This window comes from Microcaecilia unicolor, chromosome 7 (assembly GCF_901765095.1).
Source record: "Microcaecilia unicolor chromosome 7, aMicUni1.1, whole genome shotgun sequence".
Taxonomy (NCBI): domain Eukaryota; kingdom Metazoa; phylum Chordata; class Amphibia; order Gymnophiona; family Siphonopidae; genus Microcaecilia; species Microcaecilia unicolor.
In genome coordinates this window covers 239,800,088-240,376,803 of record NC_044037.1, presented here as the reverse complement: position 1 = coordinate 240,376,803, position 576,716 = coordinate 239,800,088, and the positions used below count along the sequence as shown (strand labels likewise).

The window sequence follows — 576,716 nt, the reverse complement described above, 5'->3', positions numbered from 1 at the left end:
GACCCAGATACTCACAGCCAGTGGCATAGCTAGGTGAGGCCACGGGAGCCTGGCCCCCCAAAATTTCATCTGGGCCCCTGGTTTTGCTGGTGGGGGTCCCCAGCCCTTGCCAGCCGAAGCCTTCTTCAGCACCGGTTTCCGGCGCGCCGCATTCCCTGCCTTGTGCTCTTTCTTCCTCCTGACGTCCTGCACGTTCCTTTAAGTGAAACTCAGCATGCTCAGTTTCACTTAAAGGAGCATGCACACGTATTTGCTGCTGTGGGGTGCAGCGGGGGAGCGGCGAGGCGGTGGGGGGAGGCAAGGTGGTGGTGAAGTGAAGCGGCAGACTAAAATGTGCCCCCCCCCCAACCTCGGGCTCCAGCCTCCTCCCACCACGAAGTCTGGCTACGCCCCTGCTCACAGCCCAGTACTTTGACTCAGCAGCTCCATTTCCTAAAGCATTTTCTCTCTTTCTGCTCATAAGCCCTATTGGTTCAAGAATTGCAGGATGCCCAGCTGCCATTCAGAACTGCAGCACTAGAGACTGGAAAAGTCTACCAGTGCTATTCATCCCTCTGAGGCACAGTAAGGAGAGCTCCAAGGACAGACTGATTCCAGTGGCTTCGGCTCCTTGTTTTTGTCACTTGAAGCTTTAATGTAACACAACAGCACAGTTTTCTGGCAAACACAGAGGGCCTGCTTCACACATTTTATGCAGCTGGTATGTAGCCATATCTTTCTTAGGCAGACATGGATTAGACAAATAGAATGGCTGATTATGGCTTTTCCAGGAAGTAAGATTACCCAAAATACATGAATCAAGTTGATCATAATGAGAACAGTCATAATTAAAACATAAAAAATGAAGACTTTGTAATGTGTCATAACACTACAGTACAGTCATGTAGCAATGTTATACTCTATAACACACTGCCCCCTTGTGGTTGAAATCATCTTTGCAGTCCAAACAAGTAATACTGGCATTACACATTACTGCTGAAGTGGTTAATTACTTGCACACATAAATATATGCCACTCTTTTTACACATGTCCTTATCACTAGTTTTAAATATTCATCGTTTAGTGTGGTTAATTTATCGATACCATTTATTTTCTGGGTTTTAGTTTAAGACTAAGTGATAATTTACTGTTTATATTAATGCATACTGTTAGATTAGTTTGTGTGTGGCCTTCTATTTTTCTAATTCTGAGAAAGTTAGCTTGTGTATCTAGCCCTGAATAGGACACATTTTGGGTTTTTTTTTTTCTTACAATGGTGTCCAGTTGTGTGAATGTGAATCCTTTCGCCCTGTATTGCCTCTCTATGTCAGTATAGCACCCTGTAGCATAGCTCTCTGAGTACCTGAAAGAGCTGAAGCTTCTTTGTGTGTGCGCCTGAGGGTTTAGAAGAAAGAATGTGCCCTGAGTTCCCTCTAGTGAGAGAGGAAAGAATTGCAACCGGAGAATGCTAGCAGACCAGTAAAAGCATGGTTGATAGGCAGCTCATTTTTTTGGTGTCTTGATAGAACTGCTTTGCACAGATCCATTTCCTTCCAACAGGCATCTAAGACCTACTTAGTTTATTGATCCCCTTCTTTAATGCAGAGTTGGAGAAAGCTGGAGTTTTTGAGTCTGATTTAATAAAGTGCACATTTTAACTCTGGCTTTAGTGTCCAGTTTTCGTCACTAATTTTACTTCCATTCTTCATACAGATTCTAGCTCAAAAAAAATTCTTGTTAAAACTGTATTTAAGTTTAGCTCATTTTCCATGCAAATGCATGGAAAATACCTGCATATTGCTATACTCCACCTATAGTCACCTATAGTATTTCACAAATGCTCCAGATCACACAAACATAACACTTAAAAAAATATAAAACACATAATTTAGACATATCTTTAAAGCAACAGATCAAATCAGCACAAACTGTGAAACAAACAGTTGATACACAAAAATCTAACATAAAAAGCCATGGCAAATTATGGGACTGTAAAACATCAGTGGCAAAATCTAATATTAAATATGTCCACAGGAGTTCAGAACAACCAGACACTGAGATTCATTATGCTACACCTGTTGTAAATGTACCCCTAAATTCTGAAACAGGACACAAAGAGGCTACAGATATTAATGTATATGCTTTGCTTGGATATACTAAGCTGTAACAGTGAGTCAGCCCCCAAGAAAAAGATGTAGGTGTCATTATAGACAATACACTTAAATCTTCTGCCCAGTATTCATGATGGTGGCCAAAAAGCAAACAGGATGCTAGCAATTATTAGGAAAGGGATGCAAAATAAAAGCTTTCGTATCGTTCCATGGTGCGACCTCACCTTCAGTATTGCATTCAATTCTGGTCACCGTATCTCAAAAATGATATAGCAGAATTAGAAAAGGTTCGAAGGAGAGCAACCAGAATGATAAAGGGGATGGAATTCCTCTCATATGAAGAACGGCTAAAGAGGTTAGAGCTCTTCAGCTTGGAAAAGAGATGGCTGAGGTGAGATATGATTGAGGTCTACAAAATCCTGACTGGTGCAGAAGTGTAAAAGTGAATCAATTTTTTTTACTCTTTCAGAAAGTACAAAGACTAGGGGACACTCAATGAAGTTACATGGAAATACTTTAAAAACAGATATGAGGAAATATTTTTTCACTCAGGTCTGGAACTCATTGCTGGAGGATGTGGTATCAGCGGTTGGCATATCTGGAGTCAAAAAAAGTTTGGACAAGGTCCTGGAGGAAAAGTCCATAGACATAGGGGAAGCAACAGTTGGCCTGGGATTAGTAGTATGGAATGCTACTACTATTTGGGTTTTTTTGCCGGTACTTGTGACCTGGATTGGCCACTGTTGGAAGCAGGATATTGGGCTTGGTGGACCATTGATCTTATGTTCCTTCTTCAGAGTCTCAAAGCTGACTGAAAATCCCAATGTAATAAAACATGAGTTAACATGTATGCTTATCCTTAGCACATATTTTTCTTAACCTAATATAAGCACCATTTTTGCATTAAGATTGTAGAATACTAACACTTACGAGTATGAATGTAACATTTAAATGCACAAATGATGGCTGTACACTAAGTGATATTCTACAAGCTTAATGCGCAATGCACATAGCATGCAACTGCAAGGCAGGTGGTGTGTCCACAGAGGCGTAGCCAGGAATTTTGAACAGGCAGTGAGTCTCAGATATCATCTCCCTCCCCCTTCCTCCCACCGCTCCTCTCCCCCATACCTTAAGATCACGTCCAGTCTTCTCCCAGGCAGCACCAGTGGCACTCAGACTGCCTGCAGCTTGCACTGGGGAATTCTTTTTGAACCATCCTGCCCTTCAGAAAACAGGAAGTTGCATCAGAAGGGGTGGGACGGTTCAGTGAGAAAGTTCCAGTGCAAGCTGCAGGCAGCCTATGAGTGCAGCAGCTGCTGGTGCTGCCCAGAGGAAGACTGGAGGTGATTTTAAGGCATGGGGGGAGCAGGAGGGGGGGAATTGCAAGAGCTTTGCAGGGCTGAGAAGGGAAGGGAGAGATGCAGTGAGAGGGAGAAGGGAGGGACTGACAGGTGGTGCGCATGCAACACATGCACCTTGAATGGTTTCACCCCTGGGTGTACACATGGGAGGAGCATGAACGGGTCACACATTTATGCGCTTTCCCACGGATTCTATATAGTATACCTAGAGTTCCGCGCCAAAATCCAGGTGTATTCTATAACAACCTAATTGGCTTAACAAGTTAATCAGCGTCGATAACAGCAATTAACAGGCAATAATAAGCATAATTGGTAATAATTTGCACAACTCGCTACGTGTGTTCTGTAATAAACTGCACCTAAATTCTACTGTGTGCAGTTCAAAAGGGGCATGGCTATGGGTGGGGAAATGGGCATTTCTTAGGCATTCCAAAATTTGCATGCGTAATTATAGAACATAGCCCAGTGCATGTAAATCTATGTGCAGGGATTTATGCCACATTTCCATTGGTTTAATGGAGGCATGTAGTTTTAAGTACTGGGATATCAACTAAGCGTATTCTATATACCATGCCTAAATCTAGGCACTGTTTATAGAATATACTTAGGCGGAAATGTTTACCATACGGATTTTTTAGATGTTTTATATAGAATCTGGCCTTATATTTATATGGAACACTAGAAATTATGCACTGAATTGCAACATTTATTTGTTTACATTCACATCAGCCTTTTACATGGTGTAAGTATCTAAATGTTGTGCAAAGGCCAACTTACGCTTTATTTTATAATGGAACTGGGCGCTCAGATGCCATTTTAGAATTTGCACTCAGCACCTTGCATTTTAGTGTCCAAATTTGGGGGACCATTATAGAATTGACCCCTTTGGGGGTAACATTTACATGCCAAATATGCATATGAATATGTATGTCTCCTACTGCTGACGGATAGTATATTTTTGTGCGGTAGGTAATATTCTAACTATGAATATGTATGTGCACACATGCATGCATGTATTATGCATGTATGTGTGCACATAAGCATTTATGCCAACATTCTACCTAAGCACCATTTTATAAATACATGTATATCTTATATAACTTGTATTTGACAGCCTGTCCTAAAATACATGAAAAATGAACATCTAAGAGCTGGCAATGTCCAATATGAACATCTATTTTACAGACTGAAACATCCAAACTATGAACAGGGCAAAACAAGGAACATGGGCATCTTTATGGCACCAGAGAAACATCCATAAAATAAAATGGCCATAGAGACATCCATGTGGAGAAGTAGCCGAATGGTAAGCACTGTTCCTCTAAGCTGAGTGGAAGTCCTACACCTATAGTTCTGCCAGTGGGTGGTGCTGTTTCACTATCACATTTTCAATAGCGAGGGACAGGCAAGTTCTGCAGGACTCCAGGGAACCTGCCTGCCTGTAGAGATTGAAAACACAATATTGAAGCACCATCTCCACCCCCACAGGCAGCAATGCAGTTGGAGAACTCCTGCTCAGCTTAGAGGGAACAGTGATGGTTAGAGCAGCAGGCTGAGATCCAGGGTACGGAACCAAAGGATGCAGTTCATATCCCACTTCAGCAATGAAACAGTTACAAAACTTGTATTGAAATAACCGCAAAATGTTTTAAATTGTGAGCCCTTCAGGGACTTCCTTTTTCTCTCCAGTGGATACCTGCTCAATCAGAGCACCTTTCAGTAATCTGGATGTGCCAAGTCTATCAGGTCTATATATGGACATGCATCATTTTGGAGATGGACATCCTTTCCCTTTCTGAAATCAGAGTTTGACATCAATAGTTTGGACCTTCCCTAATCCCACCCACAATATACCCAGTCCATGCCCTTTGCCATGTGAATACACTGCAGTTCTAGATGTTTATATCCTGGCTTTATAAGATTGGGATTAGACATCAATGCTATATGGATCAGTGGTGTTCCTTGGTTGGCTGTGACCTGTGGCAGATCGCCGCTGCACCCCCCCCCCCCCCCCAGTTGCAGCGTTTCCCCCGGGTGCAGTGTTGTCATCCCCACCTCCCCCGGCGCATCACCTCCAAACGCCCCCTCCTGCATTGCTCTTACCTCCTGGGGTGCTGGGAGCAGCCGCATGGTTGTCGGCTCCGCTGGTTCCCTGCTCCCTCTGCCCCAGAACAGGAAGTAACATCAGAGGGAGCAGAGAACCGGCAGAGCCGACAGCCGCGCGGCTGCTCCCTGCACTCCCCCTGCAGCGTACACCCGGGACGAACTGCCCCCACTGCCCTGTCCTTGGTACGCCACTGATATGGATGCCTAACTGCTGGTTTTCAGATGTCCAAAACATGAAAAGAGCTTCTAAAACAAGGGTCATAACTTAAGTTACATTTCGGCACAAACACCTACACCAGTTCTAAGGCTGAATTAGTGCTCATGCATTTATTTCCCACCTGTTACGCTTGTATTCTATAAAGGAAGATAGGCACCGGCTTTCTTTTATAGAATATTAGTGTATCAGGGCAAATTATACATACATATTTTAGGTGTGACCACTTGCAACAGCCGTAGAGGTGGTATAAATGCTTGCACTTAGGGGTCCTTTTACCGCACACTAATCTGGAGCTATTGCCAGCCCAATGCCGGCGCCAGTGATAGTTTCAGCAGGCACCATTTCCTGCACTAGGGAAAATCAGCCTGTAGTTTTTAACTCAGCAGTAATCGGGCAGTGCCGCACACTACCTGGTTACCACTGGGTTAGCGCAGGACCCCTTACTGCCACCTCAATGGGTGGCGGTAAGTACTCCCTTCCACATGGCCACGCACTAAGAGCAATCTTCCACTTGGCCATGTCTTTTTTTTTTTTTTGGCCTTTTCACCTATTGTGGTAAAAGGACCTCAGTGCATGGCAAAAATGCCCCCGCCGCTATTGCAGGGCCATTTTTTACCGCAGCTTGGTAAAAGGACCCCTTAGATTGCTAAAAACAATGTGCATACATTATAATTCTATAATTTATTTACATAACTGTGGACCCTGCTCAGACCCCATTCATATGTACACCCACCTTCAAACGTTATTTCATCATATTTAGGTACCATTTTATAATATAGCTCATAGCTGAAACATTGGGAATTTACATGCATACGTGCACAGATATACCTGTATATGCTGATACTCTGGTCATTACACACATTCTTTGACCTGAATATTGGCTCTCTCCTTATAGAATCACCCCTTAAATCTATTGTGTGTCATATTCCTGGGCCCTTGACCTGACATGGCTAGCTGAATTGTAAATAGGAAATCTCTTGGATACATTTTCTTGGCTATAATTTTTTGTAGTTTGGGGTCTTAGTTTTGATATCCTAAATATGGTTTAGCTTATAGTGTATATGCTGAATTATATTCTGGTGTATAGACTAACATATGGGTGCTTATATTTATTTATTTAATTGTATTTGTATCCCACATTTTCCCACCTCTTTGCAGGCTCAAAGTGGCTTACAATACATCATGAATAGTGGAAGTGAGAAGATAATAGACCTTTGGTGTTACAGAAGGATTTTGGGTTACATGGTAATAGAATGCATGAAAGTAATATAATAGAAGGCATTATTGACATTTCTGAATGCATGTGGGAGTTTCACATGTTTTGGTCTTTGTGGTATACCTTGTCGAAGAGATGGGTCTTTAGTTGATTGCGGAAGTTGGTCAGTTCACAGGTCGCTTTTAGGTTACGTGGCAATGCGTTCCAGAATTGTGTACTCACATAGGAAAAGGTTGATGCGTGCATTAATTTGTATTTTAGACCTTTGCAGTTGGGGAAATAAAGATTAAGGAATGTGTGAGATGATTTTTTTAGCTTTCCTGGATGGTAGGTCTATCAGGTCTGACATGTAGGCTGGGGTATCACCGTGGATGATCTTATGTACTAGGGTACATACTTTGAATGTAATGCGTTCTTTTAGTGGGAGCCAGTTTAGCTTCTCTCGTAGGGGTTTTGCACTCTCGTATTTTGGCTTTCCAAATGTGAGTCTGGCTGCCGTGTTCTGGGCTGGCTGGAGTTTTTTGATTATTTGTTCTTTGCAGCCGGCGTAGAGTGAGTTGCAGTAATCTAGATGACTGAGTACTAACGATTGTACTAGATTGCGGAAGACGGTCCTTGGGAAGAATGGTCTTATTCTTTTTAATTTCCACATTGAGTGGAACATCTTTTTGGTTGTGTTTTTCGCATGGTTCTCAAGTGTTAGGTGCCGATCAATGGTAACTCCAAGAATTTTCAGGGTTTCCGAAATTGGTAGATTCAGTTTTGGTGTGTCAGTGGTGGTGAATTTGTTCGTATTGTGTTGTGAGGTGAGTATAAGGCATTGGGTTTTTTCTGCATTTAGTTTCAGCTTGAATTTTGGGTGCTTAAAAGGTTCATAGCAGGTCCTCTGTTAAGTAAGGCTGAGAGTGACCCCTGAGGCCATGCAAACAGATTTTGTGGGTCTCTGTGGTTATTATGCACTCACTTCTCTTGTCTTCTGCTTCCCAATTCATATCACATAGATAAAGGGTCTCCAGTGGGAACAAAGATCACTCTTTTATTCGCCTTCATGCCTATACAGACCTGAGCAGACCTCCAGTTCAGACTGGAAAACTCTAGAGTCTAGAAACATTTTAACCATTTATTGTGCCCTCCACAAACAGAAAAATATACAACATCAGACAAATAAAAACAATCAAGCATACAGTCTACAAAAAAGAGGCAAGTAGAGATAAACGTTGACTAGCTTGCTCATAGTTCTCTAGCTGTTCTCCCAGCATCTCTCCTCCAGCGGTTTCCTTGTGGTAGAATATGCAAAACCTGTTTCTCTTCCTTCTTTGCTCACAACTCCTTGGACAGATTCTGGTACCTCCTAGACTCTCCTTCTCAGTGTAGTTAAGTAGTTGGGACCCTTGTCACCTCTCCTTCTCAATGCAGTTAAAGAAACAACTACTTGGAATGATCCCTTTCTCTCTCTTTTAGGGATGCATCCACTATGAATCAAAGTCACAACAGACCTCTGTGAGACCAGACAAGGAAGATTCACCTGGGGCTCAGGTACTACTCTTTTATCCAAACTGCGTCACACACCTGGACTCCCATTCTTTTCACTTTCCAGAATCTCCCCTCAGCCTGGCAGCACACTTGGGGGACCTAGTTCCTCTATTCCCTCAATCCTTTCTTTGTTAGGCGGAACCTCACCATGAGTTATCCTCCTTTCCCTCCTATGGAGGAGGATGATGAGCCCCTGCTAACACTGCATCTTATACTTCCTTTCAAATTGTAGGAACAGCTATTCCGGCCGTCTACCAGATTAGCTAAATCTAAAAGCCATGTAATACCGTTACTAGAAAAAATAATATAGAACCATAGAACCCTTAAAGCCCCAGGATCTTTATCTTCAAAACTAGTAAAAAAGGCCCGTTTCTGAGAGCAATGAAACGGGCGCTAGCAAGGTATTTGTTTTGTGCAATGAATGTTTATAAAGGGATTTTTTTGGATTTTTTTTTGTGTTGGTAATGAAGAATTGACATTTGTGTATTATGTGCAATATGATTTAAGTGGTGGGGGGTTGGTTGGTTGTGTTGTTGTTGGCTTGTATTAGTGTGGTGTTGTAGTGTGGTTGTTGTTGTAAATGTTTGTTTTTTTTTGGGGGGGGAGAGGGTTGGGATGGCAGGGGTGTTCAACTGTGAGGGTGTGGTGGGGGAGAGAGTGAGTGTCCATCTGTCCATGTTGTGGATCAGTGTGTGGTTTTTTTTTTTGTAAGGGGGGTTTTTGGGCCCCCTCCCCCAGGGTGCCCCCCTTCCCTCCCTCCCAGATGCAAGTGTGTGTGTGTGAGGGTCACCTACACCACACAGTCACTGGGCCCGTCTGATAATAGGTTACTTTGTTAGTGGCACTTCTCACCCATTTGAACCCTCACACTACTGGGTAATGGGTAATTAACACCCAAGAATGGGTTAATGGCACCCTCCCTCCAATTGGATCTTTACTGCTATGATAGCATAAACGTTTATGTGCAGTATCTGTTGTCAAGAGTGAGTGTCTCTTCCAAGTTCCTGCTCCCCTTTCACAATACTCCCCACTTCCTCCGCTCTCTCCCTCTTGCAGAGCTTTTTGTGCCCTTTCTGTTATCTGGATCTCCAGCTTCCCCCCCCCCCCCCCCCCCCGGATTTATCTTTGGTCAATTACCTTCCTGGATTTTGCTCTCCCCTTTGATGTGTTTCCTGGATTTCTCCCTCCCTGAATCGATGTTTGTATTTCCTGGATTGCTCTCTCCCTCCTTTCCTTCCCCCCCTCTCTCTCTCTCTCTTTTTGGATTTCTCCCTCCCTGTATGTGTGTCTGATGGACTTCTTTATTTTTTTTCACCTCCTCTTCCTGTTTCTTTCCGGAATTTTATTGTGTTTGTACCTCCCTTCTTGAATCAGTATTTTCTTTCTGTTTTTTTTTTTTTTTTTTGATATGTTCCCCAGACCTGTGGCTCCGGGCTTTCTTTCTCTCCCTAGCTAATTTCCCGTCCGGCTGTGATCCGTCTGTCCGTGTTCTGCGTCGTTCTAGCCTACCGATCTCTGTCTGGTAGCGACGAATGCTGCCTCTTACCGATCGATGGAACCGTTAATTGCGTTCCCGAACCGGCGCGCTGAAATTCTGAACGCCAAGCAGTCATGCTTCGAGATGCGGGCCCGGAGGGGAGGAGCACGCGGGGAAGCAGGCACAATATCATGAGGGAGGGAAAAAAGGGCTTCCATTAGTGAGGAGAGAGCACGCGTGCCTCTGCACAGTCACTGGTGGTCTGTCTCCCGAAGTCTGTAAGGATGGGGCGGTGACGGTGTTCCCAAACCTTCTCAGAGATGGGTTTAATTGTGGTGGGTAACTGAAATCTTGCTTGGCTGTGGGGTCTTCAGGAAAGATTTATGAAGCATTGCTGAAAAGGAGGGGGGGAGGGAGGTTGTGGGGAAAGGAAGCGCTTTCTGCTCCATATGATCGGGTGGTAAGCAAAACATTTTGGGTTAGGCTTGTTCGTCGGGTGGGGGGGGGGGTGGTTTTGTGATGCGGCGAGGGGTGGGTCTGTGTTGCCCTGCTCCTTGCCACTTGCTCCGAAGTGGCAGGGAGCGGGGCACTGACAGCTGATTCCCAGGCAGGGGAAGGAGTAGGGAAACTACTCCTCCCCTTGCCTTGGAATCAGCTGTGTTGACGTCAGTGACGTCTGTGCGTGTCTGCCTCGCAGACCACCTCCAGCCAGGGAGCCACGGTCCCAAGCACAGAACGTTGGAGGTGAGAATTATTATATAGGATACCTGATACTTCAATGGGTCATCAGTATAATCACTGGTTTCTAAGGATCCAAAATGCCAACATATCAAAAAGACTCTCAACTGGAGAAAAAGAACGAGATGGTAAAAAAAACTCCACCAATTGAAGAACTTGGAGAAAAAAAAATCTGTCCAAAAACCTCAACCAACTTTCTAAATATCATGGTAACAACAAAGCACCAAGATAGAGAATGTTGAAAGTGAGTCCCAAAATAGTATTTCAAAATCTATAAACTATGTTAAATAAAAAATAATGGAAATCACAAAACATAGCTTAAATATGCTGCAAATCACTTGTAGATTTGGCTGGTTTATTTATTTAAAATACTTAAATTCCGCACAATCTTTACCATTCTCGGCAGATTACAATTACTACATACACAATAAAAATAAGCAAAACATAATACATAATTCAGGCAACAAACATAGAAACTCTGTAATCTCTCCCAAGCTTCTCAAGCTCTATATAGGGCTGAACCCTAACTCCACACTCTCTGTTCCCCACAATCCTGATAGTACATTACTCCAGTCTCAATATATCTGTATCAAACCATGCCATATGTCTGAATAATTTTTTTAATTCCTTTTTAAAAGGATCATAAGAACATAAGAGTAGCCATACTGGGCCAGACCAATGGTCCATATAGCCCAGTATCCTGTTTTCCAAATAGTGGCTAAGCCAGGTCACAAGTACCTGGCAGAAACCCAAATCTTGGCAACATTTCATGCTACAAATCTCAGGGCAAGCAGTTGCTTCCCATGTCTGTCTCAATAGCAGACTATGGACTTTTCTTCCAGGAATTTGTTCAAACCTTTTTAAAACCAAGATATGCTAACCACTGTTACCACATCCTCCGGCAAAGAGTTCTAGAGCTTAACTATTTTTTGAGTGAAAAAATATTTCCTCCTTTTTGCTTTAAAAGTATTTCCATGTAATTTCCTTGAGTGTCCCCTAGTCTTTGTACTTTTGGAACGAGTAAAAAATCGATTTACTTGTACTCGTTCCACACCACTCAGGATTTTGTAGACCTCAATCATATCTTCTCTCATCTGTCTCTTTTCCAAGCTGAAGAGCCCTAAACTTTTTAGCCTTTCCTCATACGAGAGGAGTTCCATCCCCTTTTTCATTTTAGTTGCTCTTCATTGAACTTTTTCTGATTCCGCTATATTTTTTTGAGATATGGCGACCTGAACTGAATGAATGTAATACTCAAGGTGCGGACTCACTATGGGGCGATACAAAGGCATTATAGTATTTTTGGTCTTATTCATCATCCCTTTTCTAATAATTCCTAGCATCCTGTTTGCTCTGAATCCCTCTTACACTACGAGGCACAGAATTCCAAAGTTGTGGACCAATTATTTTAAATGTAGCAGAATGATATTTCTCTAATCTCATGGTATGAAAAGACGGAACCTCCAATAAGACTTTATTTACTGATCTCAGATTTCTTGCTGGTTGATATAGATATAGCCCTGTAGCAATAATCTCAGAAACTCTATTGGTTAAGACTTTAAAAAACATACATATTATCTTATATTTTATCCTTTGCTCAATGAAGTTGTTGCAGTATTGGTGAAATGTGAGTAAAATGAGAACATCCCACTAAAGCTGGACCACATATTGTGCCACTTGTAATGCTCTTAAGAAGATAATCCATGGCATGCTCTGGAAATACATGCAGTTTCCTTACCCTGACCTAAACCCACTCCTGGGAATGCCTCTTTTTAATCTCATTAAAAGATGCAGGCTGGAGAAGCCTGTACATAATTTTAGCTGGGCAGAGAAAGACACTTTACAGCTGACCCATTTACTAAGGTGAATTGTTGCTTGTATGGTTAATATGAAGAAGATGCCAAAGAAGCTTGAGGAATGGTCGAGAGTCTGACAGCTAAGATTTAATGCTAACAAATGCAGGCTCATGAATTTGAACTGCAAAACCTCAGGGGATGACAAAGAGGGGAATCTGGGGCTGATTGCATCTTCAGTTTTATATTAAGTATAGTATTTGTGAAATAATAGATTCATTTTTGTAGCATCACCCAGTAAAATATGGAGCAAATTTTTAGCAGGCACAGTGATCAGAATAAGTTTAATGCTGGCCACGACTTTTAATTTTAATCTGTATATTCAAACCAAAAGGACATACTACAAAACCAAAATAGGGCCGGACTACAAAGACATGAAGAAATTATACCAACTTCTGAACAAACTACTAGACACTTCAGCGGTCACTGCAACCAATACAGACATCCCATCTGCCGACAAACTCGCTAAATATTTAAATGAAAAAATCACTAACCTAGGCAAAATGCTACCTTAGAACAACATTGACACTGAAAACTTCATCCTTAACCTGGATCCAAACCCTGGAGAATACTCAGCTGACCGAACCTGGTCAAATTTCGCGCCCCTCACCGTTGAAACAGTCACTCAGGCAATCAAAAGGTTCTCCAGCACCCACTGCAAACTGGATACCTGCCCCAGCTACCTAGTAAAATCTGCCCCTGACCACTTCATAACAGACCTCACATCTCACCTAAACTACATACTCCAACAAGGTCTTTTCCCTGAGGAATACAGCAACATCCTACTCACCCCAATCCCTAAAGATACCAAGAAAAAGGCAACCGAACTTGCCAATTACCGCCCAGTTGCATCTATACCACTAGTAGTTAAACTAATGGAGAGAATGGTGACCAAACAGATTACTGACTACATGGACAAATTCTCAATAATACACGAGTCACAATCGGGATTCCACTCCCTCCATAGTACCGAAACTGTGCTAGTCACTCTCCTGGCCAAATTCAAGCAGGAAATAGCTACAGGTAAAAGCATACTTCTACAATTTGATATGTCGAGCGCATTCGACATGGTAAACCACAATATACTACTAAGACTTTTAGACTACTTCGGAATTGATGGACAAATACTTAACTGGATCAAAGGTTTTCTAACCACTAGAACTTACCAAGTGAAATCAAACTTAAACATATCACCACTGTGGAAAGCAGCCTGTGGAGTACCTCAAGGATCACCACTATCACCAATACTCTTCAACATAATGATGATCCCACTGGCCAAGTCCTTAGAAAAGCAAGGCCTCAACCCGTTCTTCTACGCAGACAATGTCACAATTTACATTCCCTTCAGACATGATCTAATAGAAATCAATAATGAAATCAAGCTTGGTTTGAATACCATGGATTCATGGGCAAACTCTTTCCAATTGAAACTGAATACTGAAAAAACACGTGGTCTCATCCTCTAATCTCAACATAAATACGTACAAACCCACAACCTTAATCACCCAAGAACACACCCTTCCTATCTCAGACAGCCTGAAAATACTTGGAGTTACAATCGACCGCAACCTCACATTCGAAAGCCAAGTGAACTCCACAACAAAGAAAATGTTCCACTCAATGTGGAAACTTAAGTGCGTAAAACCTTTCTTCCCGAGGGAAATATTTAGCACCCTAATACAATCAATGGTACTAAGTCACGCAGACTACTGCAACGGAATCTATGCTGGATGCAAAGAACAACTCACTAAGAAACTCCAGACCTCTCAAATCACAGCAGCCAGGCTTATATTTGGCAAATCGCGGTTCGACAGTGCCAAACCCCTCCAAGAAAAACTGCACTGGCTTCCAATCAAAGAACGTATTACTTTCGAAATCTGTACCCTGGTCCACAAAATCATCTACGGCCAAGTCCCAGGATACATGACAGGCCTTATAGACCTCCCACCCAGAAACACAACCAGATCATCTCGAACATACTTAAACCTCCACTACCCAAACTGCAAAGGACTTAAATACAAAGCAAACTATGCATCCAGCCTCTCCTAAATAAGCACATAACTATGGCACACACTGCCAAAAGGTGTGAAAACAACCTACGATCATCTAAACTTCAGGAAATCACTAAAAACCTTCCTGTTCAAAAAGGCATATACCACCGACCCAACATAAATACCCACACTCTGCAACACAGCAAAATCAAAGCTCATAGTAGACACTATCCAGCTTATTTTCGAAAGAGATCGCCGGCCATCTTCTGACACAAATCGAGAGATGGCCGGCCATCTTCTGAAGCCAGCAAAATTGGTATAATGGAAAGCTGATTTTGGCTGGCTCCAATTGCTTTCCGTTGCAGAGCCGGCCAAAGTTCCCAGGGGAGTGTCGGAAGGGTAGCGAAGGTGGGACAGGGGTGTGCCGGGGCGTGCTGAAGAGATGAGCACCCTCGGCCCAATATGGAAAAAAGAAGGGCGTCCCTGGCGAGAATTTGGTCCATTTTATTTGGTCCCTTTTTTTTCAGGTCCAAGTCCCAAAAAAGTGGCCAAAATGACCAGATGACCACCTGAGGGAATTAGGGATCACCTCCCCTGACTCCCCCAGTGGTCACTAACCCCCTTCCACTCTCAAATAAACAACTTAAAAAACTTATTTTGCCAGCCTCTATGCCAGCTTCAAATGTCATACTTAGGTCCATCGCAGCAGTATACAGGTCCCTGGAGCAGTTTTAGTGGGTGCAGTGGACTTCAGGCCCATCCCCACCCTACCTGTTACACTTGTGTTGGAAAATGGGAGCCCTTCAAAACCTACCTGAAACCCACTATACCCACATGTAGGTGCCCCCCTTCACCCCTTAGGGCTATGGTAGTGGTGTATAGTTGTGGGGATGGATTTTTTGGGGGGTTTGGGGGGCTCAGCACCCAAGGTAAGGGAGCTATGCATCTGGGACCAATTTGCGAAGTCCACTGTAGTGCCCCCTAGGGTCCCTGGTTGGTGTCCTGGCATGTGAGGGGCACCAGTGTACTACAAACGCTGGCCCCTCCCATGACCAAATGCCTTGGATTTGGCCGGGTTTGAGATGGCCGGCCTCGGTTTCCATTATGGGCGAAAACCGAGGCCGGCCATCTCAAATCCGGCCATCTCTGACATTTGGGCGGCCCCAACCGTATTATCGAAATGAAAGATGGCTGGCTATCGCGTTTTGAAAATACGGTCGCCCCGCCCCTTCGTGGCGCCGTCCTCAGAGATAGGTACCCTTAGAGATGGGCATCCCCGATCAAAAATGCCCCACCACATAACCTTCCCTCTCCTCGACCCCCTCTGTATCTGAAACACAAGTACCTTACTCAACCACAATATCACTTTGTATTTGTTTCTTTACCGGACTTGGTGCACGCCTTCACGGTATTATGTAAGCGACATTGAGCCTGCAAATAGGTGGGAAAATGTGAGATACAAATGTAACAATTAAATAAACTATTGAGGTAGCAGCAATAGATATACTGACAGAATGACCACTGATCTAGACCTGCTATTTAGTAGGCTTAAACTAGATGTAACCCTGGGTTCTGGTGATCTCCTAGGCAGCTGCTTAGGGCATCCGGTATACAAATATATTGACTAGTGGAACAAAGGCTGGAATTGGAAAATTCCGGGAGGCTGAGGGCTCCTTTTACCAAGTTGTGGCAAAAGAGGGCCTGCACTGGTGTTGGCGCATGTTTTTGATGTGCGCCGAGGCCCTCTTTTATTGTACTGAGTAAAAGGTAGGTCTTGCTTTTCTGCAGGAAATGGCCAAGTGGCAAGTAAAACAGTTGCCGCATGGCCATTTCGGGGGGGGGGGGGGGAGCCCTTACCGCCACCCATTGAGGTGGCGGTAAAGTCTCCCATGCTAACCGGGCAATAACAGGGCAGCTACATATATAAATATATTTTTGTAGTGCCAGATATGACGGCATTCTGATAGTGGGAAGTACCACCGGGCTGTTACGGTAGCCCGGCAGTACTTCCTATTTAGCAAGCAGTAAGCCTGCATTGTGCTTGCTGCCACTTTGTAAAAGGGGCTCTGAATAAGCAGTTCAGGCTTTTAGCTAACTCCACTGAATAACTCAGTTGACTCCAAATGTGTTGTTCTGAATCAAGAATTTACTTAATCTTTTTATAAAGGTAGCAGTGGCAAAGGCAAAAACAAAGTAGCAAAAAGTTCCAAACTATTTACAAAGTCTCATAAGTACTTCACTCTTGTTAGCAGCAGGAATTAGATCCTAACTCCTACCACAGGGAATAGTAGGGGTTAAACACAGCTCTCCTTATCTCCACTCCTACGGCCCAATGCTCAAAAATATGGTGCTAGAGGCAAGAGCGCATATCCCATAGGACAAGAACAGTGCACAAAATTAGGCCCACCATGCCCAAAGCAAATGGGATGCAAATTTTATGCACCCTTGTAAAGCGAAAGCAAAGGGGAGGAACGTGACTGGCACATGCACACAAGAGCTGTGCTTACCGCGAAACTCCTATTTGCATGCATCAGGCAAAACAGGAAGTGCAAGAGCACATCGGCGCCCTTCCCCTGAACAAGAAATATAAGCCTCACCCCCCATTTTTGTTGTTGTTGCAGTTTAAATCCCCTAAGCGGCTCACACCAAATTAACATGTGCACAGTTCTGGTGCTAATCGCTCCTAGCACTGGCATTAAATTTGAGGCCCTGGGCCCTACTGTAGGAGCAGACAAGAGGATTAAAGGGAGAAATTTACAGCATGGGCTACTATTAAAATACATTATTTTACTGTTAAACTTTGCACTAGTTGCTATGAGTTTTGAGCATTTCTTCAGTGATTTAGTGAGACATATATATACAACAACTGCCATCTACGCATTCATCTATACAACAAGGCAGTGTCGAGTCGTTATGTAGACCACAGAGTCGGTGTTGTTGATTAATAAATCTTCTAGACCACATACAGCATCCTTGTTACATCCATGCCTGTAAGCACTAGTATTATATAATCTTAGAATTCAGTGGTTCACCCTTTGTTAAAGAAAAACAACCTTGACCAGGACAAGCTTGAAAGTTACTGGCTAGTATCCAACATCCCATTTCTAGGGAAACTTATAGAACAAACAGTCTGTGTTCAACTTAATGATTGGCTAGAAAAGAGAAACTGGCTAGATCCATGTCAATCTGGATTCAGACCCGGTTATGGAACAGAAACGGTCCTTGTATCCAGTGGCGTACCAAGTGCTAAATATAGCACTTATATTTAGGCGCTAAGATCATAGAATTAAAAGATAGACTGCTTTATCAGTTAGTACCACACATAGGGATATGTCTACGAAAGTGTGTTAATAAATGGACTTAACGTGTGCTAACATGGGTCTTTCCCACACACTAAGTACATGTCTAGTGCACCCAGGAAATAGGGCAATTTCAAGCATTTCTCTTTCAGGTTGTGCGCTAATGTTCGCATTAGCGTTCATAACCTGAAAAATATTGATGGGGAGCACTTATTGCCTCCTATTTAGGAGGTGCTAAGAGCTTCCTCGTCAAGGATGTGTTAACTAGTTAGCACACATTAATCAGACTGCACTAATTGGATAGCACACCCATGTCCATTCTCTGCCCCTGACACATCCCTCCAGAAAATAAAAATACTGCTTAAATGTACTTTGTGTTTTCACATGCACTAAGCATGCGTTAGGGCATAACACCCTTTAGTAGACATACCCCTTAAACGTGAACATGGAATCCATGTGTGTGTTATTTTCCTCTCCTGACTAAACATGCCCTTGGAAATGCCTCTTCTTTATGCCAGGTAAAGGGAGGACAGTTTTCAGACAGACTCCTATCTAGATAAAAAGGCAAATTTTAGCAAAGATGTGCAAATTGGAATTGAGACAAGTTGGGGTGTCGCAAATTCCGTTAATATTTTAGAACAGGATCTGAAGATGTAGAGCTTGTTCTCAAATACACGGAGAATTGGAAGTTCAGGCTCCAGCTACATGTGGCAGGAACATCCATTTTAGAATCATAAATGGGCACAAATATTTGTGTTATAAAATATTAACATAAATGTTTATATGTTGGAACATAAACTTTTATGTCAGCCATTTTAGAAACATAAATGTTTATTTTTCCCAAAGCTGTCATAGAGCCTGGTATGCCTTGCCAGTTTTGCCTTTGGGGGGGTTCATCAACCACTGGAGGATTAAGGGTAAAACCTCCCCTAATCTCTCTAGTTGAGCACTGCTCAATAGGAGCATGTTTCTGAAATTTAAAAGTCCTGAGCAGGAGGTATATATCCTGATAGGCATTCCCCTTCCGAAATGGGATATACACAATTATTTTTTAGGCCCTCCCTAGTTCTGCCCAAAATATACCCAGATCACCCCCTCTTGCCATATGCCTATTTAGACATGTATATTCTGGCTTTGTAAATTTGGGATTTAGACATTTATACAATATAAATATCCAAATGGCAGTTTACGCATATAGTGGAGGAGTGGCCTAGTGGTTAGGGTGGTGGACTTTGGTCCTGAGGAACTGAGTTCGATTCCCTGCACAGAAAGCTCCTTGTGACTCTAGACAAGTCACTTAACCCTCCATTGCCTGCTGTATAGAGCCTGCCATGAGTGGGAAAGCGCAGGGTACAAATGTAACTAAAATAAATAAAGCCCAAAGACTATGTCTAAATAAACACCAGAATTGTCATTAATTAATTACTTACTTCATTTATATCCTGTTAACTCTTTCACTTCAGAACTGGGCACAACTAGGACCCTGTTTACTAAGACGCACTAAAAATGCTAGCGCTGCTTAGTAAACAGAGTCCATAATCAGCAATTATAATACAAGCAATGCATGGACAACAACTGTAAAATAATTATACAAGAACAGCAAGAAAACAAACAAAGAAATATCTTATTTGGAGTCCTAAACTACTGTTGTGATAGGAGAATGCACTGATGTTCAGGTTCCTCTCAACTTGACTTAGGCTTAGCTGAATGAATATTGTGCTGAAGCCTCCAGTGTTGATGTCCATTTATTGACCTAAATCTCAGAAGACAGAATTGTTGAAGCTCAGGCTCTTTATAAAGGCTGCTGCATTGTCACTTCAGATTTCATGTCAGACATTGTAGAGCAAAATGTAAGGACAACAATTTGGAGATTGTTGAACACACAATTGTACGATGACATGGGAGAGAGGAAGGATTCACAAATGAGAAAAAGCAAACAATTTCATAACATATAGGGCTAAAGCTGTTACCGGCAATTCTGGTTTATACCTTTTATAATCATTAGAGGGCACTCCAAGACTCCTTAAATTAAGCCTAATTTGCAGGTTAAGAAACAGAATCTCTATCATGACAACAGCTAGGTGGATTTTTTCCCCCAGTATCTCAGAGTCTCACTAACAGGCATGAAAAGGACTTTATTATGTGACTAGATCAAGCAGCCTAAATATTCATCCCATAGTAAATCAAATAGTTACTTAATACAAACTTGTTGCTCTTAATGCAGTAAACTGTTTAAGGAAAGAGAAACAATCTTTAACAATGCCTTTGGAATGATATTCTGATCAATAAATATTGGCTCTAACTGGCCATTTCTGAAGAGGTCCAGAGAGGGGCGTTCTGTGGGTAGAGTTGGGGAGGAACTGGCAGCTACGAGGGTGCTGACAATATTCAGTGACCAAATGGGACCACATAAATAGCAGTCCTAACTTTGATTGTTTAGCTATATGGGTGCTGGCACTCGCATAGTTCTGGGTCCTGCCCTGAAGTGTGCTGATCCCCCTCCTTCCCTCTGGGAAATCCAGACTCCTCCCATCCCCTGTCCCTCCCATCTCCCTAAGAAGGAAATCCAGACCCCCCCCCCTCTTCTGGATCGCCCTCCCTCCCCCAAGATTATGGTAGGACTACCTGCCTGATCCCTAGTGGTCTTGTGGGAAACAGGCAGACATGATGCCCACTCACTCCTGCCTGTCATAGCTGCTTCTTCTTCAAAATGGCTGCTGTGACCTCTAGTGTCAGTCTCACACCTGAAGATCATGTGCATATTTTTTGGATTTTGCTCACACCTCTTTCAGTAGCAGCTCAAGGTGAGTTACATTCAGGTACACTGGGTATTTCCCTGTCCCTGTTAGGTTCATAATCTAAGTTTGTACCTGAGACAATAGAGGGTTAAGTGACTTGCCCAAGATCATAAGAAGCAGCAGTGGGAATTGAACCAGGCACCTCTGGATGTCAAGAACAGTGCTCTAACCACTAGACCACTCTTCTCTGCCTCAGATCTTCCAGGTCTATTACTCAAGCCTTCAGAGATCAGTCTTGTTCTCTGAGATTCCAAGGTATTCTTACACGGGGCTAAGTTTTTCCCCAGACTGACCTATCTTTGACAGCTAAATTTCTTTATATTAATTGCTTTATCAAATAACCCAAAGAGATATATATCATAACAAAAACAGTCAAAAAATACTTAACATCTCTCTATATAAAAGGCAACCCCAACGTTCTGAAGCCTCCACGGAAGTTGAGGCGCCCGAGATATCCGGTGTGCCCTGGAGTGTCTGCACCGCCCTCGCGTCAAAACGTCATGACGTCGAGGGTGGAGCTATGACACTCGAGGCCCGAAACCAAAACGCCACAGCGAACTAACAAGGCAAGTAGCTCGGAGGGACGGAGGGAGGGGGCCCCTTGCTAGCGCCCGTTTCATTGCCCTCAGAAACGGGCATTTTTTCCTAGTATAACAATAAAGTACTCACACCACTCTATAATAATACATCCCAATCCTTCAAAAACCCCTCACCCAAAAAAAACGTTACCTGTGTGAATTTTTTCATTCCGCCCTCAGAGATCTAGTTACCTAGCTTAGAAATTAGCTTAGAATTTCAATCCCTTTATGGTCAGTGTGGAATGAATTTATTGAAGTGTGCTAAGCAGTTAGGAAGAAATTCTATATATGGCGTCTAAAAAATCGGTGCTGAAATAAGTGCCATCTAGATGTAGGTGCCGATTATAGAATACGCTTAGTTGATATTTCAACGCCTAAATCTGTATGCATTCATTTACACCAACTAAAACATGGCGTAAATCCCAGAGCATACATTTAGGCGCACTGGGCCATATTCTATAACTAGGCGCCTAAATTTCAGAAGCCTATTAAAAGCCCATTTCCCCACCCATAACCACACCCCTTTTTGCCTCCACTCGTTAGAAGTTTGGCACACATCTTTTCAGAATATTCTTAGCGAGTTGTGCACCTAAATTCCAATCAGTGCCAATTAGTGCTTATCATAATTTGTTAAGTGCTGAAAGCACTCAGCTTGTTAAGCCAATTAAGTTATGCGCAGCGTTATAGAATCCGCACCAATTTCAGTGCACCATATAGAATCCGGGGGTTAGTACAGGATTTAGCATGCGATAAGCGATCGCAAATGGCCATTCTAACAGCTACCGCTTGCTAATAACAGCCAACGTTGCAAAAGTCCTGTAGTAACTGATTAGCATGGGATGGTATGAAGACTGGACAGGTCGTGGTCAGAGATTGGGCATGGGCTGTCCATTGTAGTTGGCATATGGTAATTAGTGTGTGCTGAGAAATGTTCTCAATGACACATCAAGAGTGCATTAGGTGTATCTGTGCTAATTCCACTTTATATTAATTTTTTTTCTTACATTTGTACCCCGCACTTTCCCACTCATAGCAGGTTCAATGCGGCTTACATATTATATACAGGTACTTCTTTGTACCTGGGGCAATGGAGGGTTAAGTGACTTGCCCAGAATCACAAGGAGCTGCCTGTGCCTGCAGTGGGAATCGAACCCAGTTCCCCAGGACCAAAGTCCACCACTCTAACCACTAGGTCACTCCTCCTGCATGATAAGGAGTTTGTATGTGTGGCATTTGCAGGGGGAATGCTGGATATGACCCCAACAGCAGCTGTAAAGCCTTTGTAATTACCATATTCTAAGATTTACACTAACACCAAAGCCCTGAGAGGGGGGGTGGCAGGGGGGGCAAAATTCCCAGGGACCGGGCCTCCAAGGGGGCCCGGCGCCGGGGCCTCTCTCTCTCTCCTGCTCCTGACAGGACCCGAGTGATTGCGTCCCGACAGGAGCAGGAGAGAGAAAACTCCAGTGCCACAGCTGGACCCCCCCTTGGAGGCTGGGGAGGACCCCGAGGAGCACCACCAGCGCTGCTCTTCTGCCCAGCTGATCGGCTGCTTTTCCTCTCAGGTGCGCATGCCAACAAGGTATTTCATTTGTGGCAGCAATCTGCGGGGGGGGGGGGGGGTGCAGCGGTGATGATTGTGGGAGGTGGCGGCAGGGCCGCCGAGAGGGGGGCAGGGGGGACAAAATTCCCAAGGCCCGGGCCTCCAAGGGGGGCCTGGCATTGGAGTCAGGCTGTCGGTGCTGTAGTTCCTGGTCTCACCTGCCTGCCTTCTTGGCTCCGGGCCCCCTGCATTTGAAGCGGCAGTCACAGATCGCCTCCCTTCGGGCCTTCCCTTCCTGTGTTCCACCCTCGTGGAAACCGGACATTACGTCAGACGAGGGCGGGACACAGGAAGGGAAGGCCAGAAGAGAGGCGATCTGCGACTGCCACCTTGAATGCAGGGGGCCCGGAGCTGTAGAGGCAGGCAGGTGAGACTGCAGACTGCAGCGGCGGCAGGGGGGGGAGCGACAGGGGGTGGCAGTGGTGGGGGAGTGACAGGAGGCAGCAGTGGCAGGGGGAGCAATGGGGGGCAGCAGCGGCGGGGAGGGGGGCGGAGGTGGGGCGGTCCTGCCCCGGGCCTTGCCCCTTGTCTCTCGGTGGCCCTGGGTGGCAGCCCTGCCCCGGGCCCAGTTCAGTCTCTCGGTGGCCCTGACTAACACATGGTAAGTGCAAAAATTTACCACACTTCAATAAAAGAGCCCCATAGCTACCAGGAGTACTTCTGCACTGACTAAGGCACACTGCTGCTACAGTCAGCAATGGTGACTCAGGAGCACATTGGTTCAGACTATTATTAAGCTACTTCTATTTATACATGCTGAACAATTTCTGTGACTAACACCTTTCTCCTTAATGTCTATTATTCATGTATCTTTACGAGCATTGAAGCATGAGCTGTTGTGAACATGGAGCAGTTTTCATACAAAATTAAAACATTACAAACCCCGGATCTAATTAAATTCCCAGTACCAATTCTGAGTTGAGGCAGTCAATATAAAAGGACAAGTTTAAAACTCACAGTATTTGGACAAGTGATTAAAAACCTGGACAGATTTCATAAAAGCAATTAGCCTCAATGAGGTTGATACTCAAGAGATCTGTCCAGCTAACTTTGGGAGTTAACTGACAAATATTCACAGTTATAGTTCCCACTTCCTCTTATTCACCAGATAAACTTTGTGTAGGAAAATCATTGTGTCCATAAAGTTACCTGAGAAAATCTGATTAGATGCATAGATGTGGTAGGGGCTGGTTTATAAAATGAGTTACTTCTGGTTTAGTGCCGATTTTATATACACTAAGATTACAGCTCATGTAGCAAGTATTAGCACAAAAATAAAATCTATGCTGACTGGGAAGTAATGCTCTGCACAAATTTTCATACTGCAATTAGCATGAAAATGCATGTCTATGAGATGCATATGAAATTACTTTTGATGCAAAATATTTAGCACACTTTTCTATGTCCCCAATAGTATTAAATCTTTATTTCTGGATGTGAAGTTTTAACTCAACAAGAAATGAATAAATGATATGCTATGCTATATGATTCTAATAGTCCACTAAGTTCAAAAGAGATACTAAGCGGATTACAATCAATAAGTCCTTCTTCAGGAGAATTTACAATTGTATATCTAATACACTGAAACAAACAAACAAAAAAAACCTCTCTCATCAAATGTATGTCTAAAACATAATAACATAGAGGGGCATATTCGAAAGGGACGTCCAAGTTTTGATGAGGACGTCCTCGCAAAACGTCCCGATGCAGGGGTGGGGAAACCCATATTATCGAAACAAGATGGACGTCCATCTTTCGTTTCGATAATACTGTCAGGGACGTCCAAATCTTGAAATTTTGGTCGTCCTTAGAGATTGTCGTCCCTAGACTTTGTCGTTTCTGATTTTCGGCGATAATGGAAACCAAGGACGTCCATCTCAGAAATGACCAAATGTAAGCCCTTTGGTCATGGGAGGAACCAGCATTTTTAGTGCACTGGTCCCCCTGATATGCCAGGACACCAACCGGGCACCCTAGGGGGCACTGCAGTGGACTTCAGAAAAAGCTCCCAGGTACATAGCTCCCTTACCTTGTAGGCTGAGCTCCCCAACCCCCCCCCCCCCCAAAAAAAAACCCCCACTACCCACATCTATACACCACTACCATAGCCCTTACGGGTGAAGGAGGGCACCTAGATGTGGGTACAGTGGGTTTGTGGTGGGGTTTGGAGGGCTCACATTTACCACTACAAGTGTAACAGGTAGGGGGGATGGGCCTGGGTCCGCCTGCCTGAAGTGCACTGCACCCACTAAAATTGCTCCAGGGACTTGCATACTGGTGTCATGGACCTGAGTATGACATCTGAGGCTGGCAAAAAATATTTTGAAAGATATTTTTTGAGGGTGAGAGGGGGTTAGTGACCACTGGGGGAGTAAGGGAAGGTCATCCCTGATACCCTCTGGTGGTCATCTGGTCATTTTGGGCACCTTTTTGTTCCTTGGTCGTGAGTAAAACATGACCAGGTAAAGTCGTCCAAGTGCTCGTCAGGGACGTCCTTTTTTTTCCATTATGGGTCGAGGACGTCCTAGTGTTAGGCACGCCCAAGTCCTGCCTTTGCTACGCCTCTGATACGCCCCCTTGAACTTTGGCCGTCCTTGCGACGGCAAGCAGTTGGGGATGCCCAAAATTGGCTTTCGATTATAACGATTTGGACGACCCTGTGAGAAGGACTTCCATCTTCCGATTTGTGTTGAAAGATGGGCGTCCTTCTCTTTTGAAAATGAGACCGATAGTAGATGATGGCAGAGAAAGACGTGTACGGTCCATCCAGTCTGCCCAACAAGATAAACTTACATGTGCTACTTTATATGTATACCTGACCTTGATTTATATCTGCCATTTTCAGGGCACAGACCGTAGAAGTCTGCCCAGCACTAGCCCTGCCTTCTAACCACTAGCCCCGCCTCTCAACCACCATTTTTGTAGCATTTCTTTGCACCGCTTCAATTCTTTTTACATCCTTAGCAAGATACGACCTCCAATACTGAACACAATACTCCAGGTGGAGCCTCACCAATGACTTGTACAGGGACATCAACACTTCCTGCTGGTCACACCTCTCTCTATACAGCCTAGCAACTGAAAAGGATCTTTCTCCTCAAATACATTGAAACTAAAAAAACATCTTTCTCATCAAACAAAAAAGACTTTAACGTTTTCCTGAAGGAATAATATTTAACTGGCCAGGAACAGCCCCTGGCCGGTTAAATGGTACTTAGCCTGGTAAGCACTAATATTCAGTTCAAGATAGCTAGCTATCTTGGCTGAATATTAGTGATTAGCGGTCAGCCAGATGACCAGCTATGTCATGTGACATAGCTGGTCAGCACTGATATTCAGCATCTGGCCAACTATGTTTAGCCGCCAAATATGGCTGTATCAATAGGCGGAATATCTTTGTCCAGTTCCAACTTACCGGGCCAGTGCTGAATTTTGGCTTGTCCAGTTAAATTCAAACTGGCCAAAAATAAACCAGATATTCAATGCCAGTCAGCTGAAACAGCCGGGCTCGGTGCCAACCTTGGTCTGAATATCAAGCCCAATAAGTAAAGAGAGGAGATCACCAAACTAGAGACCCTTGGAGATGTGATTTCCAGTTGGGGACCACATAAGACAGAGAGATTGCCCTCCTTGAGGAAGAAGAAGAACACCCTGAAACCAGACAGCTTTCAATCCCTCCTACCAACCCATCCACCCATTCACCTACATACTCCCTGCCCAACTAGAATGTTCCCAATTCCCCCACTCTTATCCATGAACAGCACACTCCTCCTCCTTCCTAATCTTGCTGTGACCACTATTTTCAAAATGGTAGGGGTTCAGCTGAGATAACTCATTTGAAATTCAGCTATTTTTTTTTATTTGTTACATTTGTACCCCACATTTTCCCACCTATTTGCAGGCTCAATGTGGCTTACATAGTACCACAGAGGCGTTTGCCAATTCGGTTGATAACAGATACAGAGTTATATTGTGGTCAGATGAGGTAAGTGTGGATCAGGCATCAAGGGGTCGAAGGAAGTGAAGATTATAGATTGTCCAGTGCAATCATTAGTTATGTTGTGTTGCTGGGTTCTGGGATTTATGTTGGATCGGTGGGATAGGTCTTTTTGAAGAGGTGAGTTTTGAGTGATTTCCTGAAGTTTAAGTGGTCATGGATTGTTCTCACAGCATTTGGGAGTCCGTTCCATAGTTGTGCGCTTATGTAGGAGAAGCTGGATGCGTAAGTTGTTTTGTATTTTAGTCCTTTACAATTTGGATAATGTAGGTTTAGGTATGATCGTGATGATTTGATTCTGTTTCTAGTTGGTAGATCTATTAGGTCTATCATGTATCCTGGTACTACGCTGTAGATGATTTTATGTAGCAAGGTGCAGATTTTGAAGATGGTCCATTCATTGATTGGGAGCCAATGCAACTTTTCTTGTAGGGGTTTAGCACTTTCGAATCGTGTTTTACCATATATCAATCTGGCTGCTGTATTTTCGGCAGTCTGGAGTTTTTTTGTGAGTTGTATTTTACATCCCACGTAGATTCCGTTACAGTAATCTGCATGGCTTAGGACCATTGATTGTATTAGGTTTAGAAAAGTTTCCCTTAGGAAGAAAGGTTTTATTCGTTTGAGTTTCCACATTGCATAGAACATTTTCTTTATTATGGTATTTACTTGGTTCTCGAGTGTGAGGTTGCGATTGAGTGTGACACCGAGTATTTTTAAGCTATCTGAGGTAGGGAGTGTGTGTCCTGGGGTGCTTATAGTTGCGGGTTTGTACTTGTTGTGTTGTGATGAGAGGATGAGGCAGTGTGTTTTTTCAGTGTTCAGTTTCAGTTGGAATGAGTTTGCCCAGGAGTCCATGATGTTGAGGCCATCGTTAATTTCATTGGTTATTTCTGTCAGGTCCTGTCTGAAGGGAATGTAGATTGTAACGTCATCTGCATAGATGAATGGGTTGAGACCTCAATTGGACAGGGACTTTGCCAGTGGGATCATCATTATGTTGAAGAGTATTGGTGATAACGGTGATCCTTGAGGTACTCCGCAGGTTGCTTTCCACGGAGGTGATATATTTGAGTTTGATTTTACTTGATATGTTCTGGTGGTAAGAAAGCCCTTGATCCAGTTAAGTACGTTTCCATCAATCCCAAAGTGGCCAAGGAGTCTCAGTAGTATGTTGTGGTTTACCATGTCAAATGCGCTCGACATGTCAAATTGGAGGAGAAGTATGCTTTTACCTATGGCTATTTCCTGCTTGAATTTGGCCAGGAGAGTGACTAGTACGGTTTCAGTGCTATGGTGGGAGCAGAATCCTGATTGTGAATCATGCAGTATTGAGAACTTGTCCAAGTATTCCGTAAGCTGCTTGGTCACTAGGCTCTCCATCAATTTTACTACTAGAGGGATAGATGCAACTGGTCGATAGTTAGTGAGATCATTTGTTTTTTTTCTTGGTGTCTTTGGCTATTGGGGTAAGTAGGATGTTGCTATATTCCTTGTGGAAGGAGTCTTGTTGTAACATGAAGTTTAGGTAGGATGTGAGGTCTTCTATGAATTGGTTGGGGGCGTATTTAAGTAGGTGACTGGGACATGTGTCCAGTTTGCAGTGGGTGCTGGAGATCCTATGAGTTGCTTGTTTGACTGATTCAATAGTGAGTGGATTGAATGTTGTCCAGGTTCAGTCAGCTGGGTATCCGCCTGGGATTAGGTCCAGGTTGTCGAAGAAGTTTTCGATATCAGTGTTGTGATGAGGAAGGGTGCTGCATAGTTTTGTTATTTTGTCTTTAAAGTAGGTGGCCAGTGAGGAGTTCAAAATGGCTGCTGAGAGGGAAGGACGTACTTTGTAGCTCCTGAGGAACTTACCTTTTGAATTTTGGAAAAACTTTGGTTTTTTCCTCAAAAATTTCCTTATAATGCCGAAAAGAAGGGGCAGAGCCGCGGCTATCGCCCCCCAGCGACTCGGGACCCCGACTCGAAGCAATACAATAGAGCCGTTCCTACTGCGGGCCCAAACCGCTAGCACGCCGACGGGCGGCTCGCTGATATCTCCCGCAGCAATTGAAGGCATGCCGGAAATACATGAGCTGGAAGTCTCTTTGAGCCCGGACGCCCGAACACCTCCTCCTCCTCCTATGTATCGCGAGCAATCTCCTTTGTTGGCGGCGTTACCGAATCGAACTCCGGAAGGAGATGTAGTAGTAGGAGCGCCGGGGACGATTAAAGACCAGGAGAAAGCTGGGCTGAACGGAACATCTATGGAAGAGAGTATTTTCTCAAATCGACTAGAAAACGTACAGATGGAGGTAGGAGCCTTTTCATTTGATTCGATACAAGTTAAACCCCCTGAAGTGACTCTTGAATCCTTATGGAAACTTATTATGGATTTAGGCAAAGCTTTAGTGCCTCAAATGCAAACGGTTAAACAAGATGTTGGAAAATTGGAAGAGAAAGTTCAATCTTTAAATTTACAAGTGGTACAACAAGCTAAAGAAATTCAATCTCTACAGGAAGTACAAAATGTAGTTATTAAGGATTTAAGTAATCTAAGACGAAAGGCAGAAACAATGGAAAATTTTTCTAGAAGCAACAACCTCCGTTTTTTAAATTTTCCATATTTAAATACGGTGGCTCCTAAAGAGATGTTAAAATTATACTTTAAAGAAATTCTTCAAATAAAAGAAGAAGATATTCCCCCTTTGGCACAAGTTTTTTTTATTCCATCCAAAAATTTACAACAATTAGAAAATCAACCTTTGGATGTATCAGCTTTATTAGAACTTTCCGATACTGATCAAGTAATACCTGCTACCTTGATAATAACGGTAGTCTTATCCCCGGATAAAACCTGGATATTAAGATTATTTTATAAAAATTCAGCAAAACTTTTTAAAGGTTTAAAGATCAGCATCTTTCCGGATGTATCAAGAGAAACACAACTGCGCCGGAAGAAATTTCTACAGAAGAAAGGAGAAGTGCTTACTTTGGGGGCATCGTTTTTCCTCAAATTCCCTTGCAAATGCTTAGTCACCTACCAAAATGAAAAATTTACGTTTTTTGATCCTATTCAACTTGAGAATTTTATAACATCTAGAAGGATAGTTGGAACTAATGTCCCTACTAGTATTAATGTTCAATAGTATTGTAATAGCGGTTAAAGTCGTCTTCCCACTCTTTTTCTTATAATAATTTTTCTTTTTATTGCTTCAATTTATTCATATTCATTTTGAACTCCCACTGTGGACTTGTATTGATAAGAGGATTAATTATGTTGAAAATAATTTTGCTTGAAAATTTGTAACCTCTAAAATCATTTTTCTTATAACAAGTTTTATGCTTGTAAAAATGTGAAACTTATAAATAAAATAAATAAAAAAAAAAAAGTAGGTGGCCAGTTTGTCTGCAGGTGGGGTGTCTGTGTTGGATGTGGTGATAGGGGTGGTGTCTAATAGCTTATTTACGAGTTGAAATAGTTTCTTGAGATCTTTGTTATCTGGTCCTAGTTTGGTTTTATAGTAGGACCTTTTGGTTTGTCTAATTGCATATTTGTTTCCATGCATTGAGTGTGTGATCATCTTTTGTTTTTTCCCATGCTCGTTCTAGTTTTCTGGTTTGTGTTTTGAGTTTTTTTAATTTGTCATTGTACCAAGTTATTGAATTTTGTCTTCTTGATGTTCTTGTCTTTAAAGGTGCTATTTCGTTTAGTACGGTTCTGCATCTATCCTCCCACAGATTGAGGTAATGTATAGAGTCAGATCTTGTTATCCATCCGTTGTCATATATCTGTTGCCAGAATATTTGTGGATCTATTTGCCCTCTCGTAGTGTAAGTTGTTTGTTCTGATGTGCGAGTTAATCCCTTCTTTCACCAATTTAGGGATAGGTTCAATTTGTAGTGGTCGGTCCAAGATGTTTCTGACCATTTGATGTTTGTTATTGATAGGTTATGGATCTGTGTACAGTTTGTATGCTAGGAGGTCCAGTGTGTGCCCCTTATTGTGGGTAGTTTGTATGTGAGGCCATTTGAGATCCCAGGACTGTATGAATTCTTTACATTCATGTGCATTGGCGGAGTTGGGATCTTCTAGGTGAAGGTTTATGTCGCCTAGTATTAATGTATTGGAGTTGTTAACACAAGTGTTTGAGATGAAGTCCGTGAAGATTGGCTGGCTTTCATTCCGGTTGCCAAGTGGTCTGTAGAACAGGACGCAGTTCAACTGATCAATCAGAGATTTGTTTTGGATTCTGATTGAGGTGATTTCTAGTTGGGGTGTTATGGACTCAGCGGTGGTTTCAGTAGTGAATTGTTCTCTATAGATTAGTGCAATGCCTCCACCTCTCTTTTCCAATCTGGTCCACTGGGTGATTTTGTAGCCTGGAGGGCATAGTTCGAGGATTATGGGGTCTTTTTGATTATGGATCCACTGAGGAAGATAAGGTTTTCTGAATTAATCCAGTCTGATATTGTTGTTGTTTTGTTAACTACGGACCTGGCATTGATGTAGCCTACTTGGATATTTTGGTATTGGGTTGTTAAGTTTGGTGTTCTATGTATTTTTGTAAGTTGTTGTTCATTGGATGTTGTGTGTTTGTTGTGATTATTCGTGTCATTTTGTTGGTATTGACCATATTTGGATAATTTTCCTTTGATTTGGTGGGTATCCGTTTGGTGGAGTGTGGAGTGTTTGATCAGTCTTTGGTGGTTTTCTAGGATGGGTATAATATTATGTTCTGTAAGTGGGATGGATAGTGTTAAGTTGGTCAGTGTGAGTGAGTATACTACTAGGAGTATTTTGATTATATTCATATTGGTGTCAGTTTAGGATAGATAGGTTACTCTCAGTCAGATGCTCAGGGTGATGTCCTGGTCGCAGAGTCCTGCAATTCTGGACAGCGTTTTGCTGGTAAGAGGCAGAGAGGTTCTTTAAAGTAGGTTCCATAGCACATCTATGGAGATTTGCTGGAACCAGTAATACTTCTTCCAACACCATTATAAGAGTAAATGCAGGAAATTTGTGTACATGCAATGCCATTACTGGTATGAGTTCACCACAAGTTTTGAGTTCTTGGGTGGGTGAGTTGGTTAGTGAATGGGTGGAGGGAAGTGCAGAGTTTCCCTGGGTTGGAGGGTCTGGGCATCTAGGAGTGGACCTGAGAGCTTTTAACGCACTAGTAAGTAGTAAAAAAATTAACATGGTAAATAACTGCTGAAGACACGGGCTGAATATCTGGACAAAGGTAACTGGAGAAAGGTTGTCCAGTTGACTTTCTACCTCAGTCTCTTTTTGAATATGGACCTCAGTGGAGTCCTAAAGGAATCTGATTAATGCAGTGCGAAGTGGAACTCTTCTGAATAGGATCAGTATTGCTTGCTGCGGCAGATCTGCATCTCTCTCAATTGACCATGGACAGTGGATTTAACAAAACAGTTCAAGGTTTGTACAGATCTCACACCAGTACTGACATTACATAACATAAATTTCCTGCACTCCTAGGCAGCAGGATGGGGTGGGCCATCAGCAGTGCATTTTTTCTAGCAAAAAAAGGTGCCGGTATTCAAATGCCACGCTTCAGGGGTGGGGTGATCATTGAGGAACCCCCCCCCCTGCAACCAGTCACAAAATCTAGGACAAGGCAGAATTGGTGTGTAGAGCCTGAACTCTTTCATTAAAACTTGGGGACCATGGGCCAATTCCAGCAGACAATGGAAAAGGTGCCGGTACTCAGTACCCCCAAGTACCCCCTCAAAAAAGCCCTCAGGGTCATAGCCCCAGACAGTACCAGCAACTAGGGAACTTGGAGAGGGGCAGAAATATACTGCTGGTTTGTTTGGATCTCCAAACAAAAAGATTTTCTGTTGACTCTGCCTCATGGCTTAAAGACCAGTAATACTAATTGAGAAAATCACTGTCATAGTTAAACTTTCAAAAGTTTTGTACTGTTCTCATTACACTGGCCACCTGCTAGTCTAAACTTTAATTGCAATTTTCAGTTCAAAGCCTGATAATTTCAAAATGACTTCCTCCCACCAGGAGCTGCACACCTCTGTCATTAGCAGCCCCAGCTGACAAGGGGATTGAAAGATCAGATCTAGCGACTGAAGTGGAAACCTTCTGCACGGCAGTGCAGAGCACTAATTTAAACTAATTTTACGTTTTGGGATATGAATTGTGACTGTTCTTTTGTAAACCACCTAGTTATAGTGGTATAGAAATGTTTTAAATAAATAAATAAATGACAGCACTTCTGATAGTGACTTCTGATTGGCCAAAGAATGCTTCAAGGCAGCAACTTCACACTTTATTGGTAATCTTATTGATAATGGTGAGGAAACATTTTATTTTTCTCTGTAATGTTTGGTTGTGGAACTTTTGTCAAATTTGATTTGAAGATTTTCTCCCCTAAAATAGAATGCAAAAAATATTGATTTAGATTAAATTTGCAAACATGGAGGGCTCAGTTTAATAAACTGTGCTACTACATTACTGTACACTAATGACATTAATTTGTATTATTAGGAAATAACACATATTTGGGGGGGTTTTTTCATTAACAATTAACAAATGTTATCTGCAGCAGGGCCCACAGAAATAAAATTTATTTAATTTTATTTATTAGCATTTATTTACTGCCTTTTTTGAAGAAATTATTCAAAGCGGTGGACACCAAGAAATAGTCAAACATAGGTAACAGACAATTACAGCAGTAAAAATATTCAAACAACAATACCAAAGAATGGCATAGTAAGCTACATTACAATGTCAACACAAGACACAATAAAAACATTTTAATAGACAGCATAGGGTGTAAGCAAGGATGGAACATATACGTACATTACTTTGGAGTAACAGGTGTAAGAAAATAAGGAGTCCTTTTACTAAGCTGCAGAAAAAGTAGCCTGTGGTAAAACAAGCACATCTTTTGGGCATATGCAGGGGCTGGAAAATGGACATGCGCTAAAATTGAAACCAGTGTGCGTCCATTTTTGGACTGAGACCTTACCGCCACCCACTGACCTAGCAGTAATAGCTCACATGCTACATGCGTGGTGACCGGTCAGCGTGTGCCAACTGCCGATTAACACCGGAAATGCCACATCCTGTAGGAAATAAAAAAATAATTTGTCCCAGCATTATGGGCACATGCCAAATCCAAAATTACCACCAGGGTGGCACAGTAGCCTGGTGGTAGTCTTGTTTTGGCACACGCTGCACTCATGTAGAGCCTACCGTGGCTTTGTAAAAGGGCCTTTAAGGGACTAATTTAAAGGAAGTTGCACATGAAGTCAGAAAGGTGCATGAAAAATGATCTCAGCTATAATCACAATTTTTTGTTTATAAATATACTAGCCGTTAAGCCCGTTAAAACATTTGTTTTTAAAAATGTAATGAAAGAGCGAAAGGAAGAAATGAAAGTTGAGGGCAAGTTTTGTTGTTGTTGTAAATTTATTAAGTCTCACCTCCATTCATCCATGTCCAGAAATCCTCCTCTCTCCCCTGCCTTCCTCTCCCCTCCATCGATCCATGTCCAGCAGCCCTCCTTTCTCTCCTGGCCTCCCCCCATCCACCAACCCTCCTCTCTCCCCTGCTCTCCCCCCATGTCCAGCAACCCTCCTCTCTCCCCTGCCCTCCCCCATGTCCAGCAACCCTCCTCATTCCCTTGGCCTCCCCCGTCCACCAACCCTGCTCTCTCCCCTGCTCTCCCCCCATGTCCAGCAACCCTCCTCTCTCCCCTGCCCTCCCCCCATGTCCAGCAACCCTCCTCTTTCCCTTGGCCTCCCACCCGTCCACCAACCCTGCTCTCTTCCCTGCCCTCCCCCCATGTCCAGCAACCCTGCTCTCTCCCCTGCCCTCCCCCCATGTCCAGCTACCTTCCTCACCGCCACTCCCTCCCCCCTCTGTGTCAGGCCCCCTGCACTGACATGACAGTGCCTCTCACCTCCGTGTGTAAGTGCTGCAGGCAGCAGAAGATCGATCTTCTGCTGCCTGCAGCGCTTTCACACGGAGGTGAGAGGCCTGTCATGTCAGTGCAGGGGGCCCAGCATGGAGGGGGGCGGGAGCAGCGGCAGCAACATCAGGGAGGGGGGTGGAGGTTGATGCTTTGGTGACCTCGGGAAGGGTGGTGGAGGGGGTAGTGGTGGCGACCTCGTGGGGGTGGAGGGGTGGGAGCGGCGGCATAGTTAGTGGGCCCGGCACGGAGGGGGATGGGAGCGGCGGCGACGTCGGGGAGGGGGGGTGGAGGTTGGTGCGTCGGTGACATTGGGACGCTGGGCTCTCAAAGGCGGTTCCCATGGTGGACTCTGTGGCCGTCCGGTTCTCAAAGAGGGGAGCTGCTGCTGCTCTTTCTGCTGTCTCCCTCCCCTTAGCAACGCACATAGCCTCCGTTGGTGGAAGGGGTGGGACAGCGACGCAGGCAATGGATCACTGTGATCTGCTGCGCATGCGCAGAATGTTGATTAAAGCTGCTCTCTACTGCGCATTTGCGGGTAAGTCAGTCACAGCTCATTTATATAGTAGAATCAGCCTCATAAGCCCAGGGTACCTTATAATTAGGACACCCAGGGCCGGTCTTAGGGCGAGGCGACCCAGGCGGCCGCATAGGGCCCCGCACTCAAGGGGGCCCCGCGCGGCATGCCTGGGGTCGCCCCGCCCGCCGCTCCCACCCCCCCTGATGATCGATTGCTGTTCTGTAAAAAAATTGAGAAGCGCCGAGTAGCAGGCAGCGCCTCGCGTCTACCCTGCTAGTAAAAATCTCCTGCACATCATTGGGCCGACCTTCCCGCATTAAGTCCCGCCCTCCTCTGAGGTAATAGGCTCTTCTCGCATTAAGTCCCACCCTCCTCTGAGGTAATAGCCATCTGTTGTTTTTATATTTTGCACAGTACTAGGGGACATTTTCTGTTTCTGTGGTGTTGTATTGTATGCAGAATCTGGCATCTTGGGGGTTCAGTTTAATTTTTGTCTAAATAGAAAGTTTAAATATTACTACTTATTCTTTAGTGGATTAGGGTGTATCTGTGTTTGTGAAAAAGACATGGTTTTCAGTTGGCATTGACTGTGCAGGATTGACAAGCCCTGGAGCTGGGGGCCTTGGAGCTCGGAGGGAGGGGTGGCGGGCTCTGGAGCTAGGGTGGGGCCCCGTCAAATTGGTCTGCATAGGGCCCCGCACTTGCTAAGACCGGCCCTGAGGACACCAACTGTAATGGCTATCATCATTGGCTCCACCACCATCCAAAAAAACTGCAGTTTTTAAACTCCAAAAAGTCTTTAAAAAGGAGAAAAAGTCTGCAGTAAAAAAGGAGGTGGGGTATAGAGTTAGTGATAAACTTTAAATCAAGTGCTCAAACAAATATAACAAATTTACCGCTTAAAATCTAAAGCTGGTAAATACAGTAAGAAGTCAAAAATGTTTTACAAATCTCCAGAACCCGGGGACAAATGAATGGTACTTATCATCCATATCCATCGTTTAATTCTTAACTTTGTTCAACCTGACAGTTCCAAAATATGATGTCTAAGGTCAGAAATAGTTTTCACTCCGACAATTCCATCATGCAATATCAGTAGTCAGTTCAGCATACATATCCTATATTTCTCATTTCTCGACAGTTATAGGAATCTCTCTGTTTGGCTACTTTATCAGGAGAAAAACAAGAAAGAAAGTAACCATTTTTCCTTCTTATCAATGCGAACCGTTGGCCACAAAATGGAGGCTGTTTAAATAGGACGTCTTCAGTTCTTACTCCTCTCTGAAGTGACGTCATCTTATGTTGTATTCAATTATCTGAACTAGGTTGTCAATAAAACGCTTCCCATTCTAATTGACCATTTAAACCCCTAGGGTATATTGTTTGAAGACGCTACATACATCTTTATTCTTTTTGATGCAAAACTCTTGAAATGTCACCTCGCCTACCATTATCTATTAGTTGTTCTATCGCCATACAACGTAATTGATTAAAAGTAAGTCCCTTATTAACACAATGTTATACTAGAGGCATATATAGTTTCTCTGCTTGAATTCCATGTTTATGTTCTGTTAACCGTGTTTTTAACATGCGTTTTGTCTGCCCAATGTATCTAAGACCACAGGGGCATGTGATCATGTATATCACAGCTTTCGAGGTGCAGTTCGTATAACAATTCACAAAGATGCACTTATTATTTACCAAGTCCCAAAATTTATTACTCACTTCCATGATCTCACACATATTACATTTATTGCAACAAGTCCTAGAGGCCAGCCTCTATGCCAGCCTCAGATGTCATACTCAGGTCCATACTCCCCTAACAAGGCTCATATATGGTTTTAACCTCCACCTTAACCATATATCATATAGAAATCATTCATATGTTTTTTATGTTTTTTATCGCCTCAGCAGTGCACATGACCAACTTCACTCTTTTATTGGACATTCAATAGCACCCAAATCCTCACTGGCGATAATATTTTATTAAACTGTTTCTTCATTTACTTTTTTAACTGTTCATTTTACTTTTTAATCTCTAAGTAACTTATAAGCAATACTTAACTTGCACTGAACGGTCAGACCAGGGGTTCAACAATGCCCGACATGCATGTTTCGCCATAAAAGGCTGTGTCAAGGGCTCCCCTAAAAAATACATAAATATAAGTGCATTAAAACATCGTCTTTAAGGAGGCAGCACAGGTCCCATATTTTACAAATGCCCAGCTGTCTCCCCATACTATACCCCATATTTTATTCAAAAGTTTTTTCACCGATCCTCCCTCCCTGCCCACATGCACATGTTCCAATACTCGCCATTGCATATCTTCTATTCTATGTCCTTTCTCAAGCCAATGTTCTACAATCGGGGCTTGGCAGTTTCTCGTAGTAATCTTAGATTTGTGCTCAGTTAACCTCACTTTTATAGGTCTACTCGATCTCCCAATATACATAAGTTGACACGGGCATATTATCACATAAACTATATTTCGCGAATTACAATCTGTAACATCCCTTGCTGTCAATTTTTTCCCCCTCCCCGGGGGTACCCAGTCAGATCCTTTTATAGTAAGCTTACACCATTGGCATTTCCCACATTCCTTATGATCACCACCTTTCTTCCTTCCCACAGGTTTCCCAAATTATTGCCTGCTAATGTTTCCCCTATCGTTTTCCCTTTAGTATAAGCTATCATGGGATATTCCTCAAACCCTCCATATAGTTGGATAATATGCCAATGTTGTCTTATATAGACCACTAGTCTTTTACTAATCTCTGTATAGGGCAACACACAAGTAATTCTCTCCTGCTGCATATCCTTGCGATCTTCTAACAGGAGCGGACGCTGCGCAAAACGCGCCCTCAGGTATGCTTTTCTTATCGCAGCTTTCGGATAGCCCCTCTCCTCAAATCTCTGGCTGAGCTCTTTCGCTTTTTGTTTAAAGTCATTCAAATCAGGACATACTCTTCGAATTCGTAAAAACTGACTAATGGGGAGGCTATATTTCAATTTATATGGATGGTAACTTCCAAACTGGAGAAGAGTGTTACGGCTTACAGGCTTTCTATATAATGATGTCTTCAATCTCCCTTGATCTTTAAATACCATCATATCCAAAAACTCCAATTTTTGCTTGCTCGCTGATTTAGTGAATTTGATATTGTCATCCAAACTGTTCAGCCATTCAATAAATTCATCCAGTTCATATTCAGACTCAGTCCATAGAAAGAAAATGTCATCCAAAAAACGTTTCCAGCACTTAACAGCCCTAAACTTCTCAGCTGGATAAAGCTGTTGTTCCTCCATACGTGCTATATATAATGTGACCACTGAGGGGGCTAAAGTGGCCCCCATTGCCACTCCTTCCGTCTGCTCATAGAATCGATCATTATACCAAAAATAATTATTTTGGATCACCATTTTCGCCATTTGCATCAATAATTCTGTAGGGATGCGTAGATGCTCCGTCCTTTGTTGCATTTTCTCTCAAATGATATCTAGTGCCCCCTGTTGTGGAATTCTCAAAATGAAATTGCTGCAGGCACTGGGGACACCTATACAGTACAGTGGGGAGGGATGGGGTTCAGAGACAGGAGGGCTTATGCCAGGACGCTGCGAGGGGAAGAGGGAAGAGAGAGCAATGTGGTGCCTCTGCTGGGTGGGCCTGTGCCCACCCAGGCCTACCCGTAGATATGCCACTGCCTACTACCAGGATCCATTCCCAACTTTTAGGCATGAGGATTTATACCAACCTGTTGTAAATCCCCTTGCCTAAATTAGGTGTGGATCAGGTGTATTCTGTAGCAGTGTGTGAAAATTCTTGGAATGCCCATGCCCCTCCCTTGGCTATGCCTCCTTTTCAGATGCATGCACGAGAATTTACATGCACATCTTTATAGACTATGCCTAGGAAGATGCATACATAAATTCTAAATGTTGCCAGTTAGCACCAATAATTGATTATTAGCACCTAATTATTGGTAATTGGTTTGTTATTCAATTAAATTACATGAGGAATTTGGGTGCATGCCAAAATTTCAGCACACAATTTTGAGAACCACTGCCCCAGGCAGAGAAACAAAACTAAACAAACACAATTTGAGCCCAGTGGTGACGGAGAAAATACCTGTATATAATATATAAACTGCTTTGGTTGCACCACATAAAGGCAGTATATCAAATGCATGACCCTTACCCTCACAGTTCACTGAAAACTAATCCTTTTCCATGAGAATTAATAACATTTGTGATATATATTAACTGCTGTTGTCAAGAACTTTAAGTCCAATGCTTTGGTGAAAAATTTGTTACAAAAATGAAGAGTAACTTTTTTTTTTTTTTTAACCGGGAAGTGATGAGAATCTTTTATTAGTATAAAAGTCTCTTTATATAAATAATTTCCAGGCCCAGCAAATTGCAGTATTCAAGTTGTTGTGTGCCTTACAATATAAAAATCTGTCTGAGTCACAGCCAAACTCATTTGCCTTTTCCATGCATAGGCGGCAGTAACTCTCATTGAGCATGCAGGGTTAAGTATGTGTCATGCAAACATTAGTCATGGTAGGAAGGTAGATAAGATTTTTACATTGTCTTTTTTTAAAGACCTTGATCTTATACTACGCAAATAGGATATATTTTATCCAGCTGTCAACTAACTAATACGATTGATATAGCCACACATTATTTTTATTAGCTCAGCAGACAAGGTAAGAGAGCAATGATGAGATGTGTACCTGGGAGCTTTTTATGAAGTCCACTGCAGTGCCCCCTAGGGTGCCCTATTGCTTTCCTGGGATGCCTGGTGGACCAGTCTACTAAAAATGCTGGCTCCTCCTACATCTCAATTGCTTGATTTTGTGCGTGTTACACTTGAAAAAAGATAGACTTTCCTATTTAGATTTTGGATGTTTTTTGCAAAATGTCCAAAGTCAGACTTAGACAATATATTGAAAATGCCCCTTCACGTATTTGTGAATTTGATAAGTAACTTTATTTATTTATCCATCCATTTGATGCTCATGTATATGGCTTTATGTATATTTTAATATATATATATATATTTATGTGTTTATTTTCATTATTATTGTATTACCCCTGAAGCAGCCCTGCAGGGCGAAACATGGCCATGTCAGGCATCCTTTTACCTGCATTTTACAATAAAGTTTGTCATTCATCTTTCATCGTTTCTGCTTCTACATCTTCGATCCTTCATTTTCAGTTGCCATCTTGCTGTCTGCTCCTTCCTTTGTATGTTGCTAATATCCTTAATACATTAGCAAGTTTTACATTATTGAAAACCTCAAAAATACTAAGATGGAGTCAGCAGTCCAGCAGTGAGAGGGGTGCTATCCAGTCTTTTGCATTGAGTGTCAGATATATGATTATCTCCCAGTTGGTGAGTAGTTCTATGTGTGTGCTTGATACAAAGAGCTCCTAGCTCTCAGAGAATGGGTTTGTTCTCTTGACGCTAGATTAGCAGACTTGGTGGAACTGAGGAAGACACAGAGGTACATAGAGCAGACCTACAGGCATAGGCGCCCTGTATAAGAGGCTTGGGGAGGCTAAACCTCCCCAGCCCAGCTGTGACCTTCCCCGCCTGCCTCCTCCTCCAAATGTAGCCCGATACATATACCTACCAAGACTCCTGATGAATTCTGCTGCCGCTACTGCCACTGCCGCCGCTTCTGTTGAGCAGCGGCAGGAACAAGCACTGCGCTGATCCACTGCCGCCGCTTCTCTCCACAGCCAGCATAAGAACAAAAAGAAGCGCAGGGCCGCAGCAGCCTTCAGGCATGCGCTGTCAGCTCTGCCATCCTCTGCCCCCACTGACATCAATTTCCGATTCCTGAGGCAGAGGACCGGCAGAGCCGACAGCGCATGCCTAAAGGCTGCTGCGGCCCTGCGCTTCCTTTTATTCTTGTGTCAGTGCTGCTGTAAAGAGGCCCAGAGGGAGAGAACGTGGCTGGAAATGGTAGGGAAGTGAGGATGCTGGAGGAAAGAGAGAGAGAGAGGGAGCGAGCAGGCAAGAGCCAGGGACATGGAAAAGAGCAGGGGAGAGCCAGGGAGAGAAGTGGAGAGAAAGAGGAGCCATGGAAAAGAGCAGGGGAGAGCCAGGGACATGGAAAAGAGGGGAGAGCTAGAGAGAGATGGTGAGAGAAAGAGGGGACATGGAAAAGAGCAGGGGAGAGCCAGGGACATGGAAAAGAGGGGCGAGCTAGAGAGAGATGGTGAGAGAAAGAGGGGACATGGAAAAGAGCAGGGGAGTGCCAGAGAGTAGACGCTGGATGGAAGAGGGGTACAGAGAGAGAGAGAGAGAGATGAGTGGAAAGATGGGGAGAGAAAGAGGGGACATGGGCAGGAGAGAGAGAGAGAAGCTGCTGGGGAGAAACTGGGGGAGACCCTAGCTGTCAGAGGGAGAAATGCTGAATGAAAGGAGGGAGAAAGAGGGAAAATGCTGGAAGGAGGGGGCAGAAAGAGGGAAGACGCTGGTAGGGAGGGAAAGAAAGAAAGAGGAAAGACACTGGAAGGATGGGGAGAGAGAGGACATGCTGAATGGAAAAGGGTCGAGAGAGAGAACTGTCTAGAAGGAAGGGGAGATAGAGGGAGACAATGGACGGAAGAAGAGAGAGACAATGGACGGAAGGATTGGGAGAGGGTAATGGGTGGAAGGATGGAGAGAGAAAGAGAGATGACACTGGATGGAAGGGTAGGAGAGAAAGAGGGAAGGTGCTGGACATGGATGGATTGAGGGGAGGGAAGACTGGAAGGAGATGCACATGGATGGAGGGGAGGGAAGAGAGGAGAAATCTGGACATGGATGGAGTGGAGGGCAGGGAAGAGAGGAGAAATGTTGGACAGGGATGGAGGGAAAGAAAGACAAAGGAAGGAGATGCACACGGATGGAGGAGGGGAAGGGAGAGAGGAGAAATGCTGGACATGGATGGAGGGGAGGGAAGTAGATGCACATAGATGGAGGGGAGTGAGGAGAAATGTTAGATATGGATGGAGGGGAAGCTGCTGAATTTAAGAGCTGGATCAGGACACTGAAGGATATGGACAGGGCTACAGATGGTAGACAGGACGCATAAGGACACAGGAGGATGGTGGACATGGTGAGAGAAAAAAATATCAAATGGAAAGAAGACACTGCATAAAACAGAAGACGCTGGGACCAAAGCGAATAGAAAAACTAAATGCTCAGAAAAAAAAAGGTAGAAAAAAGTATTTTATTCAGAATATGCCAGCTTTTGGAAATGTGCATCTGTGATATTTTGCATTTAAGTTTTAATTTCTCTAGTATTGCTACATGCTGAGTCTGACATCTTGAGGTAACTTTCCAGTTCAGGATTTTGCCTTCATTTGAGATGTGTATGAAACTGACTGAGATCCACAATGGGTCAAGAAAGACTAACAGCTTCATGTTTACTGAACATTGAAAGTGATCTTGTTGGAGATATTAACCCTGAGCAGATCATTGACTCCTATGATGTGAAGTCTAGTCGCCGGATGTTACTTAACTATTGTGACCATTTCATTTTGGGATTTTCCATGCTCAGTGTGTGGCAGCAGCCAAAGAAACCAAACAGGATGCTAGGAATTATTAGGAAAGGGATGGTGAATAAGATCGAAAATACTATAATGCCTTTGCTCCATGGTGCTCTGCACTTTGAGTATTGCATTCAGTTCTGGTCACCGTATCTCAAAAAAGATATGGTGGAATTAGAAAAGGTTCAAAGAAGAGCAACCAAAATGATAAACGGGATGGAACTCGTCTTGTATGAAGAAAAGCTAAGGAGGTTAGGGCTCTTTAGCTCAGAAAAGAGACGGTTGAGGGAGATATGAATGAGGTCTTCAAAATCCTGAGTGGTGTAGAATGAGTAGAAGTAAATTAATTTTTTACTCATTCCGAAAGTACAAAGACTAGGGGACACTCAAGAAAGTTACATGGAAATACGTTTAAAACAAACAGGAGGAACATTTTTTCACTCAACAAATAGTTAAGCTCTGGAACTCTTTGCTGGAGGAAGTGGTAACAATAGTTAGCGTATCTGGGTTTAAAAAAGGTTTGGACAAATTCCTGGGGAAATATCCGTGGAGGGGCATAATCGAACGGAAACGCCTATCTCCATGGGCGTTTATCTCCGAGAACAAGTCCGTGAAGGGGCGGGCCGAACCGTATTTTCGAAAAAATGGATGTTTTTGAGCTGGGCATTTGTTTTTTTTTAGCGATAATGGAAACTAAAAATGCCCAGCTCAAAAACGTCCTAATCCGAGCCATTTGGTCATGGGAGGGGCCAGGATTGGTAGTACACTGGCCCCCCTGATATGCCAGGACACCAACTGGGCACCCTAGGTCAGTGCGGTGGACTTCAGAAAAAGCTCCCACACGCATAGCTCCCTTACCACGGGTGCTGAGCTCCCAACCCCCCTCCCCCAAAACCCACTACCCACAAATGTACAACACTACCATAGCTCTTAGGGGTGAAGGGGGCACCTACATGTGGGTACAGTGGGTTTTGGAGGCCTCCCATTTACCAGCACAAGTGTTACAGGGGGGATGGGCCTGGGGCCACCTGGCTGAAGTGCACTGCGGTACCCACTAAAAGTGCTCCAGGGACCTGCATACACGTAGGCCTCTAGGACTGGTTGCTGCTATATAACATTGGCACACCAGTTGACACCTGAAGACTAATCTCTCCGAAAACGTCCTTTATTGGAATAATCGCCTTTACTCACAGTTAACTGCAGATCAGAGGTTGTGCCCCACTGGCAACAAGTCTCCCTGGTACTGAGATGAGCAGTAGGTCAGAGCTGGCAGAATGCTGTACAATGCCCTCTGTCAGCCACATTCAAGGGAAGAACTAAGTTGTCTAACGTGGCTAACACAGGAAAGGGAACTAAAACTGGCTTACAAAAATGGCCACTACTGCATGGACTACAACAGGAAACACAACAGGGCATACTCTGACCCAGTAGGCAGGGGGAAAAGCACCATGGGAGAAGAGCCTACCAACTACCAACATCGTGAGACTGTAACACAAGCTAATGAAATCACGGAGCCCAATACCCTACACCCACCACAATGCAATGCTGATGTGACCCTGTACTGCACCCGAGAGCCACATCTGACCCACGGAAAGACTGTCACAGGATCAAACACATTCTGCTGTCATGGAGGTGGGTACGGCATTTGAGGCTGGCATAGAGGCTGGAAAAAAAGTTTATAAAGTGGGGGTTTTTTTGGTGGGAGGGGGTTAGTGACCACTGGGGGAGTCCGGGGAGGTCATCCCTGATTCCCTCCACTGGTCATCTGGGCAGTTGGAGCACTTTTTTGGGACTTGTTCGTGAAAAAAAAGGATCCAAAAAAAGTGACCCAAAATCGCGGTAAAAACGCCTTTTTTTTTTCGATTATCAGCTAAAGACGCCCATCTCTCCTTGGCTGATAACCACGTCCCAGTTCCGCCTCCACCACGCCTCTGACACGCCCCCGTCAACTTTATTTGTTTCCTCGACGGAGTGCAGTTGGAAACGCCCAAAATCGGCTTTTGATTATATCAATTTGGGCGCCTTTGCGAGACAAATGTCTATCTCCCGATTTAGGTCGCACTATAGGTATTTTCCTCTTTCGAAAATAAGCTGGATAGTCTGCTATTGAGACAGATATGGGGAGCAACTGCTTGCCCTGGGATTTGTAGTATGGAGTGTTGCCACAATTTGGGTTTCTACCAGGTACTTGTGACCTGGCTTCACCACTGTTTGGAAAACAGGATACTGGGCTAGATAGACCATTGGTCTGACCCAGTATGGCTACTCTTATGTTCTTATGTTGCTGCGGTCTGCCCTGTATCACCTCTATTTGACTGTTTCAATAAGTCCATTGCATACTGTGGGTCTCCTGGTGATTATTTAATTACAGTAGAGTAGTTTTAATAAACTTTTCAGCCACTTAAAAAAAATTCTAGCCATGCACCCTAGAGCTGATCCTAAGGTTCTGCTTAGCTTGTAGTCATATGTTATCTCTGAGATATCTAGTTGTTACCAGATAACCTTTAAGCAAATTTTCAGCTAGCTTATCCATTTAAGTCAGACCACTAAATATGTGGTCCTAAATGTAAAAGGATAAGCTATCTGTTTAAAGTTAGCACTATTATTCATACAGTAACACCTAAACAGCTAAAGTTGTCTGGATAGTGGCTAAATATCTTCTGCCGTTGCATAACATTTTGTCCTGGCTGTGCAATGCCCCTGATTTCTCCGATGCTTGAACAGATACGTTTATGGGGAAATTCTAACATAAGCACCAACATTTATGTGATGATTGTGTGTAAATGTTTAGAATAAAAGCATTTAAGCACATATGCACTATTGGGCAGTCCAGGATAAAAGAGCATGTCCCTTCTTTTGAGGAAACGTCACTGCCTCCCGGTCACATAGAGAGTCAAATTTAAAGTCTTGTTATTGACTTTTAAAGCTCTGAACAATCCAGGACATTTACTTAAGAGGTTAAAAAGATATATTCCAGGTAGGACTTTGAGATCTAGTCAAGACCTCTGTTTAGAAGTTCCTACTGTAAAAGAAATAAAAGGAACACGTTTACAATCAAGGATGTTTTCTGTTATGGCTCGCATTTTGTGGAATGCCCTCTTAAAAGATCTTAGAATGGAAACTAATGTCCAGAAACCTGTGTGCAGGTGTGTGTGTGTGTGTGTGTGTGTGGGGGGGGGGGGGGGGGGGTTAAATGACAAAGGAATAGGCCAGAAAGCTGTCTCTTTAGGGCCTAACAACTCTATGAAGTGGAACAGCATTAAGGCTGTAATTGTATTTGTATTATTTGTTTTTATTGTAATATTTTGAATTATGAATGTTTTTTTGTGAACCACTTTGAAAAGCTATTCGTTACCTGTATAAGCAGTATAGCCATTTTTGATAAAGAATGCATGCAAGTGCCAAAATTCTGCCTTCATGCTAGTCTGTAAATGGTGGAATTGGGTCTCCAGTATGATCTTTAGTAAAGCTGCGAAAGCTATTAGATATATAATTAAGAAATCTCTACATAATTGAAAAATTGATAAAAAGAAAGATATGAACTTTGAAAATATTTGTATGAGGATTGTGGTGGTGCCCGTTGAAATCTGCTTGGCTCAGTTTAGCCAATACGGAAGCACACACACGCTGATCTGACGATCCTCTTGAAAGAAATTCTGCCTAACTAGACCTTTATGCATTAACTAAATATCTATTTAATGTGAAGCTGAGTAAATAAAGTAGTTGACTGATGCACTCCCTTCACCAGTTATATTAATATATGCCTAGTGAATACATAGTCTGTAAATATGTACATAATTTACTTAATGCTTATTTGTAAAGGGGGTATACACATGAGTAGAACTTGGGTGGAACATGGATGGGATTCATAGGCATGTAAGTTATAGAATACTGTATCCCTTGCGTTTATGTGTTATCATTTATACCAGCTCTACTGCTGGCATAGATGCTGGTGCCTAACTTTTAAGTGCATATTTAAACAGTTATGCCAGTATTTTATAAAGGAAAACATCTGCCTATATTCCTTTAGAGAATAGGCTTCTATCAATTATAGAATTTCCTTCATATTTACTTACACACACAAAAAATGTATCTTTGAAGTATAGTAGGGGCATTTTTAAATCAAAGTGCTGTTATGGTTACAATCCAATGTTAACAGCAAAGTCCAAGGAAAATGATGTTTAAAAGTGTATTGTATTTATTAAAATTCAACACACACGCAGTTCAACAGGAGGCATAACTCGACACGGGCCGTGTTTCGTCAATACTGCCTGTGTCAGGAGTCCAATTTTTTGTCTGAATGTGAAAGACAAATAAAATAATGACATAAGATACATGGAGAATGAAAACACCAAATAAAAAATAATCAAACATATGAATAATAACAATTGCAAACATACATTGAGGCGTATTTTCAAAGCACTTAGACTTACAAAGTTATTTGGTAACCTATGAAACTTTGTAAGTTTAAGGGGCTCTTTTACTAAAGGGTTGCCATGTGGTAGTGGGCTTACTGCACTGGCTCAGCGCGTCAAGCCTCAAGGGCACCAAATATCTGCCTCACTTGCCCCCCTGAAGTGGCCAAAACCTCCATCCTGGGTCTGGCATTCTTCTCTCTCTCAGGCTACCGTCCTACCAATCTACCTTTAAATGCAGTTATCGCCTCTTGAACAGTGGCAGCATTTCACCTAATGCTACCTATGCCAGCTCCAGCATCTTCCCTCTGCCACACCCCTGCATTAAAAGGAAGTTACATCAAAGTGGAGGGGGGGCATGGCAGAGGGAAAAATGCTAGAGCTAGTACAAGTAGTATTAGGTGAAATACTGATGGTGCTTGAGAGGTGACAACAGCATAGAAAAGGTAGACTGGGGGGGAGAGTGGCATGAGAGAGAGGGGGGGGGGGGGGGAGTATACGCTGATGGAAGGGGAGGACCACGAACCAAAAGGTGGCCCAGGGTGCTAAACTGAAAGTTGGCTCAGGGCACTACATCCCTTGAGCTGGCCTTGCTTTTATACTTTTATATTGTTCCTGTGTCCTTGTCCTTGCACCCAGTATGTCTGCATTATTGCAAAGATCACCTGCAGTCAGTGGAGCTGGGACAGATGCAGGAGTACACGCCTCGAATGAAGTAGATGTCGACAATGTATCAGTAGTAGTAGATGTCGACAATGTATCAGTAGTTCCTCCACCTGATGAGGAAGGTTGTGGTTCCAGCAACCACTGTATTGGCAAAACAGAAGTTACAGACCTCTGTGGAAGAGGTGTGTCATTAGCCATTATAGTGGGAATGGTAAAGTTATCATGTCGCAGCTGTTGAACCTGAATCTCTAGACTCTGAGCACTATCCCCCAGCCATGAAGACACACAGTTTGGTTGTGAGAGAGAGTGGAGATTGTGCTCTCTGGTGTGTGTGTGTGTTCTTGGAGCTTTTCAAGCTCTCTTATGCCTGTGGGGTCTGCTGCAAGAGTGACACTTATGTGAACACTAGTGGAACCAAGCCCGCTTCGTCAACAATGAAACGGGCCTTAGGAAGGCTCTTGTGTAAGTGTTTTTTTTCTCTCTCCTCTCCCCTCCATGTCCAGTGATTCTTCCCTCCCCTCCCATCCCATCCCATCCCATCCCATCCCATGTCCTCCATGTCCAGCAATTCTCCTCTTCCCTGTCCTCCCATCTGTGTCCCATGATTCTCTCCTCTCCTCTCTTACCATCCTATCCATGCCCATCGATTCTCCTCTGCCCTCCTCTCCCCTCTCCTCGATGTCCCGCGATTCTCTCCTCCCCTCCATGTCCAGCAATTTGTACCTGAACTTTCTCTGGCTGGCTGGCTTGCATTCCATTCGTAACATCCTGATGTCAGCTCACCTCCAGCATTCCCTTCCCTCTCACTGTTCCGCCCTACTCTGAAGTCATTACATCGTTACGCGAGGGAAGGACAGTGAGAGGGAAGGGAACTCTGGAGGCTTGCTGACATCAGGAGATGTTACGAACCCAGCCAGCCAGCCAGCCAGAGAACATTGGAGGTACAAATTATTATATAGGATGATAAACTGCAGTAGGATTTCCTATGCTTGTGTTGATGCCGGGTAGAATGACGAGAATGTTGATGCAGTTGCCTACGTCTCCTATAGCTATTTCTCACCTGATGGCTGGATGAAGTGTCAATGTATTGGAGGTGTAAGAAGTTGGACTGTCAGTTCAAAAGGAATTACTGTTAATTTCAGTTAGACTAAGGTCATCTGTATTGTGACCACCTGTTCATGCCATATTCAAATGATCTGTTAGAACACGTGAATGGGAAGCATTGAGTGATGTTGATGCAATGGGAGCTGGTGATGATCAGTCTTCTTGTCATGGTGGACCCCTCCACAATGGAGCGTCCAAGAATAGCTTTAGGAATGAGAAGGTCTCATGAATAAGCAAATCTATGTGGCGCCTGAGTGGTCCGGTGGACCGAGGCTGACTTGGGCTGGCATCAGCTTCCACTGGACCATGATCAATTGTAGACACCCCTCTCACCTGTGTAGCAGACGTGTTCTGTATTGTGGCAGATATATAGAGGTGACAGTGTTTGGGAGGCCCAATGTTAACCAACTCCTGGGCACATGGAGTAGCAAAAATAATATGCAAAGTAAACATACCAGTGTACACTTAACTTCTGAAATGTAGTACTTTAGTACTTCCAGGACCACTTTAAATAATTTTTTCCTTTAAAAAATTTAAGTTAATTCAGAAGCACCCCAGAGCTCACAGTAAATTCTATTAGAATTGGCGCCGTGGCTCACAGTTTATCAGCCTGTTGTTCTAATGCTAGGGTGGATTGCCCTGGGATGTACAGGATATGCAGAATATAAATCAGCCATATGAAAAATGTTAAAAAAATGAAGGGTGTGTGTGTCTGCCTCTGATTCTTAGCTATTTCTCTTGTGAGTAGAGACTAACATAATAAAATGTGCTACCTGTGCATTACAACCTAAATGAAAGGTTATGCTTCTACTAAGTGTATTCAAATTACAAAGAGCTACAGTGGGATTTGAACTGGCATCCTCTCAGCCTGGTGCTCTAACCATCAGTCTACTCCTGCACACCCATTCTTGCACGTAGGGGGAGATTCTATATATGGCACCTACAAAAAAAAAAGAAAAAATAGGCGCTGAAATCAGGGGCGTAGCCAGACTTCGGCAGGAGGGGGGTCCAGAGCCCGAGGTGAGGGGTCACATTTTAGACCCCCCCGCCATTGCCGACCCCCCCCCATTGCTGACCCACCGTCGCTGCCACCACCATCAACAACTATGGCTCCCCTGCCAACGACCCTCTCGACCCCCCTCCCACCGCCAACCCTCCCCCGCCGCCGCTGTCACCTACCTTTGCTGGCGGGGGACCCCAATCCCCACCAGCCGAGGTCCTCTTCTTCCAGTGCAAGGCTTCATTCTGTTTCTGAGTCTGACGTCCTGCACATGTACATGCAGGATGTCAGACTCAGAAACAGAACTAAACCTTGCGCTGGAAGAAGAGGACCTCAGCTGGCGGGGATTGGGGTCCCCCCGCCAGCAAAGGTAGCCCACGGCGGGGGAGGGTTGGCGGTGGGAGGGGGGTTGAGAGGGTCATCAGCAGGGGCTCCAGGGCCAAATCTACGTGGGCCCAGGCCCCCGTGGCCCCACGTAGCTAAGCCACTGGCTGAAATCAGTACTGACTAAGCGTATTCTATAATTGGTGCCAAGAATTAGGTGCCGATTATAGAATATGCTTAGTTGATATCTCAGCACCTAAAACTATACACATCCATTTACACCAACAAAAAAATGGTGTAAATCCCGGTGCGTAGATTTAGGTGAACCAGGCCATATTCTATAACTAAACATGTAAATTCTGGTGCGTAAACTTTGGAACACCCATAAAACGCCTATTTCCCTGCCCATAATCATGCCCCTTTTTGCCCGCACACATTGTAAGTTTGGCGCACTTTGTTAGAGGATACGCTTAGTGAGTTGTGTGCCTAAATTCTAATCAGTGCCAATTAGTGCTTGTTCAGTGCTGCTATCAGCGCTCATTAACTTATTAAGCCAATTAAGTTGCGTGCGTTGTTAAAGAATCGCCATGGATCTGTAGGAGCGCTATATAGAATCTGAGGGACAGTGCTTACAAACCTGAGGGGATCTTTTACTGAAGCTTAGCTTGACTTATCTGCAGCAGGGCCCATTTTATTCCTATGGGCACTGCTGCAGATAGCTGGAGCTAAGCTTTAATAAAAGACCCCCCCCCCCCCCCCCCCCCCCCCGGTTTCTAGGTTAGCAGCCTGCTCCTGCTGCTTAACAGCCCCATCTATAAATTACAGTACAACTCCTGAACGTGTCCTAACTGTGACAAAGGGAAAATAAACAGCAAGGTGAAATGCAGGGATTAAAAACAAAGGTCCTCTAGTTCTCTGCCCGGATTCCTAAGAAGCAGCTCAAACCGTTAAGCTGTTCGTCCTCATTAACTGCAGACGAGGGGAAATGCACAGGTGAAGGCAGGATCGAAACTGGAGTCTCCTCCTGTCTCACAGCCCACCACCGCTTTCTGCATAGGGTCTGTGCCTCTGCTCCGATCAACAATAGAATTAACGAAATTAAGTCTCACCCACTAAAGACCGTCCCGTGCCCGATCTGCTCGCCTCTCGGGGAGGGAAGCATGTGACAGGGGAGAGCTGAAGTGTGGCAGCGCCTCCTGCTTCACAGCCTACCTGATCGGAATACTAAACAGAGCCACTCGCCACAGGCACTGCAGAGCAAGCCGGCTCGGGAGCAGTTTGAGAGCAGTACGGAGAGGGGCTGCCAGGCAGAGAAGCATCTTGCAGGAATTGCGACACAGCCACAGGCAGGAAGATGGATGTGAAAGATCGAGGTGCACAGATGGAGCCGCTGCTGCCCACGGTAAGAACTGTGAAATGTCCTCCGCAGGAATAGCCGCACCGTGCTGCTCGCAGACGCGTCTTCAAGGTGCAGTCGGCTCGGGGGTCACTGCGGACCAGGGGCTGGAGATGGCTTTTCTCGGGGAGTGTGCGTTTATGTGTTCTTCTTATTGATGATTACAGCCGAGTCTGTGCTAAGCGTGGATGGCGCTTGTACATTTCTTTCACAGACGCGTTGATATGTGCAAGATCTCTGTCTTAAGGAGTCACCTGGGGCTCATGTGTGTGAGAGAAAGACAGGAAACCTGACAGATTTGTGTGTGTGTGAGAGAGAGAGAGAGGCGCACAAAGTAGGACAGAGTGAGAGAATGACAGGCAGACAGCAGCATATTTTAGCCTGGGTTTTCCAAAGACTCCTGTTAATAATACTCACTGCCCAGACAGTATGGATGGCTGGGAGGGATCTCTTCAATCTTATCCTGTCAGTGCACGGAACCCCCCCTGTTCCTTTAAAACTGAGCAAGACAGATGCATAGACTATTTTTGGTTCTCGGGGAACCTCAGGGGCTCAGCGTTGGAATCGCTTCTTTTCAGTATCTTTACTGGCGACATTCTAAGGACCTTGCAGATGATACAGATTTTTGTAAAGAAATCCTGGAAGAGACGAAAAAAATAATGAAAAGGGGGACTTTTAGAAACTGGAAGGCTTGCCACAGGTTAGGAAAATGAGCTTTGGCGCTAAAAAAAAAATGATGCACTTTGAATTAAAAAAAAAAATTCCAATACCCACATATTAACTAGAAGGCAATGGATTGTCTTATAAGAAAAAGACCTAAAAATAGTCATCTTATGTGAACCCGAAGGTAGCCAGTTAAAACAATGAAGCAACTAGGAGAGCTAACGGCATCATCAGCTGGATGAGGAAGATATTATCGTCTTTATGTAGGTCATTAGTGAGAACCCACATCTACTGTGTTCAGTTTTTTGAGGTTTGTAGCTGCATAGGGGCATCGAGAGATGAAGTGGTTCAGAAAAGGGTTCCTAAAATAATATAAGGTCTGCAAGAAAAACCTTACAAAAGAGAGGCATAAAACACACATAAGAACACAATATATGCCATAGTCAGCCAGACCAAAGGTCTATCAAGTCCTGCATCCTGTTATTGGCCAAATCCAGGTCACAAGAAGCTGGCAGTGACCATCTACTATAATACAAAGCACCTCCAATGTTCTAAAGCTGACTCCGTGGCAGTGAAGGGTTTGTAGGGTTTGTGCTGCCTGTAACGCTATATCCATCTCCCGTCCTGACGTTTGTGTGCTTCCTGGTTCGTCACAAGCAGCAGTGAACAACCACACGATAGCAGCATGAGGCACACCAATGTACCCTCAGTCTGCACCCAATGTCGCCGTCAACACTGCCGGTACTGACAATGCTACTACCCCCCTGCAAGCCACTTGCCGCCTCCCTGACAACCCCCCTCTCAGACACACGACGCCCTCCCACCTGGGTCCGCAGCCAACGTTCGCCTTCACTCAGCCCTCCACCCCCCGAGGTCGCCACCGCACCCCCTGAGGTCACCACAGCCATTGCTCCCCCCTCCACCCCCCCTGAGGTTGCTGCCGCTCCCCCCTTCTGTCCGCCACCAGGCCGGGCCCCTTGCATTGAAATCGCAGACTCACCTCCGTGAAAGCAGTGCTGCAGGCAGCAGAATGCCTCCCTTCGGCCCTCCTTCCCTCCTTGCGTCCCGCCCTTGCGGAAGTTGCATCAGATGAGGGCGGGACACAGGGAGGGAAGGAGGCCCGAAGGGAGGCATTCTGCTGCCTGCAGCGCTGCTTCCACGGAGGTGACACTGCGATTTCAATGCAGAGGGCAGATGGTCAATGACGGAGGGCGGGTCAGACTGCGGTGCAGGGCCCCCTTTGGAGCCCTGGGCCCAGGGAATTTTGTTCCCCCTGCCCCGCTCTTGGCAGCTATGTCGCCACTCCCTCCCAGTTCAGCGGGGGGGGGGGGGGGTCCTGAGACCAGAGAAGGGGGTGAGTGTGAGGGGGTCCTGAGACCAGAGAGGAGAAGGGGTCCTGAGAGGGGGGTGGAGGGGGTCCTGAGACTAGAGGGGAGGGGGAGAGGGGAGGGGCCAGAGACCTGAGAGGGGGGAGATGGGAGGGGGGGAGAGGGGAGGGTGGAGAGGAAGAGAGGAGGAGGGGAGGGGATCCTGAGACCAGAGACCAGACACACACACTCTCTCTCACACTCTCTCTCTCTCTCTCTCTCTCTCTCTCTCTCTCACAGTCAGTGTCTTTCTCTCACTCTCTCACACTGTCTCTCACACACTCAATCACATTCACTCTCTATGTGTCACACAGTCACTCTCAAACACTCTCTCGGTCTCATACACTCTCTCGATCTCAGAGAGAGTCTGTGTATCGCACACATACTCTCTCACACTCTGTCTCATACACACATTCTGTCTCTCACACACTCTCTCACACACACTGTATCTGTGTGAAACACTCCCTCTCTCTCTGTCTCTCTCACTCACTGTGGCTCACATACGCACTCGCACACACTCTCTCACAGACACACTCGCACCCACATTCACTCTCTCTCTGTCACACACACACACATTCGCACATTCATTCACTCTCTCACTCTCACACACACTCTCTCAAACATACACACTCCGAGGAAAACCTTGCTAGCGCCCGTTTCATTTGTGTCAGGAACGGGCCTTTTTTACTAGTAAGAACATAAGCATTTGTCATACTGGGACAGACCGAAGGTTCATCAAGCCCAGTATCCTGTTTCCAACAGTGGCCAACCCAGATCACAAGTACCTGGCAAGATCCCCAAAAGAGTAGAATACATTTTATGGTGCTTATCCTAGAAATAAGCAGTGGATTTTCCCCAAGATCATGTTAAACTTCCAGCAGATGAAAGAAGAAAAGGAAAATATGATAGAAATACTCAAATACTTGATGGAGTATGGAAAGATGAAATTTTCAGTAGAAAAAAACATTCAGGGCAAGGGATCATGATCTGAAGTTACAAGGAGAGATGTCTATTTAGAGGGTGGTGGATGCCTGCATAACCCTGCTGTCGAAGTAGTAGCAATCACGGCTGTGCCACAATTTAAGCATGCTTGGCAGAAATATAAAGGATAGTCATAGGAACAAGAGGTTGCAGTAATTCAAACAATTTCATTTCATGTATTTAAAATGTGTGTATATCACCTATTGTTGCACATCTAGAGCAGAGGGGAGGAGAGAAGTGATACGGAGAAAACAAGGTGAGGGTAAATCTAGTAACACAGCAGGCCACAGGTAGCCACTGAGAAACCAATAGGCTATAGCTCTCTGAGGGGAGACATGATAGAGGTATATAAAATAATGAGTGGAGTGGAACAGGTGGATGTGAAGGGTCTGTTCACGCTTTCCAAAAATACTAGGACTAGGGGGCATGCGATGAAACTACAGTGTAGTAAATTTAAAACAAATCGGAGAAAATGTTTCTTCACCCAACGCATAATTAAATTCTGGAATTCGTTGCCAGAGAATGTGGTGAAGGCGGTTAGCTTGGCAGAGTTTAAAAAGGGGTTAGACGGTTTCCTAAAGGACAAGTCCATAAACCACTACTAAATGGACTTGGGAAAAATCCACAATTCCAGGAATAACATGTATAGAATGTTTGTACGTTTGGGAAGCTTGCCAGGTGCCCTTGGCCTGGATTGGTGCTGTCGTGAACAGGATGCTGGGCTTGATGGACCCTTTGTCTTTTCCCAGTGTGGCATTACTTATGTACTTATGTACAACTTCCCAGATACCAAGCATGTGTATGCAGATAGGTTGGTAATGGTTACAAAGAAAAATCCACAATTCCAGGAATAACGTGTATAGAATGTTTGTACATTTGGGAAGCTTGCCAGGTGCCCTTGGCCTGGATTGGCCGCTGTCGTGGACAGGATGCTGGGCTCGATGGACCCTTGGTCTTTTCCCAAACGATGTATGAACTAACTAACTTACGCAAACTACTGAAGACCCATCTCTTTAACAAGGCGTACCACAAAGAGTAACAAGTATGAACATATATAATTCCTCCATATATATTCAGAACTGTCTTACTATATCTGCTTGTTATACTATCATGTCTCTTATTATAATGTTACCCAAGATCCTTCTGTACCAGTAATTGTATATATTCTAACTGTATTTCTACTTACCACGATGTATTGTAAGCCACATTGAGCCTGCAAAGAGGTAGGAAAATGTGGGATACAAATGCAATAAATAAATAAATAAGACACTGTCAGAAAGATATTAGGGCAGCAGCTTTGCTAGTTTTGCTAGTTATTTAGATAATTATGAAATTTGTGGTAAGACATGATGGGTGGGAGAGCCTGTGTGTTGAACATACATGTTGCCATGCTTATTCTGGAGATGGTGCCGAAACAAAGAGAAATATCACAGAGACAATAGACAAAGATTTATATCCCACCAGAAGTCAAAATTTTCTGCAGTATGGTTTCCCAAAATTGTCCAAGGGTCCCACAACTGGTTGGAGTTTCAGGATATCCACAATGAATATGCACGAACAATTTGCATTCACTGAGTCTGAAAGTGTATGTAGATTTGCTTCATGCATATTAACTGTGAATATCCTGAAAACCTGACTGGGGAGAGAGGACAGAATTGGGATGTCTTAGAAGTATATTTTCAAAACTCGTAGACTTACAAAGTTCCACAGTAACCTATGGAATTTTGTAAGTAAGTGCTTTGAAAATGAGCCTTAGTCTATCAGTTAAAATCAATTTTCCTACATCCCTCTCTACTTACACTTTAAAATTCATTTTGACTCCTCTACTTACAAGGCACCAGTTGGACTGGACAATGTATAGACGATCAAGTTATACTGTTTCCATTTCCATTCATTTATGTATATTCTGCCAAAAAGCTTGCACTTGAATGAAGAGAGTCTGTAAGGAAGTACACTGCAGGAAGAGTGAGTAGCTGTGAGTTGTAAGCAGCTTTACCTCTACTCCTGATAGTCCATTTTCTCTTTTGCTATGTTTTATCATTTACCATTCTATACATTTGAAAGGAGAAAGTTCTCTTTGCTGAAATTTAAAAACCAGGATTAAAAGAAGAAAATGTTAAGGGTTGCTAGCTTGGATTAAATTTAGGGCTTGCCTGAATATGCCTGGGCTTGTTAGTTTTACTAGCGTTGAATCAAAAAGTTATACAATATACCTGAACTGCAGCTGATTAGTTAGGTAATATACTTCACCTAGGAAAGAAGTTTCAAACGAATTGCTAAAAAGGATATGCTGTAGGTAGATTCATGATTTAAATGGGAAGAAATAAAAAATATGTTTTTTTTTTTTTGGGGGGGGGGGGGGACATTATTTCATTTTCTGCCTTTAATTGTGGTTGGTTGAACAATTGGGGAGGTAATGTGCACACAGAGAGATTCATTATTTTTTTTTTGGCTAGACCTATAAGTTATATGGGCTCAAATCATTTATTTTTTTTCATATCCCACTGCTGCAACTACTAGGCTTCACCTCCAAAGGAGCAGGTAGAACAGTCTTTCTACTAGATCATTGGGGGAAAACCTGTGGAGGGGCATAATCGAACGGGGTGCCCAAGTTTTCCTGAGGGCGTCCTCGCAGGACGTCCCCGCGAAGGGGCAGGGAAACCCGTATTATCGAAACAAGATGGGCGGCCATCTTTCATTTCGATAACATGGTTGGGGACACCCAAATCTCAACATTTAGGTCAACCTTAGAGATGGTTGTCCCTAGAGATGGTCGTCCCCGATTTTCGGCGTTAATGGAAACCGAGGACGCGCATCTCAGAAACGACCAAATCTAAGCTCTTTGGTTGTGGGAGGAGCCAGCTTTCGTAGTGCACTGGTCTCCCTGACATGACAGGACACCATCCGGGCACCCTAGGAGGTACTGCAGTGGACTTCAGAAAAACCTCCCAGGTGCATAGCTCCCTTACCTTGTGTGCTGAGTCCCCCAAAACCCACTCCCCACAATTGTACAACACTACCTTAGGGATGAAGGGGGGGCATCTAGATGTGGGTACAGTGGGTTTGTGGTGGGTTTTGGAGGGCTCACATTTACCACCACAAGTTTAACAGGTAGGGGGGGATGGGCCTGTGTCCGCCTGTCTGAAGTGCACTGCAGTACCCACTAAAACTGCTCCAGGGACCTGCATACTGCTGTCATGGAGCTGGGTATGATATTTGAGGCTGGCTTAGAGGCTGGAAAAAATATTTTAAAATTTCTTTTAGGGTGGGAGGGGGTTAGTGACCACTGGAGGAGTAGGGGGAGGTCACCTAGATAGGATTTTATATAGTGCTGGGGAGGAGACGGCTGTCTTGGTACATGTGGGTACTAATGACATAGGAAAATGTGGGAGAGAGGTTCTGGAAGCAAAATTTAGGCTCTTAGGTAGAAAGCTGAAATCCAGATCCTCCAGGGTAGCATTTTCTGAAATGCTACCTGTGCCACGCGCAGGGCCCAAGAGACAGGCAGAGCTCCAGAGTCTCAATGCATGGATGAGATGATGGTGCAGGGAGGAGGGCTTTAGATTTGTTAGGAACTGGGCAACATTCTGGGGAAGGGGGAGCCTATTCCGAAAGGATGGGCTCCATCTTAACCAGAGTGGGACCAGGCTGCTGGCATCGGCGTTTAAGAAGGAGATAGAGCAGCTTTTAAACTAGAAATGGGGGGAAGGCCGACAGTCGCTCAAAAGAGCATGGTTCGGGATAAGGTATCTTTCAAAGATATCACCATAACAGGGAAGATAGAGTATCCTGATAGTGAGGTTGCAAAAGAGATTGTAGTAGATCGGGTATCTTTAAATAACAATAAAAATCAGACAAAAGATTGCCAATTAATACTGTCAAGTACTAAGCATGATGTACTTAGGAACAACAAACATAGTTTGAAATGTCTATATGCGAATGCCAGGAGCCTAAGAAATAAGATGGGGGAGTTGGAATATATTGCACTAAATGAAAAATTAGATATAATAGGCATCTCTGAGACCTGGTGGAAGGAGGATAACCAGTGGGACACTGTCATACCGGGGTACAAATTATATCGTAGTGATAGGGTGAATCGGATTGGTGGAGGGGTAGCATTGTATATTAACGAGAGCCTTGAATCAAATAGATTGAAAATTCTGCAGGAAACAAAACACTCCTTGGAATCACTGTGGATTGAAATTCCATGTGCAAAGGGGAAAAGGATAGTGATAGGAGTGTACTACCGTCCGCCTGGCCAGGACGAACAGACGGATGCGGAAATGTTAAAGGAAATCAGGGACGCAAACAAACTGGGCAACACAATAATAATAGGGGATTTCAATTACCCGCATATAGACTGGGTTAATGCAACATCTGTACACGCAAGGGACATAAGATTTCTTGATGAAATCAAGGACAGCTTCATGGAACAGCTAGTTCAGGAGCCGACAAGAGAAGGAAAAATACTAGACTTAGTCCTTAGTGGTGCTCATGATCTAGTGCAGGGGGTAACGATACGAGGGCCGCTTGATAACAGTGATCATAATATGATCGGTTTTGATATTGGCATTGAAGGAAGTGAAACTAGGAAATCAAGTACGCTAGCGTTTAACTATAGAAAAGGTGATTACGACAAAATGAGAAAAATGGTGAAAAAAAGACTGAAAGGAGCAGCTCGCAGAGTAAAAAACTTGCATCAGGCGTGGATGCTGTTTAAAAACACCATCCTGGAGGTTCAGGACAAATATATTCCACGTATTAGAAAAAAGGGAAAAAAGACTAAACGTCAGCCGGCGTGGCTAAACAGTAAGATAAAGGAAATCATTAGAGCCAAAAAACAATCCTTCAGAAAGTGGAGAAGAGAACCAACTGAAAGTAACAGGATAGATCATAAGGAATGCCAAGCCAAATGCAAAGCGGAGATAAGGAGGGCAAAAAAGGACTTTGAGAAGAAATTAGCGTTGGAAGCAAAAATACATAGTAAAAATTTTTTTAAATACATTAAAAGCAGGAAACCGGCCAAAGAGTCGGTTGGGCCGCTGGACGAAAATGGTGTTAAAGGGGCGATCAAGGAGGACAAAGCCGTAGCGGAGAAATTAAATGAATTCTTTGCTTCGGTCTTCACCGAGGAGGATTTGGGGGGGACACCGGTGCCGGAAAGAATATTTGAAGCGGGGGAGTCGGAGAAACTAAACAAATTCTCTGTAACCTTGGAGGATGTAATGGGTCAGTTCAGCAAGCTGAAGAGTAGTAAATCACCGGGACCTGATGGTATTCATCCCAGAGTATTAATAGAACTAAAAAATGAACTTGCGGAGCTACTGTTAGAAATATGCAATCTGTCCCTAAAATCGAGTGTAGTACCGGAAGACTGGAGGGTAGCCAATGTTACTCCGATTTTTAAGAAGGGTTCCAGAGGAGATCCGGGAAATTATAGACCGGTGAGTCTGACGTCGGTGCCGGGCAAGATGGTGGAGGCTATTATTAAGAATAAAATTGCAGAGCATATACAAAAACATGGACTGATGAGACAAAGTCAGCACGGATTTAGTGAAGGGAAGTCTTGCCTCACCAATCTAATGCATTTTTTTGAGGGGGTAAGCAAACATGTGGACAATGGGGAGCCGGTTGATATTGTATATCTGGATTTTCAGAAGGCGTTTGACAAAGTGCCGCACGAAAGACTCCTGAAGAAATTGCAGAGTCATGGAATCGGAGGTAGGGTATTATTATGGATTAAGAACTGGTTGAAAGATAGGAAGCAGAGAGTAGGATTGCGTGGCCAGTATTCTCAGTGGAGGAGGGTAGTTAGTGGGGTCCCGCAGGGGTCTGTGCTGGGTCCGTTGCTTTTTAATGTATTTATAAATGACCTAGAGATGGGAATAACTAGTGAGGTAATTAAATTCGCCGATGACACAAAATTATTCAGGGTCGTCAAGTCGCAGGAGGAATGTGAACGATTACAGGAGGACCTTGCGAGACTGGGAGAATGGGCGTGCAAGTGGCAGATGAAGTTCAATGTTGACAAGTGCAAAGTGATGCATGTGGGTAAGAGGAACCCGAATTATAGCTACGTCTTGCAAGGTTCCGCGTTAGGAGTTACGGATCAAGAAAGGGATCTGGGTGTCGTCGTCGATGATACGCTGAAACCTTCTGCTCAGTGTGCTGCTGTGGCTAGGAAAGCGAATAGAATGTTGGGTGTTATTAGGAAGGGTATGGAGTCCAGGTGTGCGGATGTTATAATGCCGTTGTATCGCTCCATGGTGCGACCGCACCTGGAGTATTGTGTTCAGTACTGGTCTCCGTATCTCAAAAAAGATATAGTAGAATTGGAAAAGGTACAGCGAAGGGCGACGAAAATGATAGTGGGGATGGGACGACTTTCCTATGAAGAGAGGCTGAGAAGGCTAGGGCTTTTCAGCTTGGAGAAGAGACGGCTGAGGGGAGATATGATAGAAGTGTATAAAATAATGAGTGGAATGGATCGGGTGGATGTGAAGCGACTGTTCACGCTATCCAAAAATACTAGGACTAGAGGGCATGAGTTGAAGCTACAGTGTGGTAAATTTAAAACGAATCGGAGAAAATTTTTCTTCACCCAACGTGTAATTAGACTCTGGAATTCGTTGCCGGAGAACGTGGTACGGGCGGTTAGCTTGACGGAGTTTAAAAAGGGGTTAGATAGATTCCTAAAGGACAAGTCCATAGACCGCTATTAAATGGACTTGGAAAAATTTTGCATTTTTAGGTATAACTTGTCTGGAATGTTTTTACGTTTGGGGAGCGTGCCAGGTGCCCTTGACCTGGATTGGCCACTGTCGGTGACAGGATGCTGGGCTAGATGGACCTTTGGTCTTTCCCAGTATGGCACTACTTATGTACTTATGTACTTATCCCTGATTCCCTCCAGTGGTCATCTGGTCATTTAGGGCACATTTTTGTTTGTTGGTCGTAAAAAATAAAGGACCAAGTAAAGTCGGCCAAGTGTTCATCAGATACGCCCTTCTTTTTTCCATTATCGGCCAAGGATGCCCATGTGTTAAGCACGCCCCAGTTCCGCCTTCGCTATGCTTCCGACATGCCCCTGTGAACTTTGGTCATCCCTGCGACGGAAAGTAGTTGAGGGCGCCCAAAATCAGCTTTCAATTATGCCGATTTGGGCGACCCTGGGAGAAGGACACCCATCTCCCGATTTGTGTTGAAAGATGGGCGCCGTTCTCTTTCGAAAATGAGCCCAATAGTCACTCTGCAGTACATGATTCAGTGTGAACCATCTTCAAAGAGCACCATTAACACAGATGCACTAGTGTATCTTGATAGAGAGGATATGAAAAAAGTTGAAGGTCAGGTGGATTTTAATGAAGAGCAGACAAAAAAAAATAAATGATGATTATCTCAATCATGTACTACTACTAATTGGGTTTTAAATAGGAATAGTTAGGTATCTATATGCAAATACATGTAAAAATAATAGACGAGTCTTAGATTGTATGGTATTAAAGATGAAAACATGGAAGAGGAGAGGCAAGAGGACTGTCAGAAGGAGGCATAGAGAACATCTACTCACTGCAATAGCGGCATCTTGGGAGACTCAGACTTTGGAAACTAGACGCTAATGTCTTCACCACTAGCCCAGAAGAATATAAAGTATTGGCCTTCATAGCAGTGCATTTGGGGAGGAGAGTCAGTTGAGACTATTATGAGGAGATATATAGAACATCTGCTCATTGCAATAGCAGTGTCTTGGAAGAGACAGGGCTTGGAAACTGGACACTGGTTTCAGTGGCTTACCAAGGGGGGGGGCGGGGGGGGCGGTTCGCCCTAGGTGCACGCCGCTGGGGGGGTGCCACGGCGCGCGCCTGTTGCCCTGTCTCAGTCCGAGAAAGTTCGCAATTCGCATGTGTTCTCTGCTCCCTCTGAGACTGCCCCGGAACAGGTTACTTCCTGTTCCGGGGCAGACTCAGAGGGAACAGTGAGCACATGCGAATTGCGAACTTTCTCGGAGACAGGGCAACAGGCGTGCGCTGCGGCACCCCCCCCCCCAGCGGCGTGCACCCTGGGGGGGTGTCATTTCGCCGGGGGGGGGGGGGAAGAGGTGTCATTTCGCTGAGAGGGGGGGTCACGCTGCACCCGGGGGGGGGGGGGGGGCGCATCGGCGATCCGCCCCAGGTGTCAGCTAGGGTCGGAACGCCACTGACTGGTTTAACCACTGTTAGCTTGTGGCAATATAAATGACCAACTGTCTAGCAGCATACAGATGCAGGGATATTCCCTGCCCCTTGGAACTCCAGCATATCCTTGGTGGAATTAGTTAGTGTGGAGTTATTGTTGCTGGGAAGGCATCTTACCTGAATATTATTTATTTTCAATGGGTTAACTTAAAATTCTTGTGTTGCTGTCCTGCAGATCATCCAAGAACCTGTGGACAAACATGTTCAAGTTCTGGATGGGGTCTGAACTGTAACTAGCAATGGCAGCTTCCTTAGCTCAGTCAGGTGTTTCATTGATTGTTGGAGGAATGCCTTTCCTCTCCCCCACCAAAAGGCTTCTCAAAATGTTTTTTTGTATCAATAAAATTTCTTGAAAAGACTTAAAAAATAAACAATACAAAGCAAACCAGGAGTAAAAGACTCAGAAGATACAGAACATTCCCCAAACAGAAGTAACCCCAGATACCACTAAAACCCACCCCACCCTGCAAGACCTCCCTAAATCCTACCCTAACACCCCTCCCCCCCATTGAAAAAAAAAAAAAAGCCTCCCAAGGAGCACATTCATTTTGTTCTTCAAAATGTGCTCAAGTCAGTATACTCTGTCCCCCCTTTCCCCAGGCTCTAAAATGCTCTGCAAATTTACTCTTCATCACTAAGACCATAGCAACTCTTATGCTTAATTATCATTTGTTCCATTCGTAAAGTCCAGTCCCACATTGTAGGGCCCAAAGTCCTTTTTCCCACTTGGTAGTAATTTCATATCTGGCAGAAGGCGAGCACATGCATTGAAGTCGACACAGCTATTTTTGTCCTCTATGCATGCCAAGCCTCAACAAGCACAACTTGGTCAGGATTTGTTGGAATCCAGGGCTTCCGAATTTAAGTTTAAGTTAAATATAGATAAGACTAAATTTCTTGTGGAAACCTAACTCTTTGACCGTACCACATAAAATAATTTTACTATTGACAACTTGTCGTACCCCCTAGACTCTGTGCTTAAGGTACTGGGTATATTAATTGACAGTCACCTCACGTTTGAGCCTCAGGTTTCCTCAGTAGTGAAAAAATACTTCGTCTCTTTGGAAGCTGAGGAGAATCAGATCATTTTTCTTGCTTGACATCTTTAGACTGCTAGTTCAATCCTTGGTTTTAACTCAGTTTGATTATTGCAGTTCCATCTTTGCTGAATGTAAGAATGGTGTCCTAAAAAGGCTGTAAATGGCCCAAAATGCAGCAGCTAGGCTTGTCCTCAAGGTATCGCATTTTGATAGAGCCAATCCATTATTATGCAAGCTGCACTGGTTCACCATTAAAGCCAGGATTATTTTTAAATTATACAGTGGGGGAAATAAGTATTTGATCCCTTGCTGATTTTGTAAGTTTGCCCACTGACAAAGACATGAGCAGCCCATAATTGAAGGGTAGGTTATTGGTAACAGTGAGAGATAGCACATCACAAATTAAATCCGGAAAATCACATTGTGGAAAGTATATGAATTTATTTGCATTCTGCAGAGGGAAATAAGTATTTGATCCCCCACCAACCAGTAAGAGATCTGGCCCCTACAGACCAGGTAGATGCTCCAAATCAACTCGTTACCTGCATGACAGACAGCTGTCGGCAATGGTCACCTGTATGAAAGACACCTGTCCACAGACTCAGTGAATCAGTCAGACTCTAAACTCTACAAAATGGCCAAGAGCAAGGAGCTGTCTAAGGATGTCAGGGACAAGATCATACACCTGCACAAGGCTGGAATGGGCTACAAAACCATCAGTAAGACGCTGGGCGAGAAGGAGACAACTGTTGGTGCCATAGTAAGAAAATGGAAGAAGTACAAAATGACTGTCAATCGACAAAGATCTGGGGCTCCACGCAAAATCTCACCTCGTGGGGTATCCTTGATCATGAGGAAGGTTAGAAATCAGCCTACAACTACAAGGGGGGGACTTGTCAATGATCTCAAGGCAGCTGGGACCACTGTCACCACGAAAACCATTGGTAACACATTACGACATAACGGATTGCAATCCTGCAGTGCCCGCAAGGTCCCCCTGCTCCGGAAGGCACATGTGACGGCCCGTCTGAAGTTTGCCAGTGAACACCTGGATGATGCCGAGAGTGATTGGGAGAAGGTGCTGTGGTCAGATGAGACAAAAATTGAGCTCTTTGGCATGAACTCAACTCGCCGTGTTTGGAGGAAGAGAAATGCTGCCTATGACCCAAAGAACACCGTCCCCACTGTCAAGCATGGAGGTGGAAATGTTATGTTTTGGGGGTGTTTCTCTGCTAAGGGCACAGGACTACTTCACCGCATCAATGGGAGAATGGATGGGGCCATGTACCGTACAATTCTGAGTGACAACCTCCTTCCCTCCGCCAGGGCCTTAAAAATGGGTCGTGGCTGGGTCTTCCAGCACGACAATGACCCAAAACATACAGCCAAGGCAACAAAGGAGTGGCTCAGGAAGACGCACATTAGGGTCATGGAGTGGCCTAGCCAGTCACCAGACCTTAATCCCATTGAAAACTTATGGAGGGAGCTGAAGCTGCGAGTTGCCAAGCGACAGCCCAGAACTCTTAATGATTTAGAGATGATCTGCAAAGAGGAGTGGACCAAAATTCCTCCTGACATGTGTGCAAACCTCATCATCAACTACAGAAGACGTCTGACCACTGTGCTTGCCAACAAGGGTTTTGCCACCAAGTATTAGGTCTTGTTTGCCAGAGGGATTAAATACTTATTTCCCTCTGCAGAATGCAAATAAATTCATATACTTTCCACAATGTGATTTTCCGGATTTAATTTGTGATGTGCTATCTCTCACTGTTACCAATAACCTACCCTTCAATTATGGGCTGCTCATGTCTTTGTCAGTGGGCAAACTTACAAAATCAGCAAGGGATCAAATACTTATTTCCCCCACTGTATGTTTTTGTGTTTCAAATATTATATGGCATGCCACTAGATTATATGCAGCCCTTAATAACTAATCTCCTATGCAATATAACTTCTGGTTCTAGGGACTACCTTAGACTTCATCTTCCAGATTGCAAGAGAGTGTGCTATAAGTCGGTTCACTCTGCTGACTTTAGATACCAGGGTGCTAAGTTGTGGAATTCACTGTCAATGGCAATCAAGGGTCAGCCTGATTACTTGGTATGTTGCAAAAGACTGAAAACTCTCCTCTTTGAGAGGTTTCTATCCATTGATGGAGTATCTTAGATTGCAACTGGCCATCAATTGTTTATATTTGATATTTTGTTTATGGCTTTGTAAACCTTGTCTGTTGCTTATTTACTGTTAGCCACATTGAACTCGAGTATGTTCGGGATAATGTGGGATATAAATATCAAAATAAATAAACATGGGGTCCATCTGTATCTGACCTCCTAAGCCCAAAGACAGCATGTGTTACTTTTTTTCCAAAATGATTCTATTTTAACATACGTCTACCAAATATGCCAGAAGGTTCCTTTTTCCTTTCCACATTTCCAATAAGTATCCATTGTGGTGGCAAGAACCACAGATTTCAGTTTTATAGCGTATAATACCAGCGTGTGACAGTTTTATAGGTATTTTCCCGAATCAATACACAGAGATTTTTTGAATTTTTTGAAACACACATTTCCACTGTTATATTGTGAATTCTACACCCAAATCCTATTCCCAAGCAACCATAAACTTCAATTTCTGAAAACTCCATCCTCTTAAATATCTGTAGAAACATATTAGCATATTCATTTGCATATATATATATATATATATATATATATATACTGTATATATATGCAAATGAATATGCTAATATGCTCCGCCCCATCCTTTGCCCCCCCAAATGAAACAGTCAAACTACGCCCATGCCAAAACACTATTTCTATGCATTTTATTTCTTCCCACCCAGGGACCTCCCAGTCACTCCCCCTCCCCCAGTGACTTTTTCCAAGGAACTAACTCTTCTAGTAATCCCCAACATAACAGGGGATTACACAAACAAGATCAAACCTCTCTTATTATACTGATTATGGATGTAACAAATCAAAAACACAGAGTTCAGCGTTCTTGAGCCCGGGGACTTCTGCTGGTTCTCAAGTCCATTTTTGACTTGCTGCCATAAATTCTCCATCGCTGGTGTGCACAATGACCCTGTTGATGAACTTCATGGTGGAAGATTAGTGCGTCCTAGTTCCTTACATTTTTTAGGCTTCAGAAACTGTCTAAGCTCTTTTGGAGGTCTCACAAACTAATGCACAGTCCAAATGGAAATAACCTTTTATATCACAAATTAGCTTGCTGCATATACTGGGTGACTTTACGGAAGCTCATTCTTTTCTCTAAAGTTGTTTTCGCCAAATCCTGATAAACTCATATTTTACAGTTCTCCCATAAGATTTCCTTCAATGCTCTTACTTTTTGAAGCACTACTTCTTTGGTGGCAAAAATCAGAGAAGCATGCAATTACATCTCGAGATGTTGAATCTCTGTGTTGGCCCAAACTTCGATGTGCCCGATCCAGTGCTACACCAATAGGAGAAGAATCCATATGTGCTTCATGAAGTATAACTATACAGATCCCCTACACCACACAAGCACAGTCTTTATATTGATTCGACTCAGGCACCCCTTTAAACCTCAAATTATTGTGCCAAGTTCTGTTTTCTAAGTCCTCAAGGGAGTCCTGAAGTGCTTGCTGTTCAAATTTGTCCTGCTTCAATTAGTCTTGTAAGCTTTTTTTTTTCCCCAGTTATGTGCACCTGCATGCTCCTCCACCTGCTCCATTCTATTACTGATATCTCAAAGTTCACATTGATTCTTTGCTAATGGATTCTGTACATCTGTTCTGAATGTCACCATTTCAAACATCCATTCTTTAAACCAGCTTGCTACTTCCCACTTAGAAATGTTACAGACACTAACTGTGGTCTTCCTTCGAGTCGCTGGGCTGCAGCGTCATTTTGTTGTGTTCCATCATTCCTGCAGTCAGACTGGAGCTGCGATGAACCTTCCCATCTGCTGAATATTTAAACTTCTACAAGCATTTCTATGTCACCATGAAACTATCACAAAATCATCCACAATCAGAAATGACTCAATTCTGGAAATTGGGCAGAATAGCCTGATTTAATAGCAGCCCTAACAGAGTTTTGCAGTTAAGCTTCCACTTGTGACAATGATATCACTTCCTCCAAGACTTATCTTTACTTAATCTACAGGAGGTTTCTTCTTGAAAGGTTTTCTCGCTGCAGATTCTACAAGGACGAGAATATGTTAATGTTGCTACTTTTCCTGTAGAAACAGTTTCTAAAGTTCTTATTCCGATAACAGTTTGGAGATGTAGGAGTTTCAGTAGGAATACAGAATATTAAGCAGGAGATATCTTTAATTCTGGTCGCCACATCTCAAGAAAGATATAGTAGAATTGGAAAAGGTGCAGCGAAGGGCGACTAAAATGATAGCGGGGATGGGACGACTTCCCTATGAAGAAAGACTAAGGAGGCTAGGGCTTTTCAGCTTGGAGAAGAGACGGCTGAGGGGAGACATGATAGAGGTATATAAATTAATGAGTGGAATAGAACAGGTGGATGTGAAGCATCTGTTGACGCTTTCCAAAAATACTAGGACTAGGGGGCATGCGATGAAACTACAGTGTAGTAAATTTAAAACAAATCGGAGAAAATGTTTCTTCACCCAATGCATAATTAAACTCTGGAATTCGTTGCCGGAGAACGTGGTGAAGGCGGTTAGCTTAGCAGAGTTTAAAAAGGGGTTAGACGGTTTCCTAAAGGACAAGTCCATAAACCACTACTAAATGGACTTGGGAAAAATCCACAATTCCAGGAATAACATGTACAGAATGTTTGTACATTTGGGAAGCTTGCCAGGTGCCCTTGGCCTGGATTGGCCGCTGTCGTGGACAGGATGCTGGGCTTGATGGACCCTTTGTCTTTTCCCAGTGTGGCATTACTTATGTACTTATGATCGGTGTGCTGTAAGCAGAATGGAAATAAGTTTGGTGTCTCAACTGTCAATTTTCTCAACAAACATCTGATAAATTTCGGGTGGTCAATAGAATAGAATCTTTGGAGAAGAAATTTGGATTGATAGAATCTCAAGTTGTGATTTTTCAGCCTAAAGGGGGTTTAGAGCTTAAAGACAGAGGCAATGGAGAACAGTCAACAAGCCAATGAACCCTCCTATTCTTAATTTCCCCATGTAGCCATTTGCTGTCTTCAAGTATTTTATTTAGGAAATATTTATATGAAGTTTTGTTCCTTTCTCAAGCTTAGCAGATCCTGTTAGCAAATCTTTATTAATTTTCCTTCTAGATATGTTAAGGGTTTTATTTTTATTAGTTTTAAATAAAACATCCATCCAAATTCATTACAAAATATAATGTAACTTCCATTCCACAATAAGAACTATATGATAACAAACATAGAACTAATAAAAATTAACTAATTCGAATTAAGTATACAGCAGGTATACAAAACTGGAAGTTGTATAAAAATAAATAACAACTTGGAGGGAAAGACGAAGGACAGAGGGTGAAATTAAGAAAGGGAAGAAAGGGGGAAAAGGGATCATAATAGTGTGCTCAGATGGCTAACTAGTGGGGTTTGATTCCAAATATTGCTGCAATGTTAACCAAACTTGGTGACTAGACATCTGGAAATGACCGGTATTGGCTGTACAATATTTATGAATTTGTGAAACATTATTCCACCAAAAATGAATGTTGAGTTGTGAATTATTCTTCCAATTAGATAAAATATATTTGAGAGTTATTGCAATCAATGTGTCAAAAGGTTTAGAGTCATAACTCTCCAAAGAGTGATCCAATGTTATTGAACCAAATATTATCTTTGTAGGGGTTAGAATTTCATTGAGATTAAATATAGATGAGATAATTTGCCATACTTTGGTCCAGAATAGATTAGTACCATGGCATTCAAAAATTAAATGGAGAAGAGTACCTTGATGTTCATTACATGACCAACATAAGTTATCTTTCAACAAACCTGCAACCTTCATTTTTTGAGGAGTCCATAAGACTCTATGATGCAGAAAAAAAAGCGATTGAAGGAAGGTTGATAAGGCATTGGGTTTACTTGTTTTAGTCCAAAAAGTGTTCCATTAATAGTCAGTAAATGAACATTGTAAGTCTGATTCCCGTACTGAATGCAGACCTATCTTTTCCTTTAAAGTTGATTGAATTAGAAATGAATAAAGTTCAGATGCCACATGCCCTTTTTGGTGAACTGTGATGATAAATTGAGGTGCAATCATCATCTTAATAGTATCTAAACAATCCCACCAGGAGAGATGGAGTGGAGACCACGATTTGAAAAGAGATTGTACTATATCAAGAATAGTTTTGGCATTACTCTCTATCGTTTCTTCAAAAGATGAGTTCAATTGGACACCTAAGTATTTTATACCTTTGGATAACCAATTCAACCCGAAAGGGACTGCTATACTTGGAGTAGCATGAATATTAAGTGGTAAGATTTCAGTTTTCTGAAAAGCATAATATCATCCACATATGCAGAAACCTTAACCTCCTGTAACCCTATTTGAACTCCAGTAATCAAAGGTAAGGATCGAAGAGCTATTAAAAAGGGCACTAAAGCAATATTGAAGAGCATAGGTGACAATGGACATCCTTGCCCAGTTCCTCTCTGAAGTAAGACTGACTCAGAGAGAAAATTATTTGCTATGATTCGCGTTATAGGAGAATTATATAAGATCTTAATTTTATTCACAAAATCCTCTGGAATACCCATCCATTGTAAAACCTGAAACAGATACCACCATTCAACTCTATCAAACGCTTTTTCAGCATCAATAGATAAAGCAATTATGGGGCTTGAGTCCAACTTGGCCTTAACAGAAACATGGTGAAAAAGACGAGCATTATCCATTATTAATCGTTGGGGCATAAAACCAACTTGATTAGGATGGATAAGTTTAGATATTACTTTAATCAGTCTATTTGCTAATAGTTTTGCAAAAATGTTATAATCTGAATTCAGTAAAGATATGGGTCTAAAATTCGAGACCATTGTGGGATCTTATTTGGCTTTGGCAACACAGTAATTATAGCCTCACTAAATCTATTACGATTAGTTGGGCAAGTTTCTAACATTTCAAAGACAAGTAGTAAATGAAGTGACAAATCTGTTGAGAAAATTTTAAAGAACTCACAGGGCAATCCATCCGGACCTGGAGATTTGCCTACATTAAGTTGTTTTATTGCCTCTAGAATTTCAGTAGTTAGGATAGGAGTTTTAAGAATGTTATCATCTGTGTCCGAGAGAAAAGGTTTTCTTAGTGAATTTAAAAATTGTTGTAATCCATCTGTATTGATAGGGGTTTCAGTTGAATATAGTGTGGAATAAAAAGAGTAGAAAGCCTTCAGTATTCCTTTAGGATTTGTTAACATTTCTTTGTTATTACCATAAAGTAAAGGTATTTGAACTTTTGTATGTTTTCTTTTTAAATAATTAGCTAAAAGACAACTGCTTTTATTCATTTCCATAAAGTGTGTTCATTTTTGAATAAAGAGCTCGTTATTAGCTTGTGCTGACCAAATTTTATTATAAGTAAATTTTCGCTGGAGAATAGCATTAAGTATAGTAGGATATGTTAAAGAAAGGGAGGAGTGAGTGGATTATGATGTAATGGAATCCATGTAATGGAATCCCATTCGGAATTTGATTTAACAGTTTTTATTTGGAAGCTTTCCAGGATTGTATTGCTTCACCTGCCACTTCCTTAGCTACCTTTGTTTTGTATGTTTATACAATATTGATGTTCAAAGCATATTTTACAAAGAAAGATTTGTTATATTGTGGATAAAAGTTGCAAATTTTTCCTGATATGGCGCATGCCACTCCACTGAGATTCAAGATGTTTATTCAGCTTAAAAGTCGAACTTGTGTTGCATGCTGTTTTGTATTTGAAGTTCGCTTGCTGGTGTCTGGTCAAATTTCAGACTAATAAGTATGCTTTTGTGGAACTAGATCAAGTGGAAAAAGTTTTGCTAGATAGGGAAACTGCTCAGCGCTGAACTGTAATCGTGAGGAAGGTGGGGGGAGGGTGTTCAGGCAAAGTAATAGACATTTGATGTGTAGAAGTTATTATTATTATTATTATTATTCCTAGGTTTCTGATTTTGCTATTGAATTAATATTCTCTTTTTGTTTGACTTATTCTCCTTCATATAAAGGGAACTGAGCATTGAGTTTTTTCTTTTATTTTTGCTTGATTATAATTTCCTTTATGTATAAATTTAGAGGTTTTCTTGAATTTTTCTTTATAGAACTTTGGAAAGTCAAATGAAGATGTATATATAATGGAGGTAATTTATAAAGAGCTATCTAGTTTTAAGTGCTAAGAACATATCAAATGTCAGTATTGTAGTCATTTGTGCATGTAAATAGACACTTACTTACATGTGCAAATGACCTCTTATAAAATACTTACTGACATGAAAGTATGCAAGTACGTCCATGGTGCGTACTTGTGCTGAGGGTGTGCACAGGGAAGAGTTTGGGTGGAGAACTTATGCACATAAGAGACAATTCTATAGCTGGCACCATAATTTAGGCACCTACTTTCCGTGGGTAGTGAGTCTATTCTAGAAGAACATTTACACACATAAATTCAATATTGAGGTCTATAAAATACTGAGTGGAGTGGAATGGGTAGATATGAATCACTTGTTTACTCTTTCCAAAAATACAAGGACTAGGGGCACGCAATGAAACTACTAAGTAGTAAATTTAAAACAAACAAAAAAAATATTTCTTCACTAAATATGTAATTAAACTGGAATTCATTGCCAGAGAATGTGGTAAAAGCAGTTAGCTTAGCAGGGTTTCAAAAAGGTTTGGCTAATTTCCGAAAAGAAAAGTTCATAAGCCATTATTAAGATGGACTTAGAAAAATCCATAGTTTATTTTAGGTTTATTTCTGGGTTTTACTCTTTTGGGATCTTGCCAGGTACTTCTGATCTGGATTGGCCACTTTTGGAATCAGGATAGAAGGCTTGATGAACCTTCAGTGTGTCCCAGTATAGCAACATTTATGTTCTTATTCAGTCTACAAGATAGCTGGAAGTATCTATCCATTTGTCCAGGTAGAAAAGAAATAACTTAGATTGTGAGCACAAGAGGGGCAGAGAAAGTACCTGTATATAAATCTGTAAACCATTTTGGTTGTACCACAGAAAGGTTGTGCATGACCTCTATCTATCTATCTATCTATCTATCTATACAAAGCAGGTTTTTTTTTGTATTAGATATACTGATTTGATGCCATACTTTATTTTGGATGATTTTGTCCTGTTTTGCCTAGCATGTGGCTAGTGAATCACAGGCTAATTTTGCTCATATATATTTACTTTCATTACCTGGAGTTATGTTTTCCATCAAGTAACACATGGTGCTTTCTCATAAAAAATAATCAGCTTTCCATTCTGCACATTAAAGAAATGCACAACCAAGGTATTAACACAGTGAACGGTATTAACAGTACTGACATTCTACTCTGTATTAAATCTTTTCTGCTTTTACATAATTAGCATATTTTAATTAATTCAGCAAGTTTAATGAACAGTTCTCACAAAATATGTTCTAGATGAATCTGTCACCATAGCAAACAGATTTGGTTGTATGTTATGAATAATTCATATAATCCATAGATTTTTTTTGTCATTGTTTTTGTTTTGGCCTGGCCTCCTATTTCTTGGTACTTCAAGTTTCCTCACAGTTATACCCTGTCAGTAAGAGTTTTGTGATGTCCCAACTTATCTCAACCATTGCATCAATAGTCCTCAGTCAAGAGCTACAATTCATGGCTTCTCTCAGAACCCAGCTGATGTGGACCATCAGTTCAGTGACATCCAGTGGCGTAGGAAGGGAGGGGCGGTGGGGGCAGTCCGCCCCTGGTGTCAGCGGGTGGGGGGGGTGCTCCGGACAGCCCTTGTCTCCTGCCTTCACCCTTCGTTTTTTTTTTAAATCCATTGCAGCGACGCAGGCAGCGCTTCGCGTCTGCCCTGCGTGTGCTGTGAAGAGAGAAAATCACCTTGCCGGCGTCAGGCCTTCCCTCGTTGTGTCCCGCCCTCTTCTGAGGTAACTTCCTATTTCCTCGAGGGCGGGACACAACGAGGGAAGGCCCGACGCCGGCGAGGTGATTTTTCTCTCTTCACAGCACACGCAGGGCAGACGCGAAGCGCTGCCTGCGTCACTGCAATGGATTAAAAAAAAAAGAAGGGTGATGGCAGGAGGGCTCTGTTGGCTCTCCACGAGGGGGGACGGGACCAGACCGGACTGGGTCGGGGGGGGGGTCAGATGGGAGAGGGGGAGCTCAGATGGGAGAAGGGGTGGGGGTGTTCAGAGGGGAGAAGGGGATTGGGGAGGGTGGGGGAGCCCAGATGAAGGGGATTAGAGAGGGTGGGGGAGCCCAGATGGGTGCTCGGAGGGGAGAAGGGGATTGGGAAGGGGTGGGGGAGCTCAGAGGGGTGTTCAGAGGGGACAAGGGGATTGGGGAGGGTGGGGGAGCTCAGAGAGGAAAGGGGATTGAGAAGGGGATTGGGGAGGGGTGGGGGTGCTCAGAGGGGAGTGCTGAGATGGGCGAAGGGGTCTGAAGCTGGAACTGGGGTCTGACAAGGGGCAAGAGGGAAAATGGGTCCATGCCTGGGGCAGGTGGGAGAATGGGTCTGGGGCTGAAAAGGGGGGATGCAAGGCATGTGGTGGATGAAGGGGGTTGGAACTGGGGGCTGAAAAGGGGATAGGGAGAAATGGCTGGGGGCTGAAGCTCGGGACTAATGGAAGAAAAGGGCTGGGGACTGGTGGGATAGTAGGGCTGAAAAGGGGGGCAGGTGGGAGATGTGGGCTGGGGCTGGAACTAGGGGCATGTGGAATAAGGGGGCTGGAACTGGGGGCTGAAAAGGACAGACCCTGGATGGAAGGGGGGAGTGTGAGAGAGGGCAGACCCTGGATGGATGGGAGACCCTGGATGGATGGGAGAGGGAGGGCAGACGGATTGAAGAGGCAGAGAGAAAGGGCAGATGGTGGGTAGAAGGGGGAGAGAGAAAGAGGGCAGACTGGGGCAAATGGTGGATGGAAGGGGCAGAGATAGAGGGCAGATGTGGATGGAAGGGAGAGAGAGAGGGCAGACAGTGGATGGAAGGGAGAGAGAGGGCAGACAGTGGATGGAAGGGGCAGAGAGAGAGAGAGAGGGCAGACAGTGGATGGAAGGGACATTAGAGAGGGCAGACACTGGAGGGCAGAGAGAGAGAGAGAGAGAGAGCGAAGACAGATGCTGGATGGAAGGAAGACTATGAAAAGAAGATGAGGAAAGCAGAAACCAGAGACAACAAACTGTAAATAAAATACATATTTTTATTTTTTTGCTTTAACATGTAAATAAGGTAATCTTTTTATTGGACTAATTTTAATACATTTTGACTTAACTTTCAGAGAACAAAACCCCCTTCCTCAGGTCAGGATAGGATACTGTAACAGCACTATACTGTATTGACCTGTGGAAGGAGATTTTGGCCTCTGGAAGCTAAATGTATTAGTCCAATAAAATGGTATTTTATTTTCTATATTTGTTTTATTTCTATTGGTTAATTTGTAAAGTGGTTGGTATTTGTTAGTTTTTTTCAAATTTACATCTGCTGTCTTTATATTTTGCACAGTACTAGGGGACATTTTCTGTTTTTGTGGTGTTGCATTGTATGCAGAGTCTGGCATTGGGGGTTCAGTTTAATTTTTGTCTAAATAGAAAGTTTATGATTACTTATTCTATAGTGGATTAGGTGTATCTGTGTTTGTGAAAAAGACATGGCATTGACTGTGCAGGATCGACGATCTGTACTAATCTGTCTGTTTTCATTTTACAATAGGTGAATTGATGTTCTAGTGCTCACTGTAGTGTTTAAGATGCTTTCCTTTTCCTTGTGTGACTTGTACAAATTACTGCTTATGGTATGGTATAATTGCTCTATATATAGGTCCTGAGTGTTTTGTATTCTCGGTATGCCTAGTACTGGATTTGGGGGGGGGGGGGTGTTAAAAAATGACCGGCCCCGGGTGTCAATTACCCTAGCTACGCCACTGGTGACATCAAAGACTCCCACCCCTCAGAGGCTGTGAATGCTTGGCCTGGGAGCAGAGAAATGACTAAGGAAAGAAATCCAGTTCTGCAGTGCCTGCCATGGAGCCATAGGACTAGGCCCGACCCTTAGCAGTCTTGTTAAAGTACATTTCCTTATTTTTGTAGTGCTTGACTGTTGGTTTTGTTTAAATCCAAATGTAGGATTTTCTGACTCTGTAAGACTTGTTTAAAATTACTAAAATATTGAAGGCTACTTGTAGAATAATACTTGAGTCGCAGTGGGCCTCATAAATGGAGCTGTATTTTGTTCATTATTCTTGATGTGTACCTGAAAATGAAATACCTACAAACTTGAGTTGACTGCATGTTGACAATAGTTTAAAATACTCTGAGCTTCCTTTTATTTTTAACGGCTGCTAACTATAAAACCAACAGGTGAAAGGAAACATGATTGAACATGTGGTTGGATTTTTCCTCTGATGAAGGATAAAGTGGAAATAAAATATTGACAGAGATGGGAAGATTAGTTTTAATGAACTAAGGGGTCAATATTCAAAGTGATTTAACTGACCAGAAATGGCTTCTGACTGGTTAAATCACTTTTTCAGGGCTATCCGCTCACATTCAGTAGTACTTAATTGGTTAGTGCAGCTGAATATAACCACAGACCGCATCATTCAAAGCTGACTATTTTGTGTCCAGAGGTAGAGCCAGCACTTAACTACTTAAATAGTGGTCAAATCAGTCTTCATAAAAGTCAGTCCTATCTTTGAGGCCCTTTACCAAGCTGTGGTAAAAAGGCCTAAAAAAGAAATGGTCATGTGGTAAGATTTTGATTACCGCATGGCCATGCGGGAGGGAGCACTTACTGCCAACCACTGAGGTGGCGGTAAGGGCTCCCGTGTTAACCCGGCAGTAACTGGATTATTATTATTATTAACATTTGTATAGCGCTACCAGACGCACGCAGCGCTGAACACCTGACACAGAGAGACAGTCCCTGCTCGATAGAGCTTACAATCTAAAAATACAGACAGACAAGACAATTAAGGGCGAGGAAAGTACTGGGTGAGAAGGAACAAGGATAGGGGAATTGAGTAGTGGTTAGGAGCCAAAAGCAGTGGTGAAAAGGTGGGTTTTCAGCATAGATTTGAAAACAGGTAGAGATGGAGCTAGACGTACAGGCTCAAGAAGTCTATTCCAGGCATAAGGTGCCGCGAGGGAAAAGGAACGAAGCCTGGAATTAGCAGTGGAGGAGAAGGGGGATGACAAGAGAGATTTTTTCCTACGGGCCCTGCTGCAGATAACTCAAGCTAAGCTTTAGTAAACAACCCCTTAATAGTTTCAGTTGTGACTACCCTTCCCTCCTCCTTTCCCAAGATTAAGCTGTCCCAGTGGCTGTAAGTCCCCCTAGGGAAGGCTCCATTGGTCTCTTCAGCGGTTGGTGCTTGGTGCCTCCACCTGGGGAATAAAAGCATTAATGGGTAGGTTTACTCTCTTCTCCCCACCCCCAGGAAAAATCCAAAAAGACCACTATGAACCAGGCTGTCAAAATAGTAAACAGTATATAGTATGAACTATATACAGGCTTTGTTATATAGATATATAAAGGCATAGAAAGATTAGCAATACTTAAAGCTTTGGTTTGAGATAACCAATGAAATGAATAGAAAACTATAAACCATATGCCACACAGTCTAATACCAACACTCTTAATAAATTACGTCTCTTATAGCCAGTACTCTCTTAACCAATTAGTTCAACACTTTTTGAATCTGTCATTTTGCCTAACATACGTGTAACATAGTAGGTGACGGCAGAAAATGACCTGCACGGTCCATCCAATCTGCCCAACAAGATAAACTCATATGTGCTACTTGCCTGGTTCCTTCCTGTCACTCCAGGCTGAATCTCTGTGTAGGCGTAGCGGTGTGGCCTGTGTTCCACCCTTTACTCCTTCCTTAGATTCTTCTCTGTTCCTCCCCCACCAAGTCCCCATGTCTCACGTCCACCGAGTCAAACTGACTTGGTCTGGCCCCATTGCTAAGCTCCAAGTGCCGATTGCCCTTCCCAGGGCTACCTCGTCTTCTGGGCTCCAGGTACCAATCCACACTCTGTGAGCTGCTGCTCCACTCCTTGTGCCAATTACACCCCAGAAGCTTTCCACGGTTAGGCCTTGAGCAATGTACATAATAAACAAATATGCAACAAAAAAATAATGTAATCTATTGACCAAGAAGAGTACCTTCTAATGGATGTATGATGATTCTGAGCTAGTCTCAATGGAACATGCGTGATGTCTAAAATCTGGAAAAGGAAGAGCGTTTAAAAAAAAAAGAAATGTGTAACTGTGTATATAAAAAAAATGATGTAACTGCATATATAGAAAAATGAATAAAGAATGAAATGTTTAAACTCTAATCATGTGGTTATTGGTAAGTATTGACAAGTCAAAAGAAAAATTGCACCCTTTTTCTTGAAAGAGGAGTATAGATGTCACATACTGTGCAAATATACGGTGTAACATAATGTAACGTATGTATTGGGTAGAAACATCATACCTAGCTCATTTTTTTATATACACTCTTTTTGGCCAATACATTACATTATTTTTTGTTGCATATTTGTTTATTATATACACTGGATCTACAAAGCTTTTTAATATATTAATATTTTCATGGTTTTTAATTCATTTATTTATGTGATTGTGTCTAGAATTAATTTACTTATTTCTTATTCAATTATTTCATTTACTATTTTTGTATAAAGATAGTATATATCCAAATTGCTCTTGGACCATGTCACTTTTATGTCTATATATTCATATGTCAATATTTTATTGATATACCTATATTTGTAGTTTATTTTATTTTTATATATATATGTGTTTTTAGACTCCGGAGGAAGGCTTTTTTAGGCTAAAACATGACTCGTGTCAAGTTTTGGATGTTATAATAAAGACATTTGTTTGGACATCATCTGCTGCTCTTTCCTTTGTTTCCCTCGCTGTGTTTGACTCATTTGCGTGACTGCAAGGGTTACTGTTCTTCTGTTTGATTGCCTTACCATGGAAAACCATGCCAAACTAATCCAATTTTTTTTGACTGGATGAACAGAGAATTGGATGGAAGATGCCAGGGTAGGGGGACTGGTACTTTATGTCAGGGAGGGGATGGAATCTGTCAAGAGTGTAGTGTAGGTAAATGAATAAATTACACGTTCTAATTGGCCCACAGTGAAAAGTTGAAGTTAGGCTTATAGCACAACTTCATTAACTTCATAAGGGAGTGCTCAACCGTTAGGGCTAGATTCTATATATGGCCTGAAATATCTGTGCAGTAAAAAAATACGCCTAGGTGTATTCTCTAACGTACACCTAAATTTTATAGAATAAGGCTTAAATTTCCATGCGTTATATAGATTATGAAAGCACCTCGCCATGCAACCAAATATGGTCATGCCTGTTTAGACCATGGTTTGCTTGACGTAAATTCCAACGCCTACATTAAGCGCAGAGGGGTGCGATTCTATATATGGCACCTAAAAATTCTGCTTGGAAACCAGTGCCAACTAAGCATATTCTATAAGTGGCATCTAGATTTAGGCGCATATGTAGAGTAAGATTAGTTGATATTACAGCGCCTAAAACTATGCACATTTATTTACACCACTGAAAATGTGGTATAAATCCCAGTGCATAGATTTACGCGAATTGGGCCATATTCTATAACTGTGCATGCAAATTTCAGAACACCCATGGAAACACCATTTCCCTCGCCTATAAGCATGCCCCTTTTTGCCTACATTCATTAGAATTTAGGTGCAGTGTGTTATAGAATTCGTTTAAGAAGTTGTGCGTGTAAATTCTAATTATTGCCAATTAATGCTCATTATTGCTTGTTAAGTGCTGTTGTCACTAATTGGCTTGTTAAGCCAATCAAGTTAAGCACATTGTTACAGAATACGTTTGAATTTTGGCACGAATCTCTAGGCAAGCTATATAGAGTCCAGGGGAGAGTGGGAGTATTTTATAATAATGCACATAGATTTTAGAAACACCCATTCCATGCCTAAAACCACATCCCCTTTTCAACTGTGCGACTTGGAATTTATGCGCATCACATTACAGAATATGCTTAGTAAGTTGTGAGTGTAAATTGTAATTAATGCCAACTAGTGCTGAGAATTGCTTGTGAACATCCAATTGACAGCTCTGATTAGCTAGTTAACAAATTAAGTTACGCACGTTGTTATAGAATACACTTCCATTTCCTCGTGGAAATTAAGGTGCAATAAATAGAATTTTGGGGTTATTGCACAGAAAACATTTTTTTTTAGCAGTTGTGACATAACAATGTCTACACTTGAATTTATTGCATAGGGCCCACTGGTTAAGGGTTAAGAGTTAAGGGTGTGCAGATTTTCAGAGGGAACTCTGGTTCCAGAGAATTGCTCTTGAGACAGGCTAAAAATTGGCATAACACTGGGTTACCACAAATGAAAACCTATGACTCCAACTCCCCGCCCCCCCCCCCCCCCCACCTCCTCCTTGCCATAAATAGCAGACTGCATAGTATGGGCAAACTCATAATGTAATGGAAACTCAAGAGTAGGAGGAAACGTTTTGGTCAAAAAAGTACCCAGAAACTGGTTTTAATAGCTAAACATAGGGGACTGTGAAGATTGATGAAGCTCTTCTAAAACATTTTCACTCTAAATCTGAAAAGGGATGAAATGATATATTTATATTTGGGGAATTAAATTAACCTGTACTGTATAATATTTAAGGACAATTGCTCAGAACATAAGAACCAGATTTTTACTAATAATGTTTATTTACAATACAGGTAATGCAATAACATTAGAAGGCAGTTTTTAGGGATTTTACACAAGGGGAATGTGCCACAAGGTAAATATTGTTAGAAAGTCTGAATTATTAATTAGGCTGGATTAATAGTAACTCACTTTGTTTGAGGCTCAGATGAATTCTTTCTGCTGCTGGCTGGAGTGGTGAAGGAGGTCTTTTCTCTGTAGTTGGTCAAAGAAGTCTTCTATGGAACTTGGAGAAAATCTTATGTTGAATGTGTGTGAAGTCCAGCAAGGCCCAGGGAAAAGCATAGGTCCAGAGAGGTAAACAAAAAGAAAGATGGCTGACTGAGAGTGTTCTGTTTTTTTTATAATTACTTGTTGGGTCATAGGCTGAAGTCAGGTGGAGTGTATTGATGCAATCAAAACTTAGGGATAGGTGAAAACCGGTTCTATCTGGTTTTTGAAATGGAGCATGGTAGCTGGTCACATGTTTCCTGGCTAACCAATTACAATGGTATACACCTATACTTGACAAGATAAGGTGGGTCATTTTATGCGTGTTTCAGTTAGATGAGCCTTCCAGTCTCTGTGATTACAAGGTTTAATGAGTCATTGCCTGTGAATTTTAGGCAGATGGTCTGCCTTTTGCCATGTCCATTATCTGTGATTGCTGGTGATTAACCTCTCTGTATCCACCCAGCTAGTTCTGTTGTTACAAGCTATCAGCGGTCTTCAGGGTATGTGGCCAGTTTCTGATAATGAACATTTTGCATTAGCAACACATTTATCTATCTATCTATCTATCTATCTATCTCTAATTTGTTTTTCAGCAAAATTTATTTAACCAAGAGATGTTCCTGCCTGCTTAAACCCCATCACAGTGCCACTGATTATCCCCTCTGACCACTGCAGCACTATGCAGTTAGAGGCAGGTTGGGCCATGGGCAGAGTTGGTGAGGACCTAGCAGCTATACAGGTACTGGTAATATTTAGTGCCAGTTCCTGCATAGCTAACCAGGGAGATTGGACCACTCAAAAAGCAGTCCTGGCTTTACATAGTAAATGATGACAGAGAAAGACCAGTATGGTCCATTTGGTCTGCCCAATAAAGTGGTTAGGGTTATAATGTCCATTCACTCCATGCCTTCATTTAGGTGCCATTTGGCATAATTATCCCATAATTACTTGACCTATCACTATTGATCTATTTAATTTATCTGGGCTTTTTACTATAATACTGGTATTAAACTCAAAGTGCTACTTTATTTATACCAGTGCAAACCTATACATAGGCTCATATACCTATTAAAAATATATTTTTAAAAGATTTTTTTGGTGCTCAGTGTGAATAAAGTGCATATCACTGGAGGTATAAACACCTATTGCAGCACTATATATTATACCATCATTGCACCATTCTCCTGCCTCCTACCATTTCCAACAGTCTTAGACTGGAAGTCCTTTGGGGATGTATGTGCTTGCAATTATTGATAGTAAATGCAACCTCCTGTGAACCTGTGAATCCAAACTAATTCCTGCAGTTATATTCCTGTTCTCTATTGTCAGTTACATTCTTGTTCTCTGTTCCCGACGCGGTGCCGCGTTTCGTCATTTAGTGTCGTCTTCAGGGGAACATCAATCTGAAACCACAATAAACTAAATTCAATCTTCACAATTGATTATTATTACAAAACTCACTACCATGTTCAAATACCTGTATTTGTTTTGAAAAGTCATTAAAGAGTTTTTTTCAAACATTTTGTTTGCAAAATAATCCATTATTGGCTTTCTTGGAAGAAATCTCTCTTCCTGCTCCGCTCAGCTGCTCAGGACGCCGACGCATGTGCTGTAGTATTCACTTCTCTATCTCATGTGATCTTCAGTCCTCTATTCTGATTGGTGCAAGTTCATGATGTAATATGTAAGATATCCACTCAAAGTCCTTATTCAACCCTTTAGGAGAAACTGTTGCCCAGTCAAATATAATGCGCTGCTCCTTCCGTTTTAATAAAGCGGACACATCTATGGGCATTAAATGCTCGTTTATGGGCTGAATGAATCACTTTTTTAGGATAACCCTATTGTTTAAACCTGTCTATGAATTGTCTAGCCTGCTCATTAAAGGAGTCCCTAGTGTTGCACATCCGTTTCAGTCTTAAAAATTGCCCTACAGGAATGCTGTCCTTCAAACTCTTAGGTGATGACTTTTATAATGAAGGACTGCATTCCAATCAGTAGACTTTCTAAAAACTTCTGTTTGAAAACCTCCATTAACTAATGACACAAGAACATCCAAAAAATCTATTTGTTTCCCTCATATATTAATGGAAAAAAATAATGTTGGTATCACAGGTGTTTAAATAATTCAGAAGTTGGACTATGAATACTCACCAGACCAAATTAGTATCACATCATCAGTGAACCATTTCGATAAAATTATATATTTTGAATACAAGGAGTAATAGACATATTTTTGTTCAAATTCCGCCATATACAAACAGGCAACTGTGTGGGCATTATTAGCTTCAATCATCGGGGCACTTCTGTGGGAGGCTCAGTCCTACTGCAGAGGTTGTTTGACAGGTCTGGGCTGTCAAAAAAAGCCTGGATCTGTGAAACGGACCAACACAAGGGGCTGTAAGTTGGGTGGACCTCTGGCTCCCCCTACCCACCCCCAAACACAAGGGGATTGGAGGTCCGGTGGACCTCCAGCCCCACCCAGGCAAAAAGGTTTCCCTGGTGGCCCAGTGGGCACCTCCACACCACCTTGGTGGCCTAGTGCCCCCCCTCAAGCTTCCCGTACCGTGAAGGAAGAGGAGGGATTTGCACTCCCTTCTTCTGTGAGCGCTGCCTTCAAATGGTGGCGCACTGCATGGTGCACCCTGGGATGCACTGGGCGGGACTTTAGTATCATATAAAGGGAGAAACTCCGAGCTGTCTTATGGTTTGCAGTGGGAGCAGTGCCAATATTTGGCACGCTGTCTGCTGAGCATTGGGGAGGAATACTTAATACCCTGTGTAGCATGCATTTGTATGCTACTTACACCCAGAAACTGGCAAGCTCACTGTTACACACACTCACCAGCTCTGATCATAGGGCGCAGGCAAATGCATGCACAAGTCCATTGTTAATGGCCCCTAGCGCCTGCGCTTGCCTTTGATCATCTACCCATAAGTGCATTTCTTTGCACATCTTAGTCAAAGGGCCCTGAATGACATCAGTAGATTCTGAGGGGAAAAGGGCATGTGGTAGATTCCATGGCAGCAATGCAATTTGAAAGATTGTGGTTGAGCTTACAAAGTTTTGGCAGCAGTTCAGTAGCCTGTGTGTAATTGCTCATCCTGATGAGACGTGATTAATGAAATAGAAAATAACAGTGTAATCATATGCAGGTTTTTGAATACACTGTGATTTGCTAAGAATTTGTTCTTCTCAGAGGCACTAGATTGGGGGAATGCATTTGATGTAGAGAATCCTGCACGTTCAACAGAATTCATTCTACCAAGCAGCCAGTAGCACTGACCTTAATCTCTTCTGTAAAACCACAAAAAGTAAAAATAAATTAAAATTGGATGAATTTATGTAAAGGGAGGAAAGCAATTATACCAGCAACAACAATAAAAATGGGCCCTTTTACTAAAGTACAGAATCTGGACATAACACTTTCAAACATGGAACAGGTGGGGGGGAGGGGGGTCTGGGTCCGCCTGCCTGAAGTGCACTGCACCCACTAAAACTGCTCAAGGGACCTGAGTATGACATTTGAGGCTGGCACAAAATATTTTTAAAGATGTTTTTTGAGGGTGGGAGGGGGTTAGTGATCACTGGGGGAGTAAGGGGAGGTGATCCCCAATTCTCTCCGTTGGTCATCTGGTCAGTTTGGGCACCTTTTGTGCCTTGGTCATAAGAAAAACAGGACTAGGTAAAGTCGTCCAAGTGCTCTCCAGGGACGCCGTTTTTTTTCCATTATGGGTCGAGGACGCCCATGTGTTAAGCACGCCCAAGTCCTGCCCTCGCTATGCCTCCGACACGCCCCATGAACTTTGGTCATCCCTGCAACAGAAAGCAGTTGGGGACGCCCAAAACTGGCTTTCAATTATACCGATTTGGGTGACCCTGTGAGAAGGACGCCCATCTTCCGATTTGTGTCAAAAGATGGGCGTCCTTCTTTTTCGAAAATAAGCCTGATAGTGTTCTCATGTGATTCGTTGCCAGTTCATTGCTCTATATTTAAGCATAGTCATTTACATTTTCTTTTCAGATAATATTTATTTTAAATATTTAATTATGCAAATTGTTTTTTGTTTTTATTTATGAGGCATATAGGTATTGTGTTTGATCTGTTTTTTATGTCATTTTAAATATTTGGGGGTCCCTTTACAAAGGTGCGTTAGCATTTTTAGCAGGAGCTAAAAACAAGCTTGCGCTAAACGCTAGAGATGCCCATGTATTCCTATAGACATCTCTAGTGTTTATCACGCGCTAAAAATGCTAGCATGCCTTTGTAAAAGGACCCCTTAGGTAATAAGGTTGTCCTCAAATTGGTTGGTACCTCCTTTTATTTATATGAGCTACATCCATAGGTAAGTTCTTAGTTTTATTTTCATTTTTTATATCTATAACTTCTGATTTTTTTTTTTTTTACAATTTTACAGGTATTTATGTTTATTTCACTTTCACCTTTTATGATAATTCATTAAGGACCCTGTTTACAATGCCGCAATAGCTTTTTTAGCATGTGCTAAAATTTAGCACGCGCTAACTGTGTAGACACCCATAGACCTAACAACCTTCTGAAAACTACTAAAACCAACCTGTTCAAAAAGACATACCACAATGATCCATCCTAAATACCAGACAACAAAACTCTACCAGAACCAGCCAAAACTGAACTCTCTATACCGGACTGCTTCAATCACTCTGTCACCAATTAATGTTAATGCACAGCCACCTTATTTCTCACGCTGGAAATGAACTGACTATCTAAATTACTCTATAATTTACTCTTCGTTTATAAACTTTAATGTAATACCACTTTATATTTCTCATTCCAGCATGGCGATCGCCATTAAGGCATTCTGTAAGCCACATTGAGCCTGCAAAAAGGTGAGAAAATGTGGGATACAAATGCAACAAATAAATAAATAAATAATATTATGGGCATCTACACGGTTAGCACACTCTAATTTTTAGTGTCCGCTAAAAACGGTAGCATGCCTTTGTAAACAGGGCCCTATGTATATATTAAATCGTGCACAGTCACTATTTTGATTTATTGTATTATTCACATCCTTTATAATATTTTATCTACATTTGTTATTGTTTTATTACCAATAGTCAATATTTGCACCATTTTTGTGGTTATGAATATAACTGTTCATTTTGGGTTTATTTATTTATTTCCAATATTCATGTCTTTAAGTACCCCTTTAGAAGGCCTGTTTGCTAAAACACGGCCCGTGGAGGGCCTTTTTTCTTTCAATGGAGTGAGATTTTACCAATTATGAACAAATAAATTTGATGGACTTTATTTTTCACCTACTGGCTTTTATTTAGTTTGAGGTCTTGAACATTTGTGTGTTTGGTGGCTTCCACTTTTTGTTTCGTTACTTCTACATGTACCAGTGCTATACAGAAACAAATATTTTCTATTTTTCCCTTCCACAGTTCTCTTGTTTGAAAGCATTTTAAATGAACAGAATATTCTAGATCAAGATATGAGGGCCCACTCAGAATAGACTTGGGAGTAATGTAAGAAATATTTTTTCTCAGGGATGGTGGTTGATGTAAAGAGTATACTTTTAGCAGTAGTAATAGTGGTAGGAGGCAAAAATGGTAGGGGGGAAATGAAAAATGCAATGAATGAGGCTTGTTTTGTTTCAAACCTACTAAAAACCCCCCCCCAAAAAACCTAGAAATTCAAGTGACATTTTACTGAATGGTGCATTAAGGGTTTACCCCTGGATTCTATATAGAATCCAGGGGTAAGCCCTTAATGCACCATTAGTGAATGCAAACAGGTTACCACAATGTGATATAGAATCTCTTTCTTAATGTCATTTAGTAAAATGTCACCTGAATTTCTTTGTTATTTCAGCTGGTGAGGATAGGTAAAAGTTCTAGAATATGCCCGGAGTTTGGTGCAGATCTCTATATAGCTCACCTAGAGATCTGCCCCAATCTCCGGGCGTATTCTAGAACTTTTACCTATCCTCACCAGCTGAAATAACAAAGTCAATCACTATTACAACTTCCTTGTTGACTTCCCAACCAAAGAAGTCTCAAGCTCTAAAGGGTCCACAAAAAACCATATTGATTACTCTAATATTCTATTAAACATTTACAAGGAAATTTAAGAAGGAAGTTAGCACCAATTGCAATCACTTTTGAGTTAAGCTGAAGAAAGGCTTTCCTTCTTAACTGGGTAGTGCAAGAGACATCTGGAAATAACATAATAGCCTGTCCACAGAATAACACTTTTTTTTCTTAAGGAAAATAAGCTTTCAAAACTAGCAATTTCTGTTCTTCATTTTGTAAGGTAACCAATAAAGTCACTTGCTTAGTTATAACGTCTTGTGAAGACTCCAAAATATATTTTTAAAAATTATTAACATACCAAGTTACCACACATAAACAGGCAAATATATAACAAAACATTTGTCTTGGTTCGGTGAGCTATGTTGAGAGCAATTAACAGTAAGAGAAGAAATTAAGTAAACTTTTTGTGTTGCAGCTGTGATGGATTTCATCAGATCTGATGGATATTCTGGTCTTTATCTGCCATCATATTTCATATATTTGCAAATATGTTTATTTCATAATTGTTGAATTAGTTCCAGGAACTCATTGTCCTCTGTTCCACCTTACTGGGAAGGCCTACAAAGTTTTCTAACAGATCACAATACAGAGTGAAAGAAGGCAGCACCTAGAGAAAAGGTCTGAAAAGTTATGTTACATAGGTACATTGTAGCAGGGGTCTATATTGTTACATTTTTCTTTTTCATTTCTTTTGGCATGTCATTTCTGTATTTGTTTTGCAATAAAAAAGGTTTTCATTTCAGGATGTCCTTTCATCAATAGTGCACGCTATTTTTCAATAACATGTACTATAAAAGATTAGTATGCACTGTTGAAGAATATTGCATGTTAAAGATGACAAAAACAAAAAAGACATTTTCACATCTTTTTTTGCCATTTTGATTTTAAAATAACATGATATTCTTATGCCACTTCAAACAAATACACATTCCTACCAGGAGAACTATAAATCTTCTGAGAAATCAGCACTTCTTGTTCCTCTGCATCTCTCCTGATATCTAATTAGATTGTATTGCATTTGTGTGCGTACACACACACACACACACACACAGTAGTGGGCTAGAGTAAGACATTAGGGAAGAGAGACAAGAAAAAGTGCATAAGAACTTAAGAATAGCCATACTGGGTCAGACCAATGGTCCATCTAGCCCAGTTTCTAACAGTGGCCAATCCAGGTCACAAGTACCTGGCAGAAATCCAAATAGTTGCAACATTCCATGTTATCAATCTCAGGGCCAGCAATGGCTTCCCCGTGTCTGTGTCAATAGCAGATTATGGACTTTTCCTCCAGGAACATGTCCAAACCTCTTTTAAACCCAGATACACTACCCTCTGTTACCACATCCTCTGGCAATGAGTTACAGAGCTTAACTATTCACTGAGTAAAAAAATATTTCCTCGTATTTGTTTTAGAATATTGCTAATTAATGCCGCTGATTGGGTGTTAAGTGCAAATTATCATCACTGATGAGCTTGTTACTCAATTAAGTTGTGTGCGCAATTTGGCTGTGCAGCCAAATTATCACGTACAACTTAAGTTGCCATATATAGAATTTGGGGGATACTGTACATGTCTAAGTATTGGCGCTTCAATTCAACATCAAAGTTCTGAAATACCCTTTTCCACGTATGTGTGTCGGCACTTAGACGTGCAAGTTGCAGTATCTCCGCCATTGATATTTTTGACATTGACAAATGTAAAATGGTTGCTCCCGTCATACGTAGGCAATACGTACCTGTGCCTTGCTGCATGTATTTTAGAAATAACTATACATTAGCAGATCCCTTTCTAAAATACTACCAAAATTGGATACATTCTGACTGGAAATCTCATGTTCTCTCTAAAATGGGGCTGTTCATGTTTTAAAACTTGCTTGAGCTGAACTATCTGTTACGTTACATATAGCATTTCTTTGATAATTAGCTTTGCTTGTGAAAATGATATGATAATATGCATATGTCAGTTCGTTTGTAGTCAATTTATTTTTGCAAGGCAGAGCTCATCACATGATTGATATCTGATTTCTTCTCTAACTGGTTAGAGAAAAATAGAAAATCCATAGTGACAGTGACAGATTTTGCTGTGACAAAACGGAAGAGTTGAAAGATGTGGCACGCTTTCCATTTGGATAAGCAGGATTGCTTCCAGCATTAAAAGCTTGCTGTTCCCCAACAGCATGAGGGCTGCTCATCATGGTAAGCATGTCAGCCTCTCAGAGGATGTGCTGTTCGTAATAGCATAGTACGGCCATGTATTTAAGAAAATTTGATGCCTGTATAGTGGTGATTTCTGCAGTCACTAATGGATAGACCTACTGCTGTTGCTCTGACCAGCCCAGAAGATGATGCAAGGTAGATGGGTTTTAGACCCTTCACTGAGACAGCAACTGTAGTCTTCAGTGTTTTCTGGATATAGAAAAGTCATGCTGTCGGGAACCAGTGAGCTGTTCCGCTTTTTCAGTCACCAGGTACAGCTTTTGTTTATCTCTGCTGATCAGTATGAGGTTCCTGGGCCTGAACTATTTAAAGATTATGGGTTTTTGTGTGTGATTCAGAGGACTGAGGATATTTTTATTGCTATTATTTTGTAGCTGATCAGTAAAACTGGTGTGGTGTGTTTTAGATACTAGTTAACCATTGGTAGAAAAGAGAAGGAAGCATAATTTGAGGCATTGGGAATCCATTTTTAAAATATGCATACTGAGACCAAATTATAATTTAATAGGTAAATATGAAAGAATTGGATTTGCTGCACTCAAACTGAATGTGTTTTTAAAATTGTATTTATTATTGGTGTCATGTATAATGTCCTAGCAATAAAATAAGACCTTTTTGGACCAGTCTGTATTATTTTAGAGTTAGTTTCCTTTCATGTATGTTTTCTAAGTAGGAGAAAGGGGAAATGGGACTTAATATACTGCCTTTCTGAGGGTTTTTTTTTTTTTTTTGCAACTACATTCAAAGCGGTTTACATATATTGAGGTACTTATTTTGTACCAGGGACATTGGCGGGTTAAGTAACTTGCCCAGAGTCACAAGGAGCTGCAGTGGGAATCGAACCCAGTTCCCCAGGATCAAAGTTCACTGCACTAACCAGTAGGCTACTCATCCTAGTTCCCAGGTAGTCAGAGCTGCTTTAATGAAATTGGGCTTGAGGCTAGTCCTTCAGCAACTAGCAGGTGTCCTGCTACAGGTTAGGCCTGGCTAATGGAAGGCAAGTGGCACTGTAGCTGCTGCTTATGAAATTTATTTTAATGCAGCCAAGACCAGATTTTCTGTATTAATGTGTATTTTTGTGGAAGGCACAGTCATGAAAAAGAATGCTTATTAATCGGATTATGTCCTCAAAAAAGTGCTTAAGATATTCGTAATTGCCCTCATCATCCTAACTTAATTACTTTTTTGGATTTAAGTAGCACCACTCATCTAGATAGATCGACAACTGTGTTTTTTAAGTGTAAGACTGATAATGCAGTGGCTCAGATCCACAACAGTAAGCTCTAATGGTTTGATTTGGTGCATACACACAAAAAATATTAAAGGTATCACTATTACTTTACTAAAAGAAGGTGACTTGCATTTTTTAATTTCAGAAATGTACAAGAGCCTCGGAAAAGACTAGTTTATAACACTAGTTGGACTTTATTTAGAATGCATTATTATTGTAATTCAGAGTTAAAATAATAGAACATCTTGTCTCCTTCTCACCTTCAGACTGTATAATGCCAATAGCTGATTTGCTTCAATTTAATGGAGTGGACAGATATGATGGAGTTATGTGATACTGACTGTAATTGTTAAACATCATAACACAACAAGGTGTGTGGTTAATGTGAGTAATTCACAACCCCACTCTTGCAGCAAACATCCCAAGATAATGTTGAGTGGTTTGCTTGTGAGGATGGTGTAAGCAATCAAGATACCCTGAATACTTGAAGCTAACAGGATGTGCACTGATGTAACCCTGATGTTAGCTATCAGGGGGGTCCTTTTACTAAGGTGTGCCGAAAAGTGGCCTGCGCTGATGAAGACGCATGTATCGGGCATGCGCAGGTCCATTTTTAAGTGCACCTGCAAAAAAAGGCCTTTGTTTTTTTGGCCGAAAATGGACATGCGGCAAAATGAAAATTGGCACATGTCCATTTTGGGCCTGAGACCTTACTGCCACCCATTGACTTGGGTGGCAGTAAGGTCTCAGGCCCAAAATGACTTAGTGGTAAGGTCTCATGCTTTAACCGAGCGGTAATCCTCAGAGCGTATACAATGCCGATCATTGCCCGGTTAGCGCCGCATGCTGGAAATTTTCCAGTGCGCATAGTGGGCGTGTGTAAAAAATGAAACTACCGCCCAGGTCACATGGTAGTTGGGCGGTAGTTCTGAATTGACATGCGCTGGGCGTGCATAGGCGCCTAAACAGCTTAGTAAAAGGGCCCCCAGATGACCTGCTGAGGGGAGAGGGAAATGGATTCTTTTAGGAAGCTGATGCACAGATACGAAGGTTCCGAATACGCAGTGGTGTGCGTGCATTGATGTGAATCTATTTACAGGCTGTTGCTATGCATTGTCAGTGTGGTTTTGTTCTAATAGTATTAGGGCCCTGTTTATTAAGCCGTGCTGTAGGCGCGCTAACATTTTTAACACATGCTAAAAATTAGCACACACTAATGCTAAAGACACCCATATATTCCTATGGGTGTCTCTAGCGTTAGCATGCGCTAATTTCTAGTGCGCACTAAAAACGCTGGAACACCTTAGTAAACAGGGCCATTAGTGTCTATGTACTCAATTGACTACTTTGATATGGCACTAACCAGAATATATTCTAATGATGCACATGTGCCTATAAAACTGCTTTGATAGCATCAAGGGGCATGCATAGGTGAGATTGAAGATATCAGTACCCTATCCTAGCTAACGTGAATCACATCCACAACACCACAATCAAAACACCAAAAAATCAGCACCAAAAAAATACGCCTAGCTTTCCATTCGGTTTATAGAATATGTCAAGTGCCCGTCCATGCGACTAAATTTGGTCATGGGCAGTTACGCTAAGTAAAACTTGGTGTAAATGCCGATGCCTAAATGTGGCACGAACCAGGCATATTCTATAACATGCATAGATTTTTGAAATTCCCATGACCTGTCCATTCCACGCCTACGGCCACACCCCTTTTCAACTATGCGACTTAGAATTTACGCACATCACATTACAGTAATGGTCATAATCCAACTCCTCCCTGCACATTTCCCAAACCGTAGCTGCCCCATATGAACTTTATCTTACCACAATATCACCTTGTATTTGTTCACCGGTGCTGGCAAATGCCTCCCGGTACTATGTAAGCTACATTGAGCCTACAAATATGTGGGGAAATGTGGGATACAAATGTAACAAATAAATAATCATTCTTTAGATGTAAGTTGAGAATGTATTTATTACAGCGCTAATAATGAGCTATCTTATCAGCATTTATTATAATTTAGCAAGATAGCCACAACCATGACATTTTTTAGAGAAAATTCATGCTTGCAGGAGCTAAATATTTAGAGGGCCATTCTGCATTTATTTCTCGTCTTTACAAAGAATAAAACTCATCAGTAAAGAAGGCTGTAAAACTCCAGGGGTTTTTCTGTCCTGTTGCTGCAAAAAAAGGAATACACATAGAACTATGCCCATTTTGTACGCTGCCCTTAATATTACAAGGTCATCAGAGCCAAATTGCAATCTTCTGGGAGAACATAAACATGGCCTCTTATAGAAAAGGCTACAGCTGTTCATCCATCAAATGGCGTTATAAAATCATAAGCAGTGTTATTACTGGAAGCGAGCTGCTTCAATAACAGTCACTAGGCTTTTCATTTTAATTAAAACATATTTTAAACGCTATTCTACTTACACAAGCAGGCTCTAATATTGTTTCTCCATCCTACTTATCCAGCTTACGTTCTGTTAAATAGGAAACGCTGGCATATTCCTAAGCTTGATTAGTTTTGCAATAGACTCAGACTACCTTTCATTTACATACAGCCTGCTTAATCTGTTGGAATTTGCGTCTAGTATTTTGCTGTAATAGCCTTCGTGGGTACATTCTGTTTCTTGGCATTAGTTTAACATTCCTATCAGCATTGGTTTTATAGTACAGTTTATTTTGATACAGTAGTATATATATTCTTCTGAAAAGGATTTGCATCCTTATTTCTTGGTGTGTAGCTCTGGTTGCTCTGTCAGCCTTGGAAGAAAGTGGGATTCTTTGCAGGTTGTGATGACTTTTCTTATTGATGATAATTAATAACTACTCAAATAAAGGGGACAGGGAAAGGGATGGGATTTGATATACTGCCTTTCTGTGGTTACAAAGTAGTTTATATATTATATGCAGGTACTTATTTACTACTACTATTTAACATTTCTAAAGCGCTACCAGGGTTACGCAGCGCAATAGAAGGTTGAGTGGGTTGCCCAGAATCACCTCCGCTGCACTAACCATTAGGTTACTCCTCCACTTCAAGTGTAATAATGTTAAATATATGTAATTAGGTAAATTCAGTTGCAATCAGGAGCAGACTGACAATGGTCTAGGCAAGGGTCATGGGCTTCTTAACCACTTATAAAAATGAAGGCTAGGGGAGAGTGGGCCCCTTATTGCTGTTGGCCCTTAGGCACAGTGCTATTCTCCAAATGGTCAGTCTGCCCCTGGTTGGAGGTATCTGTGTTTCTATAAATGCGTATCCTGCTCATATGTCTCAGTGACTACATATGCTTCTGTAACATCCTATAGCCCAGAGTATAATGTTTATGTTTATTCCAGAACTTGGTATACCATCTTTACTTAAAACAAAGTCAAAGCGGTTTACATAAAACAATATTTAAGAGTAAAAAAAAAATCAGAAAAGAACCACTAAAACAGGAAAGAACCCATTCACACAGACTATTCGGCAAGAAAAAGATCACTCCATGGGCAAATAGAAAGCGAGTTTAAAGAAATAGCTTTTCAGGAGCAACTTGAACTTAGACGGAGAAATCTCAGATCTGATATACGGTGGGAGGTTGTCCCAAAGATTGGAGGTGAGAACGAAGAATGCAGAGGATCTGGCGGATTCATAGTGGGCCTGACTGGGGGATGGGAGGATTAATGGTGATGAACATCAAGGGAGTAAAGGGAACTGACAGGGGTATAAGGGATAATAACTGAGGAAAGGTAGGGAGGATAACCAGCATGGAGGGCCTTCTGGTCAAGGACAAGGATTATAAACTTACATCGGTGGAACAGAGGGAGCTAGTGCAAATGCAAGAAAAGAGGGGTAACATGATCAAATTGCTTTTATTAGAATTTTGCAAGGTTTGGAGCCGCCAAATTTGGGTTTGAGCAATACCTCCATAAACAGTGTTACAGTAATCTAAACACAACATAAAGAAAGCTTGAATGAGTGTGTGCAAAGAAGCAAAATCTAAATACTTAGCAATGGACCAGAGCAGGTGTAGCCAAAACAAGCCTCTTTTTGCAATCTGGGATATGCAGGGGTTCAAACAAAAGATGTGAATCTATGATTATCTCCAAATACCAAAAAGCAGAAACTAGAGACACAGGAAGATCAAAAAGTATAAGAGAAATTGAAAAAGAAAGCCGGGCCCACGCGCCGCCCTCCCCCCCTGCCCCCCAGTCTGCTTACTTACTTGTCTTCTCTCCTGCTAGCTCCACTCTGCTGCACAAGTCCTTCTTCCTGCCATGTCCAAACAGGAAGTACTTTACACAGGAGGCGAGAGGAGGCAGGAAGAAGGACTTGTGGCTGGCAAAACAGAGTTAATATGATAACTCTACTCTGCAGCACACAGGAGCAGGAGAGCCATACTAGCTCTGGGCTGCCCTTGGAGGCCGGGCCCTGGAGAATTTTGTCCCCCCTGGATCCTCTCTCAGCGGTCCTGCCCAACAGGTGGTAGTTTTAGATGGGTTTAGCACAAGCTTGTGGGAAGACAGCCAATTTGAAAGCACTAGGAGGGCAGAGTGCAGTGGACCTAGGTCAGGAGAAGAAGAGGAGGTAGGATAAATTATCAATTTATTGCCTGCATAGAAAAGGAGAAGAATATTGTGGTTTTCATGAATGGTCACCAAAGGGCTAAGAAAAATGTTAAAAAGCAAAGGAGAAAGGGCAAAACGCTTAGGGATCCTACATTGGAGTGAAAATTCATCAAAGAGAGATGAACAGACCAATACTTAAAAAGATCTTTCTGAAAGAAAAGAGGTGAACCAAACAAGTATAGTGTCCTTAATATCAACATCACATAAATGCATAAGAAGCAGATTGTGATCAACCAAGTCGAACGCTGCTGAAAGATCATGAGAAACAAGAAGAACCACATTCCCTTTATCTAGTATAGAATGAAGTTCACTGAGAAGACATGTCAGCATGGTTTCAGTACTGTGGTTAGCCAGGAAACCAGTTTGTCTAGGGAGGAGAATTGATGGATCAGTAATATATGACAGCAGTTGGTCAAGCGCAAGCTTTTTCCTTTATTTTACAAAACTATGCTGGAGATAGGCTTATAATATGAGGGCACCAATGGATCACTAGATGAATTCTTTAGGAGAGGAGTCATAATAGCTCTTTTCGACGAGGAAGATACTACCCTTGGTTAAATTGGTCAAAACCAGACGAAGGAGAAGAGTTGACAATCCATGACCCGGTAATTTTTAGAAGGAAGCAAATCCAGAAGGCAAGTTGTGAGATGCATCTAACCCATCAAACCTGAAAGAAAAGTGAGAAATGGGAGTTTAAATTAACCCCACGATGTACTCAGTGTAGATGAAACAGGTGGTATCAGAGAAGGGGAGACCCTAGGAGGAATTGTTTGAATGACTGCAGACTGAAGCTGAGAGACTTTATTCAGGAAACACTTTCCAAGGGCATTAGCAGGAGGAAACATGGAAGGGCTTGGAATTGGATGAAGTTGGCATTCTGTTAGATGAGAAACAGTACAAAATAGATCCCTGGCGGGGCACTTAGAGTCCCTGAGAAGGGCAAAGTAATAATTACATTTGGCTACTTAAATTTTGCGATGGTAATGGGACGAAACAGACTTAAATGCTTGACAAAAGGAGGCGGAATGACAGCAACACCAAAATCGCTCAGCCCTACAACAGAAAACAGCATCTTTTAATTGGCAAAACCCATCATATCCATATGAATTCTGCTATGTTGAAGAAATGCCCTGCAGCAGCTGTGATTCGCTCGTAAGCTGTGTCAAGGGGCAGGGAGAAAGCATCAAATCAATAAAATAAAATGTTTAATTTACAATGCCTTCTCAGTGATGAAGAATGTGGGCTGACTATACACCCATCTGAATCAACAGCACGATATAATAGAGAAATGCCTTTTCAGATTTTAAATAGAGGGTTCTCTCTATTCTGTGAACATAGATGAGCCTATCAGGGTAAGATTAAAACAGAGGCAAACATGTGCCTAGGGCCAAAATGTTTAGGAAGAGTCCTCTGAGACGTGCTAGTTCAGTGGCCCCTGAGGTAGATTTTTGCCCTGGTAAGGTCCAAGCTTCATCTTTATTTGATATACTGCCACATGGCATAACCTTTGTAATGGTTTACAATGTAAAATAAAGTCAGAAAAAGTATATAAAGATCAGGTTTCCATTCTTTGGGATGGAGACAGGTTTCCTGCTCCAGACCATCGTCACTAGCCATCTCTTCAGCCCTTACTATATTGCATTGGCCTCCAAAAGCATCCAGGAACAGGAAGGTTTTTTTTTTTTTTAATATGTTTACTGAGTTTTTCCAACAATACCATACAAGTAAAGTGGACATTAACATTAAAAGACATTATAGCCCAAATTCTATAAATAACACAGAAAAATAAGTGCCAAAAAATGTGCTAAGTGCTATTTTAGAAATGGTGCTGGAGCACCATTTATAGAATACACTTAGCTTCAGGGTCCACGCCTAACTTAGGATTTATACCAAATAAACCCTGGTGTAAATCCTCATGTCTAAATTAGATGTGGATCCCCCTTATTCTATAACAATTCACATAATTTGTAACAATACCCCTGATTCACCCCTGACCTTTCCATGGCCACACCCCATTTTTGAAGTTATGCATAAAATTTACACATGGATCCCCATGACTAAAAATGCACACGTAAATGTAAATTAATGCCAATTGTTGATAATTGATTATTAGCACCTAATTATCAGTGCTAATTGGCTAGTCATTCAGTTAAATTGTGTGCACAAATTGGATGCCTGCCCAAATTTGCATGCGCAGTTTTAAGTGCTGTTTATAGAATTTCAAGGTATAAGGCAATCCATTGTATTCCACCCCTCTCTTATTGCAAAGTAGATTGCTAGTCTTAAAGAAGCTTTTGCCATCTTTGTCAATATATAATTAATCTCTATGTTGGAACTTGCCTATGTATGTTTTTTCAAATAGTACTCTGGAATGCAAGTTATACTCTGTTTAGAAACTTTCACTTTCTTTTTTTTTTTAAATGAATTTATTACAAATGTTTAACAAGTGCAATACTTGAAAAGTAATACAGGCATATTAATTGACTAATAAAAAATTCAATAAGAATATAGGAAAATTTAGTACAGGAAAAATATAAGCCTTCTTTAGACCACCTCTGTGAGGGAAGGAGAAACAGTTTTAGGAGAGAATTTAAGGAATATTGTTAAATTGTATATAGTTTAACACACAATAAACCCAATTTATTATACATTTAAATCAATTCAAAAGATGTACTATCAAGCTGGACCCAACCTTTTTTGATTAACAAAGGCATTAAGTTGTTCTGGTAAAAAGAAAATATATTTAAGCCCTAAATATTTAATCACACATTTACAAGGATAATTTAAATAGAAGGAGGCTCCTATCTCTGGGGCTTCCTTCCTTAGGACAAGAAATTCTCTTCTTTCCTGAGTTTGTCTTGTAACGTCCGGGTACATCCATATCTTTTTCCCATAAAATAAAGATTGTGATTATTTGAAAAATAATCGTTTAACTGCTTCCAGATCCTGTTCAAACACAAAAGATACCAACAAAGTCTTTCTTTCAGAGTTTTCTGATATGGATGATTCAAGAATCTCAGTTAAATTTAAGTTCAATTGTTTTTCATTTCCTTGAGGTGGAATTTGAGATTCCATCTCTAATTGAAGTTCTGGGGACTTTTTATTTGGTGCATAAATTATGCGATTTAATGGAAGAATAAAGTCAGAGGAATATCCCAGAATTTCTATTAGACACTTTTTAAAAGCATCCAATGGAGAAATGCCAATCGAGTACGGAAAATTCAAAAAGCAAAGATTCATTCGATGATTATAATTTTCTATTTGTTCTATTTTTCTGTGAATCAAAGTCTTATCTTTAATAGTTGTTGTGGCAAAGTCTTGAAGTTTTTTCACTTCCTCATTTAAGACTGTCATTTGATGTCACGTTTTCCAAAAGCAGGAACTAGGTTTGTGAGCCCTTGGACCACTGCCGAGGAGCAGCAGTGGCAGGCAAAACCACCCCACACAGGGATAAGGCAGAACTCAGACAGGGCCAGCTAGACTTCACCTGCACTTGACCACCGTTAATCAGGAGTTGAGCCCCTGAGTGCAGGTGGCTGGTAGGACTTTCAGGACAGGGCAGGAACTGGATACCAGCAGGATACACACAGGGACTAGAACACACAGGGAGGCTAGGCAGAATACTAGACTAGGGCTCTCAGATGGACAAGGGACAGAACTGAAAGCTGCAAGCAGCCACTGAAACAGGGGAAAAACACTGATAGATAAGAGACAGAACTGAAAGCTGCCAGGCAGCCACTGAACAAGAAACACAGACAACCTAGCACTAGACAAAGACATACAAACAAGAACAAGACTGGGAAACAAGCAATACAGTAAACAAGCAGTACAGAACACAAAGCTACACAAAGACTACACTAGACTCAGGCAAGAATACAAACTATAAACTGGACTAGGCAGAAGTGCAGCAAGCACCAACAAACCAGGGCCTTAGGCAATGCAAAGGCAAAGCAGCAAGTTTCAAAATGGCTAATAAGCCCAGCAGCAGCTGAGGCTCACTGCGCAATCACCAGGCAACTACTGGTGCTGTGTAGGTTCAAACAAAACAAGCAAGTCTGGCAGGCCGGAAGATCCGGACTGGACTGGGCTGAAGTTTGGAACAGGAAACAGCACACAGGCAATCCAATGCAGCCAGCACACAGAGACAGAACTAACACAGGAAGAACAGACAGGAGCCAGCTCAGAAGCTGACCGCCAGACATACGGTGAGTCTGAGAGGGGTCACGGCCACAGACGTGACATTTGATTCTTAGAATCTGCTTTTAAGGTTTCAAAGGAATTAGAAAGAAATTCAACTGTACTTACTAATGTTGAAATTTCTGTAGTAGAGTTGGTTAGCTTTACATCTAACTTCTGGAGAGTGTCCCAAATGCTCTCCAGCATTACCATCTCCGGTCTAGTTGATAAAGATCTCATTGTTTGCGGGCTCTGAGGCCTCAAACCTCCATAAGTTGAATTTTCTCCAGAGCCCCTAGTCTAGGGTCGTGCTTCACCGACTTCTGGTTCTGGCAAACCTGGTTGGAAAAGACAACCTTAGGGTGGAGGCGGTGGATTGCATTCTGGGGGCGATAAGATGGTATCTAGCCCCAAGTCACAGGGGTCTCCTCCTCCTGGGACAGCAGGGCTCCCTCCGGTTTTCAAATCGGGTGTCCTCGTTGTGAACCTCTCAATGGTGAATTGCGAAGGTGAAGAGGTTCTGGTGGCCGAGGTTCCAGCCTTAACCAGACCTTTCCTTTTAGTATGTGGCATTTTTTTTTTTAGAGAAGAATATGGTAGTATTCCGAGCTCAACATGAGAGGTCTCATCAGCGAGCTCTGTGCACCGCCATTTTGACTCCTCCCCCTCAGAAACTTTCACTTTCTAATGGAGGAAAAGACTTCAGAAATTCTGCACAGTGCTCTTGCACTATTTCTATTTGCAGACTGCTTCCTTTCCTTTGCCAGTGATTGACCACTCTGTTTAGGATAAGGTGCAGAGTCGTCATCAGTCTAAAAAACCTCCTTGTAATTTTAAAGATATGCTGTATAAATAGTTTTTCATTTAATCATCACGTTTTTAGTTTTTTGTTCTTTTACACTTATCTGAGTTGTGGCATATGCAGTCGGGAACGCTCAACAGAGAGCCACCGTTTCTCTATCTGCTTCCTCAGGAGTCATACCCTCAACCACCACACTCTGCCCTGCAGTTAAAGTGTAAATACACGGTATTAGAGAGTGGACCACGGAGGACTGCTGAACTCAACAGGTAAAAAGTTCTGAAGCTTACCTTCTGTGGGTCCTGCTGATTTCTTCTGCGGGACTTCACTTGATCAAAATGGCGTTGGGGTATTTAAATGTTCACCCCGATCACCTGATGCAACTCCATCAGACTCTCTCTTAAAGGGACCTCGTCCCATTTGCTTTGTTTCTTTATCATAACTTCTATGCCCCTTTACAGGAAAGCTTTCCACTTGATATGTACATTTAAACCGTTAGGTATTATCGTGTTTAATCTATAGATCAACCGCTGTTCTGCCTGTATCAAAGCCCTATCCCTATTCCCTCCTCTTATTGATTCCTTCATCTGGTCTATCACTATACATTTAAAATCTGCAAATATGTGCTGTCTCTCTATACAATGGGTCACTAAAAGCGCCTCTTTACATTGGTGTACAATATTAAATTTATGCTCTGCCAAGCGCTGTTTTAGTACCCTTGATGTCTTCCCTATATACGATTTTGAACATGTACAGCTCAGTAAATATACTACATGATTGCTATTGCAATCTGTATCATATCTTAACATATACTTTTCTATCTCCAGGATTTACAAATTCTTTAGAAATAATTATGTTTTTGCAGTAAATGCAGATACCACAGATCTTATGTCCCACTTGCTGAGAATTATCCATTTTGCCTAATCTGGGTTGCATCAGTTCTTTCAAGTTTTGCCCTCTGGAGAAGGCAATGCACAATCTATCATCGTGAAATGCAGGATGTACCTGCATTATTCTCCAATGGCGTTTTAATATTTGTACTGCTCCTTGAATTCCATGTGTGTACCGTAGTTCACAGGTTTGTAGCTGTTCCTCCTGTTGCTTTCGATTAGATTGCAATAGATTTTCCCTACTGTTGTTTTTAGCTATAATATAAGATTGTTTTAGTACTGCCTTAAGGTATTGCCTCGTAATGAATTTATTTAATAGCCCTCTCGCTTGATCCTTGAATTTCGACTTATTACTGCATATTCTGCGATACCTCAAAAGTTGGGAAAACGGCAGGCTATTTTTTGTAGACAAACGATGATTGCTTTGGTAATGTAAGAGGGTATTACGATCTATGGGTTTGATGTTAACTTCTGTGTTGAACCCTCCTATTTCTTGTTTTACTAGGACATCCAAAAAATTAATTTCATTATTAGAGTGATGCATTGTAAACTTTATATTGGTGTCTCTAGTGTTCAGCCAGTCACCAAATGCCTGTAACTGTTCTTCATTTCCTTTCCATAGCATGAAGATATCGTCTATGTACCTATGCCAAGTAAATATTTGTTGTTTCCATGAGTTCTTTTGTATCCAGCATTCTTCAAATTTGACCATATATAAACAGGCCACTGAAGGAGCACAAGTGACTGCCATAGCTACTCCTTTCTTTTGTTGGAAAAATTTATCCTTGAATAAACACTAAACACCTGGAAATTACTTCGGAGAAAATACAAATATACCATAAAACAGACTAAAAGACTACATTACAAAACAATAATAGGACCAAACTACAAAGACACACATAAACTCTTCAACCTATTGAACAAACTGTTGGACACCACACCAGTTACAAACAACGGCAAAGACATACCAGATGTTGACAACCTTGCGAAATACTTCAAGGAGAAAATTATGCAATTATGACTCAAAATACCCACCAGCCCTATTGAATACGCCACACTTCTAGATTGTCTAGATCCAGAAGAAGGAACATACCCAGCAGACAGAACCTGGACAGAATTCGAACTACTATCAGCAGACCTCATCTCTGAAACACTTAAAAGATTTGCCAAATCCCACTGCAAACTAGACATATGCCCAAACAACCTCATGAAATCTGCTCCTCAACAATTCATAATAGACCTAACGAACCACGTAAACGTCATGCTACAAAACGGACTTTTCCCAAAAGAAAAAGGAAAAATCTTACTCACCCCAATTCCCAAAGATACAAAGAAAAGCACAAGCGAAATAACCAATTACAGGCCAGTAGCATCCATACCACTAATAACCAAAATAACCAAAGGAATGGTAACTAAACAACTCACAAACTATCTAAACAAATACTCAATACTGCATGATGCCCAATCAGGATTCCGGTTGAATCATAGCACAGAAACAGTATTAGTCACCCTTATGACTAAATTTAAACAAATGATTGCAACTGGCAGCAATATACTCCTCCTACAATTTGACATGTCAAGTGCCTTCGATATGGTTGACCACGGAATCCTATTACACATACTTGAATATTTCGGCATTGGAGGAAATGTCCTGAACTGGTTCAAAGGGTTCCTAACCCAACGTTCGTATCAAGTTACATCTAATTCAACTACGTCTAATGCATGGACACCTGAATGTGGAGTACCACAAGGATCACCCCTCTCACCAACCATTTTCAACCTAATGATGATCCCTTTGGCAAAACTCCTATCAAACCATAACCTCAACCCATATATATACGCCGACGATGTAACAATATACTGTACATCCCTTTCAAACAAGACATCAAAGAAATCTCCAACGAAATCAATCAAAGTCTACACATCATGAACACCTGGGCAGATGCATTTCGTTTGAAACTAAATGCAGAAAAAACTCAATGCCTGATACTCACCTCCCAATACAACACGAATGAATTTACAGCTATAAACACACCAAAACTAAACCTTCCAATCTCAGAAACGCTAAAAATCCTTGGAGTCACTATCGACCGAGACCTAACACTCGAAACTCATGCAAACAACACAACCAAAAAGATGTTCTACTGCATGTGGAAACTGAAAAGAATAAGACCATTCTTCCCAAGATCCGTCTTTCGCAGCCTAGTGCAATCCCTCGTACTCAGCCATCTGGATTACTGCAACTCACTATACGCAGGTTGCAAAGAGCAAATACTGAGGAATCTTCAAACAGCCCAAAACACAGCAGCCAGACTCATCTTCTGAAAACCAAAATATGAAAGTGCAAAACCCTTACGAGAGAAGCTACACTGGCTTCCACTCAAGGAACGCATTACTTTTAAAGTATGCACATTAGTCCACAAAATCATTCACGGTGAAGCCCCAGCCTACATGTCTGAGTTAATAGACTTACCATCCAAAAATGCTAAAAGTGTTGGATTATTTGTCTTATCAGCTCCTTCCATGTGCTTAGATGGTAATGGATGCTCACACCACCATAGATCCTCTCAGGTTAGGAGAGAACATGAGCTCCATGTGCTCCATGTGCTGTGTCTAACCCCCACAGGAAGTTGCATAGCTGTGTGACCTCTCTAAGTAATTTACATCAGAGGTCACAGAGTAATCACAGAGAAATAATAGGTGACAGTCAATGCATGTAAAATACAATTACATTCCAACAAACCCCTTCTCATGCATAACTGTCATGCAATTATTTATTCATACAAAGTCCAAGCTTTATACGCAGATTCACAAAACGTTCTCTGGGTAACGGTTTGGTCATGATGTCAGCTGTCATCTCACTGGTGTGACAATAGTGTAGACTGATGACCCCTTCTTTTGCCAACTCTCGCACGTTGTGGTATTTCGTTGCGATGTGCTTGGTGCGTGACTGAACCTTGTCATTCTGTGACAGTCGGATGCAGCTCTGATTATCTTCCATTATCTGGATTGGTCTCTGCTCAGCTATTCCAAAATCCAGCAAAAGTTTTTCAATCCACATCAGTTCTCTGCACGCTTCCGATACTGCCACATATTCAGCTTCTGTAGAAGACAAACTCACAATACTTTGTTTATGACTGGCCCATGAAATTTGTACATTTCCATACATAAACACATATCCACTTGTGGATTTATAATTAGAATGATCCCCTGCCCAATCTGAATCACAGTAACATATTAGTTTTGGATTACTATTGGCTGAAACCTTTAATTTACAATCAATGGTACCCTTTAAATACCTTACCATCCTTTTAACTGCAGTCCAATCTGATTTGGTAGGTGAGCTGACCCTTCTGCTCAAAATTCCTACTGCATTTGCTATATCAGCCCTGTATGTGGTAGCTAGATATAAAAGCTTACCTATGGCTGATCTATATTGAATGTTATCTGGTAAAGGTTCTCTTACTGTTTCATCCTTCAGAAAATCAGTGATCATGGGAGTGCTTACAACTTGGGCATCTTGCATACCTAAACTTTCAATAAGCTCATTTATTTTCTGCTTCTGGCTTAGAAGATAAGAACCATCATTTTGTTTCTCAATTTCTATACCAAGATAGTATGACACATTACCAAGTTCTTTTATCTCAACATTGTGGTTTAAACACTTTACAATGTCCTTGTACTCTTGCTCACTTTTGCTTGCAATGAGCAGATCATCAACAAAAGCTAAAATGTATGCATATTGTCCATTTGTGCACCTAGTGTACAAGCATTTATCTGCTTCACCTTGCTTAAATCCTAAATTTGTCAATATTTCATGCAATTTTTCATTCCAACATTTTGCACTTTGCTTTAATCCACAAAGACCTTTGTTTAATTTACACACTAGCTGTCTTTGTTTTGTATTTATGAAACCTGTTGGCTGTTCCATGTACAAGTCTTCAGTTATATCTCCGTGAAGAAACGCTGTTTTCACATCAATGTGTTTGACTTGCATGCCTTTTGAGACTGCAATGCTCAGAAGTGTTCTTATTGTCGTGTGTTTCACTACAGGTGCAAACACTTCATCAAAATCTTCTCCATATTTTTGAAGATATCCCTTTGCCACTAATCTTGCTTTATACCTTTCCACTTTTCCTTGTGCATTCCTTTTTAACTTGAATACCCATTTGCATCCTATAGCTTTCTTGCCAGGAGGTAATTTTGTAAGAATCCAAGTATTATTTTTATCCAATGCATCAATTTCTTCTTGTGCAGCTTTATGCCATTCAGCAGCTTCTTCTGCTGGCATTTTCTCAATCTCATCCCATGTTAAGGGCTCTTGAGCTTCTGCTGACTTTGTTAGGTAAGACAGTCTTGGGGGTGGAACACCTTTGTTTTCCCTGGATGAGCGTCTGACAACAGGTTGGTCTGACCTTTCTGCATCCTCTAAATCTGAGAGTCCTTCTCCAATTGATTCCCCTTCTCCAACTGTACTGTCTTCTTCAATGATCCTTTCTGTGTCTGTTTCCTCTGCCTGTTCCTCGTTAGATACAGGTGAGTTGCTTTCAGACATCTGCCTTGGTATGGCATTTATATACACTGGCATGTCTATTATGGTTCTAGTTTCATATTCTGGATGATAAGGCTCATCTGGGATAATCCAGCCTTTATCAACCCTTTTGTTTTCATCAAAACATGTAACATTTCTTATGCCAACAATGCCAGTTTTCAGATTCAAAATTCTATATCCTTTGTGTCCTGGAGTATAGCCAACTAAAATGCCCCTTTCTGTTGTGGAATCCAGCTTATGCCTTCTTTGCTTTGGTACATGAGCATATGCTGTACTTCCAAATGTTCTTATGTGTGACAGGTTTGGCTTCCTACCATGCCATGTCTCATGTGGTGTGCGCTCAGCGCCTTTAGTTGGCATTCTGTTTTGTAGGTACACTGCTGTGAGAATGGCTTCCCCCCATAGTCTTTTAGGGAGATTGCTATCTGACAGCATACATCTGGTCATTTCCACAATTGACCTAAATTTTCTCTCTGCAACAGAATTTTGCTCTGGTGTATAAGCTACTGTTGTGATATGCTGAATGCCTTCTTGTTCTAGAAATGTGCGCATGCTTTGTGAAGTGAACTCACCACCATTGTCGGTCTGAAGAACCTTTGGTTTTCTTTCAAATTTATTTCTCACCATGGCTACGTATTTCTTCAGCATGTCTGTGACTTGACTTTTTTCTTTCAGCAAATAGGCCACACAATATCTAGAGAAATCATCCAAGAATATTAGCACAAATCTGTTATTTCCCAATGATGGGATATTAAACGGTCCACATAAGTCACTGTGTATTAAGTCCAGCACTTTATTACTCCTATTTCCTGTGTATGCAGGAAATGAGGGTCTCACACCTTTTTGAGTAACACAGTCTATGCATTTCTCCATTTTACCAGCATCTGCACTTATCTGAATGCCGGTGGCCAGTTGCTTACTGTTAAGATCCTGGATCACCTTAGAATCACGATGTCCCAGGCGGCGGTGCCAGATTTCCAGACTACATTTACCATCATTCTTCCTTACTTGCGCCATATGTGAGGCTTCACCTGAAATGTTCAGCTTATAAACATCATTATGCATAAAAGCTTCAGCATACACTTCATCATTTTTAGAGATTGTGCACTTACTGTTTTCAAAATGAATCACAAATCCCTTCTTATCTAATGTAGATACACTAAGCATATTGCAAACTGCTTGGGGAATATAAAAGACATCACTTACAGGAATTTCTTTAACTTCATTAGACACTTTGCATTTTAAGAATCCAATACCTTTTGCTTGGATCTTAGCAGTCCCTGCGTTTGCAGTTTTAAGAATACCTTCCTCTGGACACATTTCCTGAAAGAAATCCTTACAATTGGTTAAATGGCATGTGCTCCCCGAATCCAAAATCCAAGTACTTTCATTTGAATTATTATTTACCATAGTCAAAGATTTTTCTGCCATTAGAAAGCCCTTGTGTTTATCTTTGTCCTTCATACATTTCCTGGTTTGAAAATTCTTTAGTTCCATTGGCTTAGGTGAGCTAGAGGGAGTGTTTTGTGTTTCCTTACACCATTTAGATACATGTCCCTCCTTTCCACATGAGTAGCAAATCAGCTTGCCCTTGGGTGGAGTTTTCCCATAGCTCCGCCTTCCTCTGTTCTTTGCCAAGAAATTTGTTTCATTTCTCTCTGACTTGCTTTGAGAACACATCTCCTCAGAATCATTTATTATGCATTCCTGCCTTAGTTTTGATGTTGCCTGTTCAAAAGATTGCCCTTCAATGGCCTCATTTACAGACCTAAAAACATCAAACTTCTTTGATAGTGAGGTAAAAAGAAATGCTCTTTTCAATGCATCACACATGGGAATTCCAGAAAGTTCTAGCTTTTGAAATGAAGACATAAGATGCATAATGTGATCATTACATTTACTTTTATCCCTTAATTTGGTTTCATTCAACTCTGCCAACCAAATTGGTTGCTGCTTTGCATATGTAGTTGCATACATAGTTCTCAGTTTATATAAAATGTCCTTTGGTGTATCTTTTCCCTCCACTAATATGGCTTGTTTCTCTGAGAGAGCTTCCAAAAGCATGCACTTCACATAATAGTTTGCATTGTCCCATTCAGCCATATTTTCAGCTGTTCTGTCTTGGTCTAAGCATATATCTAATCTTTTTGCTCGAAGGAAACATATGAATCTTAATTCCCACTGCTGATAATTAAACTCAGTTAATCTAGGCACCTTGAGAGAATAGAACAATGGTGAATTTCTTCCCTCAGCCATTTTCTTAGCCTTCTGTCTGCTGTGTGGGGGGAGAGAGAGACAGACTGAATCTTTCCTTTAAAACTTAAGAGAAAAATGTGGCCTTTTTTTCTGCCTGGTAATATTTCTCTTCTTTTTCAATTCCTGGACCCTGGGCCCATAACCCTTTTGTTGGATTATTTGTCTTATCAGCTCCTTCCATGTGCTTAGATGGTAATGGATGCTCACACCACCATAGATCCTCTCAGGTTAGGAGAGAACATGAGCTCCATGTGCTCCATGTGCTGTGTCTAACCCCCACAGGAAGTTGCATAGCTATGTGACCTCTCTAAGTAATTTACATCAGAGGTCACAGAGTAATCACAGATAAATAATAGGTGACAGTCAATGCATGTAAAATACAATTACATTCCAACAAAAAGATCATCCCGAACTTTCTTCAACCTCCACTTCCCTAATTGCAAGGGCTTGAAATACAAGACGTTACACGCGTCAACCTTTTCTTACATGAGCACGCAGTTCTGGAATACACTGCCGCGCAACCTGAGAACGATCTACAAGCAAGCCACCTTCCGCAAATTACTGAAGACCCATCTTTTTGAACAAATTTACGGAAAGAACCAAAACACATAACACCACCAAAACACACTCACTGTTCATTAATACATCAATACATCCACTTCTGAACTCTCATCCCCAGTAATCTCACCTTACCCATACCTTTATTCACAGAAATATGTATACCATATGTCTTCATGTCTTAATATTGCCCTTTTAGCTTCCCGTTGTCTCTTTCCAATGTTTCACGGTTTTGTTCCATTGTTATATTCCTTAACAATACTTTGATTGTCTCGCATAACTCTTCACAATGTAATCCATAACCAAGTTGTAACAAATTGTATTTCCATTATTCATAATATATTGTAAGCCACACTGAGCCCGCAAAAAGGTGGGAAAATGTGGGATACAAATGCAATAAATAAATAAATAAATAAATAAAAAGAAAATTTTCTTTAATGCTATTGTGACTAGGTCCATTAAAAAAGGGGTAGGAACCTGGTGGGGATGTGGTCTTGTCTCAAGAATTTCTTCCACTATAGCCAAGCAATCCTGTTGGGGCAATGATGTATACAATGATGTCACATCCAGAGTCACCATAATAAAGGGGTGTTGATCTGTGGGTACTGTATTTAAAATCTGCAAAAAATGGGTGCTATCTTTTATATATGTCGTGGTGTCTTGTACCTTTGGTTTTAAAAACTAGTCAATGTATTGTGACAGAGGTTCTAAGAGGGAATCTATCGACGCCAATATGGGTCTACCTGGGTTTTATTTTGGTTTTTATGAATTTTTGGGATGGTATAAAATAGTGGAACCAGGGGAAACGGTTTATTTAGGAAAGCTGCTTCTTTCTTCGTGAGAAAACCGTCCTCCATAGCTTTTTTCGTAATTTCCAAAATTTCATCTTGGATTTCCACGGTGGGGTCCTTAGATAAAGAAATATATATGGTGCTAATTTTTGCCATATTTCATTTTCATAATAAATGTTGTCTAAGACTACTAGAGCCCCTCCTTTGTCCGCTGTACGTATTATGAATGGAATCATCTGTTCTTAACTGTATAAGAGCTTCTTTTTCCTCTTTAAGGAGATTGCACTTGTGTTTCTTTTTCCATTGTAACTTTAAAATAACTTCCAATACTAGTTTTTTGTATGTCTGAATCAATGGATCCATCGGGCCCGGAGGAGTCCATAAGGATTTATTCTTTTTAATAGATCTGTCTAACACTTGCTCTTTATCTGCAAAATACGCTTTTAATGTTAAAGTTCTTATAAATCATTCCAAGTCAATTTGAAATTGGAAAATATTAAATCGGGCATAAGGGATAAATGAAAAAGAAACTCACTCCCATAGAACAAGGAGTCTTAGTTAAGAGTCTTCATTTATTCCTCTAGTGGACCTGCCTATAACATCTGAGGCTGTCATAGAGGCTGGTGAGTACTATTTTTATTCACATTTTGTAGGGTGAGAAGGGGGTCAGTGACCACTGGGGGGAGTAAGGGGGGGCCATCCTTGAATCCCTCCAGAGGTCATCTGGTCATTTAGGGTACCTTTTTGTGTCTTATTTGTTATAAAAACAGGTCTACAAAAACGTCCAAATTGGTAGTTTCAAAACCAGTTTTTAGATGTTTTTCTATGAAGTCCATCAGAAGTGCATTCAAATCACAAGGGGGCTTTTCAGGGGCGTGTTAAGGGCTGGATCTTGGTGTTCCTAACACTTGAATGTTTTTCAGCCATAATGGAACAAAACGAAACCGTTCAGGACTAAAACAATGACATTTTGAGCTACACCTGTTTTTATAATGAATAAGTCACAAAGGCGCCCTAAATGACCAGATGACCACTGGAGGGAATAAGGGATGACCTCGCCTTAGTCCTCCAGTGGTCACTAACACCCTCCCACCCCCAAAAAAATGTGATTTAAAACATTACTTGCCAGCCTCTATGCTTGCCTCACATGTTATACTCATGTCTATTAGAACAGCATGCAGATCCCTGGAGTAGTCTAGTGGTGGGTGCAGTGCACTGCAGGCAGGTGGACCCAGGCCCATATCTACCCCCACTTGTTACACTTGTGGAGAAAACTGTGAGCCCTCCAAAACTTACCATAAATCCACTGTACTCACATATAAGTGCCCTCTTCGACCTTAAGGGCTATGGTAGTGGTGTACAGTTGGAGATAGTAAGTTTTGGGTGGGTTTGCGGGGGGGGGGGGGGGGGGGGGGAGGGGCTCAGCAGACAAGATAAGGGAGCAATGGTGAGATGTGTACCTGGAAGCATTTTGAAGTCCACTGCTGTGCCCCCTAGGGTGCTCTATTGCTTTCCTGGGATGTCTGGAGGACTAGTCAACTAAAAATGCTGATGTCACGCCACTACAGGTGATCCGGAGTAGTGAGCCCTTGGGCTGCTGCCAGAGACTGGCAACAGCAGGAAGACCACCCAACAGGGAAGCGCGGACGAACACCAACAGGCTAGGCTGGAACAAAAAGCTGGAACAGACTTGGCTTGGCTGGACTGGAGTCAAATGCTGGAATGGACTTGGCTTCGCTGGGCTGGAACCAAATGCTGGAATGGACTTGGCTTGGCCGGACTGGAATTCAGGATTCTCGAACTAGGCAGACCCAAGCAGGGTGAGGCAGAAGCTAGGACAACCAGGGTGATACAATCAGGAAGGGAGCACGAGCTGAGAACAGACAGAACAAAGACACACAGGAGAGAAATGAAACTAAAGACACACAGGGCAGCTACAAGAAAGCTAAGACTGAAGACAAACAAGGCAGATGCAAACAGTAAGGAACTGAAGCTTAAAGACACACAGAGCAGCTAGATACAAATAGTAAGGAACTGAAGCTTAAAGTCACACAGAACAAGAACTAGCAAAGCTAGAACTGCAACAAGCGCTCACAGATGAAAGCACATCTGAAGACCTCTGTTGCAAAGGCAAAGCCTGAAAGTTCCCAGGTGCTTAATAAAGGCAATTACAGATGATGTCACAGGTGAGGCTTGGCAGCAGAACCACCGGGGTAAGTCTGGAAAGCTAGAACATCAGGACCAGAGTGGAACCTGGAGGACATCTGGGAAACAGGATAAAACAGTCCACAGCAACCACAGGACCCAGTCACCCGGGGGCAAGGTGAGTGTAGGCATTGAATATAGTCACAATCGTGACAGCTGGCTCCTCCTACATCCCAATGGCTTCATTTTGTTCATTTTGCACTTGGACTTTTTTTTTGAAAATGACCTTCTTTCCTATTTAGATTTTGGATGTTTTTTGCAAAACGTCCAAAGTCAGACTTAGACGTTATATCGAAAATGCCCCTCTATATGGTTTATCCAGTCTGCCCATCCATGCTATCTACTCTCTTTCACTGCCTTAGAGATCTTATGTACTTGTCCCAAGCTTTCTTGAACCAAGATACAGTTTTTGTTTCCATGAATTCACCCTTTCCATGAAGAAGTATTTCCTCGGGTTACTTCTGAGTCTATCCCTTCATCCTATGACCCCTCAGTCCACAGCTTCCTTTCAATTGAAAGAGACTCACCTTCTATGCAATTATGTCATGTAGGTACTTAAGCATCTCCATTATATCTGCTATCTCTTGCCTTTCTTCGAAAATATATATATTGAGATCTTTAGGTCTGTCCCAATATGCTTTATGATAAAGGCCACTGACCATTTTAGTAGCGACTCAATCCTGTTTATATCTTTTTGAAGGTGCGGTCTCCAGAATTGTAGACAATATTCTAAATGAGGTCTCACTGGAGTCTTATACAGGGGCATCATCACCTCCTTTTCCCTACTGGCCATTCCTCTCCCTATGCACCCAAGCATCCTTCTAGCTTTTGTCTTCATCATTTCTACCTGTTCGGCCTCCATAACATCATCATATACAATCACACCCTTGTCCTGCTCCTCTTTCATGCACAAAAGTTCTTCTCCCCTTGAACTGTTCTATAACCTTGGGTTCTTGCAGCCCAGATGCATGATCCCTTTGTGACTTGCACACACGCATTATAGAACACTGCTGAGGATGCACATAGCACTTAGCATGTGAATGTTGCGTTCATGGCCATTAAGTGCTAGTATTCTGTAATTTTTGTAGACAGTTTTCAGTTTAATAAGACCTGACATTCCATTCTATCAAATAGGTCAGAGCAGTTTACAATGCATAATATATAAAACAGAGAAGAACTCCACAATTATAGGAAAGCAACACACAATCAAAGAAACCATTCACACAGAAAATCTCCATCAGGGGCTCACATGGTAACCCGAGGTAACCATAGAACATAAGAACCTAAGAATAGCCATAGTGGGTCAGACCAATTGTCCATCTAGCCCAGTATTCTGCTTCTAGCAGTGGCCAATCCAGGTCATAAGTACGTGGCAGAAGCAACATTCATGCTGCCAATCCCAGATTAAGCAGTGGCTTCCCCATCTCTGTCTCAATAGCATACTATGAACTTTTCTTCCAGTAACTTGTCAAAACCTTTTTTAAACCCAATATGTTAACCACTGTTGCCACATCCTCTGGCAACAAGTTCCAGAGCTTAACTATTTGTTGAGTGGAAAAATATTTCCTCCTATTTTTTGTAATAGTATTTCCACATAACTTCTTTGAGTGTCCTCTAGTCTTTGTACTTTTTGAAGGAGTAAAATATCAATTCACTTCTACTCATTCTACGTCAATCAGGATTTTGTAGACCTCAATCATATCTCCCTTCAGCCATCTCTTTTCCAAGCTGAAGAGCCCTAACCTCATTAGCCTTTCCTCATATGAGAGGAGTTCCATCCCCTTTGGCTGCTCTTCTTTTAATATTTTGTAATTCTGCTATATCTTTTTTGAGATACGATGACTAGAAGTGAACACAATACTCAAGGTGAGGTCGCACCATGAAGTGATATAATATTCTTGGTCTTATTTACCATCCCTTTCCTAATAATTCCTAGCATCCTGTTTGCTTTTTAGGCTGTTGCCACACCCTAATAAGGAGGTAGACTTTTTTGACCACGTTTTACATTTTTTTGGTTGAGAAATTTAGAAGAAAATACAAGAGCAAGAAGATGAAGCTCATTTTAATGCATGATTTTAGTTAAGTTCAATGAAAATTCACTTTCTTTCATTAGCCGTATTTATAAATGGAACAGAACATGTCCTTGCTATGATTGTATATAGAATAAATGCAGAATGTGCTTGGCACACAGCACTATGAAATTTCAAGATAAATATATGCTTTAAGTCAATTTCATGTTCTGCTTATTTTCTGTGACAGTAAGGTTGTCACCCATTTTGTGTCCATGACAACAGTTCTTGCTGACAAGAGCCTTTCATGCACAATGAAAACCTTTCAAGTAAGCTGATTATTATATCTTATTTGTATGGCTTTTCTGTACATGTTATGTGCACTATACATATAGCATTAATGTTTACGTACATCCAGTAGATCATCCCACATCCAGGTTCTCTCTCTCTTTCAAATGTGTTTTTAGCAAAGATTTAATGAGCTCTCATTGCTTTTTTTTTTTTGTTTTGAATCATTGAAATAATTTAAGAATTCTAGTTATGCCACTGCAAGGGCATGAAGAAGGATCTTGTTTTGGACTAAGAAACAATGGAAACTTATGTGCTTGCTTTGCACTGCTGCATGTAGTGACATGTTTATGGCTGCACAAATCCTTGATAAAACGGGCTTTCGCTTTTTGCAGTGTCTATGTAAATAATTATGGTTATTAGAGTAACAGCCTTTGCCACATTTGCAAGGGCACCCTAGCTGGTTGGCAGAATGCCAGTTCTCATAAGTTTAAATGCTGAATCCAAGTCAAAGAATGGGAATGATCTTTTTTTTTTTTTTTCTGTAAAAGGTGTATACTTGGATAGTAACAGGTCACCCATATTAAGAAGGTAAGAAGGAACCCACTTGTAGCTTACTTTATGAAGACAGCTAGTGGTCCTTTTGATAAAGCTTTGCATGCGCTAAATGCTAAGATGTCCAAAGGTTTAAAATGGGCTTCTTAGCATTTAGAGAGCACTAATTCTCTTATGGGCCCTTTTACAAATTGATGCTAAGCCCAATGCAGGCTTATCACACACTAATCTGGAGCTATTGCTGGCCCAACGCAGCGAACCGGTGGTAGTTCTAGCCCCAGCGCGCACCATTTCCTGCACTGGGGAAAGTAGGGCTGTAATTTTTAGCATGGTGCTAACCTGGCAGTAATCGGGCAGTGCTACACCCTACCCAGTTACCGCCAGGTTAATCTCAATGGGTGACAGCAGGGGCGTAGCCAGACCTTGGCGGGAGGGGGGCCAGAGCCTGAGGTGGGGGGGCACTGTTTAGCCGCCTCCCCCTGCTGCCGACCCCCCCTCACCGTCAATGACCCCCCTGCCACTTTGGACCCCCTCGCCTCTGCAACCGCAACCCCCCCAGCTGCCCGCCCGCCACTTTGGACCACCGCTGCAACCGGAACCCCCCCGCCGCCGCACACCCACCCCGCCGCCGCATCAGATACCTTGTTTGCAGGCGGGGATCCCCAATCTGGCGCCTTTGTTGTGGGATCATGCACGGGACTACATGCACGGTGCAGGACATAAGGCATCAGAAACAGATGATCCCATAACAAAGGCGCTGGAGTCGACCGGCGCTGAAGAAAACTTTTCGGCTGGTGGGGTTTGGGGACCCCCACCAGCAAACAAGGTACCTGATGCAGCGGCAGGGCAGGGGGGGGGGGGGCGGTGACAGTGGGGGGAGGTCAAATGTAGAGTGGGCCAGGGCGTCATCTGTGGGAGCCCATGCCCCTGTGGCCCCACGTAGCTACGCCCCTGGATGGCAGTAAGTGCTCCCCCTCGCATGGCCATGCAGTAAGAGCAATCTTAGCACATGGCCATGGCTATTTTCAGCCTTTATTACCTGCTGTGGTAAAAAGGGCCACAGTGCACGCAAAAACAGGCTCCGCCACTAGCGCGGGGCCCTTTTTACCGCAGCTTGGTAAAAGGATCCCTTAGTGCGTGCTACACTTTAGTGAAAAACCCCATGGACACCTATGTTTCTTTATAAAATAGGAGCAAAAATCTTGTATAAATCATGGCTAAAGTGAAGCCATTTACATCAGTTTGAGACCAGGTATAAATGTAGCCACATACAATACATGTGAACATGCATATGTTCATAAGATATGTTGGTAAATCACGACTCCATCCTCACTCTGCCCAAAACTTGCCTCCAATACATTTTTATGTAGGATAAATTTATACTCAGTATTATTCAGGCATATGCTACCATATGCACAATAAACTACCTTTATAAAATTACCCCACACTTTTATATTTAATAGTTTTTGCAACAATAATACCCCTTCATTCAAACACAAGTCTTCCATAATGACCAGGGTCTATAAACCACAAGGAAGTAAATTAATCAAAATAAACCTAAGGTTAAAGAAAGGGAATTTTTATCTTCTTCTCTACCAAGGAACATATACAGTGGTATCTTTTATTTACCTAGTAAATATATGCTATTAAAACATATTTGAAAACTTGCAAAAGTTGTGTTATTTCTTTTTCCTTACAATACGCTATTGTTTTTTTTTCAAGTAGTATATTCCTTGCGAACAGTCTGAAACTTGTTTCCTTTGCTACAACTTGATTAATGTTACAAATATTTATATTATTTTTAAAAATTCTGAGTCTTAGAGGTTAGTTATTAATGTGCATTATGGCCTCAATGCATGCTATTTGCCCTTTAACATATGTTAAAGGGCAATAGCATGCAGTTTATTATTGTAACACACTTTAAAATGGGACACACAGTAACGAGATACAAAGCATGCAAATGGTTGCAAAACATCTCATTATTATGTAAACTGAATAATGTGGCTTGCGGTGAAAAATACTTCCAGCAATAAGCCCTTCACCTCCCAATGACCCTCCTTGCTTCGAAGACCCCTCTGTGATGCCCATCTGAACAGAATCATTCTTCCTAATGCCCCCAATCACCCATAACATCCATGGTAGTGAAGGTCCACCTAGTGCATCCCAGGATGCACCGGGCAGGGCAGGGCACTGCCATTTTGAAGGCATTGCTCGCAGGAGGAGAAAGTGCTTAAAGTACAGGGGGATTGAGGCTTGGAGGGGGCTACAACTAGGGTCCCACTGGACCACCAGGTATTTTGTTTGTATTGGTGTGGGGGGGGGGTAGTAGGGGGGGTCTGGAGGTCCACCAGATCTCCAGCCCCCCTGTGTCGGTATCCAGGTGGGGTTATGAGGGCCTGGGGTTGGTTGGGGGCTTATAGGGGCTGCAATTGGACCACCAGGTATTTTTTTGTATGGGGGGGGGCTGTTGTCCACCAGAACTCCAGCCCTCCATGTCGGGGGGGGGGGGGGGGAGGCGGTACAGTGAAGTAAGGGAGTCTGGAAGTCCACCGGAACTCCAGCTCCCGTGTTGGGTTAAGTTTGACCGATATGGGCTTTTTTTTTTTGACAGTCCGGACCGGTCAAGCAGCTTCTGTGGGAGGATTGTTTCTTGGGCGCATGCATGCCCAAGCACAATCCTCCCACAGAAGTACCCAGATGATCAAAACTAATTTGCATGCTATTAGTTTTGATTATCAGGGTATTGTTTCCCCATGCTGTTCTGGTACTAATTTTACAGCACTGTTCAGAACAGCATGGGGAAACTGATCATCCTGGTGTCATTGCATTTCAGTGGATTCTTATTGAAAGGCAGTAATGTTTACTTTTATTTGGCTTTAAATAGGAAAGGAAGGCATCCCAAACATCTGAGTGAATTAATGGACTGCCTGGAAGGGTGAATCAAAGGATAAAGAGGACCTATTTAAAGTTGTTGAAAGGATAAAATAACCCCAAAGTTCAAACAACTGAAAAAGCATGGTTACTTTTGAAGAGGATGTGTAATTAAATGGTGTTTTGTTATTGAGAGAGATCAGACTACAGGAACAATTCATTCACCACCTCGGCATCCCAATTAAGAGGCACCAGCTTATTATGTGGGGAAGTGTGACTTCTTTCTGCATGCTGGGTGGGATGAAATTAAGTATAGGGGACTCTTTCTCTGAGTCAGAGCACTGTAGAAACAGTGCCAAAAAAAAAAACCCCATTGGGCCCATGAATCAGGACAGTGCTGCATGGAATGTCAGAGATGTCCAGCAGAGATTTTGTAGCAGAAAGTACAGTCTGTATACGTGCTAAATTCACATTTTTCTGGAACATTTTCTACTCTAAGAGGGCCTTTTACAAAACTGGATTAAGCATGTAGGGGTAGATTCAAGAAAATCCACCAAAAATTAGGTGCGAAAAATATGAGTGCTAAGCGCCGATTCTATAGCAACAATTGTGCACAAAATTGCCATTATAGAATAGAGTCTAAGTTGGCATTCACATGCCCTAACTTTAGGTGCGAGCGCTTACGTCATGTCAAGGGCTGGTGTAAATGGTCACACCTAAAGTTGGCAGTTGTGCACTTAAGTGATATATATTCTATGACTTTCATGTACAATTGCAAGACATATTCCCTTTGTGGTTGCACGCTATAGTACTTAGCTGCTAAGTTTATAAAATAGTGCCTGAGATCATGTAACTACAAATTAGTGTTAATTAGCACCAATTAATGCCACTTAAGGGCTGTTCTTGGCACTTAAATTAGGCTCCAGTTGGCCTTAACAATTAAGTTAGATGACCAACTGACACTATTTTACAACATGCATGCCCAAATTTGCATGCTAGTTGAAATTTTGGGTGCGCAACTTTATAGAATCCAGCCCTTTGTGCTCTCTATGCCACTTCAACTGCTTATGCAGACCTGGGTTAAGGGGTGTGATGCAGCATTAGTTTGGGGTTTGCTCTGCATTTTAGTAAAAGTGTACAGCACAAAATTGTTATCCAACCTAGCTCTGTTCTGCTGGACTCTAAGAGGGCAATTCTTTAAATTGCTGCCTCCATTTGGGCATCCTAATGCAGCGCAGGAGCACCAATTCTATAACAGAATCAGGACAACCTGATTCCATTATAGAATTTACTCCAAACCTGCATCCATGCACCCAAAAGGAAGGCACGCTCATTTACACCAACTCAATGGCAGGCATAAGTGGGTGAGCCTAAAATGCACCATTCAATACGCACATCTGATAGTGTTCTATACGATGCACATATTGATGGACACGCACATGCCCTGCCTGTGTGCACATCCCCTTTACAGGTGTGCACGAAGGCACTTACACGCTACCTTATAGAATAGTGCATACTGCATTAGCATTCCTAACTGCCAATATAGATGTCCTTTGTATGTGTGCAAGGCATGCATTACTGCTGCACTCCACTTATAGAATTGCCTTTGAAATGATTTGAATGAGCAGACTTACCAAGTGTTGTGAATGTGTTCCCAAATAAAGGGCATGTCTATAACTGGGTGCTTCTAATTAGGTGCTCAGAGGGCGTGCATTAGGAACCTTATTCTATAACAGAACCTAGGTGTCAATTTCTATTATAGAAAACTAGAATATCCATCTATCAACACATTTATTTACAGTAATGTGATATACTGCTAATTGCGAAATTGCAGGAAAGCAGTTTACAAAATTAAAAGCCCAAGAAAGGGCAAGATGGGAAAAGAAAGAAAGTGTGTGGGGGGGGGGGGGGGGGGGGGGGAGGGGTGAGGGGGGGATAAGATAAGGTAAAAAATATTTGTGTAAATAACCAGCTCTTAAGGAGTTTTTTGAATAATGGATAGAAGATTCAGATTTAATATCCTTAGTCAGTGTGTTCCAAAGTTTAGGAGTTTACGAGTGGCATAAGCAAATGCAGCCTTACTGGTGATGTCCAAATGTATGCTGGAAGAGGAAGGAATTTGTAAGTGTAGACCTTGAGAAGATCGTAATGTTCACATTGGACTATAGGAAGAGAGAAGGTACCGATGTCAACAATTTGAGCTGCTTCTGAGCTGAAATAGGCAGCCAGTGTTCCTATCTGAATAACAGTGTAACATGATCAAATTTATGAGCACCATGAAGGATTTTAACTGTGTAGATTGTATTAACTATAATTGTTTTAGAGACAAGAGTGGAGGAGAGGCCTAGTGGTTAGGGTGGTGGACTTTGGTCCTGGGGAACTGAGGAACTGAGTTCAATTCCCACTTCAGGCACAGGCAGCTCCTTGTGACTCTGGGCAAGTCACTTAACCCTCCATTGCCCCATGTAAGCCACATTGAGCCTGCCATGAGTGGAAAGCGCGGGGTACACATGTAACAACAAAAAAAAAGTAAAAAAATGGCAAATAATGAATTACAATAGTCCCAAGTATGAAAAAATGAATAATATATAGGTGCTCACCCCTATGCCAGACATGGAGTTGGTATGGAAGGGATATGCATAACAATGTATTCTGTAAGTTACGTGCATAAGTTGATGCCCTGCTTATGTTCCACTCATGCTGTGCCCGTGTATACCCACCTTGCAAATAAGTGCTATGCAAGTTTATATGGGTATTTGCAGAATCACACTTAAATGCTACGTTAACATTTAGATACATTTGTTCGTAAATGCTAGTGTTCTAAGTATTTTTGCATGCAACACATGTAAATGCAAGTGCCTAGGTTATACTATTGCCCTTTAGGGTTTGTTAATCATGCTCTTTACGTCTACCTTATGACAAACGCTGTACCAGTCAGTAGGAGCAGGAAAGATCTTTTCTTTTCTCTGTATCTTCTTACTTTGTTTAGAGATTTTTTGCAAAAGAATCATCACTGTCATGCTTTTCATGCACATAGGATCCTTGTAAATATTGCACAGAATGCCCCCAGAGACTCACATGAACAATAATGATGCAAGTAATACTTTACTGCAAAAGCCATTTTTTTCCAATTGAATGACATGCCATCTGGTACTTAGAAACCCATGCCACTGCAAAACAAGAACACTTTGATTTTAAAATGAGAAAATTTTATTATTATGTCAAAGTAAGTACTTAATGCATGCATGCTATTAGCTGTAATGTAACAAAATCAGCAAGAGAAAACTCATTTGAACACACTGGATAGCATATTTCTTTGCCTATCTGACTCACTGCAAAATGAGTCACTTATTTGTGAACTGGACCTTTATGAAAAGCCAGGGACAGAGTGGACTTTATGGTGGGTGGTAAATCAGCTGGTGTGGAGTACCTCCAAATAAGAGCAGCAGAACACTTTTTTGGTTAGAGTGGCCAAACAAACCAACTTTCAGCCCTGCTCCCACGCTTTCCAGTTGCTGATACTGTGCTGGGTAAAATATATGTTGTTGAGCCATGGCCCCAGTGACATGCCCCCATTCTGCTATCTATGCTTCTGGAAGAGAAAATCATGGGGACAGAGAACTGGGGAACTGTCTGGATGTTCTGACTTACTACTGATCTCTCCTCAGGGTAAGATATGTTGCTCCTGGCCCCATGGTACTCTCTCATGTCAGCAGCAGTGGCAGCAGATGCAAAATCCCCATAGTAGCAATAGGGAAGGGGCATTATGGCAGTATACTTTTTTTGTGGGCTTGTTCAGCCAAATGGGATGTTGCTATTAGCTGGCATGGGGGGGGGGGGGGGGGGGGATGGGTGGTTATCTACAACACCAGTTAGTCACTCAGAGGTCAATTTTCTTTTCCTTTTTAAACGTTATTTATAAAACTTTAAAAACTAAATCACAAGAATTGACATTTTGATAGCAAAAAAATCCCCCCCAAACAAATATAAAACAAAACCCAAATTAACCAATTTTTAAAAATGGATAAAGAAGTTAGATGATATAGCAGTGTAGACTGTAAGAAAGACCACATTAGCAGAAGCTCCAAGAACCAAAAATTATAATCATTCAATCATAAGTAACATAGAGTCATAAACAAATAAAGGATGGCTGCAGGTTACATCTTTCAGAAAAACTACCTTCCCCACTTGTAAAACCCATTAACATAGACACCTCATTCATTGCAAGCCCTACTTATTATCAAGACTTATTATCAAGAATGTTTTGTAATTGAAAGAGATCATAAACTTAAAAACTTTACAGATTTCTCTTATCTCAACATAAACTTAGAAATCATAACAGGAATATCACTCTTAAGTATATGATTTTTGCCACTTAGCTAAAAAAATATCTTCCTTGAGATAATCCATAAATATCAGGAGGCACCAAAATCTTACTACCCTAAAAAAAAGACACATCCTTACATCTAAAAAAATGTCCCAAGGTCCAGGTCATGGCTCTAGGGAGAAACTTATCTACAAGATAAAATCAAAGAGGGAAATACGGCTAGAGAAAATGCAGGTGGAAGAGAAAATGGCTAAAGATGTTAAGAGAGGTGACAAAACCTTTTTTCAGATATTTTGAGGAAAGGAGAAAAAATAGAAATGGAATTGGTAGACTGAAAGATGCTGAGAATGGCAATTTGGAGAGTGATGAGGAGAAAGCAAATGTGCTAAACAAATGCTTTTCTTCGATTTTCACGGAAGAAAATCCTGGAGAAGGACCACGGTTGACTGCTGAGGAAGTATCTGGGAACAGAGTGGACATTATGCCATTCACAGAAGAAGTCTTGAGACAAAGCTATGGAGCCAATGGGATATATCCCAGGATACTGAGGGAGCACAGAAATCCTGGTGAGACCTCTTAAGGATTTATTTAATAGATCTTTAGAGATGGGAGAAGCTCCTCGGGACTGGAGAAGAGCTGATGTGGCCCCTTTTTACAAAAGCGAAGACAGGAAAGAAGTGAAAAACTACAGGCTGGTAAGCCTTACATCGGTGGTAGGAAAAATAATGGAGTCACTGCTGAAGTAAAGGATAGTTGACTTTCTTGAAGCCAAAGGGTTACAGGATCCAAGGCAACATGGCTTTACCAAAGGAAAATCCTGCCAAATGAATCTTATTGACTTCTTTGACTGGTGACCAAAGAACTGGATGAAGGACGTGTACTAGATATAATCTACTTAGATTTCAGCAAAGCCTTTGATACGGTCCCTCACAGAAAAATCCTGAATAAGCTCAGAGGGCTGAACTTAGGACCCAAAGTGGTGAACTGGATTGGAAAAAGAGATTCTCTCTTCCCTTCCTCCCTTCATCCTTAGCTTTGTTCTCTCCATCTACCTCATTTGTCTCTCTTTGACTATTTATCCATCTGTCCAGGCTCTGCTCTGTTCTCTTAATCCTTCATTTCTCCTTACATCTCTTCATATATGTATCCATCTTTTGATCGCTTCTTTGTATCCATTTCTCCACTTCTCATGTCCCCAAGGAAGTGTATTGTCTTCAAGGTGAGACCCTGTTCTGCCTGCCCCACTCCTTGCTTCACCCTTTCTTTTGCTCTTCCATCCGTCCATTACCTTCTCCCTCCCAACTTTCATCTCTTCTTGTTTGGGAGACATTCTTCTCACCAATGATGGACAGACAACTCCACGAAGACATAAGTGAAATCTATTTGTCTCATTTGTCACTTATTCATATCTTCATTCCAAACCTCTTCCGCTCTCCAACAGCTCATCTGTTCTCCAGTTCTGTCTTCATCTCAGTATCTTTCCCTTGGACTAACTGAATTCAAAGCCACTGTTGGATTGTTGGAAAGATGGAAGGAGAGGAACAACATAAAATTAAAGGAACAGCATGGTGAAAAACAAGACACTGATGACTTTGGTGCTGAAAATTGGGTTGTTTCAGTTCTTCCTACCATCTTGAACGAGTTTGCACCTCGTGACATTTTCAATGCTGACGAAAACGGTCTCTACTGGCAAGCGATTCCTGATGGAACACTTGCATTCAAACAAGCTGAAACTACAGGAAGTAAAATGTCGAAGTACCGACTGACGATCCTCCTTTGCTGCAATATGGATGGGAGTGAGAAGTTGGAACCACTCGTCATTGGAAAGAGCAAACAGCCCCGTTGCTTCAAGAATGTTAAGCGACTTCCTGTGTCATACGAGGCTAACACAAATTCATGGATGACTGGGGAAATTTGGAAGCAGTGGCTAAAGAAGTTAGACACTAGAATGCGGGCACAAAAGCGTCAGATTTTGTTGCTTTGTGATAATTGTGCTGCACACAGCGATGATGTCAGGCTGTCTAACATCAAGGTGGTCTTCCTGCCACCAAACACTACCTCTCTGATCCAACCTATGGATCAGAGCATAATAGCCAATTTCAAACAACATTATCGGGCTCTTGTGCTACGTCGTCTGATGAGCGTTATGGATGACCAGACTGGCAAGGATAAATGTGCTGTTGCACTGGCTCGTAATCCATCACTATTGGATTCCCTACATATGCAGAAAGAAGCCTGGAATCATGTTACACAGGAAACCATTGTGAACTGCTACAAGCGGGCAAGCTTTGTTAAGGATGTGGAGAGGGGCGAAACAGATGCAGCTGTTGCAAACGCGTCAGATGAACAAGCTATTGACATCCCAGATGATGTTACTGAAGAGGAGTTTCATCACTACGTAGCTGTTGATTACGATCTACAAACAGCTGACGACAGCACTGATGTCGAGGTATGCGCCTACATGCAGGCAATGGCTGATGATGAAACAGTTGATGAAATAAGCAGCGAGGCACATGCTGAAGAAATTCAACAACCTCCTGCCACTTTTGCAAGAGCGCTGGAGAGTCTCAACACCGTGCGGGCCTATCTGGAGGCCACTGGATGTCAGTGCTATGACAGTTTTTACTGTCTGGCAGACATAGTCTATGGAACTCACAGACACAAGAGTGTACAGAGGACTATGACTGATTACTTCAAGTAAGCCTAACGTCAGTTAACGGAGACTGTATAACATCAGTTAACGGAGACTGTATACTATACGCATAATAAACAGTACTGTACATATATTTATCAGATGTCAAGCTTCTTTGGGTCACAACGGTATTTCCACAATTGTATTTCACACTTAAAAAAATTGGGCTAATACTTATTTCTTAAAACTCAATAAGGATAAAACTTTAGGGCCGATGAAATGATATATGGAATGATAATTTGCTAAAATTAAGTGGGCAGCACTGATGAAAAAACTTAGAAAATTTGAAATATATTTGATACTTATAGGCTTATAGATCAGAGTTTGCTGTTGTCAACTCTGTATTATTGTAACAATATTTAAGCGGGTTGCCAGAAGAGTATTTTGAGAAAAATTCAGACAGTGGAAAATACTGCAACACGCCTGATCTTTTTTGGCTCGTAAAAGCAATAGAATTACAGCATTACTGATGGACCTCCACAGATTTCCAGTGGAGGCATGTGTTCATTTCAATGTATGTACAATGGTTTTTTAAGATTTTTCAAGAGATAGCCCTAGCTTATCTGTCTAACTGGGTCCAACAACTAGTAGAGTATAGGGGACTTTGTGATAATTTGCAATTCCATTATCCCAGTCCAAGTGGTTTAAAGTATAAAACTATATTTTCAGCTAGCCTTTTTTTTAACCAATTACCAATTACTATTTGGAATTGCATCCTTCTTTATCTAAGAATTTAAAATTGTACTGTTTTTAGGAAGTCTTTGAAAAGTTTGCTTTTTAAGAAATTTTTAGGGTCACATTAAGGTCCGTGATAAGTAAGAGCTGGCGATGGGGATTATTTGCATTCTAATTTACATTGTTAATTTTCAAGGTTCTTATTTTTAATTTATATTTTTAGTCTATAGGGTCTGTCTGTTTCCGACTTTTATAAGCTGCATTGAACCGCCCAGCTAGTTGTGGCATATAAGAACCTAGAAAGTGCTTAATATCACACTTAACATGTTGCGTGTTAGCCAGCTCTGGAAACCAGGATATTCAATGACGGTGTCCAGAAATGGCCCAGCATTCAATTTCCAACTTTAACTCCAGTGGCGGTCAGTAACGCTGATCACCACAAACTGAATATTGGGCCGATGGTGGTTAAGGAAAGCACAAGGTTGCTGTCTGTCAAATGTTTGGTGATACATCTCTCTCTGCCTTTTGTGACACTCCAGTGTGTCCTGACACACTACTTGGGAACCACTGAGTTAGGAGCTTTATTCTGGCTCAGTTTCTCCCAGAAATGTTTTGTGAAATAGAAAATATACCTAACATTATTATGGGGCCCTTTTACCAAATAGTGGTAAAAAGTGCCCTCAGTACGCCCTTACATGGATCATTCCCACGCACGAAGGCCATTTTTACCACTGGGGTAAAATGGCTGAAATTCCTATTTTTGGTATTAATAGCCACATGCTAATTTTGACATTAGCGCATATGAGCCCTTATCAATGCCCATTATGTAGGTGATAAGGGCTCACATGTTAAGCACGTTCTAATCAATTAGCGCATGACAAATGTAGATGTGCTAATCGATTAGAGCAGAACATGCCCACTCTCCACTCTCCAGACATGCTCATGGACCAAAATTTTATTTTTTTAGCGCATGGGTAGCGCACACACATGGCAAAATTAGTACCGGATGCCTCAGCACATCCTGCAGTATGTCATTTTTTGCTGTGGTAAGCACCCGTTTAATGTTAGCACAGGTTTGTAAGAGGGCTCCCATGTGACCTAGCTCAACTCACAATATTACCTCTCTTGTTAGGGGCAACTTTAGAGAAGCTTCTCCTTCTGCCACTGCCCTCGCTTCCATGAATAAAGAGAATAATTAGTATAATGAGCTTCTTCATTTATACAGTAGGATAGAAATGATAAGTAGTAGTAGTAGTATTTATTTCTTAAATACATTTTAAATTTCCTTGAAATTGTGGATAGGACTACCCCTATTATGGTGTATTGTGAAGCACACCTAACTGGCTTTTGATTTAGGTTTTTGTAATGTGCTTTATTGCTGATACTCTCTCTCTATAATATAATATATGTAATTTCAACATAAAATAAAATGTTAAAAAAGAATTGTGCTCTACTTGTGCATAGATTTAGGTCCCTGTTTACTAAGCCGCGCTGTAGGCGCTCTAGTGGGTGTCTCTGGCATTCGCGCATGGTAAAAATGCTTAACGCACCTTAGTAAATGGGGCAATTAGAGCCACTCTTAAGCTGGTGTTAATTTACACAGGCTCATTGTAGTCACGGTTTCTTCAGCAGCAGCCTGGTGGTAGGTAGGTCCCTCTCCCAGCCTGCATCATTTAAGACACTGCAAAAGTATTTCAGTTTTTGTAGCGCCAGTGTGTATCTGGCAGTAATCACTGCCTGGTTACTGCCGGGTTAGCAAATGGAGCGTTTACCTTCACCTCAGTGGGTGGTGGTAAGTGCTTTCCTTCGAAATGGCCACACGGTATGTAGTTCACTTATCGCATGGCTATTTCTTTAAGTAAAGGGAAACCTGCCTTTTCCCCACTGGGGTAAAAGGGGGCCTCAGCGCGCGTCAAAAACACATGCTGATGCCAGCACAGGTCCCCTTTTGCCACAGCTATGTAAAGGGACCCCTAAATATATTCATCTACCAGGAGGTGGTGCTTAGGGAATTCTGGGTATGTGGTTTTAGTTTAGCTGAACAATGTGGATATTCAATGCATTCCAGCTAAAGTCAATTGGACAAGTTTTGCTGCACAAATGTATCCAGAAAACTTTATGAAAGCTATTTGGATATCTCTAGCCAACTATATTCAGCAAGAAACTTAGGGGGTTGTTTAATAACAGAACGTATGCACCAACACCATTAATGCACATTAATATGATTTATTAATGACCCCCCCCCCCCTTTAACTGCTTAAGTCCCAGTGGATATCCAGTTAAAATCATACAGATAATCTTATGTAATTATAAAGTAGGTTCAAAATGGATGTCTGCTTGGCCTCCTAACCTAAGTGAACTGTTATATAATTATTCTTATTATGAATTGCATATTACCCACTGCTCTTTTGAAAATTTTAGACTCACATGTGAGCAAAGAACAAACAAAATGCAAATGAAGAACAAAATTGGATTTTTTTTAATATCTGGGTATTTCAAAGCTCATTTTTGTTTCATCTGTCTTGCATTTTATGCTATGGTCTTTCATATGCAGTGATCACTAGTGGTATTAACAGAACACACGTTACTCAAGGCCATCTTTTACATCAGAGAGTAAAAAATATCTTCAGGAAAATGAATGGAAAGCAATTAGTTTTTCATTTCAGATTTATTTTTTACTGTATGCGAGGGCAGGTTTGCATTCCTATTGCCCTGTTTCAACAGCCATAACTAAGAATATGCAAAATATATGCCAGGAAAAAAAGACCATCTTCTGAAAATGCTGTAATTATGCATGCATGTAAACATTGACCTCTTATGTGAAGCTTAGAGTTAGTCAAACTTTTATGCTCAAAAATAAATTTGTGTGGCACAGAGCTAGATATTTCCATACTGCTACAAATATATTTTTTGTGACATGAATTAAAAATGCTGGGTCCAATGTTCAAAATGATTTAAACAGCCAGGAGAGGTTCGGGTTGGAAACTCTGATTTTTACCAGTTGGTCAAGGTTCGATTTTAGAACCAGATGGTATTCTGTGTGCCCCTGATGCAGCCCTTGGTGAAACACGGCCATGCTGGGCATCTGTTTTTAACAACCTGGATTAAGCATAGTGGATAGATAAATGAATGTTTCTTTTTATCGGCTTTCTGTTCTTTGCTACAGTATATACAGTTTTAGAAAACTCAAATATGATTTCAAAGCTCTTAATTTTGAGATTTTAAGGAAAATAAGATATTCTTTGCTTTCACTCCAATTGCTGTTTCAAACCATCGAGCGATCAGGAATTAGAAATCTTCCTTGTTTTTCAGAGAAATGATGAGGAAGCAGTTGTCGACACAGGTGGAACTCGCTCTCTCCTCAAAACACACTTTGAAAAAGAAGACTTAGAAGGTAAGAACATTTTAATGAGAATAGTTATTTTTGTATTCCCTCTCCATTCATATTGATAAACAAATCTATGTCTCAATAGCTACTTACAGGTTTGAGATGAAGTTAAATTATAGCAGAATTTAACATTGTGAATAACTCAACCATCAAATTTTGGAAGTGAAAAAGTGAAATATGGCATATCATTGGTAAATTCATTCCATTTAGAATATTGCTCACTTTGTGATGGAAAATATCTTCTAACCAGTGGATTGCAAGACCAGTGCTCTAACTACTAGGCCACTCCTCCACTCCACTCCCTTGAAATTTGGCTGTCCCTGTTGGGGGGGGCAGTATGTAGGTCCCTGGGGGGGGGGGGGGGAGGTATGTGTGTGTCAGCGGAGGCATAACGAAGGTGTGGACGTCCTTCTTTCAAACATTTTAGACATTTTGAACTGCCCCCTCCACAGGGATGGCCAAATTTCAAGGGAGTGGAGTGGAGGAGTGGCCTAGTGGTTAGAGCACTGGTCTTACAATCCAGAGGTGGCCAGTTCAAATCCCACTGCTGCTACTTGTGATCCAAAATACAAATAAATGGTGTCAGAGGCATAGCAGGCATGGACATCCTTCTCATAGAAACATGATATCCTCAACTGCAGTTGCAGGGACAGAGGCATAGCAAAGGCCATCCTTCACCCATACTCTAAAAAAAAAAAAACATCCCTGACAAACACTTGGATATTTTCACCTGGACTTGTATTTTTCTAAGGTTGTAGATGGCAATTTATTTAAGGTTGTAGACAGCTATTATACACGCAGCTTGTCTGCATGTATGAAGCCATCAAAGGCACTGGCTTCCCCTCCTTAGGAAGGAAATCGTGTGCAAATGAGCGAACAGCTCATTGGCATGCAATTTCCTTCATGCATGCCCGTTCCTTTCCGAATCGCTAAGGGATCGGTAAGGGAAGGGCTTTTTCCGTTCAGTTAGTGCATCAGTTAGTCCACTGCAGTGCCCCCTAGGGTGCCCGGTTGGTGTCCTGGCATGTCAGGGGGACCAGTGCACTACGCATGCTGGCTCCTCCCATGACCAAATGACTTGGATTTGGTTGGTTTTTAGATGGGCGTCCTCGGTTTCCATTATAGCCGAAAACCGGGGACGACCATCTCTAAGGTCAACCTAAATGTTGAGATTTGGGCGTCCCCGACCGTATTATTGAAACGAAAGATGGATGCTCATCTTGTTTCGATAATAAGGGTTTCCCCGCCCCTTTGCCAGGACGTCCTTAGAGATGGGCACCCTTAGAGATGGTCATTCCCATTCGATTATGCCCCTCAATGTGAGCCACTGTTAAGATGGGTTATGTTACCCCAACTCATGCTATTGTTTTAGCACAGGTCACATTTTATGCAATGAGACTTAATTACTAATAGCCTAGGTTAACAGGAAAATAACCTGTCTTAATGGTAGCCCATATTGATAACTCCCCCCTCCCTAAATCTTGTCAGTTTTCAAAAGACTATCTTGATAACTTCAGAATATGTACAAACACATATTTGGTTTTGAAAATCCCCCTTCACAGACCAGATAAATTTTGTCCTTTCAGTTCATTGGCCAAACTAAGGAGGCCCTTTTACGAAGCGGCGGCAAGCCCAACGTTGGCTTACTGCTTGCTAAAAGGGAAGTACCGCTGGGCTACTGCAGCAGACTGATGATAGTTCCCTCTCTCAGTGTGCGCCATTTCTGGCGCTGCAAAAATATTTCAATTTTTGTAGCGCCAATGTGTACTCGGCAGTACACATTGGCGCGTGGCACTGCCTGATTACTGCCGGGTTAGTGGGAGGGCCCTTACCTCCACCTCCATGGGTGGCAGTAAGTGCTCCTCCCCCAAAAAATGGTCACATGGCCATTTATTTAAAAAAAGGGAAAGCTGTCTTTTACCCACTGCGGTAAAAGAGGGCCTTGGTGCACATCAAAAACACGTGCTGACTCCAGCGCGGGCCCCCTTTTGCCGCAGCTTTCTAAAAGGACCCCTAAGTATATTCATCTATCAGGAGGTGGTGCTTAGGGCATTCTGGGTGTGTGGTTTTAGTTTAGCCGAACAATGTGGATATTCAATGCAGTCCAGCTAAACTCATTTGGACAAGTTTTGCTGCACAAATAAACTTATCCAGAAAACTTTAGGAAAGCTACTTGGATATCTCTAGCCAACTGTATTCAGCAAGAAACTTAGGGGGTGCAACAGAAAGTATGCACCAACACCATTAATGCACATCGATATGCTTTATTAATGCTCCCTCCCCCCCTTCCCTTTAACTGCTTAAGTCCCAGTGGATATCCAGTTAAAATCATCCAGATAATCTTATCTGGATAATTTTGCTGCACTCTGACCTGCACATATTAGCCCCTTTCAGCCAATATTCAAAATGATTACATTGGGCAAGAAAGGCTCCTGCCTGCTTAAATCACTTGACTGTGGCTAACTGCTGATATTCAGTGGCAGTTACAAAGTAAGAGTAGCCATACTGTGTCAGACCAATGATCCATCTAGCCCAGTATCCTGTTTTCCAAACAGTGGCCAAGCCAGGTCACAAGTACCTGGCAGAAACCCAAATCATGGCAAAACACTCCATACTACAAATCCCAGGGCAAGCAGTTGCTTCCCAATTCTGTCTCAATAGCAGACTATGGACTTTATGGACTTTTCCTCCAAGAATTTGTTCAAACCTTTTTTAAACCCAGATATGCTAACTACTGTTACCACATCTTCCAGCAAAGAGTTAACCAGATAACGCCACTGAATATTCATGGTTGGCACCTGCAGCAAAAACAACTAACTTGTGGGCATTCCAGCGGAGTTGACACTTATGTGGTTAAGTGCTGATATTCAGACCTTGACTATATAAGATAACTGCTTAAATTGAACGCATAAAAAGCAGTCCTATCTTTCAGCTTATGTGGTCAAGGGCTCAATATTGCACTTAATCGTATATTCTTTAGTGGCCAACCTAAAAACAGATATTTAATGCCTGTGCCTGGACATGACCTAGCATTGAATATCCTGGAATACAGCCAGTGGCGGACATTACACTGATCACCGTCGGCTGAATATCTGTTGGCTTGTTTCTAAGAGCCCCTTTTACTAAGCGGCGGTGAGCCTAATGCGGGCTTACTGCTCGCTACACAGGAAGTACTGCTGGGCTACCGCAGCATTCCAGCGGTACTTCACACCCCTTGTGCACCGTCATTTCTAGTGCTATAAAAAGGAGCTCTTAGAAACAAGCCAACAGATATTCAGTCGACGATGTCCGCCACTGACTGTATTCCCGCATTTTCAATGCTAGGTCATGTCCAGGCACAGGCATTAAATATCTGGTTTTAGGTATTTATTTTTGTAGCGCCAGAGTGTAGCCGGCGATAATCGAGCAGTGCCGCACGCTGCCCGGTTGCCGCTGGGTTAATGCGGGAGCCCTTACCGCCACCTCAATGGGTGGTGGTAAGGCCTACCCCCGAAATGGCCGAGTGGCAAGTGCTTTACTTGCAACATGGCTATTTCCTGCAGAAAGTCGAGACTTTCCCTTTACCAACTACAGTAAAAGGGGGCCTCGGCGTGCATGTAAAACACGTACAGATGCCATTGCCGGCCCTCTTTTGCCACAGCTTGGTAAAAGGGGCCCTAAGCACTTGATATTATCAAGTTTAAGAATTTGGTTTGACAGGATTTATTGTTCTAAAAATCATGTTGATTGTTGCTTATTCTTCTCTGACTTTCAGAATGCTTTATATTCTCTTTTTAAAGTAATTAATAGAGATATTTTTTAGGGAATGAAGGCAAAGTTAGTAGTTAAAAGGTTTGTTTTAAGTGGAGATAGCTTACTTTAAACTCTGGCAGGGTTCTTGGACAATGCAAAGTCCTATTTTCTGCTCTACAGTGAAGTAAAGAAGAATACATCCATTTTTTAAACCTGTTTGCAAGGGATCTCTGTAGGAGTGGGTGTGAGGTTCTATGCAAAAGTAATGGCACCTACATTCTATGATGCATACATGAGACTACTTTTCGTTATAGAGTACTAGTGTAAGTGGCTGAAAATGTGCCTTTTTGCGACATGTACCAGGCTCATAAATCTAAGCAAATAAATAGTGGGCCTACATTTATAAATTAAGATTAATTTTGAGTTGAAAAATTAGGGAGGGTCCTTTTACTAAGGTGCACTAATGGATCTAGCACGCACTAATGAATTAGTGTGCATTAAACACTAAGAATCCCATAGTTATACAATGAGCTGCACGACATTTAGCATGAGCTGATCAGTGTCAGAGTTTATGCTTTGCATTGTGAGTTCTGGCTGCAGCAACCCAAATATTGAACCCTATGTCTGACCCACTGTCTGTCAAGGAGATGTGGGGGGAGGGATCCAGTCCCTATGACCCTATCCCACAATCAAAGATCCCCCTGAACACTCCTGAACAGATACAGACACTTCCTCATGCCCCTGGACACAGTGGCAGCCTTCCCCTACCCCTAATGCCTCTCCCAGATCTTACTGGTGTTTTTCTTGCTGGTCTAGTGGGGATTATCCAGTGAGGGGTGTCCTTAGCAGTAGTACCATGAGGCTACTTCAAGAGGTCGTAGGTGCCATTTTGAACCCTGGTACTCTATAGAAAAGGAGTGATTGGTCCTGCTCCTCACTAGAACACCAGAAACTCCCCAGTAAGATCAGGGTGGGGCATCAAGAGAATGGGATTTTGATTGTGTCCAGGAAGACGGGGGGAGAGGGGCTGTATGTCTGGGGACATTGGGAGTTAAGGGGGCTGTCACTCTGCTGGAAAGGCATCAGGAGGTGAGGGACTGTATTTGTGTTATGGAATGTCCTGGAGGGAGAAGAAGGGGCTCTACCTTCTCCTTTAAACTGGTATTTGATTATGTCTCAAGGCAGATGCGAAAGCCAACATACATATTATTTAATCTAGATGTGGATTCCCATTGTAAAATGGAAAGGCCATGTCTAGTTTTTTTTTTGGCACACCTTAAACACATGCCTGCTATGCCCCCTTTCAATCTTTGCTTTGGTTGGGCCATACATGTGCCAGTAGAAATATAATCACTATTTGCAATCGACATGTATAAATGGTGCCATTTGTAGGTGCATCTATGCTTCTAAAATAAGGGTCTTTTAGATGTAAGGCAATGCTGTGGAAGGCTGATGAAATAATATATAGATCAGCAAACAGAAGTTTCAAGATATGGAATGCTGCAAAGAAAAATTTATCAGGCAGCCATGGTTATATATATGGCCTCTATGCTTAATGTTTATAAACTATAAGTTTAGGTGTTTATTTTCTAGCTAATTAGGGGTTCTATGAGGGCACAAAATTGGTGTTTTTGTGCCACAGATACTGTTGCTGGGTACCTTTTCCAGTGGATTCAAAAATGGATATTTGTGACACTTAAGAGTCATCAACACCGAAAAGACATAACAGCTGGGTGGAAGATACAAGAAGCTAGTGGAAGTGTGGGGAAGAGTACTCAGGGAATTGTTTTTTCTTCCCAGTGTTTAGCAAATAAAAACTGGGGTCGATATTCAGCCTGTGGCAATGCGTGGGTTATAAGCCACTTTAACCCCAGATAGTCAATGCCAGGACATACGCAGCACCCAGTATTGCATATTTGGGTATGTATGCTGACCTAGAAGTTAACCTGGCACTGGTGGATATTCAGACCGGTGCCCGGTTAACTCAGCGCATAATAGTTAACCAGTTAGTGAACTGAATATCATCACTAAACCCCGGATTCTATATAGTGCGCCTAGCATTCTGCGCTGAAATTCAAGCGTATTCTGTAACATGGGTGTTTTGTGGGTGTCCCAAAATTTATTTGCATTATTATAGAATATGGCCCAATGCACATTAACTCTACTCACTGGGATTTATGTCATTTTCGTTGTAAATGGAGGCACATAGTTTTAGGAATTAGGATCTCAATTAAGCATATTCTATATACTGTGACTAAATATAGGTGCCCCTTATAGAATATGCTTAGGTGGAAATGCTTTCTGTGCAGATTTTCTAGGTGCCATATATAGAATTTCTCCCTAAGGGTGAGATTCAGTAAATGGCGCTCAAAAATCAGCACTAAAGAAAATCGGGGCTCAATGCTATTCTATAGTGGGCACTCAAAGGTGAGCGTATATTATAGAATAGTACTGGGTGTCGATTTCAGTGCTGAAATGTGGGCGCCAGGACTTGAACTGCTGAAACCTGGTGTAATTCTTGGCACTCAATTTTGGCACACATCCCTGGTATTCTATAACTGTGCAAATTTTAGGAATGCCCCTGACCTGCCCATTCTCCTCCCATGGCCACGCCCCTTTCGGATTACACGATTAGTATTTGGACGCACTTTATTATAGAATAGCGCGTAGCAAGATGTGCGTCCATTTCCAAATTAGTGCCAATTAGCAGTCAATTATCAGCACTAATTGAATTGTGAACCAGCTGGGCGCACATCTTCAATCAATGCCTAACTTTCAGCGCCCAATTTTGGGTGTCATATATAGAATCTAGGGGTAAGTGGCTAAGTTGATGCTCCACCCTAACTACCCAGGGCTGCTTCTAACCTAGCCAGTTAGGGGATGACTGGATATTGGTGATATTCAGCAGTACTACTGCCCAGTTAATCCATTTTGAATATCTGCCCTATCTATTTTAGCTTTTTTACATTGGTGTGTAGCGGTACGTGGCATTATTATGAAAGGTAGGAATGAATGAAAAATGTAAAAAAACATAACAAAACAAAAATAAACAAAAACTTAAAATCAGAACATAAGAGTAGCCATACTGGGTCAGACCAATGGTCCATCTAGCCCAGTACCCTGTTTCCAACAGTGGCCAATCCAGGTCACAAGTGCCTGGCAGAATCCCAAATAGTAGCAACATTCCATGCTACCAATCCGGGGCAAGCTGTGGCTTCCTCCATCTCTTATTTATATGCTAACTATCCTCACATCTAGACTTAGGTTGGAGTCTGGCTTAGATCAAAGGTAAAGAGGAGTTTGGGGCCTGTTTCTTTAAGATTTTATACTGCTTTTGAATGAAATGGAAAATTAAACCATCTTTGCGATTTCATCTGAAGTGGCAATATGTGCATGGCTGCTGGATGTCTGGCGTTTGACAAGCAATTCATTAGCAGCCAGATTTTTGTTCTCTTAGAGTATGTGTTTATGTGGGAGTGTGTACTGAATGAGAGGCATATCATTTTCCAAGTCTGTTGCAGTGATATAGATTTTTCACAGAACCAAATCTACACATGGTACTTCTTATATCCATTTAGTATTGTGGCTATTATGCAGGAGTCACAGCTGACTGAAGTAAGGCTTCTGCAAATGTGAAGATAAGTAAGAAACAAATGAGTTGATCTTTGCAGCCTTAGCTGCATAGACGTGTGATGCGAGTCTTTGGTGCATGATGGGTTGTGCTGTGATTAGAGCTCATGGGCTTTCTGAAAGGAAGCTGACTCTTCTATAAGCTTTTCTAAAATTAGCACTACATGAATGGCAACAAAATTGCAGTTGGTTCCAGGATGAGCATGGCATGATGTTCTAACGCATTCTACTATATACAAAAGGCTGTTTGCATCTATGATGTTTGGGCGGAGAGTTGGAGTGCATATGTGCATACTCAGTGCATTTTTTCTAGCAAAAAAGGTGCTGGTACTCAAATGCTAGGCCACCCTTCAGGGGTGGGGTGATCATTGAGGGACCCACCCCACAATGATCAGGCCCCCTGCAACCAGTCACAGAATGTATGACAAGGCAGAACTGGTGTGTAGAGCCTGAGCTCTTTCATTAAAACTTGGGAACCATGGATCAAATTTAGCACACAATGGAAAAGGTGCTTGTACTCAGTACCCTCAAGTACCCCCTCAAAAAAAGCCCTGTGCATATTTCACGTGGAGGGGCATTTTCGAAAGGGGACGACCATCTCTAAGGCGGCCCAACTCTAAGGACGGTGCCGTGAAGGGGCGGGGCAATGCGTATTATCGCAACAAGATGGACGTCCATCTTTCATTTCGATAAAACAGTCAGGAACGCCCAAATCTTGACATTTAGGTCGAGCTTAGAGATGGTCGTCCTTAGGTCGTTTTTCAGATAGTCGTCCTCGGTTTTCGGCGATAATGGAAACCAAAGACATCCATCTCAAAAACATCCAAATCCAAGCCCTTTGGTCATGGGAGAAGCCAGCATTTGTAGTGCGCTGGTCCCCCTCACATGCCAGGACACCAACCGGGCACCCTAGGGGGCACTGCAGTGGACTTCAGAAATTGCTCCCAGGTGCATAGCTCCCTTACCTTGGGTGCTGAGCCCCCCAACCCCCCCCCCCCCCCCCAGGTCCGTCTGCCTGAAGTACACTGCACCCACTACAACTGCTCCAGGGACCTGTATACTGCTGCGATGGACCTGAGTATGGCATTTGAGGCTGGCAAAAAAGTATTTTTAAACTTGTTATTTATGGTGGGAGGGGGTTAGTGACCACTGTGGGAGTAAGGGGAGGTCATCCCTGATTCCCTCCGGTGGTCATCTGGTCAGTTCAAGCACCTTTTTGAGGCTTGGTCGTGAAATAAAATGGACCAAGTAAAGTCGGCCAAGTACTCGTCAGGGTCGCCCTTCTTTTTTCTATTATTGGCCGAGGATGACCATCTCTTAATCACGCCCCAGTCCCGCCTTCGCTACCCTGCTGACACGCCCCCATGAACTTTGGTTGTCCCCACGACGGAAAGCAGTCGAGGGTGTCAAAAAATCAGCTTTCGATTATGCCGATTTGGACGACCTTGCGAGAAGGCCGCCCATCTCTCAATTTGTGTCGAAAGATGGGCGTCCTTCTCTTTGGAAAATAAGCATGATAGTGTTTCGCACTCAGTGTGTCTGCAGCTGACAACCAGGAAGTGCATGGTGGCAGTGAGTCATGTGGTGCAGTGGCACAGAGCCCGGATCCCACATGCAGGATCAGATGTAGTGCCAGTGGAAAGGTGTGCTAGTGGGGAGTCAGGGATTACCTACCACAGCTGCACAGCAGGAAGGAAGCTGGGCCCCTCCAGTCAAGAGTGCTGTAGCTTATCATTTATTTTTCTGTCATTTTCTGATGACTTTGTGCACCAGTGGTATATAAAATGCAGTTGGCCAAGTACCCAAGGGGTCAAGTACCAGGGCTCCAAAGTTACACAGCAACATAGAATATAGTTACACCTTCTGGTCAAATTAAGAACTAGTGTATGCAGGATTTCATAAAAAGCCATGATGGATGGCCCTCCTAAACTGAAAATTTTCACTGCCATGATTGGGCCTTGTCAGGAAATGGCACGTTAACTAGGAAAAATTGTGGTAGCCTAGTGGCTCAGTGGCAGTGCACACCATGTAGAGGAATCTGGGCTTGATTTTTTTTGTTGTTGCTGTTTTTGTTTTTTTTCTCACTGGGTTGGCTCAGGTTGTGGATTTTTATTTATTTAGATTTAGCGTGTGCCCCCATTTATTTGTAGCTCAAGGTGATCTACTTCGATGCAGCACTATTTGTCAGCGCTGCTACAAGGAGATTTATATTTAGAACGCTACTTTTGGCACGCAGTATATATTTAGAATGCTATTTTGGTGCAATTATTTATATTGTTTGGAAAGAAAATGTATGTGAAGTGAAACATTGGACACTGATTTCTGAGGCAAGCCTTACAGATGAAACACAGCTCATGTTGAGTCATTTGTACCTTCAATGAGATATTGATTCCTACAATAAATATTGCATCACACCTTCTAATTTGGGACTTTTTTGTCACTGTTCGTTTGTTTTGTGTGTGCAATGGTTTGTTCTTCTTTTGCTTTGTTGGAGCTATGTTCAGATACATATGGTATTGCCCTGCCCCAGAAAACTTCCAATCTAAAGTCCCTATTTACTGAACTGCATTAAGACATAAGAACATAAGAATAGGAGGCGTTTCAAGATGGCTGCATGTTGACTGGTTGCGGAACGTTCGATTATTTCTCGGAGAAAAACTTTTACTTTCCTACCTGACTATGCCGCATACAAAGCGTAAAGGAGTGGTGAAAAGGCTTCCCTCGCCTCCCACTACCTCTACGCCTACACAACCGAGAATTGAACGGTTCTTCTCCAGCCTCTCTCAGGATATACGGGAGGGGGATCCCCTAGTGCCGTTCGCCGGAGAAGAGGAAACATCACGGGGAGAAAAAGTCTCCCTATCACCATCAACTCAGTCATTCCCTCCGTGCCCCGCGATGAAGACAGCCCTGGAGACGACGGGCTTTGCTGCAGGAAGCGAGACAGAGAAGTCGTCAAAAGAGGGTCCAGGACTGCCGAAGAAGACGCTGGGGGTTGAGGCTATACCTCAAATAACAACATCGGAGGTGAACTTACAAATGATTTGGAGTAAATTGAACAAAATGGAGGACATTTTACAAAAAACATCGGGTGAGTTACAGCTCCTTAATGGGAAGTTTGATGAAATGAAAAATACGGTAGACATAGTGAAACAAGAGTTTGATTTGAAAATGACCAAAGTAGAAAAAGATTTGGGACAGCTACAAGACTTTAAAATAACCGCAATAAAGGATAATACTGAGTTGAGAAGAAAAATAGAATATATAGAGAACTATAATAGACGCCTGAATCTTCGAGTCCTGAACTTCCCTAAGTCCCCTGGGTATGCCCCGTTAGACTTATTCAAAAGATACCTAAATGAAAACTTGAAATTCTTGAAAGACTCTATGCCTCCGATAAACAAAATTTATTATATTGAAAGCCCTATAGGGGAAAAGAGAAGGCCTGGAAACGAGGCTGAAGGCCAAATAAACTCAAATAACATTTCACTCTTGTTGGAACAATCCCTAGAAGATATTACCCAGAGATCTACCTTATTAGTGTCATTTGTCTTCGAACAGGATCTGGATGCTGTAATGAGACTATACTTTAAAAAATGCGAAATCCCTCTTTGGAGGGGAGAGGATATGGATTTATCCCGATGTTACAAAACAGACCCAGATAAAGAGAAAGGCATTTTTGGCTTTAAAAAAGGAGACGTTGGAAGTGGGGGCCTCCTTCTTTTTAGCGTACCCATGTAAATGTATAGTAAATCTGGGAACAACAAAATATGTGTTTTATTCTCCGGAACAACTTAAATCATTTATAGAAATGAAACAACTGAAAATTTAAAAGAAAATGAGAGACATGCTGCCTATTTAATTTAATATAGTTATTATGAATATGTAAACTTCTCTATTCATTTCGCCTCCCATTTGTATATTATTTAGTGGTCTAAGGAAGCGTGATGTTTATTTGTTTAGTTATATAGAAACTTTACTTTTGTTATATTCTTGCTGTATTTCTAAAACAAGTCTGTATGCTTGTTTATATATTGAAATAAAACAAATTCAAAATAATAATAATAAAAAAAGAACATAAGAATAGCCATACTGGATCAGACCAATGGTCCATCTAGCCCAGTATCGTGCTTCCAAAAGTGGCCAATCCAGGTCACAAGTATCTGGCAGAAACCCAATTAGTAGCAGCATTCCATGCTACCAATCCCAGGGCAAGCAGTGGCCTCCCCATGTCTATCTCAATAGCAGACTGTGGACCTTTCCTCAAGGAACTTGTCCAAACCTTTTTTTAAATCTAGATATGCTATCCATAAGAACATAAGCAATGACACACATTAATTGTTAATAATGCAGCTTAATGCAAGATGTTTTACCAGAACAAATTAAGGGGCCTTTTTACCAAAGGGTGCCCACCAGGTAAGAAAATTGACTTCTACCCCCACCCCCATACAAAAAAATAAGCACATCCCTGGCCATACATTCCTCCATCTTTTGATCTCTGATCCTTTTTAAATGTCATTGAAAATCCATACCCCCCAAAACCATCTGATCATGATCCAACTCTCATACCCGCTCACCCATCCATTCCTATTAAAAGAATGTTCTGGAACCTGGGGGATGTTCCCTTATTTGGCAGCCCAACTCCTAGCAATAGAACTGCAAGACTAGTACTGGGGTTCTGGTGGTACCATTTTGGAAGAGGCAGCTTCCAAATAGGAAGTCCTGAGGATTACTGTAGCCCCCCCCCCCCCCCCCCAGGGAGAACAAGTTTAAAAAAAACAATAAAAACTGACTACAACAGTTTTCACATGGTAAAACCTTCACTTATTATTCTATTTCAAATATTCGATCTCTGCCTTACTAAGGGACCCTTTTACTAAGCTTTGATAAAACCTACCGCAGTTTAAAATGACTTACTGTGGGATGCAGTCAGGTGTCCTATGGTAATTTTTTGATCTGCATGTGCAAATCATGCACTAAAAAATTGTATTTTATTTTTTAGCGCAGAGGAAGCAAGTCTGGGGGCGGAGAGTGGGCATTTCTGCACTAATCGGTTAGCACATCTACATTACCGTGTGCTAACTGATTGATTAGTGATGGATTATAAAATAGGTGGCAGTAAGAAGTCACATGCTAATTTTTTGTAATGGCCACATGCTAATGGCAGTTCATTAAAAAAAAAATCATCCATTTTCCAGCTGTGGTAAAAATGGCTTTAGCACACAGGAAAGACCTGCGTAAGGGCACGCTAAGGCCAATTTTTACTGCAGCTTGGTAAAAGGGCTCCTAAATTAGCTTGAAATGAGTTACAATAAAAGCAGTAAAAATTAACTTCAGTCTCCTCACCTATCCCATTAAAACCCTCACCCCTACCCCCAACCTCCACCATACAATCTACTCTCATAACCTATTTAAAGCATGGTTAGTTGGACAATGGGTTAGCTTTCTTTTGAAGGATAGAATCTATTTATATATGTATGTATGTATTAGGATTAATTTACTGACTTTTTGAAGAAATTTACCCAAGGCAGTGTACAGCGAGAATAATCTGGATCTAGTTAATAAACAACTACAGCAGAAAACATATTAAAATAACAGTACACATTTTGACAGAGGATACTACCTAAAATGTCAACACAAAACACATTAAAATTTGAGCTTCTTAATAGACAGTATTTGGTGTAAGTGGGGATGAAACATATTGACAGATAGATAGGACAGAGGATAACAGAAGTTAAACAGAAAGTAAAAGTGACTAACAAGGAAAAATAGCATGTGAAGTCAGAAAAATTGCATGAAAATGATCTAAACTAGATTAACAGTTGATAAGCAAGTTCTGGTAAAGAATGGCGCTCATTTTTGAAGCAGATGGACATCTCAAAATGCCCCCCCCCCCCAAAAAAAAAATCCATCTGCCAAAAACGTCTAAAGTGTGATTTTCAAAAGACAGAATATGGATGTTTTACACTGAAATCTGGCCAAATAGTAAAGAGGCATGTTGAAGGTATGTTTTGGGCGAGACTGGGGTGGGCCCAAAATTAGAATGTCTTTCAATGATAATGGAATGGGAGGGGAAATATCCAAGGCAGCAAAGAAGGATGATTTTATGTAGACCTGTTTCAATCACATCCAGGGTATAAAAAGGTGCCCTGATTGATCAGCTGACCACTGGATGGATAAAGGCATGACCCTTCCTTCATCTCCCTGTGGTTACTGACCCCCTCTCTCCCCCCTAAGATGTGAAAGTGATAGTGGATACCAGGCTTTGTAACAACTTCACATATTATGGTCATTCCTAATAGAGCAGCAAGGAAGTGAAAGGAGTAGCCTAGCAGTCAGTATAGTGGACTTTGAACAATGAGACCCAGGTATAACTCCCAGCTTAACTCTTTTATTTCTGAACAAATATGTGAGCTCTCCTGGAACATAGAAATACCTACCGTACTTGAATTTACAGTATAAGAAACTTACAAGATGATAGCTATTGTACTGGTGCACCTTTACGTACAGTAGGTTTTTATTTGTTCCTGGAGGGCTCACAAATAAATGGACCAAGTGAAGCCGGACAAGTGCTCGTCACAGCCGGCTTTCTTTTTTTCCATTATTGGCCAAAGCCAGCCATCTCGTAACCACGCCCCCGTCCCGCCTTCCGTACCCTGCCGAAACGCCCCCTTTAACTTTGGCCGGCCCTGCGATGGAAAGCAGTTGGAGCTGGCCAAAATCGGCTTTCGATTATACCAATTTGGCTGGGTTTATGAGATGGCCGGCCATCTCCCGATTTGTGTCGGAAGATGGCCAGCCATCTCCTTCGAAAATAAGCAGGATGGTGACCAACAAACCAGTGTCCAAATTATACAGAATGAGCCAGAGGTAGAAGCAGAGGTGAGATCCCTCCCATATTTGAGCAATTACACAATTGGTGTAATCTATAAATTGGCACCACAAAGGGGTGAGCTTAGTTCCAATTCTATAATGGCTTAAGGATTCATCTAAACCATTATAAAATATAAAAGTAAAGCTGCATCAGCACGTGTATAAGCACTACTATTCTATAAACTAGGTACACTTTTGGTGCCAAAATATAGGTGTTAGCTTATCAAATTGCTTAATAATTTTAGCATAATGGTAGCAGCAGCATCCCTCTCACTGCTGTCTTTACTTCTTCATTTCTGCTTCTGCAAAAAAATTCCTCTCAGCCTTGTTATACACTAATGTATTATGGCAGGTGATTTTTGCTGTGCTTCTTATCCTTGCTGGGGTCTACATGGGGCTTGAGATCACGTGCGTCTGCTTAATAGATTTGACCTTTCCTTATAATTGATACATCAAAATTGAATGTAGAAAAGGTTTAATTGTCTGCCAACAATCTGATATTAATTTCAAGGTCATGAAAGCCATTTCTGTGAAATGTTTCTTTCAGAATTATGACTTTAGTTGAATTTAATTAGGATGTAGAACCACAATACCGATTATCACTTATATCTTATTCTTCCACTTCTTTATTAATTGGTTATATTGTAGAAGTAATCTGCCATACTATTTCCTACTTTTATAATTTGAAATCATCAATATATACCCGATATTGTTATGTTGTTTTGATGATGGAGTCTCCCATCAATGATAATCCATCAGATTACCTCAACTTCCTTTGATTAAGTTTCTGTCCTCTGACGATACAAGACCAATTCTTAATCTGCAACTGGGGCCACAATTGTTACAGATGAAATCTGCATTTGATGACGTTGTGGAGTTTGCCTTGTCTTTCCTTGGCTTCTAAGATTTGGATTGGTATTTGATCTTGTCTGAAGGTTGAACTTGAGAGGATGCCTCTGAATGTGAGGCATGGTTTTCCATGTGATCTGTGCCCACTTTTCAGTTTTCATTAGAGCACACATTCGGTGCTATTTCCAGATGTACCAGAATTTTTCACTGTGGAATTTCATTCAGAGCTTTGAGACCTGCTGGAGGAGAGATTTAGAAGAAAGTTGAAATGTTCTGTCCAATGGGATGAATACTCAGTGGGCCAGCCGCCAATGTTGTGTCACTTAACCAGGCAACACTAAATATCCATCTTGACACCAGGCAGGAGAGGGGCATTACAGGAGTGGAGTTGAGGAGGAGTCAGCAGTTATGTAGGTGCTAGACTATTTAGTGCTGGTGCCCATATAGTTTTATTTATTTATTTATTTATTTATTTATTATATTTGTATCCCGCACTTTCCCACTAAAAGCAGGCTCAATGCAGCTTACATAGTAATAGGTAACACAGAATTTTGTTATGTAAAGTAGGAAATTAAGTATAATATAATAGAAGGATGGATGGGTAGTAATAGGATGGGTAGGTAGGTAGAGACAGGTGATAGAGAGAGGAGTTAAGTGGTTAGATAGAACTGCATAAAATAGAGTCTTAATTATGCCTGTTTAGCTATATGGATGCCAGCACGAAATATCAGCTGGCACCTGCGCAGCTTCTGAGTACTGGCCTGTCCACTCCTTCCTGGACCCTCCCCCACAACAATAGAAGTCCTCCTGACCTGTCCTGACTCCACACCATGTTCTATTCCTCCCTGACCTCTTTGCAACAATGAGACCCTCCACAACATGACCTCCCCCCCCCCCCCACACACACACCATGACCAACTCCCCCTCCCAGACTCCCCAGCCATAGAAATTGAGAATGCTGAAGAATGTTATTCTGGATAAAGAGAGATACCTTACAAGTGGTCACATTCAATGGTTGGAAATGTGAAATATCCTTGCAGTGTGAACAGGAAAAACAGGGATTGGATGGTCAAGTTGTTCTTTTTCAGCTAATTCCTACTGGGTTACTATGTTATAGTAAAGAAGATGAAAAGGTTGTTTACATATTGCTCCATTTATGATAGGGCCACATAATAGAATAGAAAAATACTTTAAGGGTGTCTTTTACTAAAGCTTAGCTTGAGTTATCTGCAGCAGGGCCCATTTTATTCCTATGGGCCCTGCTGCAGATAATTCAAGCTAAGCTTTAGTAAAAGACCCCCTAAGTAATTAAATAGATGCTTCTTACTGGTGTTGGAAGGAATAGTCACTGGGGAACCTATTTTATGACAAGTCAAATAGGATATACATGACCCCCTCTTCATTTATATATATTTCTTGTATATAACAGCCTTCCCTTCAATTTGATATAACTGATATGACCTACCAGCTGTGTGAACTAGTCTGCCTTTTGCAGGTAAACCAAGAACAAGCAACACTTTTATTACTGTGTATTTCAATTGCTCTTATGATTACCTATTTGGCTTCCATAAAATATATGGGGACCAAGAAACACATAGCTATTTAGGACCCCAAATTTCATATGAGATTCTGAATAGCCATGGGGCCTTTTTATTAAAGCTTAGTGTGCATTAACAGAATTAGTGCGAGCTAAATGCTAAGAAGCCCATTTTATACCTATGGGCTTCTTAGCATTAAGCATGTGCTAATGGAGTTAGAGCTCACTAAGCTTTAGTAAAAGGGGCCCCTGTGTTTTTCTTTGCTAGGTTATAGAGACCCTATGCAAAAAAAACAAAAACAAAGGGTCATAACATTGGCTGAGCAACCCAAATTGATAAATTAATGTTAAAAGGTGCTGGGCAAAGAATGTATTAGTTAGGATAATTCAAAGGGTTAGGTAGGAAAAAGGAAGGTTATTAAAATTTGATGTGTACAAAAGAAGTGAAAAAAAGGGGGAATTGGTAAGGGAAAGAAGTGATTGGTTGGAAAGGGTTTAGGGACAGGGTTTTCGTCACGTGGAGGGGTTTACATGACGAAAATCCTGCCCCTAAACCCTTTCCAAGGGGTTTGCACTTGAGCAGGAAGTTTGTTGGATTGTTGTGAGAGACAGAAGGGTCAAAGGAGGGTGGTTGCTGGGGTGGTTTGTGAGGAGAAGACTAGTTAAGTTTAAGTTAACAAGAAATAAGTCTGACCTTTTGCAGTTGTAACGACATTTGTTCTGGAGGTAGTCCTGTAAGGGTGTGTGTTTGCATTGGTAAGCGGTTCGTGTCCGTGGTACGGTGTGCAGTCGGTACTGCAGGACTCCTTGCTGTGGACAGGTTGGTTGAAAGAAAATTAAGTGGCTGTGGCAGGTGGAGAGTCACTGTTTGTGCGATACTGGAATGATATTGATGCAGTGAAAAAATACTGGACTGCCCTCAAGTGCTTCCTGAAGGCAGAGTGCTGGGTATCATACAACTCCACTCAAACATCAAATAAGTAAAATGTTTTATCCGTTTAAATGAAACCTAACATCCTGCAGTCTAATTATCCCCTCACTGAATCACTCCCCGATGGCACTTGCACCTATACTGACATTGCAGAGGACAAGAGTGCTTGTGAAAGTATGAGTTGTGGCTACAAAGGAAGGTACAGAGGGCGATGTTGATGGTGGGAGAGGCAAAGGCAAAGTCCCTAAGTTAGTGGATAAAAGGGGAGGAGGTGTGGAGAAGGCAAAGAGCAAGGAGCAAAGTGGAAAATATGGTAAAACAAAGCAAAAGCTTTCAGGGACAGGGGTTAGTTTTAGGAGTCAAGTGTTTGAAGAAGAGGTGGTAGCTGGTCCTTCTGGGATAGGTGATGCTTTGGTACATAGAAGTCAGAGAGAGGATTGTGTACCAGCAGGATGGAAAAGGACAGAGTCATGACATCTGGTAATGCTGGTGAGTGTGTAAGAGAATGGGATGAATTTAAAGATGTAATGGGATTCAGGAGGTGGGTAGGAAGTATGTCATGTGAGGCTGCTACAGAACATGAGAAGGAGCAGACAGTTATGGGGTGTGAAGAGTAAGTCTTTGAGGAGGAGTTTGTGTGACAAAACTTCTTGTCATTTTTGAAATATATGGTAAAATGTTTGGATGTGGAGAAGCGGCAGCGCACAGGGGTAGCTAGTGACCCTATGCAAGTATGGAATTTAGCAGATTCTTGGGACTCTTCAGAGTCCTCTGGTTCTGCTTCATCCTCTGATGATAAGGGAGAGAATATTCTAGGTGTTAGTGCTGTTCCTGCAGGGTCTGGGGCAAGTGGAAATGGGTCTTGTGTTTTTTGTCAAGATCATATATTGTGTGAAATTGCTCCACTGGATTGTGTGATTTCGCAAAAATGGTGTCAACGTATTTTGCAAGGGAAGTATAGTCATTTGTTTGCATTATTGGCAAGAGATAAGGAGAAGCTTTCCTAGAAAGAAGGATGAGAGTAAAGAGGAAAGAAAGAAGAGGAAAAACAGAGTACCTAAAACCATTTTTACTTGGCTGCTAACGTTTTCATGTTTATTCTAGTGTGATTGGGGAGACTAGACCAGTGCATTATCTGGGTCTTTTGCAGTATTCGGATACAATTTTATGGGCTTATAAGTCGTATGGAGGATGGGCCTGGTTAAATTATGATGAGTAGTTCAGGAAGGGCTTGATAAGAGATAAATCAGATACATGGGGGTATAGTGATATTGATATTTGGCTTATGGAAATGACCCCAGTTAGAAATCAGTTTATTGGGGGTGTACCTCCCTCGGGTTTTCATTCAACTGCAGGGGGGTCAACAAGTAGAGGATCATCGGGACAATTTGGAAAACCAGGCACTTGGTACACCGGGCTGGATTGGGACAAGGCAGTGGAAATGGGTGGCAAAAATGGGGAACAGAAAATAATCTGTTTTCGATTTAATTCAGGAAAATGTGATAGACTATTGTGCTGCTTTCCCCATTGTCCCCATTGATGCAGTCAATGTCATGGATCCCATTCCGTGTAGGAGGCAGAGTACAAGGAGTTGCAGAGGATTGACAGGATCCTCAGGATTTTAAGTGTAAAGAGTCATCCCTGATACATTTACAAGAACTGGGTAATTGGTTGCAGCGCTATTCTATTAAAGAAGCAGCGGATTTATTTTGGCATCAATTTGTGTATGGGTTTTTTATACCATATGAAGGTCCAATTTTAGTTCGTAATTGTAAAAATGCCAGTTTGGTAGATCGGTATTGACCTGTCACTAATAAGAAATTGAAGAAGGAGATACAGCTAGGACAGATAGTGGAACCTTTTAAAGACCCTCCTTATGAGAATTTAGTGATATCTCCTTTGGGTGTGATACCTAAAAAAGAACCTGGTTAGTATAGATTAATATATAATTTATTTTATCCATTGGGCAATAATGTAAATGCATTTATTTTATTGATCCTAGTTTATGTACAGTTCAATACATGTCATTTGATAGAGCAGTGGATATGATGCGAGCTATGGGACCTGGTGCATTGATGGCAAAGTCTGACATTGAATCAGCATTCAGGCAGTTGCCTGTGCATCCATAGTCATTTTATTTGCTGGGGTTTAAGTTTGAAGGAGAATTTTATTTTGACCGTTGTTTGCCCATGGGATGCTCTATATCATGCACCTATTTTGAGGCTTTTTCTACATTTGTCTAGTGGGTGGTTCAACGGGTGTCTAGTCGGGATACTATAGTTCATTGTGGGCCAGTGGGTTCTTTGCAGTGTACTGAATTGGTTGAAGCACTGAAATGTGTTGTGGGAGCTTTAGGAATTCCGTTAGCAAAAAACAAGTCTGAAGGTCCTTGTTTCTTGGCATTGAGCTTGGCTCAGTCTGTGTGGAATCACGGCTGCCGAGAGTACAGGAACTAGATGATGCTATAATGGATGTGCTGAAGAGAAAGAATTGTATCTAAGGGATATTCAGTCTTTAGTTGGGCAATTTAACTTTGCTGTAAGAGTGATACCAATGGGGAGGGTTTACGCACAGCGTTTAGCAGTGCTTTCAAAAGATTTGAATGAGAAGCATCATTTAGTTCGGATTGCAAGGTGTTCATGAGGATTTGAGATTATGGCTTTCTTGTCTCAGTTTAATGGAGTTAGTTTATGGCAACATTTTGCGGTATCTAATGTTTATGGATGCCTCAGGAGGACAAGGTTTTCGAATTTATTTTAACGGGACATGGTGCACTCAATAGTGGCCACTGTGGTGGCAGGAAAAGGGTTGGTGTAGGAATATAGCGTTTTGGGAGTTATTTCCAGTTTGAGTGGCTTTAGTATTGTGGAGTCCATAAAGTGGTGTGCTGGTAAGTGTTTAACAACAGGCTCTCCCCCCAAAAAGTGATATATATGTATGTAACTTTATTATATGTTTTATTGGTACAAAGGTACAGTGTAGCAACAAATTTATAAATAATGTTAAAATATACAATATTCTTTACTATAAATTCCATATGCAACCCCAAGAACCCTTCCCCTCCCGTACTCCCCTCCCTTCCTATAAGCCCACCTGACTGTTTCCACTCAACAAAATAACACAACAGATGTACAGTTCAGTAGGACCCAAAACAGTACAAAACAAATAGTCATAAACAACACAGTTTATACCAAATTGTTTAACCACCCTTAGGTTTTGCCTTTGGATTTAACAAGAAATACCATGTGCATGTAAGGTCTAGATAAATGAATTTAAACAATCTATATTTAAGGCATATGCCCTAAATATGTAATACTTGATAGCAATAATGAAAGAGTGATTGGATATTCACATAGCAGGCAGCCAACAGATTTAATTTCCACTGATAATAATTAACTTTGTATGAACATAAATGTCATTCAGGTCCAACTGTTCTACTGCTGCTTTCCCTTACCCATCATTATTCCTGGGACTCATCTATATAGAAACACATAGCCTGGAGACAAAGATTACCCTCCCCCCCCCCCCCCCCCAAAAAAAAACCCAAAACAAAACAAACCAAAACATGCCTTTTACAAGCAAATAGACTTGAAGAAGAAATATATGTATACCACAGAACTAGAAAATACTACTACTACTTATCATTTCTATAGCGCTACTAGACGTACGCAGCGCTGTACACTTGAACATGAAGAGAAAGTCCCTGCTCGACAGAGCTTACAATCTAATTAGGACAGACAAACAGGACAAATAAGAGAAGGGAATATTAAAGTGAGGATGATAAAATAAGGGTTCTGAACAAGTGAATAAGGGTTAGGAGTTAAAAGCAGCATCAAAAAGGTGAGCTTTTAGCTTAGATTTGAAGAGGGCCAGAGATGGAGCTTGACGTACCGGCTCAGGAAGTCTATTCCAGGCATATGGTGCAGCAAGATAAAATGGCACATTTAGGCTGACTCTGGTTGCAAGAAGGTAACTCTGCCCTCATTATTTAAGCTCTCTCTTTTAAATAGTAGTAATAAACAATATTAAGTTCATTTCTATTATAATATACCACTGCATTCCAACAAAACAAAAGGAGCAGGTTCCCACAAACCATCTTTCTCTTTTGATCTAGTCACAGGAAAAAAAAAGGATTTAAAATACTCCCAGGTTTCAACCTAATTCATGTTTAGGGCCCTGTTTACTAAGCCGTGCTATAGGCGCGCTAGTGTTTTTAGTGTGCGCTAAAAATTAGCATGCGCTAACGCTAGAGACACCCATAGGAATATATAGGTGTCTCTAGCGTTTAGCGCATGCTAATTTTAGCCGGTGCTAACACGTTAGCACACCTTAGTAAACAGCGTCCTTAATGTGGGATATAAATGTTATAAATAAGTAAATAAATAAATAGAAACTCTGCATGTTGAGCACCTGATTCTCATAACATGATGTCTGTTTTAGTGGCCCTTTACCAGGAGAAAAAAACATCTCTGCACTAATATAACAGTGCTAGGGTGTCCCTATAACCAGTCCCTCCACAAGACATTTATAACAAATTACTACTGTCTGTACCTATGAAAAGTTATACCATTATTATATTTCCTTTGTGTACATCCGTATGCTGCACAAGCCAACATATTTGAAAATATGTGAGATTAAATAAAAATGCTACCAACAATAAAGAATGACAACGTGGATGCAGCAGCTTATAGGTTTGCTTGCTTTGTTTTGAGTTTACGGCAAAGACAGCTGCACGGGGAAGGGGAAACAGAGATTAACCTAATTAGCTTCAACGTTTTGACTTCATGCTGTCTCCTGTTCTCAATCAAACCTCCTTGCCTAGAGCTAACACAGTATCATTATCTCCTCCTCTCATGCCCCCACCTGTCCAGCATACCTCTCTCAGCTTCCCACCTCAGATGATCCATTCTCCTCACTGGCCATCCTTCAAACCTCACTACTCTTTTAGCAGCTCTAGTGGTAACACGTTACCTGGCCGACCCAGAGCCTTTTCTCTGCCATGTCCTGCCCTGCTGATGCAACTTGCTGCTTACAGTGGAAGGGATCTGGCAGAGAAAAGGCTCCCGGTTGGCCAGGCAGTGTGTTACCACAAGTGCTGCTGGAAGAGTAGTGATATTTGACAGACGGCAGTGAGATGGATGGACCTGAGGGAGGATATGAGGTGGGAAGCTGAGAGGTATGCTGGACTTGCGGGCGGGTGGGGGAGGAGGGAGAGAGGATGATGTTGTTAGCTAGGGGAGGAAAAAGAAAAACAGATATTTGTGTGCTGGCTGCCTGACTCCATTCAACAACCAGCTCGCACAATTCAGCAAAATTTAATAACCGGCTCTTGCAAACTGGTGTGAGCTCCAGCACACCACTAGGTGCATGTTTGGGAAATCATAGGGTAGTATTTAATTCTGAAAATGCAAAAGTGATTGCAGCTTTGAATCAGCAGTATGTACGTTGTCCTTTGATGGTGGAAGTTTTGAGATTGATTGTGCTGCAGCTGTAGCTGTGGGGAAGCGGTGACAGGGGTAGAAGAAGGTTCATAAGAAAAACAGAGGGGGTTGTATTTTCAAAATGGGGCCAATGAGGCATTTATGAAGTTTGATCTCATGTGTGGAACTTCCACGAGAAGGGGCCACAACTCTGTGGCACCGCGGGTCATGGTGGGGGAATTTTTGGAAGTTGTTATTGAGTGACGTATTTGGGGCATCAAGTGCATCACTGTCTGGCTGCTGGGATGGGGAAGTTTATGATAAGTGCATGCATTAAAGATTTAAAATTTGTTTGACGATGTGTTACTAATGTGTTACTAGCACTGCCTAGTAAACAGGGGGTTATTGTATTTATGTTTATATCTGGTAATTTTTGCTAATGTTAAGCTGTTAAAAAATGGTAAGTTTGATGTTAACTTGTAGCTGCTGTATACCACCTTGGGTGAATCACTTCATAAAGGCGGTCAATAAATCCTAATAAATGAATGAATGAATGAATGATGCAATGTGGTGATTGAAGTTTAGGAAAGCATTCTGGCTTCTTCATTTCAGTTAATCTCAAGACACTGTCAAATGTAAGGCATTTGTGATGTCAGTAGAATGTAATTTGATTAGCTAATTAAACAGTGACGAGGAAAATATTCAAATAGTCTGAACTGAAGCAAAGTTCTTGCATACCTTTTAACTGTAATCTTTGCACTAATTTCCAAAGGAAAACTACATAAGGATCTAGTATGAAAATTGCTGTGAATACATAGTATGTGTAGTACTTATCAATCTTATCAACCTTTTAATTTAGCAGCAATACTTTGTTGAAAAATGTCTTTTTCTCTTGTATGCATTGGATCAAATTTGTAATGATAAATTCTGTCAGCAGGCCTATGGTATTTTTCAAAGATAATCCAGATCAAGAAATTTGGAGTATGTGTGGATGGGAAAAATGGACACATTAAACTATACACTGTTAATTTATAGAGCAGAACCGGTATGAACATATCAATATATGTATAGATGCATGTGGATTTTAATACAGTATTATCTGGCATCCAAAGTCACAGCAGTTGCTTCTATTTCTGGCTTGTGTATAGACGATATCTTTTCATTACTAATCTAAATAATTACTTTTCTAGATGCCACCAGTAGAGGATTTACAGTATATGGAAACTGAAAACATAGATCTGGATAATGGATCACAGTTTGCCAGCTCATCTCAGTTTCAAAACTAAACTGTAATAAATCTGTGCTGACTTGTAATTCAGAACCCTGCTGTAGAGGCAATTTAGATGGGTCAATATTTAACCCAAGGCATTCAATGTTTTGATAAGTCCAGAAAAACAGAAAAAAGCAAACACTCCCATGGAAAAATCAGCACAACAGACAAAATGTGTGAAAGTAGGACTTCACTGACACACTCATAGTCCCAAATAAAATTGCATAAGCTTTATGAAGATACATGCACTTTGTAGGTGGACCCAACACGGGCCGTGTTTCGGCTATCAAGCCTTCAATTTTATTTGGGACTAAGAGTATGCCAGTAAAATCCCAGTTTCAGCCAATCCTGGAACAGATTCATTCTTTGGCCACTTCCACTCATTTTGTCTGTTTCTCTCAGTGTTTTGACGACAGCTGCACTCATTTTGTCTGTTTTACTCAGTGTTTTGATGACAGCTGGCCGCTGCAGGCCAATTTACCAGTGCTGTATATTTGGTTAATTATCAGCCCCCAGAAGTTATCCGGGTACTGCAAACATTCAGAGCTGATACCCCAGATATCTATGCAGGCAGGCTAGGACAGCCTTTTGTCCAGTTGAACTTGTCCGGATAGTTATCCGAGGACCAGCAGTGAGTATCAGTAGTGACTGGATAACTTCATGCTCCATCAAGGCTCTGCCTCCAGACCACCCTGGCATTAACTGAATCGTGCCACAGCAATTAGAGCAAATATTCCACCGCATTCTCCAGCTAAGTGCTGCTAAATATCTGTGCTAGACCTGGTCAGCAGAAATTAACCAGGTAGGAGTCACTCCTACCCAGTTCACTCTTGCTGAATACATACCCGCTAGTGTTTTGCTAGACTGTAAGCTTGTGTTTTCCAGTTGTGTGCATCACCTGAAAACTCTCTGTCTTGCTGTATAAATGGTGCTTCATATCCTAATCATATGTGTTAAATGTAATTTATTGCATAGGTCACCGGACACTGTTTATTGGCGTTCATGTTCCTTTTGGTGGAAGGAAAAGTCACCGACGTCATAGGCATCGTGGACATAAGCACAGAAAGCGAGACAGAGAACGAGATTCAGGATTAGAGGATGGAAGGGAGTCTCCTACTTACGGTAAGAATGATTTTAAACTTTGTGTTTCAAACCTTTGTTGGAAAAGTAAAACAAGCAATAATAATATAAATAATATAAAGTAAGACTGTCATTTCTTTCTCTACAACATCAGCAAAATTCGCCCTTTCCTTTCCTTTCTTTTTTTTTTTCATATTTTTATTAAAGGTTTTTTCAAAACATAATATACAAAAGCAAACACAAAGTCAAACAATATCAACAATCCATGGCAAATAAACGTAAATAAAGATCAGAACAACAGTAGCATCTGTCCATGACAATACCTTTAGACAAATAGCATAAAAACATAAGGTTAATTAGTGCTATGGGGTTCCTGACAAAATAAGTCTAAGCGGGCCCAAGTCTTTAAGACAGACTTAACCCTGTGATGCTTATGGGCCAGAATTGTTTCATATTTTTGTATCACACAGACATAACTCCACCATTCATTGTAATTTAGATTCACATTATTTTTCCAATTTGAAACAATTAAGTGCAGAGCAACAGCTAACAGTATATTGAACAATTTCTTATCTGAGTCTAGAAGAGAGATATTAGGAGAAGAGGCTCGCAAAATCACAACCTCATAAGAGATTGCTGTAGACTCAGGCAAGTGAAAAGTAAGACACATTTTTGCCCAAATAAGTCGCCAGCATGCTCTAACGTTTTTACAGAAAAAGACCATATGCGCTAATGATCCATCTTTCTCCTGACAAGACCAGCATTTGAAGTTGACACTCTTAGTGATGCTTGCTACTCGAGCAGGGGTCCAGTAGGCTCTGTGGAATGTAAAATATGAGGATTGGGATATCGCTGCCGACTTAGTGGGATGCATGGATTTAACCCAGAACGTGTACCAATCAAATTCAAACGTATCTAAACTGAAATCCTCTTCCCAAGACAGCTTTACGGGAGCAACAGTGTCAACATATAAATCCTGAAGTTTTTTATATAGTAGAGATGCCTTCTTAGCACCTGAGACAATATTGCGGCAGCAGGAAATAAAATCTGAAGGAATCATTAGAAGAGAATTGGAGATTTGAAAGGTGGAAATATATTTGGATATGTCCTTCCATGTGTTAGAATCTATTAAAGAGACATTATATAATGCAGATAAAGCATCAGGTGATAACAGATTACCAGCGATATAAAGTTGAGATAACAGCCATATACCCCTTCTTATCCATTCCGCTTGTTGAGACTACAGGAGAACATCTTGAAAGCCACAGTTATACCAGAGAGAGACACCTTCTAGTGACACAGTGCTAATTCCAAGACCAGTTCTAAACGTACTGATATCAGAGCAGAGGCCTTTAACAGCCTAAGGCGTTTCGTATATGGATGCAAATCCGCATATGGGAGAAGATATAAAGGGCAAGGGTGCACCAAGGCGGCCTCAAAAATCTGCCTTTCTAAGCATACTACCAGAACCCTTATTCACACTCTTATCACCTCTCGCTTAGACTATTGCAACTTGCTTCTCACAGGTCTCCCACTTAGCTATCTCTCTCCTCTTCAATCTGTTCAAAATTCTGCCGCACGACTTATATTCCGCCAGTATCGCTATGCTCATATTAGCCCTCTCCTCAAGTCACTTCACTGGCTCCCTATCCGTTTCCGCATACAGTTCAAACTCCTCTTATTGACTTATAAGTGCATTCACTCTGCAGCTCCTCAGTACCTCTCCACTCTCATGTCTCCCTACACTCCTTCCCGGGAACTCCATTCACTGGGTAAATCTCCCTTATCTGCACCCTTCTCCTCCACCGCTAACTTCAGACTCCGTTCCTTTTATCTTGCTGCACCATATGCCTGGAATAAACTTAATGTTAACTGGTAATCAACTTTATGTTATAGCATCTGTGTTGAAAATTGTTGATATTTTACTGATTGCTTGTATGTCCCTGATTCACCAAAAGACAAAAATAGTATAGAGGTGGTACTTACTCATTTGGAATTATTGTTTTACTTTGTTTTAATTTTTGCTTTACTTTTGTTGTTAATTGACGCTATAGATTTTATATGGCCCCACATGCAAACTACCCATATCAAAGGACACACATTGGATCTCCTATCACATAAACTACCTACAGACAATAACCTATTAATAACAGACATCAAATGGACAGTAATACCTTGGACTGACCATTACAAACTGAACCTAACTCTAAACTGGCAGAAGAAGGGCTCAAACAGCACATCAGAATGTACTACTTACACTATAAGAGGACAAATCGATCCACAAATATTCTGGCAACAAATATACGACAACGAATGGACAACATGCACTGATTCCATACTTTATCTCAACCACTGGGATGGCAGATGCAACAGCGTCCTAAACAAAATAGCACCCTTAAAAACAAAAATATCAAAAAGACAAAACACTATACCATGGTTCAATGACGAACTAAAAAAACTCAAAACACAATCTAGAAAACTTGAACGAGTATGGAGAAAGACAAAAGATGAACACACGCTCAACGCATAGAAACAAATACATAGAAAATACAAATATACAATAAAACAAACCAAAAGGTCCTACTACAAAACCAAATTAGGACCGGACTACAAAGATATGAAGAAACTATTCCAACTCATAAATAAGTTACTAGACACCACCCCTATCACCACAACCAACACAGGCATCCCACCCGCAGACAAACTTGCTAACTAACGAAAAAATAATAAAACTACGTAGCACACTTCCTCATCACAATACCGACATCAAAATCTTCTTCAACGATCTGGACCCATCCTCCGAAGGATACCCAGCTGACTGTATTTGGACAACATTTAATCTCCTCAGCACCGAATCAGTTACACAAGCGACTCACAGGTTTGCCAAGACCCACTGCAAACTGGATACATGTCCTAGTCATCTACTCAAATCTGCCCCGGACCACTTCATAGCAGACCTTACATCCCATCTAAACTTCATGTTATAACAAGGTCTCTTCCCTGAGGAACATGGCAACATCCTACTCATCCCAATACCAAAAGACGCCAAGAAAAGCACAAATGATATCACCAAAACCTTGATCTTTTTTCATTTTCTATGACTTTATCTATACGATGGTTGACTCTAAAGTTGCACTTCTTGCACAAGCTCCAGTGGGTCATTGTGGCTACCCTGTCATGTTATTATTTGTAGTTTGTGCAATGTTACTACATCCACTAAGTAAGTGGTCAGTGGTTTCATCTTTTTCATTGCATAGTCTATGGAAGTCTTTTACTAAGGTGTGCTAGCATTTTTAATTCATGCTAAAAATCAACTTGTGCTAAACAATGAGACACCCGTAGGAATATAATGGATGTCTCAGCGTTTGGCACCAGCTGATTAGTAGCACAATCTAAAAATGCTAGCACACCTTAGTAAAAGACCTCCTTTATTTGCTATTAGTTGAAATATGTTGACTATTCACTTTCATGCAGTTTGAGGCCCTTTTACTAAGCTGTGGCAAAAAGTGGCCTTAGCATGCCCTTGTGCGTGTTTGTCCCCTGTGCTAAGACCGTTTTTAGCTGCAGCCATAAAATGGCCAATTTTTCATTTTATGTATTAATGGCCATGCACTAATGTTGCCTTTAGCTCGTGGCCATTAAAAAATATTTCCATTTGAGCTCTTACCACCACCCATCCTTGAGTCTGGCTCACAGCATTTATCTAATTCCTAATTAAATTGTGTGTATGTCCCTCCCCTGGTGGTTGCAGTAAATGAACATCCAATAGTAGACACAGCTACTTGCCTTCCTGACTCTGTAGGTATCCTGAGCTGTACATTCAACAAATGGTTATGGCTTCTGGCTCTGCAGATTTCACCTTTATTAAAAAAAAAATAGCTTTAGAGACTGAATACAACATTTGAGGATATAGAATTTTAGGACACCAGTGTATAAAGTAGTGTAGAGAACCCATAATATTTTAGATCCAGAAGCCAAAGGTATCACAGGCAACTTGGTGAAGGAAAGAAGATATCGGCAAAACCCTTTTTACAGAGAACATCGAGATCGGAATTGAGATGCCTAGGTCAGGACATGGTGGTATTTCACAAAGACTCTGATGCAGTGGTGTAGCCTGGGCCTCTCTTACTTTTTGCTTAGGACCCCTTTGCTTTCCTGGCTGCTGGGGATGCCAAGCCCCACCAGCCAAAGATCTCTCCTGTTTGAGTCATGCCTGCAGCAGCACTTATTCTGCAGGCATGCTTCGCTGCTAATGCCGGCTCTCTTGAGGATGCTCAATTCAGGTCAAACTGGGCATGTGTGGGAGAGCCAGTGTTCAGGACGAAGCGTGCCTGCTGAGTAAGTACTGTTGCAGGCATGACTCAGGCAGGGGAGGTCTTTGGCTGGAGGGCACTTGGCATCTCCACCAGCTGAGGTATTTATATTTTGAGTTGCCGAGAGTAGAGACCGGGGTTGTGTGTGTGTGTGTGTGGGGGGGGGGGGGGGGGGGGGGGGGTTGAAGGGCGAGAGAATTGCTTGCCCATTCACGTTGGCCAAGGTCCACCCAGAATTGGTCATCTAGCTACACCACTGCTCTGATGAACATGGAGTGTTTTGTAAGATACATAGGAGGATGTGCAGAAGTGCACATGTATTTGCCTGTATGTGCACCAGGAGCAGCCATTTTAGAAATATACACATTGAATAAATGAACAGCATGAATGTGGCAACTTCCACATGGAAGAGAGATTTCACAACTTCTACCTGTATGTGGTGCTGTTTCCATGTGTAGCTTTCCCATTTCACTGACCTAGATGTTTAAGTGCCACCAATTTAATGGTGGAACTGCAATTATTTTCTTAATTTTGGACTTAGAAATATAGTAGGGGATTAAGGAGATTTACTCCATCTCTTGTGTAAAGCCTTGGCCAAAACATGCATTAAAAAAAATCTGTGCATGGTTCTGAGCTGATATAAAACCTGAAAGGGAATTTTTTCCATGAATATGTTCCCTTTGTAAAATGGAGTAGGTTTTTGTTCTGCTCAAGGCACACACAAACCATACCCCTACCCTCACCCCCACATGCCCCCTTGGAATCTTTGTGCAGTATGGATCTCTGTATGAAAATAGTGGCTTTCTGAAATTACTATTTGCACATGTAAAAACTGCTACTTATATGTGGAGATGTTTCTAAAATGAACCCTACCCCTACCCCATAGCGTGGCACTGAAGAATATTGAAGGAAGGGCATAAGTTAATGAAGAAAAAGAGATTAGTACTCTTGAGAGGGAATGAGTAGTATTACAAAACAACTCCAGATTCCAAAGATGTAGCCATGATATTCATGACTGCAAGAGCAGGAGGAAAAAAAAAACAGCTACAGGGATGTTTACAATGTGTTCTTTTAAATCTGTGTTTAAATCAATGTTGCTCAGGAAACCTAATCAATATGTGAAAAACACTAGATTTAATATACCCTGTGAGGGTTTGGTAAAATGGGAATCACTGACCTTTGTTTACAGCTGTAGGGCAACAAGAGAGGAATGAAAATTGAGGAAACAGAAGGGTTGTACTATCGTCTGCCTGCACAGAATGAACAGATAGTTAAAGAAATGTTTACAGAAATTAGGAAAGCTGGCAAATTGGGCAACAGTATAATAATGGGTGATTTTATAATATAATCAAATGTGAGCTAATATCATGAGTGAAGTCACAAAGGAAACCTACTGTAGCAGCATTTAATTTTTGAAAGGGTGACTATCATGCTTATTTTTGAAAGAGAAGGGCGTCCATCTTCCGACACAAATCGGGAGATGGGCGTCCTTCTCTCAGGATCGCCCAAATCGGCATAATCGAAAGCCGATTTTGGGCGTCCTCAACTGCTTTCCGTCGTGGGGACGACCAAAATTCACGGGGGCGTGTCGGCAGTGTACTGAAGGCGGGATGGGGCGTGGTTAAGAGATGGGCGTCCTCGACCGATAATGGAAAAAAGGGCGTCCCTCACGAGCATTTGGCCGACTTTACATGGTCCCTTTTTGTTCAGGACCAAGCAGTGGCGTAGCCAGAAGTCAATTTTTGGGTGGGCCAACAGGTTGGATGGGTGGGCACTAGACTGTGGTTTGCTGGTAAATGTTTAACAACAGGCTCTCTCCCCGGTCCACCTCTGCACCTCCCCCCCCCACCTCCCCTCCAAATTGCAGAGCTGGCTATAGCCGGGGAGAGAGCCTGGGGGGGGGGGGGAGGCAATGCATTACTCTCTCCAGGAAAAAAAAATAAATGATCCAGGTTCCAATCTAATTCATGTTTAATGTGGGATAAAATGCCATAAATAAGTGAATAAATATAAACGTTTAATGTTGAGCACCTGATTCTCAAAGTGGACATATTCCAACACTATAATGAAAATAAAATGATTTTTTTCTACCTTTGTTGTCTGATGACTTTATTTTTCTGAACATGCTGGCCCAGTATCTGATTCTGCTGCTATCTGTCCTCTTAACTCTGTTTCCGGGGCTTCCTTTCCATTTATTTCTTTATTTTCCTCCTTTCTTCTTCATTTCTTGCTCTACATCTGTAAGTAAAAGCTGGGTCCTCCGCAGACTTGACTGTCCAGTGGATCCAGCTTCTGCCTGTTTTCTCCATCCATGTGCAGTTTTTCTCCTCTCTTCCTTTTCCCTCATATCATCTCTTTCCTCTCTCTTCCCTCCCCTCCATCCATGTCAGCATTTCTTCTCTCTCCCTTCCCCTCCATCAATGTGCATCTCCTTCCTCTGTCTTCCCTCCCCTACATCCATGTCCTGAATTTCTTCTTTCTACCCTCCATCCATGTGCATCTCCTTCCTGTCTTCCCTTCCTTCCCCTCCATCCATGTCCAACAATTCTCTCCCTGCCCTCCCCTCCGTCCACCCATGTCCAGCAACCCTCCTCTCTCCCCTGCCCTCCTTTCCATGTCCAGCAATTTCTCCTCTCTCCCTGGGCCCTGTCCTCCCCTCCATGTCCATCAATGCTCCTCTCTCCCCTTTGACCATCTCCCTCTCATTCCCTCTCCAGCACTCCCATTCCCCCCTCTGTCTCTCCCTTACCCAGTCTCCTAAATTCCTCCCCCATCTTTCACCCACTTCATTAGTCCCCCATTCCCCATACTCTGTACTCACCACCCTCCCAGTCCCATCCATCTCCTGCTCCTTCCCTCTGCTCACCACCCCTCCCAGTCCCATCCATTTCCTGCTCCTTCCCTCTGCTCACCACCCCTCCCAGTCCCATCTATTTCCTGCTCCTTCCCTCTGCTCACTACCCCTCCCAGTCCCATCCATCTTCTGCTCTTTCCCTCTGCTCCCCACTCCTCCCAGTCCCATCCTTCCCTCTGCTCACCACCCTCTGCTTACCAACAATAAAGAACGACAACATGGATGCAGGCAGCAGCTCACAGGTTTGCTTGCTGTGATTTGAGTGAACGGCGACGGCTGCGCGGGGGAGTAGACAGAGATTTTCTAAATGGCTTCCAGTTCCTTCCCTCCATCTCTAGTCGCAGCGGCAAACTGGCGGTAGTAAAAGCATAAAGCAGCCAGGCTCCTCGACTCCGTTCTTTGCTTCCCTGCCCTCTCTGCGTCCCGGCCGCCCGCCCGAAAGGAAATGACATCAGAGGATTCCTCTGATGTCATTTCCTTTCGGGCGGGTGGCCGGGATGCAGAGAGGGCAGGGAAGCGAAGAACGGAGTCGAGGAGCCTGGCTACTTTATGCTTTTACTACCGCCGCCTGCCAGTTCGCCGCTGCGAGTCTGGAGAGATCAGCTGAGCCAGAGCGGGTGCCATTTCTGCTGCAGTGTGTGCGCGCTTGGGCGGGCCTGAGCTGAAATTGGGTGGGCCTGGGCCCATCCAGGCCCACCCGTAGCTACGCCCCTGGGACCAAGTCTCGAAAAGGTGCCTGAACTGACCAGATGACCACCAGAGGGAATCGGGGATGACCTCCCCTTACTACCCCAGTGGTCACCAACCACCTCCCACATTTTTCATCATGGTGCAAAAATTTTATTTTCCCCGTACAGAAATAGACCTCAGTTTCCATTTGCCAGCATCTTCTCTTTTCTTGATTACTGTATTTTGTTCATTCAGATTTTCGGTATCATTTTCTGGTTTTGTACTGTTTACAGACACTCCATCCCAGAGGGTTCAGTTCATTCTTGGGACAGAGGATGATGATGAGGAGCACATTCCCCATGACCTTTTTACAGAGCTAGATGAGATTTGCTTACGTGAGGGAGAAGATGCTGAGTGGAGAGAAACTGCTAGGTATGTCATTTCATGAAACTATGGTTTTACTACGTCTTATGCAACGTAAGTATTGATCAGGGACTTAAGGTAGAAACTTATTATTGCTAAAGGTGACTACATAATTCCTGACATTATTGTGCCCTGAAGGTCTTGCTTCACAATCTGAAGCAATTTTCTAGTGCAACCGGAGAAAGTACCTCAAGAAAAACTCCTGAGCAATTGGAGGCAATGTTCTGTTCTAGACTGGGAACTGATTAAAAGATGTAAAAAAGAGAATAGGGTTAAATGGCTATTTTTCTCAATGATCTGGAAGTGGGAACAACGAGTGAGGTCACTATATTTTTAGATAACACCAAATTATTGAAAGTTGTTAAATTGCACATGGACAGTGAGAAATTGTAGGATGACCTTGGGAGACTGGAAGACTGAGCATAGGCAGATTAAACTGAATGTGGACAAATGCAAAATAATGCACATTGATTAGAATGATGCCAGGTTCCAGATTAGCAGTCACCACCTAGGAAAAGGATCTAGGTATTATCATGGACAATGAATTGAAATCTTCTGCCCAATGTGGTACAGCAGCTAGAAAAGCAAACAGAATTGTAGGTATTTTTTAGGAAAGGAATAGTGCATAAAACAATGAACATCAATGTCTCTGAATTGTTCCATGTTGCACCCATACCCTGTACATTGTATACAGTTCTGGTCACCACATCTCAAAAAAGATATCGTGAAGCTGGAAAAGTTACAGAGAAGGGTGAGCAAAATGATTAAGGGGATGGAACAAATCCAATATGAGGAAAGGTTAAAGAGGTTAGGGTTCTTCAGCTTGAAGAAGAGAAGACTGAGGGGCAATATGATAGAGGTCTATAAAATCCTGGTTGGGATAGAACAGTTAAATGAAAACCGATGGTTTACAGTTTCAAAAAAATGTAGGGGGTATAGCGTATGCCATATTTACTACAGCTTTGTGAAAGGGCCCCACAGAGAGTAGGGGACATGCAATGATGTTACATAGCAATGCATTTAAAACAAATAGGAAAAAATATTTTCACACTGAGCACATACTTAATCTTCAGTACTTGTTGCTAGAAGATGTGATAAAAGTAGTTAGTATAGCTGAGTCTAAAAAACGTTTGGACATGTTCGTAAGAAAAAGTCAGTAGACTGTTATTAAGGTGACCCTGAGCAAAGCCACTACTTGTTCGTGGGCGTAGGTTGCATGAAATCTTGCCAATTTTTGGGATCCTGGAAAATACTGGACTTATTGGACCTAGTAGGGCAGTTCTTATGTTGTTATGTTCTAAGGTCAAGCTATATTTGCTTTATTCATTTCTGGATGTATGAGGTAAAATGTATGTAAACTCTAAGTCTTCGGGGATGGTCATGGCACCCAGATAAGAGTGCTGTGCTCTTTAGTACACCAGACTTGCGAATGTCTGCTGTCCTATAAGGCCAACAGACCTTGATTGGCTGATTAGGTAATTTGTTAGACTCTGAAGTGAGTTACTCTTGAATTTGAAAGTGGGTTTTTTTTCCTTATGTAGCTAAGGTTTCACAAATAGAGGCAGTTTCTCCTAATGTGATCTAGGGTCAATGTATTTGATGGCTTGCTTTGTTCTAAAATTTTCTGTAAATGTCTCATTAGATATAAGGATGTTTCTTGTGTATTCTTTGAACTTGGTTGATTCTGGGTTAGATTCTATATATGGCATCAGAAAAATCCACTCAGTAAAAAAATACACCTAGGTGTATTCTCTAAAGTACACCTACATTTTATAGAATAGGCTTAAATTTTCACATAGTATATAGAATACGCCGAGTGCCTCGCCACAGGACCAAATTTGGTCGCGTCCATTTAGGCCATGTTTTACTTAAATTAGGTGCAGACCCTGGATTCTATATAGTGCACCTAGAGATCTGCACCGAAATCAAGCATATTCTATAACAATGTGCATAACTTAGTTGGGGTAACAAGCTAATCAGCATTGATAACAGCACTTAACAAGCAATAATGAGCACTAATTGGCAATAATTAGAATTTACACACACAGCTCACTAAGCGTATTCTGTAACATAGTGCACCTAACTTCTAACACACGCAGGCAAAAAGGGACATGGTTATGGGTGGGCAAATGGGCGTTTAGTAGTTATTCTGAAATTTACACACGCAGTTATACAATATGGCGCAGTATGTGTAAATCTACGCACCGGGATTTATGTCACGTTTTCATTGGTGTAAATGGAGGCTCATAGTTTTAGGCGCGGGGATATCATATACATGTATTCTATATTCAACGCCTAAATCTAGGTGCTGCTTATAAAATATGCTTAGTCAGCACTGTTTTCTGCATGGAATTTTTTTAGGCGCCATATATAGAATCTCCCCCAGGGTGGGTATATTCTATAATAATATGCATAGATTCTAGAAATGTCCACACCCCACCCATGGCACATCCCCTTTTTAAATATGTGATTTAGAATTTACATGTGCCACATTACAGAATACACGTGCAGGGGCATAGGAAAGAAGGTCATTTGAGAAATAAAACATCTTTTTTTTTTTTTTTTCGAAAATACTATTTCAAACAAGGTTTTGTGCTTTGGATGTTTTGTTTATTTGGTCCATTTTCGGAAAAAAAAAAACCTAATAAATGCAAAACCTAGAAAATCAAGCCATTGAGATGGAGGAGGAGCCAGCATTTTTAGCAGACTGGTCCCCCAGACATTACAGGAGAGCAATGGGGCACCCTAGGGGGCTCTTCTATGTATTTCATAAAAATGCCTCCAGGTACACATCTCAGCTTTGCTCCCTTATCTTGTCCCATGAGCCCTCCAAAACACACCCAAAACACACTGTCCCTCACCATACACCACTGCAATAGCCCTTGTGAGTGAAGGGGGCACCTATAAGTGGGTACAGTAGGGTTGTGGTGTCTTTGGGAGGGGTCATAGTTTCCACCACAAGTGTGATAGATAGAGGGGGAAAGGACCCGATTCCCCACTCCATAGTGCACTACACCGACCACTATATTACTCCAGGGACCTGCATGCTGCTCTGATAGACTTGGCTATATAACATCTGAGGTTGTTATAGAGGCTGGTAAGTTATTTTTTATTCACATTTTTTGGTGGTGGGAGGGATTCAGTGACCACTGGGGGGTATTGGGGGGGTCATCCCTGACTCCCTCCAGTGGTCATCTGGTCATTTACGGCACTTTTTAATGCCGTATTCGTTATAAAAACAGGTCTAGCTCAAAATGTCTTAGTTTTAGTCCTGGACAGTTTTGTTTTGTTCCATTATGGCTGAAAAAAATCTAAGGAACACCCAAATCCCACCCTTAACACACCCCTGACATTTTTGTTCCAGTCATTTTTCTTTTATTTTGGTATCTCCACTAGTTCACAGTCTTCTTCCTAATACCTTTTTATGATGCTGAGCAACTGAGCAGGTAATGTGAGCTACACTTCAGATGGGTTATTTAACCACAAGTTATGATGTTTTAGGATCGGGCCCCGTTGTGTGCAGTGAAATAGCACAACTTGTAGTAAAATAAAATAACCCATCTTAATAGCAGCATACATTTATAACATCCCCTGAATCTACTGAGGGTAAGAAATTAAATACAGGGTTCAACACATGCACATATCCATCTCTCTCTCTCTCCATCTGTTATATAACATAAATATAGATAAGAATGATATGCGTGTGATCATAAGTGAAAATAACTATGACTCATGCATGTTAGGGCAGTGCAAGATATTTTAAGGTTCTATGTATAGAACAGAAAAACACATTTTTGTCTAAAGGTCACTCAAGGTCAGATTTTTTATTACTATGTACATGTTTTCAAGGCCAGGTGTTATCTGTTGGGTTTAATTGAAATCATAGTGAAATCTGATTAAAAAAATGTTTCATCAATATCCTATGTAGTTACTTTTCTCAGTCATGCCGAAATCAAAAACTATCATCCCACAAAAGAGACAAACCAATGAATGCTATAATAGTAAGGTCTTTATGGGGCCCTTTTACAAAGGTGCGCTAGCATTTCCTATGGGTGTCTCTAGTGTTTAAAGTGTGCTTATGCTTAGCGTGCGCTAAAAACACTAGTGTGCCTTTGTAAAAGGACCCCTATATTACTAAATGTTATAAACACAGGACTAAATCAACAAAATCAAACAAATATAATAAAATGTGAAAGGAGGAAGATATTTCAGTAACCATAAGAAAGGGAGCAACACCCATCACTTCAAATGCTTAGCTTTATGTAAAGCAAAAAGCTCTTAAATAACATATTTTGTTACATCATTAGACATCTTTAATCCTCCTAAGTGCAATAACCCACATTCCAAATGTCTATATCTCAAATACAGCCCCAAAACAGAAATATATATATATATATATATATATATATATATATATATATATATATATATATATATATATATATATATAAAGTGCTTGAACAATTTATTTTCTCATTTACTTTTGTTCCACTGTCTCTTTTCTGTTTATCTCTGTTTCTTCTGCCTTTACAGGGTCTCTTGCCTATCTGACATTTCTTCTGTCTCCAAGTGCACCATCTTTTTTTCCTCTGCACCACTATTTGTCCTGTCCAGCATCTCCCTTCTGTGTCCCCTGTTGCTATCCTACCCCCAAGTTCAGCATCTGCCCTTTCTCTGTCCCCATCTCCTCACTTTTTCAGCACAAGCCTACCTGGTCGCCTCATCTCCCACTTTCAAGCATCTGCCGTCCTGGTGTCCCCACCTCTCCCTTTTTCTAACATTGTCCTGTGTCCCCATCTTCCCCCTTTTTCCAGCATTACTTCTGTTACCATCTTGCCCCTTATCCAGCATTACCTCATTGACCCCATCTCACCCATTTTCAACATTGTCCCCGTATCCCCATTCCCCCTTCCAGTGGTGCTCCTCTGTGTCCCTATCTCCTCCTCCCCTTTCCAGTAGTGCCCTCTTTCTGTCCCTATCTCCTTCCCCTGCCATGTGATAATCTTTGAATAACTGTCTATACTTATGGCTATGATTTCTGAACATGTGGTATCAATAAAGGACAAACTTTTAAATGCCCAGTTGGGTATATATGCTAATCTCAACTTTGTTAAATGTTTCAGACATATCCATCTATTTATTCCAATGATATAACTAAATTCTATTATTCTGTCTCACTGTATTTTCAAATGTAAGCCACACTGAATCCGACTTTGCCTGGGATAATGTGTGATTTAAATATTTTAAAAAATTCTTTATCCTCCACCTTTCAAGACACTGCCTATCCTACTGGATAGTGATAGCACAAGGAAAGCAAGTTTGGTCCAGTGAAGACTAACTCAAAATAACTTGTTCTTTAGCTGGGCCCTAGTATTACCATATTTTACCAGCAACAATAAGTTTTGACGCTGTTTTAGTGACACTCAACTGTTATTTCTTTACTCCTCCAGCTTTTAAGGCACTGCCTATCCAACTGAAACAGGTTTAGCATTGTTACAGATGGACCAACAATAAAGAACGGCAATGTGTATGCAGCAGATCATAAGTTTGCTTGCTTTGAACTGAACAGCAACTACAGCTGCGCGGGGGGGTGGGGGTAGGGGGGTGGAGACAGATTACCCAAATTGGCTCCCTTGTTAAAGTGGACTAGATAGGCTCACTTCCACTCCGGTCAATTAAACCTCCTTGGGTAGCTTTCTCCCTTCTCCAGACCCCCCCCCCCTCCCCAGTGTTGCATTTTTCACCTTCTCTTCTGCCCGTCTCTCCCGTCCGCGTGGTCACTTTTTACTTCCATGAAGCCTGTATAAAAATTTATGGACATTATGGACATTTGGACATTTTTAGTCTAGCATTAACCCTGTCTATTGGAAAGGTTCTATTTTATTTTCCTATTACTCCCTTTTTAGGCTAATTTATGTTGCTAGTGACACAGTTTCCATTGTAGAAGGACATTTGTAATTCAACTCTTTTTGTTTTTAGATTTAATTTTCTGTGTACTTTCATTTTGGCATGATTAACACTTACAGTGGTGGAAATAAGTATTTGATCCCTTGCTGATTTTGTAAGTTTGCCCACTGACAAAGACATGAGCAGCCCATAATTGAAGGGTAGGTTATTGGTAACAGTGAGAGATAGCACATCACAAATTAAATCCGGAAAATCACATTGTGGAAAGTATATGAATTTATTTGCATTCTGCAGAGGGAAATAAGTATTTGATCCCCCACCAACCAGTAAGAGATCTGGCCCCTACAGACCAGGTAGATGCTCCAAATCAACTCGTTACCTGCATGACAGACAGCTGTCGGCAATGGTCACCTGTATGAAAGACACCTGTCCACAGACTCAGTGAATCAGTCAGACTCTAACCTCTACAAAATGGCCAAGAGCAAGGAGCTGTCTAAGGATGTCAGGGACAAGATCATACACCTGCACAAGGCTGGCATGGGCTACAAAACCATCAGTAAGACGCTGGGCGAGAAGGAGACAACTGTTGGTGCCATAGTAAGAAAATGGAAGAAGTACAAAATGACTGTCAATCGACAAAGATCTGGGGCTCCACGCAAAATCTCACCTCGTGGGGTATCCTTGATCATGAGGAAGGTTAGAAATCAGCCTACAACTACAAGGGGGGAACTTGTCAATGATCTCAAGGCAGCTGGGACCACTGTCACCACGGAAACCATTGGTAACACATTACGACATAACGGATTGCAATCCTGCAGTGCCCGCAAGGTCCCCCTGCTCCGGAAGGCACATGTGACGGCCCGTCTGAAGTTTGCCAGTGAACACCTGGATGATGCCGAGAGTGATTGGGAGAAGATGCTGTGGTCAGATGAGACAAAAATTGAGCTCTTTGGCATGAACTCAACTCGCCGTGTTTGGAGGAAGAGAAATGCTGCCTATGACCCAAAGAACACCGTCCCCACTGTCAAGCATGGAGGTGGAAATGTTATGTTTTGGGGGTGTTTCTCTGCTAAGGGCACAGGACTACTTCACCGCATCAATGGGAGAATGGATGGGGCCATGTACCGTACAATTCTGAGTGACAACCTCCTTCCCTCCGCCAGGGCCTTAAAAATGGGTCGTGGCTGGGTCTTCCAGCACGACAATGACCCAAAACATACAGCCAAGGCAACAAAGGAGTGGCTCAGGAAGAAGCACATTAGGGTCATGGAGTGGCCTAGCCAGTCACCAGACCTTAATCCCATTGAAAACTTATGGAGGGAGCTGAAGCTGCGAGTTGCCAAGCGACAGCCCAGAACTCTTAATGATTTAGAGATGATCTGCAAAGAGGAGTGGACCAAAATTCCTCCTGACATGTGTGCAAACCTCATCATCAACTACAGAAGACGTCTGACCGCTGTGCTTGCCAACAAGGGTTTTGCCACCAAGTATTAGGTCTTGTTTGCCAGAGGGATTAAATACTTATTTCCCTCTGCAGAATGCAAATAAATTCATATACTTTCCACAATGTGATTTTCCGGATTTAATTTGTGATGTGCTATCTCTCACTGTTACCAATAACCTACCCTTCAATTATGGGCTGCTCATGTCTTTGTCAGTGGGCAAACTTACAAAATCAGCAAGGGATCAAATACTTATTTCCACCACTGTACCTACCCAATGCACCTTTAGGCTAGTCCTATCCAACCCTGCCTTCATATTGACAAGGCCAGTTTGCCTTAGTCCAAGTAGTTATTTCCATCACCTCTAGCCCTCTCCAAGGAGAAACTCTATTAGAGTTCCTAGGGGGGGATGCCAGATGATTTTAAAATACACAATTAGGTTGCAGCTGACTTTAAATCCACAATGATCTATTGGCTGGATTAATTATACTATCCTGCTTATAATCGAACGAGAAAAACGCCCAAGTTCCGACCTAAATCGGGAGATGGACGTTTATCTCACAAAAACGAATAACGCGGTATAATCAAAAGCCGAATTTGGACGTTTTCAACTGCACTCCGTCGCGGATGCGGACAACGTTGATGGGGGCGTGTCGAAGGCGTGGTGAAGGCGGAACTGGGGCGTGGTTATCTGCCGATCAGAGATGGGCGCCTTTCGCCGATAATGGAACAAAAATATGCGTTTTTAGCGAGAATTTAGGGCACTTTTCCTGGACCCTGTTTTTCCACGAATAAGGCCCCAAAAAGTGCCCTAAATGACCAGATGACCACTGGAGGGAATCGGGGATGACCTCCCCTGACTCCCCCAGTGGTCACGAACCCCCTCCCACCACAAAATATGCCGTTTCACAACTTTTTATTTTCACTCTCAAATGTCATACCCACCTCCCTGGCAGCAGTATGCAGGTCACTGGAGCAGTGGACTTCAGGCAGGTGGACCCAGGCTCATCCCCCCCCCCCCACCTGTTACACTTGTGCTGGTAAATGGGAGCCCTCCAAACCGCCCCCCAAACCCACTGTACCCACGTGTAGGTGCCCCCCTTCACCCCTTAGGGCTATAGTAATGGTGTAGACTTGTGGGCAGTGGGTTTTGAGGGGGATTTTGGGGGCTCACCACCCAAGGGAAGGGTGCTATGCACCTGGGAGCTGTTTTACCTTTTTTTTTTTTTTGTAAAAGTGCCCCCTAGGGTGCCCGGTTGGTGTCCTGGCATTTGAGGTGGACCGGTGCAGTACGAATCCTGGCCCCTCCCACGAATAAATGTCTTGGAGTTATTCGTTTTTGAGCTGGGCGTTTTCGGTTTCCATTATCGCTGAAAAACAGAAACGCCCAGCTCAAAAAAAGATAAACGTCCATGTTTTTTCGAAAATACGATTCGGTCCGCCCCTTCACGGACCCGTTCTCGGAGATAAACGCCCATGGAGATAGGCGTTTCTGTTCGATTATGCCCCTCCACGTATGCATATATGCAACCTATCCTACTAAATGGTATCCTATATGTTGATATATACCTTTCTCTCATTGTTCCCTATGTTGTAAATACAAAAGATTCTTTTTAGATTCTTTAATTCAACATGCTGTTGTTTAAATTTTAACACTGGTTGCTATGGTACCATAGGAGTGATTGAGCTACTCTGGAACGATAGCAATAATGGAAATTTTGCACTTTCAAATTTGCCCGAGGGAGCTAGCATGCTTCCAAACTTGCTAGATACTTAGACAGGTATTACAAATCCCAATTTCTTCCTTTGAAGATTTATGTACCTATAGAAAATGTTGCTACCATGTTACTCTGTGATAGAAGCCCTAACTGTTGCCCTCAGCCTATTCTTAGCTACATCATTGGCAATCTTGAACATAAGACTCCCCTTAATAATGTCTCTTATACCTATACTGTCCACCTCCCTGGTGCTCAGAAAGATCGTTTGGCCATGACGGGTAAGGAGAACTAAGTATCCCAACCTAAGACAGCCTTCGGTCAGGGTACTAGCCTTATTGTTCTGAGGTGTGAACATAAGGCCTAGATGATCGACTTGGCCTACTATAAGTTGTCAAACCATATATTGTTGAAGCCCTTTCCTAAAGGCCTTCAAAGGGGGGAGATGTATAAAAATGCTACAGCTATGAGCCTTGGTCCCCTGCCTAGACTTTGGTTCAGGCTGTAAAATGAGGGAAAAGCTTACAGGCCTGTGTGACTCTTGCTTGAACTCCCAGTGTTGGAGCTCTAAGGAGAACAACAGGAAACACAAAGGTGGGGGTCCAAAGGACAGAGTGACATTGTGGTCAGCCATGGTGTGAGAAAGGAAAGGTGTAGCTGGATGCAGGGTCTTGCTTAAGATTTGTGGTCAAGCGAGCTAAAGACAAAACCATGTTAGCAAGATAAAAGCTACTCATTAGCATGAGCCAATCAGTGGTAACCATGGCATTAACATAGATCCAATCAGGTATATCTACTGTCATATTATCCATATCCTGAGGGCACCTATAAAAATCAGGGTATTTCCTGGTTTAAGCTAGAGAGAAGGGTTGCCACTCTCTCTCTCCAAGGGAAACCAATGTGACCAGCAGAATTGACAAATTACCTAATTGCTTTCCCTTGTAAAACCTTTAATTGGTAAAAGAAATTATAAAAGATTAGGAACTAATTAACACCTGTTTGCAGCCGGATTATTATATTCCTATAATTAATTGATTGTACGTGCCTGTTGTCAATCACTGATTTGACTTGTATCTTGGCAAATAAACTCCTCATCCCAAATGATGTTCTGTGGACTTCACTTTATGATCAAAGGCTGTAAGTATAAATGCTTTTGCTGTATCAGGCTATCTTTCGCTGCATTGTATAACTTGTAATCTAAATCCAGTTTGTCATAAGGCTGGTATCTTTTCCTTAGACCTAACGTCTCTCTTAGTGGCAATTCCTTTTAGAACTTCACAATTTCTTGATTACCCCAGTACTAGTGCTGTTTAGAGATAGAGTCAGATTTGAGGTCTCTGAACCCCTATATTAAAACAAGCCTTCTCCCTCCTGCGCAGCACCGGCGATTCACAGTCAGCCTTCTGCCAGCATCAGGGCCTCTCCTCAGGTGCGTCCTGCCTACTCTATTGCAACTTCCTATTTTCCGCAGAGGTGGGACGCGCCTGAGGCGAGACCCCGACGCTGGTAGAAGGCTGACTGTGAATCGCCGGTGTGGTGCTGAAGAAACCGGAAAAGAGTAAGACTCCGGAGGGAGCAGAAAAAAATATTTATTGCCACGAGGTGCATAGGCGCCATTTTTTCAAAACAGCTGTTTGGGGGAGTGACCGCTCCCCCTGCACCCCACCTAGCTACGCCACTGCTCCTCTCCACAAAATGGATAGTGCTGCATGAATGCAGGTTGTGTAACTAATTGGGAGAACATAGGAGTCCTTTTTACGGGAAGTGCTTGCTCACTCTCAGCTTAAAATGGCATCATATGGGAGATTCTCAGGCATCCTGCGGTAAGTTCAAAATCTGCACACGCAACCCACACGCTAGAAAATATTTTAAAATTGTTGTTGCAGGGGGCTTATGTGTAGGGTGGAGTGTGGGCTTTCTGTGCTAATCAGTTATCACATCCGCATTACTGCACGAGCCCTTAGTGTCTACAAAATAGGTGTTGATAAGTGCTCCCATGGTAATTCTTTCTAATGGTCACGCGCTAATGGCAACATTAGTATATGTATATCTAACAAGAGATACTCATTTCAGGGTTTGACTTGCAAAGTCATTAAGAAGTGTAAGGAGGAAAAAAAGCCTCAAGAAGCTCCCAGCATTATTGGACAGCAGGAGCAGGACTGCTTCATCATCGGCTCAAAAAAACCCTCCTATTTTTAACACTGTAACGCCCCTTAATATAAGGCCAGAAAGAATTGTAATGTTTGCCCTCACTGTCTAATGCACAAAAGATAGTAATTTCAGCTTTTACTTAGCTTATTGTGGTGCTTCCTTTTCCACAAGTAGAGACCGTGACCTATGATGGCCAGTGTTTCATCAGCCTGCTTCAGGGTCTGTCGGTCAAAAAGTTCTGTTATGAAAAATGGTAAAAGATCAAAAACACTATATTTGACAAAGTTTCCTAACAGATCCAAACATACAGCATGAGACCTCTGCACGTATCTTAGTAGAGGAGGAAGACGGAGACCCGACAAAATGGCCCCTCTATATAGAAGCCTATGTCAGACGCTCTGTGGACACGGCAGCCAATCACAGGAATATTTTAAAGGGGTACACAATATCCTCAAAAAAAATCTTCAAAAAAATTTATATAGAGAGAGAAGATTGTTTGTTTTTTTCAAAAGAAATGGCACCACTCAACCTTAGCACATGGCCATTAAGAAAATAAATAGGAAATCAACCATTTTCCAGCTGTGGTAAAAATGGCCTTAGTGCGTGGGAAAAACGTGTGTAAGGGTGGGCCACTTTTTGCTGCAGCTTAAAGGATCCATAGACATCGAAGGGCCCTGTTTACTATGCTGCACCAGTGGTGAATTAGCATTTTTGTGCGCTAAGCATTAACGCATGATAACCATATAGGCACCCATAATATTTCTATGGGTGTCTACACACTGTGCGCTAATTTTTAGCACATGATAAAAACCCTAGCGCACCTTAGAAAACAGGGCCCTAAATTTCTAAGATGACAGATATACACATATAAGTGTTGGCACTTATAAGTATATAAGTACATAAATATTGCCATACTGGGACAAACCGAAGGCCCATCAAGCCCAGCATCCTGCTTCCAACAGTGGCCAATCCAGGTCACAAGTACCTGGCAAGATCCCAAAAAAGGATAATACATTTTATGCTGCTTATCCTAGAAATAAGCAGTAGATTTTCTCCAAGACCATTTTAATAATGGTCTATGGACATTTCTTTTAGGATGCCAACCAAACCTTTCTAAAACCCTGCTAAGCTAACTGCTTTTACTATAATCTTTGGCAACGAATTCCAGAGTTTAATTACACGTTCAGTTAAGAAAAATTTTCTCCTATTCGTTTTAAATTTACCACTTTCTATGTTCTAAAAAAACAAAAATAAAACATGTAAGTGCTGACATTTAGACATGTATGTTGTCTCTATTGATGCTTTTAGACATTGACAATTGGAAAAAGGTTCCCTGCAAAAGGAATGCCAAAAGACAAGGAAGTAGGGGTGGACCAATAAAATTAAACGGTGGAACCTTGGAGTAAGAACTGATAAAAACATACAATTTATTATGATTAAAAAAGACTATAGCTTTATGTAAAACAAATGTCCAAAATATTCCAATTTGAACATGTTTTCTAAAACCTGCCTTTATATGTTTATTTGCTTAGATGGTTGAAGTTTGAGGAAGATGTGGAAGATGGAGGAGAGAGATGGAGCAAACCTTATGTGGCAACGTTGTCGCTGCACAGTTTGTTTGAGCTGAGAAGTTGTATTCTGAATGGGACAGTCCTCTTAGACATGCGAGCAAATACCTTAGAAGAAATTGCAGGTATCAAATTTCAATATTTAAAATCATAACTTCCCTCTCATGTAATGTTAAACAAAGATTATAAATGTTGCTTTCTTTTTTGAATATTTTATGTTTTAAATGGAAAACATATGGAAAATTATTCTTAATGGTGCGCTTTAAATTTTACAATGAATTTTTATTTATGGATTGTATTGTTTAATTTATAAAAATGCATCTACCTCTGGGTAAGAATTTTGGGGCTCCATATGTTAGTAATGTAAACATATCTATATGAGAGAAAGTGGGGAAAGATTGAATAAAGGCAGTATATCAAATGCATTACCCATTAGGCCCATTATGATATGTTGAACTACTTAAATTTTCAGAAACATGATCTTCAGAGTTGGCTTATCATTCAGATTCTCATTATAATAAACATTTTTTATTGTGTGGTGGTTATGGTTAAAGCTAACTAATTGAAAATGGCTGGGGGAGTCCAGATGGCTGCATGTACCTGAGCATGGTGTGCCGGTTCCGAGTCTGGTGAGAATGATTTGTTTTTTACTCTTTCTCCATGCCTCATACTAAATGGAAAGGGGCAGTTAAGCCCACGGCCTCTGTGGGCCGTACTTCTACTCCTGTACAGCAGACCATTGAGCGGTACGCACAAGGGACCTCTCAGGAACTTTCTGGAGTTCAAGAGCCCGCTGCACCCCAAGAGGAAGGACTCCCTGAGAGCGTGGGCTTGGATTATTCATTCTTTCCTCCAGTTCACAAGGCCCCTCCTTGTCCAGCAAGCATGCAGGAGCGGGGACCATCGAGATTAGATGCGGAAGTCACTTCCAGAACGCTGAAGGAGGCTGCTCATTCTACTGAGAGCACAACCTTTAGCCTTATGCAACTTTTGGCTTTGGGCAGAGTGACCCTAGATGGTGTATTGAGAGTACTTTCTAAGCTGGAGGTAACATTGACTAAAACATTGTCGGATGTTTCGACTCTCGTGAGTAGGGTGGACACGTTTACCACTAATATGGACAATATTAAAGTGGAAATGTCATCACAGCTCCAGCAAGTTAAGAGGGATATACAGTGTAATCAAGATGCAATTGCTACTTTGGTGAAAGATAAATTGATTATACATAGAAAAATTGAACAATTGGAAAATTTCAACAGGATATTAAACCTCCATTTTCTGAACTTTCCCAATGTGCGTGGTATGGCTCCCTTGGATACACTGAAAAAATACTTAATCGAAGTTTTGAAATTTACTCCAGATTTGATTCCTCCAATAAATAAGGTTTAGTTCCTGCCTGTTTATTCCTCTGTAAAAAGTGGTTGAAATAGTTTTCAAGGGAATCCACAATAGTTTTTAAGGGAATCCGCAAGGAAAAGTGTTGACTGAAAACAACGGAGTGGATATGTGAACAATTTGATGGCTTTCCTGGAGAATTCAACTTTAGAAGTGATAGAACATTCTGCGCTGCTTGTGATACTCATCTTTGAAAATGATTTGAATTCTTTTTTGAGACTTTACTTTAGCAGGTCAAAAGAGTTATTTCTGGGTCAAAAGTTTGGATTATTTTGGACGTTACAAAGCTAACACAAGAGAGAAGGAAACCTTTTTTGGCACTAAAACAACAAGTTAGAGATCTAGGAGCTTCCTTTTTATTGAAATATCCCTGTAAATGTGTAATTCGGTATCTTGGGGTTAGATACGTCTTTTTTGCTCCCGGGCAGTTGAAATTTGTCGATGCTAAAAAAAAGGGTTTTTTTTGCCTTCAGCTTGAAATTGCAGTGTTTAGTGTAATAATGAGGGTTTAATATGTGTTAATAGACTTTCCTCTTGGGTTTTTTACCTCTAGTTTCCTTTAATTGTTAGTCCCTGCTCCCATTTATTGTGGTCTAAGAGTGAGATTACATTTTTTTCTTCTTTTGATATATTCCTGATTATGTATCTATGCTCCATGTTTCTGTAACAAGATAATGTCTTATGAGATTTTTAAATAAAATTATAAATACATTATAAAAAAAAAAGAAAACGGCTGGTAATTTTAAATGGCTGAAACTGTAATAATCTTGGAAAAGCATTATTGAAGCATACATACTCTGTAACTTTGCTGTAAAACATTCAGGCATGAAACTAAAATGTATGCAAATTAAATACCATCCTGCTTATTTGTTTATTTAAAATTCATGTACCCCACCCAATCACCATGGCTCTGAACTGTTTACAAAAAACATAAAAAAATATATTATTACAAAATACAAAAGGAAAGTAAAAAAAAAAACTACATTATACATTGAAAGCCTGAGTAAATAAGGGGCCCTTTTACTAAGGTATGGTAAAGTTTTGCAGTTAACTCTTAGGGGTCCTTTTACTGAGCTGTGGGAAAAAGGGCCCTGCACTAGCGGTGGGGGCCATTTTTTTCATGCGCCAGGGTCCTTTTTACTGCAGCAGGTAAAAAAGCCCCCAGCACACGTGGCCATGCAGTGAGAGAACTGCATGGCCATGCGGCAGGTAGCCCATTGAGGTGGAGATAAGGGCTCCCGTGCTAACCCAGCGGTAACCGAGCAGTACACGGTGATACCCGATTATAGCCATTTCTGGTTTGTTTTTCCTCAGGAAGTGGTGCGCGCTCGGGGTAGGACTACTGCCTATGGCCACGTTGGGCCGGCAGTAGTCCAGGAAGAGCGAGCGGTAAGCTGTGTTGGGCTTAAAGCCACACTGTAAAAGGGTCCCTTAATTCTATAACCCTAGTGCCTAAATGTAAGTGCCATTTGCACACAAAGATGATAGAATGCTAGCATTTATGCCTGTGAATGTTATATTCACAAGCATAAGTCCTAGGTTTGTGCTCAGTAGTATTGTATATTGTGAACACACAAGCTGCATAGGGCAAGATTCTATAAATAGATTCAGCACTGATAAAATTCAGCGCTCAATGCTATTCTATAAAGAGTACTTTTAGATGAGCTCAACAATGGGTTCTGAATTTGTTGCTCAACTTTGGGCGTGAGGACGTATTCCATCTGAAACCTGGTGTAAATCCTGGTGCACAAACTGAGTGTGGATCACCGCTATTCTGTAATACTGTGTGCATCTTTTGTGAATGCCCATGTCCCTCCCATGGCCATGCTCCCTTTTGAGTTGTGTGCGATCCAATTTAGGCGCCTGTTGCTATAGAAAGTAGCCAGATTGGCACCCAAATCATAATTAGTGCTAATTAAGTGCTTGTTAGCTCCAATAATTAAATCATTGGATCCCATTAACTAATTATTTTGGGCGTCCACATTTGGGCAAACTTTATAGAATCTGGGGGATAGCGTGTAAATGCAAGGAGGTATGCATGGGGGGGGGGGGGAGGCACATGGGAAAGATATGGGTGTGCTAAACATTTATGCACATTCACCTGGATTCTATATATGGTGCCAAAATTTCAGTGTGAATCTAAAATGTGCATAATTAAATTAGTTAATGAGCTTTAACTATGAATTAATTGGCCTTAATCAATTATTGAAGTTAATTGGTAATAATTTGGATTTGCGTGTGCATCTGCTTACATGCCAAAATCCCATAGCATGCAGCTCGAAAGGGGGCAGGCTAGGAATGGGTACAGGTGGGACAGGGGCATTCCAAAATTGTACATTCAGTATTATAGAGTAGGGCCATTTACGTGCTAAAATATTATGAATTGGGTGCTGACAGTTACACCAGGTTTCAGCTGGCGTAAACTTAGTTACTTTCTCTTGATGTGGGCTTGAATTATTGTTCATATTTGTAAGTTGTTTATATTATATATGGATTTTTCTGTAGTGGATTGTTGCCATGAATATCATTAAAAAATAATAAAAATACACAGCAGCTCATATTTTAAACATTGATTTCTCCCTTTAAGTGTCCTTCTTGCTACAGAATTCTTCAGTAGAGCTAGAAAAACATCCTAAATTCCAGGACAGCATCACAAGGAAATATCAAACTAATTTACTGATTTTGCTGATAAATTTATAGGAATCTAGTTTTCTAGGACAGAAGAAAAACAGATTGTTCTCAAAGCCAGAACTTTGGTACAGCTATAGCAGATGGCAGTATGTTTATGCTGTCTTGGGACAGTGCCAGCATTTAAAATCTACGCCTGTTTCCTACCGAATGTTCCTCTTTATCAAGGGTAGGTAATTTTTTGTTCCTGAGTGCCACATTGGGAACCTGATCTAATTGGTTGGCGGGAGCAAAAGAGTTTTTTCCTGCTGAGAATTGAGTGGAGATATGTCCCCAGATATTCAGAGATAAAAGGAGAGGAGTCCTTTCAGAGTTACATGTGCATGTCTGAAAAAGGTACAATTGGGGATATCACTTGTCATATTTGGGAGGAAAAAGTGACTGCTGCAGGCTGAGAGCTATCTTAATTTTGCCGCTGCAGGCAAGATGTGGTGCTTATGCTATAATTTTCCTCTCTCTACCCTACAGACATCAATTAATTATAGAACAAGTTTTCAAAACTTAAATATTACAGAGGTTTGAGTGAGACAGTGGCCATGTGCCATGTTTGTTCTTACAAGAAATGTAGCTGTTTTAGTAATTATCTCCTGTGAAGATTCTAAACACCTAGATAAATCCAAACTATCAGGGGAGGCTAACAAAATCAGCCTCCCCTTCTGGATTTACATAGTACTATAGTGAGTGACAGCAGATAAAGACCTGAATTGTCCATCCAGTCTGCTCAACAATCACATTCATTATCAATTCAAGATTTAAATCAACAATGAACATGACATTATATACTTGATCATGGTCTTTCTGGGACATAGACCATAGTAGTCTGCCCGGCTCTGTCCTTATATTCCAGCTACTGGCGTTGCCATCAAAGCCCACTTCTGCCTATCCAAATCCATGTTGTCATTTGCGGGACAAAGACCATAAAAGTCTTCGCAGCACTGTTCTCACGTTCCAAATTACTGGAGTTTCTGTAGAAGCTCTCTCCAGCCCATCCTAAACCAGATTGCTGTATGCAGAACTCAGACCGTACAAGCAAGTCCATCACTGGCCTTAGTTGATGCAGCCAGAGTTGCATCACCACTTGATATGCAAACACATATGTAACCCTTTGAATTTTATTTTTTATATCATTCATTTTCTAATTGGAGATCCTCTGTGTTCATTCCATTAGGGAGATACATTATATTCTGAACACGTGGAGGGGCATAATCGAACGAAAACGTCTATCTCCATGGGTGTTTATCTCCAAGAACGGGTCCGTGAAGGGGTGGACCGAACTGTATTTTGGGAAAAAATAGACGTCCATGTTTTATTCGACAATTTGTGAGCTGGGCGTTTTTGTTATTCAGCGATAATGGAAAATGAAAGCGCCCAGCTCAAAAACGAATAAATCCAAGGCATTTGTTCGTGGGAGGGGCCAGGAGTCATAGTGCACTGGTCCCCCTTGTTGGAATGTATTGTATTTTTACATGCATTGCCTGTCACCTATTATTTCTCTGTGATTACTCTGTGACCTCTGATGTGAATTACTTAGAGAGGTCACACAGCTATGTAACTTCCTGTGGGGGTTAGACACAGCAGATGCAGCAGACACAGCACATGGAGCACATGGAGCTCATGTTCTCTCCTAACCTGAGAGGATCTATGGTGGTGTGAGCATCCATTACCATCTAAGCACATGGAAAGAGCTGATAATACAAATGTATAGTAATATGTATATATAAGCCTGTCTGATTATAATCTAACTACAAACTGTGAGTAAACAGATGTTTTGTTACTTCAACTTTAAAGTGACTCAGCAGTGAATTATTCAGGGGTGAATGAGAGAGAGATGAAGAAAGAAATTAACATTTCTAAAGCTGAAGCTGTGTGTACTAAAATCTGCTAATTATTTACTACAAATAATCCAACAAAAGGGTTATGGGCCCAGGGTCCAGGAATTGAAAAAGAAGAGAAATATTACCAGGCAGAAAAAAAGGCCACATTTTTCTCTTAAGTTTTAAAGGAAAGATTCAGTCTGTCTCTCTCTCCCCCCCACACAGCAGACAGAAGGCTAAGAAAATGGCTGAGGGAAGAAATTCACCATTGTTCTATTCTCTCAAGGTGCCTAAATTAACTGAGTTTAATTATCGGCAGTGGGAATTAAGATTCATATGTCTCCTTCGAGCAAAAAAGATTAAATATATGCTTAGATCAAGACAGAACAGCTGAAAATATGGCTGAATGGGACAATGCAAACTATTATGTGAAGTGCATGCTTTTGGAAGCTCTCTCAGAGAAACAAGCCATATTAGTGGAGGGAAAAGATACACCAAAGGACATTTTATATAAACTGAGAACTATGTATGCAACTACATATGCAAAGCAGCAACCAATTTGGCTGGCAGAGTTGAATGAAACCAAATTAAGGGATAAAAGTAAATGTAATGATCACATTATGCATCTTATGTCTTCATTTCAAAAGTTAGAACTTTCTGGAATTCCCATGTGTGATGCATTGAAAAGAGCATTTCTTTTTACCTCACTATCAAAGAAGTTTGATGTTTTTAGGTCTGTAAATGAGGCCATTGAAGGGCAATCTTTTGAACAGACAACATCAAAACTAAGGCAGGAATGCATAATAAATGATTCTGAGGAGATGTGTTCTCAAAGCAAGTCAGAGAGAAATGAAACAAATTTCTTGGCAAAGAACAGAGGAAGGCGGAGCTATGGGAAAACTCCACCCAAGGGCAAGCTGATTTGCTACTCATGTGGAAAGGAGGGACATGTATCTAAATGGTGTAAGGAAACACAAAACACTCCCTCTAGCTCACCTAAGCCAATGGAACTAAAGAATTTTCAAACCAGGAAATGTATGAAGGACAAAGATAAACAAAAGGGCTTTCTAATGGCAGAAAAATCTTTGACTATGGTAAATAATAATTCAAATGAAAGTACTTGGATTTTGGATTCGGGGAGCACATGCCATTTAACCAATTGTAAGGATTTCTTTCAGGAAATGTGTCCAGAAGAAGGAATTCTTAAAACTGCAAACGCAGGGACTGCTAAGATCCAAGCAAAAGGTATTGGATTCTTAAAATGCAAAGTGTCTAATGAAGTTAAAGAAATTCCTGTAAGTGATGTCTTGTATATTCCCCAAGCAGTTTGCAATATGCTTAGTGTATCTACATTAGATAAGAAGGGATTTGTGATTCATTTTGAAAACAGTAAGTGCACAATCTCTAAAAATGATGAAGTGTATGCTGAAGCTTTTATGCATAATGATGTTTATAAACTGAGCATTTCAGGTGAAGCCTCACATCTGGCGCAAGTAAGGAAGAATGATGGAAAATGTAGTCTGGAAATCTGGCACCGCCGCCTGGGACATCGTGATTTTAAGGTGATCCAGGATCTTTACAGTAAGCAACTGGCCACCGGCATTCAGATAAGTGCAGATGCTGGTAAAATGGAGAAATGCATAGACTGTGTTACTCAAAAAGGTGTGAGACCCTCATTTCCTGCATACACAGGAAATAGGAGTAATAAAGTACTGGACTTAATACACAGTGACTTATGTGGACCGTTTAATATCCCATCATTGGGAAATAACAGATTTGTGCTAATATTCTTGGATGATTTCTCTAGATATTGTGTGGCCTATTTGCTGAAAGAGAAAAGTCAAGTCACAGACATGCTGAAGAAATACGTAGCCATGGTGAGCAATAAATTTGAAAGAAAACCAAAGGTTCTTCAGACCGACAATGGTGGTGAGTTCACTTCACAAAGCATGCGCACATTTCTAGAACAAGAAGGCATTCAGCATATCACAACAGTAGCTTATACACCAGAGCAAAATTCTGTTGCAGAGAGAAAATTTAGGTCAATTGTGGAAATGACCAGATGTATGCTGTCAGATAGCAATCTCCCTAAAAGACTATGGGGGGAAGCCATTCTCACAGCAGTGTACCTACAAAATAGAATGCCAACTAAAGGCGCTGAGCGCACACCACATGAGACATGGCATGGTAGGAAGCCAAACCTGTCACACATAAGAACATTTGGAAGTACAGCATATGCTCATGTACCAAAGCAAAGAAGGCATAAGCTGGATTCCACAACAGAAAGGGGCATTTTAGTTGGCTATGCTCCAGGACACAAAGGATATAGAATTTTGAATCTGAAAACTGGCATTGTTGGCATAAGACATGTTACATATTTTGATGAAAACAAAAGGGTTGATAAAGGCTGGATTATCCCAGATGAGCCTTATCATCCAGAATACGAAACTAGAACCATAATAGACATGCCAGTGTATATAAATGCCATACCAAGGCAGATGTCTGAAAGCAACTCACCTGTATCTAACGAGGAACAGGCAGAGGAAGCAGACACAGAAAGGATCATTGAAGAAGACAGTACAGTTGGAGAAGGGGAATCAATTGGAGAAGGACTCTCAGATTTAGAGGATGCGGAAAGGTCAGACCAACCTGTAGTCAGACGCTCATCCAGGGAAAACAAAGGTGTTCCACCCCCAAGACTGTCTTACCTAACAAAGTCAGCAGAAGCTCAAGAGCCCTTAACATGGGATGAGATTGAGAAAATGCCAGCAGAAGAAGCTGCTGAATGGCATAAAGCTGCACAAGAAGAAATTGATGCATTGGATAAAAACAATACTTGGATTCTTACAAAATTACCTCCTGGCAAGAAAGCTATAGGATGCAAATGGGTATTCAAGTTAAAAAGGAATGCACAAGGAAAAGTGGAAAGGTATAAAGCCAGATTAGTGGCAAAGGGATATCTTCAAAAATATGGAGAAGATTTTGATGAAGTGTTTGCACCTGTAGTGAAACACACGACAATAAGAACACTTCTGAGCATTGCAGTCTCAAAAGGCATGCAAGTCAAACACATTGATGTGAAAACAGCGTTTCTTCACGGAGATATAACTGAAGACTTGTACATGGAACAGCCAACAGGTTTCATAAATACAAAACAAAGACAGCTAGTGTGTAAATTAAACAAAGGTCTTTATGGATTAAAGCAAAGTGCAGAATGTTGGAATGAAAAATTGCATGAAATATTGACAAATTTAGGATTTAAGCAAGGTGAAGCAGATAAATGCTTGTACACTAGGTGCAGAAATGGACAATATGCATACATTTTAGCTTTTGTTGATGATCTGCTCATTGCAAGCAAAAGTGAGCAAGAGTACAAGGACATTGTAAAGTGTTTAAACCACAATGTTGAGATAAAAGAACTTGGTAATGTGTCATACTATCTTGGTATAGAAATTGAGAAACAAAATGATGGTTCTTATCTTCTAAGCCAGAAGCAGAAAATAAATGAGCTTATTGAAAGTTTAGGTATGCAAGATGCCCAAGTTGTAAGCACTCCCATGATCACTGATTTTCTGAAGGATGAAACAGTAAGAGAACCTTTACCAGATAACATCCAATATAGATCAGCCATAGGTAAGCTTTTATATCTAGCTACCACATACAGGGCTGATATAGCAAATGCAGTAGGAATTTTGAGCAGAAGGGTCAGCTCACCTACCAAATCAGATTGGACTGCAGTTAAAAGGATGGTAAGGTATTTAAAGGGTACCATTGATTGTAAATTAAAGATTTCAGCCAATAGTAATCCAAAACTAATATGTTACTGTGATTCAGATTGGGCAGGGGATCATTCTGATTATAAATCCACAAGTGGATATGTGTTTATGTATGGAAATGTACAAATTTCATGGGCCAGTCATAAACAAAGTATTGTGAGTTTGTCTTCTACAGAAGCTGAATATGTGGCCGTATCGGAAGCGTGCAGAGAACTGATGTGGATTGAAAAACTTTTGCTGGATTTTGGAATAGCTGAAAAGAGACCAATCCAGATAATGGAAGATAATCAGAGCTGCATCCGACTGTCACAGAATGACAAGGTTCAGTCACGTACCAAGCACATCGCAACGAAATACCACAACGTGCGAGAGTTGGTGAAAGAAGGGGTCATCAGTCTACACTATTGTCACACCAGTGAGATGACAGCTGACATCATGACCAAACCGTTACCCAGAGAACATTTTGTGAATCTGCGTATAAAGCTTGGACTTTGTATGAATAAATAATTGCATGACAGTTATGCATGAGAAGGGGTTTGTTGGAATGTATTGTATTTTTACATGCATTGCCTGTCACCTATTATTTCTCTGTGATTACTCTGTGACCTCTGATGTGAATTACTTAGAGAGGTCACACAGCTATGTAACTTCCTGTGGGGGTTAGACACAGCAGATGCAGCAGACACAGCACATGGAGCACATGGAGCTCATGTTCTCTCCTAACCTGAGAGGATCTATGGTGGTGTGAGCATCCATTACCATCTAAGCACATGGAAAGAGCTGATAATACAAATGTATAGTAATATGTATATATAAGCCTGTCTGATTATAATCTAACTACAAACTGTGAGTAAACAGATGTTTTGTTACTTCAACTTTAAAGTGACTCAGCAGTGAATTATTCAGGGGTGAATGAGAGAGAGATGAAGAAAGAAATTAACATTTCTAAAGCTGAAGCTGTGTGTACTAAAATCTGCTAATTATTTACTACAAATAATCCAACACCCCTCACATGCCAGGACACCAACCGGACACCCTAGGAGCCACTTTTACAAAAAAAAAAAAAAAGGTAAAAGAGCTCCCAGGTGCATAGCACCCTTCCCTTGTGTGTTGAGCCCCCCAAATCCCCCTCAAAACCCACCACCCACAAGTCTACACCATTACTATAGCCCTAAGGGGTGAAGGGGGGCACCTACATGTGGGTACAGTGGGTTTGGGGGGGCGGTGTGGAGGGCTCCCATTTACCAGCACAAGTGTAACAGGTGGGGGGGATGGGCCTGGGTCTACCTGCCTGACGTCCACTGCACCCCCTAATAACTGCTCCAGTGACCTGCATACTGCTGCCAGGGAGGTGGGTATGACATTTGAGGGTGAACATAAAAAGTTGTGAAACGGCATATTTTTGTGGTGGGAGGGGGTTTGTGACCACTGGGGGAGTCAGGGGAGGTCATCCCCGACTTCCTCCAGTGGTCATCTGGTCATTTAGGGCACTTTTGGGGGCCCTATTCGTGGAAAAACAGGGTCCAGGAAAAGTGCCCTAAATTCTCGCTAAAAACGCATATTTGTTTTCCATTATCGGCGAAAGGCGCCTATCTCTGATCGGCCGATAACCACGCTCCAGTTCCGCCTTCACCACGCCTTTGACACGCCCCCATCAACTTTGTCCGCATCCACGACGGAGTGCAGTTGAAAACGTCCAAATTCGGCTTTCGATTATACCGCTTTATTCGTTTTTGTGAGATAAACGTCTATCTCCCGATTTGGGTCGCAATATAGGCGTTTTTCTTTTTCAATTATAAGCTGGTTAGAGTATCAACTTGAGAGTATTGCAGTACATCTTTTGTAATTCCCGATTATAATGGGGATTAGTAGACTGTTGGAAAACCCCTTCCTAGATTCACTGGGTGGGTTGGAAAGGGAAAGTGTTTATGGGAAAATTGCTGAGGGAAATGCTTCTGGTTATTGAATGACAGTTGGGGAGGAGTTTGAAGTTAATAAATATTGTTGGTGGGAGAGCATGAGGTCTTTGGTTGCCTCCATCCCCTTCAGGATCCTTGAGGAAGAGGATGTCTCCTGGGTGGGCTCAAACTAAGGCTGGACTAAGTGAAGGTTTCTGCCAGTACAAGCATTAAACATGAAGTGGAGGAGTGCTCCAGGTGGGAAGCAGGGGAACCCAGCCTGAGAGCAGGAACAGGGAAGGAGCCTGTTCGGAGCCAATGGTAATAGCCCTGAGAGGTACACCTTTGGGAGAGAGTGGACAGACAGGGAGTTCGGATCCATTGTGGAGACTGCTTAATGCACCAATGCTGTAGGCACAGCTTTAGGTTGTTCACCCAGAAAGGATGGGTAATGGACAGGAGAATTTGTAAATATGTACATACTATAGGATTTACAAAAATGGGCTGTAGAATTTACACCATGTCCTTGAGTTGGCTCCTGAATTATGTGTACAAGATATCTAGTTGGATCTAAATTGACTTATTCTACTCTGAAAGAATTTGATTGTCTCCAGAATATGTATAAAAAGATCAGGATGAACTGCCTGTTGCAGAAATTGAGTAAAGCTGCTGTTTCTTTTTACAAGAAACCTGGACAGGAGTATTTCTTTGTGTGAGAGTGAAGTTTATTTATTCCTGGACTAAAAAAGAAAAGTGAAAAAAAGAGATAAAGTGACTTAACACCCTACGGCCTACCAGTTTTATTCCAGCCTCAGCCTGAACCCAGCTCAGTGATTGAGACAAACTTTAAAACTCTGTTTTGCGGGCCTGGTCTTGGTTGCTGACCTGTGAAGAGCTAGCTGGTGCCTGGACTGTGTGTAGTGAGGCCAGGGTTACACTTAAGATATAGCTTAATTAGCTCCAAGAGAGAGAGAGAAAGAGAGAGAGGAAGGGTTAAAGGAAAATTCAATACATGCAAATTCTTAGCACAGTCATATTCTCCATAGCTTCTAGTTCCCTATGCAAAACAGTATTATCTTTAGCTTTAGATTTGATACCTGAGACTGAATATTCATCACTGATTGCTCCTCCATAATTAATCTACTCTCCTGTTCTGCAGTGACTTGGTGAAACTGCACAACTGAGCCAATATCCCATTCAGAGACTGTTCCATTCTACTTACTATGATGACTACATCCTTCAAAGAATGCTCAGAGTCCACTTGTGCAATGGAGAATGGGCCAATTTGACCTTTAACTGGGGCAGACAATGGCAATTTCTTCTTAACTCTTCGAAAATTACAAGTAGTAGAAGTAACAGGAGAGGCTCCACCCCTGCCAATGGGATCTAGCTATTCTACTGACATAGTAGGTTGAGGGGGGTGAGGTTTTATCACCCGACAAGAGAGAGGCTTCCGGAGTAGAAACTGTTGAGCTGATACATACTAGTCTGCTGTGTATTTTCAACCTCTGAAATTGATGATAAGGAGCTCATTGGATCCTATTTCCATATTAAAATTGTGCTTAATGGTTTTTGTATAAAAAAAATTATCAAGCAGGTTTGTGTAGTAAATGAAAAACAGTAATTCATTGTGCCATTGCTCTGTGCCATACATTAACTAAAAAAGGATTTGTTGGTTGGCACAGTTTGAATCTGTGACAGCTGAAGTTTCTTCAATTCTTGATGAATGCGTGTTTTTTTTTTTTGCCAGTGCATGTAGGTTACTAATGCCTGTTTTCAGCACCACATGTGAAATGTTTCATGTCACTGTGCAGTCTAGAACCAGAGGATAGAGCGGATTATATATATATATATATATATATATATATATATATATATATATATATATATATATATATATATATACATATATATATATATTTTTTTTTTAATAAGTAGTCTGAACTTCTACTCCCAGGGTATTAAATGATTCTAATTATTTCAGCTGAAGCTTCTTTTTCTGTTAAATCTCTCTAAAGGAGAAAGTTATTAAGGTGCAGTAAAAGGTGATCCTTTAGTGTACCTTGATATATTACAGGATTCTGCAACCTGTGGTATCTTAAGTCCTACAGGTTGCTAAATCCTGTGGTAAAAGAATAACAGTGTGAGCCACTTCATAAACAATGCTATTCTAGTAGTCTGAGAGCATTGAGACACAAAGCTGCTCCCAAGCTAGCAGAGCAACCCACCCTCCACGCTCAAGACCTCCCCAGACCCCCAAAAGTCTCAAGCTAGGTTTCTCCCTACCTCCCTTAACAAGTATCTTTCTTCAAAGAGTCACCAGCAGTGGCAGCAATTTTGGTACACTGCAAGGGGATGCAAGAGAGGGAGAGATGATGGGTATGGGAGTGGAGGAGAGGAGGAGGAGAAAAAGAGTGAGATGTTGTATCCAGGAGCATAAAAGAATGGAAGGAAGAGAGAGGGAAACATGCTGGACCATGGAGGAGGGGGCAGGAGGGAAGAGAAAAAGGACAGGAAGATGCTAGGAAGTGGAGTAAAAGGAACTGGGAGATGTTGGGCTATGATTGTGGGGAGGGTAGAAGGATCAAGCAGATGCTTGGCTAGAGAGGTGAAAGGAGGGAGATGCTGGGAATGATAGATGGGACTTTGGGGGAGTGGAGAAGAAGCTACATGAGACTTGGTGATTGAATGGAAGAGTGTTGGGGGTGGGCAGAGCAGAAAAATATGTAAGGGAGACTGAGTGGAAATTTGGAGGGGTAGGAGTCTGATATTGCTGCCTGGATGTCTCAGCGTCACCTGAAGCTCAACATAGCCAAAACCGAGCTTCTCATCTTTCCCCCTAAACCTACCTCCCCTCTCCCCCTTTCTCTATTTCAGTGGATGGCACTCTCATTCTCCCTGTCTCATCTGCTCGTAACCTTGGGGTCATCTTTGACTCCTCTCTCTCTCTCCTTCTCTGCTCACATTCAACAGATTGCTAAAACATGTCGTTTCTTTCTCTACAACATTGGCAAAATCCATCCCTTCATCTCTGAGCACTCTACCAGAACCCTTATCCACACTCTTATCACCTCTCGTCTTGATTATTGTAACCTACTACTCACCGGCCTCCATCTTAGCCATCTCTCTCCTCTTCAATCAATCCAAACCTCTGCTGCATGACTCATTTTCCGCAAAAGTCGCTATGCCCGTATTAGCCCTCTCCTTAAGTCACTTCACTGGCTCCCTATCTGTTTCCGTATTCTATTCAAACTTCTCCTATTGACCTATAAGTGCATTCACTCTGCCATTCCCCAGTACCTCTCCACTCTTGTCTCCCCCTACGTTCCCCCTCGAGTACTCCGTTCTGTAGATAAATCTCTCTTACCCATCCCTTTCTCCTCTACTGCTAATTCAAGACTCCATTCCTTTTGTCTCGCTGCACATCACGTCTGGAATAGACTTCCCGAGTCTGTACGTCTAGCCCCGTCTTTAGCTGTTTTCAAGTCCAAACTCAAATCCCACCTCTTTACCACTGCTTTTGACTCCTAACTCACTTACCCTGTCCTTTTTCCTCACCTCTTTATTCCCTTACCCTTAATTGTTCTATCCGCTTACCTGTCTTATTTAGATTGTAAGCTCTTTGGGCAGGGACTGTCTTTTGTGTATGGTGTACAGCGCTACGTATGCCTTGTAGCACTATACAAATGATAAGTAGTAGTAGTAGTAGTAGTACAGCCAAGCCCTGTTCCTGGTGTCTGCTACAGCCAAGCTCTGTTCCTGGTTTGTCCTCAGCCTTGCCTCAGATTCTTTCTGCTTTGTCCTCTAGCCTTGCTTATGTTTATTCCTGTTGCCTCTAGCCTTGCCTCTGTTTGTTACTCTAGCCTTGCCTTGTCTTGTCCAGTCTAGTCCTTACCTTGCCCTTGTCTTGCTTTTTTTGGGACCCAATTTTAACCTAGTTCCGTGTCTTGCTTTGTTCTGCCTGGGTTCCAGTTCTAGCCCTGTTGTCTTGCTCTCCTTGCCTCATCTGGATCCATCTTCTGTCCTGCCTGTCTGCTTTGTCTAATGGTGCCTAGCCTTGCCTTGTCTTGTCCAGTACTGTCGGTATCCAGTCCTTGCCTTGTCTTTTGTCTTGCCTTTTCTGGACCTAGTTTTAACCTAGTTCTGTTTCTTGCCTTGTTCTTCCTTGCATTGTTCTGCCTGGGTTCCAGTTTTAACCCCCTTGCCTTGATTTCCTTGCCTTGTTTGGATCTGATCCTTGTCTTGTCTTTGATACCTTGTTTTTTCTGCCCTGCTTTGTTTAACCTTGCCCAGCTCAGCCTTGTCTTGCCCTGCTTAGTCTTGTCTTGGATCTTGTTCTGACTCCTGCTCTGTGCCAGCCCAGGGGACTTGTCTGCCACATCTCCGGCTGTGATCTAAGGGCTCACCTATCTTGAATTCATGACACATCCATATACTGAATGTGGAGTCTGGGCAGAACATGGGTGGGACTCACATTCATGTGTATAACTTATAGAATTCTGTAAGTTATATGCATATCACTGATTCACACCAGTTGTTTGGTATATAAGAGGGAATCGCCTAAAGTGATTTGGGGGGGAATTTCCTATATCAAAAGGAACTAAATATCTTAACAACTAAAGGTACACTTACAATGGCAGAAAATCACTCAGATAGTAATTTCTCCGGAATCATTTGCAAGAAGTATGACCACATCTAATGTGACATGCAAGTTACACAAATATACTGAGGATTACCCAAAATACCAATATATGTATGTATGTATGTATGTATGTATGTATGTATGTATCTATCTATCTATCTATCTATCTATCTATCTATCTATCTATCTATCTATCTATCTATCTATCTATCTATCTATCTATCTATCTATCTATCTATCTATGTGTGTGTGTGGTTCCTGAGAAGATTACAGGTTAGCAGCTACATTAGGCCTGAGAAATAACCAATCCTTAGTGAGCAAAAGACAAGTAACTGGCTAAACCTGAACTATAGAGGATAACCCCTTTCACCCTTAGAAGTCTGCAGCTCCAGTGTCAGATGAGTGATGACAGGGATCTAGCTGATTCTAGCAAACCCACGTAGGTATCAGATTTTAGTCCAAAGAGTCCTTGTCCTGCTAAGACAGTTAGATTCTCAGTCTGGCAGAAGCCTTAAATGATCAGCTCATGAATCCTTCTTTGTGCTGAACTTAGCACAGAACGATACAGTTCGTAGGTGTTACAATTCAGTCTCTTTCCTCAGAGAGATGCTCATGCCAACAGATCTTCCTCTCTTCTTTTCTCCCAAACAAGAATTCTCTCCAAGCCCAAAGTTGGCACTGCCCCAATAGTCCACAGGTGACGATCTGGGACCAATCTGGAACTGTATCCATCTGTCCAGCAGGTGATATACAATCCAAAATAATGAGGTGCCATTGGGCTTCCAGATGGTCACCTTATCAGGAATGGTACAGCTTCACACGAGATAGACTGGAGGGCAAAAGCAGGTGTGTCCTTGGATGTCAGCTAGCACAGTGCTTCCAGGATGTCACACAGAATCCACGCTGGTATTGTTAACAAAAGATAGTTCATGGCCTATCCAGCCCTCAGGCCTACAAAAGGTGAGTTACAGGGGACACTCTTACACATTTTTTTTATTAATCAGATCTAAATTTATTGCAATACAATTGTAAGGTATGTTCTTTTTCTGCAAGGTTTAGGCAATGAAACAGATGGATATATTCCTAGAAGCTGTGGTCTTGTTAATATAACCTGCGCTGTTCATTGATGATTTGTTGGAAGACAAGTTTATTTTATCTAGGAATTTGTCCAATGAAATGACATTGGAAGGAAATGACACTTTATGAAACATTTGGGTGTGTCAGCAAATTAGTTAGAATGGAGTTCACTGGAATCGAATCTTAGAGTATCTTCTCGAGGGCATGGGCCAACTCACTGATGTATATGGTTTCCAAGAAGCTAGGGTGACGTGGATTTGTGCTAAGACCAGATTTTCTAAGCATGCTTTTCATGGTAAAGCCTGCACTAGTAATGATTGTGGTTCCAGAAAAGAGCATTAATACCTATTTCTGCAGGTTCCCCTAATAGAGTTATTTCCACAGCAAATTCTGTTTATTTATTATTTCTAAATCATTGGCAACTAGATTGCTTGAGGCCTAAAAAGAAACAGATGTTGTTTGTTATAACCAAAAGACAATATGCATTTGTAATCGTACAAATAATGTACTATTTACTTATTTGTTTTTGAATAGATATGATTTTAGATCAGCAAGTGGCCTCTGGGCAGCTCAGCGAAGATGTTCGTCACAGAGTACATGAAGCTTTACTCAAACACCACCACCACCAAAACCAGAAAAAACTGAGCAATAGGATTCCAATAGTAAGATCATTTGCTGATATTGGCAAGAAACAGTCTGAACCACATTCCATGGACAAAACCGGTAAGCATATACTCATATTTTTCACCCTGCTCCTGCACTGTGGTTTTAGTGCTGTTGAATGAAAGTTGCATTCGAAGTTAAAGTGGCAAAAAAACTGTGTACAGAGAGAATGCTTTATGGTTTGAAAACATGGGGTAAAGACAGATAAACTGGGGAAGAAATTGAGCAATATCTCTTTAAAATGTAAAAATGCACTTTTCTTCCTTAGCAAATAATGTACAGAATAATAGAGAATCCAGATTGATAAAGAAACCAATAAAATCAATCATGTTATACTTTACCAATACTATTCACACAAAATAATATAGAGGCTGATATTCAAAAGCACTTGATGTGGTCAGTGTTGGCATTGACCACACAAGTGTCTTTAAAAAAAAGCAGAATATTTGACACAATAGTGCTTCAGACATCCCTGTTCAACTAACTTATTGGCCATCATCTAACAAGAAATGCTCTCCAACCCCTCAACAATGAACAATGTACAGAGGACGCACATAATGAAATTTTCACTCATAATTACATAAATACATAAGTATTGCCACACTGGGACAGACCAAAGGTCCATCAAGCCCAGCATCCTGCTTCCAACAGTGGCCAATCTAGGTCACACATACCTGGCAAGCTCCCAAAAAAGTTCAGTACATTTTATGCTGCTTATCCCAGAAATAAGAAGTGGATTTTCCCCACATCCATTTAATAATGGTCTATGGACTTTTCCTTTAGGAAGCCATCCATACCTTTTTAAAACCCCACTAAGGTCACTGCCTTTACCACATTCTCTGGCAACGAATTCCAGAGCTTATTTACATGTTGAGTGAAGAAATATTTTCTCCAATTCATATTAAATTTACCCTTTTGTAGCTCCATCGCATGCCCCCTAGTCCTAGTATCATTATTTTATAGACCTTTATCATATCTCCTCTCCGCCGTCTTTTCTCTGAGCTAAAGAGCCCTAGATGCTTCAGCCTTTCCTCATAGGGAAGTTGTCCTATCCCCTCTATCATTTTCATCGCCCTTCTCTGTACCTTTTCTAATTCCACTATATCTTTTTTGAAATGCGGCAACCAGAATTGAACACAATATTTGAGGTGCAGTCACACCATGGACCGTTACAAAGTCATTATAATGTCCTTACTTTTGTTTTCCATTCCTTTCCTAATAATACCTAACATGCTATTTGCTTTCTTTTCAATAAGTTCCATAATGTCAATATATATATACTGAATAATAAAGGGAATAGCTCTGATCCCTGAGATAGATAGAAATTAAAGAAACTCCATAGCTTGAATTCTTATCATTACCAATCTCCTTAGTAATATGGCCAAAATTATCAGATGCCAGTGCTCCAGGCAGAAAAAAGACATCAAAAACTGCCCTCTCCTTCAGCTGTGTTCCAGCTGAAAGCTATGTTGATTGGGATCTAAATTGAATGAGTTTACAATAATCATGTAGTTGTCTTCTTACCACCTTACCAACCAATTTTCCCAGGAAAGACGGGTTGGAAATGGAACAATAATTACTAATATTGGCACGTTCACTAGTACTATAACAAATCATTCTCATCCTCAATAATTCAAACACAAATTTCATGTTGCAAGGAAACGCCAACCACAGCTTTAATAAAGCATCAGTGGAACAGTCAATATATTCAGATGTCTGTCACCTCCCAGTTCCAAAACATTTCCAAACTTCCCACCCCACTATCCACATCCCTCAAGGGAACATTCTGATTGGACAATTTCATCTTAATTATGATGTAGATGGCCAAAATGTCTTAGCAAATAGCGAATAATCTGGCAGGTTTTTCAGTTATTTATTTATTTATTTGTTGCATTTTGTTTATTTACACCATTGTACCCCCAGAAGGCATTGATTAACAACAATTTGTACCCCACATTTTCCCACCTATTTGCAGGCTCAATGTGGCTTACATAGTACCATCAGAGGCATTTGCCCAGTCGGTGGATAACAAATACAAAGTTGTATAGTGATCGTATGAGGTATAAGTGGACGGTCGTGCCAAACCCCACCCAAAAATCCCCCAAACGCATGACAGTGATGCACTTAAACTCCAGAGGCTTCATAGTGCTCATCTTCTTTTATTTAAACTCAACATATTACTGGACATGACCATTTGAACACCCTCCATCACCAGAAGCTGCGACACAAACTCTTCGCCCAACAACTTCCAATTATAAATCCAGTGTATCTACTCCCTTTGTCCCTTGAACCAATACTGTGAAGGATGATGGAGTAAACAAATTGCTCCTGCTCAGATGCCTCCATGAGATCTTACGCATAAAAGTTTCTTTTCCTCTCTCAGACTGCTACTGAGATATGATGAGTCTGATCAAAAACAGACACCGATCAGCTCATTTGCCCCACAGTCACTGGGTAAGCAATAAATATAATTAGAACCACATCCCTTAATTCTGGCGGCTCAGCCATGTAAAGACCCCACCCTCAAACAAAAAAACAAACAAACTGGTGGGGGAGGGGGATTATGCCTAAGTGTCCCAGGGTCTAGGGAAAGTTTCTTTAAGTCTAATACTTTTTTGATTCAATGCTATTGGCGTTAATCCTTCAGACAATGATGCAGCAATCAGATCATGATAAATAGTGGCTATGACCACATAAGCTATCTTAAGGTGACCTTCAGAGCACCTATCAAGGACATTGGTAGTGGTATTCATAGACTAAAATTCCTTTACCAAATCTACTTTATTTACTGTATGTCAGAAAAGGTCTCTGTTATCTATCTAAATGGATCAAAAATGCTCATAGTATCCTCTTGTAATAGTGGAGACAGTGCATCCATAACTTCAAAAGTACATCTGGTCAAGCCATTGTGGTGCACCCCATCCCCTGAATATATTCCCCTCCTCTCTGACATGATCCACCCCGCTCTGTTGAACCCCTCGAGTTACAATTTCTCTCCCATACCTCACTCCAGTTTAGAACCCAATCCTGATCCTTCTCTCTGATCTGATCACCCTCCACACATATCATCCCCAGACACAACTGCACCCCCTAATGTAATGCCCTGCTCCCTGATAGAAAACCCGTCCCCTGGCAGAAAACCCTGCTCCCCTCAGAGCCCTGCCTGCCTCCACCCCTGATCTCCATGCACTGCCACATAGTCTATGCTGGGATCTAAAATGGCACTGATGATCTCTAGCAGTATTCTCTTGTTACTACTGCTAGGGATCATCCTTCCATATAAGGAGATTTATTCTCAGTGGGATATAAATTAGGCAAAGTATAAATATTTACCGGACAGCATCGGAGCTGAAGTTCCTGAAAAATTATAACTTGCCAAAACACCAGTTTGTCCTTAAAAATAGTTAAAACGTCCCTTCCTCTCCTCTTTTCACACTGACAAACCTGTTGAAACATAACTGGTTCAGTAAACCTAGGTCTGTGTCACTAAGCTTTTTTTCCAGTTGTACTGACAAAAAGGTCTAAAATCCATCTCTGAATTTAGTCGTCCAAACGGTAAGATGGTTGGCATAAAGAAGATGGTCCTTTTGATCCTCCTTGAGGAGACATTTGTCTATACCATCTCCTCTCCATGAGTTTGTGAGGACTTTAAAGACAAAAAACTTCAGGTCATCTATTGTATGGTTAGTGATGTTCTAGTGTTCCACAAAAGGTGCACCTTTGATATCTCGATAGATACAACTTCTGTGTTCAATTACGCAGGTTTTCACTGGTCTTTTTGTGTTGCCCACATAAAAGAGGTGACACAGGCAATGTATAATGTAAATGACTTGTGATGTGATCTGTCCTTTAATACCAGTTTTACCAGACTGTGGGTGTACAAATGATGAAACTTCCATGGCATGATGGCACACACTACATCTCCTATAGCTTGGTATTTCGCAAAGGACAGAAATCTTTCCTCTTTGAGAGGTTTCTACATATTGGTGGAGTGTGTTAGATTGTAACTGGCCATAAATGGTATATTATTTAGTTCTTATTTGTACCTTATTTATGCTTCTCTGCTTTTACTTGATATTTTATTTATGGTATTATAAACTTTGCCTGTTTTATTCATTGTAAACCACATTGAAATCGAGTATGTTTGGGATAATGTGGGGTTTAAAATGTCAAAATAAATAAATAAATAATTGATAGAGGTTTATAAAATCATGAGTGGGGTGGAACAACTAAATAGGAAACAGTTATTTGCATTTTCATATAGTATTTATTTATTTGGATGTTGGTCACACCTTTTTCAGTAGTAGCTCGAGGTGAGTTACATTCAGGTACACTGGGTATTGGGACTAGGACTGCATGAATCCAATAAGTAGCTGATTTAAAAACAAAATGGAGGAAATGTTGTTTTTATTCAATGCACATTTAAGTTGTAGAATTAGTTGCCAGAGAATATATAGTAAATACATCTTCACAGCTGGTTTAAAAGGGGGTTGGACAAATTCCCAAAATAAATATTTACTAGTGATCAAGAAGGAATGGATTTACTCTTTGGGATCTGTTGAGTGCATTTTAGTGACCCAATTAGGATGTCATTTTGAAAATTACCTCAGGAAAAAGAATTAGCAGAGGCTTGATATTACTTTATTATTGAGTAATTTTTCTGGTTAAAACCACACATAGAGGGGCATTTTCAAAAGAACGTCCAAGTCAGAATTGGGATGTCCCATTCATAGCATCCAAAATAGCTCATCTAAATCACAGCCATCTTTGAACAGGAAAAATGTCAGAATTTTGTTGTTCAAAAATATATGAGAGCATTCAAAATGAACTGCCATTTGCCAAAATAAAATGTCCAAATTATGAATGCCAGAAAACCAGGGACAAAAACGAGGGGCAGCCTAGTGGTCAGTGCAATGGACTTTAATCAAAGGCACCCAGGCTCATATTTCACTACAACTCTATTATTTAAAATGGTGATCCCTCCAGAGCCAGAGAAATGCCTATTGTACCCGAATGTGTACCACCTCAACAGCTCTCAGGTTTGCTAGTGTCTTTAATATTTAGGTACAGTAAGTATATCTGGAGGGCTCACAGTTTAAAGTGTAACCCTTGCTTTAAGTGGTCTAGGTGAGTGCCTAGACAATGCCTGTGATAGGTGGACAAGAGGGGAACATAATATTATTGGTTGGTTTGGGACCAGAGCAAGGCTCAGGAATATCCTGGCAGGCTGAAGCAAGCATAATACCAGACCTTAGATGTCGTGAATAACTTTGTCCACACCAGTTGTCAACTTGAACCAAAACAAAACCTTACTTTAGCTCCAATTGATGAAGTAAATACATAACCATCAAAAAATTACAAGTGGACAACTAATTTATATCAGTTTCTCTACTTTTTCTCTCCAATACAGAAAAATACATTTAGTGATGTTAGTTTATTATTCCCAGATAACAAAGTTATTATAGGCACCTTGATGGAAAACTACCACAGGCACATAAGCACATAAGCACCGCCATGCTGGGAAAAGACCCAAGGTCCATCAAGCCCAGCACTCCGTCTCCGACAGCGGCCAATCCAGGCCCCAAGAACCTGGCAAAACCCCCAAATTTAATAACGATCAATGGACTTTTCCTTCAGGAATCTATCCAGACCCCCTTTAAACTCAGCAAGACCACCTGCAGTCACTACCTTCTCCGGCAATGAGTTCCAGAGTCTAACTATGCGCTGAAGCTTAACAACACTTTCCTGCAATCAGACTATAATACTCTGTAACTGGCCCAGGATATGTTGTTAAATAATAATGATGTCCCCCTCTGCCCAAGATGTAACCAGTCCCTTTTAGATGATACAGGGTTTTAGCCTGGATGGTATCCATTGGCCCAAATTATCTCTCTTTCTCCATCTGAATTTTACTGGGGTACAGTGATTCCCTATACAACCACACAGTGCCAGGCAGCAACTTTTCCAGTTCTGATTTTGGTCCCAGAAATTCTGAATCCTTGTCAAAACAAGTGCCTGTTATGCTTTCCTGTGGGGGTATAGACACGCTGATTCCTCTAACTCAGAACACAATGAGACATGGCAGGAAAAATATGGACTCTCCCTGTGAGATGCATGATCAGAGGCGGGAGATGACCAAAGATTTGGCGGGCAAAACAAGAGCTTAAATTCCTTTGGGGGGAGTTCACTGCTGCCACCAACAACATCCTCCCAAAATCAAACCCTTCCTTCACTTTTCTCCTGTTCCAGCGACTTCCCCAAACCTCTGGAAGGTTCTAGTGCCAAGCATTTGTAGGAAACAAAATTTCAGCAAAATGGCAAACTAGGCTTTCTAGGGCTGCTTAAAAAATAAATAAATACTGGAACAAAATGCTGAAACAATCTGCAGACAGCCTGCTGTCATCGGTTGGAACACACTGAACCAGAAAAACTGCAGGCCAGGAAATACAAACACAGGCACCGGGGAACAGCAGGGACAAATTCGTGCAGTTAATATGTTGAATTTCTCCTGATGTTACAAAAGGTTTAAAAAAAAAAGAGTTGAAGTGGGATTTGAACCTGCGTCCCCTGTACTGACCACTAGGCAACCCTTTAGACCTGCTTGCTGCTGTATTCAGAATGCCCCAAATACCTGATGTTGTCAGGGAGCCTTGTTTCCCTTTCCAGTGTCACTTTCAGGGGTGAGGGAGGCAGATGGTAAGCACTGGGGGATTCATGAGGGGTCATGCCTTAATCCCAGTGGTCAACTACTCAATCAGGGCATGTTTTTTATACCCTGGATGTGATTGAAACAGTTCTAACTTAGGATACCCTTCATTTTTGACTTGTACATTTCTTCCCATCCAATTGTCACTGGTGAATGTCTTAAATTTGGGTCGTCTCTTGTCCCACCCCAAACATGCCCACAACAGGCTCCCTTGCTATTTGGATGAACTGCAATGCTGGATGTCCAAATTTTGCTTTTTGAAAATCAAGGTTTGGACATTTGAAAATGTATTCTTTTTCTGTATGAGTGGATGCTTGGTTCATATTGTAAATTTCAATAATAAAAAAATTATTTCAGTAATAAGGGCACTTCATTATTTTTAATATATTTGGCTCAATTTTCAGGGGCAACATTAAGCCTATTTAAAAAAATGCTGACTATATGATGCTTAATTGATATTCTTATATGATATTGCTCTTGAAAAATAATCAAAAGTTACAAAGAAAAATAAATATATTTAGCACTGCTATACAGAGAAGCTGTGGAACTGAATATACATAGAAGTAAGTTACTTCCACCAGCCACATGTGTAGCCGCAATATTTAGCAGCAATACCTATAGCAATGTGGTTTAATATAGGAATACATTTTTTATAGACCTAAACTGAAATAGTGTAAGAAAGCTATCTGCCTGCTACTCAACCCCCGGCAGTCAGCGTTTTACAAAGTACTGGTCACTGGATGTTTCAAGGGCCCAGATATTCATCCCCAGCACATACCCAGGTATGAGCCCCGGAAGTTATCTGTGCTCTGATCATGGCTGTACAGATTCAACTTCAGCTTCAGAAGTTGGAGAATAAGGTCAGTGCTGGGCAGACTTCTACATTCTATGCCCTGAAAATGGCAAGGAGAAATCAAGAGAATAGAAGGAAGTGAGGTCCTACTAACTAGAAATCGTAATAATAATCCTCACATATATTCAGTGACTTAAAAGATATCTACTGAAAATTTAAAGTCACAAGGAGGAAAAAGCCTCTGCAAGCCAGGACTTTTTATGAAACCTGGAGGGGCATAATCGAACAGCAGTCCCAAATCGTATTATTGAAAAAGATGGCCGGCCTTCTTTCGTTTCGATAATACGGTTCGAGCCGGCCAAATGTCAGAGATGGCCGGGTTTCAGATGGCCAGCATTGGTTTTCGCCGATAATGGAAACCGATGCCGGCCATCTTAAACCTGGCAAAATCCAAGGCATTTGGTCGTGGGAGGGGCCAGCATTTGTAGTGCACTGGTCCCCATGACATGCCAGGACACCAACCGGGCACCCTAGGGGGGCACTGCAGTGGACTTCAAAAATTGCTCCCAGGTGCATACCTCCCTTACCTTGTGTGCTGAGCCCCCTCCCCAAACCACCCCCAAACCCACTACCCACAACTCTACACCACTACCATAGCCCTTATGGGTGAAGGGGGGCACCTACATGTGGGTACAGTGGGTTTTTTGGGGGGGGGTTGGAGGGCTCCCATTTACCACCACAAGTGTAACAGGTAGGGGGTGATGGGCCTGGGTCCACCTGCCTGAAGTGCACTGCACCCACAAAAAACGGCTCTATGTACCTGCATACTGCTGTCAGGAAGCTGGGTATGACATTTGAGGCTGGCCTAGAAGCTGGCAAAAAAATATTTGTCTTTTTTTTTTTTGGTGGTGACAACTGGGGGAGTAAGGGGAGGTCATCCCCGATTCCCTCCGGTGGTCAGTTGGGGCACCTTTTTGAAGCTTGGTCCTGAAAAAAAAGGGAAGGCCGTCAAGGCCGGCTTTCTTTTTTCCATTATTGGGTGAAGCCAGCCATCTTGTACCACGCCCCATCCTGCCTTTGCTACCCTACCGACACGCCCCCTTGAAGTTTGGCTGGCTCTGCGACAGAAAGCAGTTGGCACCGGCCAAAATCGGTTTTCGATTATACCGATTTGGCCGGGTTCAGGAGATCGCCGGCCATCTCCCGATTTGTGTCAGAAGATGGCCGGCGATCTCCTTCGAAAATAAGCTGGATAGTCACTTCAAGGCTTCAATGCAGTCATAGGCATAAAAAAAAACTCCTTTGTGATACAACTAGTACTTTAAAAACTTTTTTATATTTTTATATTGAAAGCACAAGTCCAATTACCCATTAGCATAGCAGCATTCTCCAATTCTGCCTCTGCCTCTGCCGATGACCAGCGTTTTGATGGACTGTGTCAGGGAACGGCAGGGTCATTTCAGCTGCAGGCACCTTGAAACAAACAATGTACATTCCAGCATATCTCTTATTTTTAAAAACATATTTCAGTAGAAATCAACACTTACTGCAGTAATCAGGAACATTTTCAATGCTGCTTTACCAGGATTCGGTATTCCAAGATGGTGTCTGCTAAGTTTAAATAAACACCACCACTGAGCTTCCAATCATAGCACAGGATGGCGGGACCAAAAGTACAGATTCTTTATATAAAAAGAACCAGTTATTGTATCTGATCAATGCTGTGGGTTCCAGCGAATTTAAATATCCACCACTGCCCCAATTGTATCAGGCATTTCCTTCTGTCTCCACCATACATGTCAATGAGAAAAAAATCATGATTCATTTCTCTACAATGATTAGCCAAAGTGGTATCTTTGAACATGGTAATTGTGCTTTTATGTTCTATCATCCTTATCTTAAAAGGACGTGATGTTTGTCCAACATATAATTTATCACATGGACATTGAATCACACCTACAAAAGATGTTTGACACGAAGGATCAATATGTAATTTATAAATTCTGCAATCAAGAGGGTTGTTAAATTCAGTTCCAACCATATTTATAGAACAGATCATACAAGCTGATCAAATTTGATGACCCCTTAAAGAGACTATATGCTGTCCCTTATTGGCTTGTACATCAGAAGGACATAGATGTTCTTTAAAGTTTCTTCCTCTATTGAATGCCATTCTTAACCTATGATTGGCGAGACCAGGAAGAGTATTAACTATACTCCAGTGACGTTTGAAAATCTTGACTACTTGATGAACTGAACTAGTGTATCGCAATGCACATGTCAAATACGTAGCATTTTTTGAAATGACTACTATATACTGTACTTCCTTTTTTCAAAATATCCCTTTCTGGGTTTGATTTGTAGATGATATATTTTTCCTGTGAGATGGTCCAGCAGATGGACTAGATAAATTTATCATTTGGTTGAATAGTTGTCATCCAGCATTGAAGTTTACCATGCAATGGAATTATACTGCAATATCATTTTTAGATGTAAAGGTGTTGAAGACTTCTGAAATGTTTCACACTACTGTCTTTAAAAAACGAACAGACCAAAATACTTTATTACAATATGACAGCTGTCATCCGATTGCTCTTAAAGACTGTCTTCCTGCATCACAGTTTTTCTTCGATATAGGAGGCTCTGTTCCACTTTAGAAGAATTTCATAGACAGAGTAAAGATTTAAAGGATAAATTATATGACAGAAGTTATCCTAAGAAAGTAGTCACAAGAGCATACCGAAGATCAAAATATAATGATAGAGACTGGTTATTGAAATACATGCAACATGAAGAATCTGACATTGAAACTTTGACATGTATTGCAATACACTAGTTCACTATTGGACAAATTTTCAAAAGAGAAGGACGTCCATCTTTCGACATAAATTGGAAAATGGACGTCCTTCTCCCAGGGACGTCCAAATTGGTATAATCGAAACCCGATTTAGGATGTCCCCAACTGCACTCCGTCGCAAAGACGGCCAAAGTTCAAGGGGGTGTGTCGGAGGCGTAGCGAAGGCGGGACTTGGGCATGCCTAACACTTGGACGTCCTTGACCCATAATCGAAAAAAACAAGGACTTCCATGACTAACACTTGGAAGTTTTCACCTGGACCAGTTTTTATTACAACTAAGGCACAAAAAGGTGCCTGAAATGACCAGATGCCCACCGGAGAGAATCGGGGATGACCTCCCATTACTCCACCAGTGGTCACTAACCCCCTCCCACCCTCAAAAAACATCTTTAAAAATATGTCGTGCAAGCCTCTATGCCAGCCTCAAATGTCATACTTAGGTCCATGACAGCACATGCAGGTCCCAGGAGCAGTTTTAGTGGGTACTGCAGTGCACTTCAGACAGGTGGACCCAGGCCCATACCCCCCACCTGTTACATTTGTGGAGGAAACAGCGAGCTCTCCCAAACCCACTGTACCCATATATAGGTGCCCCCTTCACCCGTAAGGGTAGTGGTGTGTACAGTTTTGAGTAGTGGGTTTTGGGGGGCTCAGCACACAGGGTAAGGGAGCTATATTCCTGGGAGCATATTATGAAGTCCACAGTAGTGCCCCCTAGGGTGCCCAGTTGATGTCCTGGCATGTCAGGGGGACGAGTGCACTACAAATGCTGGCTCCTCCCACGTCCAAATGGCTTGCATTTGGTCATTTCTGACATGGACATCTTTGGTTTTGAAAATCACCAAAAATCAGAAACGTCCACGTCTAAAGACGGCAAAATTTAAGGATTTGGACTTTCTTGACGGTATTTTCGAAATGAAAGATGGACGTCCATCTTGTTTTGAAAATACGGGTTTCCCCACCCCTGGATTTCTCCATTTTGCAAGGACGTCCAAATCGCAACTTGACGTCCCTTTCGAAAATGCCCCTCCATATCAAGTACTAGTTGTGTTACAAAGGAGGGGTTTTTTTATGCCTATGATTGCATATGTTTCATAAAAAGTCCTGGCTTGCTGAGGCTTTTTCCTCCTTGTGACTTTAAATTTTTAGTAGATATCTTTTAAGGACTAATCAAGACCAGGTATACATATGAAGTATCACATACCATATATAATGAGTTTATCTTGTTGGGCAGACTGGATGGACAATACAGGTCTTTATGTGCCATCATATCTGAGCTCACTTGCCTGGATAACAATCTGAGCACTGTTGATAAATATCAGTGGTGCCCAGATAGTTTCCAGCCCTGCCTTTGTTCTGCCACCTTTCACCTCGGCACAACCCATGTGAAGGACAATTCAGTAACAGGATAGCTACAATTAGGTGTCCAGAGAGGACAAAGTAGGAGCCTATGCTATAAAGCAAAGTAAGTGCTTACAACTTTCCCTTATAGAATACTAGCATAACCAGGTATATAAGTGCATAGGCCAGCCAAAGAGCTGATGTGCTAGTGCGTAAGTGCTGTAGATACTCACACAACTTACAGTATTTTTACAATATATTATGCACATAAGCTTAGCCTTGCCCGTGCTCTGCCCAAGCATTACCCATGTGTGTACGCCCTTGCAATTATGCTCTATGTAAGTTAAGTAGGTATTTATAGAATAGTGCTTAGGCAGAATTTTGAAACTTCTAAAGGCATGTGCACACATAGATGTATAAATGCCATTATTCTAAATATTTTGGACTAGGTTCAGTAAATGGTGCCTAAATTTGGGCACAGAAAATATTAACGTTGAGCGCTGTTATATGAACAACACTCCGAATTGGGTGCTGTTTATAGAATAGTGCACTGGTTCCCAAACCTGGTCCTGGAGGCACCCCAGCCAGTCATGTTTACAGGATATCTACAATGAATATTCATGAGAGAGATTTGCTTGCAGTGGAGGCAGTACATGCAAATCTCTCTCATGAATATTCATTGTGGGTATTCTGAAAACCTGACTGGCTAGGGTACCTCCAGGACTGGGTTTGGGAACAACTAGAATAGCACTTAGTGCTGGAATCTGTGCCCAATTTTGTGTGCGAGGATTTACACCAACTGAAACCTGGCAAAAAAGTCTCATGCTTATTTAGGCACGGATCTCCTGTAGTCTATAATACAGTGAGCATCTTTAGTGAATGCCCCTGACCCACCCATGCCCCTCCCATGGCCATGCCCTCTTTTCAGTTGCACATAAAAAAATTTACACGCACACCTTTATAGAATAAGCAGCTAGCAAGATAAGCACATAAATTCAAATTGTTGACAGCGCCAATAATTGATTTAGTGCCCAATGATTGGCACTAATTGGCTCAGTACTCAAATTGCATGCAAAAATTGGGCATGCCCCTAACATTGTGCACACAATATTGACTGCCATTTATAGAATTTGAGGGTTTGTGCATAATGAGCACATAAATATTAGCACCTATGTTATAGCATTGCCCTCTTAGTGCTGAGGTGGTCTGACCAGATATTCAGTGGCACTATCTGGCTAAATGTCAATGAATTTCTGGTCAGGGGCTGGTCAGCAGGAGTTCAGGGCAGAAGCTGCAAATACAAGGAGGCGTTCTCAGGGGGAGGTGCAAGGGCAGGGCGTGGGTGTGTCCAGCATTTACATATATAACATACAAAATACTGTAAGTTACGCACCAAAGTTCCTCATTTAGGTGCACTTATTTATGTCAGCTATTGACATGGCATAAGAAAGTGCATCAAAATGTTGGTGAACAAATGCTGACTACTATAAAATCCAGATGCCATTATTATTTTTTTTTATTTAAATTTCAAAATATTACAAACCAAGTAAGCCCTTATCATGAAAATAACCAATGGGAAAGAAAAGGATTAAGAAAACAAAATATCACCATTAGCTATACAGTCCATAATTTAAGTGGGGTGTACCAACACTATTCCAAGTAATCTAATTAAACAGAAACAACATAACTATGAAAACAGTCTGCAACTATAATATTAGACTAATAACTTCAATGTTATTCTCGACTAGAAGTGGAAAGAGCAGAAGGCAGAGGGAGCGGATCTTTCCCAACTAAAAAACTAGATAGCTGCTGGGGTTTAAAGAAGACATCCTTAACCCCCTTCCATTTTATTATGCATTTGTGCACCCATTTGCAATAGTTTAGGCCTTATTAGGAGAAATTGTTTTCACCTCTTTTGAGTAGATCTTGCCACATCAGGAAATAAGTTAATTCTCCTAATCATATATTTTTCAAGATGCTTCCAACAAAATAATTTCAATACCCAGTCTCTTTCAGGATCTAGAGCAAAGTCAATAATTGATGTAGCAGGTTATTAATCAAATCATTTGATGTATCCAAAACTTCTATAACATTTAATGTATCAAATTGAGATTGAGGTGCCCCATCAGTCTGTTCTTGAGACTTTTTATTAAAAAGTGGAAAGTAATAAGCATGTGATACACTTGAGCGAGCAAGTAATTACGTTTGCGTATGAGACAGTATTGCATGTTTTAAGGTGCATTGGTACCTGGTGTTAGAATTGAAAGCTTGAGTGTTTAGAGATCATCCAATTTGAAGACTCCTGAGGTAGGCTGTTGTGGCCAAAGCACGATTTGTGGCGAGTCTTTGGATGTTTGAATAAATTGTCTGCATGATTTACACATCGTCTAGCTTCATTTTTGGTGTCACTTTTGCTGTATTTGTCTGATTTATATACTGCGAGGGACTTTGCTTTTCTGAGATACAGGAGGACATGCATTTTCAAGAATCTTCAATATTTCAAAGAAATATTTTTAAGCATATCCAACAGTGAATAAAGACGAAATGTTGGAAAGTTGATAAATCTTAGCTCGCCTTCTCTGTCTGTTCTCCAAAGATTCTGTTTTCCTTCTGATATTTAAAGAATTCTACATCATAACCACTGTCTCTTCAGAAATTTGTTGTACTTTAGTTTCCAGTACACCTACTCAATCATCTATTTGAAACATCTGTTGTTCCTAAGTAGTTATTCTGACAGAAACAGCAAAGATTTCTTGAGACAAAGAAACATTCTGAGCAGATAAGGTTTTTCAAGCAGAACAAGATCTTTCCTTATATTTTCCAAAGAAAAATAGTTAAGTCTAGATAAGTTCTAACTTATTTCAACCTGTGTTATCTGGGCTTGCCTTATAGTCTCAGGAAATCTGGAGGTATTGCAGGCTTCTTCAATTCTGTCTCCTCCAATGCGACCTGCTATGTGCTCAGTGTTTGTAGACTGCAATCAATTCCCCAATGCCGACAATACAGCATTATCTTCTCCTGTACTTAGAATGGTTACAACAATTTTTGTAAGGGCTACACCCAGAGATAATTTTGCATAGTAAGAGTGTTGTAGCTGATCAGGTTTAGTCCGCTGCTCCAGACTTAATGATGTTTCACCGCTTGAGAGTGAGATGGGCAAACTTTCCCTCATCTCCACTCCTAATGCTGGTATTGGAGCAGTCTCTGCAGGCAGACTTAGTCAGTGAAGATGGAAATCCATAGAGCCAACAAAAGGGGGAGAAGGGTCTGCAGGGAAAACCCAACTCTTGCCTTACCATTTGCCCATAAGGTATGAGAAGGAAGAAACAAAATTAACCTCATGACACCATTCTCACACCACAACAAAGCAGTGGGTAAAAAACCAGGAGTTCCAGAGTGAAGATGAACCAAACTTTATTAATCGACACAACATTGTGTTTGACTCGACACAACGTTGTGTTTCGGCCAAAGGGCCTACATCAGGAGTCTACAAATAAAAACAATATATAAACAAAATATAAAAGAATATAACACTAAAAACAAATGAGAATACATATATAATCTGAAAACTGTGCAGATATCAAATGAGAAAATAAAGAACAAAACAGCTAGAGCATTTATATGTCATGAAACATGAAACATAAACAAAACAGCAAGAGCATTCATATAACATGAAGCATAATAGTAAATTAAACCTAAAACATATATATGTCAAACTGAATGACATTGATATGAGTAAATACTTCCATTTTCTAAAAAATGAACATACACAAAATGAAACAATCCAGAGAAAAAGTAGGACAAACCTAAATACTTGAGTTGAGACCGATAATGATGATCCAGAATTAGCAATGTTGTAAAATACAGTCTGTATTGTAGTGGTCTGTGAAAATAGTAAAAAGCACACTACAGTAACTAAACAGAAAGGGAAAACCACTGTAAAGTGAGACACTGCCTGAAGACATAAGGAAGTGCTGTTTTGTTCTTTATATTAGCTTTTCACTTTAAAATCACATCACATTTGCATAGCATTTAAATTTTAAATTTTATATTTGTTATATATGTTTTACGCTTTATTCACTTTCAAGATGTTCATGTTTCATGACATATGAATGCTCTAGCTGTTTTGTTCTTTATTTTCTCATTTGATATTTGCACAGTTTTCAGATTATATATGTATTATCATTTGTTTTTAGTGTTATATTCTTTTATATTTTGTTTATATGTTGTTTTTATTTGTAGACTCCTGATGTAGGCCCTTTGGCCGAAACACAACATTGTGTCGAGTCAATATACTGATTAATAAAGTTTGGTTCATCTTCACTCTGGAACTCCTGGTTTTTTACCCACTGCTTTGTTGTATTGTGACTATCCGTGGGATTTCGTTGGGTTCTCCACGTTTGTGGATTCTCTACTACCATTCTCACACCACCACTATCTTAGGCATGCCCCACAAATAACCATCCAGATGCCATTATATCTTGGTGCCTAATTTTTGATGTCCATTGTAGAATTTCTCACTTGGAACAGAGGCTTTTGGTTGAAATCTTGTCTCTTCTTTTTATTTATGTCTGTTGACCTGGTATTGTCATACGCCTTTTAGCTTCTGCTAGAACTCTATTGTCCTACAGTGCTGTAAGCCATTTAAAAGGGGTAATTTTATAACTTTGTTTAGATGCCGGAGTGTGCCTATGCTATAAAGGAACTTAGGTGCCTATTTTCTTTTATAGAATACTAGCATAATCCGGAAAGGTGTGTACAGGCTGAGTGAGAAACTGCACATTGTTTTCATCCACTTAGCTGTGAATATAAGGCAAGGTAGATTTTTAGAAATGCAACCCCCCCCCCCCCCCCCCCAACAAAAAAAGAAAACAAAAATTAAAGCAAAGAAAAAACCTCTCAAATACCGTGTTCTATATTCAGGTCAAGGCAGTAGTTATTGTAATTTTAGTTTGCTTAGATTTAGTAGGGCCCTATATGTTTGAACTATAATCAAACAAGGAAGAATATGTTGAGAAGGGGAATACTTATGTTTTTCTTTCCTTCTTTCTGAGTTAAACTTGTAAATGAATTGTGTTTGCTTTTCATCAGGGCTATGAACATGAGAAGGACAATTCTGTAACTGGGCATGTGCAGTTATGCATGCCTTGTTCCTGTAATTCCTGAGATAATTGGCTCTTAATACACATATGTGCGCTATGCACTATTCTATAAAGGAGCTTATAAGTGCTATTAGCATGTAAGTGGCAAAGGGGCATACACATGTGTAAAGTATGGGAGGGGCATGGATGTGTTTCCAATTTACTCACAAAATGGGCCATCCTGTTATAGAATTGCCTCCTAAGATTTTACATATTGGCAAAGTTGTATGCATTCATATCTGGTACTTATTGTTTGTAAAGGTCACCCTTAGATCAAAATTTCATTATTTCTTTATGTTTCATTAACTCTTTTCTTCCAGGCCTACTAACTGCAAACAAGCTCTATTAACTCCCACCATCACTGTTGTGAGATTGTTGACATGTGATGTATATTTAACCCTAATCTATGTATGTATAAGTGTTTTGACATTCACCTTTTTCTTTCTTCATTTTACTTTGTCTCTGTTGTCTGTGTTTCTAACAGGCTCATCTCATCTCTGTACCTCCCTCATCTCCTATCCTTTGGGCTCTCTAAGAGTACGTTGACAGTTTCAGAGGTAGGGTGAAATCCTATCCTCCTTGAACGACATAGTAATATAAATAGTTATCCATGCCTTCATCCCACTTTTTCTAGTGTTTTGCTAATGAACTTGTGTATAAATTTAGAATGTGGGCATTCTTCATTAAAATCTCTCATACTGTTCATCATTTAAAAGAAGAATTATTAATAATATATTTTAATAAATAGAACAACACCTGTTTTGTCATAGCACATGATGGATAATTCAATAAACATATTAGGTACAGATATTACACTTGAGAAAAATATTGTAATGCAATCCAGGAAGAACTATTAGGTCATAAAGGGTGCTTCAAAAGTATTAAGAGAGGATATGTTAATGTTGATGAAAGCACCAAAGCTGCAAGACGGGAGTTATATTTGAATGCAGGTTTATCTTTCCTCTATCATTGACTTTGTCTAATGATGAAACTCTCACTCCATGGGGCTCGTTTTCAAATCACTTAGACTTACTAAGTTCCATAGGTTACTATCGGGCTTATTTTCGAAAGTGATCGCTGGCCATCTTCCGACATAAATCGGGAGATGGCCAGCGATCTCGGAAAAGCGGTATAATTGAAAGCTGCTTTTTTGACAGCATCGCCACTTTCCCGTTGCCTCGCCGGCGAAAGTTCAAAGGAACGTGTCGCCGGTGAAGTGAAGGCGGGACATAGGTGGGCATGGGCGTGGCTACCAGATGGCCAGCTTTCGCGGATAATGGAAAAAAAAAGCAGCGTTAAGCAGTATTTCGCCGGCTTTACTTGGTCCTTTTATTTTCACAACCAAGCCTCAAAACGGTGCCCCAACTGACCAGATGACCACTGGAGGGAATGGGGGATGACCTCCCCATAGTCCCCCAGTGGTCACCAACCCCCTCCCACATGAAAAAATAAAAATAAAGCACTTTTTTGCCAGCCTGTATGCCAGCCTCAAATGTCATACCCAGGTCCCTGACAGCAGTATGCAAGTCCCTGGAGCAGTTTTTAATGGGTGCAGTGCACTTCAGGCAGGCAGACCCAGGTCCATCCCCCCCCCACACCTGTTACACTTGTGGTGCTAAGTGTTGAGCCCTCCAACCCCCCCCAAAACCCACTGTACCCACATGTAAGTGCCCCCCTTCACCCATAAGGGCTATGGTAATGGAGTAGAGGTGTGGGGAGTGGGTTTGGGGGGGATTTGGGGGGGTTCAGCACCCAAGGTAAGGGAGCTATGCACCTGGGAGCTTTTTTTGTATTTTTTAAACATTTTTAGAAGTGCCCCCTAGGGTGCCCTGGCATGTGAGGGGGACCAGTGCATTACAAATGCTGGTTCCTCCCACGACCAAATGCCTTGGATTTCGCCCGGTTTGAGATGGCTGGCATTTTTTTCCATTATCACTGAAAAACAAAACCGGCGATCTCAAACCCAGCGAACTCTGGCATTTGGCTGGGCTAAACCGTATTATCCAAAAAAAAAGATGGCCGGCCATCTTTTTCGATAATACGGCTCTGGCCAGCTGTTGAGCCGCCGCCACAATCGCCGGCGACGTTCGATTATGCCCCTCTATGGGACTCATTTTCGAAACAGAAAAACATCCAAAAAAAGCACAAAGCAGCAGATGGATGTTTTTCCTGCAAAAACGTCCAAATCTCTATATTTGAAACACATTTTTTAGACTTTTTTCTATGCAGTCCATCTGCAGTACATCCAGATTACAAGGGTGTGTGTCAGGGGTGTGTTGGATGCAGGATTTGAGCGTTCCTAACACTTGAACATTTTTCTGCCATAACGGAACAAAGCAAAAATGTCCAAGGCTAAAACCTAGACGTTTTGGGCTAGACCTGTTTTTATCATGATTAAGTTACAAAAAGGTGTCCCAAATGAATACATGACCACTGGAAGGATTGATGCATCACACCCCTTTACTCCTCCAGCAGTTGCTGACCCCGTAAAGACGTAAAGGAAACAGTACATACCAGGGACAGCTTCAGAAGTTATGGCCAGTCCTATTACAGCAGCAAGCTGGTCCCTGGAGCAGCCTAGTGGCCAGTACAGTGCACTGTAGAAAAGGGGACCCAGGTCTATATCCCACTCTAACGTTACACTTGTGGTGGAAAGTGTAAGCTTTCCAAAACCTACCAAAAACCTACTGTACCCACATTTAGGTGACACTTGCAGGCATAAGGGCTATTGTAATGGTGTATAGTTGGGTACAGTAGGTTTTTGGTGGGTTTTGGAGGGCTCACCAAATAATATAAGGGGTTAATGGTGAGATGTATACCTGGGGCCTTCTATGTGAAGTCCAATGCAGTGCTCCCTGGGGTGTCCCACTGCTTTGTTGGATTGTCTGTGTGGCCAGTTTACTAAGAATGCTGGCTCCTCACTGTTGAGCTTTTATTTTATTTTATTTTTTTGAAAATGGTAAAAAAAAGATAGACACACTGAACACAACATGTAGAAAATGGTCATTTAAAAAAAAAAAAAGATTCAAAAATGGACATATTCGCTGCTGGATTTTTGGACATTTTCCACAAAATGCTCAAAGTCGGATTTGGATGTCATATTGAAAATGCCCCTCCAAGTAACTTTGTAAGTCTAAGTGCTTTGAAAATACGCCTCCATATCTCATTATATCTCAACTTATCTTTCTATAATTGAGTCATAACAATAATGCTGTTACCATTTTCTTTTCTGCTTTGGAATCTTTGCTACCAGATATGTATTGGCAGGGATGGTTATGTGTTCTATGCTGTATTACTTCAGTCTCTTCTTAGAGTGAGTGCCAAAAAATGGCTTCTATTCATTTTATGTATGTATAATCATATTACAAACTTGGTGCAACCTCATTGGCCAATTTTTACTTTCAATTTATGCTAACAGAGTTCAAAAATTATTATTACATTTTAAAGATTGTAGATTGCAGAAACAATGTGAAGGAAAAATTTAAAAAATATATGTAACAGGACAAGAAACTAGACACAGCAGGAACCAAGTTGGGAAACAGGAGCACAGAAGCAATGACTCAGCCCTGAACCTGCCTGGAAGTAGAGACGCCCCAGCAGGACCAATCAAGAAAAGATGCATCCAGACAAGATACAGGAACACCCACATCCAACAGACACAGACAAGGCAGAAGACCCATCTAACAAGATACATAACAGATGGAAACAGAAGAGGGAGGCTCATGCATGGCATAGGCAGGGGCAGACTGAGTGGTCTGGACCCCTGGGCACTAACGGTGGTCTTGGCTTCCTGCCCAGCCACTGCCCAACACACCCCCTACCACCGTGCTGCTGCCCCCCTACCGCCGCAGCCGCCGCCCCCGCTGCCCTGATTCTACCTGAAGGGCCCTGGTAGTCTAGTGGTCTCTGTGGGGGGGGGGGGGGGGGGGAAGCATGTTCTTTCCTGTCCGATGCACTGCCACTATTTACTCGCCTGCTGGCGCCACCACGTTTTCAAAATAGCGACCGAGACTTCCCGTGGTAGTCTTGTGGGTCTCAACAGTCTTGCGAAACTTCTGCAGGAAATCTCAGCTGCCATTTTTAAAGTACAGCAGTGCCAGACAGGGGGAATAGCAGCAGCATAATGGGAAGGAAAGAACATGATCTCCCCTCACAGAGGCAACTAGATCACCAGCGGCATGCCTTTAAAGGTAGGACCAGGGAGAGCTGTATTGTGTGGCGGGCATCCAGGCAGAGCCTCTGGGCCCCCTAGAGCCTCTGGGTCCTCAGACACTGCCCAGTTGCCCGAATGGTCAGTCCACCCCGGGTATAGGTCTAATCCTGTTCTGTGCTTCTGGTCACAGCACACAGGAGTAGGCAGCCAGTCTCAGGAGCCATTGCACAAAGTCCAAAAAGCAGAGTCAGGTGGCATTTCTGCTTCAGCAGCTTTCTCTATTTCAGCCCTTTGCCAGTTGCAGATTTTAGGTGAGGTTTATAGGCCAAAGTAAGACAAATAGAGCCAAATTCTATATCTGATGCTAAGAGTTATACACATTAAATAGGGCACATGGCCAATTTAGTGCACATAACTTAATTGAGTAACGAGCCAATCAGTTACGGCAATAATTAGGATTTACACACATATTGTATTATATAACGATGTGAGCATAAATCCTAATGCACATACATATTTGGGGGCATGGATAGGGGCATTTCTGGGGGCGTTCCCAATTGTTATTCACGTTGATATAGAATATGGACAAGCTGAGCCTAACTATAGGGAAAGGGAAGGGAAATGGGTCTTGATTTACCACCTTTCTGAGGTTTTTGCAACTACATTCAAAGCAGTTTACATATATTCAGGTACTTATTTTGTACCAGGGGCAATGGAGGGTTAAGTGACTTGCCCAGAGTCACAAGGAACTGTAGTGGGAATTGAACTCAGTTCCCCAGGATCAAAGTCCACTGCACTAACCACTTGGCATTTAAGCTTGCTCATAGCAGGCCTAATTGCAGGTGCCTACAATTAGGTGCAGTTTATGCCTAAGCGTGATTCTATAAAGGACACATACTCTATATAGAATTGTGCTAACCACATTACATTTTTGGCACCGATTTTTAGGCACTACTTATAGAATATATCCCATGGAGGGGCATTTTCGAAAGAAACATCTAAGTTGGGATTTGGACGTCTTTGTAAAACGTCCAGATCCGGAGGTGGGGAAAAGTGTATTTTCAAAAAAAGATGGATGCCCATCTTTCGTTTTGAAAATACCATGGATGTCCCTAGATTTGGACGTCTTTGAGTTTTGGCAATTTTCGAAACCAAAGATGTCCATGTCAAAAACGTCCAAATGCAAGCCATTTGGATGTGGGAGGAGCCAGCATTTCTAGTGCACTGGTCCCCCTGACATGCCAGGACAGCAATTGGGCATCCTAGGGGGCACTGCAGTGGACTTCATACAATGCTCCAAGGTACATAGCTCCCTTACGTTGTGTGCTGAGCCTCCCAACCCCCCCCCCCCACAAAACCCCACTACACACAACTGTACACCACTACCATAGCCCTTACAGGTGAAGGGGGCACCTTTATGTGGGTACAGAGTGTTTCTGGTGGGTTTCGGAGGGCTCACTGTTTCCTCCACAAATGTAACAGGGGGGGGGAATGGGCCTGGGTCCACATGTCTGAAGTGCATTGCACCCACTAAAACTGTTCCAGGGACCTGCATGCGCTGTCATGGACTGGAGTATGACATCTGAGGCTGGCATAGAGGCTGGCACGTTATATTTTTAAAGATTTTTTTGAGGGTGGGAGGGGATTAGTGACCACTGATGGAGTAATGGGAGGTCATCCCCGATTCCCTCCGGTGGTCATCTGGTCATTTTGGGCACCTTTTTGTGCCTTATTCATAATAAAAACACGTCCAGGTGAAAATATCCAAGTGTTAGTCATGGACGTCTCTGCTTTTTTCGATTGTGGGTCAAAGACGTCCAAGTCTTATGAACACCCAAGTCCTGCCTTCACCATGCCTCTGATACGCCCCCTTGAAATTTGGACGTCCTTGCGACGGACTTCAGTTAGAGACTTCCATAATCGGGTTTCGATTATACCAATTTGGATGTCTCTTTCGAAATGAGCCTGATGGTGTTCCCAAAGTAGAGCAACTATCTAGGATAAAGGGATGTGGTGAGAGAGGGTGGAGAGGAAGCTGAAGCACAGTCATGAAAAGATTGAATAAAGGTTAATATAAAATTATTTTTTTTCTGACATATTAAAACATAAAAATGTAGTTTATTTATAGTACGGTAACATATTGAATGCAAAATACTTTCTCTGCTGTGTTTTAAATACCTGTTTTTTTCGTGGTTTTAGTTTATTTTACAGGCCAAATAGTAGTTCCTATTTACCTGTTCTACTTCACTCATGATTTTACCGGCATTTCTCATACTATATATGCTGTGTGCATTCTCTTCTGTAATTTAATCTTTTCCCATTGGGAAGCTGTTCCATCCCCTTTGTCATTTTGGTTGCCTCTCTCTCTGTATCTTATCTTATATGTTTGTTGAGATGTGACAACCAGAATTGCAAACAATATGAAAAGTGCAGTCATATCATGGATTAATATAGAGGCATTATATAATCATTTTGTTGTTATTCTCCATTCTTTTCTGAATAATTCCTAATGTTCTATTTGCTTTTTTGCCCGCTGATGTGTATTACTTCAAGATTTTCACCATACATGGTACCGTCCACAATGACCCCCAAGATTTATTTTCTGGATGACTCCTAATGTAGAACCCGGCATCACATACTTATAGTTAGCATTATTCTTCCCTATGTGGATCAGTTTCCACTTTCCATATTAAATTTTATCTGCCATTAACATGCCCTTTCTTAATCTCACCAGGTCCCCCTGCAGCTTTTCACAATCCGCTTATGGCCTACGTTACCTCACTAACTGATTTCCTATCCAGAACACTTATGAATATTTTTAAAAGCACTGGTCCTTGTACAGACCACTGGCGCACCCTGTTAATTACCTCTCTTCTTTGGGAAATTAACCATTAGTACTCTGTTTCCTATCTTTTATCCAATTGCTAGTCTACATTAGGACATTGTCTCCTGTTATCATGACTTTTTAATTTCCTGATGAGTCCAACAAAAATACAAACTGCATGGATAGTGGCTCCGAAATAATACATCCTGCCCTCACAAAAATAACAGCAGGAGCTCGGCAGCTGGACCGTAATATCTTTTTACCATTAGAAAAATAGAGCTCAGCAGACATAACAAAAATCTACTAGTTCCACTAAAACAGTTTCCCATCCCAACCTGCTTTTACTCCTTACAATTTGTACCCAGAAGCTATCCCTTCCACCAGTGGTCCCTGCCCTACTGCTAGCTCTGTCTCCCATCCTTCTACCAAACACTCCTCTCTTTTTACCCTTCACCACCCTTTTCTAGCTGTCCTCTTTCTCCAAGTTCCTTTCTGTGTTCTCTCCACCCTCTCTTTGCTTTCCACCCTTAAACCTTCCTTCTACTTTATACTGCACTACACTTTCTTCTCCTTAATTTATTCTTGCTGAAAAGCAGCTTTAGTTCTTAATGTGAAGCTTAATTTCTAGGGAAATAGGCCTGAATGTAGTTCCACCACTACTTTTCAGAGTTCAAAGCCAGAGCAACAGAGGTATTCTCTATAGTTGCCAACTGGATCCAGATTCACCTGACAGGATTGATTCGGTCCTAAGTTTACGCCATGTGATGGAGTAAATTCAGTACTGGATCAACTCTGTTGAGTGAATCTTTCATGCAGGAACATGATCTTCATTTGGCAAACCTAGTGTTCTCCAGATCCTCCCTTCCAGGGAGTTTGCAGGGAAAAGGAGGGAAATGGGTGAGTCTGGAATGGAGCAGAGCAGAGAACAGCCACTCTACTCTCTAATCTAGTTCCTTTCCTCCTCTTCTGGATCAGAATCTGCAGGGCAAAGATCAGGCACAAAAAGGGGGTGAATAGACACACTTTTAAACCTTGGTCTTGATGATTGACACTTCTGCTCACAACCCCCAATGGAAATGGAGCAGAACCACCTGTAGCTGGAAATGTTGGAGATCCTGACCCTTAAGTGGGGAATTTTGCATGATTCCCCCAGTTACAAGAAAGGGCAGTTTTCAAAGGACAAGGAATTTATGACAATCATAGGAAGTCTGAGACCAACAGTTATTGAGGCATTGAGACTTGGGGCCTTTAGAACCATTGGGATATCACGGAATGGGCTTGGGATGGAGGTTGGGTTCATAAGGGCAAAAAAGGAGTGGAAAGAAAGAGAGAGAGAGAGAGAGAGAGACCCATTCCCTCTAGCACTTCCTCATCCTCCTTTCCCTCTGATCCTCCATGTCCATGCCTACCAATGCTCTACCCCCAGGAATCGTTAGCTCATCAGTGTTCATGGGATAAGGAGGAGGAAGAGTATGCAGTGTGTTCATGTAGGTGGGTGAAAAATTGTGTGTGGTACCTTTCTTCCCAGCCCCCCTCCCATTCTACAATTCCACTCCTTTAACCATACAATATATATATATATGAAGTTACTATTGAAAATGATAAATTTGAGCAACAGAGGCTCCTGCCCAGTTGAATAGCTTGTGTGGGGCTATCTGCTGATATTCAGGGGCATTTAACCAGATGGTGCCATTGAATATCAACTGTAAGGACTAGATTTTATATATGGTGCCTGAAAAATTGGCGCTGAAAAATCTTCCACCTAGGTGTATTCTATAATCCACACCTAGATTTAGGCGCGGTTTATAGGACATGCCTTGCGGCTGTGCCTGCACCTAACTTTAGGTGCATCCATTTACGCCAAGTAAAAATTGGCATAAATACCAGCACCCAAGTTAGGCGCAGAGCAGGTGTATTCTATAACCCTGCGCGTAAATGTTAAGAATGCCCATGCCACGCCCCCTTTTTGGCAGAGCACATTAGAATTTATATGCACTGTTTTATAGAATATCTTAAGCATGTGCATGTTAATGTTAATTAGTGTCAGTAGTTGCTTGTTAAGTGGCAATTATTGGCACCGATTGGCTTGTTAAGTAATTAAATTGTGTGCAAAACCGGAATACAACTGGATTTGTGCATGCAATTTCGGTCACGCTGAATAGAATCTGAGGGTAAATGCCTAAGTGGAAGCCAGCGATTCAGTGGACGGTTTGGAGGGCGGAGTCAGCACTTGACTGGTCCTATCTTTGACTAAATATCAGCACTTAACCAGTTAAATGTTGCCAGGCTGCACATACCCACGCATCGAATATCCATAAATCACTGGTGGTGAAAAATAGTTGACTGCTGCAGACTGAATATCTATCTATCTATCTATCTATCTATCTATCTATCTATCTATCTATCTTTATTTATTTTATTTATTATGATTTATTTACCACCTTTTTGAAAGAATTCACTCAAGTCAGTGTACAGTAAGAATAAATCAAACATAGGCAATAGACAATTACAGCAGTAAAAATATTTAAATAACAATACGAAGTATGGCATAATATACTACTTACAATCTCAAAACAATACATAATAGAAACTTTTAATAGACAGCATAGGGCGGTGTTTCCCCAAGTTGGTCCTGGAGTTGCCCTTGCCAGTCAGGTTTTCAGGATATTCACAATGAATATGCATAAAAGAGATTTGCATATAATGGAGGCAGTGAATGCAAATCAAGTTCATGCATATTTAGGGTTACCATATTTTGTCCTCTGAAAAAAAGGACACATGTCACGCCCCCTGCCCTGCCCACACCACATCCCTTTCGGATCCTCGCCCCACCCTTTCTCACTCTCACCCCGCCCCCTGTCACATATTCCCCTCCCCCTGGGTCACATATTCCCCTCCCCTCCCTCGGGTCACATATTCCCCTCCCCTGCCACCCCCGTCACCTCCCCTCCTGTCACCTCCCCTCCCCCTTGTCACATATTCCCCTCCCCTCCCCTTTCTTACTATCTACTGCCCTGGTGGTCTAGTGACCTCTTCAGGGCAGAAAAGAGCCCCCTTTTTCCTGCTCGGAGCGCTGCCTTGCCCTGCATCCTTCTCGGTCTCGGCTTGGGATTCAAAATGGCCGCCGAGAGTTGACGTCTGTCGAGGTCGCTTCAACTCTCGGTGGCCATTTTGAATCTCGAGCCAAGACTGAGAAGGATGCAGGGCAAAGACAGGCAGCGCTCCGGGCAGGAAAGAGGGGGCTCTTTCCTGCCCCAAAGAGGTCAGTAGACCACCAGGGCAGATAGTAAGTAAGGGGAGGGGAGACCCATGGCGCCGCTGGCCTGCCCACCTGCCCGTTTGTCCAGAAATCCAGACAAACAGGCGGGCGGGCAAAACCTGCCGGACGCCCCGGACATGTTCTCAAAAAGAAGACATGTCCGGGGAAATCCGTACATATGGTAACCCTATGCATATTCATTGTGGAAATCCTAAAAACCTGACTAGCAAGGGTATGCCAGGACTGGACTTGGGAAACACTGGTGTAGGGTATAAGAAACATGGAAAAAATAGATAGGCAAGAGAGTAAGAGGAAGTAGAAAATAAGGTGATTAATTTAAAGAAAGTTGCACATGAGGTCAGAGAGATGATTAATTGTTATCTCAGCTAGAGTAGGAGTGGATAAACATGTCCTGCTGCAGTATGTGCAGCCTGTGTCACTCCTTGTGTGTGAGAGAGAGACTAAGAAGTTAGTTACTTCTTCTATTAAAGGCCTGGTTGAAGAGCCAAGCTTTCACCTGCTTCCTGAAGTAGAGATAGTCTTGTGTTAATCGGAGCCTTTCAGGGAGTGCATTCCAGAGTGTGGGGGCTACTCCGGAGAAGGATTGCTTGTGGGTATCACATCCTGTAATGTCTTTTGGAGAGGATGTGGTTAGGGAGATACCCCTTGGGAGGACCTTAGTGTCCTTGGAGGTGTGTAGAGGGTCAGAGGGTCATCCTGTTCTTCAAGTATGTGTATATGTGTGTGTATATATATATATATCGTGTGTGTATGAAATCAAATGGGTTGAACTTAGCACTGCATTAATATTGCTGATAGTTGTCTGTTGTAGTAGTGGCATACCTTTTGAAGCTGAGAAGATTTCTTTTTGCTTGTGATGCATGCTGTGAAGTGGTTTGCCATAAATTTCCTGGTTATTATCTCGTGAATTAATGATGTTCTAAAATAAAATCTTTTTAGCAGGTCAGATTGCTTCTCCTCAGTCTGCTCCAGCCTGCATTGACACTAAGAATGATGTCAGTAGAGAAAACAGCAGTGTTGACGTTGGCAAGGTAAGCCTAAAAGCGATGTTTTCTGATTGGTTGCTAGGAATTGATTTCAGTAATTTATGTGACCTACAAACTAAAAAACAACACAACAACAACAAAATAAACATTTTATCTCTTCGTGGAGAGTTTCATCCTGATATTCAAAATCACTTATCTGCATAGCAGCAGCCTCTACCTGAATACATACCCTATCCCTGAATTTTCAGTGGCACTACCTGGATAGTGCAGAGGAGGAATGAGGGTGGAGAATATTTGTTCCACCTGGCTCTGTGGATAGTTGATGACATTCACCTGCCATCCGGATAGTTATGTAGCTAAAGTTAAGACAGCACTTCCTGTCCCGCATTCCTTGCTTCTCAGCCTTTCACAAAGAGTTAAAAACTTGGCTATTTGAGAAAAGCTTTGGGTTAAGTGCCTGCTGATGTTTTCATTAGCTATATAAGGTCGGTGGGTTTTTACTCAGTTATAAGTTTATATTTGTGGTTTGATATGAATTTTGTTAGGACTTGCCATTGTATGAATATTAATATTGATATTGTTTCAGTATTATGTTGACTTTATTTTTATTGTTCACTGACTCAATGGATTCTGAGTGGCGTTATAACAAATTTTTAAAATAAATAATAGTATTCTAACTTTTTTGCTTGTATTATATAATTAATAAATCAAATCAAATGACAGGGGCTGTTCAGTTTAAATCATTGTTGTCCAGGTTGTCACTAGCTAGCACTGTTCACTGTTGAATATGTAGATTTAACCCTGCTAGTTCTGCAGATAGCAGCACTGAATATATGTAGAGTATTTAAACTCTGTAGCCAAGATTAAAAAAAAAAAACTCTGTCCATGGCATTTGAATATTCACTTGTGCTTTTATGTTTCACCACTTTTTGTTTCCTGATTGAACCCTGCCACTTTTACTGAGTAAAATTATGCATAAATTTGCCAGAACATTGGGGGAAAGAAAATCATCCATCCTTGTTTTTGTATGGATAAACAATTATTTACACATGTAACAATGTTTCAATATTACCTCCACAGTTGTACATCGTCTGCCTCACCAGTTACTGTAGTCGCAACAGTTGCATAGCCAGATGGCTGATTTTTTTTTTTTTTGGGGGGGGGGGGGGGGAGCTGAGCCCAAAGTGGCTACGAGGCACACAATGAAGCTACAAAGTAGAAAATTTAAAACAAATTGGAGGAAATATTTCTTCACTCAATGTGTAATTAAACTCTGGAATTCGTTGCCAGAGAATGTGATAAAAGCAGTTAGCTTAGCGGGGTTTTAAAAAAGGTTTGGCTAGCTTCTTAAAAGAAAAAGTCCCTAAGCTATTATTAAGATGGACTTAGGGAAAATCCACTGCTTATTTCTAGGATAAGCAGCATAAAATGTATTGTACTGTTTTGGGATCTTGCCGGGTACTTGTAACCTGGATTGGCCACTGTTGGAAACAGGATGCTGTGCTTGATGGAACTTCAGTCTTTCCCAGTATGGCAACACTTATGTTCTTATGTTTTTCCCTGCCGTTTGTTCTCCCTCCAGCACCTCATCCCCCCACCCCTTATCTGAATGCAAAATAAAAAACCTGAGCTGGCGGTGATCTCAAGACCACCTTCTCTGATCCAGCAGTCAGAACTTTCTAAGCTCTGCAGCTGGTGGTAGTGGCCCTGACCTGCTGCACCCCCCCCCCCCCCTCATGCATGCTTGGTTTTTACGCATGTGTGAAAATTGAGCATATGGGGGGCAGGGGGGCACCAGCTTAGGAACACTGCCGCTGGCTGCAGAGCTCAGGGAAATCCCATTACTGGGCCAAAAGAGGAGGATGAGGTCTTCAGCTGGAGATGGCTAATTTTTTTTGGGGGGGGGGGGGGGGCAGTGGCTATACCACTGATTCATAGATAAACAGGCACTGGTAAATCAAGAACTGGTGTTCTTCCATTTTGTGCTAAAAAAACATGATGTTCATTTTTTTTCTGAAACAATCAGTTACAAAATAGTGGGCTTGGAGTTTGAAATTAGAATGGACATGGCCCGTCCTAGTTAACCTGAAGCTGTCTAAGAACCTGAGTATCAATAGGACATTGCATATTAACATAAATAAATAAATAATAAGACTTTTGATGGTGGAGGAATATTTACATGTATGTTCTGTTATGAAAACTACATATTGGTTCAATTACAAGTCAATATTTAAACCCATTTATCTGGATAACAGCACCTGCTATCTGGATAAGTGCTGGTGACCAGGATATTCAGAGACAGTAAATCCCTCATTGTATAACAAGTCATCTAAAATTAGACTCCAGTTGCACATATACGTTATAGCACTTACACATTTGACTGTTACAGATGTGTGTATGTGCTAGCTATATGCTTAGTGGTGTTCTATAACCTACGTGCACAACCGCCTTAGTGTGTAAATTCAAGGGGGTGTTTGCAGGTGGAGGTGCATGGACTGGGTATGGGTGTGTCCAACATTTACACACATAACTTACAGAGTACTGTAAGTTACACACTATTTTGTTGCATTTGACGCACGCATTTACACCTGTTATTGACGTCATTCACCTAAATGTAGACACGTAGATACCAACTTACGCTAATAGTCTATAAAAACATTTGTGAACGTAATAAAAAAAGTAATCAAGAATAATGACTATTTATGTTTTTTGTTAACTTTATTTTATGAGGATAATAGTATTTGTGTGAATGATATTGAGGGGCATTTTCGAAAGGTCGTCCAAGTATGAATTAGGGTGTCCTTGCGAAGTCGGCCAAAATGAGGCAGGTATAATCGAAAAATAGTATGGACGTCCTTAGACATTCCATTATCGCGGTGCAAAACGCCCAAATCAGGGACGCCCAAAGTATAGTAAAAAGGACGTCCATCTTCCAGAACCATGGAAGGATGTCCCTAAAACATTCACTGTACTTGCCAATTTGTCATATCAACTTTGGATTTCTCTAATGTACCTGCTTGTTCCACAAGTACAGTGCATGTAGTTGCTGACATCCAGGTATGGGAAATATAATGTCCATGCACATCATGGATGTCCATGTGCCAACCCATCATAAATAGGGCAGGACGTCCACGTGCTGACTCGTCCATATATGGGATGGTCGTCCATATATGGAACTGTGCACATAAGGATGTCCATCACGCATGGGTTTCCATATAAGGCGATTCACGCTTTCCAACGGTTATTCCCTGACAAACATGTCTTTACGAAGAAAGCCCAATTTCAGCGACGCTGAAAGCTTGTACCTGGTGTACAATTGCCTCAAGCACCGGCGAATTCTTTTTCTGTACCACCACCACCTGCCCCCCAGGACTGTCTCCATTCAAGCCTGGTGTCAAATAAGGGACAGGTTGGAAAGGTAAGTGTTTGCTTCCCCCCCCTCCTAGGCTATCAGGTTCCCCCTCCTGTAGCTACACATGTAAGAGCTCCCTCAGCAATGTAAGTACTACTGTAGTCTGCATTCAAGGGTAATCAGTGATATGTGCACAAACACATTCATTAATAGAATCTATGTACTAGAAAGGAAAAGCATTCCCACATCCCTACAATACTGCACACAAACAGTACTCTCTGTCCTCATGTCCACCTCAATGACATCACCTGTACCAGTGTAATGTCCCTCCCCCCCAATCAGTGTTGTATGTCTCTCCTATTTGATTTCCAAATGAATTTGTGTGCTGAAGGCAAGAAGGGCCATCCCATGACTCCTGGTGTACAAACTTATATCTTGCAGAAGATTTGGCATTCGGAGGGACCTCGAGTCCCTCCGGTAGAGGTTCCGCAGAATAAAGCGGGAGAGCCCTGACATGATCAGGGCAGTGAGACGGCGCCTCAGGGCTCAATGTAAGTATTATAAACAGGGCACCTGTACTCATTTGTAAATGTATTTATTTAATAATGCAAATGTCCTGTACAATATCAGTTTCCATGTGGCTAATAGGCAACTAGTAAGTCATAACACCTCTGTCCCAGATCAAGGCCTGAGGTTGCAGCTATCCTCCCATGAGTGTGGCTGCAACTTCTAACTAACCTCCTCTGAGATGAATGAGATGACATGCCTCACTTCTAAGTTCCCCTTTCTGGGGTGGATACTGTTTCATGGTATTCCTGTCTGAGGTCCTACTCTTAGCGGATGTCATAGCATGATATTAAAGTCATGTAAAGAAATAGTGCTTCCCCCCCAAACCCCCCCCCCCCCAAAAAACAAAAACTGGTCATCCAACCATAGTCACAACTCACAATGCAAACATGCTGCTGAGGAATGAGTGTGCCCTGCCAAAACAGCCTGTGTATTCTGTGTCAAACCAGCTTCCAGGGTTCCCTGTCATGTCATCTCATGCATCTCACACCCTGGGCGTATAGCCCAGGGCTCACCACTGACCACACCTTTCCCCATCCCTCACTTCATGCCAGCCAGCTCCTGTACTATGTAAGCCATGTTGAATGTGCTGATCTCAAGGACAATCCTTTAACATACACAGGGCAGCAGCAGCAGGAGGAGGAGGTGGCGGCCGCAGCACCAGAGGCAGAGGAGGAGCAGGTGGAGGCTGTGCAGCAGCAGGAGGAGGAGGAGGTTGGGAAAGGTGGGGAATGGGAGGTGGTGTCTGACCAATGGGCTGATATGCCTCCTCTGGAGGGGGAGGAGGAGGAAGAAGAGGAGGAGGAGGAGCAGCACCCACCAGCCCCAGCAACACCACCAGCAGCCCCAATGGACAACAGTGCCACAGTACTGCAACTCTAGCAGCAACTGGTTGCTGCAGTAAACCAGTTGCTGCTGGAGGTGGCAGCACTGCGGCGCTCTGTAGAGCTGCATCAAGATACGCACAGCCGTCTTCTGCTGTTGTTGATAGAAGGGTCATGAAGGGAGAACACAGGCCACATTGAACTGTATATAGTTTTTGTTAATATATAATACAAGTTTACAGTTTTTTTCAACTACCAGGGTCTGTGTCTGTACTTTGTGCAATACATATGTGGTATTATCAAATACTGGGGTTGATGTGAGAGGAGGCAGCAATTTGGGTGGCATGACAGGTCAACTGTGACAAAGAAACTTTGGTACATATATGTCATAAGTCTGGCCATATAGAAGGCCACCTGTTTCTTCCAAACTGCATGGCTGTATGGTAAGGAGGGGGGCTGGGGGGCATTTCTGTTCCAGCCTCTCCCCCCCCCCCCTTACCATAGAGCCCAACAGCACTGAGTTGTGTAAATAATAGGTATGTTGTCTAGCACTAGTGATCTGCCAAGTATAAACTTGCAGATAATCATAGGTAGCACATAGACTGTGTTTCCTCTCTGATCAGCAGACACCCTTACCCACAACCAAACCACATTGGTGAGGGCCAGGAAGGAGCTACAAACAGCTGGGTCATCTTTGTCACATTGAATGTATCAGCAATGGTATATAGTGCTGAGGAGAAAAGGGAAAACAACAGTAAAATCATTAGATGGATGTTTACTTCATCACAATTGCAATATAATAATATATCAGGTACAGAAGGGCACAGGCTAGGGGAATTACGTATATAGGCAGCAGGCTGTAGCCACCTGCAGGTAATTTAGAAGAGGAACTGTAGCCAGAACCCCTCTCCCTCACCATGACTTAAGGGCTCAAGGCTGTGGTAGGCATGCACCTGTGGCCACCTTGAAAATAGTTTGCAGCATAGAATTTAGAAATGTTGTTGTTCCATAACTATGGAGGATTGCAGGACTGTGTTGAATAATGTGGAAAAGACATTCAGTGCATATATGCTTCCCCCCCCCCCTCCTCACCCCTAGCAACCTTGAGAATGGGTGGGCACTTCATAAAAGGGGACTGGGATTCACCACATAAAGAAGGATGGAACCTAGCAGGGAGACACATGGGGTGCAAAGCGGGAGAAAATCTACCAGCTGTGGATACCCGTGAACCTGGTGAAAATAGAGGTAATATTTGAATGCAGAGAACATACAGAGAATGGGGAACGAGAGAATGGGGGGCAGTGAGGGAGCACATCACACACAGCAAGGAGCTCCTGGAGGGTAGAGAATGGAGAGTTGGTCACATGTAGAAAATGCAGAGCATATGCTAAGCTACCAGCTAACACCCAGTCTGAAAGAAAGCCCACACACCAGTTTTCTTTCAAGAATTGACCAAAAAGAAAAGCCCCCCCCCCCCAAAAAAAATGAAACTAAAAAATCAAACAGGTATACAAAAGCATACAGTGGCAAAAACAAGGTTTACTATAACTGAAGCTAAAACGCTTTGAAATACCACCCCATAATCTAAAGAAAATCCTCTAAAGTGCAAGCACAGAGAAAGCCGTTTTAAAGAGGTGCCAATAAAGGGAATGCAAACTTCCAAATGGGAAGAGCAGCTGGGGATGTTTATCATTATCACCCATAATCGAAATGAGGACGCCCAAAACACAAAGCAGCTGGGGACGTCCATAGTTCCCTACCTAGAATCGAAATAAGGACGCCCAAATCGCCAGAGCAGCTGGAGACATTTAAGGATTTTGTCGATAATCGAAACTAGGACACCCATCTCAGGGACGCCCATCGCGTTCTTACATGGGTGTCCCTGGAAGAGTATTTAAGCGCCCTTCTCTGTATTTTCGATTCTTTGCATTGCATTAGCACCAAAGCAACCACCCACCCCCGCAAGGGTAATTTCAGCGACCCAGAAATTGAACTACTGGTTCAGGAAATCCAGAGGAGGCACACGCATCTCTTTGCTCCCATGGGCCAGAGGCTGGCTGCTACAACAAACCAGACAGAATGGGAGGCAGTAAGGGACTGGCTCAATGCGGTGTTCCACTGTAGCAGGGATGTGGAAGACTGCAAACGGAAGGTAACAGGTACTCAACAAACTCTCAGCTTTCTCTCCCAACAATGCTTTCACCATTCTCCAACTGCACAAAATCGCTAATGGGCCTAAAGACGACTTCCCCCTTACCCTGGTCACTTTTATTTCAGGTCTACCTAAGGACACCCATGTTCTGACCCATGCAAAACCATTTCACTAGCTGTTATACGCTGGGGCCGCCCATCTTGTAACGCCGCCCATAACACGCCCCTAACATGCCCCCTGTGGGGATGACCATAGATGAACGTCCTCACGCTGAGGACGCCCTTAAGGCCCTGTTTCGATTATTGGATTTGGGCGACCTTCTTTCATGGGGATGCCCTTGTGCCTTTTGTGCCGCTTTTTTGGACACCCTTCTGTTTCGAAAATGAGCTTGATAGTGTTTTGATTTATTAGTGTGTATTATTTAGGATAAGTAGGGATATGGCTGTTGCATTTGATATCATCTTTTGCATATATTTTATTCTTGATTATATATTTTTTTGCTCTAATCCTAGGAGTTCCCAATTATAAGTGTAAGATAATTGTGCTTCATGAATTTGAGATTTTGATGGTAAACCGCTATGTATTTTTATATTTAATTTTTAAAATTTTATGACTTATGTTACCATTTTTATATATTTGTATATGTAATATTTTGTTGTGTTATACATGTTTTTAGACCCCTGATGCAGGCTTTAGCTGCAACTTGGCCAAGTTGTATCTTTCTTCAATAAAATCAAGTCTTTTCTTAACAAGTTTGGACACATGGTTCTTCTAGTGGCTCCTTACTCCTTTTACTTCTACTGATGCTGCTATTATCTAAATATAGGTGCCAATAACATGCCTAGTTTATAGAATAGTAGTGCTATATGATTGGTGCCAATAATTAGCACTTACAGTGGTGGAAATAAGTATTTGATCCCTTGCTGATTTTGTAAGTTTGCCCACTGACAAAGACATGAGCAGCCCATAATTGAAGGGTAGGTTATTGGTAACAGTGAGAGATAGCACATCACAAATTAAATCCGGAAAATCACATTGTGGAAAGTATATGAATTTATTTGCATTCTGCAGAGGGAAATAAGTATTTAATCCCTCTGGCAAACAAGACCTAATACTTGGTGGCAAAACCCTTGTTGGCAAGCACAGCGGTCAGACGTCTTCTGTAGTTGATGATGAGGTTTGCACACATGTCAGGAGGAATTTTGGTCCACTCCTCTTTGCAGATCATCTCTAAATCATTAAGAGTTCTGGGCTGTCGCTTGGCAACTCGCAGCTTCAGCTCCCTCCATAAGTTTTCAATGGGATTAAGGTCTGGTGACTGGCTAGGCCACTCCATGACCCTAATGTGTTTCTTCCTGAGCCACTCCTTTGTTGCCTTGGCTGTATGTTTTGGGTCATTGTCGTGCTGGAAGACCCAGCCACGACCCATTTTTAAGGCCCTGGCGGAGGGAAGGAGGTTGTCACTCAGAATTGTACGGTACATGGCCCCATCCATTCTCCCATTGATGCGGTGAAGTAGTCCTGTGCCCTTAGCAGAGAAACACCCCCAAAACATAACATTTCCACCTCCATGCTTGACAGTGGGGACGGTGTTCTTTGGGTCATAGGCAGCATTTCTCTTCCTCCAAACACGGCGAGTTGAGTTCATGCCAAAGAGCTCAATTTTTGTCTCATCTGACCACAGCATCTTCTCCCAATCACTCTCGGCATCATCCAGGTGTTCACTGGCAAACTTCAGACGGGCCGTCACATGTGCCTTCCGGAGCAGGGGGACCTTGCGGGCACTGCAGGATTGCAATCCGTTATGTCGTAATGTGTTACCAATGGTTTTCGTGGTGACAGTGGTCCCAGCTGCCTTGAGATCATTGACAAGTTCCCCCCTTGTAGTTGTAGGCTGATTTCTAACCTTCCTCATGATCAAGGATACCCCACGAGGTGAGATTTTGCGTGGAGCCCCAGATCTTTGTCGATTGACAGTCATTTTGTACTTCTTCCATTTTCTTACTATGGCACCAACAGTTGTCTCCTTCTCGCCCAGCGTCTTACTGATGGTTTTGTAGCCCATTCCAGCCTTGTGCAGGTGTATGATCTTGTCCCTGACATCCTTAGACAGCTCCTTGCTCTTGGCCATTTTGTAGAGGTTAGAGTCTGACTGATTCACTGAGTCTGTGGACAGGTGTCTTTCATACAGGTGACCATTGCCGACAGCTGTCTGTCATGCAGGTAACGAGTTGATTTGGAGCATCTACCTGGTCTGTAGGGGCCAGATCTCTTACTGGTTGGTGGGGGATCAAATACTTATTTCCCTCTGCAGAATGCAAATAAATTCATATACTTTCCACAATGTGATTTTCCGGATTTAATTTGTGATGTGCTATCTCTCACTGTTACCAATAACCTACCCTTCAATTATGGGCTGCTCATGTCTTTGTCAGTGGGCAAACTTACAAAATCAGCAAGGGATCAAATACTTATTTCCACCACTGTATGCATGTAAATGCTAGGCGCTATTCTTAAACAGTGTGCCTAAACTGCGTAGCATCTATTTGTAAGGGGGAGTACATGTGGGCAGATCATGGGCTATGCGTCATAGGATATGATTCGTTGTGTGCATTGCATGGCACATTTAGGCACACCCACTTATGCCAGTCATTCACCTGCTGTAAGTTGGTGCACCTAACTTTTGCCACCCCAATGTGGATTTGCACTAATATTCTATAAGGGCTTAGGCATACTCTTTGTGGTGCCTGAAATGAGGCATCAATGAGGCAAAATGTGGGCAGAGCTAAGCCAGTCCTGGAACATATCCTGATAGTGGCATATTCATTTTCTGGATAACAGGACAGTTAGAAGGATATCCTAACATCTAGATAAATTATATGGATAGCAGTCTGAAGAGTGCCACTAGTCAGATAAGTTCTGATACAGACCACCTTATCTGGATATTCAGCACTGGCCATTACTGGATAGTGGTGCCTAATATCTAGATTTTTTTGACCACCACAGCTGGGGTTTAAAAATAACACTGACCACAACAGTTGAATATTTAACAGTTAAGTTTTGTGTTAGGGGCTCATTTTCAAATCCATCATAAGGTGGCAGAAGGAAGTTTTTCACTCAAGTGAGTCCAAGCTACAATTTAAACATTCAGATTTTAGATGTTTTGTTACACAGTTTATCCAAATTTAAAGGGGGTGTGTTGGAAGCATTTTTGGGTGGCACATGGGCGGCACCAAAAGATAGATGTTTTTATGCAATATGGAAACAAAATGAAAACAACTAGGGCCAAAGTTAAGACTTTTTGGCTAGACTTGTTTCTAACACAACTAAGTGACCAAAAGGTGCCCTAAATGATCAAATAACCACTGGAGGGATTATATAGTAACATAGTAGATGACAGCAGAAAAAGACCTGCACGGTCCATCCAGTCTGCCCAACAAGATAAACTCACATGTGCTACTTTTGTGTATACCTTACCTTGATTTGTACCTGTCCTTTTCAGGGCACAGACCGTATAAGTCTGCCCAGCACTATCCCCGCCTCCCAACCACCAGCCCCGCCTCCCACCACCAGTTCTGGCACAGACCATATAAGTCTGCCCAGCACTATCCCCGCCTCCAAACCACCAGTCCCGCCTCCCACCACCGTCTCTGGCACAGACTGTATAAGTCTGCCCAGCACCATCTCCGTCTCCCGCCACCGGCTTTGCCACCCAATCTCGTCTAAGCTCTTTAGGATCCAGGCATAATACCTCCTTACTCCCTCAGTGGTCACTGATCCCCTCTGTCCCCCTAAGATGTGACAGTGCCAGTATATACCAGACTCTGTGACAGCTTCAGATTTGATGGCCAGTCCTATTAGAGCAGCAAGCAGGTTCCAAGAGTAGCCTAGTGGCCAGTGCAGTAGACGGTAGAGAAGGGGACCCAGTTCCATATCCCACTCTAACTGGTACACTTGTGTTAGAATGTGTGAGCCCTCCAAAAATAACACTAAATACCTACTGTACCCACATATAGATGACACCTGTAAGCTTGAGACCTATTGTAGCGCTGTACAGTGAGATACAGTATTTTTCAACTCCTGGAGGGCTCACCATATACTGTAAGAGGTTTATGGTGAGATGTGTACCTGAAACCTTTTATGTGAAGTCCACTGCAATGCCCAATAGACTGCCCCACTGCTCCGCTGAGATGTCTATGTGGCCAGACTACTAAGAATGATGGCCTCTAGACATCTCAATGGCTGGTTTTTGGGTGCTTTTCTCTTGGATGATGGATGTTTAATTTTCCAAAATATTCTAAAAGGAAAAATACACTGAGCACAAAATATCTACGAAAAAGGCAATTTTTGAACCAAAAAGGTAGATGTTTTCCAGGTTCGAAAATGGCTACGTTCACCATTCAATTTTTGGACGTTTCTAGCAAAACGTCCAAAATCGGACTTGACCTTCAACTTTTATTCTGCTTATCTCCTTTTTTTGTCAGTCTTTCTTTCCTATTTATTTTTTCTGCATGTCTTTTTGCTGAAAGGTCCAAAATCAAAGCCTTGACTTGTTCTCCATTTACATAAATCCTGTCTGGAATTTCTTAATGCAGTGTAGCAGAATATAACATGAATTCTCTAGAAAGGCTTTCCATAAGCAGACAAAAGATCTAGTAATGGCTTATCAAAGACATGCTAGTAATGGAAGAATTTATTGCTTGCTTTCATGAAAGCATTTTGATCATGGAAACCATGTAGTCTCTCATGCTGCTGCCAAGTTCCAAATGCTGAAAAAATTAAGCTCAGATTTTGTAACCTGAAGTTTTCCTTATAGATATGTCTTTTTTAATCATTTTTATTGAGTTTTCAAGAAATTTTAAACCAATATAACATACAACAACAAAACCAAATGCATTACATATAGATAAATGTGACAATTTAAGTATGAATAAAAATCTAATCTCTAGGAGATGCTGATGTTTTGATATAATGATCAAAAGGAGCCCAATGCTTCTTAAAAGTAGGCAATTGATAAAATTTAAAAGCTGCAGATTCTTTATAGTTTCTAATAGTACAAAGATGATTCCACCATTCATAAAAGTTCAAATGCAAATTATTTTCCAATGAAATATTATAAGATGAGTGGCTAGAGCCATCATTATTGATCCTCAAGTGTAAGTTTAGGGGTTGAAGAACGAAGTATTATCACATCATATGTCAAACCAACAGGCGAGGAGAAGGGAAGTATTGAACATATTCTTTTCCATATTAATTTCCAGTAGATGGACACATGGGAACATTCAAAGAGTAGATGCTTCAGGTGACCAACAGGAGCAGAACAAGACCAACATTTTGTAGGAGATGTTGATCTGGTTAGTTTAGACACTTTGAAAGGATTCCAATAAGCTCTATGAAGAACAAAAAATGATGATTGTGTTATACCAGCAGAGAAAGTGGGTCTATTGGATTTAGACCAAAAGGTTAGCCAATCAATTTCATCATGACAGAACAATTCCAACTCTCATCTATGTTGGCACTCAAGACAGGGGTTTGTGAAAGAGTCATGTATACATTTGTATATTCTCAACGCTTTCCTATTACCCATTAGCATAGTACGACAAAAGGTAGTAAGATTAGCAGCATCTGACTGACCACCCATGGTTTGCAACAAATTTTGATAGACATTAAAGAGGGAAAGCCAAGAATCAGCATCAAGTGTAGTTAAATTACATTGTAGACAAGTAGATTCAGCAGAAGTCACATCATTACATACAGTAATTTGAGATAATTACCATTTTCTGTTTTCCTGGCACAGTGGCCAGTTTAAAGTAGAATTACTTAATTTAATGGATGAATTAAACCAAATACTAATATCATAAAAAGGAACATACATTTTAAATATTTTTCTCATAGTGGTGATGAGCTTCGCAGTAGCTTTAATTAAATGCATACCAGTGGGATATGGAAATGCATCCATCGAAGGAAGAAGATGAAGAGGAAAAGGGGAACTTAAATGCTTCTCAAAGTCAAGCCATCTAGGGAGATTATGATGATTATCCTCATGAAACCAATATATAGCCTGTGACAATCTGAATGCCAGATGATAAGATTTAAAATCTGGGACGTTGATACCACCATTAGACTTATACAATTTAAGTTTTTGAAGAGCAATTTTAGGGGGTTTATGCCGCCATAAAAATCTAGAAATGTTACTTTCTATTTTCTTATATAGCAAAGAAGGGAATGGAAAAGGTACCATGCTGAAGACATAATTTAATTTTGGGGTAAGAATCAATTTTATTGCCTCAGCCCTACCCCACCATGAAAGATATACTGGATTCCATCTATCTAGAGTAGAGTCTACTATAGATAGTAGAGCTTCAGAAGTTAATTGTAAAGAGTGATCTACAGTTTTACCATACCAAATTCCCAGATATTTTATCCTATTAGTCTCCCATTTAAAAGGAAAGGAAGAAATATGATGCTTCTGAACAGAAGGAGATAAGGACAAAATCGCTGATTTATTCCAGTTTATCTTATAACCAGACAGTAAAGAAAAGGATTCTATAGAAATGAGAAGAGTAGGTAGGGATTTTAATGTTGTATACAGAAGGATATCATCAGCATATAATGATAGTTTAAATTCATCAATACCAATACGTGCACCCAAAATTTCAGAATTATGCCTAATTGCCATTGCCAAAGTTTCTAAAGCAATGTTAAAAAGAAGTGGTGAGAGAGGGCAACCTTGTTTGGTTCCCCTTTTTAGGGGAAATGGTTTAGATACATTGCCATTGACCACTTTAGTAGCCAGTGGATTATCATAAAGAATATTAACCATGTTTACAACTCTGTCACCAATACCAAACCATCTCATGGTTTAAAACAGATACTGCCACTCAATTCTGTCAAATGCTTTTTCTGCATCTAAGGAGACTGTAATTAAAGAGTCATCAAAATTACGAGCATTTGACAAGATACATATGTCTTGTATTCTAACATGGCAACGGCACAGTAACATGAATTTGGTACAATTGGTCTAATGACTGTTTGTGTAAAATTCAATTCTTCCAAAGAGACAATTTGTCTAAAGGTTAATTTGTCTGATGGATCATTGGTCTAAAAATTAAATAATCAAGATAAAGATGTGAAGTCATACATTTGTCAATTCTTGAATGTCAATAATGAGAATACTCCACATGCTTTAAGGTATTAACCCTGGAAGTCATTTCGTATTGTTGCTACTATTTGGGTTTCTGCCAGGCACTTGTGACCTGCTTTGGCCATTGTTGGAAACAGGATACTGGGCTACATGGACCATTGGTCTGACCCAGTATGGGTATTCTTATGATCTTATTGTAAATATCTCCCTGAAACTTCCCATTGTTAATTCTGACTTCAAACAGGCAGCCATACAAGCCTCGGAAGAAGAATTTCCCCACTCCATTTGTAATGCTTGCTTTTTTCCATTTTGGGCAAAGTATATATAGGAAGATACAGGGCCTAGGAATCTCAAATCAATACGCAACGGATGAGGAATTCAGTATAAAAGTTCACTAAATTGCAGCCTAGCATTTCTTCCTCCTAATGAAATTCAATTGGCATGGCTTGAATTGATGGGAGCCCTTCCTGATGAAGCAGCTAACCTCACCCAATGGCTTGATGAAAAGTATGTTCATGGTCAGGTTCACATGACTCTTCGTGACCAGAAAATCATATCATCTCTGTTTCCACCTGCTGACCTGGGCATACCAAGAACACAGAGCATAGTGGAATCATGGCATCAAAAACTGGAAGTGTTGGTTGGAAGAGCACATGTTGGAGTCATAAATTGATTGCTGAATTCCAGAAACAGTAGAAAGATGTTGAAGGTCAGATGGAATGTATAATACAAGGTCAGCAACAAAGGGTTAAGAAAAATGAGGAAAGAAGTCACAGTGGCGATCCTTGGTCGGCTGCCTCCCGGGGAGGATCGCCGCTGCGCACCCCCCCACCCTCGGGTGCAGTGGCATTCGTCCCCCTGGGTGCAGCATGACACCCCCCCTCCCCCAGCGTATCACCCAAGCGCCCTGGGTGCATTCTTACCTGCTGGGAGCAGCCTCGCAGCTGTCGGCTCTGCTGGTTCCATGGTCCTTCTGCCCTGGAGCAGGAAGTAGCAGCAGAGGGAGCAGAGCTGACAGCTGCATGGCTGCTCCCTGCACCCCTCCAGCAGAGTGCACCTGGGGCAGACCACCCCCACCACCCTGCCTTTGGTACGCCACTGAGAAGCCATGAAGATCATATTATGTCCATTTTTGGACAGCGGGCCTCCTACAATATTCTGGATTTGATACGTGGCATTGCCCACAATCTGCACTTTTAGAACAACAATGGAAAACTTTCATGCTTTTTAATTTTCTCATATAACTTTCTTCACTCATATAAGTTTGTGTACCTTTCTGTATTTTGTTCTTACAAAATTACACAGACTTTTGTATCAGTATCCTGTCTCCTCTTTTGTTTAAACCAATTTAGCCATTAGACCAGTTGACTTTTAGTCCAACTGACCCATTAGCCATTGTATATTTTAGACCAGTTGTCCATTAGATGAACTGTTATTTGACCAATTGTTGGGGACCCCAGTAACAACATGGGTAAAATAAACCCCATAGATAGCAAAAACGTTTTCACAAATAAACATTTGGTTGCTTCCCATTTCATTTCTAATTCAATCAAATGTTCATGAATTGGGTACTTACTGTGGGTTTCAGGGGCCACTGTACTGTGCCTAGAGTTGATTAAGTAATTTTCCTGTTATAAAAAATTTTGTATTTTACAATTTTGCAACTCTATACTGTACATCTGAGCTAATTGGCAAGCTTAGACCAACTGTATATCTGGTGAAAATTATACTTTCACAACTCAGGCATATTTATTTATTTATGTATTTATTTATTGCATTTGTACCCCACATTATCCCACCTTTTTGCAGGCTCAATGTGGCTTACAGAGTGTTGTTATGATGTAGTCATTACATGATCTTAAATACAGTTGATAATAGGCTGAAGGTAGATGATTTAGATGCAAGGTGCTAGGTAAGGAATAGGTATAGGTCACCTGCATGCCTATGATCTATACAGTTGTGTGCTTTGTGGATTAAGGATGTCATTTTGTAAAAGATATCTCTGCCTAAAACAGCATTTTAGATACAGAAATAATCCTTTCTAAAATTGCCCAGGCTGAATATGCATAGAAGTTTACAGGACATAGCTATCAAATGGGCTATCGTTAAGATGGATTATTGTATCAGAAGGTATTGTATTTTAGCACAGAATCTCATTGCATAAAAGGTTCAATGAAGGGTGGCCAAAATGATTAAGGTGATGGAACTCCTTTCAAATGAGGAAAAGCTTAAGAGGTTAGGGATTTTCAGCTTGGAAAGGAGATGGCTGAGGGGGGATATGATACAGGTCTACAAAATCCTGAGTGGAGTAGAGCATGTGGACCTGAGTCAGTTGTTTACTCTTTCAAAAAGTAGAAATATGAGGGGACACTTCATGAAGTTACATGGTAACAATTTTAAAATGAATAGGAGGAAATACTGTTTCACACGGTGAATAATTAAGCTCTGAAACTCGTTGCTGGAGGATGTAGTAACAGCGGTTTGCGTATCTGGGTTTAAAAATGATTTGGACAAGTTCCTAGAGGAAAAGTCCATAGTGTGTTATTGAGATAGACATGGGGGAAGCCACTGCTTGCCCTGGGATTGGTAGCATGGAATCTTGCTACTGTTTTGAATTCTACCTGTTACTTGTGACCTGGATTAGCCACTGTTGGAAGCAGGACACTGGATTAGATGGAACATTGGTCTGACCCTTTCTTTTTTCTTTTTTTTTTACTTGACTTTATTACATTTTTCATCAATACTTATATTAGAAAGAGATTAACACAAGCCAGGGATATGAAATAACCTCCTGTAGAACTAATTAACAGTGAGAAGGCAAAACATGATGTAAGTACATATGTAATGCCATACTGGGACAGACCGAAGGTCCATCAAGCCCAGCATCCTGTTTCTAACAGTGGTCAATCCAGATCACAAGAACCTGGCAAGATCCCCAAAAAGTACATTACATTTTATGCTGCTTATCGTAGAAATAAGCAGTGAATTTTCCCCAAGTCCATTTCAATAATGGTCTATGGACTTTTCCTTTAGGAAGTCATCCAAACCTTTTTGAACCCCACTAAGCTAACTGCTTTTACTACATTCTCTGGCAATAAATTCCAGAGTTTAATTACACGTTGAGTGAAGAAATATTTTCTCCGATTCGTTTTAAATTTACTACTTTGTATCTTCGTCGCATGCCCCCTAGTCCTAGTATTTTTGGAAAGAGTAAACAAGCGATTCATGTCTACCCGTTCCACTCCATTCATTATTTTATAGACCTCTATCATATGTCCCCTCAGTTGTCTTTTCTCCAAGCTACAAATTTCAGTAAAATTGAATGAACAGTTCAAAAGATATAGGGACAGGCACAAATACATTAACAAGATCCTATCAGGCATGGTTTTCTTATAGGAAACTTGGACAACTGAAGGATGCATTTAAACTACCTAGACCAGAGGTGGGCGATCTCAGTTCTCAAAGGCCACAATCCAGTCATGTTTTCAAGATTTCCAGAATAAATATGCATGAGATAGATTTTCATGTACTGCTTCCATAGTATGTAAATATATTTCATGCATATTAATTGTAGAAATCTTGGATTGTGGCCCTTGAGGTCCGAGGTTGCCCATCCCTGACATAGACTCTCAACCTGAGTAAATTTTCTTAATTTTCTTATGTAAGCGTTATATCACCCAGTATGTTTTTTTGTTTTTAAAAGTCCTGACCACTTCTTGAATATTTTCATGCCTGTTGATTAGTTAGGGATTTTGTGTTTTCTGGTGCCATGTTCTTTTTTGGCAGTACTCTCAGTGTGAAAATATGGTATGACCTTCTGACCAATTAACACAGGAACAGATTTGTGCTGTAATTGTTCAGTTGGATTTAGCAGTTACTCAAGCTCATTATGCAGTCATGAGTTATCCTTGGATATAAATGCTTTGCCATATCATTGCATTGGGCTTGTTCTCATGGCAAATGCACATTGACAGAGGGGCATGAGAGCACAGCCGTGATGTAGGATGGAGAGAGTGAACACAAAATTAAGTTCAAAGAAGCATGAACAATTATTGAAGTTTACAAATATGTGCTTGAATTTAAGGCAAGGTTAAAGTACTTCCAAGTACGTTGAGTTTTATTTGAATAATTTTGACCCTTTATTCTCAACTGCTGTATGCTATGCTTCCCTCCCCACCCCCCACCAAGACAGCATGCTTGGATGGATCAGGGGAACTTCATCAGCCTGGAGGTTTCCATAGTTGTAGCAGCTGTCTCTCCAAGCTGAGTGTATTACATCTGTGGTGTACTTAGGTTTGACTAGTCCTAATAGACAGGGATGCAAACCTGGACCCCCCCCCCCCCCCCCCCCCACCTTGTGGTACATACTTCTATGACCCATGCCCTGGTTCTATAACCTAAATTTATATCAGATTTTAGTATCGGCCTTTCAAGCTTAGTCAAGCTCTTCAAAGGTAAGGGAACTAGAGAGGGCAGCGTACTAGAAGAAATGAAAAATGTATGGGAAAGTATATTATAATCATGTGTTTGTAATTTTCATAAGTCATATAACTATAGCATTTTGTTTAGCTAAAATACGTTTTGTATACAGTTATTCAAGGGGAGACTTTTTAAAGGCACACCAGTAGGATAATGGGTTTTTCATCTGCATAGAAAAAACTTTGAAAATTACACCCCTCTCCCGTGGAGGAAGAACGATGACCCCAGAGCCAAATTAGGACACGGCCAGTGACATATGTAGACATGGGTCTTCATTTTGAAATCTCCAGAAATGCTTTCTCCTGCATACTTAGAGCCTGTAACACAGTTGGGGTAAAGATGACCTGTGACATAGATACTAGAGAGCTGCATGGGAATGGGGATCACTGGAATCCCGTGGAACCCAAGGGATTCTCACAGGGATGGAAGAAGTTGCTGCAGGATTCCTGTGGGAGTATAATCAAAATCTCTGGCAATGCCAAAATGAGAGTTGGAATGTATTGAGTGAGGCAATTGGTGCACCAGAATGAGACTTTTAATGCCCAGAGAGACAGCTGGAATGCCAGACTGAGACTTGAAGTACTCATTGATTGATTAGTGAATACCACCAAAAAGCACAAAACAAAACAGCGGTAGGCTGTGGGACTCAGGAGAAACAGAGGGCTGTGAGCAATTAAGTAATAGCGTAGACTCCTGCGGGTATGGGTGGGTATGGAGGAGATTAATGGTGGGGATGGAATATATCTTAGTGGTTACAAGTGGGTATGGGTTAGATTCCAGTGGGGTTGGGTGAAAATTCTATCCCTGTGCAACTCTCTAGCCACACAGATGTTTATCAAAAGGAAAACTCCCCAACATATCCATGGATTTTAACCGCGGGCTGTGAGAATTAGTCTTCTAGATGGCAAGTTTCAAAACATATACCCAGCTAAGTGGAAATTTACCAGGTAAATGTGTATATTTGAAACTTGCTTTTCATTGCCCAGCCAAAAGGATGTATGGGCTTCTATAAGGCACATACTTCTAGGTGTATATTAAAAAGAAGCATCCCCAGAGGTTTTGTTAGGCCAAGGGAGGAAACCATTTGGGGCAATTCTATAATAGGGCACCTTGTAGTAGCCTTTTCTATAAAGAAAAACAGGTGCCTACATTTCTTTGATGATTGAACTGGATGCATGCTCATTTGCCCTACTTGTTCTTTTATGAAGTAGGAGCATTTCTTGACCCCAGGTGAAGGCATAAGTGCCGAAATGTGGTCAAGTCAGGTCAGTGATCAATAAATTTGTTTGTGGAGTATCCCGAGTCTGCTCCCTCTCAGGCCTATCTCTACTTTGTATTGTTGCTTGTGTTGAGTCTGCAGAGTGTTGTGCTTCTGTTTTGTTGCTACAGTGGCTTAGTGCATAATGACGAGGGAGGCAAAAACATAGGTGGAGCATGGACAGGCCATGGGTTTATCACCAAGCAATGCACTCAACTTTTTGAATACTATCAGATACATGCATTGCATGGTACACTTAGGAGTGCCAACCTATGGCATCCATTGACCTGGCAAATTTGGCATGCATAAATTTTGGCACACCAACACAGCTTTGCACTAATATTTGTAATGACTTTGGTGCCCTCTGAATTTGTGCTCTAATTGGCGCTAGGTGTGCACCATTGTGGCGCCTTTATCTTGGCACCAAGTTATAGAATGCCCCCATATTATTTTATTGTTGGAACCATTAAGATAGGGATGGTTGTTTAACCTTTCAAACAACTCTAAAACAAGAAGATATTTCTTGAAACTAACAACCATCAGATTGAAGAAAAAATCATAGAGAGCATTTTTCATGCACTCTTGCTTATGTTGTGAAATCTGTTGTTAGAAGACGTGACTTACATTCTGGTATTCAAAAGATGTATAGACAAGTTCCTACAGGAAACCTCCATAAAATTACTAGCTAGATAGACATGGGTAAGTCATTGCTTGTCTCTGGAAATCAGCTGTAAGGAAAAGATCTACTTTTTTTGATCTTCTGGGACTGGTGCCTACTTTTCTTTATAGAATACCATCTTAACATGCCCTAGGCATGCCCATATTCTAGGCATGATCACTTACATCAGCCACAGAGCTGGTATAAATGATCTTGCCTAGATCATTAAGAAATGTATGTAGATTGTAGGATTCTCTAATCTATGCTTATAGGTTAGAATCTATCCCTGTGCTTCACTCAAACTTTGCTCATATGAACAGCCATGTGCAAACTGCTCACCATCGCATTTATGTGCCATTTTACAGTCTAATATGTAGCTGGATTATTGGCATTTTTATGTGTAAATACTGGTATTCAAGTTATCTATGCATGTTCTTGGTGCCTACATTTTGGCACCCTCCTTATAGAATTAACCCTATAGTGGGTGCATAATACCTATACCCATTGTGTGTATGTAGCCTGTCCTCCAATATTGGCTCTGAAAATGGCCCTTGAAACAACACAAGCAATTATTTTTAAGTGTTTGTGGCTAAAAAATATCACACTCACCTCTACCACTCCAATCCCAAGCACACAGAACAGAGATAAAGAGTACCTGGTCAGTGGCTAAGAACCCTTTCAACTGTCTCTGGGCAGGAGAAAGCTACACACACTGGAAAAAACCCCAATGTGCTGTTTAAAGAAAAGTACACATTTAATGGGCTCTCCGCAGGCAAACAAAAATTTACAAAGTATGGCCAATAAAAATAACTAGACATCCAGTCCACATGGAAATGGTTAAATGATGACAGAAGACTTCAGCCTTCCTCATAGTTCATCAGTTACCTCTCTCACTCTCTGGGATTTTTCTTATGCACAGCTCTTTAACGGGATAGGTGTAGACCCCTCCTCAGTCTCTTTGCTCTTTTCAAGTGCTTTTAAATAGTTAGAGATCTCTAATCAACACTTATCACCTCTCCTCTGTGCATTTACTTTCCATGTTTTGAAAGTCAACCCCATAGAGCTTTGATATAAATAGCCCCTCTCTCTCCCGTAGAGACTTTTCATTCCACACTCTAAGTTATGTATTACTCCTCATGAGCATGGTTAGGCTGAAGTGCCCAGGATTTGGTCCTATCTTCACTCTTATCCTGGATCAACCAAATGGACTCTCATGCTCCTCCGCCATTCCTCCTCCTTGGGACGTAGAACACGTCAGCAGCTTCACTCTCCTCTACAGGTATTAAGATGCCCATCCAAGGTTATGCAGGTGATGTTCCCTAATTTCCAAAGAAACAAGTTATGAGGTCATCTTTGAACTTCAATTTCAAGCCAATCCACAATTACCACGTAAACTTTGGAAAGATCACGGAGAAAAGGACACTTCTCGGCAGTGTGAAAAACCGTTTCACATAGAAAGACTCCTGAGGCAGGCACACTAAGCCAAAACACAATGTTGTGTCGAGTCTCTCATGCAACAGCAACAACAGAAGAGTCTTTTATATAGTAATAACAAAGGACTATGTTATACATGTATATGTTATACAAGTTAAAACACTGTTCTACATTTTTAAGTCACATTATTTGCTGAGCTTTCTTCAGTCTCCCGCTTTTTGGTCTTCTGTTTGCTTGCTCTGTGGGATTCCTGTAGGTTTGCCATTCCTTTGGTGAAAACAATTGGGTACATATATTCAGCATGCTTTAAGAGAGCTCTGACTACCACTGTCTGGGTAGTACTGGGCTGTTCTTGGGTGGAGTTGAGGTGGTCCTTGAAATTATATGGGCACCGGTGATATTCATTTCTGGTATCTGCATAGCTAACTTGCAGTCCTATATTTGGTCGGTTAGAAATGTGTATACAGCACTGAATATCAGCCATAGCCATATAACTTCTAAATGCTGCCACAGACCCAGATATTAAAGGCTGGTGTCCAGGCATGGCTCAATATTCCAAGTTTGTTTCAGTTTTGATATACCACCCAATCAGTAGGCTTTCTGGGTGGTTTACAATATACAAAAGTATTGAAAGACGAGAATACAGTAGAGTCTTGGTTAACTAACCTTCGGTTATCTGATCCTCCAGATTAACTGATGATCATGTCATTGGGCTGCATCTAATCTCCCTCCTGCCACACCTCAAACTCCCCCCCCCCCCCAAAAAAAAAAAAGTGCCTCCTACCCTGCCTATCCTCCCAAACAGATGCATCTCCACTGTCCCGGACACTCTTAAGTTCCCTTTCCTACTCACCAGCTCAACTGCAGCCATGGAGGAGGAGGCCTTGAAGGCTTTTTACTAAGCCACGTAGGTGCCCAAGCGTGCCCAATGTGCACCAAATTGGAGTTACCACCCGGTTACCTCATGGCCATTACGGTAATTTCAATTTTGGTGTGTGTCTGCTACGCGTGTCTGAAAAATATTTTTTATTTTCTGGCGCACTTAGAGGGGCATAATCGACCAGAAACGCCTATCTCCATGGGCGTTAATCTCCGAGAACGGGTCCGTGAAGGGGCGGAGTGAACCGTATTTTAAAAAAAAAAATAGACGCCCATGCTTTATTCGCCAAGGTGTGAGCTGGGCGTTTTTGCTTTTCACCGATAATGGAAAATGAAATCGCCCAGCTCAAAAACGAATAAATGCAAGGCATTTGTTCGTGGGAGGGGCCAGGATTCATAGTGCACTGGTCCCCCTCACATGCCAGGACACCAACCAGGCACCCTAGGGGGCACTTTTACAAAAACAAAAAAAAAGGTAAAAGAGCTCCCAGGTGCATAGCACCCTTCCCTTGGGTGTTGAGCCCCCCAAATCCCCCTCAAAACCCACTGCCCACAAGTCTACACCAGTACTATAGCCCTAAGCGGTGAAGGGGGGCACCTACATGTGGGTACAGGGGGTTTGGGGGGGGGGGTTGGATGACTAGTAGCATTAAGCAGCACAATTGTAACAGGTAGGGGGGGGGATGGGCCTGGGTCCACCTGCCTGACGTCCACTGCACCCCCTAACAACTGTTCCAGGGACCTGCATACTGCTGCTTGGGAGGAGGGTATGACATTTGAGGGTGAAAGTAAAAAGTTGTGAAACATCATTTGTTGTGGTGGGAGGGGGTTAGTGACCACTGGGGGAGTCAGGGGAGGTCATCCCCGACTCCCTCTGGGGGTCATCTGGTCATTTAGGGCACGTTTTGGGGCCTTATTCGTCAAAAAACAGGGTCCAGGAAAAGTGCCCTAAATTCTAGCTACAAACGCATCCATTATCGGCGAAGGGCGCCCATCTCTGTTCGGGTGATAACCATGCCCCAGTTCCGCCTTCACCACGCCTCCGACACTCCCCCGTCAACTTTGTCCGCATCCGCGACGGAGTGCAGTTGAAAGCGTCCAAAGTTCGGCTTTCGATTATGCCGCTTTATTTGTTTTTGTGAGAAGAACGCCCATCTCCCGATTTAGGTCGGAACTTGGGCGTTATTCTCGTTCGATTATAAGCTGGTTAGCGTATGCGCACCAAGTGGCATCTGACACACGTAGGTCATTACTGGCCAAATTCTTTACTGCTAGGTCTATGGCTGGTGGTAAGGTCTCAGACCCAAAATGGATGCACATACCTTTTTCACAGGCGCACTGAAAAAATGGATTGGCGCGCCCAAAAACCTGTGCCTACACTACCGCAAGCCATTTTTCAGTGTGCCTTTGTAAAAGGACCCCATAAAGTAGCAAAAGTTTCTGGTATTTTGGCTATGGCTTGCGGAATTCCCCAAGTCCCACCAGCAGAAGTGATTGTCCACTGGTGTTCCCTCAACTGGTCCTGCCCCCACGCAAGAGTGAAAACTGAGCATTAAGTAGCTTTTCACTCAGTTTATCTATTTTAGGTTGGACAGCCAAATATGTGATCCTAAACTTAAAGCACATAAATTATTCATTTAAGTTAGGACAACAGACAGATAGTGATAAGCAGATAATTTTGACTATCAGTGTTATCTGGTTAAATTTTAACTCCACCCGGTAGGTCTTCAGACCTTCCTCCTGCTATCCGGGCTAAGCCTTTCTTTGTCCCTGGTTAGGTATGTTTAGTATGAATTTTATTATTTGCTCAATGAGCCCAATGTTTTAGCCTTCTTTCTTCTGTTTTTGATTTATATGTGGTGTTTAAGAATTTATTAATTAAAGATTGATATTGATGAGCTCTTTTATATATGCTTTTTTTATATCTTAAAATTGTCTTTTTATGTAAATGCTGTTTTATTATTTTAAATATATATATTTTTTTCTTTGTTAGCTGCTTTTTGCCACTACCCCTGATGCAGCCTTATTGGCGAAATATGGCCACATCGGGTCTGTACAAATAAAGAACCTGTTTAGACTTTCAGTGTCTATAGAATCATGAATTTCCAGTCCAGGGTGTAACTGAAAGGAAAATATCTTCTAAAAAAACAGCATCAGGTGTCAGTTTGTTAGATGATGACTCTTTTCTAAATCATATTCCAAATTTTCTGTATAAAGTAAAATGTAATTGAACCCAGAAATCAATTTAGAATATTCTAGATATTAATCATGAATATCATGATAATAAGAAACGTAGAGTGTAGGTAAGCTAACATCTTGAATGAATGTCTGTCTGCCAAAATGCAGAGTGCATATTTTGGATCCCTTGTCTTTGAGCTTCTCATTCTGTTAACTATTTTCATAGCCATTAACACAAGTAAATAAATATTTAACTGGCTGAAAATTGTCCTCCTCAAGGGCAACCATGCTACTTTTTTCCTTAACACATACAACTAACAAGTTTCAAGGTACAAATGTGCCACATATCTAACAATATCTAATGCCCTTTAAGAGAGGACATGATACCTACAGGCATCATGTCGAAAAAAGCATCCCAATATAGTTTTCTTTCACCCCTGCTTATCACTGAGCCATGATTCCAATAATCAACCTTATACAAGTCTTCTACAATGGTGACTTCAAGGTCAATAATTTTATTTAGACAGAGTACATTATGAGTGTTTGCACATGACTTTCTGAGTTGTTGTTGGTTTTTTTTTGTTTTTGTTTCTACAAGAAATAGAGGAAAACAGTAGTATTTGATTCCTATAGGAAATAGATGTGTCCCATAAAATCTCAGATGGACTTTGGTGTGGATCTACATCCTAAATGCTGTGGAGCTTTTAAAGCATTGCCAAAATGAAGAAGCAGTTCCAGTATAAAAGGCAGGGAGTTCATTTCCCTCTAAGTTTGTGGTTTTTAGACATGATGCACTGCAGGCAGTTGGTGAGGCTGTGAGTACCACATGAGTCATTTCAGTGTAAATTGTATAATTTTTATGCAGTTGAAAACAAATATATATAGAAAGAGACCACATGTCTTATCATTCCAGATATATTTACTGTTGTTTGCAGCAATATTTGCAACCTACAAAATGTGAGAATAATGTACTGCTGATAGCAATCAACCTGAATGTCAGAACTGTTATATAAACATTCATTCCATTTCTAGAATCAACACTGCCACAGGCTCAGAGAGATCAACTATAAAATAAACAAATAAGCATAACTAACGTGTACAGATGAAATAATTAATTAGGATAACATGAATTTAAACTTGTCAGACTTACAAAAATATTTTACTTATGAGGCAATCCATACGGAAATCTTTAGTTTTAGTTTCACATTGTGGATGTGCAAAATAAGCAGCAAACCTACCCTGTTTCAGAAATGCATAGTTAGCTAAGGCTCATCACTGCCAGACTGTGTCAGCCTATTAATATTGTCTTACCACTAGTGCACGCACAGTAGCAACTGCAATATTTGAATAGGCATTCCTGAATTGTATCATAAAGGAGAGGGTTTTTACTCACACCTTGTCCAATTGCAGATTAAAGCATGTTACATTTAAGTAGAATAGTTACTGTTCTGTTCCCAGAACAATTGTAGCTCCATTTTGAAATCTATTTTCATTAGGTTAGTGGATTGACTGTGATTTAAGTTTTCAAAGAATACTGCATGTTTGGATTTTTGGTTTTTGTGTTTTATATATATTTTTATTGTAAACTTGTGATTGTCTTGATACTTTATTGTACATCGCTTTAATACTTTGGTACAAAGCAGTATATCAAGTCAATAAATCCAATCCAATAGTTGGTGCTGAGCTTGCCACGAGGGAATATTCAGTGGCATTTACCCGGATTGTGAAGCTGAATATCTCCTCTAGGTGCTAGAGCTGAAACCAGCTATTGTGTGGGCAGTCCAGGGGCAGAGTCAGCATGAACCAGCGAAGTGCCAATAATCAGCCCTTAACCGGTCAACTAGCCAAATTGGACCAGTTAAATAAGAGTCCTGTCTGGTTTAATTTATCTGGCAAAGTGCAGGCTGGCCGCACATACCCGGGCATTTAATGTCAATACCCAGACTTAGCCCTGCATTGAATATCCAGCCATAATTTCAGTGATGGTGGCCAACATTTAGAAGTTAAAGGGACCTTTTACAAAGGCACACTAGAGTTTTTAGCGCACACTAAAAATAAGCATGCACTAAATGCTAGAGATGCCTATATATTCCTATTGGCGTCTCTAGCATTTAGCATATGCTAATCATTAGTGCATGCTAAAAACAGTAGCACCTTTGAAAAAGACCCTCTAAGTTTCTACTTGAGGCAATGGAGGGTTAAGCAACTTGCCCACATTCAAAAGGAACCACAGGGGGATTTGAGTCAGGCTTCCCTGGATCTCAGGAAAATCCAGTAGTATTACTGTAACCAATCAATAATTGTGTACAGAGGGCAAGATTGTGCTACTTAAATATCTCCAAATTATTCAAAAGTAAGTTAATGTAGAAAAAAACTCAGTGTTCATTTCTTGTCAAACTTTTATTAAACAGAAGTGAATGCTCCTTTTACTCCTTAGCTGTCCAGTTGTTCAATAGACTCTTTATTGCTCTGAATATGTTAGAAAAACTTTTTATTATAAGTCTTTGCCATAGCTACTTTTTAAATTCCCTTTTGGCCTGTCATATTACTTCACATCCCACTTACCAATGCTTATGCTCTTTCTAGTTTCCTCATATAGGCTTGATTTCCTCATATAATTTATTTTTTATTTATATATTTAACATATTTATAATCCACCAAATCACCACTGGGTCATGATGAGGTACAGTAAATAAGTGATAGGATACATACAAATTATAAATGAAACAAACTTTTTCTAAAAATACCAAGATCAGTCATAGCATGAAGGGCAGGGAACAAGGTGTTCCACAAGGAAGGGGCTAAAAGAATTTGTGAGCCTAAATAAATTGCTTCTTACGCAAAGTCAAAGAGAGTATCACAAAGTCAAAGAGTATTGGCGCATCGGTCTGATAGAAATATAAACATGGACCAAAGAAGTCAAAAGAGCTGCAAATAAATTATGAGGTATTTTGAACATCAAGGGTCCTGTTTACTAAGGTGCACTAGTGATTTTAGTGCACGCTAAAATTTGCACATGCTAAATACGAGAGACACTCATGTATTCCTATGGGTGTCTCTAGCATTTTGTGCGTGCTAAAAATGCTAGCGTGCCTATAGCACGGCTTAGTAAACAGGGCCCCAAATGTAATACCTTAAATTTAACATTAATCTACATAGGAAGCCAATGAAGTTGAAGTGACACTGGGGTTATGTGGGAATACTAGCATTGTCACAACAGCAAACAAACTGCTGCATTTTGCACCATTTGCAATGGCTTCAATGTAGAAGCAGACAAACCTTAATAAATAACATTATAATAACCCTAACAAGACTGCTGTAAAGCCTGAAATATTGTGTGGAAGTCATGCCCAGGCAAATTCATCCTTAACCTTCAAACCACCTTCATTTTATAAAAAGCAGAGCTCACAAACCTATTAATATGAACTCATTTAACTGACTCTTCCACTTCACTGTTTAAACCACGCTGGCATAAAAGAAGTGAACATTATGTTTGCTGTAAAGAAAATTCTGCCTTTGAAAAAGAATGAAATACCAAGAAATTGAAAGCTAAGACTCTGCAAATTATGATTTTACCAGGAGGAGCAGCCGATAAATATATTGAGGCTGTTCCAACTGGATTACAGCACTGTTGGCTAATATTATAGAAGTGAAGGGGCTGATTTTCAAAACAAAAAGAGGTCCAAAAAACATAATAAGTTGGCAGAAGGATGTTTTTCTTTCAAAAACATCCAAGCTGCGATTTTCAACACCCCAATTTTAGATGTTTTGTTCAAAATTTCAAGGGGGCGTTTTGGAGCATGTTCTGGGCTGGGCATGAGCAGAACCATTTTTATGCAGTAAGGGAACAAAAATGTTTAGGGCCAAAATTAAGACCAACCAGCTCATTTTCGAAAGTGATCGCCGGCCATCTTCTGACACAAATCGGGAGATGGCCGGCGAGCTCCTGAACCCGGCCAAATCGGTATAATTGAAAGCTGATTTTGGCCGGGTTCAACTGCTTTCCGTCGCGGAGCCAGCGAAACATCAAGGGGGCATGTCAGTAGGGTAGTGAAGGCAGGATGGGGAAGTGCTCACGAGATGGCTGGCTTCGCCCGATAATGGAAAAAAACAAGCCACGCTTGACGAGCATTTTGCCGGCTTTACTTGGTCCCTTTTTTTCACGACCAAGCTTCAAAAAGGAGCCCCAACTGACCAAATGACCACTGGAGGGAATCAGGAATGACCTTCCCTTACTCCCCCAGTGGTCACCAACCCCCTGCCACCCAAAAAACAAAAACAAAACTTTTTTCTCAGCCTCTATGCCAGCCTCAAATGTCATACCCAGCTCCCTGATAGCAGTATGCAAGTCCCCGGAGCAGTTTTTAGTGTGTGCAGTGCACATCAAACAGATGGACCCAGGCACATCCCCCCTACCTGTTCCACTTGTGGTGGTAAATGGAAGCTCTCTAAAACCCACCGAAAACCCACTGAACCCACATGTAGGTGCCCCCCTTCACCCCTTAGGGCTATGGTAATGGTGTAGAGTTGTGAGGAGTGGGTTTTAGGGGGGATTTGGGGGGGGGGGCTAATCAACCAAGGGAAGGGAGCTATGCACCTGGGAGCTATTTTTATTTATTTTTTTTAATTTTTAGAAGTGCCCCCTAGGGTACCCGGTTGGTGTCCTGGCATGTGAGGGGGGCCAGTGCACTACAAATGCTGGCTCCTCCCACGGCCAAATGGCTTGCATTTCGCCGGGTTTGAGATCACCGGCATTATTTTCCACTATGGCCGAAAACTGAAGCTGGCCATCTCAAACCCGGCAAACTCTGACATTTGGCCAGGCCCAACCGTAACCGTATTGCATTGTATGCGATCATGGAAACAGCGTGATGACTAGCTCAAAGTGGTTGGAACCTCACCGCAGCCCTTACAGAGACGCCGGGTTTGAACAGCACATATAAGGACAGTTTACCCAGGTGTGGTCTTGTAAGATCACTAGAGACTTGAAGGTGCCTGTTGGACTGATGTGTTGATGGACTATTGTAGAACTGTGATCAAGACTGTTGGATTATTTGTAGTAAATAATTAGCAGATTTTAGTACACACAGCTTCAGCTTTAGAAATGTTAATTTCTTTCTTCATCTCTCTCTCATTCACCCCTGAATGATTCACTGCTGAGTCACTTTAAAGTTGAAGTAACAAAACATCTGTTTACTCACAGTTTGTAGTTAGATTATAATCAGACAGGCTTATATATACATATTATTATACATTTGTATTATCAGCTCCTTCCATGTGCTTAGATGGTAATGGATGCTCACACCACCATAGATCCTCTCAGGTTAGGAGAGATCATGAGCTCCATGTGCTCCATGTGCTCCATCTGCTGCATCTAACCCCCACAGGAAGTTGCATAGCTGTGTGACCTCTCTAAGTAATTCACATCAGAGGTCACAGAGTAATCACAGAGAAATAATAGGTGACAGGCAATGCATGTAAAATACAATTACATTCCAACAAACCCCTTCTCATGCATAACTGTCATGCAATTATTTATTCATACAAAGTCCAAGCTTTATACGCAGATTCACAAAATGTTCTCTGGGTAACGGTTTGGTCATGATGTCAGCTGTCATCTCACTGGTGTGACAATAGTGTAGACTGATGACCCCTTCTTTTGCCAACTCTCGCACGTTGTGGTATTTCGTTGCGATGTGCTTGGTGCGTGACTGAACCTTGTCATTCTGTGACAGTCGGATGCAGCTCTGATTATCTTCCATTATCTGGATTGGTCTCTTTTCAGCTATTCCGAAATCCAGCAAAAGTTTTTCAATCCACATCAGTTCTCTGCACGCTTCCGATACGGCCACATATTCAGCTTCTGTAGAAGACAGACTCACAATACTTTGTTTATGACTGGCCCATGAAATTTGTACATTTCCATACATAAACACATATCCACTTGTGGATTTATAATCAGAATGATCCCCTGCCCAATCTGAATCACAGTAACATATTAGTTTTGGATTACTATTGGCTGAAATCTTTAATTTACAATCAATGGTACCCTTTAAATACCTTACCATCCTTTTAACTGCAGTCCAATCTGATTTGGTAGGTGAGCTGACCCTTCTGCTCAAAATTCCTACTGCATTTGCTATATCAGCCCTGTATGTGGTAGCTAGATATAAAAGCTTACCTATGGCTGATCTATATTGGATGTTATCTGGTAAAGGTTCTCTTACTGTTTCATCCTTCAGAAAATCAGTGATCATGGGAGTGCTTACAACTTGGGCATCTTGCATACCTAAACTTTCAATAAGCTCATTTATTTTCTGCTTCTGGCTTAGAAGATAAGAACCATCATTTTGTTTCTCAATTTCTATACCAAGATAGTATGACACATTTCCAAGTTCTTTTATCTCAACATTCTGGTTTAAACACTTTACAATGTCCTTGTACTCTTGCTCACTTTTGCTTGCAATGAGCAGATCATCAACAAAAGCTAAAATGTATGCATATTGTCCATTTCTGCACCTAGTGTACAAGCATTTATCTGCTTCACCTTGCTTAAATCCTAAATTTGTCAATATTTCATGCAATTTGTCATTCCAACATTTTGCACTTTGCTTTAATCCATAAAGACCTTTGTTTAATTTACACACCAGCTGTCTTTGTTTTGTATTTATGAAACCTGTTGGCTGTTCCATGTACAAGTCTTCAGTTATATCTCCGTGAAGAAACGCTGTTTTCACATCAATGTGGTTGACTTGCATGCCTTTTGAGACTGCAATGCTCAGAAGTGTTCTGATTGTCGTGTGTTTCACTACAGGTGCAAACACTTCATCAAAATCTTCTCCATATTTTTGAAGATATCCCTTTGCCACTAATCTGGCTTTATACCTTTCCACTTTTCCTTGTGCATTCCTTTTTAACTTGAATACCCATTTGCATCCTATAGCTTTCTTGCCAGGAGGTAATTTTGTAAGAATCCAAGTATTATTTTTATCCAATGCATCAATTTCTTCTTGTGCAGCTTTATGCCATTCAGCAGCTTCTTCTGCTGACATTTTCTCAATCTCATCCCATGTTAAGGGCTCTTGAGCTTCTGCTGACTTTGTTAGGTAAGACAGTCTTGGGGGTGGAACACCTTTGTTTTCCCTGGATGAGCGTCTGACAACAGGTTGGTCTGACCTTTCCGCATCCTCTAAATCTGAGAGTCCTTCTCCAATTGATTCCCCTTCTCCAACTGTACTGTCTTCTTCAATGATCCTTTCTGTGTCTGCTTCCTCTGCCTGTTCCTCGTTAGATACAGATGAGTTGCTTTCAGACATCTGCCTTGGTATGGCATTTATATACACTGGCATGTCTATTATTGTTCTAGTTTCATATTCTGGATGATAAGGCTCATCTGGGATAATCCAGCCTTTATCAACCCTTTTGTTTTCATCAAAATATGTAACATGTCTTATGCCAACAATGCCAGTTTTCAGATTCAAAATTCTATATCCTTTGTGTCCTGGAGCATAGCCAACTAAAATGCCCCTTTCTGTTGTGGAATCCAGCTTATGCCTTCTTTGCTTTGGTATATGAGCATATGCTGTACTTCCAAATGTTCTTATGTGTGACAGGTTTGGCTTCCTACCATGCCATGTCTCATGTGGTGTGCGCTCAGCGCCTTTAGTTGGCATTCTGTTTTGTAGGTACACTGCTGTGAGAATGGCTTCCCCCCATAGTCTTTTAGGGAGATTGCTATCTGACAGCATACATCTGGTCATTTCCACAAGTGACCTAAATTTTCTCTCTGCAACAGAATTTTGTTCTGGTGTATAAGCTACTGTTGTGATATGCTGAATGCCTTCTTGTTCTAGAAATGTGCGCATGCTTTGTGAAGTGAACTCACCACCATTGTCGGTCTGAAGAACCTTTGGTTTTCTTTCAAATTTATTGCTCACCATGGCTACGTATTTCTTCAGCATGTCTGTGACTTGACTTTTTTCTTTCAGCAAATAGGCCACACAGTATCTAGAGAAATCATCCAAGAATATTAGCACAAATCTGTTATTTCCCAATGATGGGATATTAAACGGTCCACATAAGTCACTGTGTATTAAGTCCAGTACTTTATTACTCCTATTTCCTGTGTATGCAGGAAATGAGGGTCTCACACCCTTTTGAGTAACACAGTCTATGCATTTCTCCATTTTACCAGCATCTGCACTTATCTGAATGCCGGTGGCCAGTTGCTTACTGTAAAGATCCTGGATCACCTTAGAATCACGATGTCCCAGGCGGCGGTGCCAGATTTCCAGACTACATTTACCATCATTCTTCCTTACTTGCGCCATATGTGAGGCTTCACCTGAAATGTTCAGCTTATAAACATCATTATGCATAAAAGCTTCAGCATACACTTCATCATTTTTAGAGATTGTGCACTTACTGTTTTCAAAATGAATCACAAATCCCTTCTTATCTAATGTAGATACACTAAGCATATTGCAAACTGCTTGGGGAATATACAAGACATCACTTACAGGAATTTCTTTAACTTCATTAGACACTTTGCATTTTAAGAATCCAATACCTTTTGCTTGGATCTTAGCAGTCCCTGCGTTTGCAGTTTTAAGAATACCTTCCTCTGGACACATTTCCTGAAAGAAATCTTTACAATTGGTTAAATGGCATGTGCTCCCCGAATCCAAAATCCAAGTACTTTCATTTGAATTATTATTTACCATAGTCAAAGATTTTTCTGCCATTAGAAAGCCCTTGTGTTTATCTTTGTCCTTCATACATTTCCTGGTTTGAAAATTCTTTAGTTCCATTGGCTTAGGTGAGCTAGAGGGAGTGTATTGTGTTTCCTTACACCATTTAGATACATGTCCCTCCTTTCCACATGAGTAGCAAATCAGCTTGCCCTTGGGTGGAGTTTTCCCATAGCTCCTCCTTCCTCTGTTCTTTGCCAAGAAATTTGTTTCATTTCTCTCTGACTTGCTTTGAGAACACATCTCCTCAGAATCATTTATTATGCATTCCTGCCTTAGTTTTGATGTTGTCTGTTCAAAAGATTGCCCTTCAATGGCCTCATTTACAGACCTAAAAACATCAAACTTCTTTGATAGTGAGGTAAAAAGAAATGCTCTTTTCAATGCATCACACATGGGAATTCCAGAAAGTTCTAGCTTTTGAAATGAAGACATAAGATGCATAATGTGATCATTACATTTACTTTTATCCCTTAATTTGGTTTCATTCAACTCTGCCAGCCAAATTGGTTGCTGCTTTGCATATGTAGTTGCATACATAGTTCTCAGTTTATATAAAATGTCCTTTGGTGTATCTTTTCCCTCCACTAATATGGCTTGTTTCTCTGAGAGAGCTTCCAAAAGCATGCACTTCACATAATAGTTTGCATTGTCCCATTCAGCCATATTTTCAGCTGTTCTGTCTTGATCTAAGCATATATATAATCCTTTTGCTCGAAGGAGACATATGAATCTTAGTTCCCACTTCTGATAATTAAACTCAGTTAATTTTGGCACCTTGAGAGAATAGAAAAATGGTGAATTTCCTCCCTCAACCATTTTCTTAGCCTTCTGTCTGCTGTGTGGGGGGAGAGAGAGACAGACTGAATCTTTCCTTTAAAACTTAAGAGAAAAATGTGGCCTTTTTTTCTGCCTGGTAATATTTCTCTTCTTTTTCAATTCCTGGCCCTGGGCCCATAACCCTTTTGTTGGATTATTTGTAGTAAATAATTAGCAGATTTTAGTACACACAGCTTCAGCTTTAGAAATGTTAATTTCTTTCTTCATCTCTCTCTCATTCACCCCTGAATGATTCACTGCTGAGTCACTTTAAAGTTGAAGTAACAAAACATCTGTTTACTCACAGTTTGTAGTTAGATTATAATCAGACAGGCTTATATATACATATTATTATACATTTGTATTATCAGCTCCTTCCATGTGCTTAGATGGTAATGGATGCTCACACCACCATAGATCCTCTCAGGTTAGGAGAGATCATGAGCTCCATGTGCTCCATGTGCTCCATCTGCTGCATCTAACCCCCACAGGAAGTTGCATAGCTGTGTGACCTCTCTAAGTAATTCACATCAGAGGTCACAGAGTAATCACAGAGAAATAATAGGTGACAGGCAATGCATGTAAAATACAATTACATTCCAACAAAGACACCTAAAGGTGCGATTGCATTATGTGGTTCATTTGAATGAGAAATTGCCACAGGGATCTCCGCTTTCTCCAATACTTTTTAACCTAATGATGATTCCTCTGGCCAGAGCACTAGCCAGATATGACCTCAATCCCTTCATTTACGCTGATGACATCACTATATTCATCCCTTTTAAAACTGACCTATCTGAAATCTCCGATAAAATTAACACAGGTATGAGCACTTTAACCTCTTGGGCTGATGCTTTCAGGATGAAATTAAAGAGAAAACACAGTGTTTAATCCTATCTTCTCAACATTCTCCACTCATCCCAATTACTCTTAGCAACCCAGAGGTTAAACTTTCAATATCAGACAACTTGAAAATCCTTGGAGTAACGATTAATAGTCATTTATCATTTGAAAACCATGCTAAAGTCATCAACAAGAAGATGTTTAATATAATGTGGATTTTGAAAAGAGTGAAATCATATCCGGGACCTAGTACAATCCACGTAGATTACTGCAATAGTGTTTTTTTAGGTTGTAAGTCCCTAATATTGAAAAAGCTCCAGACTTCCCAAAACACGGCAGCCAGACTTATTTTTGGTAAGTCAAGATTCGACAGCGCAACACCTCTTCGAGAGAAACTTCACTGGCTCCCCATCAGAGAAAGAATTAACTTTAAAGTCCACACAATGATTTACAGGATATTACACGGAGAAGCCCCCACCTACATGAATCACCTTATTGACCTCCCAACCAGGAAAAGTTTGGCGTCTTCCTGTACTTACCTTAATCTACACCTCCCCAACTACAAAGGTATTAAGTACAAATCCTTCTACGCATCCAATTTTTCCTTTTTGGGTAGCCAGCTTTGGAATGCTCTACCAAAACCTATCTGTACCATTAATGGCCTTTTGCCCTTCAGAAAAGCACTGAAGACCCATCTCTTCAAGATAGCCTACCCTAATGATTCAACCTAACCAAAACTTGCCCACACAATTCTTATTGACAATAGTTATATATTGAACATGTTTCCCATTATCCTTTTTGCTACCCCATATCCATATCCATTCCTCTCCATCTTTCTATGCCTACCTCCCAACGCTCATTTCCTTCTGAACCCAATTCCTCCTATATTCAACTTACTTATCCATTAACCCCATTAATTTTGTGTTTACCACAAACTATATATTCTTCTTACGACTTTGTAATTCTTTATATTGTTACTGTATAAGCCGCATTGAGCCTGCCCTGTGTGGGAAAGCGCGGGGTACAAATGTAATAAATAAATAAATAAAAATAAATAAACATAATGTACAAGCCTTTTAAATATATATACTGATTTTTTTCTTTTATATCAGGTTGACCTACATTTCATGAAAAAAATTCCCCCAGGAGCTGAAGCTTCAAACATTTTAGTGGGGGAGCTGGAATTCTTAGACCGAGCTGTAGCTGCATTTGTCAGATTGTCTCCTGCAGTACTGCTTACAGGATTAACTGAAGTTCCAATTCCATCCAGGTGAGTGTTGATAGCATTGATTCAATATGTGCGATGCATGCACTGATTCAATATTTGCAATGTATTTCATGGACATAGAAGACTTTTAATTACAATAGTTTTTATTGTGCCTTTAATTGAATAAAACATCAATAAACAAAGAATAACCAAAACTAGGGATATCAACGGTTCAGACTCTTAACACAATAGAGTGAAAAAAAAGAAAATGCAATAGCAAGCAGAGCAGCAGAGTCAGTGCAAACATACATAATTGTCATGACATAAATACCCACCCCACTATCCACTCCTGTTGCAGGACAAAGAGGAACTGAATGCTGCCAGAGATATTATGTTGCTGCTGCTCTCTTCAATGGTTCTCACACCAACAGGAACCATGTTATTCTGTCTGGTGATGAAGAACTCAGACTTGAATGTAACACATACAAGATTATACCAGTAGTGGTGATATAAGGAGACCACTGTCTTCCAATTTATCATCATCATCTTTAATCCCAGAGACAGTAGAATATCCAGTAGCATACACTGATTCTTGTCCAATGTTAAAGAAAGGAGACATCTAGAGGGGAACATAATCAATGAATATTTTAATTGCTGCTGAATCTGCATTATGTTACACATTTCTCCCCTATGTCTTGCCAAAAGGAATAAACAATGGTTCATGCATACAGATATGTTAAAGAGTACCCCAACCCACTGTTACATCTCCAACATAGATTTGCTGAATTCTTATTGAGTTTAGCCATTTTTTTATAGACATGGTAGAATGTCAAATATTAGCTAGGTAGTCATGTGTTCTTAATAATTACATTTAACTTTGTTAAGAAGATTGAAGAGAGTGTTATGTCTCCTTGAATGTTATATATTAATGAATCATAGGGTAAATATTCAGCTGGCATCGGTGAGCATTTTTATTTTACCTGGCAATGGCTTTATGCCCCAATATTCAGTGCCAGGGCCATGTACAGGTACTAGCATTGAATATCCGGGTATGTGTGGCCTGCCAGCATTTATCCAGTTAAAGTCATTACTCAGCCCTTAACTGGACAAGTGAAACCAGGCAAAAATAGGACTGTGTTTTATCCAGAATGATGAAGCTTATAGATTTATCTACCTTCAATACGTCTACTAGATCAAGAAACTATCTCATACCATCAGATATAAATCTATAACAAATCACATAACACATGCTCAGTTTCACTAAAACCAGACATACATGCGATGAGAGGGAAGCAGGGCAGGCAATATAAGGAGAGCAGCACTGAAGAAATGCTTCAGCTGGCGGGGGTTGGGGACCTCCACCAGCCAAACCAGGGGCCCTGGATCCATTTGGGAAGGCCCAGGCCCCTGTGCCCCCCCCCCCCCCCCCCCCCACAGCTACGTCACTGCCTCTGATTCACCTTTCTTAGACCTATCTTTGACTGTTAATAGCAATAGGGGTCAAATTGTCATAGTTCAAAGGAAAAGAAAAGCACTATCCATTTCCTTTTCAACTATATTACTGAAAACATTGCATCTACTAGGGACAAGTTTACTGGCAATTTTTTTCCAGTTCAAACCTAATATCTATTGCAAAAATTCTTGCAGTCTAATAAAGGAAGACATTAGGGGAAATACAATTTAGAAATCTCATAAGTTCCCTAACTACTTTGAATAGTTCCCTAGCATTGTTCACAATAGTACTAAGGGTCCTTTTACTATCCTGTGGTAAGCACGAATGTGTGTTTACTGCAGCTAAAAATGCCTTACTTGGGACACGCTAAGGTGTCCCATAGTAATTCTGGAATTGTTGTATGCTACCCCTGCACTAAAAAATAACATTTATTTTTTTAGCGCAGGGGTGGGTCAGGGGGCAGAGATCAGGCATGTTCTGCACTAGTTGGTTAGTGCAGCTACATTGCCATGCGCTAAACGATTAGCATGTGGTTAATGTGTGAGCCATTACCGCCTACAAAATAGATGGGGTTCACATGCTAATGGGAAAATTAGCACATGGCCATTAATACTGAAAATGGAAAAAATTATCTATTTTACATCTGCAGAAAAATGGACTTAGCGCATAGGATTGACCCGTATAAGGACATGCCAAAGGCCACTTTTTACTGACGCTTGATAAGAGGGCCCCTTAATCTGGTTCAAATATCCTTTGTTTGTTTGTTTGTTTGTTTGTTTTTTTAAGCAAATCTAAAATGCTGATTCTTAAAAGCAGATCAAGGATATTTAACTTGGGGGGACTAATTTCCTAGTTTCTGGAGTGAACTTGGGGAGCTTATTTATCATTTAAGGACCCTTTTACTAAAGGGCGTTAAGCTTTAACTTGCGGTTAGTGTGCCAAAAAAGGCTTAAGGCAGAACACGTTAAAGCATTTTGCAGTAATTTGCAGTATTTAGGGGTCTGTTTACTAAGCCACACTAGCGACTTTCGCGTGACATTGCCGATACAGCCCATTCAAAGTGAATGAGTTGCGTCGGTACTAGCGCACAGCCAGCCGCACTAGCGGCTTAGTAAACCCCAGCGTTAATTTTTTGTAATTCTTTTGGGAGAAGAGAATAGGCATGGAAGTGTTATCCAGCCAGCACCTTTACGATTAGCACACGCTAACTAGATATCATGTTAGTTTTTGCAAATTCTGTATGCTAATGGAGACATTATAGTAACATAGTAACAGTTATGATGGCAGATAAAGACCTGAACAGTCCATCCAGTCTGCCCAACAGTCACACTCATTATCAATTCATGATTAAATCAACAATGAATGTGATATTATATACTTTATCACAAATCTTTCTTTGGTGTTTCTGGGACATAGACTGTAGAAGTTCACCCGACACTGCCCTTATGTTCCACCTACTGGAGTTGCCGTCAAAGCTCACTCCAGCCTATCCAAATCAGGGGCGTAGCCAGACACCCAATTTTGGGTGGGCCTGGGCCCAAGATGGGTGGGCAGAAGAACCTCGCCCCGTCCCACAGGTGATTTGGTCTCTCCTTCTCTTGCCTGCATGCCATATGGAGGGGCATAATTGAACAAAAACGTCTATCTCCATGGGCGTTTATCTCCGAGAACGGGTCCGTGAAGGGGCGGACCGAACCGTATTTTCGAAAAAAATAGACGTCCATGTTTTATTCGACAATTTGTGAGCTGGGCGTTTTTGTTTTTCAGTGATAATGGAAAATGAAAGCGCCCAGCTCAAAAACGAATAAATACAAGGCATTTGTTCGTGGGAGGGGCCAGGAGTCGTAGTGCACTGGTCCCCCTCACATGCCAGGACACCAAACGGGCACCCTAGGGGGCACTTTTACAAAAACAAAAAAAAAGGTAAAAGAGCTCCCAGGTGCATAGCACCCTTCCCTTGGGTGTTGAGCCCCCCAAATCCCCCTCAAAACCCACCGCCCACAAGTCTACACCATTACTGTAGTCCTAATGGGTGAAGGGGGGCACCTACATGTGGGTACAGTGGGTTTGGGGGGGTTGGACGACTAAGCATTAAGCAGCACAATTGTAACATGTAGGGGGGGATGGGCCTGGGTCCACCTGCCTGAAGTCCACTGCACCCCCTAACAACTGCTCCAGGGACCTGCATACTGCTGCCAGGGAGGTGGGTATGACATTTGAGGGTGAAAATAAAAAGTTGTGAAACGGCATATTTTGTGGTGGGAGGGGGTTTGTGACCACTGGGGGAGTCAGGGGAGGTCATCCCCGATTCCCTCCAGTGGTCATCTGGTCATTTAGAGCACTTTTTGGGGCATTATTCGTGGAAAAACAGGGTCCAGGAAAAGTGCCCTAAATTCTCGCAAAAAATGCATATTTTTTTTCCATTATCGGCGAAAGGCGCCCATCTCTGATCGCCCGATAACCACGCCCCAGTTCCGCCTTCACCACGCCTTCGACATGCCCCCATCAACTTTGTCCGCATCCGCGATGGAGTGCAGTTGAAAACGTCCAAATTCGGCTTTCGATTATACCGCTTTATTCGTTTTTGTGAGATAAACGTCTATCTCCCGATTTGGGTTGCAATATAGGCATTTTTCTTTTTCAATTATAAGCTGGATGGTCTCTCAAACATCCCCCCTCCCCCACATACCTTTTAAATAGCAGATTTTCACCAGCAGCGAGCAGCAACTAACACACACTGCTCATGTTGGCCCCACACCCTTCCCTCTGATGCAGCTTCCTGCTTCCGCCTAGGCAGAAATACATCAGAGGGAAAGCTGTGGGGCCGGTGCAAGCAGTATGTATGTCACTGCTCACTGCAGGCGAAGATCTGCTACTTACAAGGTATGCAGGAGGGCCACTTGTTTGAAGTTTTCAGCTGGTGGGGCTTGGAGATCCCTGCCAGCCACATCATAGGTATGCTGCTACTGGGTGGGCCTGTACCCAAAGTGGGTGGGCCTGGGCCCACCCAAGCCCATCCTTGGCTACGCCACTGATCCAAATCATCTTGTCATTTGTGCGACCCAGACCATAGAAGTCTTCCCAGCACTGTCCTCGGTTCCAGCTACTAAAGTTGCCATTGAAGTTCTTTCCAGCCTGTCCTAAACTGGATTACCAGATATATAACACAAAATCCACCTGGCACTGGCCTTAGTTCCTGACAGCCGGAGTAGCTGTCCAAGTATCACTCATACATCCACCCCCTGCAGCCATTTAAGGTTTTTTTTTAGTGCTTAACCTTCCAAAAAAAAAAAAAAAACCCAAAACCAAACAAATTGAAAAAAACAAACAAAACTAAAACGCCCTAAATTCTGCTGTGGAAAATCTGGGCTTAATGCCTAGATCTTAATGTATTTTATTAAAAGGGTCCATTAAAATACTAACTAGTTTTGAGGCTTTAATGATATAGCAAAATACCAAGCTTCAATAAGTAAATAATGGATATTTAAAAATTTGCATTAAAAAACATCTATTATAAAGTGGATAATCATACGTTTTGAGTGTTTTTGTAAGTTGTGTATGTTGAAAATGTAAGCATCAAAATTTCAGTGCATTCTCTTTGTTCTCACATCTCAATTGTTTTTGCACAATTATATCCAGAGTGTTTTCTTCTTTTGTTTCCAGATTTTTATTTGTACTCCTGGGACCACTAGGAAAGGGTCAACAGTACCATGAGATTGGCAGATCAATTGGAACACTAATGACAGATGAGGTATTATTACTTGAATATGTCTGAAGTTACTTGCTTATTTTATTTTGATATTTGAAAATATTTGATGTTTAAAAAGGGTAACAATATTTGGGGTCCTTTTTACTTAACTGTGATAAGTACTAATGCTTGTTTACTGTAGCAAAAAATACGTTAGAGTGGGGCGCACTAAGGCCTCCGCGATAATTTGGGGTTCAGTGCGTACTACCCGCAAACTAAAAAATAAAAAATATTTTTTAGCACTGGGGGCAGGTTCGAGGGTGGAGAGTGGGCATGTTTTGTGTTAATTGGTTAGCGCAGCTAAATTGCTGCATGCTAACCAATTAGCGCATGGATAGCGTGTGAGCCCTTACTGCCTACAAAATAGGTGGCAGTAGTGGCTCATGTGCTAGTGGCCACACACTACTGGAAAACTTAGCATGTGGCCATTAATAATGAAAATTGAAAAATTACCCATTTTCCCCCCAGATTTCATGCTGAAATCCAAGCATATTGTATAACAACACACATAAATTAATTGGTTTAATGAGCCAATCAATGTTCTTAATTGCACTAATTGGCAGTATTTCGAATTTACACATACAAGTCACTAAGCATATTCTGTAATGCAGTGTGCCTAACTTCTAATGCATGCAGGCAACAAGGGGCAGGGTTATGGGTGGGGAAATGGGCATTTTGTGGGCAGTCTAAAATTTACACTTGTAGTTATAGAATATGGCCCAGTGCGCCTAAATCTACACACTGGGATTTACGCCATGTTTTTGTTGGTGTAAATGGACACACGTAATTTTAGGTGCAGGGATATCAACTAAGCATATTCTATATACTGTGCCTAAACCTTATAGAATATGCTTAGGTGAATTTTTTAGGCACCATATATAGAATCTCCTCCATTACCCTTGTGGTAAAAATGGCCTCCAGCATGCAGGAATGACCTGGGGCACACTAATTCCACTTTTTATCACAGTTTGGTAAAAGAGCCCCTTTATCTTTTAGTGATTTTATTTTACTACTGTGTTACGATAATTGCGTGACAGTACTGAATTTGATTGTATGTTGCAGCTTATTATTACTTGATGATGTAATAACTAGATTTGGCTTGGTAGTAAAAATACAACTGTAACTAACTCATCACTTTATGATGACCTCATGAGACTGTAAATCTTGCACAACATATTGAGATCTAAAAACAGATTTCTAATACCTTACGCAGAAGTGGGCCCCTGGTTTTATAAGTTACTACAGTGGAGTGAATGTAAAGCCACTGTTTTTGGAGTTCATTATTGTTATTCAATGTGATGTATTTTGCCTGTGAAAAACTTTCAGGAAAGAACCACCCTGAACATTTCTCTATATACTTTTTCATTGTGCAGCACTTTCAAATAAATATAAAGCCTGATTCAGTATTATATCCTTTCATACAATAATGTAGGCAGGCCTTCTGCCAATTCTGACACTTGCTATGGAATAGAGCAGTCTCTTACAGAATTGGGTGGAGCCCAGCAGTAACAGCTGGCTGGACTGGCAGACGCTGGTATGCACTTTGCCCCACCATGCTGATCAACTAATATGAGGAGAAGGGAAGCAGTGGTGCCTTCAGCTTCTTTTTCCTCTTCTACTAAAGGGAATGGACTTATTTGTCCTGTGCTGTTGTAGAGTGTTTTATGGGGTTCAAACTGAAATTTGGGATTGGGACCCTGTGGCATGCTTGTGGCACTGGCGTCCTTCTTCTTGCAGGGAAGGTAAACGGGTGAGAATTGACAGGTGAGAGGGAGGGGGTTAGAATCAAAAGAAGGGAAGGTACATTAGAGAGAGAGAATAGAAGATAAGTGGTATGTATGAAAAAGCAAATAAGTATATATGTGTTTGAGAGATGCAATAGATGTGGGTGGTGATGAAAAAGAAGGTGATTAGCATTAGGTATGCATAAGAAAGAGAGAGAGAGAGAGAGAGAAAATCAATACTTTCTTTTTCCTGTTCCTCCTTCTTTTCCCACTTCCCTTTCTCTCCTCAGTCCTGGATTCCCCCACTCTTCCCCTGTCTGCTGTCCCCCTGCCCCCATCCTCCCTCCCTCTCTTTCTCCTAGGATCCTTGCCTATTATCCTCTCTTCCCAAAGTTTGCACCAAACTTGTCATGGTCAGCAGGTGGCAGGAGCATTTCCTATTCGCTCCTACATCACCAGTGCCATTTTGGAAATTGACACTAACAGGCTTATTTTCGAAAGAGAAGGGCGCCCATCTTTCGACACAAATTGGAAGATGGGCGTCCTTCTCCCAGGGTCGCCCAAATCGGCATAATCGAAAGCCGATTTTGGGCATCCTCAACTGTTTTCCATTTCGGGGACAACCAAAGTTCACGGGGGTGTGTTGACAGTGTACCGAAAGTGGGACGGGGCGTGGTTAAGAGATGGACGTCCTCAGCCGATAATGGAAAAAAGAAGGGTGTCTCCCTGATGAGCATTTGGTCGACTTTACTTGGTCCCTTTTTTTTCACGACCAAGCCTCAAAAAGGTGCCTGAATTGACCAGATGACCACCGGAGGGAACCGGGGATGACCTCCCCTTACTCCCCCAGTGGTAAGTAACCCTCTCCCACCCAAAAAAAATTATTTTAAACATTTTTTTCCAGCCTCTATGCCAGCCTCAAATATCATACCCAGCTCCATCACAGCAGTATGCAGGTCCCTGGAGTAGTTTTTAGTGGGTGCAGTGCACTTCAGGCAGGCAGACCCAGGCCCATCCTCCCCCACCTGTTACACTTGTGGTGGTAAATGTGAGCCCCACCCGAAACCCACTGTACCCACATGTTGGTGCCCCCCTTCACCCCTTAGGGCTATGGTAGTGGTGTACAGGTGTGGGGAGTGGGTTTTGGGGGGGTTTGGGGGGCTCAGCACCCAAGGTAAGGGAGCTATGTAGCTGGGAGCAATTTGTAAATTCCACTGCAGGTCCCCCTAGGGTGCCCGGTTGGTGTCCTGGCATGTGAGGGGGACCAGTGCACTATGAATGCTGGCTCCTCCCACAACCAAATGCCTTGGATTTGGTTGTTTTTGAGATGGATGTCCTTGGTTTCCATTATTGGCGAAAACCGAGGTCGCCCATCTCTAATGTTGACCATCTAAACATTTGAGATCTGGGCGTCCCCAACTGTATTATCGAAACAAAAGATGAACGTCCATCTTGTCTTGATAATACGGGTTCCCCGCCCCTTCGCTGGGATGCCGTTAGAGATGGACGCCCTTAGAGATGGTCGTCCCTGTTCAGTTATGCCCCTCCATGTGACCCCTTATACTTATTGGCCCTTCATGTGCAGGCCAAAAGAGGTAAAGGGATCAGCTAACACTATTTTGAAAATAGTGCTTATGGACAAGAGCAAATAGAGATCACTTCCGCCCCCTACTGACCATGACATACTTTTTACTAAGCTTGAGAGGATAGAGCCTGCTTGCTAATTTTGCAAATAAAAGGTCAGGGATACCAAAGAGGTAGGGCTTGTGATGGGGGAAGGGTGCATTTTGATAAATGTAGGGTCTCAAGCTAAAACAGATACCATGACTGGGAGGGGGTGACCACCCCATAAAACCACAGGATCACTAGGGATTTATCATTGAAGTTGTGTGCTCACTTTATCTAATGTCAGCCATCTAAGGGGGAAAACTTGCTAATTTTTACATGCATTTACATGGCTGGGAATACATGAAATTCCCAACCATGAAAACACATAACATTGTGTGAAAATTTGCTACTATGCTTATTTGCAAAAAAAACCCCCAAAAAACATCTGAAATTAGCATATTGGCTTCATAGTATGGAGCCATGCTATCAGTAGATTTACATTAGATTTCAAACAGATTCTCAGATTCAGAATATTACATTGATCTGTTGCAATGAGTCTTTCTGTGAGTTAAATTCTTGAATTGTCACCTGATCCACTGAGAAATGCATGTGGATTTCACAGTGGATCTAAAAAAATAAAATCCAAGCATTCTGTCATACTTGATCCAGGTAGACGTTGGCTTGGTTCAGAGACAGGAAGAGGCAGAGTTCAGTAGCAGTAAAGAATAGGTGGAAATGGCATAGTTTATTGATGAAGCATAACATAAGAACAGAAGCATTGCCTTACTGGGACAGACAGAATGTCTGTCAACCCAGCATTTTATTTCTAACAGTGGACAATCCAGGTTACAAGTACCAGGCAAGATCCCAAAACAGTACAATATATTTTATACTGCTTATCCTAGAAATACGCAGTGGATTTTCCCCAAGTCTATCTTAATAAATGCTTATGGACTTTTCTTTTTAGGAAGCTATCCAAACCTTTTTAAAACCCCACTATGCTAACTGTTTTTATCACATTCTCTGGCAACAAATTCCAGAGTTTAATTACATGTTGAGTGAAGAAATTCGCGTGCCCCCTAGTCTTAGTATTTTTAGAAGAAGTAAACAAGCAATTTATGTCTACCCGTTCCACTCTACTCATTATTTTATAGACCTCTATCATATCTAGACCTCTATCATATCTCACCTCAGCCGTCTTTTCTCCAAGCCATTAACCATTTTTTTGGCAATTTTTTCCTGCTCTTTTGGGCTTGATTGTAACTGGTGCTATGATCTACTGCTATGGCCCTTTGTCTGGAATTACTCTGAGATTTTCCCAACCATTTTATATTTGCCTTGCAACTCACCCAGGCCATTGACTACAGGGACATGTGTCAAGGCTTCACTGGATCTCTACACCTGTAATACCTGTTGTGTGCGGATTGAGGCTTCCTCCCTAAGGGGCTGTGCATACAGAATCCCAAGCTGCCTCAAAGTGTGGAGAACCTGACTTGTGAATTGAACTCAGATTCTCTGCATTAGTTGGTATGGTGCCACCAGTGAGCCATCAGACTGGCTCCTGAGTGGAGGAGTAGCCTAATGGTTTGTGCAGTGGGCTGAGAACCAGAGGAATCAGGTTCAGTTCCCACTGCAGATCACTGGGACTCTGGACAAATCACTTAGGGGCCCTTTCACTAAGTCACATAGGCGCCTACATGCACAGAACGCATGCCAATTTGGAATTACCGCCTGGCTATCGCATAGCCTTTGCGGTAATTTCATTTTTTATGCACGTCCAAAAAATAAATTTTATTTTCTGATGCATGTCAGCTACAAGCGTCAAGTGGCTACGCGCATAGGTCATTACCACCTGGTTAATGCATGAGATCTTACCGCTAAATCAATGGCTGGCGGTAAGGTCTCAGACCCCAAACGCGCCAATATTTATTTTGCCGCACATCCATTTTTGCCAAAAATTTAATAAGGCTTTTTTTTTACCAGCACGCTGAAAAATGGGTCTGCACACGCCCAAAACCCATGCCTACACTACTGTAGGCCAGTTTTCAGCACACCTTAGTAAAAGAACCCCTTAAACCTCCATTGCCCTAGGTATAAAATCTTAGATTGTGAGCTCACTAGGGACTGAAAAAGTACCTGTATATAATATGCAAAACACTTTGATTGTACCACAGAAAGGCAGTATATCAAATCCACCCCCTCCTTTCCATAATTTACTGTACTTTATATTCATATCTGGAAAAAAGTTGTAAGAAAAATGAAACATTTGTGATTTCCTACTGTAGAATGCCAGGCAAGAACATCAATGCTCACTGTTTTTTGTTTTTTCTTAGTGAAACTACATTGTGCTATGAAAAAAAAAGACTTCTTATTGTTGGAGAGGATTACTGCTAATGGTGGTTTTTAGAATGCTTTGTTGCTTTTTATGGTAAAGAGAGAATGTGACAGCAAGCACAAAAATAGGTCAAGATGAAGTCTAAACCCTTTTCTGAGAGCTATTGCAGGCAGCACATTCTGTTATTTTGTGGACATTACTGACTGTTCATAATCAAGAGAGAAATCATAAAAACACACAGACTCACATACATAATACATGCCTTTAGCATGCACATCTTTGAAAACAGATTTATACCACAGAAATTGACTCATGTTGGAAAGGGTTTTATAATTTCTGCGAAGGATCACAAACCATTCTGTTTCCTGTTACACATATATATTGTGACAGGACATGGTCATGACCTTTGTCAGGAGGCAAAGTAGAGTTAGGCCACATGGCTCTAGTTTCACACTTGAGGGCATGAAAACTGAAAAAAAGAAGCTTTTGGGTCCTTTTACTAAGGTGCACTGAAAAAATGGCCTGCGGTAGTGTAGGTGCATGTCTTGGGAGCATGCAGAATCATTTTTCAGTGCACCTGCAAAAAACGCCTTTTTAAAATTTTTGCCAAAAATGGATGTGCAACAAAATGAAAATTGCCACATGTCCATTTTGGGTCTGAGACCTTACCGCCAGCCATTGACCTAGCGGTAAAGTCTCACGCGGTAACTGGGTGGTAATGACCGGTAAAGTCTCACGCGGTAACTGGGTGGTAATGACCTACGTGTGGCAAATGGCATTTGATGTGCGTCCAATATGCATGTCTGAAAATAAAAAAAGTTTTTTGGGACACGCATATCGGATGCACACCAAAAATGAAATTACCGCAAGAGCCACATGGTACATGGGTGGTAACTCCATTTTGGCGAGCGTTGGGCGCACATAGATGCTTATGCAGTTTAGTAAAAGGGCCCCTTTATCTTTAAGAATCGGGAAGACTAGTAGCAGCTGAAAAGGTTAAAACATTACATGAGGCATGAAAATTATTCAAAAATACCATTCTGGAAACCCAGGCCAGATATATTCCATGTATTAAAAAAGGAAGAAGGAAGGCCAAACGGCAGCAGGCATGGTTAAAAAGCAAGGTGAAAGAAACACCCCCCAAAAGCCGGTTTTGAGATAGGCACTAACCAGACCTTTTTAGTGGCATTAACTGTGCCAACCGGACCTTTTTGGCAGCACTAACCTGGTTAAATGCTGCTGAAAATGACCAGTTAGATCCAATGATGTGATTTAACCAGCCATGAGCAATTCTGGCCAGTTAAATCATTGAATATTGACCTGATATTTTTTTTCAACTGGCACAATTAACAGCTTTTTTGGCAGCTCCAATATCAGTAGGCAAGAATGTTATAATGCCTGTTACTGTGAATGGGTAGATAAATTGTATGGGAATATACTGAGTAAGTGATATTCATTTACTTGACCCCCTTTTTTCTGGGTTTGTTGTCTTTTTCTTTAAGTATATATCAGCTTCTCCCCCCTATTTTGAGGACTCAATTTCATTTTTCTTCTTTTATTTTCTTTTTTTTAGAACTTTTGTATATTGTTAAATAGTTTCTCTATCATGCCTCTTTTCTGTACAAGTATTATGGTTTGATTGCTTATATTTTTCAAAAAGTAATAAATAAAAACAATTCACATAGAGAAAGAAATGAAGAACAACTTATTTCTCCACGATAATATGATTATGTGTCATTTTCTTCTTCTATAAAATTTCTAAAAATAGCACCTTTTGTTGAAACCATTTATATTACATGCAGTACTTTTTCTCTTTTTTCAACAGAAGAGATGAGGAAGAAACAAAAATCCTGAATTGCTACTCTGTACGCAATAAAAATAATAACTAATTTAAACTTATTTGTATGTTTGAAAGATATTTGAATCTGAAGCATGTAACTTTTATTTTTTTCGTAAAGGTATTCCATGATGTTGCATATAAAGCTAAAGATCGGAATGATTTGGTTTCTGGAATAGATGAATTCCTCGATCAGGTCACTGTTCTGCCACCTGGCGAATGGGATCCATCAATTCGAATAGAACCTCCCAAAAATGTCCCATCTCAGGTAAGTACCATTAAAACAGTCTTTTGTGTGGTCCTATCTGACCGCTTAACTATGCAGGTACCAGCATTGAACTTCTGAGCATAATCATGTTCATTCTTATTCTAATTTCCTAATGTCTAATTTTTAGGAAAACCCAGACTTGTATTAGAAGGTGGCAATTGTAAAATCATGTTTAACGTAATTTTGGGTAGAACACGTTCTGTTAAAGGACGTTCCATGTAACACCATGTTTAATATAAGCCACATTGAACCAAATTCTATTTGGAAAATGTGAGATATAAGAGCTAATAAATGAAATGAATATAGCCATGTCCACATAAATGCTGGCTCTTCCCTTACCCCACCCCTGGAGTGCCCCTCCACTGCCTGGTTTAGTCAGGGTGGTTAGAGCCGATATTGCGTGTTCAATTATCGGTGCTAATTGGTTCATTATTCAATTAAATTGTGCATGCAAATTGGGTGCCTGCCCAAATTAGCATGTGCAACTTTTAGCGACTTTTATAGATTTTGGGGGAAAGTGTGTTCTTCATAGAGATACTGAAGTCTCCAGAAAGCAACCCCTCTCTTAAAGACAGACACAGTTTCTACTAGGCACCAGGTACAATGGGAAACAAATTAAATTAAAACTTCAATCAACCCAGCAATAAGGAAGAATATTCAACACAGTTCTTTAAATAAAGCGCAGTCAGTCTGGAACAAAAAGGGCCAGGAAGTTTCAGCACAAAATCAGCAAGGCAAAATAAACAATTTGCATGTGAATCCCCAAGATCCGCATGCAAATTCTGGTGCGCAACTTGGGACAACCAATGTAGAATCTGGTGGAAAATTTGCAAGGAATAGGTTGGAAATGCTACTTATAGTTAACATGGGGGTACTTAACGTGTGTTAGCTTCTAATTTGCTACACCTTTTCTGGTGGCATTAACTGCATCATATCTGCAATGCAGTTAGGAATCTGTTTACTAAAGCGTGCTAACAATTAGCACGCGTTAAATGATAAGATGCCCAAAGGAATATAATGGGTGTCTTAGCATTTAGCACATGCTGGGCACCTTTTACCAAGCTGCAGCAAAAGGGGGCCTGTGCTGGCATTGGTGCATGTTTTTGATGCACGCTGAGGCCCCCTTTTACCTCAGTGAGTAAAAGGTATATATATATATATATATATATATATATATATATATATATATATATATATCATATATATATTTTTAAAGAAATGGCCATGCGACAAGTGAAGCACGTGCTGCAAAGCCATTTTTGTTTTGGGGGGGGGAGCCCTTACCGCCACCCACTGAGATGGCTGTAAGGGCTCTAGCGCTAACCTGGTGGTAACCAATTATCACTGGATACACACCAGTGCTACAAAAATAAATATATTTTTGTGTGTGCTAACAGACAGTGCACGCTAACAATTAGTGGGCCCCTCTTACAAAGCGGCAGTAAGCCCAACACAAATTTACCACTCACTAAAAAGGAAGTACCGCCAGGCTACCACAGCAGCCTGGTGGTACTTTCCACCCCCAGCATGCCGTCATATCTGGTGCTACAAAGATTTGACGGCATGCTGGGGGTGGGAAGTGCCACCTGCTGTGGTAGCCCGGCGGTACTTCCTTTTTAGCAAGTGGTGGGTTTACTGCTGCTTTGTAAAAGAGGCCCACTAATTGTTAGTGCACACTAAGTCCATTAGCACACCTTAGTAAAAGGACCCCTTACTGCAGGGCAAAGACAGTTCCTCTTCATTAACTATATGAGAAGATGCCCCCAACAGTTAACACAGAGGTTTTGCAGTTACCACACATTAATTTTGGCAATTATCAGTTCACAATGTTACCGTTTGGCCTTCACAGAGTTTCAGCTACCTTCCACCACCTCATGGACCACCTCCTTAAACCGCATGGAAGTTACTGGCTGCGTACTTAGACTACATCAACATTTATAGAGATGATCGGAGGACATATATCATCCAGATAGAGGCAGTACTGGATAGCCTATGGACTACTGGATTGACAGCAAATCCTAAAAAGTGCTTCTTGGGAGGACAAGAAGTCCAGTCCCTGGGGTACTCAGTTGGGAAAAAAACATGAGACTCCAGATCTGGAAGTTAGAGACAATCACCCAACTGCCCATACCTCAGACGAAGAAACAAGTACAAGCCTTCCTCAGGCTCATTGGTTATTACTGCTGGTTTATTCTAGGGTTTGCTGGAAAGCAGAACCACTAACCTGTCTTTTGCAGAAGAAGGCTCCAAAAAAGATACACTGGTCGAAGAGCTGGATGTTGCCTTTCAAACCCTGAAGTAGGATATTTGCTCAGAGCCAGTGCTAGTCAGTCTGGACTTCAGCTGGCCCTTCATCATGCAGACTAATGCATTAGACGTTGGATTCGGGGCTGTCCTGGCACAGGAAGTGGATGGGGAAAAACACCCAGTGGGATATATTAGTCGGAAGCTGTTCTCGAGAGAAACAAATTATGCGGTAATTGAGAAAGAAGCTTTAGCTGTCAAGTGGGCCTTTGAAACATTTCAATATTTTTTGGGGGGGGAGGTGGGGCGACATTTCCTGCTGGTCACAAACCATCAACCCCTTCAGCGGATGGCTCGATATAAAGACTCAAATGTATGTATCATGCTCTGGTTCCTAAGCCTCCAGCCCTTTAGATATTGGGTGAAACATTAGGCGAGTTGAGAACATGCTAATGCTGACTTTTTGTCTCAGGAGGTGGACCCTGATATGGCAGGCAGGGTTGAGTTGAGGGGGAGAGTACATGAGGGGGTTTATAGAACACTGCCCTTCAATTTTTAAGAACAGTCCCTCAGATAGTCTGAGTCACCTTAAAACCACTAGTCCCGCCCAGGGAGAAAGTGAGATGAGAGGGGTGGAGTCAACAGGACAGGAACCAGGAAGTATAAAAGGCAGAGTCAGAGTGGGGTTAAGGAGGCCCAGGGAAGGAGGAAATGAAGCCCCAGCTTATGACTTTGCGACATACATTTAGCTACTGTGACCTGTATGAGGTGAACCAAACTTGTGATTTGAAGACTTAGAAGCTTTATTCTGAGGTCTGGCTGAAGCCAGACTTGGAAGCCCAGAGAGAGAAGCTTACAGACTGTATTTTGGGCATGGCAGTCACATGCACAGACTGTGGTTTAGGCCCTGTCAGCCACAGGCTCATGTTGAGACCTCATAGAATGAGAGAGACTTTACCTGTCCCTTTGAAGTAACAGGCTTCAGGATTGAGGGGTCCTTTTACTAAGCCGTGGTAAAACGTGGCCTGTAGTAGTGTGGGTATGTGTTTTGGCCACGCGCTGGGTCATTTTTTACCGCGGCTGGGAAAAAGGGCTTTTTTAATGGGCCGGGAAATGGGCATGTGCATAGATTAAAACTGCAGGATTTGGCATGCACCAAACTCTGAATTACTGCTGGGCAGATGCACTAGCCTAGCGGTAGTGCTGATTTGGCACATGCTGCCCATGCGTTAGTCTTCTCGCATCTTAGTAAAAGGGCCCCTAAGTGAATAAAGTGCTTGCCTTATTTTACAGCCTTGTCTGGTTGTGTTATTTTGAAGGCCTGCCCTCAACCCTCGCTCAAAGTATCACATGCACATAAGTGCTAGTATTTTATACATTTATGCATGCCAAGGGTGTGTACATATGGATGCCTACTTTCTAAAATTGTCCTTTAGAATTGTGGCGGGATAGCTAAGAAGAAAACCAAGACAGAGCAGAGCCCTGAAATCCAAATGAAGGCAGCATATCAGTGAGTAGGTGGTGATCAGCAGTGTCGAAAGCAGCAGATCTTTCAGATCTGGACAGGAACAGGTCACTGGGGACTTTGGCAAGAGCTGTTTCTGTAGCACCTTAGTCAACTGTTGGTGCCCCTGGAACTTCAAGAGAGAAAATCACAAATCACTGCTCAAAATTACCTCCCTATACCCTGGCTTTTAGAGATGTCAAGGATTATAGCTTGTGAGATGGGGTTGTCATAAGCTTAAAACTTGTATTTGCCGTGATGAAGCAATTTGACTGAATCATCAGCTTAGGGAAGCTAATCCTGTCCTTTGATTGACATGTTTGTGATAGGTATCAGCCTGAGTCATGTTTATGAAAGTGACAGGTGAATTAAGGATATTTCAATTTCAAGTTGCTTTTTTCCAGATTAAAAGATACCGTTGCTCACATGCAGGGCCTTCTTTAAAGGAGATGGGGTGACCTGAAGAGACCCATCCTCACAATAGCCGCACCCCTGCCCCTGGGCATGTGGTCCATGAAAAAATTGCATTGCAAATATTATACCAGTCTTTAGAAAATGCTACTTGCTGAGAAAATAGAACAAATCAGCCTGATACAAATCCCTACACAGAAATATCTCACTTTGCTGACATGCAAAACATGGATAGAGCCTCACCAAATACAACGTAAAGTGACCACAAATTAGAAATAAAAGTATGCAGTCAAAAACTGAACTGGAAACTCCAAAACGCCAACCTCTGCATCTAATGCAACACTAGAGAAACAGAAGCAAAAGTATTTCCTCCTATACAATGCAAAAATACAGATAGCAGAGATACTGCAAATTTGAAATCCTAAATCTGGTGTATTTAAATCACTAAGGCAAAACTAAGATGTTTATTGTTTCTGTTTTTATTGTCTGGCTGATAGATAGATAGATAGATAGATAGATAGATAGATAGATAGATAGATAGATAGATAGATAGATAGATAGATAGATAGATAGATAGATATACATACATACAGGTACAATATGAAACCGCTTTGAATGTAGTTGCAAAATACCACAGAAAGGCAGTATATCAAGTCCCATTTCCCTTCCCTTCCCTCTGTAGCCTGCATCTCCCACATATTGCAGGGATTGGGCTGTTATGTGCTGGCTTACGCATGCAACTCCACATTCTCCCATAGATCTGCGCAAATTGGCTGAAGACACTGTATCTTCTGTTGGGGGAGGGGAGGGGGTGCCCTCTATGTGTGTGTTCAGTATATTTATTTATTTATGGGTTACTTATATCCTACATTTTCCCACTCATGCAGGCGCAATGTGGCTTACAGAGAATTAAATAAGAGTACAAAGTTAAAAGCTTAGGCAAGCATAAAAGAAGCAAATGGGGGGGGGGGGGGGGGGGGGGAGAAACTAACAGCGTGAACTAGGCAGGGTAAGGGACAAGGGATGCATCAATCAACATGGTAAGTTGGGGGGTAAGTCTTAGCAAAGAGGAATGTCTTTAACAACTTCTTAAAAAGGGCATGGTCCACTTGAGTTTTAAGGTGACGAGGTAGCGTGTTCCAGTGTTTGGGACTCCAATACCGAAAGGACGAGGTGAAGATTTTCTTGTACTTGACATCCTTACAATTTGGAAAATGGAGGTGGAGATAGGACCGAGCAGCAGGGTTGACATTTCTAGGCGGAAAGTCGATCAAGGGGAGCATGTAATCCGGGGCAGCCCCATACATGATTTTATGTGTTAGGGAGCAGATCTTAAAAGCAATGCGCTCCTGTACAGGCAGCCAATGAAGTTTAAAGCGCAGGGGTTCGGCGTGTGCAAAACGCCTTTCTCTAAGGATGAGTCTCACCGCAGTGTTCTGAGCCATTTGGAACATTTTCAATAAGGAGGCCTGGCAGGGCTTGGGCTCTTTCATCAACACTTGAGGACCTTGGGGTCAAATTTAGCAGGAAAAATGCCAGTGCTCAGACTCACAAGTGCTCCTCTTTAGGGAAGTTTTATACAAAGTTTCTGTGTAGGCACCTATAAAGGCAATATTATATAAAGATAAGTGGGCATCTACTTACCTTTATAAAATACTGGTGCAAACCATCTACCACAAGGGATCTCAACCCTCTCCCGCAAGCACATCTAGGCAGTTGGGTTTCAGGATCACAACAATGAATATACAGGAGTCAGATTTGCATATAATGTGCAACTTTCTTTAAATTAGTCACCTTATTTTCTAACTCCTCTTACTTTCTTACCTATCTATATGTTCCATCTTTGCTTATACCCTACACTATCAATTAAAATGTTTTATTACGTGTTGTGTTGACATTGTAAGTAGTATACTATCCGCCTTATTTTCAAAAGAGAAAGACGCCCATATTTCGATCCAAATAGGGAGATGGGTGTCTTTCTCCAGTGGGCGCCCAAATCGGTATAATCGCAAGCCGATTTTGGGCTTCTTGAACTGCAATCTGTCGCGGAAATGGCCAAAGTTGATGGGAGCATGTCGGAGGCGTGGTGAAGGCGGGACTGGGGCGTGTTTATCGGCCGAGGAGAGATGGACGTCCTCAGCTGATAATCGAAAAAAGAAAGGCGTTTTTAGAGTGAATTTGGGTCACTTTTTTGGACCCTTTTTTTTCCACAAATAAGTCCCAAAAAGTGCCCTAAATGACCAGATGACCACCAGAGGGAATTGGGGATGATTACCCCTGACTCCCCCAGTGGTCACTAACCCCCTCCCACCAAAAAAAAACAACTTTAACAACTTTTTTTTCCAGCCTGTATGCCAGCCTCAAATATCATACCCAGCTCCATCCCAGCAGTATGCAGGTCCCTGGAGCAGTTGTTAGTGGGTACAGTGGACGTCAGGCAGGTGGACCCAGGCCCATCCCCCCCTACCTGTTACACTTGTGGTGGTAAATGGGAGCCCTCCAAACCGCCCCCAAAACCCACTGTACCTACATCTAGGTGCCTCCCTTCAGCCATAAGTGCTACGGTAATGGTGTAGAGTTGTGGGGAGTGGGTTGTGGGGGGGGGGGATTTGGGGGACTCAGCACCCAAGGGAAGGGAGCTATGGACTTCAGAGGTAGTTAATTTTAGTTTTTTAATTGTTACAAGTGCCCCCTAGGGTGCCCGGTTGGTGTCCTGGCATGTGAGGGGGACCAGTGTACTATAACAGTGCACGCAAATTCAAGGAATGCCCCCGATCTGCCCATTCTCTCCCCATGGCCATGCCACCTTTTTGGATCTGAATGTAAAATTTACAAGTAGATCCTGACACTTAAAGATGTGCGCACAAATTTTAATTAATGCCAATTAGCACCCAATTAGCAGTGCTAATTGACTTATCAATTAAATTGTGTGTGCAAATTGGATGCATGCAATTGTGAGTGCCATATATAGAATTAGAGCATATATGTTTCCTATGTTTCCTTTTCATGTAGGAAAAGCGCAAAATTCCAGGAGTTCCGAATGGAACAGCAGCACATGGTGAGATGGCAGAGCATGGAGGGCACAGTGGGCCGGAGCTGCAACGAACTGGAAAGTGAGTTGAAGGTGGCATTATCTACAGTGTGTGTTTTACACCATGTTCCACGAATTGCTGTCCCTAAACATTTCCACGTGTAAGAATAAAATTGCTCCTCTAGGAAGGATCAATTATATTTAAAATAAGTGGGATTTGCTCCAATTTTCAGTTCCTTTGCATTTATTAATAATATTTTATAGTATTTACAGATTTCCTCTTCTGTGTTAGTGATCAAGAGTGAAAATACTTCTGTAAGTTATGGGGGCAAGGGGCAGAGGGAACCCAAACTTTTGTTAAGGCATCTCTACTCAGCACACAAGGATAAGGAACAACAGTCAATAAAATCTTGCAAGTTTTGCATCTCATTACTATGCAAATACCCTAACACATGATACACTGCAAGTCATATTGGGGCCCAGAAATCAGGGTAAAATAACCCCAACTTTTTGCTAGAGTTATTTCACCGCTCAGGAGCATCAGGCTGCAAAGCCATGTCCCAATGCTCCTAGGATGGCAGAGCAGGGTCCCCCCAGCTTAAGGTCCCCCCAACTCAATCCCCGTCCATCTCCTACAAGTTCAAGCCCCTACTCCCCCTCCCTCCACCCCAACCTCAAAGGTAGCTCTTGACCCATCAAAGGGCTACCTTGGCATCATTGATGGTCTGGGTGGTCTTTGGCCAAGAGCAATGCCCAGTCACTCCTGCCTAGTCTGACACCAGTTACAAAATGGTGCTCCTAGCGATAGTCTCACATGTTACCGCGGGTCATATTTTCATATAAGGAAAATATCCCTAGTGAGACTACTGCTAGGAGCATCATTTTGGATGCAGCAATGTCCGGACAAGAGTGAAGGGGGATCTCTCCTTCTTGGAAATCAATTAGACCACCAGGTAAGGGCCCTGAGGCCATCGTTGGGGGGAGGGAGGCCTTGGGTATGAAGCTTCAGTTGGAGAGGAGGCTGGGATCAGGAGGGGAGGATATTGCCGGGATGGGGTCAGAAGAGTGGATGCTGCCTGAGGGAGATCAAGAGGGAGGATGGTACCTGCAGGGGGGGGGAGCGGCATTACATGCCACCCCATGGCCCCAGAAGCATTTGGTCAAGAAGCATCATGTTGAGCTTTGTAGCCCGATGCTCCCGGGCACATAGAATAACACTGCTTGCAAAGTGGCTCGCAAGCAACATTACTCTTTTACCACAGGATTCAGAAATCTGTGATATCAGGATCTCACAGGTTGCTGAATCCCATGGAGAATCAACATGCAGTGAAAAGCAAACTTTTACCGCACTTTGATGAATTCCCTCCTGAATTTAGTACATTGTGAGAAATTGCATGATAACCTTATGAGACTAGGATACAGGGCATCTAAATGGCAGCTAAAATTTAATGTGGATGAGTGCAAAGTGATGCATATAAGTACAAATAATCTTAAGAATAGGTACACGACGCTGGGTTCTATATTAGGTGTCAACACTCAAGTAAAGGATCTCAGGGTCATAGTGGACAAGTATACTAAAAGTCTCAGCTCATTGTGTTATAGCAACCAAAAAGCAAATAGAATGCTAGGTATTATTATGAATGGAACAGAAAACAAAAAAAGAGACTATCATAATGCCTCTGTATTGATTCATGGTGCAGTTCTAATCATAACAAAGGATAAAAGAAGTGAGGTCCAACAAACCAAAGAGTCTTAGATGTAAAGATAAATCCAGTTTATTGAAAAAAATCAGTTTTTAAAAAGACCCAACACAACTGTGTTTCGCAATATGCCTGAATCAGTAGTCTGTCGAAATCTACAAGCATCAAAATAAAACACATGAACTCTAAAATACATATAAAATAAAGAATAAAAACAATTAAACCATACCAATAAACATATTGGATGGTGGTAAATATAGTGCTTATAAGCCCATAAGTATAGCATAAAAATGACAACAGTCCAAATCTAAGAGCATGCATTTTAAATAGTGACTTTCTCAATTATAAGGATCCTACTGTAGATGAACTTATCGTCCCTTCATTAACACATTTTAAACCTTCATAGATAGTTTCTTTTCTTTTCACTTTCTTGCCTCAGCGGTGCTCATAACCAACTCTCTTTATATGTTGGAAATGTATATTAGCACCAAAATCTTCATCGGCTTTTAAATGCATTCAATTTCTTATATTAAGTACTTATCTAAGATTTTGGTGCTAATATACATTTCCAACATATAAAGAGAGTTGGTTATGAGCACCGCTGAGGCAAGAAAGTGAAAAGAAAGTGTTTTGTTTTTTGTCAGATAAACAGGAGTATATTGCACAGTATAACATGAGTATTTGTAAGCTTCATACCTGAATTGCAATTGAGCAAAAATGCAGCGTGCCCGCTCGTAGCGTGAAATACTGTCTATGGATATATGTACTGTGGACAGTTCTGTTAAAATAATAGAATGATTTAGATCAGTGAAAATAGATAAGCTGAGCACTTGTGTTAATCTAAAAGAATGATAGTAGGCAGTAAGGGGCCCTTTTACAAAGGGGCGCTGAAAAATGGCTTGCGGTAGTGTAGGCGTATGTTTTGGGCATGCACAGAATAATTTTTTCAGCGTACCTGTAAAAATTGCCTTTTTAAAATTTTTTCAAAAATGGCCGTGTGGCAAAATGAAAATTGACGCGCCTCCATTTTGGGTCTGAGACCTTATCGCAAGCCATTGACCTAGTGGTAAAGTCTCACACGGTAACCAGGTAATAATGACCTATGTGCAACAAATGCGCGCCAAAAATGAAATTGCCACAAGAGCCACGCAGTAGCTGGGCGGTAACTCCATTTTGGCACACATTGGGTGCGCGTAGATGCTTATGTGGCTTAGTAAAAGGGCCCCTAATCTAATAAAACAATTGTCTGCACAAACAGCCTTAAAAAATCCCAGTAAGTGCGTTCAAATAAAAAAGATGGGTGATAGCATCAGTAATACAAAGTAGAAAGCTAGGTGTTTTAAAAGCAAGCATTTTTTAAAAACAAAACTTACGTGGTATAGGACTGGCAGTTTCACAAGCAAAACAGTGAAGCACTGTAGGTGCTGAGACAAAGGGAATGTGGCACATGATCCAAAAGGATTTAAAAAGAAATGATTGGTACCAATGTCTGATTGACAGCGGTTAGTTAAAATGCTGAGGTGAAAACATTAGAAGCTTACATATATCCTAAAGGACTGTGAAATAAATGAAAGTGCTATGTATGTATCCCATGAATAAAAAAAAGTAAAAAAGACTCCTGATGCAGGCATATCAGCGAAACACAGCCATGTCGACTTTTTTTTAAAAGCTGATTTTTTAAAATAAACTGGATTTATCTTTACATCTAGGACTCTTTCCTTTGTTGGACTTCACTTCTTTTATCCTTTGCTGTTGCTTATCCGTGAGGACCTGTTAATCCTTTACTACTACTACTTATCATTTCTAAAGCACTACTAGACGTACGCAGCGCTGTACACTTGAACATGAAGAGACAGTCCCTGCTCGACAGAGCTTACAATCTAATTAGGACAGACAAACAGGATAAACAGTTCTACCTTTACGCATGCGATGCTGTAGTTCTAGTCATCCCATCTGAAGAAGGATATAACAGAACTAGAAAAGCTATAGACAAGGGCAACCAAAATGATAAAGAATGGAATTGACTCCCCAGTGAGGAAAAACTGAACAGGTTAGGGCTTTTTAGCCTTAAGGTCAAGATCTGTGGTTGAGATGAGATGAGATATGACAGAGGTCTATAAAATGATGAGTGGGGTGGAATGGATAAATAAGGAATGGTTAAATACTCTGTCGGATAGTATTAGGGCTAAAGCACACTCTTCAAAGCTAATAACTAGCACTTGTAGAATAAATCAAAGATTTTGTTTCACTCAGTGCACAGATAAAGCTGTGGAATTTATTGCCAGAGTTCATAACAAAAGGTTAAAATAGCTGGGTTTAAAAAGGGTTTAAACAAATTTCTGGAGACAAAGTCCATAAACCATTATAGAAACATAGATAAAGACCATATGGCCTATCCAGTCTGCCCTTCCATGCCATCTACTCTCTGTATCACCCCCTTAGATGGCCTATGTACTTGTCCCAAGCTCTCTTGAATTCATCTCCACCACTTCCACCGGGATCCTGTTCCATGAATTCACTGCCCTTTCCATGAAGAAGCATTTCCTCAGGTTACTTCTAAGTCTATCCCCTTTCACCTTCATTCGATGCCTCCTTGTTCCAGAGCTTCCTTTCAACTGAAAGAGACTCACCTCCAGTGCATGTATGCCACGTAAGTATTTAAATGGCTATCATATCTCCCCTCTCCTGCCTTTCTTCCAAAGAATACATATTAAGTTTGTTCCCATTCACTTTTTGGCGATAACCACTGACCATTTTAGTAGCTACCCTCTGGACCGACTCCATCCTGTTTATATCTTTTAGAAGGTGCTGTCTCCAGAAGTGTACACAATATTCTAAATGAGGTCTCACCCGAGTCTTATACAGGGGCATCTTCTCCTCCTTTTTCATACTGGCCATTCCTCTCACTATGCATCCAAGCATCATCCTAGCTTTCGCCGTCACCATTTCTACCTGACATCTTAAGATCATTACATACGATCATACCCAAGTCCCTCTCCTCTTTCGTGCACAAAACGTTCTTTGCCCCCAAAACTGTATCGTTTCCTCAGATTTTTGCAACCCAAATGAATGACCCTACATTTTTTAGCATTAAATCTAAGCTGCCAAATTCCAGACCATGCCTATAGCTTTGCTAAGTCCTTCCTCATGTTATCCACACCATATTCCTACTACGTATTTCTATAGTGCTACTAGACGTATGCAGTGCTGTACACTTGAACGTGAAGAGATGCTCCCTGCTCGACAGTCTAATCAGGACAGACAAACAGGACAAATAAGGGAAATACTTAAGTTAGGAGTGATAAAACAGACACGGGTACTGAACAAGTGAAAAGGGGTTAGGAGTTAAAAGCAGCCTCAAAAGGTGGGCCTTTAGCCTAGACACGAAGACAGTCAGAAATGGAGCTTGACGTACTGACTCATATTCCAGGCATATGGTGCAGCAAGAGAAAAGGAACAGTCTGGAGTTGGCAGTGGAGGAAAATGGTACAGATAAGAGATTTACCCAATGAACGGAGTTCCTGGGGAGGAGTGTAAGGAGAGTTAAGAGTGGAGAGGTACGGAGGAGCTGCAGAGTGAATGTTCTTGTAAGTCAATGAGGAGTTTGAATTGTATACGTAAACGGTAAGGGAAAGGGAGCCAATGAAGTGACTTGAGGAAAGGGCGAATATGAGCACAGTGAGACTGGCGGAATATAAGCCATGCAGCAGAATTTGAACAGATTGAAAGAGAGAGAGGTGGTTTAGTGGGAATGCTGTGAGAAGCATCAGGGGTGTCTATCCTATTGCAGATTTTGGTATCATTCATAAAGAGGCAAATCTTACCAGCAGCCCTTCAGCGTGGGAAAGTCACTACTTGTGCTTGATTATAAGCAAGGAGGAGTGGATCTATTCTTTGGAATCCTAGCAGGTACTTATGACCTAGATTGGCCACTGTTAAACACAAGGGTCTGCAAGCTTCTGACCATTCCTGACATTCATGTTCGATAGTTTTTCAGACTGTTAAAATTCCTTTCATAATGAGATTTCTTGGGCCAGCATAATCCAGGTACAGCACTGTTTTTGGAAACCTTAATTTCATTCCAGATGATCAGTATTTCTTTTGACAGGTAGCTTTGTCCTTGATTTCACTTGCTTTGCAGGCATCATCATTTCTATCCTTCCAGAAAAGGAAAAACATGAAATTCATTCTTTTCTTTCATCTTTAGGCTATTTGGGGGACTGATCCTTGACATAAAAAGAAAAGCCCCCTTCTTCTGGAGTGACTTCAGGGATGCCATCAGCTTGCAATGTCTGGCATCATTTTTGTTTCTCTACTGTGCTTGTATGTCTCCTGTCATCACATTTGGAGGCCTGCTTGGAGAGGCAACTGAAGGTCGTATAGTATGTGCTGCTACTTGAATTGTGACTTTTAGAGGATTTTTATTTTTAGCCATATATTTTCTAGACATCAGTAAGATCTGTAATTATTCCAAGTAAATGATTTGTATTTCAAATTATTATAAATATGTGAATTTTAAGATACTTGCTGCCATTTTTTTCTCTTGCAGAGTGCAATAGAATCTCTCTTTGGTGCCTCTATGACTGGAATAGCTTATTCACTCTTTGGTGGCCAACCCCTAACCATACTGGGCAGCACTGGACCAGTTTTGGTTTTTGAAAAGATATTATATAAATTTTGCAAGTAAGTTTACATCATTTTATGATCTTAGTTTGCATAATATATATTTAATTTAACAATGAGTTTCTTGTAACAAGAATGGGGAACCTTTCTTGGGAGGGGGCAGAAAGGGGTCAGCCCTTGCCTGGGAGGAGGGAGGGGAGGAAAGGGAGCACAGACCAAGATTCTGGCCATGACCCGGAAGCTATGTGGGTGGTTGCCGATATTCAGTGTCATCACCTACATAGATAAGTGGGCAAAGTTAGGACTACATTTTCTTCAGTCATATCTGCCCGCTTAGCTATGGGGGCACTGGCACAGAATATCACCAGTACCCACATACTAACTGGCTCCTCCCAGACTCTGCCCCCAGACAGCCCTTTTAATGACCGGATTTTACATGGCTAGTTAGTGTTGCTAATCAGCAGCACTTAAATAGTGTTCAGCAGCTGACCCACTGGGCATTATTTAAGTTGGCAGGAGCCTCTTTTGCTCACTTAAATTGCTTTGAATATTGACCCCTGAAGGATGTCGTTACTTCACAAAGTGTTGCTAATGGTGAATAGGAAAGTGTAACATCTTTGATTAGCCTAGGCAGTCATTTTATTACTTTCAAACAATACAATAACAATTACTTTTAACTTTTAATCAACACTGATATTTTAAGGTAGAGATCAATATACATCTGTTATGGTATTACAAAATTCTTGTTTTTCACCCACATGAGATTTTAAGCAGTCACTTTCCCCCGGATTCTATATAGTTCTCCTGGAGATCCGCACCGATATCCAAGCGCATTCTGTAACAACATGCATAACTTAATTGGCTTAACAAGCTAATCAGTCTTGATAACAGCCCTTAACAAGCAATAATGAGCTCTACCTGGCAATAATTAGAATTTACATGCACAACTTGCTAAGCGCAATCTGTAATGCAGTGCGCCTAACCTCTAATGTGCACAGGCAAAAAGGGACATGGTTATAGGCAGGGAAATGGGTGTTTTGTGGGCATTCCAAAATGTTCACATGTAGTTATAGAATATGGCCCAGTGCGCTTAAATCTACATGCTGGGATTTATGCCATATTTTTGTTGGTACAAATGGAGGTATGTAGTTTTAAGTGCTCATATATCAACTAAGAGTATTCTATATACTGTGCCTAAATCTAGGCACTGCTTATAAAATACACTCAGTCGGCATTGATTTCTGTGCCAATTTTTTATGCACCATATATAGAATCTCCCTCTATATGTCTCTTGGCATGTTGAACATAAGAACAGCCATACTGGGTCAGACCAATGATCCATCTAGCACAGTATCCTGTTTCCAACAGTGGCCAATCCAGGTCACAAGTACCTGACAGAAACTCAAATAGTAGCAACATTCCATGCTTCTATATATTTTACAAATGGCTCTACATTTGGCAGAGCCTTTTGTAAAACACAAGGGGAATTGAGTGCATCCTAACCTGCATGTCTCAATTCCAGTCTCCATGACCTATTAAAATAGGCCTCTAATTGTGACAAAGATATTTCAGAATGCTGATTCTACCTTCCTTGGGTAAACCGTTTTGCCTAGATTATTGTAGACAAAACCAGAGATCCATTCAATCTCACCACCTTCTAATTATGTAACAGCACTTTTTCTGCTAATATTATACTTTTCTTGATCTTGCTTTAGAGAATATGGCTTGTCCTACCTTTCTTTGCGAGCAAGCATAGGGCTTTGGACTGCTACACTATGCATCATTCTTGTTGCCACGGATGCAAGTTCACTCGTTTGTTATATTACAAGGTTTACTGAAGAAGCTTTTGCTGCCCTTATCTGCATCATTTTCATTTATGAGGCCTTAGAAAAGCTATTCCATCTTGGGGAGAAATATCCAATCAACATGCATAATGACTTGGAAATGCTGACACAATACTCGTAAGTAAAAAATATATATATTTGTGATTATAGTGGATAAGAAAATTGCACCGAAGGTAAGGGAGCTATGCACCTGGGAGCAATTTGTGATGTCCACTGCAGTGCCCCCCAGGGGGCCTGGTTGGTGTCCTGGCACGTGAGGGGGACCAGTGCACTACGAATGCTGGCACCTCCCACAACCAAATGCCATGGATTTGGTCATTTTTGAGATGGGCATCCTCGGTTTCCATTATCAGCGAAAACCGAGGTTGCCCATCTCTAAGGTTGACCATCTCAACATTTAGGTCAAATATCTCTAAGGTCGACCTAAATGTTGAGATTTGGGCAACCCCGACTGTATTATCAAAACGAAAGATGGATGCCCATCTTGTTTCGATAATACGGGATGCCCCGCCCATTTGCAGGGACGTCCTCAGAGATGGGCGTCCTTAGAGATGGTCGTCCCCATTCTATTATGCCCCTCTTTGTGTCCTAGACAGTGTAGCTCAAATTCCCCCATTCAAATCCTGCAAAACATCATCACAGGAACAATTCTCCTCAACACATTTCTAATTGGCATATTAGATTCTGTAAGTACTGGGAGTATCATTGCCTCTGGATTCTTAAATACAAATATCACCTCACAGGAAATATCTTTAGTGAGGATATGAAAAGAGGGAAAATTTTATCTCCCCTCTCCATAGAAAAAAATTAGGGAAAAAACCCTACTTCACAGAATCATTCCCATCTGAGCACTTGAGAAACTAGTCCCTCATAACAGAACTTGATTTCTCAGGGGACAAGATAGGATGCATTCAGTAGGTCCAAATCACCAGAGGGAATCACAGAACTCTTCTGGCAGCTGGGCTGCGGTTGGACACATCCTTCCTAGCTGCCCTCTCTCCAAAATCTGCCTTAGGTTTGCCAGCTTCTCCTTTCTCCTCTTCCTTCTCCTTCTCATTCGTTAAGGCCTAGTAAGCCTAGGGAAACACACCTCTCCTTGTTTGATATGACCTGGTTGCCCATCAGAGAGAAAGCTCCCCTTGTGGCTACTGAGCAATTTAGCTCATGCCTTCACAGTATTAATGTAACCAGTATGTAAATATATTTTATTTTGCCTGGCTATGGCTGGGGGGTGTTTGGGGAACCTTGTGGGAGCTCTAGGGAGTGATCTTGTGTTGGAGCCAGGCCCATTGCAGGAGTTGTCTTCCTGACGTGACCTGCAGGGTTCCGGGCTGACCGATGGTGTTGGTGGCCAGCTGGTGTCATTGGAAGAGGTCATGGATGTCTTTGGGACTTGGGTGGTACTGGGTCCGCTGCGCTGATGTAGGCAAAGTCACGGATGTTTGGTGATGTCATTGATGATGTCACATGTGCATAATAAAATGAGGATCTGATAACTCCGGAGGTATTCTGGAGTCTCAGGAACTCTGCACCACCAGTTTTATTAATTAAATAAAGTGGGGAATACTCGTTTTGACCCAGTAAGGGTCTTAAAGTATGCTGGCAGAATTACTTAGGTTTACGCAATCGCACATGAACAGATAAGTACAAGAAGAAGAAACAGATAATAAGGACACTGGAACTTTAAAAAAAAACTTATTACAGGTTTCAGATATACTTACTTATACTTACCCATGCATAGTTTGAGACCTGACAAAAGAAAGAAATAGTTTAGAAAATAAATTATTCTTGTTTGATATGTTTTAAAATAAAAATTAGAAACTATATTTACCTAATAGAATACCCTAAAAAATGTGTTAGTTTAAAAATGAATTAATTTTACTTTTAGCAAATGCAATATACTTTACTGAACACTGGCGATGTTTTTACAGCTGTAGAGAAAATGAAATAGAAATGTATATTACCTGGATTCACTAGGCAGTATTTTAAAACATCGAGGGCCCTGTTTACTAAGGTGCGTTAGTGTTTTTAGCGCACCAACACTTAGTGCGCACACTAACCATGAAGGCACCTATAGGGATATTGTAGGCACGTACATGATTAACATGCGTATATGGTTAACACGCATTAAAAACATTAACGCACCTATAATGCTGCTTAGTAAACAGGGCCCTTAAATTATTTATTATATCCTTTTAATGTTATAATGTTTTTTAAGGCTATTTTAACTAACTATTTTAAAATTATAAGTGACATAAAATTCACTACTTGCACTTTAATTGAGGATTTGGAAAATCTTGATTGAGTGAAATTTTGTGACATCTATTGATTCTCTATATATCACATCACTCATAATATATAAAACTATATCATTTCCATCTGGTGTCATCTGTTTGGGTGGAGTAATTTCTTTTTGTAGCATTCTTCTCCAGAGGGTTGATCCCAGACTGAGGTAACTTGGTGATGACGACTACACAAGAGGTCAGTTTAGGAGCAAGGACTACAGAGTCTTTCTCATTCTGACATAGAAAGGATTGTGGTATCCTACCGCATGTAATTGACGGCAGATAAAGACCTGAGCGGTCCACCCAGTCTGCCCAACGGTCACGCTCATTATCAAGTTATGATTATACCAACCATGAATGTGATATAAACACTTGATCATTGTCTCTCTTTGGTATTTCTGGGACATAGACCGTAGAAGTCCTCCTGGCCCTGTCCTTAGGTTCCAAGTCATTTGCAGAACACAGACTATAAAAGACTGACTGGCACTGTACTCACATTCCAAATTACTGGAGTTTCCAACAAAGCCCCCTCCAGCCCATCCTAAGCCAGTTTGCCATATACGGGACCCAGATCCTACAAGTTTGCTCTGCACCTGCCTTAGTATTACACAGCCAGATTTGCAATCTAAGCACCACACTGTATGCAAACCAGTGGCATTCCTAGCCTGGATGGCACCTGGGGAAGTAACCTGTTCCGGGGCAGAGGGAGCTGCAGCGAACGAGCGAAGTTAGCGAACTCGGAGCCGACAGGTGCGCACCGCGGCACCACCCATGCGGCTTGCACCCAGGGCGGACCGCTCCCACTGCCCCCCCTTGGTACGCCACTGATGCAAACACACATGCAGCCATTTAAGTTTTGCTTTTTATACCATTCATTTTCTAATTAGAGATCTTCTGTGTTCATCCCACACCTTTTTGAATTCCGTCACCATTTTTTTCTCCACCACCTCCCTCTGGAGGGCATTCCCGGCATCAACCACCATCAGGACTTAATCTACCATGTTGAAACTTTGGACAAACAGCCAAGTCATTCTGTCCCAGCCTCACTTTCAAATCCCATGGCTGATAATATAGTCATGAATCTTAGACCAGCATCATTTCTTGTCATTTCTCTCTTGGATTTCAGAGGATGAGAAGCTTGTGTCAATATGGTATAGGTTTCAGAAGGAAAAGGGATGAAAATGATCAGGCTTAGAGACAGAACAAAAGCAAAGAACATACACAGCACTCAAGTACAGTGGAGCTAGATACTTGAGCTTGTGCATCAGAAAACAGTTGGGCTCTCTGGTACAGAACAGGCAAATTTCATAGGGAGAAACTTCATAGCAAGCAACAGAAAAGAACACTGCTAGTGTTGGTGCCACTTTACCCATCTTCTGGTGCTTTGGGGCCTTCCTGCCAATATTTTTGCTCCTTTGCCCCTATCCAGGCGCCTTGGAGTCTTCCTGTCAATGTTAGTGCTGCTATACCATTCTCCCAATACCTTGGGATCTTCATTCCATTGTTTGTCCTGCTGCTGTGCTCGCATGGTGGCTTGCAGTCTTCATGCCATTGTTAGTGCCCTATACCCTTCTTATGGTGCCATGGTGATAACTTTTTTATTGGTCAAACAGTACATAGTTTTACTAGCTTTAGGGAGCTAAAATTGCCTTCCTTAGCTCAGGATTATATGAACAAAAGAATACTAGAATACATAAGTGTGGGGGGGGGGGGGGGGGTAGAGATGGACAGTCAGAAGGTGAATGGCAGTAGAATTTTATGGATTATAATATGTTACAAAACACATTTCTTTGTTAATTCCTTTTCCGTTAGTTGCAAAGTATCTGATCATATTACCATTCAAAAGCCTTAGTTCTTGGATTGTTTTAAAGTTCCTTTTTAGTGTCCTGATCACAAGGTCATTGATATGGTGCTTCCATACAGAACTGTCACTTTAACCTGATTGTGATGTTTGATCTTCTCTCTATGCGCATAGATTCATGTTGTTAACATTGGGCATGTCTCCACAACGTATTATCTTTCTTTACATTTTCTTCATTGAATAGGATGGGCAACCATAGAGGAGGAAGATGAGTAGAATCCTCTTTTTTTGAATGTCTTTCCATGTGGGTAACTGTGAGGTCCTGCGTTATATGCTGGTACAAGGCACCATGTTAAATGCAAGTTATACATTTATTGGCAGGTGACATATGCATAACTCATTTATGCAGATATTTTTATAAATTAGATTGCCAGTTGTTTGCCAGATTTTATCTGGACAATGAGGGACTGGATTTTGGCAATAATAGAGGTGGAGCAAGCACATATCCATTTAACATAGAAAAAAAAACAGGGCAGACCAGCAGGTATAAATAAAACAAAATGTATTCACCACAAATAGATATTTTTAAAACTCCATGCATGCCCACCATGGCCATGTTTCGCCCCTTCAAGGGCTGCATCAGGAGCTGAATGCATACCAGCACGTGTGTTTCAGGATATTCATCTGTCTGGTAAAAAACAAAGTAGCTCGCAGAGGAGCAGGCAGCCTCCATTTCAATCTACCACAGCCTGTCACAGAAGCTTCTTCACTGTGTATGTCTGAGAGGTGTGAATGTACCATTGATGCAAGTAAATGTTAGTATTCTATAATCTTAGCACGCAAGTGACTAAGGTTAGAGAATTAAGGGGAGTCTGTATATTCACTACTTATATTGAAAATGGTGTTGAATGTATGTATTAAATTAGGAGCTGATACCAAAGCTTATAACAGTGACTACACTGGCTGAAAATCAGGCCCACAGTTTGGTATATTGCAGGGATCTTGTTTCTCAGCTTCTGCTAGAAAGGAATATCTTTATATTCATTTTTAGTTATTTATTAATCTGTTTCTCTATACATTCAAGAGGATACCCATGGCAACTACACTACTTTATTCCAAGGTTATTGTATGTGACTTCAATTGAGTACAAGTTATGTATCAAGACAACATGGCTTCAATTTTGTGAAACTTACAGGTGTTCCAAACATTATACATGGGAGTAAGTCTTTGTTTAGGAGTAGTTAAGTGGTTAGAGCAATGGACTGAGGACTAGAGAAGCAAGTTTTCAAATCCAGCTAACCCAACCCTGAGCAAGTCACTTAACCCTCCACTGCATCAGTTACAAACAATATGGGAACCTTTATAACAGGTTGATCTAGGATGGAAGTTCACATATATACCTATATTATAACATAGCCTCATAAGTACTGATGTAACCAGTATTGATTTCATTTGGTAGGGCCTGAGGTTAACATGAGTGGGCAATAGGCAGTGAGGATGTTGGAACCACCTCTAGTTCACCTCTCAATGGCCCATGCCACCCAGACCCAACAGTGCCCAGTTTAACAAACCTGCACAATTGTAACAAAAGTGCACCAACATATATTTACACCTGCTCAAACAGTGCCATGTCCCACCCTCTTCCAATGGTAACTTGCTGTCAGAGGGAGTCAGGACATATCAGCACTTGGGTATGGGCCTGTGCTTAAAGGCCCTGTGTAGCGCTCAGTTATCTTACAGCTTCGGGCCCAGGAGAAAGTAGGGCAGTGTTGGCAGTAGGCCCACCAGAAGGCCATACTAGAGCTACACTGCAGCCCCCTCCCCCCACATTCTTTTACCCTAGCAAGATGCCTAGACTGTGTAGTAGCAGGGCCAGCCCTGTATGCACTGGCATTATAGAATCCCATACATTCAAACCAGTAATCAGTCTCAGGCAGTAGATGAAGAGAATGTTGCCCTTGGTACTGCTATTTTTATTTTCCCCCTGCCGTTACATAAGTGGGAATGGGGAAAGGTAATGCAAATTAGTGAGATAAAGAGAATTGGGGGTTATGTGAAGTCAGGGGTAAAGAGAACAATGATTTTTGTATAGATTTCTGGCTGTTTTGGCCTTTAGGTTGACCATCTTATTTCCCATTAGTTATTCCCCTTTTCCATTGTGGTGTTCATATGTTTTGTAACTGAATGGCTCTTTATAAACGTAATACAAATAATTCCTACATTAAGAGAAGATTCACCATGTATATTTCTTAAGAGCTTTTTTGGCATAACTGTGTGCTTTTTGTATTCTGTCACAGTAGTTGTTAGGATTAGAAATTGTTTTATATACCAGAAGAGAAAATCTGATGTAAATGGTAACATTTCATCTAAACAAACGACATAATCCTCCCCCCCCCCCCCCCCCCCCCCCACCAAACACCGCAGGCTCCAGTGGTTCTGTGGTCACAGGGATGGCCATATAATTAGCATGTCACATTTAAATGCACATGGAGGGGCATAATTGAACAAAAACGTCTATCTCCATGGCCGTTTATCTCCGAGAACGGGTCCGTGAAGGGGCGGACCGAACTGTATTTTCGCAAAAAATAGACGTCCATGTTTTATTCGACAATTTGTGAGCTGGGCGTTTTTGTTTTTCAGCGATAATAGAAAATGAAAGCGCCCAGCTCAAAAACGAATAAATCCAAGGCATTTGTTCGTGGGAGGGGCCAGGATTCATAGTGCACTGGTCCCCCTCACATGCCAGGACACCAACCGGGCACCCTAGGGGGCACTTTTACAATAACAAAAAAAAGGTAAAAGAGCTCCCATGTGCATAGCACCCTTCCCTTGTGTGTTGAGCCCCCCAAATCCCCCTCAAAACCCACTGCCCACAAGTCTACACCATTATTATAGCCCTAAGGGGTGAAGGGGGCACCTACATGTGGGTACAGTGGGTTTGGGGGGGTTGGACGACTAATAAGCATTAAGCAGCACAATTGTAACAGGTAGGGGGGGATGGGCCTGGGTCCACCTGTCTGAAGTCCACTGCACCCCCTAACAACTGCTTCAGGGACCTGCATACTGCTGCCAGGGAGGTGGGTATGACATTTGATGGTGAAACTAAAAAGTTGTGAAACATCATTTTTTTGTGGTGGGAGGGGGTTAGTGACCACTGGGGGAGTCAGGGGAGGTCATCCCCGATTCCCTCCGATGGTCATCTGGTCATTTAGAGCACTTTTTTGGGACCTGTTCGTGTGAAAAAAGGGTCCAACAAAAGTGGCCTAAATGTTCGCTAAAAACGCCTTTATTTTTTCGATTATTGCCCTAACGCGTACATCTCTCCTCGGCCGATAACCACGCCCCAGTTCCACCTTCGCCACACCCCCATCAACTTTGTCCGCATCCGCGACGGAGTACAGTTGAAAACGTCCAAAATCGGCTTTCGATTATACAGATTTATTCGTTTTTGTGAGATAAACGTCTATCTCCCGATTTAAGTCGAAATCTAGGCGTTTTTCTCTTTCGATTATAAGGTGGATAGCATCTGAGTCCATTCTGTGCAATCAATTAAGGTAATTTTGAGTAACCCATTAATTACAAACCCAGATATTTGACTGCTTATACTTTGTAGCAAATTTTCAAAGAAAAGGTGCCTGTGATCCTTCACTTTGAAAAGTGGTGAGCATGAAGTTTATGCACTAAAAGCACTCATTTTACACTTGTTTATATGTGTGGATGGTGGAGGGAAGATAAATGACTTGTACACCTGTATACAAATTAACCAATCAGCATAGATAGTGAGGGAATTCCAAGAAAGGAAGCAACAATATAGAGAGGATTCATTGATTCAGCTGGACTTGCTGCTGCTATGTAGTGGTTAATAAAAACTACTAGTTCTCAGTTCCGTTGTTGTTGATTATCCATGAGCAGAGATGAACACTACATATGAGGCCTATTACATTTTTCTGCTACTATGGTTTGTATCTCCTCTCTCTCTCTCTCTCTGACTATAGTTATGAATAGATATTGAGATTGGTATTGACAGCCTCTCGAGGCCTCAAGTTGAACAAATATGACTCAGTTCTTAGAAGTCCTTAAGCTCTTCTTGGATGCTGTGGAGGAACTGAGTTCAGGAATGACCACTTTGGTTGCTGTCATTCCGATCCTGAATTTCTTATGAAGCATAAAATGCTACTTAGCTCAGCTTAGCTTGGTTTGCTGTAATCTTTAAAGAATAAAAAACGGACCCGCACCATTATGGTCCATATTTCGTGAGTCTGCTTCAGAGTCTGGTCCTAGATTGACGCTGAGGCAGGTTCACAAAACATGGACCATGTCAGTGCAGGTCCGTTTTTGATTCTTTAAAGATTACAGCAAACCAAGCAAAGCTAAGTAGCATTTTATGCTTCATAAGAAATTTAATTTATAACATAATTGGAAATGTGGACGTGTGAATCATGTGAATTGATTAAAGGTAATATAAAACAATATAAATATTAAAATAAATATATACCCATCTGTTATGACCAATGACAATTTGTTACTGGGCAGTGACCCAGTGTGAAACGAGTCACTGCTGAGGGCATTGTGGGTTATACCCCTGCTGGCTACATTAGACCCAAGTGTTGGGTTTTATTTGATGTGGTTATTCTGGCCCCACTGTATGAGTATGGACCTTGCAAATTGATTTAGACTATTCTACTATGGCACCTGGGCACGCGGGTTCTGTAATAGAATGTAGCCTAACCTGTTATCGGCATGTCTAACATTTACATATCCACAGTTACAGCAGGCATAGACCTGGCATAACTATGGTCACTTAAATGTGACAGGGACATATGGTGCAAGTTATGTGCATGAGAGCCTTGCCCATGAATAGTCCATGTATTTACTCTTCCCCCAGTGCATTTACACACTATCCCTGGGATTCTATAAATCATGCTGAGATTTCCACGTGAACATCAAAGCATATTCTATAACAATGCGCATAAGCTAATTGGTTAACAAACTAATTAGTGTTGATAATTGGATGTTAACAACCAATTATCATCACTAATTGGCATTAATTAGAATTTATGCGCAGAACTGTCTAAGCGTATTCTGTAACGTGGTGCACATAAATTATAAGTTGTGTAGTTGAAATGTAGGCGTGGAATGGGTGGGTCATGGGCATTTCTAAAATCTATGTACATTGTTATATAATACAACTGCTCCACGCATAATTTAGGTGTCAGGTTTTATACCAAATTTTACTTGGCATATCTGCCCATGACTAAAATTAGTCTCGTGGAGCAGTGCTCCACGTATTCTGTATGCCACATAGAAATTTAGGCTTATTCTATAAAATATACCTAAATTAAGGTATACTTCATAGAATACGCTTAGGGAAATTTCATTTCAGCGTTGATTTTTTTTTAGGCATGCTATATAGAATCTAGTACTATGTCACTTACATGTGTCATTACAGAATAGAGCTTAAGCAATCTGCGGGCACTCTTACAAGTAAATGTACATGTATGTGCATAAGTACTTGCATTCTATATATGTATGTACTTAAGGGATATGTAAATGTGGGCACCAAGTTATAGAGCTGCCCTTCAAATGCACAGTAACACAGCAAATAAAGATGGTCCAGCCAGTCTGCCCAACAATGTAGCTAGAGCCATGCCTGCCACTCTATGTGGCCCCAGTTACCCATGCTTAAATGCTGGCTGTCAAGCCTCCACCATGCCAACCATAGAGACAGCCAGACACGATGGGGATGATATGTGGTTATACCAAGACTCCAAGTATTACTGATAGCATTCAACTTACCAGTCAAGATGTGTTCCCTTCCCTCCTGAGCTGCACAGCATCCTCACTCGTAGTGTATGACAATAAAGTGATCACACAGACCATAGAAGTCTGTCCAGCGACAAAGTCATAAAATCATTAAAGAACTCTCAATAGTCCTAAAATTCTGCAGACTTATTTGTTAAATAATCATTCTGATATAAAACATACTCAGCACATAAAGAACAGGACACACTGGCATGATGTGTAAACTGTGAGAGCAATTTTCAAAGCTATTTACCTGAGTAGTTCGCAATTTATCCAGGTAAATTAGCCTATTCAAAAATTGCTGTTAGTGCAGCTGAAAGTGTGTGCAGGGTTTCATAATATGTGTAATTTTCAATAGATGGAGAGTTTCTGGAAGCCCGTTATGGGCAGAATCAGAAAGTAATGCACCCAGAATGTGTTTTCTCATGTATGAAAAATGAGGTACAAAGTTTTCATGTCATTTATATTTATGAAAGAGTTTGTTAACCTGCAGCAAGGCACTAGGTACTTGAAAGAGAAAATAGATACCAGCGTTGCCTCTGAAAGTTCCCATTGATCTTGTACTTAGCAAGATAGAGAACTGTTCCTTATCACCTTGGCCTCCAGAAAAAGAAAGGGATGTGGTCACTGTAAAACTCTGTATTCCTCTTTCTGTACACAGTGCTGAGCAATTCCATACTGTCATGGCATGTTAGCTTGGTTTTTCAACCACACCTCTGTAATTCTGAAAAAGGAATTCAGAAAGCACCCAAGATCTATTGATAACATGAATTGTGCCTGGCAACACAGTTCCTCCTCTAATTCTTAACTCTATGATGCTTAATGCTTTGATTATCTTCCACTAAAAATCCTGAATGAGCCCTGGTCTTCCTGTTTTAAGTGCCCAAAGTAGGACAGAGTAAGAGTGATCTCTGTCAAGCTTTTAAATGCATTACAGCTTTTAAGCACAGCTCTCCTATCGGAGTTTAAATAACACACTATGTCATGATTAGTCAGCCACAAAATGACCTCTAATAGAAATGAAAAAGGGGTTTTTGTCTATTTTATTGACAATATGCAACTCAAGTGATGGTCATGTGGGCGAAGGTCATTATTTTCAAACTATTGATGACAGCAAAATGAGATGGATGGTATCAACTCACAGGAAAAGCAATCATATGAATCTGCCTGCGTTATTGCTGCTAAAACACTCCAACACATAAACGACTTGGTTTTGCAGAATGTATGCCTTTAGGGGGGGTTGTGCCAAGGGAGTAAAACAAGCAAATCAAGCAGTGGACAGCAACAACCCAATAATTCATTGGAAGTGTGTGCATATCTTTAAATCATGGTAACAGAATCACACTACTTATTTGCAAGGGTGTCCTTCTTCAGTATGTGTTTTTGGTTGTTGGGTTTTGTTTTGTTTTTTTGCTTTTTTAGTATCTGAGCGGGTGAACTATTTCCATGATATTTCACAACAGAAAGATTGTGGAGGAGTAGCCTAGTGATGCTGACTGGAGACACAGACTGATAACCAGGGAGGTCCGTGTTCAAATGCTGCTTTTCTCACTGACACTGCTTGTCACCTTGGACAGTCACTTTACCCACCATTGCCTCAGGTACAAATTTAGGGGGCAATTCTATGGTGCCTAAACGCAGGCCACAGCAAATCAGTAGAGATGACCCAAATAATTTAATAGTTTAAAACACATGAGATATCACTCTTCTAATACAAGCCAGAGTGGTTCACAGCTCAAATATAAGGAGCAGAAAAGAAAAGCAAAACACGATAGGACAGTACCCCTTCATCAACTCATCCATCCAGGAATTTGCAAATACCACACTCCTCAGCAATTCTGCAGGCCTCCAGTGACATATACCCAAGTTAGCTGACAGATCCAAATGCTTGCTGAAAAAAGTAAGTTTTTCAGCTTCATTTTAAATTGATAAAAAGAAGCTTCCCTCCATAACTATACTGGGAGTCGATTCCATAAAAAAGAAGCAAGCCAAAAAAATGCACTCTCTCTCATGTTACCATGAGGTGAGCCTGCGATGTCTCAGGAAGTATCAGCAATTAAGCATTGGCAGACCTCAATGCTCTTGTAGGAACATCAGGACATATTAGATGAAACAAATATAAGAGTCCCCCTATATCATATCTTATGCATCAAAGTCAAAATCTTATAAAATGGCCTATATTCCACTGGCAACTAGTTATAATGAATATACAATATACAGTGGAGTCACATGACCTCTCCACCCCTCCCAAATAATCTAATTCAGCATTCTGCAAAGTATTTAACCTCTTCCAAAGATAACAAGCAATTCACAAATAATATTCCCTTACCATTATCCAATTTTGAGATAACCAATGAATGTAAAAAACATGTAAAGTAGCATTATCAAATATGACCTAATCACCCATAACATTTGCAAAGTACAAAAGCCCAATCACACCACAAGGGAAACCTGTTGCTCAGATCTCAACCTTGAGTCAAGAATCACCCTCAGATATCAAAAGGACTCACACAAACACACGGCCTTCCAGGAATTGAGGACCCCTTTTACCACAGCTTTGTAAGGGGACCCCTAATTTAGTATGTGCAATTGGTACATAAATTTAGGCACCCTTTATAGAATTTCCTTTTTAGAGTTTAAGTCCATTTGGACAGTAACATAACTTGTGTGCTTGAATTTGGAGTTAAATTAGGAAAAAGTGAGTAATCCTAGTGCCTGATATAAAATACATGAGCCCCTAAATGTAGGATCCCAAGTTTGGTGCCTACAATTCTCCCATATTTTCAGCCAACCTTAAGCTTTCAGCTGAAAATGTACTTAAATTTAGGGCTGCCATTCATTTGTCTAGATTTGAGAGCCTAATTTAAATGCCCGGGGCTGAGAATAGTTTTCTCTCCCCTAAGGATCCTAAATTTAGGCAATCTTGCAGAGGCATTGAATTTCTGGGAATAATGCTGACGGTGTTCAGCAAAATTCTGAGCGCTAGTGGTTGAATATCTACCCCATAATCCTCATATGTTATTTTCTGATCCCACCCATAATACCTCCCGAAACAACTATCAAAGATGCAACAAAAGTGGGGTAAGAAAAGAAACAAAATGTTGCTCACATCATGAGTGAAATGTCCGCCTTATAAAGCATTATAACCCTCCCGTACCAGCAGCAGCTCAGAGAAACTACAATAACTGACAAAGCAGATGAATACAATAATGTTCGAAATGAAGTAGGAGGAGGGGGCTAGTTTTTTGGCTGACATCAGCCCATGATGTTTTGTTTGAATACATGTTAAATGGGATGAATCAGAAGACTACATATTATTTTGACCCTCTTCCATTCCCCATGATATTGTGATCCAGAAATCATGAGCCTCTTCTCCAAAGAACCAAAATGAATCATGGGTTTCTAGCTGAGAGGTTTGGAGATCCAGGACTGGTGGAAGGAAAATGAATGCCCTGTGTAAAAAACTTCAGCCTTATTCCTCCCACCTCCCCCATTAACTTCCAGGTCCCTAACTCCCCCTCTTGAGTTTTTGATAATTAAATCCAACGGCCAAGATTATCCCAACTCACTATCTCCCACAATAATCCTGTAAAATGCGTATCATTGGATATCATAGTTTTAAACTTTTAATGAAGGCAATTTCCAAAGGTTATTTATTCAGGTAAATGGTCTGTTGGAAAATTGTCAGCCTATTTGCATGGAAAAGTACACACTGATGGTTCTTTGAGTTTGAGTGACTGTTTTGCTATGACTGCAGCAGCTCTTTGCCGCCCCCTCAGAGGTTGCAAGGCGATTACCTAGACTTACCCAGTGGTAGAGCCAGCCCTGCATAGATGGCACTCCATGGATCAAAAAATGTCTGGAAGAACCACCACTCAGAAAAGGCCAGAATGAGTGATGTTTCAGTTGAAATACAGAAAGCTGAACTAAGAACCAATCGAGTCCCAGTCTTAGAAAGAATGCTGCTGTTAGGTAATCAACATCACCCTAAGTAAAATGCATTCACATGCACATCCTCTATACAATATCCATGCAACACCATAAAGCTAATATAAAAATGAACAGCTGTTAGTTACATTAATATGCTAAGTGAGCCCTAAAGAGTATTAATCTGAAGCAAGGCAATGGGTATTTGCAAGCAATTGGTTTTATTTCTAAACAATTATTGTTTTTCTTTATTATTAGCTGCAGTTGTGTAGAGCCAAATAATCCTAGCAATAAAACTTTGAATTACTGGAAGGAACACAATATCACTGCATCTGACATATCTTGGAAGAACCTAACCTCGACAGTAAGTGAAATTTTCAAACATAATAAATATTAGCATTCTATTTGCATTTTTATTGCTTGATTTGTAAGCACATGATGTTGCTTCTGTGACCTGAGAGCCTTATCTGTCTTATTAAGATGGTATATAAATAAATTTTAGAACAGTCACATTGAAAATGAAATCTCAAGCAAAGCAATTTATTGAAAAATAGACTTAAATATTGGAAAATTAAAAATCCCTTTTTATAGGGGCTCAGGGGTCCTTTTAGAAAGATGCGCTGAGAAATGGCTTGCAGTAGTGTAGGCACGGGTTTTGGGTGCACACCCATCCATTTTTCAGCACGCCTGTAAAAAATGCCTTTTAAAAATTTTTGACGAAAATGGACGTGCAGCAAAATAAAAATTGTCGCAAGTCCATTTTGGGTCTTAGACCTTATCGCCAGCCATTGACCTAGTGGTAAAGACTCATGTGGTAACCAGGCGGTAATGACCTATGCGCATCAAGTACCACTTGATGCGTGTCTGTTATGCACATCTGAAAATAAAAATATTTTCCGGACGCGTGTATTGGATGCACACCAAAAATGAAATTACTGCAAGAGCCACATGGTAGTTGGGTGGTAATTCCATTTTGGCATGCGTTGGGCGTATGTAGACACTTCCGTGGCTTAGTAAAAGGCCCCTTAGTGCGGAAAATGGTATGTCCAAGTTGGGATGTTCATATAGCCCTGAGTATTTTACAAAAGGCTCTACTGAGCATAGAGCCTTTTGTAAAATGCATATCCAAGAGTGCACAAGCATGTACAGTGCACAAGCATGTACAGCTGAAGCATTAACTTTAAAAACCTACTAGTGCAGAAAAGACTTATATCACTCAGTCCTTTACATGTATAAGTGCCAGCATCTATATGTGTAAGTCTTGGCAATGTATATATGGATTTTCCAGATTTTACAACACTACATATATAAGAAGAGCCAGGGGAAGTAATTCCTTTTAGTAAATTTTTGAGGTAGCGTTACATACCACAGAGGTTAGCACAACTTCCCCTTGAATCACCGATGAACACCCCAGGTCCAAACATGCAGCACCTAGCACTTGTGCATGTCAAAACCAGTGCTGAAAACTTTTTAAATATGCATGTATACCAGTTATGAAATGGGAACTGTACCTATAATTTATTAGCCTGCTCAGACCATGCTGCATCCTGGAGCATCTACACATATGAATAGTGGCTTTCCGAAATCACCATTTACATGTGTATGCAATCTACATGTGAAATGCTATTATATTCACATGTGCATGCTTCTAACACGTCCTCCTTAGAGTGCTTGTAAAGCTGAAAGCTTTAGGCCGTGGGTTTGACTGTACAAGAGTCCTGCTAGGTTGATTATGAAATAGAATATTTGGGTTTTAAATTGAACCTTTGGACCTGATATTCAGCTGTACTTATCTGGGTAGAAGCCACTGATCACTAGGACCAGCAACTGATTTTCAACAGATAATAGCACTGAAAATCAATACAAACCTTCACGCTCTTTGAGATCTTCTCAAAAGCAGCTACTTCATGTTCGTTCTTTTAAGCAGATTCATCTAAAAGAATACAGGTATTTTATATTTTATGTTAAAGGTCCTAAATTGTGGAATGCATTGCTCATCAAGCTTCATTCTGTGAAGGAAATTACTGAGTTTAAGAGAGATCTAAAAATGCATATGTTTATTTGAGCATATGGATCAATAGATGAATGATAGCATTTTGTTTTATAACAGTGTTTGATGTCATATTTTTATTATAATTCTGTGTAAGTATGTATTAGCTGAAGTAATGTATGATTTTGTTTTATTATTATCTATTTATTGTATTGGATTTTTATTATGTATGTATTTTTGTTCCCCACTTAGACTGCTCCAGATACAGTGGGCTAGAAATAAAGTTTTATTATTTATTATTATTTTATTACCGCCGTTTATGATGCTGTCCAAGTAATGTAGGGGCACTCCGGGGGCGGAACTAAGGCAAAGCCAGAATTTATCCAGATATTGCTGATGTTCAACACTAGTATCTGGATAAATACAATGGATTCTGGTTAATTGGGACATCGCTTAATTGGGGCAGCTGCATATTGACCCAAAACCCAGAGAACAGAAACAAAGCACGATTGTAAAGGTGCAACAGTTTTGCTTATGTGGGACAACACTCAAATAATTTGGGGCAGTAACATACATCAAATGTCATCAATACATCACCAACCCCTGAAGTTTCTATGGGCTGCCGCGCTTCCATACACGTGCTACTGTGGGATGTGTCATGTTCCATCTGTGGCGTCTGCTGAACAAATGACAAAGAAAGATCTAACACTCATAAACAAAATCGCCTTGCTAGAAGAATTGTAAAAAGAACCGCCAAACACCAGTCAGTGCCAACTGTTAGAGATTACAGGAGTGCCAAAATCCAGAATAGCACATGTTGTACAGCCAGAGAAATTGATAAACGAGTGGACTTTAACTGAGAGGCAACAGGGCATTTCCCAAAAATGAAAGCATAATGGTAAGGATCTCAATGTAGAAGAGGCCCGAAATCTGTGGTTCTCAATTGTAACAAGAAGTGGTGTTCATGTGAGTGGACCAATGTTCAAAAGCATCCATTGACAACACTTCAATGCTACAATGAAAGCGAGGGGTGTGAAGATGAAATCGTTGAGCAAATTTCAGTCAAACATATGAAGACTTCGGAAAACCAGTAAACTGAAGAGGATAACACAACTGAGCATGAACAAGTGACAAACCAGGTTGCCAGGAGATCTATTTCTGGATTAGAACTTTTCTTGATGCAGGAAGGCAATGAAGGCAATCCAGTTACTGCTCTAGAGACCTGTTCCAGTTTTGTCGAGCTGCAGTCAATGATGAGAGCTCGTCAAGGTACGCTTGACTGATACCTCAAGTATTAATGCTGTTTTGAATGAGAAACTTTTCTTTTAATTTATGCAAATTTAAATGTTTTCTTTTCCTTTGTTTCAACTTGTGTGTTATCAAGCAAATGTAAAATTTGAAATTAAACCATACTGTACTGAACTGTTTTTGTTTTCTTCCACTTTTGTGTTTGGACAATAAATAATTGTTTTGTCTTTTACCTGTCACTTGTAATCTTTCTTTAATGGTAATGTCAACTTTGTTTTTTGGGGGGCAGCTGCTTAATTGGGGCAATGTACTACAGTCCTGATGTGTCCCAATTAACAGGAATCCACTGTATAGTCACTGCAGCCCACAATGTGTTGTTCTGATACATGTTAAATGGGGATAGGTCAGATGACTACATATTATATTGACCCTCTCCCATCTCTGATGAAAATATGATCCATAAATCATGAGCCACAATCTGTGGGTTGCTAGCTGGTATCCCAAAATGAATCATGGGTTTCTGGCATGGAATTTCACAGATGCAGGGCTTTTTAGTTATCCAGACATACCTAGATACTGATCTGGATATCGATGCTGAATATTGGCCATAGCCATATAAGTTCTGGCAGTGGCTTATACCTGGATATTCTGTGTCAGTATCTGTACACCAGCTGCCCCTGAATATCTGGGTACAACTTTAAAAGCCATAGTCAATGTTTGAAATCAACACTGACCATGCTTTTTTAAATACCAGGGGTGTGTTTTTGTACATTTGAAGAGGGGAGGGTTGAATATACAATACTGGAAGGTTTGACTTAAGAATCAGTAAACATGGCTCTCACACGTTAAATAAACAGCACATATTGTTGCAGGCTGCAGGATTCACACACACACACACACACACACACACACACACACACACACACACACACACACAAGCATTTTGCACTGACCCGATGAATAGAGTAGAATAGAGTTCTACTTTTAAAAACAAGATAGAGAAATGTGTTAACTTAGTGCAATAAAAAGCAGGCACCTGTGACTTGTTTGTTGGTTTTAAAATTTTAAATAGCTCTGTGGAGTAGTACGATAACCACGCTGCTTCCTTCAGGGGTTGAACTTATTATTCATTCACTGCTGGCGTGTCACCTTCGATTTTTTTTTTCAAATCTTTTGTTTGTTGATTTTGTTGCTGGCAAATGAAAGGCAGGATCATTTACTGTATGGTGCGCTAATGTTGTTTTCGGTTCACAACAAACTAATATGTTCTGAGAAGATCACAATTTTTTTTTTAATTAAACCAAAACGTGGTAAACTAAAACAGATTTGGCCTGAGTTGCAACAGATGGCAAGAACTAAGCCATCCTGTTTTAGAAAGATGCTCAGAGCTTCTGCTTTCCCTGAAATGCTCTTCCAGCTGTTCAGGCCGTACAGAGAAGAGGCTCTGGGGTCTGGTGGCATCACAGCTTTATCTTCTTAAGTACTTTAACAATTTCTTTAATGGAGGATCAGTGCAGTACATTATTGTATTACAGTGGTACTCTTAACAGCTGTTCAGAATTTTCAAATTATCCCTTCATCTAAGTTTGCTGCAACTTGAAATTAATCTTTCATACTTTTTTCTCTGAGAACTAAAACTGATATAAATCATGCTCCAGTAAATCTTATTACTACTTAATTTACAATCTACAGAAATATAGATTGATAAATAAAAACATTATTTAGTTACCCTTTTATTAGCCTAATGATTAGTGCAGTGGCCTAAGAACCTGGGGAACTGGGTTCAAGTCCCACTGCAGCTCCTTATAATGCTGGGCAAGTCACTTAACCCTCCATTGCACCAGGTATAACATGTAAACTGCTTTGATTGTAGTTACAGAAAGGTGGCATATCAAATTCCCCTTTCAGTTTCCTAAACTGCAGTAAGTTTTGCACTTACCACACATTTAAAGCAAAAAATAGCAAGTGGTAAGTGCAAACCCTGTGTGGTAAATGCAGGGAGTGTAATGAGCATGTGCTCTGCACAGGGTGGACATTTACCACACGGATGCCATGTTATATGGTGTGCCTGATAGTGCAGGTGCTTCCGCATGTAGGTCCATTGACAATAAATACATAAGATCTGATGTGGCATTATCCCCCCCCCCCTGCATCTCTCCCCATGATTAATCCCCTACATACACACAGTTACACCCTCTCATTGAACCCAATCACACACCTGTACCAGAATCCTCCCCCTACACACAAGGTGACAACACTCGATCCTCCTCCCACACTACTACTACTACTACTACTTAACATTTCTAAAGCGCTACTAGGGTTACGCAGCGCTGTACAATTTAACATAGAGGGACAGTCCCTGCTCAAGGAGCTTACAATCTAAAAGACAAGTGAACAGTCAGTCCAAAAGGGGCAGTCAAATTGGGGCAGTCTGGATTACTGAACGGTAAGAGTTAGGTGCCGAACGCAGCATTGAAGAGGTAGGCTTTAAGCAAAGACTTGAAGATGGGCAGGGAGGGGGCTTGGCGTAAGGGCTCAGGAAGGTTGTTCCAAGCATAGGGTGAGGCAGGCAGAATGAGCGGAGCCTGGAGTTGGCGGTGGTGGAGAAGGGTACTGAGAGGAGGGATTTGTCCTGTGAATGGAGGTTTCGGGTGGGAACGTAAGGGGAGATGAGGGTAGAAAGGTAGTGAGGGGCGGCAGACTGAGTGCATTTGTAGGTAAGAAGGAGAAGCTTGAATTGAATGCGGTATCTGATTGGAAGCCAGTGAAGTGACCTGAGGAGAGGGGTGATATGAGTATATCGGTTCTGGCGGAATATAAGCCGTGCAGCAGAGTTCTGAACAGATTGAAGGGGGGATAGATGGCTAAGTGGGAGGCCGGTGAGGAGTAAGTTGCAGTAGTCAAGGCGAGAGGTAATGAGAATGTGGACGAGAGTTCGGGTGGTGTGTTCAAAGAGGAAAGGGCGAGTTTTGCTGATGTTAAAGAGGAAGAAGCGAAAGGTCTTGGCTATCTGCTGGATATGCGCAGAGAAGGAGAGGGAGGAGTCAAAGATGACTCCGAGGTTGCGGGCAGATGAGACGGGGAGGATGAGGGTGTTATCAACTGAGATAGAAAGTGGAGGAAGAGGAGAAGTGGGTTTTGGTGGAAAGACGATGAGCTCGGTCTTGGACATGTCAGTTTCAGGTGGCGGTTGGACATCCAGGCAGCAATGTCAGATAAGCAGGCTGATACCTTTGCCTGGGTCTCCACGGTGATGTCTGGTGTGGAGAGATACAGCTGGGTGTCATCAGCATAGAGATGATACTGGAAGCCATGAGATGAGATCAGAGAGCCCAGGGAAGAGGTGTAGATTGAGAAGAGAAGGGGTCCAAGGAGAGATCCCTGGGGAACACCAACAGATAGCGGGATGGGGGTGGAGGAAGATCCATGAGAGTGAACTCTGAAGGTGCGGTGGGAGAGATAGGAGGAGAACCAGGAGAGGACAGAGCCCTGGAACCCAAATGAGGACAGTGTGGCAAGAAGTAAGTCATGATTGACCGTGTCAAAAGCGGCGGATAGATCGAGGAGGATGAGGATGGAGTAGTGGCCTCTGGATTTGGCAAGGAACAGGTCATTACAGACTTTAGAGAGTGCTGTTTCTGTCGAGTGTAGAGGGCGAAAACTGGATTGAAGTGGATCGAGGATGGCATGAGAGGAGAGAAAATCAAGGCGGCGGCTGTGAACAGCACGCTCAAGTATTTTGGAGAGGAAGGGTAGGAGGGAGATGGGGCGGTAGTTGGAGGGACAGGTAGGGTCAAGTGATGGTTTTTTGAGGAGAGGTGTGACTACGGCGTGCTTGAAGGTGTCAGGGACAGTTGCAGTGGAGAGAGAGAGGTTGAGGATATGACAGATGGAGGGGGTGACAGTATGAGAGATGATGTTAAGTAAGTTGGTGGGGATGGGATCAGAAGAGCAGGTGGTGCATTTCGAGGAGGAAAGAAGGCGAGCAGTTTCCTCCTTAGTGATGTCAGGAAAGGAGGAGAAAGAGGCCTGGGTTTATTGGTTGAGGGAGAGGGTTGACGGGTGAAGAGGATGAGATGGCTTGGTAGTGAACTCAAGGTTGATCTTTTGCACCTTGTCGCGAAAGTAATCAGCCAGTGATTGAGGAGAGAGCAAGGGGGGGGGGGTGGGAGCGGAGGGCACTTTGAGGAGAGAGTTAAGGGTGGCGAAGAGACGACGGGGGTTGGAGCTGAAAGAATTGGTCAATTGGGTGTAATAGTCCTGTTTGGCAAGGAATAGGGAGGAGTGGAAGGAGGATAGCATGAATTTGTAGTGAAGGTAGTCTGAATGGGTGCGAGATTTCCTCCAGAGATGTTCAGCAGATCGGGTGCAGGAGCGAAGATAACGGCTGCAAGGGGTCAGCCAAGGCTGGGGATTAGTACGCTTTGTGGGACAGGAGGTGGATGGTGCAAGGGTGTCCAGAGCAGAGGAGAGAGTGGCATTGTAGGTGGAGACAGCCTTGTCGACAGATTCGGAGGACATGACGGAGGGGAGGAGATTAGAAATACTAGAGGATAGGGTGGGAGGGTCAATAGCCTGGAGATTACTGGAGGTAGTGGTTAAAGTTGGACGGGGCTGAGGGGGGGGGGTGAAGAAGAGTGAAGGTGATTAGGTGATGATCGGAGAGAGGAAGAGCTGAGGCATGGAAATTGGAGGGAGAGCCGGAAGAGGAGAGGACGAGATCAAGACTATGGCTGTCTCGGTGAGTAGGGGTGGTGGAGCATAGCTGGAGGTTGAAGGAGGATGTTAGAGTGAGGAACTGAGAAGCGTGAGGGTCGGATTGGTCATCAACGTGTATGTTAAAGTCTCCGAGAATGAGGGACGGAGATGAGGGTTCAAGAAAGACGGAAAGCCAGGCATCGAAGTCGGTGAGGAAGGAAGAGAGGGATTTATTAGGGGGGGGGGCGGTAAATGACTGCCACTCTGAGTGGCAATGGGTAGAATAGCCGGATGGAGTGTGCTTCAAAGGATGAGAAGCAGTGAGACTGCGGTAGGAGGAGGGGTTGGAAACTACAGGAGGGCGAGAGTAGTAGCCCGACGCCTCCACTGTGGCCAGCTGGGCGGGGAGTGTAGGAGAAGAGATAACCTCCATGACAAAGGGCCGCGACTGAGGCAGAGTCGTCAGGGGAGAGCCAGGTTTCAGTTAGGGCGAGCAGTTGAAGGGAACGAGAGATGAAGAGATCGTGGGTGAAGGGCAGTTTGTTGCAGACCGAGTGGGCATTCCACAAGGCGCATGAGAAGGGGAGGGAAGAGGGGGGGGGGGAGGGGAATAGAAACGAGATTGGAGACATCACGGAATTGTTTGCATGGATAGGAGGAGGACAGGTGAGGGGGGCCTGGATTAGGATTAATGTCTCCCGCAGATAGCAGGAGGAGGAGCAAGAGAGTGCGGAGGAGGGTGGGGGAGGACCGCCGATGAAGGCGACGAAGACGGGGTGCACTTAGGAGGAATGGTGATGGGTTAATGGCAGGAAGGAACACATGGTGACAGCCCAATTGCGCTCCCCCACACACATAATGTGCTGTCTCTGAAGGCCCCCCTTAAAGGGCTGATTCCCTTCAATAGCCCAAGCCTTCCCTCGGCAATAAACCTTGCCCCAATATTAAAAAACTGCCCTCTGCATCTCTATCCTCTCCAAGCCTTCGATCCCCCCTCTCCGCCAGTCTTACCCAGGGACTTTGTTGGTAGGTCAGGGGTTCTCAGGCAGCAGTGGTCACTTTTCTGCTGCCACTTAGGTTGGTGTTGTCATCCAAATGGTGCCACAATGACCCCTGAGCCTTCCAGAAACAGAAAAATGCCAACTATACCTAAATATATAAGTACATAAGTAGTGCCATACTGGGAAAGACCAAAGGTCCATCTAGCCCAGCATCCTGTCACCGACAGTGGCCAATCCAGGTCAAGGGCACCTGGCACGCTCCCCAAACGTAAAAACATTCCAGACAAGTTATACCTAAAAATGCGGAATTTTTCCAAGTCCATTTAATAGCGGTCTATGGACTTGTCCTTTAGGAATCTATCTAACCCCTTTTTAAACTCCGTCAAGCTAACCGCCCGTACCACGTTCTCCGGCAACGAATTCCAGAGTCTAATTACACGTTGGGTGAAGAAAAATTTTCTCCGATTCGTTTTAAATTTACCACACTGTAGCTTCAACTCATGCCCTCTAGTCCTAGTATTTTTGGATAGCGTGAACAGTCGCTTCACATCCACCCGATTCCATTCCACTCATTATTTTATACACTTCTATCATATCTCCCCTCAGCCGTCTCTTCTCCAAGCTGAAAAGCCCTAGCCTCTCAGCCTCTCTTCATAGGAAAGTCGTCCCATCCCCACTATCATTTTCGTCGCCCTTCGCTGTACCTTTTCCAATTCTACTATATCTTTTTGAGATACGGAGACCAGTACTGAACACAATACTCCAGGTGCGGTCGCACCATGGAGCGATACAACGGCATTATACATCCGCACACCTGGACTCCATACCCTTCCTAATAACACCCAACATTCTATTCGCTTTCCTAGCCGCAGCAGCACACTGAGCAGAAGGTTTCAGCGTATCATCGACGACGACACCCAGATCCCTTTCTTGATCCGTAACTCCTAACGCGGAACCTTGCAAGACGTAGCTATAATTCGGGTTCCTCTTACCCACATGCATCACTTTGCACTTGTCAACATTGAACTTCATCTGCCACTTGCACGCCCATTCTCCCAGTCTCGCAAGGTCCTCCTGTAATCGTTCACATTCCTCCTGCGACTTGACGACCCTGAATAATTTTGTGTCATCGGCGAATTTAATTACCTCACTAGTTATTCCCATCTCTAGGTCATTTATAAATACATTAAAAGCAACGGACCCAGCACAGACCCCTGCGGGACCCCACTAACTACCCTCCTCCACTGAGAATACTGGCCACGCAATCCTACTCTCTGCTTCCTATCTTTCAACCAGTTCTTAATCCATAATAATACCCTACCTCCTAGTGAAGTGATGTACATTCAGGTCTAGTAGGTATTTTCAGGTCCTGGAGGGATCACATTTGCAAAAAAAAGAGCTATAGTAGGATTTGAACCTGTGTCTCTTGGTTTACAATTTAGTGCACTAACCTCTAGGCTACTCTTCTGTTCTGCAGGGACATCTGTTTTGCCATATTTTTGAAAATGATGCCAGACGGACGTTTATGTCCCTGTTTTTTGTTCTTGAAAGTTGGATGTTTACTTTGGAAAGTAGCTATTTATTTTGGACACTTTCAGTGCAAAATGTCTATCTCAAAGCCATAATTGAACAGGAAATCTAGACATTTTTCCTATTTGATTATGGCTATAAGATGCTCATTATTTTTGGATGTTATGAGCAGGACTTTTTTTTCTGAGTTAGAAGGTTCTTTTGAAAATGCTCCTCTTAGATGCAGTGCGCTGAGTTAATTCTGTAACAGCATCTGGGCACAAAGGCTCTGTTATAGAAGTCTAGCATCAGTGGAGCCCTACCATTAGGCCAACTGGGGGGGGGGGGGGGGGGAACCTCAGGCAACAATCTTCCTGGAGTGGCATCTCCCCCTTCCCCAAGTTTACTTTCCTTTTCCATTTTCCAAAAGGTGGCAGCGGCAATGATTCCCATATGCTGCCCTGCCAGCACAGGCCTCTTCTCTTTACTATGGTCCTGTTTCCTCAGACGTAGGCCTCATTAGAGAAGAGCCCAGTGCCATCGGCAAGGCAGTGAATAGGAATTGCTGCTGCCGCTGCCTTTTGCTTCAGAGCAAATATGAATGTGTGCATCAGCATTTGTACTATTCAGTCTATTTTATAAAGGTACCTATTACTATTACAAAATGGGAACCTTTCTGGTCTTCTTACATAGGTGTCCTGTTGCACTGGAAAGTCAGAATCATAAAGGGCAATTCTACAGTATAAAGGGGTGCTTTTATTTACGCACCAAGAAGGCATTGAAGTCTGTTCTGTAAAGCAAAGTAGGTGCTTCAGGGGCAGACTGGCAGTGTTCTTGGCCCTCAGGCAACAAGGGTCATAGGCCCCTAATCACTTATCAAAAGTGATTAGTTAGAAGCTAGGGGAGAGGAGGCCTCCTACTGCTATGAGTCCTTGGGCATTGCCCTATTCTTCCAATGGCGAGTTCGCCCCTGAGGTTCTTACTTTACTTTATGGAATATTAATGTATTGAATCTATATGCATGCATATGTTTAAGCATGAGCATTTAGGCCAAACATAGAGCTAGTTTAAATGTTTATGCCTAGATTGGTGAGATATGCGCATAACTAATTAGTATTTTATAAGTTATCGGGGGAATTCTATAAACTGATTCCTAGAGTTACATGGAAAAGAATCAGGAGAAGAACCTCTGCAAAGGTGCACAGGCAGCACAGACAGCAAAGATCATCCAGGAAATGAAGGAGCGTTCACCAAAAATGATTTTATTGAAGAAGGACCCAACTTGGCCAAGTTTCAGCTTTGCCTTCGTCAGGGGTCACCAAACTCATTCAACAGATCCAGAACAGTTCAGTACAGTGGACAAGTCGTCAACATGACATGATGCCTCTTTATTGATGATTTGTCCACTGTCAGGGGTAAGCTGGCATTTAGGCATGCCAGCTTACTTCTGCCATTACTTGGCATAAGAGGGCATGCCTAAACTTGAGCGTGCTGATGCTGGCATACATAAATATTCTATAACAGAATCTTGGTGCTAAGATGTCATTATAGATTTGTCACATATATGCATAAATGTGCACCTCTGCCCAGGCTCCAACCGTAAAAGCCTAGTACGTACTGTCAAAGATGGCTTATTGTTTTATTTATTTGATATAGCGCTGGTTCATGACGACATAGCAAGGCAGTGCACAAGCAAAATAAAATGCAAAGGAGATGAATTCCATTATTTGATAGAAAAGGAGAAAAATAGCAGATACATAATCATTCAGAGAACAGGCATTCATTCCATCAGACTGACAACAAACATACAGACTTGACAGACAGAGTAAGCTGATCCCCAGTCTCACCAGCACATCAAAGGTTATCATTAAAGGCAAGTTGAAATAAATTCATTTTAAAAGGCTGATTTGAATTTAGGGAATGATAATTCGAGGCATAAGGAGGCAGCAGCACATTCCATAGTGAAGGAGCAGTGTCATAGGAACACAGGGCTTCTTTACAAAGCTGAACTAGCGATTCTTGCGTGGAAAATGTGAGGAAGCCCATAGGAACTGAATGGGCTTCCTTTCATTTATCGCATAGGAATCAGTAGCGTGGCTTTGTAAAAGAGGTCCATAGTGTCTATTAGTATCAAGTCTAGCCATATAAACTGATGATATGTGTAACCATCGATCTTAAGAGACCAGAGAAGTCTAAGTGGGGCTCAAGGGATGACTGATGAGGATAAGTATGTTAAAATTCCTTTTTTAAAAACTTTATTTTAATTATTTTATAAAATACACATCAAAAGTAAGATGACAATAAAAGTTATTGCATAAAACTATTAACAGAACTAATATGACAATATGATAAATGGATTGTAATGCAGATGTACAAGCTATACAATAGACGAGTTCAAAAAAGAATCAAGGGGTCTTCCATTTCTGTGATCTCTTGGAAAGGAGAAATAAATTATAGTCCATTGACTGCTCATATTTCTTGTATAGTATTATCCAATTCCGCCACATGTGTATATTAAGATGGGAATTGTCTTTCCAATGGTTTACAGTTTTAAAGCAATAGGAATTAGGGTACTGTTCATTATCACAGAGAGCATCAATTTTCTACAATTTTTTTCAGAGTAGAATGTTAGAATTCTGTATGTAGAAGATGTGGATTTTATCCTGGACACAGTAGGATACCGAGAGCCAGTCATATTCAATGAAAAGAGGGGTTATGTGATCCAACTTGCATGCAAGGGCAAAAATTCTCAATGTGATATTCTGCACTGATTATATGCAACGTAAAAAGACTTGAGGTAGACTAGAATAAATAATGTTACAATAGTTCATACGTGAAATAAATAAAGCATACAATAGTGTCATTGTGAGGAAGAGTCAAGAAAACAGCAAATAGCACGGAATTGTCTGAGAGCCAAAAAACAGGACTTAACCAATGCTGATGCCTGTGGTTCGAAACCAAGGGCCTGATCAATGAAAATGCCCAAGTGCCCTTCCCTCCCTCCCATTCCCAGGTCCAAATTCTCTCTCTTTCTTCTGGACTGCCCTCCCATCCACCATCTCCCCCTCCCGCCCCACCACCCCAGGTCCCTCAGGTCCACCATCTCTCCCTTTCTCTTCCCAACTTCTTTCCCTCCCTCCCCACCACCCCTGGGTCCACCATCTCTCCATTTCTTTTTCTAACTTCTCTCCACACTGCTCACCACCTCCCATCATCTTTGCAACAGCCTTCCCATCCAGTATTTCTCTCTCTCTCTCTCTCTGCACCAACCCTCTCCCACCCAGGTCCAACGTCTTTCCCTTTCTCTTCCCTCCCTTCATCCTCTCGTCCAGCATCTCTCTCCCCCTCTCCTCTGTTCTCCTCTGTTTCCTGCCCAATTATTTCTTCCCCCACCCTCAATCCAGCATCCCCCCTTCCCGGCATCTTCCTCACCTTCCCAGTAAATACATTTTTCTTTGCAGCGGGTTGTCGGCAGCAATTCAGACATGCTGTTTTTGGCCTCCGTAGTGCTCTTCCTCTGCTGTAGTCTGCCCCATCTCTGACACAACTTCCTGTTTTTGCCTGTGTGAACAGCAGCAGAGGGGAAGCAACAAGGAGGCCAAAGGCAGCTGTAGTGTTTAAATCTGTAGTGTTTAAATCACTACAGTGGAGTTGCCTGTGTTTGTTAAACTGGTTACTGGTCTCCAGCTAAACAGAATAGTGATGAGTTGGGTCCCTTTAAGCTGGTAGTAATTGTTGTTGACACCAACAGAGGGTGATCTCTCCACAGGAGAAGCGAAAGCCAACACGCACACACACAGTGGATCCAAAGAAGTCCTCTCACAGATGGTGTTTTCCTAAACAAGGTCTTTATTTCAAATTAATAGGACTGACCCTTTATTAATTTGAAATAAAGACCTTGTTTAGGAAAACACCATCTGTGAGAGGACTTTTTTTGATCCACTGTGTGTGTGCGAGTAATTGTTGTTGAACAGTCAGATCAACAAAAATTACTACCAGTTTCATCTTCACTTTAAAGGGACCCAACTCATCATTATTCTGTTACACAGACTACTGGTTATCCCATGGAAAATTTTTTCATTGGGGTGACTGTCCACTGGATTGATAGTCTTTAGAGAGGAAGTTTGCTTGTCTGGACTTAAGACTGAAGGGTCCCCACACATTTGATGTTCTTGCATCAGGTCTGGAAGGTATTCAAACAGATTTTGCCAACAGACAAAAAATTGTTAGAACAGCAACAGATGATAATTCCAACTTTGTGAAAACCTTCTCTATAATTGGATAGAATTACGATGATAATGGAGATAAAGATGAAGATACAAGTGTTGAATTAGACATCACTACTTCTAATGCAGATGATATTGACAATGATGATGATAAAGTACAGTTTGCTATACAGAAGTCAAGTGTTTCTGAGATTCCCTCGAACAAAACCTGCAGACACAGTCAGAAGATATTAGTAATATTCCAGCTCATTTTCGAAAGTGATCACTGGCCATCTTCCGACACAAATCGGGAGATGGCCGGCGATCTCCTGAAACCAGCCAAATCGGTATAATCGAAAGACGATTTTGGCCGGGTTCAACTGCTTTCCATTGCGGAGCCGGCGAAACATCAAGGGGGCGTGTCGGTAGGGCAGTGAAGGCAGGACGGGGACGGGACGGGGTGTGCTCACGAGATGGCCGGCTTCGCCCAATGATGGAAAAAAAAAAAGCCAGGTTTGACGAGCATTTCTCCAGCTTTACTTGGTCCCTTTGTTTTCACGACCAAGCTTCAAAAAGGAGCCCCAACTGACCAAATGACCACTGGAGGGAATTGGGGATGACCTCCCCTTACTCCCCTAGTGGTCACCAACCCCCTCCCACCCAAAACCAAACAAACAAAAAAAACTTTTTTGCCAGCCTCTATGCCAGCTCCCGGATAGCAGTATGCAAGTCCCTGGAGCAGTTTTTAGTGGTGCAGTGCACTTCAGACAGGTGGACCCAGGCCCATCCCCCCTACCTGTTACACTTGTGGTGGTAAATGGGAGCCCTCCAAAACCCACCCAAAACCCACTGTACCCACATGTAGGTGCCCCCCTTCACCCCTTAGGGCTATGGTAATGGTGTAGAGTTGTGGGGAGTGGGTTTTGTGGCTAAACAACCAAGGGAAGGGAGCTATGCTCCTGGGAGCTATTTTATATTTTTTAAAATGTTTCTAAGTGCCCCCTAGAGTACCCGGTTGGTGTTCTGGCATGTGAGGGGGGCCAGTGCACTACAAATACTGGCTCCTCCCATGATCAAATGCCTTGGATTTTGCCGGGTTTGAGATCGCCGGCATTATTTTCCATTATGGCCGAAAACTGATGCCGGCCATCTCAAACCCGGCGAACTCTGAAAATACAGTTGGCTCCGCCCGCTTACAGCGCCGGCCCCAGAGATGGCCGGCGCCGTTCGATTAAGCCCCTCATTGTAACCTAACCTGATTTGAAGGAACCTTTTTTTTTTTTAAATCAGACTGAACAATTCACTTTCTGCTAATGCAACTGTTAAACATCTTTTTAGCTGTACTGGATTAATAATTCACAAGCTGACTCATATTTTAGTTTTACTAAAAAAGTGGATTGACTTGTAAAGCAATAAAGTTATTGGGATAAAAATGTTAACAATAGTTGAATTCATGGTAGTTGTGGTACTTTTACATTTTACTCAAAAAGTATTGCATTAGGCAACAACTTTTTTACTTTCACTTAAGTACATTTTTTTAATGTGTTTATCACTGCACTTTTACATTCACTGTGAGTATTAAAATATACATTTATTTTTGCTTTCACTTAAGTACTTTGACCTAGTACTTTAACCCAAAAGCAAAAAAAAAAAAAGTTCCTCATAAAAAGTAAAGTGTAAAAACCAAAATTAGAATACAAAAAATACTTTATTATCAAAAATCAAGATTGATTCTTCAATCCAAACTTCTTGAGAGAATTGAATTCCAAAGACAAAAAAGGAGCTAGCAAATCAAATCCAAACATTTGATGAATCTTCAAGTGCCTGCTTAAGCCTCAACAATAGGCACAATAATGAAATTCAAAATTATCTTCTATTTTTTGAATTTCATTATGTTTGGCTCTGATTTGATAGCACACTTTTACGAGGAACTTTTTTTGCTTTTGTGTTGATTATTGGTTTCTCTACATCCCATATATTTTTTGGTAAAGTTGTTTTCTAGTACTTTAACCAACACTGCCCTGGAATATCACTGACTCCACTTCTTTTTAATTTGGTCATTTTTAAAAATCTGTTTAAGTCAATTACAATCTTAAAGAACATGAACAATTATTTAATACCGTTAAAAAGATGTACTAACTAGTTCAATAAAATATAATCAATCCTTAGAAAACAACAGATCTAAAGTGTTACATTCAGCACTGTTGTCCCATATATCTAAGAAATAACTAAGGGCACAATATTTGGCTGGTGTTGCTGAACATTTCTTTAAATGCAGACTGTCGCCTGCTAAATTAGACTCAGATAGTCAGTGCTGGCCCTTGTCCAGGTATTGGCACTGAATATCCAGGTATATAGTGGTGCCTGGAAGTTATCTGGGTACAGCTGATATTCACTGCTCTAGCTGGGCATATGCGGATGCTGGTAATATTCTGTGCCAGGACTTGCATACCTAAGTGGCCAAATTTAGAACAGCTCAAAAGCTGTCCTAACTTTGGCCAGCCTAACTATGCAGGTTCCGGCATTGCATATCGGGCTGGGGCCATATAACTTTTTTTAAATTAAAAAAACAAAGCCCCTGAGCCCCATTTTGCCCCCTGACAATGGCCCTCTTTACTTCCCCCTCCCCCCCAATCCATGGTTTGTCCCTCCCCAGAGGGCCCCCCACCCGTCCCAGCCATCCGGGTAGGCCCTCCCCCCCCCACCGGCCTACCTGTAGCCCTGGTGGTCTATGGTAGTCATTGGGGGCAGGTGCGCAGGCTCCTCTCTCCTGCCTCTTGCGGCCACTGAATGAAAATGGGTCGCAGCAGTTTGTGGTACTATGTAGTACCACGAGCTGCTGTGAGAGGAGCAGCAGCCATTTTCATTCAGTGGCCACAATGGGCTGGAGCGAGGTGCCTGTGTTCCTGCACCCAATGACCACCACGGACCATCAGGGCTACAGGTAGGCCCGAGGTGAGATCATGCCATTGGCTGGGGGCAGGGGGAAGGTAAAAGGGTCATTGTCAGGGGGCAGGAGGGGACTCAAGGGCTTAAAAAAAAGTTATGCAGCCCTAGCCCAATATTCAGGCTGGGGTCACATAACAATGGATATGTTTCCAGCTTTGATTGAGGAGACGTACCTTGATACAGCATTAAATGCAAAACATGATTTCATGTTGGATCAGATGTCTCTGAGATGACTAACTTTTAAACCAAAAATAGAAAAAGGAATGAAGAAAATATAGAGTTTTCACATTTAAGCTAAGTGCAAGTTTGATTAATATTTTGAGTCAAGTCTATGAATGAAAGTTTAAGAATATTAAAATTATGGATCAATGAGGAGTACATGCCCACCATAAAAAATGTCTGGCTCATATTATAGCCTGAATGGTGGTTCTTTAAATTTAACTCCCATTCTCCTGGAGTCATTGGTCCATTTCCCACTCTTCTTCTGTACTATCTGATAGATCCTCCATGAGGATCCTCCATGAGGATTTATCCATGGATAAATCCTTCTTATCTCTTCCCTTCTCCACTACTGCCAACTCCAGACTTCGCGCCTTCTGTCTCGCTGCACCCTATGCCTGGAATAAACTTCCTGAGCCCCTACGTCTTGCCCCATCCTTGGCCACCTTTAAATCTAGACTGAAAGCCCACCTCTTTAACATTGCTTTTGACTCGTAACCACTTGTAACCACTCGCCTCCACCTACCCTCCTCTCTTCCTTCCCGTTCACATTAATTGATTTGATTTGCTTATTTTATTTATTTTTTGCCATTAGATTGTAAGCTCTTTGAGCAGGGACTGTCTTTCTTCTATGTTTGTGCAGCGCTGCGTACGCCTTGTAGTGCTATAGAAATGCTAAATAGTAGTAGTAGTAGTAGTAGATCCTATATCTAGATATCCCTTTAGGATTGTATGAATAAGGTGATAAAGATATACTGGGAGTTGGGTAATGATATAGGGATTGACTAGAAGGATTAAGCCATAATCCCTGCCTTACTCTCCCAGTGGTCACTGCCCCCCCACCCCACCCCACCCCACCCCACCCCCTAAAGACGTGAAAAAAATAGTACATATTAGCCTCTATGACAGCTTCAGATGTTATGGCCCATCCTATTAGGGCAGCAAGCAGGTCCCTGGAGTAGTCCAGTGGTTGGTACAGTGCACTGTAGAGAAGGGGACCCAGGCCCATCACCCACTGTAACTGGTACACTTGTGGTGGAAAGAGTGAACCCACCAAACATCTACAGTACCTGTATATAGGTGACACCTGCAGGCATAAGGGCTTTAACTGAAGTCAGATAAAGACCTGTATGGTCCATCCAGTCTGCTGAGGAGGAAGGAGGTGTTTTAGAGAGCTCTGCTGACTTCCAGTGGAAAGGGAGTGAGACCCTAGCTCCCTCCCCAAAGATGAGGAGGGTCCCTGGGGAGAAGCCTCAGGAAAGTCCAGGCTATGGGGCCTCCTGGGGCCCGGGACCAGAAGGCCGAAAGGAGTGGCTCTCATCCCTGGTTTGACTACCGGGAGAAGGGAAAGGAGTCCAGTGGACCGAAGGGAGAAGCAGCCCAGTGGAGGCCACCAGAGCATTTCCCCCTCCATGGCCCAGCTTGCGGAAGGTAAGCGAGAAGACAGTGGAGGGGGGAGGAAGATAGTACAGGCCCCAGAAGGGCGCTTCCAGGAAGGGAGAAGGAAGAGGCGATGGAAGTTTGCCAGAAGCCTTTGCTGGAGGCAGCTGAGAGTGAGAGTGAGGAGAATGGATCGTCAGATGAGGAGTTCCTTGAAGTGAGCTATGACCCTGATGATCCAGCAAGTAGTGTGGTAAATATTGTAAGACGAATTAAGCTGGTGGAAAAAGAAGTAGTGGAGCTAGGAAAACGTCTGAAAATGGCAAGAACTATGTGTAAATTTGCCCCAGCGGAGCACAGACAAATGTATGTTAAAGAGGAAGCCCGGATATCAAAGTTGTTGGGGAAAAAAGAACACTTGTTGAACTGTTTAAAAAAGGGCTCTGTGAATCCTTTGAGGGAGCTCTATGTTAACCGAGAAAGGATGGCTTCAATACCACAGTCTGGGGGTTCAGGAACACTACAGTTGCAGCAAGCTTCAGTGTCTTCAGCAGCATTAGACTCAAAAGAGTTGTCTGGGTTCAGAGGTGACCCCACTTTAAAATACATGAGACAGTTGGCAACACAGTCTAGAGCACTTACCCAGCAGCCAGAGGATAAGGAGGCAGCGGCAGGACATGGCTCTGAGGTGGGGGCTGGAGTAGAGATCCTACCTGTGGAGGGGAGGACAGAACTCAGTAACTTTTCAAAACTCCAGATAATGGAGGCAGCAGAGGGAGACGCAGGTAGCAGCCTGTTTTCTACAGAGGTGGTGGTCGAAGTCTCAGAGGGCTTACCTGCAGTTGTGCAAACAGCAGAGACAGTTGCTGTGAAGGAGGCCCTGTTGGAAAAGGGTCAGCAGAGGCAGACTCCGGTATTTTTGGCCGGGTCTGCAATGACTGAAGTGGAAACCGAAGCAGCATGGCATCTGGAGAAGCCCCGCCCACGAAGTCCGGGAGCAGGGGAGGTCTTCCCTGAGCATGGAGTAGCTGGCGGTTTACAGGAGAGGGGTCGGAGAGAGAGGAATAGGAGCGGGCAGCAGCTGGGAGCTCATTTGACCAGCTGTCCATTACAAGAGGTGAAATCGGGGGTGCTAACAGCCAGCCTGTGGCGGAATCAGGAACAGACAAGCCATGCCCCCGGGAAGCGCCAGCCATTGGGAGAACGCAGAGGGACTGCACCAGAAGCAAGGGGGAAGTAACCCGATTGTTGAGAGACTTTCGTTGACTACAGAAGTGGACATGGCAAGTCTAACAGATGTGCAGCGGGTGGTGGAGCAGACCTGCCAGCAGGACGGCTGGGAGCGAGGAGCCAAGGGGAGCGGCGGAGTTCCGGAGGCTTCGCCCCTGGTGCCGGAGGTTGGAGGGAGTTCGGGGGCAGAGCGAGCAGGGGAGTCTGGTATCGCCAGCTGCAGACCTGACTGGGCAGGTGCCAGAGTATCGCCAGGAGACAGAGGAGAGGAGGCGATTAGCCCAGAGGCTGGAGCCTGCAGTGGCAGGGACGAGCAGGGACGTTCCAGGAAGTGGAGATGGGCAGGACAATCAGTTGGAGGCAGCCCAAGCCGCAGAACTGACTATGGACGTTGCTGGATGTTTGTCTGAGAGGGAAGGGGACGGGGGACAACGGGAGGGGAGGGGGCGGTGGATATTGAGGAAGGGAGAGGGATGAGGGGGGGGGGCAGAGGGACAGAAGGGGGGGGAGGCAGAGGGAAGGGCTGGAACAAGTGTGGAGGGGGGGCGGTGGGGGCTGGGGTCCAAGTCCTTTGCGGCAGTAGTCCAGGGAGGGGGAAGGAGGGAGGGGGGAGATCGGGTGGTTTGAGGGCCCAGGGAGGGGGTGGGGGGGAGGGGGGACAGGGGGTGGACAGCTGCCTAAGCGGCGAAATGTGGTACAGCTGAAATGGATAGGGGAGGGGGCAATGCCCTCCAGGGATCGGGTCTTGAGGCTGGTGATGGGATGGGGTTTATACCCGAGGACTTTTACGCGTGTATACACCCCATCAACATCCCAGAATATGACTTGGGCTTCATGACCCGGAGGGGGATGGAAATATTCTGGGAAAGGTACGAGGGGGTGAGGGGAAAGGGGGGAGTGGCGGGACCTCAGGGCCATTCCAGTCAGCAAGCCGGACCTGGTGCAGATCACCCTGCTCGTGAGAAATGAGTCTATCTCTGGGGCAGATTTAGCCTACTGGCTACAGAGGTACGCGGAGCTGAGATCCCCACTTACAAAGTTACCGGATCCAAGCAGGGTTTGGGCAGGAGGTTGGGGAGCCCTGGTCAAATTGAGACAGGAGAGCCATGTGGTCCAGCACATTCCTTCGGCTGCCTTATCGGTCGTGACAGGATACTGTGCTTTTACAAGGGGCAGCCGCGGCAGTGCTTCAGATGTGGTTCGTTTAGGCACTTCAGCATGTCATGCCCAGTGGTAAAGTGTGGAAGATGCGGGGATCAGCAATGCCACAGAGGACTGCACCGCGATCAGGTGCAACCTCTGCGGCGGGTTAGGCCATGCATATCGGAACTGCCCTAGGGCGGCCCATAACGAGTGGGATATGTGGGGGAAGGGACGGGGAGGGGGGTAATGGAGGAGGGGATAGGGCAGGGGGTGATAGGCAGGGAGGGGCAAGGGGGGGAGAAGGAGGGGATGCAGGAGGGGGGGGGGGGCGGCAGGGGGCTGGGTCAGGAGTGGAGCAGGGGGGAGAGGGGGAGTGGGTACAAGTGCCACAGAGGAAAGGGAAGTTTCGGAGGGGGGGGAAAGTAGGGGTGGGCAGGGAGGGGTCGCTGCAGGGGAAGAGGGGGGGGAACAGATTTCAGGTGTTGGAGGAGGAGGAGGAGGATAGGGAGGTTGGGAGGGAGGAGGAAGAACAGGGGAAGGAGAAGAGGTGGAGTTAATGGAGGAAGAGGGGGCGGCAGGGGGGATTGGGGAGGGCAAACGGAAATATGAGGAAGCACTGGAGGAGGGTACTGGTGGTAGGAAGAAGGGCGGGAAGGCTCTGGGGGGAGGGGGAGGGGTGAGGGAGGAGGAAGAGGGAAGGGAGGGAGGGAGGGGAAAGGGGAGTAAGAGGAAAGCTGAGGGGGGCCGGGCAGGTGGTGAAGGCCCAAGTGCAGGCTTAGGGGGACAGAGTGGAGCTAGAGGAGGATCTGGAGGACTTGGAGGACTTGGGGGAGGTGGAGGACTCGGAGGAGGAGGTAGGGGGCGGGGGTGAAGAGGGGAGAGGGAGGGATCAAGGTTGTGGGTCCGGATAGAGCAAAGAAGAAAGGAAGGAAGAAAGGGGGAGGGGGGGGGGTAAGGTGCAGACAGGACGGCTGCGGGGGGGGGAGGGGGATATGCAGGGGATGATGTAGACCGCATAGCAGAGGACCTGCTTCAGGGTAAGAAGGGGGTATCCCAGGAGATAAGGAAAGAAGTTGGGAGTGAGCAGACCCGTGACTCGCAATGAGGATGGCAGGCTTAGTGTTGACATTTGCCACGCTGAATGTGGCCAGCATCGCCTCTCCGAAGAAGCAGGGTTTAGCGTATGACTGGTTCGCGAGGGTCCAAGCAGATTGCTTCCTGCTCCAGGAGACTCGGCTGCGGTCCATTGAGGTGATCAGGCGGGCAAGGCGGGCCTGGAAGTGGGGTCCCTCGGTGTGGGGGTTGGCGGGGGAGAGGTATGGTGGGGTGGGGATCTTATTTAAGTCCCACCGGGTGAATATTCAGCGAGTGGTGGAGCTGGGGGTGGGGAGATGTCTTGTTGTGGATGCGATTTGGGAGGATAGAGCACTGAGGGTGGTGAATGTGTACGGGCCCCAAAGCAAGAAGGAAAGGGTGCTCCTCTTTGGGAAGATCAAGCCCTACCTATACACTTCGCGCCAAGTAGTCTGGGGGGGAGATTTTAACACCATATTGCGGAAAAAGGATAGTGGGGGACGATCGGTACAGGTGGGCTATGACGGGGTGAGGCTGGCAGGGATCATGCGGGAGGCGGAGCTGGTAGACGCGCATGTGGCCTTCTGTGAGGAACAGGAGGGGTTCACGTTCTTTCGAGGGCAGTGTAAAAGTAGAATCGATAGATTCCTGGTAAAGAAGGGGGTTTGTCTGGGGGGTCCACGAACCGTGGACGTGGACTTTTCAGACCACCACATGGTCCTCCTTCAGGTGGGGGGGGGGCGGCAGCGCAGAGGCCAGGGAGGGGGTTATGGCGACTAAATTTAAAGTGGTTAGGTAGCGAGCAGGTGCGGGAGGAGTACCGCCGGTTTTTTGGAAGATCAGGTGTCAGTGCAGGGGGCATTTCAGTCATTGGGGGAGTGGTGGGATACAGTGAAAAGACGAACGCGGGGATTCTTTCTCAGACAGGCGAGAAGGGAGGGGAGGGAAAGGACAAAGTTGGGCATGGCAATAAAGAAAAAGAGGGACACATTGATTTCACAAGGGGGGAGGGAGGAAGAAATACATGATCTCCAAGCACTCCTGGAGCAGGTACAGTACAACCGCTACACCTCCTTGGTGTATGAGCGGGACTTCGGGAAAATGTGTAGCCCAGACCCCTTCGCATGCTGCCGGGAGCGGAGGGCGCGCAGGGTGATGGAGGGGGTGCGGGATGCACAGGGGGTCCTGCAGGACACCAAGGAGGGGATTCTGGGGGCAGTGAGGGACCACTTTGCGGCGTTCCTTTCAGCCCAGCAGATTGATATGGAGCAGATGGAGTGTTATGTGGAAGGAACCCCGGGGATAGGTCACGGGGGACCCCAGCTTCAGGCCCTCTTGAACCCGTGGACAGAACAGGAGGTGGAGGAAGCCATCGGGGCGCTCCACAGGAAGACCTCGCCGGGGCCGGATGGGCTAACAACTGAGTTCTACCAGGCCTTTAAGGAGCAGCTGGTGCCGATCCTGGTGAGGGTATGGGGGGCAGCCCAGTTGGAGGGTTCCTTGCCTAGTTCCTTGACAGAGGCGGCTCTTATCCTACTAAGTAAGGGGAAGGACCCGGCGATGCTGGCCAACTGGCGGCCTATAGCACTGCTTAATACGGATCGAAAAGTCTTTGCGCGAATGCTATTCCAGAGAATGAGGCAGGTGTCTGGGGATTTGCTAGCAGCCTCGCAAGCATGTGGGGTTAAAGGGAGAGGGGTCTTGGAAGCTGCAGCGTGGGTGCGGGAGGGGGTAGAACGCAGTAGAGTGGGAGGGCATGGTAGGCTGTTGGTAACACTCGACCAGGAAAAAGCGTTTGATAGAGTGCAGTGGGGTGTCCTATGGAGCATTCTGGAGCGCTATGGGTTTCCGAAGGGTTGGATAGAGCAATTACAGCTACTCTATCGGCATGCGGGGTGTTTTCCCCTGGTTAACGGGTGGAGAGGGCAGGGGTTTGAGGTAGGGGCAGGGGTCCGACAGGGGTGCCCACTCAGCCCGCTGTTGTATGCATACGCCATCGACCCTTTTATAAGACGGCTGGAGAAGGGGGGGGCGGAGGGGCTGGAAGGGGTGGAGGTGGGGGACAATAACCAGTTAAGGGTCGTGGCGTATGCAGATGACGTTACAGTGTGGGTAGCGGACCAGAGGGAGGGAGGTAGATTGCAGAACCTGATCCAGGAATACTCGCAGGCAACAGCGTCGCAGGTCAATTTTCAAAAGTCCAATAGCCTGTGGGTTGGGGATCAGGGGCTGCAATTTGAGTTGGGAGGTAGGTTTCCTACAGCTGTGGAACGTATACGGGTCTTGGGAATATACTTCGAGAAGGGGGATTATAGGCTCTACAACTGGGATAGGTGTCTCCAAGAAGTGAAGGGGAGGGTGGATAGATGGAAGGGGTGGAAAATGACCATGGGGGAGCGGGTACAGCTCATCAAGGCACACTTAGTTCCTTTGTTTCTGTTCGTCAGTTACATCTGCCTGCTGCCGGAGAGCCGGTACACGGCCTTGTATGGGGTGTTCTTCCGGCTGCTCTGGGGCAACAGGACGAATCCGGTAAAACGGAATGTTACCTATCTGCCTAGGAGGGAGGGGGGGGTGGGCATGATAAACCCAGTCCTGTTTTTCAGCGCTTTGTTCCTGCAGTTCAATCTGGGGAGGGCGGTAGGGCGGGAGCCACCGGGGTGGGCTAGGAGTGTCCTGCAGTGGTGGCCGAGATATTGGGACCTATGGCGGGAGGGGGGGAGGGTAGTGGCACTGCGAAGGGGGGCTCCGGGGGGGGTGAGTTATTGCAAGACCCTAGTGAAATTGGTGAGGGTGTGGGGGCTGACGGTGGGGGGGGTGAAGGCAGGACAACGGGGGGTCTGGATGGACAGAGTACGGGCGCAGGTGTTCTCAGCTCCTCTGGCGCTGAGGGACGCGCCGGCCCCATGGATGCAGCAGGGGTTACGGTTGATTGCTTCGAACCGCATCCCGGTGAAGTATAAAGACCTGGCGTGGCTGTCCTTTCACGGTAGACTGTACGTCCGAGGAAATTTGAAATATCGCAATGTGCGGGATAGAGGGTGCCCACGGGAGGAATGTGCTGGAACTGAAGAGACAATGGAGCATTTCCTGGTGAGGTGCCCATTTACAGTCCAGGTCTCTGACCGGGTTTCCTCGTTGCTGCAGATCCCCAGTTTCCGCAACTACAGCTATGCGGACTGGGTGTATGGCCCACAGGGTGGAGAGGGACGCGGGGATCCGGTAACACGCTTTCTGATTTCGGTGATATTGCGGTACTGCCTCTGGATGGCGCGCTGCAGGGTGTCCCTGTACCAGGAGATCCGGCCGGCGGAGGTAGTCAGCTGGGATGTGGTAAGGGCGGTGCAGGAAGCGGCGAAGTGGGAAAGGGTGGAAAAAGGGGTGGGGGTGGCTCGAGGTGGTGGAGACACGTGAGGCTTAAGCCGCCATGAGGGGACATGCTTCCCAGGGATTGTGTGCCAGTTGTCTGAAGGGGTTGTGGGGGTCGGGGGGGGGGGGGGTTGATCCATTGTATTATTGAGGAGGGGGTGTACATAGATAGGCAGACCATGTCTAGCTAGGAGCCTGGGGTTTGATTTGCATGTCCGGTTTTTTTCTTTGGTCTTTCTAATAAACAGTTTCCACTGTACTATTGAGGAGGGGGAGGGGGTGTACATAGATAGGAGGACCGTGTATAGCTAGGGGCTTGTTTTTGATTTGTATGTTATTTGTTTTTAGTTATTTAGTTTTTTCCAATAAAAAGAGTTTTCCAGTCTGCCCAACAAGATAAACTCATTACATAAGGTATGAGAAGATTCTCACCACTTCTTCCAAAGTCCCTCAGAAGATGTAGGCCTGCAATGTCAGCTGCCTTTCGGACATTTCTCATAAGTGTCTTGTTATAAAATTATCCTCTATGTGATTATTTTCTAAAACTTCAGGAATGGTGGTATTATTTATTTATTTATTTATAGCATTTATATCCCAAAAGTTCCCACCCACGGGCAGGCTCAATGTGGCTTACAACAGTCTGTAAAAACATACAGCAATTCAGCAAACAATCAGTTTCATAGAAGTTAAAGAGAGAAAGGGTAATAGCAAAGAAGGAAAAAGGAGAAAGAGTAGTGGTGATCAATATGTCGCTTTGACAGTTACAGTTCAGAAGTAAGAGATGCTAGGTGGGATTTGAGCATAAGCTTTTACAAATAAATAGGTCTTGAGGCGTTTTTTGAAGGTCGGGTGATCAAGAGTAAGTTTCACCAATTTAGGTAGACCATTCCACAAATGAGTGCTAATATAGGGGAAGGTGGATGCTTAGGTGGTCTTATACTTGAGGCCACAATATGCTGGGTAATGGAGATTTAGGTACGAACGAGCTGATCTGTGAGAGTTCCTAGGTGGCAAGTTGATAAGGATGTCCATATAAGCTGGGGCTTCACTGTAGATGATTTTATGCACCAGAGTGCAAATTTTAAAAGTGATTCGGTCCTTGACAGGAAGCCAGTGCAGTTTCACACGCAGTGGTCTTGAACTTTCGAATCTCGATTTACCATAAATAAGCCTATTAACTTTATGATGTACAAGATTAGCATTACATGCCTGCCTGTTTCAAAACCACTCATTGAGTGTTGACTTACTCGGACACTTTACACCAGCTGACACCGTGGGATGGCTCCACCAGCTACCACAATCCCCTCTTCTTTTCTTTATAGGATGGAATTTATTGCCTTTCCCACCAGCCTACACCACACCCTTTCAGGTAACCAATTCCAGTCCACCAAGGGACATCCAATCCCTATATAGGCTAATGCAGCCTGAGCATGAGATATTTGTAGGTTGTACTACCTTTACTGAGCCAATAAAAGAACTATTGAAAAAGGTACTCTTGTGGTCTTGGAAATGTATGTGCTACAACATCATCTTGTGCTTTGTTCAGCCAACAATAAGCATCACAGTCTACAAAGATTCTAGTTTTTTCCACAACAAATTCACCTGCCTAAATACAGCACTGCAATTGAAAGCTTAGTAAGAAAAGAAGAAGACTGAAGTGTTATGGGAAACAAGCACTGCTGGAGCATTAGCTAAGGGATGTAGATAGATGTGATATCAGAAACGGAACATTGGACTATATTGTAATAAAGAGCAAGAAATGACTCATATGTTCAAATGTTACTTACTGACACAAGCCATCAAGTATCTGTCAGGATAAAGCAGAATTATTTTTAGCAGCAATCTGGGTTTTATAAATAAAAGCAAGTTTCTATGGTGTGTGCTGCCACCTAGCGGAAAAGTAATTTGTTAACTGGTGCAACAAAATCAGAACAGTTAAGGACAGAGCAAGGGTCCATCACGCCCGGTATCCTGTCTCCAACAGTGGCCAATCCAGGTCACAAATACCTGGCAAGATCCAGGTATATTCCAGGAATAAGCAGTGAATTTTGCTAAGTCCATCATAACAATGGCTTATGGATTTTTCTTTTGGGAACTTCAAACCTTTTTAAACCCTACTATGCTAACCGCTTTTACCACATTCCAGAGTTCTACCTGCCACAGAATACTTAGCGCTATGATATTGAGAGAATGAAGTACTTTGATAAACCCTGAACAAGGATGGTTAAGAAACTTGTCTTGTGAAGCAGCTTATTGGCTGATAGTCAGATTTATGCTCTTTTTGTTTGTTTATGTTTGCGGGCAAGTACATACCCTCCCCTCTTTTATGGTAGGTGACACCAGTGCATTTTTTCTAGCAAAAAAGGTGCCGGTATTCAAATTCCAGGCCACCCTTCAGGGGTGGGGTGATCACTGAGGGACCCATCCCATAATTATCTAGGCCCCCTGCAACTAGTCAAAGAACCTATGAAAAAGCAGAATTGGTGTGTAGAGCCTGAGCTCCTTCATTAAAACTTGGGGACCATGGGTCAATTTTCGCAGACAATGGAAAAGGTGCTGGTACTCAGTAATCCCAAGTACCCCCTCAAAAAAAGCCTTGAGTGACACACATGTATTCCTGTTTAAATCTATGCCTTCTACATGTTTATCATTAGTTTACACACATCTGCCATTCTCCTGCAATGTCTGGTAGATATTTGGGATTTTGTTTTAACCACATTGTGGTTTTGCTGGGAGCGTCCGTTTCTGCTCTATATTTGTTCCGTCCTTATTTTGGGTCTTTTTCTTTTTTGTGATGTGCTTTTCATTCAACTGGTTGGCTAGCATCTGATACTTTGTCATTTACATTATGGGGCCCTTTTACAAAGGTGCAGTAGGCTCCACACACGTGCAGTATGCGCCAAAAAGAGACTACTGCCAGGCTAGCGTGCACCCCTGGCAGTAATTTTGGATTTGGCGCATGCCCATACCACTGGGACAAATTATGTTTTTATTTTCTACCGCATGTGGCATTTCTGGTGTTAATTGGCAGTTGGAGTGTGCCGACCAGTCATCGCATGCGTAGCGCGTGAGTCCTTACCGCTAGATCAATGGGTAGCATTAAGGGCTCAGGCCATAAATAGGCATGTGCTGGTTTTAGTTTTACCACAGACCCCTTTCCTGGCCCTTTGAAAAAAAAACTTTTTCCCAGACGCAGTAAAAATTGGCCTGGCGCGCAAAGGACCCCTATGTGCTACATGGCGGTTTATCAGTGGATTTTGAATCCACATTTATTTTTTTACACTAGCGCCAGTCTCATGCTTTTGTTTTGATATCTCAATAGCGCATTTTCACACATTTTGTGTCGTTCTCTAGAGATCCTTTTTTGTTTCTTTCTTTTTCATCTTGTCAGTATACACATAACTGGTTGTACTTCTTTTGTACACATTTCATACTTTTTCTGGGGTGCTTGATCTAGTTTGTTTGTTTTGTTTATCATGCTTCACTCATGATTTTGGGTCAGTTTCTTCTTCTTGTTACCATCATCCACAGATTACATGCTTCATTGTCAATCATACAGAAACTGGTTGAATATTCATGTTTCTCAGTTTATAATCAGCTGTTCGCATATCCTCGTGGGTTTTTTGGACAATTTTGGCGGGCTTGACAGCGTCTTTGTTGGTTCACACTGCTATTCAGTGGTAAGTGTTTTTCTCTTTGTGTAAGGGCTTTATTTGGGTTTAGGATTTCCTATTAGTATTTGCTGTAGATTTTAAGCATGACATGTTAGGCATCTTAGCTTTAGCTTGATAATACGGGTTTCTTTTTTTTTTGCAGTATTGAGTCAGTTATACCTCTTTACATAGTGCATTTTATAAATGCTTCATTCATTCTCATATTCAGTTCTTTATTCTCCTTGTTTGTTTTATTGTCAAATTTCACATATTTTATCTATTTCATGAGTTCCATAGCCATTCAGTAGTCAGCATTTTTTTATGTCCTACTTCTTTTGATTTACAGCCGTTCTTTTCAATACACTCAGTTTTTTCAGATCTGATTGTTAATGCATGTGATGTTAAAAATACATATAAACAGCACAATATAGCACAACGGTTTTTTATTTGGGCTGTTTTCAACACATTTTTGTTTTAGTGTATACTTATTGTTTTAGTGACTTTTTAAACAATTGAGTCGTAAAATTTGGTTTGCATTTCGTGAAACAATAGAGGTTTCTTTACATCAGTCTAAGTACATTGTTTTGATAATTTAAAAAAATATTGATTACCGTTACACCATATATTCTTTTTGTCATGCTTAGGTCTTTGAATATACCAGTGTTACTGTTCAGCACTCACATTTTGTATTTCCAATTTTGAGGTTAGTTTTCATATGACATTTTAATATCTGATTTAATTATTACCCTTATTATCTTTACATGTTTTTAATTATGTGCATCTCTTTTGTATCATGCGTACTTTTAATTATGTGTATTTGTTTTTATGTCATAGTGTATGACCCCTGAAGCAGATGGGCTAGTCCCATCGAAACATGGCCCCATGTTGGGTCTACTACATGTTTGGTTCTGAATAAATCTTTTTTGCATTACATTTGGCTGTGAAGATTTCTTGGTCCACACGTACTCTTTGGCTTTCTGTTTGGATTCTGCGTAGGGTTTTTTTTTTAACCTTTACCTTTGGGTTATGTTTTTCACTTCTGGAATAACCTTCCAGCAGAATGTGGTGGAATTTAAAAGAAGTTTGAACATGATTGGAAGATCATGTTCCAACAACAACAAGAACAACAATAGGAAGAGTAAGCTTGAGAGATTGGGAAAAAGAGAAAAGGGATAGAAGTATCCAGGTGTTTCAGTCAGTAATAATTTTCTAAAAAGAAAAAGGTATCAGGTCAGGGGCAGCGATGGGATTCCACCTTCCATTTCACCTGTAAAGGGGAATGAAAAAAAGTTCCAAAAGGTTCTGGGTTTTGTGGTAGGATTCCTCAAGGGCTGGCATCTGCTACAACGTGGCATAGACTGCACCTATAAATCCCCCCCTCCACATACCTTTTGAACATTGACCCCAGGATATTTGGAATCTGCTCTGTGCCTATGGAAACAAACATTTGCCACTCCAGGTGTATAGTTATTTCAGGATACCAATACTTACATGTTTTTATTTGTTCTGATCAGGATTGCATTAGTCAGTCAGCTATTGATGATATGCAGTGAAAACCCTGATAGTGCCAATTTTAAATATAACCTTTAAAGGGTCACCTTTCTGCCTTCTTGTCCATCAGGAATGCATGCAGCTCCACGGGGATTACATTGGAAGGGCTTGTGGACACCATGGCCCTTATGTTCCAGATGTTTTGTTCTGGTCAACCATACTGTTCTTTGCAACTGTTACCATGTCCTCTACCTTGAAGCAATTTAAGACCAGCAGATATTTCCCAACCAAGGTACATGTGATTTTCATTTAAACAATATTCATGGTTACATTTAGTAAGGATGTCATCAAATCTGGTTCTACCCAGTTATTATTTTTAGTGTCATATATACTCATTCCATTTGTGCATAAGGATGGCTGCATAAGGGTTTTTTTTACCAGCCAGATAGGTTTTTAGGATATCCCTAATGAATACGCATGAGACAGATTTGCATGTCTGTCACCTCTATTACCCTCCGAATTCTATAAATGGCACTAAAAATTGCACACACAAAGTTCGGCACGTGCCCAATTTGCACATGCAATTTAATTGAATAACAAGCCAATCAGCTGACCATCAGTTATTAGTGCTAATTGTCAGTAATTAAAATGTACACATGTAAGTTTACACGGAAAGATTTTATGCATGGATCCTAAAAGGAGGTGTGGTGAAGGGAGGGTCATGGGTGGATCAGGAGTGTTCCCACAATTTATACGCACTGTTCTAGAATAAAGGGGATCCGCACCTAATTTAGGCATAAGGATTTACACCTGGGTTTCATTGGTCTAAATAGTCATGCCTAAAACTAGTCATGGTTTCCAGTGCTAAGCGCTATTGTATAAATGACGCCTAACTTTATGCTCTGTTTATAGAATACAGCTATGCGCTATTTTTTTAGTGACAATTTTTTAGGCACCAAATCTCTCTCATGTATATTTATTCAGGATATCCTTAAAACCCAACTAGGTGGTGGTCCTCCAGGACAGTTTTGAGAAAGCACTGATATAGATCACAGTGATAGTCCCACTGTTTTCCACATAACTTATCTTTTCAAGTCTGAATATAGAAATAACAGAAAGCATATTTTACATGTGGATAATGGCTATTATAAAATTATATGGGATAAACATGTGTGCAAGTGCTCATGCCAGTGATATGCATGTAAGTGTCGTTGGGGTGTAGTCTGGGCAGAGTTTGGGTGATATATACATAGGGGTAATTCAGTAAAGGTCACCTAAAGTTAGCTAAAATGCTGGGCCCTAGAGCAAATACTATCTGTCCAATGTTGTTTTTCAAAAATGGCTGCTAAAACAGCACTTAGGCAGCTATCCGGTGATATTCAATGCCGGATAGCTGGCTATCCGGCACTGAATTTTGCCGGTTAGCAGCTTAAAGATAGCCAGCTATATCACACAATATAACCGGCTATCTGCTGATTTTCAAAGGCAGACCGGCCACATTTTTGGGCCTCAATAGGTAGAATAACTTTGGCCGGTCTGACTTTAACTGGCCGGCACTGAATATCAGTTTGGCCGGTTAAAGTCAGATCGACCAAAGTTAAACTGGATATTCAATGCCAGTCACCAAAACCTACCCGGCATTGAATATCCGGGTTTAGCATGGACCGTGGGAGAGAGCCCGGCTATCTCCCATGGTCTGAATATCGGGCAGTATATCAGCAATTACATGTGTAATTGACGATATAGAATACTAGCCTAAGTCCACATTTTAGCACCTAACTTTTATCACGAGCACCATGTGAAAGCCTGGTGTAAATACTCGTGCCTAACGTCTCTTAGTCACACCCTTAACTGACAGTATTTTGTAACCTCCGTGGGAAATTCTGGACACACCCTTGAGCCGCCATGTCCCTCCCACATCCACATCCCCTAGCAGTGGCGCACTAAAGGAATTAAGAGCTAAGGTTATAGAACTACGACTAAAGGATAATGTATAAAATATAATATATATATATATATATATATATATGCACATTTGTGTGAGATAATTTATACAATTAGAGCTATTTCTGAGAGGCTAATTTATAAAGGAAATATGTACCTTTTCATTTTAGCACCCTGTTATGAAATTCTCCCAATATAGGTAAGTTATACATATAGGGGGTCATTCTAAAACATAAGAACATAAGTGTCACCATACTAGGACAGACCAAAGGTCTATCAAGTCCTGTATATTGTTTCCAACAGTGGCCAATCTGGGTCGAAAGTACCTAGCAAGATGCCAGAACAGTAAAACAGACTTTATGTTGCTTATCCTAGGAATAAGCAGTGGATTTTCCCAAGACCATCTTAATAATGGCTTATGGACCTTTCTTTAAGGAAATTATCCAAACCTTTTTTAAACCCTGCTAAGCTAACTGCTTTTACCACATTCTCTGGCACTGATCAGCCATGTAAATGTTTAGAATAACAGAATTTATGTGAATATGTATGCACATACATATGCAAATGTCAAAAATCCACATAAGTGCTATTCTTTACAAATCTGCATATCTTATACGGGGGTATTTTACAGGTAGGTATACACATAGGCAGAATCTGGGTGTGGGACTCACACATGCATAACTTATAGAATACTGTCGTCCCAATATTCAGCCGGTGGCAGACAGCATTTTTTTTTGTTCACTGCCAGCACTATAACTGGAAATTCAATGCTGGGCCCTGCCCAGGCTTGGGCATTTGATTTCCTTTTTTTAAAGCCGACTAGCGCATGACCAGTTAAGGTAATGTTCAGACTTAACTAGCCATGTTTTCGCAGATAAAGATAGGACAGCTATTTATGCAGTCTTCTGTATCTGCTAAACCTAGCCAGTTTCATCTGAATATCGGGATGTAACCGGACTCTGACCTTGGAACTCCCCCACCATAGCCGGCTTGAAGTTTAGTGTTAACCAGTCATTTTCAATAACACTAACTGGTTAAATGCTACTGAAAATGACCAGATAATCACGAACAAACGAGTTAACTGGTCGGCGGCTGTTTCTGGCCAGTTAACTCACTTTGAATATCAGCCAGTATATGGTTATGTACATATCTCCGGAATTTAGGTGCAGGTAATTATACTTGCTCATGGTGTCTGAAAGTTTGAAGTACCCATGTTTTTTGAAAAGTATTATACAAAGAAATGTATAACCAGCTTAAAAACTATATTCCTGATTCTGTAAAGGTCACCAAAAATCGTGCATGCAAATTTATGCACATTCCCAATTTGTGTGTGCAGTCTAATTGAATAACAAGCTAATTAGTGCCAATAATTGGCTTTTCAACAATCAATTATTGGCACTAATTAGGTTTAAATGGGACCAATGCACATAAAGCACGGGATCTGTACCTAAAATTTATGTGTGTTCCAAAAAGGGAGTGTGGAAATAGGAGGACCATGAGTGTTTTGGGGTGGAACATGGGCATGGCTCTGAGTTACGCATGCCAAACTGCAGGCACAACTTATAGAATACCGCTTAAGCGGAGGCTGGGGTTTCGGTGCTGATTTTTTAGGCACCATTTTTAGAATTCAACCCTATATCCCTTGACAAAAGCGCAGCGTCTGCTAAAAGGCTAGCATCAGGACATTGATAATGTTTTGTCTTCAGATAAGTGTATAGATGTAAACCAAATATAAGTTGAAAAAGTATTGAGCTACTATGGTGTAACTGATTATACTTTTCAACCGATACTTGGAGTATTTTCAAAGTAGGTTGATTGCTTAGTATGATACCCCATACACTTTGAATAATTATTTTCACCGTGTTTTCTGAGTGGCTGTATTGAGTAAATTGTTTTAATATCACCTCATGTTTTCTATATTTTAGTCTAGGTGATTTTTTGGTCACTGTTTTTGCCTGCTTTGTAAAGTACATACATATGCCTCTGTTCTTCCAGACCCATTTGCACACACAATTATATTTGACTTGGGAGAAGTGTAAATGTGTTCCCATGCTTTCCCTGGGTAATTTTATACAGACGCATAAGCATAAAATATTCTCTTATCTGCCTTTCCTCATTATGCTTCCTGTTACAGAATTACCCTCAAAGTTGTATGGATAAATTATCCTTATAACTTTATGCATTCATAACTGAACCATTAAATATTACTGTTCTGATGTTTTCCTGAATTTGCCACTAAACATAAAAATAATAATATACCCAAGGGAACAGGAAACTCTCAGTCTCCTGTTCTCTTGGGTACATTATAACTTGTTGTGGAGCAAGATATAGTGTTTGATTGTTTTTTCCCCTTGGTTTTGTTCACTAAAGATAAAAATAGCAGATTTCTAGAAGTGTTTACTCTCTGTTGCTAGTTTGAGATATTTACACTTTGATTGTATTACTGATTCAAGTAATTTAATAATTTCAGGTCCGGTCCATAGTCAGTGACTTTGCTGTATTTATTACTATTATGTCTATGGTTTTGATTGACTATGCCATCGGGATCCCGTCTCCAAAGCTTCAGGTTCCAAGTGATTTCAAGGTAATAGTACTTACATAGGCTATCCAGCTCATTTTCGAAAGTGATCGCCAGCCATCTTCCGACACAAATCGGAAGATGGCCGGCGATCTCCTGAAACCAGCCAAATCGGTATAATCAAAAGCCGATTTTGGCTGGCTTCAACTGCTTTCCGTTGCGGAGCCAGCAAAATTTCAAGAGGGCGTGTTGGTAGGGTAGTGAAGGCGGGGCGGGGGCGGGACAGGGGCATGGTCACGAGATGGCCGGCTTTGCCAGATAATGGAAAAAAAAGCCAGGCTTGACCAGCATTTCGTCGGCTTTACTTGGTCCCTTTTTGTTTCATGACCAAACTTTAAAAAGGAGCCCCAACTGACCAAATGACCATCTGAGGGAATCGGGGATGACCTCCCCTTAATCCCCCAGTGGTCACCAATCCCCTCCTACCCCCCAAAAAAATCCAAGTGCTAGTCAGGGACATCCTAAATCAAAACTATTTTTGCTTGGCTTTTTCAGTAGTACTAGTGGATTCGAACCAGCCACCTCTGGATTACAAGAGAGGTGGGTTATAAGACCAGTACTCTAGCCACTTGGCCACAGCTCCCCTTGCTTGAACATCCCTCCCTTTTGATTATGCCCCTTCAGGTCTCTCTCAGCCAATCACAGCGCATTTAGCTGTCTGTGTGTGGCTGAGAGAGACACCTGTCTGTGATTGGCTGAGACCTGAAGGGGCATAATCAAAAGGGAGGGACATCCAAGTAAGTGGAGCTATGGCCAAGTGGTTAGAGCACTGGTCTTGTAATCCAGAGGTGGCTGGTTCAAATCCCACTAGTGCTACTGATGTCCTTAACAAGCACTTACTGTGTTTCCCCGAAAATAAGACACTGTCTTATATTAATTTTTGCCCCCAAAAATGCGCTAGGTCTTATTTTCAGGGGCTGTCTTATTTTTCGGGGAAACATCGGGGTTGGATCGGGGTTGGCCCGCCCGCCCTCCGTCGCTCCCGGAACTAACCTTAAACGCCTCCTTTCACCTTCGCAGCAGCAGGGCAGGCCACTCTTTCCTGCCATGTCCCGCCCTAGCCTGATGTAACATCCGCGAGGGCGGGGCACGGAAGGAAGGAGAGGTCTGTCCTGCTGCTGCGAAGGTGAAAGGAGGCGTTTAAGGTTAGTTCCAGGAGCAACGGAGGGTGGGTGGAGGGGGGGGGCCCAGCGATCTCGGGTGGGGGGCGGCCCGGGGGCGGCCTTGCTTTCAAACAAAAATTTGCTAGGTCTTACTTTCGGGGGAGGCCTTATATCTACCAATTCAGGAAAACCTCTACTAGGTCTTATTTTCGGGGGATGTCTTACTTTCGGGGAAACAGGGTAGATTCTTTTTCCACTTTTTTGAAGACGGCCATCTGTAAACCCGGCAATCTCAACATTTTACCTAAATATTGAGATTTAGCCAGCCCCAAACGTATTATCGAAAGAAAAGATGGCCGGCCATCTTTTTCAATAATATGGTTGAGCAGGCCCCGAAGATGGCCTGCGCCATTTGATTATGCCCCTCTATAGTACCTTCATTCTTGTTTTGCAAATGAGGGTTGAAGTATATTCATTCTCAATGGTAGGAAGTGGTTGTTTGACTAGTATATGCCACCAAATTGATTTTGATTGTGTCTAACAAATATCATAATGTAATTTGTTTCAGGATAATAAAAACTCATACGCTGTGCCTTAATTAAATGTATTTCTTTTGGTTTGTTTCCGATATTGTGGCAGTGTTTGCTATTTATTTCTGCAGAAAGTAAAGCATTATTCACTCAGCTTTCTTCATTAGGTCTGTTTTACAGTCCTCGGTTCACTTATCTCACAGAAGTTGCTATTCCATTATATTTTTAACTACCACAGTGTGTAATTTTTCCAGCCAACCAGAGATGATCGAGGTTGGATTGTCAATCCCTTGGGCCCAAATCCATGGTGGACAGTGGTAGCAGCTATAATTCCAGCTCTGCTTTGTACCATTCTCATTTTCATGGACCAGCAGATTACAGCTGTCATTATCAACAGGAAAGAGCATAAATTAAAGGTAGATTATTACAAAGCATTCATTTTGTGTGTTGCATTATGTAAACATTTTCAGTACATTGTGTGTTTGACTATCAAGAAGAAGTTTGTGTGGTATATTTTTAGAACTTCAACAGAAAAGGAGACCATTAGACAAAAGCTGCTTAGTAAATATGAGACTTCTTGATCACCTACCCTACACAATACCTACTTCTTTTAGGGTTCCTCTTTTAGGAGCTGAAATCATTAGGCAGTAGCTTCGTATTGCTTGTCATCCTAGGTTTTATATTCCATTGCAGTAGGTTTTTCCAGCAGCCTATTTTTGATACACTGGACCTCTCAGTTTATGTCTTGCATTCAGTCTCTCCCAGAAACTCCCCCATTGCTTGTTCACATTTCAAAAGTGATAAGAGCCTTTTGGTGCTTCAGGACAGTGTTTCCCCAAGTCCGGTCCTGGAGTACCTTTTGCCAGTCAGGTTTTCAAGATATCCGCACTGAATATGCATGAAAAAGATTTGCATATAATGGAGGCAGTGTATGCAAATCAAGTTCATGCATATTCAGTGTGGATATCCTGAGAACCTGACTGGCAAGGGGTACTCCAGGACTGGGACTTTGGAAACACTGCTCTAGGCCATTGGATATATAATGTTTGCAGGTGAACATGACAACATCTTAGTGTGCTAAACTGTCCTATCAATGTTAAAATAATGGGAAAAAATTTTAAGCAGCCACATTGTTAATAAGGGGAGGATCAGTTGTCCAAAAATAACAGGCGATCAGTGTTCAAAGGGGTTTAACTGGGCAGGAGAAGCTCCTGCCTGATTAAACCCTGCTGAGTGAGCCGGCACCCGATATTCAGCAGCATTGAACTGATTAGTGCTGTTGAATATCTTCACTATACTAATACAGAGCTGAATTGGGCTGGACCAGCCCTAAGTGTTGAAAATATGTGGTATCAATTTAAAGGCTTTTTTCTTCTGTTTATAGTGGAGAAAAAGACCTCATAGCATGGCGATAGAACAGTGAATACACTCAATGCCCGCATTTCATTGCTTCCGTTATTATCACTGGTGATAAAAAACTCCACTCCACTTAGGGCTGGTCCAGCCCCATTCATCTCTGTATTAGTATATTTCCTACTTTTTGATGAATTTTTGTCTAGTATTATCTGAATATCTTCACTAACCAGCCATCCCCTCCCCAGCTAGATTACAGGAGCAGAGTGTCAATTTTGAAAATTAGCAATGATTTTCAGTTCACTAACTGTCCAAGTAATTGCATGAAGTTAAGGCAATAAAACAGCTGTTCTAACTTTTGTGAGGTCAGTTAACTAGGTACTGGTCAGCATATCAACAACAAACTCTGCCTGAACCCAAGCAAAACAGAGATTCTTTGGGTACCTAACACAAGTGGACAAATACCTGACTTCAAAATACCTTTTGGGAAGTACGAACTCCCCCTAAAATCACAGGTCAGGAATTTGGGGATACTGCTAGACTCATCACTCATTCTGATCCCGCAAATTTAAACAACCTTTAAAAATTGTCTCTATCACTTATGGCAGCTATGAAATCTCTCTCCATATATTGAAAAGACGAGTCTGACCACAGCAGTCCATGCCATGACAACATCACAACTAGATTATTCCCTGTACTGGTCAAACCAAAGAGAGTTTGCATCAGCTCCAACTAATTCAGCATGACTGATAAAAGGCTGCAAATGATGTGACCATATCACACCCTTCCTGCAAAAGCCACAGTGGCTACCAATGGCTACCAGGGCTAAATTTAAAACTCTGTTTGATTTTCAAAACCCTCAGACAAAATGGGCCAGAGTACTTAAAGAATAAGTTAGCCCTCTACACACCTTTGAGACCTCTAAGATCCTCTCAAGGATCATCACTATCTGTCCCGTCATCAAAAGAAATTGTACGACATGATACCCGCCAGTGAACCTTCTCAGGAGTAGCTCCCATGCTCTGGAATTTACTCCCAGAGGGGCTACATATAATTCGAGACTACCTCTACTTCAGGAAGCAGGTAAAAGCCCGGCTGTTCTCCCAAGCCTTTAATACATAGGGTGACTGACTATACACACTTTCTGCACACACTGTAACTTAGATCAGTTCCTTATATCTTGATTAACTATACAAAGAGCTTGCCTTTAGTTTAGCCACCCATTTATTTAACCGAACTGACTCTGTACCACATATCATGTCCCCCATCTATATATCTGCATTTGACCCCTCAGCTATATGGTAAACAGTATTGTAGAAAAGCATTAGTATCAAGGCAATGTTATTTGAATGTTCTAATTGTGTGCTTATAGATGTTTCATTAGTATTATGCTCATATCGTAGTATATTTCTGTTATTTGAATTTTAGTGCTGTTAAATTTGTATATTTTTGATCCTGTTTCATGGTAGTCCTATTATTAGGTTTCAATTTGCTGTATTTATGTTTATGCTTGTACATTTTGCTATTGTTATGCTGTTAACAAAATTGTAAGTTTGATGTTAAACTGTACCTACTGTACACCACCTTGGGTGAATTTCTTCATAAAGGCGAGCAATAAAACCAAATAAATAAATATCAGCCAGTGACTGGTTAACTTCACGTTGGTGGACATATCCAAATAGTCAATGTTGGGAGCTGCCCATGCCTTGGCATTGAATATCCGGGGTTAGTGAGGCCCACAGCCGATTACTGCCGTGGGCTGAATATCAACCCCTAAGTAGACAAAACAAATGTGTAATTTTCAAACAGTGATTTTGAAAATTACAGCTCTTAAAATTCTCCATTTCTACAACAGTTTGTTGATGGTACATATTCTTGAGTAACTTCCAAAGTTGACCTGAATTTTAAAATTACTTTCAATGAGCAAGGATTTGGTTCCTTCTGCTTCTGTTCACCCCAACCTCTCTTTTATCATTACAGAAAGGCTGTGGGTACCATTTAGATCTGATGATGGTAGCAGTGATGCTTGGAGTGTGCTCCATTATGGGACTGCCATGGTTTGTTGCTGCCACTGTCCTCTCTATAACCCATGTAAATAGCCTGAAGTTAGAATCCGAGTGCTCTGCTCCAGGAGAACAGCCCAAATTTCTTGGGATACGGGAACAAAGAGTGACAGGACTTATGATTTTTGTTCTCATGGGTTCATCTGTCTTTATGACTCGGATTCTCCAGGTAATACTTCAGACATTTCCTTTTTCTTAAAAAGAAAACACAGAAACAGTATAATGGGATGAGTGGGAAAGGGCATGGGAGAAAGGCACACAAGCACGGTACAAATTGTTTTCCCTTATGATTTCTACAGGTATTGTTATAGTCTAGGGCAGACCTTAAACTCATAGCAAAAACCAGATACATCTATAAACTGCTACAAGGGCAGAAAGAAAGTGTTCACAGCCTAAAATATATACAGGCAGGGAGAGAGCAGCATGGAAAAGCAAAGAGCACAGTCAGGTAGGGATTAGGTAGTGGGGTTCACTAGAGTAGGTAGGAAGGAGATTTAGTTCAGGAAAAAGAAGGTAACTCACATGCTTCATGGCAACTAAACTTGCTAGAACTAGACTCAGACTCGAGGGCTTCTTTGCAGCAAGGATGAAAGTATCTCTGAATGAGATTCAGATAGCATTGGATGCTATGATAGGAAGGTAATGTATAGGGGGAAGGACAGGGGCCACCTTCTATTCCCTGCCTCCTATGAACCCTTTTCAGTTCTGCTTTAAAAGGGTAATGCCTAATTTATTTTCCTAGTGTCTGAGAATGGACCCTTCTCTCCAGCCTGGGTTATGACAGTTGGATGCAGGATCCTGAGTTACTAAATAGTAATTTCTCATGTTACTTTCTGCCACTTTTTCCTCAACATGGCAGGAAAGACCTCAAAATTCCTGGAGGGTTTCTGTCATAAATAGTGCACACTCCTTTGAAAGAGTGTGCACTATTGGAAGAGTGCATAGTCTTTCCTGATAGTGTCCAATGTGCTAAATATTCGCATGTGCACGCATTATCGGGGAAAAGATGTGCAATCTAGAAAGAGGTCACACTACTAATGATATTGCACCTGAAATAAACCCCTCCCCCTCTAAACAAAACAAAAATGCCTCTAAAGGATACAGGAAACTAAACAAAACAAACCTTTTTGGGCTGCACATCCCTTTTACTGAACTGTGAGTCCTGCACAAAGTCGTAGTTCTTCAGAACTAAAGTGTGAAACACCCAAAGTGGCCCCTTTAGTAAATCTGCAGTGAGCAGCTAGTGTGAGTTTTGCTGCATGGGAGCAGTTAATGAAGATACCCAGTAATGGCTACTGTGCATTAAAACAGCCAGTGCAATAAAGTACCCACAGGTAGGGTAGGTCATGGACATGACGGGAAAGGATCAGCTGTGACAGCTAGTGCACAGATCAGTAGCACATGTGAACTGTCATGACTAACTGTAGCACAGCTTCAATTACTATCACCTCTTGAGACTTGCAAGATAGTCACTCTTTATATGAAAGGATAACCCCCCGTGGTAGCTCTGCAATACTTTCACTAGGAGCCATCAACACAATTTTAAACCCTGCTCAGCTCCAGGATGGGAATGGAGGGAACTGCTCCCATCTGGAAACATTAAACTACCAGAGAGACCCCTGGGTATGGCCTCAAGAGGTAAAGGTGAGGGATGGGTGGTTACTTTAGGGAGTGAGCTTCCACTCTGGGGGAGTGCCTTTGAGAGGGGCATTTTCAAAAGAGGCGTCTAAGTTTGGATTTGGCCGTCTTTGTAAAACGTCCAAATCGATGGACGTCCATCTTTCGTTTCGAAAATACTATCAAAGACGTCCAAATCTAGGGACGTCCAAATTTAAGGACGTCCTTGGATTTGGACGTCTTTAACCTTCGGCCATTTTCGAACACAAAGACGTCCAAATGCAAGGAGGAGTGGCTTAATGGCTAGTGCAGTGGGCTTTGATCCTGGCAACATGGGTTCAATTCCCACTGCTGCTCCTTGAGACTTTGAGCAAGTCAAATACAGAAAGGGCATTTTTGGATATGACAGAAGTCTGAATTCGGACATTTTTTGAAGCTCTTTCCAGCCCATCCTGCAACCAGATTGCTATATGTGGGACTCAGACTATACAAGCCAGCCCAGTACAAGCTTTAGCTGATACAGCCAGAGTCGCCATCTAAGCACCAGTTGACATGCAAACACATATGCAACCCTGCCTGGTGCTTCCTGGGATGTGGAATTGAAGCCCTGCCCAGTGCATCTCAGGATGTACTGGACAGGGCAGGACACCACCATTTTGAAGGTGGCACCCCAGGAGGATAGGGTGCTACTCCATCCTCCCTTCTAATGGTACAGGGGCGTTTGGGGGGCACTAGACCACCACAGCAAGTGGAGGTGAGGATAGGGTTGCCCCCACTAGGGACAGTTTTTTTGGTGTTGGGGGGATTAGGGGGGCCATCAGACCTCCAGCCCCCTTGTGCCTTTGTGTCTGGGGGTTGGAGGGAAAGGCCAATGAGCCACCCGGGAAACTTGTCTGGGGGGGGGAGGTTATGGGAGCTGGAGGTTCACCAGTCCTCCAGCCCCTGTGTCTGAGGGGGCCTGTAAGCATGCAAATGAATGCTGAATAGGACTCCCCATTCCTCCCTAATGCTTGGCAAACCCAAGACCAGCTCTGAGCTGGTGTAGGGTTTGCTGCGGCAGCAGCGCCCTTGTGTGGCACTGCCCACTGAGCATTGGAGAGGAATAGTTGATGCCCTGTTTAGCATACATTTGCATGATTTGTGAGGTCAGAGCTGGCGAGAGCATTGTTTCATGCACTTGCTGGCTTTGATCATGGGGCAGGAGCAAGCACGGGTGCTAGTATGCCACTAATATCCTCTAGCGCCTGCGTTTGCTTCTGATCATCGGCCCCTCAGTTCTGCTGCCTAGGCTTCATAAACTGGGGATTGCTGATACAGTATTAAAATGGTTTGGTAAATTCTTAAAAAAGCGTATTTATAGAGTGAAGAAAAAAGAGGAAATTCCTCCCCCCCCCCCCCCCCCCCTTGGCAACCTGATTATGAACTGCCCCAGGACTCACTGCTCTCCTTGTGTTTGTTTAATATATATTTAAGCTCGCTTGGTGAGATGCTGACAAAATTAGGAATTTATATTTTGTCTTAAGCTAGTGACAAATTTTTTTGTTGTGTCCAAAACAGGATTCTTATGAAGAAACATTTTTAAGCATAAGACAAAACATTTCTCTGCTAGATTCCTGGACTCAAGAGAAATTATTTCAGTTAAATAAATCTAAGACTAAAATTTGTTGGTTTGGGGATTATGAGTCCATTCTAGTGAAAGAACTAAAACTGAAATCAGGTGAAATTTTGAAAATTGAAAGAGTTCTCATAGACTCAGGATTGACTTTTGAGTCAAAAGTAAATAATTTGGTGAAAATTAATTTTTTTAAAATTATACCAACTTAGGACAACTAGATCTTCACTCAGTAAAAGCAGTTTTAGGGTTGTTGTTCAAACCATATTACTCACAAGTTGGATTATTTAAATTCGATTTATAGTACTTTGGGGTTCATGTTCAAAGCACTTAGACTTATAAAGTTCTATAGATTACTACATAACTTTGTAAGTCTAAGTGTTTTGAAAATACAAGTCTTAGAATCTTCCAAATTGTAGGGAAAGCTCCAGCTAACGCAAAACATCAATGTGAATGTCTACATGCTGGCATGTTTCACCACTCAAGGCATAATCAGGGAACGTTAACTAAAACATAAAAACCCAATGTGTCATATACATATATTTACGATTCACTGAGTACTTTTAAAACTACTTTTAAACCCTTTCTATATTAACCTTTCAACACATGTATTAATGAATTATAATATATTGTATCCTTGACTGACCTGGTGTGAGATCTGCTGGCCTCTAACCGCCTGAATGCTGACGCATGCGCTCTACAATATATTCTATTTCCGGTTCAGATACTCCCTAAGAGCAACCACTTTATTTCCTTATTGACACCCCTAGAGGTCACTGTTTGCTATTGGAAGATAAACTGTTTACTCTTAACAATAAAACAGACACATATTGTCACCCCTGGGTAATTGGACTTAGGTCAAGACCACAAACTTCAAATACTGTCCTGTATGCCTAAGTTGTTTCCAGTGCGAGACCAAAGGTGCTTCCTTCTTGTGTGTGCGTAAATTGCTAAGATGTTCTGCAATCCTGTGTTTGATCTTGCGTCTTGTTTGCCCTATATACCATTTTTTTTACAAGGGCAAATTATTCCATTTGCCAGTGTGCTGCCAGCAGTGTTAAAGACTGCTTTAGATATTGAGGTAGGCAGGTGAACTCTAGTGCTATGATGGTGTTGCTGTAGTGCATTACAGAGGAGATGGATCCTAGTATTGTATTGCACTCACTTTGAGCACTATTCACTATATTTAATGACACTATAGTTGTATAATATAACATTATAAAATATGCAAATGCCATGAAATCTGAGTCCAGTTGAGATATTGAAATATTCCTGGTTTGAGAGTCTGAACATACTACTCAGATTTCCCAATTTTTAAAAGCCTCAGAATAGAAAAGTATTTTCCTACCAGAGAATGTGCTTTTTGAATGTAAAGTATTTTATTGGAAACAGCTGAGTGATGCTGCTGAGAATTCAGATACTGATTGATACTGTGTTCCTTCTTCTTCCCTTACACACAGTTTATCCCTATGCCAGTGTTATATGGAGTTTTTCTTTACATGGGTGCCTCATCTCTCAAGGGAATTCAGGTAATGATTTTATTATAGCAATAAGAAACATTCTGATGTGAAGATCATTGGACTTTTCATTGTGTTAGGACATTTTCGTATGTTGTCATTATGTTGAATGTATGTTTAATAGACACATGCCATTTCTTGTTGCTGTCCTTTTTACGTTTGTTTGTTTGTTTAATTTAATTTTTCATTGCTTTATATACTTAAAATAAATTTTCCACACTTAAAGTATTTCTGCAGAGAAATAAATGGAACTGAATGGTGACCCCTAATGTTTAACAGCAAACAAAGTGAAGCAACAAAATGATGAGGATTCCAAAAGATGAATGTCAAACCTTTAATCTTGTTAACAAGTCCGATTGTCTAACATATAATAACAGACAATCAGACTTGTTAACAAGATTAAAGGTTCCACATTCAACTTTTGGAATCCTCGTCTGTTTTGTTGCCTCACTTTTTCTTTCTGTTGCACGTTCATGAAGTTTGGACTTTCTCCTCTTTTCTTGGACTACCTCTAACGTATAGCCATAGGTTTTGAGCACTATCAAAATGCCCATGCTCTGCTCTGCCAAGATTTATGGCTTTGCATAAAGTCATGTTGTTTATCCCTTACAGTTTTATGACAGAATCCGGCTTTTCTGGATGCCTGCAAAACATCAGCCAGATTTTATCTATCTGAGGCATGTTCCTCTCCGCAAAGTCCACCTCTTCACTGTCATTCAGCTCACCTGCCTAGTCCTCCTGTGGGTAATTAAAGCCTCCCCTGCTGCCATCGTCTTCCCTATGATGGTAAGAATACATGCATGACTTCTTAAATTTAACTAAATGTAATCTCATATCTGTAGTCTGCATTTTACAGATAGCTATCTGAGTACACAAGAGTAGACTAGTCATTCATTTTGAACAGTATTTTATAAAGGATGCATAAACCTGATTATGGAGGTCCAGATAAGGATGTCTACAATCAGGCAGGTATTATAGGAAAGGATTTGCTGAAAGAGATCGTCTTCTAAAATATATGCCTATGTCTACCAAGAGCACCCATTTCACACATTCCAGTTGTAAAAATGCAGGCATCGACTACAAAGGCACCTGAACTTGTCAAGTTTGGCATTGCTGTCTATGTGGTGATTTTATACCACAGACTTGGCAGTGTCAAATACTACATATTCGGAGTAGCATCTCACCATCACCCACCAGTCACTCTCCCTGCCCCCCCTCTCTTACACACAGCCTGAACCCCCCTGTCTGGTATATGCCTCCCACTCATTTAACATGACCTGCCAGGGACACAACTCAACCCCCCCCCCCAACCACAGAAATACTACCCCTGCTCTAGTCAGCACCTCCTATGCATAGTATGACCAGCCACACCAGAAGAAATGCCCCCAGGCCCCAATGTATGAACAGGAGCCCGACACATGGCAGCCTCCCCAAGACTCCCAAGGTCCACATAATAGCCCTGTCAGGTGCAAGAGCCCCCATCTTTCTCAACCCAGTCCCCAGACTTTCCATGGACCCCTTAGTGAGGCATGAACAATGATTTCTTGCTCTTGACTCATGGCCTCCTGCTACCCAACAATATTAGTGCTAGGAGCCAGGCATCCATATATGTGCATATTTCTCATATATGTATGCCTGACCACTAGCAACACTATTGCGATATTACCACTAGAAGTCTCAGCGGCCATTCTGAGTAAGAGAAAGCCATGAGGCAAAAGCGAGTGGACACCGCTCCTGCCCCACTAGTCACCAAGTTGGTTGGGGAACTCATTACAATTTACATCTGACACAGAAGTCTCAGTGGTCAATAAATCACTTGGAGCTCAGGGCAGTGTGGAATGTTTATGCGACTTCACTCCCTTTCTGGCAAGGGCCCCGGTCTAAGTTTTCTCCAACAATGTGATGATGGTGGCTTATATCAACAAGTAAGGCAGGACCCATAGTCATCTGATGGTGGTGGAGGTGGCCACCCTCATGAGTTGGGCAGAGAAAAATATTTTCAGCTTATTGGCAGCTCACATCGTGGGGGGGGGGGGCAGGGAGTGCCATCATTGATGACCGAAGCACTCCACCGGCTTCCTCGCTGCTGAGGCACCACGGGCAGGGGCTTGTCTAGCAAATTTCTTTGCCTAGCAGGCTTGGGCATCCCCACCAGCCATTCAACTGGTGCTGCATTTTGAAGAGGGGCTGAGCCCAAAGTTGAGGGGGCCCAGGCCCCCAAGGCCCCTCTCCCTGTGGCTACACCATTGCTTAATAGTAGCCCATGTTGATAACTTCCCTCCTTAACCATAATAATATCAGTACTATAATAATGTCAACACAGCACACATTAAAAATAAACAGTAAAACATTTATTTAAGAGTATACAGTAAAACATCCATATAAAAGAGGAATGATAGTGAAGGGGACACTTTATATATGCATAAAATACAGTATATATATATAAATATTCTGCTGTAGCTGATGTGCAAAAAAGCTGAAGTGAAGATGAGCTTAAAATTTTCAGAATAGTGGTGCTGTATTTAACCATCACTTTTATTGATATTCTAATCAGTTAAGTAGCCAGAATAATATCTAATGTTTCAATTGCATAAAATACATTTCTTGCGAAAGACAAACAATAAAACCTTTGTTGCTACAGCAATTATTCCTGGTTGCAATGCATTTAAAGAGTGTTTTCTGGCATACCAGAATGTTCTACACAGAATCGGCGTTGCACACATGTTGTGATTGTTTACCAGGTTCTTCAACTGAGATTTTTATTGTAATCAAAAATAATTAAAAACTAGGCAAACAGCAGCTGTAGATGCACTGGTTCCATCTCAGCTATCTCAGCAGTGGTATTTGGCTATTAGACAGGATTTTGTACATTTCTATATTATGGGGTTTTGAAGCTAAAATATTACCAACTTTAAAATTTTATTGTGCAGGTTTTAGCACTGGTATTTGTAAGAAAACTTATGGATTTATTTTTTACAAAACGGGAGCTAAGCTGGTTGGATGATCTGATGCCAGAGAGTAAGAAAAAAAAATTGGAAGATGCTGAAAAAGAGGTATGACTAGAACATAATATTTATTCTGTGTCAACATATATCTTCAGTTGATCTTAACACCTGTAAAGAAAGTCCAACAACTGTTTATTGATGCTAACATTTCCATGTCTGCTACTCATGAAAATTCAGAAAACAAGTCAAGGACAGTTCAAGTGGTAAGGCCATATAGGATGCAGATAGGGAGGCATGAATGTTGTTCTCAGCCCACATCTCCTCTATTTAGCAAGGGTAAAGTAGGAGGGGTGGGGGGGGGGGGGTGTCAGTAGGTGAGTTGCACAGGGTGCAGTTATAGCTTGATACGGTTCTGTCAGCACATATTAAATTCTGTTCACTCCGGGGAGAAGTTACTAAGCTGCACTAAAAAAAAATGCATTTTATTGCAGTGATATTTTCTGCGGGGGAGGGGGGGGGTCACTAATCTAGTACAGAAAGTTAGTGGTTCCCATAGTAAGGATCAATTTGTGTTGCTGCAGGCAGGATGTTACATACTCCTGGCTGCAACTATGCAGATAGTAGACCCCAAGTTAGACCTGAGCTAAATCCAAATAAAATATACAGCCTGGATTTTTTTTTTTTTAGAGGGGCCAGTGGTCATCAATTCTAGCTCCTACCCCATAATCCCCATCAGCAAAGATCCTACCTGATCAGAGGTCCCTTCCCAAATCAGACCCCCACACACAACTTTCTGAAGTACCTCCAAGTATCTAAAGAAATTTTCTACCACTCCCCCCTCCCCCCTCCCCACCATAGACTCCCCTCTCCCTCCCTCTCTCTCTCTCTCTCTCTCTCTCTCTCTCTCTCTCTGAAGACACCCAAGGACCTACTGGGGCTATCCTTGTGGGCTAGCAGAATAGGGTGAGGTAGGGTATAAAGGGATCCCCAGTTGTTCCTGCCTTCTAGCATCAAAATGGTACCCCTGACCACTAGCAGTAGTCTCATAGTATTAGTATTAGTGGTCAGGCTGAAAAATAAGGCACATGAAATCTCCATTCACAAAACTACCACTTGGGGTCGAATGCTACCATTTTGAACTTGGCACTGAAAGGGGAATAGCGACTGGAGATTGCTCATGTCCCACACTAGACACCAGGGAGACCTTTTGTAGAATCTGAGAAGGGTTTGGGATGGGTGTCTACACTGAGAGGAGGGAGGGAGAGGGGAGAGGAGTCTTCATTAAGGGTGTGGCTGCCTTTTTGAGAAGAGGATATCACTTGTATTGTCATGCAGTTTGGGGAGGGGGAAATCACTACTTGTGACACTGGAGGAGTTTAATGGACCGATGAGTAGAAACCCCGTGCTGTTCCAAAGAGCGCTCTAAAAATAGAGCTGGAACAGCGTGGAGCTATAACACCCCTATGATCAAAGCTAATTGCATGAAAATGTATGTGCATTATTAGCTCCACATGCAGCTTTGCAAACTTTCTGCTCCTGCTAGATGTGCTAGTAAATATATGCACATTTAGCAGAGCTGTTTTATAAAATATAAAGGGAATTGTGAACCAGAGCTGCCGAGAGGGGGGGCAGGGGAGGCAAAATTCCCCAGGCCTGGGCCTCCAAGTCTCACCTGCCTGCCTCCTCGGCTCTGGGCCCCCTTCATTCAAAGCTGCAGTCGCAGATCGCGTCTCTTCTGGCCTTCCCTCCCTGTGTCCCGCCCTCGCGGAAACCAGAAGTTACATCAGACGAAGGCGGAACACAGGGAGGGAAGGCCAGAAGAGACGCGATCTGTGACTGCCGCTTTGAATGAAGGGGGCCCGGAGCCGTGGAGGCAGGCAGGTGAGACTGCGGACTGCAGTGGCGGGGGGGGGGGCGATGGGGGCAGCAGCGGCAGTGGGAGTGATGGGGGGGTGTAGGCGGGACAGCGGGGATGCGTTGGCGGGGCGGCCTTGCCCCGGACCCGGCCTAATCTCTCGGCGGCCCTGTTGTGAACATCCCCATCTCAACGTTCTTTGTAAGATTGAGCTACATGTGTCTTTATACAATAGCAGCACAAATTCTGCCTAGACTAAAGATGCAGACATTATGCATGTGCAATAGCAAGTGTAAATTTTATTTCTTATATACCACCTGCAAGTTATTAAAGCAGTGTACATCCAGGCTACAGTAGTTATTTTCTGTCTCCCGGGGGGCTCACAATCTGAGTTTGTACCCGAGGCAATGGAAAGTAAAGAGGTCCTTTTACTAAGCTGCGGTAAGCACTTGCGCCTGGTTACCACAGCTTAAAAGGGCTTACCGTGGGCAGGGCCGGCTTTAGGGGTGGGCAAATGGGGCAATTGCCCTGGCCCCCCATATCACTGGGGACCCCAAACCTACTTGAAGTTGAAAGAGGGACAATATGCAAGCAAGCTTTGGGGACCCCCCCCCCCCCCCCCAATGTCTGCCCTGGGCCCCATCATGTCTAGCACCAACCCTGACTGTGGGACTCACTCAGGCATCTTGCGGTAAGTTCCTAATCAGCGTGTGCTACCTGTACATTAATAAATATTTGTTATTTTTTTGTGGAGGGGGCATGTCTGGGGGCCAGAGAGCAGGTGTTCCAGCGCTAATCACTTACCGCATCTGCATTGCTGAATGCTGATTAGTGCAGGATTACCACGTGAGCCCTTACCACCTACAAAATAGGTGTCGATAAGTGCTCCCTCGGTAATTTTTTTTATGGTGACAACAGTGCAAGGCCATTAATGCAGTAAAAATAACCTTAGCACACAGGAAAATCCCACGTAAGGGCATGCTAAGGCCACTTTATACCGCAGATTAGTAAAAGGAGCCCTAAGTGGCTTACTCAAGATCTCAAGCTGTTGCTGTGGGATTTGAATCTGGCTCATCTTGTTTTTACTTCACTATAACAAACTTAGGTTCAAAACAATTTCTCTTTTTTTGATTATGCAATTTCAAAGTGTTATAAAGTATTTTAAATGTGCTCAGACCATACCCTTTACACCCATTATATCCCCCAGAGGAATATGTGGTGGTGTCACAGATGGAACCATTATTGCACATTCGACGTTCCGCCTTCTAATTGTGTATGTACATACAGCTGAGCCCCCCCAAAAAAAGATCTTTACCACCAGTATATGTATATATCTAAAACAGAGTATACTTAACTACTCCTATATTAATCAAGAACATTCTTTAGATCATAAAATACACAGACTGGGTACTATCAAGCTTAAGCTCAAGCCTTCACCCATACACTATAATGCATTTCCTATTACCATTCAAGTAGAGGAGTGTGGTAGCCGTGTTTGTCCACTCTTAAGGTTAGTAATGCTTGAATGTTTTCACTTATATACACTGTCAGCTAGCACATTTGCTTATTTCCGATCTGACGAAGAAGGGCAACCTTCGAAAGCTAATCAAGAAATGTATTAAGTTATGTTCAATAAAAAAGGTATCATCTTATTTTCTTTTCCATGTTTTATTTTGTTTGATTTCTATTGATAACGTATTACCATTCAATAAGCATACAATAAAGCACACATTAAAGCATTTGATTGAACCTTAAGGAGGTATATGCTATTTAGTGACACCCTGATATCAATTCCCCCACATATCTTGCATAAACCAATCTATAATACGATATAAACATATATCCACATTATTATTTCACTTCCCTTGGGGATATGTTGTGCTCATGCTTGTGCTTCATTAAAATATCATATATCATTCATCCATTCCATTCTTACCATCGCAATAACTGCTCCCTTTAACTCTGGCTGAGTTTCAGATATCTTCATCAGAAAGGGAAAAATACTGATCCTTTAAACTATTTTACAGGCATCAAAACCCCCCGGGTGGGTTCGCCTCTGGAAACCTCCCTCGCACCACGGAGTTTTGTGTCCTTTCATAATTTTCAAAAGAATTTTGTGGGGTTTAAGATGTAACTTACCTCAGTGTTGCCTTGTGCAGCCCAACTCCAGAGGAAACAAGTTTTGAATTTGCAGCAGATATATATTACACAGGTTGCCTGGAATTCTTCTTTTGTTAGGGTGGAAGTTAACAATGTGGCCTACCATTAAGACAGGTTATTTTACCACTAACTCGTGCCATTTAAGCACTGGTCCCATTTTATGTAGTGAGACCTAGATACTAAGAACTGGGATTAACAGTCCGGAAGTCCATGTTGATAATGTTCCCCTTAGATTTTGAGGGGCTGAGGGGATCAAATGGTGGGCAGAGTCTGATACTTGACGGGGGGGGGGGGGGGTATTTAGGGGGGGATCTGAATGTGGGATGTTGGGGAGAATTTGAAACTTGAGGGGGGTTGAAAGGGGATGTCAAAGGAGTTTGAAATTTCAGGAGAGGATCGGAACAAGGGGATGTTTGGGGGGATTTTGAGACTTCAGTGGAGGGGGGGGGGGGAGATGTCAGGGGTGGGTGTACTACTGTAGCACTTCTTCCAACTACAGCTGTACTACCGAACTGCTGTTGATAGCTGGGCTGCACTTTACACTACCTGTCTGCTCCATCACACTCATACACTGCCCCTGTCTGTGTTAAGTAGCTAGCATGAGTTTATACTGCACTGGCTGTTGTAACGTGTTAGCCACTGGTGCGGGTCTGTACTAACATCTAACATGTGATAAAACCTACACTAGCTGCTGAACACAGATTAGTAAATGTGCCCATCTATGAAACAAAATTAATGTGTGTAGTACTTTTGATTTCAGGTTGTGCTGGTCTGGTTGTTGTCATCATGATTGCACACATAATCCTCGTGACAGAAATGCAGAGTTTCACTATAAAATGACTATTACATTTCATTTGTTTGCATGGAAATCCGAACCACAAAGTAAACATATTTTCCATATGTAAATTCTGTCCCAGGAAGAACAAATTATGCTTGCCTTGGAAGAGGAGGGAACAGTTCAATTACCAATGGAAGGGAACTGCAGGTATAGTATAAATATGTTATGAACTGATAAGCCCATGATCAACTCCATTGAATAACATGCAAACCATCACGTTCATGGGACTGTGGGGGGTTTCCAGTACTTGCCAATGGCTGGCAGTGTATAACTGGCTATGAAATACCCAAGATTTGACCATGTTTACTACATCGCTATTAAGAACTAGGAAATATGTATTTAGATATAGATATACGGCACTCTTTTAGATGGGTCTTAGAAATAGGAATTGAGATGTATTTATTTATTTATTTGTTGCATTTATACCCCACATATTCCCACCTATTTGCAGGCTCAATGTTGCTTACATAGCACCATGAGGCTTAAGCCGCCTCCGGTGATGAAACAAATACAGAGTGATGTGGCAGAGAATGAGATGTATGTGTTACAGATCAGTGCATCTCAATTTTCACCCATATTGTAGAACAGAATCTGCTGACATACATCCCACTCTAAAATACAGGGAAATGAATGTTTATGCTCCAGGTGAGTACAGCATAAACATCCATTTTAAAAAATGTATAGATGTTTAGAAAGCCTACACATAACCGGTTATGTTTCTAAGATCGCAAAGATGACTAGTTATGTTCCAACAGATAACCAGTTATCTTTGCGATCTTAGAAACATAACCAGTCAGGTTCCCAGCACTGTCACAGTGACCTGTTAACCTTGCCAGTTTGGCATTTTGGAGGCCACAAACCACTGTGAAATTAAAGGGCAACCCCCTAATCCCTCCAAAGGAGTGCTGCTCACTAGCAGTTGATCACTGAATCCTAAACATACTTGGAAGCAAATGTAACTCATTGTTGATCTTTGTTTAACCCCTTTCTGAAATAGGGACTAACGTCTATGAACTTGTCATGCTCTTGCCCCACCCAACACAAACCTAGGCCACACCCCCTTGCCATTTGCACACACTTGGGTCTAATACATTAATATCTCAGGTGTTGTAAAATGAGGACCCAGATGTTTTGCTTTCATTATCACCTAAGTAAAAACTTGCCTGTAGAGTTTGCACCTGTTTGCGCTAAGAAGAATTTTCCCATCTGAAACAATGTGCAAGGTTTTGCATAATCCCACCAATGGGAAGGCCTTTTCTGGCCATGAGTAAAGAGCTCATTTTTTTTATTGATTTCCAACATTTTACAAAATAATTGTATAAGAAAATGAAAAGGACTATAAAAAGAAAAACAGTAGAACTGTTTTTGGACAATATAAGTTCTTTTCCTGTGTTGCTCCTAGAAAAGAACTCATATTGTACAAAAACATGGGCACTTTTATCAGAGGGCAGGTTAAGTGGTAAAATTCTGTTTCATCCATAGGGAAGGCTTTTGTTATCACCATTATGGGCCCAATATTCAAAGTGTTTGTGCTCCTAACTTTGAGAGTTAAACTTTGGAAGGCTAAGTGTTTTGAAAATATGCCTCTTATGCTCATAAATTGGCCTCTTTGAAACTTGCATACATTTTTTTACTACAAATTTCATTAAACTCTTAAATTTAGGAGCATAAAAAGTGGGTGGTAAGAGGGACAGAGTTATGATGGGGAAAATAAGTTAAATTATTAACAATGATTTTCAGCATTAGGCTCATAAATCTAGGCAAACGAATGGCAGGCCTAAGTTTATGAACCTAAATTAAGATGAATTTTCAGTTGTAAAGTTTGGCTGAAAATAGGACACAAATTTAGGAGGCTGATGTAATATGTCAACATTGCTGCCAATCACCTCTTACTAATTACTTTATGTCATGGTCGGCTCAAGTGGTAAGAAAAAGTACCTAAGAGAATTAGCAATCAGGGTGTCATGCTCAGTTTGAAAATCAAATTTATTTCTCAAACAAGACAAACAAAAATCTATTACTCTTAAAAGGAGGAGAGATTACTTGTCTGACACCTACTCCTAGGAAAAATTGCTGTATAGCTTGCCATACGGGTGTTAACATTTTATTTGCCTCTGTTATTGAAAGTTTAATTTCTATTATTAAAAGAAAATATTTAAAAGTTAATTCAAAGCATTGTAAGTTTCCTTGCATGCATTGTAGCAGTGTTTTGTTTCAAAAATAAATTTGATTTTCAAACTGAGCATGACACCCTGATTGCCAACCATTCTCTGAGGTACTTTCTTTACCACCTGAGCCGACCGTGACACTAGGTAATTAGTAAGAGGTGATTGGCAGCATTGTTGACGTGTTACACTAATTTAGGTGCATAAATTTAGGAGCTCAGCATTTTCTGATATTTCTACTTTTTACTGTGCTTAGCTAGAAACTAGTAACATTTTACTGAGTTCCATTACTCATCTTCTCATTTGTATTTTAATTTTTATCTAGAGATGATCCCTCTATCATAAATATTTCTGATGAAATGGCAAAAACCTCCGTCTGGAAGACTCTGTTGATAACGTCAGACAATTCAAAGAACAAGGAGTCAAGTTTTCCTTCTAAAAGGTTTTAACCCTTTTTTTCATTAATAACCAAATCAATTGTCCTGTACAAATAAATGAGTTCCAGTTGTGTATTATAAACAGATAATTAATTTGTTAAACTATTGTGTAACGGTAAATCAAGATCAAAGTTCTGAATAACAGAAATTATAGTCCAATGTACTAAAACTTGGCAGGCACATGAAAGTAATTTAATATGCAATAAAAAAAAGAAAACTAGAGTGCTCTGCACTATCAGATTATTGAAGAAGTGCACCTTGACTCTCTGAGCCATTAATTTGGGACCTTCAATGGTAACTTGCTTCACATAAACTGTGATTTTGTTCGTAACTCACCTTACTCTTTGTCAGTCCTATTTTTTTTTAACTTATTTTAACTTTCAAGTAACAAATATTAGCAATTTTATATTTTAAATATAGTGAAAACTTATCTTTATGTTCAAATGGTCAGGGACCAGCAGCCGACATGGTCCATGTTTCATCAATACTGTCTCAGGGAGTTGTTCCCACTCTGGCTGCTTTGAATGGAAACAGATATGGAGGGGCATTTTCAATAAGACGCCCAAATCCCATGCCAAACATGGTTATTTCCAAACCAGAAAATCTTCTATCTTTTTATTTTAAAAATCACCCTATTTTAGATGTTTTGTGCTCAGTGCGCCTTTCTTTAAGGGCCATTTTCAAACAAAAAATGTTCAAGGGAAAAATGCACAAAAACAAGACATTGGAATATCTGGGGGCCAGGAGTCTTACTAGAAGGCCACACACACATCCCAGCAGAGCTGTGGGGCATCCTAGGGGGCACTGCAATGAACTTCACATAAAAGGTCCCAGGTACACATCACATCATAACCTGCTTATATTGTATGGTGAAACCTCCAGGAATAGTAAAAAATGTACTGTACCCAACTGTACAGTACTACAATAGCCCTTATACCTGCAGGTATCTAATATAATAAAACGCACCGTGAACGTTCTGAAGACAACGTTCTGAAGCCACTCAAACACTCCCTGGCTGTAGGGTTCGTGGATTCATGGTGTGAAGCCAGCCAGGCTGCCAGCCGTCTCTGCCCCGCCCTCGCGTCAAACGTCATGACGTCGAGGGCGGAAAAAAAAAAACAAAGCGCAGCGTCAGGGAAGGAGGCGGCGCTCCCGACGTCTAGCCTTCCCTTCGCTGTGTTCCGCCTTCTTCTGACGTCAAGGATGACGTCAGAAGAAGGCGGAACACAGCGAAAGGAAGGCTAGACGTCGGGAGCGCCGCCTCCTTCCCTGATGCTGCGCTGCCAGAACCGCCAACGAGGTAAATTTAAAAAGAAAAAAAAAAGGGATGTTGGAGGGAGAGAAGAGGGTGGGCAGTAAAGTTGAACAATGGGAGCGGGAGGGCAGGGGAGAAACGACAGCATGGATGCGAAGGGGGGGCATGGATGCGAAGGGGGGGGGAGAAGAGGGCGGGCCAGGCTTGGACATGGGAGAGAGAGGAGCATGGATGCGAGGGGGGGTCATGGAAGGGAGAGAGGGGAGTTGCTGGAAAAGGATGAATGGAGGGGGCAGGGGACAGAGGAGCATGGATGGGCATGGATTGGGATGGCAGGGCTCAAGGAGAGAGGGGAATTGCTGGAAAGGGATGAATGGAGGGGGCAGGGGACAGAGGAGCATGGATGGGCATGGATTGGGAGGGCAGGGCTCAGGGAGAGAGGGGAATTGCTGGATAGGGATGAATGGAGGGGACAGATGGGCATGGATGGATATGGATTGCAGGACAGGGCTCAGGGAGAGAGGGGAATTGCTGGATAGGGATGAATGGAGGGGGCAGGTGACAAAGGAGCATGGATGGGCATGGATTGGGAGGGCAGGGCTCAGGGAGAGAGGGGAATTGCTGGATAGGGATGAATGGAGGGAACAGATGGGCATGGATGGATATGGATTACAGGGCAGGGCTCAGGGAGAGAGGGGAATTGCTGGATAGGGATGAATGGAGGGGCAGGTGACAGAGGAGCATGGATGGGCATGGATTGGGAGGGCAGGGCTCAGGGAGGGAGGGGAATTGCTGGATAGGGATGAATGGAGGGGACAGATGGGCATGGATGGATATGGATTACAGGGCAGGGCTCAGGGAGAGAGGGGAATTGCTGGATAGGGATGAATGGAGGGGGCAGGTGACAGAGGAGCATGGATGGGCATGGATTGGGAGGGCAGGGCTCAGGGAGAGAGAAGAATTGCTGGAAAAGGATGACTGGAGGGGGCAGGGGACAGATGGGCATGGATTGGGAGGGCAAGGCTCACACTCTCTCTCTCATATACAATGTCTTTCTGACTCTCACTCTCACACACTCTGTCTCACACTGTATCACATTCACTCTCTATGTGCCACACAGTCACTCACACACTCGCTTGGTCTCATACACTCACTCTCACAGAGAATCTGTGTCTCACACACACTCTCTCTCTCGCACACACACACACACTCTCTCTCACACTGTGTCTCACATACACACTTGCACACACTCTCATTCTCACACACACACACTCTCACAAACACACTCACACCCAGACTCACTCTCTCTCTCACACACACACACTCACACTTTCACTCTGACTCTCACACAGTCACTCTCACATACACTCTCCCAAACATACACACTCCGAGGAAAACCTTGCTAGCGCCCGTTTCATTTGTGTCAGAAACGGGCCTTTTTTACTAGTCACCTATATGTGGGTTCAGTAGGTATTTTGTGGGTTTTGGGGCACTCACATATGTACCAGTTAGAGTGGGATATGGGTCTGGGATATCATCAGCATAAATATATGGATGGAAACATAAATAAATAAATGTTTTTACTACATTTAAAATATAAAATTGCAATAATTCATTGCTATTTGTTACTTGAAAGTTAGAATCTGTTTTTAAAAATTAGGACCGATGAAGAGTAAGGTGAGTAATGAGCAAAATCACAGCTCATATGAGATGCGATACCACTGAAGGTCCCAAATTAATGACTCACAGACCCCCTCCCCTTTTACAAAGCCACGCTTGCTTTGAATGGGCTGTGCCAGCATTGTCGCACAGCTTTGTAAAAGGTGGGGAGAGAGTCGAGGAAATAAAAAAAGGAGAAATGTCCCCTAGGGAAGGAATGCCAGAGGACAAGGAAGTAGTCTGAGCAGTGACGATCCTAGGTCGACTGCCACCCGGGGCGGATCGCCGATGCGCTCCCCCCCCCGGGTGCAGCACGACACCCCCCCCCCGGCACAATGACACCCCCCCAGCCCATCAACCCCCCCCCCCCCCCGGATGCATACTTAGCTGCTGGGAGCAGCCGCGCGGCTCTCGGTTCCCTGCTCCCTCTGCCCCGGAACAGGAAGTAACCTGTTCCGGGGCAGAGGGAGCAGGGAACCAGTCCCGCCCTTGTTACGCCGCTGAGTCTGAGTCTATCTTCTGAATTTCTACCATCGTTTGGGGATTTGTTTTATGTAGACCTATGGTCTTTTTTTTATCATAATAAATTTTATGTTTTATCAGTTCTTACTCCAAGGTTCCATGGTTCATTTTTATTAGTACACCCCTACTTACTTGTCCTTTCACAGAGTCAAGGTGCATTGCTTCAATGTGTACACTTAGGGCCCCTTTTACAAAGCTGCGCTAGCATTAACATAAACATTAACACGAGCTAAAAACGCTAGCACACCTTTGTAAAAGACCCCCTTAATGATGACAATGTTGGGATTTTAGTATTCTGGCATTTCAATTTATTTCCCCCATGTATGAAAATATCATTGGCCACCTAAAGAGCTCTATTAGATTACTGTGCATGCAAAATCAATGAGAAAAGTCATTATTGCTTATATGTTAAAATTAACATGCATTTTCATGGTGGGGGGTGGGGGGAGAGGGTGAATTCTATAAATGTTGCTAAAGTCATACACCAAAAATCTGGGCGCTAAGCCAGTATTCTGTAATGGCAGAGATGCGTGCTCAATTTGTTATAGAACACTAGCGTAAATCTCCAGTTATGTGCCGAAGTTTAGGAGCAACCACTTATGCCATGTCTATGGCTGGCATAATTGTTGGCATATAAAATCAGCAGTTGGGCGTGTAAACACATCTGTTCTATAAAGTTCACGCAGGAATAATTGGCATGCCCTCGATATGCTTGTGCCCCTCCAATGGCATTGCCCCCTTTGCAGTTGCGTTTTGGAGAAGTTAGGCACTCACATTACAGAATAGGGGCATAAGTCAGTTAATTGAACAACTGCTAATTAGTGCTTGTTAACGTCAATTATTGTTACTTATCTCCAATTAAGTGCCAACTAGATAATTATGTGTGTAATTAACCCTATTTTATAACTGAGCACATATTTGCATTCCCATCTTTAGGCACTATTTCGTGAGCACATGCCAAATAGCATGGGATGAACTTCACCAAATGTTAATTGATGTGTGCATGTTAATTCCTACAGTTTGTAGGCACTGGATCAGGCTCTTCGAAAACAGACTCAGGATTCCCAATGTGAAATTAAAGATATTTATTTAAGATGACTCGACACGGTCTTCTAGTAACGGTCTTTAAAAAGATCGTTAATAAAAGCACTACAGCGGCATTTCACATGCTATCCATACTTTTGCTTTTATTAATGGTCACTTTAAAGACCAGCTTATGTTTATTTTACAAGACGTATTGCCAAGGATAGATGTGATTGCCAAGTGTGTGCCGAAACATGGTACCGTGTCGAGTCATCTTAAATATCTTTAATTTCACATTGGGAGTCCTGAGTCTGTTTTCTAAGAGCCTAATCCAGTTCCCACTCCTTGTATTTTGGCTTTGTCCATCCCGTGGGGCTTTTGTGTTCTTTAAACTTTTTTTTTTTTGCAAGTTCTACAGTTTAACATCTGTTTTGGATGAGGTGTGAAATTTTAAGTTGGTCCAGTTGTCAGGACACTCCAAGATGTTGTATAGTGTTTTTCAAACTTGGAGTGACATTTCAGTCCTGGGATGCAACACATGGTCCTGATCCCAACTTTTATCCAGTAGAGCTTTTTATGGAGGGAAGAAGCTTAATATATGATTCCCAGCTTTGTGCAACTCTTGGGAAATTTAGCCACAGAGCAGGAATAATCCTATGTTATTCTGACAATGATTGCAGAAGAGTGCGGGACTACTAGCACCATGCTTTTGAATATGCTCTGTAATTTTGTTCTTAATAATAGTCTCTGCCATTTTGCCTGGCACCGACGTCAGACTCTATAATTTCCCGGATCTCCTCTGGAACCTTTTTAAAAAATCGGCGTTACATTGGACACCCTCCAATCTTCCGGTACCATGCTCGATTTTAAGGATAAATTACATATTTCTAACAAAAGCTCCACAAGCTCATTTTTCAGTTCTATCAATACTCTAGGATGAATACCATCCGGTCCAGGAGATTTGCTACTCTTCAGTTTGTAGAACTGCCCCATTACATCCTCCAGGTTTACAGAGAATTCATTAAGTTTCTCCGACTCGTCAGCTTCGAATACCATTTCCGGCACCGGTATCCCACCCAAATCTTCCTCGGTGAAGACCGAAGCAAAGAATTCATTTAATCTCTCTGCTACGGCTTTGTCTTCCCTGATCACCCCTTTTACTCCTCGGTCATCTAGCGGTCCAACCGATTCTTTTGCCGGCTTCCTGCTTTTAATATACCTAAAAAAAATTTACTGTGTGTTTTTGCCTCCAACGCAATCTTTTTTTCGAAGTCCCTCTTAGCTTTTCTTAACAGCGCTTTGCATTTGACTTGACATTCCTTATGCCATTTCTTTTTTTTTTTTTTATTAAGCTTTTAACAAACATAACTTCACATTTATGGATGATAATACACAATTTGGAAATGTCCAACGGAAATAATTTCTATACATAAGTTTTAAACATTATATTGACCACAAGTTAAAGAAATTGATCCAAGAAGGAAGATTATTCAAATAATCTAAACAGAAATAAATCAGTAACACAATTTACTTAATGATGCGCCCGACCTGGGTAGTTCTACCTGCTCCGGTTAATCAGTGTTCATATAGGATTACACCTTAACATTTACTTCTTCCCTACTTATTATAAATTCCTCCAGCTGTTTGGGGTCAAAGAATTGAAACTGTTTAGACTGAAATACAATTCTACAAACACAAGGAAATTTTAACAGGAAACTAGCTCCTATTGCCAAGTTCTTGTGCGCAAAGCCAAAAAGGCTTTACGCCACTTTTGAGTCTCTCTTGATAAGTCAGGGTAAATTCTTATTTTTGACACCAAAAAGTGTCTTAATGAGAGCCTCAAAACTGCATCCCTATCAATCTCCAAAGCAAAAGTTACTATTAACGTTGCTCTCTTTGTAATAACCTCTAATGATGACTCCAAAAAGGCAGTTAGATTCATCTCTCCACCCTCTTGAGGAAATTTTTCTGATACCCTAGGATCAGTTTGTAAGTAAAATGCACGAGTAATGGGTGGAAGAGATGTGTCTAACATACCCAGTATTTCTACAAGATATTTTTTTACCATTTGTACTGGGGATATTAGTGGAGAACTAGGAAAATTTATTAGCCTTAAATTAAGTCTTTTAGACTGGTTCTCAAGATATTCCCGCCGTCGGGAAGTAAAGTTCTTTTCTTTAATCAGCGTTTGACCCAAAAGTTCCATCTTTGAAGTTCTTTCAGTAAGATGTTTTACTTCCTCGGTTTGAGAGTCAGTCTTTTTCATCTGAGATAATGCAGCCTCTGATAAAGTTTTAATAGTCCCTGCATTTTTAACCACCAGAGATTGTAGGGAGGAGTATGCTGTAAAGGTTAAATCCCATAGAGGGGCATAATCGAATGAAAACGTCTATCTCCATGGGCGTTTATCTCCGAGAACGGGTCCGTGAAGTGGTGGACCGACCCGTATTTTCGAAAAAAATAGACGTCCATGTTTTATTCAACAATGTGTGAGCTGGGCGTTTTTGTTTTTCAGCGATAATGGAAAATGAAAGCACCTAGCTCAAAAATGAATAAATCCAAGGCATTTGTTCGTGGGAGGGGCCAGGATTCGTAGTGCACTGGTCCCCCTCACATGCCAGGACACCAACCGGGCACCCTAGGGGGCACTTTTACGAAAACAAAAAAAAAGGTGAAAGAGCTCCCTTCCCTTGTGTGTTGAGCCCCCCAAACCCTCAAAACCCACCGCCCACAAGTCTACACCATTACTATAGCCCTAAGGGGTGAAGGGGGGCACCTACATGTGGGTACAGTGGGTTTGGGGGCGGTGTGGAGGGCTCCCATTTACCAGCACAAGTGTAACAGGTGGGGGGGGGATGGGCCTGGGTTTACCTGCCTGACGTCCACTGCACCCCCTAATAACTGCTCCAGTGACCTGCAAACTGCTGCCAGGGAGGTGGGTATGACATTTGAGGGTGAACATAAAAAGTTGTGAAACGGCATATTTTTGTGGTGGGAGGGGGTTTGTGACCACTGGGGGAGTCAGGGGAGGTCATCCCCGACTCCCTCCAGTGGTCATCTGGTCATTTAGGGCACTTTTTGGGGCCCTATTCGTGGAAAAACAGGGTCCAGGAAAGTGCCCTAAATTTTCGCTAAAAACGCATATTTTTTTTTTTTTTATTATTTGTTTATTAATTTCAGTATAATTAACAAGCATAACTTGTTTATGAAATACAGCCAGAGAGATTATGCCATATAATTAATTAAACAAAGGGGAAAAAAATAATTAGCTTCTTCAGACCACAATTCAAAAATGGAGGAACAAAAGAATAGAGAAGATTACAAGTAGAAATAGATATTAAGGAAATATTCGCTGCATACTCCCAATCAAAATTACTTATTAGATGTTATTTAAGTTGCTTTAAATCTAAAAAGATTTTAACTGATCTGGTGAATAGAAAACATACTTATTTAAACCCAACTTAACATTACATTTGCATGGATAGGCAAGAAAAAAAGAACCCCCTATCTCCAATGTCCTTTTTCTCATTGCCAGAAAAAGTTTTCTTTTTGCTGGTTTGCTTTGTAACGTCCGGGTATATCCATATCCTTTCTCCTCCAAAAGGGGTAGTGGAATTTTTGAAGTAGTTTCTCATAATGGCATTCAAGTCCTGCTCAAATACCAGAGAACTATGAGGGTCGCCCTATCAGTACATTTATCTAAAGTTTGTTCTAATAGAGCAGATATATCCAAATTGCCATTTGTTTGCGGCAAGTTCTGTGTTTCCCCAGTCTTTTCCATAGGATTCCCAATATAGTAAATTTTATTTACTGGCGGCAAACTTTCAAGGGGAAATTTTAAAATCTCATTTAGATATCTTCTAAAGAGATCAGAAGGAGAGTTTCCTAGGAGTTTTGGGAAATTAAGCAATCGTAGATTCAGTCTTCTATTGTAGTTCTCAATCTGTTCAATTCTGCGCCGAACATCTCCACTATCTCTTATTACTGCATTCTTAAATTCGTGTAGCAAATCTACTTCTTTTTGGATATTCGTAATCTTTGTTGAGGTTTCTGTTTTAACTTGCTCTATCGTACTTTCAATTCCTCAAATTTTCATTCATGGCATGAACTTCCCCAGACGTTTTTAACAACGTTTCATTCATTCCACTCAACATAGTCCCAAATCAAATTTAAATTTACCTCCGGTTTCCTCCCGAGATAATCTTCTCAGGGCTCGGCAGCAAGTATTGCAGCTCAGGTCCCTCAACTGGCGCCTCTCCAACCACACTTCCGGTGGTGTATGGGGTCGCCCCAAGGGCTGCTAACGCTGCCGGACACGGAGGGAGCAACTGCGATGGAGGAGACAGGGAGGTTTCATCAACCGGTGGAGACACCGCTTCTCCGGTGCGTTCCACTACGGTATTACCTTCCCTTGATACTTGGGAGAGTGATGACAAAAATCGATCCAAACTTAGTTGGGTTGGTGTTGAGGTAGCGGAGGGTAAGGGATCCTTCTTCACCACCCCCTTTTCTCTTTGTATGGCGGCATTTTAGAAGAGGGAAATCGCTTTACCCAAGTAAGTTGGAACGCTGTTAGAACAGCTCTATGCAGCGGCAGCCATCTTGTTCCCCCCACCAAATTTCTAACACACTCATAAAGCAACCCAAAACTGTTTCAGATTCCAAAAACGCATATTTTTTTCCATTATCGGCGAAAGGGTGCCTATCTCTGATCGGCCGATAACCACGCCCCAGTTCCACCTTCACCACGCCTTTGACACGCCCCCATCAACTTTGTCCGCATTCCGCGACGGAGTGCAGTTGAAAACGTCCAAATTCGGCTTTCGATTATACCGCTTTATTCGTTTTTGTGAGATAAACGTCTATCTCCCGATTTGGGTCGCAATATAGGCGTTTTTCTTTTTCAATTATAAGCTGGATAGTGACTCTAAGGTTACTACGGCTGGCTTTTCCATTTTCCCAGCAGTAAACTCAGGAAGTGGTGCATTAGCAGCCAGCTCCAGGGTACTCACTGTCTGTGTGGACAGCGCCAACGGTGATATCACCACTGGAACTTCTGTGCTAACAGTACTTTGATCTCCATAAATCTCCATCAGGCTCCCTCCCTGTGCACATCGAACTCCATTCCGGGCTGAGGCATCTGGGCTCTGAGGGAAACGTTCACTTCCTGGTTGCAGGGGCGCCGCACGTTCGACGGGGCTCAGGGAAGCCCCGTCCTCACTGACAGCCAGCGTCGAAGCGCCAGCCTCTTCGGAAAGAGTGGAAACTCTCCCAGGACCCAGCGCGACGCTGAATTCCTCCATTTTCGCCTGCCGTAGCTGGTTTGACCTGCCAGGGAGAGAGGGAATCTCCCTGACTTTGCCTCTCCTTTTTCCCATGGCGAGAATCAGGTAGGAACCACTAACCGCCCGCGTTTCAAAGGAGGAAGTAGGACGCGTCTGGTCGCGCAACTCAGACCGTCACCATCTTGGATCTCACGAATTCCTCCTTATGCCATTTCTTATTATTTTCTTTTAGCTCTAATAGCTTCCTTCACCTCACTATTTAACCACGACGGCTGTCGTTTGGTCTTCCGTCCTCCTTTTTTAATACGCGGAATATATTTGGCCTGGGCTTCCAGGATGGTGTTTTTGAACAGCATCCACGTCTAATGTAAATTTTTGACCCTCGCAGTCGCTCCTCTAAGTTTTCTTTTCACCGTTCTTCTCATTTTATCATAGTCTCCTTTTTTAAAGTTAAATGCTAACATATTTGATTTCCTATGTATACTTACTTCAAAGCTAATATCAAATCCAATCATATTATGATCACTGTTATCAAGCGGCCCCAGCACCATTACCTCCCGCACCAGATTATGCGCTCCACTAAGGACTAGGTCTAGAATTTTTCCTTCTCTCGTCGGATCCTATACCAGCTGCTCCATAAAGCTGTCCTTGATTTCATCAAGGAATTTTACCTCCTTAGAGTGTCCCGATGTTACATTTACCCAGTCAATAGCGGGGTAATTGAAATCACCCATTATTTACATTTACAGCAGCTCAGTGAGCAAGCCAGGCAAAAAGCCAGGGACCACCCAGTGGTAAGGGCCCCCTGCTGTTAAATTAAACTACTCTAATGCATTGGCTTCCTGCTTTCTGTACCCACAATCAAGCCTCTTTCTCCCCCCCCCCCCTTTGCAGGTCCAGCATCTCTCTAGCCTCAACTCCCCAATTTTGTGGTAGGTTGCTGGCTGTGACAGCAATGAAAACAGGTTGCCTCTGGCTTGCCCCTGAAAACGTTTTCTCTACTGCATCCCTCCTCCTCTGATGCAACTTCCTGTAGGCAGGGCACAGCAGCGGGGAAGGCCCTGGAAAGGCCAGTGGGAGATATCACTGTTAGACTAGAGGACCAAGGTGGGGGGGCACTAGAGAAAGATAGAGGTCCCACAGAGGGGGATGGAGATATGTTGGGTCTGTACAGGGGAGAGACATACCCTGTGAGAATAGAAGGGAAAGAGATACTGGACCTGAGAGAGAGAAGCAGAGAGAGAGAGAGAAGAGCAAACGGGGGAGGGTAGAGGGGGGAGGGAGAGATGATGGACCCGGGGGAAGTTGAGGGAAAAGAGAAAGAGACTGGATTAGGTTGGAGGGTAGGGGGGAGAGAGAGCGAGAGAGAGAGAGAGAGAGAGAGAGAGACGCTGGACCGTGGAGTAGGAAGGCAGGAACAGCATGGGAGAGACAGAGAGATACAGAGAGATTCTGGCCACAGGGTGGGGATGCAGGAGAAAGGGAAGAAAGAAGTTGGAAATGAGGAGGCATAGGCACACAGAGAAGAGATACTGGGCATGGTTAGAATATAGGGACAGGGACATAGTGGAGTGATGCTAGATATAGAGGGGAGATGTTGGACAGAGTAAGATAGGGACTTTGAGGGCAGATGCTGCATATGGTGGAAGGATAGGATCACTGAGAGGGCATATGATGAACATGTGAGGAGGATAGGGACAGGGATACAGAAGGCACTATCACCTCTTTTATCCTGCTGGTTATCCCTCTCCTTATGCACCAAGCATCCTTCTGGCTTTGGCCACTGCTTTTTCTACCTGTTTGGAGACCTTAAGATCACCAAACACAATCACCCCCAAGTCCTGTCTGAAGTTTTGCTTGAAAATAGTAAAACCTATTTAATGTTGCCTGTTTTGGATGGCAGGAAGTTGACAGATAAACATTTTGCATGATTCTTTCCACCTGACAGCCACAGCAGGTGCCATAAAAATAAAGAGTAGTAGACATACAAACCTGCTGTAATGCAACCCTAAAATTCTGTCAAGGGCTTGCTGACATCCTGGGGATCCATAACAGCAGAATTCTAGTGCTTTGTGATGTCAACAAAAACAAAAATGAAATTGATAGCCTAATGAATGTTGTCTGCTGATTCTGTTTTTGTTCTATATAGAGCTTGAGTGTTAGCTTAGTGTGAAGTGTAAACATGCCAATCAAAAGCAGTGATAATGCTGGAATTCAGCATCTCAGTCATGTTGATTGTTGGATGTTGACTTATAGCTGAGCCAGGAGAAAATCAATTCCATTATTCACATATTATGGATTCTTTACATTTTCACAGCAACAAGGTAATTTTTATGGGGGTGTGAAGTTTTGGGGCCCTTTTACTAAAGTGCATTAACCACTTACCCCCGAATTCTATAAATGGTGCTCAAAAATGGGTACTGGAAAATATCAGCACTAAGCATGATTCTACAAACGGTATGCATCCTTTACAGAATCATGATTAGCTCCATGTGCAAATTCTAATTGGTGCCAATTAATGCCAATAATTGGTTGTTAGAGGCCAATTTTTGCTCATTAATGGCTCATTAGCCAATTGTGCATATCTTAGGTTTGCACGCAAATTTAGGAGTTCAAATCTGGGCTGCTTGCTTACAAAAAGCCAGAAGTTTTGTTGTGTGATACAGAAAGGTTTGTGTTTGTATCTTCATTTGGTTTTGTGAACCAAAGACCATCCATAGGAAGACAAATTTTGCTGTGATTTTTCTAATAGACCCCTTGATGCAGGCATCTGCCGAAACACGGGCCATGTTGGGTCTCTGAATAAAGCTACTTCCTCTGGAATTTGCTCCCTCTTGTTCTACCTGTGGCCCTATACACTTCTATTGTCCTATGATTTAATGTGTTGCTGTTTCCCTCTGATCTGTATGATTGGCCCAAATCTGGGGGCCATGCATAGAATCTGGGTTTTAATGCGCATTTAACATATGAAAACAGGCTACTGTGTGATTATGTTAATGTGTTATGTGGTAGTTTCCCTGTTTCCACACGTGAAACCTGTGTGGTTGCATTTTGTAGAATTTGTGTTTCAGGGAGTGAGGCATGGGTAGAAAGTGGGTATGGAAATGTTAGCCAACTAGAGTGTTAAACTTAATGTGCCTTAACTATCTGTAGGTACCACATACTAATGGTAACATTAACACATGAGCTGCATTAAGAAATGTAGGAAACATCCCCAGGAGGTACCATTTAAATCTGGCTTAGCGGGTAGTAAAATCCTACGTTTCAACATGTTAAGCCCAGATTCTAGTCACCCTCTTTGGTGGTACTGTAGATATTTATACCTGGATGTGTAGATAGCTGCATAAATGACTCTGCATAAATATGCCAAAATACAAGAAAAGCAAACACTGGGCCTTCAGGATTGAGAAAAATGTTAAGCTTTTATTCTGACAATGACCCGACACAGGCCATGTTTCGGCGCGCAAACGCCTGCATCAGGAGTCAAGAAAATCCTATAGGTCTGCTCGTGGACATATAAGATAAGATAAACAATCAGGATATACTTCCCAAAGTTTATTGATAGTCCGTATACACTTCAAAATGCAGTTGGTAGAAAAAACCACCAAAAGGTTTTCTACTGACGGTGTTTTGAAGTGTATATGGACTATCATAAACTTTGGAAATATATCCTGATTGTTTATCTTATCTTATATGTCTGCGAGCAGACCTATAGGATTTTCTTGACCTCTGATGCAGGCGTTTGCACGCCGAAACACGGCCCGTGTCAGGTCATTGTCAGAATAAAAGCTTAACATTTTTCTCAATCCTGAAGGCCCAGTGTTTGCTTTCTTGTGCTTCTGTTTATATTGTATGCCGTTACCCTCTCTTTTTTTTATGACTCCTTATAATATACCAACTGGTGCAAAAGTGTTCATTTTGAAATGATAGTGTTTATTTTCCAGTGGACATGCACAGCGGTGAAGTTCGGTGGAACACACCAGTACTGCATAGATTATAATACAGCATAATTTATGCATGTACATGACAGATATTGGCATGGCTGATGTAAATATCCATGCTTAACTACTTACGATAGTATTTTGTAAAGACAAGTAGGCACCTGCGTGTCTTTATAAACTACTAGGCACTCTCTGATAAAGTTACCCTCTGCATGTTTTAGTGCCCAATTTCCATGTGTGCCATTCGGAGCAGTAAAAAGAATAAGTGCTGTTTGGATATTCAAATGCCTACATATAATACATGTAAACTGTTTTGGTTGTACCACAAAAAGGTGGTATATCAAATCCACGCTCCTCCTAAAGAAAGTATAGATGTAATAATGCTCTGTATTGATTTCCATACATTATATATTTCCATTATTCTAATTAATTATTTCATATTGCATTTCTGTCACAAGCTCCCCCTCCTAATCTCTTTAGAAGCTGATTCCTCAAAGGTAAGATCTTCTCCCTGATACTCACCTTAGATTGCACGTTATCGTATTTTGCACTCATTTCCTTAAAATTTGGCAAGTCTGTCTTCTATAGTTTTGGGATGACAAAAAAATGGCAAGAGTCGCAGGCCATTAATAAAAAAAAGAAATATAGGCTACAACAATTTTCAATAATGAATGCTTTAAAAGAAATTCAGAGCAAAAAATGCTTCAAGACTATAAAACATACATTTTGCATAGTATTTTAAAGTTATCCCTTTAAGGGGCCCTTTTACAAAGCATGGTAGGGCTACTGCCATGTTCCCCTGCACCAAATTGGGACGACTGCAGGATTCCGGTGGTAATTTCCACCCCCTGATGTGCATCATTTTGACATTTACCACACGGACATTTCTTTTCGAAAAATGAAAGCAGTTCTTTTATCCACTGTGGTAAAAGGGGGTCTCAGCGCATGGCACAAGCACTTGCTGATGCTACCACAGGCCCCCTTTTACCGCAGCTTGATAAAGGACCCCTAAATTAGGACAGCTATTTTTCTGGTCCTAAAGATGAACAGATATTAGCACTATGCATTTAACATTAAACCTACCTCTAGAATATTTCCTGTAAATGCTTACTCCTAAATAAAAGCTTTAGGCTGTAGTAAGAAAAAAAAAAAAATCATAAAATCCTGAAGTTAAAAATACATATGGGGTCGTGTTCAAAGCAATTGAAATTGCATGGTTTGGGCCTAACTGGGGATATTGGGGCGGCAATTAACTGGATAGTGCTTTCTTAATATCCCCTCTAACTGCGCATTCTGAACCGGCCTGTTTGTGGGTGGTCTGGGGGCAGAGTTGGGGGCGGAGTTAGGGCAGTGCATCTACCGAGCTGTTAGCAGAGATATTCAATCTACTTAGGGTTACCATATTTGGTCCCCCTAAAAGAGACACATGCCTCGCCCCCCGCCCACTGTCACAACCCCTACCCGGCCCCCCCGTCACATATCACCCCATCCCTTTCACCCCTCCCCACCCCCCTAAGGGTGTCCTATCCCCTCCCCTTACCTTACTGGTCTAGTGGCCACTTCACTCTCAGGGGCCATTTTGAATCAGCACCGGGACCGTCAGCATTGCAAGGGGAAGAGACAGAATGCAGGACAGTGCGCCGGGCAGGAAAAGGGGGGCTCTTTCCTGCCCCAAAGAGGTCACTAGACCACCAGGAAGTAGAGTAAGATAGGGGAGGTGATAGGATACATTAGGCCTGCCCCCCAGCCTGCCCGTTGTCCGAAATCTGACAAACGGGCAGGCTGGCAAAACCCCGCCTGGTTGCCTGGCCATGTCCTCAAAAAGAGGACATGTCGGGGTAAAACCGGACAAATGTAACCAGCTTAGAAAGTGCATAAAGGGGCCCTTTTACTAAGCTGTGCTTACCGCAGGTACTACTGCAGGGCACGCACACTTTCCACATATTACAAATTATTTCTTTTTTAGCGCTGGGGGTGTGTTTGGGGATGGAGAGTAGGTGTGCCCAGCACTAATTGGTTAGGAAAGCTACAGTGCATGAGCCCTTACCTCCTAGAAAATAGCTGTAGTTCTAACGTACTAATGAAAAATTAGTACGTGGCCATTACTGCTAAAATGGAAAATGCAACCATTTTACAGATACACTAAAAGTGGCCTCAGTGTGGGAAATGCACACACAAGTCAAAGCACAGGCTACGTTTTAGTGCAGCTTAGTAAAAGGGCCCCAGAGTTAGGAAAGGAAAAAGGCTGTCCTAACTTATTGCGGTAAAGTGAACCAGGCACCAGTCTGAATATTGTCCGGTGTCCGGTTAACTTCTAGGTCTGGCCCCGATGTCCTACTATCACCCTTCCTCCCTGGCAATCCCCCCCCCCCCGATACATCCAAACTCCTCCTGATCCCCCTCCCTCCTTCCTTTCATCCCCCACCTGGAAATAGACCAGGACCCTCATCCTCCCCTCCCCCCCCTCTGAATGGTTGACGGGAGTCCCCCTTTGGGATGCGTACTACTGATCCTCCTGCCACCCTCCTTTGGAAGCCAATAAAGCCCCCTAATGGAATCTCCCTGCCTCCCACACCCCTATCCTCCCACGGTAGCTGGCTTACCTGCCTATTGCCCTGGTAATCCAGTGGGATAATGGGCAGGAGCGATGCCCACTTGATCTTGCCTGTTGCAGCAGCCTCTTTAAAATGGCTGCCGTGACCTGTAGCGACAGCCTCGTGGTATGTACACTATCGTAAGGGTGGAGCTTGCAGTTCTGGGAGGCAGGGGGATCCCATGGGTGGCTTTCTTGACTTCCAGGTGTGGGAGGGGGAGCAGGCATCCTAAAATGTGAACATTTATTTATGTTGGTCCTGGGTAAATATCAACCGGAACCCGCATAAGCTCTGGCAGCTAGTATCCTGGGAATTAGCCTTGGATATTCAATTGCCGATGGCCAGACATGGCCCAGCATTGAATATCCAGGGACAATTCTGGCCGTGGCAGTCAGCATTTAAAAAATCACTGGCTTCCGTAGCTGAATATAGACTGGTATATGACCAAATTTATGCATTCCCTAGCTTCAAAGTTAACAAAAAGTAAAATGTATGTGATTACTACACAAAACATTTTGAATACTGGCCTGCTGGTTTATAGTTTCTGTAGTCCATAATGTTTCTGTAGCGATGACAGGAGAAACAGGAAAATATTAATTAACATGAGCTTAAGGCTGGTTTCCAAACTTTGTCATCCCAAACTAGCATTTTGCTTTCTTAAATGTGTTGTTTTTTCGTGAGCAGCAAAAATAAGAAGCACAGTAGGTAACTTGGAGGCCTGCCTTTGAAAACTCAATGTGCTCAGGATCTCCACTTAAATATTAGGCCTGGAGCGGGTTTACAGATTGACAGTTGAAGGGAGAAAGCTGTAGACGCCAAGACTCCTCCTAAAAGTACAAGTTTCAGTGTGTCTTTTTTCTATCTGCTTTATGCTCTTTAGTTTTGTGAATGAGATTACAAATATCCTCAAAGGAAAATTGTCAGGAACAATGATACATTTTAGAGGGAGGTGCACAGGGGGGGGGGGGGCAAAAAAATCTTGTTTCAGTTTAGTATTTTTGACCTTTTTCTTCATGTTTGGATTTTTTTTTTTTCAGTTTGTTTCATGCATTTGGGTCAATAAAAGTTTTACAAATGTTTGATATTCTAACATGCACAAGTTGACTTTATCTGCATCACTTCCTAGGTTAATGTGCATTAAATTCATTTTGTATGCAGTAAAAAATGTTAAAGCATGTTAACAAACCGAACGTGTGCTAATAAATGCACGTTTAACATCTTGGTGCTTCTACTCACAAGTTCCAAACCTGTCCTAACTCATCCCTTTTTTTGTGCCTGGGACATTTACTTCTTAAAATATTCCATTTGCTGTAGCTTTTGAACACAATCTGGGGGCAATATTCAACTGTTTAGACATTACATAAAAAGCATTGCAATGGGACACACTGAGGCATCCCGCGGTAATGTGCTGCTCAGCACACACTAATTCCACACTAGAAATATTTTTATTTTTCAGCACAGGAGGCATGCCTATCGGTGGAGAGTAGGTATGCCCTGCGCTAATTGGTTAATGTGGGCGCATTGCCATGTGCTGCCTGATTAGCGCAAGAGCCTTTACCGCTTGCTAAATAGGTGGCAGTAAGGGCATGGCTATTAATGGAAAAGACTGAAAAGCAGCCATTTTGCTGCCACACTAAAAGTGTCCACAGCATGTGAAAGCTCACATGCTAAAAGCAGTGCCAGACACTTTTTAGTGTGGCTTAGTAAAAGGACCCCTAAATGAATAAAGTTATAGAATGACATGGGGACCCGCAGTAACTGCAGGATGGGAATGGGAACAGATCCCGCGGGGATGGGGAACAGAGACAGATCCCACAGGGACGGGGCAGAGATGGGGACAGATCCCGATGTCACTTTCTACTTTCAAGCCTGTTAATTAACTGGACTGTTATTTATGTTTGATTGATGCAGATGACAATATTTGTATTTTTTTGGAAAAACGAGCAAACATGCTGGCCAAAGCTAGCAGAATTTGCATGGGGGATCGATCCTGTACATCCTGCTACCAGCACTTCTTCTAAGAAGACATCTTCTATTGCAGGAGGGACTGTGGAAGACAGGAGAGCTAAACTGAATCCTGAGATTGTTGATGACTTCTTATTCATCCATAGATTACAAAATCATAACAGTGCTTCATAAGGCATAATTATCCCCTCTAGGGCATACAGAACGGGTTGTATTTTGTACCCCTGGACATTTTAACAGGGTGGATTAAGATTCCTTGGGGTAGTAGAAGTTAGCTATTGTTGGAATTGGAAGGGTAGAGGGTGGTGGTGGTGGGAGGGTTTTATTCTTATTGTTGTTTCTATTTGTATTTAAACACAACAGTTGCACAGCATATTGTTCCTTTTTATACTTTAATAAAAAGATTTAAATATAAAATCATAAGTGTTCGAGGCTTCTGCAGATGAGAACAGAGCCCACGGGGATGGGATGGGGTCAGGGACGGAACCTGCAGGGACGGGGCGGGGATGGAGACAGCCAGAGCCTGCAGGGACGGGGTGGGGACAGAGACAGAACCCATGGGGACGGGACAGAACCTGCTGGGATGGGGCAGGGATGGAGACAGGGCCTGCGGGGATGGGACCGAGACGGAGATGAGGCCAAACTTTATGCCAGTGTCATTCTCTAAAACATTATCTGGATAACTCTGCCATGGCACACTACTACTACAAATCATTTATATAGTGCTACTAGATTTATGCAGTGCTGTACACATTATATGCAGGTACTTTCTCTGTCCCTAGAGGTCTCACAATCTAAGTGTTTGTACCTGGGGCAATGGAGGGTTAAGTGACTTGTCCAAGGTCACAAGGAGCTGCAGTGGGAACTGAACCCAGGTTGCCAGGATCAAAACCTGTTGCACTAACCATTAGGCCACTCCTCCATTTTTTTACAGCCAAAATTTATGCACTGGCTAATTTCATAAGTGCTTTTGAAAATCAACCCTGTATAGTTTACTAGCAATGATTACCTAAACATCTATATTCCCCAAATTGTACATTAGGAGATCAGAGGAATTGTAAAGTCAAACTAATAGAGAATATTATAATGAAACAGATCTGACTGATGGTATCTGTGTGTAAGACAGGGGTTTTATTTTGATTGCTAATGTTTGCTCTCACATCAAGTGCTTTCCCTCACATTTTACCATGCTGGCCATGGGGTGATAGTATCTGAGGATCTAAAGGTGATGAAACAGTGTGACAAGGCAGTGGCTGTAGCTAGAAGGTTGCTAGGCTGTATAGAGAGAGGTGTGACCAGCAAAGAAAGGAGGTGTTGATGCCCCTGTATAAGTCCTTGGTTAGGCCCCACCTGGAGTATTGTGTTCAGTTTTGGAGGCCGTTTCTTGCTAGGATGTAAAAAGAATTGAAACAGTGCAAAGAAAAGCTACAAAAATGGTATGGATTTGCATTACAAGACGTATGAGGAGAGACTTACAGACCTGAACATGTATACCCTGGAGGAAAGGAGACACAGGGGTGATATGATACAGACGTTCAAATATTTGAAAGGTATTAATCCGCAAACGAACCTTTCCGGAGATGGGAAGGCGGGTAGAACTAGAGGACATGAAATGAGATTGAGGGGGGCAGATTCAAGAAAGTATTTTTCATGGAGACAGTGGTGGATACTCGGAATGCCCTCCCATGGGAGGTGGAGGAGATGAAAACGGTAACGGGATTCAAAAATGCGTGGGATAAACATAAAGGAATCGTGTTCAGAAGGAATGGATCCTCAGAAGCTTAATGGAGATTGGGTGGCAGAGCCGGTGGTGGGAGGCAGAGCTAGTGGATGATAGGCGGGGCTAGTGCTGGACAGACTTCTAAGGTTTGTGCCTGAAAATGGCAGATACAAATCAAAGTCAGGTACACACATAAAGTAGCACATATGACTTTACCTTGTTGGGCAGACTGGATGGACCATACAGGTCTTTCTCTGCTGTCATCTATTATGTTACTATGTTCACAGTGACAGTATAAACAGAAGGCACAATGAACTCTCGATGACCCCTCAGTGCACCTCCTTGAAGTTCACGCCTAGCACTACTGGTTGGCTGGCAAAAGGCTACCACATTAATGGCAGCCATCTTCCCTCCTTCCCTCCTTCTGAATGCGCTACATTCATGGTATAAGCCTAACAGAGGTAGAGGATCCAAACCTGGAGTATATAAAGTTACAGCATAAACCATTGGGCTAGCCCAGGCTCCCTCGTTTTGAAAACCATTCTGTCTGGGCTTAGAATGAGGCATATGGCTCAGGCAAGCAATACCACTGTGCAACAATGTCCACCGAGCTGTTGTAGTTCTGCTCACTAACTAGCAATACTATTCCTGGCAAATTGAGTGGTTAGGGATATTAAATGCAAACACCACTGTAGGATGCAAAAGTAGGTTTCCTGATATCTACTGTGATTTCTTGTTTATGCCTTTTTTAAAAAATGTCAGAACTGTCACATAACCCTATGTTTAGAGCCAACTGGTATATGGTGCAATATTAATTTGCTAATTTCTTTGCTTTCATGCTTGCCAATTTGTACATCTGAGAACTTGCTTGCTTGCCAAATAAGTTATAAAACCTCTAACTACAGAGCTTTTTAATTTTGCTTCTGCTTTTCCAGCTTAGCCCATACAGCATGACTAATAAATATAAAATGGAACATTGCACACCAATGCACCAAGAAGACAGATGCAGCTGGGTAACTACACCATTGTGCCTACATGTGTTGTTGTTTTTCTTGTAGCTTTGAAAACAGAATCGAGAAGACAGCAGCCTCAGGGAAGGGTGTCGACAGAGAGATGTCTCTAACTTGTTCTGCAACAAACTGTATTTTTACAAGTCAACAAGAAGTCGTCCATGCACAGTCATCACCAGAAACAGTTTGATCGCCTGATGTAAATTATACCATCAATCTGAAATGCAAACATTCTGAATTATATTAATGATACAATATTTCTTCCGTTCCTTTATTTTAAATATCAGTGTAACCAGCAGCATTGGACGCTTTGCTGTTGCAGAATCTTCTTAAACACAGGGGTTGGCTATAGGTCAACATGGAACTGCTGACAATCTACAAAAGCAAAGCCACCATCAAAATCAAAAAAGATCTTTTGGTAGTTTAGCATTTTACTGTTTTATCTTTGTACTCATGCTGAATAGTTTCATTTTGAAAACCCAGTCCTAAGTGATTTCTTTTTCTTACCAGTTGTAGTGAGCTACTGCACAAAAACCAAAAATGCCATTCTTTTGAGATACTTTAAATACTTCTTGTAAGTAGATTTTTTTCTTGATTTATTCTGTATTTGATGCATAGCAGTTAATATTTAAATTTATGTGACATTTGAGTATATATCACCTATAAAAAGACATACAAATGATTTAAACCTAGTTAAAAATCACCTGCAGTAATAAACAGATCAAGGCTTTGCTAAAATGCAAAGAGTGATTTCATGGAGTAATGTCCAGAGTGTTTTAGAGACTAGGAGCATGTGCATATTTTTAATAGCTACATTATTTTGGGCACTAACATTATTTTTTCTGTTTTATCTATTATTATAAATTTAGTTATTTTTACCATCTAGCTAATGACTATTTTTTCAAATTATTTAACAAACCTCCACATTTATTATGTGAAATTTAAAAACATTTAAAAGATTTCCTGTCATCATTCTGCAGTTCTCACTGTTAAAAAATCTTTTCACCAGCCCATTAAAATGAGACCAATAAAACTAAAACCTACAAGCCATTATTTTGCAGTAATTATGGAATATGTACTCCACCATTACTGTGGGTGAAAAGATGAGCTAAAATTTCATTTAGATATGTCATTATTACATGTGATAGAGAATTGCAAAGCTAAATATCTAAGCCTTGATAGATAGGGATTTTATTTTCCCAGAAAGTGAGTGGAAGAGCATCCTCATGAATGAGGCCCAAAGAATTGCATATGTAGCCAGGAATTGTTTTGGGATTTGTCATAGTACAGAGCTGCTGGATCCTTCTCCTGCTGTGTCCCATAAATCTAAACTCATGATGGTGACTCCTGCAGAATTCAAAATATCCAAGTCACTGCATGCAGCACCTGGAGTGGAATGTAGAAACATCAATATTCCAAGCTCTGACACAGCCCAAGCCTACAGACCTGCCGGGCAAAGCAGCGATGCCAAGTTGTTTCATTAACCAAGGGCTCAATGCAAAGAAACAGGGCTGCTATGGATTGTACTGGCAGATGAGATTTGCATGCCGTAAAATGCCTACATCAATCAATTATACTGTCTGATGAGGTCTTTTCTGGTACATAAATCCTCACTGTCTGGTAATGCACGCCAACCCAGATACTGCAAATGGAATTGGGTCTTATTTGGTAAAACATGGACAAAGTCACAGTTGCAGGTGGCAGCTGCCATTTCCCCCACTGTTGAAGGTAGCATGAGAAACCATGAGTTTTGCACTGGATCGTTGCAGGTTGGCATTTCATTTAGAGGCCCTTTTACTTAGCTACAGTACAAGAGGCCCTGCGTTTGCAGCGGTGGCCATTTTTGCTGCAAGCTAGGGCCCCTTTTACCGCAGCGGAAAAAAATGGCCAAAAATGAAATGGCAGTGCGGTAAGTTTGAACTTGCCACATGGCCATTTTGGGAGGGGCGCCGGTGCCAGAAATGCTAAGCACTTGGGTTGGAACTACTGCCAGCACCTACGTTGGGCCAGCAGTAGTTCCATATTGCCATGCAGCAAGCCTGTGGTCGGCTTACCGCTGCTTAGTAAAAGGGCCCCTTAAAAACTTCCACTGAATGAGATAAAATGGCATTCTGTTGCCAGTGACCATATCAATATATTAACCCCTTGTTAGAACTATCATATTCATCAGAAGTCTCTTTTTTTTTTAGGGTGCTACATTTCATAGGTCATGGAAAGGATTTATTTTGTAGCAAAAAAAATGTTATATTAGGAATTGAAAAGTTTTGTTTAATCCATTTTGTTCAATATTAAGGGTGGTAGTTACTAAGGTATGCTAAGGCAATAATGCATATTTGCCTTTTAATGTGCATTAAACAATATTGTGGGTTGTATTAGCATAACACGTTAGTTTTCAGTCACCACAGAAAACATAATTATGAGATGTAAAGCATGCAAATGCATGAAAAAAACACCTCATCATTATGTAAATTGAATAACACAGAGATTCAACCCCCCCCCCCCCCCCCCCCCCCCCCGAGATGCTCTTCTTTTATGGCAGCTTGACCTCTAGCAGTAGTAACGTAAGGCTACCACTAGGGGTTACTGGCACCATTTTGAACCAAGTGCTAGCAGAGGAAGGAGCGACTGAGCGTCGCTGCAATCCTGGAAACCCTAGACCACCAGGGACTCTTAACAGGTAGGCCTGGGAGCGTGGGGTCTTTTAAATTGAATATATTTTTTTTAATTGATGAGAAGTTAGTAACAGCAACAGTCAAAAAAAAACAATAGGAGAATACATAAACAAGAAATTATAGTACAATACCATATAGCCCATCATCAAGTTTTTCTCAGTTTTCCCCCACCTCCCTCCCTTCCCACCCTTATGCACAGTCCCAGGATACCGCAATCAATAACAACCTCTATCCCCTAGAGAATTCCACCAGATATAGCAAATCGGTTATACCAAGAATGGGAGAGTTCTGTCTCTTCCGACTCTCCCCTACTCACAAATGAGGAGAGAAAAGAAAGCCTCCTTAACAATCTCCCCAACAAATGCAACCCTAAGCCTTCCCAAAATGCTTCAGCTCATTTTAAGAAAGCTGCCTGGGAGCATTGGACCACAGGTAGGCAGCCTGCTGTGGAGTAGCACAGCTTGCGGGGTTGATTGCAAGTTGCTTTATTCACGTACGGCAGGACTCGCTAACCTGCGGTACTGAGGTACCACAGATTAGTGACTCCGGCAAATTAAGGTGCAGTAAAACGTTTTATCGTACCTTAGTAACTGCATCTCTAAATTACAAGTATAGCAGCAATGCAGCTGTGGCAGCAGACTCCCAATATTTTAATATATTTTATAAATTTGGTATAAATTAAGTTGATTTAAATACATTAAGTTCCTTGTATAAACTATTAAGCAGCAGTTGTTAAAATGTTTGATGGTATATTTCTGTTACGTATTTCTGAGTATTATTTTTTACTGCCAGTTTGTCTTTGTGAATTTAATGGCATCCTTATATTAATCCCAACAGAGAATATAATACAATTGTAGTCTTATATTTTATTTACTTCTAATTTCATATTCCTCATGAAAATGACTAATTTCTTGGATGTAATTTATTACAGAAGTTTTAAGTAATGTGTACATGTGAATAGATTATTGTGTTTTTCACAGAACTGGTGTGAAAATAAATATTTATCCTAGCTAAAAGTATTGTGTAGTTTATTTTTTGCAGTATACAACGTTACATAATATACAGTGTTACACAGTAGGGTATTTGCATATGCAATACATGTTTTACTTGCACAAAAGGGCTCTTACATAGAACATAGAAAATGACGACAGATAAAGACCATATGGCTTATCCAGTCTGGCCCCCCAAAAAACCAAATAGAAGTGTCCCCCTAACTGCAAACCACACAATGTACAAAAAAAAAAAAAAGAAGTAGGGGGTAGACCAAATGTATATCTAAACAGTAGGTTAATTAAAAAACAATTTCAAAGACTCAATGCAGTCCTGCGTTCAGCGCTAAATGCACCTGCTTCAGGAGTCAACAAGGTAATCAACCAATGATAACAACACATAAACTGGCACTCATTTGGCTTCGTATGTGCAAGTTTTTATTGCATTATTATTTGACACTGAACTTTGGATTCTCTTGACAGTTTATGTGGTGTTATCATCAGTGGCTGAATACCTTGTTTGACTCCTGAAGCAGGCGTGGTTAGCACCGAACACAGGACTGCATTGAGTCTTTGAAATTGTTTTTTAATAAACCTACTGTTTGGGTATACGTTGGTCTACCCCCTACTTTCTTTTTTTTTTTTTTGTACACTATCCAGTCTGCCCATCCATGCCATCTATTATCTCTACCTCTATATACTTGTCCCATGCTGTCTTGAATTCAGATACAGTCTTGTCTCCACCACCTCCACATGGAGGCCATTTTGTGCACCCTCCACCCTTTCAGTGAAGAAGTATTTCCTTAGAATACTCCTGAGTCTATCCCCTTTCACCTTCACAATGATATTGCGAAAGAGCTGTCTGGAAAGGTTACCTCTTTGAGGATGATCATTGCTGCCCCAGCCCCACTAGGAATTTCACATACTAGGCCTGGTGGGCCTACAGGAGGTATGGGGATTCTGGACAAAAGGGGGGCTTTGGGAGAAGGGTATGTGCTGGTGGACATTAGGAAGGGGGTATATCAGAGGCGTAGCTAGGCAGGGTGTCAGGGGGAAGCGGCCGCTCCCCCAAACAGACTTCCAACAGTGCCAACACCTATTTTTCAGCAGTCTGACACACCTATGTAGTACGCACACACTCCTACACAGTCTGCTTCTCCGCTCCCCTTGGTGTCACAACCTAGCTACCTTTTGGGGTATGTGATATGCTCGTGTGCTGGTCCCTTTAGAAGTAGCCAGAGAAAATTAGTCCATGGCTTGCGGCCTTAAGCTCATGGCCAGGAAATATAATGCCATCTTTTAGCTGGTGTTATCTATCCAAGATAATACAGTTTGCACTATTTGATTTACATAATAATGAGGTGTTTCAGTACAGGATTAAGGTGTAGGTAAACTGGGCACATGCCTAGGACCCAAGAATTTAGGAGGGGCCCTTTGGATATGCTAATTCTTGCCCTGGTAGTCAGTCCTTAAATTAGTCACACTAATCACTGAATGAAAAGTCCACTTTTTATTATTGCTGCTATTTTAGAAAAATAGTGGTTTTATACCCCTCACACTATAATGACAAAGAACACATTTGTAAACAGAGATGGAGGTTACAACACACATGAATCCACATTGAAGTACTGGCTCTTAGCAAACACACTGTATATACAAATATTCTATCACCCAATGGTTTATAGTTAATAACCTCAGTGGTCAAAAGGTTCTTTGGTTTCTTAATTTAGTTTCATTGTCAGAAAAAACATAATTTTCTAATCTCACAGTGAATGGTTGTATTATAGGGTATCATTTATCCCAAAAAGTGGCTTACTACAGCATAATCAATCTTGTGGAAGATTATACATTCTTTTAGGAGAGGGAGAAACACTGCTTGATGAAATGGCTCATGTGAATGTAGATATATTGTTTGCCAGGCCTCCAATCGCATGGTCCTTGTCCGTGTACCACTGAAAAGAATGTCAACATGAATACCACTTGCAATCCAGCTATGTAATTCAGTACAGTAATGGCAGTATCTATGCTGCTGTCTCTACGATGTCTTTTAAATCCTGCTGCAGTGAAATACATTTCAACAAAACTTCTGCATTGTCCACCCTATTAAATATTTGATCATCAAAACGTTAATAATAAACAAAACAAGATACCTGCTTGGTGGCTACAGATCATCAGTCATAGGTGCTAATTAATATATTTCTTGTTAAAATAAGTGCTGCTTTTATCCATAAGAATAGTGTTATGAAGTCCAAACGTTTCAGCAGTTAGCAATTGTATTTTTCGTAGTGCTGCAAGTTATATTTTTCAGGTGTTGTTTTTCTATAATTCACTGGAATTCTATGATCGAAAAAAAATGACTTGCAAAAGGGGATCGCTAAAGTGCTTCATTCTGGATTCATTTTCATATTTGCAAATACGGACCACATTAACCTCTCCTAATTTTATAAAAGTCACCACAAATTGTACGTGCAAATTTGGGCACACGCCCAATTTTTGTGTGTAATGTAATTGAATAATGAGCCAATTAGTGCCAATAATTTGCTTTTTAACAAACCATGATTGTCACTAATTAGATTTAATTAGCATCTATGTGCATAATTTAGGAATGTGTTCTGTGTCTAGATTTTACATGCGGCCCAAAAAAGGGCACGGAAATTGCACTTTGGGGTGTATCGGGGGTGTGGTTTTCAATTACACACGCGATTGGGTCTACATGCATAAATTTAGTTGCACCACTTTTCGTAAGCGCTATTCTATAAAACCATGCCTAACTTTGCGGCCCTTTTAATTAGATGTGTAGGCACCTACACACATACAATGTGCGTCAAATTAGAAACTACCGCATGGCCCGGTGCTAATTCTAAATTTTGATGCATGTCCAAAACGTGTGGCAGAAAATAATTTCTATTTTCTACCACGTGGTGCTAACCGGGTGGTATACGGCAGTGTACGAATGCTGATGATTACTGCCCGATTAACGCGGAGCTGGTGGTGGGAGGCGGGGCTAGTGCTGGGCAGACTTCTACGGTCTGTGCCCTGCAAATGACAGATACAAATCAAGGTAAGGTATACACAAAAGTAGCACATATGAGTTTATCTTGTTGGGCAGACTGGATGGACCGTGCAGGTCTTTTTCTGCCGTCATCTACTATGTTACTATGTTATGTGTGAGACCTTACCAGGCCCAAAATGGATGTGCGCTGATTTTTATTTTGCCACATGACCATTTTTGGCAAAAAAGCCCTTTTTTGCAGGCTCGCTGAAAAATGGACCTGCGCATGTGCAATACATGCACCTACACCAGCACAGGCCATTTTTCGGCATGCCTCAGTAAAAGGGCCCCTTTAATTGCAGTCAATAAAATAACACTTTTTCAGTGACAATTTTTTTAGGCACCATGTATAGAATCTAGCCCTACCTGGCTAACACATTTTAGTAAATGAGACCCATACCATCTCATTCTCTGACAGGTCACCTGCATTTAAGCTCAATTTGTGCACTAAAACTCATGTCTGCCATTTATGCATATAAGTGTACACTTATGTACCTAACTGCTATTCTGTAATTACATGCTCAGATATCTTAGTGTGTAATTGTGAGGCGGTGCATAGGGAAGGGTTATGGGTGTGTCATTGCTATGGCCGACATTTACACAGGCTGCTTACAGATTATTATAAGTTACATGCATAAATGCACATTTAGGTTCATCCGTGTATGCCAACCATAGACCTGACAAACATGCACACCTAGATTTAGGTGACCAGTGCTGATTTACACTAGTACTCTATAAGAGCGCTTATGTGTGTAAGCCCCCGAGGAAATCTGCCTTCATGGTGAGTGGAGTCACCTGACCATTAAAACGATATGGAATGAGAATACTGGCAAACGCAGCTCCACCACATAGTGCAAGAACCAGTGACAAATGCTAGTGGTGCAGAAATTTGGCATAAAAGAATAGTCGAGGTCTTAAAGCTAGAAAAGACCTGAAAGAGATGTTAGTGTTCACCAGATGGTAATTTCAGGATTATATAACTCCTATACTGTTTGAAAAGACTGTGTGCCAGTGTTTGTTCTCCATCTGTTATTCATGTTTCATAAGCTATTTGTCTGAAATGGCTGAATTGGCAAATCAAAGCAACTATACGTTTATAAAGTCATTCCTACTAAGTTTATGAAGTCACTGCTGTTTGTACGTGGTCACATACACAGGGCCGCTGAGAGCCTGAGCCGGGCACAGGTCAGGGCCGCTGCGCCCCCCCCCCCCCCCCGATTATCGCCGCTCCCACCCCCTCCCCCCAGGATTGCCACTGCCACAACTGAGGTACCTTGGGGCTGGCGGGGAATCCAGCACTGCTCTTTACTCCATGCCTGCCCCTGCTTTTTTCTCTCATCTCACATGCTCAGGTTCAAAACTGAGCATGCGCCTGAGGGGGAAAAGCAGCTGCTCGGAAAGACGGAAGACGCGAGCAAATAGCAGCGCTGGAGGGAGGCCCAGCGCTGGAGTTTTCTCTCTCCTGCTCCTGTCGGGACCCAATCACTCGGGGACAGTCAGGAGCAGGAGAAAGAGAGAGAGAGAGACCCTTGCGCCAGGCCCCCTCTTGGAGGCCGGGCCCGGGGAATTTTGCCCCCCCCCCCCTCTCGGCAGCCCTGCACATACATGCATAAATGACCTCTTATTAAATAGAGTCTGGCATAAAAGAATGCACCATAACATGATGGGGAATGCCTTGATCGTGGTTGTGCACTGGGATGAAGTTGGCACATACATACATATATTAAGAAATACCTACATTTACACCAGTGGTCATGGTTATTGCATTCTCTGCTGCACAAGCTAGCATTTTATAAAGACAAGTGGGTGCCTTCTTGTCTTTATAAATACTGCCTATGATGGTGCTGTGTTAGAAAAATGACCCTCATTATCTCTACTCTTTTGAGTATTCAAATGGATATACAGTGAAGAAATAGCCTAACAGTTAGAGTAATGGGTTAGCCCCAGCCGCAGCTCCTTGTCATCTTACTTAGGGGTCCTTTCACTAAGGCACGCTAACAGATTTAGCGCATGGTAAAAGCTATGCAGCCCATTATCACCTTAATTCTATATATGGCACTCAAAATTATGTGTGCAAATTTAGGAGCACAGTTTAATTGACAAATGAGCCAATTAGCACTGATAATATGGTGCTAATTGGCGTTAATTTAAATTTACATGTGCATCTTTAGGCATCAGGATATGCGCATAAATTTTATTCACAGATCAGAAAAGGAAGCACAGCTGTCTGAGAGGCATGGATGGATCAGGGGAGTTCCTGGAATTTGAGCACAGTATAACAGAATAAGGGAGATCCACACCTAATATAGGTGCGAGGATTTATACCAGATTTCAGTTGGCGTGCATCCTTGTGCTCAAAATTAGGCTCGGATCCCAGCACCAACCCCCAGAATCTATATAGCATGCCTAGAGATCTGCGCTGCAATCCAGGCGGATTCTATAACAATGTGTATAACTTAATTGGCTTAATAAGCTAATTAGCATTGAAAACAGCTCTTAACAAGCAACATTGAGCACTAATTGGCAAAAAACAGAATTTAAGCGCACAACTCCCTAAGCATATTCTATAATGCACTGCACCTAAATTCTAATGCATAAAAAGAGGTGTGGTTATAGGCGTTCTGAAATTTTGCATGTCATAGGTTATAAATGTGGCCCTCTGTGCCTAAATCTACATGCCAGGATTTATGCCATATTTCATTGTTTCATTGGTGTAAATGGACACACCTAGTTTTAGGCGCCAATATATCAACTAATATCAACTAATATACTAATTTCTATATACTGTGCCTAAATCTAGATGCCACTTATAGAATACACTTAGTTGCACTGTTTTCCATGCAGTTTTTTAGGCGTCATATGTAGAATCCACCCCAAATGTTATTCTATAAACAGCACCCACCTCTGAGTGCCATTTATCGAATAACAGTGCTAATCTTTAATCAGGTGCCCAAAGGTGGGCACCATTTGTAGAATTTAGTCCGATATTCCTATGGGCTGCATGGCATTAGCACACCTTAGTAGAAGGATCCCTTATCTTCCATTGCTTCAGGTACACATTCAGACTGTGAACCATCCCAGAACAGAAAAAGTGCCCATCGAACCTGAATGTACACCACTTCTGATATCTTTTGGGCTTGCAGGGGCTATATAAGAAATTTAAATAAATATTTTCTTTTTTCCCTAAAGTTAATGTTCTTCACAAAAATGGGAAAATATGAGAAGTTTTCTTTGTCACACATTATGAAATACAGACATACTGGAGGAACTATTTTTGAAGAAGAAAATTGCTAAAAGACTTAAGAAGATTTTGTTAAACTTATGATTTAATCATAGGCAAGGGAGTAGGAATCCTTCAGTTTGGAAGCAACTTTTGAGCTCTCAGAGAATGTTTACCCACAAAGACTGAGCTCTTTTCCCTCCTTTTATTTAGGAGAGTAACTGTTGCATTACAGTGCTCACAAAGATGCAGATAGTAAATATTGGGGTCCTTTCACTAAGGTGCAATGGAAAATGGCCTGTGCTGGTGTAGACGTGAATTAGATGCTTGCAGGTCCAATTTTCAGCGCACTTGCAAAAAAGTCCTTTTTTTTTTGGTCAAAATGGATGTGCGGCAAAATGAAAATTGACGCACATCCATTTTGGGCCTGAGATTTTACTGCCACCCACTGACTTACGTGTTAACCGGGCAGTAATCGTCAACGCGTGTACAATGCCGATTATCACCTGATTCCATGTGATGGAAAATTTTTCGGCGCGCGTAGCAGATGTGAATAAAAAATGAAATGACCGCCCAGGCCACACGGTAGCCGGGCAGTAGTTCACAATTGACGTGTGTAGGACATGTGTATGCGCCTACGTGGCTTAGTAAAAAAAAAGCCCCATAGTTTTGAATGTTACAGTGAAATGTGCACTGTTTTCACTTTGTATGGGTTCACTCTATACATTACTTGAAATGAATTGGCAAATCTGTGTTTCTGGCAGAGTTTTGTTAGATGGTAGAACTGGTCCTATGTATTGAAAAATGAAATAGGTAAGTACACACTTAGAGAGAAAATCTTATTTTTAGAACTTGGAGCTGATGCTTTTGTCAGCTACCTAATGATACCATACCATTGTGTCAAAATCCACCTCTGCATCTACAAGAGCTTTAGAGATTTGAGCAGCCTGCTGAAAGTGAACATTGTCTGAAAAACAACATAAAAAAACAAAGAATGAAAGATGTATCAGATGTACAACTTTCTCAAGAACAAAAAGCATGGTTCTATAGAAATGCTAATATAACTTACATTAGACGAGACTCTACAATCTAAAGAGTCGATGGACATGGTGAACCGTATTAAAGTATTGTATCACATGGGCATAGCACAACACTAATTCACAACAGTGTGGTCTCACTTTAGCACTGCATGAGGTTTTATTCTGACAAGTTAACCATTGGACGAAGAGGGACCCCATGCTATGCATTTCTTTGAAAATGTGACTGGACACAGGACTGGGACTTAAATCTTAGCAGGTAACTTCAAAGCAGGTGCAAATATGACCGTAGGAATGTATACATGTGGCTTTAAAATGAAATCCTCATGTGCGTTCCCCCTGCCCCAGTTTAAATACACACATTTGACCACTGGTAAAAAGACACATGTTGCGACCAAAGCAAACCTTTACTCTCAATTGGGGGGGGGGGGGGGCAATTTTCAGTGGATTTTTTCCATCAGTAAACAGCTGTTATCACAAGGAAAAAACAAAACTTGAAAAATTACATTTAATTCATTTCTTGAATTAAATGTAATTTTTCAACTTTTGTTTTTCTTTACATCCCCTAACTTTCTTGACAGTGCTAAGAATTCAAACTGCAGCTATAGGTTTACGATGCCCCTGGAATCCCTTTAAATCCAACCACATATCAGTTAATGTAACAGTAGACATACTGTTGCATGAGAATGACTGAACGCTAGTGTATTAGTGGTAGCTGACTAGTGAGGCAAAGTCAATATTGAATTGTTATCATCATTCATTAAACGTACGCAGTTCTGTTTTTTAGTCAGGTATCCAAACCAACTCTCATTCAGTCTCCTCCCTACTTCCCCCCAACTGCTCTCTGGGGCCCCTTGAGGCATTTCTTGTCCAGGATTCCCCTTCCCACTGCAAAGCTCTGCCTGTAAAAGGGCTTGATTTATCATTGATTGCCTCCTATTTTGCATACATTAGTGAACTCTTGAAAACATAAGACCCTTTAGTTGCACAGCTAGGAATGCTGGGCTTCTGATGGCTCCAACTTGGGTCACCTAATATGCTAAAGATGACTCGCTCGCAACTGAATCCCTGTCACAATATTTAAAAGCACAAGTGTATTAACCCTATGACAGAGGAACAGCTTTGATGTAAACATTAGGCTTACTGGCATACTGGCAAGCCTGCTACTGAGGGCAAGGGGAAGTATGCATAGAAATACAATCTGTAGTTTGTCTCGGCTCCTAGCCCATGATGGAAGAGACTTAAGATCTTCTTAAAGGCTTGTACCACAGATGGTTATATTCAGTATTTATAAAGATAATTACTCTATATCTCCAAATGGATACATTTATCCACATGGCGAAATGTACATTGTGAGACTGTTACACTTTCATTTTCAAATGGAACCGGTATGCCACTAATTCACAGCAAGAGATTATGGCAAGAAAGCAGGATATTACAAAAAAGAAAAAAGAAAAGAAAAACTACTGCAAAAGTCAATGCACAGAGGCCACTCATCATACCAAGTATATAAAGGAAAGACTTAAACTCATATAAATTCAAAGTTTTAGTAAAATACTAAAACCTTCCATTCCGATGAAGGCCTTATTGTTTGACCGAAACTTTGGTGATTATATGAATTAAAATCTTTTTCTTACATATTGGGTATGATAAGTGACTTTGAAAATTATGCGCTAAAAAAGTGGATCCATGAGGAACAAGTCACGTGGACGAATATGTCTGAAGGTTTTGATGCACAGGTATAGATAAGTTCTTATGTATCTTGTATTCTTAAGGGCACCTCATGGACTCAATATCAGGCCTAGTTTTTAAGGAAGATAGAAGGATGCTGTTCTAGTTTTATTCTTATCTCTTAGTTCACCTTTACTGTTGTCTCATTAACAGTTTGTGCCTGGGTCTTCTTCCCTTTACTTTCATCCCCTTGGTGCACTAATCACAAAGTTCAGCCCTTTTTGTCTGGCATTGTCACCTGAATGTCCTATTGCTACCTTGGCATGACCAAAACAGAACTTCCTATCTTTCCTTCCAAACCTAGCTTCCTCTTTTCTCCCTCTCCCTATCTGTGGACAACACTCTCATCCTCCTAATTACTTAACCTGCAACTCCCTAACTCTGTAAACACCCAAATGCTGATTAAACATGTTGGGCCCAATATTTCAAAGCATGTATCCATGTAGCAGCCCCTGCTACCCAGATAAATGTTGTTGCAACACATGGAGGGGCATTTTCGATATAACATCTAAGTCCAACTTTGGGCATTTTGCTAAAAACTTCCAAAATTCAAGTGGGGAATATAGCCATTTTCAAAACATAAAAACGTCTTTTTTTTAATGGCTATTTGCTAGATGCTTTTGTGCTCTGTGTGTTTATATTTTTGGTCCATTTTTGAAAAAAAAAAAAAACATCTAAGTGAAAAATACACAAAATCAAGAAATTAGGATGTAGGAGGAGCCAGCATTCTTAGTAGACTAGCCACTCAGGAGAGCAATGCGGCACCCTAGGGGGCACTGCAGTGGACTTAAATGCACCTAGGTACACATCTCACCACTGCTCCCTTATCTTGTCTGCTGGGCCACCTAAAACCCACTACCCACAAGTGTACACCACTACCATAGTCCTTATGGTTTAAGGGGACACCTATATGTGAGTTCAGTAGGTTTCTGGTGAGTTTTGGAAGTTTCAGTTTCCATCACAACAAGTAGGGTGAGGTATGGGCCTGTGTCCACCTGTCTACAGTACACTGCACCCACCACTAGGCTACTCCAAGGACCTGCATGCTGCTCTAATGGACCTATCATCTGAGGCAGGAATAGAGGCTGGTAAGTAATGTTTTAAATCACATTTTGGGGGTGGGGTGGGACAGGGTCAGTGACCACTGGTGGAGTAAGGGGAGGTCATCCCTAATTTCCTCCAGTGGTCATCTGGTCATTTAGGGCACCTTTTTGAGCCTTTTTTCATTATAAAAACAGGCCTAGCTCAAAACGTCTTCATTTTAATCCTGGATGGTTTTGTTTTGTTCCATTATGTCTGAAAAATGTCCAAGTATTAGGAACGCCCAGATCCCGCCCTTAACATGCCCATGACATGCCCCCTTGTGATTTTGGTTTAGAAAATACCAGTTTGGACGTTTTTGGGAGAATAGCATCCAAATGTAGATTTATGCCATGTTTTGGGCGCTTTTCTCTTTTGAAAATGAGCCCCATAGTCAGCCACTCGATCTGGATAGTGTTGCTGAATATCTTTATAAGTTTCTTTAGTGCTGAGATGGTCTAGGAGCAGAGATGCAATTTATCCAGACAGTTGCAATTTTTAGGGCCACTATCCAGTTATTTATCCGGATGAATTAGGTCAGCAAAAACGATTTCCCAAGGACCATCTGGATAAACAATCCAGATAGTGGTGGAAGCAACTCACCCACTCTATCCAGATATTTAGGAGGACACAATCTGGATCCTGCTGCAAAATATCAGGATATTTGTGATCATCTCAGGGGAAAAATTACTAAAGTAACGGATCCAAAATGTTGAGAATGGAGACTTTTTTTCATGCCACAGGTCCATAAAAAGTCTGCAAAAGTTACATGTTTGTACATTTGTAACTTTTTTTCATTTTTTTCACATAAAAGCATGTAATACAAATTGTTTGCTCTAACTGATTCATTAAGACCTCATTTTTTGTTTCTGATGACTTTAGACACCTTTTCTAAGAAACGGTCATATTTTTGTACAGGGTGGCTTGTATTTAACAAAAACACTGATGGCCATGGGCTCAGTATTACCCTGGTCATTCCTTTCTCTATAACATCATCGACTTTTAACCTTTCGTTTGTGAACACATCAACAAAACCCTTATTGAGTCTCAAAACTCATGCATAGATTACTGCAATGTGTCCCTGAGGGTCTCCACTGAACTTCTATTCCCACTATAATCTATCCAGAATTCAGCTTCAGTCTTATTATGATCAAGTAACAGCTCTTCCCAAATCCCTATTTTGCTCCTCATCTGCTCCTACATAGTAATTCCTAATCTCTACAAATCCACAATTTACCCCAAAATGAACTGAAAATGTTCCTATTTTACATTCCTGACTTGTTGAGGTTCCTTCTTTAATCATAATCTTGATGATTCTATGCATACTACGATAAATGTGCCTAAGCCTCCGTTTACCTTGTTGGTGTGTCTTAACTAGATTATAAACTCTAATGAGCAACTGCTGTCTAGTATGTACAGCACTGCAGATGCTAATGGTGCTGTTGCAAAGATAAGTAGTAATAGTAATAAAAAATAAAATTACTTATGAGGTACATGTGGTACAAATACCCACATATTCTGCAACTATGTAAGTTATTTGAAAATTGCCACTTCATGTGTCTGCATCACTCAATGTGTACAAATTACAGACTGATTAATTGATGTCATATTATGAAGAACCAGGCATCAATTTTACTTCACAGAGTTTAAATACTTATCTGGGGACATGAAATTCTTATCACTATTAATGAATTTGAACAATGACCCTCATAGATAATTTAAAATCTAACATATTTTCACAGGATAGAAGAGCAAGCTTTAGTAGAAAAAAAATCTTCTCAAATACAGCGTTTGGCAGTCACACTTTTGTTTTGTCAGCAGTGACAGTGAAAACCTGTCTGCAAAACTGAAGTCTAATTAGCTGAAGCTCACCATCTGCTGTTCCATGAATGAGGAGGTATTGAACTTTCTTGAAATTTTTAGCTCTGGCCATGACAGTTGAACTCTGTAATTAAGAAGTGAAAATTCAATAGATCATCTGTCAAAAACTGATTTTCTCTCTCCATTTTATCAAGTTTGTCAAGTACAATGCATCAAATTAGAGAGCTACTTTCCAACCACCAAACATTTAGATGTGCAGCCTGTCTCCTTATATAAGAGCAAGCAGTCCTGTTTGATTAATTTAGCTTCATTTCCTCCTGCACAATAATGAACATCTATCGTTTCTCCTAAAAATGTAACTGAGATAATTACAGAGGTTCAACCAAAAAATATGTCAATTAATAATAATGAAATCCCTTATTTAAATAGCGTGTTATATATAGCTCTCAAGATGGAGGACATTTCAGTCATTGCTCAACAGTGACATCTGCTGACTGGGTTAAGAAAGCATTTGAAATAAGTTCTGGAAGGAACCAGGTCTCAGGCAGAGGACTGTAAGCAATTCTTATGTAGCTGGAAGAAGGCTAAGAGGTTAAACATTTAGTAAAAACCCAAGGAGCCATTTTGAAGGCTCAGAGCACCACAGCCCAGTTAGGAACACACAAAGTTTATGAACTGTGGAGAGTCAGACTACATCACAGTAATCAATATATATAACATGTAATATCTATATAAATAAAATCACCCCTCAAACGTTCTGAAGCTGAAATCCCCCCTCAAACGTTCTGAAGCTCACTCCCTGGCAGTGAAGCACTGAACTCCTGTACTGTTCATAGGCTAGGCTATCACCCTCACTCATAGACCCGCCCTCAGCCATGCCCCATCTGCACATAAAAAGCAACCTCAACGTTCTAAGGCTCACTTTGTGGCTTCAGAGTTCGTAAGTTCGAAGCTCTGTAACCACATTTAGTAACCATCTATCTGTGCCCCGCCTTCACGTCACAACGTTATGACGTCGAGGGCGGGTCATAATGAACACAAGTACACGAAGGTAGGAAGCCCATTCTGTCATCTCTCTTTCCACTCCCCAACGCAGCCGTCATTCCCATACAATGTAAACAAAGCAACATCGACACTACCTACGCGTTGCCCCCCCTCCAAAATCCAACCCCCCCTGTCTTACTCTCAGAAATGCCCCAGCACGTCACCCCCCTCCAAAAATGACAAACCACTCCCATCTGTCTCTCAGCCATGCCTCCACCCACGCAACGGCCCTCCCCTCCCTGACATAGGCCCCACCCATCCCCCTATGTGCACGGTCGCCCCCCTCCAAAATCACTAGCCCCCATCTGCCCAGCAGGAAATGAGGGCGGGACCAGACAGTCAGGGCACAGAGCTCATAGCGAACACAACGGAAGGCAGCAGAATCTCCAAACTACCTTGCCCTTCAGTTCTGCCGCTGCGGCTGGGACCCCAGTAAGATGAGGGGAGGGTAGTAGAGGGGGGATGCCGATTTTGGAGGGGGGAAAGACATGCACGTCCGCGGGATAGGCGGGGCCTATGTCGGGCATCGGAGGACCTTGCTAGCGCCCGTTTCATTGCTGCCAGAAACGGGCCTTCATTACTAGTATACAAATAAGTTATTCTACATCTATCAGATATTTTCACTAAGGGAAAAGCTCATGTACAAGCAAACAAATGCTGGGGGGGGGGGGGGTGGTGAGAGGGGGAACCAGGAATCTCAAGACCCAGCTGTCAGATATATCATTTTTGTCTAGATTACCACTGTTCCAAAGTTTTTGATATGACATCTAAAGAGCATATTTGCAAGTGCTACCATGCATTAAAGGGAATGGTTCTAAGGGAACAATGCACCATTTTGCACAAACAATGCATACTAAGTGGCAAAATCATGTGTTATTTGTCCTTAACTTTCATTTTGACAGTGCAATGTGAACTGAATAAAACTGGAATACAAATCGAATAATATAGCTTATATTTAACTTCACAAGCTGCTTTATTTATAAAACAATAATGTCAGCTTTGAACTGGCATTATCTTTCCTCCCATGGAGCATCAGATGCAAACTTGTGGCCTGATGCTCTGGTGGTGGTGGTGGGGGGGGGGGGGGGCGGGAATGGGACTCTTATACGGGCTGTGAAATAAAACCAAGGAATCGCCACCCCTCACCCATAAATCCATAGATCTGAGCCCCTTCAACATCCCCCTACTACTACTACTATTATTTAGCATTTCTATAGCGCTACAAGGCGTACGCAGCGTTGCACAGACATAGAAGAAAGACACCCAAACCATAGATTGTAGACCCCCTGATCCCCAAATTCCTCCTCCCTCCAGCAAGTACCATGGCTTTCCAAGTTCTAGTAAGTAGGCAGGCATGACCCCCAGTTGCGACTGTCCTTTCAAAGTCCTATCTTCAAAATGGTGCTGGTCAACCGTTAGTGGTAGTCTTGCCACTAAATAATCCTATGGGTCAAGAAAAGCTTTACTATGGGCATCACTTAGTAATTTTTAGAGTGATCCATCTTTCTCTGTATTGTCCATAAATTGATACTTATCTGTTTGATAGCAAGAAGGGCATAGGAAGAGTGCAGCATAGTGTGCTAGAGAAAAAGGAAGAAGAGAGTTTAAGGGGAGAGAATGTAAGTTGGAGGATTGCAGAGAAAAGGGAGAGTACAATGGGATGGCAGCAACAGGGACTGAATGCAAGAATGCAGAGAAGAGGGAAACTTTGATGCCTGCACCCACAGATACAACCCAGCCCAGACATATACACACGTCACACACACACAAACACCCATAGTTCCCTTACACACACATGTAGCCCCTCCACCTCCTGATATCCCACCCACAGATAAACAGCTAAACCTCTCCACAGACGGACACAGTGTACTAATGATATACACAACAACACCCACTCATCCACATTCCCATACTTCACATGCACAATCTGTCACTACTTACACCCTCTATCCCCTACCTATCCCCTTGCTAATGAGACCCACTTAGGCAGTTCTGATTGTGTCCCCCATAAAGACATGCTTGAGTCTGTCAATAGAAGAAAGGGGAAGTCACTATTGCTCCTGTCAGCTCTGAGTTCAAAATGATGCTAGGAACCATTAGCAGTAGTTCTGTGGTACTACCATTTGAGGTCAAATGGCTATATCAAGGTCTTTGTCCTTATATGGTGGCTTAACCCTACTGTAAGGTTACTGCTAGGGATTGCCAGCTCCATTATGAACCTGGTGCCAGCAGGGCCAGGAGTGATTGGAGAAAGCTCCAGCCCTAGACCCTTAGACCACCAGGGACTGACTGAGATAGGATGAAGAGAGGGCATACAATGGGGATGAGGGTCTCTGGGGAGAGTCCAGGGGTGCATACGAGGGGAGTTGGGATACATATATGCAGTGTGTTATTTAGGGAAGAGGTCTTGGGAAGGTGGGGTATCTTCAGGGAGACATCAACAGAAAGGATAGAGGACCCCTAGAACAATCTATTTGTTCAGTTCAAGCCACTTTAAGAAAGGCTTCTCAAGAACATCAGATCACATTGGTGACCTCATACTCCCAAGCAGCAGAATAACACAGCTTGTGAATTTGATAAGAAGTTGCATTATTTGTTTACCGCAGGTCGCAGGAGTCACTAAACTATGGTACTGAGCTACCAAAGGAGAGCGACTCCCGCAGTAAACTAAGCTGCAGTAAAATAGTGATAAAATGCCATATTTTACCGCAGCTTACTAGCTTCCCCCTTAAATGTGGGTAGCTGTTCAATCTAACTTAAGGGCCTAAATATGTGGCTGAAAATTCTACTTAATAGCATAAAATATAGGGTACTAAATTTAGACTTGCTATTCATTTACCTAGATTTAGGTACCTAGGTTAGGTTCCTAGTGCTGAAAATCAACAATCTAACTCTGTCCCCAATATCACCCATTTTTAGGCTCTTAAATTTGGACACTCGGGCCTTGTTAGCTTATAAAGGGGCTGACTCCCAAAGTTAGGGATCTGCACCCTTTGAAACATGACTCTATAATGACTACAAATCACAACATTGAAAAAAATGGAGACAGCATTGAAACATAAATCAAATCCAGAACTTAAAAAGGTAGACTACCTATTTTACCTCATAATTTGCAAGATTATCTTCTGGTGTTGGGAGACCCATATATCGTTCTGTGTATATTGAATCTGTTAGAAAAAGATATATATAATATGCATTATAATACTTGAGATGGACCAAGAACTAGGTCTATTTTTACATTCAGGAGTCCATTTATTACACTGTGAAAGATACCAGCTGGCCGATGCTCAAAACCTAACTTAAAGGCGATTAGCGATGGCATTAGTTGCCGCAAATACTCGAATGGTTTCAGTGTGGAAACAGGGCGGGGTGCCACCCATGTTGATGATGGTGCCCGGAGCAGGAGGGAGTATGCATCTCATAAGTACATAAGTATTGCCATACTGGGAAAGACCAAAGGTTCATTAAGCCCAGCATCCTGTTTCCAACAGTGGCTAATCCAGGTCGCAAATACGTAGGAAGATCCCAAAAAAGTACAAAACATTCTATACTGCTTATCCGAGAAATAGTGCATTTTCCCCCAAGTCCATTTAATAATGGTCTATGGACTTTTTCTTTAGGAAGCCATCCAAACCTTTTTTAAACTCCGCTAAGTTAACTGCCTTTACCACATTTTCTGGCAACGAATTCCAGAGTTTAATTGCACTTTGAGTGAAGAAATATTTTCTCTGATTTGTTTTAAATTTGCTACATTGTAGCTTCAACACATGCCCCCTAGTCCCAGTATTTTTGGAAAGCATAAACAGACGTACCCATTCCACTCCACTCATTATTTTATAGACCTCTATCATATCTCCCCTCAGTCGCCTTTTCTTCAAGCTGAAGAGCCCTAGCTGCTTTAGCCTTTCCTCATAGGGAAGTCGTCCCATCCCCTTTATCATTTTTGTCGCACTTCTTTGCACCTTTTCTAATTCCACTAAATCTCTTTTGAGATACGGTGACCAGAAGTATGAAGGATGAAAGAGTCAGTGGGGTAGGCCACCAGGGCTTTTTCTAAATTTTGGGGGGTGGGGAGTCAGGGGTCTACTGAACCACCAGGGCCTTTTGTGAAGGGCTGGGAGGGACCACCAATCATTTTTTTCCCCAAGGTTAGAGAGGTTGGTTGTTCACGGGGATTGGCCCGATGTTCGGGCGGGGGTGATGCTCGGCCGGGCCCGGAACAGGGGTGGGGTTATTGATAGAGAAGGGGTTTAGGTCAGGTAAGGAACCGTGGCATGCTTTTTCTTAAAAGTCAGCACTCAGCCACTGACAGGAAAATTAGCGTAGAGTAGTGAGCAGCTAATTATTGAGCATGCCGCGGCAATTTTGCCGCACTAGGTAGAATTTGATTCAACTGCAAACCTTTGAGCATTGGCCTGCAGGTGAGCGAGCGAGTGAGATACATTATATGAAAACTGATTCACAATTATTTTTAATGAACGATGCTAACAAAATTGTCAAACGTACTGAAAAGCACAATTACTATGTACACCTGAAGGCTGAGCAAATTAAAAGACATTCATATTTCCACTCAGAATTTTATATTATGCATCATTTTTAAAAATAACATACCATTTGGAAATGCTGTGATTTTGCTGGCAATTCCAGGAAAATAAAATTGAATTGAAAGAATGTAATGGATGGATCTGCAAAGGAAATCTGCTTGTTACGCTTCCTGGAAAGCAAGCGCATAGAATGGAGGAGCAAGCCATGAAGCCAGTGGTTACAGCTGCAGGCTGAGAATCAAGGAAACCTATTATAGAGTTTAAAGTCACTTCCCCTGCTGATGCTCCTTGAGATCTGGAACAAGTCACTGCACCTGCCATTGTCCCCAGTACAACGTTAAGGTACAATGTACTAACATGGTAACCAGTTAATGTATATTAATGCAACTGCAGGCATATTGAATAAAAATGCCTCATCATTCTCAGTGGGAACTATTCACCTACTTTGTACATAACTCGAAAGAACACATTAAAACAAATAGGAGGAAATATTTTTTCACTCAACAAATAGTTAAGCTCTGAAACTCTTTGCCGGAGGAGGTGGAAAGGTTTAAAAAAGGGTTGGACAAATTCCGGGAGGAAAAGTCAATAGTCTGCTATTGAGACTGACATGGGAACCAACTGCTTGACCTGGGATCTGTAGTATGGACTGTTGCCACGATTTGGGTTTCTGCCAGGTATTTGTGACCTGGCTTGGCCACTGTTTGGAAAACAGGATACTGGGTTAGATGGACCATTGGTCTGACCCAGTATGGCTACTCATGTTCACATGTTAATGTGCATTAATGCATATTACCTCAATTACAGATTTTAATTCTACAATCAGTTGGGCTTTCAAGAATACTCACAATGAATAAGCAGAGATGCCAGAAAGGTGACTTTTTGGACAATCCTGGTTTTGAACTTACATCCAAAAAGCAGCGTGATATCTGTGGCTCTTGATTCTACCCATTGAAATCAGTGCTGCAGGTCCCATAATGCATCAGGATAAAGTTGTCTGAAATCCGACTGGTTTAAAATCTCCCTTTTACAACTGGGTACCTTGGTAGTTCTGAATATGAATGAGATCAATTTCTATATACTGAATCTCCAGTGCATGCGGATTGATTTCATGCATATCCATTGTGGATATTCTGAAAACCAACTGGCTGTGAGGTGTGCACTGCACAGGATGGATTTGAGAAACCCTGCTGTAGAGATATCTGCCTACCCTAACTGTTAAGTATAAATTAAACCCACATAAATGAAGCTTTAGATTTAGAGAAATCAGCAGGTTGAGGTTTGCCCTCAGTCACAATGGGGGAAGTTATCAAAGTGCGGTAAAAGGTGGGCTTTTACCACATCTAGAATTATTATGGGAGTCACCAACCTGCAGTATCTCAGTATCACAGGCTGCTGATTCCCATGGGAAAAAAATAATGCTGCTTGTGAGTCACCTTGCAAGCAGTGTTATTGTTTCATCCAGGAGCACTGGGCTACCAAGCTGTGGCTAATGCTACTGGGCTGTCTCTTAAAGGGGAAGACACCCCCTCCAGGCAAAAAGCCCCTCTTGGACTTTCTCCCAACCAGCCCCTCCAAACCCAAGGGCCTTTCCTAGTGGCCAATCCCCCCTCACATGCAATATCCTCTCCCCCTTCTGAACCCCAGGCCCCCTCCCCAAGTCACCCCTCCAAAACCTACTTTACAGTAAATTCCAGGTATCTAGTGGTGCAAGCAGCAGCTATCCCTAGTTGCTCCTGCCCTCACTGGCACCTTTTCCAAAATGGTGCCAGTGACAACTAGTGGTAGTTTTGCAGTTCTACTGCTAAGGGACATATTTCCATATGCCCTGTAAGGTAAGACCCAAAGGGAGGCTACAGGAGAGGTTACTACCAGGAGCAGAATCAGGTAGGTGAAGGGACAATTGAGTGTGGGGAGATCGGCCACTAAGGGGGGTCCTTAGAATTTGCAGAGGCTGGTTAGGCAGGCACAGTAGGGTTGATGATAGAGGGAAACCCAAGAGGGGTTTTCTGCCTGGTATGGGGGAAGGTACACCAGCCATATCTTTTAATAACAAATGCTGGCCCTTTTAAGATTCAAGCTCAGTAGCATCAGGCTGCAGTTTGCACACCACAAAGCCACAATATAGCATTTACATATCAATGGGATGCTTTACATACATTTGCATTTCATTACTATGCAACATAAGGGGGTCTTTTATAAAGGCGAGGTAGAATTTTTAGCACGTGCTAATGATTAGCGTGCTCTAAAAACGCTAGTGCGCCTTTGAAAATGGACCCCAAGGTGACCTATTTATTGCTGTGTTTGGCACTGAAGCCAGAGTTAGAGCCCTTTAACACGGGATGGTGCCCTAACCCATGCTTAATACTGCAATGCCATCTGACAGTTTATTTATTAATTTGGAGTTTGCTCACACTGATTTCGGTAGTAGCTCAAGGTGAGTTACATTCAGGTACACTAGGTATATTCCTGTTCCAGGAGAACTCCAAGTCTGGAATTGAGGTAATGGAGAGTTAAATGACTTGTCCAAGATCATATGGTGCAGCAGGGGAATTTGGACCAAGCACCGCTGGTTGTCAAGCTCAGCGCTCTAGGTATCAGCTCTTGTCAGAAATTAGGTTTGAATAGAGAGAGAGGGGACTAAAATTCAACAAAGATCCATTAGAATCAATATTAGCAATGGATTCTACGTCAGTGTAAAAGATATTATATACCCTGTCCTATATCAAGAGTAGGGGCTGGAAAGCTCGTAGTATGAAAAATCTTATAAAAAGTTTTAGCAGAAGCAGCTTGGAGAAAAGTCAAAATTTGGACATATACAATCTATGGAAATCTATTTGCCAATCTTGCTAACCAAAACTCTAAACCATGTCAGGAGAAGAAAATTACCCATATAAAGTTCATATTCAAGTCATCACACATACTTTTCAGACAAAATTCTACCTGCTGAAAAAGCAGGCACTAGAGTCCACATGTATTGTGCATTTTTGGAATTTTTCAAAGCAAAACTATGCACAATTTCAATTTTTGAAAGGGTGCACAGTCCATGATTTAAAAAAAAAACAAATACATACCATAATATTGCCAGCGTGAAACAGGTGCTACAGCGATTCCACACTTAAACACTCCACTATCACTTCCAAGCACCATTGAAGTTACGTATCCACCATAGGACTAAAGGGAAGTAATCAGATGATGTCCATGAGAAAAAAGAGTAGTAAAACTTTCACTCTCAGCTTGTATGTATCTACCTACTCACTAATGCCCTTTTCTCTTCCTGAATAAGCAAGTTAATAAAGTCATGTCAGAATACTGACATAGTTAAAACGCTACCCCACAGTAGATTACTGAATATTTTAAGCTATTTTTTTCTGTCACTTTTATTATCTGCTTTTGTCTCACCTAGAATGTAAACTGCACTGAACCCTGGAAAGGGGATATTAGCGGTATTCAAGAATACAATGGAATCAGGGGTGTAGCCAGACCTTGTGGTGGGAGGGGGCCAGAGACCAAGGTGGGGGCACATTTTGGTTTGCTGCCCTCCGCCGCCCCCACCCGCCCTGCCACTCCCCTCCCCCACTGCTGTAGCAAATACCTTGGCTGGTGGGGGTCCCCAACCCCTGCCAGCTGAAGCCTTCTCCTGCACCGGTCTTTGGCGCCGCCGCATTGCCTGCGCTGCTCTCTCTCCCCCCTCACGTTCTGCATGGTCCTTTTAGTGAAACTGCTCAGTTTCACTAACAGGAGTGTACAGGATGTGAGGAGGAGGAGAGAGCAGGGCAGGCAATGCAGTAGCGCTGGACAAGGCTTCAGCTGGTGAGGTTTGGGGACCCCCACCAGAAAAACCTGTGGCCCAGAGGAAATTTGGTTGGGGGACCCAGGCCCCCCTGGCCCCATGTAGCTATGCCACTGAATTGGATTAAATTTAACTTTGAACATCTTGTGTGTGTGTGTGTGTATGTGTGTTGGGGGGGGGGGGGGGGCGGGGAGTCATGCCACAGAGGGTTTTGTGCAGGGGTATCTGCCATGGGAGGGATCAGAGGTTGTGGGAATCTGCTGAGGGTGGAGACCAGGACACTGGGAATGATTGTTTTATTCACCTGCCCCTTTAAATAATTCCCCAGGAGCATCGGTAGCTTGATGCTCCCAGGGAGTAAAAATAACACCAGCTCAAAGCATACATTAATTTGCAAGGAATAATGTAGCTCGCTTGGTTGAATACACTTACTGTGGCAGCTACTAACTTGACTCCTGCATTAGATTAGCGTGCTGTTAAATGTGTTATTTTACCACTGCTCAGTCAACAGTCTATTATGACTTCTACCTCTAGTATCATCCATTATCCTTTCCTTAATGTTTTTAGTTTCATGTATTAATCCAATGGTCTCTAATGTTTCTCAAACCTCACACTAACACTATTTGCTTTTGTCTCACCTAGAATGTAAACCGCACTGAACCCTGGAAAGGGGATATTAGTGGTATACAAGAATTGATTTGAATTGAATTGAACTACTTCTGACACATCCTGAAAATATGGTGTGGATAAGACATCAAACACAAATGTTCTTAAGGGACATAGATATAGACAGACCACTGACAATCTCAAATACCTTCTTTCTTTTTGGAAAATAAGCTTAATAAGGTATAATATATTCTTAAGTGCATCTTATCCTCCATTTCTCCCAGCAAGGAGTCTCTGGGGTCCTTTTACTAAGGTGCACTGAAAATGGCCTGCGGTAGTGCAGGCGCAGGTTTTGGGCACACAGGCCATTTTAAAAATTTTCGATGAAAATGGACATGCAGCAAAATGAAAATTGCTGCGTGTCCATTTTGGGTCATTGACCTAGCAGTAAAGTCTTATGCGGTAACCAGGCGGTAATGACCTATGCAGCCCAAATGCCACTTGGCACGTGTCCGATATGCACGGCAGAAAATAAAAAATATTTTTTGGCCGTGCGTATTGGACATACGCCAAAAATGAAATTACTGCAAGAGCCACGCGGTAGCCATGCGGTAACTTCATTCTGGCGCGCGTTGGGCACACCTAGATGCTTTCACAGCTTAGTAAAAGGGCCCCTCTATTTTTTTTTCTAATGAGACTGTTATTTAAGATAGACAGATATGGTACTTGTATTCTGCCAACTCAAGTGAAGGTTCAAAGCAGATCACAAAATACTGTGAATGACTCACAGAAGATCAAAATAAAAACTTTCTGAACAGGTAAGTCTTTAAATTTCTCCTAAAAGAATAGTAGGAAAATGAAAATTTCAAATCAGTTGGGAGGCACTGCCATATCTGAATCGCCTTATAAAAGGAAACCTCCAGTGCTCTCCTATATCAAACTCCCAAAGAGGGGGGAGAAATAGAGCAAACGTCTGCAACCTGAGAAAATGACAGTTAGGGCCTTGTTTACTAAGCTGCGCTATAGGCATGCTAGCATTTTTAGCATGAGCTAAAAATTACCACACGCTAAACGCTAGAGACACTCATGGTTGTCTCTAGCATTTAGTGCGTGCTAAAATCGTTAGCGCACTTTAGTAAACAGGGCCCAAATTAGGTAAATACTCTGAAGTGGAACCATAAAATATTTTAAATACTAAGCAGGTAAGCTTGTAAATGATATGAGCTTGTATAGGCAGCTAATGAAGTTTAATCAATGAAGGGGTCACTCTATCAAATTTCTTTAGACAATAAATCAATCTTACAGCCGTATTCTGAAGAGTTTGAATTTTGAATAATTTCATCGTGAGAGAACTGTATAGATTGTTAAAATAATCTAATGAACATAAAACTAAAACCTGAACTAATATAACAAAATGTTTTTTCCAAAAACAGATCCCAATTGTAGAAAGCTGACAAAGTTTTTAAAAAGCAAAGCGTACCACATGATTAAATTGATCAAAAGAAAAAGTGGTGTCTAATTAAAAAACAAGAACTTTAGAAGATTTAGCAACATTTAGGGGGGGGGGGGGTCTTTTACTAAGGTGCACTAGCATTTTTAGCTCATGCTAAAAATCAGCTGGCCCTAAATGCCGAGACACCCATTATGGGCATCTCAGTGTTTAGAGCCAGCTGATTTTTAGCACGAGCTAAAAATGCTAGTGCACCTTAGTAAAAGACCCCCTTAGTGTCAAACCACCCAATAATGTTAGCTGTTCAATGAGTATAATGGGTCATTCTGTTACAGCAGTAATTTACTTTTGTCTTTATTAAGTTTAAAACCATGCATATGATTAAACAGTTCAACTGTGTTAAGCCTTACCTGAGTAGTCAGGATCAACAGGAACCAGAAAAGGCATATCACCAGCATAAGAATAAAATTTGGCATTCAGAGATATAAATGCTTTATTGGATAAAAGTTAAAAACACGCGACACAGAGCCGTGTTTCGGCGAAAAAACGCCTGCTTCAGGAGTCTGTTTGTTGTGTAAGCCGATGTATAAAACACCATAAGCAAGGCAGCCAAATCAAGCCTTTAGAAAGCCTATTGACAGATTGAGGTGCCAAGCTTAAGCTTAAAAAAACAAAGCTGGAAAAGCAAACAACCGCACTGGTGCTGAGTAAAAAACGCTGAGGCAGCAATTTGGCTACCTTGCTTATGGTATTTCATACATTGGCTTACACAACAAACAGACTCCTGAAGCAGGCGTTTTTTCACCAAAACATGGCTCTGTGTTGAGTATTTTAACTTTTATCCAATAAAGCATTTTGATTACTCGCCTCCACGGGGTTTTGGAAGTGTCGTGTTGATCTTGCTACTTTTTTGCTATTTATACACTTTTTTTCCACGTAGCTGATCTAGTTTCTCCACTTTTGTTGGTTTTTGTTTATTCAGAGATATAAACCAGATTCAAAAGAAGACATATACACATATTAAAAAGTATGGGGTCAAAGGGGGAGTCCAGCTCTCTGATAAATTGTCAGCCATCTTTATAAACCCTATGAAATAAGAATTCATCAAACCACTTCAAAACATAACCTGAAATACCAATTCAACTTAGTTTATAAAGAGAGGCATGTTCGATATGACATCTAAGTCCGATTTTGGACGTTTTGCAAAAAACATCCAGAATCTGAATAGCAAAGGAGGTCATTTTCAAACAAGAAAAATGTCTTATTTTTGTTTTCAAAAATTGAAGGTTTTGTGATTTGGACATTTTATGTTGTGGTCCATTTTCGAAAAAAAAAAAAAAAAAGTCCAAGTGCAAAACACAGCCATTGGGATGTAGGAGGCACCAGCATTTTTAGTACACTGGTCCCCCTGACATCCCAAGAAAGCAATAGGGCACCCTAGGGGGCACTGCAGTGGACTTTATAAAATGCTCCCAGGTACACATCTGACCATTGCTCCTTTACCTTGTCTGCTAAGCCCCCAAAAAACCCACCCCAAAACCCACTACCCCAACTGTACACCACTACCATAGCCCTTATGGGTGAAGGGGGCACCTATATGTGGGTACAGTGAGTTTCTTATCTGTTCACTTCTCCACTACTGCCAACTCCAGACTTCGTGCCTTCTGTCTCGCTGCACCCTATGCCTGGAATAAACTTCCTGAGCCCCTACGTCTTGCCCCATCCTTGGCCACCTTTAAATCTAGACTGAAAGCCCACCTCTTTAACATTGCTTTTGACTCGTAACCACTTGTAACCACTCACCTCCACCTACCCTCCTCTCTTCCTTCCCGTTCACATTAATTGATTTGATTTGCTTACTTTATTTATTTTTTTTGTCTATTAGATTGTAAGCTCTTTGAGCAGGGACTGTCTTTCTTCTATGTTTGTGCAGCGCTGCGTACACCTTGTAGCGCTATAGAAATGCTAAATAGTAGTAGTAGTAGTAGTTTTGGAGGGCTCACAGTTTCCTCCACAAGTTTAACAGGTAGGAGGAGGTATGGGCCTGGGTCCACCTGTCTGCAGTGCACTGCACCCAACACTAGACTACTCCAGGGACCTGCATGCTGTTCCAATGGATCTGAGCATAACATTTGAGGCCCCCTTGATATTTGGATGCACTTCTGTCGGACTTCAAAGAAAAATGTCTAAAAATAGGTTTTGAAAATACTGATTTGGATATTTTTTTGTGAGAAAAACATCCAAATGCTGCTTTATGCCACTTTTTAGACGTTTTTCTCTTTTGAAAATGAGCCCGATTGTAGACTATTATGATGTACTGTTTGAAAGGCAGCCGTGAGATTAAATTGTAGCAATAACAAAGATATCCCCTTAGACAAAGAGATTTTAGCATCAGTTACTAAATAAAGCAATGTTGATTCGGTGCTATGGTGAGCCCTGTACCAAACTGACATGCGCTAAGACAGTGATGGAACTCTAAATAATTGGTTTAAAACTCTGCTACAATGGCTTCAGACATTTTAGCCAGTTTAGGAATGCTGGCTATAGGTCTGGAATTTGCTGGTTGACTACGATCTGTATTTACGTTTTTAAAACGGGGTCATATCATGGGTTATAGGAAAATTTTTGTACAATTCCATAGTTCAATTTGTTTATGAACCTGGACCCCATTAGTCCTCCTCCCTCTCCCTAGTCCCTCTTTTTCCTTTCTTTTTTTTATTTTATTTTATTATTTATTCATTTAACCAATCTTTACAAGAGATATCTTGCTTAGGAAAGTATCAATTAATTAAGAATTTTTAAAAAGAAAAAGTAAATAAAATGTACAATTTCATAGGTTACTAGATACTCAAGTCCATAAATGGAGATCCAAGATTTTGGAAAATCTAAGGGAGAAAATAACATGATAGGAACTATGTGAGAGGAAATTTCTTTCTCTGCTAAAAAGTTGTACAATTTCATTAATGCTTCTCCATTTTGGCTGAGGCTATAAGTGATGATACATGCTCAGGTTCAGTAAATACATATTTCTTCCCCCAAGCCTTACTATGCACTTGCAGGGGTATCTTAAAAAGAAGATACCCCCCCAGGTGCAAAATTTCAGTCCTAAGGAGCAAAAATTGTTTCCTCCATCACCGTGTCTCTTTAGAGACATCAGGAAATAACATTACTCAAACCTAGAAAGAATTTCTCCTTATTCCGGAAAAACAATCGGAAAATCCAATTTTTGTCAGGTAATAATGCGAAAGTCACCACCAAAGTAGCGGCTGTCGCTAACTCAGTGTCAGAAGTCTCAAGCAAAAGAGAAACATCAATCGGTTTTTCAGTCTCTTGATTCAAGTTCTTCTCTGGGATGTAGTATACTTGAGAAAAAGGTGGAAAATCCTTTTCTGAAATGTTCAAAACTTCACGGAAATAACGTTTTAATATCTCTAGAGGAAGAACATTTTGTATTCTGGGAAAATTGACAAATCTCAGGTTATGATTTTTAGTATAGTTATCAAACACCTCGGCTTTTTGCCTGAGATTCGTCACATCTTTTATCATCGTAGTTTGTAGCGTTTCCAACTTCATAATCCTCTGATCCATTTTTTTCATTTTATCATTTAACATTTTAATCTCTTCCTCTTTTTTTTGCAAGTCAACTTGCCTAGACTTTACTTTCGGTAAAACGTCAATACTCTGCTTAAGGAAAATTTGCCCCAGATTAGACATTAAATTCCACAAAACATCTAAGGTCACTTCTTTTGGTTTGACCACTAACTCTTTAGGAAGTTCAAACCCTATTGAAGACTGTTCATGGCTCTCACTTGGTCCCTCAGCTCCTCTCCCCACGTTCCGCGGCGACTCTATGGGCAAACTGCCCTCCATTCCTTCCTCAGATGAAAATGACGCTTCTCCCCAACGTTCTTCTGGGCCCTTGCCTTCTTCCGAGGGGGACCCCGTCGGGTCAGAGAGGAAGGAGCTTGCGCCGATTGGCTGGGGAGGTGGAGTTCGTGCAGCGGGGCTCAAAGTTGTTTCAAGACCAGAGGAAGCCGATATCTCCCATTCGCTGGCATTCCCTAGAGGAGGCGTTCCGCCCTCCTGTACAACTCCTCGTGGCCTCATAAAGCGGTCAATGGGACCAGGTAAAGGGGGTGGAAGCGGGGAAGCTGCCCGCTAATTTCCCTCTTCATTTAGGCATTTCTATGTAGAGTGTAGGAGCGAGGCTCAGAGCATCCTAGCAGAGCGCGGCCATCTTGGATCCTTTTTCCTTTCCTTTAAAGGGAAGAGTATGATTCACGTAGGACAGAACCATGCTTTGACAGGGCTTTGTCTTCCATTAACCACTGACCCGTCAGCTCCCTAGTTTAAAGGATCAGTTCTGGCATAAGTCATGCTTCTTCTTTAGACTTGTACTTCCAGGTTCTCAAGTACTGGCAGAACCTCAAGTTCCTAATTATAGAACCAGAATGACTAGGATCCCTTTGGTAGGGAGTTAAACCAGTGTAAAAGGAAAGCCAGTGTAAAAAGAGGACATACAAACAGAATTCTACCAAATTCTATTGATTGCACTAGATACTTAACTGCAGTCATACAGTAAGCATGACCCCTAGCAGTAGTCACATGAGACTACCGCTAGGGCGTCATTTCATGGATAGCGCTGGACTAGGCAGGAGTGACTGGGCATTGCTCCTGCCCAATGACCCCCTGTACCACCAATATTTAAGATGGTAGGCCCTTAAGGGGTCTAGGGCCATATGGGAGGTGGAGAGGAGTGAGGGGCGGCTTGGACCTTTTGGTGGGTACGTGGGGCTAGAGTCTGGAGGTGGTCTGGAGCTACGGCCCAACTAACTGTGGATCAGCAAGAGGCAGGTTACACTGGCACACACCTCTAATCCATTGTTCCCCAAACACTATGCCAGGAATACTGTTTTGCCTTTAGACCTATTTAGGTGTTCTTCAGAAAACTGTCACTACTGGCAGATGCTTAAGCCCAGACCAGCACATGTGCTCTGCTTGCCACACTTCACAGCTGTGGCTCTTAAATGTGTAGGAGCTCCTTTCCGAGCATCTGTAATTTTACAAACCTGTTTCCTTTCTAGAATACTAGTGTAACCCAGCATCAGCATGCATTTGAGTTTTCCATCCATTAAGTATATTCCTTTTAAATAAATTTTGGATGGTTTCTTAATCTTTAAATCGAGCAAAATTTGGGAAGATATCCCTATTCAGATTAGAACCCTATTTATTCACTGTTCTATAAAGTCTTAAGTTTTTCCATTTCATAAGTATCTATGTATCTATATCTATAATTGTGTTACTTTAGGTTAGTGTAGATTTCTAAAATTCTCAACAGTATATGTTGATGCTCTTTTGTAAACCGCTTTGAATCTGATAAGATATAAGTGGAATATAAATGATCAGAATGCAATAGAATAGGCACTAACATTTATAACAGGCCCATCGCACAATAACTATAAGTAGAGTAGGTATGATGTCAGCTCTGCCTATGCCCCACCCATACCCCTCCCCTGTGAACGCCCCTCTAGCAATTATATGCGAAAGCCATTTTAGCACATAATTATAGAACGGTGCTTAGGTGTGCCATTTACATTCTTGCATGTGAGGCAGAATTCAATTAATTTAAGCATTCGAAAGCTCAGGCCCACCCAAATGACGACGACTGGAACGGTGACTTTTACCCGAAGTCGCAGCAACGAACGGGCGGGCAGCGCTGTGGTAGTAAAAACAACAAGGAGGCAGGTTCGACTCCGTCCTTCGCTTCCCTGCCCTCTGCGTCCCGCCTTCCTCTAACATCATTTCCTTTCGGGTAGGTGGGACGTTGAGAGGGCAGGGAAGTGAAGGACGGAGTCGAACCTGCCTCCTTGTTGCTTTTACTACCGTCGCCTGCCCGCCCGTTCGTCACTGCAACTTTGGGAGTGAAGGACAAGGAGTTGGTGCAGCGTCTGGAAACTGCCATGGTGCACTGGACACGTCAGATTAAAGAGGTTCTGAGCGCACAGGAAACTGTGGAGACAGGAGAGAGCTCCGGACCCTTAGAGGCGATTGAGTTCTGGAGGGATCGCTGCAGTGACCTGTCAGGGCTCAGCAGGCAGCTGGACAAGGATGGAGTAAAGCAGATTGAATCCCTACTGCAGCTCTCCAAGTCTTCCTATGTTGCGCCCTTCAAAAAGCTGTCAAATCAAATACAGGATGGGTCCATACAGGCTCTGTCCAACCTCACCTTCTTGTCCATCCTGAAAGGGCCCTTTGAGGAGCTAGCCACACTAAAAGCTAAGGCGATTGCCAGCAAATTGCCCCACATACTGAGCCTGGTTCGTGTCATCTGGGTCAACTCTCCGTATTATAACACTAGGGAGAGGCTTACAGCCCTTTTCCGCAAGGTGAGCCGGCTTCTGTGTCTCTAATCAGAAGGATTTTGCATGATTTTTTTTAAAAATTATATACCCCTTGCTCATACCTCTCCTACTCCCTTCCCTCTTCCCATCTCTACCTACCTATCTCTTCTATTATTCTAATATGATTAACCTATATTTTCTCTTTCAATATTCTGTATTCCATATTATTATGTAAGCCACATTGAGCCTGCCATGAGTGGGAAAATGCGGGGTACAAATGTAACAAAAATAAAATAAATAAAAATACTTAGACAGTGCGTGCCCACTCATATTAGATCTGGGCCCACCCAAAATCTCAGGTCTGGCTACGCCACTGCACCATAGCCTTCTTCTTTGGGTTCTCTCAGCCTCTGGTGGGACTTTCAAATATTTCCGTATTTATTTTTTTTGGTCTACAAGTCCTCTTTCATATCCACATTGTGACTCAAATCACTTAATTCCACTGGACTTGAAAAGATTGTGAAAACTGTGCTAATCTATTATGGGCTGCATATTTCATAGAGATGAAAGTCTGAACTGAAAAGTGATATGTAGGAAATCAGTTTAATACTTACCCATCCCCAAATAGCTATTCTGCTTTCATCAACAAAACCCATTTTTATAAAATGTCTGAGGGAAACAAAAAAAAAAGCTTCAAGTTGAATAGAACCATTAAATTTAACAAACAATACATGATTATGAAGAGCAAGATGTTACAAAGATAAGTAACTGTGAAAGAGGGAATCCAAAGCACACCAAAGAAACACAAAACCAAAAAAAGTACAAGGGGCCTTCAAGGTTAGGGCGTCAACTCAGAATTTTATTAATCAGACCTGACATGGTCCGTGTTTTGGCAAAACCGCCTACGTCAGGGGCCTTACAGTGGTCAACAAGTTCAATTAAGTCAAACTATCAATGGAGAATGCCAATTCTTGAGGCTCAAAAAAAGATGTCAACAAATGGCATAAATGTGTAAGTAGAAATATAATATCACGCAGTACACACTCTGCTCTTGTGCTGCAGTGAAAGATAAGTAAGACTGAGGGCAGGCATCTACATGGCTGAAAGTAATAAATGGCAACTGCTTTCAACCATATTCTTGAGTTAATTTTTTGCTTCCAACAGTGCTTAAGTCCTGCCAGTCCAGAAGTTACTGGTGGGACACTGCATATCTGCTAGTATTCATGATAGCCTAAGCATGAAGTGCAAGAAAAAACAGCATGGACTGATGAGGAAATTATTCTTGTTATTCAGATTTAGTTCATAGTTTTTTAAATAGTTGTTTGAGGCAAGTTTCTTTCAGGTACAGTAGGCATTTCCCTATTTCCAGATGGTTTTCAACCTAAGGGGTCCATTAATTAAGTGGAATTATGGCAATAATACGCATTATTGCTCAATTAAAACACATGGATAATGTAAGTTAACTGGCAGCAATGTGCGTTATTTGACAGTAATGCAATTTGGCAAAGAAACTCCTGGTCCAATGCGCAATAAAAATAATTAATATGTGCATATGTTACAAAATATGTATACATGCATGTCAATTAACTTTGAAAATGTGTTCTTCTCAAAGGACAAGTGTATATATACTTATATAAATTCATTGTAGAAGTTCACCCCTACTTTAGTTTTATGACAATTCACCTGTAGCCACAGAAAGAAAAGTATGCATATACTATGCCCTAATTGCTCCTTATATTGACCAGTTAGATTTAGAAAAATATTCATGCATAAAACCAGCTGACTGGGCTTAGCTGAATATTTTCCTCCGCAAAACCAATCTAACATTAGATGGTTTTCTTACTTAATTGTGGTTCATTCAATACCTGGCTGTACTGAACAATGTTCAAGGTGTTCTACTGTTCCCTCACCTGGCTGCTGAGATCTGATCTTCCACTTCGTATGTCCCGAGCCGCCGGTTCAAGGCATACACAACATCGTCACCTTGATAGCAGCTTCCTCTACCATCAAAGCTGGCCACTATAATCTTTTCTGTGCTTGCCAGATACGTAGCCCAGTTAATTCGATAAACCTGGTCCACTTTCTGGCTGCATGGTCCTGCATACCTGCAGAGAAGTTAAAAGCATTTTTAACTATGAGAAAAATCATTCATTTTCGATCAAGCCAGGGGGTTCCAAGATGGCTGCCAGCACTTAGGAAGTTAGAGGAACTCACAATATACGATACTCAGAATGCCGAAAAGACGAGGAAGGGCGGCAGTTCGAACTTCTCTGCCACCTTCCCCATTACCTTTAGGACCAATGGACCGTTTTGTGAGGAACCCAGGACAGAATTTGGAGATTGGGAGCGGACCCCTAATAGGAGCTGGCATTATGGAGGAAGTTTCGGCGTGCTCGGGGCATGATGTTACACTGAGCCCCAATCAAAGAACTCCGCCCCCGCAGCCGCAGTTGACTAGCTCCCCCTCAGAAGGATCGATGGGGCCTCCGCCACGGAGCGGAAAGGAGATACCCACGAGCAAAGCTCACGTACAATTCGAGAGGGAGACAGGGGGACTGTTGGTGCCTCCCGAGGTGAGCAGCTCTGCTACAATATCTGCGGGGCAACTAGAAATGGATTTTGTGAAGAAACCGGATCATATAGAGAGTACCCCTCTTAAAATGTTGGAGAAGCTGGCAGAGGTAACTCTCGATTCTCTTTGGGATTTAATTTCTCAATTTATACAAACTTTTTCTCAACAATCTAACTCTATATCTGAGAAAGTAGTAGGAATTGAACACAGGATGGTAAAAATTGAATTAGATATAAAATGTTCAACTGAAAAATGAGAATCTATGGAGAAAAATGTCACAGATATGGGAAATTTACAAGCTGTAATGCTAAAGGGCATAGCTAATTTGAGAAGACGGAAATATATGACAACTACATGAGGAATAATAATCTTAGATTTATAAACTTTCCAAAGATTAAAATGGTGAAACCAATAGACATGTTAAAGAGATATCTTCAAGAAACACTAGAAATTCCTGAAGCAAGTTTGCCTCCCTTCACTCAGGTGTACTATATGCCTCAAAAAGAATCAGCTCAAAATGAGCAAAAAGATCTTCTAGATGTGACTGCCCTTCTGGAAACTTCCGAAACTGAACTAGCTAATGTGGCTACTTTGGTAGCTACTGTTGCCTTAGTGCCTGATAAGCAATGGCTTTTTCGATTATTCTTTAGGAACAGGGATAAGTTATTCCTGGGCCTTAAAATAAACTTGTTTCTTGATGTTTCGAAAGAGACACAGAGACGGCGGAAGCAATTTTTATTGTTAAAACCTGCCGTTCTCCAACTTGGAGGAGTATTTTATAAGATTTCCTTATAAATGTATCAAACGATACAACTCACTAAAATATGTCTTTATGGATCCTTCACATTCAACATCATTCATTTCCTTAAAAAGATCTGAAGGAGTTTAATGTAATATTAATTTTCTGTTCTAGGTGCTGATTAAGTTTTGCAACTATTTTTCTTTTTTAATTCCTCCTCAATTTGTCTCTTGGAACCCATTCTAAGTGGACTTGAGTGTTAGCAAATATGTACATTATATTATATTACTTGAGATTTGTGACCTATATAACACTTTCCCGGATCAAGTGTATAACCTTGAATATGATTTAAAATGTAAAAATTAAAAAAAAAAATCATTCATTTTCTTGCTGGATATATCTGTAATTTAAAGTTCATAAAAATAGATTTAGCAGTATAAACATGCAGTTTAAGGATACAAGCAAAATAAATAAATAAATAAAAACATTGTGAAAGTGTATATTTCCCTGAATGTATACTAAACTGTGGTGGTATATAATATGCAAAACTGCTTTGATTGTAATCGCAGAAAGGCAGTATATCAAGTCCCATTCCCTTTCAGGTATTATGGACATTCTTAACAGAGCAGCATATAGGTCTTTAGAGTAGCCTAATGAGTAGTTCAGTAGACCCTCCCTCAGCTTTTTTTTTTTTTTTTAATTGTGAGCCCTCTAGAGACAGAAAAATATCTACTGTACTTTACATAGTTTTAAAATACTTTGCAATTGTTTAAATATTTAGGGGGTTGTTTACTAAAAACTTAACTCGAGTTATTTGCAGCAAGGCCCATAGGAATAAAATGGGCCCTGCTGCTGATAACTTGAGCTAAACTTTAGTAAACAGGTGGGTCAGTAGGATCTTTTATTAGAAAAGTCCCTTAGCAAACATGTTGTGCCATATGCCTTATTTTGTCACAGAAATGTAATCATAACTTTTATCTTCTTCGTTAAATGCCAGTTTTTACAGCATCTTGCAGTAATACATGTCAATAATAGTAATACTTTTTAAATAATAGTACATTTGTTTTTGGGTTATTTGGAAAAAATGTTGGGGTCCCATTTCTTTCCAGACACCGTGTATATTGTCAAACCTCGGCAGGGTGTATATTATTTCCCAGAGTCCTGCTCTCTCCCCCACCCACCATTCTTTGATGAAATCATATATGAGGGACAGGATGGAAAAGGTCACAGTAATCCTGCTGCTGCTAGAAGTGGCCCTACACAGTACAGCTAGTTACCAGGGTGACACACTGGAGGTCCTCATACAACTGGAGTTCTTGGGTCCTCTCAGTGCAGTCCTGCCACTTCTTCTGCCCACACAGTTTACTGCTGGCATTGCAAGTGTGCATTTTCAAACCTCATTGATTGACTTTCAGTCTTATGTATTGCACGATCATCACAGCTTGCTCATAAAGTTTAAAATCAGTGGTGTAGCTATGGGTGGGACTGTGCCCACCCAGGCCCACCCATTCTTGGCTCAGGCCCATCCAGCACTGCTCTCTCCCCTCTGCAGCGTCCCATCTGCCCTCCTATCTCTGAACCCCATCCCTCACCAGTGTACCTTACAGAAATCCCTGGCACCTGCATCAATTCATTTTTGCTACTTGCACTGGCCCTATAGGCCGCGCTGACTTTATTGCCTGTTTCCTATCTGGCAGGATGTGGCAGATGGAAGCCTGTGGGGCCAGCACAAGCAGCAAAAATGAATCGCTGCAGGTATCAGGGATGCCTGTAAGGTTCACCGGGGAGGGACAGGGTTGATAGACAGGAAGGCAAATGTCAGGACACTGCAAAGGAAAGAGGGGAGAGATGTGGGATGTGGGGTAAGTGAAAAAAATGTAAATTTGTTTTATATCTCCGAGAAGATGGGGGGGAGGGGAAGGGCCCATCCAAGTTAACTTTGAGCCTATCCAAAATACTGGCTCTGGCTACAGCAGTGGTTTGAATAAGCTTGCAGTTCTTGCTGCTGGCATGAGATGAAAAAGTGAAGCAAAAGGGTGGTTGATTTGTTACTATATGTATGTTGGATTTTATTCTATGTATGATTGGATGTATGATGTAAGACTTTTTCTAATCAGCTTTATGGTTTTATAATGTAAAGGGTAATATTAGATACAATAAACAAATAAACATAAAAATATTTATCAGACAGCTCCAGCTGAATTTAAACCCTGAAGACTGAGGAAATAACTGAGATTTTTATGGTACAGGCACAAAAAAGAGAAAAATCATTTTTACATTAGACTCTTACTATATGATGTTTTTCTCTTTTCTTATTTACATTTTTTGAGTATCAAAAGTCTTGCAAGAGCTGTACGTCAAATTCATGCCTTTTAAACAACCAACTGAATAAAATCTACTTACACATCAATAAGTAGTGGGTATTTCTTTGATTTATCAAAATGGGGAGGCAGGGTCATCTGATACCACAAATCTAAATGTAAATAAACATATGTATATCAGTGCTTCAAACAGAAAATAAAGGCCTTGGATTATTCAATGAATTTGATTATTGCTTAATTGTACACAGTTTAAAGCATCACCAAGTTTCACACATTAGTGAATCTGATCACTAACTGGTCAACATTCAGCCAGCAGTAGTCAGTGTTATTTTATATCTGACTGTTACAGGCAGATCTAGGCCCCAATATTCAATGATGGGTCATGTTATACAGGTCCCTGCCGATATTCAGCTGGGGCCTGCATAAGGGAAGCAGGTCCTTCCAATGACACCCCCCCATTTGCTCCTGATCCCCCTCCAAGGATCAAACCCCCCCCCTTTGACCCCTTCTGAAGATCAATAGGCCCACTCTTTCCTAACCCCCTCCGGATTCATAGCTCCCTCCTTCCCAACCCCCCCCCCCTCCCCACCAAGGATCCATAGCCCTCTCTTTCCCTACTCCTCAATTCTGATTCATCACTTTTCCCTCTGAAAGAAACTAGATGGCCGAAAAAGAACCCTCCCCCCCCCCCCCCACCACCACCACCTTCACCACCTATAGGCTCCCATGGCCTACTTTTAAGATACTTGGTGAATGAGGGGGCCAACAGGCAGGAATGATAGCTTATTCATTCCTGTGGCCACCACAATCTCTAGCAGCAGTTTCACGGTACTAGCTCTAGTACTGTGAAACTGCCACTAGAGATTATAGTGGTTCTTTTGAGGCCGCAGCTGCAAGGGGCAGGAGTGAATGGGCATTGCTACTGCCTTTTGAACCCTTAGACCATCAAAGATCTTAAAGGTAAGCCTGAGAGTGCCTGCCTGCTCCTCCCTCACTCCATCCCTGCAATGCCCCTGTCTGGTCCTGGTTCCAAAATGGCTGGTAAGTACCAGTATTCAGCAGTACTGCCTGATAAATGCCACTGAATATCAGCAGATAGCCAGCTCTGATTGATTTAGCAGGAATCTCTCCTACCTGCTTCAATTGTTTTGAATATCGATCCCTAAGCATCATATATTCAGAAGTATTTGGAGGGTGGGGGCAATTCTATATAAGGTGCCACAATTCTGGTGCCCAAAAAGTGAGCACTAAGCCAGTTTTCTATAATGTCTAAATTGTGTACCATTATTGAATAGTAGCTTGTTGACAAAGATGTATCCAAATGTAGACATGACCACTTATGCCTGCTCTTTTGCAGGCATAACTGCTCACACCTAAATGCAGGAGTGTAAAAAGAATGTGAGTACCTCAAGACTGCCACTAGGTGTCACGGCGGCCATTTTGTGGCCGGACCCACAACAGGCAGTTATGAGTAGGCATTGCTTCTACCCATATGATTCCCCACTAGATCACCATGGACTTTCAATGGGGGTCTATGGGGGAGGAGTGGAGGTTGCTCATGCCAGGGCTTTATTTTTCTTTGGAGGGAGAGGGAGGGAGGGGTATCAAGACTGGGCAGGGTGATCAGAGGAGAAGCAGTACCTAAAATGATTTATGAAGTTTCCAGCTAAGACCCACATAAGATCTGGTGGCCAGTGCAGTTTAAATTAGCCCTAGATATTTCATGCAAGTGCCCAGACATGGCCAGGTACTAAATATCCAGGGCTAATTCAGCATTTAAACAAGTGGTGTAAGCTTAGCCCATACCAGGAGACTAATTTATAAACAGGTCACTAGGAGACTAATTTATAAACAGGTCACCTATGCCTGGAAGGCATACAGACTCTTATTCTTCTTATTATTATCATTTGTATAGCACAAGAAGGTGTACTTAGTACTTTGCAGAAATACACAGGAGATTATAAGCCCAGTAAGCAGGCACTCTCTAGTCAAAACAGACAAACAAGGCACAAACAAAAAACAAATTACAGGCTCAGAGTTAAGGTGGAAAGGTCATGATAGGGAAGCTCCAAAGGAGTTATAGCTGTGATTCACTGAGGGAGGGACAATGTTTGAAGTACTGTGTTCAGTTTTCACACTAAAGACATAAAAAGACTTGAAGCAGTTTAGAGGAAGGTGACAAAAATGGTATGAGGTTTGTGCCAAAGAGATTCACTGCCTGAGTTGCTCTCTGCATCTTCATGTTGCAGCAGTAAAGAAAAAGCCGGCAGTGTGCCTCCAGGCAAATTAAGGCGTACTTTATAGAATGAGCTTAAGCGAATTTCATTTTTAGCACTGAATTTTTAGATGTGATATATAGAATCTAGTCCTATGTGCTGACCACGAATATTCAGCAGGAGATAGCCAGCTATCCCCCACTGAATATTCGCAGATACCCGATTAAGTGCTATTTAACCGGCCAGGAGCCATTCCTGGCTGGTTAAATAGCGCTGAATATCGGTCGGTCGGTGTCTAAATGCTACATTCTGAGTGCTAGTTTTAGAACAGAATCCAGGCACCAAGATTCCATTAGAGAATTCTAGAATACTTACAGTATTCTGCAAGTTACAGGTGTAAATGTTGGTCTCACCCACACCCCATCCATGCTCTTCCCCTGTGAACTACCCTTTATTTATTGAATAGCACTGAGAACCCAGCTAGCACTTATATGCATAAGTGTACACTTAACAACATTAAGGATCAATATTCAGCCAGCTATAATGAGTGCTTTGTAACCACTACTGTCATTATTCCCGGATAGTTAATGCCAGGCTACGTCCGGTCTTTGGCATTGAATATCCGGTTAATGCTGAGCTGGCTAACGCATAGCCAGATAAGTTGATATTCAGAACTTAAGCGGCTATGAATTAGCGCATAAAGACAGGACTGTGCTTTATGTAGTCCTATTTATGCAGTTACCCTGGCTGGTTAACTGCTGAATATTGGCACTTAACCAGGTCAAGTGCCAACTCCGCCCATGGAACACCCCCATAACAGCCGGTTTTCACTTAGGCTGGTTAAATTGTTTTGAATATTGACTAGATAAATTCTAGTATTCTATACATGACATGCTCAGTTGGCACATACATTTACTGTAGGCACCATGGGCTTTATAAACCATTAACTTTATCATATCTATTTTGTATTTTGTTCTCGGTTCTGTCTCCCTCCAGATGTTCTTTCTTCTTCTGACAGCCTTTCCCCATCCTTTTCTTTGTCCTCCTGTACCCTAACTTCTCCTGCTTCTACCTGTGTCCTTTTCTTACGCCCGTCCCTGTGTTTTGGGGGCGTCCATTGTTTTCTTTCTGTTTTGTTTTGTCCATGTCTATCTGTTTGTAACTCTTGTTTTCTGTAAGGTCCCGAATTTTCTCCCCGGTGTCTCATGTCCCCTATTACATCCTTCCGTTTTCTCTCTCTACGTCTTTACTCTTTTCTGTGGTTAATCCACTGCCATTTTATACTTTTCTTTCGCTGTCACTGAACTCTGTCCGTCCTCTTGTATATTCTGTGCCCAACTCTAGGGTATTTGTACCCTCCGCCCTGGTTGCCCGTTTCTTTCTTTATCCCTGTTCTCTATTCCATCTCTATCTGTTACTCTTGTAATAGGGTGTACTTTCTTCGTGTTCTTATATGTTTTACCATCTGTCCTCTGTCTGTCTGCTCCTGAACGGTTTCTTTCATTTCCATCTTACCTTCTGTCTCCCTATCAAGTGTTTCTGCCTCTGTTTGAGCTCTTATTCACCGCAGTTCGCTGTATGTGTTTTCAGAACTATACATACTTTACCCTGACAGCCTGCCTTTACACTCCTGTTTTTACACCTCATACGGAGGGACTGTCCCGTCCCTGCCCTTCAAGCAATCTGGGTTCATTTCCCCTGTGCTGTATTTTATCCGCCTAGAGAGGTACTTAACCTCTACCCCTTATGAAAGCTGTCCGACTGTGTCTTTGTGAACAATTTATAGTTTAAATCTTACAATCTTGCTTGTTTTTTGCTGTAAAGCACATTTCCTGTTTCTTATTAATAAGTCCGTAGTTACTCTTACTTCTCTTTTTCACTACTGTTCAGCTCTGTGGTCCCCCTCATGGAAAGATGTTTAGGGCATATTCCTTCTTCCTTGAATGTGTCCTTACTCTGTTTGGTTTCTTTTATATATATATATATATTAAGGGAATATATAATTTGTTTCCACCATCAGCTCTCTACCTATAATTAATGTGGTTTTACCTCTAGTTTCTTTCTTTCTCAGTACGCTTTAGATGAGGGAAGTGCCTGTTTCCTCAGCCGTTTATGACTGAGATTTCTCGCTCTATCTTTGTTCAACGCCTGTACTAAAACCACCTGTCATTATTTATAGTCCCATTATTCTGTATCTTTGCCTTCTCCATTTACAACTGAGTAGTTACTCTCTGGGCGTTGTCCTTGTTCCCCTTTTCTGCCATAGTCGGACTTCAACAAATCTTTTTGTTTATCTTACAATATGTCTTTTAGATACTCTTTTTGGCCATCTTCTCTATTAACCTTTACTAATATCCTTTTGACACGGTATCCTGTACCCCCCCCCCCCCCCCCCCCCCCCCCCCCCCCCCCCATTGCACGTCCGATAAGGTTCCTCTACTCTGTCCGTGGTTAAAATTCATTGGTTCTGGTTCATTGTTTCTGCCAGCAAACGTTTTTTTTTTTCCTATTAGCCCTTTTACTCCCTAGTTAAAATTACTCCCTACAGGCACATCTTAATATTTTTTTTCTCACTACCAGTTTCCTGCTGCTTCTCTGGTCTTCCAGCACTTTCAGAGTTACCTTGGGATTTTTCTCCTGTTTCATACCCCTTCCTAACTCATTTAGCCCAAAAACTGCTGCTACATTCCTCCTTACAAACTGTGCATTCATGAGCCCTAAAGTAGGCTACTGGGTGTTGCCATTAAGTGACGACTGGGCCTGCCTTCTCCCCAAAGGTTATGAATGTTGCCTCTGAAGCATCTGCAACCCAGCTGACCCTGGGGGAAGACAATTTGGCCTAGGAATTAGATCTAGGTCCTCAGCAAGGCAGTGAACACCCCTGATAGCCCTTACATATCTTAATTTTTAGGTAAAATGTGTTACGTTCTTTAGGAGCTCTGAACTTGTATCATATGATCAATAATCAACAATACCTTGATCATATGGGTAACTTCAACATTTAGAAATTAACCAGCTTATAAACTTACCAAAGCCATGCAGCTGAATTGTATTATTTTCTGTGGAAGGCATCTGAATATCCTTTAACAAGGTTTCCAGCCTGGTGTTATCTTCCAAGATGCTTAATTCTAAACAGATAATTAGCAGCATCAAACGCAAGCAGTGGTAAAAGCACATTCACCGATCAATCCAAAATAAGATGGCATTTTAGTCATGCAATTTTCTTTTTCTTTTTTTTTTTAACCCCATTTCCTTTTTTAGGTGGGTTAGTTGGAGGTTAATCCAATACAATGAAGCCTTAAAGAAGATGCTGCACAAAATGGTGCCATAAGCAAGAGTTTCTTTTGGTGCAACCCTTCCCTTTCAGGCTCATATACTAACAGACTTGTAGACTGATCCAAAAGCGTGATGCGATACCCCCCACCCCACTTTGTTCCCAGTGTGGTCCCCCATTTCTTGCCCATCCTTGGAAAAGGCCCTGCCTACAGGATTAGGCAGGGAGCACTGATAAAATCACATTGAATACAATGCAGCTCTCTTTATTATTGGGTTTGTGTATGTCCATTGCAATTAATTCTTATTTTCCAGCTAATGGAGGTATTTATCAAGGTGCATTGTAGCCAGAATGTGCATTATTTGCCCCTTTAACCTGGATTAAAGGGCAATAACATGTGTTATATTTCTGTAAAGCATGCTAATCTACGATACTGCAAGTTACACAGCAAAACCCTCATTACTATAGGGTCCTTCTACCACGCTGTGGTAAAAGGGGTCCTGCAGTGGTGTTAGCATGTGGATTTGCCACACACCGAGTCCCACTTTTACCGCAGCTGGTACAAAGAGTTCTTTTTTTAAAAAAGGAAATTGCCATGCGGTAAGTTAAGTACTTATCGTGCGGGCATTTCCTGGGGGAGCCATTACCGCCTCCTATTTAGGAGGCAGTAAGGGCTCCTGGGCTAACCTGGCACTAACCAGGCAGCACGCAGAGCTGCCCAATTACCACTGGGTAAGCCCCTGGTGAAAAAAACCAAAATTTCCAAGCACCAGAAATGACGGCACGGTACACCGGAGCTATTGCCAGGCTTCTGCAGTAGGGCAGATTTGCCACAAGCCATTGCTGTGGTAGCCCTACTGTGGTTTTGTGTAAGGGTTCCTCTGTAAATTGAACAGCACAGCTTGCAGTGATCAGTGCAAGTTGCGTTATTTCTGGAAAAATAACACCAGCAAAAAGGTGACATTTTTCCTGGCTAGGAGCAACAGGCCGCAAAGCTACAGCCTGATGCTCCCAGCTACTTCTTAAAGGGATTGGCCAAAATATGTTGCTCACTCCTAATCACATCCCCTATTCCTAATGTCCCCCCCACCCAATTGACCTCTCAATCAATTCTACCTTATGAAAGCCCCCTGCGCTGAAGACCAGCTGTTTCTCTAGCCCACCTACTACTACTACTTATCATTTCTATAGCGCTACTAGACGTACGCAGCATTGTACACTTGAACATGAAGAGACAGTCCCTGCTTGACAGAGCTTACAATCACCTACCTTCATGGTAGGAACCTTTGGGGCAAAATCCCTGATGACTAGCATCAGCACCAAATCCGTGGGTGCTGTGGGTGCTCGAGCACTCCCAATATTTTGGGAACCAAGCAGTAGTGTGCTGGAGACGGCTCGCACCAGCTCATGAGAGACGTTTGTTAATTTTTTTAAAGAATTTTGGGAGCCGGTTGTTAAAGTAGCTACATCAACAATCGGCTCCCAAAATTTGGGCTCGGGTCCCCTCTTGGCATCGTTCTCCTCCGCCTCCCCCTCCTCCCCCTGTGGATTGTTTGTGCATCTTCTCTCCCCACTGCTTGCCCCCCCCCTCCCCATACAACATCTCTCTGGCTCGCCTCTGCCCTTGCTCTTTTTCCTCCCCCTGCACCAGTACTTGCCTCTTCTTTTTGCGGCAATTAATTTTTTTTTTTAAAGCAGTGCTGGCACACATCAGCAGGAACAGGCTTCTTCAGCCAGCTCCAGGGGCCTTCCTTCATCTCTCAGGGGCAGGACATGCTGAAGGAAGGCCTTTGTGATTGGCTGAAGCAGTCTGCTCTTGCTGAAGTGTGCCACTAAATGAGGGAGAACAAGAAGAGGCAAGGAGCGGAGGTGCGAGTGAGTTGCTCTATGCACGTTTTCATTCTTTATTGTTGGTAGCATTTTTATTTGATCTCACATGTTAAACATGCCATCTTGGGCTTGTGCAGCATAGGGATGTACACAGAGGAAGTACTGGTTTCATCGGTTACGGTACTAATTTGTCCTAAATTTTTAAATCAGTGTGTCATTGGGAGAAGCTGGTTATAGAGACTCCCTGTATTCGTGCAGAGATGTTAACAGACATAACGTTATGAGAACCAGGCACTTAACAATCCAACTTATTTATTTATTTGTTTGTTACATTTGTATCCCACATTTTCCCACCTATTTGCAGGCTCAATGCGGCTTACAGAGTACCAGAGAGGCGTTTGCAGACTCCGGTGTGAACAAATACAAAGTGATGCTGTGGTTAAGATAATGTTCATTTATAAGTACAATTTTAAAAACCCATTAGGTTGAAACCGGGGAGTCTTAACATCTTTTTTTCCTATGCCTACATCAAAAGAAAAAGACAGCATTTGAGAACTTGCTCCTTTTGTTTTGTGGATTGCAGTGGTATATTATAAAAATTCACGTGCCATTTTTATTAATACTATTTCAAAAACAGATATTGAATAATGAGTGAAGGGCTTCTTCTCATGCAGATGTTCTGTCAGGTCAGTCTATATTTGCCACCATTGTCCAGTTTAGCACACTATTATCTGCCAAGTTCATACAAAGTTAATTATTTTACTTTCATTTTAAATTGTACGGGAAATGTGGGGTAGACGTGTCATAAATAAATAAATAAAATGTTCAATGGAAAATAAATCTGTTGATTCAGGCTGCTGCTATGTGAATATTCTATCACTGTTTCATTATAGCTACCAAAAATTACATATTAAGGGTATTTGTTTTAATTCGTTTATCCAGTCCTTGCATGCACATGGTTTTGCTTTTTAATCTCAAATGTGAACCCTGAGGGAATAATTAGGTGTAAACTGTGTTTCTGTCTTTACTTGTTTTGGACTGCTTTGGGTCCTGCTGATCTGTACAGCTGCTGTCTGAAATTTTGGAAGATGGAAATGAGAAGATAATAAGTTTTGGATGTATTATGTATATGTCAGTTTTTGAATGTACATCTGCCAGAACTAGTTTTAGACATGGCTGGAGCCCACAAGAAAAACCTCACTCATTGGCCTTCAATCTCCAGAATAGCGGTGGTAAATCTCCAGCTTTGAGATGGGCCACACTTGGCATCTCTGAACTCCTTTATCTTTGCTAGCAGGAATACCGTGCCCCACCAGCGAAATAAATGGACTGCTGCTGCTCCCCGCTACTTGTTTCTGGCTCTGAGCAGCATGCCAAGACTTCTTGAGCAAGTATGCATTCATTCAACACCCTCAATCATTTTGAAAAGTTGGTTCCTATGATGACTAGTTGGGTCAAGGTTGGAGTGATCCCCAGTTACCCTGTCCTTTGCTGGTGCTGATTCAAAATTGCGACCACAATCCCTTGGCAGTAGTCTCATGGGATTACTGCTAAGGGTCAAGCCACTACATAAGTATCTTTTACTTGACCTCTAGCAGTGATACCTCAAGCTACTGATGCTCCTAGTTGATTGCAAGCAGATTTATTTCTATACTGCAGGAGTGACTAATCTGTGATACTGAGCTACTTCAATTTAGTCACTCCCATGGTAAATTAAGGTACAATAAAAGCCCTACTTCTAGCAGACCTTAATATATTCCCCCTTAGTATCATAAAAATTATATCATTGTACAATAAGTACATAAGTAATGCCATACTGGGAAAAGACTAAAGGCCCATCAAGCCCAGCATCCTGTCCCCGACAGCAGCCAATCCAGGTCAAGGGCACCTGGCAGCTTCCCAAACGTACAAACATTCTATACATGCTACTCCCGAAATTGTGGATTTTTCCCAAGTCCATTTAGTAGCGGTCTATGGACTTGTCCTTTAGGAAACCGTCCAAACCCTTTTTAAACTCTGCCAAGCTAACCGCCTTCACCACGTTCTTCGGCAACAAATTCTTTTTAATATCTCAAATAAGGACATTAAATACTTCCCCTACTATTAAAAAAAATGTTTTAAGGAACATATTAACAGAGTTTAAATGTTTCCAGATTCACTTAGGGGCCCTTTTACAAAGACACAGTAGTAGGCTGTACACGTATGCAGCCCATGCCAAAATGAGACTACCACCTGGCTAGCATGTCCCCTGGAAGTAATTTCGGATTTGGCACACAACCATACTGTTGGGACAAATTATTTTTTTATTTCCTACTGCATATGGTGTTTCTGGCATTAATCGGCAGTTGGTGCGCGCACCGACCAGTCACTGCACATGTAGCGCGTGAGCCCTTACTGCTAGATCAATGGGTGGCGTTAAGGGCTCAGACCGTAAATAGGTGCATACTGATTTCAATTTTACTGCAGGCCCTTTTCCTGGCCCATTGAAGAAAAGCCTCTTTTCCCAGACACGGCATAAACTGGCCCGGTGCACGCCAAAAACACATACCCACACTACCGCAGGACACTTTTTGCTGCGGCTTAGTAAAAGGACCCCTTAAGGCAATGCCATAACATACCTTTATCATCGGTGCTTCTATGTAGGGTATAAATAGGTATGCCTGGACCTGTGACAATAGTACAAGAAGAGGTTTACAGCTTTCATAAATGTATTTCTAAATACAGCCATATTTTGAATTTTATATTGAGGTTCATACTCACCATGACAAGTCAACCTATAGTAACTGGAAGTTTTGCTAAAATATACAGAATAATACTGGCATCTTTCTGGTCGCATGCTGCAACTAATACAAATTGGGTCACCCGCCATTTTTTGTCTGCAAAGTGTAAGAAAGGGTTGATTTTTACTACATTAAAATCAACACAAATTATATTTGTTTATAGAGATATTAGATGCCTAACACTTTTGCAGATATTGTCAAAATATCATATAAATATATCAAGGGTAATAAGGCATTTCCACAGGTAAATAGTGTGTTATCTGATAATTATTGTGATTTTATTTTATTTTTTTTTTATTCTATTGCTGTATCCCAGGCCATTGGAGCCGACTCTGTGGGTGCTGTGGGTGCTTGAGCACCCCCAATACTGAGAAAATTCCTTGTATGTGTCCAGGGAGGAGTTATTTTCATTGGGCTTAGCACCCCCAATAATTTTGAAAAGTTGGCTCCTATGTCCCAGGCCTTATTGTCATGCTTTACGATATCCACCACTTCCTGAATTCTTTATTGTAAACTGCTTAGATCTTTTACTGGCTTAGCGATACATCCAATAAAGTTGAAATTTGAAATGTTACATGCAGAAGTAGGCTTGTATAAAGTGGCTGTGACGTGCATAAATTTATGCACATATTGGAATAGATTCAGTAAATGGTGTCCAAATTTGGGCACCGAAAAAGATGCTTGCTGAGCGTTATTCTATGAATGGCACTACAAGTTTGGCACCATTTATAAAATAGCACGTACCACCAGGATCTCAGCATTTACCGTGAGTTAAAAACGCTACTGCGGCTTAGTAAAAGACCCTCTATATAAATACGCACATATGTGTACAAAATAAGCCAGGAAAGTTGTGCATTCTAAAGAGTAGGTGTAAATGTGAATAATTTTCTAGTTCAATTTGAAAGTATGCAAAAAGTTTTCCTTTAAAAAGTGGTGTTACTTATGCACCCTGTTATATAATTACCCTCAAAATAGATGGGGTTTTTTCTGCTAATTTTCCTTTGACTGTACTTTTCTAGAACTACAACTGAAATATTAGGCTTAGGACAGTGCTCTTCAATCCATGGCCTGGGGACCAGTAGTGGCCCCTGGAGACCTCTATGGTGGTCCCCATAATTATTCAGTTTTTTCTTGACTTCTCTCTCTCTTTACAACTCCTGACAGAGTGCAAGAAATGGAAGGGGGGAAGGGCCGTACGTTTGAAGGACAAGGCATTTCTCAATGGAAGAAGAGAATGCATTTGGAACCATACCTCCAATGAAAAGTTTAAAGGGGGCCTGGTAGGGATGGATGTCATTAACACACACTGTGGTCAGCAGTGTCACAGCCCTTCATGGGGATACATATGTCAGCTTTCCTTTAACACATTCTGGCTTATTTTCAAAAGAGAAAGACGCCCATATTTCGACCCAAATCGGGAGATGGGCGCCCTTCTCTCATGGGCGCCCAAATTGGTATAATCGAAAGCCGATTTTGGGTGCCTCCAACTGCAGTCTGTTACAGGAACGAACAAAGTTGACGGGGGGTGTTGGAGGCGTGGTGAAGGTGGGACTGGGGCGTGTTTATCGGCCGAGGAGAGATGGGTGTCCTCGGCCGATAATGGAAAAAAATAAGGGCGGCAGTAGTGAGAATTTGGGCCGCTTTTTTTCACGAACAAGTCCCCAAAAAGTGCCCCAACTGCCCAGATGACCACTGGAGGGAATCGGGGATGACCTCCCCTGACTCCCCCAGTGGTCACTCCTCCCACACAAAAAAAATAACTTAAAAAACTTTTTTTTACCAGCCTGTATGCCAGCCTCAAATGTCATACACAGCTCCATCACAGCAGTATGCAGGTCCCTGGAGCAGTTGTTAGTGGGTGCAGTGGACTTCAGGCAGGTGGACCCAGCCCCCCCCCCCCACCTGTTACACTTGTGCTAGTAAATGGGAGCCCTCCAAACCGCCCCCCAAAACCCACTGTACCCACATCTAGGTGCCCCCCTTCACCCATAAGTGCTATGGTAATGGTGTAGAGTTGTGGGGAGTGGGTTTTGGGGGGATTTGGGGGGCTCAGCACCAAAGGTAAGGCAGCTATGGACTTGGGAGGTATTTTAATTTTTTTTTTACTTTTTACAAGTGCCCCCTAGGAAGCCCGGTTGGTGTCCTGGCATGTGAGGGGGACCAGTGCACTACGAATCCTGACCCCTCCCACGACCAAATGCCTTGGAGTTGTTCGTTTTTGAGCTGGGTGGCTTCAGTTTCCATTATTGCTGAAAACCGATACTGCCCATCTCAAATCCGCCCCAATCCGATGCATTTGCCCGGCACCAACCGTATTATCGAAGCAAAAGATGGACGCCCATCTTTTTCAAAAATACGGTCTGTCCCGCCCCTTCATGGACCCGTCCTCAGAGATAGTCGCCCATGGAGATGGGTGTCCGTGTTTGATTATGCCCCTTATTGGATCCTAAGTGGCCCCAACTTAAAAAATAGTGAAACCACTGGCTTAGGAAATGATGAGAGGTTTAAAAAAATAAAAAAAGAAAGAAAGAAAGAAAAAGATCTAAGTCCAAAAAAACCCCTCCTGCTCAAAATGTCCAAGAAAACCCCCGGTCCATCTCACAGCTGTAATCAAACAGGAAAAACGTCTAGATTTCCTGTTTGATTATGATTGTGAGATGAATGTTTTTGCACTGAAAATGTCCAAACTGAATAACCATTTTCCAAAGTGAAACTTCCAACTTTTGAATGGCAAAAAAAAACCCAAACCCAGGGACATAAACATCTGTCTGGCTTCATGTTCAAAAAAATGGTTCTTACAGAATAGAGGAGTAGTCTAGTGGTTAATACAGTGGACTGTAAACCAAGCGTCACAGGTTCAAACCCCACTATTAATTCCTTTTTTTTGTAAATGTGATCCCTCCAGAACCTGAATAATACTTTTTTAAAATGTTGAAGTGGGACTTGGACTTGAGTCCCTTAGTTTACAGTCTACTGCACTAACTACTAGGCTGCTTTGCTGACCTACTTACTGCTTTGTTCAGAATGGCCATAATACCTATGGCTGACAGAGACTGGCTTTCCTTTCCATTTTCACTTTCAGGGGATAGGGAGAAGGACAGCAACCATTTGTATTTCCCATTTTACAAGGGGAAAAACATGTTTATGGGGAATTTTTACAGTAGCTCAAAGATATGCATAGATTTTTTTAAAATGTTTGTTTCAGCCAGGGCTTTACGAGAGTAACTTTTCTTTATATCCTGTTGCAGCTTCATGGCTTAATCAGTGGCTACAAGAGGAAGTTGTGCCACTTACACATTGTTAATCACAGCATCCATGTAGAAGCTGCTGGGTTCTTGCTGCTTCTTTTTTCCTTGTGTATATTTGTAAAATGGCTGCTTCCATTGTGTGTTCCAGCAAGTATGTAAATGTGTTTTCTAACCCAGAAAACTGCATGTATTAAAAAGCTGATGTTAATTTGGACATATAGTTTTTCTGAGATAATCTTGAAAGTGAAAGCAAAGGGCCTACTTACTAAAGTGTAACTTTGTTGTACCTGACTGCATAGTGGATGCACAAATTACGGTGACATGCAGTAAGTGCAAAGGTTATGCACTGTTGTGGGCATTCCCAGTGTGTTCTCATATAGTTACTGCACAGGTTATAAATAGAAATCAAACAAAATAAAACATGGAAAAGAAAATAAGATGATACCTCCCCGCTCCCCCCGTTTTCTATTTCTGTTGATGGCTCTCTCATTCTCCCTGTCTCCTCAGCTCGAAACCTTGGGGTCATCTTTGACTCTTCTCTCTCCTTCTCTGCTCATATCCAGCAGACTGCCAAGACCTGTCGTTTCTTTCTTTACAACATCCGTAAAATCCGCCCCTTTCTTTCCGAGCACTCTACCAAAACCCTCGTCCACACCCTTGTCACCTCTCGTTTAGACTACTGCAATCTGCTTCTTGCTGGCCTCCCACTTAGTCACCTCTCCCCTCTCCAGTCGGTTCAAAACTCTGCTGCCCGTCTCATCTTCCGCCAGGGTCGCTTTACTCATACTACCCCTCTCCTCAAGACCCTTCACTGGCTCCCTATCCATTTTCGCATCCTGTTCAAACTTCTTCTACTAACCTATAAATGTATTCACTCTGCTGCTCCCCAGTATCTCTCCACACTTGTCCTTCCCTACACCCCTTCCCGTGCACTCCGCTCCATGGATAAATCCTTCTTATCTGTTCCCTTCTCCACTACTGCCAACTCCAGACTTTGCGCCTTCTGTCTCGCTGCACCCTACGCCTGGAATAAACTTCCTGAGCACCTACGTCTTGCCCCATCCTTGGCCACCTTTAAATCTAGACTGAAAGCCCACCTCTTTAACATTGCTTTTGACTCGTAACCACTTGTAACCACTCGCCTCCACCTACCCTCCTCTCTTCCTTCCCGTTCACATTAATTGATTTGATTTGCTTACTTTATTTATTTTTTGTCTATTAGATTGTAAGCTCTTTGAGCAGGGACTGTCTTTCTTCTATGTTTGTGCAGCGCTGCGTATGCCTTGTAGCGCTATAGAAATGCTAAATAGTAGTAGTAGTAGTAACTTAATACATTTCTTGATTAAGTTATGTCCAATAAAAAAGGTATCATCTTATTTTGTTTTCCATGTTTTATTTTGTTTGATTTCTATTTATAACCTTTAAGAGTGGACTAACACGGCTACCACACCTCTCTACAGTTACTGCACAAAAAGTTCTTAAAAGCATTCTGTGTGTTGGCAATTAGCTCTGAAGAACTCTCATGCCTTCTGCTGAGTAAGTGGTAAGTTCACCCACACTGACTGCAAAAGGGATAAGGTGCATTTAAGTACCATATATAACTGAATATAAACCCAACTGAGTATAAACTGAGAAAACAGCCCCCCACCCCATTAATTAGGAGAAAACTGTTAACTCTGATATAAAATCTCCCTCTCAAATAGTGGGACCCCTTTAGCAGCTCTACACCAGCTCCCCTGAGCCAGTAGAATAATCACTGACTCCCTCCCTCCCCCAAGCAGCTTAGCTCGCACTTAGTTCCTCTCTCCCCCTGGATGAATCCCCTTTCTGAACCCACCAGTAGCCCCCCCCCCCCAGTCTACTTTACCTCTCTGGTAGTCTATTGGCGTGTTGGGGCAGGAGCGATTCCCACTTGCTCCTGTCCATGCTGTCTCAGTGATAAAAATGGCTGCTGTGACTTACAGTGGCAGTCTCGGCAGCGATTTTTACCACGGAGACGGCATGGGTGGGAGCAAGTGCCCCAATGTACCGCTAGACCACCAGAGAGGTAAAGTAGGCATGAGGGGGGGGGGGCCTACCGGTGGGTCTGGGGGGGGGGGTCATCTGGGGGAGGGAGCGAGGAACAAAGTTTGAGCTGTGCCTGTTTGAGGGGGGAGGGGGAATCAGTGAGAAGTCTGCCAGTTCAGGAAGGCTGGTGGCAGTAGCAGCAGTGTCAGAGGAGGAGGGGCACTACTGGGAGGGATATTATGGGGCAGGAGGGAGGTAGGTCTTGAATATAAACCAGTGTTACATTTTAGATGCATTTATTTTGGTCAAAATATATAATTTTATATTTGATTATATATGGTACTAACGCAGTCAGGTTTTTCAGGATTTCATCAATGAATATGCATGAATCTATTTGCATACAATGAAGCAGTGCATGCAAATTGATCTTATGGGTATACATTGGGGAAATCATAAAAACCTGACTGGGATGCGGCACTCGAGGACCAAGGTTTCCCATCCCTGCTCTAACTGAATTGTGCAGTAATGCCCATTCTCTGCCTACTTCCTGACTTTAACACAGCATACATTTACTGTGTGAATCAGAGTGTGCTGTCATGCCAGTATGGTAACAGTTACTATGTGCTCATCCATATATTACATGCTTAGCACACTTTAGTAAACAGGTCTATTTTCACTCTGCAAATCCAGCAGAATTTATATAATGAGAAATATATGTTTACTTTTTATTAATGAAAGCAGTTTTACAATTTCCATTTTACAATGGGCCTATGCATTTTTGTTAATCTAATATAATAAAACGCACCGTGAACGTTCTGAAGACAACGTTCTGTGAAGCCGGAAGTTTGAAGCCGGAAGCTTCAAGCTGAAGCCTTGAAGCCTTGAAGCCATCTGACGTCACTCCCAGTGAAGCCTTCAAGCCAGCCAGCCGTCTCTGCCCCGCCCTCGCCTCAAACCAAACAAATCGGGAAGCGAAGCGTCAGGGAAGGAGGCGGCGCTCCCGACGTAAAGCTAGACGTCGGGAGCGCCGCCTCCTTCCCTGACGCTTCGCTGCACGAACCGCCACGGAGGTAAAGTTAAAACGAAGAAGAAAAAAAAAAAAAGGAAGCATGGATGCGAACGGGGGGGGGGGGTGCATGGATGCGAAGGGGGGGCATGGATGCGAGGCATGGATGCGAAGTGGGGGGGGGGGAGAAGAGGGCGGGCCAGGCTGGGACATGGGAGAGAGAGTAGCATGGATGCGAGGGGGGGGTCATGGAAGGGCAAGAGGGGTCTTGCTGGAAAAGGATGAATGGAGGCGGCAGGGGACAGAGGAGCATGGATGGGTATGGATTAGGAGGGCAGGGCACAGGGAGAGAGGGGAATTACTAGAAATGGATGAATGGAGGGGGCAGGGGAAAGAGGGGCATGGATTGGGAGGGCAGGACTCAGGGAGAGAGGGAAATTGCTGGATAGGGAAAAATGGAGGGGCCAGGTGACAGATGAGCATGGATGGGCATGGATTGGAAGGGGCAGGACACAGGGAGAGGGGAATTGCTGGATAGGGATGAATGGATGGGACAGATGGGCATGGATGGATATGGATTGCACAGCAGGCCTCAGGCATAGAGGGGAAATGCAGGATAGGGAAAAATGGAGGGGCCAGGTGACAGAGGAGCATGGATGGGCATGGATTGGAAGGGCAGGACTCAGGGAGAGGGGAATTGCTGGATAGGGATGAATGGAGGGGACAGATGGGCATGGATGGATATGGATTGCACAGCAGGCCTCAGGCAGAGAGGGGAAATGCTGGATAGGAAAAAATGGAGGGGCCAGGTGACAGATGAGCATGGATGGGCATGGATTGGAAGGGCAGGACTCAGGGAGAGGGGAATTGCTGGATAGGGATGAATGGAGGGGACAGATGGGCATGGATGGATATGGATTGCAGAGCAGGCCTCAGGCAGAGAGGGGAAATGCTGGATAGGGAAAAATGGAGGGGCCAAGTGACAGAGGAGCATGGATGGGCATGGATTGGAAGGGCAGGACTCAGGGAGAGGGGAATTGCTGCATAGGGATGAATGGAGGGCACAGATGGGCATGGATGGATATGGATTGCAGGGCAGGCCTCAGGCAGAGAGGGGAAATGCTGGATAGGGATGAATGGAGGGGGCAGGTGACAGACAAACATGGATGGCCATGGATTGGGAGGGCACGACTCAGGGACAGAGGGGAATTGCTGGAAAAGGATGAATGGAGGGGGCAGGGGACAGATGGCCATGGATTGGGAGGGCACGGCTCACACACACACTCGCTTGGTGTCATACACTCACTCTCACAGAGAATCTGTGTCTCACACACACACTCTCTCTCTTGCCCACACACACACACTCTCTCACACTGTGTCTCACATACAGACTTGCACACACTCTCATTCTCACACACACTCTCTCACAAACACACTCACACCCAGACTCACTCTCTCTCACACACTCACACTTTCACTCTGACTCTCAAACAGTCACTCTCACATACACTCTCCCAAACATACACACTCCAAGGAAAACCTTGCTAGCGCCCGTTTCATTTGTGTCAGAAACGGGCCTTTTTTACTAGTGTTTTGATAAATGATACTAATATTAGTGCAGTTCAAACTTGTATTTATTTCTCAACATTAGTCACAAAAGCCACTTATCTTACTTGTAAAGATGTCTTCTGCCTGGGTATCCATCATTACTAATGTAGTATCTGCAAAATAAAAGATTATATATGTGTCCATTAAAAAATGAATGTATAAAGTAGTGATGACCCCAATTCATGAAGGAGGTTCACTCATACTACTCCAAAGAATAGACATACTGGGTGGTCCATCTAGTCTATTATCCTGTTTCCAACAGTGGCCCAATCTAGGTCACAGTAGCAACATTCCATACTACTAGTCCCAGGGCAAGCAGGCCATAATAGTAGATGATGGCAGAGAAAGACCGGTATGGTCCATCCAGTCTGCCCAACAAGATAAACTCATATGTGCTACTTTATCTGTATACCTGATAATATACATGGGGTCAATATTCAAGGGGGTTTAACTAGGCAAGAGAGACTCCTGTCTGGTTAAACACTGCTGAATTGGATGGTCATTGATATTCAGTGGCACTTAATTGGGTCATGTCACAAAATGCTTAGCCACCCGCCTGGGGTTACCCCACAGCCACTTAGAGGGTCTATCCCCAGTACAGCTCAGGTCTGCCTAAACCTGCCTCTTGTGCTCTATACTAGCACCCTCCTCCCACTGGCTAGGTCACAACAGCCTTTGGGCAAGTCTTCCGCTCTCAAAATATCCCCAGTGATTTCTAGGTTACTGGGGCCACACTCCCAGTGGTCCCACAGTTCCCAGAAAGCACTCACAGACCCAACACACAAACCACCAAGATTCTTTATCAGTCCAGACAGACAGAGGCAATAAATAATTGTCTATTGTTTTTAAAATATATATTGAACAATGAACAAAAAATGTGCAATCAGCAAACAATAACAGATAACTGAAATATGGATCAATTATAACACTAACTAAACATTTCTTTACTTTCTAAAAAGTACCTGGGGAGATCAGGACATATAGCTGCTGACAAGCTATCAAATATAATTGTTTTTTACAGGGCTTTAGCAAAGAGCTTACTCTCTCTCTTCTCCCAGGCTGAAACTAGAGAAAAAGCTAGTAAAATCCCCCCCCCCCCCCAAAAAAAAAAGAGCTCCTGGGCCAATTAGAGCCTAGAATAGTCACATTAAAAAAATTGGTTACATCACTACAGGCATCTCTTTTATCTGTGTGATAACTAAAAGAAGGAGAGGTCAGTCCTCTGTAACAGCTTTAAGCATAAACATGTACCACCTGCTGGCCAAACAAGAGGAATATACTTCCAAATTAATTTAGGTAGTTTACAGGCTTAAAACACACTGTTCTGTCACAGGTCATACTGCTGAATATGAGTTCTAACTGGCCATTGTAAAAGCAGCTAGGTAGGGGCAGTCTGGGGGCGGAGCTTGGGCAGAGCTACTACTTAGCAGTTAGCAGCAATATTCAGCAAAAATGCTGTCCTAACTTTATCTGCCGAGTTAATTGGGCCCTGGTCTCAATAACGGCCAGTGACTAGTTAACTTCTTAGTTGCCACACTAACCCAGATATTCAATGCTAGAGACTGGACATACCCCAGTTTTGAACATCTGAGGGTTAATTCAGCCCATGGCTGTGAACAGCTTATAAGCCACTTACTACCATGGACTGGCCAAATGCAAGTATCTCTACAGTGCTTACATGTTTATGGGTACTTTATATCTGCCTGTTTGCAAGCTGATTTTTAAAGTGGAAATTCATGTGGCGTCCAGTGCCATGTGTGTGTTCTGCCCCACTTACCTTTACTCAAGCTAAGCTTTAGTAAACAACCCCCTAAGTGTTTTAGACTGTAAACCACTATAAACTTTGTTTCGTATAGCGGTATACTAAATATGTGATAAACCATAAACAAATACAAATTCAATGCTACATTTATTTGGGTGTAAATACTTACATAGAGTCCTTGGTTACAGATGCTATATTTATCACTTCCCACTTTCCATTTGTGATCAGTTCTGCTTTTTGCGTCTAAGAATAAAAGAGGTTCATTATAAGTCCTTAGAGACCTCAAAATATCAAATCCTGTATGAATAGCATATCAGTTTTGTACTCACCCCATTACCATTCTTAAAGTAATGAATGTGCTTGTAACCTGCATCATTGCTGAAGACTCTATAATAACTTATGCCATCTGGTGCAAAATGGGGCTCAGAAGGTTGAAACTGAAAGACAATTTTGGACAAACATATATATATATATATTGATCTGAGGAGTAGAGTCATGTGAAAATATCTGCAGCAAAAGCAGCAGAAAGGAGGTTTTGCATATTTCAATAACTGTATGGAAAAAATACAAATGTCCAAACTTAACAACAGTTTCTCCGATGTCTTTTGCTCAGCATCTCAAGTCTGTCCTTACCATTACCCTGGGTATATCAGTCTAAATCATGCTTGTTTTAGGTTTGTAACTACACCTGCTCTCTGCACTTTACTCAGATTTTCAGAAGCCTGATACCATCATATTGTCCACCCAGTGGCTTGATTCTCTCCTCTCTGGCTGTAGGAAGTTTGATATGACTGAGCAAATACTCAAGCTACCTTCTTCATTTTTTCTGCTTGTTAACCCTTCATTGCCTTGTCACTGTGGTCTGTGATTGTCCCACAAATGTTTACATTTAATTATGGTTTGGTTACCAACACCATTGCTGATAGGTTGTCCCAGGCATCTATCACTCTCTTAACAATGATGTAGGTTCTCATGTTTCCTCTGAGTCTTCCTTCCTTCAAAATCATATTTATTTATTTTGAATTTCTTATGTACTGCAATACAGAACTAGTCGGATCAGTCCAGTTTACACAAATCAGACACATAGTAAAAACATAAATCACTAACAGAAAATATACCACACACTAATCAGTCCATTATCCATCCTCACAACAAATAGATATGGGACTTGATATACCTTTCTGTGGTTTTTGCAACTACATTCAAAGCTGTTTACATAGTATATACAGGTACTTAGTTGTACCTGGGGCAATGGAGGGTTATGTGACTTGCCCAGAGTCCCAAGGTGCTACAGTGGGAATCAAAACCCAGTTTTCAAGGAACAATGTCTGCTGCACTAACCACTAGGCTACTCCTCCACTCTCTACTGCAAACCTCTTTAAAAAATTAAAGAGTAACATTCAGGGCACAAGAAACTTCTTGCAAATTTTCTCTAAAGTCATCTCAATTCAGTTGTAGTACACATTCTATCTTGTGGCATTAGGGACTATAGGTACTCAGTTTTTTCCTGACAATATCAGCACACTGTGTGCTATGAGCTGCTTCGTTCCACAAAGCAAAGCAATTTGACATGGTTTAACAATTAATTGTTTTGAGGTTCTGGTCTTTATTTGCTGTCTCATCTTCATTAACTGCCACAAGATTAAGGGTCAATACTGTCTTTACCATCACCGCATTTGGCTACAAATTGGCCAGTCAGTAAATTTTACCTTATCTAGTGGATCCTCACTTTCAGTACAAAAATCTGAAAATACTGGCTCCTATGAAGAAAATTCACCACTTTCTGCTTCATTCAGTAAGCTATACACACTGAATCAAGCATTGTGATGATAATGTCATGCATATGGTGTCCAGTCAAACTTTCATAAGTAGATCTTCGCTGGAAGGTTCATGGGTTGACCTAATATAATGTTACATCAAAGTAACTCTTGTGAGTTTTCCAGATGTTGGAAGTGTGCAAACAAAGGATACTTCATTAGATCTTAAAAGAGGAGTCAAGATGGTGTCTTGATTGGTTGGCTGTTTTTCTAACTTGTTTTGTGATATTTTTTTCTTATTTTGAGTAGTGTAGTGATGGTTAAGTAAAGCGTAACAGTGAGGGCTTATCCCTTGAAGCTGCCATCTTCCTAATGGTTAGCACAGTAACCAGGTTCAATTCACACTGCAGCCCCTTGACCCTGGGCTAGTTGCTTAACCCTCCATTGCCCCAGGTACAAAACTTAAATTGTGAGCCCACAAGGGACAGAGAAAGTATCTGTATGTAATACGTAAACTGCTTTGGTTGTACCATAGAAAGATGGTATATTAATAATTTTTTTTTCATGAAGGACTTTATTATTTTGGAGAGAAGGGGTGTCTAGGGAGCAATCAGCATCTCTCACTCTCTTCCCTCGCTACCTTCTGTGCTGCTGAATGTTTGTCTTTACCATTAGCCATTATGGCAGTGGCAACAATTTACAACTTCTTCCTCTTTTCAGCACCAGAGCCTTCCCTCTGCTATGTCCTAATCTCTATAACTGAACTTCAAGTTTCTGGCATGGGTGGGATGTGTCAGAAGGATGGCTCCAGGACCACAATGAATAAAGGTAAAGATAACATTTACGAGTGCAAGAGATGGAAGAAAAGGGACAGGAATAGATACTTGACTGCAGAATGGGGAGTGGGAAGAGTGAAGAAGAGATGTTGGACAGTGGGGGTGGACAGCTGATGAGAGATGCATCTGCAGTAATCAGGTCCACGGGATGGTTTAGGTCTGCAAGTGGTAGTAGTATGAAGACTGGCATACATGTAATTTATTTATTTATTTGTTGCATTTGTATCCCACATTTTCCCACCTATTTGCAGGCTCAATGTGGCTTACAATATTCCATCATGGGATTCGCCATTCAAGAGTAAAGAAACAATTGGTATTACATAAAGAACAAGTATAACATAATAGAGTTAAGCAATCTGGTATAAAAAGAAAACAATCAGAATATCAGGTAAGTGGTGATGCGATACAATTCCTATTATTGATCATTGTGGTATCGCAGGGGTGTGCTGGTAAATTGTTAACAGGGGGCTCTCTCTCTCGCCAGCAAAGTAAAAGAGAATTCAGGAGGGGCCCAAGCCCACATTTTGGGATCCATTTGTTAAAGTAGCCATGGAGAACCGGCTCCCAAAATTCTTAAAAACTTAACAAACAGCTCTCGAGAGCCTGTGAGAGCCTGCTCCAGCACACCACTGGTGGTATGCCTTGTTGAAGAGATAAGTCCAGTGATTTTCGAAAGGTGATTAGGTCGTAAATAGTTTTCAGGTCAAGTGGCAGTGCATTCCACAGCTGCGTGCTCATGTTGGAAAAGCTGCATGCATGTGTTAGTCTGTATCTTAGTCTTTTACAGCTGGGGAAGTGAAGATTTAGTAATGACTAATGAGCTCAGAATCTTGTTACTATTACAGCCTAAATGTAATTTAGAGGTCCTTTTACCAAGCTGCTGGAAAAAGGGTCCTGCGCTAGCGTCAGGGACCATTTTTCCCATGCACCAGGGCCCTTTTTACTGCAGCCGGTAAAAAGACCCCAGGCACACATGGACATGCGGTAAAAGTACTCTTACCACATGGCCATGTGACAGGGAGCCCTTACTGCCACCCACTGAGATGGCAATAAGGGCTGTTGTGCTAACCTAGCTGTAACCGGGCAGCACATGGTGATACCCAATTACCGCCGGGTTACTGCAACACAAGCCATTTCCAAGGGTTTTCTTTTTCTCCCGATGTTGCGCGCTCAGGGTGGGACTACCACCGGCGGCCATGTTGGGCCAGCAGTAATCCCGGAGGAGCGAGCAGTAAGCCCGTGTTAGGCTTACCGCCACTCTGTAAAAGGGCCCCTTAGTTACTAGGCTATTTGATAATTTCAAATAAAACTTGTCACATTAGAAGTTACCAAAATAAGAAATGTGTTAAAGTAATGATGTTATCTGTTATTCTAGTATTTTATAATGCAGGGGTTCTCAACGCAGTCCTCGGACATACGCAACCAATCAGGTTTTCAGGATACCCACAATGAATTTGCGTACACTGTCTTCATTTTATGCAAATTGATCTCATGTATATTAATTGTGGACATCTTAAAAATCAGACTACCTTGGTGTGTCTGAGGACTGAGTTGAGAACCCCTGCTTTATAGAATGGGTGCCACGTGGAGGGGCATAATCAAAAGGGACGCCCAAGTTTTCCTGGGGACGTCCTCGCAGGATGGCGCCAGCAAGGGGCGGGGAAACCCGTATCGAAACAAGATAGGCAGCCATCTTTCATTTCAATAATATGGTCAGGGACGCCCAAATCAGCAAATTTAGGTCGACCTTAGAGATGGTCGTCCCCAGGACTTGGTCGTTTCTGATTTTCAGGGATAATGGAAAGCGAGGACGCCCATCTCAGAAACGACCAAATCCAAGCGATTTGGTCATGGGAGGAGCCAGCATTCATAGTGCACTGGTCCCACTAACTGAATGGAAAAAGCCCTTCCCTTACCAATTACTTAGCGATTTGGAAAGGAACGGGCATGCATGAAGGAAATTGCATGCAAATGAGCTAACATTTGCACACGATTTCCTTCCTAAAGAGGGGAACCCAGAGCAGAGCAGCCAAGCATTATGCGTGGCTGCTCTGCGCATGCCAAAGATGGCTTTATACATGCAGACAAGCTGTGTGTATAATAGCTGTCTACAACCTTAAATAAATTGCCATCTACAACCTTAGAAAAATACAAGTCCAGGTGAAAACATCCAAGTGCTCGTCAGGGATGTTTTTTTTTTTTTTTAGTATGGGTGAAGGATGTCCTTCGCTATGCCTCAGTCCCTGCAACGGCAGTTGAGGATGTCCAAAATGTGATGTTTCTGTGAGAAGACTGTCCATGCCTGGATGTTTCTGTGAGAAGGATATCTATACCTGCTATGCCTCTGACACCCCCTTTATTTATTTGGATTTTGGATCACAAGTAGCAGCAGTGGGATTTGAACTGCCCACCTCTGGATTGCAAGAACAGTGTTCTAACCACTAGGCCACTACTCCACTCCTACACTCCCCTCCCTTGAAATTTGGCCGTTCCTGTGGAGGGGGTGGGGCAGTTCAGGAGATCCAAAATGTCTGAAAGAAGGCCGTCCACGCCTTTGTTATGCCTCCGGTGACACACACATACCTCCCCCCCAGGGACCTGCATACTGCCCCCCCCCCCACCGGCATTTACCTGGTGGTAATCAGGAGTACCGCGTGCTGCCTGGTTACTACTGGGTTAGCGCAGGAGCCCTTACCACCACATCAATGGGTAGCAGTAAGTGCCCCCCCCCCCCCAAATAAAACATGGCCGCATGGCAAATGGTTTATTTACCACACGGCCATTTCTTTTTTAAAAAAAAGACAGCTTTTTACCCACTGCAGTAAAAGAGGCCTCAGCGCGCATCAAAAACAAGGCCCCTTTTACCGCAGCTTAGCAAAAGGGGCCCACAAATAAATGCAGAGAATGGGTAGGGACTGCACCTTGCACCTGATGTGGAATACAGCAAAACAACTCCAGCTCAACAGCAGTAAATAACCACATCATGTTAATGCTTGTAGAGAATATACTCCCTAATACCTGCTGTATCTGAATGCAACACACCTTGAGCTCCTACTGAAAAGGCGAGAGCCAAATCCAAATAAATAGAAAGACAGCTTTCTTATCATAAGGACATAAATTATAAATGTGAGCTACCATTAAAACATGTTATTTTACCACAGGTCCTATTTTATTCAGTGAGACCTAATTACTAATATCTGGGCTAACTGTAAATTAACACATCTTAACAGCAGCCTATGTTGATAACTTCCTCCATAGTTTTACATTTTATCTAATACATCACCTCAGTGCTTTGCTTTGCGTTGCTCTACTTATTTCCAGCTCAGAAAATCAGCTTGAAAAAAAAAATATCTATCTGCTTAACCTACAGAAAAAGGCTGGATGCCAAAATATTAAGATGCAAACCCCTCCCCCACCACAAAAGCAAACCAGAAATAGTGCTCCTGTTGATACTGAAACATACCAAACCATAGTAGACTCCACACACTAAAGACTTCCAGCCCTGCTGTTGATCAGTAAGAGCTGGAAAAATGTTTCATCTTTAAAATCCTGTCAGAAATCAAGACATGAAGGGAAACCAATTCCCACACAGGTCTACATTCTGTGCACATCACCCTGAATGTCAGTAAATGGAAGCTATAAGCTCTTTTGCAAAATCTTCACCATAAGTATTTATCACCTTTATGTTGCTCATACTCTTATTTTAAATTTTATTTTTACATAGTGCTTTGTAGACTGAATACTTACAGTACCAATCCATCCAGATTGACTTTCTTCTCTATAGTTATAGTCCTTGATACAATAAAACAGCAAAAAAAGATATGAATAAATAATACATCTAATATATTTTATGAATATAGCATATTATTAGCCCCTGCTTCTCTGTATTCTAACACTTGTAAACATCATCCATTATTTTTTTTAAATTTCACTTAATACTAAGGGACATATTTTCAAAAGTGTACTACCTGCTTAAACAGCTAGTCAGAAATCACCATTAGAAAGTGGGAAATGATTGGCAACTACACCTTGCAGTTAATGCAGGGGGTGGTACCAGATATTAAGCGTCAACACAGCAGAAAACCTACAACATTTAAGCCCATATCAAGAGGTACAGTTGACTGCATCCCACATTTACCTACAGCTCAAATATGGTTGTGACATTTTACCCCATGTTAAAGCACAGATGTCTTTCCTAAACTTCCAGGCGCGCCCTCAGCAATTACCACATTGGTTTTGCACCTACTTTTTGCAGTTAAAACACAAAATGTTAGCACATCTTACTAAATCAGATGAATCATTTATGAGCAGCCCTATTTTAGACAGGACATAGAAATAGGAATTGAGATATGGAGGTCAGCGCATCTCAAGGTCACCAGTGTTTTAGAACAGAATCCGCTGACATAGAACCTGTTCTAAAATACAGGAGAAATGGATGTTTATGAGCCAATGCGTGAGTATACACATACATTTTAGAAAAATAAATGTATGTAAGCCACCATATAACTGATTATCTTTGTGAAATTAGAAACATGGGGGCCCTTTTACAAAGGCGCAGTAAAAAGTGGTCTGCGCTACTTTTAGCAGGCGATTTTCCCACGCGCTCAGGCCACCTCTGAGCGCGTCTGCCAAAAAGCCAAATTTCTAATTTTGGCAATAATGGCCAGGCGCTAAGTCCAGAATTAGCTCTGGCCATTTACTGCATGAGCCCTTATCGTCTCCTATGTAAATCTCCCCCACCTCCTATGTAAACTGCCCCTGTAGTAGAAAATAGTAGGGCTGACTTGGCACGCGCCTTTTTAAGAGGGTCCCATAATCAGTTATTATCCAGACACTGTCAAAAGGACTGGGTTTCCTTGCCATTTTAATATTAATAATCATCATCATAATAATGAAATGATCATAATAATAATACTTCTCCTTATGTTCTGCAAACACTTGGTCAGTTTTCTGTGAGTATAACAACTTCAACAGCTTAATATAATATCTAATAGGTACACCAGGCTATAGCTAGATCAAATAGTTCTGAAACAAAACAGTTTTGCATTTGTGTGTTGGGGGTGGGGGAATCAAAAACCATTGAGGGATAAAGAAGCAACTGCTCCTAATCCAGTGGTGAGCTGTTTACCAAATGAGCTTGGTAGCAGGTGCACTCCTGATGCTGTTTTTTTTAGGGCATAGACGTTTAGTCCCCTTCTGAAAACAATATGTTTATAAACTTGGCATTCCCTTGTCCTGCCTAAAAATGCCCAGACCATGCTCCCTTGCTATCTACATGCACCAAGGTTTCATACGTGCAATACTTGCTTTGTAAAGTGGGGACTTACATTTAAGTGCCAGTTTATGCACTTATCAAATAGGGCTTGTAAAACGACGCCAACATGTTTAGGGAAACAGTAAGCTAATGGTACATACCGGTGCACATTCCCATGCTCTTGTGTTTGGTTGATGGTCACAAATGACTAGGATGGACACATTCTGTATTCTTCTAAGCCACTGAAGGCATATCCTTTCATCTGTTACCCAGGTCACAACACTCAAATAATAATCACTACAAAGGAAAAGATACATTAAGCATTTCAACTGAAAGAGAAAGCAATAATGAACTGGAAAGTTGAGAATTGCCTTCCCCATATATATTAACTTTCATTTAAAATCTTCAAAGCCATTTACATTGGTAAAAAATAATTTTACCTACGCAAATTGGTGGTTTGAAAATTTCCTTCCCTTGATGTGGCGAAAGTCTACTCATCATTTGAGAATGTATATACCTCTAGCTACACAGAGTACATAAGTAAGTACATAAGGGGAGACATTGAGGCATATTTTCAAAGCACTTAGACTTACAAAGTTACAAAGCAACTTATGGAATTCTGTATGTCTAAGTCCTTTGAAAATGAGCCCTATTGTCTAGGCCCAATCGTAGATGCAGGAAGAAAATAACATTCATAGGCTGGTACTTACTAAACTGTGATAAAATTGCATTTTACCAAAGCTCAGTTTACTGCACAAATCACTAGCCAATGGTATCTAAATAGCATAATTAATAAACTGAGCAGTAAATTTATTAATTTATTTTTTGCATTGCTACAGCTGGGCAAGTCAGGCCTGTAACATTTGAAAGGGGACAAAGGTCTACTGACGATTATATCCTACCCCCCAATCCCTCCAGCAAACTCTCCCACCTGATTAGACTCACCTCTGATTTAGACCTCCTACCCAGATCAGAAACTCCCCAATTCCAGTCCTCCATATTAGACTCCCCCCCCCCCCCCCATCCTCTCAATGAAGACCTCATTCCCAAAATCAGATTTTTCTTTGTTCCATTTTCTCCCAGCGCTTATTTGGCAGCTTGAACCCAAGTGGCAGTACCACAAAGCTAATGCTAGGGGTCAAGAGATCACTCCTGACCCCCTCCCCCCACTAGTGAGATCCCAATAGGTACCAGTGGATTGGGGAGGCACACAAAGAAGTTCTGGTTTGGAGGGCAGGAGGTTGACCCCTAGCAGTAGTACTGGAAGACTACTGCTAGATGTCAGAGTCACCATTTTGAAATCCATCAGCTATAGGGACAGAAGCGAAGGAGGACTGATCTCCCTCCACTCAAGTGTTCCTGTTGGGGCCTGATCCTGGGGGGGGGGGGGGGGGGGGACGACTTATCCTTGGCGTGTCTGATCTTGGGGTGGTCTTGATTGTGGGGGAGTAATGTCCAGAGGGAGTGCTCATCAGATGGAGGGGTACTGTTTGGGGCTACAGGACAGTGGCGTAGGAAGGGGGAGCGGTCCGCCCCAGGTGCACGCCGCTGGGGGGCTGTCGGCTCCGCTGGTTCCCTGCTCCCTCTGCCCCGGAACAGGTTACTTCCTGTTCCGGGGCAGAGACAGCAGGGAACCAGCGGAGCTGACGCAGCTCCCAGCGACGTGCAGTCGGGGCGGATCAGCCCTCCTGCCCGCTCCCCGCTTTCCTATGCTAGTAAGAATGCGCTCCGGCGGGATGCGCACTGAGGGGGGAGCCGTGCTGCACCCGGCGGGTGGGGGGTGTGCGCAGCGGTGACCCGCCCCGGGTGTCAGCCACCCTCGCTACGGCACTGCTACAGGACCAGGGGATGATCTAGCTGGGGGGTTGGAAAGTTGTGCCATCACAAAAGACCTTTACATACTTTAGTAAACCTGTCCCTTTGCATCTTATTGTAGATCTGCCTCTGGTACTAACTTTACCCATTTGTGTCTTATTTTGTCAAAATATATATAGGTAATTATGACAGAATCATTATCCTATTTTTTTTTTCATTTCCCCTCCAGATCCCTTCAGAGTGCATTCAGGTGCAGAAACTGAAATCACTGGAAATGTCCAGCTAAAAAGAGGAAACCATCAATATTTTTTTAATGAATTTTTACAACTTAAGCAAGCATCCACTTGTACAGAAAAGAAGTAATTAACCAGATTACAAAGCGCAATGTATATAATATAAAGTTAAAGGAAATGTACTTCTTCAGGCCAAAAAATCTGGAGAGCATCAAATAGTATAAAGGAGAAAAAAAAGGTTAAAAAAAATCTAAAAAAAGAATTCCTGCAGGACTAAAAATACACAGAAACTAACAATTTAGAGCTAATGGGGACCACTGGAACAGTAAACAGAGGCTCCACAGGACTTCTTCTAGCACTTAAGAAAGCAGACAACTGTGATGAAATAAAAAATATATATACTTTTAGATTGATATTTGACCACATACGTACTAGGAAATTTCAGTAAAAACATAGGGCCTTTGCATGCCTAGAATTGGTAGGATGTGATTTAATGGCTGAAACATTTATGCAAACTGTTTGACGTTATTCTGGAGGGGGGGCAAGGGCACTGGGGTAGGTTGGGAAGGAAATGTTACAAATTTTGATGATGTGGTTATTGCCGCTACTGTTCAGATTATGTTTATTTCTTTTATTGCACTGTATACAGAGTTTGTTGGATACTTACATTGTTGAATCATCAATAAAAATTGTTGAAACATAAAAACATAGGGCCCCTTTTACTAAGCCACGTAAGCAACTACTCACACCCAAAATCGACTTATCACCTGACTACCGCATGGCTCTTGTGGTAATTTCATTTTTGGCGCACGTCTGAAAAATAATTTTTATTTTCTGGTGCACTTAGCGGACATGCACCAAGTGGCATCTGATGCGCGTAGATCCATACCGCCCAAATTCTTTAGCACCAGGTCTATGGCTGGCAGTAAGGTCAGAGATCCAAAATGGACACGCGGCAATTTTGATTTTGCCGCACATCCATTTTCGGGGAAACAAAAAAGAGGCCTTTTTTACAGGCGCGCTGAAAAATGGATTGGCACGCGCCCAAAACCCAAGCCTACACTACCACAAGCCACTTTTAAGTGTGCCTTTGTAAAAGGACCCCATAGCCCCTCTCTGTAATACACCTGGATACATTAATAAAAATTGTTTCTGTCTCTTCTATGTTTTAGTCTGTCTTTAGGTCTAGGGTTGAGGCCTGGGTGTTGAAATTACAAGAAGTATCTGCTACATTAGAGGCTCTGGGAAAAGACTCAAGTTCATATATGGAATTGGATTCTACTATGGTTAAAGATTTAGGGCTTCTTTTACAATTCTGAGAAGGAGGATAAATGGGCTTTGTTGTATTTGCCACGCCGGAATCGCTAGTGTGGCTTTCTAAATTATTTTTTAGTGCATCTACAAAAAAATGCCTTTTTTGCCAAAAACGGATGCTAGGCAAAATGAAAATTGCTGCGCATACATTTTGGGTCTGAGACCTTACCGCAAGCCATTGACCTAGCGGTATGGTCTCATGTGGTAACCGGGCGGTAAAGGTCAACGAGGGTAATACAGACCACGCATGAGTAGCGTGAGTGAAGAGATAGACGCCATTTCCTGCATACCATGGAGGGGACTGTTTTGGCCGAGGCCACAGAATTAAGTATGAAAGAACTGCAAGAGTCGAAGCCCCTGAAGACACCTTGAGCGAAACGCGTAGGGCATAGACAGCATTGACATTATTAACGTGAGAGAACAGCGGGAAAGAAGCAGCCTATTTAAAAATACAGAGAGACTCTTACGCACTGGCGAAGTGGTATAATAGCACGACGGAGCATGAAACGTACCAACAAGAGGAACAACAAGGTAAGTTCCAGCAGACTACAGACATAGATGTAAGAAGAGCACATAAAGACACTGTCCATATGCAAACATCTTGGATCCATGATCAAAAGAACTGAAAGACGCATTCACTTGCTAATAATTACAGTGGAAGAATTAAGACTGATAAGGAACCTTGCAATTTATTTATTATTTATTTTATTTTAGAACATTTATACCCTGCTTTTTGCCACTAAAAGCAGTCCCAAAGCGGCTTACAATGAACTAAGAAAACAAATACAATGACAGGAGAGGAGGTAGAGGAACAGAGGAGAAAGGGAAGGGAAAAGTAAAGTCCAAAATACAGATATGCTGGCAGGAAGGACTTCAATTGAGTGAACAGTGGCACCCGGCCACTCGAACCGTGGCAGGATGAGATGAGCGCGCCCGGACAGGCCAAGTCGAGAAAGCCGGCTGCAGAAGAAGTGGAAAGCAGCTCTTCAACTGCCTTCTCCAGCTCCACAGACGATGGATGCAGCAACCAGGCGACACAGATATTCTGCTTGCTTGGAAAGCTCTTTAAAATAGGAATATATCTAGCAGTGAGAAATATTTAAACAGAAATAAAGGGAAGGTAATTTCTTTGAAATCCATTAGCCCTGTAAATAGGTAAAGGTAAGAGACGTGAAATATGTGAAAATTAGGCAGGTTCAGAGGCAGATTCAGGCCCAGACAGGCAGCATCATTCTTAAGGGTCCTTTTACCAAGTTGTGATAAGCTCTAGCATACGTCTACCACAGCTTGAAAGGGCTTACCGCAGACGCGCTGAGGTGACCTTCTATAATTTTGCACTCTGTGCATGTATACTATGTGCTAAAAAGTTCTTACCTTTTTCATGGAGGGGTCATATTTGAGGGGTGGCAAATGGACACTTCTATGAAATCATTTAGCCTATGTGCTAAATGATTAGCATGCGATTAGCATGTGAGCCCTTATCACCTATGAAATAGGTGGCAGTAAAGGCTCACACATTAATCTTTTTTAATGGTCATGCTCTAATGGCAACATCAGTATGTGGCCATTAATGCCGGAAACTGGAAATTGACTATTTTCCAGCTGCAGGAAGAAATGGCCTATGCACGTGAGAAAGACTTGCATAAGGGTGCACTAAGGTAACATTTTGCGCCTTTGTAAAAAGATCTCCTAGTTTTCTACTTAGAAAACCATGCACATTGGTCTACAGAAAAAGAAGGTGCACATTTCCGTGGGTGCTTTTCTCCTCTGCAATTTTCAAATAGAAAATATACACATTCTTTCCTTCAAGACCTGATTGAAAGCTAGGGAGTAAAAATGCAGTTTTGAAAAATAATTCATTTAATGTAATTATTTTTAAAGCAAACATATGAAGTTGCTGGTATGAATCAGTTACAATTGTCTGGAAATAATGACAGTTCAATTGTAGTAGTGGTCATTTCTTACCACAGCAGAGGGCGCTATATGTTTGAAAATGACTACCTTGCATGCTTTTCCTAAGTCTTTGACAACTAGTTCTATGGAGGGCAGTTTTAAGGACCCTTTTATTAAAGGCTTGCCGCGTACCAACCCGGAACTACCGCCAGTCCAACATGGGCGCCAGCAGTAGTTCCATCCCCAGTGTGTGGCATTTCCAGTGCTAGCAGAAATATTTGAAAAAATATTTCCACAGGGGGTTACCCAGCTGTAATTGGTGCTGCCCGGTTATCACCAGGTTAGCACAGGAGCTCTTATCGCCACCTCAATGGGTTGTGGTGAGTGATCCCTTCAAAATGGCTATGTGGCAAGTGTGAACTTACTGCAAGGTCATTTCTTTTTTTAGACTTTTTACCCACTGTGGTATTAGGGGCCCTGGCATGCGGCAAAATCAGCCGCTGCTGCTAGCGCAGGGCCCCTTTTACCGCAGCTTAGTAAAAGAGCCCCTTAGTAAGTAATTTACCCAGGTAAATACTGATTTACGCTTGTATAAAAATTACACACCTGTGCCCAGTTTCAGCGTGCATACTTTCAGCTTCATTGGGAAGCAGAATTCCCCAGGGATATGCTTAGGTCAGTAAAAGGAAATTGCACATAGGGCTTATTTTCTAACACTTAAGACCATTAATGCAAGTTAATGGGCTGCGCAACAAATTTTGGCACAGACTGAACATGTGTATGCAAATAAATTGTTTAACAAGTCATTAACTAGCAATTAATTAATGTGACTATTTACCTGCTTAATGATTGTTGTTTTTCCCGTAGGCATACCTAATGGCTCTCCAAACTGCTGCCTTTTACCCCTGCGAGTGGCTTTTCTGGGTTCCATGCTGAAGTCATCTCCCTTGGTCACATGACCCCCATAAGATTGCTACCAGAACTACTGAATTTGTCTGTGTATTTAAGGAGACTGTTTCTCTGCTGCCTGTTTGCTTAGGGCCCGTCACGTGCCTGATCCTTCAGGCTAATCAGTGCCAACAAATGCTTCAGCTTTCACGGGTAAGTACCTTACTATTTTCATGGGTCTTATTCAACTCTAATGCTTTGGTCTCTGATGCATCTTTTTCTAACATACCTAACCCAGTTTTTTGGGGCAATTGGCCTTTAATTAAATCATGGAATAAGCAATGTTCCCATGCCTCTTTAGTACTCACAGCAGACAAACTATTCTCAACTGCCATATTCTCTCTCTCTCTCTCTCTCTCTCTCTCTCCACCCACAGCAAATCTACCATTACAACACTATCTTCCACACCTTGCATAATAAGGACCCTAGGGCCCTAGGACACTATTACACCAAATGGGAAAACTGAAGAAATCAGATTACAACAGATCCTTACATAGAAACTCCATGATAACAGAATACCCAGCTTTGGACACACACACTGTCACACGAAACAGATATTTAGGGGTATGTTTACTAAGGTGCATTAGCGTTTTTAACGCGCCTGTAAAGTTAAGATGCATTAAACGCTAACGTGTCAATACATTCCTATAGATGCATTAGCGTTTGACGTGCACTAGCATTTAATGTGCATTAAAAACGCAAATGCGCCTATAGCGCACCTTTGTAAACACAGGTAATAGCAAACATAAACTAAAAATAAAACTATATAGCCTAAAATTAAACTGAAACCCCCAAGAAACCAAACTTTTTTGCTTTAAGATCTACACCAGAAAACTAGAAATATTTCACTATCTATTGTGCAAGATATGAAGATAGCAGATATACATTTCTTAACTCTTTTTCCAGAGACCCTTGTCCTATTTGCCAATTCTCTCTCCTCCAGTCTTCTCTTTCTTTCCTACATTTACCTCTAAAATGGATCTCTTCCTTCCATCTTTTTTCCAGGTACGTTCAGCTTTGCTATTGAGATTTCACTTCTTACCAATCACTCCTTAATTTTCATGTTATGCACAGCACCTACCCATAGCTTTCTTTCCCCTCACCCCAGTTCTACAATTCCCTATCATTTTCTTTTTCCCCAACCTTATTCCTCAGTTGTTCATGAGCTCTCCCTCTCTCTCCCGCTTCCCTATTCAATATATCTCCCTCTCTCTCTCACTATATCCAGCATATACTCTCTTTTTGCTCTCCCCCTACCCAGCACCTCCCTATTTCCCTTATATCCAGCACACCCTCCTTATTCTCTCCCCTTGTGCTGCATCATCCCTCATCTCCCTATTCTTCCTTTTGTGCTGCATCATCCTCCATCTCCCTATTCTCCCTCCTTCTGCTGCATCATGCCCCATCTCCCTAATCTCTCTCTTGTTCTGCAGTCCCCCATCTCCCTATTTTCCCCCTTGTGTGCATCTTCCTCCATCTCCCTAATCTTCTCCTTGTGCTGCCTCTTCTCCATCTCTCTATTTCTCTCTTCCTTTATTTCTCCCCTATGTCTAGTGTTTTTCCTTTGTCATCCTATTCCTGCTCTACATGGCCACAGTTCTCCTCCTACCTCAACCAGCCATGGCCCAATCCAGGTTTTCCTGTCAAACCCCTCCCTTCCAAAGTTTACAGCATTGATCTCTCTTCCTCATATTCCAGCCAGCATATCTCTTTTCCTCACATGCCAGCCGGCATACTGCTGCACTGCTGCAGTCACATCACCTCTGCCAGGACCTGCAGCAGTGCCACCTGTAATAACAGCAAAGAACTATGGGGCTTCATTGAGCCTCTGTGAGCTCACTGAAATGAAGTCACTGCTGTATCCCGCCCCCTCTGTTTCAGGCTTCCTGTTGCTGTGGGGGCGGGATGTGGCAGAGACTTCCTTCAGCAGACTCACAAAGGCTCAGCCACACCTTGAGGTTCTTTTCTGTTATTACAGCTCGCACTGTCACAGGTCCTGGCAAGGATAAGAGGACTGCAGTAGCACAACAGTACAGTCAGCTTGCAGGTGGAGAAGGGAGCTACTGGACAGAGCTATCCCTGAGGCCAGCAGTTGGCAGAAAACTGGCTCAACAGCTAAGGAATCCAGAGGGGTAAATTCCCCCTTGCCCCTCCCTATGCCCATGGCATCCAGCCTAGGAAGTTAGGGGAGGGGGGATGGTAGCCCTCTGAAGCTGCAGGATCAGGGGGAGGGATGTGGGTCCTCCTTTGAAGATACACCTCATTATCATTAGGCTCCCTCTCTTTTTTTCTTCTCTCCGATCAGATATACCTTTTAAAGGCAAGTTGTGCTCTTCAGACCTAAGACACCCCTAAGCTGATGCTTATTCTGCCTAATGGAAAATCCAGTTCTTTATAAGAGGTATGATAATGAAAATTAGGTCAGTATTGTTGACTTTATCCAATACAGTCTAGTCTATGGGGATATTCCTTAGTGCACTGCTGATGATCATGCACTTCCTTGCCAGTTATTCAGTTGGAATGTCTGTTTCATGTGCTGTGGATTTCTGCCAAAAAGGATCTGACTGATTTTACTTCAGGGAAGATCCTGTACACAACATATCATCTTCAGTCCCTGTGGTCCCCAAACAAGTTTAATTTCCAGAGGGAGCAAAAGACGCAAAGTAGCAGAAATGTGTTCATTGCTTTTTAAAAGTACTCAAGTAAAAAGTAAAAGTACTGGCTTCAAAAGTAGTGAAGTCAAAGTATAAAGTCATAAGAACATAAGAGTAGCCATACTTGAAGTCTCAGCAGCCATTTTGAATATGCGACGGTATAGCGGAGAACTGCAGTAGTGGATAGAAAGACAGGGGCTTCCTTCCTGCCCTGAAGAAGGTCACAAGACCACCAGGGCGCAAAAGGTAAGCTCTGGGAGGGCACATTGAGGCCTGGGGGGTGGGGAGGAGGGGGCAGGGCAAATAGCCTTCCTTTTATGTTCCCTGCCTCTGCTTGAACCTGATTGGATATCATAGTGCCTGTTCCCGTGGTAGCCAATCAGGTTCACGCAGAGACAGGGAAAATACTTTTTTTTTAAATACTTTTTGCATCTTGTACTTCGTTACTAAGTACAAAAGTACTGCTTATGTGTAACGAATTACAAATAAGAAGTATTGCAAAAAATATATATAACTCCTTACAAATAACAGTACTGAAAATTATACTTAAGTACTGTAATGAAGTACAAGTACTTTGTTACTACCCATCTCTGCAAAGTAGCATGGTCTTAGACCAGAAACATGCAATATATAGGTCTTATAGACAACCCAGCAGCCAGTGGGAGCTAGCTACAAGCACTGAAAATGAAATCTAGTAACCCTTTAAGGCAGAAAAATTAACAGCTTACCTTGTTGCTATATCATGAGGTGCTGCAATTTCTTTTTTTGTCACATTTTGAAGAGACTGTGTATCCACAATAAATAATTTCACTGTGGGGTTAATGGTTCCAGCCTTAACAAATAAAATAGATTAATATCTTTAAGTAAATTGAAGCCACAGAACTCCAATGATTATAAAATACCTTGGCTGACAGGAATACCCAAGCCCTGCCAGCTTAAGATGATCTCTGCTCAAGTCCCTGTGCCGTCTGAGCAGTAGGGAATTCAGTGGCATACTTCTAGCTACTGATGCCAGCACTCCCCGCACATACTCAGTTCACAAACTGATCATCATTTACAAGCTTCTGAAGTCCCCTAACCCCTCTAGGGACCTTTATTCCATCTATCAACAAATGATTAATCCTACTCCTAAGCCTGCAGCTAGTTCAGCACCTTCAGCTGAGGCTCTATCCACATTCTTTGTTAACAAAATTGGCACTTTGTTAAAACCATTTTTCCAACATCTATGCCTCTTCCTTCTGTAATATCTTCCCCATTGCCCTCCCATACAGGAACTGCCACATCATCTTCTTTTCAAAGCCAAACTCTGTTCTCTCTGAACAAAATCATATCCACAATGAGACCCACATTTTGCTCGATCATAATCCCATCCAGCAGTCTTGGATGAAAATACCTGCATTAGGTCTTCTCCCTACACACTTAGTACATAAGTACATAAGTACATAAGTAGTGCCATACTGGGAAAGACCAAAGGTCCATCTAGCCCAGCATCCTGTCACCGACAGTGGCCAATCCAGGTCAAGGGCACCTGGCACGCTCCCCAAACGTAAAAACATTCCAGACAAGTTATACCTAAAAATGAGGAATTTTTCCAGTCCATTTAATAGCGGTCTATGGACTTGTCCTTTAGGAATCTATCTAACCCCTTTTTAAACTCCGTCAAGCTAACCGCCCGTACCACGTTCTCCGGCAATGAATTCCAGAGTCTAATTACACGTTGGGTGAAGAAAAATTTTCTCCGATTCGTTTTAAATTTACCACACTGTAGCTTCAACTCATGCCCTCTAGTCCTAGTATTTTTGGATAGCGTGAACAGTCGCTTCACATCCACCCGATCCATTCCACTCATTATTTTATACACTTCTATCATATCTCCCCTCAGCCGTCTCTTCTCCAAGCTGAAAAGCCCTAGCCTTCTCAGCCTCTCTTCATAGGAAAGTCGTCCCATCCCCACTATCATTTTCGTCGCCCTTCGCTGTACCTTTTCCAATTCTACTATATCTTTTTTGAGATACGGAGACCAGTACTGAACACAATACTCCAGGTGCGGTCGCACCATGGAGCGATACAACGGCATTATAACATCCGCACACCTGGACTCCATACCCTTCTTAATAACACCTTAATAACACTTGCCTATCATTAACCTAAGTTTGTCATCTGGAGAGTTCCCTGACCTTTGAAAAAGCACTGTGGTCCATCCCAATTAAAAAAACCCCAATCTTAACCCATCTATTTCTAGCCACTGTCGCACTTTTTCATATCTATCCTTTATGTCCAAGGTTTTTGAGAAAGTCATATTCCATCAACTTATCACCTATACAGATAAGGTCCTTGCCCTGCACCCTAAGTAGTCAGGTTTCAGGGCCCACTACAACACTGAAACTGTCATGTCAGCACTACTCAGTGTACTCCATGGCCACCTTGATCAACAAAAAATTGTCCTGGCAATATCACTAGACCTTAGTGCAGCCTTTGATCTCATCAATCACTCTCTGTTGCTTTCCCATCTCTCATCCCTTGGCATCCCAGGGGAGGTTCTCAATTGGTTTTCATCTTTTATATGTGTCCCAAACAGGGTGAGGAGCACGGATGGGGGAGTGAATGAACCAGAGAACCAACAAGCAACAGTTTTGTCGGAGTTGAGAACTAAATGGTGGTGGCTTATCCAATGAGCAACTGTATCTAAGCAGGTGTGAAGGGGGGTGATCACAGGGGGGCGGGCGGAGGAGTTACTCGAAAAGGTAGGGTAGATAAGGAGAATGATGTGATATAAAAGATGAAAACCAATTGAGAACCTCCAATCATTCCTTTCAAGTCATTACATCATCCTCCACCTCAGCCACCAAGGAGCTTCACTGTGGCGTCCCTCAGGGCTCGATTCTCTCCCCACTGCTATTTAACGCATTCCTAAGTTCCCTTGCCCCTAAGTCTCCTTGCCTTCCTTAGCCAGTCGCTAGAGAGCTCAGCATATTATTATGTAGATTATATTCTCCTTATCTACCCTATCTTTCAGAGTAACTCCTCCACCCCCCCCCCCCATGATCATTCCCCTCCAGACCTGCTTAGATACAGTTGCTCATTGGATAAGCGACCACTGTTTAGTTCTCAACTCTGACAAAACTGTTGCTTGTTGGTTCTCTGGTTCATTCACTCCCCCCATCCATGCCCCTCACCCTGTTTGGGGCACATATTGGTCCAATCACTAGCTTCAGATACCTAGGAATTATTTGAGACTCCACTCCCTCTTTCACCACCAAATATCACATTTGTCTAAAACCTCCGTTCTCTTGTTCCATCAACTTCGAGCCATCCGTCACTTTTTCAGCCACAATGACTACCATGCTCTCCTTCTCTCAATCTTTCATTCTTGTTGTGACTATTTTAATATCGTTTATTAATAGGTCTACCCCAGCCATCACTGAAAAAACTACAAACTCTTCAAACCACTGCATTTAGTTTACTATTTGTCATGCTCGCTGTTCAGATCACACCACCCCTCCTAAACACCATCACTGGTTACCCATTGAACAATGTATAATCTTCAAGATAGCTACCCAAACATTTAAAGCCCTTCAACTTGGCCTTCCTATCTTGCCTTCCTTACTATCCATTACTCTTCCGCTCAAACTCTCCATTCCCTATATGACCACTACTTGGTCCTTCCTGGTACCAAAGTAGTGCATTATGAATTAACTAGACACAATGCATTCTTCTTCCTTGCCCCCACATATGGAACAGCCTCTCTCTCTCTCCCCCTTCGCTCTGAGCTGCCCTTTTAAAACTTTAAGGCTCCTCTAAAGGCTTGGCTTTTTGGACAAGCTTTTAGAGGGTCAGATTGATTCTGGATCCTTCAGCAAAAGACTTTCTCTCCCTTTTCTTTCTAGTCTCTCTTTCTTTCTTGTTATCTATTTTGATGTGACTGTCGAGCTTTACTGTCTGAAAAGGGTGTTCCTTTCCCTATTCTAATATTTAGTCTGTACACTGCTCTGTACTGTCCTGGCAGCTAGAGTGGTCTAGCAAGTTGAAATAAACTATATCATGTGTGGGATCCTGTGTCAGCAGCTGAAAGCACGCCACCAACTTATTTATTTATTTGAACATTTGTTATACCACCAAATGATCCAAATATATCAAGATGGTGTACAATAAAATGTAATCAATAGAACATAGAAACAATTATTAAACAACAAAAACAAAAAAATACACAATAAGCAAAGTAGCATAAGAAATAAAACCAGTGATATAGATGTTGACAAACAAATAATTGAATACATGAGGATGGGGAAAGGAAAGAAAAAATAAAGGTGAAAAGAAAAAAAGGATTAAAAAATGTATTAGAATCAAATTTATTAGAATCAAGAAATATGCAATTGAAATGCCTGCCGTACAGACCAGGTCTTGAGGAGATGGATCTAAGATCTGGGGGGAGATTATTCCAGAGTGAAGAAGTGTGACAGCAAAAAGCTGTCTCATGAGAAGTGACTTCGAACTTGGGTCCAGTAGGTAAAACCAGTTATTAGTGGTAGAGGATCAATGAGAGCATGTTAGATAGTAAGGAATCAAAAGGGAAGCAAAACAAGGTGACATCATATAGTAATATACCTTATTTAAACTAGGAAATGTCACCATGCTTTTTCCTCCATATATTCAACATGGCCGCGAAAACGCCACGGCCATGCTGAATATACGGAGGAAAAAGCAAGGTGACATTTCCTAGTTTAAATAAGGTATATTATTGTATAAATCTATCGTATAGTAAATGTAGGAGTAGATAAAAGTCTGAGTACTCTTTATTTATAGGAGACATGCCTTGAGACAGCAATTTTTGCGAATCATTTAGTAATAAGCATGAGTATGCAACAAAATCTTGTAACAGATGCTATAACTAACTGAGACCATTGCTGTTCATAAAGGAGAACATATCTTTTAGCATTATATAAAAGTTACACCACAGTGTTGATATGATGGTAAACCAACCAGTACAGAAATCAAATTTATTTAGTATCAGTGCATAAGTAAGAGTCTTTAACACCTAGTTATTCAAATAGGATTTAAGTGATCTAATTTTCATAACTTCCCTGCTGCTCAGACAGCACTGGGGGCTTGAGCAGAGAACATCTTCAACTGGTGGGGCTTGGACATCCCCATCAGAAACGCCGACCATGTGTGCCATATAAAACCTCTTGGCATGCCATAGGCTGCCTACCCTTTTAATAAATAGTACTAGTAACAGTATTACACTTATAATTGAAATTTTGTTTTCATGTATTAATACATATATGTTCAATAGTTAGTCATAAAACATGGCATTTCTAGAGGATTAATGTTCACCAAGATCCCAAACTAATCAGATTGGATGAAATCAAGCTAAAACAAATTACATGGTTTTCTCGTGCCTGCATGGAGTGTAATACATAAATTGACAATAAAAACAAAGACTAAAACAATTATATAAAGTACCTTATTGTACAGTGGCAGTGAAGTATGTTAAGTATTATTTAAATGTTAATAATAAAAAAAAAAAAAGAAAATTACTGGCAACTGCTAACAGATCTCACGCTGTTTTCATGTTCCTGTGCTGTAAGCAGGCAGGAATAACCCTGCATAGTTGAAGCTTATAGCAAGCTAAAGTTAAAACAACAATCTGTATGAAGAAGCATTTTTTAGACAACAAAAACCCTACAAAGCAGTAATTCTTGGCTTCTGATACGCTTTTGTGCCACAACAGTAACATTGATTATTTCAATCTACACGAGGGATATGGAGAGAGAAAGAGAGAGGACTACTCTTTGCCGAAAATTCCTAGGAATTATGCTTCCAGTCATATTGCTAATGCTTTGGGTATAATCATATCTTAAACACATACCTTAGGATATGGAATTTTAATGGTTTTTGGATACTGATTTGAATCCTCTCCATAAAATGAGTATTCTATAATAGGCACTTGTGTATCATTAAATTCAATATATGCCAAGAATTTTGCATTTGGAGACCACCAGAGAGCATAATTGGTGCCAAGCATTTCCTCTGAAAAGAAAAAGAGCAATTTTTTATTTCAGTAAAACCATTTTTTAACTTATGTTTTCAAAATAAATATTGTTCTCATTAGTTGCCCTCCCAAAGAACATGCAACGGTTGTAAGAATAAGATATGTTTGAATGCCACCCTGACTGTTCTTCATAAAAAACAATTACCAAGTCCTCAGATACAATGGGTTGAAATGAGGTCTGACTCAGCCTGTTCCTAAAGAACTGAATCCATCTGCTAAAACTAATCCTGCATTACATTTGGCTTAAGCACAAATGTCTTAAATGACAGTCCCTGAGCTCTACTTCCACTATCAGGAAAGGAACCATTTGGCCCAGTATTCAAGAAAATCATGCTATTAAGGTAGACACAGAAAATGCTACTGCTTATCCCTGGGGATAAGGTAGATATGATAATAGCAAAAGCTGTGTTCAGTAGCATGGAACATTGCTACTCTTTGGGATTTTGCCAGGTACTTGTGACTTGGACTGGCCACTGTTGGAAGCATGATACTGGGTTAGATGAACCTTCAGTCTGACCCAATATGGCAATTCTGTGTTCTATATTCTTGTTATTCCATAGACACTGGGCTTCACAGTTGGATTAGATTGGATTGAATATTGGATTCAATTACTTGCCTTTCCACCCTCTTCAGCTTGGAAAAGAGATGGCTGAGGGGACATATGATTGAAGACTACAAAATCCTGAGTGGTTTAGAAAGAGTAAAAGTAAATTGATTTTTTACTCGTTCCAAAAGTACAAAGACTAGGGGATACTCGAGGAAGTTACACAGAAATACTTTTAAAACAAGTAGGAGGAAATATGTTTTCACTCAACGAATAGTTAAGCTCTGGAACTCTTTGCTGGAAGAGGTGGTAAGAGTGGTTAGCGTATCTGGGTTTAAAAAAGGTTCGGACAAATTCCTGGAGGAAAAGTCCATAGTCTGCTATTGAGACAGACATGGGAAGCAACTGCTTGCCCTGGGGTTTGAAGTATGGAGTGTTGCCACAATTTGGGTTTCTGCCAGGTACTTGTGACCTGGCTTGGCCACTGTTCGGAAAACAGAATACTGGGCTAGATGGACCATTGGTCTGACCAGTATGGCTACTCTTATGTTCTTATGTTCCATCTTCTTTGGGTTTCCATTGTAATTAGAACTGGCATCTATTGGACTATATGACACTATAAGCCTTCATTTGCCTCTACTCAGATTTCCCTTTTAATTTTACGGCTCAACCACTGCAGTGAAATTCTTTGACCAGGAGTGATAGGCAACAGCTCCCTCTAGAACCTGCTATGTACACCTTGAGTCTTGCCATTTAGGGAGGAGTTATCAATGTGGACTACTGTGTAGAAGTGTTATTTTATTGTTAACCCAGGTTATTAATAACAAGGAATAAATGCCCGTTTCTGAGGGCAATGAAACGGGCGCTAGCAAGGAGCCCCCTCCCTCCGAGCTACTTGCCTTGTTCGGTGTTGGCGTCGCTGTGTGTGGGTAGGGTTTTGTTTTTTTTTTGTTTGCTGCGCCTCCGTGGCCGTGCCTGTGGCGTTTCGGTTTCGGGCCTCGAGTGTTATAGCTCCGCCCTCGACGTCATGACGTTTTGACGCGAGGGCGGTGCAGACACTCCAGGGCACACCGGATATCTCGGGCGCCTCAACTTCCGTGGAGGCTTCAGAACGTTGGGGTTGCCTTTTATATATATAGACTAGTTCTCAGTGCATAAAATGGGACCTATGTTACAACAGCATGAGTTAGTGGTATAAAAAAGTGTCTCAACATTAGCCCACGTTGATAACTACGCCCCTAAATGTCAACTATTTCATGTAATCTTAGCACAGGTCCCATTTTATGCAATAAGACCTATTTACTAAAAACTGAGTTTAAATCGTAAAATAACATGTCTTAATTATACCCCCATGTTGATAAACTTCTCCCTTGATCTGGGACTTTCTTTCTTTAGCAGCTGTGAGTGCTGCCTCTGCAGCATTCCAAGCCAACCTAGAAAACAAAGAACTGACAGAAGCTATGTGTCCAATTGCAATCTTATCATGGTGTGCTTTGGGGCCCTTTTACCAAGCCATGGCAAAAGGGGGCCGGCACTGGCATCGGCACCTGTTTTACACGCGTGTTGAGGCCCCCTTTTACCACAGCTGGTAAAAGGGAAGTCTCGCTTTCTGACAGGAAATGGCTGGGCGGCAAGTAAAGCACTTGTGCGTGGCCATTTCAGTTGGGAGCCCTTACCACCACCAGGGCTCCTGCATTAACCCAGCGGTAACCGGGCAGCGCGCGGCACTACCTGATTACTGCCAGGTACACTCTGGCACTGCAAAAATGTATTTTTGTAGCGCCGGAAATGACAGTGCACTAGGGGTGGGAAGTACTGCCGGGTTGCTGTAGTAGCCTGGCGGTACTTCCTGTATAGCGAGCGGTAAGCCTATGTTGGGCTTACTGCCACTTGGTAAAAGGAGCCCTTAGTCAATACGGAGGTAATTTTCAAATGTATTTTTGTTGGCTAATGGGTACTTACACACAGGAATCTCTCCTTTGAAATTTGTCTTGTGACCTCTGCATGGAAAAGAATGCATGCTGCCAACAGCACTCATTTTCCATGTGAAAATGGTGATGATGGGAGGAAGGTTCAGGGAACACTGATAGGAGTACATATAAGGGAATCCTTGAGATTACAAATTATACACACAAAGGCCTGCAAGAGCACCAGCAGGTCAGCAAATTTTGAAATGGAAACTCCAGAATGACTTTTCTCTTTCAAAACTCACTTGACTACAAACGTAACAGGAGGGCTAAAATAGTCTGCAAACTATAATATGATATATAGTAATTTTAAAAGTTATATTACCCTCATACACCCAATCAGGCACACCATTAAAAATTTTATTTTCTTCTCCATTTGAGGTAATAGTTATATTTTGTGCCTTTGGAGCTTCTTTTATATAAATATTGTTTTCCCAAACATATGCCTACAAATAAAAACAGAGAACATGGTTAAGAATATTAGGGTTAGCAATTTTAAATATGACTTGTCAAAAATATTTTTTACTTTTATTATTAACTTCAATAGATAAATCCATTACAATCTCAACATTCTACAATGTAATACCTATCCCCTTCCACACACTAAAACCTCCACCCCCAAACCCCTTTACTCTAAAGCTTCTGTTTATCTCCTAATGCAAGTATTACCCATTCACTTCTGTTCCTTCCAACACCAATTTGCCTAAATCTCCCCTTCTTTCTTACTTCTTATTCTCTCAGGTAATGGCCTAGCCACTCCCATCATTCTTCCCCATCTTATAGAATCTGTTTCGTAGACCTGTTAATTTTTCTAATCAAGCTATCACTACCTATTTATTTTCCAGTAATCCAATGTGGGTGCCTTCACCTTCTTTTTCCACATCGATGTCCGTGACCACACTGAGGAATAGCGCAATGATGAGACTTTGTACTTCCTGGCTGGGTCATGATCCCAAATATGGCGTGTGTGACCCCATTTAGGTACTGACCCACAGTTTGGGAAGCCCTGATATAACTTTTTTTTCCCATTCTAGCATGAACTTAAACTTGACAAACTCTATGCCTCCAAGGTAGTTACATATGTTTGCCTCCTTTATGCACGTCATAGATCTCCATAAACAATTTTTGCACATAAAAAACTAATTTCTTCACAAAAATGGGCTGTTATAAATTAGTAACAAGTAGTTTGGTTTAAGCACTACCACAAATGAGAGAATTTTTTGAGTGCAGCAATTCTATTTGAAATCCCTGAAGCAGCAGTGATATGACCTCAAAACACTGGCCATTGTTCGATGGATCAACATAACTTAAGCCTGCCCGCCTTTGAAATGCTCTCTACAGTTAACAGTTTTCTTGCTACTTTGTCACTGAAGGACATTGTGGTAATGTGAATGGTGGCAGGCCCTGGAGCAAGAACAAACTGGAGCCACACAGCTAGGGTTACCATATGGCTCCAGAAAAAGGAGGACGGATTGAGCCAGCCGGGTTTTACTTCCATTGCTTTCAATGGAAGTAATTGCTTTCAATCGAAGTAATTGCCCATTGCTTTCAATGGAAAGCAATGGAAGTAAAACCCGGCTGGCTCAATCCGTCCTCCTTTTTCTGGAGCCATATGGTAACCCTACACACAGCAGTCAAGGCCAGCAAAACAAGAATACCTTATTAAAGTTGCTAGGTATGGGAGTCCTGTTAGCTTCACAGGCATGGGAAAGATGACACAAACTAGTCCTTAGATGTAAGCAAAAGGGAAATGAGACTTGATATACTGCCTTTCTGAGGTTTTTGCAACTACATTCAAAGTGGTTTACATGTATTCAGGTACTTATTTTGTACCAGGGGCAATGGAGGGTTAGGTGATTTGCCCAGAATCACAAGGAGCGGCAGTGGGACTTGAACTCAGTTCCCCAGGATCAAGGTCCACTGCACTAACCACTAGGCTACTTCTCCTCTCATGGGCCTGCTCCTGCAGGCCATGGTATGCAATGGTCTCAAGCTAACACTATTCACCAGCCAGTCTTTTGCTGGATCAAGCGTATAGTTCTTCAAGACTGACCCGATACCTGACTGACACGATAGCAGTTCACATACAAATGGAAGAGGTAAATGTGATTGCGCATCACTGCTTCCCTTTGGGCCTCTTTAACCTGGCTATGCCCCTAGCTTTTATATTTTCTAGTTCCTGCTCTTCTGGCTCCACCCCTCCCGTGTCACTTCCCCCTTGAATGGGACTATAGATCTTAAGGTAGTTCTGACACTGTGATGGAGTATCCTTAAGGGGAAGTGGCAGTGTTCGTTAGACTCCCTCACAGACATTCAATGAGAATTATAAGAAGTATGAACTAAACTGACGCTGGAAGGCTTTATGCCAATGATTGAAGGAGTGAGACATAGTTACTGTGCCCTTGAAAATTCTGAGGTTTTTTTTCCTTTCCATAGGTCTACTTTTCTAAAAGTAGTGTGAATATGAGTGATTTTTTTTATTTATTTAATTACTCTTTTTGTAGAGGTTGATTTGTTGTGGTTTTGTTTCCTTTAAATTAGGTCATGACTGAAAGTATGTGTGGTGCAAGCTGCTGTTTATTTGTACAGTAGGCATGCTCGAGCAGAATTTGGGCAAAGTGTGAGTGAAGTAATGATTTCTAAATATATTTTATCAAGTACACATATTCAGAGATATTTTGTGTGTGGAAATTTATACCAACTCTTGAGTAGGTGCAAAGTTTATGTTTATAATCTAGACACCTACAGTATATCTTTATAAAATTGGGCCAAAACAGGTGCCTTCTTGTATTTTAAACCTATGTTCCCTTTTATAAACCTACTGACATGGATCTAGCCAGTTTCTCTCTTCTAGCCAATCATTGAGTAGAACAGAGACAGTTTGTTCTATAAAGTTTTCCTAGAAATGGGATGTTGGATAGTGGCCGATAACTTTCAAGTCTGTCCTGTTTTTCTTTAGCAAAGAACGCACCACTGCTTTTTAATGCTGTTGGTAGTTGCTCATTAGAAAGAGAGGATTTCACAATTTTTGTGGCACCTTCTATAAGGTCAATACTTGCCTGCTGAGAGGTCTGTTAAATCTTTGAGAGAAAGGAGTGATATTGTTCTTTGATGTTTATGTTTGAGTTCTTTCTAAAGATTTGTATTGCCTAGTCTGCAAAGGGAAAGTATGTATATATTTTACCTTTGAAAATTATCTCATGGAAAATGCACATACACATTTATACCTGCTCTTTAACACACACAAAGTCCCATTTTAAATTGTATGTATAAGAGCATATTTTATAAAGTAGGAGCATAAGTTCATATTTCATCCTATACCAGCCCCCCAGGAACACCTCTGTCCAAGTCAAATCAATCTGTGCACATAGGGGGTGTATGCACATAAGTTTAAGCACTTAGAAGTCAATTTTCAAAGTCATTTAAAGGCTAGGAGAGGTTCCTGAGAAAGGTTCCAAAAAACAGGAAAGCAATTGATCTCCAAGCTCCAAGACGGAAATTTATTTATTTATTTGTTACATTTATACTCCACATTTTCCCACCTATTTGCAGGCTCTGTGTGGCTTACATAGTACTGTAATGGCATTTGCCAATTCGGTTGATAACAAATACAGGTGATATTGTAATCAAAAGAGGTAGGTGTGTATTAGGCACCATGAGGATCAGAGGGAGTGAAGATTGTAAATTTGTGAGTGACCTTGCCGAAGGGTTAGAAGGTAAAGTTTGCCTATTTGCGGATGATACTAAGATCTGTAACAGATTGGCCCCCCCCGGAGGGAGTGGAAAACATGAAAAAGCATCTGAAGAAGCTAGAACAATGGTCTAAGGTCTGGCAATTAAAATTCAATGTGAAGAAATGCAAAGTGATGCACTTAGGGAATAGAAATCCACGGGAGACGTATGTGTTAGGTGGCGAGAGTCTGATAGGTTTGGACGGGGAGAGGGACCTTGGGGTGATAGTATCTGAGGATTAGAAGGCGACGAAACAGTGTGACAAGGCGGTGGCTGTATCTAGAAGGTTGTTGGGCTGTATAGAGAGAGGTGTGACCAGCAGAAGAAAGGGAGTGTTGATGCCCCTGTATAAGTCATTGGTGAGGCCCCATCTAGAGTATTGTGTTCAGTTTTGGAGGCCGTATCTTGCTAAGGATGTAAAAAGAATCGAAGCGGTGCAAAGAAAAGCTACGAGAATGGTATGGGATTTGCGTAACAAGACGTATGAGGAGAGACTTGCTGACCTGAACATGTATACCCTGGAGGAAAGGAGAAACAGGGGTGATATGATACAGACGTTCAAATATTTGAAAGGTATTAATCCGCAAACGAACCTTTTCCGGAGATACTAAGGCGGTAGAACGAGAGGACATGAAATGAGATTGAAGGGGGGCAGACTCAAGAAAAATGTCAGGAAGTATTTCTTCATGGAGAGAGTGGTGGATGCTTGGACTGCCCTCCCGTGGGAGGTGGTGGAGAGGAAAACGGTAACGGAATTCAAACATGCGTGGGATAAACATAAAGGAATCCTGTTCAGAAGGAAAGGCTCCTCAGGAGCTTAACCAAGATTGGATAGCAGAGCTGGTAGTGGGAGGCGGGGCTGGAGATTGGGAGGTGGGGATAGTGCGGGGCAGACTTATACGGTCTGTGCCAGAGCCGGTGGTGGGAGGCGGGACTGGAGGTTGGGAGGCAGGGATAGCGCTGGGCAGACTTATACGGTCTGTGCCAGAGCCGGTGGTGGGAGGCGGGGATAGTGCTGGGCAGACTTATACGGTCTGTGCCAGAGCCGGTGGTTGGGAGGCGGGGCTGGTGGTTGGGAGGCGGGGCTAGTGCTGGGCAAACTTATATGGTCTGTGCCCTGAAGAGCACAGGTACAAATCAAAGTAGGGTATACACAAAAGTAGCACACATGAGTTGTCTTGTTGGGCAGACTGGATGGACCGTGCAGGTCTTTTTCTGCCGTCATCTACTATGCTACTATGTTACTATGTATATTGTCCAGTACTATCATTGGTTAGGATGTGTTGCTGGGGGTGGGGATTTACGGTGGGTCGGTGGGGTAACCTTTTTGAAGAGGTTGGTTTTTAATGATTTCCTGAAGTTTAGATGGTCATGGATTGTTTTCACAGCTTTTGGGAGTCATTCCATAGTTGTGCGCTTATGTAGGAGAAACAGGATGCGTAAGTTGTTTTGTACTTAAGTCCTTTGCAATTTGGGTAATGTGGGTTTAGCTATGATCGTGCTGATCCGAATCTATTTCTGGTTGGTAGATCTATGAGGTCTATCATATATCCTGGGACTACTCCGTAGATAATTTTGTGGAAATGATAAAAGCAGATCAGTAATAGATAAACATAGACTTTTATTCATGCAAATAGTAAGGAGATTGCAATTTGCATGAATAAAAGTCTCTGTTTATCTATTACTGATCTGCTTTTATCATTTCCGTCCAGGAGAGGATCCTGGCCATAGAAATCCCTTGTCTGGGGATAACCATGAATTCAGCGACACTTAACCGGTTAATGCTGTTGAATGTCCCCAGTTAGCACCTAAGCAGAAACTGGTTAATTTGTGGTAATCGGGGGGGGGGGGGGGGGTGGGGGGCAGGATCAGCACTTACATCCTAAGCACAATACTCCAGGAGAGGCCTCACCAACTACTTGTACAGGGGCATCAACACCTCCTTTCTTCTGCTGGTCACACCTCTGTCTATACAGCCTAGTAACCTTCTGGCTACGGCCACCGCCTTGTCACACTGTTTCATCGCCTTCAGATCCTCAGATACGATCACCTCAAGATCCCTCTCCCCGTCTGTACACATCAGACTCTCACCTTCTAACACATATGTCTCCCGTGGATTTCTACTCCCTAAGTGCATCACATCATACCCCCTAAGTGAAATATCCAGAGAATAATGTTCACATTATATACAAAACCTTCATACTATATGCATTATCCATTTAACCCCCAAATTCTATATATTGCACCTTAATTTCTACGCAGAAATCTAAGCATATTCTATAACCATGCATGTATGTAACGTAATTGATTAGCTTGCTAATCAGCGATGTCAGTTGGATGTTAATAAGCAATTATCAACACTAACTGGCATTAATTACAATTTACATGCACAACTTGCTAAGTGTATTCTGTAACGTGATGCACATAAATTCCAAGTCACACAGTTGAAAAGGAGGCATGGTTATAGGCGTGGAATGGGGGTTTCTAAAGCATACGCGCATTATTATAGAACACACTCATTCTGCATCAGGATTTACGCCAAGTAAAAGATGGCCTAATTGGGCGTGACCAAATTTGGTCGCATGGAGAGGCGCTAGGCATTATTCTATATACTGCATGGAAATCTAAGCCTATTCTATAAAATTTAGGCTTACTTTAGAAAATATGTCTAGGCATATTTTTTTACCATGCGGACTTTTCAGGCACCACGTATAGAATCTACCCCTTAATGTTACCATTATCGACAATCCATATTTCACCCATAATATACTAATCATTAAAGCTAACACAATACCGTAACATTATTTTGAAACATTGTTCTTTATCAAATTAGTATAGAATAGTCTTACTAACCAGTTTGTGACCAACAGGTGACCAGGTTATATATTGTATGTTGTCAGGGATTGGATTTTCACTTATCGGTTTACTAGGAAAAAAGTGATAATAATAATTAAACAACATACATGGGATGTTTCCTTTCAATGATTCAACTCAAATCCCTTTGTTTTCATGGAAAGGCTACTGACCTTTCATTGAGATCATAAATATAGTATGAAGCGGTGTAGGAATATCTCCAGAGCTGTAAAAGAAATTTTGATTTTTCAATGCAGTTATAATATATCTGAGCATTGGTTCCAATTTGCATATATCAGACCTGTGTAGAAAACCATTACATATCTCTTTTATAACATTTTAGTTTTCTATGCCTAGTTTTAGCTTAACCTCCTTAATCCAGTCCACATAGGGTTCCTTTTACTAAGGTGCACCAAAAAATGGCCTGCACTGGTGTAGATGTGTATTGGATGCACACAGGTCCATTTTTCAGCGCACCTACAAAAAAGGCCTTTTCTTGACCAAAAATGGATTGTGCGGCAAAATGAAAATTGGCACAGGTCCATTTTGGGCCCAAGACCTTACCACCACCCATTGACTTAGCAGTAAGGTCTCACTTGTTATCTAGGTGGTAACCATCAGCATGCATACAATGCTGGTTACCACCCAGTTAGCGCCGCATGCCAGAAAAGTTTCCAGCACGTGTAGCGGATGCATGTAAAAAATGAAATTACCACCCGTCCCACATGGTAGCCAGGTGGTAGTTCAAAATTGACATGCGTAGGATGTGAGTACACGCCTACCTGGCTTAGTAAAAGGGCCCCATAATTCTTAAAATTGTCAATCCACACAGATTATTTTTTCTAGCCCCACTCTTTCTCTACCATCTGCCATTCTGAATGAAGAAATTTAAACAATTGAAACTCTGTGCAGTAATTGCTATGGATATTAGTAATTTTTACTGTTAAAACTGACACGTATTTTTAAAATAATTACCTTTTCATAATTGTATTGCAGAAGAGCAAATTGTTGATTTTCTGATAATGAATAAAATGATGAATTGTAGGCATCCTGTCCAAAAAAGAAAAGTTCTGCATATTAAAAAAAATTCAGTACAATATGCTATTTTATATTTTTACATCTAGTTAGATATATGCTTATGTGGGGGGAGCTGGGGAGGGGGTAGTTTCTAAAGGACAGCTGTGGTGCTATTTGGGACTGAAAACTCTCCTCCCAAATCTGTCAAATATCAGAATGTGGCTAACTTTTGCAACAGAGAAAAAGGTATACCCAGAGATGGGAAGAGGTCAGTGAAGGAGAAGTCAGGGCCGCCGAAAGACATAGCCATGCCTAGGGCAGAACTGGACTGCCATATCTCCCCACACACAAAATCATGCTGCGCCTCCCCCACTGGCACCACTACTCCCAACCTCCCACCCCTTTACCTTTCTGTCTTTGCCTCCAAGGGGGGCCCGGCGCAGGCAAGCTGCTTTTGCTCCCACAGTCTGTCCTCTCGTGTCCATGCCAGGAGTCAGGACCCAGATGATCACATTAATGTGATATCACGCTAATGCAATCATCCGGGTCCTGGGCAGCACACAGGAGCATGGGAGGACAGACCCAGAAGCAGGAAGCAAGAAGAAGCTTGCCAGCGCTGGTCCTGGGCCTGGGCCACTCTTGCCCCCCCCACCTCTCGGCAGTCCAGGGAGATGTCATATTTTCAAATTCACAGACAGACTCTACAGCTCTTACAGCAGATGCAAAGTCCCTGGGTACTTGTATTTATGTATTACCTTGTTAAGGCTAATGTTGAAATGGTTACTACCCAGGTAGCTTCTCTTGGGATATTACCTTAAAGGTATACAGGCACAAAATACACTGCAGACCTTCCACCCGGAAGTAACCTGTTCCGGGGCAGAGAGGGCAGTGCACCAGTGCAGAGCCGACACCCCCCAGCGGCGTGCACCCGGGGCGGACCGCCCCCCCCCTTCCTACGCCACTGGATTGTCCTTCAAGAGCCTAGAGGTCTCAGGATCTGGACCTATTGGTTGTTCCCTCATTTCATCAAGTGCGTTTGGAAGAAATTTGAGCATGATTTTTTGCTGTTACTGGTCTTCATTTGTGACATTTTCTTCCTTTTACTATGCGTCATATTTCTTGTCTCTCAGTTTAAGATGCAGTTGAAAATTTTGTAATTTTGTAAAGCTTTTGTCTGATGGGAGTGAGTTTTTGGAATCTTTTGGGCACTGGATGTTGTACATTCTGTGTTTTAATTTTTATGAGTGTTTTTTTGTACTCTGCTCAGATGTTCAGATGGACAGGCTATAAATGTATTAAATAAAATAAAATAAATAACTAAATAGACTGATCTTATGAATAAGTTAAAGAAGACTACTTTAACTGGGCAAAACTATTGATGTTTATGATAGACATAAAATCTTTCTGGTTGATATTCAAAATCATTTAAGAGGGCAGAAGATGTTCCTCCCACTTAAATCATGCTCTGTGGGCCAGCAACCAACATTCAGTGGCACTTAATCAGGCAGTGCTGCTGAATATCAGCTCTGACCAACAATTTTTAAAGTGGGCCACAGAGCAGAGCTGCCAAGGGGGCTGACCTTCCGAACAGGAGATATAGGGCATGCCCGTAGCTCTGACCCAGTCCTCCCACAGCTCCGCCCAGTCTCACATTGGCCATAGAAGTTGAAGACTATACCCTGATGTAGCCGAAGGAGAAACATGACCCATGTTGGCTGTGGGTCCATCAGAAAATTAAGATAAGTGGCGTTGAGCTTATATATTAAATTTAAGAGAGAGAATGTTTTTTCTAATAAGATTGATATTACAATGAGGGAGTTATATTAATGATAATAAAAAAAACAGTGACCGATGAGGAAGCAGGCAAACCGTGGATTGAATGGTCCATGTGAAAAAAGTTACCACTGAGGTCCTGAAGACTGTTATATGGTATGGTTTTATGATAATTGAGTTTTTAGTGCTGGATGATATACAGCATATTTTTCAATGACTCCCACTATTGAAATTATTAAGTTGGACTGTGTATTGATTATTCTACACAATTACATGAATAATACACATATAAATATGAATGCCTAGTTTATATTAGTTTTATTTTGCATAGCACGTAAATGAAAGAGTATGTTCTCATGGAGGAGGCATGGGCGGGTCTTCCACTTAGGCGCGTAAATTACAGAATACTGTAAGTCACATGCACCCTTGCCCTATGTACACAGCACTACACCAGATTCATGGCTAGTGTAATTTTAGGTACATGTGTTACATTAGTATTCTATAATGGAATCTGGGTACCCAAATGCCATTATACAATAGGTCCTCAGTGAATGCCATGAGGGCACCTAAAAGGAAGCAATCATTTATGGAACTATCTTCAAATTTGTATCATGAATTGTTCATTCCTTGAGTTAAAAGTTGTACAAACAACATTCTCCATGCTTGATGGGGATATATAATGATAGGGAAGAAACAGAGTATAGAGGTACCTTTTGAAACAAATGTATACATTGGTACATTATATATATGCCATAGAAATTCAACATACTAATGTAGTTCTTGTGAGAACATCTGTTGTACTATTTGATCCAATATCAGTACGAACAACATTGCCTTCATTTGTTGTAAAGACGTATTCCTTGTCTAAAAAAAGAAAAGACATTTAATTACATTTTTTGATTTTACTATAATGATTATTCCTACTAATACCAAAGCAAACTTGAATGCAAGATACTAAAGATGCAAATGAACATACTGTGCAAAAACTCTATCTTTCAAAATCAAATTCCAGATTTTGTGAATAATTTTCAAAAATATGAAACCACAGTTTATTGATTTACAAATGTTTTAAAACATTTTATTTATATGAATATAACCCAATTACTGGTACTTGCCCCTGAGGGCGGAGCTCCCGATGAAGCGTTTGGGAAACAGAAGCTTTCTGTCGAGCATACGCTCCAGTCCACGCTATAGCCCAGATAGGTGTTATTCTTTTGGTATTTGATAAAAAATAGAATACCTTAGTGAAAGTATTGATCTAGTTAGTGGAGGTTTTGACTGATGAGGAACCTGTACCATGATCTCTATAGTGAAATTTGAGATTGATGACAGTCTGTAATTTACAGTTACATACAGTGAATACAGAGTTTCTGAAGTCTTTCCTCCTTAAAAAATTTGCACTCACTATATTCCTTCTTGTCTATTTATATGAATATGCAATAATACAATCAAGAACTTAACTTGATCAAGCAATACTACGGTGCCGATATACAATAATAGTCCCTTACAAAAAGCAATATCAGAGACAAGGATTTGAATACATCTTCTTTACTGTTCTAACCCACTATAAAAAGTGGGAATTCTACACCAAAAACAGAGTATTACACCACACAAAAGTGTTGAAATTTTATGTCGACTTTCAAAATCAAAATGCACTTATGGGAAGGCTTGGTGTCTCAGTAGCAGTACTGGAGACCTGGGTTTGCCTCCCAGGCAAGGCTTCTCTTCAGGTCAGCAGAGATTTGAGGATGCTGCAGAGATGGCCCTCATATCCCCTAGGGGAGGAGACAGTCCCTGTCCCCTAGAGGCTAATTCTATAAGAGATTGCCTATTCTTAGCCATCATGAATGTACCTATTTAGCACCTATGCAATTAAAAAAAGTAAGTGCCTACTTTTCTTCATAGAATACTAGCAAGACCAGGCAAACATATACTAGTATTTGAGGGTCTTTTATGGTTACTCTCTTTCTACAATTTGATGTTTTCTCAAGGTTGTTTTCCCATTGGACTTAGTACCATTTTCCTTTTGTCAATTCTCAAAGACCATTCTAAACCTAGTACCTTCTGCACCAACTATCACCCTACAGGGAAGTATTCCTTTTTTAACCAAAGTATCAGAAGCCTATGTAGTGAATCATCTTCAGGAATACTTGGAAATCTTCAATTTGCTGGACAATATGCAATTCTTTAGTACTGAATTATGTCTTCTTTCTTTAGTTACTGAGCAAGGAGTATTCCTGGATTCCAGCCATTCTGCTATCTCTCAGCAGTATTTGACATTGATGATTATGATCTTTTATTGTTCAAGCTAAATTCCATTGGAATCTCTGGGAAGGTTTTAGATTGGTGTTCCACTTTTATAAGAAATAGAAGTTATAAAGTAATTAGGAACAAAAAATATCCTTCCACTTGGTCTCCTGACTGTGGTGTCCCCAAGGTTCTCCTTTGTCTCTTATTTTAATGTCTTCTTCGGTTCTTTTTCATTAACTACTACTATTCAGGATCTTTATAGTTGCAAGAGTTTTTCCTTTTCTAAAATTTCAAATTGGATGTGTTCCCATCTTTTAAAACTAAATTCTGACAAGATTAAGTTACTATGGATGAGCAGAAACAGTTCTAATCTTCCAAACCAAGATCCAACATTAGATAGAACAGTAGTTGGGAGTCTAACCTGCTTATAATCGAACGAGAAAAACGCCCAAGTTCCGACCTAAATCGGGGGATGGACGTTTATCGCACAAAAACGAATAACACGGTATAATCGAAAGCCGAACTTGGACGTTTTTAACTGCACTCCATCGCGGAAGCGTACAAAGTTGATGGGGGCGTGTCAGAGGCGTGGTGAAGGCGGGACTGGGGCATGGTTATCACCCGAACAGAGATGGGCGCCTTTCGCCGATAATGGAAAAAAGTATGCGTTTGTAACTAGAATTTAGGGCACTTTTCCTGGACCCTGTTTTTTCATGAATAAGGCCCCAAAAAGTGTCCTACATGACCAGATTACCCCCAGAGGGAATCGGGGATGACCTCCCCTGACTCCCCCAGTGGTCACTAACCCCATCCCACAACAAAAAATGATGTTTGACAACTTTTTATTTTCACCCTCAAATGTCATACCCACCTCCCTGGCAGCAGTATGCAGGTCCCTGGAGCAGTTGTTAGGGGGTGCAGTGGACTTCAGGCAGGTGGACCCTGGCCCATCCCCCCCTACCTGTTACAATTGTGCTGCTTAATGCTTAGTCATCCAACCTCCCCCCCCAAACCCACTGTACCCACATGTAGGTGCCCCCCTTCACCTCTTAGGGCTATAGTAATGGTGTAGACTTGTGGGCAGTGGGTTTTGAGGGGGATTTGGGGGGCTCAACACACAAGGGAAGGGTGCTATGCACCTGGGAGCTCTTTTACCTTTTTTTTTTTTTTTGTAAAAGTGCCCCCTAGGGTGCCCGGTTGGTGTCCTGGCATGTGAGGGGGGACCAGTGCACTACGAATCCTGGCCCCTCCTACGAACAAATGCCTTGGATTTATTCGTTTTTGAGCCGGGCGCTTTCATTTTCCATTATCGCTGAAAAGCAAAAACGCCCAGCTCACAAATTGTTGAATAAAACATGGACGTCTATTTTTTTCGAAAACACGGTTTGGTCCGCCCCTTCACGGACCCGTTCTCGGAGATAAACGCCCATGGAGATAGACGTTTTCGTTCGATTATGCCCCTCCACAGGCCCTGTTTAGTAAGGTACGCTAGCATTTTTAGTGTGTGCTAAAAATTAGCATGCGCTAACGCTACAGCATTAGTGCGTACTAAAAACGCTAGTATGCCTACAGCAAGTCTTAGTAAACAGGGCCCTAAGTGTTTGGTTAGATTCTGAATTATTGTGGAACTCTCAAATTAAACATTTAATTTCTTCTGTTTTAAGCAAATTATGATGTTTTTGACAAATGTGTTCCTACTTGACAATCCTGCTGAGCCAGTCAAGAAACAAGAACTCAGATTACTAGAAACACAAGACCCAGGGAGGTATTAGCTGGCTATAGCTGTTCTCAAAAGGCAGAGTAGCTCCTTATGGAAAGCAGCTGTCTCCTAACCCAAGAGTCACGGGTTCAACACTGGCTTGCGACTGACAGCTATTAATACTGGGAAAACAATACTGAGATTAAGGGATTGCCTAGTACAATCAATGGTGCTAAGCCATCTAGACTACTGCAATGCCATTTACGCCAGATGCAAAGAACAAATTATTAAGAAGCTTCAAACCACTCAAAACACAGCAGCCAGACTCATATTTGGGAAAGCAAAATATGAAAGCGTCAAACTCCTAAGAGAAAAACTACACTGGCTCCCTCTAAAAGAACGAATTGCATTCAAAGTTTGCACCCTGGTCCACAAAATTATTCATGGGGAAGCCCCGACCTATATTTCAGACCTTATAGACTTGCCTACTAGGAACGCAAGACGTTCAGCACGCACATTCATCAATCTCCACTACCCTAACTGCAAAGGGCTAAAATATAAATTCACACATACGCGACCAGTTTCTCATACATTTGTACCCAGCTATGGAACGCACTACCGAAGACCATAAAAACAACGCAAGACCTAACTATCTTCCGAAGGCTACTGAAAACAGATCTGTTCAAGAAAGCATACCACAAACATCCATCTTAAATACTAAATAATAAGACTATATACGACCTAGACACAACCGAAATCTTATCACTTGACTGATTAACCTCTTTGCTATTAGTGAACAAGCACTATCACTTCTATCCTTACGTCGAGCATGGTCTCTCCATAGTCGATGACACACTGTATGTTATTATCCAATCATCACTCAGGAGCCTTCATGCAATACCATAATGTATTCTTCTCTACCATGTATGTATGCACATAGTATATATATATACCATGAACTGTTCCATGTATGTTATGTTCCATCTATGTTACCATCTATGTATGCACCTTAACGCAACACCATTTGTAATTCTGTTACCCGGAAATGACAACCGCCATTACGGCACATCTAAGCCACATTGAGCCTACAAATTGGTGGGAAAATGTGGGATACAAATGCTACAAATAAATAAATAAATAAATAAATAAATAAACCCTCTCAATTGTGACTTATTCTTGTAGTTTAAGGTTAGACATGATATGAACACACATCCCTACTGTGCAATAAGTGCCCAAATTGTTGTATGGTAACTTCAAAGCCTGTACAACAACTGCTGGGGCTGTTCCCAGCATCTGCCCCCCCCCCCAATTCTATAAAATAGATGCACAATTTTGTGATTAGCACACAAAATTGGGCATGCAAGTTGTAGAATAGCACCTAACTTAATAAAGTGGGTGCTAATTGGCTTTAACTGCCAATAATGACCCTTAAGTGGTGTTAATTGGCACAGATACCAATTTGCAGTTATGAACAGAACTACACTCAAGTGCTATTGTACACTTAGATGTAAGTTTGCAAGAAAAATGTCAGGAAGTATTTCTTCACGGAGAGAGTGGTGGATGCTTGGAATGCCCTCCCGCGGGAGGTGGTGGAGATGAAAACGGTAACGGAATTCAAACATGCGTGGGATAAACATAAAGGAATCCTGTTCAGAAGGAATGGATCCTCAGGAGCTTAACTGAGATTGGATAGCAGAGCCGGTATTGGGAGGCGGGGCTGGAGGTTGGGAGGCAGGGATAGTGCTGGGCAGACTTATACGGTCTGTGCCAGAGCCGGTGGAGAGAGGCAGGGATAGTGCTGGGCAGACTTACACGGTCTGTGCCAGAGCCGGTGGTGGGAGGCGGGGATAGTGGTTGGGAGGTGGGGATGGTGCTGGGCAGACTTATACGGTCTGTGCCAGAGCCGGTGGTGGGAGGCGGGACTGGTGGTTGGGAGACAGGGATAGTGCTGGGCAGACTTATACAGTCTGTGCCAGAGCTGGTGGAGGGAGGCAGGGATAGTGCTGGACAGACTTACAGGGTCTGTGCCAGAGCCGGTGGTGGGAGGCGGGGATAGTGGTTGGGAGGTGGGGATGGTGCTGGGCAGACTTATACGGTCTGTGCCAGAGCCGGTGGTGGGAGGCGGGACTGGTGGTTGGGAGGCAGGGATAGTGCTGGGCAGACTTATACGGTCTGTGCCAGAGCCGGTGGTGGGAGGCGGGGACAGTGCTGGGCAGACTTATATGGTCTGTGCCAGAGCCGGTGGTGGGAGGCAGGGATAGTGCTGGGCAGACTTATACAGTCTGTGCCAGAGCTGGTGGTTGGGAGGCGGGGCTGGTGGTTGGGAGGCGGGGATAGTGCTGGGCAGACTTATACGGTCTGTGCCAGTGCCAGTGGTGGGAGGCAGGGATAGTGCTGGGCAGACTTATACAGTCTGTACCAGAGCCGATGGTGGGAGGCGGGGATAGTGCTGGGCAGACTTATACGGTCTGTGCCAGAGCCGGAGGTTGGGAGGCGGGGCTGGTGGTTGGGAGGCGGGGATAGTGCTGGGCAGACTTATACGGTCTGTGCCCTGAAGAGCACAGGTACAAATCAAAGTAGGGTATACACAGTGCTTTTTTTGTAGAAAAAAAGGTGCCGGTACTCATTATGGGCGGGGTCACCACATATGGCTCCACCCCTATGATAGCCACACCCACATTAACCACACCCCCTACACCAGCCATGGCGCATATAAACAGACATCATTGAAAATATTACAGTACTATAGGAGAAAAAAAATATCGTATACCCAGTGCAAAATAAGACAGCCAATGTAAATTCTCAAATTGGACATATTACAAACACTAAAATGAAAATAAAATTATTTTTTTTCTACCTTTGTTGTCTGGTGACTGTTTTTCTTTCCATATTGGTCCCAGTCTGTGATTCTGCTTTCCTTTGTTTTCGCTTAACTCTTCTGTGCCATTTGTCATTTTTGTCTACTTTTTCTTTGCTTTCTTCAATATTTTTCAGGCTCTCTCTGTCCAGATTTAATTCATTCTTACTATCCATTCTTTAATTTCCTTCATCTACCTGTGGCTTTTCATCTTTTCCTCACCCTTGTTCTCCCCATGCCCTTCCTTTTATTCTCCAGTCTTTCTCTATTCCCCTTTTCCATCCAGCAGCTCTGCTTTCTCTCCCCTATTTCTTTCTGCATTCTTCCATCCAGCGTCTTCCCTCTTTCTCTCCCCATCTTTCCGTTTTCCCTCTCTCTCTCCCCATCCTTCCATCTGTTTTTCCCCCTCTCTCCCCATCCTTCCATCTGTTTTTCCCTCTCTCCCCAATCCTTCCATCTGTGTTTTTCCCTCTCTCTCCCCATCCTTCCATCTGTTTTCCCCTCTCTCCCCAATCCTTCCATCTGTTTTTCCCCTCTCTCTTTCCCCATCCTTCCATCTGTTTTCCCTCTCTCTCCCCATCCTTCCATCTGTTTTCTCCTCTCTCCCCAATCCTCCCTCTCTCTTTCCCAATCCTTCCATCTGTGTTTTTCCCTCTCTCCCCAATCCTTCCATCTGTTTTTCCCCTCTCTCCCCAATCCTTCCATCTGTTTTCCCCTCTCTCCCCCCAATCCTTCCCTGTTGTTTTCCCTCTCTCTCCCCAATCCTTCCCTCTGTTGGTTTCCCTCTTTTTCTCTCTCCCCAATCCTTCCCTCTGTTGGTTTCCCTCTTTCTCTCTCCCCCCAATCCTTCCCTCTTTCTCTCTCTCCCCAATCCTTCCCTCTGTTGGTTTCCCTCGTTTTCTCTCTCCCCAATCCTTCCCTCTGTTGTTTTCCCCTCTCTCTCCCCAATCCTTCCCTGTTGTTTTCCCTCTCTCTCCCCAATCCTTCCCTCTGTTGGTTTCCCTCGTTTTCTCTCTCCCCAATCCTTCCCTCTGTTGGTTTCCCTATTTTTCTCTCTCCCCAATCCTTCCCTCTGTTGGTTTCCCTCGTTTTCTCTCTCCCCAATCCTTCCCTCTGTTGGTTTCCCTCTTTTTCTCTCTCCCCAATCCTTCCCTCTGTTGGTTTCCCTCTTTCTCTCTCTCCCCAATCCTTCCCTCTGTTGGTTTCCCTCTTTCTCTCTCCCCCCAATCCTTCCCTCTTTCTCTCTCTCCCCAATCCTTCCCTCTGTTGGATTCCCTCGTTTTCTCTCTCCCCAATCCTTCCCTCTGTTGTTTTCCCCTCTCTCTCCCCAATCCTTCCCTGTTGTTTTCCCTCTCTCTCCCCAATCCTTCCCTCTGTTGGTTTCCCTCGTTTTCTCTCTCCCCAATCCTTCCCTCTGTTGGTTTCCCTATTTTTCTCTCTCCCCAATCCTTCCCTCTGTTGGTTTCCCTCGTTTTCTCTCTCCCCAATCCTTCCCTCTGTTGGTTTCCCTCTTTCTCTCTCTCCACAATCCTTCCCTCTGTTGGTTTCCCTCTTTTTCTCTCTCCCCAATCCTTCCCTCTGTTGGTTTCCCTCTTTCTCTCTCTCCACAATCCTTCCCTCTGTTGTTTTCCCTCTTTCTCTCTCTCCCCAATCCTTCCCTCTTTCTCTCTCTCCCCAATCCTTCCCTCTGTTGGTTTCCCTCTTTCTCTCTCTCCCCAATCCTTCCCTCTGTTGTTTTCCCTCTTTCACTCTCTCCCCAATCCTTCCCTCTGTTGTTTTCCCTTTCTCTCTCTCCCCATCCTTCCATCTGTTTTCCCCTCTCTCCCCAATCCTTCCATCTGTTTTTCTCCTCTCTCCCCAATCCCTCCCTCTGTTGTTTTCCCTCCTTCTCTCTCTCCCCAATCCTTCCCTCTGTTGTTTTCCCTCTTTCTCTCTCCCCAATCCTTCCCTCTGATGTTTTCCCTCTTTCTCTCTCTCCCCATCCTTCCATCTGTTTTCCCCTCTCTCCCCAATCCTTCCATCTGTTTTCCCCTCTCTCCCCAATCCTTCCATCTGTTTTTCTCCTCTCTCCCCAATCCTTCCCTCTGTTGGTTTCCCTCTCTCTCCAATCCTTCCATCTGTTGGTTTCCCTCTTTCTCTCTCTCCCCAATCCTTCCCTCTGTTGGTTTCCCTCTTTTTCTCTCTCCCCAATCCTTCCCTCTGTTGGTTTCCCTCTCCCTGCCAAGTTTCCCGCGAACGACGCGAAGTCGCGACGCACGCGGCACCAGCCGGCCCCTATTTCCGGCCGCTGCTGCTTCTCCTGTTGAGCAGCAGCGGCCGCTACACAAAGAAAAAGTTAAAAAAAATTGAAACCTGGCTGAAACGCGGCACCCCGGCACTGTAGACAGCCATTAGGCATTGGCTGTTGCCCCGCAGCCGCTCCTCCTCTTGCCTCTACGTCACTGCCCCTGGAGGAAGACCCCGGAGGAGCGCAGTGACGTAGAGGCAAGAGGAGGAGCGGCTGCGGGGCAACAGCCAATGCCTAATGGCTGTCTACAGTGCCGGGGTGCCGCGTTTCAGCCAGGTTTGAAGTTTTTTTTAAATCTTTTTTTTGTGTGTAGCGGCCGCTGCTGCTCAACAGGAGAAGCAGCAGCGGCCGGAAATGGGGGTTGGCACTGCGTCCATCACGGGGCGGGGGGGAGCAAAAAAAAAGGTGCCGGTACGCCGTACCGTTGCGTACCGGCACAAAAAAAGCACTGGGTATACACAAAAAGTAGCACACATGAGTTGGCTTGTTGGGCAGACTGGATGGACCGTGCAGGTCTTTTTTCTGCCGTCATCTACTATGTTACTATGTATTTATATGTGAGGACATGCACAGGTCAGGGGTGTGTCAGACACTTACACTCTATCGGCTGGATTCAGTAAATGGCACTGAAAAATAGGCTCCGTGAAAAAAATCAGCTCTCAACGCTATTCTACAAAGGGCACTCCAGGATGAGTGCCCTTTATAGAATAGTACCTAATGGGGATTCCCACGCCCAACTTTGGGCGCAAGGACGTAAACCAGCTAAAACCCTTTTAGGTTGCACATTATGGGATTTTGGCTCCCAGGCTTATAGAATATTGTGCTGCCAGATATGCAACACAGCCCTAATTGTTGACAATTAATGGTAGCATCCAATTAATGATGTTAATAGGCTCATTAATCAATTAGGTTGCACGTGCTTTTATCAAATCTGGGGTAAGTTTATTGAATACTGTCTCTGTGTCAGGTGTTCAGCGCTGCGTGCGTCTGGTAGCGCTATACAAATGTTAATAATAATAATACATGCACAACCTAAAAGGGGGCATGGCCATGGGAGGGTCAGGGATGTTCTGAAAAGTTGCGCACAGTTCTATAGAATTCCGGGGATCCGCAGACAACTTGCATGCAAGAATTTATACCAGGTTTCAGATGGTTTAAGTCCTCGCGCCCAAAGTTGGGCGTGGGAATCCCCATTAGGTGCTATTCTATAAAGGGCACTCATCCTGGAGCGCCCTTTATAGAATAGCGCTGAGCGATGATTTTTTTCACGGATCCTATTTTTCAGTGCCATTTACTGAATCTAGCCCATGGTGTCTGAATTCGACATGAGTCAGTCGTCGGAGCCTAGCATGGGAATTAGGGTTCTGTGTTCTTCTAATACACTGAATGTCATATGGTGTCAGACAGAAAGAGAGCAGCTGTTTCAGGGCAACAGCCAGCATCTTATATAGGGGAAAGGGATGCTGACTGAGGAGGGCCTGAGACTGGCTTGTTGGGTAGGAGTAGCTAATAGTCTAGATCAGTGGTTCCCAAACCTGGTCCTGGAGGCACTGCATTCAAATTTCTTTCAAGAATATTCTTTTATATATTCTGAAAACTTGACTGACTGGGGTGCCTCCAAGAACAGGTTTGGGAACCACTGGTCTTCTAGGTAATGACTGGGAGTGACTGGCAGGTGATGACAGGCTTTCTGGGAGGGGTGGGGTACAGAATGGAGGAGTTGAGAGTGGGCAGTTGAAAGAAAAATGTAGACTAAAAAGGTGGAAGTGAAACTGAAAGAGAGAGAGAAACTGTAGGAATAATGGGTTGAGAGACAGCTGGTGACACACTGGGGATCAGTGAGACAGAGAGGCTGGTGGAGACAGGGTAAGGGGATTGAGGGATTTGAGGCAATTGCTTCATTGCTTCACCTATCACTGTGGTCCATGTATGGTTGTCAACTGGATCCAGATTCACCTGACAGTGTTAATCCAGTCCTGGGTTTACTCCATTGCATTCAGGAATGTGTAGTCTTCCTTTTCTTAGAAAATGCAATGAGGAAATTAGAACTACAAGTTCCTTCATGCAATGAGGTAAACCCAGGCTGGATCAACCCTGTTGGGCAAATCTGGATCCAGCTGACAATCCTACATGGGCCACGGTGATAGGTGAAGCAAAGTGCAATTGCCTCAAAAACAGCTATCAGGGGGCACTGTGAAGAGTGGAGAGGGAGCAATGGTGCATGCTCATATCAGCGCCATATATCAATGCAATAATGGTATAGTTTAATAACCTTTTCCTGCTTTAGACCCAAGGATGGGAAAACAGCATTAGTAAATCAGGTCATAAGAGAGCTGTGGCATACCTCAGAGGGGTCTCCCAACGACAGATTAAAGCGCCCAAACCCCCAACAAGGATGCTGAAAGAGCTCTCAGCCAATGGATGCTAGGTTTTTGGGCTAGCTTCTAGATACTCAGAAAATTTGTACAGGTGTAACAAAGAAGGATGAAATAAAAGGCTTCTGAGTGTAGTATAGAACAGGTCAAGTAATTTCTGGGAAATATTGTGTAAATAATGATCTTGTGGTTAATTAGAAATGATCATTTAAAATGCTATGCTTCTTTGAGGAACATAAGAGGGAGGGAGTGACTCATTGATTTGAGCATGACTACCCAAGGTGAAAACTTCATGTTCCTATCCAATTGTCAAAGGAAGGACTTTGTCCCACAAACTTTACTATGAATAGGTCTAATTAGTTAGCAATTAATGTTTGTTTCAGCATTAAATAATGGCAAATAGCCTTGTCATTCCTGTGGAAAGCCACAAGCAAACTTTCTGCCGTACTTACATAGCACATTCTGGGGCATACAGAGCAGAGCTTTTCACCCATGATTTTATAATTTAAATAATCAATTAAACATTTATGGATTATTCACCTTTCCAAAACCATTTTCAAGGCAAGCTACAATGGGGTATATGAAATAAGTCCTAGATTTAATAATGTGTATTAAAATGTTCATGTATGTTAATCTCTAAAAACACACATAAATTAGATTTAATGCATATTTTTTAATGGGAAAGGCAGGGGCGTAGCTAGACAACAGATTTTGGGTGGTCCTAGGCAAGAAGTGGGTGGGCACCAAGTGTTCCCTCCCCCCCACCACCAAAAAAATATCTCAGCTGGTGGGAAAATGCTTCTTTCTACCTTGACAGTCTGCAGCAGGCAGGCATTGAAAACTGAGCATGCGCAGGAGGAAGTTTTCAACTGGCGGAGCTTGGGATCCCCACCAGCTAACGCTAAACGTGTGCTACTGTTGGGTGGGCCTGAGATCTAAGTGGGTGTGCCCTGGCCCAACCAGGCCCACCAAAGGGAAATTGGACTTTGATATACTACCTTTCTGAGGTTTTTTGTAACTACATTCAAAGTGGTTTACATATATTCAGGTACTTATTTTGTACCAGGGGCAATGGAGGGTTAAGTGACTTGCCCAGGGTCACAATGAGCTGCAGTGGGAATTGAACTCAGTTTCCTAGGATCAAAGTCCACTGCACTAACCACTAGGCTACTCCTCCACTTAATGCAAGCTCACCTACTGGTAATGGGATCTACACTGTGTTAAAAAAAAAATCCAATATACAAAGCTTGTTTTCTACTTATCTCTGTCAGAACTTGACCAATTTCAATAACATTTGGGATATATTATCCTGCATAAATTTGCAATAAGCCTACACTCATGCCAGCTACTTCACCTAAATGATATCCATTCCATCTAACAATTATCATCATAATACATGCAAACACCATTTTGCTTTAAATATAAGTAGTTACCATGGTTTTCAGTCAGGAGGATCTGATCCTTATTGAAAATTCATATCTGGAGAAATGTTATAATTCTCATAGACTGGTGCAAGAGTTTCTGGAAAAGGGTAAGTGTAGAATAAGTTTTGAAGAAATTGCGAGAAGCAGGCTCAACTGGGGAACTGGGTTAAATTCCCACTGCTCCTTGTGACTCTGGGCAAGTCACCTAACCCTCCATTACCCCAGGTACAAAATAAGTACTTGTATATAATACAAAACTGCTTTGATTATAACCACAGAAAGGCGGTATATCAAGTCCTATCCCCTTTCCCTTTCAACTGATTGCCAGTCAGGGCCCAATCAGTTCACACTGAAGAAAACATTGCAACAGTTGACGAACAAGGGAGTGAAGTGACCTCATTTAGGTGAGGTGGCTGGCATGAGTGTAGGCTTAATGCAAATTTTTTCAGGTTGATATATGTCAAATTTTATTGAAATTGGTCAACGTTTGACAGTGTTATGCAGAAAACAAGATTCGTATAATTTTTTTTGAAACACAGTCTGGCCAATATTCAGCTTTAATATACAATATAAGGTACATATAATTCACTATAACCATTAAATGGCCATGTCCAATTATATAACTTCTAACTCATAAAACAATTCATCTCAAACATCTCACTTATACTATCACTCACATATCCCTATAAATTAAAATGATTTAACTTTAAAAAAATAATTTAGGATTTTTTAAGGGGTGCTTAGTTCACACATCGTGGAATCAGGAAGTTGTGTCAGAGGGAAGGTTTGGGGCCAGCCTGAGCAGCAGCTGTAAGTCACTGCTCGCTGCTGGTGAAGAAGAGAAGGATTCAATAGGTAATGGGGGGCTGGAGTCTGACTGGCAGGTCTTAGGGATCCCCACTAGCCACATTGCTGCTATGTGGGCCTCAATTTAAAATGGGTGGATCTGTGCCTACTTGAGTCCACCTGTGGCTACACCACTGGGTGGAAGAAGTAGGATTTGGATCCTGACCTTTCTTTTTCTCATCACTAGGTATCTCTTTCCAGTACTGAAAATGATTGCTTATGATGCAACCCTGAGACTTGGATTGCAGTGCTGTGCAGTGAGGCATGAGGGATGAAGGTTTAAAAACACATCTACCAGGGCTGTAGGAGAGTAATTTTATAAACATTTTTCATGCATAAAAAGCCTCATAAAGTTAGGTCACACCTAAAACTAAGGGGTATGTTTACTAAGCTGCGTTAGCGTTTCTAATGCACCTTTAAATTTAAGGTGCATCAAACGCTAATGCGCCTATACATTTCTATGGGTGCGTTAGCGTTTAATGCGCGTAAACCATTTACACGTGTTAAAAATGCTAACATGACTATAATGTACCTTAGTAAACATAGGCAAAAGTGTGATGTAAGCTGGCCCTGAGTAAGCATGTTTAGGGAGGATTTGGGGTGGAGACGTAGTAGAGTTACAATTTGCGCATGTATTTATAAAATGTATGTGTTCACATGTACATTTATGTGCTAACATTTAAACCGGCTCCCAAGCAGAGATAAATCAGCACCTATAACCTAGGTGCCAGGGGTGGACTGAGAATGGTCTGGGCCCTCAGGCACTGAGGGTGGTCTGGGCCCCCCCTCCCAGCCGCTGCCTGACAACCCCCCTACTGCCACGCTGCCCTAGTCCTACCTGAGGGGCCCTGGTGGTCTCTGCGGGGGGGGGGGGGGGGGGGGAGGGAGCATGTTTTTTTCCTTCCTGCCTGCCAGTAACACCGTGTTTTCAAAATGGCAACCGAGACCTCCAGCGGTAGTCTCACGGGTCTCAATAGTCTCGCGAGACTTCCACAGGGAATCTCGGCCACCATTTTCAAAATACTGCAGTGCTGTGGAGGGGGAATAGCGGCAGCACAGCCGTCAGGAAAGAACATGTTCCCCACTGCAGAGGCCACTAGATCACCAGTGGTGTGCCTTTCAAGGTAAGACCAGAGAGGGCTGTAGTGTGTAGCGAGTATCCGGGCAGAGTCCCTGGGCCTCCTAGAGCCTCTGGGCCCTCAGGCACTGCCTGGTTGCCCGAATGGTCAGTCCACCCCTGCTAGGTGCTATTTCTGCAAGATTTGTGCTAGTATTTTATAAAGACATTTAGGTACATATGTGCCTACAAATTAGGCCTTCTTGCCCTTAGTAACCTATGTACCCTGTTATTAAATCATGCTTGTGGAGGTTAATTTTATAAGATGGAGCATGGTTTACGAGGGCAAATAGACATCTGCTTAGGAACTATTTTTATAAAGATACCTAGGTGCCTATGGCCTTTATTTTAGAAGCTCTCTTCATGTGTTGGATGTTTGAAAACCAGCATTTAGACATCCATATTGCATGGATGTCCAAATCCTAATTTTATAAAGCCAGGATATGGACATCTAAAACTGCAGTACATCCATATGGCAAGGGGGCATGGTCTAGGTATGGTTTTGGTAGCACTAGGGAGGGGCCAAGTTATAACTTCGATTTTGGAAGGGGAGTTTATGTCCAAAAGAATTGACATTGTTATTTAGACCTGGTACTTGGCACACCCAGGTTACAGAAAGCTGCTCTGAGCAGCTATCCACTGGAGGAATTAAGACAAATCACTTCCCTAATCCCAGAATGGTTGCAATCTCCCTCCCTCCCTCCCTGAATGTGAAACTAGCAAGCATTATTGAGCTCTATGATAGTTTCAGGAGCTATGAATGTTAATGATACTAAAATCTTGTTTTGAATTAATTTAGTACATTAGTAAATTAATACAGTACTTCCCCATGCAGAGTTGAGGAGTAGCCTGATGGTTAGTGCAGAGGGCCGAGAAACAGGGAACCCAGATTCAAATCCCATTTCAGCTCTTTGTGGGTTTTTTCTTTGATTGTAGAAAAAATCTGAAAACCTGAAGGCTGTCAAACTGGAAACTGGTGTACATTCAGGTACAGTGTATATTGTTCTGTCCCTGGAGGGCTCACAATTTAAAAGAAAAAAATCACAAACAGCTAAAGTGGATTTGAACCTAGGTCTCAGCCCACTGCTCTAACCATTAGGCTACCCTTCTTTAAGTATGGATGTCTATGTGGCCATTTCTTGAATTCCCTCCTATACACATTTATACACTTTCAAAACAATTTTCAAACCGAGCAATGTTTTCTGGATTCATCTAGTGAATGTCAACATTTCCACATGCTGGTGGACTTGTGAATATGTTACTATATTTAATTTATTGTCAGCAGCCAAAACCAGAGGTGGTCCATAGAAGGAGAAGACAATCATGGATGCCACATGCAATTTATTATATAATGACCCGACTCGGCCACCAGTGGCAAAACTACTTTACATAATGGTGGCTTGCCAGTGGTAGAATTCTGTGCAGAGAGCGGTTTAAAAAGGAATGGGGGGGGGGGGGGTTCATCATTCAAGAGCCTGTTGACCCCTGATGAAGGCATTGTGTCAAAACTTGGCCGAGTTGGATCATTATATAATAAATTGCCTGTGGCAAATCATTGATTGTCTTCTCCTTGTTTGCTGCTGCCTGTGTTGATACTGTGGAATATTTAATTTATTACCAAGTTTCTGCTATACAAGAGACAAGCAAACAAGTCATTGACATTTCCCAATAAAAATACTGCAAGACAGCATAGTAAACAAAACTATTCCTTAGCCTATTTTCCTCTTAATACATACTCACCATCAATCATGAGGTAAAACTACAACATGGGATTTACCTGAAATCCATTGTAATCTGTATGATTTAAACTTGAAACTGCTATTAAAATAGTCATTCAGGGTAAAGGTCCTCCGAGGATCATCTTCTTTATCTAAGATTAAGGAAAGACAAATGATTAATTTTCATTGCTAATATCTGAAAAAAAAATTTGAACAGGCCATATTTAAGGAATAGGCAATAAAAGGTGTAGGGAAGGGGGTGGGGGGTAAAACGCCTGATAAAATATGTTGTGTATATGTGTAGCAGGGCCCCAATTTGTCCCTTGATATTTTTCAGAAAAAAAAAAGTGTTCTTTGACAGGCTGGTGGGACCTAGAGGGTGCATCCTACTTTTAAAAAATGCAGACTGTAATGTGTGAGACCAAAACCAATACATTCCAAATATGCAGTAAAGGAGATAGTTGGGTGTTTTGCTGTTTCTTTGTCTTTGGGGATATGAAGTATTTTTCCTTGGTGCCTTCCCCCAATGTTTATGAATTTTGGGGGTTTTCTAGTAAAAGGTCCATGGCTTCGACACAGGTATTTAAACCAATTACCCTTTTCAAATCCCTTGATCCCATATCTGCCCCAAGAATGCTCCAAAATTTCATCAGAATAATGGTTTCCACCACCAATACTTGTAGACCATTTCTATTTTGCCAAATTCTTACCACCAAGACTTGAAATTATCTCCACAACCAGGTGAAGGCTGTTTTATAAAACTTGACTTCCCTAAACTAATTGCATTTTGATTTTAACCATAGTCCCTCCAAGCATCTCATCCCAGATTTCATGGAAATTTCATACTATTGTAACATCACCGTTTATGACTGTAACTGCCATTCCATGCTTATTCAAATCCTACGACTCAATGCAATCATACTACTTTTGTTTTGGGTTACAGATGTCACTTTGTGTAGGCTACTGCAATGCATCATTACCATCTTTTCCATGTTCTATGCTTATTCTATTTTTTTTTTTTGGAACTTCATTTTCATTTTTGTCTCAATTACTATCACTCCTAGGTCCCTTACCTGGTCAGTACACATCAGCTTCTCTCTCTGTTCCCCCTCCCCTCCCTGACCCCTATTATGAATTGTTCTCTTGGATTTCTGCATCCCAAATGCATGACTCTCCACTTTTTAGCTCTGAAAATTAACTACCAAGCATTCAACCACTCCTCAAGCTTTCTTAGATGCTTGTTGTGACTCTGGACAACATGCTTAACCCTCCATTGCCTCAGGTACAAAAAAGTACCTGTAGATAATATGTAATCTGCTTTGATTATAACCACAGAAATGCGGTATATCAAGTCCCATCCTTTTACCCTTACCTTTAAAGGTTTAATTTAGCTTTTCAGAATTTAAATGTTTATGCATAAAGTTACAAAGTAGTCCATTTAAAACAAATAGTAGAAAATAATTTTTCCACTCAACATACAGTGAGCTTTGGAGCTCATTGACAGAAGATACGATAAAGGCAGTACACATAACTGAGTTAAAAAAAAAAAGACTTGGATAAGTTCCTGGAGAAAACGTCAAGAGACCTTTATTAAGGTAAACCTGGGAAAAGCCACTGCTTATCTCTGCAGGGTCGGCAGCATGGAATCTTGTATTGTTTGGGATCCTCAGAAGATGAGGCAAATAACTGCACAATAGCATCTTTGACTCTTTGGAAGGTTGCTCTTTCTCAATAAAGTTGATTTTATTTATGGTCATTAGGAAAGGGGATAGGATTTGATATACTGCCTTTCAGTGGTTATAAGCAAAGTGGTTTATATATCATATATAGATACTTTTTATTTGGCGCAATGGAGGGTTAAGTGTCTAGCCCGGAATCACAAGGAGCGGTTACTGCGTACAAACAGGCTGCTACAGACACGTATTGCAGCATTTTACAATATCTTGCATGTTTGCATACACTAACCTGCATGTTACCAATTTAACAATTTTTTTGGGAGGGGAGTGGGCATATCATGGACAGAGATTGGCATTCCTGCATTATCTAGCTACTGTGGTATGATTACTGCACACTAACCATTCAGATTCTATATGGCACCCAAATTTGGGTGCTGAAATTTGCATGTGGATCAAAGATGCACATACAAGCCATTGGCCAGTAATCAATTGAGGTAAGCAATTAGTTATTACAGTTAATTAGCATTAATTAGATTTTGTGCTCATATCTTTCTGTGTGCTATTCTATAACCCCATGCACCTATCTCTGACAGCTCGATGCTCAAAACACCAGTGCTGTTTCCAAATAGCGCAGCAGTTTTACTGCTGGATCAGTGCAGAAAAACAACTCTCTCAAGCTCAACGCTAATGCTTGTAGCATTGTAGCATTGAGCATGAGGGAGTTCAGCAGGAGGACAGTGTCTGGCACATGCACTGAAGAGTTGTGCATTAAACACAGCTCTTGAGCACATGCCCAGAATGCCTGGGGGGGGGGGGGGGGGGAGTGCTGATTTAGACAACAAGCCAACTTGGAAGACCGCCTTCAGGTACCTTGGATCTCCATGTTTAATCTAATATAGCATGAAGCACAATACCTTAAATAATGCCCAGCTCCTCAGTGCTTACTCCGCGCTTTTCTCCGACCTCTGCTCTAACACATCCACCTCCACCACCACAATCATCACTTCCAATGAGAAGTTAAGGGGTATTTTTCCAGTGGGTGGGGCTCCTTTCTTCCTCAATCTCTCCAGCCTTCCCTATCCCTCACTGCTCGACACAATCCTAATGCCAGCTCCGAGCTGGCATAGGGTTTCCAGCAGCAGAAGTGCTCTTGTTTGGTGCACTGTGCTCCGAGCATTAGGAAGGAATAGGTTATGAGCTTGCATGCAACTTGTTGTGGTGTGAGCTGGCATGCTTGTTGTTCCCCATGCTTGAGCCCTTTCAGCATTCTGGGGGAGCAAATGCAAGCGCTAGTCTTGCGCTAATGGCCTCTAGCACCTGCATTTGCTTCTGAGCATTGGGGCCCTAGTGTGCAACTCAAAAGGGGGCATGACCAGGGGTGTGGTAAGGGAGTTCCAAAAATTTGCACATGGAGTAATAGAATATCACCATTCCTGTGCAAAAATGCCAAATGTTTCCCACTGTTGGAAGAAGTACTACAGCGATGTGATTTGGACTTCTACCATGATGAAGTTATCGAAACCTTGCCATGTTGGCAGAGTCTCCGAGATTGACATTTTGAAAGCTAAGTAGTATATTATATATATAACTCTTTAAAAACTGGATCAAATGATGAAAAGGCAGTATATGCAACTGAAAATGTTATATGCATTCTGCTAGCCAAGCTTCTGGGATCCACAACACAAATTTTAAAATGTGCTAAGGATTTCTATAAGGTTTTATTGGGCATTGGTGACAAATGCTAAGTTGTATGTAGATGCTGGGATAGTGTCTTAAAAGATGGGCACTGGCATTTACACCAGGTTTCAGGTGGCAGTCAAATTTGGGCATGGGAATGGGCTCTAAGCGCTATTCTAGGAAAGCGCTCAATTCAGAGTGCTCCTTATAGAATAACAGTGTGCGTCAATTTTTTCTGGTACTCAAATTTGGGCACCATTTACTGGATCTGTGCCTGGGAACACTTAGGGGTGAATTCTAAAAATCACACTTTTAAAACATTGGTGCCAAAAAATGCTTAAACGCTGTTCTATAACCAATGCCTAATATTAGACGCGGTTTATAGAATAGTGCTTAAGTGCAGGAGGTTGCATGTAAATTTAGGCGCATCCATTTGCACCAATGAAATGTGGTGTAAATGCCCCCACCTAAATTTACCTGCAAACCTCCCTTATTCTACAATTGTGTGTGTACCTGGAATCCAAGCCCAGGCTCTGCCCTGAAACACCACTGACCCTCCAATTTCCATACTTTTTTTCCAGGATGCACATAAAATTTAGGCACAGTTCACATGCCTAAATGTATGCCCCACCGTGTTAATTGATTTCAATTAGCACCAATAATTGCTTGTTAAAAAGCCAATTTGCACTAATTGGCTCATTATTCAATTAAATTGAGCACACAATTGTTGACAACTTTTATAGAATTAGGAGAGTGCCTCCTAAAGGCAGTTGGTGCTTCTATGTTTACGAGGTGATAAGTGCTCCTGCATTAACTCTAGACAGGTACCACTGTGGTCATGCCAACATTAGTGCATGACGTGAAGTAAGTTATACTTTTTTAAAAAACCCAAAGGTGCCATGTTAAATCTCTGTTTGGTACATAGGAAAGTCCCATGTTAAAACACATTAATCCCAGATTTGACTGCACTTTAGTAACATGGTCCCTTTATGTGCATAAATCATCATTGTCCATGCCATCATGGCTTTATAAAATTACTTTCTTAGAGTGGAAGGTATCATCAAGTTGGTTCTAAGTCAGTTCCCACTCACCAATTCCCATCTGGAAAATTGCCACCTAGGTCACCTAACAATTATGAAGCAACATGGTCTGGAATCTATCTCCTTACATTTTCCCTTCCAGACAAGCAGCTCGTTGGGGGAGGCAATGTTCCACCACACCCACAAAACATTAAAACATTACCTTTAGCATGCCATACCATACCATATATATATATATATATATATATATATATATATATATATATATATAAACTTACACAAAATATTAGCAACACATCTATAATGAACTTCAAAGTAAAATGCCCCCCCCCCCCCCCCCCCCCCCCGATACAACCTGACCACACACAAACACAAAACCAATAATCGGTCAAAACCTGCATTGGAGATTTAAAATTTAACCCACTCCCACCCAATTCCACTCCCAGACTCAAAACTTCACCTCTCCTACTCCCACCCAATTCTGCTTCAAGACTAAACGCTTTACCTCTGCCTGATGCCACAAATGTCACACCACAAAACTTCGCCTCTTATAAAAATTATGATACATAAGAAAAAAAAACCCTGACAGAACACTGCCGCAAGAAAAAAAAGACCAAAAACTACATACTGGTAACAAAATCTCTGCAGAGTGGGAAATATCTAGGGATGAGGGGAGGGGCAGTCCTAGGATGGGATTTTCCTCCTTGAGTGGGAATTGGTCAGAGGGGAAAAGTCCTAGGAGGGAATTGTCCAGGCGGGAACTGTCCTGGTGGCAACTCGCCAAATACCCATCAAGTTGCCAGAGTACAAAACTATGTCGAGAACACTCACAGCATAAATCCCCTTTCACACATTCTGACGGAGATTCGTAAATGCTAATATTAGTCTCTAAATCTGCATTACATTGTACTCATTACTTTATATTACTGTATCACAGTTTACTGAATTATAATTGGAAAATTAGTGGTATTATTGTTCTAATTTTCTTTCAGAATTTAAGACTCATTCCTCAGGAGGAAAAGAAGACTGCCAGGACAATCATTTGGAAAGTATTACAGAAAGCAGAAAGCAAGCATTGTCTGAGCTCTTCAGGAATAAACAGCATTAAAAAAAAAACCAGCCCATGACTGGTTAGAGATCATATCTTGTTAAGGACAATGAATGTTTAGAACAGCAAGTTGCTGGGACAGTTAAAGAGGAAGGCACTGTTTCTTTGAAAACTTGTGTCCTTAAATATACAAAGATCACCCATTTTTGTTGTATTATAATTAACTCATAATTGTTGGCAAGGTCACACATTCTGAAAATAATACCCTCAGATTACTGGATTTAGCAGTCTGGGTTTTCCTTTTTCTTTTTTTTTTTTACTATAAGACTCTGTGTTACCCGCAGCTCAGTCATTCTTGTAATGACAGACGCATTCTTGTAATGTGACTTCAGAAAACCAAGATATTAGGAGTGGTCTAGTAGTTAGGGTGGTGGACTTTGGTCATGAGAAACTGAGTTCAATTCCCACTTCAGGCACAGGCAGCTCCTTGTGACTCTGGGCAAGTCACTTAACCCTCCATTGCCCCATGTAAGCTGCATTGGGCAACAAAAATAAATAAAAATAATGTAAGCACCAATTGGGTGCTAAAATTATACCCCTGATATTCAGCTGGCATTGAATATCCATTTTTCTTTAAAACTGGCTAGCACATGACTGTTAATAGTCAGACTTAACCAATTACAGGTTAGCATATAAAGATAGGACAGATATTTAAGGGGTCCTTTTACAAAGACGTGCTGAAAAATGGCTTGCGGTAATGTAGGTATGTGTTTTGGGTGCGCGCCAATCCATTTTCTAGCACGCCTGTAAAAAAGGCCTCTTTGTTTGCCGAAAATGGACATGCGGCAAAATCAAAGTTTCCTCGCGTCCATTTTGGGTCTGAGACCTTACAGCCAGCCATTGACCTAGCGGTAAAGAATCTGGGTGGTAATGACCTACGCGCATCAAATTCCACTAGAAAATAAAAAATATTTTTCAGATGCTCGTAGCGGACGCACACCAAAATTAAAATTACTGCAAGGGACACACGGTAACCTGGGCAGTAACTCCAATTTGGCGCACATAGGTGCCTACGTGACTTAGAAGGGCCCCTATGTGATCTTATTTATTCGCTAAACCTGGCCGGTTACATCTGAATATCGGGATGTAATTGGATTCTGCCCCCACAATCTCCCGACATAGCCGGCTTGAAATTTGGCACTATTGAGTCATTTTCAGCAGCACTAACCAGTTAAAGTGCTGCTGAAAATGACCAGATAGCCACAAACAATTGAGTTAACCGGTCAGCGGTCATTCCTATCCGTTTAACTCACTTTGAATTTCAGCCAGATAGAATACTAGCATTTATTCATTTGTTTACTTTATTTTCCATTAATAATTTGCCTTATTAACCAGGTGGTTTACAATATACACACATAATAAAAGCAAAAGAGCATGGCAAATAACAACTATCTTAAGAGGCTTCAGTCAACACTAAAAATAGGCTTAAGCAAACAAATATGCTTTAAGATGTTTTTAAACACGGCCAACTCTTTCAATAACAGCGGTCTCAATGGGGCCGATGCAGAAAGCTTTCCACATGCTTCCCACAAGTTTAGCTCAGTTTTTACCTTGGGATAGCAATGCAGAAAAGGTTTCAGCATGAGTACTAATTTTCCCTTATAAGGCAGTAGGCCCCACATGCTGTATCCCAGGATGAACTGCGCAAGGCAGGGCACCATCATTTTCTGAGATGGTGGCACTGGAGGCAGGAGAGAGTGAGCATTGCTCCCGCCTCTCTTCAAAAGTATGGTGGAGTGGATTCGGGAGGGGGTGGGTGGGTGCCACTAGACACTAGGGATTTTTTTTAATTGGGGAGAGGTGGGCCACCAGATGACCAGATGAAAAACATACCCTTCCTGGATTGAGAAGGGAAGTTCTCTACCCACCTCAGAGTTTCTGTTGAAGTGAGTCATATGCTTGTCTAAATATTTAGGAACATATTAGTCTAAATATTCTGTCGGGTTATAAAGTGTACTTAAGCACTGTATGTTTCAGGAACTCAGCAGCAGCCTTCAAACTTATTCCATTTCTCACTAAATGCAAAAACTATAACTAGATTCTTCTCTTCAGATTGACCAAAGTTTGGGATGCCACAAAAGGCAAAGGAGCCCCAGTCATTATTTAGGGGGGAAATTATCAATATGGGCTTCTGTTTAGTTGGTTTATTTTACCACAAGTCGGGTTATTTTAGCACAGGGTCCCATTTTATTGAAGGAGACCCTGCGTTAAAATAGCCCAACTTAACAGTAGCCCACATTGATAACTTCCCCCGTACATCTAAAATTCTGTGCAGAGTATAATCTTCATATACACAGTATTAAAACCGATGTAAAATAAATTACAATAAAAATATATCTAATATGTAACCTCAAAGCACATACATAACAAAAGAAATACAGAAAACTAGAATCTAATGAAATTCAAACCAATATAACTGAAGTGTAGTATCTCTGGGAATGAATTAAGTCTTACTTGGAGAATGCTTTCTTAAACAGAAGAGTTTTCAAATCCTGCTTATAATCTTTCAAATCAGTGCGGGTCCTTAATTCTAAAGATGGACTTTCAAAGGTGAGGAATGGCCAAAGACCAGGCACAGTTCCTTGTCACAACTAACTGCATGCCACAGTGAAGGATTAGAAAGAAGAAAATCCTGCTCTTGAGAACACAAAGACCTGGAAGGAACATTCTTTCCAGACGAAGAAGGGCAACCTTTGAAAGCTAATCAAGAAATGTATTAAGTTATGTCCAATAAAAAAAGGTATCGTCTTATTTTCTTTTCCATGTTTTCTTTTGTTTGATTTCTATTGATAACCAGAGGACAATGGAAATGTTTAGCCTAGCTACTAATGTTTGAAAATCAAGAAGCTGGTGAAAAGCTTTGAGCTGTGGTGTGATATGAACACATATTGAGATATTCATCAGAACTCTTCCAGCTGCATGATTTGTTAATTATAAAAGCCTCAAAGTAAACGTGGAAGCTCAAGATACTAATGATTACTGTAATGTATTGGTAACAATAACTAGCTGCTGTAATACAGCATGAAAATCATCATGTCGTAGAAAAGCACATAACCTGCATAAAAGCCAAAGTTTAATGATTTTTTCTTTTTCTCATTTCTGAAACGAGATCTAAATGTAAGTTTGGAATCTACTTTTTTTCCCAAATAAGGGAGTTCAGGACTAATCGGGAGAACCTCTATACCTCTACGCAGTGCTTTTTTTGTAGAAAAAAAGGTGCCGGTACTCATTATGGGCGGGGTCACCACATATGGCCCCACCCCTATGATAGCCACACCCACATTAACCACACCCCCTACACCAGCCATGGCGCATATAAACAGACATCATTGAAAATATTACAGTACTATAGGAGAAAAAAATAACGTGATTTTTTTCATTATAAATAATCTCTGTAAGCTCTTACAGCTCCAGTATACCCAGTTCAAAATAAGACAGCCAATGTAAATTCTCAAATTGGACATATTACAAACACTAAATGAAAATAAAATGATTTTTTTTTTCTACCTTTGTTGTCTGGTGACTGTTTTTCTTTCCATATTGGTCCCAGTCTGTGATTCTGCTTTCCTTTGTTTTCGCTTAACTCTTCTGTGCCATTTGTCATTTTTGTCTCCTTTTTCTTTGCTTTCTTCAATATTTTTCAGGCTCTCTCTGTCCAGATTTAATTCATTCTGACTATCCATTCTTTAATTTCCTTCATCTACCTGTGGCTTTTCATCTTTTCCTCACCCTTGTTCTCCCCATGCCCCTTCCTCTTATTCTCCAGTCTTTCTCTATTCCCCTTTTCCATCCAGCAGCTCTGCTTTCTCTCCCCATCCTTCCAGTGTCTCCCCTATTTCTTTCTGCATTCTTCCATCCAGCGTCTTCCCTCTTTTTCTCCCCATCTTTCCATTTTCCCTCTCTCTCTCCCCATCCTTCCATCTGTTTTTCCCCCTCTCTTTCCCCATCCTTCCATCTGTTTTCCCTCTCTCTTTCCCCATCCTTCCATCTGTTTTCCCTCTCTCCCCAATCCTTCCATCTGTGTTTTTCCCTCTCTCTCCCCATCCTTCCATCTGTTTTCCCCTCTCTCCCCAATCCTTCCATCTGTTTTTCCCCTCTCTCCCCAATCCTTCCATCTGTTTTCCCTCTCTCTCCCCATCCTTCCATCTGTTTTCCCCTCTCTCTCCCCAATCCTTCCCTCTGTTGTTTTCCCTCTTTCTCTCTCTCCCCAATCCTTCCCTCTGTTGGTTTCCCTCTTTCTCTCTCTCCCCAATCCTTCCCTCTGTTGTTTTCCCTCTTTTTCTCTCTCCCCAATCCTTCCCTCTGTTGGTTTCCCTCTTTTTCTCTCTCCCCAATCCTTCCCTCTGTTGGTTTCCCTCTTTCTCTCTCTCCCCAATCCTTCCCTCTGTTGTTTTCCCTCTTTCTCTCTCTCCCCAATCCTTCCCTCTTTCTCTCTCTCCCCAATCCTTCCCTCTGTTGTTTTCCCTCTTGTTCTCTCTCCCCAATCCTTCCCTCTGTTGTTTTCCCTCTCTCTCCCCCCCAATCCTTCCCTCTGTTGTTTTCCCTCTTTTTCTCTCTCCCCAATCCTTCCCTCTGTTGGTTTCCCTCGTTCTCTCTCTCCCCAATCCTTCCCTCTGTTGTTTTCCCTCTCTCTCTCTCTCTCCCCAATCCTTCCCTCTTTCTCTCTCTCCCCAATCCTTCCCTCTGTTGTTTTCCCTCTTTTTCTCTCTCCCCAATCCTTCCCTCTGTTGGTTTCCCTCTTTCTCTCTCTCCCCAATCTTTCCCTCTGTTGGTTTCTCTCTTTTTCTCTCTCCCCAATCCTTCCCTCTGTTGGTTTCCCTCTCCCTGCCAAGTTTCCCGCGACGCACGCGGCACCAGCCCCTATTTCCGGCCGCTGCTGCTTCTCCTGTTGAGCAGCAGCGGCCGCTACACAAAGAAAAAGTTAAAAAAATTGAAACCTGGCTGAAACGCGGCACCCCGACACTGTAGACAGCCATTAGGCATTGGCTGTTGCCCCGCAGCCGCTCCTCCTCTTGCCTCTACGTCACTGCCCCTGGAGGAAGACCCCGGAGGAGCGCAGTGACGTAGAGGCAAGAGGAGGAGCGGCTGCGGGGCAACAGCCAATGCCTAATGGCTGTCTACAGTGTCGGGGTGCCGCATTTCAGCCAGGTTTGAATTTTTTTTAAAAATCTTTTTCTTTGTGTAGCGGCCGCTGCTGCTCAACAAGAGAAGCAGCAGCGGCCGGAAATAGGGGCTGGCACTGCGTGCGGGACATGGACTCACGGGGCGGGGGGAGCAAAAAAAAAAGGTGCCGGTACGCCGTACCGTTGCGTACCGGCACAAAAAAAGCACTGCCTCTATGGTAATACCAGAAGAAGAGCAATATCCTGCTGCCTAGCTATCACCAAAACTTGCATTCTATAATGGGCAAATTTTTCAAGAGGGTGTCCACGTGAAAAATATGATAAGACAACTATTTTATAAAAACTGATTGCTTACACTAATGTGGTATCTTTAATGAGATTTCTGATATTAACATCATATTTATCTATATGTTTTTATAAAAATACTTCTACAATGGCTTGCAGTTGCAAACAATTTCTCACATAAATATACATCTGCTTCAAAGAAGATGCAGCTGTGTGTCCACACATTTTCTAAAATATACAGATACATCATAACCTCACCCCTGCTCCGCTTAAACTATGCCTCCAGAAACACCTACTCTTGGTACACATGTAAGTTTTTCATGATGCTGATTTGCATAGGTAGAGAGGCTCAAGGGTCCTACTAAGAATGCAAGTGGTGGTACGTTAAGAGGCATCACTAATTTCTAGAGAGAAGTGTCTTTCCCAGTGATCCATATTATAATGAGGGGAGGAGATGCATCCCTGATCAAATGACCTGCATGTGAGAGGAGAGCTATCCAGCATGAAGGACCTAGCCATTTTAAGCCCAAGAAAATATAGGAGAGATACTTAGCTATCCTACCCCGGACAATCTATAAGGAGAAGTCTAAGAGCATTTGGAGCAACAGTAACTGCTGGGACAATGGGAACAGGGAATCTGCTGCACCCACTTTCATGACTAGAGGTGTGCATGGGGACATAATCTGGTCCCCATCCTCACCCATGCTTATTCAGTTTGGATCCATCCCCACCCCATTCCCACCCATCTCCATTCAGTTTGGATCCATCACCAGTCAATTCTATTCCCTCCTTACCCCATCCCCGCATCTTCTTCCCATTCTCCATCGTATTGCTACTGTCCTCTCACCATCCCCACAGTTTACTCTCTCATCCCCAACCCACATTTGAGCAATCTTGTAAATTCAAGAAAAACATTCTTATTATCAACACATTATGATAAGCAAGTAAGTTAAAAACTTAAGAAACATATATGTATAGGAAAGTAAGCTGTTTCCTTAAATATCAAAGTCCATAATGTTTTCACTCTTCCACCGAGTTGACACTACAAGTGTACATGGAGACATAATCTGGTCACTATTCCCACCTGTCCCCAGACAGTTTGGATCTTTCTCCATCCCATTCCCAGTTGATTCTTTTCTATCCCCACCCCATCCCCAGCATAAATGGATCTTTTGTCACCAATACCACAGATTCCTGCAGATTTCTTTTCTTCCCCATCCCCGTGCATACCTCTACTTAAGACAAAGGGGTAAAGGGAAACTTTGACTCTATTGTATATTTCCAGCAGGGCATACTGGACCATCTGTCATCTACACAGGTTTCTGGAACAGCTTCAGAGGCTGAAGAAGAAACAACACACTGCTTAGTCATAAGTCTAAGCAATCTAAAGCACTGCATTGGAGCCTTAGAATCCCTGAGCCTCTAACTGTCTTTTTGAAAGCAAAGAGTAAGCAATTATTATCTTTGATACCAACTTATGCTAGCTGTTATATTGTTATGAAGGAAAGTTACAGGAAGGATATTCACAAATTCTCACATAGAACAGTAAAGGATATAAGGTAAATAAAGAGACTTTTTAAATACAGTTTGTTTACTGCCTCTGACACTATTGCCCTAGTTGTGTACTAAAATTTGTTTTCTATATAGTATATTAATTTTCCAAAAGCATTCTTTACAGTCAACAGATCTTACAAAAGATAAAACGCTGTTGCCAAGCACCTCGATCACTGATCTTTGGTCTGTGAGTATCTGGTGAGTGCGTGTGTGTGAGGAGATTTCTTTAGTTTGAAGTGTATGTGATTATATGAAATAATTTGTGTGTGGTGGAAGGGTTTATTATAGAACTGTGTATGCAGGAATATGTGAATTTTAGAAAGGATATGGGGATATGTGACTGATGGTTGTGTGCAGATGGATGTTTGGAGGATATATAGTGGTGGAGAGGTAGGATGAGGAGTTTGTTTGTGTTAGGGTTTATTTTGAAGGGACTGTGTACAAGAATTGTGTGTGCATTATTGTTGATGATGATGTACGTGTATGTTCATAGTGATGTTGGTGTATGTGGATGTATAAGTGTGTGTGTTGGTGATGGTAGTGAGTATATGTTCATAGTGCAGGAGGGTTGGGTAGGAGTGGTTAGGTATGTTTGATAACTGCAATGAGTGGAGGTATGTATGTGGTATGGTGGTGGGGGTAAAGTCTATGTGCTGGGGTTATGCCTGTGTTTTTGTGATGATGAAAGTGGTATGATGTGTGTGTGTTTTGGTAAATAATGTGGTATGGCAGTGGTCCCCAAACCTGGTCCTGGAACCCCAGCCAGTCTGGTTTTCATGATATCCACCATGAATATTCATGTGAGAAATCTGCATGCCCTGCCTCCTTGGTATGCAAATCTCTCTCATGAATATTCATTGTAGATATTCTGAAAAGCTGACTGGCTGGGGTGCCTCCAGGATCAGGTTTGGGAACCATTGTGGTATGGGACATGCTGGTGGAGATGGCTGTATTGTGGAAAGTGTATGTTGCTGTGTATGGTGGTGGTGGTGGTGGTGGCTGTGCATGCACAGATGAAATATGACATAGATGGAGACATCAGGCACACAAGACATGCTTACAGTACTTTAAAAAAACAGCTGTCTTCAGAATGCAAGGAATCAGAATCTTGTCTATATAAATAGGAAAACTACAGTCATCTTGCTGAGTATTTCCCTCAATAAAACTATTTTAGCTATAAAGAGATGAGGTCAATATGGCAGCCATAAAACAATAACACTGACTGGCAGGGTTATCTTCACGAGAAGTGGTGTAATACTTTTTATCTGTTGCAAAACCAATAATACTTTGACTGCACATCAAGCCCTTTTCATTTCACTAGTTAAACTTTTAAATGCATCTGCTGTAATTAGACTCCGGGAGGCTTTAGAAAAAATATTGAACAAAATAAACAGTAGAGAGACTAGACGTATTCATTTTGCTATCCTTTCACATTTCAAAATGCTATATTGTCAAATAACCTAACCTAAAGAACTTTGGACTCTGCAATTAAGCAATTAGATAAGACAAAGATAATAATTTAAAAAAATTATGGCCCTAGTCAACAAGACCAAGGGTGCAGATAAGTAAAGTGTAAAAAAATAAACACTTCTTTTCCAAGGGTAAGATTTTTTTTTCTTTAGGAAAGAGAGACCCCCTTTCATTAGACCTGCCAAGTCTCCCACATTCAGCCGGAGACTCCTGCTTTTGTGAGTCATTTCCTATACTCCCACTGGGGAACAAAGAACTACCACACAGCAGCCTCCCCATTCATTGGCAGCAGATGATATGTTAATAAGATGCCATCTCCTGTTGCCACATGACCAGTCTCATGATAAGAGCTGTAAAGTCTCACAACTCTTATCACAAGACTGGTCCTGTGGCAGCAGGAGATGGTGTTTTATTACGGAGTCTCTTGTTCCCGGGGGGGGGGGGGGGGGGGGGGAGGTGGCTTGTTGGTGCTGTGGCCTATAGAATTTTGGTGATCCAGGGAGTAGAACCAGGAGGTGGAGTGGGTAAGGCTGGGGTTTGGCAGGGCAGAATGGGACGAAACTTGGGGCATATCTTCAAATCTCCCTCCTTGGCAGCTCTGTTTCATGGCCCAACAATTTTTTTCCATGGTCTCCGTTCTTCAAAATTCCCTCACTTTCTCTGTGGTGACTCAACTCTTCTCAAATCCCCTCATAAATTTTCAATAGAACTTTGAAAACGCCACATTTGTTTAACTTACTGTACAAAAGCAAATTTCTCAATATGTTCGCATTATGCTCAAAGCCCCACCTGAAATCTGTGAGCAAGAGGAAATGGCTTCTCATGCAAGGGACGATGCAGAAAGTCACACAATAAAGCTTTACGCCAGAGGCTGACTGTGTGGTTTCTACAGCGAGATTAGTGAGAAAACATTCCTCGGTGTAGCAGTACACTGATGAGATGCAAATTCAAAGTATGTAGAATTTGCACACTAATCAGGAAAAGGCTATTGAACATATGTTCACAAATTAGAAGCTGAAACCAAAACCACAGCCGAAATTCATAGCTTGGTTTCGGTCAGAACCAAAGCCGAAACTGAAAAAATGCCAGTGGAGGGAACAAAGATGTTATGGATGGGTGGGGGTGGGGGAGGAGCTTGAACAACCCCAAACAAAAAAGCATTCTGCTGTCCCTGTGCAGAATAACATGCACAGATGTGCTGGCACTTTCGTTTTCTTTGGACATGCAGACAGTGAGTGCACCCTTACTGCAGAACATTTGTGCTAGAGGTCAACCAAATTTTGGTTTTACATTTGGATTTGGCTCTTGCTTATGCTGGTGCCAACAGCTGCTGGGATCTTCTGCAGCAGTCTAATGAGGCTGACATGGGAAATCTTGGCAACCATATTAAACCAGCAGTGGCACCAGGCAGGAGAGAGAGGGGTTCTTTACTGCCCCTGAAGAGGTCACTAGACCACCAGGGCTTGTTTAGGACTGGGGAGGGCCAATTGATAGTCAGGGGGCCAGGTTGACAGGGGGACTCATCTTCTTGGGGGGGGGGGGGGGGGGGCTGGGCAGTCAGGTGGTTGGCTGTCTCGGGAGGGAGCAGAGAATTTCAGTTTCAGCTGAAAATGTACTGGTATTTTCGACCAAAACCTGAACCCAGATTTCGGGCTGGTTTTGGTGCCAAATAAAAAAAACAAAACTTTGTCAGCCTCTAGCACTAATATTCTACAGTAAGAACGCATTCAATGTGTGTATGGCTGAAGAAGACAAAAGTACCAGCACATCTGTGCATGTTACTGCATGTAAATATTGCCTCACCAAAATTTATTGTTCATAATATTTCTGTTAGGCTGCTATTTATGTGCAAAACATGAGCAGATGTGCGCTGGTACTTTTGTTTTCTTTAGATCTGTGCACAATGAAGCCACTGTTACTTCTGTGCACAGCTGTTATTTCCATTCAATCTTTTAAAGTTACAAGTAATTGCTATGCTTGCAGAAAAAAAAAAATAAAATCGGGCAGTAAATTCCCACAACTGGTATAAAATCTTCTTGACTAACCCTTCTATGCTGCCTCAGATCTAGTGGTGAATTTTTCACATCTTGTACACGTTAAAATTTTCTGTTTTCCTTCTGTGCATTGCAGCAGAATAATTAATTGCCTCATTACCATGCATTTTAATATACAGTGTGCTCATTTAGATCATGTGAGTTAAGTTCTACGCTGGGCCTCTTTCTGCATTGTATGCCCAGTAACGTGTGTGTGTACCCCATGGTAACCACATGCTTCTGCCTGGATAGCTTTCTGCATTGATCCCTCAGTGAAACCCATGGCTGTGCTTAGCACACAGAGGAGAAATACGGTAGAAAGTGCACACAGTGTGGCATATAAGAACATAAGAATAGCCATTCTTGGTCAGAACAATGGCCAATCCAAGCAAGTACCAGGCAAAATCAATTAGTAGCACTATTCCATGCTACCAATCCCAGGGCAGGCAGCGGCTTCCCCATGTACATCTCAATAACAGATTATGGACTTTTACTGCAGGAATACAAACCTTTTTTAAACCCAGATACACTAACCACCGTTACCACATCCTCCAGCAACTTAGCTATTCTTTCAGTAAAAAAATATTAACTCCTATTTGATTTAAAAGTATTTCTATGTAATTTCATTGAATGTTCCCCAGTCTTTGTACTTTCTGAATGAGTGAGTAATCAATTAACTTCCACTTGCTCCGCACTATTCAGGATTTTGTAGACCTCAATCATATTCCCCCCTCAGGTGTCTCTTTTCCAAGCTGAAGAGCCCTAACCTCTTTAGCCTTTCTTCATATGGGAGCAGTTCCATCCCCGCTATCATTTTGGTCGCTCTTTTTTGTTTGAAGAATTTGGAGAGAGGCATAGTGAAGTGAGTCTTAGTAGGCTGCCATAGGGTGTGTAAATGAAGAGGGGTTCTCTTGTCTCTCTATGGAGAAGGTTTAGATGTGTGTTTATGGGATGTGGGATGTGGGGTGTGACGTGGGGTGTGTGGTATACCTGGGAAGGCACAGAGATAAGACAAAAAAAGTGGGAGTTTGACCACGGATGCCAAAGATTGGAACGACGTGTACTTAAGATCAAACGTTTATTAAGTGAAAAGACTCAACACAAACGTTGTGTTTCGGCCGCTAGGCCTGCATCAGGAGTCTGTTTAAACAGAAGCTGGTTGCACCTTGATGCTCTGGGGTCCAGGATTACCTGTCTACAAGCAAATGTTCCAAGGTGCAGGATAAACTGTCTGTGTAATCAGTTGGGTTGGTTGTGAGCCCTTGGGCCCTGGCCGAGGCCAGCAGGGTGCCGACCCAGGCCAAGGGGAGACCGACCCACCACCGCACACCCCAGCTACACAATACCCCCCTAAGCTACCCCTCCCCACAGTCCCTCAGGAAGAAGGGAAATAGGCATACAGGCGGGCCTCGTGGCCGAACCGGAACCCACGCAGACAGAGCCACTCGTGCGAGCCTCACGGCTGAACTGGAACCCAATCACACACAGGGAGGGGTGAAAGAACCCAGAGGGCCCCAAGAGGCCAGACACACGCTGAACACCAGCAATAGGGCAGCGGGGGAAACAAAGGACCAGAGCGGGCCACGCCCACGCAGGGGACTAGCGCAGGACAGGGGAACTAACACAGCAACCCCCCCCACCAGGGTAGGAGCCCCAGGCAGAAGCCAGAGGAACCAAACACAAAAGGAAGGCAGAAAGCCCTTGCCTCAAACCCACTGTAGACAGAGGCACACAGAACACAAAGGGTTAAGCTTGTAGAGCCAGCAGAGAGAGAGTGCCATAAATCAACAAACAATCAGAGAGAATGCTTCCCCTCCCAAGAGGGAGTGGGGCCCATCCAACAAACACACTGGCAGAGGCAGGAATACAATACACACAGTACACAAAGGGTTAAACTCACTGAGCCAGCAGGCCAGGACACTGGGAAGAGAAATCCTTAAAACAAACAAACAAAGGAGAACCTCTCACTCAGCCCAGAGCCCTGGAGGCTGAGCAATGCCCAGCCCCCACTAAACAACCAAGCAGCTGACCCTGATTACAGAGCTACGTACACACACACACACACACACACACAGCAGCAGCTAACCCAGAGGGAAGGAAAAGAATACTCTAAATCAACACAGATCCCTGTCAGAACCTAGAGCACGTTCTGAGAGAAACCTATCAGGCTTTCCTGTTACCACCAAATAAGTAACGCAAAAGCAGAGAAACTCCTCAGCTGCAGGCTAAAGTACTATCCCGACGTCAGCACAACCCCTGGCAGCCAATCAGAAGAGACATCCCCCCTCCCCCTCAGCCAAACCGGCAGAATCATAACAGTCTGCATGCAATAAATATCCAATATAAAAGTGGATGTTGGCCTTTAAAAAGACCTTTGGTAAAGAAAGCGCACTTGCCAGCAAAGCAGGAGTAGAACGTTATTTCCTGTGGGATGTTTGAGTTCTCCGCCCTTGGCGGATTCTCCTGAACATATATACCTGGGAAGGCTACATCTGGGGTGTGTGCGCCTGGGGAGAAGTTGGCGAAGTTTGTATCTAGGTGGTTGTGTCTGGGGGTGGGTTGTGTGGGTGAAGGTATATGGAGAGTGTGAGGGCTACAGGTGTGTGTTTCTGTGGGTGTTTTAGGCAGAATGTGTGTCTGGGGAGATGCCTGGGGAGTGTTTGGAACAGGGACATGGGTGATGAGTTGTTGGACTGGAGCGGGCGAGTGTGTGTGTTGGAAGCACGAGGGTGTCAGGGACGTTACAGAAGGGCACTCTTTTTCCTGACTGTACTTCACCTCCTCTCCTCACCTAACCTCATAATCTCTCACCTCTCTTCTCTCCTCACTGTTACCCCTCTTAATACTCCTCACCTTCCCATGCCCCACAATCCTCATGTCTCCACATCAAGTAAGTCACTTTAGACATGTTGTGTGCCATCTACACATATAAATAGCAGCATTACATATATAACTAACATATACTTGTAAATGCCACTGGTTATACATGCAGAAGGTTTGGAATGCACAGACTTAAAGAGGGCAGTTCATGTAAGCAGTTCAAGAAAATATAAATGCATTCTCACTTAAATGAAAATACACAAATATTTTTGAAATTGTCCCCAGCAACATTTACAGCTGCTGTTAGGCACATGTAAGTGTCAGCTACCTGCTCATTGGGATATGTGATCTCCACGAAAGACTGAGGGGGCAATTGTTTACCTCTGGGATGTCTAACACTATCTCAAAAAAGTACAAAAACTGCTGTTTCATTTGGCTTTGTAATTGGCTCCTCTTGTATTGCAGAGTTTTGTAAAATCTAGCATTTCCATGTATGGTGGTAGACTGACATGTACAAGTGTAATTGCGATGCTTACATGTATGAAGCCCTGAATGATACTACTCCTTTGAAGATAACTGTTTTAAAATTGTATTTTGCACAGACTTTGTAAAATAATCAATAGAAACCCTCCTCCCACCCTGTCAGACTGTCATAGTAATGCTTGAATGTTTTCACTTATATACACTGTCAGCTAGCACATTTGCTTATTTCCGATCTGAGGAAGAAGGGCAACCTTCGAAAGTTAATCAAGAAATATATTAAGTTATGTCCAATAAAAAAGGTATCATCTTATTTTCTTTTCTATGTTTTATTTTGTTTGATTTCTATTGATAACCTTAAGAGTGGACTAACACGGCTACCACACTCCTCTACTTAAAATAGTCAAGGAACTGAGAATGTCCCGACTTGAATGTCCCATTGTCTCCCTAGACTTCTATGCAGAATGGAGCTTTGACCTGGACTCAGTGGACTCAGTGCAGCATACTCTCTGGTTACCTGTAACAGTGCTGTCCAGCTGCCTCCCAAATGCTATCTGTCTGTCTGGCTGAGATCTGGAGGAGCAAGACAGGCACTTAAAGAAGGGGTCTGCAACCTGCAGCGTGACATTGAATTTATGTGGCCCAGGAGACCATGGGAAGTATATACAGAAAATGTCATTAACAAGAGCTTGTTCAATTTTAAATACTATATTTTGCAAATATTTTCAGAATAATCACTAACATTTATTTCTATCATTTTTAGTTAAATGTTTACTTATTTATTTAGCACAGAAGGTCTGTGGAGCTCTGTGCATTTCCGGTTTTGACATTACTTAATGTTGCAGCCTATTAGGGATAGTACTGACATTCAGGTGGCCCTCTGTGTACAAAGGTTGCCCACCTCTGACTTAAAGGCATGCCATCTCCTGCTGCTATAGAGACAGTCTGCACGGGCAGGAAGATCTATTGTGTTGGTTGTAGAGTCTCCATGACGGGGCCTAGGCCAGGGAAGAAGAGACGTCATGGAGACTCTACAACCAACACAATAGATCTTCCTGCCCGTGCAGCGCTTCAGAAAGAGGTGAGAGGCGCTGCTCGGGTCGTTAATAGGGAGGGGGGTCTCGGTGGAGGGGGGGAGCGGCGTAGTCGACCTCAGGGGGGGCAGCGGGGGCGGGGCACGGGGCGAAAGAATGACGGGAGGCGGAGTTAGCTCTGCAGAACACAGGAACAGGAAGGGAGGGGGACCGGGGCAGCTAGCATTTTGCTTTTTCGGGGGGGGGAGCGGCGGAAAGTGGGGAGCAGCGGGGGGGGGGGGGGGCAAGGCCGTCCATACAGGACGCTCCTGATGAGCGCCCTTGCCCCCTCCCGATCCTTTGTTTTTGGATTTTGCTGACCGGGTAGCCACGTGTATGTGTTGTGGCTTTTTTCTTTGTTTGTTTTTACGTTTGCAGCATGCGCAGAGCAGCCAGCAAAACGCTTGGCTGCTCTGCGCATGATTTAGGGGCCGATTACCGATGTGTATTGTGATTCTTTGATACATTGTACGTTTGAATACCGATCTGAGCATGTGTGACTTTTTTTTTTGGTGCATTCTTTGTTTTTAAAAAATCGTTAGGGACTTTAACGATTTTGATTTTTTTACGTTTGGTTGCTGCATCTGCCTCTTAGACTTACAAAGTTCTGTAGGTTACTATGGAACTTTGTAAGTCTTAAGTGCTTTGAAAATACACCTCCATGCCTCCCCTGCTGTGCTCTGAGGGGTTTAAATTGTTGAGTTACCTCCATCCTCACTGCAGGAGCTGCAGTGAAAGCCCTCTAGCCTTGTGTAACCAGTTGTAGAAATTGGTTTATGGTTTGTTTACCTTACTGCTGAGAGACCAAGGGGGGTTGGCTGGAGGTGTCCTGGGTTGCCAGGGAGATATTTAACAAGGATGACTTCCTGACCTGCACTGAGGACAGATAGCAGCAGAATCGGCTACTGGGCCAGCATGATCAGAAAAAGTCACCAGACAACAAAGGTAGAAAAGATCATTTTATTTTCATTATAGTGTTTGGAATATGTCCACTTTGAGAATCAGGTGCTCAACATTAAAAGTTTATATTTATTGATTTATGGCATTTTATCCCACATTAAACATGAATTAGGGTGTTTTGTGGCTCTACATGAGAATTGTGATGATATGATCCCTTGTTTCATATTGTTGATGGTCTGCATTTTCCCTTTGGGTGGTATTTTGGTGTATTAGGTTCTGCCCAGTGTAATATTTATGGTACAGTAAGGTTCTGAGTGTGTTTTTGCACAAAGTTGTGCATAGTGTTTTGCAGTTGAGCGATTGTGCTTAGAATATGCTTTGAGCAACCACTTTATTCTTTGACATATGATACATATCTAATATCTAACTTTAATAAAAGGTATTGTGACTTTTATTTTTATTTATTTATTTTTTCTGTGTGTTATCAGACAATTATGGATTTAAGCTCCACCCCTGGCCCCACCCCCTAACCCCACCCCTTTTAGCCTCCCCAAACAGTTGGGTCACCGACCGCCTATGGACATTCTCTAGCTTACATCACACTGCTGCTCCACATGTGTACAAAGAGACAGACGGACAGAACATGAGCAGAGGAATGGGATAGACCAGCAGGGCCAGGGTCCGACCACCATTTTACCCCACATAGCATCAGCAACTATAAAGCTAGGGGGAGCAGGGGAAGTGGTTAGTTAGTTTGTTCCAGCCATAGAGGTGTTCTGCTGCCCCTAGACAAACTGATGAACTGACAACAAGCAATCCTACATTTGTGAAATGTGCCCAAAAGATCCTCAAACCTCACACTCCCTCACTAATCCATAACATAGTAAATGATGGGAGATAGAGACCTGGACGGTCCATCCAGTCTGTCCAACAAGATAAACTCATTTTACATGGTATGTGATACTTTATATGTATACACGAGTTTGATTTGTTCTTGCCATTCTCAGGGCACAGACCGTAGAAGTCCACCCAGCACTGTTCTTGTACTAAAAGTTCTGAAGCTAACATTGAAGCCCCTTAAAATTTACACTCTAGCCCATCCATATCTATTCAGTTACAATCAGGGCGTAGACCGTAGAAGTCTGTCCAGCACCGGTTTTGTTTCCCAATTACCGGTATTGCCACCCAATCTCCATTAAGATTCCATAGATCCATTCCTTCTAAACAGGATTCTTTTGTGTTTATCCCACGCATGTTTGAATTCCATTACTGTTTTCATCTCTATACACACAAACAGTGCCACTCCAAATTACAGGCAGACTTTTCCGACTGTACTCTCAAGTTCTTGGCAGTTGTATTTCCATACTTTGTTCTAAACTAGTAATCAGCTGGAAACATGTTATAAATAAAGTGATTAGATAATCACATGCAGTCCTGATGTGCTCAGATATTCTGCTGCTTTACTACCAAGCTGTTCCTGTCTCCGGGCTCTGGGGACAGATTCACTGTGTTTACCACATGGTCCACTTCCTCCCCCAACCCCAATTTTATTGCCTACAGCATTATTAAAGACAGAATAAAAAGATGATAAAAATAATTACAAATTGTTCTTCAATATTTCTAAACAATAGTCATACTCTTTTGAGCAGGAGGTTTAATCTTCTTATTTTAGCAATTGTTCAGACACTATTTTATCTCTACTGATGAAGTGATATTAACTGCACCGCCCCCAGCCTCCCTGCCCTCTTTAGCAACAGCATTAAATCTCAGTTTAAAATGGAAGAAGAGACCATCCTCAGCTCAAAGCTCTAAACCTGGTTTCTGGTACCACTCCATGTTAGCTGAAAGCCATATTCTTTACACGCTGCTCAGTGTGTTACATATGAACACATGTAAGATCAGTGGCGTACCAAGAGGGGGGCGGTCTGCCCCGGGTGCATGCTGCTGGAGGGGTGCCACGTGCCTGTAGACTCCGCTGGTTCCCTGCTCTCTCTGCCCCGGAACAGGTTACTTCCTGTTCCGGGACAGAGGGAGCAGGAAGCCAGCGGAGCCGACAGGCAAGTGGCTGCTCCCAGTAGCCAAGAAGGCACCCGGGGGGGGGGGGGGATGTTGATGTGCTGGGGGGGGGGTGTTGATGCGCCGGAGGGGGTGTTGAAGCACCGGGGGGAGGGTGTCGTGCTGCACCCTGGGGGGACGGATGCCGCTGCACCCTGGGGGGACGGATGCCGCTGCACCCTGGGGGGGGGGGGGTGCACAGTGGCGATCCGCCCCGGGAGGCAGCCGACCTAGGATTGTCACTGTGTAAGATAACAGGTCACCTAGATTAGAAGGCCAAGTGCATGCTTATTTTAAGCCTGTTTTATCAAGGCACATAGGAGCCCTTTTACCAAGCTGCGCTAAAACGTGGCCAGCGCTGAGGCCACTTTGAGCTCGGCTGTAAAATGGCCACATTTCCCAGTTCCTCAATTAATGACCACGTGCTAATTTCCCCATTAGCCTGTGACTATTAGCACGGGAGCACTTACTGACACCTTTTTTCTAGGCAGTATGGGCTCCTATGCTAATCACAAGTTAATCAGTTGGCACACAGCAATGTAGCTGCACTTACAGATTAACACAGAACACGCCTACTCTCCACCCCCAAACATGCCCCCAGTGCTAAAAAAATAAGTATTTTTTGGTGTGTGGGAAGCAATCGCAGATGTCAAACCTGAGTATGTCCCACAATAATTATTGTGTTCAATTTTGGTGGCAGTATCTTGCTAAAGATGTAAAAAGACTGGAAGCGGTGCAAAGAAAAGCTACAAAAATGGTATGGGATTTGCGTTGCAAACCGTACAAGGAGAGATTTGCTGACCTTGGAGAAAGGTATTAATTCACAAATGAACCTTTTCCGGAGACAGGAAGGTGGTAGAACTAGAGGACATGAATTGATGTTGGGGGGGGGGGGGGGGGGGGGCAGACTCAGGACTAATGTCAGGAAGTATTTTTTCATGGAGAGGGTGGTGGATATGTGGAATGCCCTCCCATGGAATCTTAGTGGAGATTGGATGGTGACGCCGGTAATTGGGAAACAAAACGGGAGCTGGGTAGACTTCCCTGCCCTGATCGTGACTGAATAGATAGGGATGGGCTGGAGTGTAAATCTTAAGGGATTTTGATGTTAGCTTCAGAACTTAGTACAAGAACAGTGCTGGGTAGACTTCTACAGTCTGTGCCCTGAGAAAGGCAAGAACAAATCAAACTCAGGTATACATATAAAGTATCACATACCATGTAAAATGAGTTTATCTTGTTGGACAGACTGGATGGACCGTACAAGTCTTTATCTGTCGTCATTTACTAGGTTACTATCCTGCTTATTTTCGAAAGAGAAAAACGCCTATAGTGCGACCTAAATCGGGAGATAGACGTTTATCTCGCAAAGGCGCCCAAATCGGTATAATCGAAAGCCGATTTTGGGCGTTTCCAACTGCACTCCGTCGCGGAAATGAATAAAGTTGGTGGGGGCATGTCGGAGGCGTGGTGGAGGCGGAACTGGGGCGTGGTTATCAGCCGAAGAGAGATGGGCGTCTTTAGCTGATAATCGAAAAAAAAGGCGTTTTTACCGCGATTTTGGGTCACTTTTTTTGGACCCTTTCTTTTCACGAACAAGTCCCAAAAAAGTGCTCCAACTGCCCAGATGACCACTGGAGGGAATAGGGGATGACCTCCCTGGACTCCCCCAGTGGTCACTAACCCCCTCCCACCAAAACTCCAGCACAAAAGAAGCCAAATTTGGATTGAAATGCAGCCATGTACATGGACACCAGATCAGGAGCTCGGGAGCTGGTGCAAATGTACGCCACTGAAGTACTCACAAAGGTGAAAATTTTTTAACCTCTGTCTGTATTTTCTGCCTCCAGCCAAACTCCTCTCCTAAACATGCCTATACCATGCACTCATACAAGTGTGTTCCATAACAGTACTGGGAAACATTGAGATAGCATTTAAAAGAGCCGCCCAAAATCCTAAGCTTTCAAGTCCCTTTTTCACAACTAATTTAATTTAATGAATTAATTTGTTATCCACCTTTCCATTCTTTAGCATTTGAAGCTGATACAACTTCTGTGGAATTGTCTAAATTTTACAAGTAATTCTGCATCAACTAGGATGTTCACAAAATGAATAGTTACAATAATTACTTAGAATTTATTATATTGGAAATTCCAAATTTCCAATGTGATTTTATGGGAAGAATAACAATATTTTTCTGTACTAAGGTTATTTCAAACATGTTAAACATAATGGGGCCAGTATTCAAGCCATAGGCTGTTTCCAGTGATGAGCTTTGAATATCTGGGTATTTTTTGGTCGGTTTAAATTTAACTGGCCAAGCCGATATTCAGCACTGGCCTGTTAAGTTTAAACCGACCAAAGATATACCTGCGATTTTGGCGGCCTAATTTAGTTGCAGAACTTAGCCAGTGATGCACTGGGTATCAGTGGATAGCCAGTTATATTGTACGATATAACCAGCTAAACGCTAACTGATAATATTCAACAGGAGATAGCTGGCTGTCTCCCACTGAATATTGCTGGATAGCCAGTTAAGTGCCATTTCACTGGCCAGGAGCCGTTCCTGGTCAGTTAAATAGTTTTAAATATTGGGCGGATTATTTCTAAGCAAACACTTTCACGCATTTGTGCTACACCTTAAAATCAAGAAAAGTACACGCTTACAAAGTGACCATTATTTTCTATGTTGCAGGTTATTCTGAACCCTTACTACTGTTACTGACAGTATATAGTGAATAACTACAAAACTTTGGATCAATACAGTCAGACAGGAATTACCTTTACATGCAAATTCTGACACTTATTTACCTTTATGCTAATGAATAAGGTTCTTTGGCTCAAAGTTCTCTAAATCTTTCTTTTCCAGAACAGTATTACTAAATAAACACTTCTGTATCTTTCCCATTTTATACAGTTAAGTATGGAGGAGAGGCCTAATGGTTAGAGCACTGGTCTTGACATCCAATTCAAATCCCACTGCTGTTCCTTGTGATCTTGGACAAGTTACTTTAACCCTCCATTACCTCAGGTACAAACTTAGATTGTGAGCCCTCCAGGGGCAGAGAAATACCCAGTGTACCTGAATGTAACTCACCTTGAGCTACTACTGAAAAAGGTGTGAGCAAAATCTAAATAAATAATAAATTTGTTTACTTCTGTTCCATTCTTTCCTTCCTCCTCTCTTTGGCGGTCTTAAGTCACAGTAGCATTTTTAGCTAGGAGTAAACATGAGACGCCCATAGGAGCATAATGGGCATCTCGGCATTTACTGCCAGCTTTCTACCGTGAGCTAAAAATGTTACCGTGGCTTAGTAAAAAAAAAACCTTTGTAACTTGTCAGTGTCTAGTTTGCCCCTGACAGAATTAACTTATGTTTGTATTTCTCTTTGCATGCCTTCCTATATTTGTCTGTATTTCTGTATGTCTCTCTCCTTGCCTCTCTCTCTGTCTTGTTTTATATCACAGTCTCTGCAAACTGAAGATTTAGCTTCACCAGCTTGTTGCTCTCTTGCATTGGGTCTTCTGCTGTGTTCTTCTTCTGTACCTACTTCCTAACTATAAAAAATTCAAAGGAAAGAAACTATTTCCCTGATCTGTGAGTATCCATTTTCCAGTGTGTACTATCTCTTTAAATGTATTGCTACTAGCTACTGTGACATCTCACCCCCTTCTGGCCCTAGGGACAATGCTTTTACCCTATGCTCTGGGAAGCCTCCTACACCTTTTGGACTGCCCACAATGAGACACAAATTAAGACCAGTCAGTAAGATGCAAACTCTTTTAACAAGGCTAAACTAAACAGCATACAACATAAACTTTGTCATTAAGGTACACGCCATATATTCCTGCAACCTCTTAAGGCTTTTGCCTTGACCTCGCTCAGATTCACTATCCAGTCCTGGTTTTAATCAATGGGACCTTTTCTTCATAGCATTTATAAAAAGGAGTACATCACATTCCTTTTTAACTGTCCAAACTGCTATGGGGTATTTCTTATTAACTGACTCTTCCCCCATGGTGCTACCTTACAAACCAGGACTTAAGCACCATTTTTTCACCCTTTAAATTAGTTACAGGGGTTTGGCTTTTCCACTAGCCCTCCCCTACTCCACGCTATTATAACCAGGGTATTCTCTGTGATCTTATTCCCACAGACCACATTAGACCCCTCTCCCTTTACCACACCATGCAGGAAAGTAAACACAAGAAACTGTCTGGGGACCTACCCTAACTCATGGAGTTGCTCTGCAACACCAACAGAGAATTTTCAACCCTGGTTTCTATCCTTTACTAGGAAGATCTTTCCTTTATCCCATTCTAGGCATGGGTACAAGCACGGGTGGCCTGACCATGAGGTCACCTGAGGCGGGGGCCTCAGGCGGCAGTCTTCAGGAGAGGCATCTCGGGGGTGGCTTCACAGCATTTTACATCATCACCGTGATGTTCCAAACCCGGCAGTGATTCCTATACACTGCCCTGGCGCTGCCACCCGCCTCTTCCCTTTACTGCGGCTGCCTGAAGTAACTTCCTGTTTTGCTCAGGCAACCGCAGTAAAAGGAAGAGGTGGGTGCTGGTAGCAGCAGGGCAGCGAATGGGAATCGCTGCCACTACCGGGGTTGGAACATGACCGTGATGAAGTAAAACGCCCGGAGTGGGGGTAGCATGTAAACTCCGCCTAAGGTGGCATCTTGCCTTGGGCCGGCCCAGGCTACAAGCTGACAGGGTTGAGCCTTGCCCTGCCCTACTGTTTTTAGAGTGTTGTTTGGAATAGCACGGGAATTTCAATCGTCTGGGCATTAGAGAACCCTCTCCCAGAATCCTACTGTACTGCTCTGCCCCTTGGGTGTGTCTCTCCTCCTCTACAAACAGAGGCACCAATGCTCAAAAGTAAACAGAGGTGGTAGAGGCCATTAGCACCATACTAGCACCTGCCATTTACATGCGCAGAATGTTCAGAGGCCCAGTGCGCGGGAACAAACAAGTGTGCAGACCAAAAATGCAAGTAACATGCTAATTTAGAAGTCAAGCTCATGTTAAGGAGGTCATTTTGTATTCCTCCCCAATGCTCAGAAAAGAGCACCAGAAACAAAACTGCCTTACTGCTGCAAAAAAATAATGTCAGTTCAGAGCAGGCATTAGGTTGTTGGAAGAAAAGATTTCTCATGATTCTTTCTGCAAAATCTGCTGATTTTGATTGCTCTTAGAAGCAGAAGGAAAATCCATGCAATCCAAGCACTGGTCATGAGAAACAGCAGACCCAAGTGAAAGCACACATTGGCATCTATTTCCTGCAGCTAAATTTAAAGCATCCATACTAACAAAAATTAAAAATGCTTATATTTAGGCCGCAAAAAAACAAACACTAAAGTGTGCTTCACATTTGGGTTTTACCAGTTGCAAGCGCACAAGATCCGAGCTTACCATGGAACTCTTCTGCGCATGTGCCAAGCACAATTCTCCAGCACCACAGCTCAAACCTCTGCCAAACTCCCTAATGTTCAATGCTATGAGTGCACCTGTATTTGCATCTCATTAGCATTAAGCATTAGGGTATTGTTCTTCTGCGCTGTTTCAGTGGTATTTTTACGCTGCTGGGAATTTTGAGTATCAGGGCCTAAAAGTCTTCCCTTTAAAATCCCTCTCTCACATCCCAGGAAGGCAATGCTATGCTGGAAGCCTGATGAGTCATCAGCTTCCCTTTCTCTGAGCACAGCCCTCCTGGCTTCAGAGTACATAGCCTTCTGGGAATTGTAGTCAAAACCTCTTTTAAAGGGACAAAGCCTAAAAGTACCTGAACTTGAACAGAGGACTTTCCCTATTGTTCCCATTTTTCTGACCTCACGCACAGCGGCCCCCAGTCTACATACCACACTACACAGAAAATAAAACAAATAAGTTTTTCTAATTAACCCACTTTCAGCAATTATGTCCTGGTACAACTAATTTTCACTAGCTACCCTCACATTACCTCCAAGGTTTCTCAATATTTCAATAACCTGACAGTCCAGTAAAGCTTTTTTCAGCTTCGTCACTAATGAATTTTCAGGGTTTTTTTTAAAGTACCCAAGTGACACCAATAAAGTAACTTTGATTTTATTCTGAGCACCAGCTGCTCTCTGAATTAATATGCGCTCAGAGCAGCCACAAGGTTAGAATTCTTCTCAAGGTCTTTTATAAAATTTAAACAGCAGCAGCTTTTACATCTTAATTGGCTATCTCTTCAACTGCTGTCTTTAAAATATGGGCCTCAGCCATTTTTACTTCAGAGCCTGTCAGCATAGCTCTACTTCAGACTGCCAGCATTAACTAATAATGAGCTGACAACAGTGCTCAGAGAAGTTTAAATTGACAGTCAGAACTGATTGTCAGTCAGTCACTACACTGCTAGGTTTTTTTTTATTAGATCTCAGAATATTTTCTTCACTTTCACAGTCACACTATTACTTCTCAGAGCCTCCTATCATCGCACATTGACTCTCTATCATCTAACCTTCACTCGCAGCATCAATCAGTTCATCTCAGTTCCCATTCATCCACAGTTTTACAATCTAACTAAACTAAAATTTCTATCACATCGGGCAAATTCAGATACCAAACAACACAAGTCGCATCTATACTAGGCTTACCCAACTAACTGCCAAAATGGACAACTTTAGAAGAAGTTTCATCACTTCTGCTGACATCATCATACTGCATATTCCATAACCAGTCGCCTACAGCCCTACACAACAGGAACTAGCACCTTTTCAACTACTCTTTTCTTGTCAGGCTACCCTCTAAACATTGCAGTACATAGAAAACTCCTGATCTCCTTTAACATTATCAACATCTCTACAACCTTTAGAAGCTCAGTTGTAAGACTGCTCATGTTCCTGCTACATGACTCTGGTCACATGCCCTGCTTGAAGCAGACCTGCATGTGCCCAGGTTCGCATGTCTCCCTATTACTGGAGCTACTGAATGGCACTCACCACCTAACTGCAGCTGACTTCAGATTCTTTGTGCCCCCAGATCCCTTTCCTGCTGTACCAGGGCCCGATCAAATTTCCCAGAGGTGCCTCTTTCTTCTTCAGTGCTCCAGGGCCAAACTGGGGGTTCCACTGTGTTGCATGCTGCTCATCACTCCCCTTTCCCCATGATTCCTGGGCCTTGCCTTCATCTCCTGAGCTCAGCAAGAACCCCCTCAATGGTTTCTATCACTCATACAGCTATACCCGGCCTTCCCCTGCAGCCACATACCTTGCAGGGCCCTGGCTCTCTCCTGTGCATGTGCCAGCCACCAAGCTCTCTCTGAAAGCTTTCGCACCACTCCAGGCTTCCTGCAAATGCTTTGCGCATGCAGTGGGCATGGACTGACTTTGGCCATATGGTACAGATAAGTGCTGCAGTCTTCAGTCCCCACTGGCTATCTCTACAGGCTCAAAACTCTCTGCCTGCCACCTCCCACAGCCCCCACTAGACCCAAAGTGCCACAGGCTTGCACCACCATAGGTACTTCTGGGTCACGGGTGTGTGGCTCTGCTTCCTGTCTGCACCAGAGCTTCTGGCAGCTTCCAAAAGCCAGCAGGTGCCCCAATGCTGGACCCTGCATCTGCATCCCTTCTTGGGCCAGTACAGCACTGTTCCAGGCTAACCTCAATCTCCCAGCAGACCCAGAGCATCACCACCACTCCCCAGCACCAGACCCTACCTGCAAGTGAGCATTACCTAATTTACTTACCGCAGGCTACACATAGCTTTAAAAAAATTAAAAATAAAGAGGATGGAGGAGTTAACTTCCTATTGACCAATAATCAAAGCAATTTAAGCAGGTAGGTTTGGCTCCTGCCCACTTAAATTGCTTGGAGCCTACTAACCACAGATATTCAGGCATATTTTTTATTGATTTTTGTATTGTAAACAGCTTTGATAGATTTTCTCTTAAGCAGTATATCAAGACTTATAATAAACTTGAAACTTAACTGGCCAATAGAGGTGTTACAGGGCCAGAGACAGGGAGGAGCCAGGAGTTAAGAGGGTGCTGGCAATATTCAATGTCAACATCTGCATAGTTAACTGGGCATGTACAGCCACATAAAAAGCAGTCCTGTGCAGGTGCTAGAACTGAGAATTGACTGACACCCACATAATTTCCAATGTCCTCTCTTCCCTCCCACCTACCCACCAACAAGGCAAGACCACCTCCCAATCCCCAGCAAGGTCTAGATCCCCCCTATAAAGCAAGCCCCTCTTCCACCTCCAGCAAAAGAAGATCTCCTCCCATCCCTGGCAATGTCCAGCCCCCCAGCCCAGCCCCCAAAAAGGTGTAGACCCCTCTTCTCAGCCATCCCCAGTCCAAATAGACCCCCTTTGGCCTACCTGAGCTCCCTAGTGGAATGATGGAGGCAGGAGTGAACCCCACTCATTCCTGCCCCTAGCAGCTCCGTGGTCAAAATGGCCACTACAACCTCTAGCAGTAGTCTCACGGTACAGTCTAGCTGATGGGTTGCTGTATAAGGTTATCATATGAATGAATTGGGTTCCGATGCCAAACCAATATAAAGCCTAAAACATATATGGCCATTTTACCTGATCAAAAGCTTTCTCCGGCATCAAGGGACATCGAAAAAGCAGGGATATGCAAAGCTTTAGCGAGTTGCCTGAGCTACAGGCCTGATTGGGTATTATGGGAGGAATATCAATGAGCTATAAAACCTGTTTGATCCAGGTGTATCACTTTGAGCAATATGGATGCCAATCTCATCACTAATATCTTTTCCATATATATTAATTAGTGATATAGGTCTATAGTTTCAGAATTACAATTATTAATGCTTTTGCAGTCATACCTTTCATGCTTCCTGACCCCACAGCAATCTGGTGTGGAATTAGCCGATATTGAAAAGTCCTGTAAAATTCTACTGTCAACCCATCCAAGTGGTTTTACGAGTTAGTAAAGATTTTATGGTGTTTTCAATCTCACACTCATCAAATTCTTTTTCCAAGAAAGCCTCCTCAATAGCTGATAAGCTAGGACCTTTGATCTGATGAAGGAAAGTACAACTTTCAGCATTAGTTCCCTTAGATCAAAGTTTTGATAGAATTCCTTAAACTGATTTGCTATATCTGCTTTCCTAGTCCACCCATACCCAGTAACATTCTTTATGATGGGAATTTTTCCCCTGTTTTTTCTGTCCCTTGAGGTAATCTGCTAGTACTCTCAGCCTTTTTGGACATTTGTAGCAGAAAAAGCTTACCCCAGCCCTTTGACTCAACAGCATATTATATTTGAACCTAACCTGTAACAGTTTATGCATTTCTGTATCAACATCCCCTCCAGTATATACTTGCATATCTCTTGTGCATATTTGTTTTCCCTAGCTGTATACTCCACAATAACAACATTTATGGTGGCTTTGAATGTATACCATTGCCTCATAATCGAAAAGAAAATATTCTGAAATCACCCAGCAATTTCTGTATGGAAGTCAGTATCCTGCACTGTTAAATCTCCAAATAGGCCATGGTTCATCCTGAACATTTGCATTTAATTTGAATGCAACTCCCACATGATCTGAAACTACAATATTATCTAAGATACCTCATGTACTGTATGTGTCTATCCCTTTTAGATCAAGAAGAAGTCAACAGTAGAAAAATATTGGAAAGTAAAGTCCTGCTACCCAGGGTTCAATATTCTCCAAATGTCAGTGATCTCCATACTGGAAACTAAATTTAATAAGTCAGGGGTGGCAGCCTGTGACCTCACGGTCCAGCATTAGGCCCAGGGCATGATTAAAATCTCCTGCCATAATTAAGACCTTGTTCCATGAATTGTGTTTGAAGCTATTTAAAAAAGGGCTTACCTCCAAGCGAGGGGACACAAATGTTAAAGAGGCTCAAGCTCTGTTTATCTATCTGGACATCCAGTCTGAGCCGCCTCCCATTAGAGTCCTTCAGAGTGGACACTATAGTACTTGGATTTGTATGCTTCTGCTAATTAACCCTCCAGTTTACTAAGTTGCGCTAGCAGCTGCTGTGCACCAATGCCGACACAGCCCATTCAATACTAAAAAGATAGGAAACTCTGATTCAATGACTTCAAATCTGCCTTCAAACCTGCACTTTTCCTGGGTGACCAAGCAGTATATGCTAGAGCCAAAGAGAGGCTGGAAAGGGGAGGGGCAAGCCTTCTCCGGAGTAGCCCACAGACTCTGGAATGCACTCTCTGAAAGGTTTCACTTAACACAAGACTATCTATATTTCAGGAAGCAGGTGAAAGCTTGGCTCTTCAACCAGGCCTTTAGTGGAAGAAGTAAATGACACTGGCTGCACATACTATAGCAGGGCATGTTTCCCACTCCTTCCCTAGCTAAGATAATGTTCAAGCACCTTTCTGACCTCATTTGCAATTTTCTTTAAATTAATGTCCTTATTTTCTTACTCCTGTTACTCTCTTATCTATCTATATGTTCCATCTTTGCTTATACGCTAGGCTGTCTGTGAACATGTTTTATTATGTATTGTGTTGACATTGTAATGTAGCATACTATACCATACTTTGTATTGTTCTTTGAATATTTTTACTGCTGCAATTGTCTATTGCTTATGTTTGACTTATTCTTGCTGTACACCCGCCTTGAGTGAAGTCCATCAAAAAGGTGGTAAATAAATATAAATAAATAAATGCAGTTACAGATTGTCCTCTCCCACCCCCCAGAGTCTAGGAATGCTGCTTCTGTCACATTTTCACAAATTCAGAGTAAACCTACTTTTTAAAACCTTGCTCAGGACAAAAGCTGTTTTTCATTATAAATGGAACTTTGAACATGGAATAGTTTGCAGACCTTGTGACCATATGAAACTGATTATCTTCTTAAACAAAGATTCTAGAAAAAAACAAAGCTAGTTCATGCTTTGCTGGTTATTTTACTGGCGTAGAGGCAGGACATTACGATCAACTATAGTTTACTCTGCTTTCCAGCATCTTCTACTCCTCCCATATTTAAAACTGTGTGTTTTGGATTTTAGATTTATTGCTCACCTTTTCCAAAACTGAGCTTATGGTGAGTCACATTCTGGAATTTTAATTATTTTCCTGCCTAGCTGGGCTCATAATGTCAGTTGTATCGTAAGAAATGGAGAGTGTGAGTGGGACAAATGGGATTTGAACCCATGCTTTGACAATTTGCAACTGCTTCTTGTGGATTTTCATCAGAAACTCCACCTTTGTCCCTTCTACCAGTGAGTGAGTCAGTTACTATCCCTGTTGAGCAATTCTGAATGGTGAACAGGAAGCATAAAACAGGGCATGAAATCACTGGAGCTGTCTCCATATATTCCACTTGAATGATGTTTAGCAGGTTTTTCAAGGGTATGGTTCTGCTCAGGTTTATCCTCACTAAGGAGGCAGCCATTTTGAAGTTCCAGCTCTAATCAAATGTCCAAATTGTACTAAAGAAGAAGCCTTTATCTAGGATATGAGTAGGGTAAAGCACCAATGAGAGAAGTAAGTCAGAACACTCAATTCTAGGGAGCAGTGAGAATTCAAGGACTAAGGGGTATGGGTATCAGCATGGGCTAGTATTAAGACATGTTATTTTCCTGTTAACCTAAACTATCAATAATTGTGGGACCTGTGATAAAATAGCATATGTTAGCAGTAAAGTAGGATATCTTAATTGTAGCACACATTGATAACTATGCCCCTAAATACTCAAATCAAAAATATACTATATTGTTTAAGGGTGCATTGTGTACTTTAAGAAATTCAGGGCTTTACCCAGTACCAAACTTCACTATGTGCCACTCTTCTTCAAGGCATCCATTATATTGCTAGTTTTATGAAATAATTTCCATTGAAAAACATACACACAAATGCACCTAGATTCCTCCCCTCTCCTCTGACCCCTCCCCCTGCAGCCACCACCAGAGAATTTTCTGATAGTGAGTGGAAAAGCAAAGAGTTAATAAAAAAAAAAAAATAAGGAGAGACCTACAAATAAGTAGATAAATAGGTCTCTGACTATAGGCCTCTGAGTTGTCCTTGGGGAGGGCAATTTTCAAAGCAGTCTTCCCAAGTAAACCGACTTGTTTGAAAATTTCCTTCACTGAAGCCGGGCTTTTGTGGCATAGGTACTTTCAGATGGGCTGTAAGGAGGCATTCCCAGACAGCTTAGTTAATTATTAATAACAGTAGTGTTGAAATCAGATTGTATATGTTTTTATTAATTTGTTTAGCAAGTATGTTCTAATGATTTCTTAGCTTAAAACTGTAAATTCTCAGGGTCTGCCTGTTTACTCTTCTTTGTGATCTGTACTGAACTCTATGGGTAGTTGCAGAATATAAGAAGTAATGCGATGTAACACTATTAGTTGCCCTATGCAGTCTTCAGCTTTGTACCCTCCCTCAATTAACTTTCAGGTCCCTAGACTCCCTGCTGAAATGTTGTTAATGAAATGCAAATATTTAGATTTAGCTCACACCTTTTTTTTTCTAATTCTAGTTCAAGGCAAATTACATTCAGGTACACCTTACAGCCACATCATGCTGTTAAATATTAAACTTTGGTTCATGTATATCAGCCATGAAACCAGACTGCCATTTTTAAGCAAGCCTAAGCTCAAAGTGGGGGGTGCACAAATTTAGGCCATCCCCTCTCACCGCCCCTACCCTCAACCCTACTCTGTGCTTCCCACAATCCCCCACCACCCCAAATTCCTTTGTTTGCTGGTGGAGATCCCCAAGCCCCACCAGCCAAAGAGGTCCTCTACCTGCAACACTTTCTATCTGCTACCACTAACGCACTGGCCTCCTTCCCCACATATGCTCAGTTTTCATGAAAACTGAATATGCTTGGGGGAGGGGGTAGTGTGGTAGCAACAGCTGATAGAAAGTGCCAACAGCAGAAGATCTCTTCAGCTGGCACATATTTGGGGATCACTGCCAGCCATTGCAGCAGATGCCCAGTGCTGGAATTTTAGGGAGTCTGAACCCAAAGTGAGGGGGCCCCTCGTTGCTATGCCATTGATGCCTATATATGCAAATTGGGGTCAGTTTCCAAGTAAATAGGCTAACTTAGATACACCAACTGCCATGCTGGTAAAAGTATACACTGATGGCTCTTTGAATTTGTGTGGTTGTCAAATGAATTATTTTGCTAGGCATATAAAGCTTATCATACAGGTCAGCCTTGGCTGACTTCTAATATCCGCTACCTACGTTCCTGTACCGCTCCGCTGAACGCCTCTGGCGGAAATCTCAGGCCCTTGCTGATTTCTTACACTTTAAGTTCATGCTGACCTCCTTCCAATCTGCTCTTTTATGCGCCAAACAGGATTATTATATCCAACTGACCAACTCTCTTGGCTCTAACCCTCGACTTCTCTTCACCACATTGAACTCTCTCCTCAAGGTGCCCCCTCCCCCAACTCCCCCTTCATTATCTCCTCAGATCCTTGCTGAATTCTTTCACGACAAGGTTCAAAAGATAAACCTTGCATTCTCTACCTCCCCACCTCTTCCTCCACTAGTCCGTTCCCCTCTCTCTCCTTCCCCTCATTCCCTTTCCTCCTTTCCTGAAGTTACTATTGAGGAAACTACACTTCTCCTTTCTTCCTCAAAATGTACCACCTGTTCCTCTGATCCCATTCCCACCCACTTTCTTAATGCCATCTCTCCTGCTCTTACTCCTTTTATCTGTCACATTCTCAACCTCTCACTTTCCACTGCGACTGTCCCTGCTGCCTTTAAACATGCTATGGTCATACCTCTCCTTAAGAAGCCTTCACTCGACCCTACTTGTCCCTCTAATTACTGACCCATCTCCCTCCTTCCCTTTCTCTCCAAATTACTTGAGCGTGCTGTTCACCGCTGCTGCCTTGATTTTCTGTCCTTACATGCTATTCTTGACCCACTACAATCTGGTTTTTGCCCTCTCCACTCAACCAAAACTGCGCTTACTAAAGTCTCCAATGACCTATTACTGGCTAAATCCAGAGGTCTCTATTCCATCCTCATTCTTCTTGATCTTTCCGCTGCTTTTGACACTGTCGATCACAGCATACTCCTCGATACCCTGTCCTCACTTGGATTCCAGGGCTCTGTCCTTTCCTGGTTCTCTTCCTACCTCTCCCTCCGCACCTTCAGTGTTCACTCTGGTGGATCCTCTTCTACTTCTATCCCTCTGCCTGTCGGCGTACCTCAGGGTTCTGTTCTTGGTCCCCTCCTCTTTTCTATCTACACTTCTTCCCTTGGTTCATTAATCTCATCCCATGGCTTTTCCTACCATCTCTATGCTGATGACTCCCAAATCTACCTTTCTACCCCTGATATCTCACCTTGCATCCAAACCAAAGTTTCAGCGTGCTTGTCTGACATTGCTGTCTGGATGACTCAACACCACCTGAAATTAAACATGACCAAAACCGAGCTTCTCATTTTCCCCCCCAAACCCACCTCCCCACTCCCCCCGTTTTCTATTTCTGTTGATGGCTCTCTCATTCTCCCTGTCTCCTCAGCTCGAAACCTTGGGGTCATCTTTGACTCTTCTCTCTCCTTCTCTGATCATATCCAGCAGATCGCCAAGAACTGTCGTTTCTTTCTTTACAACATCCGTAAAATCCGCCCCTTTCTTTGCGAGCACTCTACCAAAACCCTCATCCACACCCTTGTCACCTCTCGTTTAGACTACTGCAATCTGCTTCTTGCTGGCCTCCCACTTAGTCACCTCTCCCCTCTCCAATAAGTTCAAAACTCTGCTGCCCGTCTCATCTTCCGCCAGGGTCGCTTTACTCATACTACCCCTCACCTCAAGTCACTTCACTGGCTCCCTATCCATTTTCGTATCCTGTTCAAACTTCTTCTACTAACCTGCTGCTCCCCAGTATCTCTCCACACTCATCCTTCCCTTCACCCCTTCCCTTGCACTCCGCTCCATGGATAAATCCTTCTTATCTGTTCCCTTCTCCACTACTGCCAACTCCAGACTTCGCGCCTTCTGTCTCACTGCACCCTATGCCTGGAATAAACTTCCTGAGCCCCTACGTCTTACCCCATCCTTGGCCACCTTTAAATCTAGACTGAAAGCCCACCTCTTTAACATTGATTTTGACTCGTAACCACTTGTAACCACTCGCCTCCACCTACCCTCCTCTCCTCCTTCCTGTACACATTAATTGATTTGATTTGCTTACTTTATTTTTTGTCTATTAGATTGTAAGCTCTTTGAGCAGGGACTGTCTTTCTTCCATGTTTGTGCAGCGCTGCGTACGCCTTGTAGCGCCATAGAAATGCTAAATAGTAGTAGTAGTAGTAGTAGTAGCCTTTGTTTCTAGCTTCCCATATACACTATCTAGAGCTCTGCATTTAATAGGCGTCCATTGTTTGGTTTTACCCACCCCGAAATTAGCATATTTAGAATCCGCTAGATGTTCTGCTTTTACTTTCTTGAACCTAAACCATGAAATGATCTTCCGGCAACTACCTGTGGAGAGCTGTCATACAAAAAATTCAAAACTCTACTAAAAACACATTTCTGTGCCTTGGCATTCGGCTGAAGTGGTTCAAAGTTTCTTTTCGGGGGGGGGGGGGGGTGCTGTGTTTAGTGTGTTTGCATCTCAGAATGGCTATTTGTTTCATAACAGTAATTGGAGTTCCTTTTCCTTGCATGCTAATACTTTAGAAGTGTTTTGTTTTAGCAGTGGAAACCACTTTGACCTAGTGGTTAGGGTGGTGGACTTTGGTCCTGCGGAACTGAGTTCAATTCCCACTTCAGGCACAGGCAGCTCCTTGTGACTCTAGGCAAGTCACTTAATCCTCCATTGCCCCATGTAAGACACATTGAGCCTGCCATGAGTGGGAAAGCGCAGGGTACAAATGTAACAAAAATAAAATAGATACTATTGGAGATTCTACATGGAATGTTGCTACTATTGGAGATTCTACATGGAATGTTGCTATTCCACTAGCAACATTCCATGTAGAAGGCTGCGCAGGCTTCTGTTTCTGTGAGTCTGACGTCCTGCACGTACACTCACAGAAGCAGAAGCCTGCGCGGCCACATTGGTGATCTGCAAGGGCTGACTTCTACATGGAATGTTGCTAGTGGAATAGCAGCAACATTCCATGTAGAATCTCAAATAGTAGCAACAATGGAGGAGTGGCCTAGTGGTTAGGGTGGTGGACTCTGGTCCTGGGGAACTGAGTTCAATTCTCACTTCAGGCACAGGCAGCTCCTTGTGACTCTGGGCAAGTCCCTTAACCCTCCATTGCCCCATGTAAGACACATTGAGCCTGCCATGAGTGGGAAAGCACAGGGTACAAATGTAACAAAAATAAAAAGTTTGCATTTAAACTGCTGTTTGCTACCCCAAGAAACTGCCACCTGAGGTAATGGCCCAGTCTGCTTAATGGTAAAGCCAGTGTTCCCAGAGGAAGAAAACAGTGCTTGTGCATAAATATATGTAAAAGTGTGTGTGCTATTTTACATTCACTGATCTATTGAGCCCTAAGCAGTTTTCCATTTATACAGTACATCATAACTGGAACCAAAAGACAGTTAAATGAATTGATGTCTTAAACCTATCTAAAGTAAAAACTCTAGATATGTTTCCCAAAATTAAACTTGCGGTTATCCTGCTTTTTCAATCTGTTGCTGTCCCTACTGCTGGCCCATAATCTTCATTGCCTATTAGGAATGCTGCATTTATTTTCCACAAGAGGTGCAGAATTTGTAATCACTCCTGGTTTTAAATCATTATGTCCTGAGGTAATTCTTCAGTTGTTTTTCCACACCTCCCCCTTTTTTTCACCTTCATTTTAAATCCATCCTCCCAAAATGCTATACCCTGCTTATTTTGGCTTCTCTTATTGACTGAGGACTGAACTGCTAAGTGCTTCACTTATGCCAGCAAGAATTTTCAACATAACACCAGTTGCCTTCCCTCCCACTTAAGGTTCAAGTGCATTCCCTCCACAGTGACTGATCACCAATTGCCTGACAGGTCTGTGTTCAGAACCTAACATCAGCATTAGAGCCAATTAGTGCAGACCGACACTGGTGTTAATCTGCATAGAATGATCAGAGGGCTTTAGCACAAGGAACATGTGTGCCAGAGATGGCTGCAAACAGGGCCGCTGAGAGGGGGGGGGGGGCAAGATTACCCTGGGCCCAGCCTCCAAGAGGGGCCCAGTGCCGAACTCTCTATCTCTCTCTCTCCTGCTCCTTACGGGATCCGTGTTATCATGTCCCGACACTAGGAGAGAGAAAACTCCAATGTGGGGCCCCCCTTAGAGGCTAGGGGGGGGAGCAGACAGGGTTTCGGGGACTCTTTTTTTGGCTGACAGGGGTCCTCAGGCCCCCACCAGCAGAAGAAGCCTTCCTCCAGTGCAGTTCTTCACTCTGCTGCGTTGTCTGCCCTGCCCCTGCGGCTGCTTTTCCCCTTATGTCATGCATGCTCGGATTCATCATAACAGACCTTCCTAATAACATCTTCATGAACCATTTTAGACCCTCTTGCCCTTTCCCTCTTTTCTACTTCCCTTGTTCCTTCTATCCTATCTCATTGATTGTAAATGTTTAACAACTGATCTGGTGACAGCCTATCATTACATTGTAAGCCACTTTGAGCCTGCACACCTGTGGGAAAAAGTGGGATATAAATGCGCTAAAATAAATAAAATGCTCAGTTTTGATGAAATTGAGCATGCGCGACTTGAAGGGAAAAGCAGCCGCAGGGGCAGGGCAGGCAATGTGGTGGAGTGAAGTACAGTGCAGGAGGAAGGCTTCTTCTGCTGACGGGACCTAGGGACCCCCGTCAGCCAAGGTATGTTGAATTGTGACAGGGGGGCAGGAGCGGCGGTGATCCTGGGGGGGGGGGGGGGGGGGGAGCGGTGACGATCCTGGGGTGGCAGTGGCAATCCTGGGTTGACTTGAGGGATGGCACTGGCGACAGCTACTACTACTACTACTTAACATTTCTAAAGTGCTACTAGGGTTACGCAGCGCTGTACAATTTAACATAGAAGGACAGTCCGTGCTCAAAGAGCTTACAATCTAAAGGACACGTGAACAGTCAGTCTGATAGGGGGAGTCAAATTGGGGCAGTCTGGATTTCCTGAAAGAGTTAGGTGCCCTGCCCTGGGCCCGGCTCTGTCTCTTAGCAGCCCTGGCTGCAAATTGTACTTAAATGCAGTCAAACAGATGTTAATGAAGTTCTTTACTGTGACCTCCCAATGCCCAGAGAACAGTGCACAAACAAACCCTGCCTCTACTGCTGAAAGCCTAACGCCAACTTGGAGCTAACACTGGGGGTTTGAAGAGAGGATTTCTTTTGATTTTTAGTTTAAAATCTGCCAGTTTTGATTTTTTTTTTTTTTTTTGGAAGCCCATGCAGCCTGTAAGTGCCAGTACCATTTTTTGTCCTCATAAAAAGAGGACACTTGCCCCACCCCTTCCATGCCATCACCACGCCCCTTTCACGCTATCGCCCCACCCCTGGTCACCCCCTCTTCCCCCCATCACCTTCCCTCCCCCCTGTCACCTCCCCTCCCCTTACGCTACTATCCCTGGTGGTCTAGAGGTACCTCTTCGCTCGGGGCAGGAAAGAAAGAGCCCCCGCTTTCCTGTCCGGAGCGCTGCTGCTAGCTGCCCTGCTGCATCCTGTGCGAGTCCAGCTCTCAGCATTTCAAAATGGCCGCCAAGAGTTGAAGCAGCCTCACGAGACTTCAACTCTCGGCGGCCATTTTGAAACGCCGAGAGCCGGACTCACCCAGGATGCAGCAGGGCAGCTAGCAGCAGCGCTCCATGCAGGAAAGAGGGGACTCTTTCTTTCCTGCCCCGAGCGAAGAGGTACCTCTAGACCACCAGGGATAGTAGCGTAAGGGGAGGGGAAGGGAGTACCGTGCCCACCCCCCGCCAGCCAGCCCGTTTGTCCAGAAATCCGGACAAACGGGCAGGCTGGCCAAATCCATCCGAACGCCCGGACATGCCCTCAAAAAGAGGACATGTCCGGGTAAATCCGGACGTATGGTAACCCTAAGTACTGAAAGAGAAATGTGCATGAGTCCAAGCAAACCCAAAAATGAAAGCACACATTAGTGTGTTTTCTAAGCTTAAATATAAGTCTTCCAAGTTTTAAAAAAAACCTGAAATGCTTGTATTTAAAGGTGTGGAAGAGTGGCACTGATGTGTGCTTCACTTTTGTGTTTGCCTGGCACATACACACAAGAACTGCTCTTATTGCAAAACTCTTCAGTGCATGTACCAAGCATGTTCCCTCCCTACTTTCGCTTTTACAGCACACATATAATCTGAATACCATTTTATTTGAGTAGTGGCAAGCTAGTTTTCTGAACTGTTCTGGTGGTATACAGGTCTGTGCTGTTGGCCTTAGCGCAGGAGTTCTGAGCATCAGCCCATGGGAGAAGAGACTCAGCTCCTGGGTCCTGTGCCTGGTTTTTCATATCAAAGCACAACCAAATGGAACTCTTTACCCAAGCAACTCTGCCAAACTGAAGACTATCTCTCATTTCGAAAACTGTTGAAAACTTATCTGATAAAATCGATCTCTTACAATAGAATAGTTAACCTTCAAATTAAACCTGCTAATCAACACCTATGTCTGTATTCACATTCTATTCCCATGTATTATAAACATGTTATATGATCTAGATTTCATGTTATTTGCTACCTGAATTTTGTAGTTACATTTCTACCTACTTGTTATACGTAATCAGAATGGCTGTCAGTTCTACATTTGTTACTTTGAACTTGAATTCTATTTGAGATAATGTGGGATATAAAATGTGGGATATAAATGTAATAAATAAATAAATATTCAGTGGAAGATGTCCGGTTATCTCCGCTGAATATTGCTGGTTAGCGCCTGATGCATAACCGGCCATATCGCATGACTTATCTGGTTAGGCACTGATTTTCAGCACCTAACCGGATATGTTTAGTGGTGATAGGAAAGCTATTTATGTGGTCCTTTCTTTACCTGCTAAAAAGTTAACCAGTTAGCGCTGAATAATGGCATAACCGGCAGTGGCGTAGCCAGACCTGACATTTTGGATGGGCCCAGAGCTAATATGGGTGGGCACTATGTATATATAGCTGTGAGTAGTTTTGGGGGGGGGATCCTAAATAATTTTTAATAAACAGGCTGCCCAACAGCTGTCCTACAGCAACATAAACCACATACATATTCGGAACCTATGTTGCAAACCTTAAAACCACCAGTTCTGAACACTCAAATACTAATAACAGCACCTTTAAAAAGGCAATAGCAATACTTGTCCCATTGGAAAAGCCAGACTGATATAGATCCCCACAAACACCAAATGCCAGCAGAATCTCTTACCTTGGTCACATACAGAACACAGATCAATCATCATTAATTGCAGAATAAAGGACCAAAAATTTAAACTTGTCCTGTAGCCCAGCATCAGCCATACCCTTCCCTTCCCCATCACTTCGTCCTTGTAGCCCACCACTGGCCCTACCCCTCATCCATCCTTATAACTCAGTATCAGCCATACTCTTCCCTTCCTACGCTCCCATCTCTCCCTGTAGTCCAGCATCAGCCCTACTCTTCCCTTTATACCCCCCATCTCTCCCTATAGCCCAGCATCAGTCCTACCTTCCTTTTATACTCTCCACCCAATCAGGAATCTGCCCTACCCTTCCCTATCCCCCCACTTCTCCCAGTAGCTTTAGTCCCACCTGCCCCAGGCATGGCCCCATTCTCCCTCCTGTCCCCTTCTCAGACCCGAGACCCCTTCTCCCATCTGAGTCCCTCCCCTCATCTCCCAGACTCCGTCCCCTTCTCCCATCTGAGTCCGTCCCCTCCCCTCCCAGACCCCGTTCTCGTCCCTTTCAACCATCTGAGCCCCTCCTCTCCCCACCCCACCCCGACCCCTTCTCCCATCTGAGCCCCCCTCCCTGACTCAGTCCCCACCTGCCTACTAGCTCCATTGACGGGAAGAGATGACCCTCTTCTGCCACCGACACCCAGCCTTAAAAAAGAAAATGGAAGAAGCTCCTCGTGTCTGACCTGCTATGCGCTGCTAAGGCAAACAAATCGCCTCGTCGTGTTGGCCCTTCAATCACTGTGTCCTGCCCTCATGAAAATAGGAAGTTACATCAGAGGGCGGGACACAGTGATTGAAGAGCCAACGCGATGAGGCGATTTGTTTCCTTAGCAGCGCAGAGCAGGTCAGACGCAAGGCGCTTCTTCCATTTTCTTTTTTAAGGCTGGGTGTCGGGTGGCAGAAGAGGGTCATCTCTCCCCATCGACGGAGCTGGTAGGCAGGTAGGGACTGCGGCGCCGGTGGGGCGGACGTTGGTTGGGCGGGCCTGGGCCCATCCAGGCACGCCCGTGGCTACGCCCCTGATAACCGGTTAACTTTTTAGCAGTTAAACCCCCCCAGATATTCAATGACTGTCACCAGAAAAGGCCTGGCATTGAATATCCAGGTTTAACGCCGGTAGTGGACAGCAAAAGCATTGCCCGCCGATGACTGAATATCATACCCTAAATGTTTAAGTATTCAGTTCTTCTTTAGTACATATTGATCTCACTCCAATTCTCATTAAACAAGTATCTCATAACTAAAATCACAGTGACAGCTGGTAGCAGAGATGGCAGGAAGTGAAAAGGAATGAAGATGGAATAGGAATGAAGATGGAACTTCCTGTTCCCCAGCAACAACAAAGAATGTAAGTCATGTGGTGGGAAGTATTATTATTCTGGCACCACCACTGTGCACATAGCTGTTCACTGATAAACCAAGTTTTGTTAGCTTGCTGTCTTATTCTTTAGTGCTAACTAGGATTCGGCAGTCATTTACAATGGCAGAAGAAATATCAACATTTTAGTTGTTTCTTGTTGTTGGCAAAGGAAAATGGGCAGGATTTCGCTTTCCAACAGCATGTTCGCAAACAACAGCCTCCCTGCAACGCAAGGTCCCCCATGTCGCCTCCCCCAGTCAGTATCACACCCCCACCTTGGGCCTCTCTCCTTTGCGGTCTAGCAGACTCCAATGTAGTGGTGACGCTAATCCACTCATTGCCATGGCTACATCCAATATGGTGAACATGACCTTTCTTCATACTAACGGTAGTTCACTATAATACTTTCAAAATTAAAACTCACTGCATGAATGCTTCTTAACTACTGTGGGCGCCACATCTTGCAGGTCAGCAGAAAATATTCCTGTAGGTTTTATACACCAGAAGACTTGGTTCTTGTAAAGTCCCCCCACCACCCCCAACTAAAGCATGTTCAAAACATGAGCACTTAAGATGGCACTTCCTAAACCTATCCTAGGGACCCAACAGCCAGTCTGTTTTTCAGGATATCCACAATAAATATGCATCAATAAACTTATGCATATATGTTGGGGCTCAGGTGCATGCTAACCTTTCTCATGTAACTTCCTTGTGGATATCTTGAAAACCTGGACTGGAGGTTTCTCAGGACAGATTTGGGCAGTTCTGAATAAAAGTAACAGTCTGTATAATCAAGAAATTCATCCACATTAACCAAGGAGTCTCTTCCCTGCAGTACTGATCTTTAAGTTTAGAACTACTTTGAGTGTCAAATGAACCACTGTCTTAAAAAAAACAACTTTATTTCTTATGCACTGTGAAAGTTTTAACATTATACCTCTCCCAGCACTTCAGAAAGATACAAGTAGGGAGGGGAGAACTTACAAACTGACAGAAAAAAAAAGTACCAGGGGAATTTGTTTTCATGCCTTTGGATGGGGTCATGAAAGTTGCAATATATGTTCATTGCTAACCCAATATTGCCTGAGTCTAAATGTAGCCATCCCCAACCCCTTCTGTCTCCTCCCCCCCAACCCCCTTGCCTCTCCACCTCCAAAATAGTCTTACAAAAACTAAAAATAGTGCATAATGAGGTGGATTCAAGACAGAGCGCCAATTCTATAACAGCAATTGCATGTGAAATTGTCGTTATAGAATATAGCGTAAGTTGGCATGCACAAGCCTAACTTGCGTGAGCAGTTATGTCATGTCAAAGGCTGGTGTAAATAGTCATGCCTAAAGATGACAGTTGCGCATAAGTGATAGTATTCTATATCTTTCAGGTGCATCTGCAAGACATGCCTCTGATCCACCCATATACACATCCCCATTGTAGTTGAGCGTTATAGCATTTAAGCGCTAACCCCTTAATTCTATAAAAGTAGCCAAAACTTGTGTGTGCAAATTTGGGCGTGCCCAATCTAATTGAATGATGAGCCAATTAGTGCCAATAATTGGCTTTAACAAGCAATGGCTTGGCTGCATAAGGAGACGGATGACCAGCTGGAAAAAAGAGGTGATAGTGCCCTTATATAAGTCTCTGGTGAGGCCCTACTTAGAGTACTGTGAAATTCTGGAGACCGCACCCAAGAAAGGATATAAACAGAATGAGTCAGTCCAGAGGGTGGCTACAAAATTGGTAAGCAATCTCTGTCATAAAACATATAGGGACAGGCTTAGGAACCTCAACACGTATATCCTGGAAGAGAGGCAGGAGGGAGGGGATATGATAGAGACGTTTAAATACCTCAGTGGCATTAATGTACAGGAGTTGAGCCTTTTTCAAATGAAGGAAAACTCAGGTATGAAGGAGCATTAGATGAAGTTAAGAGGAAATAGGCTTAGGAGGAATTTAAGAAAATACTTTCATGGAAAGAGGGGTGAAGGTGTGGAATGGTCTCCCAGTGGGGGTTGTTGAGGCGAGGCCTGTCAGAATTTCAGAAAGCGTGGGACAGGTATGTGGGATCCCTTAGGAAAGGAAGAGTTAGTGATTATGGAGGATGGGTAGACTGAATGGGTCACTTGACCCTTATCTGCTGTCATATTTCTATGTTTCTATTTTCTATGTTTCTAATTATTGGCACTAATTAGATTTAATTGGAACATATGCACATAAATTTAGGCATGAGTTTTAAAAAGGGGTATGTAAATGGGAGGGTCATAGGCAGAATGGGGGCGTTCCTAGCTTTACGCACATTGTTATAGAATAATGGAGACATGTACCTAATTTAGGCATATACGTTTGCAAATGGCCGCACCTAAAGTTAGGCATGAGCTTAAACACTTTTCTATAAACTGCACCTAACTTTAAGCTCAGCACCAAACATAGAATTCACCCCTAAGGGCAACATGCACTAAACTAAACGAGCCTTTAACGAACAAGTTTTAAACCGTGGCATGCACTAAAGGCCATTTCCCGACGGCAGTAGCAGCTAACGAAAACGGAATGCAGATGAGCAAATTGTGCAGAAACCCTATTGTAATGAGATGCACTAACCTTTTCCGATTGCCTTAACGGTGGAAATCACCGGAAAATTTAACAAGAGGTTGTACCTCTCGTTGAGGCTGCGCTAGATCGAAAAATTGTCAAAAACGTATGTCATATATGCCTCCCAAAGACGCTGTGCTGCTCACCTCCCCGTTTTTCAATCAGCTGATATCGGAGAGTGCAGTTGAAAGCGTCCATCACAAAAATAGCCTTCTATTTTGGCCAAAAATAGCCTTCCATTTTGGCCAAATAATAAAAACTTCCTTTTTGGCCTTGCTTCACTCAGCTGAGAGACCTGGAAGTCTCTGAGCCAATCACAGCGCGTTTAGCTGAGCTAAACGCGCTGTGATTGGCTCAGAGACTTCCAGATCTCTTAGCTGACTGTGAAGCACAGCCAAAAAAGACGTTTTTATTATTTGGCTAAAATGGAAGGCTATTTTGGCCAAAATGGAAGGCTATTTTTGTGATGCACGCTTTCAACTGCACTCTCTGATATCAGCTGATTGAAACGGGGTGAGCGGCGCGGTGTCTTCGGGCAAGGTGATATCATAGGTTTGGCGATACGCTCATGCATTTCCTATACCACTGGCGGAGATTACATCAGATTAACGATACTTTCATGCATCCGACGTTTGAATACCACGCCGAACATGTGCGTCTTTTTTTTTTAGTGCATCCTTCGTTTTTTCTAAACGGTAATGACTTTTACGTTTTTGGTTGTTTTACGTTTTGTTGATGCATCTTGCCTTAAGTTTTTAGAATAGCGTCTAAATGCAGTTACACACATAACTATAAATTAGTGTCAATTAACACCAAATAATGCAATTTAAGGACTATTATTAAGACCAATTGGTGCCTAATTAAACAATAGATGCACAACTGGCACTATTCTATAACTTGTATGCACAAATTTATGCACTACTCGGAAATTTGTGCACACAACTTTATAGCATCCAGGGGAATATATACAATTTTAAGAGGTTAGAATAACTGCAGTGCATACAACTGTATTATGTTTTTGCGTTTCAGATTGCCTTCAGAGGGCTGGGGAGTCGCCTCTTTTGTCTATTTGAACTTACTGCGCAGAGTCAGCAATGCTGCAGGGAGAGCTATAATAGCAATAACCACAACAGCCACGAGGAGCCCGAACAACCACTTGCCAGCTGTCTGAAAAAAAAAAGAGAAAAAAAAGTTAAGAGTGGGGAGAGGAAACAGACATGGAAAACTCAGTGAAGATTCATTACAGCGCTATGAAGCTATGTTCCAAGGTTACTCCTTTACTAGGGTGGAGGAATAAGTACTCACGATCCCTTAGTTTTCTGCAAACTGAGGGAAATCTGGGGATTTAATAACAGTGCTACAATTTATGATTTACATTCAGGTTTCCAGTAAAGAGCAGCCCAGGTCATTCCTTCTTTCTCAACCAATTAGCCTAAAAGAGACCCCCCCCCCCCCCCCCCTGCTGATTTCAGAGTTTCCAAAATGGGGATTACAGGTACCTACCTTCATTTTTTTCCTGATCCTCAGGTAACTGAAGCTGATGCCTCCTGAGTGAAAGACGATCACAAAAGGAAATCAGAAAAAAGAGAAACAGAAATGAGGAGTGGCACACAGATGTTAACTGTTAGTAGCCAAAGTACAGAAGTGTTAAACTTTCAACCAAGAAGTTAAACTTTACTGAAGGACTGTATGTCAGGACTCCCAGCTGCTGCTAATTCCAAAGATCTTGAGGGCGCTCGTGAGACACTTAAGTTATGTTCCTCAGCCTTCTAATATAAATAAACATTAAAATGATTTGAGGAAGGATGTACCATCTGCTGGTTGGGACCGAAAAGCAGAAGAGGCTTTCTGTCCCCAGCCTGAGGCTGTGCTGAGCCTCCCCTAGAGGAGGAAGAAATGAGGGGCACCGAGCTGGGAAAACGGAGTGGTAAAATGATTCAGTGTTCTCTCAGAAATTATAGTACTAATTTATAAAATAAACATTTTATTCTATGTAATTGTTTTGGGGGAAGGGGGGCTGTATGTGGAATTGACTTTATAAAACCAAACCATTGAGATCTGAATGTACAAAACAATTAATTGTGCCATCCGCATTGAACTATCACTATGTACTATTTCTATTGCAAGACTGATCACGTGAAATAAGCTCCCTGTGTACCTTGAGGCAATGTGCCTATGTTCTCCACTTCAAAAAGTATTTGAAGGCTCATTATTTTGAACATGCTTTTATGGGGTGAAGATTGCTTTGATTTTATGCTACAGTCAGCGATGTACAGATTGTCTTCTGATTGTTTTCTGTATGTTCTGTTTTATTATGTTTTCTATGTTTTACTGTAATCTGCTTTGGTTTAAAGCAGAATAGTAACAAAATAAACAAATAAAGCTTGTCTGGCTGCCTAGCTGGTGGGATCTACCTGGTCAGGGGGAAAGGAAGCTTCCCTAAACCCTCTTCCCTTCCCCAGCAGTGTTGGTGGCAAGCTCAAAAAGCCCACCAAATCTTTCCCTCATGTGTGCAAGGGTTTGGCACATAAAAGACCAGATTCTATACTTGGTGCAAAAAAAAAAATCAGCGTGGATGGAAAACGCAACTATGTGTATTCTAGTAAAACGTGACTAAAGTTAGGCATAATTTACAGAATACGTGGACGCCATCCACGTGACTAAACTTTAGGTGCTGTCATTTACAACAATAAAAACCTTGTGAAAATGCCCACACCTAACATTAGGGATAGAGGGGGAAATTCTATATATGGCGCCTACAAAATCGGAGCTGAAATCTGTAGCGACTAAGCATATTCTATAATTTGTGCTAGATTGGGGCGCTAATTATAGAATATTGATTGTCTGATATTTCAGCACCTAAAACTACGTTTATCCGTTCACACCAACGAAAATGTATCATAAATCCCGGCATGTAGATTTAGGCGCACTGGACCATATTCTATAACTAGGCGCATATATTTCAGAACACCCACAAAATTCCCATTTTCCATAACCATGTCCATTTTTGCCTGTGCGCTTTAGAAGTTTGGCGCACATCATTTCAGAATATGCTTAGCAAGTTGTGCACCTAAATTCTAATCAGTGCCCATTAGTACTCATTATTGCTTGTTAAGCTTGTTAAATTACACACATTGTTATAGAATCCATGCTAATTTTGGCACCAGTCTGTAGGTGTGCTACAGTATATAGAATCCAGCGGAGAATGGCTTATTCTATAACTATGTGTGTAAATTATAGGAACACCCATGACCCGCCCATGGCTATGCCCCCTTTTGAGATCCACTTGGTAGAATTTATGTGGACCATTTTATAGAATATGCTTAGCGAGAAGTGCGCATAAATTCTAATTAGTACCAATTAATGGCGATAATTGCTTGCTATCCAATTGAGTTGCATGCACAAATCAGAATATGCTAAGATTTATGCACGAAACTCTAGTCGCACTATATAGAACATATGAACTCAGTCAGACCAATGGCCCGTCTATCTCAGTAGCCAATTCAGGTCACAAGTACATGGCAGAAACCTAATTAGTAGCAACATTCTGTGTTACCAATCCTGGGGCAAGTAGGGGCTTCCCCCCATGTCCATCTCAATAAAAGACAATGGATTTTTCCTCCAGGAAATTCTCCTAACCTTTTTTTAAACCCAGATACACTAGCCACTGTTACCACATCCTCCTGCAAAGAGTTCCAGAACTTAACTATTCTTTGAGTGAAAAAATATTTCTTCCTATTTGTTTTAAAAGTATTTCCATGTAATTTTATTGATTTTCTCTCAGGATTTTATAGATCTCAATCATTTCCTCCCTCAGCCTTCTCTTTTCCAAACTGAAGAGCCTTAACCTCTTTAGCCATTCCTCATATGAGAGGAGTTCCATCCCCCTTTTCATTTTGGTCGCTCTTCTTTGAACCTTTTCTAATTCCGCTATATCTTTTTTGAGATACAGCGACCAGAATCAAATGCAATAATCAAGGTGAAGTCGCACCACGGAGCATTATAATATTATTGGTCTTATTTTGCATCCCTTTCCTAATAATTCCCAGCATCCTATTTGCTTTTTTGGCTGCCACTGCACACTAGGCGATTTCAGCATATTGTCTACAATTAAACCTAGATCTTTTTCTTGAGTGCTGACTCCTAAGGTGGACCCTATCATTAGGTAACTATGATTCGCATTATTCTTCCCAATTTATTTATTTTATTTATTTATTATTAGGATTTATTTACCACCTTTTTTAAGGAATTCACTCAAGGCAATATATAGTCATTTTGCATTTGTCCACATCTGCCATTTGGATGCCCAGTCTTACAGTTTCCTAAGGTCTTCCTGCAATTTTTCACAATCAACACGTGTTTTGACATCTTTGAATAGTTTTGTGACTTCTGCAAATTTAATCACCTTACTCATCATTCCGATTTCCAGATAATTTATAAATATGTTAAATAACACTGGTACCAGTACAGATTCCTGTGGCACTCCACTATGCACCCTTCTCCATTGAGAGAAATGACCATTTAATGCTACCTGTTTTCTGTCCAATAACCAATTCTAATCCACAAAAGGACATTGCCTCCCATCCCATGACTTTTTAATATTCTCAGAAGTCTCTCATGAGGAACTTTGTCAAAAGCTTTCTGAAAATCTGGATACACTATCCACCTTATAATTAAAAGAGAAAAACGCCCATATTCCGACCTAAATCGGGAGATGTACGTCTTTCTCTCGCGGGCGCCCAAATCGGTATAATCGAAAGCCGATTTTGGGCGTCTTCAACTGCACTCCGTCGCAGGAATGAATAAAGTTGACGGGGGCATGTCAGAGAGGTGGCGAAGGCGGGACTGGTGCGTGGTTATCGGCCAAGGAGAGATGGGCGTCTTTAGCTGATAATCGAAAAAAAGGCGTTTTTACCGCGATTTTGGGTCACTTTTTTAGACCCTTTTTTTCATGAACAAGTCCCAAAAAAGTGCCCCAACTGACCAGATGACCACGGGAGGGAATCGGGGATCACCTGCCCTGACTCCAGCAGTGGTCACTAACCCCCTCCCACCAAAAGAAACCCACTTTACAAACTTTTTTTCCCAGCATGTATGCCAGCCTCAAATTCCGTACCCATCTCCATGACAGCAGAATGTGTTCTATCCTCTGACAGGCTTTCCCTGGTTCTGATGTGGGTCTTGGGTGAGTGTGACACCTTTTCTGTTAAGGGCACTGCAGAGTCTCATCAGCAATGCATTGTGGTGGGTGTAGGGTATTAGGCTCCGTGATTCCACTAGCTTGTGTTAAATGCTCACGATGTTGGTAGTTGGTAGGCTATACTCCCATGGTGCTTTTCCCTCTGCTTACTGGGTCAGAGTGTGCCCTGTTTTGTTTCCGGTAGTCCATGAGGTAGTGGCCATTTTTGTAACACAGTTTTAGATCCTGTTCATGTGTTAGCCACGTTATAGCACTTAGTTCTTACCTTGAATGTTGCTGAAAGAGGGCATTGTACACCATTCTGCCAGCTTCGACCTACTGCTAATCTCAGTACCAGCGAGACTTGTTGCCAGTGGGGCACAACCTCTGATCTGCAGTTAACTCTGAGTAAACGTGCTTATTCAAATAAAGGACATTTTCAGCGAGATTAGTCTTCAGGTGTCAACTGGTGTGCCAAGGTTATACAGCAGCAACAAGTCCTGTCCCTGAAGCAATTTTAGTGGGTACTGCAGTGCACTTCAGGCAGACAGACCCAGGCCCACCCCCCCCCCCCCCACCTGTAACACTTGTGGTGGTAAATGGGAGGCCTCTGAAACCCACTGTACCCACATGTAGTTGCCCCCTTCACCCCTAAGAGCTATGGCAGTGTTGTACATTTGTCCCTCCCACGACCAAATGGCTTGGATTAGGACGTTTCTGAGCTGGACGTTTTTATTTTCCATTATCGCAAAAAAAAAAAAAAAAAAAAAAATCGCCCAGCTCAGAAAGGACCAAATCCATGGCATTTGGTCCGTCCAAACCGTATTTTCGAAACAAAAGATGGACGCCCATTTTTTTCAAAAATACGGTCTGTCCCGCTTCTTCACGTACCCGTTTTCGGACATAGACGCCCATGGAGATGGGCGTTCGCGTTCGATTATGCCCCTCCACATCAACCAGCTCACCTTTATTCACATGTTTATTCATGCGTTCAAAGAAATGAAGCAAATTGGTGTGGCAAGACTTCCCATGGTTGAACCCATGCTGACTCTGTCCCATGAAACCATGTTTGTGTGTTCCATAATTTTATTATTTATACTAGTTTCCACTATTTTGCCCTTCACTGAAGTCAGGCTTACTGGTATGTAATTTCCCAGATCACCCCTGGAACCCTTAAAAAGTAAAATTAGCATCCTCCAAACTTCACATACTATGGACGATTTTAATGACAGGTTACAGATCACTCACAGCAGATCAGCAATTTCATGTTTGAGTTCTTTCAGTACCCTTGGATGTATACCATCTAGTCCAGGTGATTTATCACTCGTTAACTTTGGCTCAGTACATCTTCCAGGTTCACCAAGATTTCTTTCAGTGCAGGAAGAGGAAGATGGAGCAGCACAGAGGAGCTTAAAAGGGCAGAACGATGACCTGTTGCTATGTTTGGCACTGCGACAGGTCAGCAAAAACCTCGCAGAATATGATTGGAGTCTTTGTGTTAGGTGCACTTTCCTGGGCATCATCTACCTCAGCTAAATGGTTGGTTGAGTTTTGCTGCAACACCCCCAGCAGAGACTGGATGATCAGTAATTGAGGAATGCTGTGAGTAACCACCTTGCAAACAGACTTCCCTGCTTTCTTACTTCAGGGCTTGTGCTAATGTCTCTGCCCTGTGCTGTGATTTCAGTCCTCTGCTTGCAGTATTTCTCTCTCTGTCTTGTTCTCCCATGAGCATTGTAGTTGCTCTGCCTGGACTGTGACTGCCAAACTTGAAGTTACAGAATACAACTGGCTTCTGCATAGCTGCTAACCAAAACTGGAACTCTGACTTCACTGTAAATATAATCCTATGCTCTTCATATACCTAGTCGTCTGGGAGCTGGCTCTCTGCTGCTTATTTGTAAACCTGCTCTGAGTTTGTGTGATAGGTGAAATTAGACTTTGCTCTGCTGCCTGTGTGTATCAAGTCACTGAATTTTTTTTCAAGAAGTTGTTTTACTCTGCTTGCTGTTTCCATTGAAAGCAAAGTATATCTAGGAAACAGCGTGGACCCAAGGTTTCTTTTTCTGCATGCACCCTGCCTTCTGTACCCAACGTTTCTGCATTGTCCCCTCACCCTGATTGCAGCAGAGCAGGCAGGAGGGGGGAGGGTAGGGCCTAGGCAACCTAGCTCCCCAATATCTAGAAGGAGATTGTGATTGTGTTAGCGAGATAACCCGGTCCTGGCACACAGGAGCAGTAAAGAGACAGATCCCAACACTGGGCCCCTCTTGGAGGCCGGGGAGCAGCATACATACTGATGCAGGAAGGTAGGTGGTGGCAGCAGCAGCTACATTTCCAAGTGGTGGGATGACAGCTGTATCACAAATAGGGGGGGGGGGGGGCAGTGGCCCTGCCCCGGGCCTGGCTCTGTCTCTCGGTGGCCATACCAGTGCCCACATTGTTAGACAAGCATATAGGTCTGCTCAAAAAACAATCTTTACTATGCCCACTTAGCTATGTGGATGCTAGCACTTAATATCTGCTGGCAACCCGATAGCTTCTGGATACCATCTTGAAGTGTTCCAATCCCATCTCCTTCCTCTCACCCTTCAGAACAGCTACTGACCCCCATGTCTGATCCCCCCAGAACATCAACTGATCCCCCCCCCCCCCCCGCAGCAGTCTCATGGCGCTCTCAATCCTTTTCTATCTCTTTCACCACTTCTGCCTCTACACATTCTTCCTCCTACTCTTCTGCTGCTTCCAATGTTCTCAAGGCTCCAAGACCCCTTCTGTTGCAGACCAGGTGATTGCAGAGTTGTGGAAAAGTGTTCTCTGCTCTCTTAGAAAGAAAGTTTTGAGGAGGGAGTAGTTTAATATTTTTAAACTTTTAGAAGGAAGATGTAGGAGAGACATGAAGAAGAGGGCAAAGCAAGGAGATTTGTTATATGGGCATGACAAATGTTGCTCACAACATCATTAACTGGATGCTTTCTTTTCTGAAAATGATCAAAATAATGTGTTGCAAATACCCCACAAAACTGTCAGGTATGCTGTCATATGCTGGCATTGTTATAAGGGTTTACAGGGAGTTTGGGGGTTTTGCTAAGTTGTCATGGTGAGAAATTTAGGGATAAGATGGAGACCAAGCCTCAGATGTCCTGGGAGATCATAGGATAGTGCTCTATCGATGAAGAATGTCTATGCCAAGAATAGCAATAATGCGTCAAGCCATATGTTAACATGGAGGGACATTTTCAAAAGGGACGACCAAGTTTTGATATGGACATCCTTGCAAAACATCCTGATCCAGGGCCGGGGAAACCCGTATTTTAGAAACAAGATGGACATCCATCTTTCGTTTTGATAATACGGTCATGGACGTCCATATCCTGAAATTTGGTCGTCCCTAGATTTGGACGTCTCTAGACATGGACAATTCTGATTTTCGGCGATTTTCGAAACCAAGGACGTCCATCTCAGAAACGACCAAATGCAAGCCATTTGGTCATGGGAGGAGCCAGCATTTGTAGTGCACTGGTCCCCCTGACATACCAGGACACCAACCGGGCACCCTAGGGGGCACTGCACTAGACTTAATAAATTGCTCCCAGGTACATAGCTCCCTTACCTTGTGTGCTGAGCCCCCCAACCCCCCCCCCCCCCCCACTACCCCCAACTGTACACCACTACAACAGCTCTTACGGGTGAAGGGGGCACCTAGATGTGGGTACAGTGGGTTTGTGGTGGGTTTTGGAGGGCTCGCTGTTTCCTCCACAAACATAACAGGTGGGGGGGATGGTGCTTGGTCCGCCTGTCTGAAGTGCACTGCACCCACTAAAACTGCTCCAGGGACCTGCATACTGCTGTCATGGACCTGAGTATGACATCTGAGGCTGGCACAAAATATTTTGAAAGATATTTTTTGAGGGTGGGAGGGGGTTAGTGACCACTGGGGGAGTAAGGGGAGGTCATTCCCAATTCCCTCCAGTGGTCATCAGGTCAGTTCAGACACCTTTTTGTGGCTTGGTCGTAACAAAAAAAGGACCAAGTAAAGTCATCCAAGTGCTCGTCAGGGACGCCCTTTTTTGCCATTATGGGTCAAGGACGCCCATGTGTTAGGCACGCCCAAGTCCTGCCTTCGCTATGCCTCCGACATGCCCCCAGGAACTTTGGTCATCCCTGCAATGAAAAGCAGTTGGGGGCGCCCAAAATCGGCTTTTGATTACACCGATTTGGACGACCGTGTGAGAAGGACGCCCATCTTCCGATTTGTGTCAAAAGATGTGCGTCCTTCTCTTTTGAAAATAAGCCTGTTAGTGTCATTGAGGTATGAGGTAGAGGATCATCCTCAGGAGCAGACAAAGATAGGCTTCCAAAATGTCTTTGTAAAATAATGTCCATGCCTCATGTAGTCTCCCTTTTTAAAATGAAATGCTATGGCAGTGACCTCTTTCATTGTCTTTACTCCAGTGATAACATATTTGATCACATTGTGATCACTACTACCTAACAGCCCCACCACCATTACCCCTGGCACAAGCACCTGTGTACCAGTAAATACAAGATCTAAAATATTTTCCCCTCAGGATGGATCCTAGACTAACTGCTCCTTTAGGTTTCTGCAGTCTAAATACATTTTTCTATAGAGTAGAGGAGTAGTCTAGTGGTTAGAGCACCAGGCTTAACATCCAGAGGTAGCTGGTTCAAATCCTACTGCTACTCCTTGTGATCTTGGACAAGTCACTTAACCCTCCATTGCCTCAGGTTCAAAATTAGATTGTGAGCTCTCCAGGGACAGAGAAATACCCAGTGTACCTGAATGTAGCTCACCTTGAGCTACTACTGAAAAAGGTGTGAGCAAAATCCAAAAAAAAAAAAAACTTCTTTTCTCTAAAGTTTAAGTGCCAAGCATTTAACCAGCTTACTACTTTTTGCAGATCACTTCTCATTTTGTATAATCCTTCAGGGATGTCCAGTGTATTGCAGATCTTTGCGTTATCTGCCAAAAGGGAAATATTCTAACCCTTTTGCAATGTCACTCACAAAGATATTGAACAGAACTGGTCCCAGGGCTAATCTCTAACACACTCAACTGCTCACTTTTCTTCTGAATGACTTCCATTTACAATTACCCTGTATAATCTGTCAGAGGTTTTCCAACTTGACTTTGCAGAAGTCCCAATAGACCACATCCAACATGTGCCCTTAATCTAGTTCTCTAGTCGTTTAGTTGAAAAAAATCGGATTAATTTGACAGGATCTGTCTCTTGTAAAACAATGTAGTCCCAGATTTTAAAACCCACTATATTGTAGATTGCTTCAGTGGTGTCTCCTTTATTTTTTCCACTACTGAGGCGATGCTTATTAGCCTGTAGTTCCCCATCTTCTCCAATATTGTGGAACTTGTCTCATCTCTAGGGATCTCTTACAATACTCATATTAGCACATTTATATGTCTTTGATTATGCTCTAAATTAGATCTTAGGTTTATATCATTGCCCCGTTTGTAATACTGAATAATTTTATTGTAAAATACCTCAGGCTGTTTGGTAAGGCATATCTTTAAAGGAATCTTACCCCACCTATCTGCTCAAAATGGGTAGCTCTAAGGTTCTGGTTACTAAGCAAAACCCAAAATGACAACAAGAAGCTGCATCATTAAAAGACAAGCAAGCAATATATAGACAAAAGCCCTTGCAACTAGAAAGCAAAGAACTGGCCAATGCCATTTGTCTTATTAATGCCAACCTATCAACCTGTGAGCTGCCATATTTTCTTTGAAATGAGAAGAAATTATTTTTTTTCTATAAGATTAGGTTGTATTAGAATGCACGCATGTAATTGTAAGGACTTAACACAACGGTCTAAATGTTCCAAGCCTGAAAATGCTGCACACATGAGGTCAGATGCAATAAAAGGACCTTTCTATTCAGCTCCCAGTGTGAAGGCTGTAGCACTCCTTTTAGGTTAAAATAATAAAAACAAACTGTTGGGGCTTCCTAGTGTGTTTGTAATGCTACTTCCCAATGAATTATTTTAGGGTTTTTTTTTTTGTTTCTATTATTGTAACTGGAATAAAAGAACTTTGTTTCACAATCCAGTGGTTGAGAAGCTACCCTGTAGGAAATTTCACCAGTGCTTTCAAGGATATGTGATAAGGTTACAAATAAACAACATTTATCTCTTAACTGTATTTTGCCAAAAAAAGATATATCTTTCATACATTCTGACTGCTAGATATTAAAAATCATCTCTAGTGCAGTATGTACAACCCACTTAAACAATTTGGCTGACTGGAAAATTTATTAGTAACAGAAAATGTGAAAGTGAAATCAAATACCACAGGTCTGAATTCATCTGAAAAGGCTTTCTACTGTATATACACTAAAATGTATCTATCTGTCCCTTATCAAAATTTGTGTGGGAGGGGGTTAGTGACCACTGGGGGAGTCAGGGGAGGTCATCCCCGATTCCCTCTGGGGGTAATCTGGTCATTTAGGGCACTTTTTGGGGCCTTATTCGTGAAAAAACAGGGTCCAGGAAAAGTGCCCTAAATTCTACTTACAAACGCATACTTTTTTTCCATTATCGGCGAAAGGCACCCATCTCTCCTCGGCCGATAACCACGCCCTAGTTCCACCTTCGCCACGCCTCCGACACGCCCCCGTCAACTTTGTACGCTTCCGCGATGGAGTGCAGTTGAAAACGTCCAAAATCGGCTTTCCATTATACCGATTTATTCATTTTTGTGAGATAAACATCTATCTCCCGATTTGGGTCGAAATCTAGGCGTTTTTCTCTTTCAATTATAAGGTGGATAGGCACCTATGTGTGCCCAATGTGCGCAAATTCAGAACTACCGCCCAGCTACCGCGTGGCCTGGGCAGTAATTTCATTTTTTACATGTGTCCAGTATGCACGCCAGAAAATTTCCGGTGCAGCTCTAACCAGGTGGTAATTGGCAGTGTACATGCACTGATGATTACCGTCCAGTTAACATGTGAGATCTTTCCACTAAGTAAATGGGTGGCAGTAAGGTCTCAGGCCCAAAATGGACGCGTGCCAATTTTTATTTTGCCAGACGTCCATTTTCAGCCCAAAAAAAGGGACTTTTTTGCAGGTGCACTGAAAAATGGACATGCGAACATCCAATACACACGTCTACACCAGTGCAGGCCATTTTTCAGCGCACCTTAGTAAATGGACCCCATATTTTTAACACACATGCACAATCATTTAAAGCCAGGTTGATACATTACCTGCTCTTACCCTACTGCTCTGGTTTAGAGCACACACTGTCCTGAATACTAAGCCCCCTCTCACTTAGGGTGACTTCATCTAACAACGCCCCCCCCCCCCCCTCAGGATCTCCTTCAGGCAGGACCCTCCTTTCCATAAGCAACCATGAGTTCTGGTACATCTTTAGGCCCTTAGGCTATTTGAGTGACAAAATAACCTCCATTAACAAGCTCTTGGTGATATGCAAATTAGGTCTTCCTCCTGGGCCCAGACTTGTGCAAATCATCCAGCATGGCCCTCCTCCAACCAAAACTGTGGGGTACTTTACCTGTGAATTCAGCTTTCTTTCAGCAAGCAATATTGAACTGAGCCCCTCTTAGTAGACTGCTGGGGTCTCAGTCTAACAGCCACCTCCTCTTGGACAGAACTGTATCTCACTGTGGCCTTACAGTCCTGCCCTCCACTCCAAGGCTGTTAGTCCAAGTTTCAAATTAACTCACTGTCCTTTTTACACTACTCTCCCTTCCTGGAGTGTTCTCTTCACACTGCAGATCTCTGTCACTTCTCCTTAGAGAATCTTCTCTGATTAAAGTCATTAAGGTAAGTATCTTCTTGTTACAGGTCTAGCTTCCTTGGCTACTCCTTATGGAGTCTACACCCCAGGGTTCTCAGCCTGCTCTAGCCAGCTTCTCCTCTAGCTTTCCGGGCTCCTCCTTTGGGGTCCATGCCCTGGGGTTCTCAGCCAACTCTGGTCTGCCTCTTAGGTTACAGGTAGGACTTCTTTCTCCTCCTTCTCCGTGCTTTTACGGGGCTTCCAATGCCCAACTCCTACCCTTTCTGGGTCCCTCCTCCTAATTCCAGATGAGTCCAGAACTTTCCTAGCTGGGGCTTTCCTCTTAAAAGGGAAATACCTCTTCTACTCTTCGACAGGCCATCCTGCCCTTAACCTAAAAAAGGGAAGACCACTTCCTATAGCCTACTTGGTTTAGGCTGTTATATGTAAGGCAGAGCTCCCTCTAGTGGCCCTTCCATAGCTAAGTAGGCCTTTTAGTAGCAGCGCTCCCTCCATTGGCATCTGTACAGCAAGGAATGCCCTCTACTTGCCATAGTAGCTATACCCTGGGATGGACTTCAGCACTGAAAGGAATTTTTTCCAGCATGCCTGTGTTTCCTCCTGAAGTTGCACCTCAACATTATGCCTTATTGACAGTGTAGCTTGTAAAGAACTCTTATCAGCTCCTGAACACTTTTCCACCATGTGGCTTGATAGTTGCAAGTTGTACTTTGTCTTCCAGCTATCCTTTACCTCTGGTAGCTGACCACACCAGCATACTGTCTCCTTTGACCTAGCCCTGTCTTTGTCTGATGTAACACAAAGGGATAGAAGCAAAAGTATGTAATGGGTGTCACATCTCTAGCATTGCCTTGCACATGGGACCTCTGAGCAGGACTTAAGCATAACAGAGCCTGCTATATGTGCATCAAACTGCTATGTCTATGCTGCATGACATGTGACCTCTGTTCAGGTCTTCCCCAAAGTCCTTAAGCCAAGGCCTTCACCAGCCATACCGTTCCATCAAGCAGCTCTTGGCTACTACTTCAATCTTTACTGTCATATGTCAGAGAGATGTTAAGCATGCAGCCCCAAGTTACAGGTTACCAGGATGATCCAGGAGGATAGCATTCCTGAGACATAAGCCTTCACATAGGGTGGGGAAAACAGTGCAGAGCCATAGGCTGGTAATCTTATAGAAAATTACATGGCATGGCAGAAGAATCAAGGTAGGAGAGTAAAAATTGAAAAGCACTTTCTCTTACTGCAGGTCAGTAAATATTCAGCAGGCTCACCTCAGTGATAATGGCATTATTTAGAGTTGTAAGGACCTGGGTTCAACCTGGGATAAGACCTAGCTGGAAGACTCCTCTTGCACTCTGGTCACCTGTTTGGCCTTGTGCTTCTGAAATGTGGCAAGACCCTCATATGTCACAGTGTTGAAACAGTTCTTCAAGGGTAACGTGAAAGACTGATCAACCGTTACAAAAACATCCATATTGTTGTAGAAGGAAGGATAATGCTAAATTTTCTCATGCATGAAATTCAGAGCTTTCTACGCTGCGTACATCTAGTAGCACTATAGAAATGATAAGTAGTAGTAACAGTGGCAGGAATGCCTTGGCAGTTTCTCTAGACCTTTCTGATGCCTTTTATATAGTAGACCATTGCCTCATGCTCTCTTCAGTCAGAGAAATAAGATTGACTGGACCAGTCCTCTGTTGATTCACTTCCTTCTTCAATGGATAGCACTTTCTCAGTTTGCTTTGGTTTATCTTTGTCTTCTTCTTTCCCTATTCTTTGTGGTATTCCAGAAGGTTGTGTCCTTGCTGCCTGTGACAGAACAGTGTGTTTTAAGCCTGTAAAACTGCATTCATTAATTCTTGAAGTGCATTTCTCTAATTTGGCCAGCAGGTGGTGCATGTTATGTTTTAAGCTGTTATAAGACTGACCATTCTTTCATTTAGTTAGCACACAGATAAAGGAAATGCCTATAGTGATGTAACCAGCTTTCTTATAAAAATTTGTTGACTGGGCTCAGATTGGCCAAGGAGCTTTTTAAATTTGGATTGTACTCCCCCCCCCCCCCCCCCCCAGTTTCAGCCTGTCAGAAGAGAGATAGGAAGCTGTTTGCTGAAGCCCTTGAAACAGTTATATTTGATAACTGGTGAACAGCTATATGTCCTGATCTCCCCAGGTACTTTCTAGAAAGTAAACAAATGTTTAGTTTGTGTTATAATTGATCCATTTTTTTCAGTTTCTTGTTACTGTTTGCTGATTGCACATTTTCTGTCTACTGTTCAATATTTTATGAGCATAAACATAATTGTTTGTTTACCCTGCTTGTCTGTACTGATAAAGAATCCTGGTGGTTTGTGTGTTGGGTCTGTGAATGCTTTCTGGGAACTGTGGGACCAATGGGAGTATGGCTCCAGTAACCTAGAAATCACTGGGGATAATTTGAAAGTGAAAGACTCACACAGAGGCGGTTGAGACCCAGTCGGTGGATGGAGGGTGCAAGTGCACAAGTGGCAGGTGCATATGGATCTGAGCTATGCTGGAGATAGATCCTCTAAGTGGCCATGGGGTAACCCCAGGTGGGTAGCTAGGCATTTCGTGACACTGTCCTACTATTTAACATTTTTCTTAGCCCATTAGCTATTATTGTGCAAGGTCTCAGCATCAACACCAACTTTTATACTGATGACATTCTTTTGATTTCATGCATTGATCCTCCATCTCCATAACTTATTAGGCTGAACCACTGCCTTGCAAAGTGGTGAGCTGGTTAGATACACACCGTCTGAGAGTTAACCTTAAAAAGACCATAACCTCACAGATAACTGTTAGAACTTTCATCCTTCCATTTCTCCATTGCTATTCAACTCCCCAGTCACTCTGGTTGAGTCCTTTAAATATCTTGAGGTCACTATTAACTACCAATGTTCTTGCACTGTGATAATTTCACTCTGTCCTCTCACTTCTTGACAGTTCATCTCAAATATCTGAGATTCATGCCTAATAACATCACATATGTTAGTACAAACTCATCTTTGTTGGTATCTATCTTTCTATCATCTATCATATCCTGCGACATAAAACCAAAGACCATAATGGGCATATCCCAACCCTTCCTTTCCCTCTCTAATGTTCCCCCTAATTGTATTTACCATACATGTACCTCATTCTACCACAATATCACCTTGTAATTGTGCATACCTTGTATTTGTTCATACCGGAATCGGCTAACACCGTTTATGGTACTATGTAAGCCACATTGAGCCTGCAGATAGGTGGGAAAATGTGGGATACAAATGTACCAAATAAATAAAATATCATAAAATGTCTCCAGTTGATTCATACCATGCAATTCTATGTCACTCTTGACATTACAACCATGCAAACCCTTGTTTTTTTTCAGCACTATTGGTTTCCTCTTCTTTTTTAGGATCAAATTTAAAATTTTAACTCTGCACAGGGCCTTATACATGGTCATTCCCATTTTGAGTCCTTTTCACGTCTGCATGAGCACCATCTGTCAGTCTGTCCAGTCTCTTGAGGTAGGCTGGAATCAGACAATCAGCATGTTTCTTTAAGGTATTGGAAGATATTGCTGTTTATACTCTAGTCTATGTATTAAATTTAAGGCTGGTCTTAAAACTCATCTTTTCAGTTTGGTATTTGATGGGTTTCAGATGAGTGAATACACTGGGCTTATCTGTTACCTCTACTTATCCTTTTATTTTTGTCTATCTCTTTTCTGCTTTTAAGCTGTTCTGTTAATAACTTGGAGTTCTTTTCTGCTTTCTTGTTTATTTGATTGTAAACTGCTTTGCCATTTTGTTATGACAAACAGTATAGCAAGTTCTCACAATATGTACTTATGTAATAAACATAAACATAAGCATTCTTATTATTGAATCTTTTTTTGATGAAAAATAAAGCATATCCTTTTGGCATGAGCTATTTATTCAATAGGGTTATCTTTTCCTCTTATCAGGGTTTAAATTAGGATCAAATCATGATTTGACTATAAATATTATTAAAATGCAGACTAGTGGCCACTTAAATTCTGAATATAGTCTTAACTTGCCTTGTGTTAGCCAGCACTGCATAAACCAGTTGCTGCATAAAGATAGGACTGTGTTTTTTGCAGTCCCATTTATGCAGTTACCCTACTGAATATCAGCACTTAACCAGCCAAGTTCCGACTCTGCCCCTGGAATGCCCCCAAAATAGCTGGCTTTCATTTAGGTGCTAACCACCAATTTTCAGCAGCAATAACTGGTTAATACTTTTAAAACAAACAGGAGGAAATATTTTTTTTCACTCAAAGAATAAACTCTGGAACTCATTGGATCTGGCATTGAATATCTGGGAATAACGCCGGCGGCGGTCAGCAAGACGTTCACTGCCATCAGCTGAATATTGGCCCCTTGCTTGTTACAAAATAATGGGTCAGCACGCCCAGCATTTACACCAGGTTTCAGCGCACACCCTTTATAGAATTACACTTAGGGCCAGATTCTATATATGGCGCCTGAAAACTCCTTGTGGAATAAATTTCTGCCTAAGCATATTCTGTAAGCAATGCCTACATTTAGGTGTGGTATATAAAGTACGCTTAGTTGATATCACTTAAAACCTTGCATCTATTTTCACTAAGGGAAACGTGGCCTAAATGTCGGCATGTAAATTTAGGCGCACGGGGGCATATTCTATAAAAGTGCATGTAAAGTTTGGAACACCCATGAAATGTCCATTTCTCCACCCATAACCACATCCCTTTTTGGCTGCACACATTAGAATTTAGGTGCAGTGCGTTACAGAATACGCTTAGCGAGTTGTGTTCATAAATTCTAATTATTGCCGATTAGTGCTCATTATTGATCTTTAAGACCTGTTATCAACACTTATTAGCTTGTTAAGCCAATTAATCTATAATTGTTGTTATAGAATATGCCTGAATTTTGGCACAGAATACTAGGGGGTATGTTTTTCTAAGGTATGTTAGCATTTTTAATGTGCCTTTATAAGTACATAAGTATTGCCATACTGGGAAAGACCAAAGGTCCATCAAGCCCAGCATCCTGTTTCCAACAGTGGCCAATCCAGGTCACAAATACCTGGCAAGATCCCAAAAAAGTACAAAACATTTTATACTACTTATCCCAGAAATAGTGGATTTTCCCCAAGTCCATTTAATAACGGTCTATGGACTTTTCCTTTAGGAAGCCGTCCAAAACTTTAAAGCTAAGGCACATTAAACACTAATGTGCCAATACATTCCTATAGGTGCATTAGCATTTGACGCATGTTAGCATTTAACGTGTGTTAAAAATGCTAATGCGCCTATAGCACGCCTTTGTAAACACAGGCGTAGGTGTGATATATAGAATCTGGGGATTAGCACTTATCTTTTCTAGTGCCCGTTTTTGAGCACCATTTATAGAATCCAGCTCCAAAAGTGCAAGTTAACATTTAAACCTACTCTTGAGCAAGCTTAATGTCCATAACTTCAATATACGCACTATTTCTGCTGGATTTGTGCTAGTATTTTATATTTACAACATAGGCTTAAAATAGGTCTCTTCTCCATCTGCAGACCTAGGCACTGTTATAAAATTATCCTCATTAGGGACAATTTTATAACTGGGAGCCTTCATTTTGTCACTTCAAGGATGTACAGTAGGAGTGGGCACCCAGGTTTTGTTATAGAAAACTAGTGTAGCCCGGTATTAGCAGGCCTAACATTTATCACAGTTACAGCAGCCATAGAGCTAGTGTTAGTATCATAACTTCAAATATTCTGTAAGTTACACATGTAAGTGGGAGCCCCACCCATATCCTGCCCATGCCCCACCCCTTTGAATGCCCCTTTGCATCTAAGTGCACCATTAGAGAACAACACTTAGGCACCCTGCTGGCACTTTCATAGATATCTGTACACATAAGAGCATAAGCTCTATTATTCTAGACATTTATGTGCATAAGGGGGAACATAAATATGGTTGCTTAGATTATAACATTGCCTTTATTATGTATATACTAAAACCAACAAAAGAATGCAAGTGTAATTCATAATTTGAAACCAATATATAGGCATTTCTGGCAAAGAGCGTTAGGTTGTACAGTCATATACAAGCCCGGATTTTCACTCGGGCCTAATACACCTGTGCTCAGGTAGCAAAGTTCTTTCTCACTCTCATCCTGGATCTCCAATCCATTCTCTCCTGCTGTCATTTCTACGGGACTTGGGCTCCAGCAACACAGTCCTCAGAAGGCAGGGAATGCAGAGACTGAGTCAGCTCAGGGCTCTGCACTCACAGGTATTAAGGTGGTTTCAGCCTTTTCAGGCCTGTGGGCACAGGGCTGCAGGCTGACTCAGTTCCAATGGTCACTACATTCTGATGATAGCACTGTAGGAGATGGAGCCCTGACTTCCATGGAAGGGTCAGCATGGGGGAGCGCACAGTGGGCAACAGCAGCAGGAGGGAACAGAGCATGGATTCACCAGTAGGAAATATGCAAATCAAATTAGATGTCTCTGGAGAGGGCATGATACCAACAGTACCTGGGCAGTACCTGGATGACAAAGATGAAATGCATTACTGGCCACATATAAGCCATATAAATAGAAAATACTTGGTATGAACATTGGTTCAGAACTTACTCATCTGTAGGCAAAAGTTCCTCTTTGCACTTGTGTAGTTTATCTTCTGGTTTGAGGTATTAAGATGTTTATAATTACTGAAAATGAGAAAAAAGGAATAGCTGAAAGAAGAATGACCAAAAACTACTACTACTACTACTACTACTATTTAGCATTTTTATAGCGCTACAAGGCATACGCAGCACTGCACAAACATAGAAGAAAGACAGTCCCTGCTCAAAGAGCTTACAATCTAATAGACAAAAAATAAATAAAGTAGGCAAATCAAATCAATTAATGTGAACGGGAAGGAAGAGAGGAGGGTAGGTGGAGGCGAGTGGTTACAGGTAGTTACGAGTCAAAAGCAATGTTAAAGAGGTGGGCTTTCAGTCTAGATTTAAAGGTGGCCAAGGATGGGGCAAGACGTAGGGGCTCAGGAAGTTTATTCCAGGCGTAGGGTGCAGCGAGACAGAAGGCGCGAAGTCTGGAGTTGGCAGTAGTGGAGAAGGGAACAGATAAGAAGGATTTATCCATGGAGCAGAGTGCACGGGAAGGGGTGTAGGGAAGGACGAGTGTGGAGAGATACTGGGGAGCAGCAGAGTGAATACATTTATAGGTTAGTAGAAGAAGTTTGAACAGGATGCGAAAATGGATAGGGAGCCAGTGAAGGGTCTTGAGGAGAGGGGTAGTATGAGTAAAGCGACCCTGGCGGAAGATGAGACGGGCAGCAGAGTTTTGAACCGACTGGAGAGGGGAGAGGTGACTAAGTGGAAGGCCAGCAAGAAGCAGATTGCAGTAGTCTAAACAAGAGGTGACAAGGGTGTGGATGAGGGTTTTGGTAGAGTGCTCGGAAAGAAAGGGGCGGATTTTACGGATGTTGTAAAGAAAGAAACGACAGGTCTTGGCGGTCTGCTGGATATGAGCAGAGAAGGAGAGAGAAGAGTCAAAGATGACCCCAAGGTTTCGAGCTGAGGAGACAGGGAGAATGAGAGAGCCATCAACAGAAATAGAAAACGGGGGGAGCGGGGAGGTGGGTTTGGGGGGGAAAATGAGAAGCTCGGTTTTGGTCATATTTAATTTCAGGTGGCGTTGAGACATCCAGGCAGCAATGTCAGACAAGCACGCTGAAACTTTGGTTTGGATGCAAGGTGAGATATCAGGGGTAGAAAGGTAGATTTGGGAGTCATCAGCATAGAGATGGTAGGAAAAGCCATGGGATGAGATTAATGAACCAAGGGAAGAAGTGTAGATAGAAAAGAGGAGGGGACCAAGAACAGAACCCTGAGGTACGCTGACAGGCAGAGGGATAGAAGTAGAAGAGGATCCACCAGAGTGAACACTAAAGGTGCGGAGGGAGAGGTAGGAAGAGAACCAGGAAAGGACAGAGAACTGGAATCCAAGTGAGGACAGGGTATCGAGAAGTATGCTGTGATCGACAGTGTCAAAAGCAGCGGAAAGATCAAGAAGAATGAGGATGGAATATTGACCTCTGGATTTAGCCAGTAATAGGTCATTGGAGACTTTAGTAAGCGCAGTTTCAGTTGAGTGGAGAGGGCGAAAACCAGATTGTAGTGGGTCAAGAATAGGTTTATCTTTTGAACCTTGTTGTGAAAGAATTCAGCAAGGGTCTGAGGAGATAATGAAGGGGGAGTTGGGGGAGGGGGCACCTTGAGGAGAGAGTTCAATGTGGTGAAGAGAAGTCGAGGATTAGAGCCAAGAGAGTTGGTCAGTTGGATATAATAATCCTGTTTGGCATGTAAAAGAGCAGATTGGAAGGAGGTCAGCATGAACTTAAAGTGTAAGAAATCAGCAAGGGCCCGAGATTTCCGCCAGAGGTGTTCGGCGGAGCGGGTACAGGAACGTAGGTAGCGGATATTAGAAGTCAGCCAAGGTTGGGGTTTTGTACGCCTTACAGGGCGGGTCATCAAAGGTGCAAGAGTGTCTAAGGCAGAGGATAGAGTATTGTTGTAAGAAGAAACAGCCTCGTTGACAGACGTGGATGGTGCCACAGTAGAGAGGAGGTTTGAAACATGGGAGGATATAGATGAAGGGTCAATATCGTGAAGATTCCTAGATAAATTAGATAGGATAGGACGGGACTGGGAGGGAGGAGATTTAAGTGTGAAAGTTATAAGATGGTGATCAGAGGAGGGATGATCAGAGGCAAGGAAACTAGAAGGTGAACAGTTGGAGGAGAAAATGAGATCAAGACAGTGACCATTTTGATGAGTGGGGGAGGTGGAGCATAGTTGGAGATTAAAGGACGACGTTAAAGCGAGTAACTTGGAAATATAAGAGTTGGAAGGATCATTAGCAGGAATATTAAAGTCACCAAGGATGAGAGAGGGGGAGGAAGGATCATGGAAGAAGGCAAGCCAGGCATCAAAGTCACTGAGAAAGGATGAAAGGGACTTATCAGGGGGACGATAAATGACCGCTATTCGAAGAGGCAGAGGAGAGAAAAGGCGGATAGAGTGGACTTCAAAGGAGGAAAAACAGTGAGATTGAGGTGGAAGAAGGGGTTGAAATCTGGAGGAGGGAGAGAAAAGTAGTCCAACACCGCCCCCACGGCCAGCAGGGCGAGGAGTATGTGAAAATAGATAACCGCCATGGCACAGGGCTGCGACTGAAGCAGAGTCATCAGGGCAGAGCCAGGTTTCTGTTATGGCGAGCAGATGGAGGTGACGCGAGATAAAGAGGTCCTGGATATAGGGGAGTTTGTTACAGATAGAGCGGGCATTCCATAGGGCGCAAGAGAAGGGCAGAGAAGAGGAGGGGAGTAGAGGAATAGAGATGAGGTTAGAGAGGTCACGGTGAGATCTGTAGAGTTTGGATAATAGTTGGTGAGGAGGGCCAGGATTGGGATTGATGTCACCAGCTGAGAGTAAGAGAAGGAGTAAAAGAGAGCGGAGGAGAGTAGGAGAGGTGTGGCCACGAAGGCGTCAAAGGCGAGAGGTATTTAGGTGGAATGGGGAAGGCAAAATGGAGGGAAGAAAGAGACGGAGATTAAAAGCCAAGAGGGAGGAAGAGGGTAGGAGAGAAGGTGAGGTGATGAAGTCAATGGATGGGAAGTGAGTTCCTGTAGCGGAGAGAGGAAGGGGGTGAGGGAAAAGATTAGGAAGGGACAGAGCTAGGAAGAGAATGTGAATAGGGGCCATAAACGATTAAGGTACTTTAGCAACTGGGAAGATCGGGGTGGAACTGGAGTCACCCCAGATACAGCTGTGAGGAAATGCAGAAGGGCTGCAAGTCCTCCACAGCACCTGGTGGGAGCGCTGGGCACCTAGAGCGGAGGCCCTGAGTGGATTGGGGTGGACCTGGGTGTCACCCCGGAGAAGGCTGTAAGGATATGCAGATGAGCTGCAAGTCCTCCACAGCACCTGAAAGGCAGCCGGTGGTAGAGGTGGGCACCTCTCAGCTGAGGAAAGGCTTACCAGGGGTTAGGCCGAAGTCAGCATTCCTCCCCCTGAGGGTCGCCTGATCCTAGCCAAAAAGCACCTGGAAACTCTGTGCACTTGGAGAGAAGGCCCTGGGAAGATCGGGGTGGAACTGGAGTCACCCCGGATACAGCTGTGAGGAAATGCAGAAGGGCTGCAAGTCCTCCACAGCACCTGGTGGGAGCGCTGGGCACCTAGAGCGGAGGCCCTGAGTGGATTGGGGTGGACCTGGGTGTCACCCCGGAGAAGGCTGTAAGGATATGCAGATGAGCTGCAAGTCCTCCACAGCACCTGAAAGGCAGCCGGTGGTAGAGGTGGGCACCTCTCAGCTGAGGAAAGGCTTACCAGGGGTTAGGCCGAAGCCAGCATTCCTCCCCCTGAGATTGTAAGCTCTTTTGAGTAGGGACTGTCTCTTTGTATCAGGTGTTCAGCGCTGCGTGTGTCTGGTAGCGCTATACAAATGCTAATAATAATAATACAGGTCTTGGAAATGCACAAAATGAATGAGAGGGTAATTTTATAACAGAGTGCTTAGGCAGAAAAGGGTAATAGGTGTATAGGCTGTTCACAAAGGTAAGTGAATCGATTTTTTAGTCCTTGAAAAAGGGAAAGGGAAATGGGACTTGATATACCGCCTTTCTGTGGAATTTTGCAACTACATTCAAAGCGGTTTACATATATACAGGTACTTATTTTGCACCTGACCAGGGGATGCTCAATGAAATTACATGGAAATACTTTTAAAACAAACAGGAGGAAATATTTTTTCACTCAACGAAAAGCTAAGCTCTGAAACTCGTTGCCAGAGGATGTGGTAACCGTGGTCAGCATATCTGAATTTTAAAAAGATTTGGACTATTCTCCCTGAAAATCCTGCACAAAGCTATCTCATCACCATCAAATTTCTCCCTGAAAGTTCTTGCACAAAGCTATTCCTTCACTGAAGCAGGAGTAAGTATGCACTTGTATATGGCAGTGAGAATCCATGCTTTACTGCTTTTGAAGTATTTTATAACAAAAGGCTAACATTTCAGCACAAACATGACTTCATCAGGGTTAATACCTTGGACACAGACTTCTAAAGTTCTGTAGAGGTGTGCATTTGTTTCTATGCATTTGGTTCATTAGTGTACCTTCTAATTCATTGGTTAGTGTGCATTACATCATTTTAGTGAGCAGTAAAAATTTCCTCTTAAAATAAATGTGTGAAACTAAATGAAAAAATATCCACAAATTGGGAAAACCTAGTGAAAAACAAAAACTAGCCAAATTGTTCATGCCTATGTACATCTCTGGAGTTAGGCTTTACCTGGAGAAACCGAAACCTCCACTGGGATTTACTGCCTGCTGTTAGAGTCACTCTTGGAGGAAGGAAAGCTTAAAATGAGTGTTTGAGCTTTTCTCTTAGCATACTAAGTGGGTCACATATTATGCGCTATTGCTGGACTAATAAGTTTTTACAGCCAATAATTGAGAAACAGCTCCAACTAGTGCTACCCGTTCCACGCACAGGGCCCAAGAGACAGGCAGAGCTCCGGAGTCTCAATGCATGGATGAGACAATGGTGCAGGGAGGAGGGGTTTCAATTTGTTAAGAACTGGGCAGTATTCTGGGGAAGGGGGAGCCTATTCCGAAAAGATGGGCTCCACCTTAACCAGGGTGGGACCAGGCTGCTGATATTGGCATTTAAAAAGGAGATAGAGCAGCTTTTAGAGACTGGGGGAAGGCCTACAGCCACTCAAAAGCTCATGGTTCAGAATAAGGTATCTTTTAAAGATATCACCTAAACAGGGAAGATAAGGTATCCCAATAGTGAGGTTGCACAAGAGACCGTAGTAGATCAGGTGTCCTTAAATAAAAATAAAAACCAGACAAAAGATTGCAAATTAATACTGTCAAGTACTGAGCATGATGTAAATAGGAACAGCAAACATAGTTTGAAATGTCTATATGCGAACGTCAGAAGCCTAAGAAATAAGAAGGGAGAGTTAGAATATATTGCACTAAATGAAAACCTAGATATAATAGGCATCTCGGAGACCTGGAGGAAGGAGGATAACAAGTGGGACACTGTCATACTGGGGTACAAATTATATCATAGTGATAGGGTGGATCGAATTGGTAGAGGGGTAGCATTGTATGTTAAGGAGGGCCTTGAATCAAATAGATTGAAAATTCTGCAGGAAACAAAACACATCTTGGAATCCCTGTGGATTGAAATTCCATGGGTAAAAGGGAAAAGGATACTGATAGGAGTGTACTACCGTCCACCTGGTCAGGATGAACAGATGTATGTAGAAATGTTATTGGAAATTAGGGAGGCTAACAAACTGGGCAACACAATAATAATGGGTGATTTCAATTACCCCGATATTGACTGAGTAAATGTAACATCAGGGCATGCTAGGGAGGTAAAAGTCCTTGACAAAATCAAAGATTGCTTTATTGAGCAGCTGGTACAGGATCCGACAAGAGAAGGAAAAATTCTAGACCTAGTCCTTAGTGGAACGCATGATCTGGTGAGGGAGGTAATGGTGATGGGGCCGCTTGGTAACAGTGATCATAATATGATCAGATTTGATATTAGCTTTGGAGTAAGTATAATCAGGAAATCTAATACATTAGCGTTTAACTTTCAAAAAGGAGACAATGATAAAATGAGAAGAACAGTGAAAAAACAAACTTAGAGGAGCAGCTGCGAGGGTCAAAACTTTACATCAGGCATGGATGCTGTTCAAAAATACCATCCTGAAAGCCCAGGCCAAATATATTCCATGTATTAAAAAATGAGGGAGGAAGACCAAACGACAGCCAACATGGTTAAATAGTGAGGTATTAGAGCTAAAAGAAAATCCTTCAGAAAATGGAAGAAGGAACTGACTGAAATTAATAAGAAACAGCATAAGGAATGTGAAGTCAAATGCAAAGCGCTGATATGGAAGGCAAAGAGGGACTTTGAAAAAAAGATTGCGTTAGATGCAAAAACACAGTAAAAACTTTTTTAGGTATATTAAAAGCAAGAAGCCAGCAAAAGAATCGGTTGGACCGCCACGTGACCGAGGAGTAAAAGGAGCGATCAGGGAAGACAAAGCAATAGCAGAGAGATTAAATGAATTCTTTGCTTCAGTCTTCACCGAAGAAGATTTGGGAGAGACACCGGTGCCAGAAATGGTATTCAAAGCTGACGAGTCGGAGAAACTGAATGAAATCTCTATAAACCTAGAGGATGTAATGGGACAATTTGACAAATTGAAGAATAGCAAATCTCCTGGACCAGGTGGTATTCATCCCAGAGTACTGATAGAATTGAAAAATGAACTGGCGGAACTATTGTTAGTAATTTGTAATTTATCTTAAAATCGAGCATGGTATCAGAAGATTGGAGGGTAGCCCATGTAACGCTGGTATTTTAAAAAGGTTCCAGAGGGGATCCAGGAAATTATAGACCGGTGAGCCTGACGTCGGTGCCGGGCAAAATAGTAGAGACTGTTATAAAGAACAAAATTACAAAGCATATTCAAAAGCATGGATTAATGAGACAAAGCCAACATGGATTTAGTGAAGGGAAATCTTGCCTCACCAATCTATTACATTTCTTTGAAGTGGTGAACAAACATGTGGATAAAGGCAAGCTGACTGATATCGTGTGTCTGGATTTTCAAAAGGCGTTTGACAGAGTACCTCATGAAAGACTTTAAGACTTTAGAGGAAATTGGAGAGTCATGGGATAGGAGGTAGTGTACTGTTGTGGATTAAAAACTGGTTAAAGGATAGAAAACAGAGAGTAGGGTTAAATGGTCAGTATACTCAATGGAGAAGGGTAGATAGTGGGGTTCCCCAGGGGTCTGTGCTGGGACCGCTGCTTTTTAGCATATTAATAAATGATCTAGAGATGGGAGTAACTAGTGAGGTAATTAAATTTGCTGATGACACAAAGTTATTGAAAGTTGTTAAACCGCAAGAGGATTGTCAAAAATTACAAGAGGACCTTACTAGACTGGGAGACTGGGCATCTTAATGTGAGCAAGTGCTTAGTGATGCATGTGGGAAAGAGGAACCCGAAATAAAGCTACGTCATGCAAGGTTCCATATTAGGAGTCACCGACCAAGAGAGGGATCTCAGTGTCGTTCTTGATGATACGTTGAAATGCTCTGCTTAATGTGCTGCGGCGGCTAAGAAAGCAAATAGAATGTTAGGTATTATTAGGAAAGGAATGGAAAACAAAAGTGAGGATGTTATAATGCCTTTGTATCAGTCTATGGTGCGACCGCACCTTGAATATTATGTTCAATTCTGTTCGCTGCATCTCAAAAAAGATATAGTGGAATTAGAAAAGGTACAGAGAAGGACGATGAAAATGATAAAGAGGATGGGACAACTTCCCTATGAGGAAAGGCTGAAGCATCTAGGGCTCTCCAACTTGGAGAAGAGACGGCTAAGGGGAGATATGATAGAGGTCTATAAAATAATGAGTGGATTGGGTAGATGTGAATCATCTGTTTACTCTTTCCAAAAATACTAGGACTACGGGGCATGCGATGAAGCTACAAAGTAGTAAATTTAATTCGAATCAGAGAAAATGTTTCTTCACTCAACGTGTAATTAAACTCTGAAATTCGTTGCCAGAGAATGTGGTAAAGGCGGTTAGCTTTGTGGGGTTTAAAAAGGGTCTGGAGGGCTTCCTAAGGGAAAAGTCCATAGACCATTATTAAATTGACTTGGGAAAATCCACTGCTTATTTCTGGGATAAGCATCATAAAATGTATCGAGCTTTTCTGGGATCTTGCCAGGTATTTGTGACCTGGATTGGCCACTGTCGGAAACAGGATGCTGGGCTTGATGGACCTTTGGTCTGTCCCAGTGTGGCAATTCTTATGTACATACGTAGTTACCATGGAGGGAATTCTTTAAACAGAGCTCAGAAATAGATGTTGAAAAAAATCACCACTAAGCATTATTCTATAAAGGTTGTGAACCCTTTATAGAATCATGTGTAGCACTGATTCCCATGCCTAACTTTGAGCGCCATGTTTATGCATGCTGAAAACTGGTGTAGAGGTTGGCGTCCAAGTTAGGTGTGCTGAGGCAATATTCTATAACTACACGTAATTTTTTGGAAAGTCTCTTACTCGCTCATGCCCTTCCCATGGTCATGCCCCCTTTGTGGATATGCATTATGGGAGTTAGGTGCACTGCCTTATAGAATAGTGCCCAGCTAAATGCATGCACAAATTTTAATGAGTGCCAATTAACATCAATAATTGGTGTGGGCACTCACTTACTGATGGCTAAGAGTTCAGTACCCAATTAATTTGCAGACACATCTCAGCAGCCCGCCCAAACTTGGACATACAAATTTAGGTGCCATATATAGAATCTGGTGGCATATGAACAGTTAAATGTGTTGTAGCTCTGAAGTCTTTTCCTCCTTTTATGTATGAAAACAAGGATCTTTTCAGTTCGCTTTCTCAGTTGACGTTTTGACCATAAAATTATTATCCACATATGTATGCCAGTTGAATACATGTGTGGATACAGATTTCAAGGAGACATGTTCTGGTGATAGTTTGGGTAGTCCTTCAAGATAATGCATTCCAAATTTTAGAACAGCAATATACGTATATTGAGAACATTTCCCATTAGCATTTGCACATAAGTGTCTCCTTTAAGCCTGGGAATACGAGAAGAGCTCGATAGGTTGCCAACTGGCCAGTATTCAGCTGACCTGTCTGTCTGCCTACCAGCAGAGCCTTAAAATCGGCTACAGAAAGCCATTTTTTGTGCCTCAGGCTCCTTGCCCCTGTGGTCCAGCAGCTCACTCTCCCTTCTTACCCTCCCATAATCTCAGCATCTTTCCAACTGCCTCTTCCCCTACTCACAGGCTCCCATGAGTCTGGCAGCATCTCTCCCTCCCTTCGCTCCCACCACGGCAGTACACCGGCAGCGAGGAAGATGCACTATTTCTGGTGCCCCGAGGCTTTCTCTCTGCTGCGTCCTACCTCCTCTGATGCAACTTAATGTGAGTAGAACACAGCAGATAGAAGGCTCCAAGGCTATCCAAAGTAGTGTGTTCAATTTGCTTCCAGCGACTCACTGTAGTTGACAAACCAAGGAGAGAGAGAGAGAGAGAGAGAGAGAGACCAGACCTGCAAGGGGGGGTGGAGAAGGTATTGATGCCAGATCTGCAGAGTAGAGGGAGATATAATTGATTTTAGATCTACATGGGAGGTGGGGGAGGGATTGATTAATGCCAGACCTGCATGGGGGAGGGGGGAATGGATGGATGCCTAGCGTGTGGGAGGGGAGAGAAGGGATACCAAACTTTGGGGAAGAAAGAGAGCAGTGGAGGGAGAGATACTATATTTGAAGGAAAGGGGGAAGAAAGGGGAAGAAGAGATACTATACACATGGGGGGGGGGGGGGGGGGGGGGGAGTGGAAGAGGAAAAAAGAGATAGACCAGACCTGGGAGGTGAGGGAAGAGAGAGAGGTAGGGATGCTAGTCCAGTAGAGGGAGAGAGATGGAGAGATGCTGGTCCTGGGTTGAGGGGACTGGGAGGAGGGGAAGAGAGAAGTGATAAGCTGGATAAGAAAAGAAACAGAGATGCAAAGGAAAGATGGAGGGAGCATAGGGACACAGAGAGGCAATGCTAGACAAAGGGGGAAAGATAGAGACACTGAGAGGACAGATGATGGACATGAGGTGAGGATAGAGATAGGGTCATAGAGGGGAAATGCTGGACAGGATAGATAAGAGACACAGGGAAGATGGATGGTGGACATGTACAAATGTGAAATTGACAGGAAACACTGGCAAGAGAATTAGAAAGAAAAAAGAGAAAAGCAGAAAAGAGACACTGAGGGAGAAATTCAAAGCGATTTAAGTGGGCAGGAACCTCTATGGAGCTATGTGGGTGCCAGCTCTGAATATCGGGCCGGCACCTACATAACATTTTTTTTAATTAAAAAAAAAGTCCCCAAGCCCCGTCCCCCTCCAATGTCCCCTCTTTCCTGCCTTCCCTCCCTCCAGCCTGCAGTAAGACCCTCCCCCCCCCCCACCACCACCGTGAAGGTATACCCATGAAGGTACACCCACAGGATTACCTACATCCCTGCTAGTCCAGCTGGGTCTTTGGGGGCAGGAGCACAGCATCCTCACTCCTGCCCCTTGTGGCGCCTCTGTAAAATGGCTGCCATGACCGTGGGGCTTGGGGTGAGATAAGGCTCAGGGGGCTATTTTTTTTTTTTAATGAAAAACAAAAATAAGTTATGTGGCCCTGGCCTGATATTCAGCTGAGGCTGCATAACTCTTATGCAGCCCCAGCTAAATATCGGCCAGGCCCGCATATGATCTGGCAGCCTACCCACCCCAAATTATCCCCTGATCTTCAGTGCCAGTGCCTGGACAAGACCCAGCAATGAATACTGGGGAATAATTTAACTGGCAACGATCAGCATTTTTAAAAAATGCTGACCACCGCTGGCTCAATATTGGGATGACTGGGCCCAAAGGAAATGGAAACATAAATGCTCAGACAAGAAAGGTAGAAAAATATTTTATTTTGAATTTATTGATTGGAATATGTCAGCTGTTGGAAATGTGCATTGTTGATATCTCACATTTCAGTTTCCATTCCTCTAATATTACTTATTACTATATATGCAGAATCTGACTTCTAGAGGCTTCCAGGTCAGTTTTTGCCTTCATATCTCTATTACTGATATGTGGTCCCTTGTTTCATATTTATTAAAGATCAATGTGTTTTGTGTGTGTGACTAAGATGTGGTATTCTGCTAGTGTTTAATTTCTATGTAGGGATCTATAGCACTCTGACTTGATCTTTTTTTCCAGCAGGAAGTACACAGGTGTTCTAGGGTGCTGCCTTTTTATAAATAGAGTTGCTGTTATTTGAGTCCTGGGCATTCTGTCTTTCTAGTCCTTGCTGCCCACAAGTAGTGAACTCTGAAAGGCTTATGGGGCTGCTGAAAGTGTGATAGTTTTGATGGTAGGCCATTCCAAACCAATGGAGGGTTAAGTGGCTTGCCTGAGGCCACAAGGAGCTGCTGTAGCATTTGACCTTGGGCCTTCCAGTTCCCAGCCTGCTGCTCTAACTATTAGACTTCTCCTCTGCCCTATCTTGGACACTGGTGTTACTTTATTATTGAAGGTTTTTAATATCAGTCTGGAATGTGTTTTGTTTTGTTGAAGAGTTTGGTTGCTGGAGCTCTGTTTCTGTTATGTGGTTTGTAAAATAATCATAGAACATGTGGCAGTTTTTTCTTCTGAGATGGCAAACCTAGTGCAGACAGTTGGCTGTAGAGGGGCAGGGCAGGTGAAGGGTACAACAGTAGGTGTGGCAAGGGATAGGGCAGGGCGGGGTATGGGGGTAGGACAAGGGAGGGGCATGGAGCAGTGTAGGTGTTAGGGGTTTTTTTTGTCAAAAAAGTGGCAACCCTATTGATGGGGGAATTGTGCTTACCTCTCTGGCACCAAAAACCACCATGATTGGTTAAAAATAAGAGTTTTAAAGAATGGTTCTTTAATTTGCTCAACTTGTAGGTGTAAGTTTGTGAAATTTGTCACTTAAACATGCAAATATGTATTCTGTAGAGGAGAGGAGGGATGTGGAGATATGATACAGACATTTAAATACATGAAAGGTATTAGAGCCTGTGAGAGAGTGGGTGGTACAAGGCAGGCTTTCCTTAAGAACACTCTGATACTGAAGCAGAATCACCTTAAGAATAGGTATGTTAGCCAGAGTGGCCAGGAGGGTGGGGCTCAAGCAGATTGCAGGGAGTTAAAAGCCCTCTGGTAGAGCAGGACAGGGAGGGAAGAAGTCTTCAAGTGGGAGGACCCAAGCAAGGATCTTCTCTAGGGTGTTCTGGCATGGCTGATGGCTGAGTTCCTGAAGGGAGTTGCAGGAAAGAGGAGTGGCCTTAGCTGGGATGCCTCACCCGGTGTTGCAAGAGAACTCGAGTGAAGAAGTTTCCAAGGGGGAAGCTGAAATTAAGAAGCCTCCAAGGGAGCGGTCCTAAGTAAGGACCTTCCAACATATGCAAAGAGAAGGCTACAGTAGCTGAGAGAAGTACCTGGGAAAGGAGTAGCCTGAGCCTAAGTGTTTCCCTGGGGTAGGAAACTGTGTGAGTTAAGTTCAACCTCCAAGAGTTAATTATACATGTAAGGAAAACTACCAAGGTAGGACATAACCTTGAAGTATATCTAGAGAGTACCTGATTTTGATGTATGCCCAGATGGGACCTATGACTGTCAGGAGTCACTGTGTTTGGTTCTGGCTAGGAGCCAGCCCTGTTAAGAGTATTTTCTGTGACTATATTGAGACAGAGAGAGAGAGAGAGAGAGATTTTAATTAAAAAGTTTTAGTCTCTGAAGTGACAGAGCTGATTATTCTTCATTTGTGTGCATAAAGTGTTTTGACTTTTACCTGCAACCTGTGTGTATGCCTAATGTGTTTGAGGTCCTGCAGCCAGCTGCTAGCCACGCTACCACAGTGCCCAAGAAGTAAACATTTTCCAGAAGGCACATGATATGAAGCTACATGCGTGTAGACCCAGGAGCAACATTAGGAAAAAACTTTTTCATGGAAAGCGTTATGGATGCTTGGATTGTCCTCCTGAAGGAGGTGGTGGAAGCAAAACTGTTAATGGAATTCAAAAAGCAGTGGGATACAGAGAAAATTTCTAAGAAAGCAAAAGGATAGAAACCTGAGCGTCTCAGCTTAAAACAGAATAGAAATGTCTTTACACTTGAGAAGAAGGCATAAGGAGGTAGACTGCATGGAGCCACAGTTACAAACCTAACCACTTTACTGAGTAGATTCAGTGGGCCATTTCAGGCTGTCTGCCGCCCATGACCTAACTTATCTCCCCAATTAAAAAAAAACTATATGCCAATGGGACTCACCAGCACTCTACCTGCTCTCTTCTGCCAACACAATTAAGAAAAGTCTGTGCCAAGGAAGGAGAGGATTTACCACCCCCCTATCAATTCCACCTGCTTGCCCTATTATAAAAAGCATGTGCCTGGGGATCTGTCAGCCTCCCAGCATTCCATCTGCCTCCAGATCTTGGCAGATGTAAGAGTGGGAGCTGCTAGGCCCTTCACAACCTCTTCTCCTGACATCCTATTTGCATCATGTAGTATACTTCTCACATTCTTCAAGCCAAGCCCCAGAGGAGGACAAGGTCTAACCTACTCAGAACTTGGCTAAATGCTTGTGTGGTAGCTTTGACTGATTCTAGCACATAAATATACATTTATTAACTTCACTAATTGAGACAGCCAATCCCATTCTGAGCTCTGTTTTGAATAATGATTTCTCTCTATACAGACAATATCAAGCACATATTTCCAATTAAGAAAAGTAAAATGCAATTATACTAACCTAGCCATTTGGGACTTAACAGTTCATATACACACTGAAAAGCTGAAAGCAAAAAATAAAATAAAATTGAGTGTTATCAGTACAGGTCTAGGACATCAACCAGAACACACAAATATTCTGCCAAAATTGATTTGACCTGGTAATAGAAAATGAAATACATAAAGAAACAGACTGCAAATACATATCTCTTTCAAAAGAGCAGTCATTGTCAAAACTCTGATGTGTATCTAAATAGGATAAATGGCAACCTATTTTCTTTCTCTTTAAAGATTTACCAAATCAGTTCTTCTTGTGAAGGATTTGGGAGCTTTTACACTTAAAGTACATTGACACTACTATACTTTCCAAACTCACCTGTATACATTTAGATTCCTATCCTCCAGTTCACACCCATAAGCACTCATATTAGAACATCCACATTTTCTGCACAAGGTGGAGTCTAAGGTTATCTGCTAATTATTTGAAAATGAAGCCAGAATTTGTCATCTTAGTGCAGTGCTGATGCTTCCAGTATGCTAATCTGGTGGTTGAGTGTCAAAATTCTGGGTGTGGCAGAAAGAGCTTTCACTTTATATTTTTAATTCCTTCTCTATTCTGCTAAATTGGTTTCTCTGAGTACTGTGTGGCCTGCATTCTGGATCTCGGTTTAGGATCTCTTTCACCTTACCTTTCCCACCTCCAAGGGTGTTCCCTGACCTCTCTCCCTTCTGGGTCCAGCCAGCGTCTATTTCTCTACTCTCTAACCCTACGCTCCTGAGTCCTACATTTCTCCATCATTCCCCCCCCCCCCCCCCCACTCAGCCCCAGGACCTTCAAACTTGTGGCAGTGAGTATAGTACTCTGTCTCGAGCTCGCTCCTCTATGATGTCCCATCCATGCAGAAACAGGAAATTGCATCAGTGGAGATGGGACGTCTTAGAGGAATGGGCCCGAGGCACAGTGCCATACTCGCTGCCACTGATACATGCAAGTTTGAAGGACCCAGGGCTGGGGGGGGGGGGGAGAGATGAGGGAGAAACACCAGACTCAGGAGCATAGGGGTAGAGAGGAGAGAGATACTGTAGATGGTGGCTGGACCTGGGAACAACAAAGGCTGAATATTGATCCCAGAGATTCTATTTTTTTTAATTAAAATAACTTTATTCATTTTATACATAGAAAAACAATAACAACACCAACAATCAACAAACATATCAGACCACAAAATGTAAAACCCCACTTCTTTCAGCAATCACTCACTCATACTTATAAATTTGACAGAGGTTACACCACAGTTGTATAGATAACACAGTAGTATTTTTCCAATTGTTAATAACCAATTTCAAAGTAGTAAGAATATTGAACAATTTAACCTGATCCTTTCTTAGCACACATGAAGGATGAAGGGATAGACAAATCAAATATCATGTCAGTGGAATATCCAAAGTGAATGTTACGATTGTGGTCGTGACCCCTCTCAAACTTACCTTATTTCTGATGGTCAGCTTCTTAGCTGGCTTCTGTCTGTCCTTCCTGAGCTAGCTCTGTCTCTGTGTGCTGGCTGCTCCCAGCATGGTTCTAATTGCTTCACTATACTGCACCTGTGTGTGTTGCCTGAGTTAGCTCTGCCTCTGTCTCTGTGTGCTGGCTGCTTCCAGCATGGCTCTAATTACTCCACTATACTGCACCTGTGTGTAAGCCTCTCTGTGCTTCAGTATGCTTTCTGCCTGAGTCCTGTAGTTGTGACATCATCAGTCAGGCCCTTGATAAGGAAGTGGTGTTCTTCCATTCAGGGCCTTTGCTAACGCCAAAGGTCCAGGTTAGTGTTGGTGCAGTTAGCACTTCTGCCTTGTCTTGCTTCCCTTGAATCCTATCTTGATTCCAGTCCTGTTGGCTCCCTTTCCCTCCTGTTTGAGAACCCTGTATTCCTGGTGCAGTTAGCACTTCTGCCTTGCTCTTGTCTGGGGCACTTCTGAATCCTGTCTGCTTTTGGTTCCCTTTCCCTCCTGTCTGAGAACCCTGTATTCCTGGTGCAGTTAGCACTTCTGCCTTGCTCTTGTCTGGGTGTCTGGTGGCACTTCTGAATCCTGTCTGCTTTTGGCTCCCTTTCCCTCCTGTCTGAGAACCTGACAGTGAATATTATTTGCAGGTGTTGCCAAATTCCCTCCCAATAAGGTGTCAGGTTACTACAGTAGAATAGCATGTTCCTTTCTCACAACTACAAGACCAAGAATTAGGACTACACAATTTATTAGCACAAAAGCCCTTAATTGGAGTCCAAAGGGCTCTTTGAAACAAAAAAAAAAAAAAGAAGCTGACCAAAAAAATCACTTCATTGCTCTAAGGCAGGGGTTTCAATCCAGTTCCTGGGACACACCTATCCAGTATGGTTTTCAGGATACCCAAAATGAATATGCATGAGCTATATTTGCATGCACCGCCTTCATTATATGTAAATCTATCTCATGCATATTCATTGGGTGATATCCTGAAAACCAGGCTGGCTAGGTGTTCCCTCAGGATTGGGTTGACCTGCTCTAAGGTCAACTTCATTCCCATATCATTTTCCAACACATTTCAGTCCCCAATCATCGCTCACCATCAGAGATTATAACATATTATTATCTTCACATGATCAGTGGAGTTAAGTCCTCATCATTGCACTGGCTAGTGAACACTACTGCGTTTAAGCCTCTCTGTTCATGAAACCAGGAAGAAGTGACTAGCCTGGGATCTTCCCCAGTCTTTCCTCTGTTATCTTCTGTGGCATGAAAAGAAGGTTTTCAAACAGGCTTCAGCAAGATAGAGTCAACATGGAAGAGAAAGAAAGACTAAAAAAGGACACGAAATGATAGAAGAAACACACGAGCATTTAACATAAAACAACAGTATGGTGAACGATGGCAGATAAAGGCTAAACTGACCCATTCAGTCTGTCCAGTAAAGTGGTTAGGGTTGTAATTACCACACCATATAATTTACTCCCATGACTTCAACGTTGTTTTCATTTCAGAATTAATCTGCCTTTCTTTACACAGATCTAAGGCATTTCTCAAACAATAGGTTACCAGAGTACAAAGCCTGTCATGGAATAGTAAGGGCAGCTGTATAAGCCACGTTTACTTATGTACCTCATGGAAGCCATCAGCAGAAATTAGGGGGGAACAAACAGAACAGAGAACAGATCATGCTCACGCTATTTAATGTCCCCTTGGTAAGTGACATGCTTGTGCTATTTATCCAATGCATTTGCAGTTTCCATGCATGAGTATAGTAAGAATGTGCTCTGGGTATATGAGTGAGGCTTTTTGCCTCACTCATTAAGGGGCTTTTTTTGTAACAAGCACAACTGAGAGGACAAATTTCAAAAGCTAATTATCTAGGTACACAGTTATTTATATGGGAAAAATAAACTTCTGAAAACTACCCTATCTTTCCCTGGTTAAAAGCAGGTTCTAGGATCGGTAATGTGCACACTTTTACTTCTAGATAAAGACGAGGGAAGCACCAATATGCATGGCTTTGCAATTTCAGAACTACAGGATGCATGTTTTCTTTTTCCAAGGAAAGTGTATCCACAGAAAAAGCTGGTGCACCTCTCTGTAGGGACTTTTACCCTATTGTTGAAAAAGAGAATGGAAGGAAAAACCAATGGAAAGTAAATACATATTAAAAGCTAGCAATAAAATGTAATAGAAAATGAACGTGGATGATATCACACTTGAAAAATCCAAATCATAAAACAGAAAAGGTTAAAATAATCTCTCCAAAAACCCAGCATGGCCAAGTTTGAGCAAATTTCCATATTTTAATTTGCAGTTTTGCTTTAATTTTAGTTTACAATTTATTTTAACAATATTAATGCACACACTGTTAATACATAGTTGCTTTGTACTGGTGTCCTGTTCCCACCACTCTTCTTTCACTCTTCTTTGATAGTTTACATAACTGCAGTTGGCAATTTGCCTCTGTTATGGTACTTATTTCCTAGGCAATTTTTAAGTGTGTCGTGCATATACGGTTGATTTTGGGAACTGATGAAAAGGCTAGGGATAAAAGTTCCAGCACACTTTGCAACTACATGCAAAGTTTACCCTTATTGCATTTTATTTATTTTGTGGGAACACACTTAACTTTAGCACAGGTTTTACTGTAAAGCCGGCCAATATTTAAAACTATTTAACTGGCCAAGAATGGCTCCTAGCCAATTAAATAACCTTAAGCTGGCTAAGCACCTGTATTCAGTGCAAGATAGCCAGCTTCTCAGCTGAATATTACCACTTAGTGGCTAGCCCAGTCACCAAACTATGTTGCATGACAAAGAGGGGCATTTTCGCTATGACGTCTAAGTCCGACTTTGGACATTTTGCAAAGAACGTCCAAAATCTAAATAGGAAAGAATGTCATTTTCAAAAAAAGAAAAACATCCTGGTTGGCACTGTCATTTTTCATATGATGTCTATGTAAAATCTCCTCATTTACATAGACATCATATGAAAAATGCCAGTACCAACCAGGATGTTATCTCTGTGGGGCAGCACTTTACAAAGTCAGAACACTGTACTAATGATTTTATGGTTAAGGGAAACTTTAAAACAATACAGGAACCTTTGAAGTCAAAATGATTAAATATTTTGATGCCCACCAGACAGGACTTAACAAAGATCTGGGTTTTCTAGCCCATTATAAACCATGAACTTTCACTGCTTTGTCACCCTCTGATCACCATGCATATCTCCCTGTCCCTCATCCTCTCAGCCCTCTCTGTAATCAAGACAGCTGGTGGTTTTGGAAGGTGCTGTGAAGAGACGCACGGTCCGGCTCCTTATGAAGCACTGAGCGAAACAGGAGCTCGCTTTTGGGCGCGGCCATTCGCAATTGCTCCAGCACAAACCACAGCTAAGTACTTTTATAGTACTTTTTTTATTACACAGCATTTACATGAAAGAATAATCATTGCTAGTGTTTTAGAGGTTTTTTATACTAATGAGGATTCTCGCCAGCGTGAGCTTAAATTCTGCTACGCAGAGTAGAGCGGTCAGCTGTCCTGTTAAAAGTGTTGTCAGCTGTCACTGAGTTTCTGAAGTCTTTTCCTCTATTATCTTACAGTTATTATTATACTAGTAAAAAAGGCCCGTTTCTGAAACAAATGAAACGGGCGCTAGCATGTGGTTTTTTGTTTGTGTTTTTGTTTTTCTGTTTGATATTAAGGGTTATAAATGTTTTTTAAAAAGGCAAAGAGTTTGTGTGTGTATGTGTGTGAGTTTGAAAGGTCATGTGTGTGACAGAGATAGATTTTGTGTGTGTGTGTGTAAGTGATAGTGTGTCAAAGTTGTTGTGTGGGGTTAGAGTGTGTGTGTGTGTGTGTGTGTGTGTGTGTGTGTGTGTGTGTGTGTGTGTGTCTACCAATGTGGCCATTAGTTTTGGTGTTGGCGGCGTGTCCGCTGCTTTGCGGCTCCCCATCTTCCCTCTCAGCGGCGCATTGTGTGCAGTGCGGCTGTCTTCTGGCGTCTTCGAAAATGCTTTTAAAAAGGAAGCAGGGCACCGGAGGCAGCTGTCAGCTGTGCATCCGGTCCTCCTCTCACCTTTGGCGCAGTGACGTCAGAGGTGAGAGGAGGAGCGGATGCACAGCTGACAGCCGATGGCTGCCTGCGGTGCCCCGCTTCCTTTTTAAAAGCGTTTTTGCAGGGTTTTTTTTGTTTTTGTATCGGGCGGGGGTGGTGGGGGGTACCTGCGCTGAGCTGATGTAGGCCGGGGGGGTGAGCGGCGGCGACATGTTTCAGGGGGAAAGGTAGAGCAGTGGGTGGGGTGACTCTGTGTGGGGGGGTGGAGGGTGGAGCAGAGGGTGTTGCATCTTCGGGGGGTGGGTGGAGGGGGAACGGTGGCAACATGTTGGTGGCCAAGGATGTCATTCGGAATACAACGTTGTGCCTTCTCCGCCCCACCGTCGATGTCATTGCGTTTTGACATGAGGGCAGAGCTACAGTTCCCTGTAATAGGTAACTGTTAGTGTTTCGCCCTCGACGTCATCACGTTGTGACGCAAGGGCAGGGCATACAGACATGGTGAGTTGGATGGGCTTCACCACCACGATCCCTTCCCTTCAGAAGTGACGTCAGAGGGCTTCAGAACGTTGAGGGTGTGTTTTATATACAGAGAGATTAGAGAGATCAGCTTGCCCTAAGTAAATATTTAATTCAGAAATATGTTTGAGTTTGTTCAGTTTTTAGTTTTTAGTATTTACTGTTTCATTCATTGCTATTTTTGAAACCTATTTTGGACCTGTCTTTTGGGAGAAAGCAGGCTATAAACGCCTGAGATTAGATTAGATTGTGATGGTTCACTGACATTGGGTATCTCTGAAAGTATGCAATTCTGTATTTCATCAGTAATATCTGAGGTAATAATGACAATTGAGAGGGGCCTTTCTGCACACCCACTATACTGACTTTGCAGTTGCTCAAAGTAGGCACAACGTCCACAGACACAGAAGCACTCCCCACACAAATATTTTTTTTTAAAATCTCCCTACAGTAATACAGAATTTTAAATGTAATACATGTGGTCAAATATAAATCTACACTTCTTTGTTCATTATGAAATGAAACTAGCATTACAGGAAGCAGCAAAACTGGCCCAACCTGTTCTAAGTAAGAACATAAAGGTTTGTATGCAATAATATCTATTACATATTTGAAATCAAGTTTTTTGTATTATTTTACTATTTGACTAGTAGAATACAACATAGCATTGAAACAACCTTGATGTTAACTTCATCTTTTCAGGAAAAATATGATGAGAGCTGTCAAATCACATCTTACCTGCAAGCCCGAGACAGGAAGACTGAGCGAAGAACACGGAAGTTGTTCTAAAAATAAAACAGGGAGACAAGCCCAAGGACATTTGACAAAATCTGATTGCAACTAGGAATCACATTTTTATGGAGTGGAGGAAATAGTTCAAGAGAGTTTATTAGACGCGGAGGGGCATTTTTGAACGGGGACGCCCATCTCTAAGGAGATCCCGGCGAAGGGGCGGGAAAACCTATTATCGAAACAAGATGGGCGTCCATTTTTTGTTTCGATAATATGGTCGGGGACGCCCAAATCTCAACATTTAGGTCGACCTTAGAGATAGTCAACCTAAATGTTGAGATGGTCTATCTTAGAGATGGTTGTCCCCGGTTTTCGGCCATAATGGAAACCGAGGATGCCCATCTCAAAAACGACCAAATCCAAGCCCTTTGGTCGTGGGAGGACCCAGCATTCGTAGTGCACTGGTCCCCCTGACATGCCAGGAAACCAACCGGTCACCCTAGGGGGCACTGCAGTGGACTTCACAAATTACTCCCAGGTGCATAGCTCCCTTACCTTCGGTGCTGAGCCCCCCAACCCCCCCAAACCCACTCCCCACAACTGTACACCACTACCATAGCCCTAAGGGGTGAAGGGGGGCACCAACATGTGGGTACAGTGGATTTGTGGTGGGTTTTGAAGGGCTCACATTTACCACCACAAGTGTAACAGGTAGGGGGGAGATGGGCCTGGATCCGCCTGCCTGAAGTGCACTGTACCCACTAAAAACATTTGAGGCCGGCATAGAGGCTGGAAAAAAAAAGTTTTTAAAAATTTTTTTGGGGGGTGGGAGGGGGTTGGTTACCACTGGGGGAGTAAGGGGAGGTCATCCCCGATTCCCTCCGGTGGTCTTCTGGTCAGTTCGGGCACCTTTTCGAAGCTTGGTCGTAAAAAAAAAGGGACCAAGTAAAGTCGATCAAATGCTCGTGAGGGACGCCCTTCTTTTTTCCATTATCGGCCAAAGACACCCATCTCTTAACCACTCCCAACGCGTGCCAAAATGAAGTTACCCCCTGGCTACCACGTGGCTCTTGCTATAATTTCACATTTGGCGTACGTCCGATACACGCTTCTGGGAAATAATTCTTCTTTTCAGACATGTGTATCAGATGTGTGCCAAGTGGCATTTAGCGTGCATAGGTCCTTACTGCCCGGGTACCACATGAGACTTTACCTCTAGGTGAATGACTGGCAGTAAGGTCTCAGACCCAAAATGGACTCGTGGCAATTTTGATTTTGCCGCATGTCCATTTTTGACAAAAAGTTTAAAAAGGCATTTTTTGTAGGTGCACTGAAAAATGATTCTGTGTGCACTCAAAACACGTGCCTGCACTACTGCAGGCCATTTTTCAGCACACTGTAGTAAAACGACCCCTAACTGATTAGTGCAGGCTTAGCACGTGAGCCCTTACTGCCTAAAAATTAAGGTGTTATTATGGGCTCAAGCGCTATTTTTTAATTGCTGCACACTAATGGCAAAATTAACTCATGGCTGTTAATTTTGAAAATGGGAAAATTGGCCATTTTCTGGCTGTGGTAAAAATGTTCTCATTGCACAGAAAAGACCAGTGTAAGGTCTCATGAAGACAACTTTTTATTACAGCTTTGTAAAAAGACCCCTGAGTGGCTAAAAGGGGATATTGATGGTAGTGGAATGGTAAAATAGAAAACAGTTGTTTTAACCTTTCAAACAACAGAAAAACAAGAGGACACACCATGAGACCAACAACCATCAAATTAAAAACAAATCCTAGAAAGTATTTTTTCCTTATGTTGTGGATAATTAACCCATTAGTGCCCAATGTTCCCATAATAAAATCATATACGGGACCTGTACTCTGATGACCCTCCACCCCATTAGTTACAACTTCTTTCACTTATAAGGAAAGGTAACCAAGCAATACCGAATTCAACCCATAATCCCCCCCACCCTACCCCCTTTCCTCCTGTGGAATTTCAAAAGTCAATTATAAGATAGGGGATTGGGGGGGGGGGGGGGGAATAAAAGTTAAAAGTTTAATGATGGTTTGTCTGACTTGACCAGTATTGAAGTCAATGTCTAATACTTGAATGTTATGGAAGTATAAAGTGTATATGTAATTTCTGTGTCATCATTATTAAAAATTGTTGAACCTTAGCAATACACTGCAAGGTTCTCTTCTTAAAAAAAATCACATATGGTAGCATTGGGCACTAATGGGTTAAGCTGTGGATATCTGCTACCAAAGTGTACGATACAGGCAACATAACAGGGCTTAAAGAAGTTTGAAAATTTCCTGGCAAAAACATCCAGAAAAAGTTATTAGCCAGATAGATTTGGGAGCATCATTGTTCATCCCTGGAACTGAGCTATGAGAAACTACCACTTTTAGGGATCTACCAGGTACTTGTGACCTGGACTGTCCACTGTTGGAAGGATAATGGGTTTGATAGATCTTGGCCTGTCTTAACATGACTTTCCTTATGTTCTTCTGTTTTTATATTAAATTGTGACAGGTGCATTAATGTTTACAGTGCAGAAGACAACAGCTTATTAAGGTTAACATTTATTTTTTCTAACAAAGATGATGA

The 576,716-nt window shown here is 42.3% G+C and overlaps 2 protein-coding genes and 1 long non-coding RNA gene across 3 annotated transcripts; 1 reads left to right on the top strand and 2 right to left on the bottom strand.

Moving 5' to 3' along the window:
• Positions 1-190,378: 190,378 nt before the first annotated feature.
• Positions 190,379-206,016, bottom strand: LOC115474345. Its single transcript, XR_003942837.1, has 3 exons — positions 206,005-206,016; positions 199,245-199,253; positions 190,379-190,458 (listed from the first exon to the last, which is right to left on the bottom strand). It is a non-coding gene; the product is annotated as an uncharacterized LOC115474345 (long non-coding RNA).
• On the top strand, positions 192,558-377,958 carry SLC4A10 (solute carrier family 4 member 10). The gene is made up of 21 exons (XM_030209786.1): positions 192,558-192,746; positions 220,722-220,813; positions 257,218-257,375; positions 262,429-262,516; positions 270,139-270,285; positions 277,457-277,557; positions 283,383-283,557; positions 283,725-283,858; positions 285,514-285,759; positions 299,716-299,821; positions 330,747-330,908; positions 335,031-335,144; positions 337,026-337,187; positions 340,105-340,356; positions 344,877-344,945; positions 345,546-345,719; positions 347,864-347,986; positions 352,811-352,878; positions 355,222-355,338; positions 369,477-369,515; positions 376,356-377,958. The coding sequence occupies exons 1-20, from the start codon at positions 192,560-192,562 to the stop codon at positions 369,487-369,489; spliced, it is 2,688 nt and encodes an 895-aa protein (XP_030065646.1). The 5' UTR covers positions 192,558-192,559; the 3' UTR covers positions 369,490-369,515; positions 376,356-377,958.
• Positions 377,959-379,990: 2,032 nt separating this feature from the next.
• DPP4 (dipeptidyl peptidase 4) lies at positions 379,991-567,335 on the bottom strand. The gene is given in 29 exon segments (XM_030209009.1): positions 379,991-381,875; positions 381,878-381,920; positions 387,134-387,207; positions 391,961-392,033; positions 396,056-396,120; positions 400,572-400,671; positions 410,302-410,356; positions 411,598-411,792; positions 415,402-415,471; positions 420,565-420,663; positions 425,258-425,305; positions 425,400-425,515; positions 433,354-433,401; positions 435,220-435,293; positions 435,380-435,487; positions 441,391-441,435; positions 443,059-443,194; positions 452,483-452,586; positions 457,624-457,784; positions 460,643-460,763; positions 466,903-466,975; positions 467,076-467,128; positions 467,878-467,952; positions 470,462-470,556; positions 486,325-486,417; positions 534,942-535,029; positions 535,366-535,409; positions 553,492-553,568; positions 567,313-567,335. Coding segments are annotated over 29 exon segments (2,394 nt in total). The 5' UTR covers positions 567,321-567,335; the 3' UTR covers positions 379,991-381,822.
• Positions 567,336-576,716: the final 9,381 nt, after the last annotated feature.

What these genes read in the sequence shown, in the direction of transcription:
- SLC4A10 (XM_030209786.1), top strand. Translation starts at nt 192,560, where the DNA reads ATGATTTTAGATCAGCAAGTGGCCTCTGGGCAGCTCAGCGAAGATGTT. An exon ending in GCAGTGTTGACGTTGGCAAG is followed by an intron (nt 220,814 to 257,217) that starts GTAAGCCTAAAA and finishes CTTTTATATCAG; the next exon opens with GTTGACCTACATTTCATGAA. An exon ending in CCAATGGAAGGGAACTGCAG is followed by an intron (nt 352,879 to 355,221) that starts GTATAGTATAAA and finishes ATTTTTATCTAG; the next exon opens with AGATGATCCCTCTATCATAA.